The 490,790-nt window shown below is 48.1% G+C and overlaps 3 protein-coding genes and 5 long non-coding RNA genes across 22 annotated transcripts; 3 read left to right on the forward strand and 5 right to left on the reverse strand.

The window, feature by feature from the left end:
• Positions 1-1,687: 1,687 nt before the first annotated feature.
• Positions 1,688-127,482, forward strand: TXNRD1 (thioredoxin reductase 1). Of its 5 annotated transcripts, XM_006933988.5 has the most exons (16): positions 1,688-1,817; positions 6,952-7,012; positions 27,633-27,742; positions 48,800-48,922; positions 51,075-51,147; positions 53,629-53,748; positions 59,042-59,184; positions 59,599-59,714; positions 60,707-60,932; positions 65,695-65,787; positions 66,816-66,892; positions 68,202-68,358; positions 75,151-75,258; positions 77,864-77,959; positions 81,970-82,104; positions 94,448-96,391. In XM_006933988.5, exons 2-16 carry the CDS (start codon positions 6,973-6,975, stop codon positions 94,508-94,510), a joined length of 1,680 nt encoding a protein of 559 aa, XP_006934050.4. In that variant the 5' UTR covers positions 1,688-1,817; positions 6,952-6,972; the 3' UTR covers positions 94,511-96,391. The 5 variants fall into 5 exon arrangements, 4 of the variants coding, with proteins under 4 accessions (XP_006934050.4, XP_006934051.1, XP_044918187.1 ...); XM_006933989.5 differs by lacking the exons at positions 1,688-1,817; positions 6,952-7,012 and adding an exon at positions 26,025-26,191; XR_006601028.1 differs by lacking the exons at positions 1,688-1,817; positions 6,952-7,012; positions 27,633-27,742; positions 94,448-96,391 and adding exons at positions 46,739-47,054; positions 126,843-127,012; positions 127,245-127,482.
• On the reverse strand, positions 25,265-27,639 carry LOC123386710. The gene is made up of 2 exons (XR_006601030.1): positions 27,101-27,639; positions 25,265-26,456 (listed from the first exon to the last, which is right to left on the reverse strand). It is a non-coding gene; the product is annotated as an uncharacterized LOC123386710 (long non-coding RNA).
• Positions 35,503-40,114, forward strand: EID3 (EP300 interacting inhibitor of differentiation 3). The gene has a single exon (XM_003989195.6). The coding sequence runs from the start codon at positions 38,674-38,676 to the stop codon at positions 39,829-39,831; it is 1,158 nt and encodes a 385-aa protein (XP_003989244.3). The 5' UTR covers positions 35,503-38,673; the 3' UTR covers positions 39,832-40,114.
• Positions 127,483-178,719: 51,237 nt separating the features above from the next.
• LOC109501755 lies at positions 178,720-190,969 on the reverse strand. The gene is made up of 2 exons (XR_002160018.3): positions 190,529-190,969; positions 178,720-178,784 (listed from the first exon to the last, which is right to left on the reverse strand). It is a non-coding gene; the product is annotated as an uncharacterized LOC109501755 (long non-coding RNA).
• CHST11 (carbohydrate sulfotransferase 11) lies at positions 184,177-452,057 on the forward strand. Of its 9 annotated transcripts, none has more exons than XM_045062253.1 (4): positions 184,177-185,827; positions 312,677-312,762; positions 318,255-318,383; positions 450,894-452,057. In XM_045062253.1, exons 1-4 carry the CDS (start codon positions 185,710-185,712, stop codon positions 451,746-451,748), a joined length of 1,188 nt encoding a protein of 395 aa, XP_044918188.1. In that variant the 5' UTR covers positions 184,177-185,709; the 3' UTR covers positions 451,749-452,057. The 9 variants fall into 9 exon arrangements, with proteins under 9 accessions (XP_044918188.1, XP_044918189.1, XP_011282486.1 ...); XM_045062254.1 differs by having other exon boundaries at positions 184,177-185,812; XM_045062257.1 differs by lacking the exon at positions 184,177-185,827 and adding an exon at positions 245,884-246,228.
• LOC109501754 lies at positions 277,759-278,852 on the reverse strand. The gene is made up of 2 exons (XR_002160017.3): positions 278,611-278,852; positions 277,759-278,276 (listed from the first exon to the last, which is right to left on the reverse strand). It is a non-coding gene; the product is annotated as an uncharacterized LOC109501754 (long non-coding RNA).
• On the reverse strand, positions 421,227-424,086 carry LOC123386712. The gene is made up of 3 exons (XR_006601036.1): positions 423,528-424,086; positions 422,552-422,621; positions 421,227-421,402 (listed from the first exon to the last, which is right to left on the reverse strand). It is a non-coding gene; the product is annotated as an uncharacterized LOC123386712 (long non-coding RNA).
• On the reverse strand, positions 431,143-481,005 carry LOC123386711. Of its 3 annotated transcripts, none has more exons than XR_006601034.1 (4): positions 479,864-481,005; positions 477,272-477,402; positions 439,112-439,184; positions 431,143-438,906 (listed from the first exon to the last, which is right to left on the reverse strand). It is a non-coding gene; the product is annotated as an uncharacterized LOC123386711 (long non-coding RNA). The 3 variants fall into 3 exon arrangements; XR_006601035.1 differs by having other exon boundaries at positions 431,143-438,189; positions 438,756-439,184; XR_006601033.1 differs by having other exon boundaries at positions 431,143-439,184; positions 479,864-481,004.
• Positions 481,006-490,790: the final 9,785 nt, after the last annotated feature.

The following is a 490,790-nucleotide window of genomic DNA, read 5'->3' on the forward strand; positions in this document are numbered from 1 at the left end:
AAGGATACGGAGAAATAGGGGTCTTCATATGTTGCTGGTGGGAATGTAAAATAGAATTGCTGCTCTGGAAAACAGTTTGGTGGTTCCTCAGAAGATTTAACATTACCCAATTCTACTACAAGGTATTTACTCAAAAGAGTTGAAAAATGGAATTCAAAACAAAAACCTGTGCGTGAATGTTCATAGCAGCTCTATTCACAATAGCCAAAACAATCCAGATGTCCACCAACTGATGAATAGATTAAAAATATGGCATATTCATACAATGAAATACTATTTGTCAGCATAGGTGAACCTTAAACAACATTATGCTAAGTGAAAGAAGTCAGTTACAAAAGACTACATATTGTATAACTCCACAGAGTAGGGTAGCGGTTGCCTAAAGGTGGGGAAAGGGGGAGGGCTGGCTGGGGGAAAATGGGGAGCAACTTCTAATGGGTACAGGGCTTCTTTTTGGGGTGATGAAAATGTTTCAAAATTGGTTCTCGTGATGGTTACACAGCTCTGACCAAAAATCATCGAATTGTATACTTTCAGTTGGTGAATTCTATGGTATATGAATTATATGTCAATAAAGCTGTTTTTAAAAGATGCATGGGTTCTAGAGAATTATAACATACATTTGAATCCCAGCTCCATCACTTCTTGTAAGCTGTGCAAACTTGGGGAATTTGCTTAGCGTCTCTGGGTCTGTTTCCTTATTTGCAAAATAGGGATGATGGTAGAAATGCCTATCTAATGATATCCCTGTAAAGATTAAATTAGGTGATGCATACAACTATTAACCCCCTGTCTAGTTCTGAGTAAACATTAATATCAACTATGAAGATGCTGAGGAGAGTGAAGAAGAATGGATAGGTCTTAGATAAGCAGAAATGAGAGGAAATAACTTGCAGAGCAGGTCACAAGGGTAGGATTGAGCTTGGTTGGTTTGTGGGCCCTGGAGAAGATAGCTAGTTTAAAATATTTACAAGCCAGAGGTAGCAATCTCTCAGTGGTTTTGGCGGGTGGTGATGCCCAGGATGACAGTGGTGTCATGTGGGGTAACATACCACTAAGCTGGGTCATGTTTGTTGTGGTGTCCGATTGGACTGCAGCAAAATCCTGGGCAGGAAAGCGAAGAATCTGAAGAAAGTACTTTTTTTTTTTTTAAATCTTGCTGTGCCTGTGGCCTGAAGATCCTGTGTCTGCTTGTCCAGGCGTTAGTTGGTTTGAGTTGCCTAATCCTGTGCCTCTGAGCAGGGTTATGTGAGAAAGGGCCACAATCTCTGATCTTTGGCCTCCTTGCCTTTAAACCAGTGGGTAGGGTGGGGGTGGGGTAATAAGTGGCCCTCAGTGTCTAGAACCTGTTACTTACTCTCTTACCTCGGGGAGGTTCCAGACTCTTGCTGTCTTTTGTCAGGGTCCCCTGAGAACTAATCTCGAGTGTGGCAAACCAAATTGGAAATCTTGGGTGAGTTGCCAGAAGGCTCCAGTCAGGTGACAGGACTAGACGTGTAATCCATTTTAGAGTCCTTCCTCAGACTCCTTCTTTTGGTGGCTGGGGCTAAAATTGTAAGGCTTTGAGACTGAACCTAATATTAGGAAATGCATCATCATGTTTTCCTTTCTGATAATTACCATCTTTGCTTCCATTACTTGTAGCTAAGGTTCATCCCCCCAGTCCACCTTTGCCAGAACACCCAGCCACTGGTGCGAGTGGCCCCTCAAGGTCCACCAGCGCGAGGGTCTTGGACCCCAGAGCCCGGCTTAGGGCCTGTATAGACAGCCACCCTGTCGTCCTCCTCAGCAAGTCCACATGCGAGCGCTGTGCTGAGGTAAGGCTTCAACTCCTAGGAGGGGCCACAAACTGTTGCCTTCTAGAAATTTGACAGACTTTTGGGCTCAGCTGTCAACAATTGGATTTCACCTTAGGAAGTGGTTTGTGTGGATGTTTCTTCAGAGTCCCTGGAGAGTGAAGATTTGAGAACAAAAAGTTGCTTGAGTAGTCTTTTCCTGAGCTTTTGCAAAATACTGGATGTCTTCAGGTACTCAAAGTCAGGGAAAGTTGGGGTGGGGGAGTTCCCAAACCAGGTGATTTGCTCCTCATTAGGCTCGTCTACAGAGAATATTTCCCAAGATGCTGTTACTTAAGGTACTTCCAAATTTTAAGTATCTCTTCATGCTCATTATGGGGGAAAATGACTTCCCAAAGAATAAACTGTGCTTCCTACTTGGTTCTCAACCTTAGGTTATCTGAGAGAAAAGGTCAGCAATCGCAGCCATAGGGAGCATTGGTTTAATCCGGCCTGATTTAACTACAGAATGATGTCGAGAATTGAAAGACCCGATCGGGTGCTTTATAGGAAGGTTGAGGACATTCAAAGGTCACTGAAGCTTAGCTTTAAATTATACTCTGGATAGTTCCAGGACGAGACACAGTGGATTCTTAAGTAAACATAGCTGGCCTTCTGTCCAGGTTCACTTGTAATTTATAAAGTTCAATTTTTCTCTCAGCTTGTCTATCTCTTGACTTATTTCCCATCTCTCAGGGAGGCTGAATTCAGAAGCCTTTTTATTCTGAAAGTCTTACACAGAGATGGGCTTCTTGGACTCTGTGTGTGTGTGTGTGTGTGTGTGTGTGTGTGTGTGTGTGTGTGTGTGTTCTCTTGTTCTAAATAAGGAAGAAGGGAAGGTGGGCAAGCAGTGGAAACACTGAAAGTGGGCAGAACCTTTCATCTCGGTTTCTTGCCCATACATAGTCTGCTTCATTGTCACCTGAAGCTTCATCCCTATTAATGCCATCGTGGAGCGTTTTGTGTAGGACATCATATTGGGAACAGGGTTGCAAAGACATAGGAGGCACAAGTTCCATCCCGAGGGGGTTTAGTCAAACTGAGAAGGCAGATCCTAGGCTTAAAGAGGAAAATGATCTAAGGTATCCCAGGATCTAAGGTAATTCTAAATGATCAGCATAGGCGGTAAACAGAGAATTTGGTAGAGGGCTGGGTATTAGAAATCTGCCGCATAATTCTCGGCCTCTGGGAGCTTCCTCATATAGCACTGGTGGTCCTTTTAGGCTCATCTTCGTTGTTTGTGTAATCTGTGAAATGAAGGGCTTGGATTAGCTGACAATTGAGATTCCTTTTAGTTCTGAACTTAAGTGGTTGTATCATCTTTTCTGTTTCCAAATAATGATGAAGAGCCTGAACTCTGAAGTCAGAATTTGGATCTTGACTCTGTGACTTACTAGCCATGTGACCTTGGCTTTTTTCCCTCCCCTACCTGTTGTGCCTCAGATTCCTCATCTGTAAAATGTGGGTAATAATAGTACCCATCTCATAAGTTTGTCATGAGGATCAAATTAGCTAATATTTATAGAAGCCATAGAACATGCCTGGCACATAATAAATGCCCAAATAATGGTTTTTATTTTTATTTTTGTTTAAAAAAACAGCCAACCTTAATGTTTATTTATTTTTTAGAGAGAAAGAGAGACAGAGTGTGAGCAGGGGAGGGGCAGAGAGAGAGGGAGACACAGAATCCTAGGCATGCTCCAGGCTCTGAGCCGTTGGTGCAGAGCCTGACACGGGGCTCGAACTCATAAACCGCGAGATCATGACCTGAGCTGAAGTTGGATGCTTAACTGACTGAGCCACCCAGGTGTCCCTATATAATGTTTTTAAGAACTATTTTCCCTCCTGTTTTTCTATCAAGACTTCAAATCTTGGATGGTGATCTTCCTTCACCAATATTGAGGCTCAGTTAAGTGGAAATCAACAAATACCTAACTCTGTTCCAAGTACAGTTACTCCTATTATAAAGTGGTTGTTTTTTCTAAACTAACCTCTCCCTCCAAAACTCTATGCACATGGTGGTATAGTTGAAGGAACACTGTAGTTGAAAGATATCAGTTCTCATTCTGTAAATCAGTTTCCTCAACAATAAGGTTGACAACGCCACCTTATCTACTATACTTGTTAAATACACAGCTTTATTCTGAGGACCAAATAATTTCAAATCTATGTGAAAGCACTTGAAAGCCTATAGCATACACTTAGTATTAGTAGTCACCATTGAATGCCTACAGTATTTTGTCATTGAATGCCAGGCAGTGTTTTGTCACTCTACTTATATTTTAAAACACTAGTAAGGAATTGGAAAATTGCAGTCTTGACTCTGCTCTAGTTCTGCACTGAGGATACAGGATTGCTAGTAATGATGGGCAGTTTCTTTCCATGTTCCCTGACATCTCAGAGCTCTTTGATCTATAATTACACTTATTTCTACTATCTTTTCCCTGAATTCTACTAACTTCTTCATCTCCTAGCTCTCCTCCTTGACTCTGGAAAGGCAAAGTCTTCTCTTTTTTTCAGTTTTACTCAATTAAATGTACTCTGGGAATGATGGACATTTCCCAAATAAAAGTTGGGAAATAAATAAAATAAAATTTGGGAATAAATTTCCCAAATAAAATTTGTGGCAGATATTTGCATATTTATTTATTTATTTATTTGGGAAATAAATAAAATTTGGGAATAAATTTCCCAAATAAAATTTGTGGCAGATATTTGCATATTTATTGTATTAAAATATATAGTTATTCTTACAACTTTATTTAATGCCATTATCTGAATCATTCCTGGATAGGCCAGATCTTTTGGACAAATAATCCTCTGGTTTTACCTTAACCAGTACTAGTTTCTTAGCTTTTCTGAATGCATCATAGATAAGCTATTTTCAGATTTGTGCCAATTAATATGGAAATTAATTTTCAATGTCTTTGGTTGTGAAGGATGGTTAGGTGTCTCTTCTAGTAAAAATAGTGATTTTCTTCTGTGAGGATACAACTTATGTACTGACTGTTGGCGTGCCTTTTTAATTTTTGTCTTATTTTAATTTTTTATTATATTATTTTTAAAAATTACCTTGACACAGAATTTGCCCAGGTTATTTTCTTTCAGTTTTGATTTTATCATCTAGCAGTTGTGATGTGAGTAAATCAGAATTGGAGAAACTGCATTTTTAAATTGGTACTTGACCTGATGAATTTATATTTCTCTCTGGGATGAGTAATGCAATTTGCATTAATTCAAGTTGGGAAATGCCCACAGAGAAATGAAATTCTACATTAGTTAGTTTCCTGCTTGTTGCATAACACATTACTGTGTGTGCTTTGCATACATCCTACTGCGAAGACTGGGCTTTATAGTGCAGAGATAACTCTCTCCTTTTTCAGAAAATGTGGTATCTGTTCCTTATGGATATTTCAGTGGCAGATTAAAAGTATGAAGTTGGAATTAGCAAATGAGGTCTCATTACAGCTCATCTACTGCTTGACACCCAGATCCACTGCCGTTTCTCCAGAGTGTGTCTATTTTGCGGGCAAAGTTGACCATCCCCTACTCTTATCAAATAAAATATCCTGGAAACCGGTGCTGATGGTATTCAATACGGACCTTTAATCTTACGCTGTGAATCAATGCTAAAGTTTAGTCAGAATTAAAATAACCGACCTAATGGTTTCTTGAAGTAGGGTCATGTGTACCCCAGAACCGAGAGCATGTATTTTCTACATTTCACGTACTGTCAAATTTTGATACTTTTAGGAGCCGCTTTTAGGATTACTCCGTAAATATGGAAAACTTGTTTCTTGTCACAAACTGCAAATGGTTTATTTCTAAAATTAAGTCGCTAAGGAAGTCTGAAGAATCCATGATTTTATGTGTGTGTGAACTTTTTATTTTTAGTCTTCGAAAATGAGCACTGGAATATGAATTGACTTTTGTCCAGATGGTCTCCCAGCTGTAGCTTTCCTTGCTCTTTCCTTAAAGTTCTTCTTTTCTCACCCCATCGCTCTTCTAAAGGATTCTTCTGTTTTTAACTGTACCTTCAGTTCCCAGGGGGAGCTGAATCCATACTGGGGCACAGAGGCTGTCCAGAGGAGTTTAAGAGGAAGGCCACTGAGGCTGTGTGAATGAACTCGTTTTCTCATTTTTATCCAAATGTTGTATTGGGTCCTTCAAAAATGATAGAAATCTTTCAGCCTACTGTTTTTGTAGTTAAATTGGAATGAGACAAGAGTACCTTCTCTCTAGTGGCCATTTCTATAAACTCCAGGCCATAGTACTGGCCTTTGCCATTTGGTTGTAGAAGCTGGAGGAAATGTAGTTCTTTCCTAAAGCATTAATGATAGGCTATTGTGTCTTAAATATAAATGTCATTTTAAAGTCTCTTTCCTCAGTAATTTAAATGTCATTTAGTGGAGCAGATTTGGCAAAACTAACTCTTATCCTTCCAGTAAAATTTTTTTACCATTACAATTTGTGTAATCTTGAGCATGTGACTTTTGTAATTGATTTGTTGGTTGAGGTTTACTTGGCCAAAAAATAAATAATACTTTGACTATTGTAGGATGTGTTTTTTTTTTTTCTTCAGGGTTGCATGTGTGTTTTGGAAATATGGTTTTTTTTTTAATGTTTATTTATTTTGAGAGAGAGGGATAAAGAGTTCGTGAGCATGCACAAGCCGGGTGACGGGCAGAGAGGAGAGAGAGAATCCCAAGCAGGGGTTTAATCCCATGGAAATGTGAGGTCATGACCTGAGCTGAAATCAAGAGTCCATGCTTAACTCACTGAGCCCCTCAGACGCCCCTGTTTTGGAAATATTTAGTATTCCAGTGTATTTTTAAACATGGTTAGTATTAAACCCATCTTATAATGGGGTAGACGGAGTCACTCCACATGTAAAATGTATTTTATGAAGCCATACAGGTGAATCATTGAGCATAGAGTAGAGTCAACAGACTTCAAATACCCATTAAGTATCGTTACTGTCAACAGGGAGAATCTTGTGGGTTGCATAAAAATGGGCTGGTAAATTTGCAAAGGAGAGGGCTGATTAAGAGGAAAGTAAAAAGCTGGATAAAAGCCTTTTTTTTCTTTTGCCTTATTCTCCCTCTTGTTTTTCCAGGTAAAGAAGTTATTCAAGTCCATGTGTGTTCCTTATTTTTTGCTCGAACTTGATCAAGCAGGTAAGATTCTGCTTGACATGTAAATTATATCTACTGTCTGTATGTTTTACTTAATCTGTTTTGTCTGGCTTTTATTTTTCTCCTTTGAGGTTTGTATTGTTTAGTGAGCTCTCACCTGTTGATTCCTCTTTTTGACCATTTAGCTAAGCCACTCCCTGGGACTACTCGTATTTGCCTGTAGTCTACCTAGGTTGTAACCTTGGTATGAGTTTCCTGTTGTTGAAATCATTCTTCCTATTAACCTTGAGTTTAGTTACAGGTACAGTATGTACTGGTTTCATGGTAACTTTATTATTTTTACAAATTTGCCACTTTTCAAATACGAAATAGTATTTGAAAATAAAAGAGACTCCGCTAGAGAGAGAGAGAGAGAGACATGGTAATTGAGATAGAAAGCTCATTTCTGGGTCAGGAGGAAGGAGGTAGTTGTGGGGCAGGAAACTATTCTTTGATCCTTCTAAAGACAGATTCCCCGACACAGAGAGCGTCCCACCCACTGAGTGCCTGTGCTTCATGGGGACTATTCTGGGTTTGTATTCAAATTCATTAATCCTCGCAAGAACTCTACAAGGAACATATCCACATTTTACAGATGAGGAAATTGAGTTCCAGGGAAGTCAAACAACTTCCCTAAAGTCATATAAGTAGTGGAGCTATGATTTGACACAGCCTTGTTTAATTTCAAAGTCTGTGTTCTTCCCATAATACCGTGTTGTCTGTGTCCCCTCATATGATAGCATTTCTGTTCCAGAAGAACAAGGAAAGTTCTTGCCCCTAATACTCCATAGTCGATAGAAGGAAATCCCAATAATTAAAATTTCATCTGGGTCAAAAAGTAGCCTTTTAAAAATGTAAGTTTTCCTGGGAGAGTTAAGTCAACTTGCAACTTGGTGTGAATCGGGAAACCTTCAACAAACTAAACTAACAAGATAAAACAAATGAACATGTCTGTTAAGAATGGGGAAAGTCGGGAGGTAACAGTGGAGGAGGATGGGTATGGCAGAGGTACCAGATGCCCCAAAGGGGGCATGAGTCGGACGGCACAGAGTATGACAAAGGTGCCACGGGTGGATGGCAAGTCAGTAAAGGCATTTTAATTCTGGCCACACTAATCAGACAGGAAGCTCTTGCCCCTTACCGAGGAAGTGTCCGTGGATCTACGGATCACAGCTGGGCGCTCCCACCCACCCCTCGGTAAAGTCCCACCTTAAGAAAACCTGAAGTATATGAGTCGGGACAGGTTTGGCCTGAACCAGCTTCCGTAGTCGAAGGACGGGAGCCTCGTGCTGGGTGAGGGCATTGGTGATCTCTGGGTTTTCGCTTACCGCTTCATCACACATAAGAAGCTGTCTTCCTTTCCGTGCTGACTTACTGGCCGCGCAGCTTGCGGGAACAGATCAGGATTTACGGAGCCAGGCAGCATTTCTCAAAATGTCTGCACACCCCTGGGGATGCCTGTGATCTTTTGGAGGTCCTCAAGGTCAAAACTGTTTTCTAATAACGTTTAAGATGTTATTTACTGTTTTACCGTTTTGACAGTTTCGTTGACGGTGCAAAAGCCGTTGTGGGTAAAACTGCTGAAGTTTAGCATGAACCAAACTTCGCAAGTACCGCCAGATGGTACTAGTTTACATTATAGTCTTTGCCACCATACTCATAATAAAAGAAAATGGCCATTTTACCTAAGATTGTTCTCGATGAGGTAGGGAAAATCATTGCCTTTGTTGAATCTCAACCGTTTGAGCAGACATCTTTTCATGTTCTGTGTGATGAGGAAAGTACGCATAAAGTGATTTTGCTGCCGTGAAGCCTGATGGTTGTCTCCAGGAGAAGCACTTGTGCACCTCGTAGTTTGCACTGCAAACTGAACTGGCTGCTCTTCTCAGGGAACACCAGGTGTACCTTAAAGACTGACTGACAATCAAATTATTCAAATTGTTTGGATTATTCATACCAGGGTATTTAGGAAACATCTCTCCCCAAATGAACAAGGCAAGCCAGTCACTTCAGGGAGAACTACTGATCGTATTTGTTGCCCATGATAAAATTTGGGCTTTCAGATGAAAATCAGAATCTTAGAAGTTGTACCTGGCGTGTGAGCTCAATAGCTTTTCGGGACTTAAAGATTTTTCTGATGAAGTTCGATGTAACATTCACGAATGTAATTATTTTGATATTGTGTATTGAAATATGTCAGCATTTAGAAAATCTGTATACATTAGTGAATGACTGTTTTCTGAATGATCAATGTTTGATCTTACAAAGTTGTTCGTGGGTGAAAGAGCCATTCAGAGTTCAAGATACTCCAATGGTTTTTAATGTGACAGAGTATGAAACCTCATGCATCTGCTTTCGGATTCCACGTTGCAACTTACCTTTAATCAACTATTACTTGTTGAGTTTTGGTGTAGTATCAAGGAAAATCTGCAGTTATCTGAAAAATCTATTAAATATTTCTTCTTTTTTCCAACTCGTTGTCTTTGCGAGAGTGGTTTTTTTTTTCGTATGCTTCTACTGAAACAATATATTGCAATATATTGAATGCAGAAGCAGATAGGAGACTATAGCTGTCTTCAATTAAACCAGATAGACAAAAGTTTGCAAAAATGTAAAATAATGCCAACCTTCTCAATATTTTTTTGTTTTGGACAATACAGTTATTTTAAAAGTATGTTATTTAAGTTAACATGTAATGGGTTTATGAATATTTTAAGAGAATAAATAAATACTTTTAAAATATGTCAGTTTTCATTTCTAATGTGGTAAGTATTGATAGCTATAACCCATATAAACAGAAATTCTTTGGAGTCCTCGATAATTATTTAAGAGTATAAAGGGCAGGGCTCCCAGCCGGCTTAGTCTGTAGAGCATGGGACTCTTGGTCATGCAGTTATGAGTGTGAGCCCCGTGTTGGGTGTGGAGCCTACTTTAAAAAAAAAAAAAAGAACTTATATAAAAAAAAAAGAGTATAAAGGCATACTGACACCAAAAGTTTGACATCCTGAGTACTAAGGCAAGTAGGACATAGGAGTGTTAATCTAAGAACTTTGGATTCTATGCGATTTACTTGTCCTCGGCATAGGAAGAACACTGCTGAGCATGTGCTGGGCCTCAGAACCAGCCACACAGGAGAGATACGTGGTCGGGTCCGTGTCTTTAAGAAGCTGGGGATTGCAAAGCTGGACTGGGCTCGTGTGGTCTCTAAGTGCTGGTTTTGTGAAGGAATCGCTTCCATGAGGAACCCTCCACAGGCGTTATTTTCTCACCCGTGTTGGCTACCTAATCACGGTGCCTGGAGCACAGCAGGTTCTCAAAGAGCCAGGGGGTCAATTGGTGGGCAGGGGTATTCAGTATAGAATCAGGCGGGTGCTTTTCTTCATCCAGCGTGTTTATTGAGGACTTGCTGTGTACTCAGCGCTGGAAGTGGAGTAGGGAACTGTGCTCTTGCAAAATTAGACTAGCTTTGTGCCCCCCCCCCCCCAAGCAAGCCTCCTCCGCTGCTTGTAGAGCTGATGTCCGTGGCAGCCGGCACAGGGTCCCGCCTAACCGGACTGGCACTGGAGCGGCTCTGCGGAGGTCCTGATGGCAGCGGTATCATCTGTCAAGGAAAATCGGGAAGGAAAGCTGTGCTGCCAGGAGCCTGCCCTGCCACCCTGACAGTTCCTTCTTCCCTCTTCTGGGGTGTCTTTCGGACCAGTCTATACAAATTAAGGTTATTATTTGAGAACAGCTGTCCAGATCCACTCAGATCTCCCAAGATCGGTGTTGGAGAGAGAAGAGCTCAGCACCCCGGAGGCACGTGTTAGTATTTGTGTGTGGGCAGTGGTAATGGTCAAAAATGCCATCCTCCCTGTGCCAGAGGCTTATGCGTGTCCTCCTACTTAATCTTCCAAATGCCATCCGTGAGGTCCGTAGTGATATCACCTTCTTATGATGAGGAAACGAGGCTTGGAAAAGTACTCACATAGAGGAGAGTTGGCTTGCTGGTGAACCCACTGGTAATTCCTGGTGCCTCCCTTCGGTTTCCTCTGACTGCCTCCTCAGAGCCCTTCATGACTCACCCTCCCTCCTGATGTATGATGTTCGTGGTATTGATACTATGATCCGTGTTCCTGGATGTGACGGTGGCTGGTTTAACCGGAGGTTGTGCAAGCTGCCCCCGTGACGGTTGCGCCTCAGCTGCCCCTGTGGACGAGCTGCCACTCACCGGGCTTGGTGCTCTATGAAGCCTTGTATCGTGGCTTGGGTATCTGCCCGGGGGCTTTGATCTGAGGAGCAGACATCGGTGTCATCATCTTCACGTGGTCTGGTAGCTGCTGCCATGTTCTTCACCCATCGGCGTGGGAAACAGATAGAAGGTTTGAGAGGACTTGGGTGACAGTCTGCCAGAAGTGAGTATCTGGACGCCGTATGTCACTCACTGGCTCAGAGGTTCCGAAGTGTATCATCCTTGCCCCCGGCTGCCTATAGAGGGCACGGCTTTAATGCCTTCGCCGAGAGGGAAAGGAACAAACATTCGACTTATATTGATGGACTTTTTAAAATTTTTTATCTTTTTTTTTCTTTTTCTTGATGAACTTTTTTTTTTTAATGCCCGTGTTTCACATCTCTCTTACTTAATCCTCACAGTGACCTTGTGAGGTGGCTGGATTTAACTCTGCTTTATGAGTGAGGAAGCAGATACTCAGCATTTTAGTAACTTGCTCAGTGTTGCTGCGTCAAGCCCAGGCCTGTCTGATTCCCCAGCTGCCTCTCCAGGGGTTGCTGTTTTTAAACAAATAAAAACCCCTTCAGAGGTACCATAAGGAACATGGTACCCTAGACTAGCTCAGACCGTAGGGAACCCCTTCAGGGGTACCCTAGGCTAGCTCAGACCTTACCACTTTGGTATTGATGTTTATTCATTCAACAGATGTGTTTGGGCACCTGTGTATGTACTAAGCACCGATGGAGAAAAAAGATGAGGAAGGCACAGTCTCATTTTTTCAGGTCATTCTATTTGTTCCCATCTGCCTCCCCTCTAATTTCAGTGTGATCCAGTGTCTGGAAAGGCTGCAGGATCACAGAGTGCTTGTGACAGCATGTTGGACAGGTGTTTTCCTGGTGGGAAAAAAGTGGCGAGTGAGGAATTCATAGCTGTAAACAAAACAAATGAGAAAACATCATGGCTTGTTTATTTAGACTGAATCTAGTAAGGAGTGCCTGGCAGAGAGAATGATGAGAGATAAAAGTGGGAAAGTAAAGAGGCTTTGTGCTGTAGGGAGTGGGGATCCATAGAAGGTTGTTCTGTTTATTTTATGGATGGGGCTTAAAATGTTCTTTAAGCATTTTGATTTTGCCTGTAAAAATGTTCATCTTAGAGAATTTGCAGAATGCAGTAAAATGAAACACAAAGGGCACATGTAGTTATATCCAGAGAGAACCACTGTTACTGTATATGTTTTATGTATCCTATGTTCTGTTTTATTATTTAAAAATATTTTTGCATGTTATTGAAAGTTATTAATAATTTTCTCAGTTGCTATAAAATATTCCATACAGTACTTTTATGTAGCCATTCCACTAGGGTTGGATAAATAGTCTGTTGCCAGTTTTATTTGCTATTATGGAATAATAGGTTAGAAATATTTTTCTCTGTACCTAAAGTTTTTGTTGTATTTAGAATTCTTTTCATAAGACAGATTACCAGAATGGATATCTGAATCAGAGTATTAACATTTCTAAATTTCTAGAGCCTTTTAAATGATGTGTGCTAATTGATAATTGCACGAATTCAATCAGTTTTCCCCATAGTTAGTTAAGAAATGTTAAGAAATGTTAAGAAATGATAAGAACTTTTTTTTAAATATTCTTTTTTAAAAAAGTTATTTATTTATTTTGAGACGGAGAGAAAGAGAGAATGCTGGAGAGGCAGAGAGAGAGAGGGAGAGAGAGAGAATTCCCAGCAGGCTCCACACCATCAGCATGGAGCCCCACGCAAGAGCTCGAACTCCTAGACCTGGGAGGAAATCGAGATTTGGATGCTTAGCTGCCTGAGCCACCCCAGTGCCACATGATAAGAGCTTTTTCAAACTTATTGTTTGCCAATTTGAGAGGTAAAAAAAAAAAGTGTCTTTATTTTAATTTGTATTTCTTTGATATTAATGAGTCAGTTTTTAAAAGATCTGAATTGTATTTCCTTTATTGTACTCAGTTATCTGAATTGTCTGTTCATGTTCCTTATGGAATAATAATAATAATAGCAAGAAACCCTTTTATGGCAATATCGATGAGCCACTGCCCTAAGCACTTCAAATGTTAACTATTTTAATCAGAGTTCTGTGAAGCAGATATTGCTATCTCCATTTCACAGATGAGGAAACGAAGGCACAAAGAGACCAGGTAACTCGCTCATGGTCATACAAGCAGTAAGTGATACAGCTGGAACTTGAATTCCAGGGAATCCAGCTCCAAAGGCTAGGATCTTAATGCTGAACTGTGCTTTGATCTAAACTGTGCTTATGATCTTGTAGGTCACGGTGTTCCTCACTAACTTCTGTACATACACCCCCTGCCTCCAACCAGACTGCTTTTTACACCTGTTTTAGTGCTATTTGTGGAAATAACCACTGCGTTGATTGAATCAATTGTGTATGATTTGCCCTTATGTGATGGATCAAGAGGATGGAGACCAGTGGTTATGTAGCAGTCACATAAGAATTTGTACACATACACCTCTATTCAAGTAAATTTGTGTTTTGGAATGAATGCAAGATAGGTAGGGGAAGCTGAGTATCTAAGAAAACAACTCACACATGTTATGAAAGGATTTCCTTTAAATTTTTTTTTTTACATTTATTTATTTTTGAGAGACAGAGAGAGACAGAGCACAAGTGGGGAGACACAGAGAGAGGGAGACACAGATCTGAAACAGGCTCCAGGCCCTGAGCTGTGAGCACAGAGCCCGACGTGGGGCTTGAACTCACAAAACCGCAAGATCATGACCTGAGCTGAAGTTGGACACTTAACCGACTGAGCCACCCAGGCGCCCGTGAAAGGATTCCTCTTAAATAAGAAGTAGAAAATATATTTTTGTGTCACACAGACCTGGGTTCAAATCTGCACCAGGTTGGATGGGATAGTGTTGTTCCTCTGTTTGCGTTGTAAGGATTAAATAGGATAATGTTGGGATGCCCAGGTGGCTCAGTCAGTTAAGTGTGCGACTGTGGCTCAGGTCTTGATTTCATCGTTCTGTTTGTGAGTTTGAGTCCCACATCAGGTTCTCTGCTGTCAGCACAGAGCCCACTTTGGATCCTCTGTCCCCCTCTCTCTCTGCCCCTACCCAGCTCATTCTCTCTCTTCTCTCTCAAAATAAGTAAATAAACTTAAAAAAAAATAGGATAATGTTTGACTCTTGAGTACAGAGAGCAAACTGGTAGTTGCCATAGAAGAGGGAAGGAGGTGTGGAGATGGGTGAAATAGATAAAGGGGATTAAAACTACACTGAGCAATGTACAGCATTGTTGAATAATTATATGGTACACTTGAAATGAATATAACACTGTATATTAATTATAATTCAATAAAAAATAAAAATAAAAAATAGGATAATGTTTATAATGCATCTAACATAGTGTTTAATTAATGTCATCTTCCCAGTATACTCAGATATGAAAAAGTTAGATTTAGATTAAGCTTTTTATTTATTTATTATTTTTTAATGTTTATTCTTGAGAGAGAGAGAGAGAGAGAGAGAGAGAGAGAGAGAGGAAGAGGGGCAGAGAGAGAAGGAGACCCAGAATCTGAAGCAGGCTCCAGGCTCCGAGCTGTCAGCACAGAGCCCGACGTGGGCTTGAACCCTCAAACTGCGAGATCATGACCTGAGCCGAAGTCAGATGCTTAACCAGCTGAGCCACCCAGGCGCCCCTAGATTAAGCTTTTTATAAAGCAAGATAAAACTCTCTTTAATTGCCAGATATACATTCTAGTCAAGTGTTGATTCTTTTCATTCTTTGAACAAATATTTGAGGGCCCGCTCTCACACATAAATGACATGAGTTCTGTCTTTCATAGGCCCATTATCTATTGTGCATCATTAGTCATAGCTCTTTGCTCCTCTGGGCCTTTGTTTCCTCATCTGTAAAGTGGGGATTCAATGAGAATGTATGTAAAATGCCTAGCACTGTTCTTGATATACAGTCAGTGCTTAGGGGAAGCTGCTAACTCCTGTAATATTATGCAGCCATTAAAAAAATGACTCACATAGAGTTTTTAATAGCATGGGGGAATTTTCTGTACCATAATGTTTAATGAAAAAAGCCAAGAGTTTAAAATCGATTTTACAGAATAGTTCTGTCTTGCTTTTAACAGTATAGGAAAAGGACTAGAAAGAAATACACAAAATATGAATAATCCCTCAAATATTTTTGTGTATCTGTCTTGCCAGTGTAATAGACACTGAAGAAATACAGGCGAATAAAATCTGGTTCTTCGTCAGGGAAAAGTTTTGATAAGGGAGACATTCACAACCCAGTGTGGGATGAAGTGGAGGGAGAAGTCAAACCGCTTTGATTTCTGCAATGAAGATTGGAGGATGGTGGTAGCATTCGTTAAGAGAAGAGACAGGATTTAGACCAGGGAAGATGGTGAATTTGGTGTTGGACATGTGATGATTGTCCAATATGGATAGTAGGTATGTAGGTCTGGGCGAACGGAAGGTGTAGATTTGGGAGGGTTTGAACTATAGGTGAGGTGAAGAAGAACACTCAGGGAAAGTCCGTGGAGTGGAACGGGAGCCTTAGATCTTGACTGCATCTGGATGGTGAGATTTAGAATGGCTTTTCTTCTTCCTTTGCTTTCTTTCTTTCTTTCTTCTTAAAATTTCCTATAGGGACACCTGGGTGGCTCAGTCAGCTAAAATGTCCGACCTCGGCTCACGTCATGATATCACGGTTTGTGAGTTCGAGCCCCACATTGGGCTCTATGCTAATAGCTCGGAGCCTGGAGCCTGCTTTGGATTCTGTGTCTCCCTTTCTCTCTGCCCTCCCACTGCTCATGCTCTGTCTCTCTCTCTCAAAAATAAACATTAAAAAAAGTTTTAAAAATCTATAATGTGAATGTGTTTCCTACAATGTAACATAAGTGTCTTAGTTAGGATTAGGTTTGGCCACATGTGACAGGAGACCCAAAATGACAGTGGCTGATACTAGACATAAGCTCATTTCTCCCTCACTTAAAAGAAGTCGAGATAGAGGTAGTCTGTCCAGGGCTTGCATGGTACTCCACAGTGCTGGATCCCATGTTGAGTCTACCTGTGTTCATGGTCCACAGTCCTCAGCAGTTGTCTTCCATTTTATGTTCCAAGATGGGGGGTCCAAATTTTGGCCATCGCTTGAAAGAAGAGCTGAAGGAGGGCATGTCCTTTCCACTCAAGAACATATCCTGAAAGTTGCACTTGATATTTTGCTTATGTTGTATTGGCCAGAATTTGGTCACTTAGTCATATATGTGTGCTGAAAGGAGACGGGGAAATGAAACCTTTATTTTGGGAGTCAAGTGCACAGTGAAAAACCAAGAGTCCAGTTAATGATGCTAATAACATCTTGGGATTGCCTACAGAATAGCTGAGATTGGTTCATCTGAAGATAATGATAATAATTTCCATATAAACCATGCATTTGTCTCCTATTTATTTATTTTTTTATTTTGTAAGTGTTTTATTTATTTTTGAGAGACAGAGTGTGTGGGGGGGAGGGGCAGAGAGCAAGAGGGACAGGATCTGAAGCGGGCTCTGCACTGATAGCAGTGAGCCTGATGCGGGGCTCAAACTCACAAGCTGTGAGATCATGCCCTGGGCTGAAATCAGGCGCTCAACCGACTGAGCCACCCGGGTGCCCCTTTCTCCTAGTTAAATCATAAGTATAGAGGCGCCATACCATGGTTATTGTATAATGGTAGTGAGCTGGCAAATACTTTGCTGTCTTAGAAAGACCAGTGACTGAACAGTGACTGAACAGTGACTGAACAATGACTGAACTAGAGGCCTAGTCAACTAACGTAATGGTTAACATTGAACCTTATCAAGGGGAATAGGAGGTAGTCCAGCCTTACCCATTGCAATACAGCATCAAAAGAGTTTCTGAGATTATTGAAAGATTATTACAGATATTGTAGATCTGTAGATTAAGAAGTTCAGAAACATTCTGGTGGAGAACTACAATGTTCTCATTTATCTTTACAGTGGAAAAGTTGGTCTTAATACATCTACGGTGGTAAATGAGACATAGATCACTCTCAGTTCAAATCAGGGTCTGGAGTACGGGTTGCCAACCGGCAAGATCCGAGGCCACTTCATGAGGTGACTGTAGCCCTCCACCAATGACTTGTAGTCATCAACTGTCTTGGGATTCTGGAATTTTGGCACTTGGGGAAATTAGAGAGGGATCTTCTTCTTGGTATCAACTACCTAATAGGGTTTAAAATTTAGAAACTAACAATGGTAATAAACTGTATGGCTGTTCTTTCATAGGATCCAAAAGCTATGGATCACTATTAATGAGTACTCACACAACCCCTTGGCTGGCGGTAAGGGTGGCTGATCTCCAGTTTTTTCAGACGAGACACCCGAGAGTTGATTGCAACTCTTCTTTAGAGCCTGTATCTCCTGAGGTTCTGCTGGCCAGTGGTTTTCGACATTAAAAACATTTTCTTTCCTCTAGAATTGAAATAAGATACCAAGAGACCTAAAACAAGTAGAGCACGGAAAGAGAATCTTTCTGCATGTTCTAGTATGTGTACATTATGTGTATACGTACATACAATACAAAATGCACGTGCTCATGTTTTTTAGAAGTTCTCATGTCCTTTCCATTTCTTTTAGCAAGTTGTTTAAGGAAATTACATTTTTCTTCCGGCAGATAAAGCACAAGTTTTGAGTAATGGGGATAGATAACTACGGAAAAAGGTGTGCTTAGCCACAGACTGCTAATTAAAAGAAAAATTAATAGGTTGCCCCCTTGAATTAAGCTTTTAATGGCATCTAGTGTAACACATTGTTGCCAGTGAATAAGCAATTTGTCAAAGGAGAAAATCCAAACTCTTAGCCGCTCAAATCCTAGATTTACACCATGCATAAGGACATAATGATGATAATAACTTGGATATTGAGTACATACCGCATTCTGAGCCCTTTATATCTACTTACTCATCTGATTTCCACTGCCACCACATGAGGTGTAGTCACTATATTTATCACCATTTATAGCTGAGTGAATTGAGGCAGAGAGATAACAGAGCTCGCCTAAAGGCATGCATCTTGTCTGTGGCCAAGCCAGGCTATGTGACTTCAGAGGAGATTCTCATGACTATTGGGCCATACTGCTTGTCAGTAGAAAGCTGGATGAGGCTGTGGGGTCGGTCAGATGTTTACAAAAGAGTAGACCTGGGCGTGTTTGAAGGCAGAAGGGCTTGAATAGTCCTGGATATAAATAAGATAGGGAGAGGATGTTTAAGGGATGTGGGGTCTCCTAACACCACTTGGAATTGGAATAGGTTGTGGGGTTCTGGTAAAGGTGTGCTGTAGCACAGGTAGAACAATCCTTATCCTTCTGAGGTTGCAGTCAAGTCCAAGAATAGAGAAGTGCAGTGAAGAGGAAATGTAGGAGGGGAAGGAGCTTGTACCTGATGACCTTGAGCTTCAGGGGTGTGTTGGAGCTGCTGCTGCCGGCTCAAGACAGCTGTAGTTAAACATTGAGGAATTTTGCAAGCAGGTTGATAGCTTGAAATCAGCCAAAGCGGGAGTACTTGTATCACAGAAGTTGACAAATTCAGACTCCCCCCACCTCTCCTGCCCAAGCTGGTTTACAAGAACACCTTGGACTCTCTTCTCCGCTGGCATTTGAAAGCCTGCTCCAGTGCCAGCCTACCATGGGAAAGGCACTGTGTGAAGAATATTGTAGTGGCGAGAGAAGACTATGAGACGGCAATCCTGTACTAGCTGTCAGACCCGGCTTGGGTCACTCACTTAACCTTGGTTTACTCATCTGCAAATGGAAATGGTAATACATATCCCAGAGCATTACTGCATTGATTAACGAGAGAACATAAAGGTCCTGGCACAGAGGTGCTCAATAAATGAGTGTTCTACGCATGGCAGACACATAAACAGACAGTTGTGATGTAGCTTGATGTGAGAAATAAAGGAGTGACTAGTTCCATGTTTGGTCAAAGAAGGCGTTGCAGAGATCATGGTCCTCCACGCAGGATTTCGAAGTTTTCAGGGCGGATGTTTCATGGATGAAGTCTACCCTGGTCTTTGTCAGAAAGCCAGTGCGTCTTTTGGTGTGTGTCCCTATAGCATGATGCTTTCGCCTCTTTCCGGCTCCTACCTCACGATATATTACTACTGAATTGTGAGGCAAACAATGGATTTATATCCTTACTCCAACACAGCTCTTTTGTGACCTCTGGCAAGATTCGTAACTTCCTGAAATTTCAGTTTTTCATATGGTGTAACCTTAAGGTGATTTCAGAGGATTAACTGAGAATGTAGGGAAATGAACCAGACACTTAGCTGCATTGTGAACCTAAAGTGAATTCAACATATATTGATGGTTTCATCTCCGCTTTTGCTTCTGCATCTCATGCAGAAACCATTTCTTTCCTACAGCTGTGCCTTTATACGTATTGCTCCCTCTGCCTAGAAAAAATTCTGTTCAAGGCATAGAACAGCATTGTGGTAATTGCCAAGGACCGGGTGTCAGTCTCAGCTCTGCCGATTGTTAGTTAGGTGGCCATGGACAAGATAATTATCTTTCTATACCTGAGGGTTTTTTCAGCAAGCACAGAAACATTCTCAGGTATTTCTCCCACTCCCATTACTTTTACCTTCATTATCCCTCAGATCACTTGCTTTGTGAGGCTTTCCCCAATTGTCCCACATCATTATTTGCTTTCCCTATTTGAAGTTGATGGCCCACCACATTTGAGCACCTACTATGTTTCAGGCACACTCCTAGCCATATTACAGATATTATTTCATTCAGACCACCCAAAGAGTTCTCATTCATTATCCCCGCTACCCTCTGGGATGGATCAAACTAAAAGGGCAAATTCATCTTTGTAGGAGGGCTGAGAACCCCTGAGAGTTGCCATGTAAAGTCTTTTTTCCTTTCCTCCGAAAAAGATGGGATCCACAAATTAACTAGTATTATCTCCATTTTACAGATTGAGTCTTCCAAGAAATATTTATTGAGCTATTACTATGTGTGGGCACTGTTGTTGTTGTTGTTGTGTGTGTGGACACTGTTTTAAGTACTGAGAACATTGTGGTGAGCATAAGTCATCCTGGACCCTGCCTACATGTGGCTACTTACATTTAAACAGATTAAACCTAAATAAAATAAAAACTTAAGATTTGCGGTTGCACCAGCCACATTTTAAGTGCTCAGTAATCACATGTGGGTTGGACAGTGCTGATATAGAACATTTCATCGTCACAGAAAATTCTGTTGAGCCGTGCTGTTCTAGGGGGAGGCCGACATTGATCAAATAATCGTCTATAAAAATATAACTGCAGTTGTGATAAGTAGCAGGCAGAAAGAATGCATGGTAACACAGGAGCACCTCATTGGGGGATTTGACCTATGTGGTAGTTTCCTCGGGGAAGGCATGCTTGTTCTCAGATCTGATGAACCACTGGAGTCGTTAGCAAACTGGAGGAGTTAGCAAAGACCTGTGGTTAGGTAATTAAAGAGACTGAAAAAAGGCTAACGGCTGGGCTGTAGAGACGGAGGGCAGGTTTGGGTGAGATAAAGAGGTAGAAGGACCAAAGAGGGTCTCGTAGAAAGAGGATAAGGAAGCTGAGAGGCGGAGTAACTGGACAGTCTAGTCACTGATCGAGCCTGGGTTTGACTCAAGTCGACGCTGTGCAATGGATGCACATTCACAGGACTTTGCCTCTGTAATGACCGCCTCTTGCTCCTTTCCTCTTTGAAAATTGCCAAATTTCGCTCTACTAGATTGGTTTCTCAGCATAAAAACGTGCTATCATAATTTCCTTCTTAGATAAAACTAAACAAAACACCCTCCTTGATCCTATGTTGCTCTTCGGCTACTTTCCCTCTTTTGTGTTTTTATACCAAAACTCCTTCAAAGAGTTGGCAGTCCTCACTACCTTCATGTCCTTTTTTCTGTTTCTGGTTGAGCGTCCTCTAATTAGGCTTTGTTCCCTCCATCGTTTTCATAAAAATCAACAACACCTGGCTTCCATGACTCGGTTTGTATCTTGTCGTTATTTCTCGTCTAGTTGGTCTTCCTCCTTCGGGGAGCATTTCTTCACTGGCCTCTGAGACACCACATTCTCTTGGTTTCTCTCCCACCTCCCTCCAGTTTCTTCTCAGGCTCCTTTGCTGGCCCCTTCTCCTCCTTTGCACTTTGCGTTCCTGGACCATCTTCATTTCCTTAAATATATTAACTCCCTGGGTAACTTCATCTAGTCCCACCTGTGAAGGCTAATTTTATGGTGCCCCGTCGTTTGACCAAACACCAGTGTAGACGGTTGCTGTGAACGTACTCTCTGATGTGATTAACGCTGAAAACAGTAGACTTTGAGTGAAGCAGATTATCCTTCATAACATGAGTGGGCTTCATCCAATCAGTTGAATGGAAAAGACCTTCAGAGAAGGTCAGAGAAAAGACCGAGGCCTCCTGCAGAGAAAGGAAGTGAGATTGCCTTTGGACTCAACACTGCAACATTAGGACCACTGGCCTTCCCAGCCTGTTGGCCTGTCCAGTAGGTTTAGGACTTGCTAGTCCCCACAATCCTGAGAGCCAGTTTGTTTCTCTCTGTCTCTCTATTTATATATTCTATTGGTCCCGTTTCTCTGGAGAACTAACATATACGGCATTAAATGTCTTTTATATTTGACTCGCAGATTCTTATTTCTTGCTCTGACTTCTCCCGTGAACTCCAGATTTGCATACTGAGCATCTCCATTCAGATGACAACAGGTCTCTCCAACCAGTGTGGGATCTGTCCCGAACTACAGCTTTCCACCTGCCCCACTCCTACCTTTCCTCCCCCTCCCTGGGTGTTCCCCCTTCCCATTCCACAGTGCCCCCATTCACCCAGTTGCGAAGGCTAAAACTCCTTAGTCATCATCGATTGTTCTCCTTCTCTTACCTTCCTTATTCCACCCATCGGCAACATTTATGAGCTTTACTTTCAAATATCTCTTCTCACCTCCTAATCCAAGCCTTCATTGTCTCTGGCTCGGACCGCAACAGCAACCTCCCAGCTGGTCTGTGTTTCTCCTAAGTCCCTCCCCACCCTAGTCGATACCACACACAGCAGAGCGATCCTTCTAAGATACAAACTAGCTGATTTCCATCTCCTTGCTTGTGACACTTTGGCTTCTTATTACATTTACAATGAGATCCAAAGTCCTCTGGCCTTTGGGTTCTGACCTCTGGCTACGCCTCTGGCTTCACTACCTACCACTTTCTTCCTTGTTCACTGAGCTTTAGACACACTGCTTGCTTCACAGTTCTTCGGACAAGTCAAGCAGGCTTCCAGCTTAGGGCTTTAGTACTTCTTGTTTTCTTCTTCTTCTCCTTCCCCTTCTCCTCCTTCTCCTCCTTCTCCTCTTCTTCTCTTCCTTCTCTTCTTCTTCCTCCCCCTCCTCCTTTTTAAAAGATTCTTATTTTTAAGTACTCTCTACGCCCAACAGTAGGGCTTGAATTTACAACCTGAGATTAAGAGTCCCATGCTTCACCCACTGAGCAAGCCAGGGCCCCCTAGTACTTCCTGCTCCTCTGCTTAGAAAGATTTCCCCCCTCATAAATCTTGCTCCCTCCTTTCATTCTGGTCTCAGCTCAAGTGCCATATTCTTAGATCTATCTTGACCTCCCTACCCTACTTTCTTCTTCTTCACGGTACAAAGAATTCTTTCAAAGCTGTTTTTTTCCCCCCTGTGAAGGGGAACAATGAAATGGGGTAGTAACTATGATGGTTGGGTCCAGGGGATCATGGGAGACTTTTTTTTAAATGTGAAAATTACCATGTGTATGATGTGGGGAATTACTGGGTAGAGAAGAAGAAACTGATGATGCCAGAGAGGGAGGCTAATTTCAGGAATGAAGTTATTGAAGATTGAGAAGGCAAGAAGAGATGAGAATCTGTACACAAGTGGAGTACGCTTCATTAAATGAGGGTGAAGGCAGGGAGTATGGCAGCTTGGTGGTTGAGTTCTGACTGATTCTGTTTTCTTAAAGAAGAAAGCAAGCAAGTCATGAGTTAACGGCAAGGTGTAGGGATATTAGAGGCTTGACAAAAGGGGAAGAAGTATGAAATATTTACTTGGGAAACTAGGAAAACAAGTATACCAGAGATGTAAAGGACTGCTGGGAAGCTTTGGGGACACATTGAAGTTTGTGGTCTTGACCTTAAAGTGAAATCACTTTTAAGTTCTGTTTTCTCCAGTGGTGTTTTGCTATGTAAGTAGGGTAGAGAATATGTGGACAGCTGGGTTTAACAAGGGTGGGCCTTGCCAAGTCAGTACAATCGAGGAGTTTGGACTTTATTTTGAGGGTCCTATAGAGTGACAAGGTTTGAGCGCAGAAGAGTTGAGTGTCAGGAAGATTGTTCTAGCTCAATGTGGTGGGGTGTGTGTGAGAAACTTATTGTAGGAGGAACAATAGTTTAGTGCAATAGGACCCTTGATCTAATACCCCTAATAGATCTGTTTATAGTGTGCTTAGATGACAGTTCAGGAATGGAGAGGGTCTTTTCCAGCATTTTCTGAGTACTTACTATATGTAGCAGGTTCTGGGGAGACAAGATAAATCAAACAAGGGTTTGCCTTCCTAAAGCCCTCTTGGATATACATGATTTATAATGATTTTTAGGTATTTGGGATCTCAGAATAGGGACAGAGCTATCAACACTGGGTGGGAATCAGGGAAGCCCTCCCAGAGGAGATGACATTTCAGATAAGCTTTGAAGGAATAGGCCTTAGGGAGGGTAGATTATTTTAGGCAGGGGAATAACATGAGCTCAGTCAAGAGATGTAAGACATATGTCTGAGACAAATGCTGCGCGATGAGAAATGGTGGGAGATGAGGCACTTCTTCCACTGCCCGGAAACTAAATATAACTAAGGAGTTGGAGTTCTCTGTATTTTGTGACAAGGGTAAGGCATCTTGGCCCCTTAATTGCGGCAAGAAAGGTTTGAAAGAAACATGAAGGTTTTTTTTTTTTTTTTTTAAGTGGCGATTTGTTTAACTTAAAAAAAAAACAACTACATGGAACTACTCTACGTATTTGTGCTATAATTTGCTCACTTAAGAACAGTGTGAAGTTAAAATGCCTTATCTAGCCTTTTCTGGTATGCTGTTAGAAGATACTAACTATGGCAACGCTGACCTGTCATATAAGGATCATAAAAATCAATCCTTATCGCTTGCGTTTAGTACATTATTTCAAGTGAAATGATTTTAAAGTCCATCTCTATCTTGACCTTTGAAAGAAGCTGTAGGTTCTACACATCACAGGAATGAGGAGTTTATGTGCCTGGTTCATGGGACATTATCGTGTCGATTAACTGAGTGAGCTAAGGCATATAAGACAGTTAACAGAGGTGGGCACTGCAGCCAGGAGGAAATGTTGTTTTCCACCTGGGAGCCCTGGCTTCTTTCCCTCTCCTTTGCTCCTTGTTTCCTGGACACCTGTGCTAGACCCATACTCTGTTCTTTTTTTTTTTTTTATAATATTTTTTTTTCGTTTATTTTTGAGACAGAGAGAGACAGAGCATGAACGGGGGAGGGTCAGAGAGAGAGGGAGACACTGAATCTGAAACAGGCTCCAGGCTCTGAGCTGTCAGCACAGAGCCCGACGTGGGGCTCGAACTCACGGACCGCGAGATCATGACCTGAGCCGAAGTCGAACGCTTAACCAACTGAGCCACCCAGGCGCCCCCATACTCTGTTCTAAGGACCCTAGAACAGGTGAGGCACACACTTAGGCAAACAACTACCATGTAAGGAGAGTACCTCCATTCATGTGCGTCGTGAGTGTGTGTATGTGTGTTTGCACAAGTGCGTGTGTGTTCACCAAGCCTCCAACCGTGCCTTGGAATGAACTCAAAGGAGCAAACTGTGGTTGCCTGCCACCTCAGAGACGGTGTGGTTTCTCGCAGCCTTCAAAAACCAACAACCCTTTCACCCCTGTGTGCTTCAGTCGGCCAATATCCAAAGCAGTGGGAGAGACATTCATTCTTCATTCATTCATTTATTTATTCAGCAAATATTCCTACTTCCCTACTGATCCAAGGTGCTGAGTAAGAATAGGAGTAAGAGCAGGAAGTATGAGAGAGCATGGCTCACTTGGGCAGCTGCAGGTGGCTTGGCATGACTGGAGTTAAATATGCTGTTTTCCCTAAAACAAACGTGACAGCCCAAAACCTGAGTGGGTTAAGGAGGAAGGGCGTAAGGGGAAGTTATGTGTTGGTGAGAATTTGTCACTTTTCAGGATTAGTCAGAATGGACTAGATGTTTCTTTTAAAAGCCTGGTAATTTCCTTTGGAGAACTGCCAGACTGACAAGTCCATTACGCTAGGGCAAAGGGTCCCAAACTTTGCAGTTCACTAGAATCACCCAGGGAGTTAAAAACAAAAACAAAAACCCCTCGGATGCCCGCCCGGGTCACACCTAATACCCATTCACCCAGAATGTCTGGGGGTGGGAGTGAGGCGTCGGTGTTCTTCAAGATCCTCTCGTGATCACAATGGGCAGCAAAGTTCCCGAGTCACTGCCTTAGGGCACGGTCCAGTTTTGCTTAATTAAAACACATTTGTCTCTGCGTTCTGGTTCCAAACATTCTTACGTTGTTTTTGCTCTTTCCTTGGGTTGGGGGCGCTCTGAGCAGGAAGAGGATGTGGTGTCACCCAATTAGGAGGTCTCGCTTCGCTAAGCCCGTTGGCGTAGTCGCCAGGGCTGCACCGGAGTGGATTTCTGCTTTGTCATTCTGACTCTGGCTGCCCGGCCGCCCGCTCCGAGCAGGGCGTGGCTTCTCGTGGCGGCGGGGAGCCCGCCACCCTTCCCCTCGGTTCGCAGCAGTCCCTCGCAGTGTCTCCGCAGTGCCTCCGAGCGGAAGGTGGGGGGCCGCCCTCCAGAAGAGCCTGGTGGCCCGGCGCTCCCCTTCACGTAAGCGGTGGGGACCCAGAAACCCGGGTAGGGCTGCGAGCCTCTGGGGCTGCGAGGCTGGGGACGTGGGCAGCCGTCTGTCGGGTGCGCTTCGAACCCCGGAAAGGGATGTTTTAAGGTGTGTCTGAGTAGGGGTGAAGCTTGGTGTAAGGCGGTGCTCTTGCGGGCCGCGTTCATTGTGTCGCGTGGGTCGGTGGAAGCCGAGCCTGGGCTGGGGAGAGACCGGCCCGCCCTTGCCGGCTGGTGGCTTCCTTCCGCTCGCCCTCTGTAGAGACAGTGTGCAGAAACGTGAGAAAATGGGTGTTTGTATCGTTTCCTACTGTACGAGTGTCGGAATGTAGATGACAATGTGACGCATAGATCGACAGATCCTCCACAGCACTAAAGGAGTATAATAATTTAAAGATGTCTCTTAAGAAATTGTCGCACCATTTAATCCCCGGAAATCCCGAGTTGGCAAAATGTCCGTACCTCCCTATTTACGGTTGGGGAAACCGAGGCTCAGAATCACGTGACTTGCCCCAGGCTCTTCAACGCGACAGCTGCGAGTGGGACCCAGGGCTGGTCTCGCTGTATCGGGCGTACAGGGTCACAGGCGTGCACTGCACTGCCTGGGTTTGAACCCTGGCTCTGCTCTGACGACCTAGCTGCTTTGAACTCGGGCACGTTAGCTTTTCCGTGCCGGCTCTGCCTGTGTGTGAGACGGGCCGGACGGGACCTACTTGCAAAGAGTAGTTGTGAAGATGGAGTGTTGGTAATGTGCAAAGCATCGCAGAAGTGCTAGCTGCCATTGTTGTTGTCAAAGCAGCAGCGCTTCTGAGTTGGTGTGAGTTTTGTGTCATGAATGGGCCGGATGATGTTAGAGTAACTGGAGTCTATTTTTAATTCTATCATTGACTCACTGCCTACCTGAGTTCACCCGTTTGTAAAATTGGGCCATTAGCTCCCGGTCTGTCAAGCAGGGTGTTGCTGTATGGCTTCAAGGTTCTGAAATGAAAGAAAGCACCCTAAGAGGGCAGAGTGTTCCTAATTTTGCCTCGTGGTTTCAAATTTCAAAGAAACCTGGGAAGTTGGCTTTTGGCATTCTATATAAATGCAGAGTTCAAAGGCAGATTAAATTGGGAGGCGTTTTATAGAAGTGGAGGTGACTGTCTTAAGCCTCCTTTGCGAGGCTTCTCTGCATTGGGGATTTACCGGGATTCGGGGCGTCTGGTCCGGCGAGGCCGCCAGGATTTGAGCGCGGCGGGACCTCGGGTGCGGGAGCCGACCGGGGACCCTGCGGCGGGCGCGCGCAGGTGTGCGGGGAGAGGGGCCCGGGCTCCAGGCCGAGGCAGGGGGCGGCGCGGTCGGGGACGCGGAAGCCCCGCCCCCGCCGTGCACTTCCCGCCGCGGCCCGGGGCGGTGAGACTGACCCGCGCCCCTCTCTGCTTTTGTGCCGCAGAGGACGCCAGGGGCCTGGAGAGAGCGTTCTCGGAGCTGACCTCGGAAACCGACGTGCCGGTCGTGTTTGTGAAGCGGCGAAAGATAGGAGGCCATGGTCCAACCCTGAAGGTAGGGCGGGGGGGCGTGGGGGACATTAACGTTCTCTACCCGCCGGTCCCGGGAGGGAGCTCCTGGAGCCCACCGTGCTCGCGGCCCTCCTTTCGGGGCCAGGGTGGATGTGTGAACGAACCTCCAAACGGAGCGCGTCCTTAAAAACGACAAAGACGCAGTAGGGGCCAGCTCACGTGTTAATGGAAGTTGATGAGACGGCGGGTAAATTCAGAACTGGGGAGCTTGCAAGGGAGTATGTAACTTTTCGTCTTCTAAAATACGCGTTCAGAAAAATTTTCCTTCCCGACTTTCCCTGCCTTTGCCCCTTCTAATCAATCTAAATAACTTAAATTTTAGCAGCAGTGTAAACTGCTGAAAGTGAGCTGTTGGGAGAAGTACTGAGCAAAGGGGATCAGGAAACGCATATCTTCGTCGGCCCCTATCCTCTTTCTCTTTAATTCACTGGGAGGGAAACCCAGAAGCCCCAGGCTCTGGGGAGAGTAACCTGCAAACTCCTGGAGTGAGTTCATTTCCCTTCTGGTATCTCTTGTAGCCCAGAGTTAACTATTGGGAGGAGGGAAAGGGAGAAAAATCTTTCTTTTGACCAGTGGCAGGCGCGGTGGCAGTCCTCCCGTAGGACCCCGCACCGTGGGGTGGGTGGGTCATGGCTGTGGTCCCCGTGCATGTTGTAGAGGAATACCCGTCGTGCGTGATGTTCTGCATTGAGTGTGGTTGGTTACCCGGTTAGAAAGTCTCATAATCTCATCACCTTGATACATCTGTCTGCTTTAAGTTTTGCTGATTATCTTTTTGTCCTTGTCTGTTTGTATCCGTGTAATTCTTAAGAAATGGAACTCGTGCTTGAACATTGCCTTCTTAGAAGTAAACCTGAGGCCTCAGGTTAAATGTAAAAAGTCTACTTAGATGCCTGCACATTTAGGAAGAATATTAACAATTAATTTGCATTTTTATTTACTACCTTTTCTTCTAAAAGAATCTTGTTTACCATTTTTGAAGAATGGGTGATGAAATAGGAAACACAGATAGACTTCAAAGACAAATGGAAAATTCATGGAAAATAATTAAAGGATAAAAAGGCTTTTAGCTTGATTGAAAGTATTAGTCATATCTTTAGTTTGCAAGTAAAATGAGACAAAGGTCTATTAATATTACTTTCTGTCTGGATTGTTCTGTTTTCTCCACCTGTGTCATAAATTTGCACTTAAAAAGTTACATGGGTATTTGACCTTTATATACATTCTACAAATGGTTCTGGTTTTAGCATCGTTGGGAGTAAAAAGAATCACTCTTCTTATAAGCTTTGAACCCACTTTATTGGTATGTTCTGATGTTTTCAATCCATTAATCATAGTTAATTTCAGACATTTAATGAGGTGCGGTGCCAAGGTTGAAAAGTATACCACCAAGTCATAATTAAAATTAAAAAAAGTTATTTAGCACAGTTTTTAAAGTAAGCTTACCACTCTACTTTGTATTATTTATTTTTGGTTTCTAATGAGTCCTAAGACACAACAAAGTAAGGACCACTGGTTTGAAATGTTTGTGAATTTCCAGCCAACTGCTGTCCCAATTTGGGGTTAAGTGGTAGGTTCTGAAAATCTTTAGGGAACATTGGGTTTGAGTGGAGAAAAACATTTATTTAGTGGAGAATTGATTTTATAGGAGTAGTGTTATGATCCTAAAGTTCACACTTAAAAAAAAAAAGGTTAAGATTTTATACTTTAATTGCAAGGTAAATAGGGGAGAGGGAGCTCTTTAAAATGCCTGCTTTTCTTTTCTCCTCTTTCTTTCTTCCTCTGTCTCTCTTTCCCCTAAATAAACACAGCAGCAGCAGCAGCAAAATCTACCTAGCTGTCACAGTGTCCTATAGAAGACAGGGAGTGAGAATCCTGCTTGAAGGCACTTATAAGTCCAGATGACTACCTATAGGAAGCTGAAAGCTTTAAGGAAGTTTGTTTCAGAAATCTAGTCTGTGGGCCACCTGCACGGAATGTCTGGAGTGCTTGTTGAATGTGCATGCCTAGGCTTTACCTGAGGTCTTCTTAAGTGAACTTTCTGGAAGGGGCTAGGATCTGCCTTTTAATTTATTTTAAGCAAGTCCCCTCAAGTAATTATTAGGATAAATCTCACATTTGAGACTTACTTTAATGTAGAAGGTAGTTTGGTCAGGGTTGGTTGCTAAATAATTACAATCGGGGAAAACCAAACAAAGTACTACATTTTTTTTTTTTTTTTATGTTTTATTTATTTTGAGGGAGAGCGGGTGCATGCGAGAGCATGAGCAGGGGAGGGAGAGAAGGAGAGAGAGAGAAACCCAAGTAGGCTCCGCACCAGCAGCGCAGAGCCTGTTGTAGGGCTCGAACCCACAATCTGTGAGATCATAACTTGAGCCAAAATCAGAGTCTGACTCCACCTAACTAACAGCGCCACCCAGGTGCCCCCAAAGTACTACTGTTTAATACCCAAAGGATATGCATTAGAAGATAGCAAATGGGGGTAACTCACCAGGCCACTAACACTTTATACCTGAATAGAAAAATAGAGAAATATGCTGTGTGTGGCCAGGACTTGAATGTGCAGGTGTGAAATTGGAACTAAGGAGCCTACTGAATTCTAAGAACTATGAAAAAATTCCTATGCTCAAAGTCATCTGGCTTTCATAAACATTTTAGTTCCTTTTTTTCTTACTTTTTTTTAATGTTTAAAAAAATTTTTTTTTAATGTTTATTTATTTTTGAGAGAGAGAGACAGAGCATGAACAAGGGAGGGGCAGAGAGAGAAGGAGACACAGAATCTGAAGCAGGCCCCAGGCTCCGAACTGTCAGCACGGAGCTCAGTGCGGGACTCGAACCCACGAGCTATGAGATCATGACCTGAGTCGAAGTCGGACGCCTAACCAACTGAGCCACCAAGGTGTCCTTTAAAGGACTGTTTTGATGCTGGGTCTTGAATTGTCTTATTTTTGAAATCTTTGTTTTCATGGATAGTTTTCCCACAGGCAGGGGACACTTAACCCTAGTCTGAGCCACTTAACCGACTGAGCCACCCAGGCACCCCAATGTTTGTTTATTTTTGAGAGAGAGAGAGAGGGGGAGAGAGAGGGAGACAGAAGATCCGAAGCCGGCTCTGCGCTGACTGCAGAGAGCCTGATGTCGGCCATGCCAGCTAAACCCACTGAACCATGAGATCGTGACTTGAGCTGAAGTCGGACGCTTAACCAAATGAGCCACCCAGGCGCCCCATAAACATTTTAGTTCCTAAGGGCAAGATTGCAAGTATTCTTGCAGGGAGCCTTTCTTGTATGTGAGTCAGTGTCTCCAGGATTGCAGAGTTTTGAAACCACTTGTATAAATGCTTGGTGGTGGTATAGAGAGGAAAAGCAAAGTGTATGAAAAAGTGTTTATGGGGATACTAAGTGCAGGACAGAATTAAGACAAGTAGTTTGAGATCATAGCCTTGGGAGAGAAGACTAACACTGGCAACACAGGACTTCATTTCTTTTTTTTTTTTCAACGTTTATTTATTTTTTTTGGGACAGAGAGAGACAGAGCATGAACGGGGGAGGGGCAGAGAGAGAGGGAGACACAGAATCGGAAACAGGCTCCAGGCTCCGAGCCATCAGCCCAGAGCCTGACGCGGGGCTCGAACTCCCGGACCGCGAGATCGTGACCTGGCTGAAGTCGGACGCTTAACCGACTGCGCCACCCAGGCGCCCCCAGGACTTCATTTCTTCAAGACCATAGTAGGAGAGATGCCAGACGTAAGGCAGTGCCCGGTTAACAGGGAGGTGAATTATGGAGGCAGTTGTAGGAGGAGCTCAGGCCCGTGCAGAGGTTCGGGCCCCGCGGTCCAGGCTCTACGGGTAGACACTAAAAGGCAGGTTTCCTCCTTTGAAGCCTAACTTCTAAAGTTACCAGGAACCAGACTCTTAACTGAGTAGACATCAGGAAATGAGTGGTAATTTAATAACTTCCCAACCATCCCCTTTCTATCTTAATACTCTACCAAAATTGGCAGAGAACTTCATTTCTTTGGATTCTTTACTCTGACCTGATCCTTCTGGGGAGACTAGTGGTGTACCTGCTGTGGCCGAGTGGAGCTTGAGGCCCAAGGAGAGGGGAAGAGCCCCGACTGACTGACACTAAGAAGGTCGCGGGGGGAAGGACTAACAAGATTCGAAAGAGGCCTGGATTGTTAGGACCACAAATACATTTATCTGGGGCTGAATTACATAGTAAACTTTTTACTAGTTGTGAATCCACGTTGAGACCCCGTCTCGCTTCCTTCCACTTGGACTGACAGCATGAACCTCTTTCTTGCTGTTCGTTTTCCTTCCACAGCAGTGCTGCGACTCCGGCCTCTCCTGGCTCCTCGTGTGCCAGGGCCTGACTGCTTCCCACATACGTGCCCACTGCCCGTAACAGAGGCTTCTGCCCCGGCCTCCCACGTTGGTCTCCCTCCCCTTCTCGTCCCTGGGCTGTTGGGAGTCCTCTTCTGATTGCTGCTTCGCTGCCCCTGGGTCTGCATCCAGGGTAAAGGGCACACTCCTTAGCTTGGCCTTCTGTGTGGCAGGGCCTGGCCCCCACCTGCTTCTCTGGTTATCTCTTGCTCTGCTTCCTTACCTATCTGCAGTGGGGCCTCCATTGCAGCCAGAGTCCCTAAAATTTCTCTCCTCTGTTCTTCATTTCAGTTTCTGGTTCGTCTTCCTGTTCTGAGACACTTTTCCAACCGCCTCCCTGTGTTACAGTACAAGGCCAGATTTGCCCGTTCTTTCCCTCCGTGCTCCCACAGCACCCCCGAGAATCTTCTCTCTGGAAGAGGAAGAATCCTGCCACTTACAATTTTTTGGCTTACATATCAGCAGCGGAGAGTTAGTCTTCTTTGTGCCTAGGATCCCAGGTCTATATTAGAGTTCAAAAACTATTTAAATGAACATGCCTATTAATGATAATAGCTACCATTTATTGAATGCCTACTCTAAATGCTCTATTGCCTCATTGATCAAATTCTCACAGTAGTCCCCTGCAGAAGGTGGTTTTATCTAGGTTTACAGAGGAGAAAATGGAGGCCCTGGGAATTTAAGGAACGTGCCCACATTACACAGCTAGTTTAAGTGGCAGAACCAGGAATGGAATCCAGGCCTGTCTGTGAAATTCACTGTGTGGTACTCATACTTCCCGGCACTTGACTTTGTGTTACAGCTATTGGGATACATGCCTGAGCTTCCCAGTGTGGTTGTGTGCTCATGATTCAGAGCTGAGCCCATGCATATCTCAGTATTTCTAGCATAGCTCTGGCAAATTGGCATTCATTCATTAAATGCTTGCAGAGTGGAACCGCATTCCTCCGTGCCTACTAAATTTACATTCCTTTAGAACAAAAATGACTTATTTTTGTACCTTCTGTGTGTGTGTGTAACACTTGGTATGCATTCAATAAATAATTTGTTGAATGACTGGATGATGGTAGGGGCCAGAGGAGACTAACTTCAAGTGAGGTTATTTAGTTACAAGATGTCTGATTTTATGAAGGTGGACTGTCTCTATCTGAGACCAAGACTTAAGATATCCTGGAGAGATTCTAGGCAGCATATAAATGGTTCAGAATTTTAAAAAGCTGTATAACAGCAGCAGCGGCTACCTTCATTGTTTTATGCAGGTGTGTCAAGGTCAGTTGAGAAGGAAGTCCCATTACATTTCTTTAGCTACGGGTACTTTTGAGTACCTGTGTTCTCCACCTTGGGCTAGGCACTGTTTTTGCTATCTGTAACAGAAATCTGTGGGGCAAATGTATGTATTTAAAAATATGTTTGTCAACAAATATTTGTATGTGATTATAGAGTGACAGCCAATCTGGGTTGACATCCAATACATCCACTTTACAAATGAGGAAACTCAGACTCTGAGGAGAATAAGTGGCAACTAATACAGCGCTAGTTCTGACTGGAGCCCAGACCTCCAGCGTGAACTCCTTCAAGGCTGCCTTCTTAGAAACCACATACCCTGTGCTTTCCTGCCCGTCGTCTATCAAAATGATGCTCCCGGTCATTGCTGACTTCTGAGGTGTGTCCCGAGAGGGTTGGTAATTGCTCTCATAACCTGAGAGGTTCTGTTCTCAACTCACACCCTTGTTTACGTTTGCTCTTGAGGCTTGGAAAGTCAGCCAGCACTGGGTTTGCTGGTGTCCGCGAAGCGTGTGCCTTCTGACTACAGAGTGAGGGCGGAGGTTTTGTGTACTCTTACTTCACCAACAATAAATCCCATGTTATTTGAATAGAACAGTTATTCAGAGCTTCTTTTGGATACTTTTTTTTTTTTTAAGAATCTGCTGAAATCCAAGGAACCACTCATGAGAAAAATATACCCGATAATTTTGCATATAAATCTCAGACTCTTTTTTTTTAATTTTATTTTTTTCAACATTTATTTATTTTTGGGACAGAGAGAGACAGAGCATGAACGGGGGAGGGGCAGAGAGAGAGGGAGACACAGAATCGGAAGCAGGCTCCAGGCTCTGAGCGGTCAGCCCAGAGCCCGACGCGGGGCTCGAACTCACGGACCGCGAGATCGTGACCTGGCTGAAGTCGGACGCTTAACCGACTGAGCCACCCAGGCGCCCCTTTAATTTTTTTTTTAACGTTTATTTATTTTTGACACAGAGAGAGAGCATGAATGGGGGAGGGGCAGAGAGAGAGGGAGACACAGAATCGGAAGCAGGCTCCAGGCTCTGAGCGGTCAGCCCAGAGCCCGACGCGGGGCTCGAACTCACAGACCGCGAGATCATGACCCGAGCCGAAGTCGGCCGCTTAACCGACTGAGCCACCCAGGCGCCTCAATCTCAGACTCTTAATAGACCCGCTTCAGAATATTTAGTACAGAGGTTTATCTCTTCAAAGTACTATATGCATTCCATTAGTTGAAGACTTCCTAGGTTTTTAAATTGCATTATGTGGCAAGTGCCTTTTCACTGGTATTAGTTACAGTGGGGGTATATTCTTGTATGCCTCCTTGTGGATTTAACCTTTAAAACATTTTTCTTTTCCTAAAACAACATGCAGGAGTGAAGCTACTGGTTTGTATACTTCTTTTTTTTCCATTTAGTTTATAATGTTTATTAAACATTTACTATCTTTGGGATGATTGAAGACTTACTAATTACCTACTAAGTATTTGAAAATATTATCCGATCTGTCACATAATTCTCGTTCAAAACTTATAGTAGCTTATGGTGTTTAAGTAGTACTATCTCTACCTTACAAATGAGGAAACCAGACACTGAGCAGTTAAGCAACCTACCTAAGAGAAACCTAATAACTAATAATAGGTTAAGATTGGAACCCAGGTTTGCTTCCTTCCACTGTCCATGGTTATTTAAAAAATATGTATCTACCTTGATCATGGCAAAGTTTACCTGAAATACTAAAACACCAACTAAAGCAAAAACGTATGCACACAAACATAACCTTGAAGGAAATTAAGATGAAAGAGAAAATATACCTAATGTCCTGCTATTCTGACAAATCAAACTAGTACTTTGATCAGTAAGACTCGTCTCATCTAGGGTGCCTGGGTGGCTCAGTCGGTTAAGCGTCCGACTTCAGCTTAAGTCGTGATCTCACGGCTTGTGAGTTCGAGCCCCGCGTCAGGCTTTGTGCTGTCAGCTTGGAGCCTGGAGCCTGTTTTAGATCCTGTGTCTTTCTCTCTCTCTGCCCTTCCCCTGCTTGTGCTCTGTCTCTCTCAAAAATAAAACAACAACAACAAATTAAAAAAAAAAAAAGACTCTTCTTATCTAAGTATTGAATAGTCACCATGGCAGGATAAGGGCAGAGAAGGGGCTGGGAAAGAAGGAACAGAAAAGTTCAGGGAGCTAGCTGGTAGCAGTAGAAGCATACGTGCTGGATGGCGACCCAGACCTGATTGGCTCCTGGCTTCGGCTCAGAGGTCTCTCGTATGCCCATTTGTTATAGATTAATCCTGCAGTAGAAACCCCACTGACCCTCTGGGAGTTCTGTTTTTATTTGGCCATAGAGAGACCTGTAATGTGTGCCATCCATCCCATCATGTTTGTGTTGACCACCAGGGGTTGTGGGAGACCGCTTAAGAGCTGGGACTCGAATGAGTCCGAACTCCTAGCAAGGGACTGGAAAATAGGAAAAAACTGGAGGAAAGAAGAAAGGAAATATAGGGCCATGTTGAGCTCTTGCCAGCAACTCCTGAAAGAGGAAAAAAGGGGGAGGAGAAGAGCTGAATTATTTTGGAGGCCAGGCTGTATGTCATGGTTGCCTGAACTTGTCACCTTACTGAACGAAGAAGGCAAACTTGAGTGATTTCTTCGAAGCACTAGTGTGCTTGTGCTGTTACAATTCATAGAGAAGGTTACCAGTATAACTGAACGTATGCATTGCGTTCTTCTTTTTAAGCTGCGTTTATATACTTATTACGAGTAATTGGACCTTAGGGTAGAAAATCGCTATTTAGTGATTTCAGGATTCGCAAGTGTAGAAATCCCATTCTTTAAAAGATTAAGGAAAATTGTTACACTTGAGATTTTTGCTCTGTAGCGACATTCAAAACTTGTACTTTAAAGGCAGAGTTGAAAAGGCAAAATATAATGCAAGTATGACTTTTTTTTTTTAAGTTTATTCATTTATTCATGTAAGTCATCTCTACACCCAATGTGGGGCTGGAACTCAAGACCCCGAGATGAAGAGTCACATGCTCTCCCGAGCGAGCCAGCCAGGTGCCCCACAAGTATGGCTTTCTGAGGATGATCTGAGTTGCAGGTTCCCAAGGTTCTTAAGGACAGGGATCCAGCACAGAATTCAGCACTGGAAATCACTACTTAATAATACGATGCTTGTCTTGATGCGTTCTGTTGCTCTGGGCAAGTTGTGTGGGCTGTTATCTCCTGAGAAATCCCTGTAAATGGTATTAATAATGCTTTAGAAGTAGGTTGGGAGAATTATTTTTCTAAACCGTTTTGGAATTCTTAGATGAAAGGCTGTGTATGGAGCACATTGGTGTCAGCCCGTTTTCCCTTCTCTGAGACGGGAGAAGAGGCACCTTGGGGTGGGAAGGTTGGCCTTTGTTTTGGAGTTCTTTTCATAAATTGCTTTCACTGGATTTCACAGAAGCTCCCAAGAATATGGTTAACTGTAAAAGGAAACATTTTTGTATTTGGAACTTGGGATTAATTATATGTTTTCATCTAAGATTTAGAACAGATTTAAATAGTTTGTAGTTGGCCAAACTTGGGGAAGAAAATATGGCCCTTTGATGAAACTGGGGCCCACCTTTGTTTTTCTCTTGCTTTTACTGTACTTCAGAGAAGACTTAAACCTGACTTTCTGAAAAGCAGTCAAGTTTTCTTTTCAGTGTGTTGGATCTGTGTTTTCCCACTGATCTGTGAAATTAATATTTTGCTGCCAAATAACTTGCAGTAGGGGCTGGAACAAAGTTTTCATCTACATTCATTTATACATTCAAACATGCATATTCCAATGTATCCATGTGAACACAGCTTTGCTTGGAAGATTTAAAATCAGATTCTTGCTTTAGAGAAGTTCAGTCTAATAGAGCAGGATAATATATATGCATGAGTAACTATAATGCCTGGTGCTTTTGAAAAATGCACGTTTTTTTCCCCCTGAATTACCTATACTTAAAATAATGGGGGATGAAGAGCAATGTAAATAGTTTAGAGAAACTTAATACTAGGTTTTACTGTTCACGCATTTGCAAGAAACTTTCTGGTAAAGACAGGAAAAATGACCCAGTCTAGACGCATGGGAAGGAAGGTAGGGCTAATTTACTACCTCTTGGTGCCTTGAAACCAGAATTGACAGGTGCAGTGGTATTTGTCTCCCCGCACCCCCAATTAAAATGGCACCTGTTGAAGTGAAAAGCTTTTGATCTGGGTTGAGAGTGTACTTTTTTGTTCTCTTTAAAAAAATGTATTCCTTATTGTTACATCTGCTTTGCTGCTTGTGAGACTGATGAGCTAAATAAGCCCTTTCCCCCAACTGTGCGGGGATTCCCGGTGAATTTTCCAATGTAGTCACTCGATTTACATCATTTGCTTCCTTTTTCTTGCAACAGATTGTGTTTAAAATCTTCATAGCTTTGCTAACCTTTTAGGGTTCAGATTTACTCTCCATTCAGTCTGTGGTCTTTAGCTTTTGGCAAACTTTCAAAGAAACCTCTCTTTTGCAGAGACTGCACCCACTTTATTCTTCCACACTTGGGTGGTGGAGAACCAAAGGTCACTTGAGTAATACCTGACCTGCCACCACTTTAGCTCATGCTCTAGCCGACACTCTCTTGCCTCGCAACTGCCTCTGCCCTAGTTTGGAGGGGGTCTGGCTTTTGAGGGCCCGTGAAGGTAATTAATGCAAACAGCCACTTTGCAAGTGAACTCTGAGAGTTCGGCCTATTTGTAGTGGAGGTTCAGCAACTCACAATGCTTGGCTTTATGGGCAGTTTACAACCCAGCCAGATTCAGTTCTCAAAAAACCAAAACCCCAAGGACCCTGCCTTTAATCAGAGAAGAACGAAAAACATAGGCTGACCTAACTGCAAGGTGACGGCAAATGTTTTAAAGTGCAGGAGCTTTGACCCTCCCCTCCCCCATTTTGCTATGATTGTCGAGGTATTTCTTTGAAAGCCAGAGGACACTGTCAGTAATTGCTAAAATAATAGCTATCTCTTGAGCGGGTATTATCGTAGTGTGGACAGGGGCCCCATTATTGCGCACGTTCTGTGCTGTGCGGCAGGGAGCCGGTTGCTAGGTGCGTCTGGACTCCGCGGGCCTGGGCCGCCGGGAACCCGAGCCAGCTGGGGGCGGGGCCTCGGGACCCCGCCAGTGCGCATGGGCGACTGTCTTCTCCTACGGACCCCCTTCAGTTTCCGCCATGGTCGGAAACGTAGCGAATGCAGTTAGCTGAGTGTCAGCTGAGCGCGCCGGTCGCCGGAATGTCTGATGAAAAAGGCTCCTTGAGGGGAGGCGTAGAGAAAGGAGAGGAGCCAGCGGGGACCATCGCTGGTAGTGCGTTCTCTGTGAAGCGGGTGGAGGACGAGGAAGAACCGATGAAGGTGGAAGTGGCGGTGGGGGCTGATGGCTGCCCTGACGACCTCAGCTGCCGGGAGGCCGACATAGACCCATACCTCCTAGGGCTTGCGGATGACGAGGAGAAATGCCGGAAAATCCGCAGGCAGTACCGACAGCTCATCTATAGTGTCCAGCAGAACCGTGATGACATAGTGAACACGGCGAGCGACACGTTAACCGAGGCCCTTGAAGAAGCCAATGTCCTGTTTGATGGAGTGAGCCGAACCAGAGAAGCAGCACTCGATGCCCAGTTTCTTGTTTTGGCTTCTGATTTGGGTAAAGAGAAAGCAAAGCAACTGAACTGTGATATGAGCTTTTTTAATCAAGTAGCGTTTTGTGACTTTCTGTTTATATTTGTGGGCCTGAACTGGATGGAAGATGATGAACGTGATGAATTGAGTGGCTGTGATGATAATATAGCTCTTTCCTTCTGGGAGACAGTACAGAAGGAAGCAACATCCTGGATAGTGCAAGCTGAAACATTCCACTTTATTTTTGGTTCATTCAAGTCTAAGCCTTCTGCACCAAAGCCCCGACTTGAACACCAGAAGAAAGCTCACAAAATGGAAGAAAATGGGGCTATGCCTACAAAGCTGAGGAAGTTGGACCTGAGTAATAATCAAGAAGCAACAGAAAAAGAAGTAGAAAGAATCTTGGGATTGTTGCAAACTTACTTTCGAAAGTATCCTGATACTCCCGTGTCCTATTTTGAGTTTGTGATTGATCCAAACTCTTTTTCTCGCACTGTGGAGAATATATTTTATGTTTCTTTCATTATAAGGGATGGTTTTGCAAGAATAAGGCTTGACCAAGACAGGCTGCCAATATTAGAGCCGATTAATATTAACCAAGTGGGTGAGGGAAATGATCCCAGTTCTCATGGCAGGAGACAAGGAGTTATATCTTTAAGTTTACAGGACTGGAAAAATATTGTGGCAACTTTTGAGATTTCAGAGGCTATGATCACAAACTCATACTAGGGACTTTTGTTCTTAGTATAGGATGTATTTTGTGGCTTTTCCAAAGTTATCTCAAAATTGAGAGTAAGATCCAAGCAGAAGCACATAGTGTATTTCATGTAAAGTGAAAAAGTATTTTCAAAACATCAGAAATTGTTTTACTGTGCAATGTATTTTTTTTTTGGTAGTTTATGAAGTTGTCATGATCTGTTATTAAAAAATATTCATTGGCATGTTCACGGAAAGATTTTTTTTGAATGCCCATTAAGACTTTACCAATAAAAGTCAGTTCTGAATTTCCTAAGTTAAAAGGCATTGATAATTTACCAAAAACTCAATTTTATGATGCACTGTGATACTACATTGCTTCTTTTGTTACAGGGAACCAAAGGAATCCCGTATGAGGCTCCGACAAGGTTGGGGGAAGAGTGGGTATTAAAAAAAAAGTCAAGAAAGACTTTGTACATAGGTCAGTGAATAAGCGATGCAACACTATTTTTAAAAAATGTAGATTCCTTGCTTCATTGCAAGGAAGATTCCATAAGATTAATGTGCGGGTATCCATATTCTAAATAGTTTCTCCTGTGATTGGACAAAATAACCTCTACAGTAGATAGGTGAGGCATCATTTAAGTGTGTGCTGAAAGGTAAGTAGGGATTAATCAAAGACAGCAGAGGTATTCTCGGCAGGGGGAATATGGAGGCCAAATAGAAGCCAAGAGTTACAGTCTTTATCTACTTGGTTAATGTCTTCTCTGGCCTCTAGTTTCCAAACCCTTTGTGGTTGCTGCTGGTACACAGATTGGCCTTCAGAATCAGTGGTGTTTCATTATGTAACAGCCTTGAATATTCCCAGTTCAATTTTGTGTTTCTTTTTTTTTAATTTTTTTTTTTTTCAACGTTTATTTATTTTTGGGACAGAGAGAGACAGAGCATGAACGGGGGAGGGGCAGAGAGAGAGGAAGACACAGAATCGGAAACAGGCTCCAGGCTCTGAGCCATCAGCCCAGAGCCTGACGCGGGGCTCGAACTCACGGACCGTGAGATCGTGACCTGGCTGAAGTCGGAGGCTTAACCGACTGTGCCACCCAGGCGCCCCAATTTTGTGTTTCTTATGAGGGCTTTAAATGCCTGGAAACTATCTCTGTTTATGCTGAAATATATAACTAACTTGCCCATATGTTCTTTACTTCACCATAAAGACTTGTTTTTTCTTTTTGTTGCTTGCAATTATGAATTACAATCTAAGAAGTTATGCTAAAAATGTGGGTCTTTAAGAAAACAATCTTGAAGGTGCAGAGCATGTCTATTTGTAAGCTACTTTTCTTCCTTTCTTTCTTTCTTTCTTTCTTTCTTTCTTTCTTTCTCTCTCTCTCTCTCTCTCTCTCTCCTTCCTTCCTTCCTTCCTTCCTTCCTTCCTTCCTTCCTTCCTTCCTTCCTCCCTCCCTCCCTCCCTCCCTCCCTCCCTCCCTCCCTCCCTCCCTTCCTTCCTTCCTTCCTTCCTTCCTTCTTTCCTTCTCCATGCTGTATGTGGGGCTTGAATGCAGGACCTAGAGATCAAGAGTCACTTGCTCTATGGACTGAGTTGCCCATAAGTTTTGTTTTGTTTTTTTTTTTTTTTAAGTTTATTTGGAGCACCTGGATGGCTCGGTTGAGGGTCCGACTTCAGCTTAGGTCATGATCTCACCTTTCGTGAGTTGGAGGCCTGCATCTGACTTGCTGCTGTCAGCACCAAGTCCACTAAAGATCCTTTGTCCCCCTCTTTCTCTGTCTCTCCCCCACTCACGCCCTCTCTCTCAAAAAAATAAGTAAACATAAAAAAATGAAGTTCACTTATTTGAGAGACACTGTGAACGGGGGACTGGCAGACAAAATTGCAAAGTAGGCTTCATGACCTGAGCCGAAGCCAAGAGTCAAGTGCTTAGCTGACTGAGCCACCAGGAGCCCCCTAGGCTGCTTTTTTTCATCCCTATAGGAACTTAATCTGGGGTAGTAGTGGACTTTGCCATTAGGCATTATTTGGCAAGTGGATAAGTATGTGGCTTGGGAAGAAGGAACAATGAACTTTCCTACTAAGTCTTGTATAGAATAGGGAAAGGAAGTCCAAAGACTAAATAAATGGCATCAAGGTTGACAGGAGTGATCCTAATGTGTGTTGGGGACAGATTCTTCAGTAGTAGTTGAGGTTTTTTGCCAAAATAGAAATTTCTCACGAAACTTGTTCAGTTGTTTTCTAAAGTAGCCATTCCTGGGGTGCCTGGGTGGCTAAGGTGTTTAAGGGTCTGACTTCAGCTCAGATCATGATCTTTTACGGTTTGTGAGTTTGAGTCCTGCATCAGGCTCTGTTGCTAACAGTTCAGAGCCTGGAGCCTGCTTCGGATTCTTTGTCTCCCTCTCTCTGCCCTTTGCCCACTTGTGCTCTGTCTCTTTCTCTCTCTCTTAAAAATACATAAATGTTAAAAAAAAATAAAGTAGCCATTCCTTTCCCTTTTCCTTCCTTTCTTTCCTTCTTTCTTTCCTTTTTTTTTTTAAGTTTTTTATTTTGAGAGAGAGGGAGCGTGGGAGTGCAGGGGAGGGGCAGAGAGAGAGAGGAAGAGAGTGAGAATCTCAAGCAGCCTGCACACTGAGAGTCCCACTGCAGGGCTCAAACTGAATAGCGAGATCATGACCTGAGCTGAACTCAAGTTGGATGCTTAACTGACTGACCACCCAGGTGCCCCTCTTTCCCCCTTTTTCATAAAGGAATGCTAACCTTGCTGGGTGTGCCACCCTTTGATTTATTTAGCATCATGGAAGTATCATTTGGTTTCGCTGATTCTCATTTTAGCCTGTCTTTAGTACCCAAGTTCCTTGGGTTTTCCAGAGATTTGCCATTAGAGGAAAAGAATTTCTTAGTAGCAAGAGGATTCTGCCTCACTTTTTTTACTCATCACTGGATTGCTCAGTTAAGTGCCCAGTGTCTTTACAGAGTATTGGAGACTTGACTAAAAGCATCAGTAGAGAATGTACAGATCTGGGGGGAAGGTAATTTTAGGGGCCTTCTCTAAAGTTAACAGCTTTTAAAAAATCGTGTTGACCACTTGTTTCTGTTTTTACTGTGACACCTTAGTTGCCACATCATTTTGAAATTAAAGTGACAGCTTACCTTGAAGGAAAAAAGAATTGACCGATAGATAATTACAGAGATTAGATACGAGGCGAACTGCAGATCTGCTGGTTTCCCAGGAATATAATGAGAGGGGCTTAAATTTCACAGGTTCAATAAAATCAACTGAAATTTAGGAGAATATTACAGAAAGAATTTTTAACTAGAAATTTATTGTGTAACAGAACCACTTTCTGATCAAAGCACCTGGAATCAAATCCTGACTTAATTAACGTTCTAGTTAGAGGCTTTGGGCAAATTATTGAACGTGTAAACCATAGGTTTTTGATTTGCTAAATAGGAATAACACCTGTCTCTTAAGTTTACAATAAGGATAAAATTGGAAAATATATGTGACAAGGACAGTTGGCTCTTAAACAATGAGGGGTTTAGGGACACCATTCCCCCTGCACAGTCAGAAATGCAACTGTAACTTTTGATTCCCCCAAAACTTAACTACTAATAGCCAGCTGTTGACCAGAAGCCTTACTGTTAACATAAAGTCAATTAAAACATATTTTGTATGTTATATGTATTATATACTATATTCTATAATAAAGGAAGCTAGAGAAAATAGGAAAATCATAATACTGAGAGGAAGAGAAATATGTTTATAATACTCTATTTATTGAAAAATCCGCATATAAGTAGACTGCATTTCAAACCCATGTTGTTGGAGGGTCAGCTGTACTTAGAAACCTGAGTTCCGGGGTATGGTATAGTGAGAAGAGCAAGAGCTTAGTAATCATTTACTCCTGGGTTCAATTCTTAATTCATCGGGCGACTTTCTTCATCTCTAAGGGCTTCTATATTATCGTTTATGAGATGACCACATTGGAAGGCTATTGTGAGGACTAGATGGGATAATATATACAAATGGGATAATATATGCAAAGCATCTCGCACAGTGTCTGGCTCAGGAGTGAGCCCTCACATTAGGGCCTCCTCTCAGGGTCAGAAATTCTGTGCTGTAAGCTACTTTAGTGGTGACATCTCTGTCATGGTTCATTCACTTTATATCTACATAGGACTTCCTCATGCCTTTGCCTTTGTCTTGGGGAATCTATTATCAAGTGATTGGAATTGGCAATTGTTACTTACTCAACAATTGTTTGAGTGTTCACTGTACCAGATGCTGGTCTAGGCAGTGGGGGGAAAGTGGTGGACAGGAAATGGACCGTCTCTTAGGGAATTTATATTTTAGTGCATGTAGTAGTGTCCTATTGCTGCTGTAACAAATTACCACACTTTTAATGGCTTAAAATAACAGAAAACGTATATATATATTTTTTCAACGTTTATTTATTTTTGGGACAGAGAGAGACAGAGCATGAATGGGGGAGGGGCAGAGAGAGAGGGAGACACAGAATCGGAAACAGGCTCCAGGCTCTGAGCCATCAGCCCAGAGCCCGATGCGGGGCTCGAACTCCCGAACCGCGAGATCGTGACCTGGCTGAAGTCGGACGCTTAACCGACTGCGCCACCCGGGTGCCCCAGAAAACGTATATTATATCACATTACAGTTCTAGAGGTTGAAAGTCTCGTATCTGTTTCTCTGGGCTAAAATCAAGGTGTTATCAGAACTGGTTCTGCTGAGGCTCTGAGGGGAGAATCTGTTTTCTTGTCAGTTTCAGAGGCCACCTGTAATCCTTGCTTTACAGTGTCTTCCTCCCATTTTCAGACTTGCCAGTGCAACTTCTTAAGTCTGTCTTCACATTTACTACTGTAGTGAAGTCTCCCTCTGCTTCCTTGTATAAGATTATGGTATGTGTTAATGGAGTTGCAAGAAGCAAAAGGAAAAAGTTGTTTGGGAAATTTAGGAGGACCTTAATGGAAGAAACGGATATTGTATTGGAGACTTAGAATGTTGGTAAAAGAACCCACCGCCCCCCCCCCCAACTCCTGAAGGAATGCCTTAGAAAGGGTGATGTGTTTGTGTGTATTGAATAAAAATAATATAACATCGGTGTTTACTTACTGTTTGTATACTGTGTCAGGATTTGATGGGAAGAGGGCATTTCAAGTGAGGTGTGGCACAGGGAAGTGCAGGGGATATCTATTAAACACTCCAGGAGCTTTTTGACCATGCAGGTTTCCTTCTCTGGGAAGGGGAGAATTAGTAACCTAAAGAGATTGTTCCTACCAGCGTCTGTGCCGATATGCATTACCCTGCCGTTTGGTGTAGTACAAGGGTATGTTAATTTCATTTTACACACTAAAAAGACTCCCTAAGGATTAGGTGATGAGCCCAAGTCACCTAGCTTAGAGAGTGGTAGAGCAAGTGTTTTAACCCAGGTCATTTCAACACCAGAGCTGATGTATAATGATAAGAAAAACTAGTACATGTCTCTGCTCAGTGGATATGAATCATGTTTGGTGGGGAGGAACGTAAAAATCATTCTAATTTTGAAGAAATCTGGGACACTTGAATTGTTTTCTATGTCGTGCCTTTTCAGAGGTGAGTCTGGAGCAGTGTTTCACTAGGGGTAGGGGTGGGAATAGGCATTTTTCCTAAGAAGCAGATGGAAAAAGTGAAAGAATATCCAGTATGTAAGTCTGGCAAACACCTGCTAGGGGTGAGGTGCTGTGTCCTATAGTACTGCTTCTCAAAGTGAGTTCTTCTGGGGACTTCCTGCGGCCCTAACAGGAAGACCTTGAAGTCAAAATTATCTCCATAATACTGAGATGCTTTTCTCATCTAATTCCTTCACGAGTCTACCATGGAGTTTTCCAGACAGGTGACTTTGTAACAGACCGAACGCATTAAAGATATGAGTGTCTTTTATTAAGACAGGCATTAAAAAGAATTGTACTGTCACTAATTAAAAAGTTATTTTTAACAAGTATGTTTAACAGTAATGCTTAAGGCATTTAATATTTTAATTTAAAGTATTTTAATATTAACATTTCTTAGTTTTAACTTCTGTACACTAAAATTGATAAATAAACTTCACATTAACCAAAGCTCTTTGGGGTCCTACATAATTTAAGGTTGTAAAGGATCCTAAGACTATAAAGTTTGAGAATTCTTGTTCTTTATCAGGTAATATAGTCAGTGGCCACTATTTCTAACAAGCATAATTGGAGGAGAAGGGGGGGGCATTTTTCTTTTCTGTCTTACCCATCTGTGTGCTCCTCCTTGACATTGGGGGAGCTTTATTCTACTGCCTATCTCGTTTATATTTTAGGTGGCAAACCACTTAACTTAGACCTTAAGGATAGCAATTTCAGTTTTAAGTTGGATTGGAATTTGCAAACACTATGTGTAGTTTTGGGGTCAGTGGACTGCTTTAGTTGCCTGTGTCTTACCGTTATACTTACAGAGTCAAAAGTGTTCAGGCTCACTTAGTTTTCTTCATAAAATCTGTATTCTGGTTGATACAATTTGACTTCAAGCTTGAATAAGAATCAGGTGTGATCCAGAATTTCAGGACAGAACAGATTATACATTGGTGGCTTTTCAGCATGACAGTGCGTTTTCTTTCTTTTGTTCTAGTAGATAATGGTGGGGGTGGTGATGAAATGAGTGACGGTCTTCCAGCACTGTGCCAAGTACTTGCAGATAAAACTGAGGCTGAGATTAAAATGGTAATACGTTATTTTTCCAAAAGGACATCTGGCTGCATTTATTAATTCTTTTAAGCCAGCAAGTCAGCCTGTGCTCCTGGAGACCAACTAGAGAGTAATGTTTGTTACCTGAAGCTTGTAACGGTCCTGTGATCTGAATGGCTATTATTACCAAATTGTTTTTCCCCCCACAGTGCCTTGTACTGAAGGAGGAGCCTCTGCCAAAATGCCAATAGATGAATACTGGCTGTGTTTACCAGCCTCTCACGTTAGACCTTTTGTACAGACGGTCAGGTTGATGCAGTCTTGTCCCCATTGTTGCTGGTACCCATGTGCTCTCCCTTCAGTCTCTGAGCCATCAGGTGCACCTGCCACCCTGCCAAGGGGCAGCCACGGTGCCATGCCTCTTCCTGCACCTTCCTCCAGTGCGCCCCCTTCCGCGTCCCCAGCATCCTGCTCTACTGACCCTAAGCTCTGCCCTTCGCCCCGTACAGCTGATGGTAGGCAGGAGAAAAATGTGGCGTCGGGGCTGGTAAGTTTGGGGGACTTTTATCGATTATTGAGATTAAAACTTCATTTTTAAAAACACTTTTTTGTTGCTGGTATAACATTTAGCACACATGTTTGTTTTAATAAAAGGTAATATTAAAAATACCACCAAAACAGGAGGCACCTGGTTGGCTCTGTTGATTAAGCATCCGACTCTTGAGCTCAGCTCAGGGCTTGATCTCAGGGTCATGAGTTCAAGCCCCGCTCTGGGAGTGAAGCCTGCTTAAAAAAATAATCACCAAAACAGTGTTCCAAGCTAATATGAAATATAACTCATGTATATAAAAGCTAGTGAAATGAAATGGCTTTTGAAGGTAAAAGTCTATAATATTTATATTATAAAGTCTGTTATGTGCCAAGTACATGGAAACTAATACAGTATAGGAGGCCTCGTGCCTAGGTATATTAAAGCAGTAAGCTTTAGGGGTGCCTGGCTGGCTCAGTGGGTAGAGCATACAACTCTCAATCTCAGGGTTGTGAGTTCGAGCCCCATGTTGGGTGGAGAGATTACTTAAAACAACTAAAAAAATACATTTAAAAAAATGTGTTCTTAAAAAAAAGTTGTACAGAGTTGTGCTTAATTATTGTCTCCCGCACCCTCCCCCACTTTTTATTTCTTTCCTTATATAAAGTATCTTGGGAGGCTCCTGGGTGGCTCAGTCAGTTAAGCGTCCAGCTGACTCAGGTCATGATTTCACAGCTCATGAGTTCAAGCCCCACATCAGGCTCTGTGCTGACAGCTCAGAGCCTGGAGCCTGCTTCGGATTCTGTCTGTCTGTCTGTCTCTCTCTCTCTCTCTCTCTCTGCCCCTCCCACACTGTGCGCAGGCGCAATCTCTCTCTCTCTGTCTCCCTCCCTCCCTCCCTCAAAAATAAATAAACATAAAAAAATAAATAAAATGCCTTGGAAAAGCAGGGACTTTTACAGTTAACTTTTCTTGTAGGTAAATGTCAATTAATGCTTTTGTTCTGAACTTTTACCTGAGCAATGTAGAAAAGTCTTAAGTATTTGGCTAATCTGTTTCAGTTGCTATTTACCAGGCCTCCATCTTTTTTTTTTTTTTTTTAATATTTATTTTTTAGGAGAGCACACGCGGGAGAGGGGCAGAGGGAGGGGGGCAGAGGATCGGAAACAGGCTCTGTGCTGACAGGATAACAGCAGTGAGCCCAATGTGGGGCTCAAACTCAAGAACTGTGAGATCGTGACCTGAGCTGAAGTCGGACGCGCAACCAGGTGCCCCTACCAGACCGCTATCCTAATCTGAGAACTTAGGCCACTTATTTTTGTACCTTTGGCCAGAAAATAAAGATGACTACTGAATGGTTATTGATGGTTTTATTAAAAACATACAGTACAAATAGTTTAAAAGCCAAATTTAAAACCTAGTGTAATAATTCTGGGGAAAAAGGACTGATGATCATACTTCATTTAGGACTAAGTTGATTTTGTTGGAATGTCAGGGTCTACCATTGGAAGTACTATGTGAACATTTCAGTTAGCTGTGATGCGAAAAGGAATTAGGAATTTTTGTTTTTCCTAACAAAAAGCAAATTTTTGGTCACCACTTGAAAAGAGGGTTGAACATTTTCCTCTTGCGTGCTGTGATAGAAGTTAAACGATATTTTTCCTTTGAATATTCCTTTTGCTTTTTTCAGAGAAAGGTTTTCTCACAAAACTTTTCGGCATTGCTGCTTTTAAGTTAACTTATTTCCTCTTCCTTTTCTTTAGGCTTATCAGGAGGGCAGACTTCAAAAGCTACTGAAAATGAACGGCTCGGAGGGTCTTCCCGAGTCCTATGACTATGACCTCATCATCGTTGGAGGCGGCTCAGGAGGGCTGGCAGCTGCTAAGGCAAGGCTCCTGTGTGTCATCTGGGTGATGGGTAGGAGTCACGCTCCTGATAGACGTCCGCCGGTTCTCACTGGAATTAGGTTGAGCCACTCTTGTTACATTCTGCACCTTAACTCGGGCAGGACATGTTTACAAAGGGACTATTTTGTAAATCAGTTTTCCAGGTTGAACTGTACCTTCTTTGTGAAAGTACTTCTACATGACAGTACCGTGGCCCGTATTTTGGGACACATTTTCATTCATTTTAAGTTTGGCTGACTTTTCAAGGATAATAAAGGTGTGGTATAGAAACAGTTTGAAATTAAATAAATATATTTCTGACTCTTTATAAATATCAGTATTAGGTTTTTTTCACTTTGATGATTTTCCTGTTCACAGGCCCTCCTCCCCAGTAGAAAAATGGAGAGCAGTTGGATTCCTTAAACTTAATCATTAAAAATGTTTGCCTCCTGGGGCACCTGGGTGGCTCAGTGGGTTAAGCGTCTGATCTTGAGGTCTGTGAGTTCAAGCCCTGCATCAAGCTCTGTGTCGTCAGCTCAGAGCCTGGAACCTGCTTCAGATTCTGTGTCTCCCTCCCTCTCTCTCTCTCTCTCTCTCTCTCTCTCTCTCTCTCTCTCTCTCCCTCTCTCTCTGCCCCTCCCCCGCTTGCTCGCGCACGCTCTATCTCAAAAATACACATTAAAAAAAATTGAAAATGTTTGCCTCCTTTGTATAAGAAGTGAACTAAGAGAATACCCACTAACTCTGGTCTGGTGGTCATGGGGGAGAGGAAGTATAAATAAGGGGGAGGTTAAGGAATGAGACTCCTGGTCCTAAATTGAGATACATCTTCCATGTGTGAGGGGCCAAGGGCCCTTGGGCCTGTCATCCTTCTCCAACAGGTACTTCTTTTTTTTTTAAGTTTATTCATTTTGAGAGAGAGAGAGCGAGCATGTGCATGCATGCGTGTGCATGTGGGTGGGGGGTTGCAGAGAGAGAGGGAGAGAGAGAGAATCCCAAGTAGGCTCTGTGCTGACGGCTGTCTTTCTCTCTCTCAAAAATAAACCAACATTAAAAAAAATTTTTTTAAATAAAAGATGACATGGTTTAAAAGGTGTAGCTTGTGGGTCAGTAAGGGTAGATTCAAATGAAGCTGCCCAAATGAGGAGCAGGCCAGCATCTGGCATGAAGCCATACTTAGCTATAAATAATTCAGTAATAATACTGGATGTATTTTACTCTAGTTCTGGTGAGTTTTATTTTTCTTCTATTAAAAAAATTTTTTTTTAATGTTTATTTTTGAGAGAGAGCGTGATAGAACATGAGTGGAGGAGTGACAGAGAGAGAGAAGGAGACACAGAATCCGAAGCAGGCTCCAGGCTCTGAGCTGTCAGCACAGAGCCCGACGTGGGGCTCGAACTCAGGAACTGCGATTGGACACTGAACCGACTGAGCCACCCAGGCGCCCCTCGTTCTGTTGGTTTTAAAGGAAACATAGACTCAATCCTTTCAAATAACCTTTGGAGGTTCTAGTTGCCAATACACAAAACTTATTCTCGGAAAAAGATAAAGGATACTCTGCAAAATGAACTTCTGACTATTGTCATCACTCCCCTAAAATCTGTTTGGAAAGCTCATAGATACCATCAACTTTCTTACTGGCTTTTCGTGTGAAATTTTAGGAAATCTGACGATTTTAGAAGAAAAACTTTTCCAATATTCTGCCTAGATACTGAATTAGATAAGACTTAAAATACTTTCAGAAATACTTACAGAATACAGATTGAATCAAGGGTTGTAGACTGTCCTAAATCTTTTTTACTGGCTTATTCACCTTCTGCCTGCTTAGAAAAGACCCCAGGTTCTTCAGATTATTGCTTAATATGTTACTGTTTGCATGGAATTATGTAAGAGGATACTAGTGTGTCCGGAAGACAGTTTTACAGCTGTGCTCTGTATGTTCTTTACAACTACCCTGTGACTGTCTCAGTTGCCTAATTTTTATTTTGGAGTCTCACGAACCATCTTGGTGCAGTATCTGAAGGTCCAGGCAGTGATAACTGGTTGTGCTGTGGGCACTGTAGCTTAATAAGAATAGCTTGGATTTTTAACAGTCCATTTCTAGTCTGTCATGGTCACCTTTCGAGTTCATTTTAATACGTTTATTTTCTAGGAGGCAGCCAAATATGACAAGAAGATATTGGTCCTGGATTTTGTCACTCCGACCCCCCATGGAACTAGATGGGGTAAGCTTTGAAGTATTTTAGAAGTGGATTGATAGGAGCAGGCTTTTCCCTGGCATGTGTTTAAATGGCTCCTAAAACCCAATTAAAGATTTAAAAGTTAAATTAAAACAACAAACAAAATATATGCCTCTTTCACTTGTGCTAAGTTAAAATGGAAATGTTAAATGTTGAAAATTTGGAGTTTCTGGCAGTGTCAGGATGATGCAACACCTTCTCCACAGCTGTCATGATGATTTAAAACTAAAGATTTGAGTAATTTGGTAAACTTAGGGATTTAATGACTGAAAGTTGAAACACTTACCTGTGGGTTTCTGTTTTAAAACCAGTTCCTACATTCAATAAGAACTGGAATCAGATATCTCAGTGGAGAGCCCGTGCTGCTTCCGAATCTTGTTGAATCAGTGTTCTGTATTCATTTATTCCACAGATATTAATTGAACACTTACTACGAACCAGGGCATTGGAGATGTAGCAATGGGTGTGGTAGACGTGAAGTTCTTGTCCTTGTGGAGTTTATATGCTAGCGGGGAGACAAGAGATAAGTGGGGAACTTTACAAATTATGATGAGTGGTACTAAAAAAAAATTATATGGTGGGATAGAGAGGAACTGGGTAGAGGAAAGAGTTTAACTTTGGGAAGATTATCAAGGAAGGCCTCTGAAGAGGTGGCCTTTAAATGAGGCCAAAAGAATTAAGAATGAACCAGCTATGCCAAAAGCTGAGGAAGAACCTTCCAGGGGACTTTTCTCGGTCTCTGTCACAGAATAGAACATATAAAGGCCCTGAGGCAGGTGGGAGTCCTTCATGGTGGTAGCATGGGTGATACGAGCTGGAGGTAAGATTAGAGACGAAGGCAGGTGTCAGGCTGTACAGGTCTCGATAGGCCGAGATGAGGAATTGGACCTAATCGAAGCCTCGTAGGAAGCCTTTGAGAAGGGGATTGATGTGATACATAAATTTTACCAAGATGACTTAGCTGCTCTCATTAGGAGGCAAGAAGCAGAACTCTTGGATAAGAGAGTATCTCACTTTCTAATTCATCCATTCAACAAGTATTTATTAGGTGTCAGTGTTGTGTTGGACACTATTTTTTTTTTTAATTTTTTTTTAACGTTTACTCATTTTTGAGAGACAGAAAGAGACAGAACGTGAGTGAGGGAGGGGCAGAGAGAGAGGGAGACACAGAATTTGAAGCAGGCTCCAGGCTGTGGGCTGTCAGCTCAGAGCCTGATGCAGGGCTCAAACCCACGAACTGTGAGATCATGACCTGAGCTGAGGTCAGATGCTTAACCAGCTGAGCCACTCAGGTGCCCCATTTTTTTTTTAAGTTCATTTATTTTGAGAGAGAGAGAGAGAGTGAGTGGGGGGAGGGACAGAGAGAGAGAGAGAGAGAGGGAGAGAGAATCCCAAGCAAGCAGGCTTCTCATTGTCAGCACAGAGCCCGCGGGGCTTGAACCATGAGATCGTGACCTGAGCCAAAGTCGAATGCTTAACCTCTTGTGCCACTCAGGTGCCCCAGGCACTATTCTTGTGCTGGGGGTAGCCCCTCTGGCCTGGGGAGGTTGCGCTCCATAGTGGCAGTCTGGAAGCATTCCCCTCAGAAGGCTTCTGTTTTCTGAGCTGTGACGTCTGCCGCCATCTTGCGATCTCACGCCATTTTGTCTGCCTCCCTGCCTGCCTGTATTTTGTTCTAATGGAGACAGTCTAGCACCATGTTCTTTAGTCTCAGAGATGCTAAAGCTTGTGTTTGTTTTGGTCATGAATCCTTTTGTGAGAATCCATGAAAGCTGTGGACCACCATCTTAAAAAAAATGCTCACATACACTACATTTTATTTGTAGTTCCAGACCCACCGCAGTCCAACTGTGGCTAGCTTAGTAACCCCTTTATCATACAGTTCTGTTCAAAGATTTGGTGGCAAGTATAGGATTGCATGCAAAGTAAAATTTCAATTTCTGGCATCTTTAAATTTTTTTTTTTTTTTCAACGTTTATTTATTTTTGGGACAGAGAGAGACAGAGCATGAACGGGGGGAGGGGCAGAGAGAGAGGGAGACACAGAATCGGAAACAGGCTCCAGGCTCCGAGCCATCAGCCCAGAGCCTGACGCGGGGCTCGAACTCCCGGACCGCGAGATCGTGACCTGGCTGAAGTCGGACGCTTAACCGACTGCGCCACCCAGGCGCCCCAATTTCTGGCATCTTTATCAGCAGTCAGTTAATTTTGAATTTTTGAGGGTATGGAAATTGTGGAAATCTCATTTTTCTTTTGTTTGAGGGTGAGGTCACTCACTGTGTTTGATACATAAGGCTCTCTGAGCTTAGAAATGCCTTGAAACTTAGGAATGAATTTGCATAAACAGTATTGGGCTACGTTGGGCAAATAAATTATGATCTTTTGTAGGACATTATAATGATTACTGACCTTTTTCTATCAAGGATCGTGAAGCAGGGTATAAACTTATTTCTTGATGTTGTTGCAGGTCTCGGAGGAACATGCGTGAATGTGGGTTGCATACCTAAAAAACTGATGCACCAAGCAGCTTTGTTAGGACAAGCCGTGCAAGACTCTCGAAACTACGGTTGGAAGATCGAGGAGACAGGTATGGTGGGAGAGGCTGCTTGTGTTTTTGAGGGGTGCGAGCTGTGGTCTGGAGACGCAGCATCCATTTTTACAAGACTAGAGGATAATCTGGAAGTTTTTATTGTTTATGTTTTTTATGTATAAAATCACTGCAATTACCTTGCGTCACTAGCTGCACAGAACGGATACTGTCCTTAGAGAGTCTTTCTGTAATAGAAAACCAGAATTTTTTCAGGGGTACCTGGGTGGCTCAGTCGGTTAAGTGTCCGACTTCGGCTCACGTCGTGATCTCACAGTTCATGAGTTCGAGCCCTGTGTCGGGCTCCGTGCTGACAGCTCAGAGCCTGGAGCCTGCTTTGGATTCCGTGTCTCTCTCTCTCTCTCTGCCCTGCTCATGCTCTGTCTCTGTCTCTCAAAAATGAATAAACTTAAAAAAAAAAAAAAAAAAAAAAGAAAACCAGAATTTTTTCAGGTAAATTCATTTTGTGTTATTCCTATTTTGTTTTAAACTAATCTCCTATACCCAGCATGGGACTTGAACTCACGACCTTGAGATCAGTAGTCATTTGCTCTATCAACTGAGCCAGCCAGATGCCCCTCAAGTCAATTCTTATAATTACATAGAGTTTCATAAGAGAGTGCAAATTTATTTGCTTTCCTTTGAAGTTGTTTTGTTTTTCTCTGTCCAAAGAAATCAGTTTATGAGCGATATTTTTGGGGTGGAGGGACTCTGTTGAGAAAGTGGTGGTTAGTCTTTGGATAAAATATTTAGAGTACCCTAGCAACCCTAGAGAACTTGAAGAGGAATTTGTTGCCTTTAGAAAGTAGGTTGTATTATTTGGTAGAAGAATAAAATGAGGTTGGCACAGCTTCATAGTTAATCAATGACACAGGTCACCGTGTCCCTGAAGAGGGAAACTCTAACCTTATCTAATATTAGTTTCGAGATCTACAGGGTATGGGACATTTGCTAGGGTAAATTATCCTATAACTTTTTCTGAGTTTTAATTAATAGTTTATTAAATATTAAAAAAACAAGGCATAAATACATGCTTTGAAAAATTTTGCTCCTACTCAAATTAGTCATGCTTCCTTTGTTTGATGTGTTTACTTCCTGTTTAAAATCAACAGCACTTTTTTTTTCAAGTCTGGAATCTTAGAAAATCAGTTACTTTAAAAGTTTTCTTACATTGGGGTCATATCTCTTTCCCAGATCCTTACAAGGCTGTTCTCTGTCCGTGACCTTTGGGGCCTCAGGCAGCCTCATGTCCATTTCTCTTTCCAACAAAAAGGGTAGTTGAGCTGATTCCTTTGACCTGTGGAATATGAATCTAACACATAATCTAGCTGTAGTCCACTGCTATTCCCACCTCTACCCACCCCCCTTCCAAGTTAGTATTTACTCCCATGTCTGAATGTCTCCCCACCGAGTCTGCCATTAATACACTCCTTCCTTTTGGGGAGCCTACTTTTGTTTTTCTTTTTAAATCAAAATTTTTTTTTTTTACAAACCCTTGTGTCGAGGGCTGACGTTCGCTAGATCACAGTGAGGGAGCTGCTCTGCTACATATGAAGCCCGGACCCAGAGCAGGTCGTTTACGAATGGTTTGACACCAGGTTCCCCACAAACGCGTGTTACGTGACGGGCATGGGGGACGAGCCTGCTTTTAATGTACCTGGTTCATAAGAGGGTCTCCCTTCAGTTAATTTATTAGACTTCTTAGTAGACATTTTAGAAATTTTAGAAATTCTGATAAAGTCATATAATCTTATTGTCGAGCGTCCACTATTTGCAGGTGAGTCTGTGCTGGGGAAATTCAGGTGAATAATACAAATTCTGTTAGCATGCAGATTCTGTTAATCACTCCTGCACTAACGTCATCGCTGTACAGACCGAGTACCCTGGGAGCCCAGAGGGAGGATGGGTAATGTGATTGAAGTGGTGTCACGTAGCCTTTCCTTCACCCTAGCCTTCCTGACAGCGTTAAAGGTGGGTTATTGTCGTAGGTAGACCTGGGCACAACTGGTGACTTTGCCATTTACTGCCTGTGATGAGGACTGGATACAGTAGGGTGGTAAAATGGCTGCCACTCAGCAAACATTAGTTTCTGTCCTTTCCTCTGGACTTGCTGCTTTTAATTCTTCCGTTCAGAGTTTCAATAAATTAGAGTAGACCCTGGCAAGCACTTGGCAAGCACTTGGTTCTTTGGTTACTGGTTTGTAGGAAAACCTTTACAGATACTAAAGGAAGTTGTATATCTGAACGAAGTTAGTTTCCTCTTAAAGAGGACACGTAACAGGAATATTAATCTGAAGAAGTCTAGAATTTGTTGGAAAAAGTAAGTTTGTTCCGAGCAAATTTTGATTGACGCAGCTTTATAATTTCCATGTACTGTCATCTACGTAGTGGATGCTATCTGTCCCTTAAATCTAGGTAAAAACAGTGCCAGGGAGCTATACGACTCAACCACACAAATTTTATTCATTCACACAGGGGTCTAGTACTCAAATTGGTATATTGTACTAATTGATGTTAGCTTTAAACTGTCAACTCTTAAGAAAAATGAAGTCATTGGAACTGAATTCTTAATTTAAAAATGTAGGAAGTGTATATAGCGGGTGGGGCTTTAGAATCTTAAAAAGATAAGAGTTAAGTACAGGCCTCCGCTGAATGTGGATTTTTGTTAACAGGGCCAAGTGAGTTCATTCTAATAAATTCAGTAACCAGGTGGATGGTGAAATAGAACTTGGTGAATTGGCAGATCTTTCCAGCAAAAGAATATCTCTGTAGCTGTCATGTAACAATAAGGACTGGCTATGCTTATTTATGTTGAATTTATTTCTAAGTTACATAATAAAGAACTAATAATGTGTAGCCACTGAGGTAAGAAAGAGTCACTAGTAGCATGGTCCAGATCCATACGTTAAAACCAGTAAAAGCTCCCTGAATTTCATGGGGTTTTAAAAGTTGGACCAGATCAAAGTTGTTTTATTTGTCTCTCTTTAAAGAAATTATTTATTCAGCTACGTTAACAGTGTTACTTTTGTGTTTCTTCCCCCTTTCCAGGTTTTAACATTAGAAATACATACTTTTCTGTTTTTAATGCCTTACTCCTCTTGTATTTGTTAGCAGCAGCAATCCCAACGTGTTTGATGAGAGCTGTGCCCTGTATTTAAATCCCTTTACTCTTGGTAAATGGAAACCTAGCGGTTTGTTTATTCTGTTATCTTCAATTTTCTCATGAAGCCTTGGGACCTCTGAAGCTTGCTGTGGCCTAGCAGAAGGAACCAGAGCTGGGCTTGGTGGGAGAGGCCTTCTGTGCCTGCCAGAGTCTACCACTGAGGCAGCAGTAAATTACCTCCCTCCTTTGAAAATGGTTGTGATGAGGAATATAGTGGATTTAAACAAACGTTACTTTATGTCATTAGATCTTAGAGCGAGAAAGAAACTTGGAGGTGTGTTTTTCAAATGGGAACCCCCTAGAGGCTGCTGATCCCTGTTCCCACAGATGAAGTGTGAAGGCTCATTTTACATTTTTTGACTAGAAACCTAGCTAATCTCACGTCCTTGACCAAAGAACAGCGCTCTAGTTGTCTGGGAGGGTTGTCTTCTCTGACGCTGCAGATAGCTCCAGGCATGGTGGAGGAGGAAAGGGACCTGGACCAGGCAGCATAGCTGAATCTGCCTGGGACAGGGGTAGGGGGAGTAACACATCCAGGACTCTGTGTGATCTGCCCTTTTCCTAAAGCTCTGAACTGAGAACGTACAGAGAAAGCCTCAGGCCTTTAAACAAAGAAACAAACAAAAAACCTGGAGCCCAGTCATGTAAACTGGATGAATTGGTCCTTTCTGGAAGATTTCTTTGCTGTATATATTTTAGATTTATCAATTTGAGTTCCCTGTGCTCAAGAGTTAAATCTGCCTTTCAAACATTAAGTATTTGAGGATCCCATTATCATTACAAAGAAAGCAAGATCATTGCAGAGTTACTATTCTGTTCCATTCCTAGTGGAGAAACCGGAAGTGAACCCTATCGTCTTTTTTCTGGTGTTGCTAGGTGGAGGCCAGATGGGCAGGTGGGCAGCGTCCCCCACTCCCGTCGCCCGGCACCTAGTCCTCTTAGTACTGCAGTCACAGTGGCTTCTGCAGTCACTGTCCTTTTAAGTTGAATTGATCTCCCAAAGTCTAACATTTTACGGTTCTGTGAGATGAACACCGATGATCTGTTCTCTAGGAGGCCACAAACCAATTTTTGTGCTGTCATGCCCGATTCCAGACGCTGGCCGTTGTGTCTCGCAGACTTGGTTCACCACCTCCTGTGTGGTCAAGCTACTTAACCCTGAATCTAAGATTGAGACTCCTCATTTCCATGACAGTCTTTCAGTATATGTCGGTTCTCTTTTCCTTCCTTCTAAACCACAGCTTTCCTGGAATCGGTCTTCATCCTACCACCAGAGTGTATTTTCTATGTGTCCTATTTTTTTCCTTGTTATTCATGAAGTATTAATTAGTAAATGACTGATTTTTATGCATTGAAGTTCAGTTATTTGTGCCTGACTCAAACGATTCATTTTATAATAGAATTTAAAAATCGTCCTCTCTTTGGTGAGGGAGGGATTTGGGGGGACAGTGAGACAGACTCTCAAAATTCTCTGTCGATATCAAGGGTCAGCAAACTTGTTTTATAAAGGGCCAGACAGTAAATATTTTAGGTTTCATGGGACCTACTGATCTGTCACAACTACTCAGCTCTGTCATCATAGCGCAAAAGAAGCCTTAGACAACGTGTAAATAAACGATCATTGGTGTATTTCAGTAAAACTGCTTATAAAAAAGGTGATGGGCTGCATTTGGCTGTGGGGCCTTAATTTGCCTTTGTGTACCGGCCTCTGGTTTAGACACTGTTACCAGTTTAGTGACTCCAGACTACATCAAGATCCCTTGGGGATTGTTACAGGGTAGAGAATCCTCCAGGCTTCACCATCACCCCAGCAATCAGTATTTACAATCAAAGTAAAATTCCGTTCATTTCTAAAGAAGTAAAAAGGATTATGCATGGTTATTTTAGCTATTATGCGTGGTTATTTTAAGAATTTCCAGGAAGCCTGACATTATGTAATTGTATGGTAGTTTTCTAAAAAAGGAAAGAATATTTGAGCTTGAAAAGGATGTTTATGTGTTTGAAATGAAGGACCCTGCTGTTTTAGACAAAAAGGTCTGCCCTTTGTAACCCATGCGAACAGTTGCTGAGAAGTGATCTTCGCCAGGCGATTGAAAAGCTAAAAGCATTTTGTGTTATTTTCTTGTGCAGTTAAACATGACTGGGATAAGATGACAGAAGCTGTGCAGAATTACATCGGCTCCCTGAACTGGGGCTACCGGGTCGCTCTGCGGGAGAGAAAAGTGACCTATGAGAATGCATACGGCCAGTTTGTAGGTCCTCATAGGATTAAGGTAATTGTGCGACACCCTGAGGAGCTAATGTTTGTTTGTCTGTCTTGAACTTTTGTGAGGGGTAGGGGAGGAAAAGAGAAAGTGATAGTCTCGATAAAAGTAAAAGCCACTGTGACCCAAACTGTCCAGTTTGATGATTTTGCAGACACATCTTCTTATGGGCCTTTTCCGTGTGGTTGTGGCAGTGTAAGAATACTGGATTTGGGGCCAGGTTACCTGGATCTGAGTCTTGGCCCTGCCACTTATTAGCCTTATGATTTTGAATAAGTCCGTTAATTTCTTAGAGCCTTAGTACGTATTACCAAATTTTTATGAGGATCAAATTGGATAATGTGGCGAATGGCCTCTGTTCACTATAACTACAGTTTTAATGAACACTAGCTTATTAAAAGTTGACACTTGGTTTCTTTGTAGGCAACAAATAACAAAGGCAAAGAAAAAATTTATACAGCAGAGAAATTTCTCATTGCTACTGGCGAGAGGCCACGGTATCTGGGCATCCCTGGTGACAGAGAGTTCTGCATCAGCAGGTGAGGGGGCACCGGAGGGAGAAAAGGAGGCACCCGTTGTTGAGTTCTACTTTTCACTTGTTTTCTTCAAACCCATTTAGTCCATTTCCTAGAACTTCCGAGGGTTTTTTTTTTTTATTATTATTTTTTTATTTTTTTTATTTCTGTGTTTCTGCCCAAAGGGACAGGGGCCTGGGAAAAAGAGAAGGGAAAACATTCTTTTATGCAAGAGAACATTTAAAAAATTCAAAACTATAAACATGGGTCTTTCTTACCACCCACTTAACATCACTGTTAACATATAAATACATACTTATATTGAAACTTCTGTTTGAAATTTATACACGTCTGAGCATGTTTTGTAAATGTGTTAACATACTATGGTTGACAAATGTGTCCTCTTGGATGCTTTCTGCTGAGGAGTTTCTGCTCATGTTACACATTATTTCCTCTCAGTCCCTTTCTCGGGGAGGGTATGTGATTTTTTTTCCTTTGCACGTCATACAGGGGCAGCTCAGATGGCGACTGTTGTCTTCTCCGTCTTGGATGGGTTTCCTTCTCATATTTAAAAAACTCATTTCCTAAAAATGCTTTTGTGATCCCTCTCATGTCTCGTGTATTCTTTACTTGGCTAAAAGATTTTGCCAGCTTTTACTCTTTATAGTTGGTTTTTATATGACAAAACAGTTATGTTGGAAGTTTTCCCCTACTCCTCTCTTGCTGATTCGTGTTCTAGATAGATCTTCCACCTCGGAGACTGTGTTTGGCTATGGGCAGCTTGAGCTGCTCCCAGAGCAACTGAGTGGCAAGAAAGGAACTGGGTCTAAGCCCTTGTAAATAGTTTTCATAGATTATGTATGTAGCCAATTGAATGTTTTTAGTTTTTAAAAGTGTATTCTTAAAGCAAAAATATTTGCTTTGATTCAGTCATTACTCACATAGGAACATTTTCAATTTCTTTCTTTTCTTCCCCACCCCCCCACCTTTTTTTTTTTTTTTTAATTTCTTTTCAGTGATGATCTTTTCTCCTTACCTTATTGCCCGGGTAAGACCCTGGTGGTTGGAGCATCGTACGTCGCCTTGGAATGTGCTGGATTTCTTGCTGGCATCGGTTTAGATGTCACTGTTATGGTACGATCCATTCTCCTGAGAGGATTTGACCAGGACATGGCCAACAAAATTGGCGAACACATGGAAGAACATGGTGTCAAGTTTATAAAACAGTTCATACCAATAAAAGTAAGTGGAGTTGCTGGTAGGTTTGTTGGTTTCATACTCCTGTTTAGGCAGGAGAGAGAGGGTTGGGGTAGGTGATGGAAGCGTTCCTTCTGCGGTCTAAACCATCGGGAGTGCTGCAGTTTCTCAGCTGTGATGTCGGTATATGAACTTGTACCCACTGCCACCTGGAGAGCTTTGTTCTTCTCTGCAGCTCAGTAATTTCTTTATTCTCATCTCACCCTTCTTACTTTTAGTTCTCTTCTGTTTAATGTTTCCCTTCATACATTCCTTCACTTTATAATCTTTGGTCTGTTATCCTTTGTTTCTTTGTACACACCAGTGATTGAAATAGGAGTTCAAGACTCGGCTGATTTTTAAATGTTCTTCATGAGAAATTTGTCCTTGTGTACCATGTAGTCAACAGATACACTGTATTATTCTGGCTTCTCTGAAAATGATTATCTAAATTTGTTACATGGGCTCCCCCTTTTTTTTTTTTCTGCTTATTTAGTCTCCTTTTGAAAAGGTGGAAAAATATGCCAGGTTACACTGGGAATTGTTAACACCATCACAAATATTTTGATACACAAAAGTGACAAAACCAGTCACTTCTCATATCTCTAATAGATGAGTTTCCTTTAGTGCAGGTAAGGATGAGACTGTTGTGTTAAAGTTAAGGAATTTTGGCTGTCATTTGCTCAGTGGGTTAACTTAGGCCCTTTGGGTGACCCTGTTAAGAATTGCTTCATGTTGGTAAGAGTTCGAGCATTGGGATGAGAATGACCTACTTTCAATACTGCGCTACCATTTTCTTGCTGTATGTCTTTGGGGAAATTATTGAACCTCTCTGAGCTTCAGTTTCTTCCATAAAATTAGGATAATAACAGCAGCTATCTCAGAGTTCTTGTGAAGATTGCGTTAGCTGACACTTAGGAAGTAATTAGAACAGTACCTGGCACAGTGTAAGTCTAATACTGTTGTGAGGGTGAAGCAGCACAGGTCCTGGAAGTTACCGCTACTTGATTCCTGGAGATGTCTTTTAGGGAGTAGAAGTACATGTGATACATTTGCCTCAGGGCTGTGGTTAGAAAACAGCTGTACATACAAGTTGTGCGATGGAAAAGTAACATCTGCTTCTATGATGTCTATTTTTAATTCCAACATGCAGGGCAACATGCAGTGTTACATTAGTTTCAGGTGTACAATACAGTGAGTCAGCACTTTTACCCTTTACTCACTGCTCATGAGAAGTGTGTTCTGTGTTTTTGTTTTGTTTTGAGAGAGAGAGAGAGAGAGAGAGTGAGCATGCAAGCAGGGGAGAGGGTCAGAGGGGTAAAGAGAGAATCTTAAGCAGGCCCCGCACTCAGCATGGAACCCACCTTGGGGCTCGATCCCTTGACCCTGGCATCATGACCTGAGCTGAAGTCAAGAGTTGGACTATTAATTGACTGAGCCGCTTAAGTACTCTGAGAAGTGTGATCTTAATCCCCATCACCTATCTCACCCATCCCCCACCCACCTCCCCTCTGTTGGTTTTCTGTAGTTAAGAGTCTGTTTCTTGGTTCATTTGTTTGGTTTTTTTTTTTTTAATTTTTAAAAAAAAATTTTTTTAATGTTTATTTTTGAGAGAGAGAGAGAGAGAGAGAGAGAGAGAGAGAGACAGAGTGTGAGCAGGGCAGGGGCAGAGAGAGAGGGAAACACAGAATCTGAAGCAGGCTCCAGGCTCCGAGCTGTCAGCACAGAGCCCGATGCGGGGCTCAAACTCACGGACTGTGAGATCATGACCTGCGCCGAAGTTGGATGCTTAACCGACTGAGCCACCCAGGTGCCCCATGGTTCATCTGTTTTTTTTCTTTTGTTCATTTGTTTTGTTTCTTAAATTCCACATATGAGTGAAATCATGTGGTATTCGTCTTTCTCTGACTGGCTTATTTCGCTTAGCATCCGTGTTGTTGCAAATAGCAAGATTTCATTCTTTTTTATGGCTGAGTAATCATTTTTTATATAAACCACATCTTTATTCATCTACCGATAGACACTTGGGTTGCTTCTGTAATTTGGCTATTGTAAATGATGCTGCGATAAACATGGGGGTGCGTATATCCTTTCGCATTAGTGTTTTTGTATTCTTTGGGTAAGTACCTGGTAGTGCAATTACTGCATCACATATGGTAGTTCTGTTTTTTTCTTTAGCTTTTTCTGTTGTTGTTGTTTTAAAGAGCGAGAGAAAGTGCAAACAGAGGAGGGGCAGAGAGAGAGAGAAAGGGAGAGAATCTTAAGCAGGCTTCACTGGCAGCACAGAGCCCAAGGCGAGGCTTGGTCCCACGACCCTGTGACCATGACCTGAACTGAAACCAAGAGTCGGACGCTTAACTGACTGAGCCACCCAGGTGCCCCGGTAGTTCTGTTTTTAATTTTTTAAGGCTCCTCCAGAATGGCTGCACCAGTTTCTATTCCCGCCAGTAATGCATGAGGGTTCCTGTTTCCCTACATCCTTGCCAACGCGTGTTTATGTTTTTTGATTTTAGCCATTCTGACAGGTGTAAGATGATGTCTGATTGTGGTTTTGATTTGCATTTCCCTGATGATGAGTGATATTGACCATCTTTCCCTGTGTCTGTTGGCCACGTGGATGTCTTTGGAGAAATGTCTGTTCATGTTTTCTGTCCATTTTTTAATTGGATTTTTTTTTTTTTGGTATTGTATAAACTCTTTATTTTTTTAATAAGTTCAGTATATATTTTGGATACTAACCCTGTATTAGATATATCATTTGCAGATATCTTCCCCCATTCAGTAGGTTGTCTTTTAGTCTTGTTGATTGTTTTCCTTTGCTGTCTGTGCAAAAGGTTTTTATTTTTTATTTATTTATTAAAAAAAATTTTTTTTCAACATTTATTCATTTTTGAGAGACAGAGTGTGAGTGGGGAAGGGGCAGAGAGAGGGGGAGACACAGAATCCGAAGCAGGCTCCAGGCTCTGAGCTGTCAACACAGAGCCCGACGTGGGGCTCGAACTCATGGACTGTGAGATCATGACCTGAGCCGAAGTCGGACGCTCAACCAACTGAGCCACCCAGGTGCCCCCAAAAGGTTTTTATTTTGATAAAGTCCCAATAGTTTATTTTCATTTTTGTTTCCCTTGCTTTAGGAGACATATCTTAGAAAGATATTGCTGTGGCTGATGTCATAGAAAGTACTGCCTGTATTGTCTTCTAGGATTTTTATGGTTTCAGTTCTCTCATTTAGATCCTTAATCCATCTTGAGTTTATTTTTGTGTATAGTATAAGAAAGTGGTTCAGTTTCTTTTCTTTTCTTTTTTTTTTTTTTTTGCACGTAGCTGTCCAGTTTTCCCAACATCATTTGTTGAAGAGACTTTTTCCCATTGCATATTCTTGCCTCCTTTGTTGAAGGTGAATTGACCATTCCTTTATAATGTCTTAACATTTGGAGAGTTGTGGGCCCTTTTGAGAATCTCATAGACTATCCCCTAGTGAAATAAACCTGTGTCTGTGCACATTAACATTTTACCTGGCTTACCAAGGTGTCTCTGATCTCCTTGGGTCACGGTGAACACATGCTGTGATTCAGTGACCTGATAGAAGCGGCCTTTGGCAGGGAGGAAGGTGAGAGCGCATTGTGTGATGTGCACAGAGATTGTGGGGAATAAAGTCGTTCTAAGTGCAGAAATTGTTGTAGACATAGGAAAAGCCTAACTGGAACACAAAAGTGAGTGAGGCAGGAAGGAATTAGAGGTGAGATGAGGCCCTTATCATTTTTAGGTAAATCTGAGCTAATGCAGGTAATCTGACTAATGCAGCTCTTCTCCAAAGATTAGATTATAGCTTAACTACGAAAGACATTTTCGGTATGTTCAGATGGGCTTAACTATGTAAGAAGGAAGGAATTTGAGAAGGAAATTTTTGCTACTTATTAATGGTGAAAGTAAAATGACCCTTGACCATTTTCCCATGCAGAGTGGTTGCATTTAAAAGGCAGAGTAGAAATTGCAGGTGACTTTATGAGTTTCTCCCAGTAAATATTTTACAGGAACCCATGATTTGCTGCCAGTGCAGAGACCAAGGTTAACTGCAGGCTTGCAGAAGCCTCTAGGTGATAAGGGTTTTCATTTGTTGCAACGCAGTCTGAAGGTTATTGTTGACATCCAGGAGTGGTGAGCTGATATGTTTAATCTCATCTGGCATAGTGCACGTTCCGGGGCTTGCTTGTTCTTCCCTACATCTTGAACAACGAAGACCACCCCTCGTCCTTATAAACATACCTCCTTGCTCACTATGCTTTTTAGAGCTTTCTGGCTGTTTACCTGTATCATGTTTGATCTACTCCAGTGTCTGTTCTTTGTTGACAAAGCTGAACGTCTGTAGCCAGAAGACAATCTCTGAATTTGAGCAGTAGTGGCTGTCCAGGGGATTAAGGGCTCTGGGTGAGTTAAGAGAGAGGAGCCTGGGAAAAGCGACGTCATTAGCTGTGTTTTAGGGATCGTAGTGTGCTTTCTCTGGCTTTTTCCTTTCCCACTTTTTTCTCTTTGAATTTTACTCTGTTTGGGAACTATTGGAAAGAAAGCCCCTCTAGCAAACATTAAGCAGCAAGAAAAAGGGGGATAAAATAGAAAAATCTCTTACTGTCCTAATGATGTTATGGTGAGGGGGGTGGGACATGAAAGACCTCTCACGCCAGATTTTGTGTTTTCACTTTGGGTCAACCTGATAGGAGGGAGTTGATACATGTCTTTATTGTGGAGTAAAACTTTGTCGCTTTTATAGGTTGAACAAATTGAAGCAGGGACACCAGGCCGACTCAGGGTGGTAGCCCAGTCCACCAGTGGTGGTGAAACCATTGAAGGAGAGTATAATACGGTAAGGAATGGACCCAGGTTAGTCCTTTGTTAGAAAGCAAATAATGTGCTTATTGGATATTTGGATATTTGCTGGGTACATGTAATGGCTGCTTTCTATTTTCAAAACCTGATTATGTTCCTATTCTAAGACATCTGTATTGCTTGTGATATTGTAATTTGTTTTGGGATAGGGATGGCTTCAAATTTTCTTCCATGTAACTTAAAAATATCATTTGTCAAATAGCTATAAAAAGACATCCTTTTTAAATGAAGTAGAACTTCTCTGTCCTTCAAAATTTTATCTTCATAGCTCACTACTTTAAAAAAGAAAAACAAAACTTAAGGGGTGCCTGGGTGGCTCAGTCAGTTAAGCTTCCAGCTTCGGCTCAGGTCATGATCTCACCGTTGGTGAGTTCTAGCCCCGCATTGGGCTCTGTGTTGACAACTTAGAGCCTGCAGCCTGCTTCGGATTCTGTGTCTTCCTCTCTCTCTGCCCCTTCCCTGCTTGCACTCTGTCCCTCTCTCTCAAAAATAAACCTTTAGAAAAAAAAAAATCTTAAAAAAAAAAAAACAATTCAGTCATAGGTTATGTTGTCTTTGTGAACTTCACTAGATTTATAAAGGAATTGCTAACTTTTTTTCTTAATGGATGAGGATTTCTGCTATATCCTGTTCAAGGGATTTTTGTTTGTTTTAATTTGCTTAAACTCTTGCATTTTTTTTATTTATTTTGAGAGAGAAAGAGTGTGGGGTGGGGGGTGGGGGGCAAAGAGAGAGAATCCCAAGCAGGTTCCGCACTGTCCATTGATAGTGCAGAGCCCAGTTCAGGGCTCAGACCCACGAACTGAGATCGTGACCTGAGCTGGAACCAAGAGTCAGACACTTAACTGGCTGAGCCACCTGGGTGCCCCATAAACTCTTACGTTATTTTCTTAATGAAATATTTCTTTACAGGTCTGGAAAGTGAAATCAGAGTAGCTTAATGATTAAGTAACTTACGTGAAGTCTTTTTAATCATACTCACCTGGTATATTAATACTTTTTCAGGTATTGCTGGCAATAGGAAGAGACGCTTGCACAAGAAAACTTGGCTTAGAAACCGTGGGGGTAAAGATAAATGACAAGTAAGAAAACAATTTTATTGTGTCTTACTGAATATTATTTCAGTTGTTGATAATACTGATTAATAGTGGAGTTTTAGATTGTTAGAGTTAGTTTTTATCGTAGTTGGAGATTTCCCTTTTTAAGCCTAGAGATCTCTTCCTTCAGTGCCACTCACGTTGGTATTTTCTGTTTGTTTTATTTTGTTTTTTCCTTTTCAAAATCTAAGTGGAAGATAGGGCGGCTTGCAGTTTGTTTCTTTAATGTGCAGTGTATAGAATAAAAGAGTCTAACCCCCCAGTTAATTGCAGGCATGTGCTTTGAGCTTTACTGAATAATACGTAGATCTGAACCATGTTGAGAGCTACTAAGTTTTAGGATGATGAGTGGTCACTGCATTTCTAGTGACAGCTACAAGTATGAAAAACTTACTTGCAAGGGTTGAAGTTAAAATCCTTTGGCCTACAGCAGTAGAGGAGATAACTGAGACTCAGTGGTATCTGCTTATCTGCTGTCTGGGGTATTTCCCAATATCACCTTCCTTACAGTCAAGTAGAAACAAGTGCTGTGAATGGGAACTGCCTTGGAAGCTAAAAAATAAAGGTGGTTTTGTTTTGTTTTGTTTTTGTCCCTTCTAGGAATAACATCTCTTCTGGAGAAGAGACTTCCTAATCTTAGTGTGAGGATTTTTGTTTTACTTATTTTTTGACTAGGGTAGACAGACAGAATTGTTGAGGTCACCAATAAGATTTAGCAGACCAAATATTACACCAGCATAATAAACACGCTAGCCTATTTCCGGGGGGTCCAAAGCTTAGATTTTATATAATGGAAGCAGCTAACACTTATTCTGCACTTACTGTGAGCCGTGGACCGTTGTGCTGAATATTTTGTACCTATTTTCATTTAATCCTCACAGCCCCTTAAGGTAGTCGATGGCATCCCTTTCCTTCTTACAGTGTTCTCATTATTATTGTTCGCATTAATAGGTGGGAAAATAAAGCTCAGAGATATTAAATAGCCCTCCCAACATCATAGAGGTGACAACTAACAGACCTATAGTTTAGAATACACATATTCTTAACCACTCTGTTGTTTTCTCCCAGGTTTTCTTACAGTTTTCTTATTCCAGAATTGTCTCTAAGCTTTTAAAATACTCATTTATTTTTATTTTATTTTATGTATGTAGGTATGTATGTATTTTTAAATAATACGTTAGAATGCTGCCCTTTGCTAGAGTCACAATTTTGGCTTCTTTGGGAGAAAGGGGAATTTTTTTGTTCCACTTCATTAATGGGAGTAATTGATGATTTTAACTGAATGAATTTTCAGGACTGGAAAAATACCTGTCACAGATGAAGAGCAGACCAACGTGCCTTATATCTATGCCATCGGCGATATATTGGAGGGGAAGCTCGAGCTCACCCCAGTAGCAATCCAGGCAGGGAGACTGCTGGCTCAGAGGCTCTATGCTGGCTCCAATATCAAGGTGAGCTTGTGGCTGACACCTGTTGATACTGGTTTTAGTAACACCACTAGTTCTCTACAGAGGTAGCTATGAAGTTTTCCAGGTCTTGAATAATTTAGTTCTCTTGCTGGTGGCATCCTACATGTGCTCTATTAACTGTATTCCAAACAAGACATCGTTAAGACTGCTGTGTCTTTGTGACTTTGTTATGAAAATTGTCATTCCTGGAATCACACTGGGAAAAAATGAGCTTGAGTAATCAAGTTTCAGCACTATTATTGTGTTCCATATTCTCATAATAGTTGGATTTTACCTTAATTTCATTGTTGCCAATTTCAGTATAATTTTCTAAATCTTTTTATGGCACCTATCTAGGCTATACAAGGGTTTGGGGATCTAGGTGGTAATCATGTGCAGAGCTGCTTAAACCAGAATTCAGGCTTTATTACCTTGTCCTTTCTAAAAATATGTCTTCTGCTCTTGGAATGCTTAATGTGTTATATTAATGTTTTAAAGTGATTTTTTTAGTCATTGTAGGAAATTGAAACTCTTAAGTATGTTTCATGGGACTAGATGTCAAGGAAGGAATAAATATATTCTGATTATTTTTTAAGCTTATTTTTTAGAGCAGTTGCACGTTCACAGCGAAATTGAGATGAAGATCCGAGATTTCCTGTGTTAGTCCCTGCCTGCATACATGCATGGCCTTCCTCATTACCAACATTCCCTCCCTAATTAATTTTTTGAAAGGATTCCAGGAGCATAGATTGTAAATAATTTAGTCGCTACCCATTTTTCTTGCACATAATCATCATGGGTTGATTTATGTTGGTTTCGGGAACAGAAACCTCAAAGAATACAGCTTGTCAAATTTGTGACAAGCATTCCCAGTGCACCTGGGGTTAGTTTGCATAATCGTATAATAAGACCTCATGTTTTGAAATGAACAGGATTGAGGCTAAAAAGAGTTTGAATCCCAGATTGTCTGATCATCCAGGACGTATAGCATCTGGTTCATATTACTGTTTGGGGTACATTTAACTGCTTCTTTGAGTGAGTCCTGTTTTGTGTTCATTGTTGCAGTTACTGACCAGTAAACTGAGAAAAGCGTATCTACAGATATAGCTTGAGATGCATTTGATTTGCTCTTGACCCTGTGTCTTTGTGTTTCCCTAAAGTGGAGATATTTTTATATACCGACAATAACCAAAGGGAGCACTTACAAAAATCTACTCCTAAATAAATTTGAAGTTAAAAGTAGCACAAAACTCTTGAAAACCTTGCCTGAGTGTTTGCACCCGCTTTGGACATAGACAGCCTTCCATGTGTGGGTGTGGTGCTGTATTCTGTCCTCTGCTCAGTAGAGCAGGTGTTTTCTGAGAGGGCCAGAAGCTTTTATCAACGTCAGAACTTAATGTAAGTTAAAATTAAAAGACTCTTTTTTGTTTTTTTCTTTATCTGTAGTCTAATAATAAGACAGATGCTTGACCAAATAGGATGATCAACAGGTGCTGCTCAGGTCTCTGAGTTTGAAATCTTACTGGTCTGTTCATCAGTGTAGTAAATAAAGTCGAAATGCCAGCAGGTATCAAGGTTAAATGTATTGGGGGAAATCACATATTTTTTTTTTAAGCAACTGCATAATTCCTTTAATTTCGCCCAATGTGTGTGAGAACGTTAGCACATATCAGAGAGGTGAGGGAATCCATGCCTGCCTGTCTCCCGAAGAAGAAGCTGTCTATGGAAAAGTTTAGCTTAACATAAACACCTGGCTGAGTTTAATCCCTTGTGGGATTTTAAGAGAGCCCAGATTGAATTGTGGGTGTTCGTGCCTTCCTCCAAAATTGCTGTCATCTATTCCTCATCGCTTCCCAAGAGTGTTCAGAGGAAAGGAGACAGAGTGTGACGTTTGAGTACTTGAGACAGGCCTGGTAATGTGCTAAGTGCTTTGTATGCATTGTCTCATTCAGCCTCAGGGCAGCTATGGAGATTGCTGACACAGTCCAGGGAGATTAGGTAACTGTGCAAAGTCACAAGGCTGGTAGGCAGCCAAAGCATAAATGGAAGTCTCCAGTACTGCTGTCTTTTTTTTTTTTTTTTACATTTATTTATTTATTTAAAAAAAATTTTTTTTTTATTTTTAACCTTTATTTATTTTTGAGACAGAGAGAGACAAAGCATGAACGGGGGAGGGTCGGAGAGAGGGAGACACAGAATCTGAAACAGGCTCCAGGCTCTGAGCTGTTAGCACAGAGCCTGATGTGGGGCGCGAACTCACGGACTGCAAGATCACGACCTGAGCTGAAGTCGGCCGCTTAACCGACTGAGCCACCCAGGCGCCCCTACATTTATTTATTTTTTGATAGAGACAGAGCATGAGTCGGGGGGGAGCAGAGAGAGAGGGAGACACAGAATCCAAAGCAGGCTCCAGGCTCCAGGCTCCAGGCTCCAGGTTCCAGGTTCCAGGCTCTGAGCTGTCAGCACAGAGCCCAACACGGGGCTCGAACTCGTCAGCTGTGAGATCGTGACAACCTGAGCCAAAGTCGGACGCTTAACCAACTGAGCCACCCAGACGCCCCTGTAGTACTGCTGTCTTACTCATGATGATTTATTGCCTAAGAAAGAAGATTTGGAAGGTATAGATTATAGAAGAATAGGGGATGGAATAGGAATGATGTTTCCTTACTTTTTTTTTTTTTTTTTTATTTGTTTTGAGAGATACAGAGCACAAGTGGAGAAGGGGCAGAGAGAGAGGGAGAGAAGGAGAATCCCAAGTAGGCTTTGCGCTGTCAGCCCTGAGCCCGATGCAGGGCAACCCCACGAAGCTGGGAGACCGTGACCTGAGGTGAAACCAAAAGTTGGATGCTCGACCAACTGAGCCACCCAGGCACCCCAGCCTCCAGACTTTTAAAGGATCTACCAATTTGCAAACGCCTCTGTAATGTGTTATTTTCCTAAATGAAGTGGAAAATACATCGGGAAAATTTAACTGAACGTTTTTAACAATTAATAATGATTAACATCATTTTCAAAACTTAAAAATATTTGCCACTAAATACTAAATATTCCATTCTTTAGAGAACATAAATGAAGGAATGAAAAAAAAGTTTTTATCATTTCAAAAACTGATAGAGAACAGACTGTAAAGCTGAGTCAGCCTGTGGATGATAGATATTCCACTAAGCCCTTTTTTTTTTTTTTTAAAAAAAAGCCCACTGGTAAGATACATGTACAAACTTCAAAGCACAGTGTGATGGGCACTTCAGCAGAGTGAACCGTTGTTTTCTCTTGGATCTTTTTAGAATTGCTCTCAAACACTTGAAATTTATAAAGAGTAAACATTAGCATCTTTATTATTAAGGTGCTACTTTATTAGTTAACTCAGTTTTATAGTAAATATAAAATATTTTATGGTCACCTGGCTGACTCATTTGGTAGAGCATGCAACTCTTGATCTCAGAGTCATGAGTTCAAGCCCTGTGTTGGGTGTGGAGACTACTTAAAAGATATATATATATCTTTTATATATATATTATATATATATAATAATTATATCTATATCTATATCTATATATATAATATTTTCTGTGGAAACTCTGGAGCAGCTACAGTACACATATCTTTAAAAGTTCATTAAGTTGATGGTTGTGAAAACTGCCAAGTACGCTTTCCAGATAAAAGTGTTAGAAACGAGGATTACATTTTCCAGGCTAGGCCACAACGGTCATTTAAGTCGATTGGAAACTGCATTTTGGAACCTGGAAGAAACTGGTCTTTTTATGTGAATGCACATTTCCATCTGATACACCTTTTTCTGCCTGAAGAATTTCCTTTCACAGTTAGTGTGTGTCTGCTCCTGGTGAATTCCTTTTCTCCTCTTTGTTGTTGTTGGTGGTGGTTTTTGTTGTTGTTGTTTATTTTACTTCCATTTGGGGGGGGGGGAGATATTTTTGCTGAATATTGAGTTCTAGACTTACTGTGTTTCTTTAAATATTTTAACAATTTGCCTACTATTTCTGGTTGCATAGATTCTGAACAGAAGTATGCTATCATTTTTATCTTTATTCTTTTTTTTAAAAAAATTTTTTTTTTCAACGTTTATTTTTTTGGGACAGAGAGAGACAGAGCATGAACGGGGGAGGGGCAGAGAGAGAGGGAGACACAGAATCGGAAACAGGCTCCAGGCTCCGAGCCATCAGCCCAGAGCCCGACGTGGGGCTCGAACTCACGGACTGCGAGATCGTGACCTGGCTGAAGTCGGACGCTTAACCGACTGCGCCACCCAGGCGCCCCTATCTTTATTCTTCTTTAGATTTTTTTTGTTATCAGTGATTTTTAGCAATTAACTGCTAAATTATTGTATGTCTTGGCATGCTTTTTCTTATATTTATTCTGCTTAAGATTTGTCAGGATTCTTGGATTTATCTGTTTGCCTTTGTCATCACGTTATTTTTTCCCCTCAGCCTCCAGTTAATGAATGCTGGTTCACTCAGTATTATCCTGTGGGTCTCTGATGCTCTTTTTATGTTCTTTCCCCCCACGCCTTTCTGTGCATTATTTTCTTAGAGAGCCTGATCAAGTTCAAGTCTGCTGATTTCTCCACTTCTTAGGCTATTAATTCTGTATTGTGTAATTTGCGCTTCAACTGGGTTTTTTCATCTCTACTAGTTTTATTTAAAATGTTTTCCTTTTCTCTCCTCAGGAAGTTCATGTTTTTCTCAGTTTTTTACATATTTATAGTAGCTCATTTAATGTCCTCTATTAATTCTGTCATCTATTTTTCAGTGTCTCTTTCTGTTCATTGATGTTTCTTGGTATTGGCTCACATGTTCTTGTTCCTTTGCATGTCTTGTTAATTTGGAAGGATGTGGACGTTATACGTTGAACATTTTACATTGTTGGGTGCCAGGTTTTATTGAATTCCTTTATATGGTGTTCAATTTTGCTCTGGCAGCCTGTGAAGTTACATGGAATTAGTTTTATCCTTTTGTAACTTGTTTTTAAAAGCTTTTTTAGGGCCTGCCAATAACCACCTTTTATCTAGGGCTGATTTGGTTCCACCACTAAACTGATGCCTTTTGGAGAGCTCCACCCCATTCCTCTTACTTTATGAATTCTTTCTGCTTTGGCTTCAGGGAACCGAAACTATTTCCAGTCCCATAAGGCTCTGGGGGCCTGCTGCTTACTGCTGTCCCGTAGTTCTTTACTCACCCTTGAATCCCTCCTGTGACACATTTACAGATCAGTTCTCAGCCCAAATCTCTGCAGATGTCAAGAGTTCTTTTTGTGCAGCTCTGCCCTTGGGGGCTCCGCCCTGCAGCTTCCAGCCTCCGTAACTCAGAGATACCGCCGTGGTCTGTTTGGTTTCCCTCTTGTTGCACCCAGTCCTCAGGAAGTGCTCTGGGCAGTAAACTAGAGAAATCTCCAGGCTCGCCTCATTCGTTTCCCTTCTGTCAGGATCACAGTCCGCACTGCCTGTCGTCCCATGTCTGGAAGTGTTTGTCGCCTGCTGTTTGGTGGTCTAGTTGTTGACAGCAGGAAAGTAAATTGGTCCCTGGCATACCATTATGGCTGTACGTGGATGTCTGCCTTCACTTTTGTTTTATTTTTTTTAAGTTTATTTCTATTTGAGAAGGGTGGGGGGACAGAAGATCTGAAGCGGGCTCCTTGCTGATGGCAGAGAGCCTCATGCGGGGCTCGAACTCACGAACCCGAACCATGAGATTATGACCTGAGCCGAAATTGGACACTCAACTGACTGAGCCACCCAGGCGCCCCTACCTTTACTTTTGATTCAGAATTCCAAGGGTTTATGCTCTTTTTAGAGAAAAAGAATTATATTTATTGTTTCTAGAGGGAGACACATTTTAAAGATTTTTACGCTAGTGTTTTAAAGAATGAGAATTGAGAATTGAATTTCCAATATTTTAAATGCAGAATGTTACTTATGAGGCTCACCTCTGTGTACAGATGTGACTGGTAGATTTTTACCCAATAGCATTTACAGACGTGTTTGGCACTTACATAATACCTTTTCCACAATTCACATCTGTATACTGAAGGCTCTGAGAAATCAGTAGTAGCGAAACCTGTTTGCTTGCTTAATCCAGCGCTTCACAGACTCGTTTGACTTCAGAACCCTTTAGTCACCTGCACTGTTAACATCATAAAATATGCTTTGGAAACGCTGTCGCTAACTTTTTCTGTTTCTGTAGTCTTCATTCCCGCTTCAGTGGCTGCATAATGATACACTGAGAGTATGAACCACTTTCCTGTTTGCCCTTGGGATTTGCTAATCCCAAGAGACAGCCGCTGTTGAGTGCTGCAGAGTGCTCCATTAACGCATGTAGCTTTTTCTAGACGGTAAATTATTATTATAGAATGCTAAGAGTGGGGTTCTTGGCACAAAGGTAAAGAATGTTTTTATGGCTCTTAATAGGCGTTACCTAATTGATTTCCCAAAAGAAGTCTATTAATTCCTGTCACCAAGATGAGACTCTTAGCGTCGGGTGCACTCGTATTGTTTTTGGCTGCTTGATTAAGGGAGAAGCAGTGCGCCCTTGTTGACATCGTTTGGTTGACGGACGGAGCAGGCGTGACTGGTCTTGCCAGGTTTCACACCTTTCCTGAAATGATCACATGAGTTGATGGTTCTCAGCATAATATGTCTGATATTTGGGTTTCTGACTTCCCATACTTTTGGTAGAAATTTATTAGTCTGCTTTCCCCTCCTAAGTTTGAACCTTTTTGCCATACACCCTTTTTTGGGTTATAATTTCTCCTGTTGTAACTCTTTTCTTCATTTTGAACCAGTGTGACTATGAAAATGTTCCGACAACTGTGTTTACTCCTTTGGAGTATGGTGCTTGTGGTCTTTCTGAGGAGAAGGCTGTGGAGAAATTTGGGGAAGAAAACATTGAGGTAAGTTACACCCTCCTCTGTTAAGCTACTACTACTTTTTATTCAAAATTAAAAGTAATTTCAAGCATACAGAAAGGGTGAAAAGTAGCACAAAGACCTATAATACAGACGTGTGCTGTCAACATTTTGCCCACTTATTTTATATAAACTTTTAGTATTCTTTCTTTATTTCTGTGTGTCTGTGTGTATTATTTTTTCCTCCACGTTTGGTAAGTAAGTTAAATGCCTTTTTACTCCTGAATTCTTCAGTGTGTGCTTCCCACGAACAGGGTGTTTTCTTAAGTAACCACTGTATAGTTACCCTTTTTAGGAAGGTTAAGATCTACCTTTCATTTTCCAATTCTGTCAGTTGACCCAGACTGACTACTTTTTTTTTTTTTTTTTAATTTATTTTTGTGAGAGAGAGCAGAGGAAGGGGCAGAGAGAGGGAGAGAGAGAATCCCAAGCAGGCTCCACATTCAGTGCAGGGGCCGATGTGGGGCTTGAACCCATGAATTGTGAGGTCATGACCTGAGCCGAGACCAAGAGTTGGACGCTTAACCGATTGAGCCGCCCAGGTGCCCTTCCTTCTGCTTTTTAAAACCACTTTAACTAGTTCTTTTTATTATTAAAACAATATTGCTGGAAATAGGAAAAATACAGGAAAATACAAAGAAGAAAACTAAAAATTAACTACATTTTTACCACTCTAATAACAATAGTTGAGTAGTTTTGTATCATTACCTTCTAGTAACTTTGCCACGGTCAAGGAACATGTGCAAGAAATACACTATTTGTATGTATACAATGCTACCCAAAGGGATTGCTGCTTTAAGTCATTTAGGAAAAAAGTTACCAGTAAAACCTTCTAAAAGACCAGATTTGTAAATCAGAGTAAATTTTATGACATAAAAGTCTGTTTTTTTAAAAAAATTTTTTTTTTTTTAACGTTTATTTATTTTTGAGACAGAGAGAGACAGAGCATGAACAGGGGAGGGGCAGAGAGAGAGGGAGATACAGAATCGGAAGCAGGCTCCAGGCTCTGAGCCATCAGCCCAGAGCCTGACGCGGGGCTCAAACTCACGGACTGTGAGATCATGACCTGAGCCGAAGTCGGACACTTAACCGACCGAGCCACCCAGGCGCCCCTTAAAAGTCTGTTTTAAATCTCTTAAATCTTTTTCTTATTATATGCATCAGTAGTAATATCTTGATCTAATCAGTATCACGTTAGTAACATCTGATTGTAAAAATAGTATATCCTCATAGGAAGTTTGAAAAATTAGGAAAATATAAAGAAATTTTAATTCAAGAAGAGATCGTTGCTATTAATATTTTGGCATATTTTCTTCTAGTTTTTCAAAATATTTATGTGTTTATATAGTGTATATATATGTGTGCATGTATAATTGTAGGTACATATGTCTTAATTTTTTTTTGAAGTGTGATTAAGTTATGTGCATTTAATGTTAGGTCATGAGCATTTTCCCCTAAAAACAGCATTTTAAAAAATGACTTCTGCATTTTTGGATGCTATACAATAATTTAAGCCATACTTTTATTACATTGTTTCTAGTTTTTCACTATTACAAATAGAATGATGAACATCTTCATAATTCATTGTCCATTTCTCTAGATTATTTTCTGAGGATAGATTTCTATTGAAAGGTACTTAAAATTTGAGGTTCTTAATGTATATTTCATATTTCTTGACAGGCTTTGGCTTTCATTTTATTAGAATTTGCATTTTTTGTTATAAAAGTAATACATTTCAGTTGAAATTTTGAAAATGGAAATAGCAAACAGTTACCCATAGACTAATGTCTGTAACACAGCAGTTGCTAGCAATTTGGGGTAATTTCTTTAATTATCTTTTCCCTGCATAATTGGTGTGATACTATGACACTATATTCAGTTTTGTAACCCACATTAAAAAAAAAAATTCACATTGCATTGCAACCTTGAAGAACACTATAATAGCTACATAATCAGTTAAGTTTTTAAGAGGTAGCCAACCATATATATTTTGAATTGAGGGTAGCAGTTGGAGGAGGAAAACAAATCCCTATAGTCGCCCAGACTTAAGTTTATGGAACATCAATAAAAATATCTGCATCCCTCCACCTTCTCATCTTCCTCCTTCTCTTCTTCTCTCCTTCCTTTGGTGAATAATGCCAAAGGAGGAAATGTCTTTGGAAACATTAAGCAAGGAGCTGGATAATTGCTCTAATTGTTCCTGGCACCTTGCTTGTTTCTTGCCCAAAGTTGTCATTTCTATACAAGATAGCGTTGGGTTTTTTTTTCCTTTTCCTTTTTTTTTTTTTGATGGAAGACAGCAAGTAATTACCTGGCTTCTTTCTCTCATTTGTCTGCTCTTTGTTGTTATTATTACTTAAGGTTTATTCTTCTCAGGGTGAGATGTAATTAAGGGATGAGCTTATAGCAAAGAGGCTTAACCACAAGTTTAAGGTCATTTACCTTCTACCAAATTCCTGTTTATTCCATGAATTTTATTCTTTAATGAAAGTAAGTATCAAAGAGCCTCCAGTGTTTTCAAACCACACGGGGTGTTTGACAAACATGTTTCTTAAGGTAATGGGTCTCAATTGTGTTTGTATCTTTTTAGGTTTACCATAGTTACTTTTGGCCATTGGAATGGACGATTCCATCAAGAGATAACAATAAGTGTTATGCAAAAATAATCTGTAATATCAAAGACAATGTAAGTGAAATCCTCATTTAATCCTTTCTCCAGTAATTTCATTTTTTTACCATGTGGTTCTATTTTGATCCCATGATATACATTGCATTCCTTTCGTACTTTACCTGTTGGTCTCCCCAGCTGAGTGGACATTATCTGAGGGCAGGGGTCATGGTGATGCGCTTGATCTCCACTCAGTGTCACTGGCACAGGGCTCTGCCCTTGGTAGGCAGGCAGGCAGGCAGAACTTGCGGAGTGAAGACCGCAGAGACGATTTGAGAACTGATGTTTGTGTTTATAAAAGGAAAGCAGTGAAGTCACTGTCTAAAAATGAGAAGATATAAACGGAGTTACACAAGTTTGTATCCTAAGCAGCTGGCACTAATGAGGAAAGTGTAATAGGAAGAGCTCTTAATTGGGTTCTGGTTTCAGATTTTGTTGCCTGCCGCTGCATGTCAACCAGTAGCTGAAGGCCTGTGGCAGACTCCTTGACCTCATAGGGTTTGTTTCCACACCTACACGATGATTGAGTAAATTGTTGGTTTTCAGTCTTTGTTTTTCCTTCTCTTTAAGTTTAATTCTTTTTGAGAGAGAGAGAGAGAGTGCGAGCGAGCAGGGGGAGGGGCAGAGGGAGAGAGAGAGAGAACCCAAGCGGGCCACATGCTGTCAGTGCAGGGCCTGATGGGGGACTCGAGCTCCACAAACCACGAGATCAGGACCTGAGCTGAAACCAAGAGCCAGACACTCAACCGACTGAGCCACCCAGGCGCCCCGTCAGTCTTTTTTTCACTGCTGTCCCCATTTTATTTTATTTGTTAAATATTTATTAAGTAATTTCTACACCTAACATGGGGCTTGAACTCATGACCCTGAGGTCAAGAGTTGCATGCCCTTCCCACTGAGCCACCCAGGCAACCCCCCCTTTAAAAAAAAAAATTTTTTTTTAATGTTTATTTATTTTTGAAGGGGAGAGAGACACAGAGTGCGAGTGGGGGAGGGGCCGAGAGAGACGGAGACCAAGAATCCGAAGCAGGCTCCAGGCTCCAAGCTGTCATCACAGAGCCGATGCAAGGCTCGAACTCAGAAACCACGAGATCATGACCTGAGCCAAAGTCGGCCACTTAACAGACTGAGCCACGCAGGCGCCCCGTCCCCATTTTATATTGTAACTCATAACACATGTATGTACACATCTTTCGAGAAGCGGTATTTCTAACTTCGTTGGGATCTTACCTTTTAAAAAAAAATCCTGAGTAAAAATGTAAATGGTGCTAAAGAATCCATAGTTAAAAGCCCAATAAACTCATACTTTTCTTATTTTGAGATTTGAATATAATTAAACCATGTGTCCTGTTTAGAAACTACTATTCCAGATAGTAGTACAGGAAAGCCTGGATCCTTTACAACATAGCTCATCCTAGATGCATTTAATAAATGAATGTACTGAGACACAGTTGACGTAAAGAACACTTTTATGCAGTTTTTTTCTTTGCAGACAGAAGTTTTATTGAAAGTATTTGTATGAGCGTATACGTTAGCTATCATGCTACTGTGGACAGAAGGGGAAACTGATGTTCTCGCTGGCAGTCCGATCTCTGCCTCTAGCAAGAGCTGGTTCAGTTGCGTGTAGCAGTCAATTGAACCTCCACATTTTCCTTCACACCAAGCAAATTTGTTTTAACTGTATGTAGTTCTTTGGTGTTTTTTCTTTTTTTTTTTAAGTTTATTTATTTTTGACAGAGACAGAGTGCGAGCATGAGCCAGGGAGGTAGAGAGAGAGACAGGGAGACACAGAATCCGAAGCAGGCTCCAGGCTCTGAGCTGTCAGCGCAGAGCCTGATGCAGGGCTCGAACCCATGAGCCGTGAGATCGTGACCTGAGCTGAAGTCGGACGCTTAACTGACTGAGCCACCCAGGCGCCCCTGTAGTTCTTTGGCCTTTTTTTTCACTGTTGTGTCATTTGTTCAAGTAACACTTTTTAAATATGATATAAAGAGTAGTTTTCACTATTAATGAGCCCAATTAATTAAAATAGTCGAGGCCATAAGTAGGGTGGTCTTACTCTCAGCTATTTTCATTGGCAAAGATAGCATTAGAAAAGATGAACACTTGTCATTGTTCTTTGGTCATGAGCAATCTTTTGTTTTTTTTAAGTGTATTTATTTTGATAGAACATGTGAATGCGTGTGAGTGGGGGAAGGGCAGCAAGAATGGGAGAGAATCCCAAGCAATGCTTCGTGCTGACAGTGTAAGCTCAAAATCATAAACCGTGACGTCATGACCTGAGCCGAAACCAAGAGTTGCTCAACCTACTGAGCCACCCAGGCACCTTGTCATGAGCAGTCTTAAACAAAAGCATGCTTCGGGAACTTGACCATGCTTGGGACATATGCTTTATTCGCTTTGAGTCAGTCATTTCACAGTGTCTACATGTGCTTGGTTTTTCCAGTATTTAGTATCTGCTAGGCTTTGCTTCTTTTTGTATGCTATTCTTTTTTTTAATATGAAATCTTTAACATTTACAGAAAGATAGGGAAAGTACCTACCACCCAGATTCAGTAATGTTTCCCTCTTGAAAGAGGGAAACCATGACAGGAAATGTTTATTGAGCACTTACTATGTACCATGTACTTCTTAGAAATCTACATGGTTTCACTTAATTAATTCTTACACAGTCCTGTGCCGCATGTGTTGTTGTTATTCCTGTTATATTGATGAAGAAACTGAAGCGCATGCAAGTTAAGTAAGTGTGCTCAGGCTACTTGCCTAGTTAATGGCAGTGGAACTCAGTCCCAGGCAGTGTTGATCCCATGCTATTAAGCATTATCCTATGCCTGTGTAATCTTTTGTATTCCTTCTCGATCCTGTACTCCTCACTCCTTGCCCCAGGGGCAACACTGTCCTGGAGTGTCTCCCCTGTTCACGGTTTTATGTTTGCTCCCCGTTAAATATTATGCATTGTGGTTTAATTAAGAATGGTATCCTCAGCTAAAAAGACAAGCCTGCAACTTTGATATATCTCTTTCTTTGAGATCGACTCATATTATCAGATGCAAATCTAGTTTATTTTCAGTGCAGTGTGTTTTGTGCTTTATCCATACGCTAAACCCCTGATTGGCAGGATGAATAATGTGAGAGTCCATCGTGGAATATATTACCGTACTTTGGCAACTGTTTTCCAGGCAGCGATTGAACCCTAGATAAGGCTCTGCACCCCACAGCCTGAGTTGCCTCATCTGTGATGAGGAGATTGGACTAGATGATATAGCTCAGTCATCAAAATCGGAACATTAGGATGCATCAGATTTCTCTGCCCTTGGCAGAGGTAGCCAGAGTCGGATATAGAGTTTATTCAAAGTAATTTCCATATACGTATTTCAGAATTGCCAAACGTTTCTCTATTGGTTTCAGAAATGTTTTCAGATTGGAGGCATCTTAAGTCTAACTGTGCTGTCTACCCCCAAAGCCTTAGTTAAAATGATTTTTAAATTTAAATGACTGCTTTTCTTTATTTAATTTTTGTTAGATTTTATTTATTTATTTTTTAATTTTAAGTAATCCCTACACCCAGCATGGGGCTTGAACTCCCAACCCTAAGATCAACAGTCGCATGCTCCACTGACTGAGCCAGCCAGGAGCCCCTAAATGGCTGCTTTTAAACGTTCCAGCTATCATAGATAGTCTATCTGGAGCCTTGAGACAACCAAATAAAGGAGATGAGGACCCATCTGCCCCTTTGAAAACATTTTCCAGAACATTTTGGTGCTTATGGAGTTGCATACGTGTTGGCTTTTAATGATCTTCCCCCTCATCGCTCGAGGCCGGCTCTTGTCTCTTCCCTCTTGCTTGATGTAACCACCACACTCTGTGGGCCCATGTTGGAGTATCTTCAGCCCAAATCGCTTTTGGCAACTGTAAATACAAGTCTTTGATCATTTCTGAACAGGGTTTTAGAATACACAGGCTTAATACGCTAGTCTGTTAAGGGGGAAAGAATCAGTGTGACCGTCTTCCTTTATTTTATATCTTAGGAACGTGTTGTCGGCTTCCACGTACTGGGTCCAAATGCTGGAGAGGTTACGCAAGGCTTTGCAGCTGCACTCAAGTGTGGACTGACCAAAATGCAGCTGGATAGTACCATCGGGATCCACCCCGTCTGTGCAGAGGTGGGTCACCTGGGCGTCGACAGCTCTGTTGAAAAGTGCCCGTCGCCTGGCTGGCAAGTGGCGGGTGTAGCACTCTGAACTGAAGCTGGGGTCTTTCTGCTACAGTGCAGCTACTTCTGTGCATCCTTACAGTTCAGCTCGTGATTGGGTACCTCAAAAAAGCCTTGGGTCTAGAAACCATTTTTCCTTTTCCAAATATTTTTCGTTCCTGATGGGAACTAGATAGTGGTAGCATGCTATTATATGGTAGGAATGATGGTGGGGATTTATTTACAGAGATTCAACCTTTTATCGCGTCTCCTCAGTTATTTTCTTTTTTTTTTTTTTTCAACGTTTATTTATTTTTGGGACAGAGAGAGACAGAGCATGAACAGGGGAGGGGCAGAGAGAGAGGGAGACACAGAATGGGAAACAGGCTCCAGGCTCTGAGCCATCAGCCCAGAGCCTGACGCGGGGCTCGAACTCACGGACCGCGAGATCGTGACCTGGCTGAAGTTGGACGCTTAACCGACTGCGCCACCCAGGCGCCCCTCCTCAGTTATTTTCATGGCTGGCAGCGACTGGTGCCATTCATACCCGGAAAGAGCTTCAGTCCTAGGTGTCTCAGAGCCATCTCGAGGCTAAAGGATGTTGTCTGCCTCTTTAGCTGTTGGTGTCAAAGGATGAGATTTGAAAGTGATGCTTTTATTTATTTTTTTAAAAATTTTTAATGTTTATTATTTTTGAGAGAGCGAGCACAAGCCGGGAGGGGCAGAGAGAAAGGGAGACACAGAGTCCGAAGCAGGCTCCAGGCTCCGAGCTGTCGGCACAGATCCTGACGCAGGGCTCGAACTCATGAACTGTGAGATCATGACCTGAGCCGAAGTCGGATGCTTAATTGACTGAGCCACCCAGGCGCCCCGAAAGTGATGCTTTTGAAAGATGAAGCAGACAGTAGAGCTGGAAGTCGACCGCTCTGGGCCTGTGGGTGTCCGTGTTTCTTCATGCTCGTCTGGGGTCATGCCAGGGTTGAATGGTGTGCTGCTTACTGCCACGTAGGGCTCGCGAACCACAAATGTGTCTCCTTTGGAGACTGGTGAAGGTTGGGGGGAGGTAGCTCATATGAGTCCAGCTTAGGATACGGACTTGGAAATTGTAGCCGTTGCCTGGCCCCCACCGTCCGTGGTTTCCAGGGCGTACGTGTGCGCACACGCACACAGGTGTGCACGTTCCTGCCTGATTTTGTCCAGGAGCTCGTTAACTGGTTGGTCTCTGTTCTTTTTGCCCTTGAACAACTGAAGTCTTTGCTGAGCGTGTGAAATGTCGGCTTTACGACCTGGAAGAGGGAGGGTTTTGGTTTCCTTTGGCTTTGCCTTTCCTGTGGTCAGGGGCAGTGTCTTCCTCTGTGTTCATATGCACCTGGCTAGGGTGAAAGCACACAGTATGAACAGGTCTAGTGACCAGCGCGTTATTCACAGAAAACTACTCTTTTTGTGAAATAAAACTAAACTTTTAAAAATGTGACCCCAAATTGAAAAGAGTCTAGATTGAAGCTCTTAAAGAATGTACGGTGAATATGTCTTTCGTTCTGTGTAATGACTAAGGCTGTCTCTGCCTAGGGAGGGAACCAACTAGCCTCATTTTTTTCAAAAACTCTTTTAGTGAGAACATTAGTGTACGAACTCCACTCGTCTAGGGCTTATGTGACGAAGTGCCACACACCGGGTGGCCCTACCACAACAGAACTTGATTCTCGCTTAGTTCTGGAGGCTGGAGGTCCGAAATCAAACGTCGGTAGGGCCATACTCCCTCCCATGGCCCTCGAGAAGACTCTTGCCTGGCCTCTTCCAGCTCGTGGTGGTCGCTGGCAGTCCTGGGCCTTCCTTGGCTCGCTCCTGCATCCCGGCTTCCTGTGCGTGGCCTCACCTGCTGCATGTCTGTGTCTGGATTCCTTATTAGAAGGACATCAGTCATTGGATTAGGGCCCACCCGAATCCAGCCTGACCTTATTCAAATAAGGTCCTGTTAACAGGCACCCGGGGTGAGGGCTCGAGTGTATCTTTCTGGGGGACTTAACCCACAGCAGTGAGTATACTTACAACTTCAGAAGTCAGGCCACCATACTTAAAAACGACAGCAGCCATCTCTGACATGGATGAAGAGACTTCTCAGCTTGCGTATGTGAGCGTCTGACTTTTTAAATCTGAACTTAGCTGTCGGTGGGCTGGTTAAAAGACCGACTCCCACCGTCCGCACAGGCAGCGGCCAGCGGGGTGGCGTCGGGCGGGTTGACCGCCGGCCGGGCGGGGAGATGCGCCGAAGAGGCAGGGCTTCCCGGAGCCAACCAAAGGCCTCTCCTCCTGGATACACCTGGCACATCCGGGGACCTTTGTGAGTCTCTGCTGCTGTGCATCTCCATCAGTCAGTTCCCGTATGACTGTGAAGCTTGCAGACTGAAAGTTTCACTGCTTTGACGGGGCTTAAAAAAATTTGTTTCTCCAAGCTGGTGGTTGACGAATGAGAGGAAAATGGGAAGCTGTCTCACTCCGTGAACATGTTTGTTGTGCGATTCTCTGTGTAGCGCTGTGCTGGGCGCTTGGGGATACAGCAGGGATTTAGGATGAGGTCAAGAAAGAGCAGGAGGCAGCTGCGTCCAGGGCCAGATGCAGTGGAGCGTGACAGGTCCCGGTCAGGGAAATCCAAAGCGGTGTCTGGAGGAGGGAGTTCTCGTCTGAGACAAGTAAAACGTGCTGGTAGAGAGCCAGTCAGAGGGAATAGTAAACACAGGGCCTCTGTGGGAGGGATCGCGTTTCTTCACGCAGCTGGAAGGCCCTCAGCACTGCTGGAGCTTGGAGAGCCCAGAGAGAGGTGAAAAAACTATGCTAGGAAAGGAGGTAGGAAGGTCGGTGGCCTTGTAAACCGAGGCGGGGTGTTTGGGCTTTATCCTGGGGCCTTGGTGTTCAGCCGAGAGAAGGTTGGATGGGGCAGGAGTGCCGTGATCAGACGTGCCGTGAGGAGAAATCCCTGGCAACGCTGTGGCACGGGACCTCGTGGGCCAGAGAGGCACATGCGGAAGTAAGGATGTGGTGCCGGCCTGAACTGGGGCAGGTGGGGGGGGGGGGGGGGCGGCAGTGGGCATCGAGAGGCCCTGGTGGATTTGAGAATTTGAGAGAGAACTAGGAGGTGGGCTTCCCTGAAGTGGGAGGGGGAGGGTGTGGGAGTGAAGTGGGGAGCAGTAGCAGAGAAAGCAGGGTCCGGGGGAGTCATGCTGGCTGTGGCACTGATGTCCTGTGTGTCAGGCACTGTGCTCTCTGCGGAAGTGCTTATGCGAATTCCCCTGGGAGGGGGGGGCGGGGGGCAGTAGTATCTCCATTTGACAGATGAGGGAGGACCCTGGGGACAGAGGGGCTGAATAACTTGCCCACGGCTCTCCAGCTTGGAAGTGGCACAACCAGGATTCTAACCCAGGCAGTCTGGCTCCCCAGGCGCCCGCCGCTGTGTGAATGATACTCCACTCGTAGGCCCCTTCTACGGCATTTGACACGGAATTTAAAAAGTGGCAACATGAGCGTGGTGGAGACACAGCTGGATTGTAGTCTCAGCAAGATCTCCGTGAACCTGGCCACAGCACCCAGCTTTTCAGGCACCTTAGTCTCCATGTTAACTAAAACAGAGGTGACGTCTAAGTCCTAGGGCTGATGAGCAGTGCTGTGCGGAAAGTGTTTGGGAGAGTTCCTGCACCCGGTACTGGTATTGGTGGTATTTCATTATAGAAGATGTGGCTTCAGTCAAGGTGATCATTACAGTGTTTTCTTTTTAAATGTTTGTTTATTTATTTTGAGAGAGCGAGCGTGAGAGATCTCATGCACTGTGAGTTCATGACTTGAGCCGGCATCAGGAGTTGGACGCTTCACCGACTGAGCCACCCAAGTGCCCCTACAGTATTTTCTAAGGGGGTTGCAGGGTGTCCTGGGAAGGGATGCATAGTTTGAAAGCGCTCCTCTCTGGGGCGCTTGACTAGCTCAGTCAGAAGAGCATGTGCCTCTTGATCTTGGGGTCGTGAGTTCAAGCCCCACATTGGGGATAGAGATTTCGTAAATGAATAAATAAAAACTTAAAAAGAAAGAAAGAAAAAGCTTCTCTGGTGATTTGTTAAAAAATTTATTTAGGAGCGCCTGCTGCCTCAGTCGGTAGAGCACACGACTCTTGATCTTGGGGATCGTGAGTTTGAGCCCTACATTAGATGCAGAGATTACTTAAAAATAAAATCTTAAAAAGAAACGTATGTAAACTAAAAACAACAACAAGAACAAAATAATTCATCCATTTCTCCCACCCCCCACACCCGCCTCTTGCAACCATCAATCTGTTTTCTCTGTGAGCTTGTGTTTTATGTTGTTTGTTTTTGTTTTTTGAGAGAGAGTGCACATGAGTGAGGGAGAGAGACAGAGAGAGAAAGAGAAACAGGATCTTAAGCAGGCTCCACGCTGAGTCTGGAGCCCAACACGGGACTTGATCCCATGACCCTGGAATCATGAGCCGAAGTCAAGAGTCAGATGCTCGACTGATTGAGCCACCTAGGCGCCCCTGTTGTTTTGTTTGTTTTCTAGATTCCGCATATAAGAGAGCTGCTATAGTTTGTGTTTTTCTCTGTCTGACTCATCTCACTTAGCATAATGTTCTTGAGGCCATGCATATCGTTGTGTGTAAGTGGCAAGGTTTCATTCTTTTTTATGGCTGGCTAGTGTGTGTGTGTGTGTGTGTGTGTGTGTGTGTGTGTGTGTGTGTATGTGTATGTAACACACACCACATTTTCTTTATCCATTGATGGACATTTAGGTTGTTTCCATATCTTAGCTATTATGCTGCAGGGAATATGGGGGTGCAGATATCTTTTCAAATTAGTGTTTTGGGGGGGATATATATCCAGTAGTGGCATTCCTGAATCACATTCGTAGTTTTGTTTTTAATTTTTGAGGAACCTCCGTGTTGTTTTCCACTATCTGTGTTGTTTTCCATAGTGGCTGCAGCTAACTTGTATTCCCCCCGACAGTGCACAAGGGCTCCCTTTTCTCAGCATCCTCACCAACACTTACTCTTTACTTTTTGAGACTAGCCATTCTGACTGGTGTCAGGTGGTATCTCATTGTGGTTTTGGTTTGCATTTCCCTGATGATGAGTGATGTGGAATATCTTTTCGTGGCCATTTGGATGTCTTTGGGAAAATGTCTGTTCAGATCTACCTATTACTTAATTGGGTTATTGTATTTTTTGCTGCTGAGTTATACATTTTTTTTTTATGCCCCTCAGTATGAAACCAGATTTTGAAAAATCAAAATGTTCTGACCCTTGACTATGGAAATACTTTTTTTTTTTTAACTTTTTTTTTTTAACGTTTATTTATTTTTGAGACAGAGACAGAGCATGAACGAGGGAAGGTCAGAGAGAGGGAGACACAGAATCTGAAACAGGCTCCAGGCTCTGAGCTGTCAGCACAGAGCCCGACGCGGGGCTCGAACTCACGGACCGCGAGATCATGACCTGAGCCAAAGTGGGCTGCTTAACCTCCCAGACGCCCCTGGAAATACTTTTTAAAGCTTCTTGATTGAGGGAAAGTGAAATTTGACTTGTAGGGAATTTTTAGGGACTCTTTTTCTCCGTGTTAAACGGTGGGTCTAGCTTGGGCAGTAATTGGATATGCTACTGGACCCATTGGTTTTTTTCACGTCCAGCCTCATGCTGTAGGGAGGTGGCACACAAAATGCCCCCGGAATGTTTGTTACTAGTCCACATGAGGTATGGATGGAAATGAAAAACGAAGGGTTAGAAACTTTAAGACCTATTTGACAGTATCCGATCTTGGCTTTTAATTTTACGTGCCTTTTAAATTTCATTTTCTAATACATTTTTATTGAATTTCACAAATGTTGGTCCACGGGATGGATTGGAAGTAATTTAAAAACTGGTCTGAGCACTGTTTTCAAGTGTTCAGAACCAGCCACAGCTCCCCTGGCTGGCTGTGCGTTGTTTGCGGAGCAAATCGCTCGAGTGGTCTTCATACCGTTTTGATAAAATAACCTGGGCAACTGAGTGATCTGTGGTTCTGAGGAGTAATTACTTAGAAAAACCGACAGATTCATCAGTTGAGGAATTGCTATAAAAGGAGGAGAGAGTACTCTTGTTATGAGGACTGTGGTGTCAGTACAGGTGGCGGGGGTGGGGGGGTTGTAACGCTTGGAGCATCAGTAACGCATTAGTGCTATTCAGTGTGAAGGTAGGGTGGTGATAATTTATTCTGGACTTCTGAGCAGCAGTAATTGAATAGGAAACTGATTGCACATCATTTAGAGTAGTAATTTCAGCTAACCAAGTTTATCCGTAGGGGAAAAGTAATAGCTCGAGAGGAGAGAACGTTAGAAAAGACCCCTGTGAAATGTTTTTAAGTGAATCTTAGTGCCGAACATCGGAAGTTTTAATTATCAACATAATTGTGGCCTAGAGTGGAGGGTCTTGTGAGGCTGGGAGGTAGTGGCAGACCGGAATTGAGGTACAGCAGCCCTTGACCTTTGTAAGTGCTCTTTGTGTTGGGTTAGAAAAGCATGAAGAGGCAGTCTCCATGCTCATTTTTAAAGTATGTGTTTTATGAAAATTTTTTTTCCTTTTATTTTATTTTTTTCTTCAACATACGAAATTTATTGTCAAATTGGTTTCCATACAACACCCAGTGCTCATCCCAAAAGGTGCCCTCCTCAATCCCCATCACCCACCCTCTCCTCCCTCCCACCCCCCATCAACCCTCAGTTTGTTCTCAGTTTTTAAGAGTCTCTTATGCTTTGGCTCTCTCCCACTCTAACCTCTTTTTTTTTTTTTTTTCCTTCCCTTCCCCCATGGGTTCCTGTTAAGTTTCTCAGGACCCACATAAGAGTGAAACCATATGGTATCTGTCTTTCTCTGTATGACTTATTTCACTTAGCATCACACTCTCCAGTGCCATCCACGTTGCTACAAAGGGCCATATTTCGTTCTTTCTCATTGCCACATAGTACTCCATTGTGTATATAAACCACAATTTCTTTATCCATTCATCAGTTGATGGACATTTAGGCTCTTTCCATAATTTGGCTATTGTTGAGAGTGCTGCTATAAACATTGGGGTACAAGTGCCCCTATGCATCAGTACTCCTGTATCCCTTGGGTAAATTCCTAGCAGTGCTATTGCTGGGTCATAGGGTAGGTCTGTTTTTAATTTTTTGAGGAACTTCCACACGAAAATTCTTAAAACAGCTATGTACAAATAAAATCTTATAAGAAATTGACCTCATTAGTTTTCTCATCTAGACCAATCAACAGTGGCACATGCTTTACCATAAGCATGTTATTGGTACAAGAAGAATAACTAGGAGCTCTTTTTTAAAAAATCTTGCATTTTTGATGGGTTTAGGTTTTTTTTTTTAAGTTTATTTTACTTATTTATTTAGAGAGAGCGTGTGAGCAGGGGAGGGGCAGGAGAGAGAGGGAGAGGGAGAATCCCAAGCAGGCCCTGTGCTGTCAATGTGGAGCTCGGACCCATGAACCCCATGAGATCATGACCTGAACCGAAACCAAGACTTGGATTCTTAATGGACTTGAGCGACCCAGGTGCTCCCAATGGGCTTAGTTTTCTATCCAAATCTACCAGTTCTATTTCTAAAATAATTCCTGAGAAGTAAAACTTAAGCTTGTAAAGTTTCAAAGACTGTTACATATCTTTGCTTAACAGATGAGTGTCTTATTATTTTTTTTTTAATGTGAATCATTCATATTTTCTCCTGGCTTCATTTTTGTAATGTTTTAAAATACTGTCCGTCGGGTCTGCATTTTTTAAGGTGAGGATGATAAGGTGCCGGTGCAGGAAGTAAAGAGGCGTTGTCACTGCTTTAAGGTTGAAACGGACCGGGGACTTTTCTCAGCAATGTTCCTTCTGTCCATAAAAGTATTTTCTCCTTTTATTCAGAGGTAGTTTTGGTGCTGGTTGTTATTGCTTTGACTTGCATAAGTGAAAGTGGCCTTGATTTCTTGTACTTTTTCCTCTTTGTATTAAAAACCAGGAAAGCGGTTATTTCTCAGGAATCAAAGGGGTGGCTGACCAAAAGGTTTGTCCAGGTGTGCCAACAAGGATACGGGCGCTCTGTGAGTCTTGCATCCCCTGGGGACTCACCTAGGCCACGGCCTCCAGTCTTACTAGACGCTTAGTGTGGCTGCCAAAGCTTGGCCTGCATGTAGGGGAGGCTAGAAACATACCAGTGTTTCCCTCTAGCTTGCTTGGTGTGGCCAAAAAGGTTTGGATCGCAATCTTAATTATACTCAGTAGCCAAATATGTTTCTAAGTTTGATTAACTGAACACAAAGCCTTTTTATGTTTTCGTGACTGGGCGATACGGATGGACAGTGTGGGTGACGATCTGGGTCTGTTCCTCACCGGTGCTCTGTGGGCATCGTGGATCAGCTGCGACCCCACTCCTATGCCGCTTTGCTCCAGGCCCCACTGATGAAAGCAGCCCCTTCCCGGGGCGTTTCTGGCTAAGTGGCAGAGGGGAAGGACATGTAAAAATGCGTGCCTTGGTGCTCAGGATTTTCAGAAATGACACATCCCACTTCCATACATGTGTCCCCAGTCAAAGCAAGCCCTGGGCCCCTAACATCTAATAGGGCAAGAGTATATAATGTGTGGTCTACACAAAAGGTCTTCACAGAGAGGTGAAGGCACTCTTATGTTTTGGAAACTAGCAAAAGTCTCAGAGGAGTTCAGTCAGAATTATAAAGACAGGAACTAAGTGTCAGTGTTAACACAAAGATGAGATTTGACAGAGGAGTGGGATCAGACCTCATAATTGATTACTTGGCAGCAGCAATGGAGACAGAAGAATTAAGCATTAATTCCGGATGTATGGCCTGGTAATGGCATTCACCAAGGAGCCGGATTAAGGGTTCGGTCTTGGACATGGTGAGGTTGACGTGCCATCCGGGAAGAGGTGTTCGTTAGGTCTTACTGGCGTGTAGTTGAGTAGGGACACGGTGGCTGGGGAGATAGTGGATTCATCTAACTGAAAGGGAGAGGTGGGCTGAATGAGATGTGTGATGCGAGGGTGTCCGGGGGGAGCGCTGGGGGTGGATGCCCTGGGCAGCACCTTCCGGCCTCAGTGGCAGCATTTGTGCAGCACACTAAGTAGAACAGGTGGCTGGGCTGCACGGCCCGCCTTCCGGGGGCTCAGCCAGCCAGCCCGTCAGCTCGGGCAGATGAGCATCCCAGAATGCCTGGTGCCGTGGTGGGGGGCGGCCACAAGACAGGGATGTGGGCACGGTCATTCTTACGGGACAAGAAGAGGAAAGAAGGAGTTGTCAAAAGAGAGGTGAGGTCGACGACGAGGGCTACAGAAGGCTGTGCGCGGGGGAGAACCGCAAGGTGCCTTCTGGGTTTGGCGGCCGGTGAGTCCCTGATGAACCACAGGAGAGGTGCTTCGTTGGCCTGGCGGGGATGGAAGCCAGATTTCAGTGAAATGAGGGATAAAAATAGATGATGAGTACTGGCAGCTTAAGATTGTGTCTGTAAAGAGGATAAGAGACGGTGGTGGTAGGTAGAGGTGATCCTAAGGTTGAGGGAGGATTGTTTTAGGATAAATGCAGTGTGAGCCCTTCTAAATGCTAAGGAGCAAGAACCAATGTAAGGCAAGGTGAAGAATCAAAAGGTGTGGGTTCAGGTGATGTGTGAAATGAGAAGGTGAGGGGATGGGATCCAAAGCCCAGCCTGGCAGAAGGAGGAGTTATGGAGGAGGCAGGAGGGGCTCGCCCGGGGTGGTGAGCAGCAGGCAGGTGATGGTGGGAAAATGTGTTACCCTTTGTTACGTTTCCCTGAGCTGGAGGAACTTCCTTTAACATTTTTTGGTAGTAGAGGTCTGCTGGTGACAAAGTCTCTTAGCTTTTCTTTGTCTGAAATGTCTTTATTTTGCTTTCTTCATGGAAGGAAGTTCTAGGTTGACAGGTTTTTTTTTTGTTTATTTAGCACTTTGAATCTGTGCTTTGTTGTTGTCTTCCTCTAAAGAGTACTGAGTTTTGTTTTTGTTTTTGTTTTTGTGGTTGACCGTTAATGTCCTTGTGCATCATTTGATCCTTTGGAAACTTGTTTTTACGCTTTGTTAGGGTGGTTTAGAGTAGCTTTTATTCTGGCGCTAGTAGTGCTTAGCCCTATTTTTATTTTATTTTATTTTATTTTATTTTTATTTTATTTTATTTTATTTATTTATTTTTTTAACGTTTATTTTCTTGAGACAGAGAGAGAGAGAGAGAGACAGAGCATGAGTGGGGGAGGGGCAGAGAGCAAGGGAGACACAGAATCACAGAGCCCGACGCGGGGCTCAGACTCACAGACCGTGAGATCATGACCTGAGCCGAAGTCGGACGCCCAACCGACTGAGCCACCCAGGCGCCCCAACCCTGTTTTTAGATGTGGCTTTCTAGGGTCTCTACTGATTGCTCAGAGAAGCCTCTTGACTCTGGTTAGTGAGAACTGGAGCATCTCCCAGCCCTGAGTGGGTTCTGGTGGTGGTCAGCTTCCAGCTCTCTGTCTGGTGTTGTGTCTTCTCTGGCTTCATGGAGCCCTGCCCTCTAGGTGTGCACAGCTTGGTATTCAGCCAGAGATGAGGGGACAGCTCTTCCTCGGGGTGGCTGCCTCTTGGGAATTTGACCCCCCAAATCCCAGCCGCCTCTCCCTCCCCAGCCTCCACTCTGTCTCTTCGAGTCCCGGAGATGTCTGTGTTCTCTCCGGGTCCTTCCTCCTACTGCACCAGGGTCTCGCAGATGCTTCCAGATGGAAAGCCAGGCCTATTGAAGGCTCATCTTGTTTGTTTCTCTTTGTTAGGGAATTACAGTCACTGCCTGTTGTCTGGTGTTTTGTCCAGAGAGCTGGTGTGGTACCAATTACTCCATTAGATCAGGAATGAAAATCTGTTTCTAAATGTATAGAAGTATTAGGTTTCTAAAAATCTTGACTGTAGGCTTCCTATTTGGTAAAACTACAAGGTAAGCAACTGATGGTAGCTTACCATCGGTAGACTTCCAGACTTTGGATTGGGCCAAGAATTCGCAGTGCATTGCCTGCATTGGCACTCCACAAGAAATTCTACAGTGTGGTGCTTGGCCATACCTGCATTAGAACGGATCAGGCCATTTGGGACTCCTGCTAAAAATAAGATTCCTGGGCCCTACCCTAAATCTGCCATATTAAGATCAGTATAATTTCTGTGTGTTTTAATCAATGTGAATAGACTTTGTTCACCAAAGTATGAGAATCATTGTTTTTGTATAGACCCTCTTGCGCAGTAGCCAGTAAAACAGCTGCCTGACGATGTTAAGGCTCTAAGTCCGTAAGCACTGAGTGTTTGTAAGGATGTGACACGAGGTGGTCTCATCAGTCACTGCAGATGAAAGCATCAGTTGGTCAGGCACCCTGGGGATCCAGTGGCCTAGAAGTGACGCATAGCCTCCAACCCATCAATTGTGTGTCTAGCTCTGGGTGCAGGGAGACGACGGGGACATCACGGAGCCTGTCGCAAACAGCGTATCAGCAGTAGCAGGGATAGCCAGCTCTAGGAGCCTGGGTGTGTAATGTGTAATATATCCACTGTTTGATAGTTGAGTTCTGTAGTCTACAGTATGTATCGTATACTAGAGGAACTGAATACTGTTCAGTGAAAAATGGAAGAATTAGAGCCATTTGTAGCCATATGGGTGAATTACGGAAATACAGTATTTCCGAGGAATACTGGGGCCCAGGACGCAGACGACAGAACAGTGCATCTGTCATCTTGCTATTTAGATGCACGGTTGTGAAAAACCTACAAAAGGAATGCAGGGAATGTGTAGGAATGGTGAGCACTGACTGGGGGAGGGGAGGAAGGAGGTGATGGGGGGGGGACACACATGGGGCTCTAACCACATTTGTAATCCCTGAGCTGAGTGTATGAACACAGGGGTTTTGTAATAGTACACTTTATACCTTTCTGCACATCCAAAATATTTCACCCTGCATTTCTTTTAGAGAATTGACGACCAGCCGGAGCGTCTCATTTAATTGTTTTAATCACCCTCATGGTAATAAAGTTCTTCATTAGTTATAATCTAAATTTTTTTCTTTCACCTTGGTTTTAAAATGTCTTTCCCCTTTTATCCTCGGGAGAAGTGACATTCCTGGTCATGTCACTCTCCTGTTTTTATTCATTTGAAGTGGTCCCCCAAGTCACTCTTGATAGGAATGGTGCTGTCTGTTCTAACTCCCTGTTAACTCATCTGTTCAGGTGTCTGAAAATCTCATGCTTTGTCCTCCCCGCAGGTATTCACAACCTTGTCGGTGACCAAGCGCTCTGGGGGAAGCATCCTCCAGGCCGGCTGCTGAGGTTAAGCCCCAGTGCGGATGCTGTTGCCGACACTCCAAGCCACTGCTGTGTTAACTTGCCCAAGTCCAAGGTGCAGATTTTAGGAAGGGTTTTGTGCTTTGGCACCCGCGGGTCCCGCGCTGGTGGCACCCAAGGCCCCCTTGGATCTCTCGGGTAGGAGGTGGTGGATGGAAGGCAGACAGCGTCGCACTGGGGTCACCGTGACGGACTGGAGCTGACACTCGGCAGCGCATCGGAGGGCGCGTCCATGAAGTCACCGGCCCTAAGCCCCTGCGGTGGGCGGTGATGGAACAAGTGCCGAGCAGTTTTAGCGCGACCTCTCCGTTCTGGATTTGCTTATTCTCATTGTTCAGCTTTCTCATGTTGATTACTTTCTTCTTTTTTTTTCCTCCAAGGTGTACGTGATTACTAGAGATGAGAAACGTTAGCAGTCGATTTTTGTCCAAAAGCAAGTCTTGTCTAGAGTGTGCAAGCAAGGTGCCTCGCGCATGAGAGGCCCTCGGAGGCTGCATAGGCTTGTCCCGTGAGAGAGAACGGTCCCGGGAGCCAAGTGTCCTGTTTTATGTGACTCACCTGTTGAGCAGGGTCTCCCCTAATGAGTTCCGTGTCCACCACCGAGTACATTTATGATTGAATCTGGCCAAATTTGCCCCATGTGCCACATCACCAGTTGTGAGGTGATGGCCCCTTGGCCAGCCCGTCTCAAGTGACGTTCCCCGGGGTGGAACTTGTAGCATGGTTCCTACCAGTACTCATCATGGAGGCAGAGGTACACCTTAGATGGGGAAAAACAATAAATGTTTTCCTTTACTTGGTTTATTGTGTGTTGGTCAAAGTGAGCTCTTTTGCAGTAAGAAACATTTAATTTGTGTCAAACTGGTTTTTTTTTGTTGTTGTAACTTTAGCTTTAAGTTAAACACACAGATATCACGGCCTTACTTTTCACACGTGCTATATGTATCTGCCCCTTCCTAAGAACCACATTCATAGGAAAATAAGTCTTCCCACACTTAGGATTTGACTCTTCTGTGGTGATCGTTTTTTTAAGGAAGCTATTAATATCATAAGTTATTATTTTTGAACACAGGTGGATGTGAAGGATTTTCATTGAAAAACCGAATGGTTTTGCCTTTTTCTGTTGAACGGATGACCGTTGCTGGCAGAATGGTGGCAGTTTTTGCGCTCCGTTAGCTTTCCAACTCGTCTTGTTACAAAGAGGGATTGACTCTGCAGCTGTAGATTTCTGCGTGAATGTGCTGACCGTTCCAGGATTACGTGGAGGCCACCTTGTCTTTCTCTGAGTTGGCTTTTAAACGTGTGCTGTGGCCACCGGGCCTCCCGTCCGCAGGCCCTCCGGCCCCTCTGTCAGCTCTCCCCTCCGCGTGTATTCCAGCGGCAACCCCGAATGCTTGGTTCAAAGTACATTTCTTGGTCACCTCAGGGACCTTCTGCGCCTGCCTGGCTCTTAGTCAGCAGAGCGCCTGCGCCTGCCCCCCAGGGCGCTGCCTCCCGCCCTTACCCCTGCAGTGCTGTGAAGAAGGTGGGAAGGGACAAAGAGGGGAGTTGAGGCAGTTGACTGTGTTCGGTTTTATTTATTTTTTTAACCGTTTTTTTTTTTTTTTCCTCCAAGCCTGCCAGTCTCTGAAGTTAGAACAATAGGCAGTATGATTTTCGTGCCTAATCATGTTGTGATTCTCTCTTCTTAGTGGGATGGAATGTTCTGTCGCCCCAAGAAGGATTACACTTTATATATAGATTTGTCTTGTTTAGATTCTGTAATTGCCCACTGTACTGAGATTCCTATTAAATTCCATGTATTTTTGTTATGTATCTTCTGGGAAAAACAGACAATGTGAAACATTAAAAGGTATTAATATCCACCCTGTGTGCCTTCTTATTGAATGGTGGTGTCGGGATGCTTTGCCGGATAGAGTTCAGGTTCTGCGTCGATGATGACGAGAACTAGCTGCTGAGATTTACGTGGTAGTGCTGTTGGCTCTTCCGATTCCATCCTCCAGCTTACTTGAGGTCGTGATCTTTAGAGCGGCACCAGCCCCCCACCCCGCCGCCCCCAACCACACTCAGGTGCACTCTCTCTCGGTCCCAGCACTTGGTACGTCCGCAGCTACGTACCCGTTACCTCCCCACATGGCCGCGTGCGGGTCTGTAATCCTTCCTCTCCGGACCGAGCCGTCCTTGGGTACGGATCCACTGGTTGTGACCATTCCGGCTTCTGGCCGTGTCTGACACACGGTAGGTGTTCAGGGCTCAGTTGATTCACTCACGTGCACCTGATTTTCTTACGCATCAGTTGTTAAGCAGAAATGTCTATTTTGTGTTAACCCGGACCGAAACCTTTCCAAAACGTCTGTTCCATCCCGGGCGATGGCCGAGGGCTGACAGCATCAGCCCGGTGCGTGTTTGCCGCAGCACGTGCCAGGCCCTGTGTCCTGACCCACTCTGGCTGTCCTCATCCTTCGTCCTCCAACAGCTCTGCCAGGAAGTACTCCCGGACCCACCATTTACAGATGGAGAAACAGCCCCCGGTAGGAATCCTCGCTCAGGATTACACTGCTGCTTAGTGACGCAGCAAGTGTTCGGACCCAGAGCTAGGTCTGTGACGTCACAGGCCCAGCCTCTTCGCCGCCTTTCCATACTTCCTCCCCTCCATCTGTGACTCCTGCGAGCTCTCAGGGCTGCGGAGTCCGTTCCCGGGGCCCCTCTCTTCTCGCACGCCGTTGCACAGTGTTGTCGGCACAGTTAATACATACTCTGAGGTGTGTTAGCGCTTTTCCTGACTGGTCTCTACGCTGCCAGTTTATTTCCACTCTTTGTAGAGCCAGGATTTCATTGCTCAGACTCCCTTGCCCCAAGCCCTCAGGGTCTATAGGGGGCCTCTAAATAGGCACATAGTCCCCTGGCAGACACTGGGGCTGTCACCTGCACCTGTGACCTCTGCTTTCCCTTGCCCCTTCTGGTCACACCTGCTCTGTGCTCCACATACACTCGACTCCTGACCTCCCTGCTCTGGACCGCCTCCATCGAGGATTCCCTACATGTACTCGGCGGTACTCTGTGTTCTCTCAAGAGCACTTTGAATTACTCTGCGTGGAGACTGGCGTATGTGTCTTGTCTGTCTCTGGCTCTAGATAATCAGGGTTCTTCCCCTCTGTCGGCCCCCCGCCCCGCCCCCCAGCTTCTAGCACGAGGCCTGCGAGAGGCTTGGCTGATGGAGCCTCTTACGCCTGGCTCAGGACCTATTGGACAAGGCCTCTTTAGGGAGCCTGTTAATCTCTCCTCTTACCTCAGGAACCTTTGATTCTCATGTTAATGAGAGCTGAAGAGGCGGAACGTGAAACCGTCCACCTCAGCAGGGAGGAGAAAATTAAACTGCTTTGAGAAACCATTGCATTCCACCTACACCGCACATTTTGAGTCTGACGGCATCGAATGTTGGCAAAGGTGTGCAGCGAATCGAGCGCTTACTTACTGCTGGCAGGAGTGTAAATGAACCGGTACAGTCACTTTGGAAGACAGTTTGACGTTAGTACGAGGTGAAGGCTGCACAGCCTGGTGCCCGGCTCTTCCACGCTCAGATACACAGCCAGCACAGTAGGCGCGTACGGGGATCCGTGGCGCCGTGAGGAACAGCAAAAAGCAAAACCTGGAAACAGCCCCAGTAGCCATCAGATGAGGATGGACGCACGAATCCACGCAAGAAGACTGGAGCAGCCGTGGCAAGATCTAGAACACGAGGGATCGGTCTAAAGCAGTGCCGAGTGAGAAAGTCACAGAGGAATACGTACAGTGATTCCATTGCGTAAACAAACAGGCAGAACTAGGCAGTGTGTGTGTGTGTGTGTGTGTGTGTGTGTGTGAGAGAGAGAGAGAGAGAGAGAGAGAGAGAGAGAGAGAGAATTGGCATAGAACCGTAGGGAAAGCAAGAGAATGACAGTTGAAAATGAAGGATCCAGAATGTAAGCTGCTCGTTACCAACTTAGAGTGGAGGATGGGGTCACTAAGCGGCCGCTAGGAACCAAAGGTCCCTTTCCTAACCCCTCTGGAGCACTTCTGCGTCTGTTGTGTCATTATTTATGGTTTTTACGGATGTTCCTTTGTGTCTACGCAGCACTTCTTTCAAGCGGCTTTAAAAGGGGAGGGGGGCAGCTCGCAAGGTTAGCCGACTGGGAGGGAGCCGGCACCATCTCCGAGAAGGTTTCGCACGCAGAGCTAGGAGACCAGGGTCTGAGGAGAGAGAACCCAGACGTACGTCCTTCTCTTGTGTTTCTCAGATGCCGTGATGTTGTTGTTGTTTTTTTTTTTTTTTTTTTTTTTACAAATTGAGGGTCTGTGGCGACCCTTCATAATATTGGTGCCGTTTTCCCAACAGCACCTGCTCACTTTGTGTCCCATTTTGGTAATTCCGGCAATATTTCCAACTTTCTCATTCTTCTGTTTGTGACAGTGATCTGTCATCTGATGTTACGACTGTAATTAGGGGCCACCACGAACTGCTCCCGACCAACTGGCCATTCCCCTGTCTCTCTCCCTCCTCTTCTGTGAGACACACAAATATTGAAATGAGGCCAATTAATAACCCCACAGCGACCTCTGCATGTTCAAGTGGAAGGGAGAGTCTGTCTGTCACTTTAAACCAAAAACTGGAAATGAGTCAGCCTGGCGAGGAAGGCATGGCAAAAACCACGACGGGCCCCAAACAGAGCCTCTTGATCCAGTTAGCCAAGCTGTGAACACGACGAGTTCGTGGAGGCAAGAAAAGTGCCACTTCGGGGAACACGTGAGTGGTGAGAAAGCAACACAGCCTTCCTGCTGATACGGGGAAAGTGTGAGCGGTTTGGATGGAAGAACAGAGCGGTCACAACATCCCCCTTAGGCCAAAACCTGACCCAGCGCAGGGCCCTGAGTCTCTCCCGTCCCGTGAAGACTCAGAGAGGTGAGGAAGCTGCAGAAGAAAGGTTGGCCCATGAGGTCTGTAGGAAGAAGCCGTCCCTATCACATAGAAACAAGCCAAGTGGTTTCTTGAGCTGGAATCTACTCCTGGTGAAGATGCTGTGAAAGTGTTCAAGTGTCAAAGGACTTAGAATTTCACATACACTTAGTTAGTAATACAGTGGCCGAGTCTGAGAGAATGGGCTCCCCCAATTTTGGAGGAAGTTCTGCTGTGGGTAAAATGCTGTCAGACAAGCATCGCATGTTACAGAGAAGTCGTTTGTGAAGGCAAGAGTCGGTCAACGCAACAGACTGCACTGTTGTCTTATTTTAAGAAACTGCCACAGTCACCCCAGCCCCCCACAGCCGGCGCCCGGAGCAGTCAGCAGCCGTCAACATCGAGGCGAGACCCCCACCAGCAAAAAGATGACGACTCACAGAAAGCTCAGATGATGGCCGTTTTATTTTATATTCTTTTAATTTTTTAAAAATGTTTTTATTTATTTTTGAGAGAGCGAGCGCCCAAGCAGGGGAGGGGCAGAGAGAGAGGGAGACACAGAATGCGAAGCAGGCGCCAGGCCCTGAGCCATCAGCACAGAGCCCGACGCGGGGCTCGAACTCACGAACCAGGAGATCATGACCTGAGCCGAGGTTGGACATCCAACTGACTGAGCCACCCAGGAGCCCCAATGGCTATTTTATTTTATTAATAAAGTGTTTTTAAACTTAGTTATGTACTTTTTCCCCCTGACATAATGCTACTGCACACAAGAAGCTATAGTTTAGCATGAGCATAACTTAATGTACCAAGAAACCAAAACGTATTGACTCCCTTTATTCTCACACTGTATCGCTGGAACTGGACTGGCAGTGTCTCTGAGGTGTGCCCAAACGGCAGAAGGCCTTTTCTGACCTTCACGCACCACGACTGCATCCTTGATCTGAGATCCAGGAGTCGGCTGAACATAAACTTGAGTTTTGGGGTCATTTGTGGCACAGCAGTAGACGATGGGAGCCGAAGAGCGAGGTCAGAGAACAGGCAGGCCAGGTCTCTTCCCTAAACCCACTTTAAATCAGAGCACTCAACTCTGAACATGTCATAAGATTTTATGTAGAAAAAGAAAAGAGCTTTTGTTTTGTTTTTTTCTTCGAGTTTATGAATTTGAAATTCCACTGCAAGAAAGCAGGATTTTACTGCAGAATGTTTCCTGCTAATGCCCTATAGCTCTGACACCATCCACTGCCCTCTGGGCACTCCTGGGGGGGTCTCACAAGGAGCCGAGCAGAGCAGGGATGGGGCGCTTCTGGATCTTCCGGCCGTCCGCGAGTGCCCGCCCCCCACCCCACGACCAGCCTTATGACAGTCGTTTGTCCGTTAGGTACTATTTCATAGTATAGAGATTGGAAAGGGAGGTCAGCTCCTCTGAGTCCAGTTACAGGTACAGAAACAGAACCAGACGTGAAGCTGCCTCCTCGACATCAAGGTCAGGGGTGAACAGGTGTAAACGGAGCCGCGACCAGAAGCCATCCTGGCTTGCAGCCGTGTACCTTTGCACAGCACAATACCGCTCGGTTCCTGCCACCATCTCCTTTGTAGATTGTCCCACATGCTTAAAAACACCAGCCACGCAAGCACACTCTGGACTGCCATGGAAATGAAGGGCAGGAAAGCACGTGCTGACTCTGAAAAAGCCGATAGGTAAGCAGGTCCTTGGCCCTGCGGTCGGCACACAGTAGGTGTGCGGGAGCGCATGGCGACTGGCCGGCGGTGAGGCGTGGGGAGCCCGTGGGGTTGGCTGCCCCGCAGGGATGATGGGGATTCCTTCTTGTATGTCAGGGAAATGCGGTGGGGCCTGCCCAATAACTGCAAAAGCAAACACCCTGGGTGAGTGTTTGCCTAATGAATGAAGAGACAGGAGACCAGATTATGGGTCGCTCCTTCCATCCGAGGCACAGTGGTTACGAGGTGAATAAACACTATGGTGGTTAGTTTATGTGTCATCTTGACTGGATCAGGGGATACCCAGATATCTGGCTAAACACTGCCTCTGGGCGTGTGTGCGTGAGGGTGTTTCTGAAGGAAATTAGCATCGAATCAGTGGGCCAAGTAAAGACGTTTGCTCTCCCCAGTGTGGGTGGGCACCATCCAATCCATTGAGGGCCTTAATGGAAGAAAGAATTTGGCTTGTCCTACCTGATTGCTTGAGCTGGGATATTTATCTACCCTTGGTGCTCCTGGATCTCAGACCCTTGGACTCAGACCGAGTCTGAGCTGGGAGCCACTAGCTTTCCCGGATCTCCCCAGCTTGCAGACGGCAGATCGCGAGACTTCTCAGCCTCTACAATTGCATGAATCAATTTCTTATAATAAATCTTTTCCTATACATATATCCTATTGGCCTAGTTTCTCTAGAGAACTCTAAAACTCTGAAGGTGTGTGTGGTCAGGTGGGGCGGGTGAATGCACATAGTTACTCCTTCATTTCTTTTTTAAAAAATGCTATGAATGGGGCGCCTGGGTGGCTTAGTCAGTTAAGCATCCGACTCTTGGTTTCAGCTCAGGTCATGATCTCAGTTCTGTGGGTTCGAGCCCCGCATCAGGCACTGTCCTGGCAGCGTGGAGCCAGCTTGGGACTCTCTCTCCCCTCTTTCTGTCTCTCCCTAGCTCGTGCTGTCTCACTCTCTCTCAAAATAAATAAACTTTTAAAAATTCTTTAAAACAAAATGCTATGCAGCGCGCCTGAGTGGCTCAGTTGTTAAGCATCTGACTTTGGCTAAAGTCAGGATCTCATGGTTCGTGAGTTTGAGTACCATATTGGGGGAGCTTGAGCCCTGCTTCTCTCTCTCCCTTTCTCTCCTTCTCTCTGCCCCTCGCTCGCACACGCTCCCTCTTTTAAAAAAATGCTATGCAGGCAGGAGAATTCAGCAGTGAACAAAAACATCAATAATTCTTTACACCATAGTGGAGGGAAACAGGCAAAAATAACAAGTCAAATGTATGGAATGTGAGCTGGTGTTAAATGCCATGGAGAAAAATCTAAGCAGGGAAAGAGATAGGGGTGTGGATCCCAGGGAAACAGAAAACAGAAGATGGGAAGGCAGAGAGGGGAGTTGTCAGTAGCCCGTGGAAGATTCCAAGCGCTGGCCAGTGCTTTGGGACGCATTCTGGGGCCGGAGCCGGGATGGGGGTGAGGTGAGTGAGGCCTGCTCACTGAAGGCCTCCTAAGAGCAGGATCAGCCCTTGCACAGCTCTGGGAATTGAGTTCTGCCCTCTGGGCTCCACGTGCTTCTCACCCTGGTCCCGAGCACCTGATGGGCAGTCGGCTTTGGGCCGGTTGACATCCTGCCCCAGCCCTGACCAAGGCAGCACGGTTAGAATCTCAGCTGCGCCAACCGCTGGGCCAAGTTATCTGCGCTCAGCCTCGCTCAGTTCCCTCCTCGGTAAAGTGGGGCTGTTAACTTGTACCTTCCGAGGATGTCTGCGAGCGTTCTTAAAGTTGAAAAACATAAAGCCTTAGAATATAACCTTACTGTGTGGAGAGCAGGCATATGGCAACATTGACTGTTGTTATTACATGATTCGGTCGGAGGGAAGAGTGGAAAAGAGGTCGGAGAAACAGATGCGTAGGCAGCTCCAAGTCAGAGCAAGAGACGGAGGGGGCCTGGAAAGGGCAGTTGCCGTGGAGAAGGTGGGGTGGTAGGTGTGGAGAGAAGAGCAGTAAACCCGATTGTGACACGGCCGTGTGTCATTCCACAGTCACGTATGAATTCCCTACTGTGTGTTTGGAATTGTGCTCAGAACTGGCTTGATGGGAAAGCCAGGGTAAGTTCAGTCTCCCCAGACAGACTCCGGGGAACACAGGAGACGGGCACACGGCGGCCTCAGCTCAGTCCCCAGCTTCCAGCGGGCACTTCGACAAAACAAGCCTAAAGCAGCTCATCTGTTGGCCTGGAAGGACTCACAGGTGACTTAGGGGCTCTAGGTCTAGCGATGGGATTTGGGCTGTGTCCCCAGCAGCACTCAGGGCTTCAGACCTTTTAAAAAATGCTTCAAAACATGAAGGAAAAAAGTTAACGCAGGAAAACTGCAATGGCGAAATCTTTTATTTATTTATATTTTTTAAAAATAAATTTTAGTGTTGGGGTGCCTGGGTGTCTCAGTCGGTTGGGTGGCCGACTACAGCTCAGGTCATGATCTCTCAGTCTGTAAGTTCGAGCCCCGCATCGGGCTCTGTGCCGACAGTTCAGAGCCTGGAGCCTGCTTCCGAATCTGTGTCTCCCTCCCTCTCTGCCCCTTCCCTGCTTGCTCTCTGTCTCTGTCTCTCTCTCAAAAATGATAAAAACATTAAAAAAAAATGTTAGTGTTTATTTTTGAGAGAGAGCGAGAGAGAGAGTGCGAGCAGGGGAGGGGCAGAGAGAGGGAGGGAGACACAGAATCTGAAGCAGGCTCCAGGCTCTGAGCTGTCAGCACAGAGCCCAACACGGGGCTTGAACTCACGAGCCATGAGATCGTGACCTGAGCTGAAGTAGGATGCTTAACCGACTGAGCCACCCAGGTGCCCCTCAATGGAGAAATCTTTAAATGTCTACCTAACATGATCTCAACTAATCAAACGCAATTGAATCTGGCTCCCATATACTTGTAAACATTATAGTTCATATGTCTGGGATGATGTGGGGGCAACGTGCTAATACGAGTGTGTAGGAGAACAAAGACCTCCAAACGGCCCCAGAGGAGATGCTCAAAAGAGACATTATTGATGGAAACTTCAGGCAAGGAGAACAAATGCACTGCACATGCAAGGCACTTTACGTGCAGCGGTTCGATGAACCCTTGTAAGAACCCTCGGAACTGTTGTACCCATTTTTCGGGGCGGGGGCGGGGGGGGGAAGATGCGGCTCAGAGTCAAGCATCCATTCATCAGTCCAAACTCACGGGGATGTGAAGTAGCACAAAGAGAAGGTGTGCCCCCTGGTGTTCATCTGTGTGAACAGCAGGCTGCCGCTTCCGCCTCCCACTTCTAATCCATTACTTTTTTTGGAACACAAACTATTCAGCTGAGTGAATAAGCCCGCTGAGCTAAAAAAATTACAGGACTATGCACATCAAGAGGGCAGGACATACAGCTGGGCAGACAATGCTGGGAAAACTCCATCAGTACTTGTGTGACTGTCAAACAGGATCCGTGTCTAACACCCTGTAACAAAGGTAGCCTCGAAACAGACCGAAATGCATGCGTGTGGCACAAACATCAAGTGTGTACGGTAATATAGGAAAATACGTCAGTGACCCGGAGGTGGGACAGACTGCTAACCCGTGGTCTGAAAGCATGGACCGTGAGGCAAAAACATCGAATGGACCGACAGTGTCACGGGTTCTGACCCAACAGACCACCATGGACAAGAGGGAATAAAGACGCACCAAAACTGGGAAAAGACCATCTCAGCGTCTAACACTGACAAGGGACTTGGAGCCAGAAGACTCCAAGGAATCCTGCCCAGTCCTCAAGAAGACAGGGCCCCCGAAAGAAAACGGGCAGAGGACATTGAGTTGGCTGTTCCTTGAAGAGGACAGATGTGCAGGCTCACGAGTAAGAGGTGAATGGAAATGACGGGAGGTCACGTTATCCTCGTAAGATCTGCCGACACCAGAGGCTGATGAAGGCCAAGCGAGGGGACTCTTGGGCTGTGCCGATGTGCGTACCCCACGACCCGGCCGTTCTGCCCCCCCGGGGCACCAGCCCCAGAGAGCTCGTACGTGTGCGTAAGGGAGCGTGACTGCCGCTGTCTACTGGAGCGTCATTCGGGGCATCGGGAAGCTGGGCCCGGTCCCGATGTCTCTCACTGGGGGACGGCTGGGTGGGCTGCGGTGGGCGCAGGACAGGGCAGCAGTGTTCCAGATGTGCCGCGACATGGGTCAGAGCAGGAGTGAGTCTGTTTTCAGCATGTGAGGTCCACAGAAGCAAAGGGGCAGTGCCGGGATTCAAGGCCAGGACGGCGACGCTCTGTCTCTTTCTACCCCAGCCCTGCTGCCTCCTGCACACACAGCAGCCTCCAAATGTCCAGGGGAGTCTGTCGGTCGGGTAGGGAGGGTGGGAGGGGGCTGTCACCTGAAAATAACCTCTGAGGGACTGTGAGCCCCGCCGCCGTGGAGTGGGGCTTCGAGCCCTTGGTGCCGCTCAAGGGTGTAGGGGTGACTCTAGGGTAAGGAGAGTGCTGGGCCAGCAGGAGGGAGACCCAGAAGGAGAGGCCTGTCTCTGCCAAGGGGTCAAGTGCAGAGGCAGGGAGGAAAAGCCCGTGGCCCCCAGCAGCCAGCCTGGAACCCGCACAGGCCTTTGAAGACGGCCGTGTAATGTGCAGGAGCTAATATCACACCGTACCCCCAAGTCTAGTGTGGCAACAACCCATGGGAGGGGGACTTTGTGGATGAATCCCCCACCCCTGCTGGGCGTAGGGTGGAGATTGGCTGCATCACGGGCACCACCCTTCCCTGGTGTCCTTCCTGCGGTCGTGAATTTGAGCCTAATAGTTGGTGAAATGAATTTCTCACGGTGAAGTGAAGAGACAGGAAAATGATTAGGAAGGTAACTGCCTTGCCTCCCATGTAGCTCTCACAGGTTAATGACTGCCTTCTTATAAATTTCTTTTTTCTCAAATCTGGTGGTACGTTGCCTGGGTCCATACCCAGGACCCTTAACAAAGGAAGGGAGAAAAGGCCACCGGCAGCTGCTCAGGGCTGGGCCTGCCTGGACTTGTCCCTGCTCGGTGTGGAGTCAGGCGGCTCTGGGCCACTGGCGTGGGGGCTCTCCCACGGCCACGTGCAGCATTTAGGAGCTGCTTCCTCAGGGCTTTGCTTGCGGTCACCATCATGCACTCTGCTCTGCGCTGAGCCTCTGAAACAAGGAGGCTCCAGTAAAAGCATTCACTGTGCTGCCCGCCATCTGAGGCTCCGCCGTGCAGGGTCTCAGCCCACAGGTGGATCCGAGAGCTGGGCATTATTGTCCCATTTTTTAGAAGAACCTCAGGGTGGTCGCACACGTGCGGAATGGGGACAGTCTGCTGTCTTCAGTGAATAAAACACAAAGGGGAAACAAGGCGGAAGGAACCAGAGTCCTTGGGTGACCAGCCCTGGAGCGCCCTGCCCCCCCTCCATCTTGTAGACGAGAGAGAAAGAAGTATGTCCGGACCCCTCTTTGGAGATGCAGCACTCTGGGGCTCTCTGATACCCCAGCTTAGCCTCTACTCCCACTAATACAGCCACTTAAATCATTTTTTGTCCCAGAGAATATTTAATAATGTGAGAAATAGCTTACAGTGAATAGCTTTTGTCAGTATATAAACACAGGATTTTTAGGGCACTGGAACCACTCTGGATGACGATTTGTCCGGACCCACAGAATGTACGACAACGAGAATGAACCCTGATGTAAACTTGGGACTTTGGGTGATTATGATGTGTCAGGTTCATGGATCTTGGCAAATGTACCACTCTGGAGGGGGATGTTGAAATTGGGGGACGCCCTGTGTGTAAGGGCAGGGGTTATATATCTCTGTCCCTTCCATTCAATTTAGCCGTGAAGATTAAACTGCTCTAAGAAATAAAGGCTATTAAAAAAAAGAACCACACGACAACCCAACCCAGCTCCGGAGATGTGCGCCAGTGCGGAAGACCCACGCATTTTTCTGTGGCGTGGCCTCAACCTTCTCACGGCCTGCCGAGAGGTCCACATGGTTGTTTGAAGGTGGCCCCTGGGACCCGGACCTTTTTGCGCCTAGGGAACAAACTGTCTGCGTGAGATGCTCAGGTAAGTCCCCAAGGTTCAGCTGGGCCTCAAGGTCTCATGATGCCGGCCACCCACCGAATGAGCAAGAATCCAACGTCACGGGAAACTCGGGCCTGCTGCCGTGTGGCTGTCACGTGGCTCGTGGCACCAGAGGGTGACTGTGACCACACAGGCACTGCTGAGCGTGTTTTCATCTGACCCCATGAAGCTAATCTCTGCGGAAAACGGCAGGAGGTGGTTCTCCCTCACTTTTGTTTATTGGATTCCTAAGGTGTCGTGTCTGAGAAGGAGCGCATTAGTTGTATTTATAATGACATTCATTAGTGCCTAACTAAAATGCATTAATATTTTATTCGTGACTGTTAAGTGCTGGCAGGCCAGTGCTGTGCCGAATACGAGTCTGGAGCCAGTGCTCCAGACCTGCGGCTTCTCTGGAGAAGGTGAGACACGCGTCGGGACCCGCGGGCACTCACACAGCGGGCAGAAGGACCATCTCCAGATGATGCGTTCTTTTTTTTTTTTTTTAATGTTTATTCATTTATTTTTTTCAACTTTTTTTTATTTATTTATTCTTGGGACAGAGAGAGACAGAGCATGAACGGGGGAGGGGCAGAGAGAGAGGGAGACACAGAATCGGAAACAGGCTCCAGGCTCTGAGCCATCAGCCCAGAGCCCGACGCGGGGCTCGAACTCACAGACTGCGAGATCGTGACCTGGCTGAAGTCGACTGCGCCACCCAGGCGCCCCAATGTTTATTTATTTTTGAGAGAGAGACAGAGTGTGAGTGGGGGAGGGGCAGAGAGAGAGGGAGACACAGAATCCGAAGCAGGCTCCGGGCTCCGAGCCGTCGGCACAGAGCCCGGTGCGGGGCTTGAACTCACGAACCGTGAGATCGTGACCTGACCTGAAGTGGGAGGCTTAGCCGATTGAGCCACCCCAGGCGCCCCTCCAGATGATGCCTTCTTTCGGGAAGCAAATACGTGTCAGGCATGATGTAACCAAACCTCCATCATGTGGATGCAACAATAGAGACAGAGAGACCCAAAGGCTTCTGCGGAACACAGGAGGCCGGGGTCCCGTCTCCCGATTCCTTTGATGGCCGGGAGGCTTTGCATCAAGGGTCTGTGCCCTCCACCCGGGCTCCCCTTCCTTCCCAGGGGAGAGGGTCCCGGGGAGGGGCTGCTCCAACAGATCTGGATATGAACCAGGTTCCTGCCAGCCTCTGTCACTGGTCACCGTGGGTGGGTGTAAGAGGGAGTGAAGACTCCCCCTGATCCCTGCAGGGCAGAGCTGGGGACAGGGCCCCGCGGATTTCACAGCCTTTCCTGTGGGTGTCATCACATAGCTTACAGCACTTTTGTCATCTCTGTGTATTTACTTAACACTCTGGTTTAATAAAGTGATCCCCCTTCTTTTATTATTGTTTTAAGTGTTTATTTTTGAAAGAGAGACAGAGAGTGAGCAGGGGAGGGGCAGAGAGAGAGAGGGAGACACAGAATCTGAAATAGGCTCCAGGCTCCAAGCTGTCAGCAGAGAGCCCGACACGGGGCTCGAACTTGTGAACGGCGAGATCATGACCTGAGCCGAAGTCAGACACTTAACCAACTGAGCCATCCGGGTGCCCCCCACCTTCTTTTAAATGTGAACACATTTATGTACATACGTCTCTCTGTCTGTCTGTCTACACCCATCATAGGGCTTGAATTCACAATCCTGAGATCAAGAGTTGCATGCTCCGTTGACTGAGCCAGCCAGGGACCCCCTGAACACATTTATTTGAAAACAAAGCCACGTAACAAAATCATAAATGGAAGCCAGCCTCACTTGCCGTCAACAGATATTAATTTTGTAAAAATGCATATTGCCTGTGCCTGAAATGCATGAGTTGTTTCCGGAAGGCCACATAAGAAGCACATGGTGGTGACTTAGGAGAGAAGAGCTGGTGGCCGGGGATGGGGTGGGGGACAACTGTGAGTGCCTATTCCTTAATCCCATTTATTCTTTCTGCCTCTGGAATTGAACAAAACCAGTTTGAAAGAAACGCGATGAAAACAAAACGTTGGCATTAACTTCTGGCTACATAGCGTGGCCTCCCGAAGCCGCTGGGCCTCAGGCCTCTCTGCGATAGAGCATCAGGTGGCAGAGGGAGGCGGTAAGGAAACGAGCAGAGGCTTTCTCTGATGTAATCAAAGAACGAAACCCGCTCAGAACCACCTCCCCACTCTGTCACTCATGCCGCCCTCCACCCCGTGCTGAGCTCCCTCCCAGCCTTCAGCATCCTGGCCCCGACCTGTGGTCAGCATTGTTCCGGGGACAGGACAGGCTCCAGGAAGTCAGAACTGAGAGCGGGCTTAGAGCCCCCCAAGCGAATATTCCTGACCAGGTTCTCGGACCCAGGGAGATGGTAGCTGGTCTCGGTCACATTTGCAAAGAGTTCTGGGACCTCTTGAAGCCACCCACTTTGCAGAAGCAGAAACCGAGGCTTAAGAAGGAGTGACTTCTGCAAGGACACGCAGCTCGCGCGCCCGAGGCTCTTGGCGTCTCTCAGCCACAACCTTCCCTGGATGCAGAGGCAAGGTGTGCGTGTCGAAGATGCCAGCTCTCCAGGCTGGAGGGAAGAACCCGCAGGGGCCCGTTTTGTCCAGTGCTCTGCCTTGGAGCAGGGTGAGGGCTCCCAGCCTTGATTTCCAAAGGAAGCTTGAAGGATCAGAGAAGCTAAGTGGCTTTGAGGGTGCTGATGGCTCCAGCATTCACACAGTGAGCAAATGCCACGCCCACGCGGAGCCAAGCAACCTGAGCGTGGGAAGACCCGCTCCGACCCAGGGCAGTGGGAACTTGTGACACCACCGGCCGCCGGGGACAGACGTGGCACCAGTGACTTGATCTCTGAGGCGCCTCTGCCGTTCAGACCGTGTTCTTTTCCAGATGTTGAGATGATCCGACGATTAGGGTGCGCAGCAGACCTAGTCTTTCGGTTACTTTTCAGGCTGTGTCTCCACTAGGAAGTGGAGATGTGGGGCTGTGTTTTGGCCGGTGTGTTTCTTTAGAGACTCAGTTCCTGTAGGAGGTTGAAGGGCGTCCTTCCTTTGATTAATGGGCATGTTAACTGTGTTGGAATCTCACCCAATAACTCAGAAGAAGGGTTCCTCAACTAGGGGTGATTTTACCCCCAGGGGACATTCATGTTGGTTGTCACAACGGGGCACAGGGGTCCGAGAGGGTGGGAGTGATATCGACGTCCGGCGGAAGAAGCCAGAGTGTTGCAAAACATAGCGCAAAGCACGGCCGCTGCAACAAAGAATTATCCGGCCAAATCGCCGACAGTGCGGAGGTCGAGAGACCCTGTTCTAGGATTGCTCTAGAATCTTCCAGAGCTGTTTCCAAGACTCCACACAAAACCCCCACAGAACTCTACAAGGACCCATGCATGTGGTGTTGGGTTGAGTAGTAGAAGACAAATTGTGGACTAACGGCAGCCAGCCTCGTTGGCCAAATGACCAGGTAGCCTTTGGTTGCTATCGGAGGCCGGTAGTTGCCGGGGGTGGTGAAGGAAGCTGCTCCCTGACTTTGCTCCCTGGTGAAAATGCTACCAGTTGGCTGACACTCATCAGCAGGGAGGTGCAGACCTGCTCACTAAACCCAGGGAGGCCCCGATTCTTGGTCCTTTTAGACACTCCACCTGCACCTTGGATAAAAGCCTCATTGGCACAAAGTGTCACCAAATCCTCTGAGCTGGTGGCTGGACATAGGACCCTTTAGGAACTGGGAATGTGGCACTAGCATGGGGGAGGGCGCACTGGGTTCCGTTCCCTGCTCGCACATGGATGAGATGTCCCTAGAGTGTGTTAGCCAATGCACGTATCTGAAAACCACAGATTTTACCAAGGAGAGCCCATTAAAAAAAAAAATTAATGTTTATTTATTATTCAGAGACAGAGCATCAGTGGGGGAGGGGCAGAGACAGAGGGAGACACAGAATCAGAAACAGGCTCCGGGCTCTGAGCGGTCAGCACAGAGCCCGACGCGGGGCTCGAACTCCCGGACCGCGAGATCATGACCTGAGCCGAAGTCGGCCGCTTAACCAACTGAGCCACCCGGGTGCCCCTAGGAGAGCCCATTTCTAGCTTCCACAATGTTCCTTAGCCACGAATTTCACCTCCTAAATCTACTTCTAACATCTATTTTTGCTAAATAGCAAACTCTTCAATATGGATCAGAGATCAGGAGAGCCAGACTTCGTGATGGCCCCTCCAGAGACTGACCTTTTGACTGAATGCCACCATTGGGGTGGCTTAAGTCCCACACTCTCCCTTACATCACGCTCTGTGGAAAGGTTCTAAGGTAAATTCCAGGGGCCTCCCGGAAGGGCCGAAGTCTTGTCTAGAGCCAGCATGGAGACCAGGAAGAAAGGCGAGTGGGGAGCAGGCTAGGTAAGAGAAGCCTCCAGAAGGAAAGGAGGCCAGGAGCAGCAGCCTCTCGCTGGCTTTAGTTGGGGATCTTCCAGCTTGCCCACGGCCTTGTGTTCTGAAGACCGGGAACCTAGGCCGGGAGCTTCTCCCTGCATGCCCCGTGGTTTCAACCCATGGCAGCTTTGAAAGGAGCAACTTGTGCCCAACAGGCCCTTCCCGGATCTCAAAAGACTTGATTATCAAGCAAGCATCCCTGGGAAGTTTCCTTCATAGCGCCGGTCAGAGTGGGATCATTTTCAGGAATGTCTTTCTCCCCAACCAGGCTGGAGGGTCCAGAGAGCTGGGGGCAGCATAGGGAATTGTGGGAGCCTGCAGCCCTGAGTCCAGACTGAATCTCCATCTGCCACTTACTAGCCGTGTGGCCTTTTGAGAAACACGACTGAGCCTCCCTGTGCCTCACTTTCCTTCCCCGTCAAGTGGACGTGTTGTAGCATCTACCTACCTTAGAGGCTGGATGTGGATTAGAGGAGATAATGGTTAGAAGGCATTTAGCACTGTGTTTGATCCTTACTAAGTGTTTAATAAATGTTAACTGTTACTATTATTATCAATAATATACATGTTAACTATTATTATTATTAGCAATAATATTATTGACCTCTGTATTTTCAAAGCCTCGAACAAAAGCCAGATCAGAAGAGGAGGGGGCATTGGGGTGCCTGGGTGACTCGGTTGGTTAGGCATCCAACTTCGGCTCAGGATATGATCTCTCAGCGGGGTTTGGGCCCCGCGTCAGGCTCTGTGCTGATAGTTCAGAGCCTGGAGACTGCTTCAGGTTATGTGCCTCCCTCCCTCTCCTTCTGCCCCTCCCCTGCTTGTGCTCTGTCTGTCTCTTTCGAAAATAAATATTAAAAAATTTAAAAAAAAAGAATAAGAGGAGGGGAGAGGCAAGACAAGGTTCATGCTTCAGTTCACATTCTGTTGATTGGCAACTGGACCTTGAACAAGACACTCAGTGTCTCTGGTCTCATTTTCCTGCCCTGAATAATGGAGATAATAGCACCCAAGTGTATTGTTTAGAAGTGTTTTTGGCTGCAAGTAACAACCAGGGGCCTAAACTAATAAACGTTTCTTCTTCTCCCATAAGAAGTCCCAAGCAAGTGGTTTCAGCTATCGGAGCAGCGGCTCGCTGATGTCAGGGTTCTGGGTCTGCTGCTTGGCAATTCTCTTGTCCTTTTCCTCATGGTCACAAGATGGCTGCTGCAGCTCCAGGCATCAAGTCCATAGTCAGGGCAAAAAGGGTGCTACTGCCTCTTTACCTTTTGTGCAGCTAGGCCAGCAAACCCCAGCTGACTTTTACTTTTAACTTCCTGGCCCAAGCTGTGTCCCATGGCCACCTCCAGCTGCAAGGGAGACTGGGAAAGTGAGTTTTGTTTTGTTTTGTTTTTCCGCTTTTCCAGTCTATTGAGTGGATTAGCCCATGCAAAGCAGAGATAACCCCAGGCAGTGGAGGAGCTAATTTTTGTTTTATGTCTGTCTTCTTCCCTCTGGGCTCTGTTACCACCCCCCCCCCCACCCCGGGGTTGCTATAGGGCTCCAAGAAGATTGCATACATGAAAGAGCTCTGTAACGCACTGCACAGGTTAGAGCCATGATTCCGAATATCAGAGCTGCGAAAAGGAAAAGCAAGACTAACCATCCTAGAACAGCCTGTGTTTCCCGTTTACTTGCTACAGAGGGTCTCGATGTGACTTACATCATCATTAAGCAGGTGGAGCATTTGCTTCAAAACCTCACCTCTCGTGATCCCTCCTTGTTCTGTTCACTCTCTGTTCTCAGTGCAACAGGGACCAGTCAGTTTTCTCTGCAAACAAAATCAGCGAAAAACCTCCTGGGGACATTTCGAGGTGTGCATGGGCACAGTGGATGCTGGCCGGGCGGTGGCGTGTGTTGATTCATCCACAGGGGGCAACAACACCTCTGTCAATATTTGCAAGGGAGAGAGGTCTTCACGAGAAAGAAAGGCCACATTATGGGAATGGAATGTTTTATGCAGGAGACGTTTTAGAATCAGGGAGGGTCAATAAAGAGGCTAAGAAGGGCTAAGAACTTGGGCGTAAGAATAAGGCACCGGGGAGTCTACCGCCGAAGAAGGAAGGCAAGACTTCTTCTATCACCCGCCCTGCCCTGCGGCCCCACGTCCCCAGTTTTAGGAAATAACGGACTTTTCCCTGAGACTGTTCTGTGGGACAGTCTAGAGATGCATATGTCAAAAGGCCTGAGGGAGAACCTCCGTGAGCAATCCCCACAGCGTCCTACGGACTGACTGCTTCCTCCCTTTTCGGTCCAAGAGGAATCGGAGGGAGGTGTTGAAAGCACCGGCTTCTGAAGTCACACAGGCTGGGTTCAAATCCTAGCTGAGCCACGTGCTTGTGTGACTTGACTTTGCTGTCGAACCTCTTGGGGCCTGGGTTGCTCCGCCAGAGAAAGGGGGGTGATAACGTCAGCCCCTCCCTCGTGTGGTTGTCACAAGGACTAAATAAGGAGAGCCCTCTGCCGGTGTGAGCGAAGACTATATGCGAACCTTCGGCAGACGGCAGATCTGGCCACTGGGGAGGGGGCGGCGGGGGGGGGGGGGGTTCTTCCAGCTAGACCCACGAATTCTCGTGTGTGCCTGAAGACACATTTTCTTTCCTTCCTCTTTGGTAACCCGAGCAGTGATTTTGACTTTCAACCCCTGCATTTTCGAGAAGGAAGGCACAAGGGACGAGGGGGATGGGGGGGTGACCAGGTCTAAACAGCAGAGCACAGAGGCTGGGAATCCCAACTTCGCCATCAGACCCATCTTGGTTAGAACTGGTCACTGCCACTTACTAGCGTGCTCCCAGAGAAGGTAACTAGCCCCCTGGCGAAGGAGAGACGGTCAGTGCTCCTGGTCGGGGGCCGTTCAGGTGACTCAACAGGACAGTGATGTCAAAAGGTTGGCACCCTGCCTGGCACATAATAGGGGTTCAGTGTGTTAATTTAGCAACAGTAAGTCAAAAGCAGCCTGGCGCTGAGAGCTCCCGACTGACTGTCGACTGTCGGCACCATAATCCATCGCCACTGCCTTTGCTGCCCCCATTCCTGTTTCCTTGCGGGGTGGGGGTGGGGGCAGGGAGCGGCTCCAGATGCTTCAGCATCCTGTCTTCTGTCGGGGCGTGGGGGCGGTGGGAGGGGGTGAGTCGCCTGCATCAGGAGGTCAGGAGGGAAGGGAACCCTCTCCCCTTGGGAACAGCCCGCCTGCAGGAAGCATCCTTTCTACCCGCCTTGCACCCCAAATCCCAGCACTTTACAGGGGAGGCCCCCGGGTGCATGAGTTGTGGGGAGGGGAGTGGGAGAGGCCCGCAGAGGCCCAGACCCGTGCCCTGTGGTGGGGCAGCAAGGTCCTGCTACAGTGGGGCCTCTGTCCTCAGCCTCGGTCCTGGGGCTGTGGGCTCCATTTGCTGCGCGTCCTGGACTCCCCCGTGCTGTGTGTGTGTGTGTGTGTGTGTGTGTGTGTGTGTGTGTGTTGGGAGCTGAGGGGGAAGCGGGTGAGGCAGGAATGCTGTTGATTAGCCCCCCGCTCTGCGTGTCCCAGGCCCCGGTCTGCTCTCTTGGCGGTGGGCACTACCCTGTTTACATCAGAGGATTATTGTTGCATTTGAGAAAGATCTGCGGATTATTAAGATAGAAAATGTTTGTTAGCCTTTGGGGCAGAGACCGTGTCTGTTTTTTCACTTATCCCCAGGGCCTAACATAATAGGCGTCCAATAAGTATATGCTGAACACATAACTGAAAATTAATTTAAGTAGTTGGCACAAGATGTTCATTGCAGCATTATTTATAATAGTTAAAAACTATTTTTTACAGTCTGGTTAAGAAATCTATCGTATTTGGGCACCTGGGCGGCCCAGTCGGTGTCTGACTCTTACTTTTGGCTCGGGTCACGGTTTCGTGGTTTGTGGCTTCTGCACGGGGCTCTGCACTGACATTACAGAGTCTGCTTGGGGTTCTCTCTCCCTCTCTCTCTGCCCCTCCCTGGCTTGCTCGCTCTCTCTCTCTCTCTCTCTCTCAAAAAAAATAAATAAATAAACAGAAAAAAAATAAATCTATGGTATTAAATACAATGAAATGGATACTATTGTTAGAATTAACACAGAGAAGGGCACCTGGGTGGCTCAGTCGGTTAAGCATCTGACTTCGGTTCAGGTCATGACTTCACGGTTCCTGAGTTTGATCCCTGTGGGCCACTGTGCTGATCGCTCAGAGCTTGGAGCCTGCTGAAAATCTGTGTGTCCCCTCTCTCTGTCTGTGCCCTCCCCGTTCATGCTCTCTCTCTCTCTCTCTCTCTCAAAAACAAATAAACATTTAAAAAACTTTTAGAATTAACATGGAGAGCATGAAAACATGGAAAAGTGTTTATAGACTATAAAAGAAAAAGCTACAGATGGAAATTTAAAAACACTTGATTAAAACAACATAAACATGTAAATCAAGATATACGTTAGAAGGTACATTGAGACATAAGGTTATTATCGTATAAAATTAGTGGGCTTATGAGCAAGTAAGTAGCACATGTGATAACTTCTACAGTGGAGTCTAGAATATTTTTAAAGAAACAAACCCCTTCAGTACTTTCTAAAGAGATGAGATCCAGTTTGCTATTTTCCAGGGTCTATTTGGTGAGCTGTGAAAGGCCTCCTTGGATCGGGGGCTTTTGAAAATTTCCACCTCCCACCTCCTGGTGCAGAGCGGTTCAGACCTGGCAAAATTATTCTTGGCAAATGCACGCTGGTCTCAGAATTCTCAGTGCAAAGAGCCTCCAGCAACCAAGGTGCTATAATCTGGAGCGGGCGAGCTTCGCCAACAGAGGGGATTGGACAGAGGGCTTTTCAGGCTTTATTTCCATATCTGTTCCTTCTGCCCCCCACCCCAACTTTAGTACACAAGCCAGGGGTGCAGTTTTCCAACCACCAGGTCTGTGTGGTTGTACCACGTGGAAAGTAGCCTTGCACTGGCCCCTTCCCTTCCCTCTGCTCTGTCCCTGCAGCCGAGCGCAGACCTCCGAGCCCCCAGCCTGTCCAGTGCCCCCTCGACCCCCTCTCGCTGGGGCACCCACCTGTGGCCTGACAGAGCACCCCGGCACTGGCGGAAAGTGGACGGTTGCCCATTCTCACACCTCTTCCCGCCGGGCAGCCCGTGGCCTTAACGAGACAGTTTGACTCTTTGTGAGACCTGCTGGTGTCCTGCCCAGGTATTTGGTTGACTTGCTCCTGGAACCGCAGCTTCGAACCATCCAGGCCCTCATTTGCAACAACCACATTCCGGGACACCGAAATAGGTCTCTGTGGAGGTCCAGGTGGGGCCGGCCTGGGCTCTGCCCCACCCAGAGCACCCCAGCGCCTCCAGGGTGGGCAGAAGCCATTTGGGGCCATTGAGAGAGGGTCTCCCGAGGCTCCTGTTGGGTCCTTCCTTCTGGCCCAATTTCTGGGCCTCCCAGTTACGTGAGTCGGAGCAGACGGACTAGCGGGGACGGAGTGTGTAGCTGGGTCCACGTGGCATTTTCAGGAAAAGCAAAGGTTTTCACTTCTCGGCTCTGCCATCCACCAAGGCAAGCTTACTGAGCGCTCTCATCCCTTCAGCACTAGCGAGGTCCCCGCTAAGCTAGTTTCATCTTTTGTAGTCTCCTCCACAGCTCTTCAGGACGAGGCCCAGACAGGGCGAGTGGCTGGCCCAGGGTCACCCCGCTTGCAGTAGGAAAAGCCAGCATCCAAACACAGACGGGCTTTCCTCCCCGGGGGGAGGACTTCATCCTTACCCCGCGCGACCTCCTTCTGCCTTATGAGGCCAGTTTCTCCCACAAAGCAGCAGAGTGACTGTACCCCACGTTCCCCTCTCCATGAATGCAAACTGCAGACGTTCTGGACGCTGAAAGTTTGGGTGTTTGTTTCTCTCTTAAACATACTCCCAGGGGCGCCTGGGTGGCGCAGTCGGTTAAGCGTCCGACTTCAGCCAGGTCACGATCTCGCGGTCTGTGAGTTCGAGCCCCGCGTCGGGCTCTGGGCTGATGGCTCAGAGCCTAGAGCCTGTTTCCGATTCTGTGTCTCCCTCTCTCTCTGCCCCTCCCCCGTTCATGCTCTGTCTCTCTCTGTCCCAAAAATAAATAAACGTTGAAAAAAAATAAATAAATAAAAATAAAAAAAAACATACTCCCAGCTCCAAAATGTAGACAGTGTGGCAAATCCTGCCCCGGGCCGCCAGGAGGCTCTTGGCGGTTTTGATTTATTTCCCTTACTGCGAACGTTCGTATGTTCTACGGAGGAAATCCCCCAGAGTCTCAAAATAGTATGTACTATATACGGTCCCATTTTTGTTAAAGGGAGAAAAAAAATAAAAGGACAAGAGAGGTACCTGTCAGTACGTTTCCTCTCTTGGGAGGACAGTTCTCCAAGCTACACTCTCTCACACCGAGGGCAGCGCTGGGCTGTCGGGACGCTGAGCCGGCCGGCCTGGCTGTCGATCTGTGGCAATAAAAGCCGCCTTCCGTCCTTAGGTGACTTGGACCCTTCCTGCCTTCATCGCTGCCCCTCCCCCAGGGCCAAGCCTAGATGGCCAGAGAACTCGGAATGGATTTCGGTGGTGGCGCTTTCTGCAACCTGCTGTGGGGTCATGTAGGGACTTTCATCCATTCCTTCCACAAACGTGTCTTTTATTTGCGAGGCGCTGTGCTAAACGCCAAGGATGCAGAAATGAGCAAGACACGAGGCTCCTGCATCGAACACTTGTCAGCGGCTGTGGCTGTGTCTTATTCGTCTCTGTCTTCCATGTTTAGCGTAGTCCCTGCTACCTCGTGGTGGGGCGGGGGGCTGGCTCACCTAACCATGAATGAACGGGATCCCTGTCCTTAACAACTCTGGGCCCAGGAAAGGGATAAAGAAATGAGCTTGCTGAGGTGTCGTTGGTAGCACGTCCCGGGGCGGAGGGGGGGACACACAGTAGGGAGGATCCATTCAGGGGGGGGGGGCAGAGGGAGGGGGACACTGGTGCCAATTCAGCCTTTATTCGTTTCCCAAGCCCCTGTCTTCTCATCCTGCCCAACTTCATGGTTAACTCCATGGGAAAGACAAGCTCCGTGCGTCAGGGCCGAGACTGCGTTGTGAATGCCAGTGAGGAGGCGGGACAAAGGGGGCGCCTAAAAAGGGTGCCCTTTTTTAGGTCCCTAAAAAGGGTGGTGATGAAGACAGTGTGAAGTCTCGCCTAGTTAATCCAACATGTTTTCTTTCCCTTTGCTAGCTCTCAAGTCAAGGAGGGGGGGCGGGCTGTGGGGAGCGGTGGAGGCCTGGAGAGTTTATAGACGGGGCTATTTAGTTTTCAAAATGAGTTTCACAGCCCTAAAAACCCTCTGTACCCCTCCTACGCACCCGTCCCCCTAACCCCTGACAGCTACCGGTCTTTCCACTGTCTCCATAGTTTTGCCTTTTCCAGAGTGTCAGAAAATTGGAGCCGTGCAGTACGTAGCCTTTTCACATGAGCTGCTTTCACACAGCAATATGCATTCGAGGTCCCTTCGTGTCTTTTCATGGCTTGCTAGCTCACTTCGTTGTTTTTTTTTTAAGTTTACTTATTTATTTTGAGAGACAGAGACAGAGACAGCGAGAGAATCCCGAGCAGGTACCACGTGTTGGCACAGAGCCCACAATGGGGCTTGAGCTCCCGAACCGTGAGGCCACGACCTGAGCGGAAACCAAGGGTCAGACGCTTCACTGACTGAGCCACCCAGGCGCCCCTAGCTCATTTCTTTCTTAGCACTGAATAATATTCCATTGTCTGGATGTGCCACAGTTTATGTATCCGTTCACCTGCTGAAGGGTGTCTGGGTCGTAGCTTCCAGGTTTCGATAGTCATGAATAAAGCTGCTATGAACATTCACACGCGGGTTCTTGTGTGGACCTGCGTTCCGCCTCCTTCAGCTAAATGCCCGTGGAGTAACTTTGGCCATTCTGCTTCCTGATTCGTGACCCAACAGGAAAGATCCAGCTAGGAAGTGCACCGTCGAGGGCAGAACCAGAGGTAAGGTGGTTAACGAACGGGATTAAAAGAAGGATTTACACTCATTAAAATCAGTCAGTTTATACATAGTCCCCGAATGCATATGCTGTGCTAGAAACCAGGTCCTAGGGATTCAGTAATGAACCAAAGGGTCTGCTCCCCCAAATATGACTTTCCGGTCAGAGCCCATTGTCCCTCTCCGGGGGGCAAGTGTAGTTGTAGGCCAGGCACTCTGAGGACCCCAGAGGCACTGGGGTGTCTGGTGTTCGTGGGGTAATGAGTAGGGGACACAGAAGGAGGACATGGGCAAGAGGAGCCCCGTGGTAGCCTGCAGCCTCCTGCATCGTCTTCCCACCCCTACAAAGTTCCCTCCTGACCGTTTGGAGGTAGTCACACTGCTGTCTGTCCCCCATCTAGAAAATACAACCACCTGCAGCTTCCTGATCACTACAAGGTAACTTCAGTCCTTCACATGGGGCTTGTGGGTCCCTTTCCGTTACTAATGATAATAGCTAACTGCATTGAGCATTCTGTATTTCCCAGGCACCATTTTTACGTGCATTAGTCAGTGTGAAATTCTCACAACAACCCCGCGAGGTAGGTCCTGTGCTATTCTCTTCATACCCATTGTCAGATGATGCTGAAGTAGAACAAAGTGAGTTAGCTTGTCCAAGGGCACACGGCTGATAATCCACAGAGTCAGGATTTGAACCCAGGAAGCCTTGAGTTCAGCACTCAGTCTCCTAACCTGTAGGCGCTGACGTCTTTGATTATACCACGGTGGGTAGGATATAGTCCATGCACAGGAGGAGCTCGTGAGTTCTTGAGGGAGAAAGACCTATAAATAAGTAGCTGAAATGTAGCATAGTCATAATTAAAATCGTGGTGTGTGTCTGGGACTGGAGAAATACTGAAGGAGAAACTGACTGCCCCAGAATGCTTTATCGTCCTTCCTTCCTCCTTCCCTTCCTCTTTCTCTCTGTTTCTTCCTTTCTTTCTTCCATCTCCAAATATATATTATGTTCAAGGGTAGAGACCATGATAGAATATGAGAAACACAGGGTTCTGCCCCTGTGGATCACTGTCTAATGGGGAAAACAGAGTAAGCAATGATTATATTAGTCTGATAAGTCTTGTATAAGGGGACCAAATTGTCCTGGCTTTAGCACAGAAAGGCCCCACTTCTGGGAACCCCCTCAGTCCTAGTCAAACCGGATGGGTGGTTACCTCAGTTGTGTGAAAAGGCAAGCATAAAGTATTGTCTTTCGTTGGATGTATTTCTGAATTTGCTCATTGGACGGGTGTCAGGTGGAATTTCCCTGCTGTTTTTATGTTGCTTCTCTTTTGACCACCAGGGAGGTTGAACAGTGCTCTCAGTGCTTTTCAATGTCGTGTATTTTCTTGTTTGTGAACCAGCTGCTCCTGTCTGTGTCAGAATTGGTCTACTGAGGCAGAGGTTCTCAAACTTGAGTGGGCATCGGAATCCCCTGGAGGGAGGGCTTGTTGAAACATGGGTGGCTGTTTCTGATTCAGCAGGTCTGGGGTGGGGCCTGAGAATGTGTGCTTCTAACAAGCTCCCAGATGATGCTGCAGCATGGTCAGGGGCCACCCTTGGGAAACCACTGTACTGAGGTGTTTTGTGGGAGCTCTGCATTTCGCAAAGTGGCTCTCAACCTGGCTGCACATTAGAATCACCCGGGAGCTTGCCAAAATGCAGATGTTCAGGCGCTACCCTAGACCAAGTGAATCTGATTGAAACTTGGACATTAGTATCTTTAAAAGTTTCCCATGTAATTTCATCATTTCTGTAGGAAAGGGCAGCAGCTGGGAAGGTGAAGGAAAGAAAATGCTTCCTACTTTTTTTGAAATAGACTGTAGTATGTTTGCGTTTTGTATTTTCAAAACTAAATTAAAATAACCTAAACCTAGATCCCGGAGATTGTCTCCTCTGTCTTTTCCTCAACGTTTTATAGTTTTATGTTCAACATTTAAGTCTGCGACAAATTTAGAGTTAATTTTTGTACAAGAATGTGTGGTTTAGGTTAAGGGTTTTGTTTGTTTATTTGCCTACAGATGTCCCATCACACGACCACCATGTGTTGAATGCAGAGGCTACCTTTCCTCCATTGAATTACTTTTGCACCTACCCAGAATCAGTTGGGTATGTTTGTATAGATCTATTTCTGGGTTCTCTGTTCTCTTTCATTGATCTATGTGTCTATTCCTCTACCAATACCACACACCCTTGACTACTCTGGCTTTATAATAAGTCTTGAAATTGAGTGGGCTGATTCCTCCCACTTTATTCTTCTCTTTCAAAATTATTTTACCTATTCTAGTTCCTTTCCCTTCCCGTATAAAGTTTAGAATAATCTTGTCTATGTCTACAAAAAATCTTGCTGGGAGTATGATAGAAATTGGGTTAAACCTGTATAGCAATTTGGAGAGAATTAACATCCTCGCTATATTGAACCTGCCAATCTATGAACATAGTATGTATGTCTCTTTAGATTTTTTATTTCTCCCTAAATATTTTGTAGTTTTCAGCATACAAGTCCCGTACATGTTTTGTTGATTTACACCTAGATATTTCACCTTTTTGTGAACAACTGTAAATGATACTGTTTTTATAACTTTGATGTCCATCTGTTCATAGTATATAGAAATACAATAATTTTTATACATGGACAATCATGTCCTCTGCAAATATATCCTCTTTTCTAGTCTGTATGCCTTTCATTTCCTTTTGTTGTTGTTGTTGTTGCTGTTGTTGCTGTTGTCTAGACTTCATTGTCTAGACCTTACAGCACTGTGTTGAATAAGAGTAGTGAGAGTAGACACTTTGCCTTCTTCCCAGGCTTAAGGAGAAACATTCAGTCTTTCACCACTAGGTATATTAGCTGTAGGGTGTTTTTTGTAGATGTTCTTTATCAAGTTGAGAAATTGATTCTTTATTCCTATTTTTCTGTGAGTTTTTAACATGAATGGGCATTGAATTTTGTCAATGCTATTTCCGCATCAATTTATATGATCATGTGAATTTTTTTCTTTAGCCTATTAATATGGTGGATTCCATTCATTGGTTTTTCAAATATTGAATCAGCCTCATATCCCTAGGTTATGGCGTACAATTCCTCCTGTATTTAGCTGAATTCTACTTGCTAATATTTCATTATTGATTTTTATGTCTATATTCACAGAGACATTGATCTATAGTTTTCTTTTTTGTACTGTCTTTGTCTGGTTTTGATATCATGGTCATACTCGTGTCATACAGTGAATTGAGAAGTGTTTTCCTGCTTCTTGTATTTTCTGATGGAGAATGTACAGAGATAGTGTTAATTCTTCTTTAAACACTTGGTAGAATTCCAGTAAAACCATCTGGGTCTGGAGACTTCTTTTTTTGGGCGTTTTCAAATTACAAATTCAATTTCCTTAACAGTTGTAGGCATATTCAAATTTTCTAGCTCATATTAAGTGAGTCTTTGCGTTTTTCGAGGAATTGGTCCATTTTATCTAAGTTGTCAAAAAATGTGTTCTCAACAGCTTTTTAAAATTCACTCTCCTCCATTAGTTCCTCTCACATTGAAATAAGATGCTGATTCCCCCCACGCCTTCCCCACACTCATTCAGGTCACAGAGCTGATAAATGACAAAAAACCGTATTCTGTATCTCAACCCAGAGCCTGCATTCTGGACCCTCAGGCAGAGCCCAGGATGAGGCAGGCTCCATGTAAATTCAGTGTTTCAGGGAACCAGCTGGCCTTGGGCATCTCTAAAGTGTCCTGCAGCCCAGGGCTGGAGACCCTCTCAGTCGTAAACCTCCCTGGAGGAAGGGAGGTGGGAGCCCCTTCCTGGAGATCAGATTTGGGAAGAAACTCTGGGGAGCCTGGGCACCACTAGGTGGCGCTCCGAACACACAGTTACCTGCAGCGGCCAGTGGTGGCTCTACGAGGCTCAGTTCGCCAAGCCCGGCCTGTGGGGCATTTTGTTCTTTCTGGGAGATGAACTCTAGAGCCTGGAGCCTGCAAGGGCCCCAGGAGCCCCGGGCTGGTGGAGTTTGCCAACCCTTTCTCAGACTTCCCTGTGGACAGAGGCGTGAAGGCTTGAGAGGGTGGTGCTGGGGGGCGGCTGTGAGGTACAGAAGCACCAAAGAGCAGCTGGAGAGACTACGTCCACACTGAGACAAGGCCGGCCACCCAGAGCCTCTGTCTGCTTAGGAAGCGGTGATAACCCAGAGCTGGGCCCGGCGCCGAGTGCTGAAGAATCCACCTCGTTCCCTTCCGGGCCTGCCTCAACACCCTCCACCAGCTCCAGCCCCCTGCAGCGTCCCACCGACCCCTCCCCCTCATCAAGCATACTCCAAGGCAAGAGTCCTCTGGAGTCAGCTGGAAGGTCCAAGGTAGGTCCCCCCCCCCCCCCCCCGCCCCCTCGCCACAAACCACGTGCCTTGGGAAAGTCTTGCACAGCATCTTTGCTAGATTCTGGACTGGGTCTAAAATCCGACCTGCTCTGCTGTTGCCCTGGGCCAGTTCACCCCTCCTGAGGCAACCTGGTGTTCCCCCGCTGCCGGGAGGTCACCCCACGGATGCCGCACTGAGCGCCGACGTCCCATAGGCACAGCCCACGATGGCCCAGAACTCCGGGGTTCGAGCCGTCCTCCTGCCTCAGCCCCCTAAGTAGCCGGGATGCCAGGCACCCACCACTGCTCCTGGCTGGATTAAGTCCAAGTCCTGAATCAACCCCTCCCAGGCTGTGCCACCTTGGCGAAGCTACTCAACCGTGGCGAGCCTCAGGTTCGGGTCTGTCGCACGCGGATAATAATGGCACTCACCTCACAGTGCTGCGCGGCTTGAATCTGGGTAGATATGCGTGCAGCACAGAGCAAGCACTCGATGGTTGGGTGTTAGCGGCTGTTTATACGGTCTCTCCTGTCGTTAGGTTCTGTGTCCTCCCCAGCCCTCCCTGAAGAGCAGCTACATTCGTTTCCTAGTACTGCTGTAACAAAGGCCCTAAACTTAGTGCCTTCAACAGCGTAGAGTTATTCGGTAACAGTTCCAGAGGCCAGAAGTCTATAATCAAGGGGTTGGTAGAGCTGCATTGTTTCTGGAGGCTTCAGGGGGGAATATCTACTTCCTTGGTTGACCCAGCTTCCAGCCCACATTTCTTTTTCTTTTCTTTTTAATATTTACTTATTTTTCAGAGAGAGAGAGAGGGAGGAAGGGAGGGGGATTTCGAGTGGGGGAGGGGCAGAGAGAGAGGGGGACAGAGGATCCCAAAGCCGGCTCCGCGCTGACAGCACTGATGTGGGGCTCGAACTTACGAACCATGAGATCATGACCTGAGCCCAAATCACACCGAAGTCAGATGCTTAACCACTGAGCCACCCAGACGCCGCGCCCCAGCCACCCACATTTCCTGACTCCCCTTTCTTCCTACCCTTCCTCCTCCTCCTCCTCCTCCCCACCCCTCTTCTTTAATATGTTTGTGATTAATAATAATTCTTCCTGGGGTAAGAAGGAGAAGATTGGAGGTGGGAAAGCTAGCCCACAGTGAGACTTCAGGAGTAAATTTTCATCTAATAGAGTTCAGTAACTTCCCCAAGGGTCGGGCTTCTCTGCCACTCTGTCAGTCCTCAGTACGTATCGTTAGCCAGTGACGGCAACAATGAGGTGTCGGAAAACCGAGGAAGAGCACGGGACAGGAATGAAAATGGGCATCATTTGAAGCCGTAGGTGTGTAAAAATGCCCTGTGCAAAAGATTTTCATCACAGCGTTGCCTGTAACATGGAACAGCTAGAAGAAACAGTGGAGTTTGGTTAAGTAAGCTGTGGTGTATCAGTGAAAAGAAATGCCGTGCTGTTATTTAAAATCATACGGCGACTGTGAAACATGAGGAAAGTTTACAGAATAATATTAGGAGAAAAATTTATGCGTAAAATCATATATATGTGTATACCTGCTGTGATTAAAATCATGTAAGGATTATGTGGGTGTGTAAGAATTAAAATTAGAAAGCCGTCATTAATGAATGGAAATAATTATTTTGTGAGACTGCTGGGGTTTTGAGCAGTTAAAAATACCCTTAAACTCTTCTACAGTGGATGCTATATTTTATTTCTTCAAAAGAACTCTTGCAGTAATTTCTGGACAGGTGAACCAGTTGGTCGCCATTTTCCGGGGACTGCGTGGCGAGCACATTACCCCACCTTCCCTGGTGGTCACCCTGTGATCTTGAGGGTCCCAGCCTTCAGCCCACGGGGTGCGACAGCGCATTTCTATTTTTCACACGGCTGGGATAGTGCTTCTGATGGAGGGTACAAAGCCTGAACCGGCCTTTTCCACAGCTTCCCCCACATCTTTCACTCCATTTTAACAGCACTATAAAGTCAATATATTACCTTTAAAAAGCAGCTGAAAAAGAACCACTTTTTGAAAATACGTCGTAAGGACATTTTTTAATGTTCTCCTGCCGTGTCCTTTGACCCATCTTCTGCCCGTTTTTTTTCCTACCATCTGTTTTTTTTAGAGCTGTGACCTACAAACTTCGGTTATATCAGAATCATGGGGAGGATCCAGTTTTGTTTTGTTTTTTTTTTAAATGTCTGTTTATTTAGAGAGAGAGACAGAGACAGAGAGAGCCAAGCAGGGGAGGAGCAGAGAGAGAAGGAGAGAGAGAATCCCAAGAGCCTCTGCACTGACAGTGAAGACACGGGGCTCGATCTCCCGAACCTTGAGATCATGACCTGAGCCGAAATCAGGAGTCAGCCACTTAACGGACTGAGCCACCCAGGCGCCCTGGGTCCAGTTCTCTAAGATGCAGACTCTTGGGTCTCACTTCCAGAGTCTCTTTAGTCCGGTTCCCGAGTGGGGTCCTTTCTCTGCATTTTTACCACGCTCTCCAGGTGATTGATTGTACTGCATCCTGATTTGAGCAAGAATCACGAGTTCTACTACCCCGGGGCGGTGGGGGCGGGGGGCTCTTGAAAGATGAGCAAAACCCAGAGGGGATAAAGAGAAGAGGCCATCAGAAGGGAATCAACCCTGGGCTTGCCGCTCTCTCATTCAACTGCATGATCAAACACACGAATAAAAAATGACTTGACCTTTCCTTTCAGAACTCCTTGGATGGGAACCTGCACATCCCAGGAGAAACTTTGGCAAAGACTGTGTGCACCTGATCTGGGTCAAAATGAAACAGCCAAGCTGAACACCGTGCCCTTGGAGAATGACAAGTGGAATGTTCTCAGAAGCTGCATTTGAACAACTGATTGGGATCGTGACCGAGGTTAACAGTCCTTTGCAATTTGATAAAGGCATGGGTTTGCATGATGCCGCCATTTTAGTAAGCTTCGTCTGCTCTGCTTAGAATGTATTATTATTAACACATTTCATTGATTCTAAGATGCAGTGCCCACCCCCTCCACACACGTTTTTAGCAGCTGCATAATCGGAATATGTCTTATTGTCTTTGACACAAGGTCATGACATGGTTGTCATTGCCTGACACCTTCTTTCAGAAACCCAGTGCAGCAGCCTTGAGAGAAACGCTTCCTCCTCACGCCATCGATGGCCCGGAGCGCTGACTTTGTGTTGAAAACTATGAACATTGACAACATTGAGTTGAAAAATCACTGAGAAGATTTGGACTCTGGCAGCGTTTTGCGAATGACTTAACCACTTGTTTCCGCTTTTTGCCTCTTTAGGCGCGCCCAAGGGTGACCTGTGATAAATCCACGCAAGTCACGAAATAAATACTTTTGAGGGGCGCCTGGGTGGCTCAGTCGGTTAAGCGTCCGGCTTCATGAGCTCACAGTCCGTGAGTTCGAGCCCCGCGTCGGGCTCTGTGCTGACAGCTCGGAGCCTGGAGCCTGTTTCGGATTCTGTGTCTCCCTCTCTCTCTGCCCCTCCCCCGTTCATGCTCTGTCTCTCTCTGTCTCAAAAATAAATAAACGTTAAAAAAAATTTTTTTTTTAAATAAATACTTTTGAGAAGTCTCAAATAAACATTTTCAGAGATCCGAAAGCATTGCATCATAGTTAATTGGCAGCATTTTTCCCCCTTTCTTCACGGTACATACAATAATCGTGTACTTTTTATAAGTGACGGCATCTTGGACATGGTGGCTTGTAGAAAGAGCTCACACATGTACCTCCCCTTACGTGTCAGGCGTTAAGACTCCCTGCCTGTGAACTCATTCGAATCCTCATTCCTGTTAGGCCCGGTTTACAGATAAGGAAACTGAGGTGCTTAGGAGATGCAGAAACTGAGGTGCAGCCAGAGACAGGTAGAGCTGGGTAGGACCCAGGGCAAGAGGTCAGCTCCAGGGTCGAGGCTCAGACGCTGTACTACAGGATCTCACGTAGAAGTGTGTAAGTTTGTCATGTGTCAAATACCTGCTGAAGGCTTTTCAACCAGACTTGTATTCTAGCGAGCGTAGTATTGATCAGGGGGGAGAGTGTGCCAACACAAGGTGCCAGCATGTTGCAAAGACAAGGTCAGTCCTGTGGCCGGCAAAAGGGCAGCAAAAGTAGCCAGGATCAAGGTTATTTCTCACCTGAACTCCCCAGCAGGCACTGCCTCGCTGTACAGGGACACCTCACGTCGGAAAGGTTCTCGGGGTTTCTCATTGTGTTCTATGGAGCATTGAAAGAAGCAGAAACAAAAGTTATTTGGCTACTCATCGTTTTCCGTAGCTTTGGATTAAAATGGGTGTGAATCTTTTTTAACGTTTGTTTATTTGAGAGAGATATAGAGCAAGTGAGGGAGGGGCAGAAAGAGCGGGAGAAAGAGAATCCCAAGCAGGCACCGAGCTGTCAGCACAGAGCCCGATGTGGGGCTCGAACTCACCAACTATGAGATCATGACCTGAGCCGAGACCAAGAGTTGGACACTTAACCCACTGAGCCACCCAGGCGCCCCGAAATGGGTGTGAATTTAATGATCAATTTTGTACAGACATTGGCTGTCTTTGCCAGGGGAAGAGGCACTCCCAGTTCTGAAGGACTGAATTCAGGCTTAAACTATTATCCTTCAAGAAGGAGAAAATGGACCAATTAAGACAAAAGGTAAAAATGTGGGTTCAGTGTTGACCTCATGGTAAAGCCTTGCTCCCAAGTTTACTTCATTTAGCAGATTTCCTTAAAAGCCTGAACTAGCGCACATTTTCTTTTCTTTTCTTTTTACCACACATGACAGAATTGATGTGATGACAATGAAACATGAGATATGAATGGAGTTGATTGTGGGGACTGAATCTTTGGAGGCTCGGTTCATTTAAAGATGCCAAAAGTTACAATCTTGCTAATAAAACAGGAACAAAAGAATCAGTCATCTTTGTTCATGGAAAATGTCTTTGGAAAACTGTTTTTTTATCCCAAGGTAAAAACAGCCCCCAAAAGAAAGCAGGATCAAAGACCCAGAAAGTCCAGCATCTGACCCAAGCTTCTTACTTGCTCAGCGAGAAGATGGTTATAGAGTCTCCCTGGACGGGAACCTCCAGGAGGAGCACGGGACTTCATCCCTGCCAGCACTTTCTTCTCTGACTTCCCCGCCATCTGCCTTCTGCACCCACACGTTTGGGAGCATCTGAATTCTCAAAATATCATGAGAAGAAATTGCCCAGGTCCTGAATGTGCTCTGCAGCACGAACTCTTGTCAATTCAGCCCAAGTTTTCTGGATTTTACAGCTTCGGTACTTCAACATTGCATTCATTGCCTGAAAAAAAGGGTAGAAAATTTTAGGAAACTTTTATAAGCAATTTTAAGCATTATTTTTGTATTAAATCAAATGCAGCTGTGTGACGGAGAAAAATGTGAAATCTGGGTGAATTTGAAAGAGGAAATTAAAAAGAGCAGATACAGTTCTGGCTCTCTGGTCAGCTTCAGACTAGACCCCCAAGCCCCCGGGGTTCTTCTACCCTGAGGGACACTGATGTGGAAAAGTTTGAGAAACTCTGCTTTACAAAGAGTCCCTTGAGCCTCATGGCCATTGGGCTTTAAGCAGAAAAATGTACCCGGTTCCTTCTGTCCTGGGCTGCCTTCCATTGCTGTCCACCCATGACCATGGTCTGCCCATTGGTGGGCACTGGGAGTTGAGGGCTCCCTTGGCAGAATGTTCCCTGCAGTTTCATCCCAGGAGCCCATGTTGTGTGGTTTTCGAAGCTAAATTAGAGATCACCCTTCAAGTTCCTTCTTCTGCTCCGTCCCATCTGGTTTTGGTGTAGTAAGGGGTTAGAGCTGTGATGGGCGCCGTCTGGGAGGCCAGCAAGAGCACCTGGAAAAACCAACAGAACCCACACCTATTTGTATAGACAGGATGGAATCTTTGCAAATCTTTGAATAACATTTTCCCCGTTGTATTGGGCTTCATGAAGGGAACACATCTCCGTGTATTTTAATATTCATTCGTTCATTCAGTAAAATTTTTGAGCTGCCTTAGGCGTGAGGAATACAGCCACAAAAAAACCAGATAAAAATCCCTGCCTTTATGCAGCGTATGTGCCAAAGTGGGGAGAGAGATCATTTTAAAAATGATAAAAGTATCTGGAGTCATGGTGATCTATAAAGAAAAATGAGGGAAGAGGGAGGGGAGCTTGTGTGTGCTAATGGGTACGTGGCAGTAGTAAAGAGGATGATCAAATACCGCTGAGCAGGTGACATTTGAGGGGCAAAACAACTGAAGCATTTGGATCTGTTGCTTTGAAGGGACAGCCTGTCATGTTGCCTGATGGGTCGGATACAGGGTCTGAGAGAAGGAGGGAAATTGAGGATGGTTCCAAAGTGCGATAGGCGGCATCCGGTGACCCCCACCTCCTGATGCTCGTGTCCGTGTAGTTCCCCTTCTCTTGATTCGAGATGGACCCTGTCACTTGTTTCTAATGAATAGAATACGGCAGAGTTGATGAGATGTCGCTTCTGTGATTAGGTTACAGAAGGTTGACTTCCTCTATTAGCAGTTTCTGTCTGTTGTCTTCTGTGCGTGCACACGTCAACGAAACAGAGTGCCTCCCTGGAGAGGTCCACATGGCAAGGACCTGGGGGTGGCCCCTGACCAACAGCCAGGAAGGAACTGGGGTCCTCAGCCCAACAACTCATGAAGAATCGAATTCTGGCAACAGCCATATGAGCTTGGAGGGGGTCCTTCCCGGGCTGAGCTTTGAGATGAGCTCACAGCACCTACTGACACTGATATCAGCCTATGAACCCACCCGACAGCAAGGGCTCCTCCAAGCCCTGTCGAGATCCCTCAGCCACGGGGACTGGGTGATAATACAAGTGGGTTTCAAGCTGTTAACTCTGGGGATAATTGGTTATGCAGTTCTATACATAACTAATAACCACAAGGTTTTTGATTTGGGCAACTGGAAGAATAAAATTACCATTTAGCATATCATAAGATGAGCATAGATAGAAGGGCTTTTTGGTGGGGAAATAGAAAATTTGGTCATGCATATGTACAATACACACACATTTCTGTTTCTGTTGATAACGTGGTGGTGAATTTTTCAAATGGTAGTTAGCTACCAATATATATGCTCTCAATGTTCTCTGACGAACCACTTTAAAAAATGTTAATTAATGCATCTTCAAAAATCAGATTCTATAACAATTTTAGTCGCAATTATTTCTAGAAACTGAGAACATCAAATACAGTACCAATCCATTAATTCTGATGTCTCACTTTTAGAATTTATTGATTTTTTTTTTTTTTTTTACAGTTTGCACAAAAACCGGGATAAAATTTATCTTTATATATCTATGAGGAGAAGAGTTACCGGAGCAAATTGACATACCAGTGATTTAAAAGCAAGAATGTTTAGTTTTTTAATTTTTTTTAACGTTTTTATTTATTTTTGAGACAGAGAGAGACAGAGCATGAACAGGGGAGGGTCAGCGAGAGGGAGACACAGAATCGGAAACAGGCTCCAGGCTCTGAGCTGTCAGCACAGAGCCCGACGCGGGGCTTGAACTCACGGACCGCGAGATCATGACCTTAACCGACTGAGCCACCCAGGCGCCCCAAGAATGTTTAGTTTTTAGCATTTAAGAAGGATTTATTTACACGCTCACAAAGTCACTCACTGTAAGAAGTTTGCTCAACCTACTGAGGCTTTGAGTTAAGATAGCTTCCTTGGAGACCAAAATTAAAGTATGAAGCCAAGAGAAACCGAAATTGGCAGACAGTGGTGATTGGTTGGATGTAAAGTCAGGAAGAAGGGACCACGCAGACACTGTATGATGCACATTCTCTCCCTCATCCTTCTCGCCCAAAGAGCACCATTTTGGTTCTGACATCATGTGGTCAGAGAGGTCTGGTTTTCACACGATCCCAGAAGGTAAATCGCCATTAATCTCGACCACTCTAATGAGTCCCTTCCCTTTGCCCATGGCTGGTTTAGGATGGGCATGTGACACAGTCATGGTCAGTGAGATGTGAAGGAACTCTCCACTGGGGTAGCTCTGTAGAGAGTTTTTTTGCTCTCTAAAAGAGAATGTTGAGGGAAACTTTCTTTTCTGCCTCTGGGCACTGGTGTCTGCTTGTGTTACTTGGAACCAGGCTGAGAGATCCAGCCAACAGGCCGAGGGTGGCCAAATGGAAAGACAGAGGAACTTGGATTCTTGATGCTGACGGCGAACCACCCCATCAACCAATCCCGGAACTGCCACGTTTGGTGGCCGGTTATTTTATATGAGATGGGACACGTCATAACGGCGTAAGCCATTTTGAGTTGGGTTTTCGGTTCCTCGCTGCTAAAAACATTCTGAGACGAGAAAATTCTAGGAAAAGGCCTAGTTTTCTGGTTTGGTCGGTGGATTCATTTACCCGAAAGGGAATTCAGAAGGAGAAGGCGGCTGGGCTGGGATATGGGGAGAAATGGTTACCTGGGCTCAGGTCATGCGTAGTGAGAGGTGCCCTGTGGGACACTCAGGTGAGGACATCTGCGGAAGGACTGATGTGCAGATCTGGAGGTGAGGAGTGAGTTCTGAGCGGAGGTAGGGCGTGGGAGTCCTCATGGAGAACAGAGGCGATGGTTACAACACAGTCTTTGGCTTGTTCTTCCAGCCAAGCTTTATCTCTTAATGCCTGTGTAACCGGGGGCGGGGCACTCGACTTTTGAAAACTTCCATTTCCTCATTTGTAAAACGGAAAATGCTTTGTCTCAGTGTTGCCAAAGTAGGAATTCTTACCTGGACGTGGCAGAGACAATGCCAGATCTTCACTGGACCTGTTTTCCCTTCCTTTTGGGCCCATGAGCAAACCGCATGTCCCAGCATCCCCTGCTTTTAGGTGCGGTCACATGGGCCATATGGGTCACACGTGATGCTGTTTCTTCCTTCACCTGCCCTCTGGATGCAGAGAACCCCGGAAAGGCCTTGAGCCTCCAGAGGAGAGTGGAAGGGGCCTGGGCCTCTGAGTGACTTTGTGGAGAATCCCCAATCCCCAGTCGCTTATTGGACTAGCACATGAGCAAACAACAAAGCAAAACAAGCAAAAAAAATCACCCGTGACCGTGTTGTTTCTGCAGCGGCTACCATTCTTTACCCTGACTCGCATCCGCAGCGTTTCCCCACGTCTGATACACAAGACGTCTTAGGTGGTGTCCAGCTTTAAATTTTGATTTGTTGCTCATTTGTTTAAAGGTATTAGGAAAAAAATACACATATACGTAAAACGAGCCCATCAGCCTTATGATCGCAGAGAGGTTATTGCCTGAGACGAGGGCCGGTTTAATTTGTTAAAGAAAAATGTCGAGCTGATAACAGAACAGGTGTTAGGTGGCCATGGCAAAAATTGTCCCGGTGACACGCCCACTCATGCTGCCTGATTTCGCGAGGTTGTTGGGCCGAAATGACGTGATGTGTGGAAAGTACCTCTCCCTGGCACGGAGGAAGGATGTGATACGTGGGAGCTCTTATCTTGTTAGCGGTCAAACCTGCGTTACGGGATTTATGTCACTGCGTTGCGTGTTCGCTGTTTGGTCATCACCATCACTAACTCTGAGCTCTTCGAGGATGGAGATCTGTTTTATTCCGCTCAGAGCCTCTCGCAGTAGTTCAGCGCCTGGCACCTCATGGAAAACCAATAAACGGAGGCTGAGGGTTGATGACCTGGGGGCATGACCCCTTTTCCATCGTCGCTAGGATTACAAGTTTGAATGTAGCCACCCCTTGCAGACGAGACCTGTGTCTGACCCAGGGTTGGGTCCCACCACCCAGCACAGTACCTGGCACATAGTTAGAGCTCAAGAACTATTTGTCCGGGTGCCTGGGCGGCTGAGTCGGTTAAGCATCCAACTTCGGCTCAGGTCATGATCTCACGGTTCGTGGGGTTCAAGCCCCATGTCGGGCTCTGGGACGACAGCTCAGAGCCTGGAGCCTGCTTGGGATTCTGTGTCTGCTCCGTCTCTCAAAAATAAATAAATGTTAAAAAATGATTAAGAAAGGAAATATTTGTTGGGGAGGAACATACTGATTTTTTAAATGTTTATTTTTGAGAAGGGGGGGAGAGGCAGAGAGAGAGAGGGAGACAGAGGATCCAAAGCAGGCTCTGTGCTGACAGTGGAGAGCTGGATGTGGGGGCCCGAACTCCACAAACCGAGAGATCATGACCTGAGCCAAAGTCGGACGCTTAACCGACTGAGCCACCCCGGTGCCCCAGGAGCATGTTGATTTTAGTCACTCTCATAGACTCCTACAATGAGCCCAGAGAACAATACGTCTCAGCTAAAGATAAGGAAAGAAAAGTCTGGAGAAGCAGAGTGACCCAAAAAGACCACAGAGGTACAGGAATGTGCAGTGGGGCCTTTGAAAGTCACGTGGGATGTGGAACAATTCTTCATTGTGCGACACTGTCCTAAGCGTTGCAGGCCATCTAGTATCTCTGCTTAATGCCCATTCGTGTCCACGGTGGCCCTGGTCATTGCGATCATCAAATATGTTCTGACGGATGTCCAAGACCCCCCATGGGGAACAGTGCCCCTACTGGTCCAACCCCCGCTCCCAAATGGATTGGAAACTAAGACACAGGGAGGGAGAGAGAGGCTTGCCAAAATACCAGAGCCAGGATTTGGGCACAAATCTCTGACATCGCACTAATAATCTTCTTCCAGTCACTGGCGCTATGACTGATTCAGATCAAAAAGTGAGCTCCAGGAGGGAGCAGGGCTTTGGGGTTGGTCAAAGTGGTGCTGAGGTTTCTCTCACTAGCCAATAAGGAGTGGGTCCCCTGGGACTCCCCGTATCCTGACCCCTGTCCCTTCTACCCTCCCCCAGCAGCTCAGTCTCGTCTGGGGAGGAGAACAGCATGTGGAGCGGGGAGAGTGGCAGAGAGAAATCTGCCCCCCGCCCCCGAGGAAAAAGCTGGCTCTCCCTCCTAATAAAACGGAGATGAGTGTGTGTATTTTAAAGCAAATAAATGTTTCAGAACCCGAGAAGGGAGATGTTAATGGCTCCATTCGAATTCCGTGGAATTTATTTGCCGTCGGGGCCGGACTTTCTGAGAAGCGTGGTTCAATCAAGGTTAGACATGAAAGGGAGCTCTTGTGGGCTGAGTGGACACAAAGTCAATCCGCGAGCCTTTCACCTCCCGCGCATTTCTTAATTAGATCTCCGAACCTACAGCTGCCCCTGGCTGGCACACACAGACACGTTAGCTTTTTCTTGAGCTTTCTGGCTTTTTCCATGTTGGAAAGATGATCTTTTCAAATTCGTTTTCACCAGCAGCACCCGGACGACCAGCGAGGCCTTAAGCACCCGGGCTGCCCTGTGTGTTTGCAGCCTCCTCATTGAAGGAGTGCCCATCACCCAGCAGTGAGAAGTTTGGCTTGGCCTTTCCAAGTGATTATTTAAAAAAAAATTTTTTTAACGTTTATTTATTTTTGAGACAGAGAGAGACAGAGCATGAGCGGGGGAGGGACAGAGAGAGAAGGAGACACAGAATCGGAAGCAGGCTCCAGGCTCTGAGCCATCAGCCCAGAGCCTGACGCGGGGCTCGAACTCGCGGACCGCGAGATCGTCACCTGAGCTGAAGTCGGACGCTTAATCGACTGAGCCACCCAGGCGCCCCTCCAAGTGATTATTTTAAACAATGTGTGGTGTTTACGAAAGTGTGACTGGGAATAGAGATTCATAATGAATGGCTCCGGCAATAATTACTTATTTTCTATATTTATCGAAAATGACTACGTACAGTATTGCTGTTTTCCCTGAGGAGAAAAATGCGGAAATTATCACCACTCTTTATCAGCTCTCCTAGTTTAGTGACTAGCATTTTCCGTTTTTTAATTACTAGAGCAAAGAGAGGATGTTTGCCCTCACTAGCTGGCTCTAGTGTCGTTACGACTGCATTCGCACATTAATATCAGTAACTTAGTGTGCAGAGAACAAACAGGAGGTAGGTTTTTGGCCTTCATGTGGGACCGCTCAGCTGTTAGCCTATGACACAACACAACTTGGGGTCGAAACAGTTTGTCCCCAGATGCCTCAAATGGTGTGGAGTTCGATGGGAACCACCTCTCTTAACAAAGGAGATGAATACCAACAGCACATGTTCATTTATGTTCAGTGAGATACTGGTAAATGTTTAAAAACCAGCTTTCAAGGTGTAAAAATCCCCGGGGTATCGTACTGGCCGATTTCTGCAGAGTAAATACTCCCATCCTGGCAGATTAAAAAAAAATTTTTTTTAAAACATTTTTATTTCCGAGAGACGGAAGGAGACAGAGCATGAGCGGGGGAGGGGCAGAGAGAGAGGGAGACACAGAATCCGAAGCAGGCTCCAGGCTCCGAGCTGTCAGTACGGAGCCCGACGCGGGGCTCAGATCCACGAACTGTGAGATCGTGACCTGAGCTGAAGTCGGATGCTTAACCGAGTGAGCCATCCAGGAGCCCCCGATCCTGGCGGGTTTTAAGATTTCACAGCACATGCATTTGGGAAGAGATGTGTGCAGACGCCCCTGGCGAGCTGCTTTGAGCTGGCTCTGGCACACCACTGCGTCTAGATTATATCTGACATAGGTTTATTGAGAGCGTACTATGTGCCAGGCACTGTCCTAAGCCGAAGTGACAGCAGCGAACCAAACAGACAAAGCCCCTGCCCTGATAGAGTGTGGATTGAGTAGGAGAGACAGACAGTAGACAAACGAGCTAACCAGCCGAGCAGGTAACGTGCTGTCAGGAGGGAGGAGTGAAAATGAAGTAGAATGAGAGGGGGCGTTGAGACAAGTGGGGCTTTTGCACACAGCAGACGGCATGGCCTCTCTAAGAGGTGCCGAGAGCACAGACTTAGTCAAGTGAAGGAGTGAGTCCGTGAGGGTGCCTGGGAAAAGAACATTCTAGGGAAAGGGGAAAATGAGCGAAAAGTCAACGAGGTGGCAGGCGGGAGGTGGCTTGGGTGTCTGGGGGTTGCATTTAGTCTCTTTCTGAAGGTCTTGAGAGCTGGGAGGCCTGGGGTTGTCTTCTTTCTAGGACGCGGATGTATTTCTGGCCGTGGTCGATGGAAGCAAAATCGCCCTAAAGTAAAGAAAGGTTGGAGACTGGGAGTGACCCACGATTCTCTCTCCCTCCCGAGTGCAAAGGCTTTGTGGTGGGACGTATGCTATCCTAGCTTTTACTCTCGTGTCTGCCACGCCTCCGGCTCCTCCAGTGTCCTCATACAGATCGAGTCCCGATCCCCTCATTCCTCTCTCGTCCAAGCTTATGCCCCAGCCTAGAATGGCATTCCACAGGGGAAGGGTTGGTTCCCTGCTGGTTTCCCATCTCCCAGAACAGTGCTGCCCCCCCCTCCCGCCCCTTCCCCTGTTCTCCCCATCAACATTCAGTAAATATTGAATAAATTAACACAAGAAGGTGCCAGCATCTGATTAGTTCATTAGGCTTTCCAGTGAGGTCTTGCCTGAGCTGTTAACCCACACCCTCAACGTTTCCTATCCCTCTGCCGGCCAATTTCATCCACCCCTCAGCACCTACACAATTACCGGAGAAGAGGCACTCATAAACATGCATCGAATGATTGCAAGCATGGATATTATTTTACTCTAAATGACTAATTTTTATTCTAAATTTCTTCTATTCCTCTTTCATATAATGGATAGGACACATCCTATTGATTTAAAAAAACAACTGTGTGTGCAGGGAGGTAAAATCGTCTATGAATTTCATTGCAGCACAGTGAAGGAAGCATTAACATCTTTTGTTCTATAAAGGGGCTGCTGGGCTGACGGGTGTGAGAAGTATTGGGGTAGACAGAATGACATCGGGCCCTGGGGGGTCACCTTGAGCATCTCTGATGCTACGAGACAACTCTGGGCAGACCAAGGGCAGCCCTGAGGACCTTGGGATACTGCTGGTGTCTTCAATGACACACACATCTGGGGAAAAGGCAGGCCTTCCTTCCCGGGCGCCTGCCGTGAACATGAGCTGGAATTAGGAGAGAGGGCTGTTTCATTTCCACTGCTCTCAGAACCTCTTCAGGAATGCAGAGAGTGGGGGTTTGAAGTGAGCGTCTCACTTCATGACGCGTTTGATGTTTAACGCACAGAGAAAGTACAAAGTCAGAGAGGTGACCCAAGAAGTGAGAGTCTTTTCCTTGTGGGAGCAAAGTCTTGCTGGGTTTAAACACGGATCAGTCTGCCTCCACGCTAATAATGAGATTGGGAAATATATTGACATTGCAGGTGTTTTAAGTGCAAAGATAAAACAGGCGTTTCTTTTTATCTGTTCATCAGTGACTCGACAAGGCTCCCAGCTCAAGAGATTTGGTTTTATTTATGTATTTATATATGTGTGTATGTATTTTTTGTTCCATGCAGACTTCTAAGGGAAAAATTCTTGGCAACACCTAATCTCTAAAAATAGGTAACTGGCAGCTCGGTGTTGGAAAGTGACATTAAGGACTGTGATTGTGGGGATTGTTGGCTCTGTCCCCCATACCCTACAGTTGAGGTTGGAATGGTCATCTCTGTGTTAGAGGCAAGAAAACCAGGCTCTGGGAGGTGCATGAATTTACCTAGCCCAGCCTTCTGGTAAGAGGGTCCCTGGGCTCAAACACGGGATTTCTCGCTCAGAGACTGCTAAAAATTTGATGAGGAGTTAACAATAGAAGGCAGGAACCACACCGTAGAAGTCAGGGTTCTCCGGAGAAACAGAACCAACAGGATGTGTATACATATATACCTAGAGAGAGAGATTTTATGCTAAGGAATTGGCTCATAGGATTATGGCGGCCTGGCAAGTCCGAACTCTGCACTGTGGGCTGGCGAGCAGAAGCGTGGGGAAGAGCTGCAGGTCAGCTCCAAAGGCAGTCTGCTGGCAGCATCCCATCTTGCTTGGGGGAGGTTAGTCTTCTAGTAAGGCCTTCAACTGATTAGGCGAGGCCCATCCTCATTATAAAGGGTAATCTGCTTTACTCAAAGTCCACTCTTCTAAAAAAGACCTTCACGGAAACATCCAGAGTGTTTGACCATAACATCTGGGCACTGTGGCTCAGCCACAGTGACACAGTAAAGGAACCATTACACATATATTCATTTTTAAATACATTTCTTTTTTTTTTAAGTTTAGTTATTTATTTTGAGAGAGAGAGAGAGAGAGACAGAGAGAGAGAGAGATAGTGTGTGTGTGTGTGTGTGTGTGTGTGTGTGTAAGGAGGGAAGGGGCAGAGAGAGAGGAAGAGAGAATCCTAAGCAGGCTCCGCACTGACAGCATGGAGCCCGACATGGGGCTCGATCCCACAAACCATGAGATCATGACCTGAGCTGAAATCAAGTCGGACGCTTAACTGACTGAGCCACCCAGGTGCCCCAGATACATTTCTCAATGATAGCAAATACAGTACGTATTCAATATAGAAATTTCAAAATGGAAAAAAATATAAAAAAGGAAAAAGTATTCAATCCACTAGGGCCCATTGGGATGGATATTGCCTAACACCTTAATTCTAGGCATATGGACATTATGAGAAATATGTTTTCATCCCCCTATGTGATAGATGTCATTTCACAGTAATGTTTTACATCCAATTCTTTTCATTTAGCAAGACTCCATGAATTTTTTCCCCAGCTTAATAAATATTCTTCCATATCCTGATTTTTTATATAAATTTTTTTAAGTTTATTTATTTTGAAAGAGAGACAGAGAGCACAAGTGAGTGGGAGGGGCAGAGAGAGAGGGAGAGAGACTCTTAAGCAGACTCCACACTGCCGGTGCAGAGCCCCATGTGGGGCCCAAACCCATGAGATCATGACCTGAGCTGAAATCAAGAGTGAGACGCTCAACCGATTGAGCCACCCAGGTGCCCCCATATCCTGATTTTTAATGATGCCACAGCAGGTCTGCCTCATGATGGCTACAAGGAATGGCTTCCCCTTCTGCTCAAAGGCCTTTCTCCTTTGTTTCTGATAATAGTAGTTGGTTCAGGTGGTGCTAAGTCTTATCTCTTGTCCCAATGTAAAGGCATAAAACAAAGTTGCAAATATCAAAATTACTTTTCTCCAGGTTCCTTTATAGGCGCTTTATAGGTCTAGGGCTATTGGAGGCCATTTTTATCAATTCTTAGACTTGATCCTAAGAATGAAGCCAGTATAGAGGAAAGCAAAGTAGAGAAATGAAGAAAAACAGACTTCTGATTACATTCTTTGAACACCCGGATCCAACCATGCCTGAAGCTACTCTCCTATACTTTTCAGCTATGGAAGATAATAAATCCCTCTTCTTTTGCGTAAGCCAGTGGAGTTTGATTCTGTCACTTTCCCCTAAAAGAGTTCCATCCGATATGGCATCATTCTAACTGACATGCACTCAGTACGTGAGTGTATTTTTTTGTTTTTGTTTTTGTTTTTGTTTTTGTTTTGATAATTTACCCATGGTGGGCAAGATGTTGTGAGGGGATTTGGAGATTGCAAGCTGACTAAGGTGTACTTTCTGATCTTGGGAAACCTGTGATCCTCTGATCCAATAATTGTGGCCAAGTGCATTTTAAACGTCTACAGGGACGTAAATTCCAACAGCTTATGGGGATCAGGACAGGCTTCCAGAGGAATAAGCACTTGACGCTGACCTTGAAGGAGAGCATGATAGGATTTCAAATTCCTAAATCTAAAAGGGTCTGAAAGAACCTAGGTGGCTTGGTCCTGAAGCACAGCTTTAATGAATGGTCTGGGGAGCTTATTAAAATGCTATTTTTGACTCAGTAAGCCTAGGGTGGAGCATTTCTGCATTTCTGATGAGTTCCCACATGTAGTGGCCCCCCTGGTCCACAGGCCGCACCAGGAGTAGGGAAGGTCTGGTCCTTGGCCCGCCCCTCCAGCTTCACCCCACACCAGGCCTCTACCTGACCCAGGACCCACCTCAGAAAGCTTCCGTGTGTCCTGGGAACACACACAGCTCTGGCCTGGCTCCAGGCCTGCGGCCCGCCGGACCCTCTGCCTGACTGCTCCTTTCCGCACTCCCACACACAGGGCTTCTCTCGACTCTCCGCCTAGCGGCCCACACCTCAAACAGGCCATCGGCCACTGGGGCCCTTACTGTTTCACGTGCCACGTGTCCCAGTGGAGGCATAAAATGGTACTTACAGGGCAGGGCTCCCTGGACTACACGGATAAGCAAAAAGTTGAGGGGCTCCACGTCTCATCTACGTGTAATATGTTCCCGGCACAGGGCCAGGGAGTTCGGCCCACCTGCGCGAACCTGTTTTACCTCTCTTGTACCGATTACCAACATCTGCAATTATCGTGTGGATTGATTCGCTCACCATCTTCTTTTTCCAGCAGAAGGTTAAGCCGGAAAGTCAGAGCCCCATTCGTCTGGCTCATCGCTCCCTCCTCCGTGGTTTCTGGCACCTGATGGGCGTTCAGCACATAGTCCCCTGATGAAATGAATGAAGGCATGGTTGGCGAATGGAGGGAGACGGGTAGCAGGAAGGACATTTCTGGCAAAGGGAAGATCGTGAGTAATAGTGAGGAATAGAATGAGTCACCCAGTTGAGCTGGAACCAGAGTGGAGTATGTGTAGGAGGTGACAGATGGCAAGGAAGGGTGGGAACATTCTGTAGAGGGCACCTGTGAGTGCCGGTGCTTAATCTGCTGGGTGATGGGGTGCTGTGATCAGAGATGGTCGGAGCTCAGCTTGAAGAGTGTGGACCTGGCTGGGGGGAGGGGGAAGGGGAGAGGGTGGGCTGGCACGGGGACACCGGTAGCCGCCAGAGTCCCGACCCTGTGAGGACAGTTCAGGTGACTGTGGGTGTGGAGGCGGGGAGGGGGGCAGGCAGGTGAGGGCTGGGAGGTGGGGAGGATGACGGGAATCACAAGACATGGGGATTGAGTGGGGATCAGGGACCAGGGGTGTGGACCTGACGAGGGTGCTGCTCTGACCAGAAAAAGGAGATTACAGGGAGGAGCAGGTTCTGAGGGGAAACCTGAGTGAAAATAGAAAGGTTCCTCTGTTCGCTGATTCTAGCTTGAGAACTGATAGTTATGTAACCCGAAGTCCCAAATTTAACGAGAGTGTCAGCCTGTGACACTGAGGGCTATAGCAGGGAACGCGTCCCCCCCCCCCCCCCCCCACCGGCTCTGAGCATCAGTTCCTCCGCTCTGGAATGAGGGTGGTAAGCACACCTTGTTAGAACGGTTGTGAGGTTCCGAGACAGGTGAGGGGTTCATGGCGGGTTGCAGTGTGGTGTAGACACAGAGGAGGTCGTGCTGCGCCAGCCGGAATCCCTGCGGGACGGAAGCATTTTCGTCCCCAGTTGCTGGATGTGTTGGTAGCTGACAGATGACAGCTGAGTCCTGTCTCACCCAAGGACACACCTCCTTCCCCAGGGTCAGCTACACCCAGAGACCAGTAGATGTGGGGATCCAAAGGCTCAGCTCCCTACCAAGTTGGGACAGGGGTGAAGCACCAGGCTCCAGCTCCAGAGCCCCCCGTGGGATGGGCTGAGGCCCTTGTTGTGACTGCACTGCGGGCCACCCCTCGCTCCGTCCAGCCCTGCTTCTTTCGCTGTCTGGACAGAGCAGACTTTGCTCCAAAGTGCGCTCCCCGATAGGCTTCCCGCATGCAGGTGTCTCCCTCGGAGTCTGCTTCCCGGGGAACCCAACCTGTGACGCATCATCTTGACAGAATGGTTTTAAGCCACCAGAATATCAGGTGTGGCTTCTTGGCCACAAACTTAGACACTATGCTGCAAATTTTCAGTCTAGAAGCTGAGAAGCAAAGCAGTGTTCCGGAGGCCCGGCCGCTGGGTCAAGAGGCTTCTCAGGCACGTCAGAAATTCTCTTTTTGTGCTGTGGACCCCTTCTTAGAGTAGTGTTTGTAGATGCATAATAAAATACATAGGATTGCAAAGGAAACCAATTCTATTGAAACATAGTTATCAAACTATTATAAAAACAGACTTATGACATATTAATACATGACATAGGAATTATTCCTTTTTTTTTTTAATTTTTTTTTCAACGTTAATTTATTTTTGGGACAGAGAGAGACAGAGCATGAACGGGGGAGGGGCAGAGAGAGAGGGAGACACAGAATGGGAAACAGGCTCCAGGCTCCGAGCCATCAGCCCAGAGCCTGACGCGGGGCTCGAACCCACGGACCGCGAGATCGTGACCTGGCTGAAGTCGGACGCTTAACCGACTGCGCCACCCAGGCGCCCCGACATAGGAATTATTCTGATACAGTAAGACAGTTAGTGAAAGACCTGTCAGTAGGTCTAATAATCTAGAAGAAGAATCTAGAGGAAGAATCTAATAATCTAGAAGAAGCGATCCGTGTTGCTATTTCAAGATACGTAAAGCATCTATAATGTGATATGAAAATAACTGACTTCATTTAATGGCAAAGAGACAGGGTTCATAAATACCAAGGTCAATGACAATAAAGATGTAAGCTTTCCCCACCCAAAGCCGTGGACCTCCCCCCAAATTCCATGCACGCACTCACTGAGGGTTTGTGACCCATAGGTTAAAAAAGAAAGTCTTGGTGTTATCATATCTGCTGTTAGCTTAACATGCTTAGTTCTAGATGGTGTGATAGAAAGTGTGTGTGTTAGGAACCCTCTAAGCCAGTAGGGAATCCACACGCCAGGGATGGTTATGATTAGAGATCACAAGGGTCACACTTCAAGGCACCTGCTGCAAGGTCGTCTGTTCGCCTTATCGCTGGTCAACACCAGGTGTCTCACTAATTAGCATAGAGCGGGTTTTTATTGGTGAAATCGTGGCTCACGACCTAACGGGTGTCAGAAATGGGCTCTCGTTAGTAAAATTAGTGGTATTCAAGTTTAGGGGAGTGGGTGAAATGTTTTTGAGACATTCTCCATGCCTGGATGGCTGGGCTTAAGAATTCAACAAGGCTTCCCCTGCGCCCTTAGGGATGGTGCCTGTGTCGGCCATGGCGTTGGAGGCTATCCGGTTGCCCAATATGAACCATAGGGATAACAGGATCCTGCCTCTAAAATTTGTTTGTCTAATCCTCAAGAACGCGTTCCCTGTAATGTGTGAGCAGATCAGCTAAAAAGTTGGAGAGCTGGAACTTTACCAAGTTCATGCTGTATAAACTGTTTGTGAACTGCACGCTCATGCACTAAATTAAAAATCTGTGAGGTGTGGTGAATTTAGTCGGAGGTTTGCTTTCAGTATAACCGGTAGTGAGGTTGCAGAGAAGTTAGCTAACCCTTGCTCACTTCAGACGTTCTGGAAAATTCTCCTATCTGTCAAAAGTAACCCAAGAGATTGTGCGTGACCATACTGGCTTAGGTCAGTTGGCGAGAATGACAGTTCAACCTTCAAGAGTTCTGTCGGTGTAAAATCACCTCCACCACCACCATTACTCTGCAAGAAACGGGTTTGAGGGCCGGAAGAGGAAGACTTATTGTCAAGGGCCTCAGAGAGAGGAGGGTGGAGCTTTGGGTTAATTAGTTAATGAGTGTTTAGATAATTAGCCTGGAGGGAATGAGAGGTCAGAGCTTTACCCAAATGGCCCCAGAGAGAGGGTCTGTTTGGCTTGGCTGCTTCCCTAGCAGCTAATGTGGACAATCCTTGCTTTGTTGGGATGATTCCAGCCTTAACAAACAGCCAGCAGGGCTCCCCTAAATGCTCCTCCAGAGAGAAATGAATCTGGAGGAGGGAGGGGCAGGGGGAGCTAAATGTGAGGGGCGCTGTGTCTGCTGTCCATGATGTATTGGGCTTTATCAGAAACCAAGAAAAAGCTCTTTGAGTCTCTTACTCTGAAACAATGTAGCCTATTACCAGGAATGGATCATAGTCCAAAGTAATCCTTTCTTTTGACCAGTAATCCCTTTATATGAAATCAAGTACCCATCACAAGACTGGGGTGAAAGAGAATACTCTTTTAATAATATGCCGATATGTCTATCCTTCAGGTTATGGGAGAGGGGGAGGAGGAGAGAGAGGAGCAGGAACCCAGCCCACGTCACCCTTGTAAGCACTTCACCCATGCAAAAACATAAATTGAAGGCCAGCTGTTTATCTGTTCACTCATTCACTCACTTATTCATTCAGCACACGAATTTGACCACCTACTAGACTCCAGTCACTGTGCTAGGCATTGGGACACAGTAGGAACAGAAGCAAAAAAGAAATTTTTTTAAGTTTAGTTATTTATTTTGAGAGAGACAGAGACAGCTCAAGTAGGGGACTGACAGAGAGAGGGAGAGAGAGAGAGAGAGAGAGAGAGAGAGAGAGAATCCCCAGCAGGCTTCATGATGGCAGCGAGGACCCCAACACGGGGCTTGAACCCATGAACTGTGAGCTCACGACCTGAGCTGAAACCAAGAGTCTGACACTCAACTAACTGAGCCACCCAGGTGCCCCGAGTATGTAGTTCTAACTGTAATATTTGTTGAGGAGGAAAATGGACGATAGCATGAGAATATAATATGGGAGGAAGGGTGGCATCTAATCTAGCTTGGGAGATCTAGGAGGAACTCCAGGAGGAGGTGATATTTATTTATTTATTTATTTATTTAAAAAAATTTTTTTTTCAACGTTTATTTATTTTTGGGACAGAGACAGAGCATGAACGGGGGAGGGGCAGAGAGAGAGGGAGACACAGAATTGGAAACAGGCTCCAGGCTCTGAGCCATCAACCCAGAGCCCGACGCGGGGCTCGAACTCACAGACCGCGAGATCGTGACCTGGCTGAAGTCGGACGCTTAACCGACTGCGCCACCCAGGAGCCCCAAGGTGGTGACATTTAAACTAAGGCCTAAAGATTCAATCAAACATTAGGAATGGTGCCTAGCAGGTAAAGTGTGTGTGTGTGTGTGTGTGTGTGTGTGTGTGCGTAGATCATTCTATGTAGGGCTCACACAATAAATTTACGATGGAAAGGAGCCTAGCTAAGTTCAAGAAATAGAGGGCACTGTCACTAGGGTGGGCATAAAGGTGGGGTGCTAGGAGAAGAGATAGGGATTATGCTGAGAATACTGATATGAATCTGACACGATTGTCTGTGGGGCTTACCACCAAGTGGGAGAGATCACCGTGTGACTGGGTAAATGACAGCAAAATAGAGATCTCTACAAGAGGGCTGGAAGACTTCAGAGAACAGAGTGGCTGGGAGTGCCTGGAGGAGTCAGGGAAGGTCAGCAAGAGGAGGTGATGTTTGATCTGGGTCTCAACGATGGCCTAGGAGTTTGTTAAGCCAAAAGAAAGGCCGTTGGAAAAGTAGATGCAAAGGCCAGGTAAGTGGTCAGAGTGACTGGAGCATAGCATATGCTACGGGAAATGTCAGGAAATGACCCAAGACCAATACGAGCTGAGGGCCAAAGACGTTTATTTTGTCTTTTGATATCAGTTCAAATGTGAGTTTTCTCCGTATAATACACATATTCAGTTACAGTTTTCTGATTTTGAACACTGTAAAATTATCGCCATCGTCCTTGTTTTCTGGGCTCGTAAGAGGATTCAATTCTTTTTCTCGGTTAGGTAGAATATTTTCAACAGCCCCAAAATGAAGGCTTCTGCAAATATCTTTAAAGTAGTTATATTCTTGCAAATGTATTCTACGCTACCCAGCTCTCAAGTCTGTGATATTTACATAACTCAGATGTCTGAGCAGGGGGCCCTGACACTGATTAAGCTTTGAGGAATTTACATTTTTCTATCTGGAGACTAACTGAGTCACAGAGATGATTCTCATATCCTTAAAAATCCTGTTTTTGCATATATATGCCACCTTGCCTGGATCTGTCGGGGGCTTGTCATTACTTGGAATATTCACTATTCCCACTCATTTTCCAATCTGTCAGCAACATACCTGGTCTGTCACTTTCCATCAATAGAATCATGTATTTGTTCTGGTTAAATGTTGAACTTCAATTAGACCAGTTATCAGCTGTGCAGTAGCGTGCTCATTAATGGGGAGGGGGAGCCCCGATGGGTAGTATTTGCCAATTACTATGGTCTTAATATTCCCGCCACACTAATTTCAAGCCACCGATGTTTAACAACCGGCTCACAAAATTCCTGAATATCTAACCATCAGCACCCCAGTGGAGCTGTATGACCTTTGTCAATTTACTGAACAGCTTCAGGCTTGTTTCCTCGTCTGGAAAATGCGGATAATAACAGTAGCTACTTCCCGAATGCGTGTGAATATTAAGTAAGTTGATCCATTGACAGCACAAGCCGGAGCGCCTGCATACACGAGAGTATGCAGTCAGTAAATATTTGTTGCATTTGCTGTTACGGTTTACAGACACCTAATTGTTATTTAATGAATTAAGCCCCAGACAACCCTCTCCCCACCCCGGTTTCCTAAGACATTTTTGTGGATCTCCAGATAGGTGGGTCGTGTATAATCATTTTGCTACATGAGTCTCTTTTGAACAGTTAGGATTTTGTTCACTTCTATTTAGCAAAAGATAATTCTACAGTTGTTTCAAGAGTGTCCTGCTATTATATGTTGGACTTCCGTGACTTTGTCATCTTTAAAAAAAAAATCTTTTTGCTTTTCGTAATTCAAAAAAAAAAAAAAAAAACTTGCTGAAAGCTTGACAAATGTCCCTGATGATTTTCTCTTTAATACCCAGAAAAAAAAACTGAATTATACCCTGTTCCTTCATGTATTTCAGAGGGAATGGAATTAACTTGCCTACTTTATGCAGCTAATAATATAGTACACTATGCTGTGAAAACAGCTTTATAAATTAGCGATGCTAGCTGCAGATACCCTGCCTGCCTCCAGAAGTTATATTAATGGGCAGCTGCTGAAATTCTGGCAGAGGGAGCATCTGAGTTCATGGTTTTGGTGAAAGCTTCTCCGTAGTCTCTTGTGATCCTTCAAGGAAAACAGACTAGGGGTGTAACAATCTTTCATTTTTATAATAAAGTGTCAGGGTGCATGTGGCTGCACATTACAGAATACCTAACAATGGCTAGAGCAATGAAGACGTTTAATTATCTCTTACAACGAGATGAGTGCCGATAGGCAGTCCCAGGCTGGTGCAGTGGCTCAGTCACAGCTTTCTGTCTCTTCTGTCATGCTCAGCATGCCGCTTTTGGTCTGAGGCTTATTGCCTCATGGTTGCAGGATGGCTGCTGCAGCTCCAAGCATCTTGTCCTGACGCGACCATGGTCAAGAAAAGAAGTGGGGAAGGGATGGCCGGAGGGAGCTCTGCTGACTTTTACCAGGAAGCAAAAACTCTCCTAGGAGCCCCCAGGCAGACTTCTCCTTGTATCTCACCAGCTAGAACTTGGGGATGTAGCTGCCTCTAGCAGCAAGGAAGGATGGGAAAGACAGTATCGGGCAAGGTGCAGTGGGATCGCCATGTTGGTGTAGACCAATCATGATTTATCCCTTGGAGCTTGTGGAGGAGCCTTTGGTCCCTGAACTCAAGGGCTCCAGGCCTTCTACTGAAGTAAAATCCAGGTTCTGGGTTCTGGTAGCAAGAAATGGGGGTACGGAGGGAGTGGAGCTGTATCTGCCACATGCAATGAATAAATGCCACATGCATGACCCTCATACGTTAAACTTGACTGTGAGGCAGGTAAGGTAGCGTGACGGACACCTGATTCTGCATGCTTGACGTTCACTCCTCTTCCTTCTAACGACGGGACCTTGATTTTCCTTTGGAGAATCGCCTCTCCTCCACTCCGGGAACACATGAAGTGGGGCTAGACCCCAGGATTCAGGTGACCCTGGCCGCTCAAGCTACTCCTGCCTTTTGTCCATAGCGATTATTTTGGGGATGGGCACATGACCCAATCTGGTTCAATGACCTTCAATCCCTGAAGGTTTGGGGTAGCTGTTTGCAAAGAGTAGGTTTCTTCAGAGGGGGCTGGTAGGATGGGGCCTTTGCCATCTCAAGGGGAGGGTTGGCCTGCCTGAGAGGAAAGCTAGTCAAGAAATGAAGAAAGACAGGTGGCTGCCAACGTCGGATGCTCATCTCCGAGACTTTATATACACAAGCCATTATCGTCCTTTTGTGTATACAGCAAGAGCCCTAAGCTGTCCAGCCGAGCCCTGCCCAAATGACAGACTTGTGAACTAATGAAATGATTGTTGTTGTGTGAGCCACTGAGTTTGGGTTGATGAGTCATGCAGCAGTAGATAACAAAACAAGGCTCAAAAAATTATTCAGGGAATGACTAAAGAAACAAACCATCAGGATTTTTTTTTTGATAAATGTCTATTTATTTTTGACAGAGAGAGAGAGACAGAGCGTGAGTGAGGAAGGGGCAGAGACAGAGGGAGACCCAGAATCGGAAGCAGGCTCCAGGCTCTGAGCTGTCAGTGCAGAGCCCAAGATGGGGCTTGAACTCGCGAACTGTGAGATCATGACCTGAGCCCAAGTCAGACGCTTAACCAACCGAGCCACCCAGGCGCCCCACCGTCAGGCTTTAAAGACAGAAAACAATTTGCTGTAAAGGACCCGTGTGCCTTTCACCCACAGATCCTTTTAAAGCTTATGGAGCATCTTCCAAAAGGCCATGAGGGATGACAGCTTTACAAATGACTCCTGCCCTAGCTGCACTCGCACCTTAAAACAACCAATTGCAAAGTAACAAATTCAAGAATGACCACTATGCTTTGAATGGCTGACCCGGCCAAAGGTGTGGACAGCGCCTCTGTGAGATGAAGCTACTTGGAAAGGAAGATTCCAGACAAGACTTGGCTGCAGTATCTATTCCCACGCCCACCCCCACACCCCCCAGGAATTGGGTTTCCAGGGTAGGAGGATTATTTCCCACCTCGGTCTGGAATCAGACAGGATGACATTCTCATTCAGGTGCAGCCCTCAGTTCAATTACATCCCGACCAAGTCTGCCGAGAGAGAAGCACAGAAGCCCTTTCAGAGGAAAAAAGGCATTAAGAATGCAACATCAAGATCCTGATTTATACCATTCACATTTACCTGTCAGTCTCCTTGGATACGCCTCTCAGTTGCAGGGTACGGATGGCGGTTAGGGATTCCAGTCACTTGCTGGGGTTGGTTGCTGCATAATTAAACGTAAAAGAGCCACCCAAGGAAGCTGGAGAAAGGTGATTGTTCTCCACTGGATGGCCACGGAGGAGCCCAGAGCACCTCGGGGTCTTAAAGAGGCCTCAAGGTAAACTTTTCTGTTCTTTGCCACTTCTCCCTACCAGAGCATACGGGGCTTTGCTGCCTGCAGAACGCAGGGGTTTGTCAGAACTCGCTCCTGACCTTTATTATTGATGAGGTGGCCATCACCGCGTGGCTTAGGTCTGGCCAAATGGCACATAATCCATACGTGCCCTCCCTCCCTCTGCATGAGGTGAATCAGCCTAATGCACCTGCATTCACGGATCACCCGTCCAGGCCTGGGCGGATGCAGGGCTAGGCCACTATGGTGGGTTGAAGAGTGTCCCCTCCAGATTCATGTCCACCCAGGGCCTCAGAATGTGACCTTATTTGGAAATAAGGTCTTTGTGGATGTAATTGGTTAATGTGAGATCTTACTGGATTGGTGTGGTCCCCAAATCTGATCACTGTTGTCCTCATAAAAACAGGAGAGGACACAGAGAGACAGACAGAGAAGATGTTCCTGTAAAGATGCAGACAAAGACCAGAGGGATGTATCTACAAGCCAAGGAACTCCAAGGGTTGCTGGGGACCACCAGAAGCGGAGAGAGCAGGAGGCCTGGGACAGATTCTCCCTCAGAGCCTCCAGAAGGAACCAGTCCTGCAGGGACCTCCATTTTAGACTTGGAGCCTCTTGAAGAGTGAGAGGTTACCCCCCAGTTTGTGTCATTTGTTAGAGGTGCCCTAAGAACTAACACAGCTATCACGGACGGTGATGTTCTAGGCGGGTCGCAGGGTTCAAGATGAAGGGAGGGGCAGAGCCGCTGCTGCCCTGGTTCTCCCCCAACTTTTGGGGTCTGAGGAGGAGCTCATCCACAAGGAGACTGGAAGAAAGCTGAGAAGTGTCTCCCCCAGCACCACCACCACCAAGGGGAACAAAGCCTTCATTAACGCTTTCATTCCGACTAAGCTAGCGTCCTCACGTAATGAACTTTTCTCCTTTCCTCTCTATTTGTCAGAAAAATAAACAAGCTTATCGCAAGTACTTAATCAAATCATAAGCATGTACAGGGGTGATTATAACCATGTGCAGATGTTTTCATCTGCAGATGAGCCTGTGTTCTGTTCGTCTTGAGAACTATGACTGCAGCTGTTCAACATGGTCCGCCGGAGACGTTAGTGAACCCCATTCAAATGAGTTCACGGGGCTAAAATTACCAAAGCAGGGGCGGCCACTAATAGATGGTATATTTTCCACGAGTCTGAGTACGGCCTAGTAAATAAAAACATTCAATCGAGCAGAACACACATTTGCCTTGCAAATCGCGTATCAGCGAATTTGATTTTCCGAGCCAGTCCGAGGGCAGAGCCAACCCAAGAGAGATGATCCCGGTCACGTTGCCTGAGGCCTGGATGAGGCTGTGCCTGAAACCTTTCTCATTACCACCTTAAAAAACAAAAACAAACACAAAAACAAAAATGGACACGCATCAAGAAAGCTGAGGTGATCATAAGCCTCAGATCATGGTGGCATTTGATTCAATGATTATTTCTTTGTCTCCACTAACTCCTACGGCTTCCTCCCTTTCCCCATGTCCTCCTGTGGGCAGGGATCCTCATGCGTGTAACATGTAGCTTTGTATCCTTTGTTGGAAGCATTTTTAATTTACACAAACGACTTTGTCATGTTTCAGTCTTTCTTTTACTTTTTTACTGAGTACCATGTTTTTAAGGTCTGTATGTGATGCTACGGGCACCCTATCATCCATTGGCTCTCATTATGGCGTACTTCCCCACGGTGTATGTTTACTATATTTTACACGCCCATTCTCCCGCCACGAAAGAGTGAGCCAGAGCAAACATGTTCCGCAGAGTGAACAGGCTGCATAGATCTCCTGATGGAGCTATGGAAGATTCCTAGAGTCAGAGCATTAGCAGTGGGATTGCTAGGTCCTAGGGGCTACACAGTTTGACTACCTAATGGCTGACTTCTCTGGGTAATGGGTGTCTCAGTCTACCCTCCCTACGACAGTACCTGAAGGTTCCGGTGTCTCTATTTCCCGACCGGCACTGAGCATTATCCAGCTTTCTAATATTTTCCAGGCAAATAAAAGTAAAATGATACCTCATGTTTTTAAAATTGGCATTTCTCTGATTACTAACGATTGTGAATCTCTTTATATACCTGTAAGTATTTTGGGTTACCACTTCTATAAACTACCTGTTCATACTCTTTGCCCATTTCTTCTTTCTGGTTTGCAAAGATTCCTTTTGTATTCTGAATATATTGTATGTATTAACTCTTGTTGTTTTCTGAAACTGAAACTATTTCTCCCCTTCTTTCATGGGTTCGTTAACTTTGCCCACAGTGTCCTTTGTGAATCAGAAATCCTTAGTTTTAATGTCACTGTAGTAGGTAGAAATCTGAAGATGTCCCTCCAAGATTCCCGTCCCCTGATTATTCCATGAAACACTAATGGAGATACTGTAGCGGAGGGACTTTGCAGATGTAACTCAGGTTATGCCCTGTGTTAGTTCATTCTGGCTGCAATAACAAAATACCGTAGATGGGGTGGCTTACACGTTTATTTTCTTATAAACAGAAATTTATTTCTCACAGTACAGGCAGCTGGGAAATCCAAGATCAAGCTCCCCACAGATTCAGTGTCTGGTGAGGCGCACTTTCTGGTTCAAACATGGCACCTTCCAGCTGTAACCTCACATGGAGGGAGGGCCAAGGGAGCTCCCTAGGGCCTCTTTCGTAAGGGCTCCCCACTCAGGACGTAATAACCTCCCAATTACCTGACCTCCTAGTATCATCATTACCTTGGGGGTTAGGTTTCAATGAAATTTGCAGGCATAGAAACATTCAGACCATAGCCCAGACCTCGAAATAGGATTATCCTGGATTGTCTGGGCATGCACAATCTGAACACTTGAGTCTTTCTTTCTTTCTTTTCTTTTTTTTTTTTTATTTTAGAGAGAGAGAGAGTACAAGTGGGGGAGAGGGGCAAAGGGAGAGAGAGAATCTTAAGCAGGCTCTAAGCTCAATGCAAAGCCCTACACGGGGCTTGATCCCATGACCCTGGGACCATGACCTGAGCCCAAATCAAGAGTCGGAGGCTCAACCAGTTGAGCCCGCCCAGTACCCCCTAAACACTTGAGTCTTTAAGAGCAGAGACATTTCTCTGGCTGATGTCAGAAGGAGGCATGGGGAGAAATGAAATAGGAGGCCGGAGAGACTTCAGTCATGAGACAGACTTGACTGTATGTTGCTGGTTTGAAAGACAGAGGAAGGAGGAAGGAGGATGAATGTGGCCTCTAAAAGCCGAGGAGGACCCCCGCGGCTGACAGCCAGCAAGAAAACGGGGAGCCCGGTCCCACAATTGCAGGGAACTGAGCTCTGCCAACAACTGGAATGAGCCTAGAAACAGATTCTCCTCCAGCCTCCAGACCAGAGAGCCCAGGCCAGCCTGGTGGGAACTTAAACCAAGTACCCTGCTGAGCTCACCAGACTTCCAACCTACAGAACTGTGAGACGATAGATGAGCGCTGATTGAAGTCGGTAGACTTGTGGCAATTTGTTATGGCAGCAGCAGGAAACTAAACACAGTAGTGAAATTTATCAGTCTTTTGCCTTACAGTTTATGCTTGCTTTTGAATTTTTTCTTGCATTTTTATTGAGATAGAGTTGACAGGAGCACCGTATAAGTTTCAGATGTACAGCATAATGACCTGACTGACGTATGTTGCAAAAATGATTGCCGCAGTTAGTTAATATCCATCATCTCATAGAGTTACAAAACAAAAGGGCAACAAAACATATTTGTGGTATGTTTGTGATGAGAACGTTTAGGCGGCGTTAGCTCTCATTGTCCTGTTGTGCCCTCCATCCCCAGCACTTTATCTTATAAGTGAAAGTTTGAACCTTTCGACACCTGCATCCAATCTCCCCTCTCCCTCAGCCCCCATTTGTGATCACCACAGATCTGATCTTTTTTCCCATGAGTCTGGGTTTGGTTTTGTTTGTTTGTTTTTGTTTTGTTTTTGAGAGAGAGAGAGAGCGCATGCACGTGGACAGGGGAGAGGGGCAGAGGGAGGGAGAGAGAGAAAATCTTAAGCAGGCTTCACTCCCAGCGTGGAGCCCGACCCAGGGCTCAATCCCACAACCCCAGGATTGTGACCTGAGCTGAAATGAACAGTTGGACGCTTAGCCAATTGAGCCACCCAGACACCCCTGTTGTTTTTAACCAAGATTTCACATATAAGTGGTATCATACAGTACTTGTCTTTCTCTGACTTATTTCACTTAGTATAATGCCCTTGAATTCTCTCCATGTTGTCACAAATGGCAGGATTCCCTTCTCTGTTATGACTGGGTATTATTCCAGTGTGCGTGTGTGTGCATGTGTGTGTATTATATATATATTTATATATATTTTATACATATATATAATATATATATTATATATATATTGCATTTTCTTGATCCATCTATCTATTGATGGACACTTAGATTGTTTCCATGTCGTGGCTGTTGTACTGTTGTAAATAATGCTGCAGTGAACCTGAGGATGCAGAGATCTCTGACATATTGATTTCATTTCCTTTAGGTGTATATCCAGGAGTGGAATTGATAGATCTGAATTTTTTTTTTAAAAAAAAGGTCTTCCTCACCTTAAGCATGCATGCATTCTAAGTGGGTGAGTGGGGTGATCACCCCCAAGAGGGTGAAAATTGGTTCTTGGGGGATGAAAAACCTTAACTCTTTTTATATATAAAGCACAGATATACATACAATATATAAACAGAAAATCAGTATAACTGTGATATTAAAATTTTCCTGGGGTGAGGGTGGGGTTACAATTAGGAAAAAAAAAATGTCTAAAAAATCTCCTTAGGAGGTGCTAATAGAAAAAGGTTGAGAAACCTTGGCCAATGTCACAGTGATACTCTGTTTTTTAAAAAATTAATTCTGTAGTATTTTTCACAGTGAGGTCTTCAATCTATGCAGAATTTTGCTAAGTTCCTCTGAAACATCCATATGGAATTTTCATTGGGACTGCATTGAATTTATCAGTTAATTTGCGGAGAAGTGACAATTTTATACTATTAAGTCATCCCATCAAGAACACAAAAAGTCACTTCACTTCCTCAGATCATCTTCTGTATCCTTTGTTCGAGTTCTAGGGCTTTCTCCGTAGAGGTCTTGTGCGTTCTTTGTTATTTCCAAGACACTTAAAATATCTGGGACTATTGTGAACGACGTCTTATTTTTGCTTCTGTATGTATTCAAATGTATGATGCATCCCAATTTCACACACATTAAAATGTGGCAAAATATGTGTCTTAAAGTTATTTTCTTCTATTGATTTATTGCTGGTGTAGAAAAATGCTATTGATTTTTATGGGCTAATCTTGTATCAGGCAACATTGCTTATAAATTCTAATAATTTGTCTGTCGATCCTGTTGGTTTTTCTAAGTAAATGATGACAGTTTTATCTCTTCCCTTCCAATTTTTACACCATTTGCTTCTTTCTTTATAACATCGGCTATGACCTGGAGTACTATGTAATCATTAGCGGTGATAGTCCACTGCAAACTTTCAGTTTATGGCCCAGTAAGTTGTTTTTCTTAAGTCAGTATGCTTGGGTTTTTCTGAAATTTACACTCCGAGAACCCTAACTGATATAAAGTAACTTTTTCAAGGATACTGAGCACAGAAGTATAGCCAATTCTTAAAGGAATCGAAATGTTTCCGTCTAAACCACCCAGGAGGATATGCAGTGGCTTAACAGGGCCTCACTCTGTGGATGGAGGCAAATGCTCTTAGAAAGGGGTGTGGGCAGGAAGAGAATAATTGGTGGGTCTAGTTATGCGATAATAATAATTAGGATAATTACAAAGATAATGATGATCCTTCCTTCTTTATGACTTGAAGTTTTCAAAGTAATCCTTTATCGCATTTGATTCTCCCAACAGTTCTATGAAGTTGGGTAGGACAAATATCATTATCTTCATTTTGCCTACGAGGAAAGGAGATCTTTATTTTCTGCTTGGTCTGTGGATAACTTTTTGGGAAGTGGCTTCCAAGGGCGAGGGGAGCAGGCAATGGGGTGGGGGGGGGGTCTCTGGATCAGCTAGAGCTGGGAGTTGTTTATTCAAAACAGTGTGCAAAGCTCGGTTCAGATAACTCAAAATGAGAAAGTGTCACAGTGTCAGAAAGAGTGCTGTCTCCGAACGCTGAAGGAGGTCCAGGTGAATGGTCGGGAATTAAGACTTTGAACCAGAGTTTCTAAACTAAGATTCTGTAGACCTCAGTGTCTGTGAGAATTTGCGATCGATAAAAAAGCACGCGTTATATTTAAATGTTTATGTCTGCGCTTGCGTTTGCAACAAAAGGCTCACAATTTTGTTAAAGGTCCTTGGGCCCCTGGGTCGGACAGAGTTCCGTAGGAGAAACAGAACCAGCAGGAGTCACGTGTGCAGAGATTTACTGCAAGGAAGGGGCTTCAGCCGTGGTGGGGATTGCCAAGGCAGCTCTGAGCTCTGTAGGGCGGACCTCGAGGAGGGGCAGGCGTGAGGGGCAGCTGCTGTTCCAGGCAGAATTCCTCCTTCCTGGGGAAAGCCTCAATTCTGCTCTGAAAGCCTTTAAACTGATTGAATCGGGCCCGTCCAGATTATCTAGGATAATCTTCCTTCCTTAAAGTAAACTGATTATACACTTTAATCACACCTACAAAATACTTTCAAGCAAGACTTAGATTAGTGCTTGATTCAATAACCCGGGACTATAGCCTGATAACAAAGTTGACACAGAAAACTCACCACCCCAGCCTCCGCGGGAGTATAGAGCAGCGCTGTGTTCATCTACTGAGCCCGTTCTCAGCGAGTCTGTTGATTCAAGGGCTGTTGAAAGCTAGTGAGTTCTCAGTTACCCCGAGGGGAGGTGGGGCGGGGGGGGGGGGGGGGGGGGGGGAGGGGACAGCAGGTTGATGACATCAGTTCCTCCCTCCCAAATGACCTCTCCCTGCCATCCTGACCCACTACTGACTGGCTTCCAGGAGCAAACAAGCTGTACTGGTGTAATAGAAAAGGAGAGAGGGGCCCCTGGGTGGCTCAGCCGTCTCTTGATTTCAGCTCAGGTCACAGTCTCACGGTTTGTGGGATCGAGCCCCGCCTTGAGCCCTGTGCTGACAGTGTGGAGCCTGCTTGGGATTGTCCCTCTCTGCCCCTCCCCTGCTCACGTCCAGGCTCTCTCTCTCTCTCTCAAAATAAATAAATAAACTTAAAAAACAAAAAGAAAAGAAAGAAAGTCAGAGAGAACAGTCAAGAGGGAAAAAGGAATTTTCACCCACTGTGCCTCAGCTGCCCTACCCTGCATCTGTGCTGCCGTGGTAAACATTGCAAAACCCCCACTGTGTAGCTTAGAAGAGAATGGCGTTGTGAATTTCCGCCTGTGTGCAGTTTTCTTGTTTATCTATCATGCCCTTCTACTTGATGTGTTATTAATGTTTGTGTTTTACAAACTCTTTTGAGAGTAGGGTGGTGAGCTTTGGAGACGAGGTAGGAAGTGATAAAGGAGAGCTCCATGGGGGGGATGGGGGATGGGCATCGAGGAGGGCACTTGTTGGGATGAGCACTGGGTGTCGTATGTAAGCGATGAGCCACTGGAATCTACCCCCAAAACCAAGAGCACACTGTATACACTGTAAGTTAGCCGATTTGACAATAAATTATATTAAAAAACAAACAAAACAAAGGAGAGCTCTAGGTCCAAGGTGGACAGTCCTGATGAGGTTAGGGATCGGGGGAAGGAGGGCTGCAGGTGGGACCTGAAACCAGAGGTCAGCGATGAGGAATTTCGGTCCTCGGAGACATTTCACAGCGCCGGGGCAGACGAGGGACACGAGAGACGCTGTTCTTTACGATGGAAGCCACTCATCCGCGGGCTTTTTCACCAGCCGGCGATCCACGAGGTCCTGTCCTGTTGTCCTCCCGTGTGTCACACAATTTGCAGGCGCAGCAGTGGCATGGCCCCTTGATATGGAAGGAGGCGAGCATCGAAATGGCTGTTGGAATCGCTAGCAGCGTAAAGCTTTTGAGGAAAAGTCACTCAGGCGGAAGAAGCGAAATTATCTAGCAGCAGAACTAATGCCCCAAAAAGGAAAGGCCACACGGTTGGTGCAAACCTAATAACGCCAGTAAAATTTTAGTGAGTGAAATGCCAAGATGAGATGCAGTCCGAGGAATTGGAAAGGTCCCAGTCTGAAAGAATACAATTCAGTCAAGATACTGATGACACGGCACACGGCCCTGAAGAGGTTTACGCGAGACAAAAAACAGCTTCTTCATCTAGGTTGATATGTCAATGTATTTCGCTAAAGGTAGCATTTGTAAGATTTGTAAATGATGAAATCCAAGGGTAGTTTTCCTGTTCCAAAGAGTTGCCTAAAACAAGTAAAGGCCAATATACACTTTTTATTTTTTTAAAAACATTTTTTAACGTTTATTTATTTTTGAGAGAGAGACAGAGCATGAATGGGGGAGGGTCAGAGAGAGGGAGACACAGAATCTGAAGCAGGCTCCAGGCTCTGAGCTGTCAGCACAGAGCCCAACGCGGGGCTCGAACTCACGGACCGCGAGATCCTGACCTGAGCCGAAGTCGGACGCTTCACCGACTGAGCCACCCAGGAGCCCCTACTTTTAATTTTTTTATTATTTTATTCTTTAGTACAGCTTTATTGAGGTACAGTTGACGAGTTTCGACATCTTGTCTTTGTACGCTTTGTGCCACCACCACAATCAAGATCACGAATACGCCCATCACCCCTGAAATCTTTGTGTGATGCATTTCTCTCTGCTCCCCATTCTCGTGCCCAGGTGAAAACACGGATCTGCTTTCTGTGCCTACAGATTAGTTGGCATTTTCCAGAACTTAATAGAATATAATCATGATGTAGTCTTTTGTGTCTGCTCCTTTTTTTTTTTTTTTTTTTTGAGACGCAATGGAACCAGGCTGACGTGTAGGCCTCACCTGCTCCTTTTCGTTGCCGAATCATAGTCCGTTGTGTGAATCTGCCGCAGGTTATCTGTTCACCTGTGGACAGACGTGCGGTTTGTTTCTAGTTCTCAACTGGCCGACGAAGCCGTTATGAACGCTCATGTACGCGTCTTTGTGTGGACATGTGCTTTCATTTCTCTTGGGGAAATATCTAGAAGTGGAATGGCCGGGTCATAGGCAGGTAGGTGTTTAGCGTTACAAGAAACTGCCAAACCGCTTTACCAAGTGGTTGTACCTCATTAGCATCCACGGCGTGCAGACTGTGAGGGTTCCTGCTGCAAGGCTCGATCTTCGCCGATACTCGATACGATCAGTCTTTTTAATTTTAGCCATTCCAGTAGTGTGTGGTGATATCCCATGGCGGTTTTAATTTGTATTTCCTGAGGGACCAGTAACGGTGAGCATCTTCTCAGGTGCATGTTTTGCCACCTGTATCACTTCTTGGATGAAGTACCTGTTTAAATATTTTGCCCATTTTTTCATTAGATTGTTTACCTTCTTCTTTTTGAGTTGTAAGTACTCTTTCTATTCTTGATACAAGCCCTTTGTCAGCTCCGTGGTTTGGAAATATTTTCTGCCCAGTGGGGCTTGCATTTTGATTTCACGGCTGTCTTTTGAAGAGCAACAATTTAAAAAAAAAAATTTTTTTAAAGTTTATTCATTTTTGAGAGACAGAGCACAAGTGGGGGAAGGGCAGAGAGAGAGGGAGACACAGGATCTGAAGCAGGCTCCAGGCACCGCGCTGTCAGCACAGAGCCCGATGTGGGGCTCGAACTCACGAATGGCAAGACCATGAACTGAGCCGAAGTCGGACACTTAACCGACGGAGCCACCCGGGTGCCCCGAAGAGCAACAATTTTAAATTCTGCTGAAGCCCACTTTATCGATTTTTTTTTCTTTTACAGTTCATATATTTTGTGTCCTATTTAAGAAATCTTTGCTAAACCCAAGGTCACTAGGATTTTTTTTTCTCGTGTTTTTGTCTAGACATTTAATATACTTCATGCTGCATTTTCATATCTGAAAACAAATGGTCGGTGTTGGAGGAATTCTTTGACATCGGTACAGAGGGTGCCCCAAGGTTTTGCTTCTCTTATGAAACAGGAAATATGGATCTTGTCACAACATACTGTTTTCTTTGTTGAGATCTGATGGTGTCAAAACTCCTGGTGATGAATCGAGAAAATGCTAGTTGATGATACAAAATTTGTTAACTTTATTAAACAAAGACAAATGTATTCAAGATTACTTAATAATTGTGTGAAAACCTGAGGTGAGGGAGAAGGACTTCTTTCTTCTTGGAACTGCCACCCTGGAGATCCAGCCGCCATGGAAGGAAGCCCTTAGCTCTATTTGGAGAGAGAGGGGGAGAGAGAGAGAGAGGACGGCGCAGCTTTCCAGCCGTCCCTGCTGCGGTGCCAGACGTGTGAGCAAAGCCATTTTGAATGTTCCAGCCCCAACCTCCATCTTCCTGAAGCCACGTGAGAGCCATCAAGTGAGACCAGCAGAGATGACCCAGCCCGTCAGCCCTCAGAATTATGAGATTATAAAATGGTGGACCATTAAATGTGGGGATGGCTTATTACCCAGTAATGAGATAATCCAGGACTCCCGAATAAAAGTTCCCTCCGAAGCTGCCGGGGTTGGGAAAATAACCTTATTGTGGAGTGTGACATCTGCTCTCTTCCAGTCCTTGGTACTGTTGCTCTTAGCACTGAAGACAAGAGAAGTCACTCAACCCCTGTGTCCCTCCCTGGTCCTGCGGCCCGGCCGGGCCCCCTCCACGGCCCGCCAGAGCCACCTTCGAGGTGCTCAGAGGAGGGGGTCGAGGGGTCAGGAGTGTGGACTCCCACTCCCCCCTGCACTCCCGCCTTGGGATTATTTTTGCTGTCCCTGTCACACTCCTCTGCCTTTTCTCTAGAAAGAGCCGTGGCTCCCAGGTTTTTTTGTGCGTGAAAACCACCCGTGCTGACTTGGTACAGTGCAGATTCCTGGGCCACGGTTCCGTGGGTTCTGCCTCAGCAGACCTGGGGCTTGAGGAGGGTGGGACTTTCTACACGGCAGATGATTGCGACGCAAGCCATCAGGGGACCGTGCTACGTAAGCCACCGGGAGACGGTGCTTCGAGAAACCCTGGCCTGGGTTCACGAGCCTCTCCTGGTGAACAAAGGGCATTTCTTGGTCACAGGTTGTTCTCAATGAGCGGAAGTGTGAACGTGTGAGTGTGAACACAGCACTGTGCCCAAGTGTGGGGGAAGTTCCGGACCGAGGGTGGGCCGCAGAGTGGGACCGCAGTGGAGCAGGGGAGCCAGCGGGGGAAACGGGGGCGTAGGCGTCTGGGAGGAGAAGGGCTTCGGTGTGGGGCGCAGCGATTCGATGGCAGCGGCTATGGTGGCCCGCAGAGCCCCGCAGCTGCTCTGCTTTCCCCGCGGACGCATGTGCCTGCGCTTTGGCCGAGTCCAGAAGCCTCACGTTATAAAAAAGGTGTCCTGTGTGGGTAATGGAAAAAGGGCAGAGAAAACCATCTGGACCGGGGAAGGGATCTGGGCTGGAACTTGGCAGGCGGCTGGGCCCTCCCGAGGTGCCCGCCACCGTTGCTGCCAGCCCGCCCGGGGCCTGTGGCCATGTCCACAGCCTGCCTGGGCGGTGGGGGATTTCACCTTGTTTGCTACCGTCTCTGCCCCTCTTTAAGCCAACTCCTGGCGCTCGAGCCGGGAATTAGTCGTGCTGTGCCTTTCGGAAATTCTCCACTGCCGTTTCAGAAAGTCACAGACATGATCACAGTGGTAATCGCACTTGCTAGCGTTTATGGAACGTAGGTCTCTGTTCCAGACACCACGCTAAGTGTTCCCGGGGCATTAGCTCGTTCCATTTCAGCCTGCGTGATCACAGACATCTTCTGGAATACTGATCCCGAAATTAACATTGAAAGCAAAGCGTAGATATCCCTGCTTAAAACAAACTTTTAAATAAAAATGTAGAGGGGCGCCTGGGTGGCGCAGTGGGTGGAGCATCTGACTTCGGCTCAGGTCATGGTCTCACGGCTGGTGAGTTCGAGCCCCGCGTCGGTCTCTGCGCTGACAGCTCGGAGCCTGGAGCCTGCTTCCGATTCTGGGTCTCCCTCTCTCTCTGCCCCTCCCCTCCCCCACTCACACGATATGTCTCTCTCTCTCTCTCTCCCTCAAAAATAAATAAACATTAAAAAACGTAGAGGAAAATGCACAAACTGTTAAGTGGGCACCTCGGTGAGTTAGCACAGGTGAGCACACCTGGGTAAGCAGCTGCCAGACGAAGAAACAGGGCTTTGCCAGTTCCCCCGAAACCCCAGGATCCCCCGCGATCCTGCTCACCCCCGACCCCTGCCTATTTCCCAAGGGAAATTGCCATCCTGTCCTCTAACATGTGGGTTAGGGTGGCCTGTGTATAAACCCTCCGTGAATTAAAGCACACAGTAGGTAGGTTTTTGTTGTTTTTTTGGTGTCTGTGTCTTTCCCTTGGCGTGCGCTTGTGGGATTCAGCCACGTGGTCACTTGTCTTTCTTTTTTTTTTTTTTTTTAAATTTTTTTTTTTTCAACGTTTATTTCTTATTTTTGGGACAGAGAGAGACAGAGCATGAACGGGGGAGGGGCAGAGAGAGAGGGAGATACAGAATTGGAAACAGGCTCCAGGCTCTGAGCCATCAGCCCAGAGCCCGACGCGGGACTTGAACTCACGGACTGCGAGATCGTGACCTGGCTGAAGTCGGACGCTTAACCGACTGCGCCACCCAGGCGCCCCGAGCCACGTGGTCACTTGTGGCGACGTTCCCTTCACTTTCTTTGCTGTAGGGTATTCTGTGTGTGACCCCAGCACATTGTATTTATCCATTCTGCTGCTGATAGATTTTTATTTATTTATTTTTTTCTTAGTTGGGCTATTACAAATAATGCTTAGGTAGCTCTAGTTTTTATTGTTTGGTTTAAGGTAATATTATTATACGTGCCTATTCAGCCAGATTCAAATCCCAGATGGATTACTTACTAGCTCTGGGAACTTTGGGATAGTTCCTTAACCTCTCTGAGTCTCATTTTCCTCCGGGAGGGGTAATAATGCCTGCCCGACGTCAGTTTCCTCAGCTCTCCAGTAGTCATGAACATCTGTCTCCTGGGAACTGTAGGGAAGGGTCAGCGAAGGCCCCTCCTTGACTCCTCCTGGGACTGTTGTGAGATCAGAGGAGGTAGTTTCTGACAAGCTCAGAACTGAACCAACATTTCCCCGTCCCTGTGTTAATATCGGCAAAAAGATAAGAAAAAAACCATGATTCCTAGACTATAAGACCGTAAACCAACTGAAGAGTTTGCTCGTCAAGACCAACAGCTTGCTTGTGAAGACTCCCACACCTTGGCTAGCGCGGAGCCAGAAGCTATTGTATCAAATTTACCCAACCCCAGGCAGTTCCCAGCTTTGCAAGACTCCTCTCCAGCCCTAAGCCTTGTAACTGTCCTCCCGGACATGCGCCCTCTGAGATATATCGCTCGGACATCACCCTGGTGGTGCTGTCTCCCTTACTGCGGTCAGTCCGACAAACGGTGTTGCTTGACCTATAGGTGTTTCTGATCTTTTGAGGGGTCGGTACTTAACGTCCCCCTATCTTCCACCCCCCCCCCCCTTTCTCCTTCGGTGTCACCTCATTTGATCTTCTGAACAGTCCCAGGGAGTAGGTATTATTTATCTCCATTTTATGGATGAGGAAGCTGAGGTTCAAGGAGAGATCAACTAGGTTGCTCAAGGCTACACAGTAAGTAGAGGGTGTGAACTCAGATTGTGGCTAAATTCTGCTTGACTTTGTGCTTAACGCTAAGCAGATGGGAGCTGTTATTAGAGCCAAGCTGAGCCACAGAGAGCATAGCTGTGGCCCATCAGGGCTCCTGATGGCTCAGAGGCCAGGGGGACGCCCCCTCCAGGCCTTTGCCCCTGGCCTCCACCTCCAGCACTGTCACCTAGGGCCGTTCTAGACGCTCAGCTTCCATTCGTTCTAGACTGCTCGTCAAGACCGACAGGTTGGTGGTGAAGGTTCTCCCCGTTTGGCTCACACCAAGCCAAAGCTCTTGTACGCTGTTACATCCGCCCGATCTCAAACATGTGTTTGTTTGAGGTTCACACTCAACTGACAGTTGAAAGGCCCTGGATTCAAGCTTCGGATACAGAACTTCCTGGCTCTGTGAACCTTGGGAAAATTGTTCAGCCTCTGTGAGCCTCATTTTTCTCTGAAAGTCATAATACCTAACTTACCTTAGTTTCCTGGTCAGCCAACACGTGTTTACCGAGCACCTACCGTGTGCCGGGCATCATTCCAGATTTAGCAGTGAACGGCACGAAGATCCCTGTGTCGTTTGGTGCCTTTGTCCCTTTTGTGGGAGGTGCTCGTCCCCTGACCACGCCCTTCTTCCTCTCCCCCCGCGCCACCCCCCACCTTTGCGTGGTGACTGCCTCCTCGTTCTTTCTACACTCACGTCTGATGTTCTGTCCTCTGGGAAGCCTTCGTGGCCCCTGGCAGAGCGCTGGCCCCTGTTTGCGGAAATGCTGGAGAGCTCGTGTCTCCCCATCACCCAGGAGCCTCCGGATTCCCTACTACACTTTGAGAACTTATTCTAGGTAGTTTGCAGGGTTGGCTGTTTACCATATATCCAGCTTGAAAAGTATTTTGCATATTTTAACTCATCTCACATTTCAGCAGTCTTGAGCCTCAATTTACAGATGAGGAAACCAAGGCACCGGGGCGTGGGGAATTTGCCTGAGTCTACGCTGACACAACCCACAGGTGGCAGAACTGGGAAGGAAACTCTGCCCTGGACCTTGACCGCCACAGGCCCCTCTGCCCAGGGTGCTGCCGCCCTGGAGACTCAGCTCAAAAATGTCCACCGGGCATGTTAGCGCAACCTACGAAGACTGGCAGATTCTTTCTCTTCACCTGTTCGCTTAGGGCCAGGTCGTGGCTTCGGGCAGTAAAAATGGAGCCAGATACAGCTTCCTTTGGAGTCCAAACTCTGTTCTCTCTCTCTCTTTTAATTTATTTTTATTTTTTAAAAGATTTCTAATGTTTATTTTTGAGACAGAGAGCGTGCGCGCACACAAGTGGAGGATGGGCAGAGAGAGGGAGACACAGAACCCGAGGCGGGGTCGAGGCTCCGAGCTGTCAGCACTGACCCCGACGTGGGGCTTGAACTCACGAACCGCGAGATCATGACCGGAGCTGAAGTCGGACGCTTAACCGACTGAGCCCCCCAGGCACCTCTGTTCTCTTTCTCTTGATGAAGACTTCCTCAAGAAACATGAATGCATGCGTCCCCGACGTGGCAGCAAACAACTCCCCAAGCAGCAGCCTGTCTGTGTGGGAAGCTCGGGCGGTATTGATGGCAATTGGATCGTTAAATTCATTCATTTATGTAACAAATATTTATTGAGCGTCTACTCTGCATCAGTGTGGATGACTAAGTCGAAACAAGGCAGTCGAAACCCTTGTCCTGATGGAGCGTATGCTCCTGTGTTGGGAGGAACAAGCCCGAACTAAAACAAAACGGAACAAGTGACAGATATTTTCAGAGAGTGACGAGTGCTTTGTAGAAAATAACACAGTTATGTGATTGAGGCTGGCGTGGGGAAATGCTACTTTACAAAGGGCGGTCAGTGAAGGCCCCGGTGAGGAACTGACATTCGAGCTGAGACTGGCCATGTGCGTATCTGGGGGACCGCATCCCAGGGGGACGGAGCAGCAAGCCAAAGGCTCCAAGTCAGGAACGAGTTGGGTATGTCCAATGGCATCCAAAAAGGCCAGGGTGGCCACGTTGTGTTAAAGCAAGGTCGAGGAGATGAGGTCAAGTAGCAGGGAGGGGCTCAGTCATGTAGGTTTCAGAAGCCATATATGGCAGGAACTGCTGACTACCCAGTACCCCCAGTAGGCAGCCTAGCCTTCTTCCACAGCAATGAAACCTCCCACATTTAGCGGGGCACATGGCTATCTGAGAAAAGACTGCCTTTCCCAGCCTTTCTTGAAGTCAGGTACGGTCATGTGACTAAAAGTTCTGCCAATGAGATGTTAGTGAAATTACCTTCCTTAAAAGATAGCTAGTATGTGCCCTTTGCTTCTTTTCCATGCCTCCTTCTATTTTGCTGTGCGGATCCCTGATGCAATGGCTGGCAGCCTAGCTGCCATATTGTACCATGAAGAGGTAGCCCACACCCAGGGATGGTGTGGTGTGGCAATGATGTAAGGAGCTTGTATCATTGAGGACTTCATGAGTGGAGCCTTGGTAGCAAGTCTAGACCACCTTTCTCCTCCTATGTTTTTGGCTTGAGTAATTGGGTAGATGTTGCCATTTAAGGAGATGGTCAAGTCTAGGGAAAACAAACCAACAAGATTGGGTGCAATTCAAGAGTTCTCTTTTGTCTGTGCCCAAAGTGAGATGCATATTATACATCCACGAGGAGCTATAGACGAACAAGCAGCTGGATATCTCGGTTTAAAGCTCAGAGCTTGAGTGGGAGGCAGGGCTGAAGGCATAAATTCGGAAGGCATCAGAACGGGGGTGCGACTTCTCCAGAGGCACACAGAAAGTCACCAGCAGCATTGAATCTTCCGGGGCCAGGAGGTTGGGGGGGGGGGGATGACTTTGCCTTTGCTGTTATTGGTAAGCTTCACTTTATACTGGAGATTCTCGGATAAGAATTGAATTTGGGCGGGGCGCCTGGGTGGCTCCGTCGGTTAAGCTTTACCTTCGGCTCAGGTCATGATCTCGAGGTTCATGAGTTCGAGCCCTGTGTTGGGCTCTGTGCTAACAGCTATGGATTCTGTGTCTCCTTCTCTCTCTGCCCCTCCCCCGCTCACACTCTGTGTGTGTGTGTGTGTGTGTGTGTGTGTGTGTGTGTCAAAAATAAAAATAAACATAAAAAAAGAATTGAATTTTGGTAAATCAAATTCCATTGTACACGTACTGGACAAACCTGCCGTTGCAAAAAGGTTTGTAAACTATTTCTGGAAGGCCAAGTTTCTGTCACTTTTTCTTCTTTTACCTGTTTTGTTTATCCAAATTCTGGTAGTTTGGGTTTTTTCCTCAGGCATTTCCTTCCTTCTTACATCTTCTTCCCTAAAGTAAGAAAGAAGAACTTAAAACTTTATTTTTAAAAAGGAAAGTAACGGGGCACCTGGGTAGCTCCGTTGTTTGGGCCTCCAACTCTTGATTTCGGCTCAGGTCATGATCCCAGGGTTATGGGATCGAGCCCTGTGCTGGGCTCCAGTAAGTGTGGAGCCTGCTTAAGATATTCTCTCTCTCTCTCTCTCTTTCTCTCTCTCCCTCGCTTTCTCTCTGTCTCCCTCAGCCCTGCTTCCCCACTCCCCTACTTGCATGCTCTCTTTCTCTAAGATTAAAAAAAATAAAAATTAAATTAAAAAGGAAGGTAAAAGTGAGAGGGTTACAGAAGGATTCATACAATCTGAGAAACATGTAATTATAGCGGTGGAAAAGAACTTTCTGATCCAGACATCTGCCTGGAGTGAGTTGCATGTGAGAAATCGTAGCACACTGGGGCTGGCAGGGACTCCTGGGGTCTTGTGGGCCAATGTTTCCCAGGCACTGACTTATGGAATGGCATTGGGTTTCAGGGAATTTTTCCCCACTTACAAAACTTTCAATGCTGAAGGTATTCACTTTTGACTCACCTAGACACAAATGGACAAACACAAACTTGACTTTCCATGGTCGAGCCGAAACTGGGAATTTTTTTAATAATTAAAAAAAATTTTTAATGTTTATTTATTTTTAAGAGAGAGAGAGATACAGTGAAAGCAGGGGAGGGGCAGAGAGAGAGGGAGACACAGAATCCGAAGCGGGCTCCAGGCTCCGAGCTATCAGCACAGAGCCCGATGCGGGGCTCGAACCCACAAACCGGGAAGTCATGACCTGAGCCAAAGCCAGATGCTTAAGCAACTGAGTCACCCCAGGCGCCCCCAAACCTGGGAATTTTTAATGAATCCGTATAGAAGTATAATTTCATCATGAGGATTTATGAGGTTTTGTTAAGGATAATGAATTTAAAAGGAAGCTTCATTCAAAAATTCCTAAATCTATTGAGGAATATAATATATGTGCTGTGAACTGAATGATTAGGTCCCCCAGATTCTTACGTTGAAACCCTAACCCCCAATATGATGGCATTTGGAGGCGGGGCCTCTGGGCGGTAATCGGGTCATGAGGGTGGGCCCCCATGATGGGATCGTGCCCCTAGAAGAAGACACCAGAGGCAGCTCGCTTCCCATGTCTCTGCCATTTGGGGATACAGCGAGAGGGTGGCCGTCTGCACCCAGGAGGTAGGCTCTCATTCCCTCACAGCCAGCCTCCAGAACTGCGAGAAACAAATGTCTGGTGTGTAAGCCGCCCAGGCGATGGTATTTTCGTAACAGCAACCTGAACTGCACAGACACACTCACAGGTGATTGTGCAAGTTTACTGAGTGGGGATCGAGAAACCAGATATTCTATCATTCCAACTCTCATTTGACGGGTAAGGAAACTGAGGCCACCAAGCATATACATATGTTAAACAAGTATATACGTTAACAAACGCGTGTGCGTGTGTGTGTGTGTGTGTGTGTGCGCGCACATAGATATTTTTGGAAGCGATAGGGCTGGTGTTGAGAGGAGCTGGATGTGAGCACGGGGTCGGTGCCGGGGAGCTGCAGGAGCCAGGCAGATGTGGGGGGGGGAGTGGGCGGATGTGGGGGGGGCACCAGGTTGTCAGGTGATGGCCGAGTCCCCCGCTGAGTGGATAGGAGGGATGACGCATGGGTCTGGTGAGGACGGGGGGGTGGTTTCCAATAATAATAACGTGGCCTTGTCCACCTAAGCGTACAGAGGAAATGGAATGAATGGTGAGAAGGGGAAAAAAATCAAAATTTGGTTCCCTAAATAATTGACACAACCTCTTTGTAAAACAAATTGTTTTTTTACATATATTTATTTTTGAGAGACCGAGCATGAGTCGGGGAGGGGACAGAGAGAGAAGGAGACACAGAATTCAAAGCAGGCTCCAGGCTCTGAGCAAGCATTCAGCACAGAGCCCAACGCGGGGCTTGAACCCACGAACCGTGAGATCGTGACCTGAGCTGAAGTCGGACCCTTAACTGACCGAGCCACCCAGGTCCCCCCATTGATACAACCTCTTGAAGTGATGGGTTGCTCAACATTAAATGCTCGGTCTTTCAGATTCCACTGCACACCTGCTTCTCTGTAAGATGTCAGCGGGGCGCATGGAGGAGAGGTCATGTGACACGTGGAGGCAGGGAAAAGGGCCTGGTTCAGGAGTCCCCACCAACTTCGAAGACTCCCTAGGGGGACTCACAGGACTCATCATGTAACTCTATTCATGGCCGTGATTTATGACACAGCAAAGGGCGAGGGCACACGGGGCAAGGTCTGGAGGAAACCAGGTGCAAGTTTCAAGACTCTTCTCCCAGTGCTCACACAGGGAGGCACTTAATTCATTTACCAACCAGTTTTGACAACACGTGTGAAATATTGTCTACCAGGAAAGATTGGCCGAGCCTGGGAGGCCAGGGACTCCGCTGGGGCTCAGTCCCGAGGCACCCTGTGCCTCGCATGTACCAAAACCCCAGACTTCCAGAGGAAGGCAGGTGTTCAGCATGAGCCATATTGCTTGTACCGAGATTTCGGGCACAGTGAGCCGCTCTTGTCCGTTCTGGGAATGGTGATGAACCCTGCCCAAATCCAAGTTCCCCGAGGCCAGCCAACCTTGGCAACAGTCCCAGGCTGGCTACGTTAACTCTTTCCTGCAAGGGGCCTTGGATTCACTTGCATCTTCTCCACAGCTGGATGGGTGATCACTGCATCACAATCGGTGCTAGGTTCTGTCGGAGGCCATTTGCTTTCTGAAGTCGTGCCTGTCGTGAGCTGGTCACAGGAAGCTAAAAGTGGCCTGGCAGGCCACCTGCCCAGCCAGACACAGCCTTCCACCAATGCTATCATCCTGTGCTAGAGGGTGGCCTCACTGGGAAAAGTATGACATAACCCTTCTCCCGCTTAGTATCCCACACGCCCCTTGGGTCTGACCATCTGCCCGTGGCTTGCTCCGGAGGTGGGAGGTGGGTAGGACCCTGGCATTTGAGCTGCTTTCTCTGCCTTCTTTTCTATTCTCCTTCCCACAGGCCACTGAGCCGGGAACAGGTGGCTTCCCATGTCTTCAAAGCCACAACATCATGCTCAGAATAAACTTGGGCATCTGGGCAGCCAAGCCTGGCTGCTGTTAATGTGTTCATCAGAGCTAAAGAAATATAGAAAGTCCTTTTTTCTCTTGGCAAATCTTGGCTTCCAATGCTGCTTCAAGATTCAGAGCTGACGAATTACCTTTTTGATCTAGATGGGACCTTTCCTTCCATGGGGAGAGAAGTGTCATGGCCTATGCTTGGCATGGATGGCTCAAAGCGGGGTGAAATTTAATACCCCCACATTCTAGAGATGATCACTTACATTTATATGATGCTTTACAATGTAAATGTGCTCTTACGAGCACGTCACAGTAACTCAGGGCTTGAGGTAAAAGCGTATTCATTGTACAGATAAAAAAGAGACTGAAAGAGGGCTAGTTAATGGTAGAGTTTGGACTGAAACTTATGTCTTTAGACCTTGATGTCCAATAGATTCTTACTGTATGATATTCATTGTTAGCAATAAATCTTTATTAACTTTTGTATCCTCTGGACAGATGAAGATGTGCTTAAAAAATATTTTCTTTCTGATTCAATGGGATGGGCTGAGTCATGGCTGATTAATAACCCAAAGATATCCACATCTTAATCTACGGAACCTGTAAATATGTTGCCTTATATGGCAAAAAGAACTTTGCAGACATGACTAAGTCATGAAATAGGGAGACGATTCTGATTATCTGGGTGCACCCTATGTAATCACAGAGGTCTTAAAAATTTTTTTTTAATGTTTATTTATTTTTGAGAGAGAGAGACAGAGTGTGAGCAGGGGAGGGGCAGAGAGAGGGAGACACAGGATCCGAAGCAGGCTCCAGGCTCTGAGCTGTCAGCACAGAGCCCCAGAGCCTGAAGTGGGGCTCGAACCCATGAACTGCGAGATCATGACCTGAGCTGAAGTCAGACACTTAACCGACTGAGCCACCCAGGTGCCCCTATAATCACAGAGGTCTTGATAAGAGGGAGACAGGAGGGTTTCAGAGACACGGAGAGACAGAGACTGGGAGATGCTATGCTATGACCTTGAAAATGGAGGATGGGACCACCAGCTAAGGAATGCAGGTGGCCTCCAGAGGAAGCTAAACGGACAAGAAAATAGATTCTTCCGAGAGCCTCTGGAGGTGATGCAGACAAGAGTCATTGTCCTTAAGGCATGGCTTGAAACCTCAAGTCCAGTCACGCCTGAAGCCAGCTTTGCCCCTCAAAGATTCCAGTTACAGGCTCTACTAAAAGTCCTTTTTTGTTCGGGCCAGAGGGAGTCAGATCTCTGAGCCCAGACGTTCCTGACTAATACAGTTGCTTGGTCAGGAGTCACCTAAGTGGTATTATTTGATGACTGATTTGGTTGAAGTCTGATGCTAGTGAGTATTATCTAGTACTACTCAAGAGGAGGCATGTTCTTGTCCAAATGGCACTGACTGTGTAATTAAAACCCAGGAGAAAATAGGAGTCCTTTCACATAACGGATCCTAACGCTTGTCTGTTGGTACATTGCTTTTCTGAGGTTTGATTGCACGTGGCTTTTGAGACCCAGGAAAGGGGAGTGACGAGCTTCGAGCCACATGGGCAGCTGGCGGCAGAGTGGGGATCAGAACTCCCGCCTCTGACTCCCGGTACCACGTGCTCTCTGAAGCGTGCTTTCTCAAAGGCTCTCCGGTGAGTGCCCTCCCCTCCCACTTTTGTGGCTCTGAAAATTCACACCCTGCTGTGTGTAATTAGTCCTTGCTGCTCTCCCTCGATGATTCGCATTCTCAATTTTGTTTTCGGAGCCCTGGGTTTATCGTGATCATGATGAGATTATTTAACATCTTGAGTATTAACAATTTGACTCCACAGAGTAAGGTTTGTGTTCCAAGGTTGTTGTTGTTTACCAGCACTCATCATTCCACCTGCTTTAAAAAAATTTTTTTTTTTTAATATTTATTTATTTTTGAGAGTGGGGGGAGGGACAGAGAGAGACAGGGAGACACAGAATCCAAAGCAGGCCCCAGGCTCTGAGCTGTCAGCACAGAGCCTGATGTGGGGCTTGAACTCACAGACTGCGAGATCATGACCTAAGCCGTACTCAGATGCTTAACTGACCGAGCCGCTCAGGCACCCCAAATGTCCAACTCCTGATATCTTCTCAGGTCCTCATCTTGCGATTGTGAGATCAAGCCCCGCATCGGGCTCTGCACTGACAGCGTGGAGCCTGCTTGGGATTCTCTCTCTGTCTCTCTCTCTCTCCCTCCCTCCTTCTCCCCCACCCCACTCTTTCACTCTTAAAATTAATAAATAAGCATTAAAAAAAAAAAGGATCTCTGTTTGAGTTCCTAATATTGGTGGCACTCGTCTAACACATCTACGCAAACCCAGCTCATCTGATGATCCTAGAGTCACTCCAGAGTCAGGACAAGAAGGGATCTTAAAGTGTACCTGTCCAATCTTTGTATGTTTTCTTAATCATAATCTTTTTCTATAATTTAAAGATGTCCTTTTAAAATGAAGACTTTACCGGGGCACCTGGGTGGCTCAGTCAGTTAAGCGTCCGACTTCGGCGCAGGTCATGATCTCACAGTTCTTGGGTTCAAGCCCGTGCTGTCAGCGCAGAGCCTGGAGCCTGCTTTGGATTCTGTGCCTCCTTGTCTGTCTCTGCCTCTCCCCCTCCCCCTCAAAAAGAAATAAACGTTAAAAAATACATAAAATGAGGACTTAATTTTCTTATAATTTTTTTTAACGTTTATTTATTTTTGAGACAGAGAGAGGCAGAGCATGAACAGGGAAGGGGCAGAGAGAGAGGGAGACACAGAATCCGAAACAGGCTCCAGGCTCTGAGCTGTCAGCACAGAGCCCGACGCGGGGCTCGAACTCACGGACCGTGAGATCATGACCTGAGCCGAAGTCGGACGCTTAACCGACCGAGCCACCCAGGCGCCCCTAGACCTAATTTTTTTAGAGCAGTTTAAAGTTCGCAGCAAAATTGAGGGGGGGGGATACAGAGATTTCTCATATGCCCCTTCCCTCACATGCCTCACAGCCTCCCCATGACCCTCATTCCCCAGCCAAGTGGGACATTTACTACAGTTGATGAAGCTACAAGTGCCACATCATGATCACCCAAATCCATAGTTTACATTCAGGTCACTCATGGTGGTATACATCCTATGGGTTTGGACAAATGTATAATGACATATATGCCCATCATCGTAGAACCACACAGAGCATTGTCACTGCCCTAAAAATCCTCTGGGCTCCGCCTGTTCATCCCTTCTTCCCTGCTAAGCCTTGGCAACCATTGATCATTTTACTGCCTCCATCGGTTTGTCTTTTCCAGAATGTCATGTTGTTGGAATCATACAGCGTGTAGCCTTTTCAGATTGGCTTCTCTCACATAGAAATATGCATTATTCTTTGCGTTTTCCAGTTGGAAAACGGAGGCTGGAAAGTCAAGTATGTGTCAATCAGAGTTCTCAGTTGCAGGCAACTATTCTGGTATGTTCAGAAGCAGGTGGCCCTGCTGACACCCTGATGTTGAGCTATTGGACTCCAAAACTGTGAGAGAATAAATTGCTGTTGTTTGAGGCCACCAAGTGTGTGGTCACGGGTTTTGGGTGCCGCAGAAGATGAATACTCTGTCACTTGGCTCAGGCTCCAAGGTTCACGTGGATGAATGTGGGACCGAATCCTGTGAACTCGCAGCTCCTCTAAAGGAGCCAGACCCCTGTGGCTCTGCCCTTGCCACACAGCACCTGTGTCTGATGGGTTGAGCAAGGTCACTTGCTGTATTTTAGCTGCAAGGCATGCTGGGAGTGGAGCGTATGTTCCGTTCCGGCTCCTACCCGGAGTGGGAGGGATCTGCAATGTGGAGTGCTCAAAGATGCGGGGTGTCTAGAAATGTGACAAGCACCCTCTTGGAAGGGACTCACCCACAGCCACTGTATTATTAGTCCGCCTGGGCTGCTGTAACAAACAGACTCAGTGGCTTAAATAATATAATAGACATTGAGTTTCCCACAGTTCTGGAGACCAGAAGTCCAAGACTGAGGTTCTGGCAGGGTTGATTTCTAGGAGGTCTCTCTCCTTGGCTTGTATGCAGAGAGGCTGAGCCCTGGGGTCAGGCTACACCTTTACAATTTGTTTTTTTTTTTTTTTTTTTTAAGTTTTTACTTATTTATTTATTTTTAGTAATCTCTCCACTCAGTGTGGGGCTCGAACTCACAACCCCAAGATCAAGAGTTTCATGCTCCTCTGACTGAGCCAGCCGAGTGCCCCCTTATTCTTTCATTTAACCTTGATAACTGCCCCCCCCTTTTGTTTTTGAGACACAGAGAGAGAGAGAGTGTGTGTGGGCAGGAGCAGGGGAGGGGCAGAGACGGTGGGAGAGAGAATCTTAAGCAGGCTCCATGCCCAGTGCAGAGCCCAACTTGGGACTCGATCCCATGACCCTGGCATCATGCCCTGAGCGAAAATCAAGAGTGAGCCTTCAAGGCTCACCAATTGACCAAGCCATCATCAAACGGACTGAGCCATCCAGGCGCCCCCTTTAATCACCTTTGAAAGGCCTTGTCTCCAAACACAGGCACATTGGGCATTACGCTTCTGCGTGAGAAATTGGGAGGACACGATCCGTCCACAGCAGTTACACGGTGGTTAGAGGCGAGCTGGGATTTGTGCACGCACGCGACTCCGCATCCACCTCCTACCTCAGCTCCCATCAGATTTGGCCGTGCCGGTCACGGTGTATCTAGAAAACCCGATTGCCTGGCAGGAAGGGGGCACAGGCCGGCTCCCCCATGATGTTGGTGGCACAGCCGTCTCCATCCATACTTTGTCATCGGTGTATTCAGAGTTCTTCGTGGCAGACGACGGAAACCAGCCGTGACTTGGGTGGAGAAGGACTTTATTGAAAGATTGATGGGTAACTCAGAGAGATGCTAAGAGGGCTGGGACATAGCTAAAAAAAATCACAGGAAGAAAGGAGGCGGAACATGGCCCAAATCCCAGTACACAGTCGGTCCAGGGGGGCCCCCACTGCCACCGCCACAGGATTTTGCGTGCTCTCCCTGGAACAGATGCAGGGATTCGGTGTTAGACGTTAGACGTTAACGTTAGACGTTAGCCCCTGCTCTTCTGCATCAGAAGCTCTTGGTTCGACATGCGGCCGTGGGTGCCCGTGATTGGTCAGACTTAGATCTGCGTAGGCCTCACCACAATTCAAAAAAATACGTATCACCGTCTCCATTTGACGGATGAGGAAACTAAGGCTCGAAGAAGTTACGTGACTTGTCGACGGCAGGTCTCGGTCTGCCTGACGCTGGAGCGCACTCTCCCAGTGACCACGCTTGGTGCCTCGGCCCCGTTGCTGGGCACGTGTGCTTCCAAAGGGGTCATTCCCGTTGCTTCTACCAGAGATGTGAGTGTACCCCCTTCTCACGCCACCCTTCCCAGGATCAAGGGAGATGTGTCATTTATCACACGTCCTTGCTCATTTGATGGACTAAAATGGTGACCTCTTGTTTTGGTTTGCTTCTCTTCATAACTGTTGAGGCGGAACATTTCCCGATATTCTATTATCCATTTATATTTCCTCTCTGTATGCGTGAAGAATCCCACCCGCGTTTTTTGTTCACGTTGTCTACTGGGGTCTCGGTGGCATCATCTTAGCTGTCGTTCGCAGGAGCTCTTTCCCTGTAGCAACGAGGTTTAACTCTTTCTTGTTTCTTTTTTTGTTTCCAAAGAATACTTTCACCATCTTTTAATTTCCTGTTGAACTTTGTTCATTTTCCTTTGACAGACAGGAGTTTTGCACTTCAGGGCTAAAAATTTAACAGTCGTTTTTCAGGCTGGCCACATGACATGAGGGAGTGTTCCTGGGGGAAACACGTCTAACACCGAATACTTAGATAATTCCTCTTTTCCATGCCCCGCCACCTCCCAATACTTTTGGGTCAACAGGCTTATAACGAGCCCTTTCATCTCCAGAGAGACGATCATCAACAACTCTTGAGAGGCATAGCTTTTCACTCCACCCTAGGGCAAAAAAAAAAAAAAAAAGCCAAAGGTGACGCTTAATCCACAGAGCCACCCAGGTGCCCCATCCTTCCAAAGGCTCGGTTTTGTCATCTATCTGATGGGCTACTCATGCTGGCCTTGTGTGACTGGTACAAGGATTAGGGGTGCTGCATGGAGTATGCTTAGCGGAGTCTGGCCTGCAGTAAATACACCGTGGAAGCCCGTTCTAATGCACCAGGAAATTAATTGGCAAGTGCTTGCGGGTCGTCTGCTGTGTGCCCAGCATTGCATCAGGTCAGTGGCAACTGGTCCCCCAAATCAACCTTCACGAGCTCACAAGGTGTGGCCGAAGAGCTAGGGCACCGCTCACCACGACTCTGCAGCTATACGACGGGGTCGAAGTACCGAATTACAGAGAAAGGGGTTTGCGTCTTCCAAGCAGGAAGCTACCGCTGTGGGCTGAAGATTTCGGGAAAGGTTCATACAGCAAGTAGGGGCTCGAATTGGGTTTTGACAATTTAAGAAATATATTTATTCTCTTCTTATTAGGACGTTTCCCCCCTCTGAATGAAAATAGCTATGTTTTTCCTTTTAAAAAAAAACTTTATTTTTATTTTAGAGAGAGAGCACAGGGGAGAGGGGCAGAGGGAGAAAGAGAGAGAGAGAGAGAGCAAGAGAATCTTAAGCAGACTCCATGGTCAGTGAGGAGTCTGACCAGGGGCTCTATCCCACAACCCTGGGATCATGGCCTGAACCTAAATAGAGTCAGATGCTCAACCGACTGAGCCACCCAGGCGTCTCTGTTTATACTTTTTAAAAATAATATGTAGTCTTGGGGCACCTGGGTGGCTTAGTCGGTTAAGCATCCGACTTCGGCTCAGGTCATGATCTCACGGTTCGTGGGTTCAAGCCCTGCATCGGGCTCTGTGCTGACAGCTCGGAGCCTGGAGCCTGCTTAGGATTCTGTGTCTCCCTCTCTCTCTCCCCTCCCCCCCCCCCACTCTCTCTCTCTTTCTCTCCCTCTCTCTCAAAAATAAATAAACATTAAAAAAATTTACAACAATAAAATAAAAAAATAAAAATAATATGTACTCTTTAAAAAATACTTAGACAATGCAGTAAATCAATTAAAAAAATCTCAGACCCAGAAATACTATTAATACTTGTATAAAATGCATATATTTATATATAAATATAATTATGTTTGTTTATGTACTTATACAAAAAAAACAAGAGCATATATATACATACTGGGTTGTAACAGTATTCCATTGTATGGAAGTTTTATAATTTTTTTTTAACCAAACCATAATTGCTAGACAGGTGATGTGGGCACAACTCTGTACGTGAACATCCAAATTCTCTCAGTCAGTAACTTAGTGATTTTAGACAACTTATTGTTGGGTCACTTTCTAGAAATGTTGCGGAAGTTGTATTGATATATATTCACTTCCACCATCAGTATATAAAGGTTCTCTCTTCCCCACACCATTCCCGGCAACGAGTCTTGCCAATATTTTATGATTTCCACCAGGATGCAGGCAAAATAAATTTTTTAAAACTTTATTTATTTACTTTGAAAGACAGAACCAGCAGGGGAGGGGCAGAGAGAGAGGGGGACAGAGGATCCGAAGCGGGCTTTGTGCTGACAGCAGAGAGCTGGATTTGGGGCTTGAACTCATGAACAGTGAAATCACGACCCGAGCTGAAGTCAGACACTTAACTGACTGAGCCACCCAGGCACCCCGTTAAAAGTTGTATCTTTCACTTAATAGGTTTTTCTAGACTGCCCCATGTTAATGCTGTCACGTGAGACATGGTACAGCCATGGCCCCAGCCCTCCCCTCACAGAGCTCAAAGACCACAGGGTTGAGAGACATTGAATAAGTAGTTCTTGGGCTCCTCGCTGGCAGCACGGAGACCGCTTGGGATTCTCTCTCTCCCTTCTCTCTCTGCCCCTACCCTACTTGTGCTCTCTCGCTCTCAAATAAGTAAACTTAAAAAAAAAAAAAAAAAAAAAGGGTTCCTGTGAACTGTGATGAGGGCAGTTATGGTTCGCATTTCTTTGATTATCCACTCAGGTCCTTAGTAAATGACATGAAAAGGGCCCGTCCGTTGAGGTTTTGTGCTGGTACAACCTCGTGTCTGTCGGCGGACCAAGGAGATGTCTGTTTTCTTTTGCCTCTGTTACCTCATGCAACGATACAGACGATGGGGCAACAAAACGCAGCGTCCCAGAGGATTTTCTAGGAGAAAAAGATGAAATCGGTTATGCTTTTCTGGCCTCATTTCTCGAACATCCTTGGAAACTTATCTATTATTAACGTCTTGAGGGCTAAACCAATCACATGGGGATGATACCCTGATGTGGCATACTTTAATTGCACAACATGGGATAAAATGATAATAATATAAAGTGATGCTGGGAACAACCGGATGGATATCTGTATGAACAAAAAATGAGCCTCCATGCTCTCCTCACACCAGACGCCAAAATTCTCCCAGCATAGGTCACAGACCCCAACGTAAGTGCTGAGACTATGTTGCTTCTCCCGTTAAACACAGGAGAAAATCTTGATGGCGTTCAGTTCGGCCAAGATTTCTCTCACAGAACACAATAACAGAAGCCATCAAAGAAACACTTGATGAAACGGACTTCAGTTTTGAAAATGCTTGCTTTTCAAAAGCACAGTTAAGAAAACAAAAAGGAGGGGTGCGGCCCAGCTGGTTCGGGGTCTGACCCTTGGTCTCAGCTCAGGTCTTGATCTCAGGGTTGGGTGGTCAAGCTCCAGCCCCAGTGTGGAGCCCACTTAAAAAAAAAAAAAAAAAACGGAAAGAAAACAAAGAGGAAAGCAGACTGAAAACAGATTTATGCAAAACATGTGTCTGAAAATGGGCTCATATCCAGAATATAGGAAGAATTTAATATCACAACTGATAATAAGAAAAGAAATAACCGTTAAAAATGGGCAAGAGATTTGAACAGATATTGCACAACAGAAGATTTGTGAATGATTAAGAAGCGCATGGAAGGGGTGCCTGGGTGTTTCAGTCGGTTGAGCGTCTGACTCTTGATTTCCGCTCAGGTCATGATCCCAGGGTTGTGGGATCAAGCCCCACATTGGGCTCCGTGCTGAGCGTGGAGCCTGCTTGGGATTCTCTCTCTCTCTCTCTCTCTCTCTCTCTCTGCCCTCCTCCCCCACTCTCTCTTAAAAAAAAAAAAAAAAGAAACACACGGAAAGATGTTCGGCATCACTAGTCATCACGGACAGGCAGTTAAGACTAACATGAGAGATTGTTACATAGTCCGGGTGGCTAAGGTTAAAAAGACTGACAGCACTATGTATTGAAGAGGATTTGAGGGATCTGGGGGCACAGCAGTCACTTTGGAGGAGAGGCAGGCCATGTCCTATAAAGGGTCCTAGTACGGGGCACCTGGGTGGCTCACGCCATTGAGTGTCTGACTCTTGATCTCAATTCAGGTCTTCAGTCAGTGTTGTGAGTTCAAGCCCCATGCTGGGCTCCACGCTGGGCATGAAGCCTACTTAAAAAAAGCGTCCTAGGTATGTGCCCAGGATTAATGAAAACATTTGTTCGCATAAACACTTGCATGCAAATGTTCTTTGCAGTGCTATTCATGTTAGCTCAAAACTGGAAATAATGCAAATGTCTGTCAACCTCTGGACGGATGATTGCGGTATGAATCTACACTATGGAATACTACTCAGCAATGAAAAAGGAACTGCATATTAAGGTGAATATTCAAAATAATTTTGTTAAGTGGAAGAAGCCAGCCATGGCAGGCTACATAGAGCCATAGAATTCTAGAAAAGGCAAAACCGTGGTGGAAGAAAGATGATCAGTGGTTGCCTGGAGCGAGGATCTGGGCAGGAGACGGACGGCCGCGGGACGAGGGGGAACTGCCCGGACCCCGGAAATGTTCTGCATCCTGATCGCAGTGATGGAGGTTATATACCGTTTGTAGTTACCTAAACTCGGCAAACCATACACCTAAGAACGGATAGGTTTTATTTGTGTGTTAAAGCCGCGAGATAAAACATCAGAAAAAAAAATTGATCTTTCTTGGCCCTCTTCAAATGCATTTTCTGCCTTGATATGATTTCTATTTTGAATTACACGTGGGAGTGAGAAATCGTAAAGTTTTCAGTGTCTTCATCTGGCCCCGGCACAAAAGCATCGGAGTCCCTTCTGGTCCTGTGTTGGTCACACTGGTCACCTGTCATCTGCTGCTCTTGTCCTCCAAGCTCCCTCAGGTCAGCGGCTCTGTGGCTTTCATGCCATGCGTGGGGCCCTGGAATCCCTGGTGACACAGGGGCCACCATGCCAGGTTCCTGCTTCCCCTGGTACAGATTCCCTCTGCCTCCCAGGGCATAGGATGGGAGGGCACTCTCACCTCCCTTCAGGAATCTCCCCCAAAGCTCTCCCTTTTTTCCCTGGCATTCTCTCTCTCCTACTGTTACATTTTTCTGCAAGAAAAGCCTTTATCAAATCCCTCAGGCTGGCGGGGGGGGGGGGAGTAATGGCCCCCATCTGGAGGCAGGGGGTGAGGGGAGACATATCTAGTGCCTGGAACATGGCCCAGCCCGAGGGAGCCCTGCGAAGGGGGGCTTCCACTGCCACCAGCCCTGAGTCGGGCATGGGGGCGGGCAGAGGGAGCGGAGCCATCATACTGGAGCTGGAGAGCTTCCTTCCAGGTCATCTGGATGGGAGTTTGGGAGTCGGGCAGGGCCCCCTGGGAAGAGGAGCAGCTCAGGAACTGGTTTCTGGGCCACGCGTGGGTGGGGAGGGTGGGTGAGGCCATGCAGGGGGCACCGGGAATGGGGAGTGTCCTAGGGTCCATCGGCCCTCTTTCCCCCCGGAAGGGCAGGAGACGAGCCTCTGGGGCCCTAAACTGGGCAGAGGGCAAAGGTAGCATCACAGAGTGAGCAGAATAATGGTGCGTATTTCTTTCCCCCACCCCTGTCTCCCTCCTCTTCTTCCTTGCTCTCTCCTTTTCTCCTTCTCTGTCTCGTCCCCTTCTCCCATCCCCTCTCCTCCTGTCCCCACCCTGGTCTAAAAAGCCTGCGAAGAAGAGTCTGCGCTCAGAGGCATGTCATGAGTAACCCACTTGTGTAGTTGCGGTTTACCTACCTGTAGAAAATCCGCACCTAAGATCGCCACATGCTGTGGGCAAGTGGTTTTGATTCCGCTCCACAAATATTTACTGTGCTCTGGTTAACTGAGCGCACTTTGTGCCCGTGGTGCCAGAGAGATGCAAACGGGCAAGGCCAGTCCTCGGAGGAGCCAGTCTGGGGCCCCTGGCTGATGTTGGCAGAAGACAAGCCCCCCTTTCCCCAGGATACTAAAGAGCTCTCTGTCTGCCCTTGCCCTGGGCCCACTCCCCTCTCCGACCAAGTGCAGAAAGGGTCACGCCGCCAGTTGTGCAAGGTCTTAAGACAGTCCATTGAAGGCGTAGTCCACAGGAGCGAGGCAGAGCCCTGCCTGCAGGTATTGGAGGGCTTGGTAAATACCTGGCGGTTCACTGCTGACGAGCTGGAATCGTGATTTCCCGTCTATTTTCCCCTTGCCTGTGAGTTTTCCAAGAGCAGCCGTCCAAATAGAACTGGTCTCCTCAACACGTTTTTCAGGACCACACCAGCCTTCGAAACGGACAGGCCCCGGTTTTGTTTGCCTGTTGTTTTCGTCCGGAGAGTAAGTCTCAAGCCTAACGTTCCACCAGGGTTTAGCCAGGTCCCAGGATGAGTACAGTGCTGGTGTGCAAGAGCCCTCGGGGTAAAAGGGAATCAGAAACATAAGGGCAAAGGAGATCTGAAGAGCAACTGGGGGTTGCAGCCAGAAAGACTGTTCCCGAAATGCTTCAGGCTCTGACCTCCTCTGATGTGGACCAGTCTGTGAGCAGTTCTGGCCGACAGACGATGAGCAGAAGTGACGTGAGCTGCTTCTGCGTGCTTCGCTGAGTTGCTCGGGCGAGACTTCCCAGAGACGTCCTCTCCTCAGGCATTGCAACCAGCATGGTTCCAGGTGGGGGCTGCTTCAGCCCCGTCCTCGAAAAATGCCACACGGACGGCTGCTGGCCCACAGCAGGCGTGGCGGAGTGAGCTGGAGTGAGGCGGGAGCCTTACTTAAGCTTCCGAAGTTGGGACTCGGTTTTCACTGCAGCCTAACCTGGCCTGTCCTGACTGCTACGCTGGGAAAACAAAAACCCCGGCTTGACAGGCAGTTCTTCCGCATCCTTGCTTCAAAGTTCAAAATATCCCATCTTCTCCCTTCTCCTCAGTCTTATCAGTCAACGCCGTGCTTTATCTGCTCAGTGTGCAGCATGTAGCATGAGTGAAAGAGGTGACAAAGTTTTGTGAGACTAGCAACCTACAGCAAACGATGACTCCGCTCCACGTAGGGAAGTTTACAGTGTGATGAGGGAGACAGATAGAACCTTTTCCCTCCCCCCTAATGTGCGTAATCACAGGCCATTAGCATTGACCTTCCCTGTGGACTTCAGAGGTGATCTAACCTAACTTTGTAGCCCAAGAAGGCATTACTTGTCCATCTCTGACTTATCTGTACCTACCCAGTGCCAGTCATTAAGCTGAGGACTGGAGACAGACAGAGGTGAGGAAAACCCGGCCTAGTGGGTATAGTGGCCCAAGAGTGGTTTGGACCTAGTGCTCAGAGCACCAAAGAGGAAAGAAGCTATTTCAGGCAAGAAATCGGGGAAGGCTTCTTGGAAGAGGTGGTAGTTTACCTACATAGCCTTACCCCTCACTGTATGCTTGGGCCACTTCTTGAGTGATTGTGGGAATGCAAAAATGGACGTTGGGCACGGCTCTCCACCTTCTCCACCATGTGGGCCAACTCAGCCCTCCATGACCCACCAGAGATGCACCTCTGATCTCTCCCTTGGCTCTGTGACTTCCCAGACTGCCTTATGCACGTCCGGACTTTTGTCCAGGTACAGTGTGGGCTCTGCCCTGGAAGGCCAGAGGCCAGGTGGGTGACCCCTCCCTGCTCTGTAAAACCGGGAGTGAAATCCCTGCAAAGAATCCCTGCCTTGGTTGGGGTGGGTGGCCATGTGTTCAACTCCCATTCCCAGGCTCCTGGGGGAGAATCACTGAAGAGTGGCTTTGCCCCGGAGCTTGTTCAGCTCCACAGCCTTTAGCAAGCAGCTCATTCACAAGTGACTACAAGTTAATACAGTACAGACCAGTTACATAAATATTGTGCTGTCACTGATTATCTTCTGTAATCAAAGGCAAGGCTGCTGACTTTGTTACTTTCCCTATCACGCGGCTCTGAGGAAAACTCTGGAGGTTGTCCACGCAGGTTTCACTGCATGTGTCTATTTACAAGTTGTGTCTCTGATGTATTGAGAAGAGGGTAATGCCCCTTGCATTCAGACCCAATAAGTATTTATCAAATGCCTATTATCTGAGCGGCATCGGAAGACATATTCTTATTTCATTATTGAGTTAATAGCAGTAATAATTTGATAATATGACACAAAAGTAGTCTTTACAATGACATCCCTCCCCCCCCCCCGCATAAATATAATTGTTGGAATTTAAATAATCCTTTAACTTTAAAAAACCCAATGTAAACTTACAAGGAAAATAAAACATGACAGCCCCTATCTCTTTGCTTACAGAAACCATGAAGGGCAGAAGAACAAGGTCTTCAATGTTGGGTAGTAGCTAAGTGGACCGTCGTAGTCGCCGATTTTCAAAAGTTAGAACGGGGTAGGTGAGCCACTGACGTCTGCACTATGAGCCTGTATCCACTTGATCGATTGTTAACCAACTTAAATGCATGGGGTTGGAAACTGTAAATTACTTCCCACAATGCAGGAAAACAACGCCATCTTTCCATTTACCTGCCAGTGCTAAGGCCGGCTGGATTTTTCCATCAGTTGTTTGAATTCGGCTGACGGTGACTTCGTGGGGGCCACCTCTCTCTTCCACCCTCTGGGACTCGTGTGCACTTGGGAGAATCTGGAGGGAGCTCTACCCTCCGGGAAGCCAGAGTTTTAAAATCCGCAAGCCAGTCCCTTTTGCCTTGTTGAGGGAGAGACTCTGCACAAATCCCCGGGAAAGCTCGGCGGTCGCCAGACCCCCGCGGGTAGTGCAGTTTCCCTAACCTTGACCCCCAAGTCAGCCGTTTCTAACCCCTTTCCAAAGCGTCGCTCGAGCCCGGGAGTGGTTTGAAAGAAAAAAAACGAAACCGCCCGTTTGAAGCTTCGGCTAAAGGGCACTCGCTCCCTGGGGGCTCAGGGGCAACTTCTCCATCACCTCGTCCAGGGATTTTAAACAATCGCGGACCACCAGCCCCCTTTACGCTCTCGGTGCCCGACTCGCTCCCTGCCACTTCCCTCCACGAACGCCGGCAGGAGTGGGTGGCAGCACCGAGGCGATTTGATTCGCATTTTCTTTTTTTCCTCCGGGTTTTGTCATGGAAACGCTGACACAACCTCCAGACGGCGGCCGAGCCCGGCCGGGGACTGAGGGCTTTTGGGACCCTGCGGGAGCGCGGCGCGCTCTCCGCACTCCCCGGGAAACAGCTGGACGCGACCAATTCCCGGGTAGGGGCGGGGGGAGCGCGACGCTCCGCCCCGGCGCTCCGGCCCCTCCCTCCTCCCGGCTCTCCGCGGGCGCCCTCCCCTCGCCGGGGGCTGCGAGTTGCATTTGGTAAAACCCAGCCCGGAATATATAGATCATTGGAGCGCAATGAAGTAGCCTTTGGAGCGGAGGGAGGGGGCCCGTCCGACAGCCACAGCGGCCAGCGCAGCAGCGGCGGCGGCGGCGGCACCACCAGCGCTCGCACCCCAGCCGCCCGGCCCGCGAGGAGGCAGCGGCGGCCGCCGGCGGGAGCGGAGGCGGCGGCGGGGAGGCGAAGAGGAGCAGCGGGAGGAGCAGGAGCGCGCAGCCGGCGGGTCCACGCATCTCGGCACTTCCAGAGCAACTCCGGCGCCTTCCGTACCCCTGCCCGGGGCTGGGGGCTCCGAGAGCGGCCGCGAAGCCCTCCCGATCGTCCCCCTCCCGAGCCCTGCCCAGCCCTTGCCCTGCGCCTCCCGGGCTCCGCTCCGCGCGGCAGGGTCCCGGCTCCTGCGCCCCGGGCGCGCCTCCCGGACACCCCGGTCCCCGCAGCCAGGACAAAGCCATGAAGCCGGCGCTGCTGGAAGTGATGAGGATGAACAGAATTTGCCGGATGGTGCTGGCCACTTGCTTGGGATCCTTTATCCTGGTCATCTTCTATTTCCAAAGTATGTTGCACCCAGGTAGGGGGCGCGTTAGCGTGGTTTTGTTGGATATTTTCTTCTCTCTCGCGCTCTCGCTCGCTCGCTGGCGCCTGGTTTCTGCCTATTCCAACCTTACCTCTTCTCCCTCAGCCACCTCGGGACTCCTTGCTGCCCGGACAGGACGAGTCGGGATGGAGAGGAGGAGAGAAGACGTGCTCTCTCTCCTCTTCTTCCTCCCGGCTCCAGGCTGGAGGATGGGAGCAAGGGGGAGCGTTTTTTTTTTTTTTTTCCTCCCTTTTTTCTTTGTGTCTCTTGTCTGTCTGTCTGCGAGGTAGCAGAGCAAGGTAGAGAGGTTGTGGGCAGCTGCTGACGTGGGGGGCCGGTTTGAAGAGAATGCAACTCCCCGCGGATGCAGCGATCCGTGGATGAAAGAGGCGCCGGGAGGCGGCCGCCCTGCGCCTGGGCGCGCTGCCTTTTCCTTGGGTTGGGGGCTTGGGGGCTAAGGGTGTGCGCCCCGGCGAGGTCGCCAGTCCCTGCTGGGGAGCCTGAGGCTCAGGCTCCCACGTGTCCGGGGCTCAGCGCCGCGCAGAGGTGTTGGGAGAGGCTTGGTGCCCCGCACTGCCTCTCCACTAGGTTGGGGAACGGGCCAGGCGCCCCTTGTTTGCCCCCGGGGTCTGGCTCCTCATTGACCTTGCGGCTGGTGTCCTGGGGCTTCCTTCACCCCGCGCCCCCACCCCAGCGGCTCTCCCGACCCTGCGCTGGTCATTGCTCCTGGGTCACGCCTTGGCCGCGGCAGTTTTGGAGGAAACTTTGGCCCGGTCCTGGACTGACCGTCAGGTTGCTTGCCCCTCTCCTGGGTTCCGAACATCTGAAGTCCCCCGGAGGGCCCCGGGGCGTGTGGCAGTGAGCCCCTCCCCCAGCCCTCTGTAGCTTAGGCAAGTTACACATCTGAAATCTGGACTGGGGGAGGATCGAGGCTCGCCCCTTCCAAAAGGCGCTAAGGAAAGTTTGGGACCTGGGGAGGGAGGGGCGCCCTCGAGCGCGGCGGCCGGGGGTTCACTGCTCGACCCCGAAGCCCAACAGGTACAAAAACCTTCCGAGGAGCCTTCGGGGTGACGCGGCTCGGCCCGGGGAGCCGTGGTATCCACACCCCCGCCTCACCCCTGGCCGGCTCCCACTGGGCCACATTGGCTCCGAAATCCTTTTCGCTTTCTTTCTTTTTCTTTTCTTTTCTTTTTCTTTTTTCTTTTCTTTCTTTTTTTTTTTTTACGCCTCCGAGTTGCCGTTCTCAGTACAGCCACAGCAATAATTTGCTTTTATAATTGCAAGGAGGGAGTTGGAAACACATTTCCTTCCAGGGAAATGGGGTTGGTTTTTTTTTCTCTTTTGCCTCCCGCGTTCTCCTTTCAGTGTGTATGTATCTAACACTTTCAGCAGACGCAGCCCCGAATTCTTCTAGCTTGCGTTTGGGTGGGTGGCAGAGGAATAAAGCTGTTCTTTCCATCAATCAGGCAAGGCTGCGGGTGTGAGATTCCTTGACAGCGTCGGGGACTGAGCGGCCCCTCTGCCCGGCTCGCCCTGGAGCAGTTGTTCAGGCGGCCAAGGATATGGTCTGACGCTACCACTGGTAACCTCAGGACATCCGAGCCAGCCTTGTAAAAGATGGCTTTTGTTTGCAGTTGGGTATTTTTAGTTTCATGTCAGCAAACTGCAGCCGTGTTTGTCTCCTCACCCAAACCGGTGGTTGGGAAACTTCTAAGGGAATTTAAAAATGGACCTCGCTTATGTTCTGGGCAGCCGGTGCGGTGGTTCCAGTGGGCAAGGCCAGACAGACAGCAGCATCCTGGAGGCCAGGCCAGACTCCGCCCCAGAGACCGGGGGACTGGGGGACGTGCAAGTGCACTGGGGCTCAACCAGTTTAAACAAAGGGCCCAGGGGTTTGGTCTAGACTTCAGATATGTGTTTAGGCCGCTTAAAATTTTGCCTGGACAGAACATGCCGGGTAATTGTCTGCAGAAATGCCAAGGACAGGACGGATATTAGTCTCCATGCGGAATGCACTTGAACTTCTCCGTACCTGTTAGTCGTCCAGGTACTGATAATACCCCCACTCGCCATGGTTTTCATGCAGCCGGTGCTTTTTCTTGTCTGAGAATTCGGAAATAACTTTCTAACCAGAGACACCAGGAAGAAGCTTGTCCTCTGCTCTCAGCCTTCGCTTCCCTTCCTGGCCCCATTTCCTTTTAAGAAATGGCATTTGCTTATTATTCATATCTATGTGAGTGTTCTCTCCTGACATGTTTTCCCAGCCCATAGCAAGTTCCACTGTCAATACCTTCTAGTGAGTGTGCGACTGAAGATGGTCCAATTGAGAGGTCTTCCTTATGTTGAATTACGTATGGTTCCACGAAAACTCCGCGCCATCAGTTTATTATGACATGGGCCATAAAAATATGCTTCGAAATCAATATTAAACATGTTCCTTTCTCCCTCCCCCCCATCTTATTAAACTTCACGGTTGATGACAGCTGATGCTAAATCTTTTGTACTACTTTGAATTTCTTTAAAACTTAGCCGGATCTCTGCTTCTTTGAGGATTTGGGGTCATTGGTGGGATGATCCTTTGGCCTGGCTGTGCAGTTTCAGTCTTGAAAGATCACCCGGGGAGAGGCATAAGGGACCACGCCATGGCACAGATTGTTGCTAAAAATTTGGAGCCCTCCGGTAGGAGTTCCACATTCCTGTATCTGAAATAGAAAAATAGTATTCCGAAAGAAATGGATTCCGGGCTTCATCGGTACCTTGAGAACACCTGGAGTGTGAGAGGTGGGGGAGAAAAAAGAAAGGAGACAGCTGGCGATGGGAGGGCTGGCTGTCTCTCCCTCGGATTCTAATCTGGGGCCCATTGTCTTCTGTACTTTTCTAGTTCCCAAGCAATTCATAAACTTGAGTAGTTGATCTTTAATTTGGTTGGAGGGTTCAGGAGAAGTGGGCCTTGTCAGTAAGGCAGCTTTCTTTAGATCTCTGACATCTGAGTTATAGTCCTTGTTTATGTCAGGTGTTTTTTTTTTTAATGTCTTTTTTTTTTTTTTTTAAGAGAGAGAGTGTGTGCACAGCTTGTGCATGAGTGGGGAAAGGGCAGAGGGAGGGAGGGAGGGAGGGAGGGAGGGAGAGAGAGAATCTTAAGCACGCTCCATGCTTAGCTCAGAGGCTGGGGGGGGGGGGGGCGCTGTGCGCTTGGTCCCATGACGGTGGGATCCTGACCTGAGCCAACATCAAGGGTATGGTGTTCAACCGACTGAACCACCCCAGTGCCCCATGATTTTATTTTTTAGTCATCTCTACACCCAGTGTGGGGCTTGAATTTACAACCCCAAGATCAAGAGCCCCGCACGCTCTACCGACTGAGCCAGCCAGGCACCCTGGGATCAGGTTTTAGCCCCATCCTAATCCCAGTGTTTTACGCAGTGCCTGACACATAGTAGGTTCCCAATAAAATAATTGCTGGGGAAAAGCACGAATAGCTCATCTCCAGAAGACCCGCTTCTCTGGTTTTCAAGAACGTTATCAAGCCTTGCCAACAATGCTGTGTCTGTGAGTCTGGGTCCGTGTGGTGGGCACCCTTCCCTGCCTTCCTGGTCTCTGAGAGCGCCCGCACACATGAATTTGGTTTAAGTCTTTGTACCCCAGGTGGAGCATTCCCGCGGCCTAGATTTGCTGCCCCGAGGTATGAGGCAGTTGGGGCACTGCTCGGTGTCCTGGGTACTGGGGGAGCTTGGCCTCCATTAGCCACTGACTCGAAGAAAGCCGTCCACAGGACAAACCCCTTTTGTGGGTGTGAGCAGCCCCTGAAGTGGGTGAGGACGGAACCACATGCTAGCGGTTTCTGCACACATTCGCGTCCATCAGCAAATGCGTCCTGTAAACGTGCGTCCTGTACAGTAAACTGTCTTGCCTACCTGCCCCGGACAGCTGGGCTTTGATGGAGCTGTGCTCTGCAAAGCAAAGGGGAGGAGGCCCCCGGGGCTGCATTTGTGCCCAGCCTGTGAAGAGAGTTCCTCCGAACCTTCCTTTTGTGTGCTCCCTAGGATTGTGGTTTTGTTCGAAATCTCCTGTTCAAAGAAAAGAAGCCTGCGGAGGAGAAAGCCTTTTCTCTCCCTTTCTCTTCCTCTCTTTTTTTTTTTCCTCCTGCCGTATGTTTACTTTCACTGTTGCCTGGGATTTCTTTGCCTTGGTCGAAGGTATTGAAAGATTATACCCTTTATTTAAAGACTTCTTGGGTTACCCCTTTGTACTTGTACTTGATTAGATTGAATGTGCAGTGCTTTTGTGTGATGATTTTAATCTAATTGTAAACATAATATGTGCTCATTTTAGGAAATTTAGGAAGTGTAGAAGAGAAACCATCATTTAGTATTCCACCACCCAGAGGCAACAGGTGCTTTATTCTATGTATTATAGAATATATATGTTAAAAAAAGTTGAGATTATATCATGCCTTTTGTACCTGTTTTGATGTATTTTAGACAAGTGCATCATTATGGTGACTAGTTATTATGTTTAAAGACAACATTTAACCTCAACCTTTTTAATCTATAGATTTGCATATGTCTCTGCCGTCCCCCCGCCCCGCCCCCCGCCCCACTTTGCAGGATGTCAGTCCTGTATCATTTTTATTACTTTTTTTTTTAAACTGCACAAGAATCTTTTTGCTTTTACATGAAATGAATTTGGACTCACCAGTTTGTAGGGCCGGTTCTTAGGTTATCTCTCTGGCGTTTCCTTTTGCAAAGGCAGCAGGAGGGTCTCAAGTAGGAGACTGTTACGAATCCTGAAAGCAGCATTAAATAACTGAAGGCTAAGACCTGTCCAGTATGGGGACTCCCTTTGGTGGTTGAAACGTTTGCACCTCGGTGAGACATTGTCATGGCCGCGTTAAGAGGAGACAGATACACATAGGCAGTTTCCTCCAACAGTCACAGCCACTGCCCAGGAGCTCTCATCTCATTGCTTTCTGAAATAAAAGTGGTGGTCAGCGGAGGGGTGGCTGGAGATGTCCGTGGGGCAGGGGACGTGGGGATCCATCCTGTAGCAGTAGGGGCTGCGGTTTAGATTTATCTGGTTGGAAAGCCATTTTGCTCATGACCAGCTCTATCAGCACAGCCGTTTGAAAACAGGAAGTCAAACACTTACAAGTTCAGGCCCCACCCTTTCCCCCCTCTTAAAATCCACCCACAAGACCCACCTCCTTAACCTGGGGAGGGTAGGTGAAAAAGGCCTTGTGAAAGTCATCGCCAGCAGGCATGTAAGCCCAAATTCTTGGAAAAACCAGCATTGTTTTGCGTACTCATTTTTTTCTTTTTCATTTCTTTTCTCTTGAATTTCGAGACCCTGTCTTTATCACAAGTGAAGAGGAAGGCACATCTTCCTCTGAGGTCATTGAATAGTCTGATCTGTCAATTAAAAATTCCCGGAAGCTTATTTGACGCATCTGAGATCAAATATGATTGATCAAAATTTACAAGCTGAGTTGTGCTTTTTTTTTTTTTTTCTCTGTCTCTTGTCTTTCTCTCTTCTACTCGGTGCCAGGCCCTGGAGGTGGGTCTAGGCACTTGGGGGATTCAGTATGGATTTTGGCCCCCAGGGAACTTACAGCCAGACTTGAAGCAAATGCAGAAGTAAAAAAAAAAAAAAAAAAAAGTAGGCCTGTCAGGTGGTGTGGAGAAAAACAAAGCAGGGAGAGATAGATGGGGGGCGGGGCTTGCATTTGAATATAAAGGTAGTTAGGGAATGCCACTGGTGGGATGACCTTGGAGAGCAGAGACCTCAGGGAAGGGAAGGAGCCATCCACGTGTCCATCCCAGGGAGAATGTTCCAGGCATAGAGCAGCAGAGGCCTGCCCCTGAGGTGGGAACTTGCCAGACAGGCAGCACTGAGTGTTCAAAGCAGAGGGAAGGGGCGGGAGCAGAGTCTGCTGCGGGGCCTGGGGCAGGCTGGGCGGGAGGTGAGGAAGCTTCTTACTTGCACCTTTATCTTTGGGCAGCTGGTCCTGAGCTTTGGTAAAGGGGTCACTGCACTAATCCCGTTTCTCCTCACCCCGCCCCCCCCCCCCCCCCCAGACCACAAAGTGGTAAAAGAGATTTGAGAAACATTTTAACGGAACTGGTGTTGGGCAAGTCTTCAACAAAACGTTCGGGGTGCGATCCATGGCATTCACGACTACAAAGCGCGGTCGCACCCTGACTTCTGCGGACACTCAGTAAGGGCGTAGAGAGGGACTGGGTTGGGGGCTTGGTGATTTGGACGTGGAAGGCCTGGGTCCTGGGGCGGGGCTCCTCTGCTCCCTAACCCCATCAATTACCGTATTCCCTCCATTCTGAGAGACTCATTTTTTTTCGCAATTTCGTAGCGATGACCTTTGACGGTGTCGTCATCGATGGCTTCTTGGCACCGTGCCATGCTTCTGTGGCCAGGCTTGTTCTTTCTCATTGGGACACAGAGTGGCCATTGTCTTAGAGTTGATGCCCTCGGAGGCGGCCACCTCTGTAAATTGGGAAGGTACTTTTTGCAAACCACGGCACACCCCGTGACCTTAGTAAGGTGATGGGAAAGGGCATCCCCCTAAGACGCAGGCTCCAGGTGAGGGCCCAGAAGTGCCTGATCAGCCCTGACTGTGGGCTTCGTGAAGGCTTGGCCAGCACGTAGGCCCATAAGCCTTTTCTGCTGTGCCTGCGGGAGCTCGTACCCATTTTCAGAGGCTTGGGGCTTGCAGTTCATATCTCTCTTACGTTAACTGATAGGGGTCGGGAAGAGCCCGAATGGGAAGGGTGGCGAAGTGACTTATTTAACCCGGGGCTCGACCCTGGAAGTTCCAACAGAAATAGGTGTAGATGTTTCTTGGGGAGACTATCACAGTGTGGATTTTAGTTTCTTTCATGGCCACTGAGCTCACGTGGCCTTTATAATTTCTCTGGCCCTTTAGAAATGTAGTTGTTTGTTCGCGTGCATGCCTTCTTCTTTAGATTTATCAGGGCACGGATTCTGTCTCTGAGGTTGGCCCAGAGGTCCTTCGGAAACATTTCAAGAGTAAACATTTCAAGAGTAAACAAGAGTAAACATTTCATCTCAAAGACACCTGTTCCCTCCTGTCCCCTCCTTACCTGAATGTCTAGAGCCCAGAGGGAAGAGCTGGGCTGCTTTGCCAGGCCCAGACAGCTTCCGGGTGGTCTCTTCCATTTGTCCTCTAAATCTCTCTGCTCTCCTGCTCTACTAGGATTCGGAGTTCAGAGCTGGAACTAAAAAATGGTCTAAGTGTTTTAAGCAGAGGGTATTTAATGGAGGGGATCTGGTGCTTATGAAATTGCTGGGGGCAGCTGGAGGCATAGGGCTCTCCGCTGAGTCTGCAGGAAGGAGCCCCAGTTGATAGTACATGTAATTATTTGTGAACAAATCTATATTGGCTGCTCCAAACCGACCCCCCAGGAGTGCAGCTGTCTGTCTCCAAGACTGTCCCGGAACTCCTGAGTCTGAGAACAAACTGAGGCTACTGAGAACCAGGGATCAGAAATCCTGGTTCCAGCGTTGGAATGATTCCCCACTGCAGCTGCCTCTTGACACCCAGAAGGACAGAGGGAGGACCTTGTCATGCTGTTGTAAAACCTCTCCTGTCCCCATCACCACATTAGCCTGCGAAAAACCGCCCAGAAGGCAGGAAGTTGGTCTCTGCCTCATGTCTTTTTTTTTTTTTTTAAGTATATGTATGTATGTATGTATGTATGTATGTATTTAGAGAGAATGCAAGTGGGGGAGGAGCAGAGAGAGAGAGAGAGAGAGAGAGAGAATCCCAAGCAGTCTCTACACCGTCACCGTCGAGCCCAGTGTAGGGCTCGAACTCATGAACTGTGAGATCATGACCTGAGCTGAAACCAAGAGTCAGATGCTCATCCAACTGAGCCATTCAGGTGCCCCTCACGTCTGCTTTCTAAGTCTTGAGTGAGTGCTTCTGTTTGGGGAAACCAAATTCACAGCCAGAACCCTGGCTTCAAGAAAGCCTGGCCAAGTATGGCTTTTGCAGCGTAAGAAGGCCTTCTAGAAGAAGGGGTAGTGGAATGGATGATGAGCAAACATCCACAGTAGTCCACCACACATTGGTACACTGTTGGTGAAGCATCCTTGAGGAGTCATTCCCAATATGTTTTGTTTATAGATAATTTATATGTATTACCACCGTCATCTAAATATCCAGCATGAGGATATTTCTAAACTTGCTACGAGTAGTGATTGTAAAACCACAAGTTCATTATCCTCTGGTTAATTCTGTTGGCCGACACCTTTGCACTCCGATTCTGCCGTCCTTTTTACCTTGTAACGTGGCAGATGGAGACTCGGAGGAGTGTGTGCGCATTGTGAGTATTCGTGCGCTGTGGTTTCTTGGCGGGGATCTTTCTAAGCCTCCATTCCATTTTGTGAGGCTTGGTTTAGGTGAAAGTAGATAATATAATCTGTACACCTACTTACGATTCGTTGTAAATGGCGAGCCATGAAATATGCCGGAGCAATGAGATCACGGAAACAGCCACAGAGTCCCTTCACCTTGTGGCTCTCCATCGTCCTCCTCATGACACCAGTGTTTCTTTTTTTCTTTAGAGAGAGAGAGAGAGAAAGAGAGAGAGAGAGATTGAGCGGGGGAGAGGGGCGGAGAGAGAGAGATTGAGCAGGGGAGAGGGGCGGAGAGAGAGAGAGATTGAGTGGGGGAGAGGGGCGGAGAGAGAGAGATTGAGCGGGGGAGAGGGGCGGAGAGAGAGAGAGATTGAGTGGGGGAGAGGGGCAGAGGGAGAGGGAGAGAGAGAGTCTAAAGCAGACTCCACACTCAGCACAGAGCCTGACGTGGGGCTCTATCCCACAACCCCTGAGCCGAAATCAAAGGTCAGACACTGACTCACCTGAGCCACCCAGGCACCCTCACCTGTGTTTCACAAAAGGCATGTTAAGTTGTTACGATGGGTTACGTGGAAGTGTTTGTGTTGATTTCTATTTTCAACATTAAAGGTCTTTTTTTAGACTAAATATGAATGAAAGACGTAGCGTTGCCTTCCCAGGGCCCTAGTGTCCACTAGACTTTGGAACTCCAGGTCTGGACTTGTCGCGAGTATAACCCGTGACTGTTAGGCCCGCCACAGCCAACTTTGGGTCAGGGTGCTAGTAACCTCGTGCTTGGTCTGGTAGTGGGGAGTCCGAGTCTGACTGTAGGTAAGGAGGACAGGTAGCACTGAGATCTCCAGTATCACCTGAAGTTCGTTTCTGACTCCGGCAGGTTCGGGTAGGGATAAAGAAACCTGGTAATGTGGGTGTTGAAGTCCATTTCAGTCTTGTGAGTGGTTATCCTAAACGCCTCGGGAAGAAAACCCACAAAGGCAACTCAAGTTGGAACAGGCTGGTGACTGGGCTTCTGCCTGAAGCTGTTAACTTCAAAGAATCCTAGAAGGGGGAAGACACAAAGGCCCCTCCAAGGGAGTATTGTCATATCACACTTTACATCTCTTAACGGTTGACGCATTTTCCCTTTATTGTCATCGTCCGGTGGTCATTCGCTATAGAGAAAAGAGCACAGAATTCGCTATAGAGAAAAGAGCACAGAATTTGCGGTGTAGAGACCAGCTTTTGGACCTTGGCCACCTACTGTATCCATTGGACATCACTCAAGATGTTTTTGTTGAATGCTTGTTAAGCGTTAGGCTTTGTTCGGGGGCTGGAGATATGACAGGGACACAGACAAAAATGCATGTCCTCGCGGTGCATTCTCCTCGGGGAAGACACAATAATCAAATGCATGTTTAAAACATAGAGTATGTTTGATGATGACAAGTGCTACAGAAGGACAGTAAGGCAAGGAAGGAGGATATGAAACCGAAGCAGCCTGGGGACTGCAGTTTGCAGTAGGGATGCCCAGATGAGGCCTCCCTGAGAAAGTGGCTTTCTTTAAAGATAGAAGGAGATGAGCCAGGGAAATAATACAGGTATTTATTGAGTACTAGTTCTGAAGGTCGACCTGGGCCAGGTATTTAATATGTTATTTCGCAGAACTTACAAGGTACACACGGTTATTATCATCACATGTTATAAGGGGGCAAACTGAGGCATAGAGAATATCACTCATCCGAGGTCACATTGAGAGGACTGAGGCACCATGGCTGTCTAAGATCTGTTGCTCTGGATATCTAGTAGGGGCTCTCTGTTGGGGGTTGTGCCCTCCCCCACGATAATACAGGTATTTATTGAGTACTAGTTCTGAAGGTCGACCTGGGCCAGGTATTTAATATGTTATTTCGCAGAACTTACAAGGTACACACGGTTATTATCATCACATGTTATAAGGGGGCAAACTGAGGCATAGAGAATATCACTCATCCGAGGTCACATTGAGAGGACTGAGGCGCCATGGCTGTCTAAGATCTGTTGCTCTGGATATCTAGTAGGGGCTCTCTGTTGGGGGTTGTGCCCTCCCCCACGTTTGGAAATGTGTCGGGATGCTCTTGATTGTCTCTAGGACTGATGACATCAGTCTTGTTGGCAGGGCTAAGGATGCTAGACATCCTGCAAAGGATGGAATCTTTCCGCCCATCAGAGTCATCTTGCCCAAATGCCAATAATGCTTCTCCTTGAGAAATTCCTCAAGACTCTTCAGGCTTGAACAGCGTCTGGCGTAGTACCTGGCCACACCCCACAACTTGGGCAAGTGCCTGGCAAATTATAGCCACTTAATAATGGATTGAAAGACCGAGTGAAAGTCATAGCCTCAGAGATTTGGTCCCCTCCTTTGCCAAGTGAAGGTAGTAATATTACTTCTCCAACCTCGTGGTGGGGGTGAGGATTAAATGAGAAACTAGATGGGAAAATGCCTTGAAAATGGATGCAGACACTGTGCACACAGATTGTCAGAGTAAATGCACTGCGGTTTCTCATTCTGAGATATTCATCTTCACGTTTACAAAAATGCTGTCGTATTTCATTCTGTTTGATACCTGAGCAGGTGTTTATCCGTTCCTTATGTCTGCCCTGCACTGTGAGGTTTACTAAGAGGGTCCTGCTTCCAGACTGCTGTATCTTCTTTCTTTCTTCTTTTTTTTTTTTTTAAAGTTTATTTATTTACTTTGAGAGAGACAGAGTGAGTGGGTGAGGGGCAGAGAGAGAGGGAGAATCTCCAGCAGGCTCCGAGCTGAGAGCGTGGGGCTTATGAACCTTGCGATCATGACCTGAGCCAAAGTCAAGAGTTGGACACTTAACCGACTGAGCCACCACCCAGGTGCCCCTGAGTACCTCCTTTCCGTCTGCACTAACCCCCCTGTCTGCTGTTGCCGGCTCACCTCCCCGCCAAGGCCAAAACTGAGCTCTGCCTCGGTGGCGCGTTTTACAAAAGCAGAGTTTATTTGGTGAAAACTCAGCTTTGCGGTTTCATGCTGCATGCAGAGGCCATAGCTTTCCCCCACCGACCAACCCCTCAGGTTCTCATTAACTTTAAAAGGTGGCGTTTGAAAAATAAAACACAGGGCACTGTCAGTGCCATTTCTGAAAGCTGAACTCAGGAGGATAAAAAGTTTTGGAAAAATAGCCGTTGTTCAGTGGCAGCCCTTGGGTGAGCCGAGGTTGGGTGGCTTAGTGCACAGGACAGAATCGATTGGCCTTTGTCACCACACTTGAACCTGTTGTGGGCAGAGGAGGACCGTATGGCTTCTTCTCGCACAGGGACCAGTCACCCTCTGTGAGCCTGGTGGAGCTGCCCCTGGGGGATGGCATTCATAGTGGGGGCAGAGGCCCTCTCTGCCGTGGTCACCAGAGAAGGTGCTGAAATTTAGTTCAAAGGCTGTAATCCTGATTTGGGCGAGGCCAAGGTGTATTTGGTGCCCTTCCCTGCCCCACCCCTTACTTTCCTGGAGACAGTCCCGCGGGGCTTGATAGCCACGGGGTAGGGGTGGGGGTCCATCAATGCTCGGGGTTCTTTACAAGTTGAAGAGTCTATCTTTTTAGGCACTGGACCCTCCAAATGAACTTTCCACCTCACCCGACTATTGATTTAGATTAGTGGTTCTCAGCTGGGAACAATTTTGCTCCCTTCTCTCTCCCACTGCAAGGGACCTTTCGCAATGTCTGGAGAGAATTTGGTTGTCACACCTGGGGGCGGGGGTGTCCTACTGGCATCTAGTGGGGAGAAGCCAGAAATGCTGTTAAACATCCTACATGTGCTGGATGCCTCCTCCCTCCCCCCCCCCCCCCCCCCCCCCGCCTCCACCCCCTGCTCCCCACCAACAAAGACTAATCCAACCCACAGTGGCAATAGCTGGGACACTCTTATTCAGATTCTGTAGTTTTTTGATGCCTTATTAAGAACAACACATGGGGCACCTGGGTGGCGCAGTCGGTTAAGCGACCGACTTCAGCCAGGTCACGATCTCGCGGTCCGTGAGTTCGAGCCCCGCATCAGGCTCTGGGCTGATGGCTCAGAGCCTGGAGCCTGTTTCCGATTCTGTGTCTCCCTCTCTCTCTGCCCCTCCCCCATTCATGCTCTGTCTCTCTCTGTCCCAAAAATAAATAAACGTTGAAAAAAAAAAATCTTTAAAAAAAAAGAACAACACATACAGCATAAGTAAGTGCTCATTTGCTGAGTACCTACTATGTGTCAGCGTGCTAACTGCTTTACTTGGATTATCACCGTTAATCTTTGCGATCTTGTGAGCGTTTCCCTGTTCCGTTGTACAGATGAGCAATGCTCGCCGTTACGCTCCGTTTACCTGTTCTTGCTTTCAGCTAATTAGGTCAGGAGGTAATTTGTTTATAAGGACCTTCCGCTCAGCTGCAGACTCTAAGCGGAACATTCAGTGATAGCCTCTTCTCTTCTTACCCTACACTCTATCCCGGGGTGAGCTCATCCCCTCTTGGGACCCGTGCTGTCAGCTGTGTTCAGGTGACACTTCTCACTTCAACTTGGATGTATCCTGAGGTCAAAGTGCAGTTCATATGTTACCTCCCGTGTAAAATCTTCATCTGCCCTCTCGGTCAGATGAAGGAGGTGGACGGCCTTCCTCTGCGCCCCGTGGTACTTTGTGCGTGCGCACTTCTGTTATTACACACTCTGGCGTATTGGGTCATCGAGGGCAGGCTGTGTCTTGTTCAGCCCAGTACCTCAACATCTGACTAGAGCCTGGTGTGGAGAAGTTGTCCCAGGCCGTTCAGGCCGCTGCCACAAAGTGCCACAGACTGGGTGGCTTGTAAACAACTAGAATTAACTTCTCACAGCACTGGAGGCTGGAAGCTTAAGAGCAAGGTGGCAGGATGGTTGGGTGATGGACCTCTTCTGGGGCACAGACTTCTCGTTGTAGTTCCACGTGGCGGAAGGGGTGAGGCAGCTCCCTGGGGCCTTCTAGAAAGGCACCAATCCCATTCACGAGGGCCCCATCCTCATGACCTAATCACCTTCAAGGGCTCCACCTCCTAATGTCATCACCTCGGGCATATGTTTCCAATGTATGCCTTTTGGGGGGAGGACACAAACATTGGGACCATAGCAACAGTCACTCAGTCAATATTTATTGAAAGAATGAAGACATTGATGCCGATGGGTAAACAAGAAGAAAATCCCGCTAATGAAGGTGGTGAGTGTGGAGTTTTCAGCCATTGTCGTGGCCGATTAGGTTTTCAGTTTGTGCAGTGAGTGAGCAGTCATGGAAGAGAGCAAAGAACAATTCATTTAGCAACTCATTTAACGATTCATTTGGCTAGGTGTAGACCCAGCCAAAAAATGAGCAACTTTTGAAGACGTGGTTGTTAGGTACCGTAGCCACGATGGTAAACCGGTATGTCCCGGGAAGGGATCTGCTGGTCCACCCGGAATGGGAGAGCGCCTGGAACAGGACCCTTCTAGGACAGCATTGTCCAGCCAGAATATACTGTCAGCTGTGTGTGTAACTTTAAATTTCCCCGTAACCACATTGAAACAAAGTAAAGAAACAGAAAAAAAATAAACAGTTGAAATTAATATCTAAAGAATCCTTTTAACAAGCAATGAATATTACAAATTACTGAGATCTTACATTTTTGCACTAAGTCTCTGCGCTAAGTGTGTATTTTACGTTTACAACACATCTCGATTCGGACTAGCCTCATTCCACGTGTTTGTGGCTTCCACATTGGCTAGTGCTACTCTGAAGGGTTAGAACGCCCCTTTCCCCTTTATTTAAGGCATGTTTTACTTCCTGGGTTTAAGCTGTACCCTCTGGGACTCTAGGCGTTAAATAAGAGATGTTAGCTGTGGAATCAGATATGCGTCACTCAAGTCATTTCAGGCCTCTAAAATACGTGGAGTCTTCTGGTTAGTCAAATGCCGCCTGAACCTTGACCTTCCCAGTGAGATCCTAACAAACTCTGTAACGTAGAGAGAGAAGGTTATCAACTCCATTCCACAGATGAGGCAGTGGAAACTCAGAGGGGTTCAGGGAATTGCTTACGTTTGGTTTGAAATGATTCTAACACAAACGTCTGAGTGCAAAGGCGGGCCCAACATTCGTTCTGTTGGGGTGGACAGAATGCACATGATTAACTGTCTACGGGGCCAAATGTGGTTAGGGTTACAAAGAGAGACAAACAGCTCAGGACAGGGTGGGGGGATTGTTGATTTAGAGTGGGGGTGTTGAGGAGAGCTTCATAGGAGAGGTGGTGTTTGTTGTGCCCAGGAGGATGAGTAGAGAATTGCTAGGGAATATGAGAGAAGGGGAGGAAAGACATTCCAGGTGAGGGCACTCACCAAATCAGAACAGGGGTGAGGTGGGAAGGAGAGTGATATCTGGGAACACAGGAGGCTCCAGGGTGGAGAGGGGAGTCGACACTGGACTTGGAGGGCTCTGAAGGCTCTCAGGTTTGAACTTTGTTCTTGGGACCTGGGAGCCATAGAAGGTTGAAGGTCTCTTGTTTTTCAGATGATGAAATTCAAGCTCCATTTAATTAAACTCTTTGGTTTCATTTGAAGGGCAGAAGTTTTCAATGCACTTTCTCAAATGAACTCGGGCCATTTTGAAGTCGTTTCTATTATTATCATTAATGGGAGGTAGGAAGATTATTCATGAATGTCTAAAGTGCGAAGTAAAGAATAGCTTAAAAGCACTCTGTGATGGGATTTAAAACTCCGCTGTTTGCTTTGCTCGTGCCAAAATTAGAGGCCGTGAAGGTTAAGTTTCAGTCTCTCAGTTGCTAATGGTGCCCTGGGTTCACTCTGAGAGGCCCTGGAAGAAGCGGTAGGTGAAAGGGAAAGTGTGTAAATAGTCACAGGGAGAATTTCTCCCTCCAGTGTGAGCCCCTGGGTCTGTCTGGGGTCAGGATGCAGCTGTGGGCGGTCCTAGAGAGGCAGTGTAGACTGGAGAATCAAGTGGGCCGCTTCCCCCTGGGAGCCAAGACGCAGGGGTCAGGCTCCGCCCCCCCCCCCCCCCCCCCCAACCAGGAGGCTTGCCCTGTGGGCTGTGTGTGGGGTCCGGTTTCATTGTCCCCCTGAGAGATGCTACCCTTAGTAATCTTCATTTCAAAAGGCCCCCTCTTTTTACCATTCCACTCCTGGGCTGTGGGAGAGACGACGGGTTAATTGCAGAGCTCACACACAGCATAAAAAGGCATCTCTGGCTTTCAGAATCACTTCTGGGGGGCATTGTGCTTGCTACAAAGCTGAGGGCTCCCTTCATTTTCTCTACTAGACTGTATCACTTGGCACCCATTGATAAATATCCTAGAGCTGGTCTCCACATAGGGATTTGATCCCCTTTTTGTCCCCCTTTGATCCCCCTTTTCCCGTTAAAACAACAACACACAGAACTTTCCAAAAGGCTTAATTTTTTTAAAAAAGTGATATAATGGTGTAGACGTGCATCATTGTTGAAGGGGGGCGTGCGGCCATGCACACGGCAGGGGCCTCTGGGTGTACACTTGGCGAACTTGTGAGGATTTAGGGATTAAGGATTGGAAGGTCTCACGAAGGCAGTGCTTATTATTGGAAGTCTGTGCGAAAGTACCGGAATGGAGATTATTTTGAAAACGGAAGAATTAGATAGTGAAGCCTTTCATGAGCCCAGGTTTTATGTACGGACGGCTTTCTGCATAATTTTATTATTCAAAAATGGAGGCCCAGCTGTGAAATCAGAAGCCGAACAGGCCATCCTTTGGCTACGTGCAATAGAGCAGCTTTTGTTGGGAAGGTGTGAGCCGTGCATGAAAGACGATTATGTGCTTAAAAATATTAACTAGTAGTAGTGGCCTTGCTCATTTTAGGATAATGCATTTCATGCAGGAGGGGAGTGGCTCAGGGCTCCCACAGGACTCAGGAGAGAGTTCTTCCTGGGGTTTATGCAGACTTCATTTCCTGTGTCTGTAAAAATACAAATTGAGGTTTTTAAAAATAAATACAGGTCTGATCGTAAGTGCCTTCCTGCATGTGGGATCCAAGCTGTGTAGAGGATGTTGTCATTGGAAAGTCACAGCGATGTTCCTTTTTTATTTTGCATAGGAAATAAACGTGGAGTGGCCCCAGGACGCCCAGTCTTGGCACGTAAGCCTTTGCCGTCATTGCAAAGTTTGATCTGTTGTAAAACATGGATGACCTTGGCGGGAAGAGGCAGTGCAGTGAAATAGAAAGGGGGTTGGGTACGGGTTGGCTATTGGTCAGGACACTTGAGTTCTGGTCCTGGGTCTTCTCCCCGACTTCTGGGGACCCTCGCACGTATCACTAATCAATGGGTAAATGTGGACATTGGCAGTTTTCAAAGTAAAACTTAGCCACACCCCCACCAGAGTGGCTCCTTGCATGTCCCTTTTATTTTTTGGGGTTCCGAGTAAATTTTGTTAGAAGAAAGTATCAAGGCTAAAACCAAAAAACAAAACAAAACAACTTTGCAGTTTACTGCTTAGTCTATCTTTTCTTTATTTAATTTTTTTTTTTTTTTACATTTATTTATTTTTTGAGAGATAGAGACAGAGCACAAGCGGTGGAGGGGCAGAGAGAGAATGAGACACAGAATCTGAGACGGGCTCTAGGCTCTGAGCTGTCAGCATAGAGCCAGATGCGGGGCTCGAACTCACAAACCGTGAGATGACCTGAGCCAACATCGGACGCTTAACTGACTGAGGCATCCAGATGTCCCTCTTTCTTTCTTTTTTAAATGTTTATTTATTTTTGAGAGAGAGAGCGACAGCGTGAGTAGGGGAAGGCTGAGAGAGAGGGAGACACAGAATCTGAAGCAGGCTCCAGGCTTTGAGCTGGCAGCACAGAGTCCGATGTGGGGCTTGAATCCACAAGCAGTGAGATCATGACCTGAGCTGAGGTCCGATGTTTAACCGACTGAGCTACCCAGGTGCCCCATACTTCGTCTGTTTTTATGACGATTTCTCCCAGCTCAGATCTTGTGTTGTTAGCAGGTCTCAAAATTGATACCCATTTACAGTTAGGGTTGAATCGTAATTAAAGTAACTGTTCGTACAGTATGAACAGACTTGTACCTATTCGCCCCTCCATCCATCACTCAAACGTTTAGTGACCAAACATTTATCTGCCTAAGAGGCAAATCTCAGTATGACTTAGTTCCTGCACTGAAATAGCTTGTAATTTGGCAAGTGGTGACAGACCCATAATTGTTAGTTGCAGAGCTTTGTAATAATGGCTATAGGCGGCTAGAAAAAAAGGAGTAATTAGTTTAAGGGAGGTCAGAGAACTTCACAGAGAAGGAACCTTTGAATTGGACTCCAGCCATTCAGTTATACAACAAGCACTGGGTGCCTACTGTGTGTGCCAGGACCATTTCAAGTGCTAGGGAGACGGGGGACAAACACAGACCGTGATCCGTGTCTTAATGGAGCTGACATTGTTGGCATACAATGTATCAAGTGGCAAGGTTTGCAACATTACTGGCTCTTTTCTGCCATTGTCCCCCTCCCCTGCCATGTAATGTCAGAGTAAAGCAGTGTTTTGTTTATGTGTGTGTGTGTGTGTGTGTGTGTGTGTGTATAATATGTATATGTATAACATGTATATGTATAATAATATAATATATATTGTATATGTATACATATATACATATATATGTATATATGTATATGTACATATATGCATATAATAATATACATATACATATTGTTATATGTGTATATATATGTTATTACGTATTGTTATATTACATATAACAATATGTATATGTATGTTATATGAGTATATGTATAAAATGTATATATGTAATTTCGATTATCCATTTAATTCAAGTGTATTATAGAGAATTTTGAAAAAAAAAATGGCTCCATTTCTGAAAGACTCATTCCTGATCCCTGCCACCCAGGAAGGATCTCTGTTAAAGCTTCCAGTCTATTTTTCTATGCACATATATATATATATTTATAAAGATGAAAGCATCGCGCATATATTATAGCCTATCTGCTTTTGCCATTTAGTACTGAATCATGGGTATTTCCTAATGTCATCCAATTTTCTTTGAAAACACCATAATATTTCATCATGGATGTCATAATATTCCATCATATGGATATGTCATCATATGGACAGAATTTAGTCATTCTCTCTTTTTTGGACATTTTCAAAGAAGATTTCCCCCTTTGTAAAAACTGCCATGGTGTACCTCTTTGTATGTAAATCTTTACCTGAGTTACTTAACGTTTCTCTGGAATCAACATTCAGAATGGGAATGCGCAGGTTGTAAGTTTGCGAAGGCTCTTGATTAAGTGTAGCCAATTGTTGCCCAGACGGTTGCGTCCACTTATGCCCCACCCGGCAGCGTGTGAGTTTGTGGGTCTCACCGATTGCAGCCAGTTTGATTTGGCGGTCGGCCAGAGGCCTGCCGGAGCCTCCCTCACACTAAGCGTGGATGCTCTTCCTTCGTGTTTGGTCCACTCTCGATGACGGGCGTCACGAGAGCACAGACTGTGTCCCCGGTGCCTGCCCTGTCACGGCCGTGCGAGGAAATGAACATTCGTTGGCATTGAGCCAAGAGAGACGCGGCGAAGTTTCACTGGGCACCTGGGAAGGAAGGGAATCGAACTTCCATCGTTGTCTCAAAGCACGTCACGTGGACTTGCAGGGAAAGGGAAGCTCATGGGTAGGCAAGCGCTTGTGTGAAAGCCACCTCCGCGGTCTCAGCGCGCGTCCGCGAGGCCAGCAGATCATCCACAGGGTTGAAAGGCAAAGATACGTCTCGGCTGCTTACTTGCTGTGTGCCCTTTTCTTGGGTTAAAAAAGCACTTCAGTCTTCTCAGCAGTCTGGCGAGGGAGGCGTCCTCATTTTTGGGTGGATGCAGACACATTTCGTAATTAAGGTGACGTAGCCCCGTGCCCTAAATGTTTGTGTGCCCCTTTCCCCGCCAAATTCACGTACTGAAATCCTAACCCCCAGAGGTGATGGTTTTAAGGGCTGGGAACTTGGGGGCTGCTTGGGTCATGAGAACACCGAATCCTAACCACTAGACCACCAGGGAGCGTCTGCTTGGGTCATGAGGATGGAGCCCTCAGGGAATGGGATTAGTGCCTTCCTAGAAGAGGCTCCGGAGAGAACTCTTGCCCCTTCCAGCATGTGAGGACCCAGAGAGAAGGTGCCAGCTGTGAACCAGGCAAGCAGACCCTCACCTGATCCTGCCGGCACCCTGATCTTGGGCTTCTAGGCACCAGAGCTGCGAAAATTATTTATTTCTTTAAGTCATTTCTACACCCGATGTGGGGCTTGAGCTCACCACCCCCAGATCAAGAGTCACATGCCCTTCTGACTGAGCCATGCAGGCGCCCCTACTGAGAACTTACTTCTGCTTGCAAACCACGGGGCTAGTGTCCGTGTGAACACTTCCTTTCTGTGATTGAGGAGGAAGAATGTGCAGCGGGACGAGCCCTGAGCTGGAAGGAAAATGGACAGTTGCTCTACAGTTGACGTAACGATAGCTCTGAGAGGCGTGGGGCACCCAGTGGTCCTCTGCCGATGGAGGAGGGAATTCAGATGCGAGAGAGCTCGTCAGTGACCAGGACCAAAGTGCTGCGGCCCCACCGGGCAGTTGTTTATGTGCCTCGAACCCCCCCTCAGAAGGGTCTCGGTTAGCTATGCCCTGAAGAGCGAAGCCTCTCTGGGCTTACTTGCTTTGTGCCCTTTGCCTGTGTTAAAAAACCATTTAGTCTTCTCAGTCTTCAAGCCTGACTCTTAAAGCTGCGTCTTGATGATGCTGTCAGATGGCGGGGGCGGTGGGAAATCGACGGCCTCCCCTGAACAGGAAGCAGGGGTGGGGGAAGAGAAAAACCCAACCCAATCCAACCGATGACTGTGTCTTTCCTTTTGCAAAAGTGAAAGACACTACTGATGGTTACACACACACACACACACACACACACACACACACACACACACGGCGGGTGGGGCTTCCCATGTGATAACTCTGTGGCCTGTGCCTCCAGAAGGGAGGCCTTGATAGACCTAATTTCATCATTCTCTTTTCTTGAACATTTGAAAACAAGATTGTCCCTTTTTTTTTTTTTAAATGCTGTAATCAACATTTTTGTACACACGTCTTTTAGATTTGTGTTATGTCTTTGAAACAAGAATGGCGAATCACTTATTCATGGTATTGGAGTGAGACCGGATGCAAAACACTCCAATGGCAGGGTCAAGGGATGGCTTAAGGGAAATGTTAATCCCCCCCCCAATTGCCGTCTGCCCACACTACATCACCCCGAAATGCACACTAGGAACATGTGCGCTGTTTGCAGATAGCAAACAGATACCTCCCTTCCACCAGGGAAGCTCCCCTTAGGCCTTTCCTGTCAGAATCCTGGAGTCCTCACTGTCCCTCTCCCCATTTTCTTTTTTTCCCTCACCCCGACTGCCCATCAACTTAGTGGCGTGGGAGGAGCGGGTGAGGGGAAGTGAGAATGGTCTAAAATAGCTGGCTGTTAGGTTTCCTGTTAAATCGGATGTGGTTAATTAAGCTTGGTTATCTGTGTCTACTTCAGACAGTCCTGCTAACTGTAAGCACACAGGAACACGGTGATGCCCGCCTAGGACTGAAAGCCGTTAGAAGGCACTGGGACCCAGTAACGACCTGGAGAAAAGCCACTGTGTCTTTGGCCCTTTGGGAAATAAAGGTAGCTGATGCTACCTGTGGCCATCAGCAGTGGCAGGTAATTTCGAGAGTGCCAGGAGGCGGCTAGAACCATCTAGTTTCTGGTCGTTTGGGAGCTGTTGGTATGGTTTTGTTCTTAGCGCACAGTGGGAGAGGCCACGGGCTGGTTCTTTCATTCTAGGGGGTTATTAGAGGGATCATCTTTAAAACTGGGAATGACAACTTGGAAGGAATCTTTAAAACACTGCCTGGGTGCTCGGGGCACCTGGGTGGCTCCGTCTGCCTGACTCTTGATTTTGGCTCAGGTCATGATCTCAGGGTCAAGAGATCGAGCCCTGTGTCGGGCCCTGTGCTGAGTGTGGAGCCTGCTTGGAATTCTCTCTCTCAAAATAAAAAACATTAAAAACAAAAAACACCCAAAAAACAAAAAACAGTGTCTGGGTGTGCAGAATATCCGAGGATCGGCCTTTCCAGAAAAGTTAACCTGTTTTTAATTGGCATTTCCAAATACGCCTCAAATACCTTTCTGAGGGAACTTAAGGTATTGATTGGTCGGGAGACTTTTAGATGCAGGTCCTCTCCCTGACACTGTTCACACTGGTTTAAGCAAAACAAAACAAAACAAAACCCGAAACGGCCTTTATTTTTCTGGGCACAGAGAACTGAAGGAGTCAGTGTGGCAGGGTGCAGGCATCTGGGTCAGGTCTCACGCCCTGTCTCTCTCCTCCTGGTGGCAAGATGGTTGTCACAGTTCCAGCCATCGTCCTGTCCTCTCAGCGATCCCACCGGAAAGGAAGAGTCCTTCTCGTTCCCAGCAGTTTTCATAAAAGTCCTGGAAGGTAGAACTCTGCGAGGACAGGGATTTTCCTGTTTTGTTCACAGTGCTTTCCCCAGGTCCCAGAACAGTGCCTGGCTAATAGGAAGTGTTCAGTAAGTGTGTGTTGGCATGAATGAACGAATGAATCTCATTGGTGTGGCTGGGGTCCCCTGCCTAGTCCAAGAGTGGGGCTGATAGTCGGGAAGAATGGAGGAGAGTGGTTTCCAAAGAAAGTTGGGTGTTGTCTAAGACGGGGCACTGAACGTTGGACCGAAACCACACAGGGTTTGCGTTGAGCCGGACCAGTGATACCAAACCCGTGTGGAGAGTTCTGGAGGAGCCACCTAGCGAAACCAAGGTGACATCTGCTACCGGCCTAGTCACTCCACCAGTAGGAATTGTAGCCAGCTTGTGGGATCCTTGAGGTGCGCAATGCCTTGACTGAAGTGTTGATAGGAGGGTCCAAGACTTATCTTGTGACCGAAATAAAGGCTTAGAATTGGCTGCTGAAACTACAGTATTTTGAAAACCAAGAGAGCATCTGGGCATCCCCTCCCTCCCAATATGTAACTTAGGGCCACGTGTATTGAGATACCTGTGGTGTTGGAGATGTGGTCTCCAAGTGGCATCATGGTTGCTTTAGGTCCAGGGTCATCGTGGGCTGTCGAAGGCTACTCTCTCTCTTTTTTTTTTTCCCCTGTTGAATAACCGAGGCAAAGGCAAGAGGTGAAATTTCTAAAATTGGATTGAAAAGACACCTTGTCTTCTTATAGTAGGTAATATTCTTTGGCAGTGTTTTGCTCCTTGGAAAACCAATTTGGGTTAAAGTGGTGACAGGAACTTTTGATTCCATTTGCCTCCTGTTTTAAGAAGACGCACGCGTCACTGTGGCCCAGAGAAGCTCTGTGTTTCTCTGATAACTAGTTCTGGGCGGATTCAGTGATTCCATGGTGCTGGAGGCTCACATGCCTTCCGTCCTGTTGCACCGCTCTACCTGGGTCGTGTCCTCATCCACTTGTTGAGGATGACTCACCTCCACGTCTGCATCCTGCCAGTGGGAATAGGCAGAGAGGTACAGTGGAGGGTGTGTCCTGGCATCCATTATTTCTGCTTACGTCTCATTGAGTTACAGCCATTCCTGTCTGCAAGGGAGGCTGGGCAAGGTAGTCTTTATTCTATGCGGTCCTGTGCTCCTCTAATGTTTTGGCCTTTTAGCTCTAAAGAGAGGGAGAGAACGGATATTGGGCGCTGACCACTAATTCCGCGACATTAAGGTTCTACGCCTGAGATGGTTACGTGCCCAGTAGACTGGGTTGGATAGTGTTGCTTCAAAATTCATGTCCTTCCCGGAACCTCAGAATATGACCTTAGTTGGAAATAGGGTTGGTGCAGGTGTAATTAGTTAAGATGAGGTCATGAGGAGTAGGGTGGGCCCTTGGTCCAATCTGACTGGTGCCTGTGTAAGAGAATAGGCGTGGAGATGTGCCCAGGAGGACGTCCACATGACGGCGGAGGCAGAGACTGGAGGGAGGCAGCCACAAGCCAAGAATGCCAGGAGCCATCAGAATGTGGAAGAATCAGGGACGGATCCTCCCCCAGAGGCCTTGGAGGGAGCACAGCCCTGCCGACCTTGATTTTACACTTCTGACCTCCAGAACTGTGAGGGAATACATTTCTCTTGTCTTAAGGCACTGAGTTTCTGGTACTTTGTTACAACATCCCCAGGAAGCTAATAGAGTCGGGAAGAACGCCATTTCTTGCCTTGATCCGTGGGAACTATTCCCAGCTGGAATCAGTGGGTCTGGCTTCTGGGCTTTGCCCTGCGTGCAGGTGAAACTCAACAGAGGTCGCTATCTGGGGACATTGAGGGGTGTCAGTGAAAAGTATTTGTGATTATCATCGGCCTAGTGGGCGATCAGACATTAAACAAATATTAAACATATAACGTCTTAAAAATTTTTTTTTAACATTTGTTCATTTTTGATAGAGACAGAGTGAGAGTGAGGGAGGCGCAGAGAGAGAGGGAGACACAGAATCTGAAGCAGGCTCCAGGCTCTGAGCCGTCAGCACAGAGCCTGATGTGGGACTCAGACCCACAAGCCATGAGATCGTGACCTGAGCCCAAGTCAGATGCTTAACCGACTGAGCTACCCCGGTGCCCCAAACAGATAACGTATTTAACGAACATTTGTGGCTGGGGCCAGTCAGTTAAGTGTCTGACTTTGACTCAGGTCATGATCTTGCGGTCTGTGGGTTCGAGTGCCATGTTGGGCTCTGTGCTGACAGCTCAGAGTCTGGAAGCTGCTTTGGATTCTGTACCTCCTCTGCCCCTCCCCTGCTCATGCTCTGTCTCTGTCTCTCTCTCAAAAATAAACATTAAAAAAATTTTTAATAACATTCGTGGTAAGTTATACGAAAGAGAAAGGCAAGCTGTCGAGAGGCGGTAGTAAGGAAACCTAATTTCATGTTGATGGGGGCCACTTTTTGGGGGAAACGTGGCCCGATGTCAGGAGCTCACAGACACGGGTGCTCTCTGGAGAATTTAATTCCCGGGCCCCACCCCAGCTGGTCTCTGTCAGGAGTCAGGGCGGGAACTCTAGTAGGCTGTAGGGTCCAGAAATGTGTGTTCCTCTTAAACCTGCCTTAGGAAATTTGGGGGGGGGGGTTTGCTGCACTAGGGGCAGTGAGTCTCAAACATTCATGTGCTTATGGAATCACCTGGAACCCTTGCTCAAAATGAAGATTTGGGGCTGGATTCGGGAGGTTTGAGGTCGGACTCTATTTGACAGGCGAATTCTGATTCAGGGGGTTCCCTGACCTCATTTTGGAAACACATCTTGCGAAGGTTGGATGGCTGTGCAAAGTCTGAACTTGACCTCCACAATGGCAAATGGTTCTGGTGGAGAGCACATGTGGTCCCCTAAAGGGACGTCTGTATCTGAACTTAGAAAGTCGTGTATGGGACGGGCCACACGGGTAGCGTGTGGCCCAGGCCTGGCACGTCGCCGTGGCGACGGCATCAGGATGCCTGGGCTGGCAGGTCACAGGAAGCGTCCACGGTCGCTGGGCCCTCCGCCGTTCCCGGCCCTCACCTCGGCCCAGAGAGCGAAGGCTGTGCGTCCAACACCCAGCCCCGACTTCAGGGTTCCGTGCACAGATTCGGGTGCCTCTTCATGTTCCCATCCATTGTTAGAGCTGGGAGGTGGGTGGTGGGGAGCCTTAAGTTCAGACCCAAAGCATCTTCAATGTTCGGGAACCACAGTGCTTTCCTGGTCAGTGGGGCTCATTGTGAGCACTTGAGCTGAAAATGGTCACAGTGGAAAAATGAAATGGCCTCTGACCGCAGACTTCCTGCCAGCCTGCCTTCCCCCTCCGCTCAGCGTGCACCTCGGGGGGGACTACTTGACACCCCATTTTTAGGCAGGAGGGTGATCTAAAGTGACGTGAGCCTTTGCACGGCCTGGTCTAAAGCTGGAGCATAAATCATCACCCACCTCTGTGTGCGTGTGTGCGTGTGCATGTGTGTGCGTGTGCATGTGTGTGCCTGTGTGCATGTGCATATGTGTGTATGTGTGTGTGAGCACGTGCATATGCGTGCGTGTATGTGCATATGCGTGTGTGCACGTGCATATGTGTGCATATGTGTGCATGTGCACATACGTGCGTGTGTGTGTTTCTCCCTTCTTCCATCCTTCTCTGCTGGACTGTGAGTTTCCTTTCATTGTGTTACTTCCGGTGCATCATCCCTGCTTGACCTTTAGAGTTTTGTCTTTAGGGAAAAATAAGATCGTTAGCCTGTATTCTCGAGCAGATGTAATGGAGTCACAGACTGTCTTCCTGCATCCCTTCGCGTCCATGGGAGAAAAGTGTTTTAAAGCCAGCGTGAACTTTTCTCAATAATATGGAAATGAATATTAGCCGAGGGGACCACTCTGCGGCTCACGGCTGTTGAGACAGAAGCCTGAGAATGGCCCGTGGTGCGCCTAGCTTTTGAAAATGATGACTTCAGCCCTGTGGGGTCTGGAGCCTGTCGGCCGTTGCCTGTTGCACGGCTGGACTGTGGGGTTAATGAGCCAGAGCTTCATCTTGGGCCTCGTGGCCCCTGGGAGCGTGAGAATTTGCCGGAGCCTCAGGTTCATGAGCTGTATGTTCTGGTGCATTCCTCTGGGTGGCGAGACTGTCTGGAGGGCGTGTTCCCGGAACTTCTCCGTCAGGCTCCACTGTGGTGCCTGTGTGATGAGCAGATTGCTGGGGCTGCTTCCTGGCACAAATCAAATCATGGGACCGCGGAGTCTCCGAACTCCAAAGGGCCCCGAAGCAAACCGGGACGGGAGAGTCCTCCTCCCCGGGACCAGAGAGACCTCTGTCTGGGGCCCGGCCCCACTCCCTTTGCAGGCCAAACGGGATTTCTGATGGGGGTCGGTGTTTAAAGGCCCTGGGGGTCTTGCTAGCTTTCTGTTTTTGTTATACAAATAGACACTAGTCCAATTTAGCAGTTCCATAGAGCTTGGCTTTTACAATGAGGCCTAGCTGGATAGCGTTGAAAAGAACCAACAGGAAGCCACATTTCTGGTGTGAGATAGTTTAGAGTCTCACCTTGCTTTTGTGGAATCCGTTGGTGGATGCAGCAGAGCCCGAATAAATGGAGAACACAGCCTTGGCTGAACTTGGGTTCTGTCTGCTTAAAAATAGCCTTCTCCCCACCCCACGACTCTGTCAGAAATTCTTGCCTCTAATGACCCTGTCGTTAGCAATAATTACTAGACTAATAATAGTGGCACTTCTTCCTGAGTGCCTGCTCCCGCCCATGCAGGGTGCTTTAGGAACAGTATCTTGTTTGATAAACAGCTTTGGAGCGGTTCTCCTTGTCCCTATTTTATAGCAGAGGAAGCTGGACTTGGAGAGGCAGACGGGTGTCTTCCAAGGTCACCAGAGTCCAACACAGATCGCTGGCTCCTCCAGGTTAAGAATCCTGTTGGAATGCACTTGCAACAGTGCGCACCATTTTTGTTAAAAGGAAAAAAAAAAGCAAAACGTGAATCTTCTTGGGCGCGACGTAGGGTCGCAGAATCACTTTATTATTTGTATCCATTCTTTGCACGTTTCAGGTACTGCTGAAAGTTGCAAAAAGACACATTATCTGGCAACTTAATTTTTTATATGGATGATTTTTACATGATTTATTTACTTATTTTAAAGGTAAAACAAATTTTTTTGTAATGTTTATTTATTTTTGAGAGAGACAGAGACAGAATGCGAGTGGGTGAGGAGCGGAGAGAGAGAGAGACACACACAGAATTCGAAGCAGGCTCCAGGCTCCGGGCTGTCAGCACAGGGCCTGATGCGGGGCTCGAACTCACGAACCGTGAGATCGTGCCCTGAGCTGAGATCAAGAGTCGGAATTTTAACCGACTGAGCCACCCAGGCGCCCCCATTACCTGCCTTATTTTGGCAGAGGTCTGTGTCTAGCATTTCAAGGGAGCCGAGGGCCATTGACTTCCCGTTTAATCTGTTGTGGGAGTGTTAGGAAGAAAGCAAACCTTAGACCCAACCTGCCTCATGCCCAGTTTCCAGCAAGGACTCACATAAGCATTCGTTACATTCTGTGCGTGGAGCCCAGTGAAGTCCCAGGCAGGCGTCCGTCCCCTTGGGTTCTCTGACTGTACCTTGCACGCAGGTTTCCCTCAGGGCAGATGAGAAAGTTCTGGGGAAGCGTTCTGCTGACTTTCTAGCCGGGTCAGGCAATAGAATCCTCTGGAAATGTCTCCTCGCAGACCACGGGGTACGCTGGGCCAGGGTGTCGTCTGAAAGATGTAGGTTTTGGCCTAGAGTTTGTTGAGGAAAAGCAGACGGGTCTAGCCAAACCACACATCTTGAACACGCCTCTCCTTGCCAGTGTGAAGTTATTTCCAATATTCATTATGCTGAGTTTCCCACCTTCTGGTGCGTGTGGGAGATATGGATGCTGGATCTGCTGTTGAACCTGCCAACGGACAGTAAGCTTCAGACTGTTAGCTTTCAAATACTAACCCCCCCCTGGCAGTGTGTGCTTCCTATTTAGGGGCCTTGGGTATGACCCGACTGCACCTACATTAAGATGGGACTACGTGGGGCGCCTGGGTGGCTCGGTCGGTTGAGCGTCTGACTTCAGCTCAGGTCATGATCTCACAGTTCGTGGGTTCGAGCCCCGCGTCAGGCTGTGTGCTGACCGCTTGCTCAGAGCCTGGAGCCTGCTTCCGATTCTGTGTCTCCTGCTCTCTCTGCCCCTCCCCCGCTCACGCTTTGTCTCACTCTGTGTCTCAAAAATAAATAAATATAAAAAAAATTTTTTTTTTAAATGGGTATACGCTATGTCACACAGTTGATGCCAAAGTGTTTTCAGGTAAATTGCAGACAATATGAGATGCCGTCAGAAAACTTTACCGTATAAGCATTTTGTCTTGAGCCTGTGCTAGTCCCAGAGGAAGGTGTAAGCACAAAGTTCATGAAAATCAAGAGAGGTATTTGGTTTGATGCTGCATTTTTTTTTTTTTTTTTTAATGTGTAGGTCTTGAAGCTGTTTTTGCTAAACATTGGTCAGGGGAATTGGAGGAGTAGAAATTGGGCTTCTTTCACCGTTGCAAGAGAGATGATGGATTCATCACGACGAGAACCGACCTTTCTAGAAAAAAAATGGCTTAGTATGTATGGTGGGCCTGAAGAGACCACGTTTAGATCTCAGGAGTGTATGTTTTTGAACTGTTTCCAGAAATCTAGAGTAGGGTTTGAGAAGTAATAAAATATTGACCGTCGTTCAAAGAGAAAAATGCAGGGCAATCTTCGGTATAACCTGTCAGTTTGCTTGCATTTCCCTAACTTGTTGGGGGCTCCTACCGTGGACCAGGTGCTGTGCTGCATGTCAGGGTGTCTCTGATTGTTTTGATCTGTCTCAGCATCGAGCCAAGTGGAGACAGCGTGTTTAATCATTTGCTCATTTCTGTGACAAACGTTTGTGAAGGCCTGTTGCATTTAGGCATGGTTTTAAGCTCTCTGCAAGTTTTCTCTCACTGGGTACATATTAAACGAATAACCTGTTAGATTTCCCCCAGATGGGGTTCCTTCCTGACCATTAGAGAGAATCCACCATACCCACGTCACTTGATCTAGACTTTTCTGGGTCGCCTGAGATAGGATGGACAGGAGAATTTAGCCAAAGCTGTATAAGTAAATCCACACAATGAAGACTCGCCCCCACCCCCATGATCTATTCTTTGCACCTTAGTTTACCTTTGTCCTCTCCTTAAAATCCTCCAGACCTTCTCACTGCACTTGGGATGAAATTCTTACCACTTACAGCCTTTGCCCATCTTTATGATCTTTTACTATCTGTGGCCTCACTTGTGGTGCTCTAGTCGTACAGATCACTTGGTCTCATAAACTGCCTCAGGGCCTTTGCACTGGCTGTTACCTGGAATGCCATTCTTCCTAAAAACTTGCTGATTTCCATCAATCAATCTCAGTTTCTTATGTTACTCCCTTAGACACTTGTCCTGACTAGTCAGTCTAAAGAATTCCCCCTTATTACATCACCCTATTTTATTTTCTCCAAAGCACATATCACTTTCTGAAATTAGCTTCTTTCTTTCTTTCTTTCTTTCTTTCTTTCTTTCTTTCTTTCTTTCTTTCTTTCTTTCTTTCTTTCTTTCTTTCTTTCTTTCTTTCTTTTAATTTTATTATTTATTTTTGAGAGAGAGAGAGAGAGAGACAGAGTGTGAGCAGGGGAGGATTAGAGAGAGGGAGACACAGAATCCGGAGCCGGCTCTAGGCTCCGAGCCGTCAGCACAGAGTCCGATGGGGCTCGAAGCCATGAACTGTGAGATCGTGACCTGAGCTGAAGTTGGAAGCTTAACTGACTCTACCCAGGCGCCCCCAGACGCTTTCTCCTGTTTCCTTGTTATTACCCATTTCCCAATTAGAGTAGAGGCTGCCTGAGGGCAGAGCCCTTGTTATCTCTGCCTGTTATCTTCTCCCTTTGCACGTACTCCAGTGTTTCCACAGTAAGAACCCAATACATATTATTGTTGACTCATTGCATGAGTAAATCCTTGTTAATACCCTTTGGAAGCTACGAGTAAAGAATGGAATTCATTTTGAAATTACACTTTTGGCTTTTGAACTGGGCTTCTGGAACAAGATTCATCTTGGAGATACCACCATGGGGCATGACTTCAGTTGAGCTGATGCAGGTTTTATTAGTAAGAATCTGAGCTGTAACAGAGGAAAGTTTCAAGTTGAAATCATATACGTACACTTACCCATCACTTTGTTTCCTTCTGTCAGCCAAGTTAGATTTTCTTGACCAAAAAAAGATCAGAAAGCGAAACAAGACTGTAATCGCCACGGTGTGTCACAGCTTAGTGCTTTGCCAGCAGCCTGTGTAGCCTCGACTGTCCCCTTCACGGGGGGGGAGCCTCTGCCGTGCCTGTGCCTTGGAATCGCTTCCTAGCCATGTGACCAGATCGTTGTTGGTTTTTCATCAGATGATGCGTGTGGAAGAGAACTTTTTGCCTGGAACCGGGTGGGCCTTGGGCTGTTTAGTTGGCTCTTTAGTAAACATGGGTATTCTTGGAAAGTGGTTGCGCCTTCAACAGGTATTTACTTACTGAGCACCTATTAGGTGCAGCGGTATGCCGGTGAATAACGCTGGCTTGAAATGTAGTGGCTTTGGACGGTCTGTAGGAGAGAGGCGGGGCTGTATATGTGTGTCAGATGCTTCGTTGATGGGAAAGGCCTTAGTTCCCTGGGAGACAGGCGAGGCAAGCAGGCTTCGGGAAGGCAGTGGAGGGGCGAGCCGAGTCCGGAGGGCTTGAGGAGTCAGCGAAGCTTCCTCCCTTCTGTGCTTTTCCCTCCCCCGGCCCCTGGCTCAGGCCGATGCTCACCCGGGCTCACGCCGGTGGTCCGGAAGAGGGGGGTAGGAAGATTTAAGGGCAGTCCCTTCTGAGGCATTTGACCAGTTGGCACGAGGCTCCCCGGGGCTGTATGTGTGCAGAAACAAGCTCTTTGTTATTCGTGACCCATCCACCGTACTGGAAGCTGGGGCCACAGACGGGGGGATAGAATGGGGCAGGTTTCCCCGAGTCTCCAACAGGGTCCCCTCTGAAGGGATGGCGTGGAGATGAAAGATAGAGTCTGCCCCGTGGGCGGGCACCCGGAACTTGACAGCTTGCCGGCTGGCCCCTCTGGCCTAGGCCTCGTTGGCGTGAGCCCCGGAGCGATCCCATCGAGCCTCATCACACCTTAGGGACCTTAATGTCCCTTATCATTGCTCTTTAAAAAAAAAAAAATAACTTTTTCCAATGTCCATGTATTTTTGAGAGAGAGAGACAGAGACGGAGTACGAGTGGGGGAGGGGCAGAGAGAGAGACAGAGGGGAGAACAGAATCTGAAGCAGGCTCCAGGCCTGCCTGAGCTGTCAACACAGAGCCTGACGCGAGGCTCGAACTCACAGACCACGATATCGTGACCTGAGCCGAAGTTTGATGCTTAACTGACTGAGCCACCCAGGTGCCCCTTAAACATATATATATATTTTAATGTTTATTTATTTATTTTTGAGAGTGAAAGAGACAGAAAGCAGGGGAGAGGCAGAGAGAGAGAGGGGGAGAGAGAATCCTAAGCAGGCTCTGCACTGTCAACGCAGAGCCTGATGGGGGGGCTCCAGCTCACGAACTACGGGATCATGACCTGAGCTGAAATCCAGAGCCAGTCGCTTAACCGACTGAGCCACCCAGGCGCCCGCCGCCCCACATTATCCTCGCTCTTATTGGAACGGCTCCGCGATAACATCTCAGACGTGAAAAGGTGGGGTCTCCACTTCTGAGGATGCCATCAGTGACTTGGATGTAATTTCGCAGGGGAAGGATTTTTGTCTCAAAGCATTAAAATAGAATCTGTTCTAAGTCAGAACGCTTCTTTTCAAGTCAACTCCTCAAAACTCCTCCGATCCTGATCTTCTCGTTAGCAGCTGACTCCTGACGATGAGCTGCACCCCTTCTCCAAGCAATCTTGTGGGCGTCAGTTCTGTTTCAGCACGGATTCAGAATCCGAACTCTGCGGTAGGGGCGGGGGGGCGAGCCGATGGACTCCGACGCGTCCAGAGTCGGTTTTCTCGAGCGTTTAAACAACACAGCTGCCTTTCTGTGCGGAGAGATTTTAAGACAATAATCAAAAACTTTAATCGTGGTCCGAAAGCACATCGCGGAACATCCCCGTTTTCACTTCCATTTCTATCTTCCCTTTTTAGGTATGCAGTCGGCAGCGTTAGGTACATTCGCATCGTCGCGGAACAGAGCCCCAGAGCGCTTTTCAGCCTGCAAGCCTGTGAAATAATTCCCTCTGTGCCTCTCCCTCCCCCGTCTGCTTTTCCATTTTGTGAGTCTGACTGCTTAAACACCACCTCATAAAGTGGGATCATGCCCTATTTGTCTCTCTGTGACTGGCTTAATTCGCTTAGGTTAATCCATGTTGTAGTGGGTTGTCAGAATTTCCTTCCTTTTTTTTTTTAATCTTTTCAAAAAAATTTTTTTTAAGTTTATTTATTTTGAGAGAGACAGAGCACCTGTGTGTGAGTGGGGGAGGGGCCGAGGGGGGACAGAGAGAGAGAGAAAGAGCGAGAGAGAGAGAGAGAGAGAGAGAGAGAGAGAGAGAGAATCCCAAGCAGGCTATGCAGTCAGTGAAGAGCCTGATGTGGGGCTTGAACTCACGAACTGTCGGATCGTGACCTGAGCCGAAACCAAGAGTCGGGTGCTTAGCCGACTGAGTCGCCCAGGTGCCCCGCCTCTCCTTCCTAAGACTAGTATATCCCAGTGTATGGATGTACCACATTTTGTTTATGTAGTCACCAATGCCCCCACGGGTTGCTTCTGCTCTTGGTTATGGTGAATAGTGGTGTTCTGAACGTGGGCGTGCAAACATCTCTTTGAGATCCCGCTCTCGATTCTTTTGGATAAATAGCCAAAAGTGGGATTGTCGGGTCATATAGTAATTTTATTTTTAATTCTTTGAGGAACCTCCGTCCTGTTTTCTGTGGCAGCTGTACCATATTTCACGTTCCTACCAGCGAGTGCCCAAGGGTCCCAGTGCCTCCACGTCCTTGCCACCACTTGATTTCTGTGTTTCTGGTCACAGTCATCGTAATGGGTGGTATCTCATCGTGGTCGAACAATCCGGTTTTGTGACTTCGTGTTGTAATCAGCGCATCGTTTAGCGTTGACTGTTAAGTCTTCTAAGCACCTCCCGTGACTAAGTTCTCACCACCACCCTGTAGGCATGGTTCCATTTTTATCCTGTTTTACCGATGAGGAAACTGAAGCTTGGAGAATTTTGGTAACTTGCTCAAAGTTACACAGCTAGTGAAGGCCTGCAGAGTTGACCTAGAGTCACTGCAGAGCTAGTGAAGGCCTAGAGTTGACCCTGGTTTTCGTGGAATTCTCTGCTCCTCTCTTTCTCCCTAAGCTATGTAAAATTCACATCCAGAGCCGACCCATATCGGGAAAGCTATAGTAGATAACAAGATCTTTCCTGGAGACTAGAGTTCCTTGGTGAGCTCTGGTGGTGAAGATTCCGGAATAAGACCCGTGTCTCAGTCATCACTGGAGCCTCATGTACCAGCCCAAAGCTGGGACGCCACAAACCGTGGCCAAGTCTCTTAAGGCCTTGGCTGGTGAAGGACTTGGTGCTTTTTTTGGTTTCCATTCCCGTAACTCTTGAGTCAACAATAGAGGAAATGAGGAAAGAGCCACATTCATTTTGAACATTTTTCATTGATGCCATTCAGCTCCTGATTTGGGGTTCTAACCTGTGTGTGGGGAGGGGTGGGGGCAGATGTTGGATTAATGAGTTACTATTGGAGGGTTCATTCTTGGAGCCCCCAGAATTTCTGGAAAGCCATGAAAGCAGTGGAATGCATGTCAAATATTTGGTTTAATTTTTGTTGGCCTTGATCCTATTTAATTTTGGTTTTTGATTAGGCCTCACATTAGCCCAGTTTCCTTTATGCACTCTGGCGGAGATTGGCGGCCTCGATCCCCCGATCCCCCGTATCACTTCTAATGTTTGCGTTGGGTCATTGTTTTCGCTGACATTTCCAATTACATTAGGAAAAATACATTGCGTTATTTCAAGGAGCTAATCCCACTCACATCGGCTAATCCTATCGGTAAATAATGGCACAGGGTCCCTCCAGCCTCGTCGATTAAATCTGCAGGGCCACGCCTCACTCTTTGATGTGTTGTGTTTACATATTTCTTATTTTGGCACCATTAAGTGAAGTCTCCGTGAAGGAGTTGACTCACGGACTAATCCTCTGAGACTTTTTTTTTTTTTTCTCCCTTTTTCTCTGCTAGACAAAGAAAACATGATGTGTCATTTCCTGTCACAAAATCCTAGACAGTTTGAAGGATGACTTATAAGGCGTGTTCAGGGGATCGTTGAACTGGGGAGTCTGAAAGAACTGGCCATCCAGAAACAGCCTGTCCACTGGAGGAGGAGAGCCCTCTCCTGGGCTCACGCCTCCCTCTGCGGCCTGTGGGTAGTTGGGCCTCTTCTAACCGTGTGACCCCTGGAGCTCTTATCGGTGACTCGTGAGTGAGAACACCTGCCTCTCGGGACGCGTGCAGGGGCGTAAGGAGCTGGGGAACATCTAGTGGCTGGCGTAATATGGTTGTCACTTAACAGGTGGCAGGCCTTGAAGCACAGCGACTGCCATGATCATCTGTTAGGGGCTGAATTGAGTCTCCCCACCGCCAGTTCCCATGTTGAAGCCCTGCCCTCGCCCCCACTAGGGAATGTGACCGCACTTGTAAGTAGAGTCTTTAAAGAAGCGCTCAAGTTAAAATAAAGTCGTATGGGTGGGTCCTAATCTGCCGACTGGTGTCTTTTTATAAGAGGACATTTGGACGTACAAGGGGGTGCGCGCTCACAGATGGAAGACCAGTGGGGGCACAGGGAGAAGGCGCAGGCCGCAGAGAGAGGCGTCAGAAGAAGTCAGCCTTACTAGCACCTTGATATCAGACCTCTGGCCTCCAGAACTAGGAGGCAATAGATTTTTTAAAAAAAATATTTGTTTATTTCCGAGAGAGAGAGAGAGAGAGAGAGAGCGCGAGCACACGCGCGTGCACAAGTTGGGGAGGGGCAGAGAGAGAGGAGGACAGAGGATCCAAAGTGGGCTCCGTGCTGACAGCAGAGAGCCCAGTGTGGGGCTCGAACACATGAACCGTGAGGTCATGACCTGAGCAGAAGCGGACGCTTAACTGGCTGAACCCCGCAGGCGCCCCCGAATGTCTGTTGTTGAAGCCACCCGCTCCGTGGTACTGGGTCATGGCAGTCCCAGCAAACTCAACGCTGTTTGATTCCTGGGATGCTCTCGCAGCTTCCTGAATACCTTGGCTGTCATCCCATTCGCTCTGTAAATCTTTTCCTTGGACGTTTCTGCTTCACGTGTTTCCCGGGTTCTTAACGAGGGGCTGATGTCTCTTTGGTCTTCACTAAGCGCCCCCAACCCTTTCTAAGGAGCTGGGTCAGTGATGGTGGCTGAGACGGGTGGAGAAGGGGAGGGTCACGTGGTAGCAAGCATGATGAAGCCAGCTGCCCCTTCACGCGCTGTTTGCACACAGACATGTGGCACTTTGTCCCGGGCCCCACCCTGCCCTGCATGTGCTGCTGTTGGGAATTGTCCAGGTCCAGTCTTTTGTCCCTACTTTGTTGGATCCTGTGGCTCCAGGGATGTTGGGCACCATGTGTAATTTTTTTTTTTTCCCTAAGCGATGTCTATACCCAGCGTGGGGCTCGAACTCACAACCCTGAGAACAAGAGTCACATGCTTCACCAACTGAGCCAGTCAGGCGCCCCGCATCGTGTTTCATCTTAAGAACAGTGTCTGTCTTTGAGAGGGGCTCTCCCCTCCCTCCTGGTCTGCGTGTCTGTGCATGGGTCACACGTATGCTTCCCCACTTCCCTAAGCATATGGGTCCATTTTATTTTAAAGGCTTTGCTGCCAACCTTTACTGGGAGGCAGGCAGATAGAATGGGAAATGACTAGGTTTTAGGGGAATTTTAAGCTGCCAGGGCAGGCTTAACTTCAACCCAATAAAAAGCCAGAGGAACAAAGGGATGTGCACATGAAGGTTAGAGATAGTGTTAATGTCTTATGACCGGAATAATCTACTGTGGAGTTCAGTTCACAGGAGGGCCAAACCTTCAAAGATGCTTTTATTGGAAACTTCCCTAAGAGACCCTTTTCATGGGAGATTTTAGCAAATTTCACTTCTGCGTTATCTGACTTGTCGGCAAGGGGTCTGGGTTATTTGTGCAGCTCTTAATGATTTCCAAGAAAGTCCATTCAAGCAGATGTGGGAAGGATTCAGTTCAAAGAGCTGGGATCCATGAGTTAGCCATTGATTTTAATAGTCTTTTGCAGCTGATAACATTGTTACGGGTTTCTTTTAGGAAACCTTTAATATAATGGCTTTCAGGTGGCTGGAGGGAGGAGTTGGTTTTGTTTCTCTTTCAGCAGTAGGAAGAGAGAGAAGTGATTCAGTTCTGAATTTCTTCTCGGCATTTCTTGATCTTTATAACTCCTTTTCAACATGGCCACCACTCTCCTGCTCTACAAACTTCAGTGGCTCACTATTAATAACCTTACCTCTTTTTCTCCCGGGGCTAGTTTAATTTAGGTCTCCCTGTGTGGTCCATGGTTCTTGATTTTTAATTCACACAGATCCGAAAGAATAGAGCAAGCAGTCAGCAAATATGTTTTGGTTGGTCTTTTCTGGGGGGAAGGAAGGGGTGTTAGGTTTTTTCATCCTTTTCTTACAGGCTGTTAGAGAAGCAAGGAGTTAGTTTTGATTTCCTCGTCTGTGGAGGCCAAAGTGGGACAGGGGTGAGGGGTTGGGGTTTTGGGGTCGAGGCCTGTGACCAGCCATTGGATCCCCAACAGTCGAGGCGGACATTTTTGTGTCTTCCTTCTGGCCCCTTGCCTGGATGAAGGTGGGAAGGGATGAACTGCGGGACCTCATGGCCGGATGCTTGGGCTGTCCTTATCTTGCCCAACCCTTCCCCTGCAAGCCTAGAGCAGTAATTGATTGTTGGGCCATTAACTTGATGCAGTTCTGGGGCCAGACTGTGCATTTTTTAACCTTGGCTTCTGCAAGAAAACATCAAGGAGGAAGATCCGGAGAAAATGTGCCCTGACAAATGGCTAGAGATCCATGCGTATGAAGAAGGCATTATTATGTAAATCAAATAGGTAGAGTAGCTCTGGACAGCAGGTGGCTCAGTGCTGGAGAGTTCAGCCTTCCCCCCTCCCCTCCAAAAAAACACAGGGAAATCATCAAAAAGAGAGGCGGGTCCTCTGGGGCCTCTGTCACTGCCGAGGTCCTCTCATTCTGTTCCCCTTTCTCTCTTGCTGCCCTCCCTTGGCCCCCTCGCAGCCATGAGGCCACCCCCGGAGGGTCTAGGGCGTCCTCTGAGCCCCTGTCCCTGGTGCAGCCAGCCCAGGCCCCAGCGGGGAAGTGCTCTATAAAATATGTTTTGGTGGCACTATAAATAAGATTCATACAGCTTTGCAGTATTTGATTGTGGATTTTTAATCTGGCACCCCAGGTGACCTGTAAGCTTTCTATTTTTCCCTGCAGCTGTCTTCTGATTTACATTTGCTGGGCCTTGTTAATGGTTTGGTTTTTTTCTGCTTTGATTTATTAGATTAGAAGCTCCGTTCCTGGGCTCCCCCCTCCTTGGGAGAAGTTCCTGCTTTGTCTCCATAAAGCGCCGCTGTTGGGGCTTTTCCTGGTTTATTACTTTGCATTGATACCTGGCAGCTTATCTGAGCGCTCGCCTTTTATTTCCTTAACGTACAATAAATATCGCCTCCCCTTTGGAAGACCTGGTGCTTGCTAAGGGTTTGTTGGCCTCTCGTGTTTTCGATTGGGAGGTATCATCCGTCCCAGCCTGGTCATAAGCGGCACAGAGAATTTTCAATGGTTTATGTTAAGCCTCGTGGCTAATCAGGGGCAAAATGAACCAAGGATACTAGAAAGAGAAAGGAAGAAGGCAAGTGAACTTGTGACATCTTCTGCCCTTTGGTGTGCTACTGGTACGAGACTGATTTGTCTTTGGCATGGTGTTTCCGTGTGGAGTGGGTTATAGGAGCCAAGGAAGGAGCCATCAGCAGGAGAGTGGGAGATAGGCTTTTCCCCCAGAGCCGATTTCGTAGAGAGATTACCAATCCCTTGTGTTGGGGGTGGGGGGTTTCAGTTGAATGATGAGACTGTCAGCTTTTGCCCTGGGGTTGGTGTGGCGTTCCTTTACAGGGTTTTGGCTTTCAATGCACCTGATTCTCTGAAAGACCTAGAGAGATATGCAATTGAATGGTTGCAGCGAGCCAGGGGATTAGTGTGGTAACTTTAGGGAATGAACTGGGAGGAGGTTCCTCAGGTCTGATCTGTGTAGAGGCTGGGGCGGGAAGGTAGGTTTGGTCAGGAGGTGGGATAGAGCCCTTTGAGCGCATCCCTAGTGCCCAGGACTTGCTGTTGAGGGCACTGCATTTCCCTCAGAGTCCTCGAGGATCGGGGCGCTGAGTTTCTCAGCCTGAGAGAGACAGGTACAAGAGTGAAGCGGCTTTCCAGAGCGTTCTGGGGTGAGAGGTAAAACCAGGGTCTGGGGGTGGAGTAGAAAGGTGCTCAGATTGGACCGCCCTCCTTGTGTTCACAGCGGGGCCCGGTTCTGCTGTTAGCGGATTTTGCGCCCTTAAGCATAAAGCCTGCTGCCTGGGGAGTTACTGGGGACGGACAGGTGTTAGTCAAGAGGACACTTCTGAAGGCAAACACCCTAACTTACCTGGATAATCTTGCGGAGGCTAAGGGGAGGTGCCGGACCTGAAGGACTTTTCTGCCTCTTGGGGTTTGTGGTCTAGCGTCTGGTGGTCACACGTATCCTATGTTCAGATCCTCACCCAACCACTTCACTAGATTTTTGACCTTGGGCAAGTCACTTAAGCTTGCAGATGCCCAGCTGACCTGCAGAGATGGGCTCCAGTTGGCACCGTGGGCACCCTCTGGGCACCCTCGTGGCCTTTGTGAAGACTGACTCGGCCGAGGCGGGTGAAGCGCTCAGCCCAGGGCTTGGCTGCGTGAAGTCAGCCTGGAGAGAGTTGCCATCTACATGCCTCCGCCCCTTCGGGGTCCCCACGCAGGAGGAAGGAAGCAGGCAGCCTTCTGGGAACACGGCAGGACCTAGCGCCTTTGCAGAAGGGAGTTGCAAACCTTAAGTGCCTTCCAGCAAACCCTGGTGTCAGGCACTGTGGAAACTGTTAATCATACACACAGCCATGGCCAGCCGCTGCCAGTTTTAGGGCAGAGCACAGCTCTGAGCAAACGCTGTCGCTTTCCCTTCCCCTGCCAGCGCACGGGCGGGCAGAGGCTCCTAGCTCCGCCCGCCCCTGCCTCCTGTTCCTCTTCCCTTAGCCCATCCGTGTGCTTAGTTTGCATTTATTTTTAAATGTTTTCTTTATTTTTTGAGAAAGCGCAAGTGGGGGAGGGGCAGAGAGAGGAGGACAGAGGACCTGAAGCGGGCTCTGTTCCAACCAACAGTAGAGAGCCCGATGTGGGGCTTGAACTCACGAACTGCAAGATCCTGTCCTGAGCTGAAGTCGGACACTCAACCGACTGAGCCACCCAGGTGCCCCCAGGCATGCTTAGCTTTTAGAGCGGATCAGGTTGGCTTCAGTTGATGAAGATGTCCACTTGTTGGAGTAAGTACCTGTCAGTTGCCGGGGGCCAAAAAATACCGCCCCCCCCCCCCAAACAACAGCCTGGGTCTTCTCTTTAGACTGCTAGTAATTTAACTGGATGGAGATAATTTGTGAGTGGTAATTTATTTCCATCCCTTCTGTAACCAGTCTTACCTTTCCACCCCGACTTCTCTGCGTGTGTGAAACAACAGATATGTGAGCTAGCTGGGAGACCGCTCTGGGTGTTAAATTGGGTAGCCCACAGACTACCCAAGTTCAGACTATCAAGTGCAGAAAGTATCTTATCAGTGCTTCTCACACCGCATTCAGCAGGTCTGGGGCAGCGCCTACGATTCTGCCTTTTTTTATTTTTTTTAACGTTTATTTATTTTTGAGAGAGAGAGAGAGAGAGAGAGAGAGAGAGAGAGAGAGAGATCACCCACCGGGGAGGGGCAGAAGAAGAGGGAGACACAGAATCCGAAGCAGGCTCCAGGCTCTGAGCTGTCAGCACAGAGCCCAGTGTGGGGCTGGAACTCGTGAACTGCAAGATCATGACCTGAGCCAATGTCGTTTAACTGACTGAGCCACCCAGGCGCCCCTAGGATTCTGCCTTTTTAACGAGCTCCTGGGTGATACTGCTGGTCCGAGGTGCACCCTTGGGGTAGCGAGGTGTAAAGAGATCAGATACTAGTCTATAGATCCAGATAATGCGTTAAAACGGACAAGTGACAAGGGAGAAGGAACTGTTGGCACATGGGACTAATGGGCCTTTCCAAACATTCTCAGGGTGGTGAGTGGCACCGCGTGGTGTGCATTCAGACCCCACCTTTGTCACCTTCTAGGTGTGTGACTTTGGTGTCATAGTCTGTTCAGGCGGCTGTAGCAAAATACAGACGGAGTGGCTGATAAACAACAGAGGTGTGTTTCTCACGGTCTGGAGGCTAGAAAGGAGAGAGCTGAGATCACGTGATCTCAGATCACGGTGCCAGTATGGTCGGGTGAGGGCCCTCCTTCCGGTTCATAGCCGACTCCTTCTCGCTGTGTCCTTACCCCATGGAAGGGGCTGGACATCTCTCTGGACCCTCTTTTATAAGGGCACCAACCCCGTTCCTCAGGGCTCCCCCCCTGCACAGCTGAAGCACCTCCCAAAGTCCTCACCTCCTTAATCCCATCCTCTTGGGAACTTAAGATTTCAACATAGGAATTTTGGAGGGTGGGGGGACACCCAAATCCAGACCGTAAAACTCGGGCAAGTCATTAACTCTGTCAGAGCCTCGTTGCCCACCTGCAAATTGGGGTAGGTGATTACCACCCACCTTCCAAAGTGGGTACGTTTAGGAATAAAGGAGTGAGTGCTGTAAATGGTTAGAACAGCCTCAGGCCCACACAGAGCGGCCAGCTGGAAGGTCTTTCCATTCTCTCACCTGGGAGCACCTCTACCTGATTGGACATGACCAGTGAGACTGTGGGCCCTGTGTCCCTGACAGGCACACCAGGACTGGGGACCTGGTTCACTACGGGGCTGCCTTGACCTTCCTGGGAATCCTGGCCACCATTGGTGGCCGCTCTTGGCATATGGGACCCGTTAGGACTTGTTCCCTTTCTCTGTGGCCGGAGATTGCTTTGGGAACTGACCTGAAAAGTCAAGAATAGGCCCTCAGTGAATGAATAAAGATTTAAAAGGGAAAAAGAAGGGGCACCTGGGTGACTCAGTCAGTTAAACATCCGACTTCGGCTCAGGTCATGATCTCATGGCTCATGAGTTTGAGCCCCACCTTGGGCTCTGTGCTGACAGCTCAGAGCCTGGAGCCTGCTTCGGATTCTATGTCTCCTTCTCTCTTTGCCCCTTCTCTGCTCACCCTGTCTCTCTCTCTCTCTCTCTCTCAAAAATAAATAGATTAAACAAATTTGAAAGAAAAAATAAGAAGCAGATTCCAGGGCCCCATTCAGAGTTTCTTATTTAGTAGATCTGCATGGTTGGGTAGGGCCTACCTTAATCTGTATTTTTAAAACAATTCCCAGGTGATCCTTGGATACGGCGAGGTTTGGCAAAGCCTGGCTCTAGTCTAGCCTTCTCGGTGCTGGGGCTGGACATCGAGGTGCAGATCTGTGATTCCGTCGCCCTGTGTTTCACAGGGCAATCGGTATCGCATCTAGGGACAGGCCTCTGTGAGTTTTGCATACAGACCTCCTCTCTGTGCCAGACAGCCCTGCGGAAGCGTGCTCTAGTCTAATCCGGGTTCTCTGCTGGGGGGGCTCTGTGACTCTGTCAGGGGACGTCGGGTACTGCTAGAGCTATTTCTGGTCCTCGTGACCTGGGGAGGAAGGGGAGTTACTGCTGGCATCTAGTGGGGAGAAACCAGGGATGCTGTTAAATATCAGCATAGGACAGTCCTCAGAGCAAAGAATCATCCAGCCGCAGACGTCAGTAGCGCTGAGTCTGAGAAACCGTTGTGTAGGCAAATGAACGCTTTGCAGACTTAACGGGCCCTCCCGCCTGACTTCGTGCATCTGGGGTGCGGCCTGGGATTCTGCATTTCTAACAAGCTCCTGGGCGATGTCGATGCTGCCCTTCTGGGGGGGCCACACTTTGCATAGCAAGTGTTTTCAGGGCAGTGATTTCCGAGTGACTCGGGTGTGGGTTGGTGTCACAGCCTTCCTTCTGAACTGGCTGCGTGGCCCGGGGCAGATTACTTAACCTCTGTAAGTTTCTTCATCTGTGCAATGGGGATAATATTCCTTGGAGTCAAAGGAGATACATGTAGCTGTTGCTGTCATTACCATTATTATTATTATCTGCTTAGCACTTCAGCTCTTTGTCCAGTGTGTCATTATTTACCGACTTGGTGCCTAATGCTTTGCTAAAATAGGATTAGCTGGGAGAAGATATAAAGGATTTTCTCTGTGCTGGTGACATATGAAGATAACCGATGTCATCTTTACTCATGAGTCCCCCCACCCTCTGGCACTGGGTGGGAATTGAGGTTGGATAAGCTGTGACATTGGCTCTGTCCTTCCCATCCCTGAAATCCAGTGGTCACACTATACTCACTCACCACAAGTGAGCGTGCAGAGAATTTTCTGAAAGTAAGGTGCCTGTGTTTTGAGTCTGCATTCTTTTTTTTTAATTTTTTTTTTCAAAGTTTATTTATTTTTTTGGGGGGGACAGAGAGAGACAGAGCATGAACGGGGGAGGGGCAGAGAGAGAGGGAGACACAGAATTGGAAACAGGCTCCAGGCTCTGAGCCATCAGCCCAGAGCCTGACGCGGGGCTCGAACTCACGGACCGCGAGATCGTGACCTGGCTGAAGTCGGATGCTCAACCGACTGCGCCACCCAGGCGCCCCTTGAGTCTGCATTCTAATAATGGCTTCCTGGACCACAGAGATGCACGGCAAGCGAACACAGATATCCAGGGTCACCGGCATTTGGAAATACTTACATCGCCTTGTGTAGGAGTTGTTCAGAGCAGGTTTGGAACGTGGGGTGGATCTCTGTTCAAAGCCCAGCACTGCTACGTATTAGCTCTGTGACCTGGCTATTATTTCATATCACGGGGCCTCAGTTTCCTTGCCTCTAAAATGGTAGGAAAGTCGTACCTACTTCTAGAGCTGAAGGGAGGCCATGTGGGCTAAAGCATGCCAGCTACTTGCGGACCGTTGACGGCTGTTGCTGTGGTCCTGCAACTTAAGGTTGTCACTAGGAAGGCTGTTTTTAAGTGCTGGGGAGACTTACTATGACCACAGCTTCCATGCCTCCCTCAGGTGGTCTAATTGAGCAGGGCCAGGGTGAGGCTCCGGAAGCTGCTTCGCAGGCGAGCGTCCCGGGGCATTCTGGTACAGGTGTGCCGCTTTGAGGACGCCAGTGCTAGTGCTCAGGTTAGAGTGGTCACCTTCGGTCCCTTGATGATTGGCGAAGATGGAAAATGCGTGGGGGACCTGGCTGGGTAGAGGGGTAAGAGGACACAGTAACTCTGTGAGTCATCCTGACATTAATTTGGCGGAGGCTTATGCTTTCTTTGCCAAGCCGTTATTCGTTACTTAGAGGAGGGGGGAGGGACAGTGGGGACGGGAGAGGGGACATATACAGCTGGCTGTCACAACCGTTGACCTCCGGATGGGATAATTTGGAAGTCAGGCTTAAGCAGTCCGGAAACAGGAAGTGGAGGTGAGGGAGGTGAGAGCAGAGGCAGGTGCCAGAGGCATTTCTGCAGATTTCCTGGTGAATGGGAAAAGACACTGCGCAGCCAAGCAGGAAAGAAAGCCTTGGAGGGGTAGGCATGGGGAGGAGGCTGGTGGAGAGGAAGCCCCCGCTGGCTCCAGGCGCTGGCCCCGAGGAGGCCTCTCTGGAGGCCAAGGGTCTGGGTTATGACACTGCAGTGCAGGGAAGGGCAGGGAGAGCTCCGGGGTGCAGGCTCCTTCTGCTTAGTGCACAGCTCCCTGTGAACAGACAGCCTCCATCACTGTCCGTGCTAACGCAGCGGCTGGAAGAGGACGGGTGCCGCCAATTGGCAGGGTCCCCAGGATCCCTGCTCCCAGCCTGGAGACCCCCCACGGCGAACCTGGGCCGAGCACTTTGCCTCCTGCCGATTGAGTCCACTCTTGCCGCTTTGTTGAGAAAAGTTAAGGTGGATGAAATGGAGAGGAGCAAAGACCGTCAGAGCCCCCTGCCTGCTTTCACATTCCAGCTTTGCCAGGTACCAGTCGTGTAACCCTGATGAATGCACTTTTCCGCTCTGTGCCGTGGTGTTTCCATCTGTTAAAAGGGAATGATGACCGTGGTGCTCGCCGATAACGTTCCGCCTAGCCGACAACCGCTAAGCCTCGGTAGCACACAATAGCCGTTTGTCGTTCGCACGTCTGGGTGGTCTAAGCCGGCTTTGCTCTTGTGGCCGCGGGTCACTTACCGGAATGGCCTTGGCTGGGATGACTGAGGTGGTTCGACTGTGCTGTGCCTGTCTCTCGTCCGTGTTTGCTGGCATCCTGTTGGCCAGAACAAGTCACACGGCCGAGCCCCGGGTCAGAACACGGGGCAGAGTGCGCTGCCCAGAATGGCGTGCAGAGTTCCGAGGCCAGAGGAGAGCATCGGGGAGGAGTGAAGAAGTGGGGCCACGTTGGTAATTTGCCACAATGACTAACCTCACCATTTCGTCCACAGAGGGACGCCAATACTGACTCAAGCCTGGAATTGGGAGTCACCACCTCTACTCTCACGCCACTGGCCGGAGCTTGGTCTCAAGGGGGCAGAGAAATGTACTTAGCTACATATTCATTTTCTGTTTAGCAAGACCCCACACAACAGTGTTTATGCAAGAGATATGTAACAATTCTTTTATTATTATTTTTTTAAACACCTCCATCGGATTTTCCACCCTAAACCCAGTCTTAGTAACTGAGTCTCATGTCCATTTCATGCACTGTTGGGTTCTAGTCTGCAGCCCTGTGAGAAATGAGGATCTTGGAACCCAAAAGGTGGGGTTGGAGAATGTGAGTTGCAGTTTACAGTTTATGCATGGTGAAGATAAGAGTGTTGCTCTGGGCTGTTCTTAGAGCACGGTTAATTGTTTTTGTTTTTTTTTTTTTAAAGTAATCTCTATGCCCAATATGGGGCTTGAACTCACGGCGGCCAGATCAAGAGTCGCATGCTCTACTGACCGAGCCAGGCAGGTGCCCCAGAACCTAGTTAATTTTTAGGCTAGAAGTTTATATGGTCTTCTGGCTGGCAGCTGCAGGGAACATGGCGCCCATCTTGGTGGGTTTAGAGCCTTTGAGATGAGGGATGGCCGAATATGTTTTCAGGAGCAGACTGGACTCTGCAGGGAGTTGGTGACTCCTATTGAATTTAGTGACTGCAGCAAAACTTTGCTCCTTCCTCCTCGGTGTGGAAACTGTTTATACAGCATGTCGTCCATAATCAATACAAGGGAGACATTAATGAAGAGAATCTCTTGTTCGGCAGACAAAGCTTTCCCCTTGTTGGGGCTGAGCTGGCCAGCTCCTTTGCTGGGAGTGTATTTAGGAGAAGTCGGTTTGTGATTCTTGCAAGTGGATATGTGAGCTTCTTGAATTTTTTTTTTTTTTTTTTTTTTTTTACAGAGGAGTCAACAACCCAGTATGTTACTGTCAAGTATTTTGGTAGCTTGTAATTTGAGGAATGTACCCATGAGAGTGCCTTGTTTCATAGCTTTGGGGAATTTATACATACTTTTAAGTGGGTGGGGTGGAAGGGGGAGGGCTTTAAACCTCTTGTGTTAGAGGTGAAACTCCCACAAATCCAAGCATCATGGGAGATGAATTTTTTAGACTTGTGGAATTTCACTGAGAAAAAAAAGTTGGACAAAAGGCCCGAGCAGTTTGGGGCAACCCTGGGTTGAATCAGCCTCCAGCCTATGGAGTTTACAGCCTAAATTCCCTCCCCTCCTCAAAAGCAATTTTCTTTGGTCTTGTTACTAATACAAGCTCTTCTCCCTTCACCTCCACGGGCTCACTTCCTTCCATCACTCAGGAAATTCTGTTTGCAGGTCCCATATGGGGGGCTGTCCTGCAAAGCCTACTGGGAACTTGGAAATCAAGGTGCCCATCTCTGACTTCCTTCAAAGAAGGGTTGTGCTTTATGTTATCATAGTGTCTTCCTAATGTTCTTCCAGGTCTTCTCCTTTTCATTTAGTTTGGATCCGTGTAACGTTGTAGTTAGTGCAGTGGACGGACGGTCAGTAGTACGGCTGGACCACACATGGCCAATTTCATGGCTCTGGGATAGTTGGCTGAATGACGTGCCACTTTGTCTTGATCATGAAGTGGTTTTGAAACCTACCACCTTGGGAACCAGGAAGTTCTGGTTGGCCAGTTTAGTCAGTGGAAGGGGATGAGCTTGGCCAGAATCTGTAACCTTGAATTCTTTAGCCTTGCTGGGCCTCATTTTCTTCACTTAGAGACTAGATATACTAATGCTTCCTTATTAGGGTGTTTGGGAGGGTGTATCCAAGGTTTCTTGACTGTGATGAATATACACAGGACTCAGTATGTGATAACTACTGTTAATTATTATGATATGCAATACAGTGAGAGGTTTTAAAATATCCATGGTGGAAATAAAATGACATAGACTATCAGAAGCCATGATTTTCTAGTAGGATTTTATTTTGCAATCATCTGCAGCATTTATGGAAACAAATCCCAAGCAGCTGGTACCTATGTTACCATGTAGGGCTCTTACAATTTATAGAATCAGTTTCACAAATATTTATTATCAAGCACCTATGATGTTTCAGGTGCTGGGAACTGTTTGTTTTTTATTTTATTTTATTTTATTTTATTTTATTTTATTTTATTTTATTATTTTATTTATTTATTTATTTTATTTTATTTTTTATTACAATTTTTTAAAGTTTATTTTTGAGAGAGAGAGAGAGAGAGAGAGAGAGGGAGCACGTGAACATGACCAGGGGAGGGGCAGAGAGTGAAGGAGACACAGAATCTGAAGCAGGCTCCAGGCCCTGAGCAGTCAGCACAGAGCCCAACGTGGGGCTCGAACCCACGGACTGAAAGATCATGACCTGAGCCGAAGTCGGACGCTTAAATGACTGAGCCACTGAGGCGCCCCTAGGAACTACTTGGTTAAAAAGGTGAGACAGGGTTAACGAGATAATACAGGGTGCTTCCTCCAACGTCTTATAGTTGCGGGACCCTGTGCCCTAGCATGTCCTGGACAGTTCCAGTTTATTGCTGTAGTCCTGGCATAATTATTAATAGTACCCCTTTAATTTCAGAAGTATCCTGGTTTGCGAAATCCATTTTATGGTCACCAATATAGTCAATTATTGAGACAGAAGAAGTTGCTTGAGAAAAGGTCTATTTCAGTTCTCTGAACAGGAAGGAGCACAGTGAAAGTGATTCCTCAGCAAGTCGAATCCAGGCTAGATGGTTAGCGTGTAGGACCAGAGCGGAGGAGGAAGAGGGGAAGGCAGTTTAGAGACAGAACAAGCCAAGCGCCACCAATGTCATCAGTGGAAACCCAACTGGAGACGCCATCTTGAATTCCAGAGCGTGAAGAGCCGGCTCCAGGCATCCGGGCATTTTTGTTAAGGATTCACCCGTCAGCCCGTCCCAGATGTTTTCATTGAGATCCTATTAGGCTTAAACCTTTGCCTTAAGAATTCTGTAGCAAAGGGATTTGGGGAGGAAGGAGCAAGAGAGGGGTCCACTGCTTCAGATGCTGAACTGAGTCATCATCCTGGTTTTTATGGCCATTTTCGTTCTGATTCTAGCTGTACAGCCCCTGAGGGGTGAGGCTCAGGGCTTTGGCATATCCATCGGTGCTTCAAACTGACCTGATTCCCGGGGGGGGGGGGGCGGGGGGAGTGGGGGGGGGCAGGGGAGGTAGCCCTTCCTTGAGGTCGTGCTGGAACTTGGAAGGCTTTGTTTGTTTCTTTTGTCTTCCACACACCGAGAGAACATTGGTGCAGTAGACTTGGGGGCCGTTTTAAGGTGATATGTATATGTAGTCAGGGGTTTTTTCTGGGACAGTACTCCTGAGGAATGTGGTTCCAACTTCTTGGATTTTGGATGTGAATTTTTCCCCGAGTCTCTGCCTTTCGTTTGAGTGTCTTAATTACCATTCAGGAACGTTTCTGAAATTAAGGTGGGAAAGGGTCACGCCTGGCTTAGGTATTAAAGTATAAGCCCTGTGCGTTTATTATGAAGCCTTCACCTCCCAAGTTCCTATTTGCCATCCTGGGCAGCACAGCCAATTTTCTGTGTCGTTAACTTTTTCCTGTAACACCCAGCTGCCGGCACCCACGTCTTCTTTCTCCAGGGCAGGTGGCACAGCCTTCTGGGCTGGGGGATAGATGCGCGGCTGCCCTGTCATTGATTTGGCATTTGTATTTCAGCTCAGGAATCATTGCTGATTCCGATGCTCACATCCCTGGGATCTTCCCTGCTAACTCTCAGAAATCAATAATGGATTAATTGAGGGCTTTGTATCCATTATGGACAAGGTTTTGCGCATACAGAATTCAGTGCAGACAGAATTCTAGCCCTGGAGTCAGCGGCCGGGGTGCTGTGACCTCGGATAAGTCATGTCAGGCCTCTGTTTCCACAGAGGTAAACTGAGGTAGACAAGGATGTGAAGAGCCAACCTCTGGGGCGTGCCATGATGGTGAATGAGGATCCTGCAAGGACTCTGGGCCATCCCTTTTGAATAGATCACCAAAATTTGTGAAGATCTGGAATTAGTGAGTCAACTGTGGCCTTTGGGCCACATCTAGTTCATCTCCCGTTTTTGTGTGGCCTGTGAGCTAAGAATCGTTTTTACATTTTGAAGTGGTTGGAAAAAAAAAATCAAGAAGAATAATTTACTGACACATGAAAATTCCATGAAATTCAAATTATCAGGTTTTTTTTTTTTTTTTTTTTTTTTTTTAAAGTTTATTTATTTGGGTGCCTGGGTGGCTCTGTCAGTTAAGCATCCAACTTCGGCTCAGGTCGTGATCTCATGGTTCGTGAGTTCGAGCCCTATGGGCCGGGCTCTGTGCTGACAGCTCAGAGCCTGGAGCCTGCTTCCGATTCTGTCTCCTTCTCTTTCTGCCCCTCTCCCACTTGCACTCTGTCTCTTTCTCAAAAAATAAATAAATAAGCTTAAAAAAAATAAGGTTTATTATTATTATTATTATTATTATTATTATTTTTTTACCTTAGAGAGAGAGTGCTTGAGGTGGGGAGAGGGGCAGAGAGAGAGAGAGAGAGAGAGAGAGAATCTCAAGCAGGCTCCACGCTCAGTGTGGCGCCTGATGTGGAGCTCACTCCCATGGCTGTGAGATTATGACCTGAGCTGAAACCAAGAGTTGGATGCTTAACTGACTGAACTACCCAGGTGCCTCCAAATTTTCAGTGTTCTTAAAGTATCGCTGAAACTCAGCCAGGCGTAATGATTCGGTCCTGTATCTTCCAGGGTTGCTTTTGTACTCCCAGTGGCAGGGTTGAGTAGTTTCTCCAGATGCTGGACAGCCTACCAAGCCAAAAATATTGATCTGGCTCTTTGCAGGAAAAGGTGTGCCGGCCTGGATCTAGACTATTGATCTGGCTCTTTGCAGGAAAAGGTGTGCCGACCCGGATCTAGACTAACGGTTACTATAGCAAGATGAGCCAGGTTCTGTAGAGATCTTTTCCCCCTGATGATGCCGAGGCTTTGGGAAAGCCAACGCTCTTGAATTCCTGAGGAAGGAACCTCAGCTAGTTCCTTCACTTATGACTCAGTCAGTCAGTCAGGCAGTCAGTCATTGTTTCACCAAATATCTATTGAGTTCCTGCTGTGTGCCAGACATTTTTCTGTGTGTTGAGGAAACAGCAGTAAGTAACACAGAAACAGATTCCTGCCCTCATGGAGCTTACAATCTAATGAGACAAACTAGATCACATACAGATAAACATATCTGTCATGTCTGGGGTGAGGATTGCTATGGGGAAGGGTGGGATGGTCAGAAAAGGACTTATTAAGAAGGTGATGGTTGGGGGCGCCCGGGTGGCTCAGTCGGTTAAGTGTCCAGCTGTTGATGTTGGTGCAGGTCATGATCTCATGGTTTGTGAGATTGAGCCCCACGTTGGGCTCTGCACTGGCTGTGTGGAACCTGCTTGGGATTCTCTCTCTTCTCTCTGCTCCTCCCCCTCCCGCTCTCTCTCTCTGTCTTAAAATAAATAAACTTAAAAAAAAAAAAAAAAGAAGGTAATGGTTGGTGCATAGGAGGTGATGTGTGAGCCCTGAACACACCGAGGGATTTGGTGGGAAGGGGGAAAGAACTGCTCAGGCGGAGGGAAAAGCAAGTTCAAAGCCTTGGGGTGGAAGCATTGGAGGAAGTCAAGGAAAGCAAGGCATGATAAGTGTTTTCAATTTCAGCATTGACTCCAGGGCTATGGTACTCTGATTTATGGTCATGTTAAAAAAATATTTATTGCCCTTTTGTGGGCACATTAGAAAACAAGAAGGGAGACGGTACAGCGCAATGGATGAGAATAGAAGCTCGGGGTGAGGTTTCCCCACATCTGCTGAATGATACTTGGTTGTTCGGGGCAGTCCTGTGCCCTGGAGAATCTTTAGCGCTATCTCTGGCTCCTGCCCACGAACTCCCAGTAATAATCCCCCAGTTATGACAACCAAACATGTCTCCATGTCACATGCCTCCTGGGGGCAGAATTCCCCCCACTGAGAACTGCTGCTCTGGGGTTAGGCTGCTTCTTAGCCGCGTGACTTTAGGCAAGTTACTCAACCTCTCTCGACCCTAGTTTTGTCATCAGAGTGAAGTAATACCTCGACCTGCCATCCTGGGGCTGTTGAGTGGATTAAGCGGGGAATAGCCAGCATTCAGCATGGGTCTTGGCCTGGCCCAAGCCCTTGACAGATGTTAGGTGGGGGAGCAGAGACCCCGGCTCTTGGTTTTCTTTCATTCACCTTGGTGTTCAGTCAAGAGCAGTGTCTGTTTCTGTCTCGGTGAGAGGTGCATTGATACAATTTTTACGAGGGGCTCCCATCCTTGTGTTAGAGCACAAGCTACCGAAATGGTCATCTTTTGCTTTTTTCCCATTTATCAGTCATCAGCCCCTTATGTGTGGCTGCTATTTGACGATTTCTGAATTGCCCCATGAAGTGGTGAGGTAGACACCATTCCTCCCACTTTTTGGGGTGCTTGGAAATGGAGGGCTCCCGGGACGCCAGTGGTCGTTGGGCTGTGGGCAGCCCGCATGATGAGGGGTGAGAGGGGCGGCTTGCAGGGTGGTTAGATAAGGGAGAGGAGCTTTTCCACTGTTCTCTGCAGCCGACCTGCTAATGCATCTGCTTAAAACGGCTTCTTTGTCCCAGGGGGGCCCCCAGAGCACCCTGACACCTAATGTCACCATGGGCCACACTGGATGAAAGGGGCACCTGCTGTAAAGAAGAAGGGCAACCGGGAAGAGTTGACAGACACTGGGCAGCCTGGCATCTATCTCCCAGTGCACTCAGGGCACCCAAAAGGGGCCTGTTGGGAGCGCCTCTGTGCTACATGTTGGATTCATTTGGCCTTATCCCACCACCCCCTCGTCTGTGCCTAAGCTGGTCACGGGACAAAATGTTGCTGTGGGCTCTTTTTTCTAGACTTATGGAGAGAAAGAGGCAATAACTGATACGTGCTGAGCACTTGTGATGGGCTGGAGGCACTTTCTATGCGCTGTTTTGTTTTGCTTCTCAATCCTCCCCAGCGAGGCTGTTAGCGGAAGTGAGTTTGCTCCCAAGCAGTTAAGTAACTTTCCTAGGCCTGGCCGTTCAGTAATTTGGGGAAGCTGGAATTTGACCCCTATAATCCGTTTCTTTTATACAATCTTAGATGTAACGTAAGAGGATGCTGAGGATTTTTCAAAGAAATTAAAGTTGCACTCCAAAGCTCAATGTCTGGGGGGGTCCCTGGGCTCCACCCACAGGCTTCCCCTGTCTCTGAGTCCACTTTTCACTCTTCGTGTTGGGTGAGTTTCTTGAAGCCAGGTTAATCCCCGCCTGTCTGCACCAATGGTGGATTGACATCCTTCTCAGGAGTCGTTTTCAGTAGTCTTATCCTGTCTCGTTCTTCTGTCCGTCAGTGTCTTTTCTTTCTGAAGCTTGTCAGTTTTAAGGCTGCCGTCACCCTTTACACAGCGATCTCGGATGTGGGGAAATCCGTCTGGGGTCTGGCCAAAAAGCAGACTGATCCCCTGGTAGGCCCGGCCAGGGCCAGGATGCATTTCTGCCCCCGGGAATGCATTTCTGACAAGTTCCAAGGTGATGCCGAGGTCCACTGGTCACACTGGAGTTGGTGAGAGAGGACTTGCCCTCCTTCTGAGGCTTAACTGAATTCTTAGAAGGAGAATGTGGCCCCAGAAGAGACTCAGGAACCAGACCCCAGGAAGAATTGCATCCTTTGGGGGGTCACAGAGTCCATGTGATGTGGTGTGAGTTAAGTTGACTGCTGCTAAGCTTGGTGAAATTGAGCCAGGTGTTTAAAAATTTTTTTTTTAACGTTTATTTATTTTTGAGAGAGAGAGAGACAGAGCATGAACGGGGAGGGGCAGAGAGAGAGGGAGACACAGAATCGGAAACAGGCTCCAGGCTCTGAGCTGTCAGCACAGAGCCCGACGCGGGGCTCGAACTCACGGACCGCGAGATCGTGACCTGAGCTGAAGTCGGACGCTCAACCGACCAAGCCACCCAGGCCCCCCAAGCCAGGTGTTTTATAATTGGCCCCTCTTCTTAAGGGAGCGGCTGGCATTTTCTGAGCACCTACTATGTGCCCGCGCTTTCTTCTCCCCACTGAGTAGCATGCTGGGTCACTTTGGATGGAAGGTCACCTTGGAGGTGGGAAGTACAACTCGTTTGAGTTCAAGGACAGTCTTTGAGTCGGCATGCCTGCCATCGGCTCGCATGCCAGGAGCCTGTGGGCAAGAGGGAAGATTTGGATTTACGCACATTTTCATGCTGAATTTCCTTCATTAGTTATGTGGTTCCGAGGGAGTCAGCTGCTGGGAGGCCCGGGAAGGGATAGTCAAGAGGTTGCTTAGTTGCCTCGGTGCCAGATTCACTTTGACTCTCTTGAAGCCCCTGGCAAGGCCGCCACTCAGCAGACTCCACGCCGTCTGTGCGTCGTGTTCCGGGAGGCACTTGGGAGGGCCCCGGACAGATGTGCTGTCACAGCCAATATACTCCGGCTCTGCGTCTGGCGGCTTATGCAAGGAAAATGGAGACTGGAAAGTCATCTGTGTGTCACTTGCAGGAGAAACACTTCAGGTGATGAGACAGGATTTGAGGATCCGAGTGGGAAGGTGGCCGTGACCCACCCTTCCTTCCTTCTCCCCACCTCAGTCAACCTACAGTCTCCCGAGCTGCCTTATGGACATAGCGTCCCACGGGGGATGTTGGGCTTATTGTTTTCTTATCTGTGATGATATTAATTTGCGTTAAACAAAAGAAGCGATTTACCGTGTAATTTGAGGTTTATGGTGTTTCTACTGAGTCCTTTCATCTATTGAAAGATAGTGTTATGCATTTTTTTTTCAATGTTTATTTATTTTTTTTGGGACAGAGAGAGACAGAGCATGAACGGGGGAGGGGCAGAGAGAGAGGGAGACACAGAATCGGAAACAGGCTCCAGGCTCTGAGCCATCAGCCCAGAGCCTGACGCGGGGCTCGAACTCACGGACTGCGAGATCGTGACCTGGCTGAAGTCAGACGCTTAACCGACTGCGCCACCCAGGCGCCCCAATAGTGTTATGCATTTTAATAGAAGCTGTTGTTTTCCTTAAAAAAAAAATTTTTTTTTTTAATGCTTTCTTCTCTCTTCAAATTAAAGAGTTGGAGCTCGTCTTATAAGGAGCTTTGAGGCCCAGGACTGCAAATGTTGTTTCCTCTGTGAGTGTGTGTGTGTGTGTGTCTGTCTGTCTGTCTTTGTCACGCTACCAGCCCTCAGTAGAGGTCTGGCACAATGTTTTTTGGGGACGCAGTGCTGTTTCTTTAGCCGGGGGTTTTTGAGGCTTCACAGACTGTGCTGGATTCAGGTGCTTGTGCTGCGTGTGTGACGTTCACCCACTCATCGATTATAGACTTCCTTTCAGGAATTTCCAGGAAACCCTCTTACCACGAGGGTACAAATTAACGTTTTTCTAGTTTAATTACAGCAGTTTTGAAAGGAAGCACCTTGCAGACCATTATCTAAAGCCGGCTTCCTTTAAAATTAGAGGGCACAGCATGAGAGCCTGGAATCTCCTCTAGCACGATGGGCTCTGACCTCCGAGGACAGGGTTGTGTCTTCGGACACGGGGGGTGGGGAGATGTGTCGAAAAGCGAGGGGAACACCTTTCTCTTGAGGCTGTCATCGCACTCGTCCGATCCCAGCTCTCTCTTCAGTAACCCCCTCCCTGCTTCCCGGGGAGGTGACCCCGAGGAGCCCGTCATTACGGCCCCGGCTTGATGGGTAATTGCTGGTTATGAGGTTTGATTTGACATCGGCGCTTTGTGTGATAGCCTGTTGGGTTTGCTTGGCTTAAATTGATTCTTTCCATTCCTCTGAGCTGCGGCGCAGAAACGTGGCTGCAGTGGGGTTTGCCGAGATGCAAGGATGTCCGGCTCGGCTGCAGGACCCACGACCGCCGTCCCGAGAACCGTTTCGGCAAAGCCTTCACGATCGGGTGCAGTGAAGGTCCGACGCAGGTGCAGCCTGGGTTCCTAAAGGGTGATGATTATGTTTTCCTGGGAAACTACTTGGAGAGAGAGAGAGAGAGAGAGAGAGAGGGAGGGAGGGAGGGAGGGAGAGGGAGCCAGTGTGCGTGTGTCGTTGAGGAGGCCCAGCTGCAGAAGAGAAGGGGACTCTGTCGGGGTCTAGGAGTTTCTGCTGCCTCAGCTGTCATTCCTGGCCGCTGGCATCAGAACTGAACAAGGGTGCGGGGCTCAGGAGTCGCTCGTCTCTCTGCACAGCTGTGCCGCAGGCAGTGAGGCCTGAGGGAGCCAGAAAAATGTTACTGCTTATCAGCTATGAGCCCTCGGGGGAGTCTCTGAACTGCTGAGCATCAGTATCTTTATCTGTCAAATGGGTCTGATAATACCTGCTCTGCTTATCTCATAAGGTCTTACATCTTCTGTCAGATCATCCAGAAGTATATACTTCCTGCTTTATAGAGGGATAGATACGGGTCCATTCAGTGAGAGGCAGTATAGCCTCATGGTGAGTGATAAGTTAGCAGTGTACTTGTGGTGGTAGTTAGTTGTAAGAAGGTCTGGTCAGTCCGTGGGTAGTAGTTAGGAAAATGAATGTCACTCCTGCCGCTGCATAGCCAGTTGTGAGTTGTTTTTGTTTTTTTTGTTTTTTTACTTTTTTTTTTATTAAAAAAAAAATTTTTTTTTTTTAACACTTATTTATTTTTGAGAGACCAAGAGAGACAGAGCATGAGCAGGGAAGGGGCAGAGAGAGAGGGAGACACAGAATCCGAAACAGGCTCCAGGCTCCGAGCCGTCAGCACAGAGCCCGACGCGGGGCTCGAACCCACAAACCGCAAGATCATGACCTGAGCCGAAGTCGGACGCCCAACCGACTGAGCCCCCCCAGGCACCCCTACTTCTTCTTTTTTTAACCCTCAGTTTACTCTAGGAGGGATGGGTCTGCCGTCTGAAATTGCAGAGCACTTGTTGAAGGAGATTCTTCGGATGTGTTAATTTCGTTCAGCGATGGGATCTTTCTCCTGGGCCGCGACCCTGGCAGAGCACAGGCCAAGCTCTGTGCATCAAGGCCGTGGGGGGGCAGTGTTCTGTGGGTGGAGCTAAATCTGTTCTGGGCTCTGAGCATCAGAGGGGGTGCTTCTGCATTCCCTTGAGAGCCCTTGACCTTTGCATGTCTCTGCTCAGAGAGCCAGACAATCCGTGGCCCCTGGGGTGTGAGTCTGCCCTTCTGTTCGAGCCTTGGAGGCCGTGGCCTTTTGTTTCGAAGCCGACTGCCTGATATCCCTTTGGAATATGTAAGTTGCAGGGGAAGGAACTGGACACATTCTGAGTCTTGCTGGTGGACTTTTTTTGTCTATTAGGGGAATCCCAGCATCACTTAGATATATATGTCTTTATTTCCTAGCCACTTTAATTATATAGTAGTAATAATAATAATAATAATAATAATAATAATGGCCTCAGTGCCCCTGGCTCCCAGTGCAGTTTCTCGTATGTGTTTATTCAGTGAGTGGATGAATGACTGGGAGGCCCACAGGGGAAGATTTGGAAGTTACCATCAAATTCAAGTCTGGAGGGGACCTTTGGGACAGATATTTTTTTTCCCTGAGTCTCTATCCTTTGCTTTCTCCCATAACCACTTCCTTCTGATCCGCGTGCCCTCCTGCAGCATGTATCCGCCACAGGCCTGCTCGGGCAAATGCAGGTCCAAGCAGGGTGGCCGCCCTCCCACCTGGTCCCCTGTGGTCAGCACCTTGGGAAATCTCCCTGCATGTTTGTCCTGCCAGCCTGGTGTGGGTCTGGGGTCAGAGCTGGCAGGAAATTCAAAGATCGTCTCCTTCCACCCACCTCTGTATTTTGGACGCTCAGTCACAAAGTGACTTGCCCAAGATCACGGCGAGTTAGCGGGCGAACCAGATAGAAGCCTTCATCTCCTGACTTTTCGTAGCTCTGTCCTGTTTCCAGGAAAGCAGGCTGTGACCTTTGTTCCTAGTGTCCTGGGCAGAGGCGCTATTTCTGGATGGGCATGTCCTACCTTTGGGTGTCAGAGTACCTCACTCTGGCCCCTGGGGGATCCCGGGGTGATGCTTTGAGGCTTCAGACACTGAGGGAAAAACGGATTTGGGTCTGCTCCACCGTCTGATTAAAATGGGCCTCTTCTTCCCCTGGCCTGGAGAATTGTTTCCTGTTTCCCTGCCAGTGGGCACTTGCTGCCCGTATCCTCTCTCCCGGCTGCGGGCCGGGGCACCCAGGCTGTGGCTGGCGGAGCCTCAGGCTCGTGAACTTGGTCTGCGTAGTTCCTGCTCGGCGGTGAAAGCCCAGACAGGCGCCCAGCACCCTCCCTGGGCCTGGCAAAGGCCACTCGGTTGGCGCTTGTAAAATTAGGGTGTCTGTCTCCACTAGCATTTCTTTCCCAGTTATACTAATCAATACTAGGAAGTTAAATCAAGGCAGTCCTTGAACCGGCGCCCGCCTCTCAAATACTTGTACGGTGTCTCTGTTCTGGTGCTCGCCCTGGCTCCTTTCCTCAGCGGTGGATTTTCTATGCAGGGTAGGAGCATAGAGCAGGCTTTCTTGGGAAGCCAGGGAATACACACCTCCTGAGCAAATCATGGAGCCCCAGGTGTCTTATCTGTAGATGGGTGTCATTGTGCCAACCTTAAAGATGTTGTAAGGATGACGTGGGATTCCAGTGTGTGTGGAATAAGCCTCCCCTCGTGCTTGGTACGTGGTGGGGTGGGTCCTGTCCAGACAGCCTTTGCTCTCGGATGATCTCTCTAGGTATGTTGCAAAGGTTCTCAAGCAGGCTGACCATCAGAATTATGGGAGGGGTGCTTTAAAACACTGGGCCAACCCAGCCCCTCCAGAATACCCACTCATTCAAATCTCCAGAGGTGGGCTCAGCATTGTATCATTTAAAGAGATTCCCAAGGCTCCAGGGTGGCTCAGTCGGTTAAGCGTCTGACTCTCGATTTCGACTCAGGTCCTGATCTCACAGTTGTGGGATTGAGCCCCGTGTTGGGTGCCAGACTGAGCGTGGAGCCTGCTTGAGATTCTCTCTCTGTCTCTCTCTCTCTCTCTCTCTCTCTCTCCTTTCCCTCTCCCCCTCTCCCTCTCTCCCTCTCCTCCCCCCCCCTCTCATGTGCTCTCTCTCTCTCTCTCTCAGAAAAAGGAAAAAGTTTCTCTAGTGCTTCTTCTGATCCCTAGCTGTGTTTGGGAACCTCTGCAGGATGGGCTTTATTTATTGTCTCTATAATTGTCTTTGATCAAGGTAAAATGGTGAGGTGGTATAATTGATTCGAGGATTTAAATGTTTTGGCCATTTTTTTTCATGCTTGATTTGGGCTCTGTTTTCACAGTAAGTTATTTCTGTGTGTCGGGATGGGTGGGGTGGAAAATAGGGCAATTATAAAAAAAAATGTCTGCTTTTTGTAGATGCTTGACTAATTAGAAATAGGTAATTCGCACCTTAAAAAGGCATTCTTTGTGGTATGAAAGACAAGTGGATTCTCTCTGTTCAGGTGCCACCGGGTTCATTTTTAAGACATAGAAATTGGTCTCTGAGATCACTTTAAGACGGATGGATGAGAGGGGCGCCTGGGTGGCTCAGTCGGTTAAGCATCCAACTATGGCGCAGGTGATGATCTCACCGTTCTCGTGAGTTCAAGCCCCACGTCTGTGCTGAGAGCTCGGAGCCTTGAGGCTGCTTCGGATTCCGTGTCTCCCTCTCTCTCTGCCCCTCCCCTGCTCTCTCTCTCTCTCTCTCTCTCTCTCTCTTTCCTTCAAAAATAGTAAACATTAAAAAAAGTTCTTTTTTTAAATTAAAAAAAAAAAAAAAGATGGATGGGTGAGAGTCAGCTTGCAGTTAGTTCCCTGTCTGTTTCAGATATGTGGGTGGGGTTTCTTCTCTCTCTGCCTCTCCCTAACGCCCTCCCTCCCTCCTCCTCTGGTTAGCTTGCTTCATGGAGAACTCCCTGGTGCTTGTCGAGCCAGGGAGGGCAGCTTACATTTCTGCCTCCAACCCTCAATGGCCTGGTAATTTCATAAAGACAGGAGCCGTTTCCAGCTTGCAGCTTACCTGGGTACAACCTGGTACTCAGGGTGGGGCCAACAATGTTTCTGTGGAGCAACGAGAAATACGTCAGAGCAGGATGCAAAACGGGCCCCGTCTCTAGTTCCCGCGTCTGTGATCCGGAGCAAGTAACCGAATCCTCGTAGAGCGAGCCGTGGTTCCCTTATTGGTTATACGGGGTGTTCACACTCCTCTCCTGAGTTTTCCCAAATGAAACATTTTCTGTGTGAATGCTTTGTGAAGCCACAGAGCCGTGTCACCTTATTGTATAAGGAATATTTGGCTGCTTATTAGAACTCTGGCATTTCCTCCCGAGTTTTGCCTGCGGTTTACCTCTTATTTCTCCCCATGTTTAACATGGCAGATTATTTGTATGTCAGTTTCCTTTTTGTGCCCTGGGAACATGGCTGTCTTTAAAAGCCCATCTCAAGCGCTGTGTTTGCAGGACTGTGAAAACAGATGCCTGCGTGAACCTGCTCCGACCAGCAGCCTCATTGCTGCAGCGTGCACGAAAGCCAGCGAATGTGTTCTTTTTCCTCGCTCCTCAGTTGGAATTGAACGGTACTACAGGACTTTTTTCCGGAGTGGTTACTAACCCAAAGCGGCTTGCTTTGAATAAATGGTGCTTTCCCCTTTGGGGACTCAAGAATGGCAAGGACACGCAGAGATCACAAATGGGTTTTGGTGCCAACAAACGGAGCTGCCTCCCAGAAAAAGTATTTGCATTCAGCATGTGTGTGTTAAATGGACAGTTGCTGGTATCTGTCTGTCTGTCCTTGGGAAAGGTCATAGTTCAGTAACAGCCCACATTTGGTTCCCTCGTCTCTGCTCTACTGTGGGCTCCACAGCCAGCCTATTCATTTGTCCAAATCCAGGGTGGACAGTGGGAAATATACATCTGGCCAGAAAAACATTGTAGACAGAGAGAGAGAGAGAGAGAGAGAGAGAGAGTTCCTTACAGATAATTTCAGGTGTGTAATCATTCGTGTAAGCATCCACTCATCTATTTATTTCCTCCTCCATTCAGCCATTCATCCATCCATCCATCCATCCATCCCTCCATCCCTCCATCCTCCATTTCGGCAAATCCTTATTAAGCACCTACTGTGTGCCACTTTTGTGCTGGGCTCTGGGGATAAAAAGCCCAATAAGACAGGATCCGTGTCCTCAAGGAATCGGCGGTCTAGGGTACAAGATGTTTTCCTAAATTTTAAGTCACATTCTTACCCGACGCATACCTATTCCTGTTTTGTTTTGGATTTCATCTCTTTTGAACAAAGCACGGCGTGGAACCATTGTGACTTGTCCACTCATTGTGATGAACCCACATTCTAGAGTTGGATTTCATGTTTTGTGTAACTCTAAGCATGGTGTAAGTGCTTGTCTTATTAAACGGGAGAAGGTGGAAGAAATCATCATCCAGGAGAAAAGACCAAATCTTATGTATTAAGGTATCCATTGGAATTCTAAAAGCTTTTTTTAAAGCCTCCTGGTATATGGTATTCAAAATGGCTTCTTGAGCCTTGGGTAACTTTAAGTGCAAACACCTTCTAAATCTATTATATTAGAAGGCTGGTTGGGAGGCAAGCTTTCCATCTTTCGAATTAGCCCGGGGACAGCCATTAAAATGAGCAGTTTAGAGCTTGGATTTGGATCTTGCAAGCCTCGACTGGGATCTATCTCTGTTTTGCCACTCTTTTCCTGTGTGACCTTGGTGAAGTTACTTAACCTCTCTGAGCCCGGTTCCCTCTTTCTGAACCCGGAATAGTCACGGTATTGAAGGTGAAGTGAGCCTGGCGTGGAGTAAGTGCCCTAGCTATTTTGATTCTTATGAGAAGCAAAAGACCAGCTATTTTGATTCTTTTGAGGAGCAGAGGACCAGGATGCTTCAAAAAAAGAAAACGAAATTCTGGCAACATGAAGTCTTAGTATGGAAATGAGGTGGATGAGGCCTTTCAGTGTTACACAACTGTTGCTCCCCAGGGAATATTAATGCTTCTCAGATGGCCCTTTTTTGCATCTCTGCCGTGAGGAGGATGAATGGTGAGTTTTAGCTGTTTTTGCAGCGAAAGGTGGGTGAGTGTGTATGACAGAGGTGGGAGGAGAAAGAGTTTAAGTCTATAAGCAATGCCGTAGATTTTCAGCTAACACGCCCGAATGTGAGCGTATCATTCAGGCAGGTCACCTACTCGGGAGAAAATCCAATTCCGAAATGAATTTCAGCAAATCCAAAAGGCAATTGGTAATTATGGCTGACATTATACATTTTTAAAGGGCCGCCTGGCCAGTTGGATTTTATAACACTTGAGGCAAAGAGTTCAGTGGTAGTGGGAATTATTTTCACAAAAGGATCATTTTCTGAACTAAAAAAGAGTTTCTCTCGATTTTTTTCCCCCTTTGACTATGAAGGTAGTGCTATATGCTGTTTATAGAGGCCTTGATCCTTTTTAAACTTAAGGAGCACAGTTGGCCTCCACGGTAATAAATCGAGAGCCATATGGGGGCTCAGGGACATTTAATTTATGTGCAAGACTCCTTCCCCAAATTCAGCTGGCTACTTCCTGGGATGGTGTGCTTGATTGATGATTTTCTGGCATTTTGTGCGGCTGGGATGTCTTTTGAAGTTTCTCCTGCGAAGCCTGAGGTTTGCCCCTGTGAGGTGTTAATGGGCTTCCTGCCGGGGCTTTATTTGTGAGGGGGGGGCGGGGGTTAGAGGCGCCTCAGGCCACCAGAGCCCTTGTTCTTCCACTGCTGAAGGGTTGATGCTCAGGCCTTGGGTCCTGGCCCCCCCCCCCCCCCCCCACTTGAGTTTGGAATGCAAGGCAGTGTTTTTATTCCTGCTCCCCAGGCCACTGCTTGTTTAGCTTCTGGGGGTTCCCAGACCCTGGCAGGTACTGGCAGTGGGTGATCAGGCCCGGCCTGGGAACATGCTGGAACAGTAGTTGGGAGAATCCACACGGACAAGTAGGCTCCTCGCAGCAGGGAATGGCAGGGATTTGCACTGGGTGACAAGAGATTGTGTCTTAAGCAAAAACAACCAGGCTCCAGGTGAACAGGCGCCCCAGGCGGGGACCACATCACCTCCTTGGTGGCCTGCTTGCCTCAAGGCTCTTCCTCACCGAGTACTCTTTCCCAAATGAAAACTGGCTCCTTTCTCCTGCAAACCCTTTCGTGGTGTTATGGGCTGAATTGTGACCTCCCAAAATTCGTATGCTGACGTCCTAACTCTCCTAGCCTCAGAACAGGACTGCATTTGGAGAAGGAGTCTTTATTTATTTATTTTTTTACTTTGTAAGTAGGCTCCAGGTCCAACGTGGGGCTTGAACTCACAACCCGGGGATCGAGAGCTGGGTGCTCGACCGACTGAGCCAGCCAGGCGCCTCTGCAGAGGGAGTCTTTAAAGAGGTCAGGAAGATAAAAGGAGGTCCTGTGGGTGGGCCCTGATCCGAGCTGCCTGGTGTCCTTAGGCGACAAGGAGAGGAGGGCGCAAACGTGCGCGTGCACAGAGGTCAGGCCATGGGAGGATGCTGTGAAGATAGCCGTCTGCAAGGCAAAGAGAGGCCTCGGAGGAAACCATCCTCGCTCACACCCAGAACTTGGACTTCCAGCGCTGTGAGACAATATGTGTGCTGTTTAAGCCACCCGGCGTGTGGCTTGTTAGGGCGGCCCCAGCAGACGCATGCCTACGGCTACTCAGCCCATGGGTTGAGTAGCATCTTTCCTGGCATCTGTCTGCCCTTCTGGCCGTGAGCAGAAATCTCTGCCTGATGGGCCGCAACTCCTTCAAGGCCAAGGTCAAGGACCACCTGCTCTGTGAGGCCCTCCTGGACCACCCGGCTCTGTCCCCCTCCTTCTCCTCCCGGCAGACTTGGAGCTCCCTCTAGATACTCGCGCAGCGCTGGATCTTAACCTCAGTCACAACTTTCTGAGCCAGTCTTTTCATCTGTTCTTTGTCTTTCCCACATCGGACTCTGAGAACCTTGAGCGAAGGGATTTTTGTTTGTCTTCATTCCTCAGTGCCTCGCTCTGAGCCTGGGAGTTCGTCAACGATTATTGGCTCAGTTAAGGCTTACCTTTTACTGTTCCTTAGGAAGCCTCCCCGCTCTTGCCTTTGTGCTCTGTTCTGTTAGAGGAGGGTGTTAATAGCGCCACACGGTATGGGTATGTCCCCGGGTGAGAAGAATGAAATCAGTGATTCTAGGGAGGGTTTATTAAGCGCGTTCTGTATGCCAAATGAGTATGTACCTCGTCTGGTCATCACAGCACGCTTTCAGGTAGGCCTGTCTTCAAACCTGAGCCACCTCTCCCGGGCAGGTAGTGTGGCCTCGCTGTAGGACCTGCACGTTCAAGTCTTCTGTCTCTCTGTGTCCTTTCTGACAGGCCTGGACCCCCAAAGCAAATCAATCTTTCTTTCTTTCTCTCCTTTCTTTTTTTCTTTCTCTCTTTTCTTTCTCTTCTTTCTTTCTTTCTTTCTTTCTTTCTTTCTTTCTTTCTTTCTCTCCTTTCTTTCTTTTCTTTCTTTCTTTCTTTCTTTCTTTCTTTCTTTCTTTCTTTCTTTCTTAAGTGGATACAAGCTGCTTGTCTTTAATGTTTATTTTTGAGAGAGAGAGAGAGAGAGAGAGTGCGAGCCGGTGAGGAGCAGAGAGAGAGGGAGACACAGAATCTGAAGCAGGCTCCAGGCTCTGAGCTGGCAGCACAGAGCCCAGTGCAGGGCTCGGACTCAGGAACCGCGACTTGGTGACCTGAGCCAAGGTTGGACGCTCAACCGACTGAGTCATCCAGGTGCCCCAGAAAGCAGATTTTTCTTAAGGTGCCCTAATGCATGGTGAAATTTCAGTGACATTGGTGAGGAAATGACTCATACTTCATTTGCAAATGTAGGAAGAAATTGCTTCCAGCACCCCGCCGCCTGGGAGCTGGGTCGCCAGGGGCTGTTCTCCGTGCCACTCTTTGGAAAGGGAGATGGAGTCCTGGGGACATTTCCGAGACTCTGTCAGGGCACGAGAAAGGCAAGGAGTGAACAGGACTCTTATGCTGCTTTCCTTTGGTGTCCACATAGAATTTTCGGCTCACTCCTCACTCCGGGCACTACAGGGGGCTTTTGAGTTATTCTTGACTTTGACGGCTTGTGAGAAACAGTGGTGTCCTGGCTGTTTTCGATGCAGTGCACTTGACAGCCTTTCCTTGCACAGCTGTGTCCGGCTTTGCAGTTCTCTCTAAATTGCGCAACTCCACGGGATCCACCGAGGGGGACGGCATCTTCTGGAAGGGAAGCGTGAAGATAAAGAAGTGTCGAAATGCGAGCAGCATGTCACCGGGCTGACCGGACTTCGGTCTAGGGTTGAGGGAGCCGCGGACGTCCGGGCAGCTGTGACTGTGGACGCCCTTCGCACTGCGATGCTCACACAGCCCCCGGGGAGGAGAGGAGACCGGAGTGAGGGAACAGTGGACAAGTCTCTCCCCGAGCCTCCCTGCCTCTGGGGCAGGAGATGAAGGGCACACTGATGCCTGCAGACCGAGACCGTTAAGAACCGCCAAGGAGTCGTGCCTCTTCACCCTTGGCGGCGGGGATTGTCAAGCCGGGTTTACATTTTTGGAAGTTGGTCAGATTCCTTCCTTGGCTCAGGTCGACTGGTCGTGTGGCAAGGAGACATCATATTCCAAACCCCGGAACCTGGCCGCTTGGTTGCAACAAGGCCCTGCCATTTGCTTGACTGTGAAAGCTTAGACGAGTGACTTGCCCTTCGGGGTCCCCGTGTCCTCCAGGGCAAAATGAGGATAACTGTCGTATCTACTTTATTATAGAGTCGCATATGGATTAAATGAGATAACGCATGGGATGCGTACAGCACAGAGTTTGGTCCGGTTACCTGTTTTGAGATGGCAAAAAATAATAGCGCCTTCGGAAAGTGAAAGTTCATTTCTCCCTGATGTCTGGTCAGAGCAGAGGGAGCCAATTTTCTTTCCCTTGCTGCACGGCCATCCTTCATATGTGCTTTCCGTCTCGCGGTCCAAGGTGGCTGCTTTAGTTCTTGCCGTCATCTCTGCATCCCGGCCAGGAAGGGGGAAAGGGAAGCGGAGGGTATGGCCTGAAAGTTGCCCATGTCTCTGTTCCATCCCCTTGACTAGCGCTTAGTCATATGACCGCGTTATTCAAAAGCGAGTTAGGGAAATTTTAGGCCTTAGCTGGTACCTCACTGAGAACTCTATTACTATGTACGAAGGAGAGATTGGATTTGGGGGGGGACAACTGCTAGTATTTGTTCAAGAGGTAAGTGCTCAGTAAACAGTTCACCATCATCATCCTGATCATCATCATTTCTTTTTTTTTTTTTTTTTTTTCAACGTTTATTTATTTTTGGGACAGAGAGAGACAGAGCATGAACGGGGGAGGGGCAGAGAGAGAGGGAGACACAGAATCGGAAACAGGCTCCAGGCTCCGAGCCATCAGCCCAGAGCCCGACGCGGGGCTCGAACTCCCGGACCGCGAGATCGTGACCTGGCTGAAGTCGGACGCTTAACCGACTGCGCCCCCCAGGCGCCCCCTGATCGTCATCATTTCTGATCTTAGCCTATAACTTCCTCCATGTCCCCACTTCCTGATTTGCCCCCTCGTTTTCCATTTTGACCATTTTAGCTTCTGCATTATTCCATCGCACAGTTCCATGTCCGTGTACTTTTGGCACCTTTTTTTACCTAGAGGTTGGCAGAGTGACCAGAGCCCTCCCGTGTCCTGTGTGACAGAAATGGAGATGAAGGCTGCTGAAGACATTGACCGGGTAGGAGGAAGGGAGAGCAGAGCATAAGGTCGTAGTGATCCCTTCGGCAGCTTAATGAAAATGTTGCAGGAAAAGTTGATGAAGGGAAGGAAAAAGCCCACCTACCTTTGAACGTAGGCTAAACCTTCGTCAGGTTTTATTTTGCTGCTTCCGTCGTCCTGTCCGTGAGCCTCAAACGAAGACGTCTGGAGTCTCCACGAGGGTCTTGCCGAAGTGTTCGCCCGGCACCAGCCTCCTGGCTCACCTCCGGGGCTCCCACGACACGGGCGGACCCCTGGGAGGATGCGGAAGCCGAGTGCCTTCTCCTTCAGAAGAATTTTGGATAAGGGAAGAGATTTGTTCTCCCGACCCTGATTCACGATTTAAATGCTCTGCAAGAGTGTTTCCTGGTGGAGGTGGTTCGTTGAGAAATCACGTGGGCTCAGGACTCATTAAAGTATAGAGGAAGACAGGTGCCACTTTCCTGCTATAAATCCCAGTGAGGCTAATTTAATGGCGCTCTAGCTAGCCTTCACGTTTTCCATTAGCCACACTTACTTCCGTCATCTGTCTCCCTCCTTCTCCTTTTTAAAATACTGTGTCAGAAAGTGAATTGTTCCAAGGTTATGGCCTTGCTTCTTTCCACTGAAGCACTTTTCTTTGAAGACTGGGGGCCATGGAGAGAAGAGATTGGGAAATCCCCAGAAAGAAACGTTGAAATCTTCTTCTTTTTTTTTTTTTTTTTTTTTGACTCTCCCTCATCCTTTCCGCCTCCCAGCCCCTGTTGATGCGCTGAGAAATGTCTTGGGAATTCCTCTCCTTTGTGTTGTTCCTTCTGTTACTGTTCTAGTTCAGGCCCTCTGTAGCCATTGCCAGGACTATTGCAGTAGTCTCCTGGTTTCCCCGCCTCCTGCCTCTCCTCTGTCTCCTGCAGGTTCTCCCAGCACAGATGTGGAGTGGTCACTGTCTTGGTTATAGATAGTCACTTCTTTGCATTGCTATCTGTGGCATGGCATCAGACTTTTTTAGGCACGGGGGTCCAAGGCCAGGCCATTACTATGGCTGTCTGCTGACATATTAATAACGGGGAATAGCCAGCATGGGAGTAGGTATTTATAACCCTCTTTGATAGCTGAAGACATGGAATGGAGACAGATTAAGTAACCTACCTAGAGGATCTGAGAAAAAGTAATGAGATCAGAACTGGACTCTAGGGGTGCCTGGGTGGCTCAGTGAGTTAAGTGTCTGATTTCGGCTCAGGCCATGATCTCGCAGTTCGTGGGTTCCAGCCCCACATCGGGCTCTCTGCTGTCAGTGCAGAGCCCGCTTGGGATTCTCTCTCTGTCCCTTTTCTTTCTGCCCACCCCCCACCTCTCTCTCTCAAAAATAAAAATAAAACATTAAAAAAAACAACAACAACAAAAAACTGGATTCTAGAACCGGCACTCCCAAGCACCACATCTTGGGTTGGGCTTGTTTCTTTCTGGCCTTTTCTCCGGCTACCTCCTTCCCTCAGGCCTTGACTTCCAGCCCCACGAATCCCCCACGGCCGGTCTTGTTGCCTTGAACAGCAAGGCCTAGAAGTTGCCCGCGTCACTGCGCCTGTGCCTTTTTGCAGATCCTCTGCCAAGACTGCCTTCCCTTGCCATTTTTTTTTTTTAATTGAAGTGTAGTTGACGTGTGATATTAGTTTCAAGCATACCGCATGGTGATACGACATTTGTATACATTACAAAATGATCACCATGAGAAGTCTAGTTATCTCTTGCCTTTCCGACTGGCAAAGTTTATTTCAAGGTCTAGCTCACAGCCGCCTCTATGATGACTCCCCCTCCCGCCTCCTGCTACATAGATGTGCAAAAGATGGCCACCGTATTGGCTCCTGGCTTTTTATTTCTTCGATGCAGGCTGAGACCCCGTACCTTCAAACCCTGGCGCCGAACTCCATTTTTTACACATCCACGATTTAAAAATAGCCCAAACGTGCAGATTTTTAGCCATTTATGGCCTGCCTGCTTTGTGTATCCCGGGAAACTACACCCAGCATCTGTTGGTCATTGATAAGGTAGAGGCCTGTGCTTATAAGACCCCAAGCTGTTCCTGTCCTTTGGAGCTCTGGGTCTCAAAGACTCACCACCTGCTGCACGGTGACATCACTTAGGCCTGTAAGCCTCCTCTCCTGTCCCCTCCCCCATGGTGGTTCCCTAGTCCTGTCCCCTTCTGAATGGTGGACGCTGAGCCATGCCCCTGGATTGTGTCCTGCAGTGAGGAACTTCCCTGTCTCCTGAAGCCTTGTCCAAGGGTCCCCCAGCCACCAGTAATGCTTGTTGTGTGTCCCTGCCTCTCCTGCTCACATCTTTTTCCTTGACCAGTCCACAAATCACCGGAACCCTTACACCCCCGATAGATCCGGTCACACTTTCACGAGTTCCCATCATCTTTGGAACCTGCCTCCATTACTGTGACCCATTTGGCCGTGGATTTCACATTCATCCCCCTTGGATTACGGACCAACGGTTGAGGAAGCTGAGCAGCCCCGAGATGGGAGGAATTGCAAAACGTTTAATCGACTCACGGACGTGGTCGAGCTTTCCCAGCATCGCAGATTCATTCGGGGTTTGGTGCTCGGTCACACCTCACCGCGGCACCACGTACCAAAATGGTGGTGTTTCGTGAAGTACGAGGGAGAAGCTGTCTTGTTGGTTGCACTGTCAGTTACTTTGATTTTCCCTGGTTCTGGGGGAAAAAAAAGACCCTTGGAAAGATATTAGGCAGGGAGGATTAGTAAAGTTGAGAGCGCTTTTCGTTAAGTCTCATCTTGATGGTGGTGCATGTCCCACAACCCTTTTAATCTGAACTTTCCCACACCAACAGAATAAATACATGGATGAGGGGAGGGTTATTGGCGCTGCAGAAGGGTGCTTCTCTCCGCACTCCCTTCCAACGTGTGCTCCCCTGAGACGCGTAAGTGGTGGTTTGTGGATCGTTAAGGCGCTGGCAGAATGGAAGCTCAGGAGGCAGCAGCAAACGCAGATCAATAAGCAATGAAAGGAAGGCGTCCTTCTGAAATGGCCTTGTCGCCAACGCATGTTCAGGGTGGGTCACGTGCAGCTTTCCCAGAATAAGTCTTTTTGGGTAACGCTCGTGTCCTGTTTGTTGATGTGTCTTCATTGGCCCGGAGCTGGCAACGTGAAACCATTTCTTTCTTTCTCTCTCTCTCTCTCTTTCTTACAAATTTTTAATGTTTATTTATTTTTGAGAGACAGAGTGCGAGTGGGAGAGGGGCAGAGAGCAAGAGGGAGACCCAGAATCCGAAGCAGGCTCCTGGCTCCCAGCTGTCAGCACAGAGCCCATCCATCGCAGGGCTCCAACTCACGAACCGTGGGATCATGACCCAAACCGAAGCTGGATGCTTAACCAGCTGAGCCACTCAGACGCCCCATGAAAGCACTTCTTTCTTTCTTTCTTTTTTTAATTTTTATTTATTTATTTATTTATTTATTTATTTATTTATTTATTTTAACGTTTATTTATTTTTGAGACAGAGAGAGACAGAGCATGAACGGGGAGGGTCAGAGAGAGAGGGAGACACAGAATCTGAAGCAGGCTGTGGGCTCTGAGCTGTCAGCACAGAGCCCGACGCGGGGCTCGAACTCACGGACCGCGAGATCCTGACCTGAGCCGAAGTCGGACGCTTAACCGACCGAGCCACCCAGGCACCCCGAAAGCACTTCTTTAAAGAGAAACTAAAGTTAACCCCCTCCCCTTCTTTTTATTTTTTACTTTTTTGTTACTGAAAAATTTTTGTGAGAGAGACAGAGAGTGCGAGCAGGGGAGGGGCGGAGAGCGAGAGGGAGACCCAGAATCCGAAGCAGGCTCCTGGCTCCGAGCTGTCAGCACAGAGCTGGACACGGGGCTCAGACACACGAACTGCGAGATCATGACCTGAGCCGAAGTCGGACACTTTACTGACTGAGCCACCCAGGTCCCCCCTCCTCCCCCTCTTTTTAAATAAGATCAAAGTTATCCCACAATGAAAGGAAGGTCTTGGGTTAGCAGAGATGCTAGCATTTTTTTTTTTTTTAATAGAAGACGAAAATTAAAATGTGGTTTTCTTGGCACAGTTCATATGGCAGTGACTGAGCTCTTTTTTCCCTTCCAAGATTACTCATGTCATAGTGAAAGAAGTTTTAGGGGTAAACTTATTTAGCAAACCAGCTTATTAAATATCTCTGTGATGCGCTGGGTTTCTCAGTTCAGAATATTTTATTAAGGAAGATGGGCGACCGCATGCTTAGCAAGGACTGTTGCTGTCTTCAGTTTTCTTTGATGGTGTAATAGACACCTTGCATGAAGACATGGGCCCTGAGGCCATCTGTGGTCCCCAGCAGCTCTCAAAATTTAGCTTGTCGACTCTTTTCTCAGAGCTAGGGGAATAGAGCAAGAACAAAGTTCCAGTAATCATTCTTCCCGGTTGTAGTTAGCCACTTGCCCCTCATGGTTCCTAGGTAGCGATTGCTATTTTGTCGGGACTCGAAGCTTAGCGTCAAGGGACTTTCACATTCATTTTTATAACCTCAGAAACACATATTTGAAGGTGACCGGGTGGATGGATTTCAGCTGATCCCATGGAGGAAGTGAGAGAAACCGCTATCTGCTTAGTGTTTCCTTCCAGGAAGGAAGCACTCGGAGTCTAATCCCGTATTGGCCACGTGTGGTTCCTGCCGGGAGAGGGGTGGGGGGGCCTTGAAGCTCCGCTAATCTCCAGCCTGCCAGCTTGAAGAATGTTATGCCTGTGTTGATTGATTTCCTGGGAGCTTGTTGTTTTGATTAGTTTCATTTGCATACTGGTTTATTAAGCGGCGGAACATAAGGGCTAACATTTTTTATTTTATTAAGGAGCCCCATTATTTTTAGTTCACAGAAGCCACGTTTCTGATGAGCCGTGCCACCCCGTCTTCATTAGGCAATTTAAGATGGGAATTATACATTTTTTAAAAAGTAGCTAATTATGGTACAACCTGACACATTTGCATTTCTGTAAAGCCGCGGCAAAGATTTGGGGCTGGAAGCCTACATCATACTGGGTTGTAAAATCACTCCCAGTGGGAGCGATTTCTGCCTGTAAGAAAACTTGCTCATGTGAGAAGATCGCACATTATCCCGTCTGATCCTCTTTTCTGAGGCCCCCCCCCCCTGCCCTTTAGAGTCTATAGGCTGAGCTCTAGTTCGGGGGCTCTGTCCTTGACATCCCCGCGGAGACTCCCTCATCCCGCGTTTCCGTGCCGAACGACAGAGAAGTTGAAAGACATCAGAGTCTTAACACTGTCTCCTGGGGCAGCTGGTCGTTGGGAAGTGTCTGTCCTTGGTGCCCCGTGGGTCACCGTGCCCTGGGTCTAAACTGCGTAATAGGGCCTTAATGCCTGGGTGTTCTAATCTGCTCCTCGCGATGAGGTCTCCATGTCCTTAAACCTCAGGGCCAGATCTCACACTGACTCTTTGACGGTGCTGCATTCCAGAAGCACTGTGGAATGTTGCTTACCTCGAGGAACATAAACCGTACATTGTGGAACGGAGGCATTTGAAAACATCTTCTCCTCTGCTATTGCCAAGGTGGTTCAATGTCTACTAAAATTAAATCCATATGGGTACACTGAGCAGATGGGGAGGGCCGGGGGAGGGGGGTTGCCTTATGTGTCTGTGATGACATTCATGTAACCAGAGGTGACCTCAGAGTTATAAACCAGGACATTATTTCCTAAAACAGGATCAGGTATTCATTTGCGGTGCTAGGGGAAATTTAACTGAAACGTGTATTTATACCTAGACATATGAAAGAGATCATAGCTCCAGATGCAACGTGGATGATGACCAGATTCATTCTAGAGCCCTGTATATAGTTAGATTGTGAAAGACCATCCTTTTTATTATATTACGTTACCTTTCCTTTATGGTATCTGTTACTTCAGCTACTTTCGATGGCGGCATATAGAGGGGATGTGTATTCGAAGTGAGGGAGAGACTGTAACTTGATAAAGCATATGTATTCAGTTGGTTATTTTTCTGTGTATAAAATGTATAAAGCTGGACGAGTCTCCTTGCCTAGCCAGGGACGTGATGGACCAGGAAAGCATCTTAGGGACGTGGGTTCAGAAGGGCCGAGAAATGATGCCTTGGGGTTCATGAAAAATGATAGTGAGTACTTTCTCACACCCTTTCAGGGCAGAGTTAAGACCACTTAATTTACTGTAAGTCTGGTGTTGGTGTCCAGAAACCCAGGATGTAAGTCTAATGAGGCCAGCCCCTCCTTCAGATAGAACTGACCCCGAGTTTATGGTCTCTGTTCCTCCTATTCAGTGTGTGGTCCAAGGGCCAGTGGCATCAGCATCACCGTTGTTAGATTTGATGTGATTTTAATTATTTTTTAATGTTTATTTGTTTTTGAGAGAGACAGAGAAAGAGAGAGAGGGGAGGGGAGGGGCGGAGAGAGAGGGAGGCACAGAATCCGAAGCAGGCTCCAGGCTCCGAGCTGTCAGCGCGGAGCCCGACGCGGGGCTCGAACTGACGCACCGTGAGATCGTGACCTGAGCCGAAGTCAGATGCTTAACCGACTGAGCCACTCAGGCTCCCCGCTGTCGTTAGATTTAGAAATGCAGACTCTCAGACCTCATCTGCTCATGAAATGCCCTCATATAACCTGCCCGCACCCTTGCTTTGCTGTTCCGGTTACCCATGAGAGCTCATGACACCATGTATCTTCTTCCGTGTACCTTCTTCTTTGGGTAGTGGGGAGTCCGGGTTTGGGATCCCATCAAGGGCGTTTCTTTTGGCTCTGCTGCTTGAAGGTTAGTTCCTACCTCTCTGCCTTGCTTTCCTCATCTGTAAAGTAGAGATAACAGCAACCACCTCACCGGGATTTTTCAAGCACTAAGCAAGAGAATATTTCCAAAATACGTATCCAAGAGCCAGGCCAAAGGGATGCGGTGTGTAGTAATGTGATGGTGAGGTCGCTTATGTCATGCTTCCCCCGCTGACTGTGTGTGCCTTTGACGGAGGCCTCCAGTCTGGTTCATCTTTGCTCCCTCTCCTCTCCCCGCCCCCCTCCCCCGCCCCTTCTCTGTGCCTAGACCGTGTTTGACGACTGATGTAGCTGCTTCCCAGCACTCGTGTCTGGAGCTGAAAATCACCCCTGATCTTCGGAAAATTCAGTTTGAGTCAGAGGCAGAAGTCTTAAGAACCTTGGCTCCACGGGGGAGTGTTCTAGAAGCCTATTACAAGAGAGCTCCTTGGCGGTCAGGTCCGGGCAAGTCCGGATTGCTCTTTGGCTGCATATCACATTGCACACAGGTGTGCCGAGGCAGGAAGGCGCAGTTGCTGAGAAAACGCTGGCTCATATAGCTTCCCTCATCGTGTCACTTTGGAATGCGACGCAGAACGAAGAGCTCAAGTACATCTCCCATTGGCTTAAATTGTCCGCCAGCTTGGGAAGATCTCATCTTGGATTGGGGTGTGGTCGCGAGATCCAGGAGCTCTAAAACAGCAAATCCTAGGGCGGTGGGCTGGGCTCGTCCGTGGACGCAGCCGGTCCCGTGGGACTCTAACCACGTGCCTCCTGGGTGCCACTGGTCTCCAGATACCCACGTGGGCTTTCTTTTGTGTCAGGCGGCAACGAGGCCAAGTAATTAACTGGGTGGGCTCTGAGGTCTGACAACCGGGGTCGAAATCTCAGCTGTACCTTCTAGTAGCCAGATCACAGATGAGTCGCTGAGCCTCACTGAGTCACGCACTCACGAGGAAACTGTAGATGCCTTGGTGCTCTGCCTGGTCCCTGAGGTTTTTGAGTTGGCAATTCAGTAGAAATTTTACAAAATCTTGTTCGTGCTTTTTAAGTTTTAGAATAGCTGTAGATTTAGGGAAACGTTAGTATAGATTGTGGAGCTAAGACAGGGTCCCTGTGTACCCAGGATGTCCCTATTGTCAACATCTTACAGTAGTGTGGTACATTTGTCATAACCAACGAGCCGATACTGGTAGATGATTACTCACTAAAGTCCACATTTTGTTTAGATTTCCTTAGTTTTTACCTCATGTTCTTTTCCTGGCCCAGGACCCCACCCAGGACACCATGTCGCTTATTTGTCATGCTTCCTGAGGCATGTGGCTGTGAGAGTTCCTAAGATGCTTCTTGTTTTTGGTAATCGTGACCATGTTGAAGAGTACTGGTCAGGTTTTTTTTTAATAGAACGTCCCTCAACGGCACGGTAAAGTGCCATTGCTGTCACATCATGTCAAGGGGACATACTTTCAACATGACATCACTGTTGATGTGGCCTTGATCACCAGGCTGAGGTGGTGTTTGTCATTTCTCCATTGTAAAATGGCCTCCCCCCCCGCCCCCCTTCCGCACTTGTGCTGCGGGAGGAAGTCATTGGCTATAGCCTACATTTAGGTGTTCAAGAAAATGAAAAAAATTTCTTTTTGCCCATACTTTTATTCAGTACTTCCCACACCCTGCCTCTTAGTAAAACCTACTCCATTTCCTTCCTTTTTTTTTTTTAATTTTTTTTTTTAACGTTTATTTATTTTTGAGACAGAGAGAGACAGAGCATGAACGGGGGAGGGTCAGAGAGAGGGAGACACAGAATCTGAAACAGGTTCCAGGCTCTGAGCTGTCAGCCCAGAGCCCGACGCGGGGCTCGAACTCACAGACCGCGAGATCATGACCTGAGCTGAAGTCGGCCGCTTAACCGACTGAGCCACCCAGGCGCCCCCCTTCCTTTTTTTTTTAAGTAAACTCTACGCCCAACGTGGGGCTCGAACACATGACCCCGAGAACAAGAGTCGCACGCTCCACCGACTGAGCTAGCCAGGCGCCCCCAAATCCACTCTATGTCTTTTCCACCACTAGATTGTAGCTTTCTTCTTGGCTTATTTGTGTGAACATTGTAGGTCAGGTGGCCAAATTGTTGGACATTTGGGATCAGCTCCCCCATTTCCAATCCGTACTCTAATTCTGTATTCTGTCATTCGTCACTGGGAAGCATTCACTGTGCATCTTTTGAGAAGTGCTGAGTTCTGAGTAATTGAGGCCTAGGAAGTTCAAGGACAGATAACAACAGCTCACCCCTCCACACACACCCTTCTCATGTGCCGGACACGGTATTAGCCCTTAACGTGTGCTGACTCGTCTCATCCACACAGGAGTTCTCTAGGGCAGCTGCTATTATTGTCGTTTTACAGATGAAGAAACTGAGGCACAGAGAGCTGCAGTGCACTGGGAACTGTTGCCCAAGGTTACACGGGTAGTAAATTGAGGGCCGGGCGGGAGCATTTAGAAAGCAAGAACTTATCTGCGTGTTTGCTAACCATTCTTTCCTGCTGCCCACACTAGCTGACATTTCCATTCATCACCTTCTTCCTGTGCTAGCAGAGAACCCAGGCTTTGGCTCCTGTGTTTATTCCTGGCTTCAGCGCCTAGCTGCTGTGTGACCTTGGGCAACTTCTTTCCCTTCTCTGTCTCTGCACCCGTGAAGGTGTGGGTAATAACATTTGTGCCTCCCCGAGACGTTCTGATAAAATAATGCATCAAACTTAGTATTTATCATATATGGCAGATGCCGCTGCCATACTTTCTGAATTAAAATAAGGAGACATGGATGCAAACTACGTGTCAGTGTGGGGACCGGAGGATGAACTATTTAAAATAGGGCTTGTCTCCTAAAAGTGGGATAGCTGCACAGTGGAATGATAAGATGCTCAGGAAGAAGGTGGAGGTGTGAGGGAGGGAGAAAGCCAGAACAAGTCAGGACGTTGTCATTCAGGCCCCCCAAACTGTCAGTTGTAATAGCAGAATATATAGCAAAGCATAGATTGAAGGACTTGGGTCATCTTTTCAGACTTTTAAATATCTAAATATGGGAATAAAAGACTTAAATAATATTAATATATTTGAGTCGACCTATTTTTTTTTTAATTTTTTTCAGTGTTTATTTATTTTTGAGACAGAGAGAGACAGAACATGAGCGGGGGAGGGGCAGAGAGAGAGGGAGACACAGAATCAGAAACAGGCTCCAGGCTCCGAGCCATCAGCCCAGAGCCTGACGCGGGGCTCGAACTCACGGACCGCGAGATCGTGACCTGGCTGAAGTCGGATGCTTAGCCGACTGTGCCACCCGGGCGCCCCTCGACCTATTTTTTTTTAAATGTTTTTTTTTTTTTTTTAATTTTTGAAAGAGAGAGAGAGAGAGACCGAGTAAGAGCAGGGGAAGGGCAGGGAGAAAGGGAGACACAGAATCTGAAGCAGGCTTCAGGCTCTGAGAAGTCAGCAAAAAGCCCGACACGGGGCTCAAACCCACGAACCGTGAGATCACGACCTGAGCTGAAGTTGGACGCTCAGCTGACTGAGCCACCCAGGTGCCACTGAGTTGACCTGTGTTTTAAAATTTCTTAGAATTTAGGATCCATAAGAAGAACATAGGTAGCATCTCGGATTTAGGGGAAGTCACCATTTTTAGTTAAGAACCATCAATTCCTAGACTTTTTTATTTTAGCTTTGCTTCTATCAGTAGCTCTGGCAGGCAGCTTTTTGGGGGAGAGCCACATTTTCGCAAAGAATGAGAGAGAACGTGTGAGCGCGTAGAAGCTAGAAATCCGGAGCCATCGGGCTATAAGGGCAGATCTCTGGTGACCTGAGGCCACTCTCCTGTCCTCCCCTTTCCTCACCTGGATGCTCTTGACTCCGATTCATGCCTCAGCAAAATCAGAAGCAATTGACACATGTCAGGGGCCTGTGGGGGAAGTTGCAAATGGCTAAAACCGCAGCGCTCCGTCTGGGAATGCGGAGGCTCCATCCTCTCTAATTACAAGGCTAATGAGCATTGGAGACAAGGGCTCCAGGTGGCCTGTGGTGAGCCAGCAAGAATTTTGATGCCCTAAAAGGGCACGCGTTTTCATTCCGAAACATGGTCTTCTCGAATGATGTGTGTGTTGAATTGAGGGAATGGAGCGAACACTAAACTTTTCCTCTAAGATTTTGCTCCCTATGTTAAGGCTGAGGTCAAGTCAGAAAAGTACTTCATCTCTGGGGAATATTATCTCCAGCAGCCCATTTTGTTTGTTTTAAACATAGGCGCGCGCGCACACACACACACACACACACACACACACACACACACACACACACAGTTTTCATCTGCCCTAGTCATGCTGTCCTTGTTTGGTGATTAATTGGCAGTCTTTGGCTTTGCCCCAGAGATGGAAATATCCTTGAAGGTCACCCGTGTGGAGTGGTGTCAGCCCACAGAGTGATTCATCACATGTCTGAGAAGTTCACGTCTTAAATGACAGTCTACCTTAACATCTCTTCTGGAGGGTTCCTTCTCGGTGCTTATAAGACCCTTTTCTCTGAAAGTGCTCTGTGTTCAGCTTGCATGTACGGTTCTTTCTTTTCACTCAAACAAAAATAACGAGTGTTCCCTTTTTGATTTCTTTAAGCCTCCTTGTCTGACATTTATGAAGTGGTTCCCTTTAACGTTCTAAAACTTTCCATGGTGGCCCAGTGGATGTTCTGAAATAGAATTTTGGCCACCGCCTCTTCCTTTCAAATCCCCCGTTGAAGATGGGATATTTACTCAGAGTGCATTTGTCTGATGTTTTAGGGACACATTTGTTCTTTGCTCCGCTTTCTTGGGTGACTTGGGAAAACAGTTGAGGAAAGGGCAGTTAAAGTTATTTCAGGACAGCTGATCTGCAGGGGAAGTAACTGTTTGGGGAGTAAAGATGATCGGACGCCCTGCTGATATACCGTAAGTAATAGCTGGATAATAATATCACGTGTTTTCCTTTCTAGCAACTTGCATGTGTTACTCTGTTTGCAACATCTTGGATGTGAAGGATCAAGCTGGGATTAACAAGTAACTTTATCTTTCCTTAACTGAGAAAAGTGCGAAGTGCTTTTGAAATGGTAGTGTAGAACGTTGTGGAGAATATGCTAACATTTGTTTTAAAAATAATCCACGTGCAGCTGCCATGGAAAACAGTATGGGGGATCCTCAAAACTCACACGTAGAATTACCATATGATCCAGGAATTCCACTTCTGGGTGTATCCCCCCCCCCCCCCCGAATATGGAAAGTAGGGACTTGAACAGGTATTTATATATTCATTTTCATAGCAGCATTATTCACAATAGCCAAAAAGTAGAAGTAGCTCAAATTGTCCGTCAAGAAACGACTGGATAAACAAAAGGCGGTATATACACACAGTGGAATATTACGCAGCCTGGAAAAGGAAGAAAACCATTTTTTAAAAAGATTTTATTGTTAAACAATGTCTACACTCGACGTGGGGCTGGAACCTACAACCCCGAGATCAAGAGTCATACGTTCTACTGACTGAGCCCGCCGGGAGTCCCCAGAGGAAGGAAATTCTGGCACAGTCTGAGACATGGATGAACCCTTGAAGACATTACGATAAATGAAGCCTCCTCACAGAAGAACAATACCGTATGCTTCCCTTTGTGTGTGGTACCTATGGGGGTCAACTTCCTAGAGACAGAAGCTAGAGAAGGGTGGTTGCCAGGGGGCAGGGAAGAGGGAAGGGGGAAATGGTGTTTAATGGATACAGAGTTTTAGTTCGGGAAGGTGAGAACGTTCTGGTGATGGATGGTGTCGATGGTGGCATGGCAAGGTGAATTTAATGCTCTGAACTGTATGCTTAAAAATGGCCAAAAAGGGGGGCACCTGGATGGCTTAGTGGGTTGAGCGTCCGACTTCGGTTCGGGTCACGATCTCACGGTTCGTGGGTTCAAGCCCCGTGTCGGGCTCTGTGCAGACAGCTCAGAGCCTGGAGCCTGCTTCGGATTCTGTGTCTCCCTCTCTCTCTGTCCCTCCCCCCTGCCCAAAGAAATAAAAATGAAAACATTAAAAGACAAAAAAGAAAATAATGGCCTAGTTCAACCAGAGGGACGGTGCCCCATGTCAGCGTAGAGAAATTAGCAGATTGCTAGGGAGAAGGGAGGGTAAAGGAGAAAGTTTCTTTTGCTGTTGTAGAAACCAAAAGTTTGAGCTACAGTCATGAGCTGTGGCGGTCAAAATCCTTCTCTGGAGATAACGGATTAGGTACTTTTCGTTTTGGTTTCTCAAAATCATAAGGAAGTCCTTTCCATCCCCATTTGAACCACTCCCAGTAAATTTCTATCGGGTGGTTATCGGTCTTTCCCCAGCCGTGGTGTGGCGTAGCAGTGTGCTGTCGTGTTGCTTGTGGATGAAAATCGGGGAGGTGGTGTTATGAGATCCAGCAGGTGTGGTGTCCTTGTTCTGAGGACTGAGAGTCATCCGGAAGGGGTGCGCACTCCTTTTGGCGTGGATCATCTCTGTGGAAGGCAGGAATCCCCCAGAACTGGGTGCAAATCCGGCCTGAGCATCCTTGCTGTTATCCTGTAGAGTGAAGGAAAGAAAAGGACTCAAGGCAAGTTTTCTTATAAAATTTTTAAAAAATTAATTCATTGCCTTCTTGAGTTCTGTCATGTTGCCGGGAAGTTTAAGGACTCTGAGTGAATGAATGGCCTCTGGAGGGCAGAGGAGGCCCCCTGCCTTTGCCGAAATCAGGCGCCCTGACCCTTGGAGCTGATCCGTGTTCCAGCATTCCTTTGCGGGGCCTGTCCCGGAGTCCTTCGGAGAATGAATGCGGGCTGTGTGCCGGTGAAGGATGGCGGAAAGGAAGCAGGTTTTTGAGACTAACTGCCCTTGTCTCTTGGTTGGGCACGCGCTTGGCTGATTAGTTGAAGATCTAAAAATCTGTGTTCACGTATAGAACAAAATGGATATGAAGATCCCTAATCTTTCAACTTTTTTCTTTTTTTGAGAAGGAAGCTAATACTTACCGAAGGGAAACTCTGTGTTCTAACTGTGTTATTTCCCATAGTTCTTGCAAGATCTGGTGAGACGGATAATAGCAATAGTAAGGAACACTCATTGCATTGTGTCAGGCTCTCTTCTAAGTTTTCTGCGTGTTAGGATTTACGGATTGACTCCCCTGAGCAGTGCTCTGAACAGAGAGAGCGGTGGCTGAGACACGAAAAAGTGAAGCAAGGCATCCAAGATTATACTTAGTCAGTGACAGAGGCAGGACTCCCAGCTGGCTCCTGGCTCCAGAGCCCAAGCGTGTCCTTACCCGTCGCGTCAGAGATGAGGAAGCACGGTGTGAGTTGCCCCAGGTCGTGGAACCCTAAGTGGTCAAGTTTATTTCTCAGTATTTCCCATTCTTCAGGGATAGTAAGATGTTTAGCTTTCCTTCCCAAGTTTTTTTTTTGTTTGTTTGGTTGGTTGGGTTTTTTTTACATTTATTTTGAGAGAGAGACAGAGATAGAGGATGCACAGGGCAGGGGCAAAGAGAGAGAGAGAGGGAGAGAGAGAGAATCCCAAGCATGCTCTGTGCTGACAGTGCAGAGCCCCCGACGCGGGGCTCGCAATCATGAACCGTGAGATCGTGACCTGAGCCAAAATCAAGAATCAGACGCTTAACAGACCGAGCCACCCAGCTGCCCTTTCCTCCCCAAGTTCTTCTTAGCGAGCCGAGCCGGGGTTCTCTGAGCAGCCCAGAGTGCCCATTTGGAAAGCTCTGGGATTTGATTCAACACGTGTTGAAAACAGAATTGAACTGGAGCCCCAGAATGGGGTGTGTGCAGCCCCCGATGATCTTTTGTTCCAGGGGGGGGAAAGTTCCATCGTGTCAGGCTCCTGCGGGCTCCTGCGGCTGCCTCGGGCGGACCATCTCTTTTCTCTTTAGGACGGAACAAAACAAAGGGGACCAAAAAGTCCAAGACAAAAGTCAAGAGACAAGTGGTGGTAGGACCAGCCGTGTTCCCTTTGGGTAGCTGGCTGTTGCTCAGGGTGTGAGCCCGAACTTGCCATGACACACGCAGCCCCGGGCTGTGCCTTTTGGAACAGTGGCCTCCAAAGCACTAGTTGAGAGGTACTTGGATTTCCAAACCAGATGACGTGCTTCGCAGAGCAGGATTTTGCTTCTGGCTTGCGTCATGGAGACACCCGAGAACCAGGTAGAGAACTTAACTTTTTCTGTTTTACGAAATTATGAATGATAGAGTAGTCAAGTCTTCTGGCCACTCCAGCGACTAGCAATGTTTTTCTTCCTGTTGCATCTTGGGAGGAATACCAGCAGTTTGCGGTGGGGATGCCAGTTGGGGTTGGAATTTCCTGTGATGGGGGAGCAATTGGGAGGCTACAGATGGGAAGATCTTCTCAAGCAGCAGGTACAGAACATAGCAAGGCAGTCCCAGAAAGGGTGTGTGTGTGTGTGTGTGTGTGTGTGTGTGTGTGTGTGTGCGCACAGTTCCAGGCAGATAGTCTCAGGGCTGGGATGGGTGCGTGTCAGTTAACAAATCCAGGCACCTGATATTCTGCCTATGATCGGGGCTGGGGGTCAGAGAAGAATGAGCACACAGAATTTCCATTCCTGAGCAACAGAAAGTCTCGGGCTAGAAGGTGAACGGGTGCCACGATGGAGGGTAGTACAAGCCAGGGTAACGAAGCAGTAAATTGTGTGGGTTTGCTTCTCTAGTGATGGTATCTCTGACATAGTGCTCGGGCTCTGCAGTCAGAATGCTTGGCTTTATATTCTGGCTGTGTGGCCTTGAGCAAATTATTTCATCCTTTTGGGCTTCAATTTCCCTATCTATAAAATGAGAATAATTATAGGAGTGACCTCATGAATTTGTTAGGAGGCTTAACTGGTTTTCCTTCTGGATAAAAAGAAAAAGGCCCTGCCCTTGCTTCTTGCTTTTGGATGTGGTCTCGATACCTGGAACTGTAGCAGCTCTCTTGTACACATGAGGCAATGAGCATGAGGGGAATGGTCAGTATGCAGAGGGTGGCTGGCGAGGGTGGTTGGGATCCTTGACTCTGCCGGGTGGCCAGGCTGGTGCCTCCTTCCAGACTTTCTTAGGTGAACCATTGCTGGTTGAGTTTTCGGTTACTTGCAGCCAAATGTATCTTCACTGCTACAAATCTATTGCTAGACTATAAACGCATTGAAGGTAGGCAGTGACTTACTCATCTTGGAACTCTTAAGGAGAACCCAACAGAACACCCTGCATATAGTAGGTACTCACTGGTTGGAGGTGGATGGTTGGAAAGAGAGAAGGAGAGAAGGAGACAGGTAGAGTGGCCTGCTGGTAAATATTTAACTATTAGCTTTCTGCGGGAAAAGCCCTGATTTGTAGGGGCACTTGAGTGGCTCAGCTGGGCAAACACCTAGGTCTTGATTTCAGCTTGGGTCATGATCTCAGGGTCGTGAGATGGAGCCCTGTGTTGGGCTCTGTGCCGGGGGTGGAGCCTGCTGGATATTCTGTCTCTCTCCTTCTACCCCTCTCCCTTATGTGCGCGCGCTCTCTCTAAAATAAAATAAAATAAAATAAAATAAAATAAAATAAAATAAAATAAAATAAAATAAAGTAAAGTAAAGTAAAAATAAAAGTAAAAAGTACTGATTTGTAGCATTTGCCAGTTTCCACGGTGTAAATATCCCCACTATGGCTGATTGCCAGTTACCAATGTAGTATCACTGAACTCATGTTTGGGAAGAGATACATTCAATCAGCTCTTGATGAGCTCGTCCAAACCAGCCCTGGCTCACCACCGGAGGGATGCAGGGAAAAAAAGGAGAGAGGAAAGGGAAGGGAAGGTTCTGTTAAAATTAATAGTAGTAATGATGATAATAGCAATAATAATATTTGAAGTTTATTGAGGGCTTACTCTGTGCCAGGTGCTGCCCCAAGACCTTCTCAGTGGTCTTCTCGCACCTCCCGGTGCAGAACTGGGTCACAGTGGCTCTTGCTAGCTGCAGGAGAGCCGAGGAAAAGTGAACAGAGGGGTGTGGTGGGGGTGAGTGTGCTGTCACTGAAATAGACCATTCGTGTGTCATTCTCTAGAGCTGGGCCCTTTGCCTCTCTGAACACAGGCGGGCATTTGTTAGCAATGAAGGATGGCTGCTCGATGGGCAACCAAGAGTGTCCAAAAGGGTAAGACTTTCCAAGTAGAATGAGTTATTTTTCAGACACCCAAACTGCCTTTTCAGCAAAGTTAACTAGCCCCGTTATCATCAAAATTACAAAATTCTTCCCTGCCTTCCTTCGTGTCTGTCCTCCACTCCGGACATCATACACTGACCTTGTCCTTCACAGTGGAATGAATAGTTGGTATTCTCAACCAGACACCAACCACAGTGATAAATGAGTTGGGGAGAAAGGAAATGAAAACAGGACTGCGCTAAAGCCTCCAGAAGAGAACACCAGCGCCCCCCAGGGTGCACGTTTAAGGCACTTGAGTTGGTCTGTGAAGTCTGGCATGGGGCCGGGGTGGAGACTGTCTGTGGAGAGCGAGGTGGGGAGGATGAGGTGATGGGGATGTCTACTGCAAAATTCCTTCCTTGTGAGGTCAGCTTCCTTCTTTACATCCATCCTCTCCGGGCAAATGGCTCACACCACAATCCAGACTTATCATGTGCCTCCGGCAGGTGGAAAATATATAATTAAGGAAAATGCCAAAATTATTGGGGCCACTGTTGGGGACAGAAGGCAAGAACTATTTTGAGGGTGGAGTTTTCTGTATCATCTTAGGAATTTTTGCAGATTTTATATCCCGGTGTCAGTTTCTTTAAAAAAAAAAAAAAAAAGATTATAAGTGATTTATCGGTTCTACTTCATCAGAAGCCCAGAGAGGAAAAGCAAAGACAGAGGAGGAGAAGATGTGAGGAGTTTAATGATGCCGTTCAGAGGACTCCCTGTGATGGAGGAGCCTAAGCTCTGCTCCCCATCCAGTTGACGGGGACAACGATGAAACGCTGGAAGACCCGGACTGTGCCACGCAGCGACGGCTCACTTCAGTTGGAAGAAATCTCCGGAAGAGCCGAGATTGGAAGAGGCGGTTATCTCTCAGCGGGCTGCATAGTGCACACTGGGAGTCAGAGCTGATCCCTACCTGACCCCTTTGGACTGTTTGTAAAACCGATTTAGAAGCACCCACTCAGGGGGCGCCTGGGTGGCTCTGTCGGTGAAGCGTCAACTTCGGCTCAGGTCATGATCTCGCGGTTCCTGAGTTCGAGTTCCGCGTCGGGCTCTGTGCTGACCGCTCGGAGCCTGGAGCCTGCTTCGGATTCTGTGTCTCCCTCTCTCGCTGCTCCTTCCCCACTCGTGCTCTGTCTCTCAAAAATAAATAAACATCAAAAAAAAAAAAAAAAGAGGCACCTGCTCAGCCATTTTTGAGCCGACACCCAGGGGAGCATGGGTTGAAGTCACAGTTCCTTTGGGCTTTTCCTGTATAGAACCTACAACCCGCGGCAGATGAGCAGCGCTGGTCCTTTGTTATTTGTCGTGTTTTCCCCTGGATCAGCTGGCATCGTCCCACCTGGTCGGTCCTGTTGGGTTGTAAAGTCTGCAGTGCTCTAAGTTAGACTCGAAGTCTCGCAAGATCTGGAGAGTCAATCACCAGCCAAATGCTTTGGTCTTTCTTTACACGGCATGGAAAATACTGTGTACTTTTACTCCGCCATGAATATTGCTGGTTCTTCTAAGGCCGGGGTGGGCAGACCTTTTCTTGAGGGCCGCGGAGTAACCATTCTAGGGCTCTGGAAGGGGGTGGGGGCGGCGCACGCTGTCTGTCACAACTGCTCAGTCGTGCAGGCCATTGTAGAACAAGTGCATCCACCGGTGAAAAGTGGGTGGGTGGGCATGGCTGTCTTCCAGTACAACTATTTGCAACAGCGGACAGGGGGCCAGGGAGGGATTGGGCCTGCAGGCCACCGTTTGCCAGGCGCTGTTGTAAGGGGTCAGAGATGGAACCGAAACCTGTCGCTTGCCAACGTGGGTGACGGTGCGTTGTAGAAGTCGATGCGTTATCGTGCCACGAGGCCCTTCCCCGCTGGAAATTAGAGTGAAGCCAAAAGGGGTCATCAGACCCCCTCTTATCCTATTGGTGGTGATGTGGGGGTGAATCAAAGGGGTGAAGGAGGCAGAGAATGTCTGCAGGTCACTTTAATGACATCACTAGTCTTGCCTGGATGACGCAGCCCCCGGAACTCCCAGCGACACGGCGTTGGCATGACCCGTGTTGGCCGGATGGCCAGCCACAGGTTAACTTCCCCTCCAGGACTTTGCTAAAGCTTTCCTTCTCTTATTTCCTTCATCCTTCTAATAGTCTCGGTATAGAGGATAATACGGTGAGTGCCGACAATGCCCATTTGAGACCGATTACAGCTTATTTCTCAGCAATTTTCAGGCTTTGGTCTTATTGCAAAAGCAGCCTATTCTACTACCTTGAAGTGTGGGTTGGGATTCGCTGGCATTTCCTCCCAGACTGGGGAAAGCTCTGTGAAGAGAGGAAAACAGTTCTCAGTGTTACAAATACGATTTTTGGACAGACTTTCAACGGGAAAGATGAACACTCAACTCCACGCTGCACAAATATCGTCACATTAGGACCCGGGAGAAGGGCGGGGTCAGACTGGCATCTCATAGGCCCACACGGAGGCGTTAGCAGCTCCAAGGGCTGACGGTGTGGTTCCCGTGATTCCCGGAGGAGGGGCCGGGAGCAGGGAGATGACCTGTCTAGTGTCGCCTCGCTTTGCAAGCATGTGTTGGTTGTTGATTGTTAGAAGTGGTTCAGCTCCACGTCACGAAAACCCTGCTCGTGTTCCTGGAATCACCCAGTTTCAGTCACTTTGAGGTCTCGCGGGAGGAAGTGACATGACCCCCCCTTGTTTCCTGGCCTGTGCGGTGCCAACGTGACTTAGCCGGGTACCCCGTGTAAGGAAAGGCTGGATTTACATATTTTGCTAATTCTAGCTGTCAGATTCCTCGAGGTGATTTAACGGTGGGGAGGCCCAACGAGTGTGAAGGGTATTTTTAGCTAAGCTGTGTGGGTTTGATAGCCTTTTGGGGACCAGTAATGGAATCCGGAGCTCCCTGGTGAGGCTGTGGGGAAGCAGGGAGGTGGAAGGGGGCTGGAATTTGGGTGGCTTGACCCTGAGGTGGGCTGCTGGTCTCCTTTGAGTCAGCCTGCTTTCCAGGGTGTGAAGCTAACACCCTCCCTGCCGCCTGGGTTGGGGAGGCCGTCTGGGTTGATGAGGGGTGCAGTTGAAGTTGGAAATTTGATCTGCAGGGTGTTTGTTCATTCATTCATTCATTCATTCATTCATTCATTCATTCAACAAGCACTTTTTTGGGTGATGTAGACCAGTTTCTCAGACTTTTCATGTGTGTACAAATCATCAGGATTCCTCTCCCCACTATGACTATAGATATAAGGCACCAAGCACAGTACCTGGCATGGCCGTCGGTCCTCGAGCAATGTTAGCTGTGACGACCAAGGTGACGAAAACAGTGATGGTGGTGGCCGTGGTGGTTTAGGAGGGAATGCCTAGCTTTTCAGGGAGGGCTTCACATAGGAAGTGCCCTTTGAGCTGAGTTTCAAAGGCAAGTAGTAACTCCTCTGGGCAGTGTATCAGTTATCAATGCTTTGCAACAAATTAGCACAAATTTAGCAGCTTAAGACGGCACACATTTATTATTACATAGCTTCTGTCGGTCAGGAGTGTGGGCACGGCTTAGATGGGTCTCGTGCTTCAGGATCTCCCACAGGCTGCCATGAAGATGGCGGTTAGGGTGGGGTCTCATCAGAAGGCCCGACTGGGGAAGGATCTGCTTCCAAGCTCATGTGGTTGCAGGCGGGGTTTGGTTCCTTGCAGGCTCTCGGCCACAGGGCCTCAGTTCCTTCTGTCTGTGGGCTGGAGCTGCCCTCAGTACTTTGCCATCTGTGCGTCTATATTGGATAGACCACAACATGACAATTTGCTTCATCAAAGAGAGTGATGGCAAAATGGAAGTAATATCTTATGTAACATAGCCACAGACGTGATGTCTCCTCACTGTCACCGAAGCAAGATGCTAAGCCAGCCCATGTTCAGGAGGGAAGGGAGATCACACAGGGCTGTAAATAGCAGGATTTGGGGGTCGTCGAGGGGGGTCACCTTACAGTCTGTCCACCACAGAGGCATGAGGGGCCCCGGGTGGGAGAGGAGGGAAAGGCTGAGCAGTGTGAACAGCATGTGCAGGTGCACAGAGGTGCAAGGGACCAGGTGCTGTTGAGGAGGTGCCCTTTTTGATGGGTGTGACTGACCAGAAGTCACAGTGCAGTGGTTGGAGATGAGAATGGACCAGGAGCAAGGGCGCACGGGCCCTGGCACTGGCACCACTCTTCCTGATGATGACTGACGGTAAGTCCCTTGCTCTCACCTTCCATTTCCTCTGCTGCCTGAGACAAAAGCAGGAGTTTTCACCTGGGTGCCAGGGAGCTGGGGTGCCACAGAGGAATCTCAGGGGCTCCTGGTCAGGATGGGGGATTGGGGAAGGAAGCATTGCGCCCTTCCCCACCAGAGCAGCTCTGTTTCAATCTCGGAGACGGGCTTTTCTGCCCAGGGCTCTCTTTTAATGGAAGCTTCCATGACTTAACCAGGTTGCCTTAATGCCTAGCTGCTCTTGGAGGGTCCTCCTGTGCTGGTCCCACGTGGCTCTGTTAAGGGTTCGTGTGGGCTTGCTTCAAAACCAGAGAACCTTCGATCCTGAGTCAGTCAGTTACATTGAGTGGCATGGTTTTTTTTCCGTACAGAATTAGCAGTAGGAGGGGCTCGAGTTGAGGCTGTACTGGGGTTGCTGGGAGGTGGGCCACTGAATTGTTAGGAAATCCAGGGTCTAAGCTTGTGATCAGAACTGTCTATTTCATTCATTTGTCCCCTCAGTCGCTGATGTGTTTGTTCGTTCAACGTGCCGTCAGGCACATAGTGTTCAGTGTCATCGTGGGGCCATCTCAGGTTCATCCTCAACGTGTTTCGTTAATGCTGAGCATCTGGGATCGGAAACTCCAATCCCAGCCACATTAGAGAGGCAGGTAATAATTCAGGTTCTACTTGTCTTGTGCCTCACTGTCTAGAGGAGGGCAGGGAAACTGTTCCTTTGCTATCACTACATCAGGGTCATTGTCCCTTCCTTTTAAGGGACCCAATGAAAAGGGGTATCTGTGGGAGAATGGGGACTAAAGGTTAGTAGGGTAAGGAGGCCTTGACCCCTAGGAGAGGGAAATATATTTTTGTAATAGGGTTTCCACTTGTTAGACTTATGGGTTAAATTCCACTAATCTGGAATGACCCAGAAAAAAATCGTTTGCTCACTTTCTGGACGGGTGGTACCCACCTCTCACTTGTCCTCTTTCCCTCTCACTTCCTGCCTTCCTCTTCGCATATATACTTCGTAATATTTATTTATTTTGAGAGAGAGAGAGAGAGAGAGAGAGAGAGAGAGCGCACAGGTGGGCAGGGGAGGGGCAGAGAGAGAGGGAGAGAGAGAATCCCCAGCAGGGGCTGGATCCCACGACCCGTGAGATCATGACTCGAGCCGAGATCGAGAGTCGGTCGCTTAACCGTCTGAGCCCCTCAGGTGCCCCATTCCTCTCTGTATATTTTTAACTTTTATCAATGATGCTATTCTTTATAGGACTCAGAGTGACAGCTGGTCCTAGTGTGGGAACTAACTGCCGCTAACCAGCTGTGGGACCTTGGACAGGTCGCCCAGCCACCTGGAGCTCAGGTGTGGAGGAGGGGGTTGGGACCCATGAACTCTAAGCTCCTCACTACCAGGCCTGGAAGGCTGGATTCTATGTGACTGCTGTGTCCGGAAGCATTAAAATTCATTGTCTTCCCTGGAGCCAACTCTCGCTCCATTAAACAGCTTGTCCCTGAGGCAGATGGTGTTGGCAAGGGGCCTGTCCTCAAGAACAACAGGTTGGGGGCCGGCAGGCTCACAGAGGAAGTCTCTGGGGAACCCCAGCCTCCCTGCTGCTCTCTGGGCAGGAGGTGCAGGGCCCTCTCAGCCTGCTGGGCGGGAAAGGAGCCCTGCCCCAGGGAGGAGGGGTTCCTGAGACAGGGAGGGGGGGGGAGCACTTCCAAAGGCTGACTTGGGATCCTTGGCAGGGCTGGCTCCACTCGCCGGGGTCCCAGAGGTGCAGGGTGTGGCGGACCTTCCTGGGATGAGCTTTGGAGGGACAAGGAACATGTCCCAGAAAAGAGGAGTCCTGGCAATAGCATCGATGCTTACTTCTCTTCTGTGCAAATTAGCTAAGCATATATCACCGATGATACCCCGGAGAGCATGGCGCCCCATTTTACAGAGGGGAAACTGAGACTCACAGACCTCAAGGAACCTGTTCCACGAGGGTGCTGGAGCTAAGATTAGAAGCACATGTTCCTTTCCAAAGCCCCTCTCTTCCGTGGCCCCCAGCTGAGAGGTCGAAAGAGGGCCAGAGGGGAGGGCTGTCCATGGTTCTGGAGCTTAGGTGTTGGGGGGGGGTTACTTTCCTAGGGCTACCAGAACAAATTACCACAAACTGGGTGGCCTGTCACAACAGAAATGTATTCTGTCACACTTCTGGAGTCTAGAAGTCTGAAATCAAGATTCCTTCTGGAGGCTCCGGGGGAAAATCTTTTCCATGCCTCTTTCCTGGCTTCTGCCAACTGCTGGCAATCCTTATAGACACATCTCTCCAATCTCTGCCTCTGTCTTCACATGACATTCTTCCTGTGCGTTCTGTCTTCACATTGTGTCCCTCTCTGCATTCCTGTGTCCAAATTTTCCTCTTATAAGGATGCCAGTCATGGGATTAGGACCTACCCTACTCCCGTATGACCCGATCTTAACTTCATTACGTTCGCAAAGACCTCTGTCCAAATAAGGTCACATTCATAGGTACCCAGCAGTGAGGACTTGGACATATCTTTTTAGGGGAGCACAAGCTAGCCCACAGTAGGGGAGACAGCTGTGAGGCAGGAATAGGCAGAGAGGGGGTAGGGTACATGCACAACTCGGACCCCTGAGGTTGGAGTGGCCGGCTTGTGGAGGGCCCGTGGCCCTGCCACGGACTTTGAACTCCGTCCTGGACTAGGAATGGAGTGGGGGGGGGTTGGCTCTCGAAGCATCTGAAGCGGGGATGTGGGTGTCAGGCTGGCACTGCGAGCTCTGGGAGGAGGATGCGTAGGGCAGGGACAAGGGGGGCTCTGGGCACCACAATGGGCCTTACCTAACAGCCCTGCGGCGAGCCGGGCCGAGCCCAGGCGCTGGCAGAGGGGTGAGAGGCAGGGGAGGATGGAGAGGGATGTAGGTAGCTGAGTAGGCAGAGCTCGCCCTTGAAGGGAGGGCAGAGGGGAGAGCACGTTCGCGGAGTGAATCGGGGGAGTCCGTAGAGAGAAAGGGAGCACTTCCCCTAGAAGCACCAGTGAGCACGGGGAGAAAAGTCCATGAGGTCTCTCCGCCCCAGGCCCTTGGGGTTTGTCTCCCAGAGAATGTAGGAACTGGACTGCTTAATCTCGCAGCTTCCTCCTGGCTCTAACATTGCAGGTTTCCTGGGATTCCAGGAGCGCAGGCTGTGGCAGTCCCAGAGGGCTTCCCGGGGGAGGTGGCGTTGGCTCGGGGCACGACAGCAGGGAGGGTGGTTGAGCGGTGCGAGGGCCTGGTCACGGGCCCAGGGCTGCTCTGCATGAGGTTCCTTGTGCAGCCGGGAAAGGACCCGCTTTGACGAGCCCACGAGCCCTCCCCGGATAGCAGTGGCTCCTGCCCTCCTGTTACGGGGATGTGCAATTACTGTCCCTCATCAATATTTTAGTCTCTGCTTTCACAGAGCAGCTCCCTCCGCCTTTCTGTCTTTCTCGGCAGCTTCAGGGAATAAAAGGAAGACCTGACACGTCCCAGCTGGTGGGCCTGCGAGAGCCGGGCCGCAGGGGCTCCCGGAGCCTTGGCGTCTGATGGCGTGGCTTCTGGAAACAAAGCACCCAGTCCCTCCACCTGCAGTTTGAGAGCTGTCATGCCTGTCCCCTCTCTGCCTCCCACCCACCTCCCGAAGTATGGGAAATTAATTCCGTTGTGCTGTCAACCTTTCTTTACCCAGAAACTCTTCGTGCCAAGGCCTCAGGCGCCAGGAGCATCTCTAATAGAGACTTTTCAAAAATTTTTCCATGTCGTTGCCCGAGGTGGGGGTGGGGCGGTGGGTGCAATGGGGGAAGGCGGTGAAAAGGTACAGACTTGCAGTTAAAAACCAACTCAGTCCTGAGGATGTCGTGTCCAGCATGCTGACTGTAGTTAATAATACGGGTGCTAAGGTACCTTACAAAGGTGCTAAGAGGGCAGATCACACAGGTTCTCATCACAAAAAAAAGAACTTGTAGCTTTCGAGGGACGTTAACTAATCATTGCGATCATTTCACTCTATCTACACATACTGAGTCGTTATGTCGTGCAGTGGAAACTAATGTAATATCACATGTCCATTATATCTCAATTAAAAAAATAGAGAAAGTAGTTTTTTATTTTAATTTTTTTTTAATGTTTATTTATTTTTGAGAGAGGGAGAGACAGAGTGCAAGCAGGGGAGGAGGGGCAGAGAGACAGAGGGTGACCCAGAATCCAAAGCAGGCCCCAGGCTCTGGGCTGTCAGCACAGAGTCCCATACGGGGCTCGAACCCACAGATGGTGAGATCACGACCTGAGCCAACGTCAGAAGTCAGAGGCTTAACCGACTGAGCCTCCCAGGCACCCCCGGAGAAACTTTTTTTTTTAATGGTTTTAGGCTTCTGTGTGGGGTGACTGCTTCCTAAGCAGGAGAGTCACATACTCAGCATAAAGAAACCGTGCAATTAGATTCTCCATCCGGTGTCAGTGCGGAACCCTCGTCTCCTGCGAGTGGACAGTATGTGGCTGAGGGCAGGGCTTATATCACACAAGTTTGGGTTCCCCGCTGGGAGGGGTGGGGTGGGGGTGGGTGGGTATGTGGTTCTGTGGTTCCTCAGGGTCAAGCAGGAGGGTGGGGGTGGGGAAGCACTCCTGCTTCTGGAACATGGTGGCTACTCTCTCTTCTAGCACCCTCGGCCTTGGACACCTCTGTAGGCATCTTCCTCTCAGCTGTGAGCTCACAGATAGGAACATTGTCTTGGCTTAGAGAGGTGGCTTTTTAGTAGACACTTAAGAGATGTGAGGGAGTGAGCCATGTGAAGTCCTGGAGGGACACCAAGGATAAAGGCCCAGAGGTGGGAATGAGCCTGCCATGTTAGAGGAATGGTGTGGCTAGAGTGGGATGGGAGAGGCAGGCAAGGGGTAGATCAAGCAGAGTCTTCAAGGTCAAGGTTTAATTGTTTACAAGCTAGGTTAGCGGTGATCTGGATGCTCATCAAAGGCCTTTAGAAAACTGAACTACTCTTGAAAAAAGAGGGCAGCGGTATTCATGTCATTCTACTCAACATTCTACATTTATCCACGGTTCATACACAGAAAGGTATAGCTGTTAGAATTAGCCCTAGGAATTCAACGTGGCGGAGAAACAGTTGCGCCATTGGTGGGACTTACTGTGCCCGTAAACAAGGATCGGCACCAAGAATGCATCTTGAAATCGGGGTAGGTTGGGGTGGCTCAGCAGGCAATACCTGTTACATTTGGTGCTTTACACTTGGGTAGCAGGAAAGTCACCAGGACTCGCATTTAGAAGAAGGTAAGGTTTTCGTTCCAGTTTGGCCCCGTACCAACTGATCTTGGATGAGCCATTTGTCCTCTCCGAGCTTAGTATCTGCAGCTGGTGTCCTTTTGTGCTACTCCGTAATGCGGAAGAAAACCTTTTATAAGCGGTCACCGCTATCTGAAAGGAAGGCATCGATCCTGCATTATAACCCTTCTGTTAGACCTTCTATTCAGGGGCTACAGTTTATACATCCTGTGTCTTTTGGACTTGAAGAATGCCGGGGTATTAGGAGGTGCTCTTTGAATTTGTTGTGAACTGAAATCTGCTGTGATCAGCGGTGTTCCTTGGGGGACAGAGCCTGGAATGGAAGTGTCCCGTAACTTGGAAAAAGACCCCTAGAACGGGAGCTCAGACACTCTGTGGGGCTGTGTGGCTTTGAACAGATCACTTAACTTCTCTGTGGGCCTTTCCCCCAACTATGAGACGGGTAAGATAACTTTACCAACCTCACCTGGTACTTGTGAGGTGTAATTCTGTAATTCTGTAATGCTGTCACTGGTTCCCCAAATAGCGGTGGCTTATAAAAGGCGGAAGTTCGTCTCTCACAACAGTCCTGCCATGGGCTGCCGTGGTAGTTCCGTGGTGTCAGAGGCCTAGATTCCTTCCATGTTGGTGCTCTGTAGTCGACCTTACCTGTGTGGTCCAAGATGGCTCTCCGCCATATCGCTTGTCCTCCAGGGCTGGCTTGTCCTGGAAGCTGACACGGTGCCCCTGCTCGTGCGCTATTGGCTGGAGCTGGGTCACGTGACCTACTCTCCGCCAGGGCACGTAACAACCGTCGTGTTCATTGTAGATTATTGTAGATGCCCGAGTGCCCGGCTCCGTGTCTAATCCCGTGTAAGAAAGTGAGATCACATTTTGGGGGGGACAAGTCACGTCCCCGCCACAGCCCAATAAAAGATGTTCCTGGACCTTGAAATGGAAATGATTCATGGGTCACGGGCAGCTTGAATTGGACATGATTTTACTCTGCTGGAATCGTATAGAAACAGTTTCCCGAATTTTCTGTTTTCTTGCGATTGTCATTGAATGCTTGCTCAGCGACAGCCGTCGTGCTTCTTCACGCGCACAAGTTCCGGCGAATTCCCTCAGCAGCCATCTTAAGGCCCATTTTTGAGCTGGGGAGACTGAGGCTTAGGTCAGAGGAAGGATCTGAACTCCGATCTGTGGGACCGCAGAGCACGTACTCTCACTATTGCATTCTGCTCAGTCTTTGGTTCCTCTGTCCCCTCCCGGCTCTCGGCTCTCGGGGCCTCATTTCCAGGAAGTCTGTTGATGGGGGGGATGGCCCTGGGCTCTTCCTGACAGTCTGCTGTGGTGTCATCTGTACAGAATAGAATCCATGGGCAGCAATGGGCTTTGAAAGTCGGCCCAGGGGGTGACTTGAGAAGGTCACCTGTCCGGGAAGGTAGAGTGGCAGGACCAGGGGCCCTGGCTTCAGGTGGATGGATGTCATTTGGAAATAACAAATCAGCATGGGATTCAGGCTCTGAGTGCCTTAGGGTCACATGAGTGCTGGGGGAAAATGAGGCCATCTTCCCTTCGCTCCGTGGTCACTCTGACAAGAGGCAACACAGGGCCCGCGCAGGGGCCAGAGTCTTCTCTGGTCTGTCTGGGTCTGCCCATCTCTGGCCCTTTCTGGATCAGAGCAGAACTTTAAAAGTCTCCTCTGGCTTCGGTGACTGTGCTTTCCTATTATTTTGAACATTGGTCAGGTTTAGTGGGTTCAGAATTCAGACACATTTGCATATTTCTGAATGATATCAAATTACCCAGTGAAAGGTTATTGTATATCCTGGTTTAGCTGCAGAATTTCAGAGCTCAAGGGCACTTTGGGCATTACCGAGTCCAACCTTTATCTCACAGAGGAAGATGCCGGAAGACCAGAGAGGTTGCCTGGCCTACCCAGGGTCACACAGCTAAGTTGTATCAAGGCCCCATCTTTGGACATCCTACTTGAGCATGAGGAGGGACACTGCTTTGTGAATTCTCACACCTCCGACAGGCAAGAGAAGTGTTAGTGTGCGGCACTTCAGCATTTGTCGGCTTTCTGGCGCCTTCTTGAAACACGGAATGGGCTGGAGAGGCATTTCCAGCTCTCTACTCTATATTTGCTTGACATTTTGGTGCCTTTGTTTCCCCATCTGTAAAATGGCCATGGTAGTCATAAAACACGCCTTGGAGAGGGTGCCTGTGAGGTTTAAATGGGTCGATAGCATCTAATTTGTTTAAACCATGTCTAGCATGAAGTAAACACTCCCAAAGTGTTAGCTACTGTTTCTTCCATTCTAACCCTTTTCACACTCCCTCGTGGGACTCTGTGCTCCTTAAAAAACCATAGAGGTCCTTGTGTTTCTCCTGCGTTTGCCCTTCCTGAATCACATCACAAGCTTAAGACCTTTCTGTTTGCCTTGATTATCTCCACTGCTTTTTGACGTGTATTATTCAATGATAATATTCTCTTCTTCCACAAGTTGGATTCCAGCTTGTTCTAGCTACCCAGGACTTGACTTTCGCCATGATTAATCGGCACCGTAGAAACCCAGCTGTGTTAGGCTCGGTGTGGCCTGGTGAGAGTGGTGTTCTGGATCTGGTGGGACCTCTGTGGATGTTGGTTCTTGGTGGGTTTTAGCACATATAAGGGGCTCTCCGATGGCTGTTGGGTTGTGGGTCAGGAAGGACACAGTGTGGGCTCTTTAGGGTTTTGGGACATACTGGGGGCTGGCAGACATACCTCGTAGAGTGGTCTCTCATCAGGTCCTGGTTACCTGCTGCATGAGGGGTTCAGAGGGCCGCTACTGAGGTGAGAGGGTGGAGGAGGTTCTCAGAACAGTCATCTGAGACCCTATACGTGGAGACACTGAGGCGGCATTGAGGACGAGGCTGGCTCAGACAGCAAGGAGATCCCGCCTTCCAGGGATGCTGTCCGGTGGGACCGGATCTCCCTGCAGCCTCCCCTCCTTTCTGCAGTTCCACTGAGCAGCAGACCCCAACGCAGGGTGAGCCTGGGCCTGGTTCCCCTGGGGACCTCCTCTGTGTGTCCTTCTGGTTCAGGGGACACAGTGTTTCCCTTTGCAGATGGGCCCATCTGGGGCATTACGTTCTAGCATCCAAATGCTTAGGTTTGGATCCTAGCCCAGCAGCTGTGTGGCTCCCCATCTGGTGCCTGGAGCCAAGTGTGAAATAAACATACCTTGAAGGAATGAACGAACACCGTGTGTTGCCTTGGGCAAGTCACTGAATCTCTCAGTGCCTCAGTTTCTTACCTGCACCATAGAGATGATAGTACTCACTTCATAGTGTTGTGGAGAGGATTCAGCGAGGTGGTGTTTCTGAAGCCTGAATCATGGTGTCCCCGTAGATGGCGGGTGTGCAAAGGATTTAGCTGCTCTTTTTATGACGGTGTTCCTGTCACCCCTGACTGCTCAAGGCTTTTGGAGCCTAGTTCCCTCTCCACGTTAAGCGCCGTCGAATCCTACCCACTTTCTCCCCAGGTCTGCCTAAGGATGCGATTGTGCACGATGGGAACCCGTGATCCTTTTGCCAAGGTATTTCGACCCCTCCCCGCAACAAAATGTTTGTCTTTCACCCCTGGGGGTGGGGGGCTCTGATGGTGGGGACTTGAGGCTTCCCGGTGGCAAATAACATCAGTACTTAGAACGAGCTGCGGATATGCGTCTAACCCCCATCCTGCAAGGGACTCCAGAGACTGCCCTGTACGACCCCCGTCTTTTTTTTTTTTTAGGACTTTAGTAAATTGCCTACTGTGTGCTGTGTGGGGCTCAGAATGCCTCTGCCCCAGTAGCAGGACTCCCTGGCGCCAGCCCTGGAGGGGGTCTGCGGGCAGCAGGGACTGGGGTGGAGGGGGGAGGACAGAGGGAAAGGGTGAGCACGCCAGGGCCCAGGGGGACGGCTAATTAGGGCGCTCCGCAGTTGGTCATTTGGTGTTCTTCCCGGCAGTCCCTTGAGATTGGGCGGGTCCCCAGATCATCTCTGGGATACGAAGGAGCTCAGCATACCATTCTCTCCTTGAGCAGCTGTGGCTGCTGGGGAGAAATTGGGAACGGTCGCCCAGGAGTTGGGACAGAAACGTCCAGACCCGTGTGGACCGAGTTTCTCAGAAGAGCGGGATGGGCAGCGTGGGAACCACCTCCCCGTTCCGCGCATGTGTCTTCTTTTGGCTTCTCCGTCTAGGGCCTGTCAACATTCCAGATCCTCTGCCCTGCCCTGCCCCACCCCAGCCTGGTGGCACGTCCAGTCGTCATGACTGCAGCACGGAAGGAACAGGACTTGGAAGCCGTTCGCTGGTTCTGTGACCTTCCTGTGGGCGTTAATGTCATGACTCTGAGCCTGAATGTCGCTGCCGTAATGGGAATCTAGAATGTTCTCACAGACAGGTCTTGAGGCTTCATGGTCCCCATCGATTACTTCTCCTAAGCACTGTCTTATGCTCCATAGAGGTCATTATTGTCGCTCGTGTGAAATTCTCCTTTCTTTTTTCCTTTTTAAGTTGCATTGAGGGGAGTCGGTCTACAGAGTGAAAGCTGCAATTAAAGGAAATTATTTTAGATTCTCAGAGAAGTGATTGTGCCCTTTACCGCTTTGCCAAATTGCTGGGGAAGCAGCAGTTTCTCCTTCCCCCATCCCCACATCCCGCAGAGGAGAGACCCTGGTGACCCGGAGCCTGTGGTATGGGCTTGTGGGGGGCTTGCGGCACTGGACACAGGGGGGTTCTTCTCAACACAAATAGCATTTTTTCCCCTCTATTTGCAGCAAAAGGACTGCTTTGGAAGGCAGCTAACCTCACCACTGGGCTACCGATGCTGCAAAGGGACAGCTTTGAACCCATGAGTGTGGCCTTTATATAATTCAGTGCTCAGAATGTTTGAACTAATAGGCCTTTAGAGATTCTAAAATAACCTCCCCCCGTTTCAGACTCAGATGATTATTCAGGATCTTAGAACTGTCAAGAGGGGTCCCATGGGCTGATCAGGGTACCAGCAAAACATACCTGCCATCTGTCCTTAGTGTGGCCACCTCAGACATCGCCAGTGGACCCCAGCACCTTTCTCTGTGCTGAACCGGAATGGAGCCTTGGAATCCTTGCCCCGCAGTGCCCAAGCCTGAGAAACCCTGTGCCTTTGCAATTACAGAAACTGAGACCCCGAGTCTTAAGAGTCCAGCTCAAGGAGGCTCTTCTTCTTAGGTGGGCTAACCCGTGCATGCACATACACATGTACACACACACACACACACACCCATGCTCTCACACATAGACACACATGTTCCTGTATGTATATGAACTTCTCTCTCCATACCTTTATTTTTTATTGTTTAAAGTTTATTTGTTTTTGAGGGAGCGCGAAAGACAGGGTGCGAGCAGGGGGAGGGGCAGAGAGAGAGGGAGACACAGAATCCAAAGCGGGCTCCAGGCTCCGAGCTGTCAACCCAGAGCCCGACGCGGGGCTCGAACCCGTGAACCGTGAGATCGTGACCTGAGCCGAAGTCAGATGCTTAACTAACGGAGCCACCCAGGTGGCCCATCTCCCTATACCTTTAAATCTGAGGTTTTCCATCAGTACCTATTCACCAGAGGCAAATTTGCTGATGCGTCTAAAGAATAAAGTGTGCTATCACACTGAGAAAATGCTGCAGCCATTCAAGCTAGCCACATTCAAGCTGCAGGAACCTTTGGGAAATTGAGCCACATGGGTCAGACTGGCTATGTCACATGGAACAGGGAAAACGTATCCATGATTGAGGGTGGTTGACAAGTCGGGACATTTTTAGGTAGGCAGGGAAATGCAATTCCAGAATACCTTTGATTCAATCAGATCTGGCAGAAAATCCAGTCCTTTCTTAGAAGGCAGAGAAAGGTTTGTTTTCAGCAATTAGCTTCTCTTTGGATAGAGTGATGTTCCCTGGGTGTGCAGGGGACACCCGTGTCACTGCCACTCCTTCCCTGCCTCCTCTCCCCTTTCCTCATGTTCTTCAAGACCCAGGTCCCTCCTGCAGGAACCGCCCCCCCCCCCCCCCGCTGAGTGCCCACTACGCTTCTATTCTAGTTCGACTCCTGTTGGAATATACTGTGTAATGTTGTGACTTTCTGTTCCCAGTGAGACATTCCCAAGCTCTCCTCGGGCACCAGCTCCCTTGCAAATCTCTTGGCTCGCTCCTGGAGGTGTTGAGTGGGGTTCCTGGTCCGTGGTGGGGCCTCACTGCGAGCCACGTGGAAGGTTTAGAGGCTTCCCAGGGCAGGTGGCCATGGGAAAGGCCCAGGACACAGAGGGTTGGGCTGGGTGCCCAGGCTGCTGTTCAGGACGGGGTTCTCCTTGCCTTCTGCCTTGTGGGTGCTTTGGTGCTTTGACCAGGGGGAGCCAGGCTCTCTGTCGCTGCCGTGTGCTACTGCTCCGCTAACTGTTGCCACGGGACAGCGAGCGGGACCGCGCTGCTGGGGTTCTCTCTCCCTCTATACGTGCATCAGCCCATCTGTCCATCCCCTTGGCTCTCAGCCCTGCTGCAGGATGGGGGCAGAGGGGACTGGAATAGCAAGCCGGGCCAATTGGAATTGAATTTTGCTGGCTACACCTTCACTGATGAGCTGAAAGTCAGCAACCATGCACGGAGCTAGGATGGGGCGACAGTGGCTTGTGGCTGACTACCTAGTGGCTTCCCAGGACTTCAAATGGCATCTCGACATTTTACAAATGTTGCCGTGGTGGGAATTGCTGATGGGACCTTCCCTAGAGATGCAAGGACAGCAGCGAACGGTCATACTTTGCTGTTACTTACCATGCGTTTCGCATTTATTAACTCACTTAAGGCTGAAGGCAGCATGAGCTCCGTTTTATAAAGAAACGAAATCTCAGAGAGGTTAAGTAACTTGCCCAAGGTCACACAGAAAGTAAGGAGTGGAGCTGGGAGTCCATCCTGGGCAATGTGGTTTTATCGTTTTTGCTCTTAACCGGTACTCTATACTGCCTTTCTGCTTATAAAATAAAAGTGGAAACCTACCCTTGGAGATCTTTAAAATGGAAGTAGGTCATAATCTCTTTTAGGGCAGTGCTGTGTTAAATATGTAGCTACATTTATTATTTCCTTACTGAGTACTTACAAGTGTACCACTCGCTCTTTCAAGTGCTCTTAGAAAGCACTTAATCCCCACAACAGCCCCGAGAAGTAAGCGTTACTGTTATCCCCGTACAGATGAAGGAACTGTGGCAAGGAGAGGTTTAGTAACCAGTCCGTGGTCACAGAGCCAGGATGTGACAGAGCTGGGACTGGAACCCGCCAGCCCGATTCCGTATTCTACACACAGCAGTAAAACTGCTAGTTCGTGAAACTGAACAAGACAAGCTTGTCTGCTTGGTTATTCTGGGGGAAGAAATAGCCAGGGGATAGAGACCCTCCTGGAGTTACCTTATTAGATAGCAGAGCTCAGTTCACGAGACTCCTCAGATTGTCAGAATGTTTTATATTCTGAGTGGAGGAAAATGCGAATACCACCTGTTGAATTCACTGAAAGGAACAGTCATCAGGGTTGGTGGACAGGATACTCACAGGCTGATCTCCTTTACATTCTCAGTTACCTTGAAAACTTAGAGGAGAGCCCGGAGGGCGCCTGATTCGATTTTGTAATCTTCCTGACGCGTAGCTCCGTAGCGGAGCCCGGCGCAGGGCGTTGGGGGCACAGCAAACTTGCTGGATTGATGGGAAATTGAAATCTTACGCCTGGGAGAAGAAGATAATGGAATGGGGACTTTATCCGTGTGCCTGCCCCAGCCCCGGGGCCACGGGGCGTGGAAGGTGATGGGGCGCAGGCATCACCGGGGTGGCATCATCAAACACGCTGTGCCAGGAGCCCCCACGGCCTGGCTTGCTTCTTCCGAGGTCCGGTGCTCGGTGCTGGACCCTTGACTCGGCTTCATGATCTCGTACAGTTGGCGGAAAGGACAAGATTGCGAAAGCAGCCCTCTTTGCAGTCGGAGCCCTTGGCCATCTGAGCAGCCCGGCTCCACGTTCGGCCAGATTGCTAAACTCAAACAGTTAACGGACTATCTGACAGCCCACAAAACCGACACACCCTGTGTTTGCTCTCCCCGGTGGCGTCAGAGGAGTTTGAAATGAGCATCTGTGAGCGGGGCTGCGATCCAGCCCTTTTGCGAGGCTGTGAATTCAATCAGTGGCTCCCTCCCCTCCCCCCATCTGGCTGCTTTCCACACCTCCTGCCCCCACCCCTTACCCCCCCCCCCAATAAAGGGTTAAGTTTCACAAGAGTCCGGCTGAGGTACCCCTTTCTCTCCTTCACCCACACCCTGTGTATTCCTCTCCCCATCACCGGCTTTGTTGTTCTTGTAGTCTACGAGAAAGTTGACTCATTTTTAACATTTAACAAGCCTTCTCCCTCCCACCAGTAGGTGTGTGAGCAGCTGGGGATTTTTTACCATCTGTGAACCCTCCACACTCCCAGCAAAGGCTCCTCCTGCTTTTGCAGCGCTGTGCAGCCACCCCAAAACCACGTGCCTTCTCTGTGTCCCGTCCGCCTTCTCTCACAGGAGGAATCGAGCTGGCTGGCGACGGGCGTGGGATGACCTCACGGAGAAGCCCACTCCTTTCCTTCCTTCCAGAAAAACGGGCCAGGCAGTTCGAGTTAGGGATAGAGACGTGAGGGCGCAAGTCCTTGCCCTTAAGGAGGTCACGAATTTGGGTGGAAAGGCAACAATATGGAGGTTACTGATTGCTGCTGTGTGATGAGTGCCCAGGCGTTGTACCTTGCCAGAACAATCTTTTTAGTTTTTTTTAAAGTTTATTTATTTATTTGAGAGAGACAGAGCATGCAGGGGAGGGACAGAGAGAGAGAGAGAGAGAGAGAGAGAGAGAGAGAGAGAGAATCTTAAGCAGGCTCCGCACTGTCAGTGCCGAGCCCGACTTGGCTCACAGGCCGTGAGATTGTGACCTGAGCTGAAATCAAGAATCAGACGCTTAACCGACTGAGCCACCCAGGTGCCCATTTACCAGAATGATCTAATCTCATCCTGTGAACACCCTGTGAGCTTGAGACGTTTTCTTCTCTTCGTTCGAGAGATGAGAACACGGCAGGGAGGAAAGGTAGGTAGACCAAGGTCAGGCAGCTCATGGGGGGCAGACTTGGTAGTCTGTCTCCAGAGGACAAACAACATTATTTATGGAGCGCCTACTCTGTTCCATGTAGCAAGTGCATGCACACGTACTGCCTTTCAGTCTCCGGGAAATGCTCTCAGGATGGTTTTTTCTGGAAGTCATGGCTCGCTGAGGATCACGTGGTAGGAAGTGACAGCTTGAGACTGATAGCAAAGTTTGTCTGATTCTAGAACTTGGGGCTTCTGACCTCCCCCACACCCCCCCACCCCCGGGCTGTATCATCTCTCGTCATAGCAGTGCAAGATTTCCCTTGAGACCCCGCCACTTGTTAGACTAAGCGGGGCAGCTGTGAAAATGACTCCGGGACCGCGGGCATAAAGTGGAACGCGCCCAGGGTGCCCGGCTTCCGTGTTCCCCCTAAATGGACTCCGTCAACAAGCATCTTCTGAGCACGTGCTATGTGCCGGGCACTGTCATCACAGTGAGCAGGAGAGGGGGACCCAAGGGCTTGATGCTCTGAGGGAAGGGGCCTGTACTCTCGGGAGAACCACGCAGGATCGTGGGGTAAAGGGATGCTGGAGAAAGCCTCCCTCAGGTGGGGACACTTGAACTGCAGCCTGACTGAAATGGGGGCGAAGTAGGTCATGGCTGAGGCGACTGAGAAGGCAAAGAAAGTTCCAGAAGCAGGAACAGCTTGACAGTTGGAAGGAATGGAAGTCCCTGGATGTGTCGTAAGATGTGTGTGTCGCTCTGTGTGGCCAGAAGGGGGCATTCCGTGGGCTGGGCTGGGGTGGGGTGCCGTCCATATACCTTCCTGCCTGAGACACTGAGCCACGTGGTGGAATCCACCGTGTGAGCAGCAGGGCTGGGGCCCCTCCTTCGTCAGAAGGCCCCCTCGTCCTTCCCTCCTTTAGCGGTGCTCAATCATTATTTATTGAAGTATCCCTTGGCCTCTTGCCTAGAGAGTGGAGAAACTCAACATCTGAGATAAAAAGGTTGGCTTCTTCATCATTCATTCTGGTCACCTCTAAGCCAAAGAGCCGTGATTTGTAATCACAGGGTGGATGTCACGCACGGCTAGGTTGTGTGTGTGTGTGTGTGTGTGTGTGTGTGTGTGTGTGTGTGTGTGTGTGTGTGTTTCAATAACACAAGTGCGAAAACGGTCATCTCTTAGACTTGCTCCCTCCCAAGCACATCCACAAGCACCAGATTCACAAAGCCACGAACAGCTGACATTTCCTAAGTGCTCTGTGTGTGCGTCTTAGTGGTTGAGCGCTGCGTTTGCACGGCCCAGTTAGCGCACCTGAGAACAGTGTGAGCTGATACGGGTTTTGTTCCCACTTGACAGCTGTGGAAGCCAAGGTCCGGAGAGGGGAAATGTAAAGAGCGCAAGGTCACGCGGTGGGGAGAAGAGGGGCCGGGGTCTCTGCCACAGCAGCCCTTTGCGGGCGGCCAGGGGCAGGCATGGTGAGGGCCGTTTTACAGAGGGGGAAGCCCGAGGCTCCGCGGTGAGACTGTGGAGACGGTTGGCTCTGGAATCTGGGCGTTCTGGTTCTGGCTGATGGTCTGTCCACGAGCAGCGGGAAAGGCGGTAGATCGGTGCACTGTGTCCCTTGCCCTGACTTGTTCGAGGACTCAAAGTCAAGGGCCTCCTGGAAGCCAAAAAGGAGCACCAGGCAGCCTTACCTGGGGAGCAGGAGCTGGCGGCGGTCCCCGTGGCCACACCCCTCCGGGCGTTTCCAAAGCCCTTGCAAGGGCTGTGTCTGGTTTGTCCCCCCACTCCTCATTGCTCCCAGGCCCTTTAATGCACCCCAGATCCCCCCAAGTCACCCGGGATGCTTTTCAAAGGACAGCCTTTTGGGACTTGAGATAGGCATATTCAGGCAGGATCTTGACTGGGAGGTCCTGGAATCTGCCTCCATCTCACCCCAGGTGGTCGTGAGGGGTGGTGATGTTGGAGAGCCACCCATCTAGTCCTCAGTATGGAGACCCCGAGAAGGGTGGACGTGGCCGCGGATTGACTCTGAGGTTCCAGGCATGATGCTTAAACAAAGGGCCATGGTTACGTTGGCCAGGGCAGAGGTTATTACCATCAGGCCCAGACATTTTGGGAACATGCTAGAAATAGCTCACTGGCTGAGTGTTTCTGTTTTGCATCAGTGTGATTAGGTGTGTCTGGGGCTGCAGCCTAAACTTTTTTTTTTTTTCCGGGGGAGTGGGTGGGTAACTTTTAAAAACACTGTGGTAAAATGCCCATAACCTAAAATTTACCATTTGAACCATTTTAGGTGTCGAGTTCGGTGGCGGTAAGTACATTGTTGTTACATCTAGAGGACTCAGAGGGAGATGGCCCTGGGCCCATGTTAGGCGCTTAATACCTGCTTTCAGGTGACAGAAGACTTGTGGGGATTATTGGGGTGATAGGTAAATTATTACACATTGGGTAGGCGTCCCCGCTCCTGACTTCTTATGAACAAACCAACTTTAGTCTGAGATGCTGGTCAAGGAGAGGCTGGCGAGCTATGTTTAACGCTCAGTTTCTATTTCTGAGCCAGGCAGGATGATGAGTTCATTGTCTGGTCAATGCCAAGGGCAACTTCCCCTGCCTCCCCTAGTTACCCCAGCAGAATAGAGGATACCTCTGTGAAACATCCAAGTTTCCCTCCTATGTGTGTGCTGGTAAGAGGCTACTCGCGGCCGTGACTGGGACTAAACTTTTCAAATGCTGCCGTCTCAAGGCCGATCTGGTTAAGCACCAAACAAATGGGCCTTTTTCTATTTAAGAGGAGGGTTTTTGGTTTTTTGTTTTTTTTTTTTACTGTGTGTCAACAAAAGATCTGCAGACAATCCTGTTACACGTTTCGCACTGCTGACTTCATAAGCGTAAGAGTGCTTACGACCCATTTACATTTTTTCGTGCGTTTGTGTTTACTTCTGTGGTTACCATGCTCTGAGGAGGCCACCAAATCTGGCCTGTTCAGTGTTGGAACACACTGCCAGTGGAATTTTGGTGAGCCTCAGGGCTGTGGAGAGGAGAGCACTGGATCAGCCGGCGGGCTGAGAGTTACAGAAGTATTGAATTTTGCAGCTGGAAGGGATCTTCTATAGAGTTAAACCCCCTAATTCAAGAGGGGCATATTGAGACCCAGAAAGGGGGAGTGTCTGCAAGGTCACCCCCTCTCCCCCTGCCCCCGTGAGGAACTCAGTCCAACACTGGCTTCCTGGTCTCCAGCCCACAGACTTTCCACTGCATCAGACCTTCCTTGTCCTTGAACTCTGGCTTCTGTCGACTGGATGGAGTGCAGTATTAGAAGCCTAAAGATAAGTTTTCCTGAGTCAAGGGGTCTTTCCAAATGCATGTGTGTATTTTGTGCCTGCTCTGTGTTTCTGCTCCTGTATTTGGGTGGAATGAAACTTTGCTTCTGAGCAGACCTTTCTATTTGAGTTTCTTTCCTAAGATCTTTATCTTCCTGATTGCATTTCGGAACCCCCTGCCTCTGTTCTGATGAGAGCGCTGAGTCCATTGGCCCTCTCGCCGGGATGCCAGCACGGCTGGTTGAACGTGGACGATTGAGTCATCAGCTTTCTGGCGTGGCCTCTCCTCTCCTCTCCCAGAATCCTGAAGTCCCGTCTGATACTCCCTGTCCTTCCGGTCTGGGAAGGGATTTGGATGTAAGCAGAGCTCTTGGTGATAGCCATTCTAGAAGAGGCGATGGGGAGCTGGCTATTATTGAGAGATAGACCAGACCTCTCACATTCCCGAGCAAAACCTAGGAAGGTTCTGGGTTCATAGGACTTGCAATTGTCCCAGCTACAAGGGCAGATTAATTAATTGACTGAGTACCATATGTTTATTGAGGACTTACTCCTCAGAATAGGAGGTACAAGGAGTTTGACTCGGCCTCTGAGTTGGTGCCTGTGTGCCCCGTAAGGGGCTTAATTTCATGCCTCTGTTTCCTCGTTGTCCTTAAAGAAGCCGAGAAAGATGTGAAAGAAGAATCGGGGTCACTGCTGGCCCGTGAACCTCGGCGAGGGCGACATCTGTTGTGGTCACTGCAGTGTGGTGTGGACGCTCCATGAACAGTTTTCTTGAGTGCCCACCACCCCCGCACCCTTTGAACAAAAACGTCCATATGGGAGGCAGCTACTGTGTAGAGGGGGCAAGATTGAATTGAGTCTGGGTTACCTGGGTCTGGAGTCTCTGCTCTGCCACTTGACTCTGTGCCCCTGGACAAGTCACTTATGTCCCTGGGCCGCCATTTGCTCATCAATGGAATGGAGATGCAGTGATTCATCTTGTGGCCATGCCTGCGCCACATACTTTCTCTGACTTCGGATTTCTCACCTTTACAATGAGAGGCAAGTGGGGATGTGCGTGGAGGGCTGTCGGAACCGCCAGACAGCTAAACATTATTATCATGCCCGTGTCAGGAATAGGCTATTTTACTGCTTTATCTCGAGTGAATTAAAAGAATTTTTTTTTGGTGTTTATTTTTGAGAGAGAGAAGAGCACAGGTGGGGAGGGGCAGAGAGAGAAGGAGACACAGAATCTGAAGCAGGCTCTAGGCTCCAGCTGTCAGCGCAGAGCCTGATGCGGGACTTGAACTCACGAACCGCGAAATCATGACCTGAGCCCAAATCGGATGCTTAACCAACTGAGCCACCCAGGCGCCCTTCAAATGAATTTTTAAGAGCCTAAATATGTTCTAGTGTGGGTAACTTCCAACGGCCTGTGGGTGGATGTGTCCCCTGGGCTGTGCCGTTCAGATCCCCAGCCCTGATCTGGTGCTTGAATAGCTCTGTAGGCCAAACATCCCTGGAGATAAAAGCTAAGTGTTTAAGGACCCCATTGCTGTACCCAGCTGACCAGAAGTGAGGCTTTGGATCACCTGCTGATTCTGAATGGTCTCGCTTACCGCATTCTCACCAGCATTGATAATCGAGAGGGACCTAGGAGCCATTATTTGCAATTCAAGCTGACACACAGTGGTCACATAAGATCAGCCCTGAGTCCCCAGTCCTTTATTTTTGATGGACATTTAAAGAATAAGGCCTGAACTTTGAATAAAACCATTTGCCTTTTGCTTTCGAGGCCCTGCAGTTACTTCATTAGGGGATCGGAGCCAGAAATCATTTGTGACTTCTCCCCCATGCATTAGAAGTTTGGCGGATAAAGTATCTTTTGTGGTTTCTGTTAACAAGCAGGAAGATTCCAGGCTTAAGCCAGAGTATAAAAGAAAATTGAAACTAAAGACTGGTTTTTGGGTTTGACTAACGTTTCTAGCATCGTTCAGCCACAGGAGAGCCAAAAGCTTTGACTCTATGCACAGGCTGGTATAGTAAAGTTCAGGATGTTAAAAAAGGGGGTTAGTTAGGTCAATTAGGTGGGACCTTACTTAACACTGCCTGTTTCGGAACGCCATGACTCTCAATTTCTTACTTTCAGTTTTACTTATATATTTTTCAAGAATTATTTTAATTCCAGTGTCGTTAACACGCAGTGTTGGATTCCTTTCAGGTGTACGACCTAGCGATTCATTAGTTCCGTATATTCCCCAGTGCTCATCAAGATAAGTGTACTTTTAATCCCCTTTGCCTGTTTCATCCATCCCCACACCCACCCACCCTTCAGTTGGAGTGTTAAACCTTCTTGCCCCATAGACGTGTAGGTTTGGGATAAATTAAGAGAAGCCCGTGTGGATATTCCGTATGTCATGCAATCAGAGAATGGCAGACCCAATATGTAACCGAGACTTCCACGTCTACAGTGGGGCTGCAAGTGTGCCCCACAGGGATCTTCCTGGCAGCCTAGAGAACCTAATTCCTTTTCCCCTGTACTTGTCTCTTCTGCTTCTATGATGTAGCTGGCCCCTGGAATGAGGAAGATTTTTTATCAAGAAATGGGTGCACAGGGGCGCCCGGGTGGCTCAGTCGGTTGAGCATCCGACTCCGGTTCAGGTCATGATCTCACCGCTCGTGAGTTCAAGCCCCGCATCGGGCTCGCTGCTGTTGGCACAGAGCCTGCTTTGGATCCTTTGTCCCCCCAACCCCCCCCCCTTTCTGCTCCTCCCGTGCGCATGCTCTCTCTCTGAAAAATAAAGAAACATCAAAAAAAGAAAGAAAGAAGAAATGGGTGCTCAGCCCTCTGATGCTCCCTACGTCACTTGGAAGGAAGTGAGATTTTCACATCTCTTATGGTGACATGCTTGGGTGAACAACTCAGAACTTTAGGTTCCAACATACCGGCGAATAAGCAAGTGAGGCCTTGAGTGTTGACATTGACTGAGATCAGAAGCGAGTGAAAGGCAAAGGTTGCCTCCCCTGCTGTTTCTGGCCATCCCAGTTCTGTTCCGACTCTTCTCTCCGGCAAACCCTCACCCTTGACTTTGGACACCCAGGAAGGATTTCTCTGTCAGCCTTTTCTGGGTCCAACCTTTTACAAACTGACATCCTCACCCTTCTGGACCTGGGGCCCTGATCCCAGGGATGTTGACCTTCTTTACCTTCTGCTGGAGGGATAACCTCAAACTTGCTCAGTTGGCAGATCATCTGGAAGTCATAGTGATATATTAATATTTTTCGCATTAATACTGTTGATATCTATACATGCATATCAATCTATATATGATTCAAACATAACAGTTAACTGTTTAACAAGGTTTTATTGGAGAAGAAAATTAGGAAAATTCTACCCTGTTTTAGATGTTGTGGCTTTTCAAAATTTGAGGAAGCTGGTTATTATTTAAGTGGCAAAACATTGGAAAGTTACTAGGAACCATTGATCTAAAGGAACAGTGGGTTTCCAGACTCAGCAAGATCTAGGGCAGTTATTTGGAGGAGGGTTGGGTCTTAGGACAGAGGGTCTTTCTTTTTTTCTTTAAAAAATTTTTTTTAACGTTTATTCATTTTTGAGAGACAGAGCGCGAGCAGGGGAGGAGCAGAGAGAGAGGGAGACAACAGGCTCTAGGCTCTGAGCTGTCAACACAGAGCCTGATATGGGGCTCGGACCTACGAACTATGAGATGGTGACCTGAGCCAAAGTTGGTCGCTTAACTGACTAAGCCACCCAGGCACGCCTCCCCCCACCTTAAAAAAATCATTTTTAAATGTTTGACAGAGGGTCTTTCTTGAAACTGCTGAAGACCCATCATCCCCGGTCTGCCCTGACACCCACAGGGTGTGGTGGCTTCCACCGCCGTTCAGGGCACCGGGGCCAGTGTCCCTGGAGCTGTGTGCTGCATGGCTTGTGCACGGAGCTGGCTCCGGGGTCTTGTTATCCCAGAGCTGTCTGCCTACACCCCAGTGAGCCCTCGCTCCGGGTTCACCCTCAGAGGGAACAGGGCGTTTGATGCTGCCCCGGTTTGGACTTGGAGATATTTGTTTTGGCTTGGAAAACAAAGTATCAAACTTGCAGGAGACTGAGAGAGCAGAGAGAGGGAAGAAATAAAGAGGGAGAAAGAAGGAAAGAAAACGTGCTGGGGGTGAGCTTGAAGTGGAGGTCTGGGGACAGGGGCCGGCGGACCCGTGAAGGGAGTCGGGGATGCTCCTCACCGTCACCCATCCTCGTCACCTCCTGTTCTATCAAGTGGAGGAGGCTGCCACTGTGAGATGCATTGGGATTTCAGGGAACTTACAAACCATGCGGGTACTTTCCCTTGTGATTCTCATCAGGGAAGTTACAAACTTACAAACCACGTGGTACCTTCTCTTGCTCTTCTCCTCTTACCGGTGAGAAGCCTGAGACACAGGGGAGCGAAGACACTGTTGCGGAAGGTCACTGGCTGGTTACTGCAGAAGCCAGGGTTAGAAGCAGGAGCTCTATCGCCCTTGGGGTTTATCCTTAGCCACTTTGCTCTACGAAGTCCCTGTTGCTGCTGCTGCTGCTGCTGCTGTGTGTGTGTGTGTGTGTGTGTGTGTGTTTGAACAGTTTTAAGTTTACTTATTTTGAGACAGACAGAGAGCGTGCATGCGTGCGTGCACACGTAAGTGGGGGAGGGGCAAAGAACGAGGGAGAGAGAAAACCCCCAAGCAGGCTCTGCACTGTCAGCGCAGAGCCTAGTGCCGAACCATGAGATTGTGCCCCAAGCCGAAATCAAGAGCCTGATGCTGAACCGACTGAGCCACCTGGTCGCCCGTTTGAACACTTCCATGTCAGTGTTTTGACCTAGCTGAGTCGGACAGGTGTGTTTGACTCAGCTCCATTACTGTTTCCTAAGTAATTTCAACCCCCATTTCCATCTTTTCACATTATTAACTCTTACTAGGGGATGGGCCCAGCGTTGTGAAATGCTGCTGCTGCTTTCTGTGTGATTCACGTCTGCTCCGCTCCCCTCCTCTCCTATATCAGGTAGATCTCCACTGATAACACTCAGAGATAATAAACGTTTACCTGCTCTATCAGTCTGCAGAATCTCTTAGGTGCTATCTGTGTGACTCTGGCAAATAACCTGTTTGAATTTGTTTCTGTAAAATGGAAATGATAACACTTAACGTTTCAGGATGGTCCCAAGGAAGGGGAGGTTAAATAACATTTCCCCGAGTGCCCCGCATTCAGCATGGCATATCGTAGGAACGCCACATACGTTCTGCTTGGTTTTGTCCCCCTCTCCTCTGGGTCACCCACGCGGTTGGTGGCAGCGAGCTCAGAACCAGAGCCCTTCCTGATACGCCTGGCCTCTTCTCGTCAGATCCTCCTGTAGCTCTAGACATTTGCAAACACCCTCTTACGGGTTTACGCGTTTTAATTTGCTTGCGTAAATAGGTCCTGCCTGGCTGACTTTGAGAAGAATTTTAATATCCACACTCACGCTGGGCGCGTGTGCTGCCCCCCAAGAGGCCAACCTTCCTGTTCATCTTAGCAACAAGGATATTGTGCACAGCTTTCTTACTTTTTGGAGAAAGGTGGGATTCTGTCTCTCCATGTTGTCACAAAGCTATCTGTCTATTAAAGGAAAAGAGAAGTCGCAAAATGCTAAATATTTCCCTAGGGAAAATCACCCCAGTAGCTTTGGGCCTCTCGCACCCTCCCCCGCCCCCTGCCGGGTTCATTGCCTTCTCGCTGCAGGTCTTTAGAGGGACTGTGGAGTGGGGTTCAGTCTTGCATCTTGGACTCGCCAGAAGGGATGGAGGGAGGGAGGGAGATGGGGAGCGTGGGCACGTTTAATAGGCCACAGCTGCAGTGGTCTTTCCTTCTGACCACATTTCAAGAAGAATAACATTTGAAGCAGAGCATGGCTGCCCCCAGAGCCTTTTCTGCCCCCGCCCCCCGCCTCCCTCCACCCACTTGCGGATCTTCTCCAGCGCCTGCTTTTCTCCGCCCCACCCCTACACCACTTCTTGATAACAGCAATTTAAGTTATACTTCAAGCAGCTCATAGTCCTGAGACCTGCAAGCATGAAGCACGCTCACTGTGTTCTTCGTCAAAGATCAGTCTCTCTTCATCGTTGGGAGAAATCCAACTCTTTGTTTAGAACTTTCCTGGCTTTCAGGAGCATCTGTAACATTTAGAGTTGATCTGGATCCAGCATTACGTTGACGTCATCACTGTTAAGTAAGAAAGATGATAAACAGCGTGGAAGAACGCGTTTTCGTGTTTATACGTTGTCGTTTATACGTATATATATTTATGTGGCTGAGATTCCGATCCTCATAATATTTTGAAATCGGCTGCTTTTACTTAAACCCCTTCTCCGTGTCTTCATGTTATTACATTTAATAACAGTATCATTTCTGAGTAGTTAATACACTGTGATTTATTAATGATGTACCGTAAGTGAACTATGATTTATGAAATGATTGCTCTCGTCATGGGCATTTTTCAGTTGTTACAATTTCTGGCCACCGGAGGGGAAACATTATGGTAAGCATCTTGGTGCGTAACTTCTTTAGCTTCTGTCGGTGTCATTTCCCGAGAGGGAAATCGCTGGAGTCGAAGGCTATAAACATCCTCATGGCTCCAGTGGCATAGTACGTGTGGGGATATTTTAAAAATTAGTATTAGCGTCCTGTACCAGAAAAATGTCAGGAGAACACAATACACACGAGCAAGTTAAAAAGATAATTCCCGTCCTTAACCCATGTAGACATATGAAAATGAAACTACGGGTTTGGGTAGCATGTGTTTTGTTGTGGGGGATAATCTCTTTCTAGCCATCTCTTGCTTCTGGAGGAGAGGTACGCACGCCGTCTGTTCAACACCCCCCTTTCGGCAGCCCGCAGCTGCCTCACGCTCGTCTTGAGCAAATGCAGATTGGTTAGACCTCCACCGTACGTCACCAACTCCCCTCGCCGATCTGTGAGATCATCTCGTGTCCACAGATGAATGTGTATGTATCATGTCTGTAACAGTGAGATTTCTGGGCGGAATAGAAGAGACTTTTGCAATGCTGTCTTGGGGAACGGTTAGAAAGAGAAGGTATTACCAGACATCAGGAGTGGTACCTAATTCTGGCTTACTAAGCCCTTACGAAGGCCTGACGTGGATGACTTTATTTTGTCCTCACAACATTCCTACTAAGTAGGTACATTGTTAGCCCCATTTTACAGAGAGGTGATCGAGGCCGAGAGGTTGGAATACATTGTCAGGGTCATACAGGACCTGAGCCCGTGTGTATTTGTTTCCTAGGGCAGCCTTAACGACGTACCACAAGCTCCGGTGGCTTCAACAGCAGCAATCTGGTCCCTCGCAGTTCTAGGAGCTGCAAGTCTGAAAGCGAGGTGTTGGCAGGGCCGGAGGCTCTGGGGTAGAATCCTTCCTTGCCTCTTCCTGGCTTCTGGTGGCTCCCGTCAGTCCTTGGCGCTCCTTGGCTTGCCTGTAGTCGTGCCCCTCCACCCTCTGTCTCCATCTGTGCAGGATCTTCTCCATGTGTGTCTGTCTCTGTGTCCTCTCCTCTCTTAGGAGAACAGCAGCCATTGGATTTAGGGCCCACCCCAGTCCAGGATGACCTCATCTTTTTTTTTTTTTTTAAACGTTTATTTATTATTGAAAGACAGAGACAGAGCATGAGCATGGGAAGGACAGAGAGAGATGAGGAGACACATAATCCGAAGCAGGCTCCAGGCTCTGAGCTGTCAGCACAGAGCCGACGTGGGGCTCGAACTCACAAACCGTGAGATCATGACCTGGGCCAAAGTCTGACGCTTAACTGATTTAGCCACACAGGCACCCCAAGGATGACCTCATCTTAATTTAACTGATTATACCTGCTAAGACCGTATTTCCAAACAAGGTCCCATTCTGAGGTGTTCTAAGTGGGCATGAATTTCGGGGGGGGGGGGGCCACTATTCAATCCACAACACCATAGTCTAGCCAGGACCCCTCTCCACCTTCTAGGACACGGTGGAGAAAAGGGAAAGAAAACAGGAGCCTGGGAATGCTCAAGTTTTGCCCAGGTGGCCTTGAGACAGACGAAGGATGGGCGACCGTCCCTGTGTGGCCAAGAGGGAACAGAGATTCGTACAAGAAGTAGGGTGCCCGGCACAGGCCGACTGCATTTGAGCGAAATTACCCTGCACAGAGCTGAACAGCTTTCTGTACTTGAGGGGAGAGAGTGGATTTGGGGTTAATGCCCCGCCATGCTTGAGTGGCTTGCATAAAGGTTACCTGAAATATTTCCCTTCTCAAGCAGCCACATTATTGCCTGTCTCTGAAGCTGCAGGGGAACCCCAGAGGCAGACATAAATGTCTCCAAGTCGTAAAATCAGACTTGGAGCACCAGCCACAGGGAAGAAAGGATTTTGGCATATTATCTGCATCGCTGCAAAATACATTTATAAGCATTCCAGGCAAACTGCAGGGGAGAGTATAGAAAGTCTCCAGCATGCAAGGAAGGGTAAATGAAAATTAGTAACTGAACAATGTCCGTAATTACTTCTTCAAGGTATAGAACGTAATTAAGATGAGCTGTCCTGCCCGTGCTGTCTCTCTTGTTTTATTTAAGGGAACATAAAACATCATTTATAAGGGCTTTCCTAGGTGAACTGCCAATTTCAATTCCTTGAACTCTGTTTTTCCACAGGGTCTTATGTTTCTCAACAGTAAAATTTGTCCACTCCTATCGGGTTTTCGGGAACGGAATGGGGCTGGAGGTTGGTTCTCCTTCACCCCAGACACTCGGATTCCCCACCTTCTGTTACTGGGAGGGTTTTCGTGTCATTGAAAGTGACAGTTGTGTACAGAAAAAGCTTCTAGAAAAACAAGGCTGCAAGTCTAGGATGCTAGCCTTTAACTTAAGAATCTGACTCTCCTCGGATGTGGAGAAAAAGGATCTCTTTTGCATGGCTGCTGGAAATGCAGACTGGTGCATGCGCTCTGGAAAACAGTACGGAGGTTCCTCAAAAAATCAAAAAAAGAAACACCCTATGACCCAGCAATTGCACTACTAGGTATTTATCCAAGGGATACAGGTGTGCTGTTTTGAAGGGACACGTGTACCCCATGTTTATAGCAACACTAATGACAATAGCCAAAGTATGGAAAGAGCCCAAATGTCCATCAATGGATGAGTGGATAAAGATGTGGTATATATAGACAATGGAGTATTCCTCGGTAATCAAAAAGAATGAAATCCTGCCATTTGCAACCACGTGGTTGGAACTAGAGGGTATTATGCTAACCGAAATTAGTCAGAGAAAGACAAGTATCATAGGACTTCACTCATATGAGGAGTTTAAGACACAGAACAGATGACCATAAGGGAAGGGAAGCAAAAATAATATAAAAACAGGGAGGGGGACAAAACATGAGAGACTCTTAAATATGGAGAACAGAGGGCTGCTGGACAGGTTGTGGGGGGGGGGGATGGGCTAAATGGGGAAGGGGCACTAAGGAATCTACTGAAATCATTGTTGCACTATAAGCTAACTAACTTGGATGTAAATTTAAAGACAAAAAAAAAGAATCTGACTCTCCTTATAAGTCTGGTAAATTTTCACGGCTACATTCAGGGTAGCCTTTGATTAATATTTGATTCTTTAACAAGCTTAACCTGCTTTTCACATTTTAAATTGCATTTAAAATTTAATATATTTAATGTCTTCTTGGAGTACTTCAGTTGCCTGATTAACAAACGAGGACTTAGATAGAGTACAGATCTAATACCTCAAATTTAGGAGTATGTTGACTAAATTAATGTTTTTAAAAATGCCCCAAGAGTATGTGTAAACCAGATTTCAACTTAAAATCTCAAGTCTGGGGTGCCTGGGTGGCTCAGTCGGTTAAGCATCTGACTCTTGGTTTCGGGTCAGGTCATGATCTCACAGTTTCGTAAGTTCAAGCCCCACATCGGGCTCTGTGCTGGCGGTGCGGAGCCTGCTTCAGATACTCTGTCTCCCTCGCTCACTCTGTCTCTGTCTCTCTCTCTCTCTCTCTCAAAATAAATAAATAAATAAACTTAAAAAAAAAAAACTACTTGGGGCGCCTGGGTGGCGCAGTCGGTTAAGTGTCCGACTTCAGCCAGGTCACGATCTCGCGGTCCGTGAGTTTGAGCCCCGCGTCAGGCTCTGGGCTGATGGCTCAGAGCCTGGAGCCTGTTTCTGATTCTGTGTCTCCCTCTCTCTCTGCCCCTCCCCCGTTCATGCTCTGTCTCTCTCTGTCCCAAAAATAAATAAACATTGAAAAAAAAAATTAAAAAAAAAAAACAACTACAGATTTCTAAAAAGAAACAAAAATCTCAAGTCAAATGAATTGTTCAACTAAACCTTTCATGCTGGGATTCCAAGGTAGATCTCCTACTCAAATAGGTTAAAATCTTGAAAATATTAATCTTCTGGATTTTCCTCATAAACATTTCTGTACTTTAAAAAAAAAAAAATAGCCTTATTGAGATAGCATTGACGTACAAAATTCACCTAGTCTGAGTGTAGAATTCAATGAAGTTTAGTATGTTTCCAGAGTTCTACAACCATCACCACAATCTAATTTGAGAATATTTCCGTTACCTTAAAGTGGAACCTTTAGGTTCATTTACCGTCGTTCGCCATCCCGCCCAGGCCTTAGGTGACCACTAGTCTACTTTCTGTGTCCGTATATTGTCCTGTTGTGGACATTTTCTGTATTTAATTTGAAATCATGCTGGGTTTTTAAGGAAACGGTCTTGCTCTCTCCATTTGGGGGGGCGTCTCCTCCAGCAGCTTTTTGGGGCACTGCCTCAGTGGCCTGGAATTTCTTCATGGCTCTCGGAACCCATCACCCACACTCATCACTGAGGCCTGATTCAGATGCCTCTGTGCAGGAGCCAAACCCCAGCAGGTAGTTTCACGCCACTCCTCTTCCTTGCTGGGCTCCAAGACCTGGTTAAGGCGTGAGCTGACGGCAGACCTCCCTGCTGGGTTGGCGCTCATCAACCGTGCTCCTGTGGCCACCTGCGGTCCCCACAGCACCCGCTCGGAGGCCCCCAGCCAGCACGCTCCCCCAGAAGCCTCAGGGGCCCCTTTAGGTTCACACTTCACGTCTGAGCAGGATGTCTCAGGCACGCCCGTGTTTGGAACAGGCATTATTCCCAGCAGCCGAAAGGTGGGAACAACTCAAGTGTCCATTGACGGATGACTGGGTATGTCAAAGGTGGTTTATGCACACAGTGAAATATTACCCAGCCTTAAAAAGGAGATTTTGACTTCTGCTGCAATACGGGCGAACCTTGAAGACATTCTACTAAGTGAAATACTGTACGATTCCACTTGTGTGAAGTACTTAGAATCGTTAAATTCGGGGACAGGAAATAGAATAGTGGTTGCCAGGGGGGAGAGGGGGATGGGGAGTTGGTGTTTGATGGGTCCAGAGTTTCACTTTGGGATGAGAAAATAAAGTTCTGGAGACGGTTGGTGGTGACGGTTACACAGCCGTGTGAATGTACGTCATGCTACTTAACTGCACACCTAAAAACGGCTAAACTGGTAAATTTTCCGTTGTGTGTATTTTAGCACAACTTAAAAACATTGGCAAAACCCCATTTGTGTTGTTCTGTGCCGCAAAGGTGGTTTCCAGGGGCTCCCTCTTGACTACAGAGTCACATGAATGTTTTCCCAGTCTAGCCTCAAATCCTTTCTGGAAGGAGTTAGGTGTCAACAAGGAAATGAAGATGCCTCAGCCTCGCCAGCACGCCCTTTGCGGCGAGGCTCCACCCGGTCCTTGTAAGGACCTTCCCTGTGACACCCTGCACCCAGGCCCCTGAACTCACTGGCCCCGGTTTCCCCCTCCTCTTCTCCAGATCGCCCCACATGTGCACCGCCTGTATGTGCTGTGTCTCCAAAGCCTTCTGAGATCTGAATCCCTTGGGGGTGCTCATTCTCCTCTTCTCTTTCTGGGGGAGCCTGATTCAGAGGGGCTGTGGAGATAGGCCTTTTTTACAAGTACCTCAGATGACTCTTAGCAGGCAGGTTTTGAAGACATAGGACTAGGGTAACTGTGTTTCAAATATGGTCTTGTTTCTCATCTTTTGGGAAAAGAGCTCAAATTCAGTCATTCATGTGTTCATTCATTCATTCATCCAGGCGCTGAAGTTAGGCACACTTTTAGGTAACTGAGGGTATTGTGGTAGATAAGACAATCCGGGTCTCTCCTCTCAAGCTTTGAGTCTTGTGGCGACAATGGGCAGTGGCCAATAAAGCGTTTAAAATAAAAAGCCTTGGGGTGCCTGGGTGGCTCAGTCCATTAAGCGTCCGGCTCTTGATTTAGGCTCAGGTCACGATCTCATGGTAATGAGATCAAGCCCTGTGTCGGGATCTGTGCTGACAGTGTAGAGCCTGCTTGGGATTCTCTCTCTCTCTCTCTCTCTCTCTCTCTCTCTCTCTCTCTCTCTCTCTCCCCCTCCCCGGTTCGTGCTCTCTCTGCCCCTCACAAAATAAATAAACTTAAAAAATAAAACAGGGGCACCTGGATGGCTCAGTCAGTTAAGCGTTCAACTCTTGGTTTTGGCTCAGGTCACATGATCTCACGGTGTTGTGAGTTCCAGCCCCGCATCAAGCTCTGCCCTTGCAGCACCGAGCCTGCCTGGGATTGTCTCCTCGCTCTCTGCCCCTCCCCCACTCGCGCTGTCTCTGTCTCTCTCAAAATAAATAAAAATAAATACTATTTTATTTAAAAAAAGTCAAAAGACAATAGGTGCCTTGAAGAAGGATAAAAAACAAAGCAGAGGGGAGACCGTGAGAAAGAAGAGACAGACTGTGTTAGGTAGTGTGGTGGCAGGTGGGGGGCTCTCCGGGGAGCCGATAATGTGAGCAAGACCAGGGGGAAGAATATTACAGGTGAGGGAACAGCGAGCGCACAGGGCCTAATGAGTTGGCACAAGTACTAAAAAAAATAGAAGACAATAGAAAATACCAGTTCATCACATGTAAGCTGGGGCAAAAGGACAGGAGACAGAAGGTCTCTAGCTTTGTGACCTTGAACGAATCACTTATGCTCCTGGACGCCCATTTCTCCACCCGTGGAATGGGGCTGTGGGCGGGGTGGGTTCCGCTGGATTGGGGTTTCTTAACGTTTCAGTGCCTGGCACCTCCTCTCCTCACCTCTTCCATGCTGTCTTGGGGTGGGCTACGTAAACACTACTGTCCAGAAAGATCTTTTTAAAAAAAATTTTTTTTTAAACGCTTATTCATTTTTGAGAGACAGAGCATGAGCAGGGAAGGGGCAGAGAGAGAGGGAGACGCAGGATCTGAAGCAGGCTCCGGGCTCTGAGCGGTCGGCACAGAGCCCGATGCAGGGCTCGAACCCACGAACCGTGAGATCGTGGCCTGAGCTGAAGTCGGGCGCTTAACCGACTGAGCCCCCCAGGCGCCCCAGAAAGATCATTTTTGAGAGTTGCATCCTGCCATTTGTCTTGCTTACTCGGAATCAAATTTGAGGGTACTTTTCTCCAACCGTATTTACCCCTTCCCTTTGCTTGTGTGGAAGCCATTGAGCCAGATGGCCTCCAAAGGCTCTTCTTGTCCAAGATGTGCCTGATTCTGCATTAACCTGTCTGGTACAGCTGGTTTGCACTTGGGCAGGGACTCTGTGCTTTTTGGAAGTGGGCACAACGCTCTGCTCTGGGGAAAATTTCGCAGATGGGCCAGAATCACCCAAAAGAGGGCGTGCGTTGAGTGCAGCGGCCCTCGGTTTTGGTCAGTATGTTTGATGGCTCAGTTCTTCCCCTGGAAGGTCAATGTTGTAGGGTATATGGTATGTTCTTCAGAGCTGAGTATCTCCGTGGAAGGTTCCTGTGACAGTAAATCTCCTGGCTCCCAGATGAAGCTGTGACTTTTCTCTTCCAGAGTTATATGGAATGCTTTCACCTAATTCTTGGATTTATACCCTTGACCTCCATCTGCCAAAAGTTTAATTCACTTTGGTTCTGCCAACACCTCCACAGGCTGGGCATCAGGAGGTCTATGGAGCTTACGGTAGGGAAAGGAGACCGACACGGGAATTAGCTATCATAAGGGTTCTGATGATTTCCAAATCAAATAAAACCCAAATCTGTCAGTGTTCTTTAGTGGTTGCTAGTGGGGTCTCCAACGGGGAAAAACAGATCTGAAATGGTAGTCCATGGCTCTGGGTTATTGCAGGGACTGTGAGAAGGTGGGTAAAGGAAGTTGGAAAACTGAAGTTTGGTAATAGAGCATTAATGTTAGCCCAGGTCGAACCCCCGTGTCCTGGCGCTTCCGCCTGTGTTTGGGGACTCCTGAAAAGCTGCCTACAAATACAAGTGTGCTGAATGTTTTGTAAAACCCCCGAAGCCTGGTTGGTTGGAGGGCCCTGGGTCAATATTCAGGGTTGTCTTTTTCTTGGCCTCCTCCACCTCCAGCCTCTACAAGCTCTAATAAGGCTCATTTCACAGGAGTGGGGGAGATGCTACAGATGTGCGTGCATAGAATGGATGGTTTGAATCCCAGTTCTGCTGCTCACAAAGCTGCGCCATCGGGTGAATTCTTCCACCCCTCCGAGCCTCAGTTTGTCTTTGACATGGGTGTGATACCACTGCCCTCCAGGGTAGTGGTGAGGAGTAGGGGTGAGACAGTAATAAAGGCTAGCTCTCCTGAGTGCTTGTAGAACTCGCTGACGGCACACCCCAGTTCCACTGGAACGGATCGTACTAATTTTGCCTTGTGTTTTTGTTTGTTTTAGTTCCTTTAACGAAGAAAGCCAAATAACTAAATACTTTTGAGGATGCATGTCAGCTAACACACTTTGAACTTCTCTTTGTTCTTCTGCTGGTAGTAAGCGGCCTGGCCTGGTGCCCTTTAACAGAAAGTGTCTTTGGTTAAACCCTCAGATTACTTGACCTGTTGTTTTAGCTCATTCATTTGACGCAAATGTGCTGAGTACCTGTTACGCGCGAAGCACCTAGTTGGGCAGAGGGCATGGGGAGGGGGGCCAACGAGAGGACCATGGGGCTGGGCTGCCAGGGACTCAGAGGTGAGGGATGAGCTGGCCGAGGGTAGGGCAGGCCTGGCTCTTTTCCAGCCCTGCAGTGGGAACGTTGGCTCTCCTGTCCCCTGACTGGGCCACGCTTTCTCCTCTGAAAATGAGGGGGAGTGGTCAGAACGCCTCCGACTCCAGACACGAGTTTTGATTCTTAATTCTTTGGCAGGAGCAAACGGGGAACGCAAAAACCTGAGCCCATCTGGACTTGCGAAATGTGTTGAACACACACTGGATCCAGAGAGCCTCAGATTCCTTGAGATAAAACGAAATCTCCCAGAGATAGAAATTCCTGAGTGTTTGAGACAAGTTTGATGTGTTAGCTACAGACGCCGTGTTTGTGAGGACTTACGTACCTCTGTTTCCTTCTCAGCTTTATGGGAACTACTTGGGATTGAGCCAGTTCTAAGCCAGTCTGTGATGTCCAAGAATCCTGGGAGCTTTAGTAGTTTATCCTGCTCCTCCCCACCCTTCCCCTTTGTTTTCTTTTCTCTTCCTCTTTCCTCTGGTCCTAAAATTCCTTCCAGAAATCTGGGCAGAACAACTCATTCGGGTTCTGATGTTAGTGCGTGACTCAAAGCAGGTTTTTTTTTTTTTTTTTTTTTTCCTTCTTCGTGCTTTAAAAGGAGAGTGGTGGTCCAAAGGAGATGCTGAACTCTAGAAGAATATGAGTGCTCCCGGAAGGCCAGGTTCACGGGTGCTTCTGGGAGAGGGTTGGGTTCCTTCCACTCTGACTCCCTCCCTGTGGCATTTCAGGCCCTGGGTCACTGTGACAAGAGGGCTTTGTTCCGGCAAATGCCGGTGTGGCCCGTGCCCCGCCCCCCCCAGGGCTTCCATATCAGAGTTTGATTTTTTTTTTTTTTTTGGTGGGGGGTTCCGATTTTTGTATTATTAATTATTCTTTGTAGATGGTATTTCTTCATTTGAGAAACCTCTTCGTTTCAACTAGAAGGCCAGCCTTTGGTGGTGGGTTGTAAACTGGGCAGAAATTGATAAGAAATAGATCTCAAAGCTGAGTGTTGCTTTTTCTTTCCCAAATCCTTCTGGGCCTACACTTTCCTCTCCTGCTTTTCTGTTACTGGGTGGCTGCCCTCTGGGCCCTCTGTCTATACCTCCTGCCCCTTCCACCTGACTGCCCCACCCCCAGCACCTCTCTAGGGCTCATTTAACCCGAGGTTCTCCAGGGAGTCTTCCCATTGCCCTGTGCTTAGATGTCAGGAATTTAGAGACCACCTGGTTTTACCTCTGCATCTCACCAAGGAGAAATCTGAGTGTCCGGGGGGGACTTGGTTCCAAGTGAGGTTCTTGTTTGGTGGCAAAGAGAGCCAGCTGTAGGATCCAGGCCTGTGACTTTTCACATGGATACTACGGACCTGGCTACTTTACATTTTCCTTTAATTTCCAAAACCATCCTAGGATGTAGGCACTATTACTCCTGTCTAGTTGCGTTTCGGAGATTAAGAAGTTGACTGAAGGGGGTGTGACGAGCATCTACTCTTGATTTTGGCTCAGGCCATGATCCCAGAGTCGTGGGATCGAGCCCCGTATCCAGGTCAGCACTGAGCGTGGAGCCTGCTTAAGATTCTTTCTTTCTCTCTCCCTCTTTCTCTCTCCCTCTCTCCCTCTCTCCCTCCCTCTCTCCCTCTCTCCCTCCCTCTCTCTCCCTCTCTCTCTCTCCCTCTTCCTTTCCCTCTCCCTCTCCCCCCCCACCCCCCACTCATGCTGTACCTCTCTCTCTAAAATAACAATAATAAAAAGAAATTGACCGAAGGCCCGAAGGCTGGTTAATAGTGAAACCAGGATTTGAATCTAAAGGGTGCTACTCGGTGCCTGTGACTCTTTTGGTTTCAGCCTGGACAAAGTCCGGAGCTCCAGGAATCTCCTCAGTCCCAGGCAGGTCAGGAGGGTCGCTCACTGTAGCTCCAGCCTGGTGACCTCCACAGAGAGGGGGAGAGCTGTGACGTAGTGGCCTTTCGGGGCAGGCTGTGGGTCCTGCCGTTACAAAGCAGATGGCCTGTCTTTATAAAAGAATGGCTTCCTCCGAGATTACTGGGGGTCACTCTCGCTTCTCCCAACTTGATGCCCTTGACCTAGACACGCCCCCATTCCAGCATCGCTTTGACGGATGGCCCGGACGGTACTCACTCAGGCACAGCATGATTTTGTGCATTTGGGGAAGACACGTCTGTAACCGCATTGCTGCACCCTCAGAGCGTGGTGTAGGTGAGGGATCGTGCTCAGGCTGTTAGCAAAACCAGATTTGGAGAGCGAAGTCAGTTGGGTGTTGGAGCTGGTTTGTCCGCGGGAGGGGAGTGGAGGCCCGTGTGGATCTGGGTGATTTAGTACGAAGCGCCTCACTTTGGACGTTGGCGGGAGGGAGAGCACAGATTCTGCGGTGGCGGCTCCAAGGGTGCGGGCGTGGTCTGCCATCTTGAGGGACAGCATGGCACAGTGGTGAAGACCACCATTTCTGGAAGCAGGCCTGGGTTTGAATTTGCCATTTGTTGTGCCATTTGCTGGCTGTGTGATCTTGGGCAAGTTACTTAACCTCTCTGGGCTTCAGTTGCCTCAACTGTAAAATGGGAATGAATGATATTATTATCATTCGTTATTTCTAACTTCTGGGGTTTTTATGAGAAGTCCATGAAGCAATGTGAGAAAAAGCCTTAGCGTGGTGTCAGGCATCAGGCACGTGATAAATTCTCAATAAATAGTAGTTGTCATGATTATTCTTATTATTAACTCTTGCTGTATTTTATGAGACCTGACCTCCGGCCCTGGGTCTGCTGCTAGCTACCCTGGGGAGGTGAGGCAAGTGTATCAACTCCGACTGTTTTTTTTTTTTTTTTTTTTTAATTTTTTTTTTCAACGTTTGTTTATTTTTGGGACAGAGAGAGATAGAGCATGAATGGGGGAGGGGCAGAGAGAGAGGGGGACACAGAATCAGAAACAGGCTCCAGGCTCTGAGCCATCAGCCCAGAGCCCGACGCGGGGCTCGAACTCCCAGACCGCGAGATCGTGACCTGGCTGAAGTCGGACGCTTAACCGACTGCGCCACCCAGGCGCCCCTCCGACTGTTTTTCTGTAAACTGATGGAGTTTGTCTCTAATCCCCGGGCATCCCACCTATCTCCAGTTTTCTGAAATGGACCAAAAATGAGTTCCCACCCAGGGCCCCACAGCCTTTCGGTTTGATGTCATCCGACTGGAATTAACAATCCAGCAGCTCCTTCCCACCCCCCCCAGACACAGGCAAGGTCAGGGAATGGATGAGGCGGGCTCTGTTCCTTTGTTGTGAGCCCACTTTCTGTCACCTGCTGTCACTTTACTGTGAGTGGAGTGTCCACTTGAGAACAACGTGCTCTTCATCAGAGTAAAATAAACACGGGAGCTTGATTCTGATTTTAGCTTCATTTATGTATCTTGGACGACGTCCTGGGTCCAAGAAATTGTGCCGTAAATTAAACCAATTAGATTCTTACAAAACAGTTTTGCATTTCGTTCATTAGAGTTTAGAAAGGAAAAAAAGCAAGTGTGGTAGCTAAATAAAACTTGCGGTGGTGGGTGGGTGGCGGAAGGCCACTGTTAAATGTCCTCGGGGACTCCTTTCTTAGGGCTTTTGATCACTAGACCTTTTATTTAAAAAAAAAAAATGCTGATGCTACTGGTGGTTTCTTCCTTGTGGAGCAGAAAAAACCTGTCCAGTGCTTATTAAAGGAAGCCTTACGGGGCACCTGGGTGGCTCAGGCGGTTAAGCGTCTCGATTTCAGCTCCGGTCACGGTCTCACAGTTGTGGGATCTGGGATTGAGCCCCGCCTCGGGCTCTGCACTGACAGCACAGAGCCTGCTTGGGATTCTCTCTCTCCCCCTCTCTCTGTCCCTCCCCTGCTCTTTCTCTCTCTCTCTCTCTCTCAAAATAAATATTTTTTTAAAAGGAAGCCTTTAATCCTAGCTCATTTATAAGCTTTTTTGAGTACCTACTGTGTGCCAAGCACCGGGGAAAAATGTGAATGAGGTGGAGAGGGTCTCTACCCCCGTGCCCATGCCTGGCATATCATACGTACGTGCTTGGGAAAAGTGTGTTGGATGAATGGAGTGTACTAATAACTGTTAGTTAATAGTCTGGCCCTCATATCACATCACCTCAATGACTCCTGTAACACCAGATTACATTTTAGATCGCCTGTCCTAGAAGTGGCCAGCCAACCCAGTCTTGGGCCAGGTCAGGAGGAAACTTGGCACTTGACCATCAGCCCAGCATGGCAGCAGCTGAGAGCATGGGCTGCCTGTGTCAGAAGCCAGTCTTCACCTCTTCCTAGTCGCAAGACCTGGGCAAGTTACCTACCCCTGCCTCAGTTACTCCTGTCCATAAAATGGGGACAGCGGTGGTACCCACCCTGTGAGACTTCTGTGCAGATTTATGTGTGAACTGCTCGGCACACCGTGAGGGTTCTCTAAACCGTGGCTGCCACCATCCGTGAGCGTCAGTCGCTCAGCCTTCTCTGATGCCACTTTTCCTAAGACACACGTGGGATACACATACTTACTACTTGTTTGCCTAATTGCCAACCCTTCCTTTGTGTCCCAGGCACGCAGTAGGTCCCCACTGCTATCATTTGGATGTGAAGAGCCTAGCAGTCATGTTTGAGTCTTGGCAGGGCAACTTTCCGCCTCCATGGTCTTGACCTTGGTCAAGTTGCTGAAGTCAAGAGAGGCTCAGAGAGGTTAGTACTTCCTTCTCTGTGGGAAGCATTACACTTAACCAAGTGCCTAGCACACAATGAGCACTCACTCCATAAATAGTGAGACTGTTGTCATTCGCGCAAAAGGCACACAAAGCCCCTTTGGCTTTTGTGGCCTGGCGTGCCAAAGCTGATTCACAGGGCGTCCAACGAAGCCCGCACGGCCAGGGCTGGAGGAGGCCCCGAGGACAGACGGCCTTGGGAAAGGGCCCGTGTTGCGGGCCCCACACGGTCAAAGCGTTTTAAAGGCCTTGTATTAGAAAAATAAACCAATTAAATAATACTGCCCCCCATAAAAGCTGACTTTTAATGGACTCCACGGTGGGGTTCTCACCGCGGCGGTCTGCAGCCCCAGTCTCGGTGAGCCTGTCTGCCGCCATGGGGAGAGTTTAATCTCGCACGGCGTGAGCATAATTTTACAAGTTTTATGGCTGTTTTTTCTCTTCCAAAGTGTTGCTATGTCATTGTGCACCGAGGGCAACTTGCGTGCATTTAACAGTTTACCTCGTTTGGGGTGGAAATGAAAAATGAAGCAATAAATTAAAGAAAAACACAACGTGGATTTTTTTTTCCCCCCTTCTTGTCGAGGCAGCCGTGGAGGAACAAAGAGGCAGTGTTTGCCCCGCACAGCCCAGTCGAATCCTAACAGCTTTTATGTATGGACACTGGCCCGCAGATCGCCTCCCCGGAGAGGGCCGTGGGGCTCGGGGAGCGTTGGGGGGCTGGTTCCGCCGATCCCAGCGATCCCTGGGCCCTTTCTCCGGGGCAGAGGTCAGCAAACTGCAGCCCGCGGGCCGGAGCCAGCCCAGCGCCTGTTTCTGTGACACGGTTGAAAAAAACATCAAAAGAAGAATAATACTTCCTGACACGTGAAAATCACCCGGAATTCAGGCTTCGGCCTCCATACAGGGAGGGGCGTTGACACGCAGCCACGCCCGCCCGTTGTGTGTTGTCTGCGGCCGGCGCAACGCTGAGGCGCTGCCTGCCCTTTACGGGAAGAGTTTGCTGACCCCGCTGTAGGACGCGGGTAAAGGAGAAGGGGACAGAAAATGCAGCTTCCGGTTTCCTGGAGTCGATGGTTTGCGCTGAGGGTGTCCACGTGGCTCAAAGTCCAAGAGGTGCCTGAGAAAGAGTGGATTCACCTGGAGAACTCCCAGAAGTAATCGGCTACCCATCCAGGCTGTCTGCTCCGGGCAACAAAATGCAGCCGGCTTCGCTGCTGCACACAGCGGTGACTTCTCTAGGCGTGTGGATCGGTCCGCTTTCCTGGTCCTTCCCATGCCCCAGCCATGCCGTTCTACAAAGAAAATTGCCTCCTGCAGGAGGAGAAAACGGTCGTTCGCTCATTCATTCGTTCCTCCCTCCCCCACGCCGCCCTCCCTTCAACAAATAATTATCAACAGGTGACTAGGCGTTAGACTCTGCGAGAGACTGCCCGGAACAGGAAGAATGAAAAAAGAAAGTTCTTTTCCCCTGAAAATTAGTTCTTGGGGCGGGCGCCTGGCTGGCTCTGTCGGCGGAGCGTGTGACTCTTGACCTCGGGGTTGGGAGTTTGAGCCCCACGTTCGTGTAGAGGTTACTTAAAAATGAAATCTTAAAAAGAAATAGGTCGTGGTGTCCTCAGTGCCATTGGTTTTTGAGGAGTTCTTTTAATTCTGCCTCTTTGATTAATTTTAAGTCCCACCTCTGTTTAGAACCATAAACCCGTGTCCTTTCTTCCTCGACCTGCTACTTTCATTAAAAATAACCGAATTTACAAGAGGCTTTGGGGTGACCGGGCGTCTGACTTAGCCCGTGGGAAGAGCCCTGCGGGGGAAGGCGCTGCAGCCTGCGCAGGAGACCAGGGCCGGGTGCTCGGGGACCAGGAATAAGAGGCTGTAATGGATCATGGAGGGAGAAGGCTGTGGAATTTGAAATCTACCAAGCCTGGTGCTGCTGGCTGGAACTGTCTTGTAACAACTTTATGCTGCCTTTTGTAAGTTGCTTCATTACACTGAGTTTTAGAGGCCTGTCCTCTTTTCTTAAAAACTTGCTGGGAAGAAATGTTGAGCATTATTTATGTCCTCTGGGTGTGGAGAGATGCCTGGATACTGGGGCAGACATGCCTTTGGATAAAGGAACAACAGCTTTGCCAGAAACTGGTTCTCTGTCCTCCTTTCCTACCTGCTTCTTCTTCCCCCACCTCTGTGCCTTTTTCTTTGTCAGACAAGCCTTTGTTGCTCATTTCTGATGAGCCTTCACTTTCTTTCCTCAGTCATGCGGAGGAACCCCTTTGGTGTGGACATCTGCTGCCGTAAGGGGTCTCGAAGCCCCCTGCAGGAGCTCTACAACCCAACCCAGGTAAGCCCTGGAAACTTTCTCGCTTGTTCGATTTGGTCTCCGTGCGTCGATCTCTGGAGGGGAGGTGGCGAGGGGGGGGAGGGAGAACGATAAACTTCAAAATTTGGTTCTTGAGGGATTTGAAACTTCCTTCTACTGCCTGGCATTTTAGCTTCGGTGGTTGCTTTCTTGGTCACCCTTTCTCTGTATAATGGCTCTGAAGTTCTAGCAAGAAGGATTAAGAATTCCAGAAATGCCCTGGTGTAGTGCTGGACTGAGCTTTCAGACAGACCTGCTCAGGTTAGAGATTCTCCACAGTCACAGGTGCCAGCGACGGGACTCTGAAACTGTAGAGCCGCAGGGGTTGGGCAGTCTCTCCCTTCGCACCCCCAAAGAAAGTTCACGTGTGGATGCACCTGCCACCCTGCTCCCACACCGGTTTATTAAAGTCCAAGATGCCCCCAAGAATTCCACCTCACTGCACCAGTTTACCAAGATTCAATTTTATGGGGGTACTTTTTGTTAAGTCACCTCATGATAAATTGAGTTTGATCATGAAGAGTTTTTCTGTGAGCAAAATAAGCTCCACGCCAGGAAATGTGTCTCGTGGAAAACTAGGAGCAAAGGGAGGAGGTCTGTTCGCCATGGCGATGGCCTCCGTGGCGTGTGGGTCTTGATGTGGAGACCATAAGGCTGGTTCTCTTTTGGGAACGTTAATTAGCAATTGATGCCAGGAAATAGTAAACAACTAGTGGCCTATGATCTGACCTTTGATTGCTGTGAAAAAAGAAAAAAAATGCACTGCTTTAGCCATAGCCTCTGTGCTTTATTTTGCATCAAATTCTTAATTCAGTATTTCTGTGGACTAAGGTGCTTGGTAGAGGAAGATAATACCTGGGCCTCAAAGGCACTGAAATCCCTGAAGTCTTGCAAAGGGCACTTTGTGATCCCACACATCTTCCTTGTCTCTCACTTGCACTCCCTTCTGGAAAAATGGACTCCCGAGTTTGTACCTCATGGGTGGCCTAACCAGGTGAATTCACTCCCCCGTCAGCCCCGCTGCTTTGGGGTTCTACTATGACGAGGCTGGATTAGCTAGGTCATTGCAAACTCAGCTTGCCTGAGGCTTCCTTAATGGGTTCTCTGGTGACTTAGCAGGGAATTTGATATTTGGGTTTTGTCTGGTGCCCAGATAATCTGATTATTATAGGCAAGTCTCCTGGCATGTTCACACACCTGTCCTTAGGAAGAGGCGGAATCGGCCTCGACAAAGGATAGGAATTCTGGAAATCCATGTTGAAAACAGCACATGCTGCTGAGATGCAGACCGTTCCTATCTTTTTGTCGACAGGCTCTGTTCTCAGATCCTTTTCCCTTTCAAAATACAACCGCTGAAGCACCGCTATTTTCCTGAGGAAATTTCTATGGGCAGCGTATGGTGTCGTGGGAAGAGCTTATTTCTGAAGCAGACACCCCTCTGGACAGGAAGCGCGTGGACCGGGTCTAGGCTGTGTCCTCTTGTATCCCCAGCCCCTAACACAGGGCCTGACCTATAGCATGTGCCCCCAAATATCTGCGATTGAGAAAATCAAAGTCTAGGTTCAAATCCCTACCTCACCTCCAACTGGTTGTGCAACTCGAGTACGTGATGAGTCCATTTCTCTGGAATGTTGGGAGGCCAGAATAACCCTGCTGTGTCAGGGGCTATGTAAACATCATTCATCATTATCCTGGTCGTGAGGGTGGTTTCCATACTGGAAGCCTTGACTTCAGAGTCAGACGTGGGTCCAAAGCCTGGTTTCTTCATTTCCTAGCTATGTGAGTGTGGGCAAGACACTTGGCCCCTCTGAAGTTGCTTTCCCTCGGTTATAACATGGTGCTAAGAGTACCTGCCTTGCAGGTTTGCATGAGAGGATATATTTTGCTCTGTGCCTCCTGTGGAGTTTGTCCCTTCCTGGATTCATTCACTCGTTCCCTCATTCATTTCTTCACCCACCATTGTAAGTGCCAGGTGCTGGGCACAAAAGGGTGAGCTGGGCATATGTGGTTAGCCTTCCATAGCTGGTTCCTCTAGTTACCCCAGGGTTGGCTCCAATTGACTGGAACAGGAGACCCTGCTTAGTCCCTTGGTCAACCCACCAAAGGAGAGATAACCTTCCTGGGTGGAGGTCATCTCTTCCTTCTGGTGGTGTTTTGAGTATTGTCTGGGCGAGAAGCTCATTTAGCGGTAGCCTAGGGCCTGGGAGGGAAGATGGGGCTGGAGAGGCCACCCTGGGAACCATGCTCGAGGCTGGAGGTGGGTGAGTCACCTCCAGCAGGAATGTCGTGGGCAAGCTGTCTGGCCCCCTTCTCTGACAACCAGGAAAATGTCCCTGCAGGAAGATCTCCCCGTTTCCTCGGGATGTTACCCGGGATGTTTTTTCTTAGGCTGGTTTCCTTTACAAGCTGCAATTATGTTCCATTCCCACGCAAATACAGTCAGGGGCGCTTCTCGGAGACACTGTCTTGTTGATCCTTTGGGCTGCTGTGGGCGGGGCGTTGAGAGGAGGGAGCAGGCGCCCCTGATGAGGTTAGTTCCGTGTCCACAAGACATTTACAGACTTTGCACCCGATTGGTCACGGTCGTGGCTTCTCGAGTTTCCCTACCAGTCAAGCTGTTGAGGCCGCTAAGCCTGGACTGATATTATCACGGAGGCAGATGACAAACCCCGAAGTTGCTAGAAACCAAACTGCTCCTGGAGATGCTGTTTCCCCCGTTTTATGCCGCCTGGTTATTTGGGTTTGATACGTGATAGTGAAAACAGGAACCGTTCATTGTAGATGGGAAACCAGGGTTGTAGGAAGGCAGCATCTTAGTTACATGCATCGATGCTGTGGACCAGATGGTATCTAGATGCTTATCAACATCTCATCGAATGTTCATAATAAACCCCAAACTAGGCATAACACCTCCATTTCACGTATGGGAGAGCTGAGGCCAAGAGGGTTCTACAACTTGCAGAGGGTCACAGCTAGCAAGAAGCCGAGTAAAGATTTAAACCCAGGATGAAGTACAAATCCATTTATCTCCACGCTCCAGTCACTGTCGCCAGCAAAGTTCCCTTGGCAGGAATTGCCCCATCTCCCCTCTAAAACCACAGCAGGATCACACCCAGATTTTTATGGGACAAAGACTTAAAGGCGCCCTGGGGAAAATTGGCCATCATCTGATTTGTCGTGTCCAGGGTTTTCTTATTTTAGTGCCTCCCAAATCCCTAACCGTTAAAACAACAATTGGTTAAAAAAAAAAGTTGATATTCTTAGCAAAACTGCACTCTGATGTCTTATAATTTTCCTGGTCTGTGCTGTCTCCCTGGCCCCAAAATAAAATGTAATTGCTGATCAGATCAGCTGGCGTGAAGTCACTGAAAGTTCAGGAGTTGCCAACTGCATATTTGTGGGCCGAGCACATCTGTGGGCCGGCCCGGCTCAGCTCACATCGCAGGGCAGAGCTAAGTTGTCAGCCATTAATAGGGCATAATTGCCCCCAAATGCCAGCGGGAGCGAGACAGCCTGTCCCTTCTGCCTCGCCCACCTCCTGGTCCTCTCGCGGGCTCCCTGAGATGTTCACAGCAGCACTCATGTGGTTCGGCCCTGCCCTGCCCGGTGCTTTCTTTAGCCTTTATCCTCGCTCTGTGATTACCACGTTCCGAGAAGACAGATGCGCAGCCCAGGGGCTGACCAGGAATTCGTAAACACAGAGTCTAGAAGGCTTGCAGGAATGCACCGGATGCAACTGTCTGCGGGCATTCCTAAGGCTGTGTGAGGGCCAGTCCGTGTGTGAGGGATCCAGTTGGGTTCTGGATGAACTGCTTGAGGAAAAAATGATCTAACAGGAAGAGGGGAAAAAAGCTTCCGGGGATGCCAAGCGTTGGCAAGATCCCTGAGGCCACTCCTGAGTTCTATGTTGTTTGATGGCCCCTTGTGCGTCCAGTCTTCAGTGTGCTAAAGTGAATTTACCTCTCTATAAGGTAGGCTCCAGGACAAAGGATGGAAAGAGGGAGAGAAGGCGGAGGGGAGGCAGAAAGGAAGAAAAGTTACCATTCATTGAAAGTATCATCTACGTTCACTATACTGCACTACGCTATTCGAGGCATTTCCATACATATCTCATTGTTTCTAGGTTGAACCCCATTTTTCAGATAAGTTAACTGACGTTCAGTTGACTGAGCAATTTGCCAAGGTCACAAAGCCCCTAAATATGGTAGAGCCAGGCCCATCTGACCTAGCGAGATTGTGGGAGGATGAGAGCCTCTCACGTTCTCTTTTCCAGGTGGAAAAAATGCTTCCTTGAGGTTCTCTTTCTTAGTGACTCAAGCTGAGATGGGTGTGCCCAGGACAGCTGTAAAAGTCCCAACGTTGGGGGCCAAGGCTTGTGGGGTGCTATGGAAGGCATAGTAGATTTCCAATAAACAATTGAAGTTTTGTTTTTTGCTTCCTGAACCTGATATTTGGAGAGGCCTTTGTCTCTGGGCTGGAGCCAGGCTAAGCAGGAATCGCCCTCAGGAGCTCTGCCATGGGATAGCGCACCTTGGTGAGATTGGGAAGTTGGGGTCTTTAAGTTTAGATTGATAAAAGCTTGAATTATCCCAGGGGGTCGGGAGGGGGAGCTGTTCTAGCACCCACCTGAATAGCTTTCTCAGCAATGCTTGCCCAACTCTGTTTCTTCTGCACACATGTATGGGGTGAACAGAGCGAAAGGACATGGGGAGGAGAGGCACGTAGGTAATAGACATGATACGTGCTGTACGATAGAAGCTTTTCAGTTATGGGAGAATCAGAAGCGAGTCATCAACCCTTCAAAGTACGGGGCAAGTGGGAGGCTTTGTAGAGGGGGTGGCGGTTGAACTGGGTCTTTGAAGACGCGTCAGACTTCACCTGACAGAGAAGAGGGAACGGCATCACAGAGAGGAGGAACAGCAGGAGTGGGGGCCCCAGGAGGGCCCGTCTGTGGCACATTCAGAGAACGGTGAGGGGTTTGCAGCTGGAGTGAGGAGCTGCTGGGAGCCGGTTGAGAGAAGGCGGGAAGGGCAGGGTGGTGCCGGCTGGATGAGGCTTGCCCACCCGGGTGGTGGGTGTAGGCTTCACCCGCCAGTAGGGTGGCTGGTCCCAAGGAGCCCACAGGAGATCGTGTACGACCGACCAGCCGGCTGCCGCTTCCGAGTCAAGCCGCTTGTGAACTGCCGGCTCCTCTGAGGCAGAGCACGGCCTCGTCTACAAAATGGGCTGGTTCTGGGGTTCTCAGCCCCGGCTGCACATCAGGACCACTCAGGGAGTTTTGACGAAATGGCCGGTGCCCAGGCCTCACCCAGACATTCTGATTTTACCTGTGGGTCCGGGATAGGGCTGGGGCATCGGTGGTCTTCAGAGTTCCCGGTGATTCTGACGGGCTGCAGAGTTCAGAAGCACTGGATTGGCAGGCCCATAGCGGTCCCTCCAGTTCAAAACTCTTCGATTCTTTGATTCTCCTATAGCCCGTTCCGAGAAAAGCGCTTCAGAGCCTCCGCACCGAGGCGGCTCCCTGTCGTTTGTTACAAAGGCCCTGTGTCCGTGCTCAACACTCAGCCTCATGGAGATCACATGCCCTCGTGCTCCATTGGCAGGTTGGTGAGTCGAGGCCCTGAGTGTTGGAGATCCCGCGCCGGGTGGACAAACCCAGGAGGCGGGGCCCCCGGGCAGGGACTTGGGAGGACCCTGTGTAAGGGACACTTGAGCCACTCGGCTCTGGACCCCGTAAGGAGGAGAATGCGGACTTGTTCCGTGCCGGGCATCTGATGGGCCCTTCAGAAGGAGCAGCCCCAGTGTTGGCTTCCCAGGGAAGGAGCCAATGGGAGAGGCTCTCTGCCCTCCACACTGTTGGTTAAGACTGGTGCTAATAATGGTCAGACACACTGGAGAAGGCAAGAAAGAACAGACATCGTACAGCCGCCAACTCTGGGCAATTAATCCCTTCATTACCAACCACCTGGTAAATGACGAGTCCATCTAATTATCTTGTTTTGACCCAACAGCTGTCTACCAGCCAAAGAGGGATTAATTGATTTAGTTGTGGACTGGCTCCTTATGCAAAGATATTACTTACTGTCAGTCTAGCAGAACGGCAGCTGGCTGGCAAAGATGAACTATTACGTGAACTTGATCTTACGCACAGGGCTTGGGAGAATGCTTCATTATTAATTGCAAATTACAATAGACGAGCGAGCCCGTTGCAAAAACCAGGGACAGCGAGCCGCCTCCTTCACCACGGCCGGTGGCTCCATTAGTTTTGAACCGGGGAAGGCGCCCTGGTCAGATTTCCAGTCAAGCCAGGACAGATGGGGACTCTAGAGTCAGACACGATTTGGGTCAGAGGAGAGAATGGGTTGCGTGAAGGAACTGGGGGATCCCAGCCCAGGTTGGCCTCCCAGCATTGGCCTCCCAGCATTGGTTTCTTTATCCGTAAAATAGGAGCACAATACAGTCTTGCAAGTTTATGAGATTCAAAATCATGTACACAAAGCACCTAAGACAGTACCGAGAAAGAGTTGGTGTTCATCAGTAGCCAACAGCGGGCCGAGTTGAATTAGGCGACCTGGGACTTTTCTTAGGGGGTCTGGGCCACGCTGGGCCCCTGTGCTGCAGGCTCAGAGACTTGGCAGATGTACACTTGGAATTTTGTTGAATAACAGTGAGACAGACGATTTCCTCTTGCCCGGAAGCTACTAGCTGTTCATGGTGAGCACCTCCTAAAAAGTCTGATGACTGTGGCTGGTTGACTCTGTTATTAAGAAGCCAGGTGTAGTGACTGATGAGGCCGTGGGTGCTTCCGCGCGTGGACGTGACATGTGCGTGAGTGTGTGTGCCTGGACAGTCAGCCCACGGAACACGGCGGATACAGCCGTTAAGTTTAGAGACCTCCTCCGCTAATGTTGATCATCCCCCAGTCCCTGGCGAGGTGCTTCAGTAATAATAGCTATGAACTAGGATCCCCCTCTCTGTGTGCTGTAAATGTGATGCTGCTGAGCGAATGGCTTCATCCGCATTTCACTCGGCCTGCCTTTAGAGGCAGTTGCTCTGTTTCAGAGAGCCTAATTTGACCCAATATATTCAAATCTAGAGCGTGAGCTCCGTGCCCTAATGGGGCTCTTCTGTGTCAGTCTGTGTGAGTACAGTCTGGCCCATCTCCACCAGAGAAGGGCATCCGAGTGGCAAAATGACCCCCGGCAATTTCCAAATGGTAACACAGCTGTAAAATCTGCCATTTTCGGAAAGTTATTTCCTAAATTACCCCCAATTATAGGAGGCCTCTACATAATGTGATTTTTCTGTAAATGACACAACTCAGGTAGCTTCTCGGCCAATTGGATTTGAACCGTGTCGGATGCGTAGGGCTGAAACTAAGCCCCGGCTTGTTCTCAGATTCTCTGTAGGAGAGACCTGGGTGGGGGTGGGCGATATCACCTGCCCCCCATCCCCATCCTCCTCTCTTCCCGAAAGTGAAGTTGGCCTGCAGATCTGGTGGGGAGCAAGGTCTCCGCCCCGGCTTCACCACTAATTACCGTGAAATCGCAGGCAAACCGTTGAAGCCTTTCCAGCCCTGGAGACTTTGTAAAGAAGGAACAAAATACCAACAGTTCAGTTATCAAAGATTAAATCAGAAAGTACAGAGAAAGTTCTGGACTCGTGGCAAGCTGTTCAATCAATGCTGATTTCTTTTTCTTTTCTCTTTTCTTTTTTTTCTTTTCTTTTCTTTTCTTTTCTTTTCTTTTCTTTTCTTTTCTTTTCTTTTCTTTTCTTTTCTTTTCTTTTCTTTTCAAGCTTAGATGAAACCTCTTTCAGGAGGCTAGCTCTCCCTGTTTTTTTTTTTTTTTTTTCTCCTCTCCAAGCTCAGGTTAAATGTCCTTCTAGAATGGTGCTGCCTACCAGGAATAATCGTGATTCACATATCCCATGCATCTGAAATGATGTTACGGGCCTTGAGCTCCTTGAGGGTAGGGGCTGTGTCTTGTTCACCCAGTGGCTGTCTCCTGCCAGCTGCCAAAGAGAGGGGCTCAGCAGGTGCTTCGGCAGGGAAGGGAGCTGCCCGCCCGTGCCTTGAGCAGGTCTGGTGTGGACATTCATGCTGAGAAGGCGATCAGGGCTTCAACCATCAGAGCAGGAGGTCTCATGAGGCCCAGTGATATCTGGCCCAGAAATACATCTCCAAGCTACGCCGATGCCTAGGTCTCCCCTGAACACATTTTTCCTGACACTGTAAAGTGCGAGGACTGTGGCAGGGCTGATGCTTAGAAAAGCAGCCTGGAAGCCAGCATGTGTCAGCGTGGGAGGTGGGAGAGAATGGATGCAGGGCTCGGGTGCTTGAAGGAGACTGAAAGGAAAACAGGGGTGGGGTGGGGGGATTGCTTAAGCCAGACCTCACCCTCCTTCCATACTTAGTCCACATCCAGCCCTGTTTCTTTCTTCCCTCCTTCTTCCACGGCATGTGGTACAAATAGGAACTCAGCAAACGTGCACTGAATGAAGTAGAACTAAAATTCCCGTCCCCTTGTGTTCCCACTCAGGTAGCTTGCTCGGCTGCCCTAGACCGGGCGGCTTCCAGAACAGAAACTTCGTGTCTCACGGTGCTGGAGGCCAGAGGTCCCAGGTTAAGGTGTTGGTAGGGCCGGCTCCTTCCGAGAGCCGTGAGGAAGAATCTGGTCCATGCCTCTTGCCCAACTTCTGGTTGTTTGTTGGCAGTCGTTAGCGTTCCGTGGCTTGTGGAAATGTTACCTCCGTCTCTGTCTTGCCCCCTCATGAGGTGTTCTCCGTGTGTGTGTGTGTGTGTGTGTGTGTGTGTAGCCTGAGCAAGGGCACAGGAGAGGTGGCACATGGCGACAGATGGCTCCACCCTCCCCACATGGTTATGCACCAGCAGAGCAGAGAGGACGTGCCTTCAAGGGACTAAAGCATTGTCCCTCCTGGGCGGGCAGCCCCACCCACGCCCCTCTAGTTGGGACAAGCAGGCCAAGGATTTGCCAAAACACAGGTTCCTCTGTAGCTCCTTGTAGAAAGGACTTCTAGAAAGGTCTGCAGCTCCAGGGCCTCCAGCTGATCTTCCACTGTTTGATATCTGCATTACCACATTGGGAGGCACTGCCAGGTCGGCTGTGTCCCAGCCTTGGCAGGTGTTGGGCAGCCCTGGAAAGAAGCTGGCCGTTCTGGAACTTACCACAGGGGTGTGATGCCCGGGCAGACTCTGGTGCTGCCTAAAACGGCTTTTTGCAGCATTTCTTTTTTCCTCATCTTAAATCAGGGGTTTTAAAGCCACAAAAGAGCCAATATGCAGTCTGGCAGTCATTTTGAGTATTGGAGAAATGGCTCTGACCGTCTGTTCCGTCTCCAGCATGTTCCCTGCAGGAACATCCACAGATACATCCATGGGTGTAATGACATCCTGCCAATGCAGAGCTTTGTTCTCAAGAGGTGGGCAAGTTCAGTGCTTGCTTGGATCCAGGCCTCACGTCCTGTCCCAGTGTTTGGGGAAAAGTTCTGAGACAAAGGGGAGTGTCTGAGGCCACACAGCCTAGAAGTGGTCAAGAGCACGGGCCTTGGAACTAGCCCACATGGGCTAGAGTCCCGGGGCCACCACCTGCCAGCTACGTGACTTGGAAAAGCTTCTTAACCTTTTCTGTGTCTGTTTCCTCACCTGCAAAATGAGGATAATACTGGCGCCCACGTCATAGGGTTCTTGTGAAGATTAAATGAATCCAGACATGTGAAGTGCTTGGAAGGGTGCCTGGCCCTGAGCGAGGCCAGTGTAACTGTTTGCTGTTTGTTGCTGTGATTGTTATTCAGGCACGAAAGCCAGAAAGGAGCAAATGATCCCTGGGGACAAATGAGCAAGTCCAAGTTCAGGTCACTTGGAAGACAGAGCTCAGTAGAGCTAGATCATCTGCTCCCCGTTACAAGGGAATTCTGTCTGTTAGAGCTGGGGTTCTCAGCTTGGGCTGCACTTTAGAATCAAAAGAGGAAATTTTAAAAATCCCGATGCTCAGGCCACACCTTCAACTCACCGAATCCGCGTTTCTGGGGCGTCAGTGCTTTGTAAAAGCCTCCCTGTTGATTCCAGCGTGCAGCCACGTCTGAGAACCACTGCTCTGGGCTTTTACTATCGAAGACCGGTCCTTGGACCAGCAGTGTTGGCATCACCCAGGAACTTGCTAGAAATGCAGAGCCTTGGTCTGCTGAATGCAACTGAGGAAGGCTCTTGAGCAAATGGCCCCATCCTGAAGCTCCCAGAAGAAGCATTGATAACAAGGTGGATTAGATAGCAAGGGACAGGTGCATGCGTTTTGGAGGCGGGGAAGCCAGAAGAGGTCCTTATCTCTCCCAGAGCCTGGCACGCTTTTGCTTTCGGAAAACTTAGGAAATAAAGCTGTGTTTATGTGGCATGGAGTGCTTGTCAGTGGCCGGGACCCAGAGTCCCGCGGTAGGCTAGCTTGATGGCCAGCCTTGCAGTTCCTCTGGATGCATTAAATATCCCTAATGGGCTCAACTCAGGGGGGAAAGAAATGTGGCTTCGAGCCAAGTGCCCTGGGAGTGAAGGCCACTGCAGTGCTTTTAGAAAGCAGTTCCGGCCTTCCTGGATGCCGTGACCCTGGGGCAAAGGGGATTTGCAGGCTTCGGAGGTACGCTGGGCTCCCTTGGGTGGCCAGAGTTCAAGGTTGTTCTCTTCATGGATTGGGCTGTTCCTGACCTCACTTTGTTAAGAAACAAGAAGGAGGAACCCAACGTGAGCCCTGCATACTCCCCCTACCCTCCCTACTGCCCTTATTTCCAAATGACATTTTCAGATGTCCTCCTCCCCCACCCCCTGAGCCCCGAATGCAGCAGATCTCAAATGGTTTAGTAGTAAGAGAATGGAATTTCGAGCCCTAGGTTCTAAGTTGAAATTCTGCCTTTTTTCACTTACTAGCAATAGGATCTTGGGGAACTATCTCAGTCTCCCAGGGCTTTCCATCCCCTCACCAGGAAAGTAGGAAGAATTTATTTACCTTTAGCTAAAGAGGCCACATGGTACCGCAGTGAAAACCGTGTTCTCCCCATCAGGCCGGCTCGGTTTAAATCCATACTTCCTGGCAGAGGAGCCTTGGGTTGATTCCTAATCGCTGGGTGCCTCAGTATCTTTATCCGTGTAATGGGGATAACAGCAGTACCTGCCTCTTTGAACTGTTACGAGAATTTAAGGAGTTGCCTTGTGTCAAGTGCTGGGACGGACGCCAGCAGGACGCTCTCAAATGTGCCAGTGAGCATTTTTTTGCCTTTATATTTTCTTTGAAACTCCCCGCTGTTCTCCCTTTTGAAACAAATGATCGTCACAGTCTGGGTCCCAGTAACTGACTGAAAAAAAGCTTGTGTGGCCCTTGGCTTTTACAGTTCCTCCTATCCAAACAACCTGTTACTGCCCTTCAAATGCATCATTCCTCAGTTTGCAGCTGCAGAAACGGAGGCACAGAGAGGCGGTGCCGTGGTTAAAGTAAACCGGGCGGGGCCATCTGGTCTAGGTGAGGTGTTGCGGAGCCAGGATTCAATCCAATGCCGAAGCCCACTGCTCCGGGGGGCAGGCCCCCTCCATTGGCGCGGCTGGCGTAAAAGCTCTTGGCCTGGGTGGGTGACCTGAACTCCTTTGATTCCCAATTCACTGGTCCTGAGGTAGAGGTGAAAAGCCCCTCTTCCAGGGGGAGTTCATAAATGAGCCAGCTCCGTGCCTGTTCTCGGTAGCTGGCCAGCTAGAACTCAGTATGGGGAAGACATCGGCTGCTCCAGGCACCCCTGGGGGAAGCTGGGTCCTGAGGTCCCGCCTGGCCCAGCTCCAGGACAGGATGCAGTGACCGGAGGAAGGATGACGGGGGCTGTGTGCGCCCGCATCCCGAGCCCACGGCTTCTCTCTGTTTCCTGGCTTCCAGACCTCTCCCAGAAACTCACTCAGCCCCTTCCTGAGTCAACAGAGCATCCTTGAACCAGGAACAAGGGTGCTCAGGCCAGAGATGATGCCTGAAACAGGGAAATTGCAGGGAGGTACTCCCATGGATTTGAGAGTTGGGAGGCTGCTTTTGGATGTTCCTTTTTGAGTACTTCCCGGCCTAGGCACAGGGACCATCTGTAATTTTCTCCCCAATTCATTCTTCTCTTCTAGAGGGGCCTGTTTACCAGCAGTAGCTGATGGAGGGAATTGTAGGAAAGGGTTAATTCACCCCTGCAGCCCATTTATCACCGAGGGTAAGGAATTACATAAACTCATCCTAAGCTTTTGGAGTTTGCAGGTGGAACATTCTGGGTTCCACTTTTCTTTCTTTTTTTTTAAAAAAAATTTTTTTTTAACGTTTATTTATTTTTGACACAGAGAGAGACAGAGCATGAACAGGGGAGGGGCAGAGAGAGAGGGAGACACAGAATCCGAAACAGGCTCCGGGCTCTGAGCTGTCAGCACAGAGCCCGATGCGGGGCTCGAACTCACAGACCGCGAGATCGTGACCTGAGCTGAAGTCAGACGCTTAACCGACCAAGCCACCCAGGTGCCCCTGGGTTCCACTTTTCAAGAGCAAGCTGGAAGTCCATTAAGAAGGGACCGCTTATAATCTTTACAGAGGGACAAATGTGAATCCGAAAAAGCTGGTCCCTTAGCTCCTAAGGGAGCCCAGCCGTCCACCCTCATTGCAGCAGCCTTGTACTTCTGATGCAGCAGCTGAAAGCCTCATCTCATTTTGTAGGGAAATTGCTAGAGTGACATTTGGAAATAAGGAGGCTGTCTCGGGATATGTCCCTCAAAAGTGTTTTGTCACCACTTAGACGGGCTCACAAAGGGTACCTCCAACCTTCTGCTCTCTGCATTGGGTCTCTCTTATTCCTAGACTGGTTAATCTTAGTTTAGAATCTCAGCCTCAGTAGGTTTTTCTCCAGTTTACAGGATAAATGAGCTGGTGTCTGAAAAGAAATGTGACTTTTTTAAAGAAATTGGCAGATACGTGGGGAGTTCAGAAGCAGCTGACATCCAATTATTCACGGTCCTGGGGGAAAGGGATTGAATACGAAATAGAAATCCACAGATAATCTCCAAAGCTCATGTTAATCAATAGCCTTCTTTTCCAACATGCCTTTAACCAGTGCCAAAAAATTGGCTGATTCATCGCTCTCTTCGAAACTGAGATCTTAAGAGATCATACAGGAGAAATAATTTGCCAACCCCTTTCTTAATGAGAAGGATCCAAAGGAACTGATTTTTCCCCCTTCTGAGTAAAGTGCCATTTTTCTCGAGTAAGTGGCAAAATGAGCTTATTGTGTTGGTTGGTATGTTCATTGTCTGATTAGAGGAGAGCATAGAACATTGCAATTTTCTTTTTGCTGAAAAGAAAACATGATTGGGATTCAGGGGTAGGTAATCTTGAAATAAGAACCAGGAGCTGGGAAAAGGAAGCCCTTGCTATTGATAAGGAAGTTCCCCCCCCCCCTCCCCCCCCCCATCATGGTGTAACTCAGTCCCAGGGAAGAAGTGATAAACATCTTGTTAAGATAAGGCCTTGCCAAAAACAGCCCCTGGCAAATTGTTGCCATTCGTTATCGGATTAGTGCAGCACAGCACAGTGCAGGCTTTGCTTTCTTGAGCCTAAGAAAAGCCTGCTCATCTTTATCAGTTTGGATGTTCAAATTTAACTTGCTCAATAGCAAGGTCCAAACCTGGTGCAAACCTTGGAAGGCTGCAGTGCTTCTGGGCTTTTTCACAGTGGGCTCTTGGGAAGGCCACCGATTACAGCCACCAGTGTGGGGGGTACACCTTAATCGTGACCTAGGGAAAGGGCCTGTTAGGGGAATAAAAGCCAAGCCAGTCTCCAAGGTGAATGTGTACCGCAGGAGTTAAGGGAACCAGAGCAGATACCTGTTCTTCCTCTCTGGTGCTGTCCTTGACTTTGCCCTTGACCCAGGGTCATTCACAGCCTTTGAGAGCCTGGAGTTACTTGCCTCCCAAACTGTGATAGGCAGAACCAGCCTCACAACAGAGGTCCATACCCTAATCCCCAGAGTCTGTGAGTATGTTACTTCACATGGCAAAAAGGGACTTGACAGGTGTGGTTAAGTCCAGGATTTTAAGTAGGGAAGATTATCGTAGATCGGTTTAGGGTAGTCACAATGGAGGTGATAGAGGTGTGATGATGGGTAGAAGCAAGGGTCAGGGTGATGTGAGGACCAAGCCATGAGCCAAGGAGAGCAGGTGGCCTCTAGAAGGAACTGCCAACACCTGGACCCTCCGGAGGGTAGGAGAATACATTTGTGTCGTCTTTAGCTGCCCGACTTTGTAGTGTTTTGTTTCAGTGGCCGTTAGGAGACTGGTCCATGAGCTCCCCGGTCCAGTGTTTGCGAGAGACCTGGAAGGTGCTGGAAGGTGCTGGGTTGGTCACCTCAGGAAAGCGGAATCTCGCAGCGGTCTGTTGGGTGTGGAACGTGAGGATACTGCTGACGGAGGTGGTGAGATTGCCTCCACGAAGAGACGGCTTTGAGCCTAAAGTGAAGTTCCGTGAAAATGTGCAATGAATCTAAGTTGTGAGCTGGCAACCTTGGTGGCCAAGCCACTGGCTCGTTGTGGCGCCCACCCCTCCAGGGCATGGGCCGGGATGGAGCCGAAATCCTTGTATTTGTAAGCGTCTCCTTGACAACCATATACACCACCTGAAATTTCCATCACGCTTTTTTTTTGGTGATGGGTTCCTGTGGATGGGAGGTGCTCCCACTATATTTTGTCAGTACGTCAAAGGACTGGATGCATATTTGGAGGTCGTGGTGTTACATTTGGGAGGATTTTCCTTCATGGTTCTATAGTGCTACAAGTGTTCTCAAAGTATTGTGCTAAAGGCTGGCTCCATCGAAACTCCTGCTCCCTAGATGCAAAGAGAAGGAGGCCCAGGGTACTGAGTGAGTCCATGAATAAGCAAGTTCTCCATGAATAAGACGAGGCTGAACTTGGAGTCTAAGCTAGGGGAGGGCATAGAGTGTGGTGCTGGTTTAGAGCCGATGCCCTGCCAGCCCTAGCTGGATGACCTTAGTCAAGTTACTTAACCTTCCTGTGCCTCAGTTTCCTCATCTGTCCATGCAAGGGTAATCATAGGACATACCTCAGAAGTTTGTTCCAAGGACTAAGGAAAGATGCGGCAATGAAATGCTTAGAACAGTGCCAGGCACGTTGTGGGGTGTGTAATTGTATACCAAGAGCAGTAGTGGCCACAACCATAACCAGGGTCAGCTGAGTCCTAGGTCAGGGCTCATTCCAGGGTTCCCCACATACTAAGAGCCGGAGCACCCCAAAGCCGTCTCATTCTGCTGGAGCATTCTAAAGTGCTAAACAAAGTCGGTTCCTTAAGTTCTAGACCAGGTCCTCACATGTTTTCTAGATAGTGACTATCGTAGGTCTCTGGTAACAGTTCAGCGATGCCGTGGCAGTGTGAAAGCAGCTGTAGACAATGTGTAAATGAACGGATGGGGCTGGGTTTGGTCCACAGGTGGCCTTTAGACACGGCTGAGAGCCAGAAGCTCCCAGTTCAAGTCCCGGCCTCATCATACCCGCAAGAGTGTTCTTGAGCACGTCACACGGGCTCTCAGGGCTCAGGTCTGTCACCTCTAAAATTGGGAACAACCATGCCTCTCTCTCTTAGGCAACGGCGGCGAGGACAACGAGAGCGATGTATAAAACCACAGGACCAAGCCTAGTGCGGTTATTAACATTTTGTCACTGATGCACGATCGTGGTCCAGGCCACTGCTGGTAGATAAAGCATGCACGTGCACTTGGTGTAAAATGTTGCATGCTGGCCCCCAGCTCTCCTGTCTGCAGTTGCATGATGAGGTCAAGAAAGGCTTATTTATTTTCAGTTACATTCTTATTTAATTTCAGTTACATTCATCTTGTCTGGGGATAGGAGAAAAGCACCAGCCTCTCAAAGCTCCCCTTTACTGCGATGAGATGTTTCTCAAGCAACAATGCCTTCCGTGTAGTGCGAATTGATCTCCATTCTGGAAATTGCAAATGAGCAAAATGACTGTGATGAATGGGGGCTCCAGAGAAGCACAATGCTCGTTCTCAATGTCTCCGGCTGGAGAAGGGGAACCTGAAGCCTTGATGGGGGAAGATGGGTGGTAAATGAATTGCGGAGCTGAATCACAGAGTGGTTAGTGAATAAAAAGCATTGTGCTAAGCAATTATGCATCTCATTAAGATGCACTCAGTCTCGGCCTCGATTGTAGGGGAATTGTCAGAGCCATTATGTGCAAACGTCAATTTTGAGGTCTGAAAAGGGGTCAGTGCATAATTGGCAGGAGAAGAAAGAGGAGGGAGGTGGTTTGGAACAATAGGTATTAAATGGCCGTAGCAGCAAGGAAGATGGGACGCAAAGAGGCAGACACTCCAGTCACTCATGACTAAGCGTGTGGTCTCAGAGTCACACACGGGCCACATGGACAGCATATTCGGTGTCCTTCATAGGCCTTCTTGGAATCAAAGAGGTTTACTCTAGAAGGTCGCAAGTGTGGTGCTTCAGACATGCTTGTCGAATGAATGAATGAATGAATGGTGCTTGTCACATGTTTGTCAAATACGGGAATGAAAGAAAGAAGGAATTGGGGCGCCTGGGTGGCGCAGTCGGTTAAGCGTCCGACTTCAGCCAGGTCACGATCTCGCGGTCCGTGAGTTCAAGACCCGCGTCAGGCTCTGGGCTGATGGCTCAGAGCCTGGAGCCTGTTTCTGATTCTGTGTCTCCCTCTCTCTCTGCCCCTCCCCTGTTCATGCTCTGTCTCTCTCTGTCCCAAAAATAAATAAACATTGAAAAAAAAAAAAGGAATGAATGAACAGATTAACAAGCCAATAATCATGTAAAATGAGGATACTAATAGCACCTCCTTCATTTGGCTGGTGTGAGAATTAAACGGGATAACTCACCTGAAATCCTGAGCACGGTGCCTGGCACGAGCAGGTGCTCAATCTCAGCCAATGCTGGTCCTACTTTTTCCTTAGGTGCGTTTGTCAGCTAGGTTCGTCATAACAAGATACCACACAGAGTGGCGGGCTTACACAGCAGGTGTTTATTTTCTAGGTTCTGGAAGCTGGAAGTCCAAGATTGAGATGCTAGCGGGCTAATGTCTGGTGAGGCCTGTTCCCGGCCAGCGGACAGCCATCAGCTTTCTGTGCCCTCACGTGGCCTTTTCTCTGTGCGAGTAGAGAGAATGGAGGGAGAAGGATCTGGTGTCCCTTTTACGGACACCAATCCTAATAGATTAGGGCCCCATCCTTATGACCTCATTTGAACTTGATGACCTCCTTAAAGGCCCTGTCTGTGGGGTTAGGGCTTCAGCATATGGATTTGGGGAGGACACAATTCTGTCTTTAATACCCGTAAAGAATCAGACTTTGCTTTTGTAGTTCTTGTGCCTCACGCCCTTCTAAGCAGCCACACGAAACCTTTGAAACGACCGAAATAACCTTTTCCTGGGTGAAAAAAGCGAAATACCTGAACTGCCTCTCCCAGGCTCCCGTGAAACAGGTGCCCTGGGAGCAGAAATCGACCGGGTGAGGCTGCAATTCTGTGTCAGAGTAAGCGCTGGTGGGACTCATTTCTTTTTCTCTCTCTCTGTGTATTTTCATCTCCACATCTACCTGGAAGACAGGAAAAGCTCATTAACTTGAACCCTGCTAATTTAGAATATGTAACATTTCCTCCAACGTCGCCACGAAGAAGGAATTTGTGGAGCAAATTAATAGTGTGAACATAATTAGAAAAGACGAGTCTCGTAGAGCTGGGAGGTACCTGGAGATGATCCAGTCCTTTCCCTTGGTGGCTGATTTCTTTTCAAGTCAAGACGTCGAGGCCCAGTGAGGGTACGTGGCCCCTCCGGGCTTGCGCAAGTGCGGCTGTCTACCCTCCTTAAGGACACCGACCTAATTCACGGAGTCCTGTTTGTGAAAGACACAGGCGCTTTATTAGCTGTGGGTTCTTTTTACTATGCGGACTTCAAGTATTAAAAGTGCATTTAAAAAAAAAAATATTCTGCATTTTAGGTTTTCCCTAATTATGACTGGCGTTCTCCCAAGCTAGTTTGAGCTATTTGGGTGAGGTTTTATAGTTATTTAATAAGAAAAGCTTTTTTAAAAACCTCATAAAACCTTCTGTACAATTCATTCTAACCAATGCCCCCTCTTACAATTATGTCACTAACAACTTCTTTTGAAAAGACCAGAACTTTTGTCTATTCATGTTAACCTTAAAAGCAGCATTCACTGAACCCCCGAGAAACGAGAAGTGTAATGCTTTATAATTTATAAGATCGAGGCAGAGCAAATGAAAAAATGGGTGTGAAAGCATACACAAATGCTTTGTGTTTTTCTCAATTACCATCTCTGGCCTGGGTAGCCCCCAGAGAGTGGTCCAAACGTATTTGTGGATGCAAATACAACATTTCCTTGGAGACGCCCCAGGGAATGGGCTTGTCTCCCATGTGATTTAAAAAAAAATAAACGAGAAGCCAATTTATTAATTTAACTCCAACTGTAACTGCCACACAGTTACAGGAATATTCTCATTAGCACATCAGCATGTCCTCTCTCTGGGGTAGACCAATTAGGGCACCAGACTGCAATCAACAGATTACTCAGTGATGCCAGGTTCACAGCACCCGTGAGGTGGACAAAATTACAGTGTGTTTCCTTGACCTTGGGATTGAATTCTCTGCCACAGCCATGGCCACCGAGAATGGAACACTCCCAGTATCTGGGGGGTGAGGGGGGCTTCTCTCTCCTTCCTGAGTATTTAATGCATCCTTAACTCCATTTTCAGACTGTGGGAGATTAAAGCTTACAACCTTAGTCATAAAACCAGTTCTGTACTTGATGGGATGCTGGTGGTGGTGGAGGTGATAATGATGATAATGTGATACAGCAGTGGTGGTGATTGTAGCAGCACTGTTTGTAGCTGTTAACATTTCCTTGCACACTCGCTCTGTGCCGGGCACCATTCTGGCGCTTTCTATATAGACACTACTTAAATCATCACAACCCCGAAAGGTAGAAACTCCATTTGACAGATGATGCTGTCAAGGCTCCGAGAGGTCGATAGCCTGCCTTAGGTCACACAGCTGGCAAGTGACGGCAGCAAGAGACGACCCCTCCTCGCCCACCATCTGATGCCCTGACGCCCTTCACGGCCGCCTGGCGCAGGGCTCTAAGTCTCCATCTGCCGAGACTCTTAAGAGTCCCGGGATGTGTGCTGCTCCCATTACGGTGACTCAGGGCTGGGAGCAGTGTATGTCAGGCCCCCGACATTTGCCAGGAAGCCTGAGGTCAGGAGACAGGAGACTGTGGTTCTTTGGCTTAATCCCGAAGGTCCCATTCTTCCCGTGTTTCCTTTAGGGGCCTCATCTCCAGCTTGACACATGCTGACAGGTGACTCCCCACCTCACAGAGCCCACTGACCACATATGTTCAGGCCATCTCTGTGTTTTCAGATGGAAGAAAAGACAGAGGGCAAAAGGCTTCTATTTTCAGCTGCCAGGATCATGACATGAGCCTATCAAAGCTTGTTGAGTCTGAAAGCATTTCTAGTTTCCTTCTCAGAAAGCAGTAATTTTGACTTTGGGCCACCAGTGCTCAGTGAAATGTGCTTCCGTTGTCTGGGAAGCAGACATTGAATCCCTCTTGTGGAAGAGGGTCAGTTTCTGCTGTAATGAGCGGTATCATTTCACCTGAGCCGCCCCGGCCCTGCCTCTTCAGTCACATCTCAGGATCCTCTTTCCCTTCCAGCCACACAGGACCTGGTTTGGTGCCTCCACTGTACTTGCATTTTCCTACCGCTGGGCCTTTGCACATGCTGTTCCCTCTGCCTAGGCGCTCTTCCCTCCCTTCCTTACCTTTGCCTGATTGGCCCCTGCTCAGACACAGGCCAAGGTGTTCCCTAGGACCTGTTCCACATTCCCTTAGCACCTTGACTTCTTTACAGCCCTGTACCTGTTGTAATTATTATCATTTTTTGTTACTTGGTTAGTGCCCTCTTCCTCACTGGATGCTACAGTCCGTGCTGGCTGCCTCTGTGCCTGCTTTATGTCTCACGTAGTTCCTGAAACATGACGGGTGCTGGGTAGATGGGGTGAGCATGAGAACCCTCCCCCCACCCCCGGCTTCATAAGACCAGAGTCTTCTGACCCGTCTGCTCAGTGACTCTTTTTCCACCCACCCCAGGCCCCATATCTAGAGCTGCAAATAGAGAACTTACATGTGAGAACTCTGGAGCCAGGCCATGCGGGTTTGTTCCCGGCCTTGCCCCTTACTAGTTCTATTTGTTCTGCATAGCAAATCACCACCATCTTCGCAGTTTATAACAACGCACGTTTAATAGCGTACGGTTTTCGTGCTTCAGGAGCTGGGCAGGCCACGCTGGGTCCTCTGCTCTGGGACTCAGCAGGCAGCGACCCAGGTGTCCTCCAGAACCGCGGTCCCCTGTGGGGCTCAAGTCCCCTCTGGAGTTCTCGCAGTTATTGGTAGAATTCCTTTCCTTGTAGCTGTAGAAATCTCAGCAGCTGGCTTTTTCTAGGCCAGCACGAGAGTCTGAGTTTAGAGAAACGATAAGCCCTCTTTAAAAATGCATACCTGATTAGGCCAGGCCCCTCCAGGATAGCTTCCCTTTTGATGAGCACACAGTCTCGATTGATTAAGGATCTTAATTACATCTGCAAAATGATTTTGCCTTTGCCTTATAATCTAATCACAGGAGTGATATTCCATCATATTCCCAGGTCCTGTGCACACTCAGAGGGAGAGGATTATACAGCATATGCATCCCAGGGCGGGCAGGGATCAACAGGGACCATTTCTGACTGCTACTCTAGCCGTGTGGCCTTGGGTGGGTTGCTCTACCTCTCTGTGCCAATGTTGCCTCCTCTGTAAAGCAGGAGTGATGGTAGTGTCCACTTGATAGGGTTTGTTGTGAAGATCAAATGAGTTAATTTATGTTAAATGCTTAAAACAATTCCTGGCAGGTGGTGAGTACTCAGTAAATGTTAGCTGTTACAACCATAAAAATGATGATAATCCCCAACCGGCCCAGTGGCATCCAAGCTTAGAAATAGAATCCACCAACCGGCTGCAAATGAAATCTGAGAAGCCAGGCTAAAGGGGAAAGAAGAGACCAGAGAATATCAACGAGCTTGGTAAATTGCCTCTCTACAAGGGAAGCTGACAGCTTCTACTCCTCGGGGCAAAACAGGGCGAGGCGGAAGGGAAGCTGGATCAAGTTACCAAAGCAAATTGGATGTAAGTGGGCGCATATGCCCCCCACTTGAGTTCATTTCATTAAAACGTCTCTTCTCGAGGCAGAAGAATGTTCTCCTCTCTCTGGAAAGCCTAGACCTCCCTCATATCAGGAATTTTAATCAAGATTGACCTCCCCAAATAGGAGGGCGTGAACATAACTGGATATTCAGGCGACTTATGTAAGCGGGTTGTATTCCAAAGTCTGACCTAAAGAAAGGCGTCTCCTGAAACGGGATCTTAGTTGGTTCCGTTTAAAAATAAGGGGCCTGGGGCATCTGGGTGGCTCGGTCAGTTGAGTGTCTGACTCTTCATTTCGGCTCAGGTCATGATCTCAGGGTTGTGGGATCGAGCCCCGCGTCAAGCTCCGTGCTAAGCGCGGAGCCCAGTTAAGATTCTGTCTCTGTCTCTGTCGCCCTCCCCCCACTCACGCACATGCCTGCACTCACTCTCTTGCTCTCTTACTCTCTCTCTCAAAAATAAAAATTAAGGGTCCCTCGTTACCCCGGGGAGACCCACAGTCATGTGACCCGGTACTCGCACAACATGGCTAGCAGGAGGCGTTCATGGAAATTTGCTGCACGATGTGTGCAGCTTGCTGGAGAATGTTAAGAATCAATTTGTTGCTCAATCTGGGATGCTGTTAACCAAATGTGGGAAGGTGCAGCGAGGTGAGGCAGGGAGGCAAGTTCACGGTGGCGTATTTAGGAATACCGGCTGGCGGAAGAGAAAGCTTCTGTCTGGACGGGAGCTGCTTCATTGAAATCCCCGTTGGTTGGGTCATCCACTCTGCTCAGACCTCATGTTTTGCATGTGACATCTCAGCTCCAGTAACATTAGTGACAGTGCTGGTGGACATTGTTGGTACTCTGTCCAGACACCCTTGGGTCCCCTTAGGGTATCTGGGCGCCCGTCCTCCAGCTTCTATGTGCTTGGTTTCTAATGGCCACACCTGCATCTTGTTTCTGAGGCTGCATTTGGGCTTTAGAGTTGCCTCCTTGCCTGCACGGAGATGGAAAAGAATCGGGGAAATTATCCCTTCCTGTACAGCCCTTAACCTCAAGTCACACGAACTCAGAGGAGTAAAGTCATGCTCCCGAGCTCCCCCGGTAGAGTCAGGTTTAAGACGTGGCATTAAACCTGACATTACATCCTTTGTTGGGCTTCTTCATTTCCCCTCTCCACTTCCCAGGACCAGCTACGTTATATGCAGGGCCCCTTGTTAAAATACGATTAGAAATTAAGACTCTCGAGGTGGTGACAGCAGAGTATTTCACCAAGGGTGAGAGCCTTCTGATTGGTGGCCCTGTGTGACTTCACGCGTCACATGCTTAAGAAGCTGGCCCTGCCTTCTATCCCCTGCCTTCCCGGGAGCATCGCTTACTCAGTCGCTTGCACGGGATTCTTGTCTCATCCGGATGGTTCTAAGATGGTGCTGCGGAAAGACAGATGAGGGCACAGGTCCTTACATCACCCATCAGTCAGACTGAATTCAAGCCCACGTCATTCAAGCCCTCCCGGTGAGGGGCCCCGTCGAGAGGTGTGGGGACTGTAAGGGTTAAACTGTAGTGTGGGGCTAAGCGTAGCTCGAAAAATAACAGCTTTGTTCTGACACTGAAGGTAAAGAGATAACAGCCTTGCTTTACTCTTATAAATTACCCTTCCTACTCTTGGAAATCAAGCTTCACCAACTAAGGAAACAAAAGTTCAAAGAGAAGAGCATCAGAGGCAAGGCCAAGGAGATCCACTGGTTGCAACTTAGCGGCAGAAAGTCTAAAATAATCAACCTCATCCGGCAACTGTTTCTAACTCATCTGGGAACTGTTTCTAACTCGCCTGGGAAGTGTTTCTCTGTTCTGTTCCCAGGTGATGATAAAACGATGTGATCGGTTATAAAAACTCTGTACCCCGGCTGTTCGGGGCTGCACTCTTATCAAGTGTTGGTCCCGATCGGTCGGCCTTGCCTCTCATTGCAATGAACTGCTGTGACTCTCACTGGTGCCCGTAGCATTCTGTTTCAGGCATTGTGTGGATGCAACAGGGACAAAGGTGTGTCCACACAAGGGCTCCCAGTTCCAGGCCAGGGTTCTTTCTCCTGCCCTGGGTATAAGTGTGGTGTGTGTGCCCCCAGTGCAGGACAGAGAGACTCGGGCTGATGATGTAGGAGAAGGGGCAGCAGATGAAAGGGGGCACGGTGTGAGCAGGGGTACGGAGGTGAGGCTTCTCATTTAGCAGCTGCCTACTGTGTGCTCAGTACGGAAGGTTGGCATTTGAAAAAACCCGGTCCTTGCCCCCAAGGTGCTCTCCAGAGCGGCTTCTGCCCACCTCAGGCGGAACTCTGTAAGAGAGGCCTGAGCTGAAGGAGGTGAGAACGCATGCTAAATCTAAGAGAGTGTCAGTCTTCCGAGGATTTACTGTTGGGTGTGAGGGGTCCCAGAACCGCTCAGCAAAGAAAAGATTTCCTGACTGTGGAATGTCAGAAATTGACAAGGGGTTGGAGCTCCCCTCTGGAAGCACCCCCCCCCCAAGAGTCCGCTCAGTCTGGACCCCTGGACTAGCCCCCTAGCCCATCAGTTTGCTCAGACGAAATTATTCAGTCCTCTTCCAAGTTGGTGGGGCTCTCCTCTGAAATGACCCCAGGTCCCACAGTCCGCCTCCAGCTGCACCCTGACTTGGGCTGGTGACAGTGCTCTGCAGACAGCACCCACTCTGGGGAGCCCACGGACACCCCGCCGGCTTCCCAGAACGCGACAGCAAGGGGTGGGAGAAAGGGGCCTCCCCACCCCAGGCCGGGAAGTGTAGGTGCTGGCCATGCGCCTCCCGGTGAGGCCGATGGCAGGGAGCCAGTGGTTCTGTGGGGCCCTGGGAAACTTTTCTTCATCATTGGCTTTGTCAGACTGAGGCCATCCCTCATTTTTCACAGCGTGACCATTGGCAGGGAGGATGATAACTCGTCCATCCCAGAATAAGCGTGTAAATGCCATAAAAGCCTCTGGGTTTTGCCAGGAAGCAGGAGGAGTTCTGTGTTGTGCTCTTTTTCTAAAGCTTGAAATATTTGGCTGCTCCCGAGCTTGATGTGAGTACCAACTGGTCATGGCTCGTACTTCTTCTTGACAAATATCCCATTTGGGGCGGTAATCCGTGCTTTCTTCACTGCCTTCTATTAAGCAATTAAAAGAAGGCCTACAGGGGCGCCTGGGTGGCGCAGTCGGTTGGGCGTCCGACTTCAGCCAGGTCACGATCTCGCGGTCCGTGAGTTCGAGCCCCGCGTCAGGCTCTGGGCCGATGGCTCGGAGCCTAGAGCCTGTTTCCGATTCTGTGTCTCCCTCTCTCTCTGCCCCTCCCCCGTTCATGCTCTGTCTCTCTCTGTCCCAAAAATAAATAAACGTTGAAAAAAAAAAATTTAAAAGAAGGCCTACATATATTCTATGGATATATATTATAATCAAATGATTTTTAATGACCTAGTGGCATTGGAAGGGGAAGAAGGCAGTGGACGAGGAGTGTCACGTTTCCTCTCTCTTTCTCTCTCTCTGCTGTCCTAATTTGGATTTGTCTTCTGGGGCAGGGGGTGAGGTGGGGGTGAGGGTAGGGTGGTCCGGCTTCAAACGCGTCCCTGACTGTGGCTGTGCACAGTCAACCCCTGCCCGCCCCTGGCCACGCTGGGAGGCTTCTCTGTCCTTCTGACATTCCATCCCCTCCCCCAGCTCACTTTCCCTCTGCCTGCAGCATCTACACAGCCCCGTATCCGCTTAACGTGGCTTCCTTGGGAAGGCCTTCCCTGGTGCCCCAGCTAGCTTAGGTCCCCTCATCATATGCTCTCACCCCACCCCTTCGCTTTTCTAGCCCTCCATTCATTTGACAGATACTTGCTGAGCACCTGCTCCGTGGCAGAGTCTAGGTACTTGGGACATATCCATGGACCAAACAGACACAAATCCCTGTCTTCAGGGAAGGCGTATTCCAAATTCATTGAGGCTGTGACGATGAGTAATTATTTGGCGATTTGTTGATGGACACGTCTTCCCCACCAACTTTGAAGCTCTAGGAGGACAGGGCCATGCCCATCTTATTGACAACAGTCTCTCTACTACCACGTACCGTGAATCCGTGGTGCGTAGCAGGCGCACAGTAGGTGCACATTAGGCGCACAGTAGGTACTCAGGGAATGAAAGGCAGCTTATTAAAAAAAAAAGAAGAAGAAAAAGGCAGCTTATGATCTGATGGCTGCTGTTTGGTCACCTAGGATCTCCGAGGTAGTGGCATTTTCCTTGGGAATCCAGCTATCATCGGGCAGAATTAGCTTCTCGGGACTGGATTCCGGCCCAAGAGAGGGAATGTAGGGAAGAGGCATTGGCACAGCCACAGGTGCTCCCAGAACCTAGGAGTCTCCTCTGGGGACTGGAGGCACTCCTCGTCCATCCCCTGCAATGCGCCCTACACACCTTGCACCATTTCCAAATGTCTCCTCAACCATCTCCCCTCCATGCTGTGGCTCTGTTTTCACTCCTGCAACTTCTTGGGGTCATTTTATTTTATTTTTTTAAAAATATTCTTCTTGGGGCGCCTGGGTGGCTTGGTCGGTTAAGCGTCCGACTTCGGCTCAGCTCATGATCTCGCGGTCCGTGAGTTTGAGCCCCGCATCGGGCTCTGGGCTGACCGCTCAGAGCCTGGAGCCTGTTTCGGATTCTGTGTCTCCCTCTCTCTCTGCCCCTCCCCTGTTCATGCTCTGTCTCTCTCTGTCTCAAAAATAAATAAACGTTAAAAAAAATAAATAAATAAATTAAAAAAAAAAATTCCATTGATCACAAAAGGCTTTCTGACCTCCAGCTGTGGGTCCAGGGTAGCGTGCTGGCTAACCGTCCCCCCCCCCCCACCGCCACCCCCAAGTCTGTGCTTTGTACGTAGCAAATGCCTGAAAGACACAATGCGGGGAGAGGAGAGGGGCCAGAATCTCCACCTTTTCAGGAAGGAAAGTACATTTTTACGTTTAAATGATCATTCCAAGGCCCTTTCCATCACGAATGCTACCTGGTCACTTGGTGGCACGTGTCTAAGGGCTCTTCCGAGTGTTTAAATATGCCTTAAAAGGGCTCAAACTGCCTGATGGCTTACAAGCACCGTCCCATCCCCGGGGATCTGGAGGAGCCTTCAGGAGGCAGACGGCCGCACAAACACCTAGCGGGTCCAATTCAGCGGGAGAATGTGTCAGAACAAAGTGAAACGCGGCTGTGCTGACGGCCCGGCAGGTGGCAGACATTCGGTGGACGGACGCGGCCGCAGGACATGGCCGTGGCCACCACACCTGCTGGGGCAGAGCCGTGCTGAGTTCTGTGCATCTCCACTCCTGGTTGCCGAGGGGGGAGGAGCTCACCAGTGCTGGTTTCATGGGAAGAAAGTGAGCTGGGGGGCCCAGGGGCTGCGAATGTGGCCGTGTGGCTTGGAGATGACCCAGCGGAGAAGCAGCTGCGCTAACCAGGCCAACGTCGTGCTCAGCAGCCACCGGGCGAGCACGCATCGTGGCCTCAGTGAACATCGTCCTTGCTTGGCCCCGTGTGCCTTTCATTCTAGGCAGGGTGGGCTGGATCAAGTGCGGTTTTATAACCACATAACGAGTGAAGTACAATTTTAGACTGATGATGAGAGTGATGATAAAAATAGAGCCAGCACTTACCGTGTGTGTATTATGTGCCAAGAGCTGTACATCTTTAGATGTTGTTCTATGGATCGCATCCTCCCCGTTTTACAGATGGAGTCACTGAGTCCTAGGGACTGGTCCAGGTCCAAATCCAGGCGCTGGGCCGTCCCGTACCCTCACTTCTACGCTGTTCATGGTTTTGAGGGATTCCCGTCCCGCTTCTCCACCCAATCCCACCCCCGTCCACTGTGGTCAGACTGAGTTACTCCCTGACTTGAGGAAACAGCATGGGCCACCCCTTGCTTTGCAGAGAAGGACAGCGGAGGCCTGAAGAGGGGAGGCCGAACCAGAGAAACATCCCGGGTCTCCGCCCTTTGTTCGGTTCTGTGCCTCTGGTCTCTGTGTTCTCTCTGCCTGCCCGAGACGCTCCTCGAAAAGTCCCTGGCTTTTTAGGCTCCAGTGCCCTCCATCTCCGTGACACCATGTCGTGGCCACTCGGGCGAAGAAGCCGGAACACCCTCTTCGCTCTTCTAGCCACTTCTAGTGGTTTTGCACCATTCGTTTATTTAGTGATACTGCATGGCGTGGAAGAGTGTGGGCTTGAATCTGGGCCCTTCCACTTATCAGATGTGTGACCTTGGCGAGTCACTTAACCTCTCTGTGCCTCAGTTTCTTTGAGTGTAAACTGAGGATGCTGTCAGCAATGGGTATGCACTAAGGGCCAACTGTATGTCCTACCCTGAGCTCCTGCCCTCCCTAACCGAGACATGATGGGAGAGGGTGGGCAGGGCCTACCGCTCCCATGATAAAGGGAACTCTTGGGGCTTGGGGGGTGGGATGGAGTGCCGCACGGGGTGAAGCTAAGGTTGGGGTGGCACAGAAAACCCGCTTGTGTGTCTGCCAGGAATCGCCTTCTTTTGTCCTGGTCACTTTGCAGGGAAGGCGCGGTGCACTACCGTTTCCCTTCCTCGGTCTGGTGGAAATCTCCCTTGAATACGTGACGGAAGTTTCTTTATCTGAACAGGTCCGGGCCCTCCGATTCCTTTCATTGGCCGCAACTTTAGTTTTCTAGCTTTTCCCCCTCCTCCTTCCTAAAACCAAAAAGGTACCAGCAGTCTTTAAAGAGCAGTGGCTTTGAGTTTGACAAATCCCAAATACCAGTGGCAGGCACAGATCCAAAGAGCCGTGCACATCCCTTTCCTCCTGGCACTCGAGCCGAGAATGTCTTTTCTAGAAATGTCACTTGGGGAGTGCTAAGCTTAAAAATGTCAATGTAAAGTGCATTTCCTGGTCTTGGTACTCTACACGCACCTTGGTTTGTTTGGTGACTCTCAGAGTTAACACCTGGCTTCCCGTGAGCTTGGGTTAGAATTTTATGCCACCCCTCAGTCGAGGGGGCACGTGGCCGTAACTTCTGGTCCGGAGTCATATACGCCATATTGCCCTTTGTGGGGATTGGTTGACACTCTTGGGACTGTAAGAAGACCTGCTCGTATATTATGGGTTGAAGATTAATACGACGAAATCTTTTAAAACAACTGGCCACGGCACAAAGATTGTACGTGAGCGTTCGTAGTATTCTTCCCGAAGGACCTACGCTGGACACGATCCCAGTGCCCACAGACTTGCGAATGGACACATACAATGTGGTATGTCCACATAATAGAGTATACCCAGCAATGAAAGGAACAAGTGCCCATACATGCAGCAGTGAGGATGAACTCAGCTAAGTGAAGGAAGCCAGACTCCCCAAACTACAAAATTGCCGAATTCCATTTATATGAAATTCTAGAAAAGGCAAAGCTAAGCAGATCAGTTGTTGGCTGGGGCTGTGTGTGTGGGGGGGGGGTGGTTACACGGGGCAGGAGGGAATTTTTGGGGGGTGACGGAAGGATGTGGTGGTAACTGTGGTTGTGGATGTCCTTTACATCTATTGAAGCTCACCAAGTGATATGAAACTCATCAAGTGATATGCTTAAAATGGGTATAATTTATTGTAGGTAAATCATACCTCCGTAAACTGGTAAAGCCAATAGTTAAATGACCAAAAAAAAAAAAAAAAAAATAGAGCTGGATGTGAACAGCATGACCAAAAAGTTGGACAAAGAACACACTGAGGTGGTTCAGGAGAGAGGACACATGGCAATTAAAAGATGAAGATACCCAGCTTCAAATAATATTTTTAAAAAGGGAGAAGCTAAAGAATGAATTTAGACACAGACCTTACCTCTTTCATAAAAATTAAGCTCAAACTGGATCGTAGACCTAAATGTTAAATGCAAAACTGTAGAAGATAACTTCTAGGAGATAACATTGGGGGAAGTCCAGGTGGCCTGGGGTTGAGTGGTGACTTTTGAGATACAACAGCAAACGCACAGTCCATGAAAGGAAAAAAAAATTGTAAGTTGGATCTCCTTAAAAATTCCTGCTCTTTAAAAGATACCATGAAGAGAATGCAAAGGACCGACCACAGACTGGGTGAAAATATTTGCAAAACACACATGATAGAAAAACAAAAAACGGGTATCCAACATACGCAAAGAGCTTTTAGGCTTCAACAATAGGAATAGAACCAAATTAAAAATAGGCCAAAGACCTTAACCAAACAAATATACACAGATGGCAACGAAGCACATGAAAAGATGCTCAGCATCACGTCACTAGGGAACTGCAAATTAAAACATTAAGGAGAGACAAGGATGCTTATTAGAATGGCTAAGATCCACTGATGCCACCAAGTGTCGGTGACATTGTAGAGCAACCGGAACTCTCCTTCTTTGCTGGTGGGAATGCAAAATGATCCAGCCACTTTTGAAGACGTTTGGCGGTTTCTTACGAAGCTACACTTAGTCTTAACCATACCACCCAGCGATTGCTCTGCGCTGTTTAGCCAAACGAGCTGAAAACTTCCATCCATACAAAAACTTGCGCGGCAATGTTTATAACAGCTTTACTAACAATTGCCAAAACTTAGAAGAAACCAAGATGTCGTTCAGGAGGTGCATGGATAAATAAACCGTGGTACGTCCAACAGAGTGTTGTTTAGCACGACAAAGAAATGAGCTCTTAAGCCATGAGAAGGTATGGAGGAACCTCCAGTGCATATTGCCAAGGCTACATACCGTTTGATCCCCGCTAGATGACGTTCTGGAAAAGACAGAACTCTGGGAGCAGTGCAATGAGCAGTGTTTTCCAGGGGTTAGGGATGAGGGAGGGAGGAATAGGAGGAGCACAGGGACTTTTTAGGGTGCCAGAACTATTCTGGACGGTATTGTAATGGTGCGTACATGTCACCGCCCAAAGAGTGAACCCTAATATAAGCTACAGACATTAGTTAAAAGTCATGTATCAACAAGGGCTCCTCAGCTGCAGCAAAGGCACCACACCAACAGAAGATGTGAATCATAGAAACCAGAGGTGAGGGGCTAAATGAAAACTCTCTGTATTTTCCACCCAAGTTTTCTGCAAACTTAAAATTGCTCCAAAAAAAAAAAAAAGTATTAATTAGAAACAAAACAGTGCGTTGGCCCTACTCACCTTTACACTGGCAAAAATGGAAAGGAAGATCGATCTCCCTGGTGCTGGCTGGGGCACTTAACCTTGGGGCGGGGCGGGGGGGCATTTTAGCAATGGGTCACCACCTGAAAGGCACGGAATCCTGATGTGGCCATTCCTCGTGTAGGAGTGTATCCTAAAGCAGCGGTTCTCAACCGGGGAGGATCTTGTGCCCTGCCACCCGCCCCAGGAAGGGGGATATTTGGCAACGTCTGGAAATTTTGGTTGTCACAGCTGGTGAGCTGCTTCCTGCTATCTCGTGGGGGGAGGCCGGGTGCTGCTAGGCACCCACCGACACACAGGGCGGCCCCCACCGCGGGGGTTACCTAGTCCTGCATTGTCAGCAGCACCGCGGCTGAGAAACTCAGCAGGGGCAGTGCGCAGGGACAGAGATGCTCATCTCAGTGTCGTTCAGGGCAGGGAAAAATTAGAAGTCGCCAAAAATCATTCAGATTAGTTCAGTAAAGGCGGGTACGTCCCTACTGCGGCATCCTGAGCAGCCTGCAGCATGAGGGCACGGAACTAGGGTGTTTAACGTGAAAGAGTGTTCACGAGACATCGTAAATGAGGAAAGAGGACACTGCAACATGCAGAGTGTAACTCTATCACTGTGAAGATAGAGTGTCTCTGCATTTCTTAAAACGTCGGGGAAGATGCCTGACAACGTCTTCAACCTCTGGCGGGAGGCGGGGGGTTGCTTCACAAGAGCCGTTCGAGCGTGTTCAAGAGACTTTTAAAATTCTTTTTTACCTCGTAAAATTTACCCTTTAAAATTTTTTTGACATTTAGAATTTTTTTCTTACATTCAACATGTATCGCTTATACCATTAAAAAAAAAAAACCAATAAAAACAAAAATACAGTGTTTGAGATTAAAAATCCATGCTGCTGGATGTGTAGTCCAGTAAAGGATGCTGAAGTTTTGGGGTTTATTTGCAACCATGGGGGCGCCTGGGTGGCTCGGTCGGTTAAGTGTCTGACTTCAGCTCAGGTCGTGATCTCACGGTTCGTGGGTTCCAGCCCCACATCAGGCTCTGTGGTGAACGCTTGCTCCGAGCCTGCTTCGGATTCTGCGTCTCCTCCTCTGCTTCGCTCTATGTCTCACTCTGTCTCTCAAAAATAAATAAATGTAAAAAAAAATAATAATTGCAACCATTAGTTACATTCAAAAGCATTTTAAGGAGTAAACTACCATACTAATTAAGTGCCTACTGCATGCCAGGTTTTAGGACGTCTCATTCACTTCTCAAAAAAATTGCATTGAGGAGCACGTGGGTGGCTCAGTTGGTTAAGCATCCGACTTTGGCTCAGGTCGCGATCTTGTAGTTAGTGGGTTTGAGCCCCGTGTCGGGCTCTGCACTGACAGCTCAGAGCCTGGAGCCTGCTTCAGATTCTCTGTTTCCCTCTCCCTCTGCCCCTCCCCTGCTCATGCGCTCTCTCTGTCTCTCTCAAAAATAAATGAGCATTAAAAAAAAAATTTTTTTTTTAATTCGTATTGAACTGTTGTGCATCTGCACCCATCGTACAGAGGTGGAACCCAAAGCTCAGAGGGTGCTTGAGTCAACAGCAGCCGTGGAATTATGTGCCAGGGTTTCCAAATCCGAGCCCCGCACCTTCCCCGCTATACCACAGAAGGGCCGGTGTGCTGAGGGGCGTGGTAACGTGCTGATGTGGGATTATCAGTGAGAAGTCAGATTTTCTTCAGTATGTAGCTTAGACATCCCTCACGTGTTTAGGGGGTTTCCCTTTTGAGAATTTAGAGAGCATTCTGGCAACTTCTATTCGTATACACAAAAAAAGTTTCATTATTGTTACTATTTTGAATGTTTATTTATTCTTGAGAGATAGAGACAGAGCGTGAGCAGGGGAGGGGCAAAGAGAGGGGGAGACACAGAATCCGAAGCAGGCTCCAGGCGCTGAGCTGTCAGCACAGAGCCTGATGTGGAGCTCGAACCCACAAACCATGAGGTCATGACCTGAGCCAAAGTTGGACGCTTAACCAACTGAGCTACCCAGGCACCCCTCGTTATTATTTTTAAAAGTTCATTTATTAATTTTGAGAGAGAACAAGCGAGCAGGGGAGGGGCAGAGAGAGAGAGGGAAAGAGAGGATCCCAAGCATGCTCCGTGCTGTCAGCGCACAGCCTGATGTGGGGCTCAAACTCACGACCCATGAGATCATGACCTGAGCCAAAACCAAGAGTCAGACACTTAACCAACTGAGCCACCCAGGCGCCCTTATATACACAAAAAAAGTTTCATTATTAGTTTTGTTTGTTTGCATTTAGAGAGCTTTTTCTTACCTGGAAAATTCCTTTGTCTGGAAGAACTCATTCTAGATCATGGATAGAAATGTCACTTATGCCAGAGAGTCTGGTCACACTCCTGAATATCTATCTGGAGACGTTTCTGGACATCCCCAGAAAGGTTCGCTCCCCACCTTTCATGCGTGTGGGCGGGCTCCCACATCCTCTCCAGGCATCTCATCTCGAGTCGCCTTTTGGCTTTCCACCCCTTGAAATTACATGTGACAGCCTCCTCAGGTAGCATTCTTCCGATACCACTCTCCTGCCTGTGTCTTTCCTCGGTCACCTTTCTTTTCTTTTAATACTTTTTTTTAAGTTTACTTATTTATGTTGAAAGAGAGAGAGAGCACGTGCACAGTGGGGAAGGGGCAGAGAGAGACAATCCCAAGGGGGCTCCATGCTGTCAGCACAGAGCCAGACACGGGGCTCGAACCCCAGCGGCTGTGAGATTGTGTCCTAAGAGTCACATCTGAAACCAAGAGTCAGATGCTCAACCGACTGAGCCACCCAGGCACCCCCCTCAGTCACCTTTTGAAATGGCTTCTGCTTGGTCCCACCCTTCATCAAGGCCAGATTCTACTTCCGGCATCCAGCGTCTAACATGTGGCCAATCTTCTCCCCTCAAAGGCGGGGCAGCCTGGGGCACCCGCCGAAAAGCCACACCTGTGCTCGCTGGCACTGGCTGCTCTTGTCTGGGCATCTCGACAAGCCAGTCGGCCTTCCTTCCCGAAGAGTCTTCCTTTTGGAAGGGCCTCGGGAGCAGCATCGGGGGGCAGAGAAAAGGGCCCGGGATTTGGAGTCTGGGTTCGACTTGTGGCCCTCCCGCGTGCAGTAGACTTTGTGGCCTTGGCGGGCAAACTCCTGACTGGGTGCTTGTGTCTCAGAGCAAGGTGGCGGGCTGGCCGATACAGGTACGAGCATACTGGCACCCCCAGCAGAGGTCTGTCCTTCGAAAGCGGGGCCGAATTTAGATCTCCCGGGTGCCCGAGTCTGGGAGAATCTGGGAGAGTCTGGTCAGAACTGGGAGGGGCTGTCACAGAGACTGGCCCCAGGGGCTGGAGTGTGCCTGGGGCTTATCTGTGTGACTATCTGATCAGGGAAACAGAGCTCATCACACTTTCAAATGAACAGTAATAGTTACCGTGGTTTAAGGGCACTCACTCTGTGCCAGGTACTTGCGGTAATCCTCTGCAGCAGAAACTCTATCCATCTGTCACACAAGTGTGGAAACCGAGGCTCCGAGGGGTTTAAGACCTTGCCCAGCACAGAGCCAGGGGCCAGGCCAGGCCAGGCGCTCAGGCCTCCCTGCTCCGGCTTTGGAAGAGACGTCTGTGTTGGAAGCTTGGCATGAGCTCGAGGAGGAGTGGCCCATCCAGTGCGGTGGGCACTGGGGTTGTTTGGATTCCGGCCCCTCCTGAGTTTGCCGTCTGTCTGCCTGGGCCGTGGAGGCACATCCTCGACTCCGGCTTTCCCCTCACTGGGCCTGGCCTCCGAGGGCCCCCAGCCGTCCCCTCCACCCTTCTGGGTTAGCCGTAGACTAATCCCTTTTCCCATTAGGTGAGCCAAGACAAGATTAGGGCTTTATTAAAAGGAAATTAAACTGGGAAATGAAAGGGTAAACAAATCCGAAATGAGAAAAACAACAGCAGCAAAGCAGATGAGTTTGCAGAGCACGGTTCTCGATCCTACCCACAGCTTGGCATGGCCTCCGGTAGGCGGCCGTCAACCTGTCGTCCTCACCCTTCACCGGCCCCCCCGGCCCGCCATGGCCAAGCTCGTGGCAGGGGTGGTCGAGGCAGGCGTGGTTCCCTAGGGGTCCCGAGAGCCGCACTTCCCATCACCTTCACTGTATCAGTGCCTCCTCGGCCCCTTCCTGAGTCTCGTGTGCAGAATGCGGCTGGATGGCCAGCTGCTCCCCGGGGGAATGGACACCTCTAACGGTTTGCACACGTCTTGCCCCTCGATGGGGGGAAGCTTGCATTTCACACTCCTGTGTGTCCTGCTTCCCAAGGCCCTGTCTCTTTTTCCTTGTGGCCCCTGCCCTCTCTCGTTCTTCTGTTTCTCTGACGGCCCCCACTTGTGTGTGTGTGTTTAAGTTTTTTAAATGTTTGTTTATTTTTGAGAGAGAGACAAGAGACGGCGTGAGCGGGGGGAGAGGGGCAGAGAGAGAGAGGGAGACACAGAATCCAAAGCAGGCTCCAGGCCCCGAGGCATCAGCACAGAGCCCAACGCGGGGCTCGAACCCATGAACCACAAGATCATGACCTGAGCCAAAGTTGGAAGCTAAACCGACTGAGCCACCCAGGCGCCCCACCCCCACTTGTATTCTTTTCTGCTAGCCACTCTCTCCACCTCACCCCCTCTTTGCTTGGCCAACTCCTGCCTTGTCTTCAGGCCTTGTCCTTAATGTCGCTTTCTCAGGGAAGCTTTCCTGGGACCTCCCCAAACCAGGTTACTCAGAGCCCCTTAAAGTTCCCCTGCACTGCACTCATCATAACGGTAATCAGTGATCTCTGGGATGCCCATCTCCCCTGCCAGACCGTAGACTCAGCGAAGGCCAGGATGGCGTGTGTTCTGCTCAGTACAGAGTCCCCAGAACGTGTCTGGAAAATACGTTCAACCGCAAACTCCGTCATTCATTCAGGAACTATTTCTTTTCTTTTTTTTTTTTTTTTAATTTTTTTTTTCAACGTTTTTATTTATTTTGGGGACAGAGAGAGACAGAGCGTGAATGGGGGAGGGGCAGAGAGAGAGGGAGACACAGAATCGGAAACAGGCTCCAGGGTCTGAGCCATCGGCCCAGAGCCTTGACGCGGGGCTCGACTCCCGGACCGCGAGATCGTGACCTGGCTGAAGTCGGACGCTTAACCGACTGCGCCACCCAGGCGCCCCATCATTCAGGAACTATTTCTTGAGTACCTACTGAGTATGGGGCACTGTGCTAGGTACAAAGGATACAACAATGAACAAAAAGCAAAGTGCCCACCATCGTGGTGCTTGCAGACCAGCCACTCTTTCCTGTTGGCTAAATAAGTGACCAACCTTCAGTGGAACAGTCATTCCTCTCAGTGAGCGGTGCTTGCCGCCGGACGGGCTGCCTGGTGGAAGTGAGCTCCCCATCACAGGAAGTATTCAAGAAGAGCCTGGGCCACCTATTGTCGTGATGCTGCAAGTAGGGGCTTCTGAAGGTCCCATTCGTGTCCTTCTCTGACTCTCTGAAGGACACTGGGCCGAATGCTGCCGCGTAGCCGTCAGACCTACGGGAAGGAAGCAAGATGAGATCAGGAAGGGGGCCCGGGGCGGCCTGCGAGGTGGACATTGTCTCGTGTTTTCCTGGTGGAAGTCAGCAGGCTCCTCTTAAAGCTGGAGCCAAACGTTTTCACTTCATGTCAAGTAATTTCCATTTTTAAAAATATACCAGGAAAGCTCCTCTTCAAAGTACATGTTTTTCAGCTGATTAAAAAAAAAAAAAAAACAAAAACTGATCATTTTGGAAACCACGGGAAGACATAAAGAAAATGAGGAGGAACTTTAATTCTTCTACACGAAGGTGATCGCTGTAAACGTTAAATTTATTTTCTCCCAGTCTTTTTTTTTAATTAAATTTTTTTTTAACATTTATTTATTTTTGAGACAGAGAGAGAGCATGAACGGGGGAGGGGCAGAGAGAGAGGGAGACACAGAATCGGAAACAGGCTCCAGGCTCTGAGCCATCAGCCCAGAGCCCGACGCGGGGCTCGAACTCACGGACCGCGAGATCGTGACCTGAGCCGAAGTCGGCCGCTCAACCGACTGAGCCACCCAGGCGCCCCTCTCCCAGTCTTTTTTGATGAATATATAAAAAATACGTATATTTTTTAAAAAATGGGATCCCATCTTCTGTCTTGTTCTTTTCACTTAATAGATTGAGCGTGTTTTACTTCAGGAAATAATGACTCCACGGTAAGATTTTTACCTACGGTATGGTGTTCCCACTTAGGTGTTATCTGTTGATAGAAACTCACGCCAGTATTTAGTGGCTACAACAGCAATGATCATTCTCTCTCACAGTTTCTTTGGGTCAGGATCTTGACAGTGGCTTGGTGAGGCAGTTCTGGTCTGGGGTCTCTGGTCTGGGATGCGGTCACATATTGGCTGGAGCCGTAATCATCCGAAGGCTGGACTGGGGGAGGTGGCTTTACTCCCGTGGCTGGCAAGTGGCACTTTTCCACGTGGCCTCTCCGCTGGACTGCTTGAGTGGCTTTGCAACATGGCCGCTGGCTTCCCCCAGAGCGAATGATCCCAGAGAGAGACAGCCAGGAAAAAATTACGTCTTTTCTATGACCCGGCCTCGGGGGCCACACACTGTCACTCGGGCGATATTCTATTTGTCACCCAGTTCATCCCTGTTCAGCACTGGAAGACATGAATACCAGGAGGGAGGGTCATTTGGAGCCACCATGGGGGCTGACTGCCACATCCTCCTAATTCCGTAGCGCCCCCTCCCCCCACGTAACTAATCCATATTGTTGCCCACCTATATTGTTTCCATTCTTTCGCTGTTATACAGAGTGTATATTCCTGAAAGCCTTAAGTCTCTGATATGGTACAAGTGCCTGGTCTGCGTTCGGTTTCACTTAGTCCAGCCAGGGTCTCAAAGTTACAACCCAGGAGCAAAGTCACGAGGGGCCATACCCAACACTGGGCTCCCTCTGGACCACCCCCTCTACTCCTCCTCAGGTATCCCCTGAAGGGACAGCCACAGTACATCAGGGGGTTAGAGGGTCCGGCAGGAGACGTTTCAACTCTGAGCCTCTAATGAAGGAACCACTCGCAGAGACGTGAGCAGGAACGAGGAAACCAAGGTTCCAGGCGCCCCCGAGACCGGCAGCAGAGATGAGCCGTTGCCACCTTGAGGCCTGAAGGGGACGGGGCAACAGAACGGCACGGAAGGAGGGAAGACATACCCTAGTCTCTCTTCTCTGCCCACTCTCCTGTTGATGTGGTCCATGAGGTCAGCCTCCTGGGGAAGAGAGGAAGGTAGAGAATGGACGGGAGGATGGAAAGAAGGAAAGGGGAATGGCCAACACACTGTCAGTCAGTAGTCTGGGGACACCAAGAGGGCACAGAACAGCGTTGTCAGAAGAGAGGTAACGGGGCCACCTGGGTAGCTCAGTCGGTTAAGCGTCTGACTCTTGGTGTCGGCTCAGGTCGTGACCTCATCGTTTGTGGGTTTGAGCCCAACATCAGGCTCTCTGTGCTGACAGTGCAGAGCCTGCTTGGGATTCTCTCTCTCTCCCTCTCTCTCTCTGCCCCTCCCTGGCTTGTGCTCTGGCTCTCTCTCCCTAAAAATAAATAAATAAATGAGCATTAAAAAAAAGAAGAAGAAGAACAGAAGTAACTAACTCTTGCCATATTATAGATGTGGGGTAATTTTATTATCCATAATCATAACAGTATTACCTAGCTTGTGTTAAGTATTTTCCACATACAGGGCAAGGTGTTACATTATAGGGCCTTCTACACGTACCGTGTCTAATGTTTATAGCCAATCTGTTGCGCACATGTTGTTGGGAGCCCCTCTCAGGCAAGGAGAAATGGGTTCGGAGAATCTCAAGATCCCACCCGAGGTTACAAAATTAGGATTGGACTCCAGTCTGTTTTACCCTCGTCTCCGAGTGCTTTCCTGTCAAAGCAGCCTTGGCCAGCCTCAGGGAGTGGACTGATGGAGTTTCTCTAAGAAGCCTTCCATGGCTGCTTCTATAAGGGAGGAATTTTTTTAAAAGAAAGAATAAAATCTTGAACACACCAACCCTCTGGACATTTGCCCAGGAGTAAGAGTATTGTGTGTTTGACACATTTTGAGTTTTGTGCCAGTGCGTGCTAAGTAGGCATGAAGCGGGGAGAAAGCTAACCCTTGGAATGACGGAAAGGGGCACGCGGAGCTTGGCACCCGCCATAGCGGAGGTCACCTTTGAGATCTTAGTAAATTACCGTGCAGAGCCCGCGGCTAATGGACGAGGCGTGCTGGCAGCCCTGGGCACGCGGGAGGCACTTTGTCAATCACTTGGTTACTTGGTTCTAGAAGAAAGTCTCCTCACCCCACCCCTACCCCAGGGCAGAGGGATGGGTGTGCGGTGGTTGGGGACGGAGGGGAGATGCCTTACTTTGCACTCGGCGTTTGGAATAATGAAAATTACCCACTCTGTCTTCAGTGCTGGTCATGTAGTTAAAAAAAATGTAGGAACTTCCCTGGTTTGTTTTCATCTACATCCTCTGGATTCTTCCGGCAAAGGAAAGGGGTGGCCTCGCATTGCTGGGAAGGTCACCTGGGGGAGGAGGGGCCAAGCTCTTTAGAAGACTTTGGTCTGGCTCTTCGTCGGGGTCTCCTATGGCTGCAGCCAGAACCTAGTGAGTTTGAGGGGATGTTTTGCATTCGTCCTCTAGGTAGAGAATCTTCTATTTATGCTTTAAACTCTGGGCGCCATGATCGAAAACCCCATCAATCCTGGGGTACGTGCACATTTACCTAGCTAATCTCACTAGTTGGAAGCCAAGTCTGTGAGCGGGTCACCCAAACACCTGCTTATTCACTCTGGAGATGCAGGCCAAGGGTAGGAGGGTCCTACCAGAGGAGATGATGGGGGGGTGGCAGCCTGTGTGTTTGGAAAGTCCCCCCGGGCACGAAAGCGGGGACCGGGTTCCCATCCAGGCCTTTGCCAGCCAATGGGACAAGGCCGTATGGCATTGAATTTGAAATCCAATTGGATTGGAGCCGAAAACGTGGGAGGCACAGTAGTGCTCGGTGAACTCAGACCCAGGGTTTTGCACACAGTAGGTGCTCCCTCGGGCAGCGTTGCTAAGGGCCTGGCAAGTATGGGGGTGGTTAAGAACAGAGCCTCAAGGAGCCAGAAGGCCTGGGCTTACATCCGCTCTCTGTGATCATGGACAAGTCACTGATAATAATGGCCCTACCTCATGGGGTTGTTATAAGGGTTAAATGATTTGATGTTACAGGAAGAGCTTAACGCCTAGTATTTATTAGTCATTATTCCTAATTTTTAGCTCCATTTCGAGCTTGCCAAAATGGCCTCTTATACCCCGATTTTATCAGGACCCGGTCTCCAGTTCCTCTCGTGGTTCAAAGCCATCCAGCATAACACCGTTGGATTAATTTCTAAATTAACCTAAAGCTTTATGCTTATTTCTTACTTGCATTAAAAAAATTAATGCTGGATGTAAGAGCCCTGATTTACAATTTGGCATCCGTTCACGTGAAAATGATCTGTGGGTTCACACCGAAAAAGTTCCACGCGAGCCAAGAATCTGACACCGTGGATTGTTCATTTTGAAAGGAGGGGTGTTTGGGGGCATGTAATTTAATTAGCATTTATTGAATACCTGCTCTGTTCAGGGCACTGTGCTGTTTGTTCATCACTATGCATCTCACCAGTGACCCCCCCACCCCCACCCACGCACTCCTGCTGATGCTTTTGAGAAGAAAAACACTGTACACAGAATAGTAACTTGGAACCCCAGATGAAAGAGAATGGTTCCATTTGGGGGCTGAAAGAAGCCCCTGACCCCTCTGCTCAGCCTCCACCTGCAAGCCAGTCCTGTCTGGGGTTCCCTGCTTGGGCCCCTCCCTGATCACTGCTTCCCGCACAGGGTGGGGGTGGGAGGGCACTGAGCAGAGGTGAGCGACCCAAGGCCATTCTGGGAGGTTTTGATGAAACAAAACTAGACCCCATGAGCCTTCCCAGCCCTCTCCCCCACCTTTTCCGCCTAAGTCTTTATTACTCTTTATTCCTAATTTAAAACTTTAAAAACTCGTTCTTTCTACTGCCCTTGGCTTCTTCCAATCCCAGCTCTTGCTAACCTGACCTGTTTTCTTATCACAGATCTTGTTCCAGAAGCTCTCAATAGGTGTTTTCTGTGGGGGTCTCTACTGACCCTAGTCCTCACCTAATACAGGGTTAACATTTCACCTCTTTTCTCTGTCTCTGCGGGAGCAAGCGACACCCCTAGGTTAGGTGACACAGGACAAGGGAGTTGATAGGGTAGGGTAGGGATTATAAGTAGACCCTCTTGGAAGGGCTGTGAGGCACAAAGGAGATGGGACTCTACCCAGCGTGGTCCCCAACCCACATTCGGCCCCGTCCTTCCCACCCACCCCAGTTCTTAGAGATTCTTGCAAAATGCAGCGTTGAGGGGTTTTACGCATTTACATTTTCGGTGCTGTCCTACTTGCATTGTGATTGAGAGGGAGTCTAACCGCCAAATAATCTAAAAGTGGCCCCCAGGCAATGAAGGTAATTGTAGGCAGCGGGATAATTGATCTAATTACACAAAGGAAAGCCGCCCCCTGGGGAGCCACGCCTGTCAGCCTCTGATGGGGACCCGCATCCTGGGTGGCTGCAAGGGGAGAGGAAGGTACTAGACTAGGTGGGGGCCAGCGAGGGGAGCCGTGGCCACAGTGCCAAATAACTCGGCCCAGCCTACAAGCGATCCCTGGTGTAATACCTTTGCCGGGTTGCCTCTGGAGAACAGAGCATGCGTTTGGGGTAGGAAGAGTCTACGACTGCCATGTGTAATGTTAACTTGCCAGGTCCTAAATTCCTAAGCCCCCAGACGGAAGAAGACCTCAGTGACAAACCCGGTCTGGAAGAGCCATCCACTCCGTCTTGGAAGCCCCGACGCGGCTCCCAGGTGGACACGAGGCTGTGCATTGATGAGTCTTCTTGGTTTTGATCCTCAGCTGTGTTCCCCGCCCTGGAAGCAGGTCCAAAGGGCCGGGGGCCGCAGCCCTGCTCTGGCGGTGCTCTCCACCCACGCTGTGCACCAGCCTGCTCTTGCCTGGGCCCAATGACCGCCCGCTTCGTCTAGGGAGGCATTCATCATTTTTTTAAATTGTGGCAGAAAACACACACCATAAAGTTGGCTGTCTTAACTGTTTCTACGTCTGTGGTTCAGTAGTCTTATGTTCACATTGTTGTGCAATAGTTCTCTAGAACTTCTTTCTTCTTGACCACAGAAACTCTGTACCCACTGAACAACTCCCCATTTCTCCCTCTCCCCCCCCCCCCCCCCAGCAACCACTGTTCTACTTCTCTTTCTCTGAGTTCCATTACTTTCAATGCCTCAGAGAAGTGGAATCTTACCATATTTCTCTTTTCATGTTATAACCTATTTTAAGTCAGTTTTAAGGAAGTCGGGACTTCCCTCTTTTTTTAAGGCCAAATAATATTCCATTATATGCATATGCTACATTTTCTTTATCCATTCACCCATCAGTTAATATTTGGGTGGCTTCCACCTGCATTTGCTCTTCTTTTTTTTTAATATTTATTTATTTTTGAGAGAGAGAGAGAGAGAGAGGGAGTAAGCGAGCGCATGGCCGCAGGGGAAGGGCAGAGAGAGAGAAGGGCAGAGGATCAAAGTGGGCTCTGTGCTGACAGCAGCCAGCCTGACGCGGGGCTCGAACTCACGAACCGTGAGATCATGACCTGAGCTGCGGTTGGACGCTTAACTGACTGAGCCACCCAGGCGCCCCTGCATTTACCCTTTTTAAAAAGGTACTTCTGAGCAGCTCCTACGTGGTAGGTACCCTACGGTCGGCGGTATGTGTACGAGTCGGAAGGGCAGCGTGTGTGAATCCAGGTACCTGAGCAGAAAGAAAGCTGCATCTCCCCTTGGGTGAGAGGAAAGCAGAGACCACTGTGACAGCAACCCCACAATATCAAATTCCCTACCACGAGCCAGGCGCTGGTCTCAGGTCTGTATTTGTGTCGCCATTTTACGTGATCTCCTTTAACCGTATCGGTAACCCCGTAGAGTAGGTGCTCCCCTTCTGTCCAGTGAGGACACAGAGAGAGAGAGATGAAGTGACAACGCCCGTGCATGTGGCAGAACCAGGATTAGAACCGGGCTGTCTGGCTCTGGGCCTCCAATTTCTAAGCAGTAGCTGCAGAGTCAGACTGCAGACAGAGTCAGGCTCAGGCCTGAAAATGCTTCCCTGGCACCTCCCCTGGACAGCCTTGATGAATGATACTCCAGACCCTCATCCCTACTCCTGTTCCCCAAAAGAGCTGTAGGGACCAGCTAGAAAACCTCAGGAGGGTGCTGTATTTACATTTCAGTGTCGTTTGCACCTGCTGGGGGCCAAGGTGCTGTTCCTGCCCCGTGGTCTGGAGCCAACCATGGATGTGTAGGTCATTTGCCGGTTGGCAGAACGTAGTGGGGTGCTGTGTGAGGCCACGGGCAGCCTAGCGTGCTGGGCACCTAGTGGCCTTCGTCCTCCTATGAGAAGGTAAGGGGCTGCCAGGCTTAAGACATTGATTTCCCAAGAGTTTATTGTGCATCTAACATGTGCCGGGTGCTGGGGATGCAAAGGTGATGTAGCAAGGCCCTGACCTCACAGACGGAGCTTCTTGAAGACCGCAGGCATGGAAGAAAGGGGGGAGCTTCCTGACGGCCCGCAGTCAGGGGATATTCTGAATTCAGGATCTCTGGGCTTATCGTAGCACTTGGTGGGACCCAAACACTTTTCCATCAGCATAGTTTTCTAAAAAGGCTTAGGGATGTGGGAGAAGCTGCTGCTGAAGAGATGGACAGAGAGACACCCACAGACTCCGGGGGAAGTGGCCCAGGGCACGGACGTGTGTGCCGAGGGCAAGATAACATAGGCTGCGCCTGGCGGTGGGCACAGTTTCCCCCATCCCTGGATTCCCCAAGGGAAGGGCACAGAGGACGGGTCCACTTTGTGGGGAAGCTTCTCCCTTCCCATGGGGGACGGTACGTCCTGTGCACCCCGCCCCCCGCCCCCAGCCCAGTGCTCTGGATGCTTTGACCTGTCCACTCACCAGGAGCAAGGAATTGGTACCAGACACCCCATCCCTTTGCTGGGTTGATGGAAGGTCACCTCCAGACCGCTGCTGGCCTCTGGCCTTCCTGCACAGTGAGCCAGGATCGCCCTGGAGCCCCTCCTCCCCATCCACTGCCACCTTCCCCAGCGTGTGGGGCTCATCGCCGGATCACCAGCCCCTCCACCTTCAGAGCTGAGACCGTCACAGCATCCGCACTGTAAGCACTGAATGAAATGCAGGTGAAGCGTCTGACACAGCGTCTACGAATCGGGAGCATGCCGTTAACTAATTTCTCTCCTCCTTTGCCTGCTGGCATGTGTGGTTTGGGTCTCTGTCTGTCTTATCCCTTCGTGAAATTCTGGGAAATGCCGAGAATTTGGGGAGCGGGGCGGGAACACTGCATCCGTGGCCAGGAACCGTTGATGGAAATGGCAGGGTGCTTTGTGGAGTCGAGGCAGAAGCCTTCTGCGTGCCCTGCTTTGGGTGGTAGGCGGGGGTGAGTGGCTTTGCGGAGCTCAGAGAGGCTTCCGGCTGCTCAGTGCAAATCCCCCTGACCTTGGAGCTGGTGCTGAGGGCAGGTATGTTCCACTTCACGGCATTTCTTTTCATTCGTTCCTGATTGATTTAAGAGATGGCCAGCGTGGAGGCAGCTCTGCCCCTCCGGCCTCAGTAGGTCGCCAGGAGATGGATTCCTTCTCCGTTCGCATTCCCTGAAGATCTGTCAGGCTTTTGCCCAGAAATGCCAGGCAGGCAGTGGGAGAAGAGGGAGAACTGCCTTCTGCTTGGGGGCTCCTCAGACCGTGTGCATCCGCGAAATGGGAGGCTGGGGAAGGTGTGGGGGAGGCGGGGTTCCCCTTCCTGGCTTTCGCAGCCGGAGACCCCTAGCAAACGCTAGGCTGCCTTGCCTCACTCCTTGTTGCTCTGAAGAGCCAACCTAACAGAGAAGCAGTGCTCCAGGAAGTAGGTAAGAGATCTTGGTGAAAAGGAAGAGTGGAAATGTCATCGTTTTGAACCCAAGAAGCATGTTTGGGTTAGAAAGTTCCAGAGTGGAATGGGAGCGTGCTGTAGACATGTTAAACCATCTCCGCCATCTCGTGTCCCCACGGGGCCAACTGGTCTGCTGGTGGAAGTCAGGGTGTATGTGGTGACCCTTCAGTGGCCTCTGTGGCATCTGAGCCCCACGACATCCTCAGCCCCAGGCTAAGTGTGATCGGTCTAACTGATGCCCAAGTGGCCCCTGCCAGCTTTGCTGATGGGACTTTGGAATGTGGCCACCAGCCCATGAGATGCAGAGTGAAACACAGACACAAACCATCTTTACGACCACAGGGGCTTCATTGGGCAGGAGGGGGAGACATTGGAGGAAAGAAGCAGGCCTCGTCTATGTTTCTGCTCAGGAAGCATTTATTAACCCCTTCTAGGCACCGAAGGCTACAGAGGTGACCCGGCCTGTGTCCCTGCCTCCGGCCACACGCGGGAAGTTTCAGGGTTCTGATATGCGGAAGTCTTTTACGAAAGGACAGTAGGCCGGCAAAAGCTTTAGACATTGCCTAGTTGGAGCTTCATCTTTGCTGTTTTTCGAAATTGATCAAGAAAGCAAGTGTGGCCCGGGGACGTGGAGTAACTTAAGGCCACAAAGCTCACAAACGGTGGCGCCCTTTCTCAGCTCTGGTTTCGCGGCTGCCAGTCGGCCCCGCACATCATAACAATCGAGCGGAGTCCTGGCGTGTTCCAGGAAGCGTCTTGAGTTTCACCGTTTGCAGGTCCGGTCTCTGGGCGAGGAAACAAAAAGAATGTACTTTAAAGGTTCCTCAGCCTCGACCCTGAAGGGCCGTTTGTCCCCATTTTCAGTTCTTGGCCAGGGGGTCCGCCTTCTGTACTAAAAGACTTGGCTGTGTTTCGCCGATTCTCCTGGGTGAGAGGCATGATTGATGAGAACCAAGGAAGCTGTTTGTGGACAGGGGAGCGAGGCCTTCCAGGAACCCGCCTCTCACGAGGCACGTTTTCAGGAGTGCAGAATTGATCAGGGCATCACAGAACCTTCTTTCTTCTGAGGCAGATGAGAAAAACCCCTCAGAAATCATTTGCAGGCTCCCCGCCGCCCCCCCCTCCCCCCCCACTCCCATGTTCTGCCTGTGAGCAGCATGTGAGAAATCACGCACGTCGAATCTCACAGCTTGGAGAATTAGCAAGAACTGTCTCAAGTTGCTGGGCTTTTGGAAGGAAAAGAAGAAATAAAACTCTCGGCGCCCCCACGCGTTTGAATCAACAGGTAAGCGTGACAGCGGCTACCTGAGACGCTTCTGCCGCCTTCACCCTCGTTTGCCGCCCAGGACTCGGACGGACGTGTGCGCATTTTTGAGGGTCCGGGGGCTCCGGTGTAGTGTGTCTGGAACACACGGAGGGAGAACCGTGCTCAATGAGCCACTGTGTCTGTCCTGGCTCAGGCCGGAGCATCGTGTCCAAGGCAGCCCGGGCCCGAATAAAGACCCGCTTTATTTCCCTTGCAGTTGACAGAGGGGGATGTTGAAGGTAACAGAGGAGACAGAGTGAGCAGTGTTCAAGGACGCAGCCCACCTTCCCGGGTAGTTTTCCACTGCGGCAGATCCACCGAAGCCAGCTAGCCGAGGAGATGGAGATTTTTATGAGCACGCCGTGGGGACGGGGCTGGATGCTGACCCAGAGGCCCTTCCGCGGCGTCTCCCGGTCAAGGTTCGGGGAAGGTGTGTGTCCCGCCGTGCATGGGCTTGGGAGGGCCGCAGGCTGGGGGCTTAAGCAACAGAAGTCTATGGTCTCACGGTGCTGGAGGCCAGAAGTCCAAAATCAACGTGTGTGCAAGGTTGGTTCCTGAGGGCTGTGGAAAGAGCTGTTCCGGGCTCTCTCCCTGGCTTGGACACGGGCTTCTTCACGTTCATGCGGTGTTCTCCTGTATAGCTGCATCCAAATTTCCTCTGCCTGAACGGCACCAGGCACACTGGATTAGAGCCCACCCTGGTGACCTCATTTTAATGGGATCACCTCTGTAAAGGTCCCATCTCCAGATAGAATCCCATTCTGAGATACTGGAGCTTAGGACTCCCAACATGTGAATTTTGGAGGGACACAGTTCAACCCACAATAGTGTGTACCTTGTTGTGTACCACCTTGCGTATCTAGAAACACAGGAAGCAGTCCAGGGGGTCCCTAACACCGGCACTGTATAGTCGGTGGACGACCGGCCCTCCTCTCTGCCTTCTTCTCTCGTCCTTTGCCTTCCATACATACTTTTCAGACCCCACAGCATCCAAACCCCGTTTATGTTGAAATATTTAGAGCTGCCCCTTATTGTTTGCCCCTTAGGTACCAAGCAAGGTGCTCAGTAGGCATTTAGCTTATATTAACTCATGTAACCCTTATTCCCATGGTGCAGACAAGGAAACCGAGGCACAGGGAGGTTAAGTAACTTGTCCGAGGTCACGCAGCTCTTAAGTGCTGGAGCAAAGATTTGGACCCAGCCCCTCTGGCTACATTATAAACGACTTCCACATCACTTGATAGAGTCGGTATTTGCCGGGAAGCCCTTCCCGGCTTACCAAGGGCCCCAGGTATGTTCTCTTGCTTGAGCTTCATGACCAAGAGCAACACTGGAGAGGCTGAGGAGGTTCTAACTTAGACTCAAGAATTGGGATGATGCTCTGGGTTCCACATCTGCGCACCGTTGATGATCACCTTGGTGACTCTGGGCAAGTGGTGTAACCTCTCTGGGCCTCCCTTTCTTCATCTGTAAAGTGGGGATGACAGTCTTTCAGGGTGATTTAGGGAAGATCTCACGAGTGACTGGCACATGGTAACTATGCTTAATAGATATTATCGGTGGTAATCTTATTTCGCCGCTTGCCTCGAAGAACCATCAGCCATCACTGTCCCCACTCTGTCCTCCCTCTTCATTCAGAGGCCCGAGCAGTGTTGCTCAGTGTGGTGCCCCGAGCCCACGTGGTTACTGAGCACTTGCAATACGGCTCGTGTGAGCTGAGATGGGCTGGCAGGTTTAAATACATACCGTATTTTGAAGGCTTTGTACCAGACAATGTGAATTGCCTCATTAACAATTTTTATGTTGATTACAGGTTGAAGTGATGTTTTAGATGTATTGTGTTCAACAAAGTATATTAAAATTAATTTCACTTGTTTCTTTTTCCCTTTTTTTAAGGCAGCACTAGAAAAGCTCACCATGAGTGGCTCACATTATACTTCCTATTGGATAGTACTGGTCTGGGCTGTAGACTGTAGATGTACAGACCACATCTGTTTTGTTTTGTACCTCAGCACCTCCCTCAGATCCCAGCCCCATAGGAGACACTAAAATCAATCAATCAATCGATCAATCAATCAATCAATCATTGTTGAGGTTTTGATTGTTTTTAGCCCAGAAAGGTCTGCTGGGTACCCAGCCAGGATCAGGGGAAAGCCCTCGGTTCCCAAAGCTCAGGGAAGCCCCACAGACTGGAATTTCCAGCTCACTGGGTCTCTGGTGTTGTTACCCTTGGGCTTGGCCCAGGCCAGCCTCCCACCGATGGCTGGGTTTGATGGCCAGGCCTCCCCCTCTCTCGAGGCAGCCTCGCTCTTCAGCCAGAGGGAAAACACGGCTATGGACATCTCTTCTATTTTCAGCATGTTAGGGAAACTAATTCTGCACAGAGGACATGAAAGCTCACTTTATAGGCCAAAGGAGACCCATGAAAGAGATCACTGTGCACGGTGTGCAGGAGAGAAAGGCCTGGAGGAAATTTCCACCAAGTTTGAGGTCCTCTTCTGGACTTGGCTTCTCAGATTGAGCGTTGTGAAGATAGAAAATTTAATCCTTCTACCTCCATCCCTCCTCCATATCCCCTTCGTCCCCAAAGCAGCCCCAAACCCAGCCCTTGTAAGGGGGTGAGGAGCTGACAACTTTCTCTGACCTTAGGTCTGTGGGCACAGACTAGCTCCACCCACAGTCCTGACAAATCCCAAGATTTGTGGCCACCGGGTAGAGCATCCGGGGAGGAATTTTGGTCAAGGAATGCTGAGGCTAGGTGGGTCTTAGAGAGGTCTCTGGTCCCGTCTCTACTGTCTTGGGTTTCCGTTGTTCTTACCCCTACTGTGACATCTCTGCTTCTGGCGAGGGCTCAGCATGCAGGAGCTGTGAACCCAGCTGACTGCATCCACAGCTTAACTAACCCGCCTCTCTTTCTTCTCACCGCTGATCTGCTGTCCATCACCACAGACCTGGCCTTGCTCACTCGCTCTGCTGAGGGTCAAGGTGATGTCCCTGAATTTATATGAACTTTGATTCACCTATTCCCAAAACCTGATGTAGCTTGACTCAAGTCATGTGTCTTTGAGCTTCTCGGGCATTCGGTTCTTCATCAATAAAAATGGAAATAGTGGGCACCTGCCTAGTTTGCCACTGGGGTTAAATGAGATAATACATAAACAGCCACAGACAGTGCCCAGAATGTGGCAGACATGTGGGAAGCATGAGTGATCCTTCTGCACTGGTCTCTGACGCACGCAGGATTTTCCTCCCAATTTAATGCTGTCCAGCAAAGAGCTCTCTTCCATGGCAGGTACAGAATGTGGATAAAGTATTCTGGAAGTCGGAGATTACCCGTCTTTCTCCCTCCTTGGTTTTCAGAAGCCACCTGTCCTTTCTGTTTATGTCAGGATTAGAACAAGGAGTCTTGGCAAAGAGGAGATATTACTTTTAATTAAACATCCTGAGCCTCATTTCCTATTTGGGGATGACTCAGTGAGCTCCAGGTGGGTAGAGGAGAAGGCAAGCAGGAAGTCATTTTTAATAGAAGCTCCAGTAGTCACAGGGATTACTAACTGAAGTCGGGGATCACATCGTGAACATGGCACCTGGCACAGAGTAGGATCTCCATGCGTGTGGATCCCTTGTCCTTGGTGTGCCTGAAGCAGGCCATCGACGAAAGGAAAAGAACTTGGAGTCCTAAACCTGGGTTCAAGCATCAGCACTGTCTCTCCTTAGCCGTGTGCCCTCAAGCGAGCCACTTTCCGTCTCTGAGTCCCAGGTCTTCGTCCAAAACATTAGGAATCGCAACCCTACCTACTTCGTGCAGTGATGAGAATAACTGAACGAGAGTGCTTTGTAAATGGCAAAACTCCATAGCATACTAGTTCCCCATCCTTAATTATTGTGGTTAATGATAATAATTGTGCCTCTTTTTTATTTGATTTGGATAAATATTAGTCAATTGCCAGTCGTGATTCAAACTGGATGTTTTTCAAATAATGCAGTTTCTAGGCCATTTCTCAGCTCCTGCAACTGAATATTGATCACACTTGCTTTCTGGAGGCAAACGCTTAGGTTTCTTCCGTCCTTTATTCCTTTTTGCCTGATCCATAAATGATCCCCAGCTCACCACGGCGCCAGATGGGAGACCAGGGGGCTCTTTCCAGAAGAAAGAAAAAGCTCTTTGAAAAACTGCTGATATAGAGTGTTTATTTAATTTCAGAGGAGGAGGGTGGGTCTGTTTTTGTTTTTTAGGTGTAATGCAAGGAGAGTTTATTGCTACTTGAGCTTTTAATTGGTTTACTAATATTTTTTATAGCTTCTTATTTTAATGTTTACAGGTCCCCAGATGCTGAGATTTACTGACATCCGTGAAGGGATTGATAAATGATTTAGTTGAAATAGCGAAACTGGAGGCATTGTATGAATTAGAAATTATGTGACGGAGCCCACTCTGGAGCCACTAATTTGTTTAATGTGATTTGCGTTGTGCAGCTGTTCCTCGCCAGAGTCGGAGGAAAAACAAATATCAACTGTTCCCCTAGCAAAGCAGGAGGTGCCCAGGGGATGGGGGCCAGGCCTCTAGAGAGCGTCAGGTAGGGTCTGGCAGGCTGGGCTGGGTTAGGTCTGCGAGGCAGATTTCCTTCTGGACGTTTGGGGAAGCCCTTAATCCACTCTGCCCTCACCTCTGTGTGACTCTTTTGAGATTCATCTGCATGAATGGAGGGGAAGATGGACCCGTCACCCCCACAGCATTTCAGGGTGGCTGTGGGACTTCTACAGATTTACCCTCACCCATCAGCCGGGCTTGAAACCCTCAACAGTTCTTTCGACCTCATTGTCTAGTGAATCTGACTGAGATCTAGCGAAGGCTTATTCCAGTGGGTTTGTTTGCTAGGACTTTTTCTTCTCTGGTGCCATCAGCTTTCTTGCAATTTCTAAATTTTCTTCTGATACGAAAGAGAAATTCGTTTATTACAGAAGACACAGAAAACACATATGAATCAAAGGAATGAACTAGGAATCACCAATTCCATCATCCAGAAATAATCATTGTTAACAGGTTTGATAAGTATCCTTCCAGACTTGTTTCTCTGGTATACATCTTTGTATTAAAAAATAATAATAATAATAGAAAAAGGACACACAGAGCCCATATTTTTTTGGTAGTCTATTCGATTCACTTACCATTTTTGAGCAGTTTTTCTCCATAATCGCCAATGGCCTTGCTCAGGCTGGTATCCAAAGGGGCTTGGGCAGACTGACTCTAAAAACAAAGTATCTCCCTGGGAAGGGTTTGCCTAAAGTGCATCATGCCCTTGGAGAGAGGCGAGATTAGCTGCTGCCGTGCATTTCTGTTTGGGTTGCTTCGATGTCATTTCAAGGGCAGTGAGGTAACCCAGATGGCCCTCTCCCTTTCTTTAGCCCATTTGAGGTACCATTCTTAAGAACTTCCTAAGGACGACTGTGTTATTCTCGCTCCAGTACCTTCTTCCTTCTGAACATTCATTCATCCATCCAACGTATTGTCCGTCTTGTCCTTCCTTACATCCAAGTGTCCACCCATCAGCCATCCATCATCAGTATCAATATCCTATCATATGTCACAGCAGCTAGGCTGTGCCAGGCATGGTGTTTGGTGGCAAAGAGGCGGAGCTACATGATGCGGGCCGCCTAAGCCTTTCCAGTCTCCTTCGGGAACTTCCATCTACCCTGGACCTGGGATGGTAGCCTCCGTCTTGTTTCCCCGCCATGAAATTGAGCGCTTCCGGCCAGCTGCCTGGCAGATAACGGGGGGTATAGCAGGGAATTCCTCCTGCACGGTAGAAGCATCTCTGTGTCGCTTCCCTTCTCTAAATCCCCAAACGCCAACTAACCCTGTGCAGCCCAGGGCTCAGCGAGACCACCCGATAAACTGAATATGAGACCAGAGGGTAAAGGGGCAGCAACATTTTTAAAAAGCTGTTCCTCAGGACAGCGGTTACATAACTCACCTACCAAAGAAGGACGAGAGGGGGGTGACCCGCAACTTTCCGATGAGTTTAGGTTCGTTTTTGTTTTTGTTTTTGTTTTTTACGTGTGGTCTTCTCAGGTCCGCGAGAGACAGCAAGCCTAGTCTGTTAAGCCTTAAGCAGCATTCCCTTCCCTCCCGGTTTGCTCTGGAGAAGCGGGGCTTTGTGTAAGAAAAGGGAAGATTTATTTTTGCCAGTAAAATAGAACGCAGCGCCCAGCCCGGCACCAGCCTGCAGCCGGGCGGAAGTACCTCGCTGGATGCCGGCAGCGGTTACTGTAAAATGTTACAAGTGTGAACAGCCCCCCTCCCCCCTCCCCCCTGCCCCCCCTCCCCCTCCCCAGACGGAGTCAGTAGGCTGCGCTCCTTCCAGGGAAGCGGGGCTGTTTCTTTTTATGGTGCCATTTCGACTTCCTGAGACCGCCATAGGTTTATAAGGAAATAATTCTTCCAACGGGCCTTGGTGATCCCCTGAATTGTCGCATGTGCCACTTAACAAAATCGCCCGAACTGTTCCGCGCACACGTTGCCGTGTCACCAGCGCAGCCCCGTGGAACCGTGCGTGTGCGGCTTTTTAAAGATAACCAAAATACTGTTCACAGCCCCAGCCCCGAGGCAAACCTCAGAGGTCTCATTTGAAAAGGAAGGTGGCCAACGCCCAGGCTATTCAGAGAGCGACGACGGCGGGTCCTTGCGGGGCCCCAGCGCCACGGGCCTACCTCCCGCTTAGCACCCGGCAGCCGCCGCTTCCACGCACCCGCGCCTCTTTCCCTCTCCTCCCTGCTGTCTTTTCCCCGGTGATCTGACCGCTTTGAGGTTGGTGGCAGGTGTACCGATGGCAGATGTGGAGTCGAAGGACCTGGATCTGAGGTCCAGCTCGCTCTACCCCGTTTATTGTTAGCTGTGTGGCCGTGGTTACGTGCCTGTGTTCCTTTGGGCTGATCGCTTCATCTGCAAAAGACAGGTGTGAGCCTAACACTCGTCTCAGGACGTGGGGGAAGATAGAGCTTTTGGGGTGGGGGGGGGGGAGCAGGGGGCAGTGCAGGAAGAAAAGGACATCATACCGCTCGAGCAGCGCTTGAAAATGTATCCTGGAAAGTCTCTCTTCCAACTGTGCCATTTGAGTATGGGAGTCACAAGTGCAGGCCCTGGGGTCGCACTGCCTCCGGTCTCCGTGGTATTAATGTGTAGCCTCGGGCAAGTCTTGTGACTTGTCGTGACTCCATCTCCTCTCTGTAAACTCGGGATAATAACTCCTCAGTGGGATCATTCGGAGGATGACCCTACAGAATCAATCCTAAGTGCCTTGCAAAGTCTCTGACACACATATTCAATAGGTTGAAGTAGTAGTGGTCCTCATTTTGAGCTTTTTTATGCCTGCTGAAAACTCCGCGTGTACCTTTGAAGCAAAACTTTGTAATTTTTTCTGGATACAGAGCAAACACCCATTTTATGTCTTTCTTCTTTCCCTCCTTGCTTCCTTCTTTCTTAGCGTATTTAGACCAACATATATAGAATTGGCATTGGGATACCTTAATTGAATAGCTGTCAGTTGCAAGTTCTGTTTGGGTAGGGGTTAAAAATGTATTTAATCCAAATGTATTTAATGCTTTAAAATTGTGCCAAGTATAGGTTCTCTCTCCCTAAAAAACACCTGAACTGTTTTCTCAATCTTTCCAAAAACAGTTTACCTTTGGATGGAGGCAAGAACAGAGAAATGTAATAAAGGAAATTTGGGTTTTTTTTTTTTTTTCGCCGCCCACCCCCCCCCCCCCCGCCCTGCCCCAAATGCAATACAGAAGATCAGGGGTTATTGTGAAACATGAGGACCTTTGCAGCTCCCTTGGCCTAGAATTCTGCCCTGCCAAAGCAAGATTTTATTAAGATAAGACTGTCCAATTTCCTTCTATTGTTCTTGGGACTCTGCATTTCTGTAAGTCATTTGCATCTGTCTGCATGTTGAATTCTAGAGGGTGTGATTATGGACAAATAAAATAGGACGAAATAATATGAGCATCCAGCTCCATTGGTATTCAAATTCGGTATTCAAGGCTCAACATGCCTGAAATACAGATTTTGCTCTGAAATACAATGGATGGCCAACAAATGTTTCTTGATTAAGCAAAGAAGGAAAGACTGGGAAGGGAGGAGGAGGCAGGGGAGGGAGGGTAGACAGGGGGGAGTCCAGTGTACGGCGGTAGGTGGGGAGACAGAGAGGCAGGGAGAGGTCTGAGAACCACCCACCCTGGCCAGGGTTCTACGATACTGTGTGTGCTGGGACCTGGAGAGCCAGAACGGGCAGTTGTTACCCCATCGTCTTCTCCCAAACTGTGCCAACGTTAGCGGGAGAGGACTCTCTCTCTCTCTCTCTCTCTCTGTCTCTCTCTCTCTGTCATGTTCCTTCTGCCGGTGTCTGGAATGGGACCTGGCAAATAAAAGGCGCCTTAAAAATGCTGTTGAATAAAATGCTCCATTGACCCGACAGCTTCTTAGTAAATATAGCCGGTTTCACTTACAGAACTCCTGTGTTAATTGACGTGACTATATTTTGAGAAGTAAGCGGGCCCTCACCCAGTTCAGTGAATTTGGTCCAGCAGAGTCTCTGGTCCTTCACAGTCCTTGTTCCTGAACTCTCGACTACAGGCAGCCTCTGTCGTAAGAGGTTGGTAGCATCTCGGTGCCATGGAGGCCTACAGGTGTTCCTCCCTGGCCGCTATTTTTGGAAGAAGATGTGACAGTCAGGCAGCCTCAGCCCCCATGGCTCGGTGCTCTGTGTCACATGGGCCCCTCCGGCTCACAGACTGCCCGCCAAGGCCACATCTTCCATGGAGTTTGCCAGAACATGGCTTCGGCTCTAGATCGATGTCCTGCAGTAACGACCCACGTGCTCTTAAGGCCGCCAGCGCTTAGAGTTTTGTATCGGCCCTTACCCTGCGTCTCAGTCAGAGGCAGGGTCTGTTGGGAAGGGGCCCTGTGGAGACAGAGGACAGTGCTGGATGGGTGGCCCTGACTTCTTCATGCCTGAATCCATAGCAGGGCGTTGCGCCTACAAGAGACGCCAGCATTCACCCAGGCTCTGCTTCCTACTCACTTCTGACCTGGGGCATCCGTGAGCTTCCTAGGGACTCAGTTTCCTCATCTGTCACATAGGGACAGTAATGGTTCTATGCTGGACGGTGGTGAGGGATGAATGAAGCGCGTCCACTTCTTAGCACTGCCCGAGGGCCCAGGCGATATTGGTCACTGTGGTCACACATCCAGATCATCGGGAGAGCTTTTCAAATTCCTGAGATGCCCAGACCTACTGAATCAGAATCTTTGTGGAGGTGGGTGACCAGGGGTTCATATCTTTGAAAAACCCCAGAGATGCTGTGTATGCTCAGCCAGGGTTGAAACGGCTGCTTCTAAAGCAACTGGAGGCATGGGGTCTCTTCCTCAAGAGGCAATGGAGCCCCAACAGCCAAACCCATAGATGCTGGAGTCAGAATAGCTGAATTCCAACCCCAGTGCTCCTCACCTGCTCACAACCATTCGCCGGTGACCTCACATCCCTGGAGGTCAGTTTACTCAGCAAGAAAATAGGGACAAGATTAGCACCCCCATAGGGCCATATAGGGAGTAAATGAGATAGTAACATGTCAAGTTTTATAAAGTGCCTGGCACAGAGTAAGCCTCCAAGCAAGTTGTAGGCACTTAATACATATGAACTCATTTCATCTTTGTAATAACCCTAGATAGTAGGTACTATCGTTATCCACATCATATATACAGGGAGACAAAGACAGCACTTATGTAACTTCTCTCAGGTCACAAGTGTTTGAACCTGCTCCCCGGAGACGCCGTACTCCTCACCGTGACACAGCACAGAACGTGCCAGAGTGAGCTGTCCGCAGGCAGTGGAATCTGCCCAGCTGAGCGGGCAGTGATTGCCTGGTCCACAAGCTGCAGCTGACCACACAAGTGGACACGGAGTACATTCTCCGGAAATGATGTGGATTTATCTGGGGCTCGAGATCAGCTGTGTGGTGCAGAAGGGAGGAGCGTTTCAGGCCCCTCCCTGTTGCCAGTGACCATTGACTGCCCCCCCCCCCCCCCCCGCCACCAGTGTGGACAGCACTAATTTATACGAGTCTGAGAGCAGCAGCCTTCAGAGATGCATGGGTCATGGAGCAAGAGGGAGAAAGCTCATCCCCAAACCACGCTTTTAGGAGGGAATTGGATTCTGGGAATTTACAGCCCTCCGCGAACTGTTCTCTTCTTTGGAATCAATATATTGTTTCCCTGTAGGAACACAGAGAAGCCCCAGGCAACACTGGGTTCTAGAAAGGAAGGCATCCGCAGACAGCCATCCCAGCCCTGACATTTCTGTCTCTCCATTTCTATGGGCAGGAAAACTGCCCCCAGGAACGAAGGAAGTTTCTAGCTCCAGCGATCCTCAGACATATGCACTCCTGTGCAGGCACAAGCCTGTACAATTGCCCGCTCTGTCTCCTGCCAGCCAGCTGGGCTGAATGCTCCTGGGCCCCCGGAGACTTTTCCTCCCCCCATTCTCCGCCCCCCCTCCCCCCTTCTCCTGCCCCGCTGGCTCCACACCCTCCTGAATGTTCCATTCTAAACCAGCCACAATCAGGAGCCTGTTTCTGTGCTGGGAAAAAGAGCAGCATGAAGGCTTTTAAACTTGCTGGGTAATTTAAGGTATTTATCGCTATTTGGAGAGCTTTGCTTATTTTTCAGTCCATTCCCCCTCCAGCTTTCAGAAATGGTGCGAGTGATTATTATTTTTTTTCCCCCTCTGAAAAGGATGCTTCTGGGTCCTTCCGCTGCCCCTGAGGCTGGATTCTGCAGTCAGTCTCCAGACCTGGGTGTGTGAGCCGAGGTTTTGTTCATTCTTCATTCAGGCTGTCCATAAACATGAATTGGGCGTCTCCCCATCCCGGGTCAGACTCGTGTCCTTCCTGCGCCGGACTGTGAATGTTTCCGACACAGAGAGCAGCCACCTGGAGGTTAGAGAGCATGAGCTTTGGGTCCAGGCTGACCCCGAGGCCGAGTCATGCTCTGCCAGTTGGCTGTGGGACTCTAGGCACGGTTCTCAGCTGCTCCAGAATTTTGGTTTTCATCTGTAAAATGGGTCGGTTGACAGCTCTACCTTCTTGCTTTAGAAGTGAGGCAACCTGGGTTCGAATCCCAGCTCTGCCCCTTTCTCATTCTGTGATCTCAGCTTCTCTGTTTTCTCAGTTAACTCCTCTTTAAGTTGAGGGTAACAGTAAGTCCTCAAAAGGTACTGAGAAAACTGTGTTAATGTATATATAAAGTGCTAGCTAGTGCCTGGCCCACGGAAAGGGCTCAATGCAGCCAACATTAGTGGGGGGGGGGGGGGGGGGAGAGGGCGAATACACATACGCAGTCCCATGGCAAGAGGCACTTGATAAATCTAAGTTCCTCTCCCCCTCCCTCTTTTCCTAAACGCTAAAGAAGCCAACAGCTGGACGGCAGCGGAAGCTTGCCAGGAAGTCGGAGGAATCTGTCCTCTCCCCTCAGCTTGCTGAAGGTCTTACTGACCTAATCGGGAGCGGAAGGAGAAGGGTGTCCCCTAGCCAGCCGTACCCTGGCAGGAACAGCCCTCAGAAGGTCCCTAGTGTGCCGACTCCCCACTGTCCTTGCCGGGGACAGGGAGACCCTCCCTAAGGAGGTCAGCAGCAGAGACCGTCCTCAAGACCCGGGGGCTTGCCCATGCTCTGAATCTCCAGGTGATGTCTGTCTGATACCCCCTCGGGGGCAGAGGGGTCCTTCCTTCCTTTTCTGTTGAGGTCCCTCCATGAACTGCTTCCCACCCCGCTATGTCCCCGCTCAGCCTCCTCATGGACCTTCCCTTTCTTTCTGTCTGTCTCGCACACCCCCCCAGCTAATGCTTCCGCCTCGGCCTTCTCCGTTGCTTTGATATCCCACATGAAATGAAACCAAAGCTGGTTTTCCTGACCTGCCTCCTGAAAGTGATGGGCACAGGAGAAGGCCATAAGAGCATGTGTGGATGTGAAAAGATAACCTCTAGCTTGAAAGTCTTGAGTTAAAACAGTGGCCGATGGGCAGTTTTATCTTTACTCCTTTACACGGGATGGGGACAGATGATCATTCCCCCCTAGTTTACATCTTGTCTGCTGGCCTGCAACCCCTCCTCCGGGAAGCCTCTTGTGAGTCTCCGGGCTGATGGCATACAGCAGTTTTGTGCTCCCGTGAGTCTAACCAAGCGATACAGGGGGGTAGATGAGAGCCAGTCTGCTTGATCGAAGTCTTGACCCCTCAGTGATTTGCCTGTACAGTACCTTAGTCTCCTCGTTTGTAGACTCGGGGCAATAATAACCCGCTTCTCATAGGGTTGTTAGGAATATTCAGGGAGATGGTCCATATAAAGTGCTTAGAACGTCTGGCCACATACCATCACTATGACTAGTGTTATCGTTACTGGACTGGACTGTAATCCGTGATTTACTTGTCTACGTCCCTCAAGGGTCTGGCAGCAGATTAAGAACCAGGAGAGTATTTTATTCAACTCCAGAGAACAATTGGCGGGTAGAAAAAGCCACTGTTACAAATGAGGTGACGCTGCGTTTAGAAAAGATTAGTTACAGAGGGGCTCTCTTTTGCTTACATTTTCGGACATCTTGCCCAAGCTTAATTTTTTTTTCTCTCTCTCTTTTTTATTCCCTCATATTACCTAAAGTGAGGAGAGGCTTTCCACAGCCCCATGGAAGCCCCTGTGTTCCTTACAGGTGCGTGGCCCTGGGAACGCTGAAGTTCGCAAACGGGACAGGGACTCCGGGATTTCCTGTGTGTAACTGGGGTCACTGCCAGCATTTCTCCTGATCGGTCATAGTGGTTAGAAAATATTGTGATCATCAGCCCTGGAAGAAAAAAAATGCTACGATTTCTGCTCTGATTTTATGTGTTTCATACAATTTAGGTACTAGCCCAGGCTTTTGATCCTTGACTGTGAAAATGCCTGAGAATGCCAGCCTGGTGCAAGGGTGGTTGTTTCTAGAAGCACAGTGGACGAGGGACGTGCGTGGTGCCTGCAGGCCCCCCGAGGCCTGTCTGGTCCACACAGTGGGGTGCAGATTGCAGGGGGGAGGGGTCGTGGAACTCTGGCACGCAGAGTAACAGCTGGCATTGAGTGACAGGTACTCCAGCACTCGGGGCTCCGGCCGTCCGACCGTCTCACTGAAGGTGTGCATGCGGAGACGGGCAGGAAGGAGCGGATCCCTCCAGAAACAGAGAATGAAGACGGCGTTGCTCTCTGCTTCCCGGCAAATTCGGCCAAAATACTACAGAAACACCTTAAAGGAAAGCCACTCTGTGAGCTGTCTCATGACTCGTGTCCGTTGATTCCGTGAGCGAGTGTCTCTGAGAGCCGTCTGCTTGGCTGGCCCCGGGCGCCTTTAGTAGAACGTGTGCCCGAGGCTGGCTTCGGATGCCAGTCCCACCTCCAAAGAGAGCTGGGGAGGAATAACCTCCCAGAGGGGCTAGATTACTCATTGTGATGGGCAACTCAGTATATAACAAGATGGGCGCACACTGCTGGACAGTAATCCTGGCTGGAAAACTGGCTCGTTATATTGACTTCGACTCTTCCTCCTACAGCTTCCAGGCAGCGAACCTCCCCCGGGTTTCACATGCCACCAGCAAGGCGCCTCTTCTCCCTGCTGCTGCCACCCACACATCCGGGCCTCCAGATTGGCCTGAACTCCTGACGCTGAGCCATACCTTCCCCATGACTGTCCCGGGGCTGCCCTGACAAGTGACCATAAACCGGGTGGCTTAAAACAACAGAAGTTCATTCCTTCACAGTTCTAGAAGCCAGAAGGATGAAATCAAGGTGTCGACGGGACTGCTCTCCCTCTGGGAGCTTTAGGGGAGAACTTGTTCTCTGCCTCTTCCAGATTCTGGTGGCTGCGTCTCCCTGCTCTGTCTTCACGTGGCCTCTGTTTCTTATAAAGACACTTGTCATGGGATTTAGGGTCCACCCTGGGGATCCAGGATGGTGTCCTCATCTCGAGATCCTTAATCACATCTGCAAAGACCCTTTTTTTCCAAATAAGGTATCATTCACGGGTTCCAGGAATTTTGATTGGATATATCTTTGGAGGGCTACCTATTACCTGTTGTACTTTCTTTTCTCTTCTTCATCTTTTTTAATGTTTTTATTTATTTTTGAAAGAGAGAGAGAGAGCACGAGCGAGGGAAGAGCCGAGAGGGAGACCCAGAATCCGAAGCAGGCTCCAGGCTCTGAGCTGTCAGCACAGAGCCCAATGCGGGGCTCGAACTCATGAACTGTGAGATCATGACCCGAGCCGAAGTCGGACGCTTAACCGACTGAGCCACCCAGGTGCCCCAACCTGTTGTACTTTCTAATGGGAAGGTTGGTTATATGGGTCAACACTGACTGGAGGAGGTTTTCTATAGTGAGCCCAAAGCATTTTCTCAAAAATAAACATCTTGGGATACCTAGTTCCAGATGTTTGACTTGGACAAGCTGCTTAACCCCTTTGGGGCCCCAGTTTCTTCACCTATAAAGTGGGAATAATAATAGTAGGGGTTGCCCACCGACATACGTGTAATGTGTAGAGTGCTATCTGTCACACAGCAAGCACTCTCTGAGTATTAGCCGTTGCCATAGTGATACCATCACGGCCTCATCATCACCACCGGGACTTCCCTCCAGACCACTCGTTTAACATTCAGTATCGTCTCTTAGTGTGCCGGCCTTTTATGCCTCTGTTTCTTGGCTTAGTGAAAATAGCGTGGAATTTGTTGCTGTGCGACTCTGGGCAAGTTCCTTACCCTCTCTGAGTCTGGTAGAGCACGCCCCGGAAGGGCTGCTGGAAGATCAAAAGCGGCCAGTTGTGTGACCACCCCCCCCCCCCCTGCCGTTTGCATCAATCCATGCTGGCTGAGCAGTGAGGGAGCGGCTGCTTCTCCACGAGCACTGGTGGCTTCTTTCTTCCTTCTTCCCTGCCTGCGTCTTCACGGCTGCTTGGTCTGCACCTGCTGTCTGCTCTCCCCAGAACGCAGAGATTGGCTGGCAGTTAATTTTAGTCAATTTTCTCCCCTGAGCCCACTTTCTCTTCGGTTCCCAGCACACATAAGGCTGTGCTTTCCAGATTGCTGTTTCCAGACCAGGTTCTCGCTGGCACGTTTGGGGAGGAAGTTTGGTAGTATCCAATCAAGACCTAGCTGTTCTGCGAGTGAAAAGGTTTCCAGGGACATCCTAAGTTGGTGTGCTTAAAACTCCCAACCTTTCGGGAAAACGCTGCACCGGTTCCCTCGGTGGCCTGTCCTGGTGAGCAGTAACCAGATCATAACTCCCGTAGTAGCTACTAACACCCCCCGCATGCCGGCCGCCCGTGCTCCGTGCCAGGCACGTTCTGAACGCTTCACGTTCATCCCCTCGGCCTCACGAGGAAGGTCCTGTTACGATCCCCATTTTACGAACGAGGCATGAGTGAGGCCCACAGGGTGTCAGTGACTTCTTGCCGGGTGTCACCCAGTCGATAAGTGGGGGGGCTGGGATTTGAGCCCAGGCACGCAGAGTTCCGCATCCGTGCTCTGAGCCACCCCACGGGACCGCGCCTCATTGGATGTCTGCGGTGACTTCCAAGGACACGCAGTTCCGAAAATGTATTGCCGATTTAACTGAATGTCGAATGGCTTTTCCTGTTAACTTAGAAATCTTCGTCTCTGTCAGCAGATGAGAACATTTTCTTTGCCCCTGTGGCTTGAAACTAGAGTAAATTTTTCCCTTATTGGTTTTTTCAGTCGAGGATGTAACGGTCTGGTTCTCTTAACCTGGGTGTGGTGTCAAAAGGTGATCTTTCAGGTGCCCGAATGGCTCAGTCGGTTAAGCGTCTGACTTCAGCTCAGGTCATGATCTCAGGTTTGTGAGTTCGAGCCCTGCATCGGGCTCTGCGCTGACAGCTCAGAGCCTGGAACCTGCCTCAGATTCTGTGTCTCCCTCTCTCTCTCTCTGCCCCTCCCCTGCTCACACTCCGTGTGTGTGTGTGTGTGTGTGTGTGTGTGTGTGTGTGTGTGTGTGTCAAAAATAAATAAACATTAAAAAAAAACAAAGGATGACCTTCAGACCCCAGATGCTGTGTGACTTGGGCAGGCCACATCACCTCTCTGAGCCCTACTTTTCTCGTATTAGTAACATTGAACACCTTAAATACTGCTGTATATACAAAGTGCCAGGCACAAAGCAGGTCTCAAGACATGGAGACGTGAAAGGTAAAATATACAATACGTGATGTTTCCCTGAAGCATGTTGTTGCGTAACTCTGAAGGTACATTTTTCTTAGTACATTTTGTTTGGAGAAATTTAGTGTTAGGTGTCTCTGTTATGCCGCATGTCTTTAGTAGAGATCATCTGAATCAGTTTTTATATTAAAATATTCTGGGCCAATGAACGATTATAAAAATACACTTTTTAAAGTTGAACCACTAATGAGTGATGACGAACATCATTACTTATGAAACAGAATAGTTTACCATTGAAAGGGATCTGAGTCAGAAGCTGTCATAGACATCAATGACTTTGGCTTCTCTTGTGCGTAGTTGGTTGGAGCTGTGAACACTCGTGTGCCCCCTGCACAACAATGAACAATGGTAGCAAATTGCCTCATACGTAGCTTTGCCCTTTTCCACCTAAGGGATAGAGTCCCATCCTTCCAATCTTTGTTTTTCTTCTCTGTTCTTTACTTAGCTGTGTAATGTCAGGAGGATGTATTACTCTCCTCAGGATCCAAGAAAGTAACTGCGACCAAGAATAATAGTAGAAATAATAATGTGAAAACTAACAATAACAATTGCTGTTAGTAGCTGAGTGTTTAACTCAGTGCGAGATACTGTGTTAGGACTTTACTCACAGTGGTTATTGAAGAAACACCAGCTCTGAAGTCAGACTCTTGGTCCTGAGCCATGTACTTCTCTGTGCCTCGGTTTCCTTTCCTACAGTTTGGAATTAATCACATTACCCTCTTATAGTGTTGTTTTGAGGCTCAAACAACAGAATATATGTTAAGTACATAGCAGATATCTGGCAGGCTGAAGACACTCGGTCATGTTAGTTATTGTTTTTTTTCTTAAAGACAGATTTTTTTTATGTATTTATGTTGAGAGAGAGAGAGAGAGAGAGAGGGAGGGAGGGAGCATGAGTGGTGGAGGGGCAGAGAGAGGAGAGAGAGAATCCCAAGCAGGCTCCACGCTGTCAGCCCAGAGCCTGGCTCGGCGCTCAGTCTCGTGAACCAGGCGATCATGACCTGAGCTGAAATCAGGAGTCAGATGCTTAACTGACTGAGCCACACAGGTGCCCCGTGTGTTAATTATTGTTAATCCCCTTAAGAACTTTTTAGGGACCCCCCAGTTTTGTGTATGAGGAACTCGGGCTCAGAGAGGCTAGGGGCTTGCTCGAGGCCACACATGCCTTGGTTGGGAGGCGTGAGCTCAAGCCCAGCTCTGACCCCAGAGGCGGGGCTCCCACTGTGCACCCTGGCAGGCCTCAGCCAGTCAGCTTGCACAAGGTAATGTTGGCTGCACGGGAGGCAAACAGCTGAATGATTACCTTTTTATAGAAGTTTGATTTTTCAGCCATTATCTCACTGGGGCAAGAGACCAGCCTGTCAGTTGGTAATGGGATATTAGTTTCCTATTGCTGGAACAAATTACCACAAATCAGGGGATTGAAACAAGGTAAATGTATCATTTTACACTCTGAAGATCAGAAGTCTGATATGGGTCTCATGGGGCTAAAGTCAAGGTGTCAGCAGGTCTGAGCTCCTCCTGGAGGTTCTGGGGGAGGATCCATTTCTTACCCTTTCCAGCTTCTAGAGGCCACCTGCATTCCTTGGCTTGTGGCTACACTGCCTCAGTCTCTGTTTCCACGGTCCCATCTCCTCTGACTCTGATCTTCCTGCCTCCCTCTTATAAGCACCCTTGCAATTATCACTCAAATGTAGGTAAAGATCATCTTTCCATCTCAAGACCCTTAACTTGATCACATCACAGTCTCCTGTTTCATGCAAGGTCACATAGTCAGATATTCTGGGGCTTAGGACCTGGCCCTCTTTGGGGGCCATCATCCGGTAGCCCCCAGGTGGGCCTTCTCATCTTGCCACGATGCTGACCATATTCTCATTTCTTCCGGTGCTGGGTGGTGTTGACTTCAGGCAGATGTAGTCCCAGCCCCACCCCCTCCCCCGCTGACCTGTGAGCCACTGCTGTTTCATTTCTCGTTTTCCGCTTTCTTCATCCAAAGATGAGAGGCTTCACTACCACAGTTTTGTGGCGCTACTGAGTGCCCAAAATGAGGGAATGTGGGGAAAGCGCCTGTTCCTAACTGGCCCTCCAAACTGGGAGCCATTATTCTCACAGTGAGGACCTTTAAATTATTTTTAATGCTCCTGTAACAACAAACAGAGCCCAGTGTCTTGGTAAAAACGAACAAAGGTCTTAGCATACAGGTCAAGGGGGTCTCTAAAAAGGGCCTATGAAAAGCAGCAAAGAGCCAAGCTCGGTTCCAACATACCAGAACTGGACTCAGTTGGAAACAAAAGCGTTATTCAGCTGACCAGATGATAGGTGTGAACAAGAAGAGAAATGGGGCCGAGATTGGCTTGTCAAACAGTGTATTACTGTGAAGGCTGCACATCAAGGCAGCCTTTTGTAACGGCGTTTATATTAAAGGAGGCACGAGATATTTTATGGCCCCGATTGAGGCCCCAGAGCCTAAATAGCAACCCTGTTTGATCAGCCTTTCACAGGTTATGTGATGTTTGTCGGAGGAATCGGGTATAAATCTCTCCAGGTATCTATCTGGAAGGAGGGGAGACCAGGACAAATTGAAAGGGCGTGGAGCAGAGAGAAGGGAGCCGAGTCTAGTCCCTGTGAACTTCAGATACGGCGGCTGGCCTCCTCGGGTGCCATGTTGCTGAGACGGGAAGTTGGAGATTCACTGGCAAGCGGAACGGTGATCGTTAATGGTGGGGTGGGGGGGGGCTGCTTCCCCTTCTAATCTCATCTGTCGCCCTGCCCCCCCCCACCCCCCCGCCTGCGTTCCTCAAACATGACCAACTTGTCCCCACTTTGACATTGGGAACATACGTCCCCATGGATCTCTATGTGTCTGGCTCCGAATCTCAGATGCAATCTCACCTCCTCCGAGAAGTCTTCCCCAGCCTCCCAATCTCGGGTGACCATCGCCTTGCTTTATTGTCCTCACGGCACCTATCTCCATCAGCAATGACTTTGCTCTTCTATTTCTCTGGTATCCCTGTCACCCCCTCCGGACTGTAATCTCTAAGGGAACAGGGACCTTGCCTCCTATTTAGGGCCCTCACCCCAGAGCGAGGACGCCGCCTGAGCACATAGAAGATATTTATGATAAGAGTGGCTAATACCTAGCCCTTGTTTTGTGCCACATCTCGTTTTAAATGTCTTACGTGCAGTAATTCACTTAATTTCTCTCAGCTCATCTATTCTACATGGAGACATAGTGTGATAAATGGAAAAAAATCAAATGAATGGATTATTCTGCCATATTTGAAGTATCACTGAATTTAGCAATGTATCAATTATCGCCACAATAATTCTGTGTGACAAAACATCCCAATTCTTTTTTTAATGTTTATTTTTTGAGAGAGAGCGCAAGCACGTGCGTGCGAGTAGGGAGGGGAGGGGCAGAGAGAGAGGTGGGGGGAACCAAGGATCTGAAACGGGGCCGTGATGACAGCAGAGAGCCCGACGTGGGGCTCGAACTCGCAAACTGTAAGATCGCGACCTGAGCCAAAGTCAGATGGTTAACCGACTGAGCCACCCAGGCGCCCCTCAAAACATCCCATTTCCTCACGGTAGCCGTCTATGGCGCTGAGGAACAAAAAGAATAAGGTTTTTTTTTAATTTTTCCTCTGGGGGAGGGATAGAGACGGTACTTTATGTTTGCAGGGAGTGGTGGCGAACATTAATTGGGCACTGGCCCTGTGTTGTCAGGCTCTCTGTGACATTTTATTTTATTATTATTATTATTATTATTATTATTATTATTTTTTGCTGGGATCTAACCTCCGCTGTTGGGCATGTTTTATCTGTAAATACGCCAAGCGGTCCTGACAGGTGTGTGGCATTGGCCCCACTTCACTCTGTTCAGGGGGCAGAGATGGGGAGCGAAAGGACCGAGTCCCGCCTCCACGGCCTGAGTCCTGTTTTTACTTTTCTGCGATCCTCCAGATGGAGGGGTGCTTGGACACAGTAGCCGCTGCATAAACGTCGGCTGAAAGAATGAGGGGGGAAGGGACGCCGCTCGGCCTCTGAGGGTGGACACCACCATCTCCCTCTTACCGGTGAGGAAAATAAGAATTGGGAGAGATTCCGTTCAAGGTCATCCAGCTGGGAGAGCAGTCAGGATTCCAACCCAGATGGCTGCAACTCCTGAAGCCAATGCTGTCTGCGAGGGGTGGGATGCAGGGTCCCGCAGTGAGGATCCCCCCACCCCACGCCCCCCCCCAGCAGGAGACAGGGGAGGGGAGAGCGAGGATATATACTCTGGTTTGTAAACCCCCCGGGACGTGGGCCCCGAACACCATCTCCCGCAGGGCTGCGGTCTCTCCTGGGCAGAGCTCCGGAGTGGCTATTCTGCATTAGCCTTGGCCCCACACGTGGCTCAGGGATGGAGAGAGGCCCCAGCCCAAGCCATTTGCCGCTGAGCCGCGTGGGGCTGGTGAGGCCGGGCCTGTGTGGACGCTGCTTGGGGTTTGGGGCCTGACCCGTGGGGCAGCGAAGTCAGGGCCGCAAGCACAGGGCGCGCTGACATCTGCCCCTGGGGGGAGAGCACACGCGCCTTTCTTTATCTTCACCCTTCACAACAGAGCGTGAAAACAGACGAAACGGGCCCCTGACCTGGGAAACTCTTCATTAGCAGCGTCCCTGGAATCGCCATTGGCTCGTCGCACCATTCCTGACGCAAGGCACTCTGAGTGTGCAGGGGTGAGGCCTTGCCCGCGCCCCCCCCCCCACCGCCACCCCCAGCCCCGGAGTCAGTGTTACCTGCTGGGCTGCCCTTCAGTTGGGAAAGCCCATGGCGTAGCTGCTTCTGTTTGAGGGACGTGAATCTCGTTCAGCTTTCACTCACTCACCAGCCAGTAATCAAATCCAAGGACGCCAGCAAGTAAGGAGGCAGGACAGTGGGGCGGCCGGTGGAGGAAGGCCTCACTAAGGCAGGGACATTTTTTTTTAATTTAAATATAATTTATTGTCAAATTGGCTAACATACACTGTATACAGTGTGTTCTTGGTTTTGGGGGAAGATTCCCATGATTCATTGCTTCCATACAACACCCAGTGCTCATCCCAAGTGCCCTCCTCAATGCCCATCACCCCTTCTCCCCTCTCCCCCGCCCCCCCTCAATCCATAAGAGTCTCTTATGGTTTGCCTCCCTCCCTGTCTGTTTGTAACTGTCTTTTCCCCTTCCCTTCCCCCAGGGTCTTCTGTTGAGTTTCTCAAGATTCACATATGAGTGAAAACATATGGTATCTGTCTTTCTCTGCCTGACTTATTTCACTCAGCATAATACCCTCCAGTTCCATCCACGTTGCTGCAAATGGCAGGGTTCCATTCTTTCTCATTGCCGAGTAATACTCCCATTGTATATATAAACCACATCTTCTTTATCCATTCATCAGATGACAGACATTTAGGCTCTTTCCATGATCTGGCTGTTGTTGAAAGCACTGCTAAAAACATCGGGGTACATGTGCCCCTGTGCATCAGTACTCTTGTATCCCTTGGGTAAATTCCTACCAGTGCTATTGCTGGGTCGTAGGGTAGATCTATTTTTAATTTTTTGAGGAACCTCCACACTGTTTTCCAGAGCGGCTGCACCAGTTTGCATTCCCACCAACAGTGCAAGAGGGTTCCCGTTTCTCCACCTCCTCTCCAGCATCTCTAGTCTCCTGATTTGTTCATTTTAGCCACTCTGACCGGCATGAGGTGCTATCTCAGTGTGGTTTTGATTTGTATTTCCCTGATAAGGAGTGACGTTGAGCATCTTCTCATGTGTCTGTTGGCCATCTGGATGTCTTCTTTGGAAAAGTGTCTATTCATGTCTTAAGGCAGAGACATTTAGGTTGAATGAGATGTGAAGGAGAGGAAAGGGCCAGCCATGGGAACATGTGGAGGAAATCATCAGGCAGAAGGGAAAAACGGGTGCAAAGGCCCCACAGCAGAAGCTAGTGCAGTGGTTTGAAGAACCCAAAACAAAGGGTGTGGCTGGACTCTAATGAGAAAAGGGAGGGAAGTGTGGTCAGGCAGGGAGCAGGAGCCAATCCATGGAACCCGGTTAGACCACAGAACTAGGGATGCTTTACTAGGAAACATGGCTTTTTTTCTTTCTTTTTTTTTAAGTTTACATATTTGTTTTGAGAGAGAAAAAGAAAGCATGAACGGGGGAGGGGCAGAGAGAGAGAAAGAGGGAGAACCCCAAACAGGATCTGCCCTGTCAGGGCAGAGCCCGACGTGGGGCTCGAACTCACAAACCACGAGATCATGACCTGAGCCAAAGTCGGATGCTTAGCGAACTGAGCCACCCAGGCGCCCTGGAAACACATGACTTCTGACTGTGGGGCAGAAGTTCAAGGCCTCTCCTGGCGTCCTCTCAGTGGGCGGCTTACCTCTGCTCGTTGAGGCGGTGGTTCAGCTCCCACGCCCGCCCCAGGCAGCACGGAATCGAAGGCTCTCCCTTCTCCTCTGGCTTATGCTCGCCCTAAAGGCCAGTGCTGAGTGCCAAGCTCCACGTTCCTGCTGAAAACGAGGATTCGGGGGAAGGAGAATAGATGTTAGGGTCACACAGGTCCATGCTTGAAGCTCAGTCTTGTCACGTAATGGCAGTGTGACCTTGGACAAGTCCCTCACAGTTTCTGAACCTCAGTAACAATGGCAATAGATAATACTACCTACTTGACTAGGTTGTGAGGATTAATTGAGATAATATGTGAGCTCATGTCACGCAGAGGTAAATGCTTAATCAGTGTAAAGCTTTCCTCTCCCCAAGTCCTCTCTAGTCTGTTGTGTAGCACTTGGAAGAGGGACAGGTTGTATGGGGCTTGGGGGTCAGTGTGGAGGATGAAGCTGTTAGTACAGAGTTTCTTTTTGGTTTTTTTTTCTTTTCTTTTTTTTTTTTTTAATTTTTTTTTTTCCAACATTTATTTATTTTTGGGACAGAGAGAGACAGAGCGTGAACAGGGGAGGGGCAGAGAGAGAGGGAGACACAGAATCGGAAACAGGCTCCAGGCTCTGAGCCATCAGCCCAGAGCCCGACACGGGGCTCGAACTCACGGACCACGAGATCGTGACCTGGCTGAAGTCGGACGCTTAACCGACTGCGCCACCCAGGCGCCCCCAGAGTTTCTTTTTGGAGCAACAAATACCCTCTAGAATTCAATTATGGTGATAGTTGCAAGACTCTCTAAATAAACTAAAGACTGTTGAACCGTACACATTACGTGGGTGAATTTTATGGTATAAAAACTGTATCTCAATAAAGCTGTCTTTAAAAAGATGTGGTTTGGGGCACCTGGGTGGGTCAGTCTGTTAAGCGTCTGACTTGGGCTCAGGTCATAGTCTCGGAGCCCGTGGGTTCAAGCCCCGCGTTGGGCTCTGTGCTGACAGTGCAGAGCCCGGAGCCTGCTTCGGATTCTGTGTCTCCCTCTCTCTCTGCCCCTCCCCTGCTCCCATTCTGTCTCTCTCTCTCAGGAAATGAATAAACATTAAAATTTTTTTTTTAAAGATGTGATTTCATTACTCTGAGGAATAATGCAGTTTCAAAGTAAGACATACAAAAATAGGACCTAGGTGTTAATACAAAATTGTACCCGTTATCTGAGAGGATTACCATGTAAGGTTTGACTCTGTTCCCTGCTCTTAGGGCATTAGAATAAAAGATGGAAAATTGAAGTCAGTGACGGAATCCTTGATTTTGTGAAAGTGGGATTTCTGGTCCTTTTCAGAGTAAAGCCCTAAACGTCCACAGAAAATAGAGACGATTCCTAATTCCACGCAGACTTTCATTGGCGTCAGTTCCGAGGTACGTGGTGGGAACCCACCGTGTGTCAGCCACTGTCCTAAGTGCTGAAGCAGAAGTAGGCACAGTGGCTGTCTTGAAGGATTTCAAGGTGGCCCCGTAAATACAGGCACCCTCACCGAAGGGTGTTGCTCAAGATACCAGCTATATCAGGGCTCTCCAGAGAAACTGAACCACTAGGAGGTGTGCGTATATTTATTTAGAAAGAGATCTAGTATGGAGAATTGGCTCACATGATTATGGGAGTTGACAAGTCCCAAGATCTGCATCCGGCAGGCTGGAGACCCAGGAGGGCCGATGTTTCAGTTTGAGCCCAAAGGGCAGGAAAATATTGATGTCTCAGCTTGAAGGCAGTCAGGCAGGAGGAGTTAGTTCCCTCCTACTCATGGGGAGAGTCGGCCTTTTTGTTCTATTCAGGCTTTCAACTAGCTAGATGAGAGCCACCCACGTTGGGGAGGGCAGTCTGCTTTATTCAGTGTACTGATTCCAATGTGAATCTCATCCAGAAACACCCTTCACAGACACACCCAGAATGACCTTTGACTGAGCCTCCTGGGCACTCTGTGGCCCAATCAAGTTGACAGGAAAAATCAGCCATCATACTAGCCCAGTGACTCATCCTGCTACCCTCCAAACACGTTCCTAGAAGATTTGGGAAGTAACCGCTTTCTGTACTTGTTGGGAATTCAAAGAGCATGCTTGCACCCCAAAGGCCCTGATAAGTCCTGCGATGTAGGGAAACCTGTTTACTTTCACAAGCCTGCTATTTCTCAGTCTGAGCAGTCTAGAAACACTCATCCACCCTTTTTTCTTTTTAAATTCTTTTGTTTTTAAAGAGAAACGTATGGAGGTGCCTGGGTGGCGCAGTCGGTTGAGCGTCCGACTTCAGCCAGGTCACGATCTCGCGGTCTGTGAGTTCGAGCCCCGCGTCAGGCTCTGGGCTGATGGCTCAGAGCCTGGAGCCTGTTTCTGATTCTGTGTCTCCCTCTCTCTCTGCCCCTCCCCCGTTCATGCTCTGTCTCTCTCTGTCCCAAAAATAAATAAACGTTGAAAAAAAAAATTAAAAAAAAAAAAAAAAAAGAGAAACGTATGTATCACCGACTATCTTGACATATGTTGAACTTATACATAGTGTGGGATTGGGCCATACTGGAAGTGTGTGTGTGTGTGTGTGTGCGTATACACATATATACACACACACATACACACAGTACAGTATTGGGAATGGCAGGTTCCATCTGGGTGGGACCAGGTGAGTTAGCGAGAGCTTCAGGCAGGCTTCCTGAGGGACATTTCACCTGAGCGAGGTGTTGAGGCATAAACAGGAGTTCCTCTGGCTGATTGAGATGGGTAGAAGTCGCAGCGTGCAAAAGATCGGCGCTTTTCCCTGCCTGCGGGAAGAGCAGTGTTATTTCTTATGGTCGTATTTTAGTTCTGCCCTTGGTGACAAGAAGCTCTTACTGACCACCAGACACAAGTGGGTCCCCGATTTCGGTTGACTGCTGCTTCCCCCAGCTCCGCTAGTACCTGTAATAGCGCGGCCCGGACCTTGGTACCGAAGGTTTCCATGTCTCTGGCGTCCGGGGTCTTGCGTTTCACGAGCTGACAGAGAGCGAGCCCCGAAGTTGGCAGTGGTGCCCTCTCCAGGCTCTGAAGGTTTCGTCTTCGTGCTGATTCTTCCGGGAAGCCACCTCATGAGGGGTTGAGGGCTGCCCCTGTGGCAGGAGAGGCTCCATCCCTGCAGCACCGATGTAGCAGGAAGCTCAGGGAAGCAGCACTGGATCTGAGGGCCAGACGCTGTGGCCACAGCAGGCGCTCACGGAGCACTGACCCTGTGCCAGCGCCCCCGGGCAAGTACCTGGTGCCCCCCGCCCCGTGCCCTCCTCCCTCTCCAAATTGTCAAATGGAGAGAAGCTGTCCCTGCCTTCACGAGACAGGTGTGGACCCACTTCAGAAGAGGGGCCGCGTATCTCAAAAGGGCAGCCGGCCCTTGGCAGGAAAGAGGAGAGCGGGAGAGGGCGAGGGGGTCACCCGCCCAAGCGGGCATGGAGGTTCCCTGGGGAATAGGAGAATGGCAGCAGGAGCAGGGCTTGATGCCTTCTGGCTCAAGACCAGAGCCTGCCCCTCGAGGGATGACTCAGCAGACAGGCGCGACCAGTGCTGAGGTTTCAGCAAAGCTGGGAACGTGGCTCCCCCATCGCCCAAGGAAGGACAAAGAGAAATTTCTGATACGAAAATCACCAGTAGAGTCATCATGGGAAAAACCAGGCATGGGTTGTGCTGACAGCTCCTTCGTGCTTTGACCTCGCTTTCACTTGGGCTCCCAGTCTGGAGGCGCCCTGGGGTTACGGCGGGGCCGAGGGCCTCAAAGGACCTGCATCCGGCTGCGGTACACTGAGACTTTGCATTTAACTGCTGGTAGCTACTCAGTGCCGTCAGAATAAGCCATTCGGAGCAGGTGGCGCGGCCTGATTTTCCTCAGGAAAAGGGTAAGAGATAGTGAGATTGCCCTGCCACCCACCCCCAGACTTGAACGGTCCGTCCTTGATTTTCCAACACCAGGCTATCACCCCCCAAGGGAAAATGGCTTAAAACTACTTGAATAGCTTTATTTGGTATTTGAATCTTATTTGCAGCCAACTCCCTCCCTTAGATGCTTCAAAGGCTGTTTGCTGAGGGAAGGAAGGCATAGCGAGCGAGTGAACGAATGAATGAACGCGTGGGTGACGACGGGCACACGTTTACATCGGTGGGAAAATTCACTACTATTGGCTACTCGTCCCTGGATCCAGTTCCATCATGCTCGGATTTGTCTGCCAGGGCGAGGCCGGCATGGTGAGGCGGGAGGCACAAGAGTCCAGCAGATTAGCAGAAGGACAGAGAGGTGAAGGAATGAATGTTCCTATAATGGTTAGCGCTTAACCGTAGGCACACGCTGCTCGCAGAAGAATCGCAGTGGAAATGCAGGAGGGACAAGGAGATACAGCAGATCCAGGAAGGAGGGCCGGACGCTCCAAATCCCCAAGCTGATGGTATTACTGACAGAGAAGGATTACTCTTCCTGCAAGACTGTGCCCAGACGCACGGGGGTGGCTTCTCCCCAAAGGAGCCCTTTTCTTTTCTTTCTTTCTTAAAGGATTAGAGAATAAATAGGACTTGGTAGGAAATACAGATGAACAGATGGTCGGGTGGATGAGTGGGTGGATGGATGGATGGAGGGTTGGGTGAATGGGCATCAGCACCTGGTAGTGAAAAGGGCACTGGTCTTGAAAGGCAGAGCCAACCACCTGTTCCCTCTCTGAGCCCAGTCCTAGCGTCTGCAAACCCCGCTCCTCCCTGGCTGCAGGGGCCTTCGGGAACCTCAAAATAAAACCCGGACACCTTTGTTCAGTCAAGGTGCTCGGCAACTGTAAGGAATTCTTACCTGCATAACCCCGTCCCTCCCAAGACTGCCCGTAGTCCCCCACGCTGCAAATGTATTATGATTGAAGTACAAGAGTAAGTCAAAATCGTAGTAAATTCTGTGATCACTTTGGAATTACTCCAGCAAACTCTGCATGGATTTTTTTTTTTTCCTTCTCTCTTTTCCCAAGCAATTTTTCTTACACCGGAGGTTGCCAAGATTTTATGGCTATTTGGTTATCTTATCCATCCAGATGGTTAGCATTAATTTATGCTGAAATAAATCTGTAAAACCTCATCTGTCTCATTTCTCTAGAAGCATTAGGTAGAAGGCCTTAAAAAACCCTTAATATAGAGCCTCCTGAAAGGGCTGGGGGGCGATGTTACAGCACACTTCTTATTCAGTTTGGCTTGAAATTCTGCCTTTCTATTCCTTGATGTTTCTAGATAAGCAAGTGAGGTTGCTTGGTATAAAAAACCCAAACTTAATTTTATGACTCTTAATACATATGCTTGTCACAGGTTAAAGTTGCTTTGTACTGAGAAAAATTAAGCTGTGATTTATCATCCAGTGATAAATTTTGAATGTCTTTTTTCCATTTGTAAACATTCATCATTCAAGCAAGATACGTGAGTCAGTGAGCAGGGATTGAAATACTAATAAGCCGTGTGACCTCAGGCAAGCGCATCGGCCGAGGTGGGTTCCATTTCTCCACATTGGCAAGCCACCTGTTTGCAGGACCGCTGTAGGGATTAAATGTGATAATGTGCTTGGAGTGCTTAGTGCTTGGTGCCGTTAAGTAGTGCTGTTGCGATTGAGCTCACGAAGGTGGTTTGTGGGAGAGATTGGGCCTCCGCTTTCATTTCGGACAAGTTAGATCAAAATATCAGCTCCCGGCCAGCACTCCTGGTGCTGAGCGCCTCCTCTCCGCCAGTGCACCCCTGAGACGTGAACTGATTTGCACCATTACTCTTGTGCTATTTGGGGATTTCTTGGGCTGACGCTCCACTGTTCAAAACATTTCTACACAATGATTCACACGGTTGACCTGACTTTTCCTAAAAGTCAAAAGCAGCCCAGGCTCTCTTACCATGCTCTGGGGCTTGGCTGACTGTCCCTGGTTGCCAGACCGTGGGACAGTCAATGCTCTTAAGAGACAGTCCTCTGTGGTTCCCCCACTCACCCAGGTGCAGGAGATGCTAAAGACCAGGCAGTTGGTTGACAATTGCTGTCGGAGTAGAGGAAACTTGATTCTGGTTCGAGGCCCACACAGATTCAGCTCCCGTGTGTCCCTCTCTAGAACGTCTGGTCTCCTGGACAAGGCTTGCAACTATGGACACTATTCCATCAAAAGAAGGAGATGCTGCTAGGGTAGAACGTTTTGGGTTTTCTGTGACTGTCGACCTTGGTTTTGTTTTAAGGCTTTACCTTGTGACTCAGTTTCCCTTTGGGCCTCTGTAGGACGTGGTCAGAGACTGGCATCGGCCCAACTTGCAGGGCATGTGGTCCTTCTCCCGTACAGATGCCACAAAGCTGTAGTTAACACAGCAAGCCCTCTGCATGTTGCCGGGTACTAAGAGGGGGGTGTAGGGTTCTGCGGTTGCTTTCTGGGAAGTCGGCAAGGGCCCCTGCCAGGGACCAGCACTTCTGGGGCCATCGGATTCGCATCCGGGTGCTCTCTGCCTTGTCTTCCTCTCATTTGGGTGTTCAAGCCCATGGTTGTCAAGTGACTTCTCAAAAGCACCTTGCACATGAGAGATACTAAGTAAATGTATACAAATCTCAGGTAGCATGGCAGTGATAATGCTTAATGATAATGGCCTGCATTTATTGAGCACTTACTGTGGACCATACGCCATGCCAAGTGCTTTACTCAGTTTATCTCACTTCACCTTCCAACCACCCCATTAAGTAGATGCCATGACAAGCCCCATTTTACAGATGAAGAAACTGAGGCCGAAGAACTCAAGACCTTGCTTGCCATCACAGCTAAGAAGCAGGGCAGGGACTCTGTCCCAGAGTGGTCCTTAGACCACTTCTGGGAGGCGAGCAGGTGCTACCAGTCAAGATGGGAAGATAGATGCCAAGGCCAGGTTAGCTCACTCTTCCTTTTACGGAAAGGGCCTTTTCATACAGATTACCCAAATTCCAGAGTGCTCCAGAGGAAAAAAAATGTTTTACACCTTCAGATTTTAGTAACTATTTCTAGTGAGAAATTGTACCCATCCTGTGGCACACAAGGCACCCTTCTCATACCATTCCTATGTTTCATCTGTTTCATGCCGTTGGGTTGGGAGTGGGTTGGGGTGATTCGGTATTTCCTGCTCTCGATGTGTGGAGGGCGGAAGAGTTCACACTTGAATTTAGCAATACTGTGATCATGTTTTCTGTGTGTCACTTCCCAGCGTGACATCAGATGGGCCCGTAAGTCTCAGAAAACACAAGATGCGGTTATTTCTGTGTCTGTAAACTGGGGGCTGAGGGTACGCTTTAAGGCCCTTATGGCAGAGGAGAACCTTAGAGACTCACGCGTCCCCTCCTTCCGTTTTGCAGATGAGTTGCAAGCATTCAGGTGACTGTGATTCTGCTGGGTCTTAACGTGGGTGACAGGGTTGCTGTTAGGAAAGCAGATTTGGAAAAATTCCTGGAGCTCTTGTCCCGGTCCCCGATGTGGCCCCGGCCCAAACCCCTTCCTACCCAACCTGCAGCCTCAGGGCCCTAAATCGCCGGCCACCTCCTACAAGGAATAGGCTTCGTTGTCACGAAACTGCATTGAAAGCACTTTCCGTTGCTGAGGGTGGGATCCGACGACTGTCCCGTCCAACCTCACGCTGACCCGGGAGACCCTCGTATGTGTGCCACGTCCTGGTTGAGGCAGTAGCAAGACTTCCCTCCAGCATGTGAAGCTGAGGAAGGGCGGGTCTAGTCTTCTTCCATGTAGTCATTCAGCAGCTGTTTATTGAGCACTTACTATAATGACATGATTAATAAAGCAGCTACGTTTGTTTGATGCTTTCTGCGGCAGGCACTGTGTTAGTCTCTCAGTAGTGCCGAAGACATCCCGGGTACCTGCCCAGGGCTGGAGCCTGGGTGGGGGAGGCATCTGGCCTTGAACACAGCGGGGAGGTTGGGGCTGCGCTGGGAGAGGCAAAGCCCCAGGAAGACCATCTTCTGGAAAATCGAAGCCTGCAAAGGCGCGATCAGCTTAACGTGGGAGAAAAATCCGTCTTTCTCCACTCCGCGCTCTCTCAGCTCTGCCCCTGCGCGCCATTCCCCCAACCCTCTGTCCTGAGGACGTTTCTCCCCTTCTTCTCTTTACTGTCCCCCCACCCCCAACCCGCACACACCTCTTTCACATAATGCAAGTACACATTTTTTTATTGCTAACATTTTGTGCAGAAATCACGATTTAGGTCAAAGCCGGGTTGGTTCAATGTGGAGAGCTGGATGAGTTTGCATGAAGTTCTCGAGAGTATTTTTTAATTTGTCTAATGGCAATTGCCTCTCCATTCAGGTGAGCTAAAACTCTTGTGACTTAGGTGAAGATTTAAATATAAATTATTCCCATGTAGCCACAGGAAAGCAATTGAGCGGAGAAAGGATTGAAAAGACAGAGCAAGCAAGATTTAGTTTTCATTAAAATGACACGGTACCTATAAATAAGGTGAGAATCCGGTTAATAGCTTTCTATTCAAGGGGAATTGACGGGAAGAATTGCATTCCAGAGAGTGCACGGGGTTCCTTGAGAATGTAGACATTCCTTCCTATCCCAGCATCATCAGCATTCAGAGGGTTGAGTCACTTCATCTGTATTTCTCTTTTTCTATTAGCTAAAACGCTTGTTAATTTTTTTTTTTTTAATTTACTTAGTTGTTTCCTTCATGGGCAGGAATAAACGTTGATTTGTGACTCTAGCTCATATGAGAAATAGAAGTATTGGGGCGTTTGGGTGGCTGAGTCTGTTGAACATCCGACTCTTGATTTCAGCTCGGGTCATGATCTCGTGGTCATGGATTGAGCCCTGAGAATCGGGCTCCATGCTCAGCAAAGAGACTGTTTAGGATTCCCTCTCTCTCTCCCTCTGCCTCTCTCTTGCTCGCACTCTCTCTCTCTCTCAAATGAAAAAATTTGTAAAAGAAATGGAAGCATTAAGACCAGCCTCTGAGGCCTTCCTCTGGTCAGTCCTGAGAAAACAGTGAGAAACAGCTTGCCTTGAAAAGAGGTAGGAACATCTTGGAAGACTTCTCCGGAGCGTAAAGAGGCCCGGCAAAGATACTCACTGTGGCACTGATATTTATAATAGGGAATTATTTGGATAGGCAGATGAGCTATATTATATCCGAACTGTGAGATGCTCTGCAACAATTAGGAAGAATCGGCTAGGTCTCAGTCTAATAAATTCATACTCTACTGTTGAAGAAAAAAGCAAGTAGCTAAGAGATACCTGCAGCGCAATACTATATATCTTCAGAAATTACAGCATATTTTCTAGAGGTGCACTTAGGCTGGAGGTTAATGAACGTATAGAGAATAGTCTGGGAGGACTTGTGTCAAACTGGGAGGATCAGTGCTCCATCTAGGAAGGTAGAGAGGAGACCAGGAATAGAGCTACGAGCACTTACACCCACGGAGTGAGCCTCGGTCCTCGGGTCCTGGAGCAGAAGCCCGTGAACTCGGCTGCTCTGACCGAACGCTCTCTGACCAGCTGTGACCGGCAGGGCCTTGAGGCCGGCGTTGTCTCGCCTCTGATGTCAGGCAGCATGTGTGACCGTCTGCTGTGTATTAGACGTTGCACTGGCGTCGCGGATTCCGTGGTAGCAGTAACGGCGAACCCTTCCGTAGCACTTGAAATTTGCTAGGTACCGTTCTGGCTGTTTGAGGTATGTTATTAACTCATTGAACCCTCACGACGAACCTGTGACGTAAACACTATTGTCAGTTCCATTTGGTAGAGGAGGAGATTGAGTCACGGAGAAGGTAAGTGACTTACCCACTGTCACACCACTAGAAAAGGGACTGGAGGAAGGGACAACTAAGCTGAGACCGATGCATTGGTAGCCATTAGCCTGACAGAGAAGGGGTATGGTGGTGAGAGCCGGCATTGGAGGGGGACCAAGGGCTGAGTCTAGAGAGGAGGTCTCAAGCTTCTGGCTTCCGGCACACCCCTACTCTCTGGGACCTCAAATAAAACAGATGCTGCTTATTTATATAAGGGGTGTGCAGACCTTTTCTTAACAGGCCAGGTAGTAAATATGTTAGGCTCTGTGGGCCAAGAGGCAAAATTGAGGATGTTAGGTGGGAATATCTATGACTATTTAAAACGTAACCTTGTAGAACTATGAAAGTCATTCATAGCTCAAGGACCATAAAAGAAAAAAAAAACACAAAACAAAAAAACAACCAGGCGTCTGATTAGGTCTGGCTGTTGGGTTTCTGCTGGAGGTTACGGTCTTGCCTCGGCCTCACTGGCATTATCTGTTCAACAGAAAGCTCTGCCAGGTATTAGACACACAGCGCGGAAGTGGGGAGGCAGCTGAGTATCGGGACGTCCACAGTTCAGAAGTCCAAAAGCCCAGCAGATTTGTGTTCGAGCCCCCCTCCGCCCCTCAGCGGCAGTGAGGCCCCGGACACGCTGCTTAACCTCCTTGAATCTCAGTTTCCTTGATCTGTAAAATACACGTGATGCACTTACTTCTCAGGGCTGCTGGGAACACCCAGTGAGAGTCCACTCGTCAGCGCGGCACCAGGCCCTAGGAGTTCAAAGGTATCGCTGGTGGCCGGGACGCCATTCACAGATAGTTTTTGAACGTGTTTTTGGTGGTCCTTTCCGTGAAAAATGTGAGCCCTCTCGGTCAGGAGCACAAGCCCCTGTTCCGACACTACTTTTTGTGGAGGGAATGTGTTTGATGTAGAGCGTGCCTTCACCTGAGCCACCTGCGAGGTATTCTCCCAGGATCATGTTTACTTCAGGGAAATGAAGCAGGAACGTGGCAGAAGGGGGGGCGTGAGCTTTTCTGAGCACGTAGGCTCGAGGTTCGTTGAACTCTCGGAACAGAAAGGCCAGGCTGTGGCTGGAACTGTTCATCTCTGGGCATCAGCCCTGGGGTGAGTGCAGAGTGATGAAAACCTATCAGGAGTCTCCACTGCCTTCTTGCACTAGAACTTTCTGCCTTCTCTGCGCTTAGCCAGAGTGACTTTGAGGTCTCAGCTTTGATGTGGGAATTAAGAGTCTCCTGGGCCTGAGTCAGATTCCTGGCCAGGCACTGAAGAAATCAGGAGCTTCCAGTTGGCTGAGGGAGTTCCCACGAGACCCTTTGCTGGATGGAACACAAAACAGCCGGAGAAGATTCTGGAAGTTGGTCCTTGAGTCAGCTAGTGGGAAATTGCAACAGAACTCCTTGGGAAAGCTCTTTGGAGTCAGATGAGCTGCTTTCCAATCCCAGCCTATTGTCACTTATTGGTAAATTACCTAACCTCCAAAAAGTCGCAGGACTTCTTTGAACCTCAGCTTTCCCGCCTGCAAAATGGACATGATATGGCCTGTCTACCTGGCTTGCCATGAGGACTAACCAGTGAAAATTACCAAAGTGTAGCGAGTGCATTTTTTTGTACCAACTATTGTGCTAAGGGCCTCTTCTTGCTCTCTTCAAGATGCTGTGAGGTACTGGGCAAAGAGAGGTTCCGTGTCTGTTCCAAGAACCTAAGCAATTTGATTGTAGAATCTACATTCTTTTTTTTTAGTGTTTATTTTTGAGAGAGAGACACAGAATGTGAGCGGGGGAGGGGCAGAGAGAGAGAGGGAGACACAGAATCAGAAGCAGGCTCCGGGCTCTGAGCTGTCAGCCCAGAGCCCGACGTGGGGCTCAAACTCGCAAACCATGAGATCATGACCTGAGCCAAAGTCGGACGCTAAACTGACTGAGCCACCCAGGCGCCCCTAGAATCTACATTCTTAACCATTAGGTGGTACTGCCCCAGGAAGAGAAATGAAACTCACAGAAACAAAAACATAGTTCTCAAAACGTGTGTATGTGCGTGTGCGTGTGTGTCCGTGGTTTTGTTTATTGAGCGAGCATTTCCTGAACACCTACTCTGTGCAAAGCCCTGGAGAAAGAGCTGACTAAGGCACAGTTCCTGGCTGCAAAGAAGGAACTCCAGACAGATATTTTTATCTGGCTTCAAAAATAGTGATGAGAATGCTTCCTTGCTCCCAATTCCACACGGTATGTGCTTTAACGAACTATTAATTGTTTTTTTAATTCTGTGACCACAGAGCTCTTTGACGGAAATAGGGGAGGAACCCACGATGCAGGAGCAGCCCTAGCTTGCCCCATCACTGTTCTTTCTCGTGCACGTTTGGTGTTCCACACATACTTGTAACTTGGATGTGGTGCTGCCCAGTGAGGTCACGTTCCTGGTCTGCCGGGAACGGTGGGATGGTCCCCAGGGGAGCCAACCAGATGAATAAGGTTCCTGGGAGACATGCAGATAAAGAGGTCCTTGTGTAAATAAATGATGTGACAGCCGCACCCTTACTTTGGCCTGGATGCAGGGCTGAGGAAGGGAAGCACAGAAAGTGTGTTTATTTTTCCTTTGCCCGCGCAGTCATCTGAGTGTATTAAATGGACCGTTAGACCCCAAGGAATACCTTCCAGGTACGTTTTGTAACCATCTGCCTGCTCCTTTGCTGTGTGGTGAGGCCAGTTGGTCAGGCTGGGTAATTTCCAAGCCTTCTGTTTGGCTCCTTCCCCCTCCGCCATTTTTTCTCCCCCCACCCCCCCCCACCCCAGTCTGGGAAATTTTTGAAAGAAAAGTATAGCAAATAATATAATAAACACTTTTTTCTCCATGTGGGCGTGTTCGTTTCAGATCTTGTGTAGGTCTGCATATATGGTAGAAATAATTCATAATCTCTTTCCTGTCTCCTCTTTATCCCCGTTCTGTCCATCTCCTATTGTGGATTTACCATAAATGCCAGCCTGTGTTTTTACACGTTTACATCCATGCTACGTATACAGTATGCCTATGGTGTGTGTTGTCCTAGCCCAGGCAGGCGCTGTCGTCCTGAGTATGTTATCCTTCAGTTGCCCTGTCCCACTCAGCCTTGCATTTTGAGGTCCAGCCCTCCGTTGGTTTTAACTGTACTACTGTTTCCCATCGTATAACTATTCCTCATGTATCCACCCCCTATAGGTAGCCACATAGGTTGCTTCCGAGTTTTTGCTAGTGCAGACGACGTTGACTTGAACGTTCTGGTGCATGCCGGTCACTGCATGCCCAAGCACGAGAGTTTCTCTGCAGGATATACTGTGTGTCAGGACACCCACCAGCAGTGGCCGAAGGCTCCTGCTTTCCTATATCCTCCCAGACACTTGATTTTGGCAGCCATTGTGCATTTCTGACCAAATCGATGAGCTCCCTATAGAAAAAGGAAATATTTTTTTTTTTAATGAGGATCTTGCACTGAAGTGCCTAAGCATGCCCATGAAAAAGAATGCTTTGGAAATCTCAGGGTTCAGCATCTCCCTTCCTCGGGGCTTTTGGAGATTCTGGCTTCACGAGCCTCTTCCTTGCTTTCCTGGGACTCAGCCTCCCGCACAATAGCATTGCATTTCGGCACTTCGCCGTGTGGAAGGCGACTCCCTACAGCAATCTCCCCAAGTCGTACCTTTCTTACTCTGGGGCATTTGAAAACATCTCGCGGGGAACCTGGGTGGCTCAGTCGGTTGAGCGTCTGACTTCAGCTCAGGTCATGATCTCACGGTCCGTGAGTTCGAGCTCTGCGTCGGGCTCTGTGCTGACAGCTCGGAGCCTGGAGCCTGTTTCAGATTCTGTGTCTCCCTCTCTCCGCCCCTTCCCCGCTCATGCTCCGTCTCGCTCTGTCTCTCAAAAATGAATAAACATTAAAAAAAGAAAAAAGAAAACATCTCGCATCTGCTGTTAGCACTTGGGCCAGGTCTCGTTACCACCTCTCGCCTGAACAGCTGCCCTTCAGCCTCGCTGGCCTCCTGGCTTGCGGGTCCCCCATTCATTCAGTCAGTCGTTTATCAATCCATTCATCCATCATTGACGGAAACCTTCCTGTGTGCATCCCTATAACCACGGTTATGGCCCCTCATTACCTCCCGGACTTAGCCTGGCTGTCAGGGCATTTCACCATCCCTGCTCCAGCTCATCTCCCTGCATCACCTCGGTCTCCTCTGCCCTGGCATCTAATCTCCTTGTCCACAGTTCTCCAGACACTCAGCGACAAGTTACTCGCTCCCTCTACCACCACCACAGTGTCTACATGTTAAACACTTTGTGGACGCCCAAGGCTCAGCTCCATTCTTCTCTGAGGAGCCCTCTGTGCTCCGGGTAGAACTGACCTTTTCCCTTCTGTGCTCCCACAGAGCTGTGCACATCCTCACCTGTCCCACTAGCTACTGTGTGAACTCTTCCCAAGCATGACCCGTCCTCATCCACCCCTGTAGCTTCAGGGCTGAGGACCGATTCTGGCATACAGCAAGTGCATAATTAAAGTTCGTGATGAAGATCTCCTCACTCCCCCGCTCCCAGTTCGGTGTAGGCACCATGACCATCCAGCTGCCCATTGTCCGCCAAGAAGTTCTCTGTTCTGCAAATTAGTGCTGGAGACTTGTTGGAAGGTTTGTTTCGTCTTAAGAGAATTAATTAGCTTTTAAGGAGTTTAACAAAGTGTGTGGATGAATATTCTTTATTTTTAATCAGGAAGCCTTACCTAAACAAACACCCTCTACTTGAAAACTCTTTGGAGTTTACTCTTTATTCTTAAAAGTAATTCAACTGACTGTAACCTGATGCCTTTAATTCAGATTTTGCTAATGAAGATCAAGCTTTCCCTAATCAATGGGAATGAAGGAAGAGTGTTCACTAGCTAAATGGCCATTCTCTATTAGGTACAACAAATTGCTGGGCTGCAGTTCATTTTATCAGCTCACTGGTTCCAAAATAACTGGTTCAGAATCGCCTAGAAGACTAGTTAAAATACAGATTCCCAGGGGAGCCTGGGTGGCTCAGTTGGTTAAGTGTCCAGCTTGAGCTCAGGTCATGATCTCACGGTTCATGAGTTCAAGCTCTGCATCAGGCTCTGTGCCAGCAGCTCGGAGCCTGCTTTGGATTCTGTTTCTCCCTCTCTCTCTGCCCCTCCCCCACTTGTGCTCTGTCTCTCTCTCAAAAATAAACATTTAAAAAAATATATTGTGTCTTAAATACAGATTCCCAGGCCTTGCCTTCACTCTCAGGAATCTCTGGGTGGGACCTGGAAATCTGTGCTTTTTGACAAGCTCTCCATGTGATTCTAATACGGAGATTGAGATCCATGGATCTATATCTGTGCTGTTCTCTATGGTGGCCACTAGTCATATGCAGCCATGGAACGCTTGAAATGTATTCAGTCCAAATTGAGATGTGCTTTCAGTGTAAAATACACATTGGATTTCAAAGCCTTGTACCCCCCCCCCAAAAAAAAAGTGAAATGTCTTAGTAATATTGTTAAATATTGATGACATGTTAAAACATTAATATTTTGGATATATAGATTGAAGATTAATTTCACCTGTTTCTTTTCACTTTTTCAATGTGGCCATGGGAACATTTTAAATTACAACCGTGGCTTACACTGTCTCCGTGGGACAGTTCTGGTCTGGATTGTTGAGTCACTGAGAACGTGGCATTTGTCTCCTGGTGAATTTCAGACAGTCGGTGTTCATTGTGTGTCTGTCGGATGAATGAGTGAGGTTGATCGGTGACACGACTTCCACTTACCTGTCGTGGGACCTTAAACAAGCTGTTTCGCTTTCCCGGGCCTCAGTTTTCTCAGCTGTGAAATAAGTAGAGTAACAGGACCCCCGTTATCCACTTGGGGTTGGATCTCTTCAGTGATTCAGAGAAAGGCTCTTATCTGCCCCTTGTAGTGTCGGCAGAACGCTGGCTCAGCAGGGGCAGGAAACGATGCCGTCCTCAGCTTGCCGGGTGGTGAGGTCAGAAGCCTCACTGGGAATCCTGGATAATTTCATCTTCTGTGTAATCCTTCCCCTGATCGCCTCTCGGTTAGAACCGGGAATAGTCCTGACCACCGTAATTTTTTGCCTATCCGACTATTTTTTGCCTATCTGATGCCCGTCTTTCTTCCAGCTGTCCACACACAACTTCTGGAATTCATTTTATCCCGTCACCCACGATTCATGACTCAACTCTAGAAATCCCAGATTAAATAAACATCAGTGGGCTTTTTTTCCCTTCTATATTTGCTCTGAAAATTACGTGTTCGTGAGGCAGTATGGTGGTCACAAGGGCAGATCCCAAAGTCAAATCATCTGGCTTCTAATCTCATCCCCCACGTCTTACTAGTTATGTAACGTTGGACACATTCACTCAGTACCTCAGTTTCCTGAGTTTCCTCATCTGCAAAATAGGGAGCAGTACTAGTAATAAACTCCTATGTGAGATCAAGAGGGTTATTACATGAGAATAATGTGCAGAAAGCAATTAGCACAGTATCTGACACCTGGTAATATATTAGTATTGTTATTAGTTATGTTAGATAACTAACAGCTATCGAGCCTCATTGTGTACCTATACAATGACCGACATTATTGGGATATCTTCCAATATCCCAGCGAAGGGAAGTTTTCCGCCATTGCAGCCGCTTTAGGCAAAATGGCACAGTGAGAAGTTTAAGGGTATAAGCAGCCGTAAGATTCGGAAAGGAAAGCTCACAGGAGCTGGATAGGCAAAAAAAATAAATAAATAAATAATAGCAGCAGTAACGACAATAATAATGCTAAGTCCCTGCCACCGTCCAGTCCCTTTACACATTCATTACATACATGGTCTCATTTCATCTTTATAACCATCCCGTCTGACACAGGTGGGGAAGCTGAGTCTCAGAGGGGCTGAGTCCAAGGGGAACCAGCTCCTGAGACACCTCGCTGAATCCAAACGCGAGTCTTTGTACCCATAAGACCTCCACTCTCTCCACCAGCTTGTAATTCTCTCTATTAAAGTGAGGGGGGTCAATCCTTTTGATGTCTCTGAAAATCTTATAATAAGTCATTTTCATCCCCAACATTATGGAAGACCAGGCAAAACAAATCACTGAGGTTAAAACCAGAAGTTCCCTGCTTTCTGTGAAGTGTACCCCTCAGGCACACTGTGGGTGGGCTATTCTCAAAGTCTAAGAGGGGCCTGGAGATGATTATAGGTGGGGTCCTGGGCTGGGCTGCCTGGGAGTCAAGCAGACGCTAAAGACAGCATTCAGGGCAGACCCGCGTGGTCCTCCAGGTAAGACTTAAGGATGGGAAGTCAGGAATGGGGTCAGGGAATTAAATGGGAAGCAGGGACCTGGGCCACCCCAAGGCTGGTCGGCGGACAGCTAGCTGGGACTGGACAAGGAGGACGGAGCCTGATGCCCACTTGGGTGTTGGAACACAGCAGAGGCACAGTGTGACCCCGGCCGTAGACTGTCCCCCATCCCCATCATGGGTTCCCGATATTTTTCCAATCCAAGCTCATCTGGGCTGAGGTCAGGGGGGACTTCCGGGAGGCCTGCACTTCTGGCAGCCAGGCTGGGCTGGGGTGGTCAGAACTCACAAGTTCACACGCTGCCCCAAGCATGTGGTCACGTGGCCACAGAATCACCTTGGATCCTGAAAGGCCATCTTTCATTCACTCAACAAGCAGGCTGAGAAATTCTGCTCCCTTCCATCTTCACAGCTCCTTGGAGAGAGTCTCCCCACCCGGCGTAGCTCATCTAGAATGTGCTGGCATGAAGGATTTCTTTGAAATGGGCAATGGACAAGTTGTAAGATGGCAAGGCGTCCGTCGGGCCAGCACATTCTAGGTGCTCAGGAAACCATCACGACCGTTAACCGTGAATGACACCGTACTGGTTCATGCTCTGCTACTTCAAGAATCCTGCGAGACGGATAGATGTGGAAACTGAGGCAGAGGGAGGGTGAGTCCTTTGCCCGGTCACACTGCCGGCGGGGCTGGCAACCCGGGGCAGCCCCGAACCCATGCCCTGGACGTAGGTGTGAAGATGCAGGCCTGCGGGGTGTGGGACAACTGGGCCCAGGGGATCCCTCGGGGTCCCTTAGGAAGCTCCAGGAAGGGCACAGGCAGCCGTTCATCTCAGCCCTTCGTCCCAGCCCACCGTGGCAGGTCGTCCCTCCTTCCCAGATCCCACCCTGCCCCCAGCAGCGTCTTAAAGCACATTGGAAACATTAACACATCCCCGGCCATTTGTCTTGGCTGGTGTTGGCTCCGACTGTACAGTTTAGACATCTCTCCAAGGGCAGACAGCGGGTCAGCGAGAGTCGATAATGGATTCCAGCAAATTGGACACCGTTCAGATCTAATGCAAGCCTGGCGGCTGAGTCCCCCGTGTGCATTGGCAGCTGCTGGGCGCTGCCTCCCGGGAAGGGCCTTGGAGGCCCAGCAGGCGGGTGGTCACGGCTGACCTCCCGGCCCTGCGGCCCCACACCCACACCCCTCTGGGACTCAGAACCAGAAACGCTGGCCTCTCAGACTCTCCCAGCCCCTTCCCTTGTCCTCCCGTGCCTGCTGGTTCATGTGAACTCACCAGGGCGAGTGGTTCCCTGCTGCACCGGCCGCGGCAACGCCAGCCCACCGGAGGCACGCGAGAGCATCTACCGAACGAAGCGGTCGCCGTTCCCGTTCACGGTGTTGCTCGGCTAGCGCCCCGGCCCCCTGCGCCCCAGACCCGTCTCCCCACCCGCTTCCTGGACATCTTCATCGGACGTTGCGATTTAACATGCCTGGAATTGACGAAAGCTGCTCATCTCACATCTCCCGCCTCAGCCAATGGCATCCGCTCTTTCCGGCTGCTCAGGGCGACATCCTCGCAGCGTTCCTGGACGCCCTGTCTTCCGTGCACGTGCTCAGCCCGCACGCACATCCTCTCAGTTCTACCTTCAAAATAGATCCGGGGTGTGGCGGCTTCTCCCCGCCCCCACTGCTGCTCTTTCTTCCCGCCCCTCCTGGATTATCCCAGCCTCCACCCCTCTTCCCACCAAGGAACATTCTAGTGCTGCAGCAGACCTGTTGGAGAACACAGGTGGGAGCTTGGCAGTCCCGCACCACCCTCCACCGCCCGGTGAAGGCCCGGGTCCTCCCCGCCGCATCCCAGGCTCGCGGGGGGCCCCTGCACCTGCCAGGCACGCGCCCGGCACGCGCCCGACTCGGCCTTTGTCTCACTTCCCCAGACACGCTCCTGGTTAAGTTCCTCGCTTCCTTCAGGCCTCCGCTTAGAAATCACTTTTGATGTTTTGAGGAGGAATGAGTTAACATGTGAAAAGCATTTAGAACAGTGCCTGGCCCCGTAGCTGTTAGTTATTACTGTATTCTTACAATGGATCCTTGGGGCCTGATTCAGAGCAGACACTAAGGTTACTTGAACGGGTTATGTGTCCAGGGCCTGGCCCGATGCCTGCCACCGAGCAGGAACTCAAACGTTTGTCGAACTGCCGATGTGGGGGAGAGGGAGAGGGTGGCATGGGACGGGGCGGCTTCCCCTCCCCTTTGGCGTTCAGACTCCACACAGGCATCCCGTGAGTTGCTGCTGGTCAGGGAAGCGAGTCGGGACCTTCTATCCCGGCCCTCTCTCTCCTGCCCGGGCCTCTCGGCTGGAAGCCTTCCCCCAGAAGAGTCTGAAGATGAAGGCTGTGGCCCGAGTCCCTTGGTCTCCTTCCAGGGCTGAAAAACGTGTTAATGTGCACTCTGTTTGGAGCAGTTCATAATTTGATGCAGCTGATGTCCCCAAGCAAAACCACTCTGTTGGTGTTCCCAGAACCCCAGCCTTCAGAGGTCTCCCCTGGTTAATTCAGCCTCAGCCGCCTGTCCCCGAGGTACAAAGGGAATGGAAGGTTGTTGTCCCGCCTTGCCGGGCCACCTTGGCCCCCTAGGAAGGCCTCCCACGGTGCCCCGAGGAACACACCCAGCTTCAACCTCAGGGCACTTGGAGGAGGGTATTTAGTGGCCTGAGTTTCTGCCGATTTACGTTCCACGTGCCTCAGTGTGTTTGAAAAACAAAAGGCATGGAAATTTCTTGTGAAGAACAACACAACATGAAACTTTCCTTCCACTCGGAGGGGATGACCCGGCCGTTTGGCAGAGAGGCACCTCTCCTGATTAAGAACATACCCTCTGCTTGTCTTTGGGAAATCGAAGAGGAATGCTCTGTGCCTACAGAGCTTGCTTCTGGAAGGATCCTGGTGTGGGTCATCTGGTTTGTACAGCATTACTGTTATGGGAGTGGATGTGTCGTGGCCTGGTGGGTTTGGAGTCAGGGAGGCCCGAGTTCATACCCACGTCTGTCGGTTACTCAGTGCCTTCGCTTCACCTCTCTGAGCCTTCATGTTATCATCTGTAAGATGGGAGTGACAGCCGCCATCTCGCAGGATTTCTGTGGGGCCTGGAGACCGTGGATGCAAAGAGCCCGGCACATAGTAGGTGCTCCATAAATGGACGCTGTTACTCACCGAGCCACGCAATAGCTATTTACTGGGCATCAGCCGGGTACAAGATGGGGACTCGCACAGGCAAAGATCCCCACCCTGGGGATTCTAGGTGAGGAGCCAGACAATAACGAGATAACAAGGCAGGAGGGAGGCTGCGGTCTAAATAGTGTGGGCGGGGGAGGCTTTCGGAGAAGATGGCATTTGAGCGAGAACCTGAAAGTGACAACATTGCTGGCCACGCAGACACCTCTAGAGAAGCCGTGCCTGACCCTGGAACAGCCTGGAGGGTGAGGCCCGTCGCCGTCTTTGCCTCTTTCGTGTGGGCTGTGCCACGCGTGGCTCTGAGCCCCATGTCCTCTGCCTCCTCAGTCCTGAGCTTCGTTGCCCAGCGGAACCACTCTCCACAAGATCGGCCGCGTCTTCAGGGAGTTTTCCTTAACACCGGAATTAATTGGACCAGATGTCATTTTATATGTTCCAGGGAAAGACGGAGTATGTGCCCCTGCAGAACTGCCAAATTCTAACGTGGAGTGTTGGGACAAAATGCAGCTGATGGGAGAGGACAGGAGGGCTGGGGACGGAGGGACAGAATCCCCGCCGCTGTCCCAGTCAAGGTCTGTCTCTAACCTTTGATGGTAGAGGCAGGACACGAAATACAGATGAGCCTTTCTCCCACACTTCTTGCCTTAGCCAACTCGTAGATCATTGGGTCTCAGCAGAAATGTCACCTCCTCAGAGAAGTCCTCCCTGACCAGCCCACTGAATTACCTTCATAGACCTTGTCACTACCTGAAATGATCTTATGTGTTTCCAGATTCATGGTTCATTTTCTACTTTAGAATGAAAGTGCCAGGAGGGCAGGAAACTTGTTTCCAAAGAACCTAGAAAAGTAGCTGTCACGCAGCAACTGCCTAGTGTTTATTTGTTAAATGGATGGATGAAATCTCTATCCATAGAGCCAGGGAAGGGTCACCCTAGACCAGTGCTCTCCAGCTGTAGCCTCCGTCCCGTCAGTGAGCTGTGATATCAGTGTAGTGGCTCACAGCTAGCGTTTTGCAACATTTATTTATTTTTGGGACAGAGAGAGACAGAGCATGAGCGGGGGAGGGGCAGAGAGAGAGGGAGACACAGAATCGGAAACAGGCTCCAGGCTCCGAGCCATCAGGCCAGAGCCTGACGCGGGGCTCGAACTCCCGGACCGCGAGATCGTGACCTGGCTGAAGTCGGATGCTTAACCGACTGCGCCACCCAGGCGCCCCAGCGTTTTTAAAAAAAGAAATAGAAAAGAATTTAAAATATCAGAGCATATTACACATGGTAAGGGCAAGTATTGTTTTAAGAAATACATGTACATACACGTATTCACTGTATGTGGAATGAAATACTGTATTTCTCACTGTAGAGTAGTCAGAAAGGTTTGAAATGCAGCAGTGAATTCTAAGTCTTCTCAGGCTTGATCTTCAAAGAACATTCTTCCCTTAGAGACTGTAAACTTAGTTGCATAAAGTTTACATTCTAGGGCACCAAAGCAGAACTTTAAGAAAAGATTCCTTTGTTTCCTATTAACTGAAAAAAAAAAAGGAATAACTTTCCACCGTAGAGGGGGTCCTGTCTCCTGAGTCTCCACCAGCATGTATGGGGTCATTTACACGCTCACATACAAATACACACAGACACAAATGTACTCAGACACCTACTAACACACAAGCATATACATAGACACATACTTAAATGCACATGGACACATCCACATTCTCTGTACACACACGCACACAGTAATACGCACAAATACACATCTGTACATACAAACTCACGTGGACACATGCACTCATAGATACAGATACCAATTCACATAGGCACACCACATTTATGTATACACAGACATAGGTATAGACTCACACACGCGTGCACACACACACAGGTCCACACAAGAACATCCTTATTTCTTCCCTCTCGTGCTCTGTGGCCCTCTCTCACACAGCGACCCCAGGCCATTCTCACCACCTGCACCAATGGGGAGGTTGGGCTCCAGAAGTCCGCAGCCTTTGCAGTTACCCAGACTTGGGTTCAAATTTCCACTGACTGGCTGAGTGACCTCAGTTAGTTAGGCTACTCCGTCTCTTGGAGCCCGATTCCTCACCTGGAATTGGGAGTTGGTGAAGGTCACGCCTGCTTCACAGGGGGCGGCAGAGGAGCCGGGGTGGCGGGGACGAGCTGGGCGCGTGCGTGGGTCAGACTTGCCAGATGCCTCGTCGGGAACACTGGGACCCACTGTGCCTCTCCCCCTAGCTGTGTGATCGTGGACCAGCTCCCCGGGTCCCTTTTGTGAGAGGGGGACGTCGAATCTGTAGCGGCCAGGATCACTGGGAGGAAATAGTAGGTCTGTAGGAGGGCCGGCTGGTGGCTGGCGAAGCTTGGGAGGCGCTCGGTGCCCGTCACGTGCTCTAGGCCTGCGGTCTCATCTTCCCCCGTGGGCCCCCTCCCAGCCCCCCACCACCCCACGCGGTCCTCACCATCTCTGAGGCTACAAGAAGCCAGGCCGGGCTCCCCCTGGGAAACCACTCTTGGCCATTTGGAAGCAACATCTGGGATTTCTTGGATGGACACGCTCTTGCTCCTGCCATCCAAGGCTGGGCTTCCCCGTCTCCAGAAGGCTCTGGTGGAACGACCCCGTGTTACCTGCGTTGGGCCAGAGGCCCCTGGGGAGCGCTAATGTACATCAAGCGTGATCTTCACCTTCTTAGTTGCACGGCATCTGGCTTCGAGGGAGGAGATGAGGAGGGGTGAAGGCAGGAAAGAGAAGGGTCACCAAGGTGGGGGGTGGGGGCCGTCCTGGGGCCAAGGGCAAACAAAGCACGTCCAAACAGGGCACCCGGGATGGGGGGGAGCAAAGCGTCCCAGACACATTTCCGACTTTCCAGTCAGCCTCTGGAGCCGTTCAGAGCAGCAGATGTCAGTGCCAGAGAAGCTGAGACACAAGGAAACACCTAAAACTTAACCAGAGAGCGATAGAGTCGGTCTGCGGCCTGCTGCTGCCTCCTGGCCCTCCCGAGCGCCATGTGGAAGCCCCCTGAGGGTCCCCCCAGGGACTCACCCCCCACCCCGGCCGCCCCGGGGCCTCCGCCCTGTCTGCACAGCCGCCTGCATCCTCAGCCAGCCAATAAACGTACCAGGCACCTTTGGGAACAGGAACACGGAGGAGGCAGACGTTCGCCTCTAGAAGGACAGACCTCACCCGCGTAATAGCACCCACCGCCGCCGGGCGTGCCGCGAGGTGGGTGTGCGGGCGGACTCGTTTCCCTGCCGGCTCAGGCCGAGCTGCGGAGGTTGGGTGAATTCACTCGAAGGGAGCCGTGAACTGGGGGGCGGGCATCTCAGTCTGAGGAAGGAAGGCACTGCTGCGGCCTGCCGGGGAGCCCGCCCCCAGAAGGCTGCAGGGCCGGGGTGTCTGGTCAACACTTAGGGTTCTTTCACTTCGGAGCCAGTCGCAGAGAACCACGTGGCGTGTGACCGCCCTTCTGTCGAAGGTCCGGGATAGGCAAATGCATAGAGACAGGGAGGGAGTAGGTTAATGATTTCCTGGGGAGGGGGGGTGATAGCCAAGGAGGGGGGTGTAAGGAGAGGGTTTCCTTGTGAGGTACTGAAAGCGTTCTACAATTCACTGTGACGAGGGGCGCCCGGGTGGCTCAGTCGTCAAGCATCTGACTTTGTCTGGGGTCATGATCTCACGGTTCGTGGGTTCCAGTCCTGTGAGCTCGAGCCCCACTCTGGGTGAACACAAGCCCACTTGAGCCAAACACACGGCCCATTTCTCTCTCTTTCTCTCTCTCTCTCTCTCTCTCTCTCTCAAAAATAAACAAGTAGAGAAATAAATAAAATTAATTGTGGTGAGGGATGTCCAAATCTGTGAATATACTAGAAACCATGAACGAGTACCCTTTAATCGGGTGAATTGCAGGGGCACCTGGGTGACTTAGTGGGGTAAGCCTCCAGCTTCCGCTCAGGTCATGATCTCTCTCGGTTCATGAGTTCGAGCCCCACGTCGGGCTCTGTGCTGACCGCTCAGAGCCTGGAGCCTGCTTCGGATTCTGTGTCTCCCTCTCTCTCTGCCTTTATCCTGCTCACGCTCTGTCTCTCTCTCTCTCTGTCTCTCAAGAATAAACATTAAAAAATTTATTTATTTATTTATTTATTTTTGCCTTTGCAATGTTTATTTTATTTATTATTTTAGTTTACATCCAAGTTAGTTAGCGTTTAGTACATCAGTGATTTCAGGAGTAGATTCCTTAATGCCCCTTCCCCATTTAGCCCATCCCCCCTCCCACAACCCCTCCAGCAACCCTCAGTTTGTTCTCCATATTTATGAGTCTCTTCTGTTTTGTCCCCCTCCCTGTTTTTATATTATTTTTGTTTCCCTTCCCTTATGTTCATCTGTTTTGTCTCTTAAAGTCCTCATATGAGTGAAGTCCTGTGATACTTGTCTTTCTCTGACTAATTTCACTTAGCATAATACCCTCCGGTTCCATCCACGTAGTTGCAAATGGCAAGATTTCATTCTTTTTGATTGCCGAGTAATACTCCATTGTATATATATATACCACATCTTCTTTATCCGTTCATCCATCGATGGACATTTGGGCTCCTTCCGTACTTTGGTTATTGTGGATAGTGCTGCCATAAACATTGGGGTGCTTGTGTCCCTTAAAAACAGCACCCCTGTATCCCATGGATAAATGCCTAGTAGTGCAATTGCTGGATCATAGGGTAGTTCTATTTTTAATTAAAAAAAAAATTTTTTTTAATGGGTGAATTGCATGGCGTGTAACTTATATCTGAAGAAAGCTTCATTTAAAGTCACTCCCTCTTCCCCCTCTGTCAGCTGGCCTGTCCCTGCAGGTAGGGAGCAGCTGGGTCAGTATCCGTGTGTGCTCTCTTGCTCTCTCTCTCTCTCTCTCTCTCCCTCTCTCTCTCTGCCTTGAGCTCTGCTGTGGGGAGGGCAGGAGGTAGTGGAAAGGAAGACAATTCAGGCATGGCTACCACAGTCTTAAGTTGGTATCGGCTCCCCCTCAACCAGGGAGATGCTTCTGGCAGGCTCGTTCTTCCGTGGCACTTCTGTGAGTTCTTTGGAGACTTCTCCATCCCTGGGGATCCTCGCCCTCGCTTCCCTTCAGGAGGTTCTGGCTCGCACCTGCCCCTCTGTTCCTCTGCAGCCCGGAGACTGGGAATCCCAGTTACCCCTGCAGGCGGCCCCTCGTGGGCAGGCCCAGGGATGACCTGTGGCTGCCTTTCCCCAAGTGAGACCCTGCCTGGTCATCAAGAACCACATCCAGCCCTTCTGTGATAAGGTCTGAGAGGGCGGGCTGCTCTCCAGCCCAGCGAGAGTCCTGATTTGTTATCGAAATGGCTGGTAGGTCGCAGGTTCGAACCTCTTTGGGTAAATGTGTCGCCTCAGACCGTAGGGGTCACGTATATTAAACTTGTCGGTGATTTCAAAGCCCCTCTCTCAATTTAGAAGGAAAGGGGAAACCGCCCGGCCCTCCCCCTTGGGCATATGGGCAGGTACAGGTGGGACTTGGGGGGTCCTTCAACAGCTCCCTCCAGGAAACCTCTCTCAAACCTCTTTTCCGTCTCCTCCAACCCCACCCTTTGGTGTTGCTGTGGGCAAGGTTAACTGGGACTCTGCTTCAGGGTTCAGAGTCGGGTGACTCCGTTGTTAGTACCTCCTTTGCTAAGTCTGCTTAGAGTCTAGCACTCGCTTTGAAGGGAGCCAGCGAATGTATGGTGTAGCCGGGCGCCGCAGTGAAAACTGCCGTTCTAACATCCTGATGAAATTACCAAGTACTGTGGGGGGTTCATCTTCTCACATCTTCCCCGGAATGGCTGTGTCACGCTCAGTAAAACTGTATTCGTGCCAAGATGGGCTTGTCCACCGAATATATCTCCTGACATCCTGAGAATGCTTTTTAAAGACATCCCTCTCTGGGGCGCCTGGGTGGCGCAGTCAGTTGAGCGTCCGACTTCAGCTCAGGTCATGATCTCACGGTTCGTGAGTTCGAGCCCCGCGTCGGGCTCTGGGATGATGGCTCGGAGCCTGGAGCCTGTTTCCGATTCTGTGTCTCCCTCTCTCTCTGCCCCTCCCCCATTCATGCTCTGTCTCTCTCTGTCTCCAAAATAAATAAACATTAAAAAAGAATTTAAAAAAAATAAATAAAGACATCCCTCTGAAAGCAGTGCCTGAAGTACCCACATGGATTTGATTTTTCCACTAGTTTATAGACGAGCTTCCTTTTGCAGGGGGTCCGTGTTTTCTTGTGGCATCAAGACATCATTTGAATAGGCTATAAATCCAAATAAATAAGTGCTTTCTTAAAAAAAAAAAAAAAGGGGCGCCTGGGTGGCACAGTCGGTTAAGCGTCCGACTTCAGTCAGGTCACGATCTTGCGGTCCGTGAGTTCGAGCCCTGCATCAGGCTCTGGGCTGATGGCTCGGAGCCTGGAGCCTGTTTCCGATTCTGTGTCTCCCTCTCTCTCTGCCCCTCCCCCGTTCATGTTCTGTCTCTCTCTGTCCCAAAAATAAATAAAAAACGTTGAAAAAAAATTTGAAAAAAAAAAAAAAAAAAAAAAAAAAGGAAAGGGTCACCTGGGTGGCTCAGTCGGTGAAGCGTCTGAATTCGGCTCAGGTCATGATGTCATAGTTCATGAGCTTAGGACCTGTGTCAGGCTCTGTGCTGACAGCTGAGCCTGGAGCCTGCTTCCGATTCTCTGCCGCTCCCCCTGCTCATGCTCTGTCTCTCAAAAATAAATAAAAACTTTTTTTTTTAATTTAAAAATAAATAAATAATAAAAAATAAAAAAAGAAGGGGGGAAAAAAGTTGAGGCTGCAGACTTGACTGGAGTTTTGATCTGTTTGCTCGTACGTGTATCCCAGGGCCTCTGGTGGGGCTGTCATGAGAAGACAGAAGAAAACATCACTAGAAATTTCCCCCCCTTTCCTTCCTCTGTGAATAAATAGCGTGGCTTACTTTTCACAAATGCCCTTCATGTTGGTTTTCTAATTGATCTTGGGAAGGACCCAAGGACAACGTCGGCCAATTTATAATGGCGTCCAAACTGGGAGGTGTGGGGGTGGAGGAGGGGGGAGCGAGGGGCTCGTCTCCGCCATGTGGCATTTCTGGAGCAGTGCCTGTGAGGGTGAATGAAAAAGAACTTCAGAGGGCAAAGTCGAGTTGGCAGCCAGACTCTTTGAAGATGAAGGATGCTTTGGGAAACTTAAAAAAAAAAAAAAAAGACTTTGAAAGGAAATGATTACAACACAGGATTTTGATGAGTCTTAACATGGCTTGGTCCTGAGTTCACTTTAGGCTCAGTGTCTTTGCCACTTGCCCTGTGTGGCTCCCACAAGGAAAAATGAGAAGGCACTACAGACAGAAGTCTCCCTTGGAGCGCCTAGGACTTCCTCTGACCCCAAAGAGTTCACTTTATGGGGGGGGGGGAGTGCCACCAGATATAGGTAGGGAAGGAACATCCTCCGGAGAAGCTGATACTGGGTATTGATTGGGTCCGGGTGGACCAAGGTTGCGCCCGGCGAGGTCGGGATGGAATTGTTAGGGTGGAAAAGTCACGCTGGGAACTACCGTGTGTCAAGACGTTATGTGAGCATTTTATACAGATTGTATCAGTTGGTTTCTATGAGGTGGGAACTGTATTTTATTCTCGTTGTATGCCGGAGGAAACCGAGGCACAGAGCAGCACAGCTTTCCCCCAAAGTCCACAACTGGCTGAGGGGTAAACCACGTGCTGGATTCCGCCTTCGGAACCTCTCTTTTCCTCCTCATCTTCGTGCTAAGAGGCAAAAGGAGCAGGTGATTCGTTTTAGTTGTGCATTTACTGTGTGCCCGATACAAAGCTGCTCACCACAACTTCGCCTCTAAGCCTTTCTCCCTCTTTACAGGTGTGGAAATTATGACCCAGAGAGGTTAGGTAATATGTCCGAGGTCACACAGCTAGAAGGTAGCAGAGCTGAGATAAAAATCCAGCTCCATCTGGCTCCAGAGCCCAAGCAGCCGCCTCCCTCTTGGCCACTGAATTCCAGAGGCCCTTGGGGAAGCATTTGTTGTGACGGTAGCTGGGCAGCCTACCCGGATCCACTGTTAACCCTCGGGACTACCGGCCAGGAGGAATCCTGGTTAGCCAGAGCCTCTCTTGCTTCTCAGTCTCTCTGGTGCTCCCTGGGAGGCCCCTACCCCAACATGTGCTCTCAGGGGCAGCAGCATGACCCCTGCCCCCCCAACCCACGAATGGCTCCGGACACTGAGCCTTGCTCATTTCAAGTCTGATATGGCGGGGTCGCGCACACACAGATGCGTGTGTGTATTCCGAAAGGCCAAAGCGCATGAAGAAGGAGCTCCGGGGAGAGACCGACCGAGGGGAGTCCCACTCAGTGAGCCAGCTGACCCAAGTCCCCGTCGCTGAGGCAGCCCGCGGTTCTGGGGGCGTCCTGCCGCCTCCCCCGCAAATGCCAGAGGAAGAGCAGATCGTGGTTCAGGGGGAAAGGCCCCGCCCGGGAGGGTGCAGAGAGCCGGTGCAAACCCCGGAGTATGGGACGTAGAGGCGGAGCTGTGGGAAGAGCCCAGTCTCGAGCCCCGGGTGTGAATCCTGCCCAGGCTCTTGACTTGCCAGGAATCCACGGGCAAGTTCCGGCCCCTCTGGGGACGTTGGAATCCTCATCTGTAAAATGGAGACAGGAACGGTTGCACTCAGTCACCGGCAGGGATTATGTAAGACTGCGTGACATAATCCCAGCTCACGCTAAGTTTGCCGCCATTAGGTGCCAGACATCAAGCGAAACACTTCGTATAGTCTCAGTCCTCCCTGTCCCCCCCCATCAGGCAGATGTTATTATTGTTCCTTACTTTACAGCTGTGGCAACCCAGGCCCCTCGGCTGCCTGCATCCACGCCGGCCCCTCCCCCCCTCTCTCGGCCTCCTGTGCCCCCCTCCCCCCACAGGAAGCCTTGCCAGCTCACTGCCCCCAGCCCTGGGGAATATTGCTCAGGGCTCAATGGGTCCGGATCGCGGCTGCTGCTGGAATAAATGAGCTCATGTGTGGCGTGCCTGTCTCTTGCTGAGTGAGCATCACCCTATGAATTCTCGATGAGCTTACCCAACGTACAGCAATATTGGATCAGCGTTTAAATGGACAGCCTTGTGCTCGCTGAGAATGAACAGTCAATAAAGGCCTGTTGACTGTCGGCTGGCTCAGCCCCGCTCGGGCTCAGGCCTGGGGTCCCTGCCAAGCCCGGAGAAAGGGGCAGCCCCAAGCCCCCAGCTCCCGCGGATCTGATGGTGCTTGGGGTTCTCTGCACCCGCGGATCTGATGGTGCTTGGGGTTCTCTGCACCCGCTGAAGGTCAGAGAACTTTCTTTCGCTTACCTCCTGTGGCTCGTTCTTCAAGCCTTCAGTCACTTGTGCCTTTTCCCTCAAGAGCCTCCCTTGTCTTGTTTAATTTAGACGTGGGTAGTAACGAGGGCTTGTGTCTGGTCCACAGGACTGAGATTTTTCATTAAGGAGGCCCTGGGGGACCAGCTTCATTTACTCTTCCAGCATCTCGTCTGCCTGTTTGTTGCAATCTTCAGGCAGCCGGCTCAACGGAAGGCCTGGGCTGCAGACGGGAGACACTGTCCACACCTCCTCCTAAACAGCAGCAATTGCTTACCTTTGGCGGGTGGGGGAGCATTAAAAACAGCCAGTGCTCCTGAAAGGGACTGGGGGCGGGGTGTGTTGTGAAACGATTCATTTTCTAAAATTAATTCTTCATCGCTAACACCTAGGGAGGCAGCCTGATGCAGAGAACGCGCCTGAGCAGGGCGGTGGGCGGCTGGGTCACGCAGGGCTGGCCGAGCGATCCTTCTTGGTCTCACTTTCCTAATCTCAGCAGTGGGGACTGAAGAGGAGTCCTGCCCTCACAAGGCAGTTAGTTGTGCAACTGAAATGAGAGAATGTGCATGACGGTAGAGGGGCAGGAGAGCAAACCAGAAGCGAGCACGATTCTAGAGTCCAACCCCCTGGGTTCAAATCCCAGTTCTGCCGCCGATGGGCCGTGTGACCCTGGGTAGGTCACAGAGCCTGTCTGTGCCAAGGTTTCCTCCTCTGTCAAATGGGGGTAACAACTGAACCTATTTCAGGGGCTTGTCGTGAGGATTCAGGGAGGGAATGGGCATTTCGTGCCTGGTAGAGTGCCTTTCACGGAGTACTTAAGGAGAATGGCCGTGAGTGATAGGAATGCTGCCGAATGCAGCTGTCCCCGGCGGACGGGAGGGGCTCCATGAACATTTCCCGATTCTGATTCCGGGCTCTTATGCATTATTAAGTCTGGCTGTGCTGCACCTGTTGCCTGCTCCAGAGAATCTGGCTGGCTCAGTCAGCAGAGCATGTGAGACTCTTCATCTTGGGATTGTGAGTTTGAGCCGCACCTGGGGTATAGAGATTCCTTGGAAATAAAATCTTAAAACAAAACAAAACAAAACACTTTGCTCTCCAAAAACAGTCCGGAAGGGGTGCGGCTCCGACCCTGGAGTTTGGAGCAGTTAAACAAGGAGTTTCTGCATTAGCTTTCCCGACCGCCTGAAAGTCCCTGTGACAGGCAGAATGGTGGTCCCCAGAGATGTTCATGTCCTAATCCCTGGAACCTGGGAATAGGCTCTGTTAACTGGCAAAGGAGGAAGGAATTAAGGCAGCAGATAGAATTAAAGTTGCTAATCGTCTAATTAAGATAGATTTTCCTGGGTTATCTGGGTGGGCCCAGTGTAATCACAGAGGTAGTTGACGTGGGGAAGGGGGAAGGGTGTCTGGTTAAGAGACAAGGAGACAAGGAAAGCAGGTAGCCCCTGGAAGCTAAAATCCCCTCGACTGCAGCCAAGTGGGCCCGTGTCAGACTTCTGACCCCCAGAACTGTAAGATGTAAATTCGTGTGGCTTTAAGCCACTAAATGTGTGGTGACTTGGTACAGCAGCCATAGGAAAGTAGAGCAGTCCCAGCACCCCGGTTTCCTGCTGGGGTGACTTCTGGGCCTTGAACCCCTAAAGGGCTCCGAGTTATCCAGAGACCCCCGTCCGCCACCCCCATCATGGCTGGGGCAGTAATGTTTACCTCTGTCCCTCCTTCCTGCAAACACTTTCTGAGACCTTGTCGTATGTCAGAGCCAGCACTCGGTACTGGGGACACAGCCGTGCGTGGGACAGGCGGGCCCCCTGCCCCCATGGGGCTCAGAGACCAGCACGGATGCTGATCTTTACCCGATCCTTACGGAGGATGATAATACCAAGGTTTTCTGGAGCTAACCGAGTGCAGGGCACTGTGCCGGCCCTTCACACACATCAGTTTGTTGATACTCATGAGAGGGGGTGGGGCACCGGTTATCACCCCCATTTTACAAATGAGGGCACCGAGGCACGGTGTTTGGGGGACGTGCGCAAAGTCACAGAGCTGTGCGGCGGCGGGCCAGATTCAGAATGCAGGCAGTCCTTTATTTTTTTTTTTTTTTTTTTTTCCAACGTTTATTTATTTTGGGGACAGAGAGAGACAGAGCATGAACGGGGGAGGGGCAGAGAGAGAGGGAGACACAGAATCGGAAACAGGCTCCAGGCTCTGAGCCATCAGCCCAGAGCCTGACGCGGGGCTCGAACTCCCGGACCGCGAGATCGTGACCTGGCTGAAGTCGGACGCTTAACCGACTGCGCCACCCAGGCGCCCAGGCAGTCCTTTAGAGACCGGTCTGTGCTGCGTGCAAAATGACAGGGAATGGGGAAAGTCCCAGAGAAGATGTCGGTGTGACCGTGGGCCCCGAGGTGTCCCTCTGGCCTCGAGGACGGCAAGTCCCCGTTTTAAGCAGGTGTCCAACACTGGCTCTGGGGGCTGATTTCCAGAGGCAGTGTGTGAAAGCAAATGCTAAACACAGTCACAGAGTCCTTATCCACTGAGCTCGAGGGTCCAGAAGGGGTGCGGCTCCGACCCTGGCCTCCTCGGCCAACCTCTCTCACTCGGGGCGGCTCCCAAACAAGGGAACCCTGGTGCCAGACCATCCCCCTGGTGCCCTGCCTTCTAGGCCATCCATGGCATCAATCAGTGGCGACTTGAAAGTCAAAGTGGCCCACCGCATTTGTTCCGGAAGACAGCAGGCTGGCCGTTATTCTTAGTGTACGTTCAAGTACATCCATCCACTGTCCCCTTGTTCACCATTATTCATTCATTCGTTCCCTCTCTGTCTCTCTGTATCTCTGTCTCTTTGTCTCTCTCTCTCTCTCTCTCTCTTTCTCACACACACACACACACACACACACACACACACACAGCCAGCTCTGTGTGCACACGCGCGTGATGCCGGCTCCAGTCCGACAAGAACACAGGCTTCCTGCCATTAATTGGAGGCCCCTAGCTGCAGACCTAGCATAACAGTCTATTCATAGTCCTTTTGTAATTCCAAGAACTGCTGCTCTAGCTAATGCCTACTTCAGGGCCAATGACTAGTTGGCATGTCAGCACTTTTCGCGTTATAAACACCCCCTTTTCAGCTAGGACTTCTCATTTCAAGTCTTCTTCAGACGGAAGAGCTGCTGAGTGGCCAGCGGGCCCACGGGAGGCGGCCGGTACCTGGAGGTGCTCAGGGAGGGCGTGGCTGGAGGGGACTTACAGGCTCCGCTTCCTCTAGGAGCCCCACGAGCCCTGGGGCCCAGCCACTTCCTGCACGGCTGTCCGGCTGTCCGGCCGTCCGGCTCACAGCTTCCCTTGCCTTGCGCCCATTTCCTGGAGTCAAATGAAAATGGCTTAGGAGTTGGTCCCTGCTCCATAACTTCTGGAATAAACCTTTCTCTCCGGATCTTTGCTGCCTTTCAGGCTTTTCCACACTTCTGGGTCTGCGGCTCCAGTGGCCTTGTAAACACATTGCTTTTTGTAAATTGGATGAGTAGACTTTTCTGGTTCGGTAAACACTGCTGGAGGCAGCCGGGGCCCCAGGAAACCCGCTTCCTCCTGAAACGTGCCCACAGGGCAGGCGGGACGGCGCTCAGAGACTGAGTCCCAGCTCCCATTTCTTGAGGGCCTACTGTGTGCCGAGCATTTTACCCACACGGTCTGATTTTCTTCCCACAGTCCCGGGTGGTGGGTACCATGACACTCCCCTTTTCACAGATGAGGGAGACGGCAGCGAAGAAGGTTCGGTAAGCTTGTCCGTGCCCTCGTGACAGTGAGGGGCAGAGCCAGGATGCGTGACGCCAAAGTAGGACAGACACCTCACCCAAGTTTCCGGGGACTTGGGCAGTCGTCACTGCCCTTCGTTTGGGAGGTATGTTTGCCTCTGGTTCTGTGTCCCTTGTCCCTTCTGGGCGGCCGTGCAGCCTCCCCTTCCAGACCCTCGTCCTGCAAGGCCCCTTGCCAGGCAGGCCTGCAGCCACACTCAGCCCAGGGTCTCCCCAGGACCACGGCCACCTCACACCCATTCCCCGCGAAGAGGCATCATCGCAGGTATTAATCTCCAACAGCCTGAAATGCCGTGGTCGGCAGCCAAGACTGAACAAAGCCAGCAGATGCTTGGCCTTTGAGGGAGGAGAACACCGCGAGCTTTTCCTGTGCTCTCCTTTTGATTTGCTATTCAATTAAAAAAGAAAAAAAAAATTGGAGCGCACCAGTGAGTAGCACTCTAATTGGAAAAAAACAGAACAAGTTCACACAAACAGGAAGCGTGGGGTGCAGTTAGCTGGTCAGATGCCTCGTCGCTTTGGGGCTTTTGAAAACGACCGTCCGTATTCTAGACCGGGCGTCTGTCTCCTCTTGCCTCCCTTAATGAGCCTGGGTTCTTGGGCGCAGCATTCTGGGGGTCGAGGAGCATAAGGGACGGGGAGAAGTGCCATCTGGTGCGCCATCACTCTGCCTGCCCCCAGGGGCTCCTCGGCCACTCTCGTGGCCTGGGTTTGCCATCCATCCATTCCTGGGACGTGCTTGCTTGTAAAGGACCGGAACCCATCCTGTCCTGCTGAAACAGAAAGGGAATGTGTTGGAAGGGCAAACTGGGGCAGAAAGGGTGTTTGGGTTTGTGCCTGCCCCTGCTCTGCCCCCACCCCTTCAGGACTAGGCTGTGACTCCACAGTGCTCCCTCTGGACCCTTGAGCCTCTACTGCTTGTTTCTGTGTCTCTGCATCTGTCTCCCTCCATCTCTCTCTCTCTCTCTCTCTCTCTCTCTCTCGGCCACCTCAAAATGGCGCCTTCAGTCCAGAGCCTTCATTCCCATATGGGTCCAGTGCCCGCTGCTGGCTCGCCCCATCTCTCTGATCCTCAGTGCCGTGTCATTGGGGGAGAGAATATGATTGGTCCATGTCTCCGTGTCCCCATTTCTAGAAAAATAGGAATACTAATAGTGCCCATATCTGGAATGTCTGTGAAGGCAAAATGAGGTTAAGTGGCTCTGCTTATTAACTCATTCAAACTCAGATGGGCGTTAAGTGCCCGGCACCTAATTAATGCTCAAAAATGGTGGTTGTTGCAGCTGTCCTTTCTGTTATCCAGTGGCCCTTGTAGAAGGAGTCATGTGATGGAATGTTTTCCAAACTATACCTCAAAAACAGCTGGTGCTGAAAAACAGCTCATTTCTCCTGAAGAACTACTATAAATACTTCACAATCAGTAGTAGTAAGATTTGCGTGAGGTGTTTAATAATTTTCAAAGCACTCCCACGTCTTATTTGACCTAAATGGCAAAGGTGTTATTAAGAGGAAGCTTACAATGAGGAAACAGGAATTGGAGGTTTGAGTATTGCCTGAGGTCACAAGGTCTGCAAATTGCAGAGCCTACAACCAGTCCGGTATCAACTCTCATTCCTGTGCGTTTTCAACTTCACCGGAGGTGGAAGGTTTCACGCCCCGTCACATTTCCCTTTATACCTTGGCTGCTGGGAAGCTCAAGAGAAGCGCTCTCCCAACCGGGGCTGTTTGTGTATTTCTCATACTGTCGTGTGCTGCAGTACTCGGGTGGGCTAGATTTGCTTTATGAAACCCAGCATATGTGCATCTGTTTCAAGTAGATGAATCATGACTTCCCAATGCCTTTAAAAGTGGTGGCGATGAATTTTACCTCTGGAGCGCCGCCGTCTCTGCTCGTGGGAGATGATGGGCTTTGGTGGCCGCATGCTGGTGCCTCTGGCTTCCTGCCGTCCGAGTCTCTTCTCCAGCCTTGCTTCAGGGCTCTTTGCCCACATCTTTCAAAGGGAAAGACGGTCCCTCCCTCCTCTGCAGTCCCTCTCCCTCTGCTTCCTCCTGATATCTGGGGCTTTTCTCAAAAACCCTGGCAGTGAAACATTGTGAAAAGTTAGCCGAGACCTTTCGGAGGCTGAGATGGAGAGAGCGTCTCTCCAGAACTCTTAAGAGTTGTACGCCTGCCACTGACAAACCGAAGTGTATTACGGGAAGGGTTCGTGTGTGCCTGGGGCTAATGACTTTCTTGGCCTTTGTCCCTCAGTTCTCAGGGGTGCGGTGCTGGGGGGCCTGGTCAGACTCTTGCTGGGGCAGACATCTCACCACGAGATTCTTCCAAGAGAGCCAGACATACCTGGCCTGAATCCCCACTCCAGCCCTGTGCAACCGCGCTGAGCCTCAGTTTCCTTATCTGTGACATGAGGGTTGTATCATCTCCCACAGGAGTTGGGCTGACAGTCAGCAGTATCAGTCACAACGATAACAAGGCAGCAGATGTGTATCAGGGCTTTATTTGCGGTGGGATAAGAGCTGATGCTTCTTGAATGCTTACGGTATCCCAGATGCTGTGGTAAGCACTTTGTGTGTTTACTCATGAAGGTCTCCCTCTCACCAGCCAGTGAGAAAAACAGAGAGGTTCACAACTGGCCCAGGGTCACACAGCAAGAGGTCGCAGCAGAGGCAGGACTCAAAGGTGAGTGGAAGGCACGAGACCAGGCACGCAGTGGGTACTCAAGCAGTGTCCTTTCTCTTCCCTTCCCCCGGGGCTGGGAGGCCAGCAGCCTGTCTTCAAGGTGGGGTGATGCTCATAGGCAGGGAGGTCAGTGCCTCCCCTGTTCCTCTCCCTCTGACTCCCCTCTACTCCTCACTTACTCTCCTGTAAAAACCCAGACTTAGCACATGGCGGCCTGCACAAGCTTTGAGTCGGGAGGTGAGCGGATCATCGCTCCACTTCTGCTGAGTCCCAGGGTCTCCTTTCTGAGGCAGCCAGAGCACAGGTGTTGGAGATACATGTGCTTTCGTCAAAAAACCCCAACGTTTTGGTAAATGAAACGCCCGGCCAAACACTGGGGGGTTCAGGCCCTTTGAACCCGGGGAGCTGTTTCCCCCTTGGTGCACCGAGGAACGCGGACACCCCAGTGGCTCAGAGGGCAGCCCGTGGGCCTCTCACCAGACGAAACCTCCTGAGGCAGGGGGCTTGTCTGACTCTCCCGTTTTATGTAATTGATTTTTTACGAAAGAAGTCCCCTTTTTAATCTACGTGAATCCTGTCCCCTGAAGCCCGTTAACAGACTTCCCGACACTCCCCTCCGATTTGGGGTTTTGTCTTCTGAGCACCACCGGCTCACCCCCACCTTCCGGAAAACAGCTGCCTTCCGTGAGGGCCTGCTGTCTGCCGGGGACCGCGGTATGCGGCTGACAAAGCCTCAGCCACCCTCTGGGTGCTCCCTGTTGGCACCGTTCCTGGTGGTACAACTGAGGCACGGACAGGCTGTACCGCGTGCCTGCACTGCCCTTGACTCTGCAGGCTCCCTCGGCCTGTGGCCTGCTTCCAAGTGCGAACTGGGTCTGTTCCCTCCCCAGTGCTCGCCCTCAATAAATCACTCCCTGTTCAGTCATATTGTTAGAGCAGCAATAAAGCCTCCTTGGAGTACCTCGTATATCTGCCTCTGGCTTATTGCCAGGTCTTTGGCGCGGAGAGGAGTGCCCCCTGGGAGGCGGGGAGTCCTATAAGCCCATGGGGGTCCAGGGTAGATTCTGGGCAGGGGGCTATCTCCGTCGCCCTGCCCCCAAGAGCCCCTGATAGCTGTGACCTCAGCAGCCCTCCCTGGAAAGGAGCTCCGTCCTCAGAGCCCAGAAGACTGAGTGGGTGCATTGGGGCGTTTTCTGCATTTCTTCCCCGGAGAGAGAACATTACATAAAGTAACCTCTGTTCAGCCTTAAAAAGGAAGGAGGGTCTGACACGTTACCACGTGGCTGCACGTTGGTGACATTCTGCTAAGTGCAGTAGGGCAGATGCAGACGGACAAGCACTGTGTGTGTTTCCAGCACACTAAGGACCTACAACAGTCAAGTTCAGAAAGAGAGCAGAAATTGGGGGGGGGGGGGGGGGGGTGCCAGGGACTGAGGAAGTTAGTATTCACTGGAGAAGAGTTCTAGTTTGGGGAGGGGACACATTTCCAGAGACAGTGTTTGTCTGCACAACAGAGGGACTATATTTCATGGTGCTCAACTGTACACTTAAAAATGGTTAAGGTGCCAAATTTCGTGTCACGTATATCGTGCCACAATTTAAACGCGCGTGCGCACAAGAACTCCGGGTGGTTTTCTGCTCCCGGCACTGCCCAGGGAGCTTACGCCCTTACGAAAGCATTTGTCCCCAAGGGCCAGAGAGAAGCTGCCAGGAGCAGGGACCTTGCCCTCAGGCCTTGTCCTGCACCTTTGAGGCCTCGGTGTGGATTTCCTGGGCTGGTCTCTGCTTAGAACAGTCACCGGCGGGCTCCCTCCGTCCTTCCCTCCACCTGAGCACTCCGTTACGGAGCCTTGGAGGTCAGCTGTGGTCAGTCCTGTCCTTGTACAGGAGAGAAATGGAGACCAGAAGAGGCAACGAGGCTTGCCTCGAGGAACACATCATGTTACCGTAGGGTTGACAGATAAATACGGGACACCCAAAGTGGAATTTCAGATAAACGATGAATAATGTTTTAGTGTAAGTATGTCCCGTGCAATATTTGGGACATACCCATACCAAAGTTATCTGAAATTCCGATTTCAGTGGTGTTTTGGATTTTCTTTGCTAAATCTGGCGAGCTTCCGTGGGAGGCGACCGGGGTCTCGTTCCCTGGTATCTTTGCACTTGAGAACTACAGGTGGTGGCACGCTGTCAACATTAGGGATGCGGGTTCTGGTGTCGGACTCATCAGATACCTGTGTGACCTTGGGCAAGCTACTCAGCTCTCTGATCCCCAATTCTGCCTCTTTTTTTTTTTTTTAACATTTATTTATTTTTGAAAGAGTGCGAGTGGGGGAGGGACAGAGAGCGAGCGAGGCAGAGAATCCAAAGCAGGCTCCGGGCTCCGCGCTGACAGCAGTGAGCCCAACGCGGGGCTCAAACTCACAAACCACAAGATCACGACCCGAGCGGAAGTCAGGTGCTCAATTTGAGCCACCCAGGCGCCCCTCAGTTCTGCATCTTAAAATATGGATGATGACAGCACCTTCCTCATGAAATGGTGAAAGGTTAAACAGCGGTACCTGTAGAGCCCAAGCACAGTACGGGTTGAATTAGTGGTAACTCTTCTTTAGTTATTCTCGTGAGTTTCTTTCCTTTATGAATTAAAGATAACCACGTACTTAACGAGCGTTAGGCTGTGATGCCAGGACAGGAAGACGACAGTCCGGCTGCTCACCCCAGCCTCGCTGAGATGCTGTGTGACCTCGGGCAAATCACTGTACCCCTCTGGGTTTCCATTTCCTCAACTCTAAATTGGATCTGAGTGGATCTAAACAGTTCTAAGGTGGCTTTCGAAATCAGAAGTGTAAATTATACCTCAATAAGGCTATTAATATATATATTTTTAATTCTGAAGTGTACCTCCCTTGTGTCTCCCAGCACAAGACACCCATGTAAGTCTTCTCACCTAATGCTCACAGCTATGAGAAGCAGGTGTTCTTTGCCCTACCCAGCTAATGACTCTCAGGACTCAGAAAAGCTAAGTAAGTAACCTGTGCAGGGTCACACGGCCATTCTGTGGCAGAGCCTGACTTCCTATCTTGGTCTCCCCATACCCCTGTTCTTAACCATCCTCTACAAACCAGGGGTTTCTTTGGAGGCGGTTGGGGGCAAGCAGGGTTCCACAGGCCAGCCCCAGGTCAAGTCTCCCCGGACGGATTATCCCTGGGCAGGTGAAGCTAGGTGGGGCCGTCTGTATGGTTCCCAGAGGCCGATGGAAACGGTACACGGAATATTTCCTCACCACATTACGACTGCCATCTTGAACAATCCACATGTGACCGGGCAGCAGAAGAAGCCTCTTCGTTCTTTAAGCCATCACTCCCTTGTTGCCCATCCCTGAAGCCAGTGAAGTAGGTTTGGCAAGAACAGTGCCTGCGATGAAGGCCTTCTCAGCTTGGCCTCCGTCACCCAGAGGACGGGGTAGAAAACAAATATGTCCCCTCCCCTCACGGCAGAGAGAAATAATTACATGTTTCAGGCGGGGTTCTTAGTGTCTCATCTAAAATCCTTAGCAAACTACGTACCCAGAGACTGTTTCACCCTTTGTTTTAAGTCCAGCTTCAAAGTTCAAAGGAGTTTCTGTCCTTTTCATTATCTGACAGACCGTTTAGCAGTTGGGTTCTGGGTGGTCTCTGTGACCAGCGGGGTGTCCCCCGGGATGTTGAGTCCAAGCTCGAGGTAGACACTGGACCTGCCCCTCTGTGGTTCTAAGAGAAAAGCAAGGCAGCTGGGTTAAAATGGAAACCTGAGGGCCTTGTAATTAAAAGGCTGTGGCATAAACCAGAGGGCTGGGATTAGTACCTGCTACGGTGAACTAAAAATGGGCCGTTTCCACAAAGCAAACCGGAGAATCCCAGTGATGTGGGGCCAGTGGGAGTGGAAAGCGAGCGGGGTGGCATGTATCTGCCTTCCCATCTCTACACACTCCGGGCCACCCCCCAGACAGAGGAGCTCAGCAGCCCTCCTCCAGGATGGAATTGTCTAGGGAGGGCAAGCCTGGTGTGTTGGTGCAATGGGCTAGGATTTGGGGGGGGGGGGGCATCAAAGGCTGCTGCAAACCTGCTGAGACATTAGAGTACATTTTCTCAAGAATGTTCTAGTCGTGTATGTTTTAACTGGGCTCGGCTGTGGGTGAGCAGAATACAGTGCCGAATGGAGTGTGTGCCATTCGCACGGTGTGCTGTGTCCCAACAATCTCCTGATCTGTCTAGCAGAACTCAGGGCTCTGAAAGAGGAGGATGTGGGGCAGGTAAATTTGGGTGGCTGGAATAGGGAAGAGATTAGGAACAAACCTAGGACACGTCAGACGGTTAGTATGATGAAGAAGGGCAGTTTTGCTGAGCCACCGAGTTACCTCAGGTGACCAGCGTAGCTATGGACAGGTCTCTAGGGATTTAGAAGGAACCAGGTCAGCACTTATTTGGCCCCACCTCCCCTCCTCACCCACCAAGTGGTGATGTAGACATGGCAGTGACAAATGACATTTTTAGAATTTTCTGGAATGAATGGTGCCTACTCCCCACCCCCTGCCAGTTGTTGGGGTTCCTAAGATCTTGATTGTTCACACTTTGTGTTATACCCCCAGGGTCTTTTGTTGAAGACCCTTGAAGGTCACACCTTGCTCCCAGCTCACCCCATTCAATACTCTGAAGAGCCACAAATGTGTTGACCTAGCCACGAGCTGACATCAGAGCCAGGGAAGTGTGTGTAACTGCTCAGGTGACTGGAGTTCTACCAATGCAAACAGAAATTCCCTTCTCCAAGCCTGACCTTGCGGGGCTATGGAGCCGACAAAATGGCCAATGGGAGTGGGTGGGCTCCGGGGAGCAGGTTCGCCACAAACCCTGGAGTGGTACCTTGGATGGTGATGGACTGGAGATGATGAGATTGGACCATCCAGACTGCCACCTGACACACTACGGATGCCTAAATGTTGAACGAATGAATGAGTCAATGTGCTTTTATTATCAAGTTTCGATAGAAATCTATACTCGGAACCCAAGGAGGAAAGATTACATTCTCTAATCCCTTCTTTTAAACTTTTTTTCTCTTTTTTGAGAGAGCACAAGCAGGGGAGAGAGGCAGAGACAGAGAGAGAATCCTAAGCAGGCCCATACTCAGTGAAGAGCCCAATGTAGGGCTTGATCTCACAACCTTGGGATCATAACCTGAGCCGAAATCAGGAGTCGGACGCTCAACCGACTGAGCCACCCACATGCCCCTCCAGGCCCTTTTATTCAGTCTTATTCAATAGATGTTTGTTGAGTGCCTCCTATGTGCCAGGCAGTATTCTAGGTGCTGAGGACACAGCGGCGAACATGACATACACAGAGGACAAGCAAATGGTCACAGAAACACAGAAGTGCTGTGAAGGAGGAGTATAGAGGCTCAGGAAAGTCCCCCCAGGAAGCATCATATTATAAAAGCCTGACATTACAGGAGTCAGCGAGTAAAAGGCATAGAGCACATGCCTTCTGGAATGTGTTGGGGTAAAAGCCAGTATTGAACGAGTTGATGGCCTCTAGACATCACATGATTCTAGAAAACAATAATAATAATAAAAATAATAATAGCTATGATTTCTCACTGCTCTCCATCAAAAGGATTTTCACATCCCATTCATGGGCTGTCACTCTAATTGAGTAAGTAGTTCCTTTAAAAATAATTAGAGATTGTAATCAGTCGCTATTCAGAAGTCTGGCAGGAACTAATTTGCAAGTCTCTTCAGAGTTGGCCTTAAAATTTCCCCAAAGCTGTGACTACAAGTTAATCAAGGCCCTGGGGGATCCACGCTGGATTTCAGAGTAAAAGTAAAAAGGAAGTCAGGCGTACCTACGGTTAGCAGACGCCCCAACACACACAGTTTCTGGTCAATTCAGAAGCATCTGTGGAACAATTAAACTGTCTTCAACTCTCAGTTCCTTTTTAAAAAAGGAAGAAAGAAAAGTAGTGAGGTCAGTTTGCATCGCCAATGAGTTCTCGCTCCTTTCAGAAGCAAGGAGTCGGGAGATAGACCTGGAACAGGAACCCCGGACACCAGCCACGCCTCCGTCTGAGGTTATGATGGATTTTGAGTCCCAGTTCCCAGTTCTTCAGAGCGCTCTGCATTTCGCTATGTCCTTGGGAAAGTGCTAGTTTCAGTGTGCTGTTGTCCCCCTGGGTTGTTCAGGAAACCAGTGGAGACCCCTGTAGTTTCCTGAAGTCCTTTCCTCAACAGCTTGAACATCCAGAGGCCCCACCCCTGCCCAGGAAGGCGGCCTCCCGGATGCTACTTGCTCCTACAGTTTCTAGAAGGACACCTAGGTGGCTCAGTCCGTTAAGCATCCGACTTCAGCTCAGGTCATATTCTCACGGCTCGTGGGTTCGAGCCCCACGTCGGGCTCTGTGCTGACAGCTCGGAGCCTGGAGCCTGCTTTGGATTCTGTGTCTCCCTCTCTCTCTGCCCCTCCTCACTTCATGCTCTGTCTCTCTCTCTCTCTCTCTCTCAAAAATAAATAGACATTAAACATTTTTTTAAAAAAAATCTTTAAAAAAATAATTGCTGGAGGGGAGGGGGAGAGCATGAAGGGGCAGCGTCCACCGAGGAAGGCAGGGGACAGGAAGGGACAAAGTAGACAGCCAGTGTCTTTCTGTCCTTTCAAGTACCAACTAAAGCAATACTATCCTTGTTTCTGGTTGTTGGAAAATGTGGTTTACGAAACAGTGTAATAGCAATCAAGACATTAGAACAAAGCTGGGAAAATATACCAAAACATTAATAATTATCTCTGGGTAACAGCAGTTTGGACAATTTTTATTTTCCTCTTATTATTTATCCCTGATTGTTACCTTCAGTTGCTAGAATTAATGTAGAGAATTAATAGCAAGAAAGAAAAAAGGTGGGGAGGGAGGGCTTAGATATGCTGACAGACAGACTCATGGCTGGAGTGACAGGGCCGGGCAGTCTGATCTTGCCTCCTGTCTGACTTGCTTTATCACCTTGAACTAGCGGATCTTTGAACTTCTCCTTTGTCGTCTGGGCAGTGGTACCCGCGCCTCCTGTCCAGACCCTTTTATCAGTTGTTGAGATAGTCTGGCGAGAAGTAGTAAGGGGCCTACCTATATGAGAAACTATATACTCGTGAAGGGTTATTGTCATCCAGTAATTAACCACTGAGGTTTTAAACAGTGTTTCTTCCCAGGTGAGTCGCCTGGGTGAGTTGTTAAGAATGCAGACTTCCTGGCCTGTGGCACAGATTGGATTTCTGGGAGCTGGGCCCCAGAATCTGCATTTTAACACGCAGGTCCAAGCCCTCTACCTGCCCCGTGGATTCCTGTGTTTTTGAAAGTTTGAGATCCGGGGATTTAGAGCAAACAGCATTGTGGCAGGAACGTGAGAAATGGATGCAGAGTGAGTGGTTCGATGGTCGAGTAACACGTGTGCTCATGAACTCAGGGGGAGCTGGTCGCAGCCAGCGAAGGGGATCTGTGAAGGGCAGGCTGGACTTAGAATGAGGAAGGGGAGGGGGAGCCCAGGGGTGTCTAGCGGGGGCGTGCCTGGGGGACAGGGGCTTAGCCTGGGACAGAAAGCAGCCCTTCTTCTGGCCTCCCTCCGGAGCTGTCAGGCAGCCTGGGTCCGTGATTTTGCACTCTCTGTTCCCTGATCGCCACGTGTCCCCATGACCAGACCGGGGGCTCTATGTAGCACTAGACGGTTGAACACACCGGGAGCCTGCTCCCCTAACCTGTTGGGCCAGGTGGTGTCAGATGAGAGCAAAGCCACCCCAAAAACATGGGCGATAGCAGGGCCTGCCTCTTGGGCCTTTCACTTTGCTTCCAACCAGTTCCAGGTACAGTGACCTCCTCCCACCCCCCACCCCCCACCCCCCTCCCTGTACTTGCTTTGCTCATTATTGGAGAGGCAGCATCGCACCATGGCCGGCACACTCAGGAGCCACCCGCACCTGCTTGGGCTGGAGTCCTGTCTCTGCCACTCACTCACTGTGTGACCTGAGACCAAGTTACTTAACCTCTCTGGCCATATGGCCTCTTGTGTCAAATGGGAGGAAGAATGGAACCTGCCATGGAGGGTTGTCCTAGGGCTTTTCACCGAGGTCATCCGCACAGAAGCCTTGCTGCAGGGCTTGCCCACAGCAGGGGCAAATAATTGTTATTAGTAGGTTACAGTTTTTCACCCCGCAACCATTTATTAAACACCTACCCCGCTAAGTGCACAGAAGGCGCTAGAAGCACAAGTTGCTCAGGGTCTGGGGCCCAGATGGGTGTGTGAAACAGCTTCCTGTGACACAGTGTGATTATAGCGGTGCGTCCAGAACACAGGTGCACGGAATGGCTGCCTCATTGACTGGCTTGGAGAAGACATTTGGTTAGGGCTTGAAATAAGAGGGAGCATCAGAGGTGGAGTTGGGGGGGGGGGGGTGTGCGCTTCCAGATGGAGGGTAGAGTGGTGAAAAGTCCATCATATGCTCTGCTTGGTAAAGAAATGGGGACAGGCTTCTCACCCTGTCTCTGTGCGAGGCCAGCAATTGAATCCAGGGCTGCCCTGGAGGGAACCGAAGGTACGCTGATTCCCCCAAAGGGCTCTCCTGGCTCCTGGGGATTGCAGCTGCCCACAGAGTCTCAGCTCTGGAACCCCCCCCCCCACTCCCCCGGGGCACCTTTGCGACTCCCCGGTGTCCGTGCCGGTGCAGGGATGAGCGTCTTATCTCCACTGCCTTCCAGCACCTCTGCTGTGTCCTTCCCAGTGTGGCCCCCTGATCTCTGCTGGCTGGCTGCCCTCCTGAGGCCAGCCTTTGCTGCCCGACCCTTTTCATCCCATTGATACGCGTGCCTTGACGTGAGCGGTCTCTGGCATTCCAAGCCAAAGAACACAGAGCGGATGGAACCTTCCTTGGAGGGCTGGTTTGCTGTTAACACAGGCTTTAGAGGAGCAGAGCGTGGGCATATCCATCACCCAGACCCGGCTGACCCCCCCACTCAGGAAAGTAAGTGCAGTCCAGGAAACAAAACAGGAAAGTCAATCCATCAGCAAACTGGAGCCCGAACGAGCACAGCAGAGATGTGATTATTTTCCGGCCTGTGCCGGTAGGTAGCTCTCAACTATACTCAGACCCTGGGAGTAAGACCCGCTTGGGTTAGGAATATAAAGAAAACACACCTGAAAGGAGGCTTCTCCTGGTTTTATTTGGGGGGCATATGGAAGGGGAGGATCTGGTACCTTCTGTCCTGTAAATGAGCTTTCAGGCTGTGGCTCTGAGACCATTTTATTTATTTTTTTAATGTTTCTTTTTTTAAGAGAGAGAGCATGAGTCGGGGAGGGGCAGAGAGAGAGAGAGAGAGAGAATCCCAAGCAGGCTCTGCACTGTCAGCACAGAGCCCAACGCGGGGCTCAGTCCCACACACTGTGAGATCCCGACCTGAGCCGAAAGCGAGAGTCAGACACTTCACCGCTTGACCGACTGAGCCGCCCAGGCGCCCCCGAGACCATTTTGTAACAGAAGCACAGGCAAGCGGCACGTGAGGCCCTGCCCGCCTCCCTGGCAGCACTCAGACTCAGGACCAAGGATCGGGCCTCTCTGAGTCTCTGTGTCGCACCTGTAATCAGAGATGAGCTTATCCACCTCTCAGAGTTAAAGGGATTCAGGAAATAACGTGTCAGGCTTCCGTGCACCACGTAAGGGTTTCCAAAATGTTCGTTCTCTCACCCACCCCTTCCCGGGATGATGAACCCGTGTGGAATGACTCCAAAATGTGGTTTTGAATGAAACCGTAGCCTTCCCCGAGGAGTGTTCATTCACCAAGTAGCTTTGAGCGCCTGGCGCTGTGCTGAGACACGAAGGGCGCAGCTGTGGAGACAGAGGTGGAGCCTCTCCCGTGGCCTTACAGCCCGACGGTTACTCCGGCTTCTGTTGGAGTTTTGGGGCTGGCGGGTCTGCCTCACCATTGCCCCCAAGCCCCAGCCTAGAGCAGAAGCTGGTCCTGCGTCTGTGCTCTGCTTCTCCAGGGGAGAGAAGGGAACTGCTGGTGGCCAGAAGTTGTGGGTGACATCCGCCCCCCGTATGGCCTCCCAGGGATTGGCGAGTTCCGGTGGTGTGGACCAGGCCGTGCCAGTAGCGTGGCCTGTGCTAGAAGCCATGTGCTTGATCCACGTGCTAGAAGCCATGGATTTCCACCCACGTGACCACGATGGAAAGACAGAAAGCAATGGTAACTCGAAGAACCTCCCCGGCGCGTGATTCGATCGTGGCAGGAAATCCAGACTGTGGCATATTTTAATGGCTATTTGAGCCACCAGGGGTACTTGTATGTGGCCCGAAAACCAAATCATTGGACTGTCACTTAGCTTTTCAAAAATCCAGCTTTCACGTTGGAAATCAAACTTCTTGCCCAATCTGAGTCTCCCCCGGTCTCTGTCCATTCTCCAGCCCCGCCTCCAAGGGGTCAGCGATGGGAGAGACTCCAGGGTGGGTGAGGGCAAGAGGGCCCTCACCCACGTGACTAAAGATAAAAACACCTTTTGGTACTTAGCGGTGGAAATTACCCATGCCTGGTGTCCTTCAAGTTCCAGTGGCCGGATCAAAACCTGAGCTCAGCCAGGTAAATGCCACTCGCACTGGCGTCACTGGGGCCTGTGCTGAATCCGGGCAGTTGACATCATCCATCAATACCCTCAGCCTCCAGGGTCTCTTTGGGACCCTCCTTCCCAGCTTGCCGATCTCTTATGAGACCAGACGGCAAAACACATGGTGATTTATTTTTCAGTGACAAAAGGAATTAGAATCTTTCTGTCGCTTAATGGTAACAATGGCTAATGCTCTAACATGTGCTGTTTCGGGCATTCTTCTGAGTGCTTGACATATTCTGTGAGTCCCGCGCTGCCCCTGTCGCCACCTTATAGATGAGGAAACTGAGGCCCAGAGAGGGAGGGTAACTTGCCCAACGCCACACAGCTAAGTGGCAGAGCTGGGATTCAAACCCAGCGAGATCACCTACACTGAGGTTCTGAGGAGGGGGACCTCCGCATTTGAGACTTGGAGACAGGAGGGGGTGGGTTTGGGGCTGGAGCGGGGAAGGGCTTCTTTGAAAAGCCAGCTTGGGTGATGTGAGCTTTCTGATGCGATGCTCCTGGTGAGGGCACGGGTGCCGAGTACGTATCGGTGGGGCTGTCCAGGAATGTGGGCGCGTGCCCCTCTCTGCACCACCAGCTCTCTGTGGCTGGGCCAGCCCCTCTGAAGAATGCGACAGGGCTCTCCCTGTGCCAGCAGCAACCTGGACAAACATCGGGAGGGCTAGGAGGGACCGGCTCCTGCCAGCAGCGCTGTTTGCCGAGAAGCACCTGGCGCGTGCTATCGCCAAGAGCACAAGGGGCCGGTTGACTTCGCGCTCCTTTACAGAAGTGGGCCTGCCTTTCTGGTACTTTTGTTGTTTTCAAAATTGTATTTCAAGGCGGTTGGAGACGTATAACTGAAGAAAAGCCAGCCCCAACATCCATGAGAAGGAGGATGTTGGTTGGTCTCAGGATCTGGGGTTGGTTCCGCTCAACCGGGAGCAAGGTCCCTCTTGCAGGGCCAGCAATCCCAGGCCCTACAGGATGGATGGTGTGCGTTTCCTTCTCATCGCAGACCTTTTCACAGATGCAGAAATTGAGGCCGAGAGGGCGACCTGTCCGAGGTCCTGCAGCAAACTAGGGGCAGTAATGGAATCCAAGCACCGATGTGGGTAGAAAACAGGATCGATGGCAAGGCTCTAATTCCTTATTTCTCACTCGGCCAGGGTCAGGGGTGAGGGCCTCGTTCCTTCCATCCTTTGCCCCACGGGACTCCAGAACTTAGAACAGTGCTTGGCACACGGCACTCAAAAAGTACCAGTTCTCCTGGTGGTGGTGGTTCTCCTGGCTGTGCTGTCAACAGTCATACCAGGTCTATGTAATACTTTGTGCCATGAGAGAGGGAAGCCCAGGACCGGGGAGCAGCAGGGGAAGGGGGTACTTAACTGATTCGAGCCTGAAGGCGGGTCATCAGAGACATCGCTTTGGAAGAAGGGAGGTGTAAAGGCAGGTCCGAAGGCCCACAGAAGGGACGCCTGGCTGGCTCGGTCAGAAGAGCATCACACAACTCTTGATCTCGGGGGCGTGAGTTCGAGCCCCACGTTGGGTACAGAGATTACCGAAAGCCCACAGGAGTCCGTGGGTAGAGCGGCTGTGAGGAGTGAGGCTTTGGGGCAGAAGACTCAGGCCTGCACGGGTCCCTCAGGTGCAGGAAAACACAGCACTTCTGAGGAAACCCCGGTGGCCCAGCGTAGCCACCGGGGCTGGGCACACAGGTCCTGAGTTCAGGTTCAGGAGTCCCGAAATCCCCTTGGAAGGCAGTGGAGACTCGTCGGGGGCTTAGAGCGTAGGAACAGTGGAGTCCACGTTTACAGGGACTGTGCCCTGCAGGAGACCGGGCCTGGAGCCCCCAGCAGCAGTCGAGGCCAGAAGCCAGGCTGGGGAGTGCTGTTCCCAGAGGTGGGGGCATGGGACAGGATGGGTGACAACTTATTTTCAGATATTTTGAGCTTGACATTCCTATGGGACATGACAGGGTGATGACCAAGGAAGGGACAGGAGGTTCAACGACCTCGAGAATGAAACGAGTGTGCCATGTTCAGTGGAAGGAAGAGAAGGAGGAGGGGAGGGAAGAAGGGAGGGCCATTTCGCAGAGGAGGCCGCTGGGAAAGAGGCCAGTGACTCCAGCTCATACAGCGAACGAATGCCCAGCCTGGCAGAGCTGGAGCTTTGCCCTGAGGCATCCAACTTGGTCCCCTGTATTTCCAGATGTTTCTGGTTAGAAGTGCCTATAAAACTCTGAGCAGATGCCCCGCCCTTTTGGATTCTGGCCTGTCGAAGAGCACTCGGGCTGACTGAGCTGTAGCAGAGCCTAGAGAGAGGCAGGATGGGCAGGGGCTGGGCCTCCCATCCAGGGCATCTTGGGAAGCCCGTGTGGGCGGCTGCGAGCCTGCGTGAGGTGTTCCTGCTGGCGAAGGCCTCACTTTGCCGAGCTGGCCCGGGGGGGCTTCACAGAGCAGCCCTTGCAAATGCTGGTTTAATTCTGAGCTCCCCCCAGGTGCCCAGGGGAGACTCGGATCCTTTGGGCCCCCCCTCAAGGCCCCTAAACAGAGCTGTAGATGTGCTAGAAGGCAGTGGAAACCACCGCGAAAATCCGATTTATGAAAGCCAAGGAGAAATGCGTCCCTCTGCTGTGAGGTGCCCTCATCACAGATCTTGATAGAAACGAAACCAGGCTTCAGGGACCAGAAGACAAAACCATACCCTGTGGCTTAGAGTATTGAAACTCGTGGCATCGTTGAGAGGAAATCTTCATTTCCCTTAACACCGTCTACAGATGATCTTTATGGGATACACTGCCTGCCCAGGTAGTTACGGGATTTTTAAAAACTCCTTAACAACTTCAGGAAGGGAACTTATTATTCTTTCAGTTGAGATATAATTGACGTAACATTAGTTTCAGGTACATGACTTGACCCGACACTGGTATATGCTGGGAATTGACCCCACAATTGGTCTAGTGTGACATTGTCAGCACACATAGTTACACGTTTTCTCCCTTGTGGAGAGAACTTTGAAGATCTACTTTTTTAGCGACTGGGGAAGAGAATTTAATTGGAGCTTCCTTCCTAAGAGTTCAGCTCAGTACTCGTCGCCGGGGCGGCTTCCGTGCACCTGGAAGCCATGCCTGCCCCTTCGAGGGAGATCTGGGCCTTGGGATCAGCCTGTGTGCTCCAGGCTGTTCCCAGTGGGAATGGCTGAGGTCACGAAGGCAGTCAGCGTGGGGGTCACTGGCTTGGGCTGAAGAGCCATGCTCCAGAACTGCACCTCCAGGGTCAAATCCGTGCCCCACAAGGTGTAGGCCTGGAGAGATGTGTTTAAGTCGTGTGAACCTCAGTTTACTCATCTGGAAAGTGGGTAGCACTTCAGGTTACCGAGAGGGTGGCTGCCAGGTGCTTAGCAGGATGCCTGGCACATGGCAGGCAACCCCGTCCCATTGCTGAGGCCCGGCCAGCACTCCCCGTGTGGCGCCCGGGCGACGTCCAGATTCCCAGCCAGCCCGCCATGCTCCAGTCACACAACGTCCGGCTCACCGTGGAGAGTGCTTTGAGGAAGCCCACGCGGGATACACTCTGAGGAACTCCCAGACCGGAAAGCTGGGCTTCCACTTCCACGTCTCAGTGGCTCTCGACGGAGTGAACGATGGGACAGCTCTGCTGGGTCAAAGGGCAAAAGTGGACTGATGACCATTGGAAAGTTGCTTAACTTTCTAAGCCTCAGTTTCCTTATCTGTAAAACAAAGGCATGAGGGTGCACCTCACCGTTAGGGGAACGAGCAACGATTAGGTGAAGCAGGTCTGGGTCCACGGTGAGCGGCCATCATCATCACTGTGACTCCATATTTGACCAGCAGGCCTCCTGCTGTCAGTCTGGCTCTGATTTTCCGTGACTTCATTTAAGGATGGGGAGTTCCTAGTGGCAGTAAAGAGGCAGGAGGCCACCGCCACACGGAGCCCTCTTCTCCCAGCCCGGGCCTCTCGGGTCCTGTCCCCGTCCTGCCGCCACGTCTGATCCGCCCTCTGGACCCGGCATCTCCCCTGCGGCATGATGGGTACTCACTCAGGGCTGCCCTCCACGAATGCAACATCTGGTTTTCTTTCTTCTCCCCCGAGCCCGCAGGTGAATTTGTAGCCTTCCGGATCCTTCTGTTTCACTCCAGACCTCACGCTGACTCTAGGCCCAGCGCTTTCCTCAGGGCAGTCCAGAAAAGACAAGAGTGGGGGTATCCGTGCCTCCCCTGAGTGACTCTGGTTTCTATGTTTTTCACAAGAAAAGAGAAATAGAGGAGGGAGCTCCCCCGCCAGGTGCTTGTGTGCTCAGGGCCCCGGCCTGGAAAACGGGCTGAGCAGGGGAAGCGAAAGGGGAGCCGTGGGAGGGGAAGGCCGCACCTCCCTCCTGCGAGAGAGCCGGGTCCCCAGCTGTCACCAGGCACCTCTGTGCCCTGGAGCTGCAGGGGCGTCAGCGCCACGGGAAGTAGATGCAATCCTGAAAGTCAGGCCCCCTCAGACCCTGACCCCACTTGCTCTTCCGAATCGGGTCATTGCTTTGGCTCAGAGAATGAATGCCACTTAGCGTTTAAAAAAAGATTCCCAGTGGCTCCCCCTTGCTCCGGCGGTGCGATTATGTCTGCGGAGCTTCCTTTCTGGAAGGCCGGGGGTGGGGGTGTGCTACAGCCCCCCGCGGGTGCCCTAGGCTCCTCCGGCTTCAGTGGGTCGACCTGTCCCTGTCACTTGGGGCCCGCAGTCCTACAGGGACAACGGTCAGGCCGGACTGGGCGTCCGGCTTGCAGGGCCCGGAGGTGGCCTGGCCTCTCTCTCCCTGAGTCTCTGTGCTTCCTCTTCGCCCGCCCCGTCCGCTGCCTGCTAGACCTTCTTCTCGCCCAGCTCACAACTTCTTCTCTCTCCAGCTTCCCAGGGATGTGCTTTTCTCCGGGAGGTCATCTGACAGGGAAGGGGCACTGCCTGTGCTACTCATCCCACTTCATTATCACCACCCCGCTTCGTGCCATGTTCCCGAGCGTTTATGTGCCGAGGCCAGACACAGCTCCTCCTCTGATCTCTTCTCCCACCGCTGAGGCAGGGGCTGTTGCTCTGCCCATTCCACAGCTGGGGAAAGAGAGGCCTGGGAGGGCTGAGTGAGCCCCAGGCCTCCAGGCTAGGAGGTGCTACATCTGAGAGTCTGACGCCAGCATCCTCCTGATCCCTGGGGCAACATTTGTCACCTGCCACACGGCACTTTATTTTATTCCTTTCCTCATCTGTATCCCCTGTTAGAATGTGAGGTTCTCCCCTGGAGACAAAGCTTATCTTGCTTCGCAGTCGGTGCCCTCCAGCACCTTAGCCCGGAGCCTGGTGGTTTAACCGGTGCCAGCTGGTGGATTGAGGCGTTCCTCCTGGGGGGGGGGGTCCCACCATGTGCCTGCCTGCCAGAGGTCTGGGCGTCAGGGCCCTTTCCCACACTGCTCAGAAGCCCGGGCCGGCAGTGTGGGCCCACGCGGGCCTGAGCTTTATAGATCAGGGAAGGTGAGTGGAGGGGATTTCCTCGTCTTTTCTTACGTCAGAAGACAAGTAAGGTCTCTGGGACAGTCACCTGTGCATCTCCAGGGCATTCTGTATTCAGGAAGCTGGTGTCACCATCACCTATAACCTTAGAAGGTCAGTGCTGTCATAAGCCCCACTTTACAGATGAGGAAACTGAGGCCGGGAGGATGGAAATGACTGCCCCTAGGTCATGTGGGTAGACGGGGGCATTGCCAGGATTCGTATCCAGATGTGTCTGCCTATCTCCAGAGTCTGACCTCCAAACCTTGTGTAGGGTTGGCTCAGCAGAATCCCAGACTTTCTACGCAGGGTACGAAACCAATGCTCTCGATCTTTGTTCCGTATTCATGCAATGGGATCAGGGAGGCACTGATTGTTCTGTAGGAGCCCTGTCCTGAAATTGATTCATTCATTTCCTTGCACTGACCCAAACAGGGTCACTGAGGGTTTTTTGTGTGTGTGCGTTGTAACGGTCAAGACTTCACCCATTTCTTGCGTTCACTTTTCCTTAACGGTTTCCCAAATCGAGCCAGCCCGGTGGGGAGCCTCTGGCGTGTTTCCTGTTTGGGATAATACGAGGTCACTGGCTCCTGTTTGGCTTCAGAACTTCCACCCATCATGACTCCACATGGAGTGATTTACCCCTCAGGTTGGTGGAAGGTAGCAGGGATGTTTTCCACACCTCACGGAGGGGCCCTGGGGCTGGCCCGCCCCTCGCGCCGTCCCAAAAGCAGGGGACTCGAGTTCTAGTCTGAGCTGTGCCACTTCCTGGGGGAGGGGTTCCCATCTCTGGGCCTCAGGGTTGCCGTCGGGAGGTCGCAATGTGGTGTCGGTTGTTCACAAAGGTGTTTTCCAGCTCTGCACCTCTGGGTTGCAAGGACCCCAGGGGCGTGAAATCAGTCCCCAGCCCTCCAGACAGAAGTGCATTTACACCGCCGACGTCGTTCACTTGGCGCCTTATTCACCCGTGGGCCCGGGTCAAGGTCCCTGCTGGCGTGTATGGCTAAGCCCCACAGCCCAGGTGCTTCGGCTGGCGAGTTCAGATACCCTGTAGCCCTCCGGAGTGGCCTTCCTGCTACACGCCCATCATCCCAGATGGGCCATCCCTAAATGAGGGAGAGGCGGTGGAGCGACAGAGACAAAAAAAAGAATCTTAGGGCCGGAACGGCCTTAAGGTGCTGGCACGAAACTAACTGTCTCTAAGCCCTGCAAGGTTGGGCACCGAGTGCCTGGCACTTGGGAAGCAGAGTTAGCCGAGGCCTGTCGGAGCCGCCTCAGAGGAGGGAAATTAGTTAAACTCGCATCGTGCAGGGCCCTATACCTGTGATCAGAATGGCGCACTTGAGACACGGGGGGGCTGGGTGAAAGGCGGTGGAAACCGCTCCTCCGGGGCCCCAGGTTTGTTGGTCACCGTGGAAGGGAGGAGGTACCCCGGCAGAGCCGAGAGGAGGGCTTTGGGGGCCCCTCTGCAGAGCCGGCTCGACCTCGCCACCTTGTGAAAACCCAGCGCCCCCTCCCCAGGAAAGATACCACATGCAGAAAAGAAGGCCCGACAGAGTGGCTTCTGCAAACCTTTTGAACAAGGAGGAAATGGGATGTTGTTGAAACATATGCTACTTGATGATGAACTAAATTGACCTTTTGGGGCATCTCTCCATCCACAGGTCACTTACTCTGAAATTCCACGGATAGGCTAGAGTCTGTTAATACGTATTAGTAGGCCCTCTCTCCATAGCTAGGAAATGACTCTTGAGACCTCCAGTTTGCTTCATGGCTGACAGTCCGAGCTGCCTCCGTTGGCCCCTGTCGGTCCCCTACATCAGCGAGACTGAACGGTGGTGAGCCGGGTGCTTGGCACGGGTGACGAATGTGTGTGATGTCAGCTCTAGAACCCGCTCGTTTAAAAGCAGTGCTCGGCCGACAGTTCTCAGAATGGAACACAGGACCGCCGTCCCTGGAATTGGCTCGTCCAGTTGCCACGGGACAGCAGCCAAGAGCAGGTACCCAGGACAGCCATACCTTCTGAGTCAGCGTGTGCCAGGCATCCACGCTTTGCCCAACACCCACCGTGACCCTTCCACACACCAAAGATTGAGAGCTGCTTTTAGACAGAGTGCTAGGCTTGCTGTCCTGCCGGCTGCGTACGAAGCAGCCCTGTGTTACATTTATAACAGGAAAGCGAATCACTGTTTACCGAATGCCTCCTAACGTGCGTGGCGCCATGCCAAGTGCTTTCCTCGTGGGCTCTCACTGAATCCCTTAGGACACCTCTGAGAAGTAGACGTGATGGTCCCCATTTTACAGGTGGGGAAGCCGAGACCCTTGAGGGGGTCAAGTGACTTGGGCAAAATGTGTGTAGTTGAACATTCTGGTGAGTCTAGGAGCATCAGGAAGCAAACCACTGAAGCCACGTGGTCCAAGGAGGGAGAGACCAGAAAGAGACATTGAGGGGTCACAGCCCCCTGCCTCGGGAGATCACTGCCCTCTGGAGAGGTACTGTCAGCACCTTGGCTGAGAGGCAGTCGGAGCCATTTGAATCTGTGCGGTGGAAACTTCCTCCCTGTGCCCTCCTGCCAGCTGTGACTTCCGAGGGCCCCAAAACCTCAGTCAGCAGGTGCACGTTACACCTGCCCTCTGACTTCTGATATCCCGGGAAATCCAGCACCCCCCCCCCCCGCCCCGAGCAGCGTGGGGGCCACATCCCTTCACCATTGTCCCTGTTCCTGGCTACCATCCACGGGAAGCCGGTCCAGCTTGGCACCAGCCCCATCCGTATTCCTGCGCCCCTCCCGCACCCTGCCCAGGCCTCCGGAAGCCCAAACAGCTGATCTGAAATGGAAATGCAGCCCCTCCAGCCGCACCTGGCCGGGCTGAAAGGGAGCCCTGGCAGCACGCACCCCACACCAGGCCTCCCCAGGGCAGCCCTTGGCTCGGCACCCTCTCGCGTGATTCCCCTCCTCCTGTTTCCTGGCCTCACCAGATGGGTGGAAAGTGCCAGTCTCCCTCTCTCCCCATCAAAGGCTGTTGCAGCCACCCCGAGCCTGTTTCCACCCGGCTCTGCAGCTGCAGAGTCTGTGCCAGAAACCTCTGTGGGAGGACGGGGTGGTGCTTCAGGCTCAGGCGCCAGGAAGCCCATGCAGCCGCATCAGCCATTCTGTGGCCTTTAAAGTCCCTGCCATCCCCAAGTCGTTCATTCGTGCCTGCACTCACTGTTCACTCATTCATTCGACAAAGCTTTGAGGGGCCGCTACGTAGCCCCGGGTGGTTGGGGAGACAGGAGTCAGCAAAGCAGTGAGAGCGCCCGGCCCTCCCGCGAGCTTACATTCCGGGAGGGAGAGCCACACGGCAGAAGCTGTGACAAGAGCATCAGAAGGAGGTGAGCACTCACCAGGAAAGGGGGTGTGAGAGCTGGCGTTCCAGCGGCTTCTCTTAATAACTGCTGCTGATTGAGAACTTTCCCAATTGCTCCCTGGGACTCCTGCGGTCTGGCCAGTCCCACCTGGGGGTTCCCCACCCCTAGTTGCTTCTGTTAACTGAGCGGGGGCAAGGGGGTGCTGCTTAGAACAGCCTGCTCTAAGGAGGGCACCTCCTCACTTGCCTTAGTATCCTCAAACGCCTTGGTGAGGGCGCCAGCTGGTGGCCCTTGGGCAAACCCAGCCCAAACAAGTATGGTTTGGCCCACGTATTAAAAAAAAAAAAAAATTTTTTTAATTGTAGCTAACATTTAAGAATGCCAAGATTTCACATAAAATCTGGCTTTCTGGCTTCTCTTGAGAAACTGAAACATCTTGAAAGACCAGGTTCCCATTCCCTCATGGCGACAGGAGCAGGATTCAAGTGGCATCTCTTACTGTCAGCAGCCCAGGACTTCTGCCTGGCCCCGGAAGGGCCTTTTTGAGTTTGCAACCTGAATCCAGGTCACAAATTTAAACCCCGCATACGAGAGAAGTGATCTGTTAGCCCGAAACCTCTGCTGGCTTGTTTCGGCCCACAAAGCTCCTGAGATTAAAATGCCCATCGGAACTCTTAGCCCCTGTGGCGCCGTCAGCTGCGCCTGGCTTGGGGCTGCATCCAGAGCCCAGCACCCGGCCCTCAGGCACCCAACATCTCCTGCACCCCTACCTCATCTGCCAGAGCTCAAAATGCTCCCCATCTGTGCACCTTTTGCTTTGGAAAGGTAGGAGAAGCTCCTGCAGACATTCAGTCCTTTTAATCAGTCCTTGCTTCCTTAGCGACAAGTTCCAATCCTAAGCAACCCATTTCCTGGCAATGCTAAGCCCTGTAAGCTTTGCAACAGATTCAGACCAGATTGTTTCTTCAGAGGTTCAGTGTTTTTCTCCTTTCTTTCCTAAACATAAAAGTGTTTAAGCGTTATATAATTCCTGGTAGTCCCCTAAGGATGCATCCAAACACATCTGAGAACTGTGGCCTTCTAGACCTTTGACCCCTGGCCCTGCTGAATGATCAGAAAGCCCCTTCATCTTAAATCTGAGCACCCGGAAAAGGAATTTTGCCTAGGACCATACTCAGGCATTGCTTGGGTTCTGTATGTGCTTTAATTTATAGCTGGTGGCGTTGGAGCCTCCAGGGCAATGACTCCCCACGTGGAAAGCCTTAGAACGGAATCCCCCGGGAGCTGGGCCACACTCAGAGCAATCACATCAGATCACGGGGGTGGGCCCCAGGATTGAGTGGTATTTAGACCCTCTCTCTGATCCCAGTGATCTGCCAGGGTTGAGACCCTCGGCTCCAGTGACTGCCCTGGCTGGAGATGGTAATGGTAACTCCCAGGCGGGTGTGCAGCCCTTGAGAGGCCACTCAGTGCAGGGTCTCAGAGCACCATGATCACGAGCAAGCTACTTATTCTCCCTGTGCCTCAGTTGTCTCATCCGTAAGTTGGGAGTACGAGCATACCTGTCTCCTAGAGCGTGAGGACTAAGCGGCTGGTACATAGGTCCAGCAGTTGGCAGCAAGGATAATGAACGCGGGCCTCTTGCTTTGCTGTGGAGGTGGTTCCTTCAGTGATGCCTCAAGACTAGCCCTTCTCGTGAGCGTTTGGGAATTTCTATGCCAGAAAGAAATGTGATAGACTCCGGGTTTCTCTCTCCTCCCCAATTCTCAAATCAGCGGGATGATAGCAGGTGCAGCTGAGGCGCTGGAAGGGGAGTCGTATTCGAATTTTCAAGTGGAGAGACTGATCCCGGGTGCATGCCAACAGTCGTTAATGGCATACTGCGCCAGGCTCCACCCACTCGTGCCTCCAAGTTTACCTTTTTCTCCGGGTTTCCATTTCTCTGCATCTTCCCCACTGGACAGCTGCTCCTTCCGGTTGGGTTCTTATGTCTGAAAGAAATTGTAAACACCACGGAAGATGTTTTAACTTACAGGAAACCAGCTTTTTTTCCTTTTAAGATGAAACGTAGTGAAGTTTTAAAGACTTTTTCAAACAGTCCCTAAATTTGGTACTTAAACTAATTATAGATGCCTTGTTTAAATGTCCAAATTAAAAATAGACGTCTAAATGAGGACGCAGGACACAGCCCAGAGCCTGTAGCCATGTTCATGGTTTCCTAGAACCAGCCCTCCTCTGACCTAATTTATACTTTTGGGAGATCAAAGGGAGCTGAAGGGAGTCCAGGCTGAGAGCAGAGGTGGGTCTAGGAGCCTCTTGGCAACAGACGATGAACCTGGGTTCTGTGTTCTGTAATTGAGAATAGCTGCAAATCGGTGATTTCCTCAGCATACAACCCTGTGGTTCTCAAAGTGTGGTCCCTGGACCAACAGCATCAGCATCGCCAGCGTTGTGGGCTGAATTGTGCCCGTCCCCCCGCCTCCGCCCCCAAATTCGTATGTTGAAGTCCTAATCCCCAGTAATCCAGCATGTCACTGTGTTTGGAGTTAGGGTCTTTAAAGAGGTGATCAAATTAAAATGAGGCCGTTTGCCCGAACCCTGTTTGCCCGAGAACATTAATTTCTGCTGCGTAAGCCACCCAGTCTCAGGTATTTTGTTACAGCAACCCCTAACGAACTAACACGCCTGGGACCTTGCTAGAAATGCAAACTCTCAGGCCCTATCCCCGATCTACTGAACTTGGGGTGCGGTCCAGCAAACTGTTTTAACAAGCCCCCCATGGGATTGCCACGGTGCTCAAGGTTGAGAACCACTAACGTGAGGTATTGTTAATACCCAGTGGTAACCGACCCAGAGAAAGCGGACACGTGGTGTGGAAGTACAGCTGCTAAAATACAAACGTCTTCTACCGGGTTCTAGAGAAGTCCCTGTTCTTTTTTTTTTTTTTTAATTTTTTTTTCAACGTTTATTTATTTTTTTTGGGACAGAGAGAGAGGGAGACACAGAATCGGAAACAGGCTCCAGGCTCCGAGCCATCAGCCCAGAGCCCGACGCGGGGCTCGAACTCACGGACCATGAGATCGTGACCTGGCTGAAGTCGGACGCTTAACCGACTGCGCCACCCAGGCTCCCTGAGAAGTCCCTGTTCTTTAAATGGGATGATGTGTGGGGCGCCTGGGTGGCGCAGTCGGTTAAGCGTCCGACTTCAGCCAGGTCACGATCTCGCGGTCCGTGGGTTCGAGCCCCGCGTCGGGCTCTGGGCTGATGGCTCGGAGCCTGGAGCCTGTTTCTGATTCTGTGTCTCCCTCTCTCTCTGCCCCTCCCCCGTTCATGCTCTGTCTCTCTCTGTCCCAAAAATAAACGTTGAAAAATAAATAAATAAATAAATAAATAAATGGGATGATGTGTGTGAAAGTGCCCTGTAAATTCTGAAGCGACATGAGGCGGTCGTGAGTGGCAACGTTAATTTTTTGTCAATGGAAGAAGACAGCCATCTGAATACAAGAGCAAACTGAATCCAAGAATCTCCCTCCTCGACCAAAATCTGAGTCCTTCCAAATCTTGTACGTTTTCCACCCCAACCAATTGGACTCCCTCCGAGAACTAAGGCAAGGAGATTTAATTCCATTTCCCTTTTGTCCCTGCTACTAGGAAGCCCGCAACTAAGTCAGATTCTTAATCACAGCTTTCATGGTTAGCATATTTTTTTTTTTCCTTTTTAGTGTTGTCCTTTGTTATGTTCTTTTCAAATACCTTTGAGAAAGAAAGAAAAAAAAAGAAGTAGGGAGAGAAAGAGTATGAGAGAGGAAAGAAATTGATCTCACAGTTACCAGATCAACTGAGAAACATGGTTGGAAAAGACGGATGTTCTCTTACAGTGACAAAGGACCAAACTGTTTTTCATCAGTGAGTTCCTCTTCAGTCCCTTGTCCTCCTGATGTCCCATAGCTGTAGGCCCCTTGGAGACTTCTCTGATACCCAGGAACCTGTTAGTTGCTAAAGAGTTATCACCCTTACAACAGCTCCTGTGAGCCCTGCTTGGGAACAGGTGTAGAAGATTTACATTTTTTGAGGTTAGAAGTCGCCATTTGCCCGATTGTGATCTCTACGTACTCTTGGTCCTTTTAACAAACATAGAGATATCTGGAACTGGCCAGGCTGCCATCAGAAATCTCTCCTGCCTCATCTTGGCCATAATGGTGAAGAATTCCTCTCTTCCTTGTGACCTGGCCAGGGCTCCCCTCCTTAATCCAGGCTTCTTAAACCAAGGCTCAAGGGGTCCACAATACAACCCCCAGGGATCTGGAGTTCGGCCTGACAATTGCCTTAGTTGCGTTTTGTCATTTTGGTGATGCCCTTTTGAAAGAGTTGAAGCATTTCTGGATTATTAGGGCCACCCCTGATAACCCAGTCCTGCCCTGTAGACTCAGGTGCATGTGTTCCTTGACGGCCTTGATGGCATCGTGTAGCTCTATTTTTGTTGTCTTGGGCTAATTAGACATGAGCAAAGACAAAAAATACGTAAATGATGAGTTTGTACCAAGTGATGGTCAAGTGATGTCACAGGGTGGCGGGTTTCACAGTACCTGGAAAGGAGGAAACGGTGGGCAAACCTCCTGCAGGACACAGAGGACGAACGCTGTGTTGCAAAGAACCTGCCTTGGAGCAGTGAGCGAGCAGTTTCCAGGTTCAAGCAGGGCTTTAGTTCCAGCAAAACAACATCATCTGTCACATTCATGTTCACTTGAATGTTTACATTTGTTTTGGTCTCAGTCGTATACCTAGCTTTTTATCTGTGCACATTTTAGTAACATTGTATTTTTAATAAGTTAAATCGACACCAGTCTAAAGTTATTTTAAAATAAAAAGACCAATTATTTTGTAAAAAAAAAAAAAAAAAATGGAACAGTAGAGACCCAGTTGAATTTCTTCCTCTGACGGGGACTAGATATGTGTCACGTTTGAGAACCTGCCCTTTCTCTTGACCTTCACCCTCCTGAGGGGGACTGGGCATACCTCATTCCAGCAGGTGCATCATTTGCCACCTCAACTGCCATGGAGAAGAAGGAAATGGAAAGAGAAAGAAACCTCAAATACCACATTTCAGAGTCCCATTGAGTTAATTTTGTCTCTGCAACTGGACATAAAAGGAAACCGTGGTATCGTTTCCATTTCATGGCTTTGTGGTCCCGAATGCAATACTAACTGATGTGTTCCCTCCCCGGAGATTCAGATGGCCAGAAAATTGTGTCCAATGGAAAAGAGCTAGAAAACAAAATCGGGGGAGATCCCCCTGTTTCTCTGCTCACTTAGTAACGTACTGCCTTCAAAACAGCCTATAGCGATTTGAATGGGCTAAACTGATGGGTCGTTTCACCTTCCTAATCTTTCTGTTTCCTTTTGGACAGTTTGTTGTCGCTGTTGATATGTGAATGGCATAGATGCTCCTCTATGATGGATACCTCTGCTAAGAAGTCAGGAAATGCAAGTCAGAACCTTTCATGTTAATAAAATATTAATTGACTTCCACAGCTTAGAGCTACCTACAACAAAATATAGAGCTGGTGAAATTTGTCTTTGGGAGTCCCGGCCCTCTCTTTGGGGTTCCTTTTTTCTTCTTTCATGAAAGAACGCCTGCATATGAACTGCCTGCTGTGTACCGTACTTTGTCCAAATTCAGTACTAGACTTGCTCGTATTTTCTAAATGCTGAACCCACGCCTGCAAAATGGTACTATCCCCATTTTGCAGCTAAGAGAACTGGGGCTCAGAAGGTTAATGGTCTTGGCCAACCAAGATCAAGCCCAGAGCTTCCGATTTCAGATCTCCTCCTCTCTCTACTTACTACTGCTCTCAAACCCTTTTCTTATTTTTCCATGTAAAAATATCCTCTTATATAATGTTATCTTCTCTTATACATTTATGCTGTATATCAGTGTGCTCAAAGTTATTGACTTGGCTTGGCCCCTGTATTTGTTTCCTCGGGCTCCTGGATAGACCCTTCCTTGGATGTTGCTGGCAATCTTTGGCACCGCGTAAGCCTGTAGATGCATCACTCCAGCCTCTGCTTCTGTTATCCCATGGCCGCCTCCCTGTGTGTCTCTGAGTCTCTGTTTTCTCTCCTAATTAGACACCAATCATTGGATTAGAGCCCACACTAATTCATTATGACCTCAACTAATTACATCTGCAAAAATCCTATTTCCAAAGTTCCAGGTGGACATGAATTTGGGGGAGACACCATTCATCCTAGTACAGCCTTTATTAAAGAATGTTCTGGCATCTATGAACATTTGGGAAGTTTCATTTGCTACAGAGGGGCCTTCCTGCTTTCATATCAGGTTTCCCTAAAGAGAGTATTAACTGATTCATTTACTCACAACAAATATTTTTTGAGCATCTTCTATGTGACTGGCAGTGGTTTTTTTTTTTTTTAAGTTTGTTTGAGAGAGCGCACACGAGCGAGTGGAGGAGGGGCAGAGAGAGAGGGAGAGAGAATCCCAAGCAGGCTCTGTGCTGTCAGCACAGAGCCCAACGCAGGGCTCGATCTTACGAGCCGTGAGATCGGGACCTGAGCCAAAATCAACAGTCAGACGCTTAATCGACTGAGCCACCCAGATGCCCCAATTTGAGAATTTTTAAAAAGGAAACCTTACATTTTCCTTCTAAGTCTTAGTTCACAAATTCCTATTGACCAGACTAACAACATAGGGACCAAAACGTGACCACGATAGACAAAGAGAGCCATTGCAGGTGAATAGACTGGAGGCAAAAGCGGCTCAGACGCAACAGTAGGGCACATGCAACACACACAGGAGACACCCCGGAAGTGCCAGGTTCTGGTGAACAGGGAGCATGGCACTGCAGGGCATCATGGGACCTCTTCTTCATGCAGCCACTACTTGCAAGACAGGAGACCTAGCTGACTCTTCTAACACATAGAAACAGCCACAGAGAGACTAAATGAGGAGACAGAGGAATATGTCCCAAATGAAAGAACAGGACAAAAATCACAGCAAAAAGAGCTAAACAAAATGGAGATGAGCCATATGGCTGATAGAGAATTTCAAGGAATGGTCATAAAGATACTCACTGGACTTGAGAAAAGATCTCAGTGAGACCCTCAATGAAGAGAAAACATAAAAAAGAACCAATCAGAGATGAAGAACACAATAAATGAAATTAAAATGCACTAGAGGGAATAAATAGACTAGAGGAAGCAGGAGAACGGGTCGGCAAGCTGGAGGTCAGAGTTATGGAAAGCAAAACAGGAGAAAGAAAAAAGAATAATAAAAAATGAGACTAGGTTGAAGGAACTCAGCGACACAATCCAACATAATAATATTCGCATTATAGGGATCCCAGAAGGAGAAGATAGAAAAAGGGTCAGAAAAGTTCTCTGAAGAAATAACAGCCGAAAACTTCCCTAATCTGCGGAAGGAAACAGACATCCAGATCCAGGAGGCACAGAGAATCCCCAACAAAATTAACCCAAGGAGGTCCACACCAAGACACATAGTAATTAAGATAGCAAAAAGTAGCACTGCAGAGAGAAATGTCAAAAGCAGCAAGAGAAAAGAAAACAGGTACATAGAAGAAAAACTCCATAGGGCTGATCTTTTTCAGCGGAAACTTTGCAGGCCAGAAGGGAGTGGCATGATATATTCAACATGCTGGAAGAAAAAACCTACAGCCAAGAATACTCTATCCAGTAGAGTATATCCTGAAAGGCTATCATTCAGAATAGAGGGAGAGATAAAGAGTTTCCCAAAAGTGAAAGGAATTCATCACCACTAAACCAGCCTGGCAAGAAATGTTGAAGGGGATTCTTTGAACCAAAGCCAGATAAAGACACCACAAAAAAGGAGAACTACAGGCCAATCTCTCTGATGAACATAGATGCAAAAATCCTTGACAAAATACTAGCAAAACAAACCCAACAGTACATTTTTAAAAATTCGTCACCACAATCAAGTGTGATTGATTCCCAGGGTGGTAGCATGGTTCGGTATTCACAAATCAATCAACATGATACATCACATCAATAAGAGAAAGGATAAGAACCATATGATCATTTCAATAGATACAGAAAAAGCATTTGACAAAGTACTACAACATCCATTCATGATAAAAAAACCCTCAACAAAGTAGGCTTAGAGGGAACATATCTCAATATAATAAAGGCCAAATTTGACAAGCCCACAGCTAACATTATAGTCAATGGTGAAAAACTAAGAGCTTTTCCCCTAAGAGCAGGAACAAGACAGGGTGTCCACTCTCACCACTTTTATTCAACATAGTACTAGAAGTACTAGGCACAGCAATCAGACAAGAGAAAGAAATAAAAGGCATCCATATGTAAAAGTAAACCTTTCCCTATTTGCAGATGACGTGATACTACACATAGAAAACCCTTAAGACTCCACCAAAAACTACTGGAACTGATAAATAAATTCAGTAAAATTGTAGGATGCAAAATGAATATATACAGAAATCTATTGCATTTCTATGCACTAATAATGAAGGGGAAGAAAGAGAAATTGGAGAAAATAATTTCATTTACAACTGCACCAAAAAGAGTAAACCTTACCAAAGAAGTGAAAGACCTGTATTCTGAAAACTATAAAACATTGATGAAGGAAATTGAAAATGACACAAACAATTGGAAAGATAGTCCATGCTTTGGAATATTAATAAATATTAGGAGATACAAAGATATCAGGAGAACAAATATTGTCAGAATGTCCATACTACCCCAAGCAATCTACAGATTCGATACGATCCCTATCAGAATACCACCAGCGTCCCTCACAGAATTAGAACAAACAATCCTGAAGTTCATATGGAACCACAGACGACCCTGAGGAGCCAAAGCAGTCTTGAAAAAGAACAAAACTGGAGGTATCAGAATCCCAGACTTCAAGATATACTAGAAAACTGTAGTAGTCAAAGCTAGCACAAAAATAGAGCCGTGGGAGAGCCCAGAAAAAAACCCATGATTATATGCTCAATTAATCTATGACAAAGGAGGCAAGAATATGCAATGGGAAAAAGACTCTTCACAAACGGTGTTGGGAAAACTGGACAGCTACATGTGAAAGAATGAAACTGGACCACTTTCCCACATGTACACACACATAAACTCAAAAGGGATAAAAGATCTAAGTATGAGACCTGAAACCATAAAAAAAATCCTCGAAGAGAGCACGGGCAGTAATTTCTCTGACATCGGCCAGAGCAACTTTTTTCTAGCTGTGTCTCCTGAGGCAAGAGAAACAAAAGCAAAAATAAACTTTTGGGACTATAGCAAAATAGGAACGTTCTGCACAGCAAAGGAAACTATCAACAAAACTAAAAGACAACCCACTAAAAGGGAGAGGATAACTGCAAATGACATATTCAAGAAGGGGTTAATATCCAAAACATATGAAGGATTTCGGGGGCACCTGGATGGCTCAGTAGGTTAAGCATACGACTCTTGATCTCATCTCATGTCTTGATCTCAGGGTTGTGAGTTCAAGCCCCGTGTTGGGATTCACACTGAGCATGAAGCCTACTTTAAATGTACTAATTTAAATATACTTTACACACACACATATATAAAGAATTTCTACAATGTGACACCAAAAAAATAATCCACTTAAAAATGGACAGGAGACACAACACGTCACCAGAGGCAAGGGAAACAAAAGCAAGAATGAACTATTGGGACCTCATCAAAATAAAAAGCTTCCACACAGTAAAGGAAACAATCAGCAAAACTAAAAGGCAACCGACAGAATGGGAGAAGATATTTGCGAACTCTACATATCAGATAAAGGGTTAGTATCCAAAATCTATAGAGAAGTTATCAAACTCTACACCCAAAAAACAAATAATCCAGGGAAGAAATGGGCAAAAGACATGAATAGACACTTCTGCAAAGAAGACATCCAGATGGCCAGCCGACACATGAAAAAATGCTCAACATCACTCATCATCAGGGAAATACAAATCAAAACCACAGTGAGATACCACCTCACACCTGTCAGAATGGCGAACATTAACAACTCAGGCAACAACAGATGTTGGCGAGGATGCGGAGAAAGAGATCTCTTTTGCATCGTTGGTGGGAATGCAAGCTGGTGCAGCCACTCTGGAAAACAGTATGGAGGTTCCTCAAAAAACTAAGAATAAAACTACCCTACGACTGAGCAATTGCACTACTAGGTATTTATCCAAGGGATACAGGTGTGCTGTTTCGAAGGGACATGTGCACCCCAATGTTTATAGCAGCAACTATCAACAATGGCCAAAGTATGGAAGGAGCCCAAATATCCATCAATGGATGAATGGATAAAGATGTGGTGTATGTATATACACAATGGAGTATTAGTCGGCAGCCAAAAAGAATGAAATCTTACCATTTGCAACTATGTGGATGGAACTAGAGGGTATTATGCTAAGTGAAATTAGTCAATCAGAGAAAGACAAATATCATATGACTTCAGCCATATGAGGACTTTAAGAGACAAAACAGATGAACATAGGGGAAGGGAAGCAAAAATAATATAAAAACAGGGAGGGGGACAAAACAGAAGAGACTCAAATATGGAGAACAAACAGAGGGTTACGGGAAGGGTTGTGGGGGGTGGTGGGCTAAATGGGGAAGGGGCATTAAGGAATCTACTCCTGAAATCACTGTTGCACTATATGCTAACTTGGACATAAATTAAAAAGTAAATAAATTTTAAAAAATGGACAGGAGACATAAACAGACGTTTCTCCAAAGACGACAAACAGGCGGCTAACAGACACTTGAAAAGATGCTCCACATCACTCATCATCAGGGAAACACAAATCAAAACCACAAGGAGATACCGCCTCACACCTGTCAACGGCTAAAATTACAAGAAACAACACGTGTTGGCGAGGATGTGGAGCAAGGGACCCTCGAGCGCTGTGGGCAGGAACACAAACCGGTGCAGCCACTGAGGAAAACAGTATGGAAGTTACTCAAAAAGTTAAAACAGAATTACCATGGGACCAAGTAATTGCACCACTGGGTAGTTATCCAAAGAATGTGAAAACACTAACTCAAAAAGATAGGTGCCACCCCCCTGTTTACCGCAGCATTATTTACAACAGCCAAGATACGGAAGCAGCTCAAGTGTCCATAGATAGATGAATGGATAAAGAAGTAATAGAATATTTCAAGGATGAAATCTTACCATCTGCAACAACATGGATGGATCTAGAGGGTATTATGCTAAGCGAAAACAGAATAAGACAAATACCATAGGATTTCACTCATATGTAGAATTTAAGAAATAAAAAAAAGAGGCAAACACACCCTTAAATATAGAAAACGAGTGGTTGCCAGAGGGGTGACAGGTGGGGGCATGGGTAAAATAGGTGAAGGCAATTAAGGGTACCCTTATTGGGGCTCCTGGGTGGCTCAGTCGGTTAAGCGCCCGACTCTTGATTTTAGCTCAGGTCATGGTATCACAATTCGTGAGATCGAGCCCTGCGTCAGGCTCCATGCTGACAAGAGCCTGATTGGGATTGTTGCTCTCCCTCGCTCCCTGCCCCTCCCCCACTCACACAAGCACATGTGCACTCTCTCTCTTAAAATAAAATAAAATTTAAAAAAAGAGTACACTTAGCATGCTGAGCACTGAGTAATGTACAGAATTGCTGAATCACTGTAACACTGTATGTTACTTATACTGGGATTTTAAAAAATTTTATTAAAAAATAAAGAGAAAAGAGCGAATCATTGATTTCTTTGGAGTTCCCTTTAGTTCTGAAGGGGAGAGGAATAGGAACAAGGCTGGAAAAGTAGGTTGATGCGGGACTGTGGAGGTCCTCAAAGACAAGTACACGGATGGGGACTGCGTTCTCAGGCCAGGAAGGCAACCAGGACATCCTGTTATCTGCAGCCCCACACTGGCTATTCCATAATTCTGGTGCCCCAATTTCTCTATAGCTGTAACCATAATTAATTAATTGCCAGAGCCACGTTGCACATTCAGGATGGTAGATGGAGGCACAGCATTCAGCCAACAACAATAAGGTGTCAGCACTCCATCAAAGTCCCCCTGTCTCTGGGTGTTGGAGACCAAGATGGCAGCACACGAGGGCAGTGAGGTCTTCTGTTTCCTATTCTTGGTGGATTCCTATTCTTGGTTCACACTGGGAGTGAGTGGCCTTGAAGGAGAAACTTCTGTTCCTAGAATTTAGAGGGGTGCACACACCTTCCCTTTAGACCCTACTGAGGCCACTAGCTCTAGGCCTGACCCCTCCTTGGCTGTGAGCACTTGAGGAGAAGGTTCTGTCTCCCAATGCTGAGTAGAGTACCCTGTCCACTGCGAGTTCTGGACAGATGTTTGAATGGATACATCAATGGATGAATACGGCAGAGAGAAAAGCCCTAAGGTAGTAAATGCAAATACCCACATATTTGGGCTCCAAATGATATAATCCAGAGTCACACAACTTTATGCACAAAAGCAAACATACTAATGTAACAAAAGCCCAGGAGTTAGGGCATCTGGATTCAGGAGTGTGTGGACCTAGGTATTCAGGTGACGTCCCTGGGAATACATCCCTCTGTCTTCCTGCTCATCTTTCCTTTGAGCCCTTCATTCCCAGTCTAGCTGTTGCTGCACAGTGGCCCTCCTGCCTGTCCCCAAGCCCCAGGCTACCATTCTCACAGCTCAGCTGCTTGAGAGGAAGAAGAACAGGGAATGGAGGAAAGCGGGTTCCCAGGGCAAAATCAAGACCCTGGTACCAGAAGAAGCACAAAGCAACAGATGTTCACAACGATAGGCTTGGAGAGAAACTGGATCCCATTTAAAGTAGATCAGACAAGAGGCGCTTGGGTGGCTCAGTCAGTTAAGCGTCCAACTCTTGATTTCAGCTCAGGTCATGATCTCACAGTTCATGAGCTCCAGCCCCGTGGCAGGCTCTGTGCTGACACCGCAGGGTCTGCTTGGGATTCTCTCTCCCTCTCTCTCTCTGCCCCTGCCCCCCCCCCCCACACACACACATGTGGTACCGCCTTGCAAGGTAAATAACCTTAACAAAAATAAAGTAGATCCATCAGATGCCAGACCCTTCATGCTTCAATCAAGAAGATGGGAGTACTGGACCTCCGGGTAGAGTGGAAAGTGGGCGGCCTTGGTTGCCAGGAAGACCTGGGTCTGAATCTGGGGTCTGTCGCTTCCCCGCCGTGTGATCTCACTCTAGTAACTTCACCTCTCTGAGCCTCGGTTCCCTCGTTCTTTCCAGCTAGATTATCAGCTCCAAAGGGCAGTTTCCCCACTGTAGCTTTTGACTGCGTCCCCATTGCTGGCAGCATTCTATCTGGCACAGTGGTGGGTACTTGACACTATTAAATCGATGTCATTTCAAGACGGTTGCACAGAGGGGGGAAAATGGCCAACGTGAGGCTCTGGTAAAATGCCAGGCACGTAGAGGGTGATGGGTAAGTCACAGAGGTGACCATTACTATCGGTCTAGGAAGGAAATATCGCGGAACAAAGAACAAAAAGAGTGGAGGCAGCTGGTGGGGGATTAGGACGGGCCGGTCAGGTGGTCAGCCGGCCATCTTGGTGGCCGGCGCCGGCCATCGGGGCGGTGGCTGTGGCCAAGTGGCAACATCCCGTGCCAGCACTGATTTCTCCTCTCCCTCCCCCCCCCCTTGTGTCCCCTCTGCAGCTGGAGCTCTCGAACACCGCCGTCCTGCACCAGATGAGGCGGGACCAGGTCACAGACACCTGCCGGGCCAACAGCGCCGTGAGCCGCAAGCGGCGGGTGCTGACCCCCAACGACCTGAAGCACCTGGTGGTGGACGAGGACCACGAGCTCATCTACTGCTACGTGCCCAAGGTGGCGTGCACCAACTGGAAGCGGCTCATGATGGTGCTGAGCGGCCGGGGCAAGTACAGCGACCCCATGGAGATCCCGGCCAACGAGGCTCACGTGGCGGCCAACCTCAAGACCCTGAACCAGTACAGCATCCCCGAGATCAACCACCGCTTGAAAAGCTACATGAAGTTCCTGTTCGTGCGGGAGCCCTTCGAGCGGCTGGTGTCGGCCTACCGGAACAAGTTCACGCAGAAGTACAACACGTCCTTCCACAAGCGCTACGGCACCAAGATCATCCGGCGCCAGCGGAAGAACGCCACCCAGGAGGCGCTGCGCAGGGGCGACGACGTCCGGTTCGAGGAGTTCGTGGCCTATCTCATCGACCCGCACACGCAGCGCGAGGAGCCCTTCAACGAGCACTGGCAGACCGTGCACTCGCTGTGCCACCCGTGCCACATCCGCTACGACCTCGTGGGCAAGTACGAGACGCTGGAGGAGGATTCCAACTACGTGCTGCGGCTGGCGGGGGTGGGCAGCTACCTCAAGTTCCCCACCTACGCCAAGTCTACGAGAACTACTGACGAAATGACCACGGAGTTCTTCCAGAACATCAGCTCCGAGCACCAAACGCAGCTGTACGAAGTCTACAAACTCGATTTTTTAATGTTCAATTACTCAGTGCCAAGCTACCTGAAATTGGAATAAAGGGGGTGGGAGAGGGAGAGAGTCGTGCTTTTTAATTTAAGATTTTTATTTGTCAAAAGAATTATATGGATACTGGGTTATTTTGTAAATTAATATTTCTTTGGGAATGATGCTGCGAGCAGCATGGTGAGAATTATTTAAAATCCTTAGTAGGGAAGGACGGCTGTCTTTGCAGGGGGATGGGATGGGTGTCCTTGGTTTTAGACGGGAATACTGCAACGCTGTCTCAAAGGTTTCCTTGTGCTCTGGTGAATTCCATGAATTGTGCATCCCGTAAATTCTAATTAATATTATTTATCGTTATTTAAACGGTCTCTGTAGAGATTTCTTTTTGTGGCAGCAAGATTCTGATGTCTTTGCGGAAGAAATGCGTGTGTTGTTCTGTGCTTGCTGCAGCTCACGTGGGGGCACGAATGCCCCCCCTTGCTAAGCGCTCGCGGAGCCAGCTCTGTGATAACACCCACCGCAAGGCCCATCGTGCCGCCATCTTGAAATTCTGTGAGAGATAAATAGAAATAGGCACCTTTGCAAGGGACTAATTCTGGATAGATTCCCAACAACCCAGGAGCCCCCTGGCACTAAGAAAAAAAAAAAATGTGATTTTGTTTTTGTTTTTAACCCAAGGAGAAGAACTGATTGTAGTTTTGTTTTTTCCTTTCCTTTTCACCAGAAATAGCAGTTTGTTAGGATAGGCTTTTCTACAGAAACTTTTAACTGGCGGTGCCAGTTGTGACGGTGAAGTGGCTGTTGCTTTATAGTCAACAAGTATTTATTGAGCAACTACTATGTGCTCTAAGTTTAGGCCCCGCGGATGGAGCATTGAACAAAACCGATAGTCTTGGCCCTCAAAAAGCTTTATGTGAATGCAGTACCCAGCTCAGCAATTAGCAATCCCCTGATATTCATGGACTTACCATGAGGTTTGGGCTGTTTTGAACAACCCCAGAATGTCCGTAACCCCTACAGATTGGCCTTTCTCTCTGGCCCAGATTTGAAACACACTTAGAACAGGCCACTTCAGCTGATGAGTAATCCAAGTTCACTGCCCAACACAAGAGATGACAAAGATCCTGTGTCCACTCCGACGTATCCGTAGCATCTGGCTTTAAGCCCCGGAACGGATTTGCCAGGCGTAGCACGAGAGGGTGCTGTGGCTGGTTAGTGATGTCCTGCCTTGGGCGAGGGAAGGGGAACGTTCGCCAAGTGCCTGTCGCGTCAGTCCCGCGTCCACATCTCCGGGTGAAAGCGTTCTCTCTTCTTGGCCACGGGCGAGAGTGCGGTGACGTGGCAGGCCTTGGCCGTGTGGGATCCGCAGAGGCCCGGCGTGTCTCCCTCGTAGAGATCCGAGGCGGGCCATTCGTACACATAGGCCCAAGTCCTCCAGAGGCTGAGACCATCAACACCTTTGCGGCCACCGTGCATGAGCAGCAAGGACAGCCTTCCGTGACGGCAACCCACGACCCCATTCCTCCGGAAGTCCGGAGACGGTCCGCTTCCTGTTCCTTGCTAATGCGCATCTGCGCACGCCTCTCATTTCCAGCCATTTCGATGCCTTGGTTGAAGTTTGAGCCACATCCCTCGTAGAGCTAGGGTGTGAGTTGGTAGCAGCTCCTGTATATAATAATAATAATTATAGTTCTAATAATAGGGGGTCGGGTGGGATGGGTGTGGGGTTTGCTTTTTGTTTTTGATGCAGTATATAGCGAAGGGGTGAGACTATTCTAAACAAGCAAAAAATGAGTAATTTATTCACAGAAACGATTCAAATTGTAAAGCTCACAGCCGACTCAGCCACAGCTGCCACGTCTCACCGAGAATATTATTTTGTTGAATGTGAGTGAGGTGTGCACTGGAGAGGGTGGCCAAGGCTTTTTATAAAATGTTCTGTACCTTCTTCCAAGCTCTTTCCCCTTGGGGAAGGGCACAGCAACTGTGTCCTCCACGGATAGAGATGTTAGGCAGTATGTTTTACTGAACAGAGTGACAGACCTCAACTGTCCCTGGAGTTGGGAGTCTGGGTCCTGTTTCCGATCAGGGGACCCTGTCCTCAGAAACCGCGCTTCTGCTAATGACACGTTGTCCAGCGTTTCCTGATATGTGCCCCACAGAACAAAGCTTCTAGGGGGTGTAAAGTTAGTGTGATGCCACAAAGGGGAAAAAATGCGTTTTGGGGGTCACATACCCTTGGGAAACAAAGTTAAGTCAATTTCCTTTCTATAGGACTTTTCAGAGCCTGGATGTGTGCTGTGCGTTGTGAATCCCCCAAAGCATCATTGAGTTGGTAGCATTTTCTGAACTTTTGTGACCAGGTTACTCTGTTTCGCACATCTCACAGAGATGCTGCACAGAAGATACTCTGGTTAGGTTGGTTTAGCAGATCTGAGGTCTTCAAGGATAAAATTACTTCCCTGACCCTTCTCAAAAACAAAACAATAGAACACCAGTCTCTATCTGGTTTATAACAACAGAGGTACTTTATCAAATGAATGAAACTTTTACGTCAGTGCAATGGTTTTAATCCTGGATTCTACCCTGGGCGATGATTCCATCCCTGCCAAAAGGGAGCAGGGGATTGTCTTGGGTGGTGTGGACAGAGAAAGGGAGGGAGGGGTGGCATCAGGCCACAGAGTGGTCCCCTTACTCCTCAAGCCTTAGGTTGCTCAATGCAAGCAGAGTGGGCTCAACCCTTGACAAGTACTTCTTCGATTCCAGAGTTTAGAATTGCTCACCATGTGCTTTTTCGGTTTTTCCAATGGAAATTCACGTAGATCTCCCAAGTTTTGTGTGCCTGCCGCCATGTTTGTTGGGTTGCGTGAGCTTGCTCGTGCCATGTGCAGAGTACCGCCTTTCACCATCTTCTCTCAAGTGAGAAGGACTGTCCTCCAAGGGACACGACTTCAGTGTCGTTCTGCAACGAGGGACTTTTCCCCTTGTGCTTTATGTTCACACTTTATTTTCTAATGGCATAAAAACTTTTTAAGAAATTGAATCAACTGTTCTGCAGAATGTAGAAAGTATTCTGTGTCCTTGGTGTAAAAGAATCCATGGGTAAAAATGTGCCTGGGAAGCAAAAGCTTGTGTTTTGGGGGTTTTTTGGTTTTTTTTGGTTTTTTTTGGGTTTTTTTTTGTTTTTTTTTAAGGAAAACTGTTTGAAAACGCTTTTTCATTGCATGCTTAGCTGGAGAAAAGTACAGCCAGGTGTCCTATCTTTAGGCCACTTTTCAAAGGTGCTGCTGTGTTTTCAAAACCAGGTACAGTGAGGGTAGTATTTACAAGGACATTCCTGCTCAACCTATCCCTTTGGTTGGAAAACGCGAGAATATTAGCCACAGGGTTTGAATTCCTGCAGCTTCTCCAGACAATGCCACCCTCCCCCCATCTGCCTCCCCAGCTGGTCTGGGAAGAAAGGCTTCTGCCGACCTGTGGTTGTCTCAGAGGGGACCTTCCCGTCTCCTTCCTACCCAGGTGAGTTTCACCCTCCTGAGAGCAAGGGTGTGGAAGCACAAGGAGCTACTTCCTGCTGGTAGAAAGTTCTCAGAAAAAAAGCAAGTTGCTCGCGCACTTAGATGGGGGGGGGGGGGGGTCTGGACCACTGCTGCGTTAGCGATTACAGAAGTTCCTGTTGTAACTTGGCCAAAAGCCAAGGGACAGTGTCCCTGGTGGGTGAGAGAGCAACTCTCTCGCAGACCAGCCCTGCCCTACACACACACAATCTCAGCTGCCCTGTTCTGTGCAGTCCTTGTGACCAGAATCCCTTCCTCGCCCACTCCTATGTCAGCCGGACTGACCGTATGGCTCCCCCAAGTTCCTACAAGTCCCCCCAAGTTCCTACGACCAGCACTTCTTCCAGCCTTTTCTCATCACGACTGACTGGACCCTATGAACAGGCAACAGGACCACCATAACCAGCTTGCCCCTTGGCTGTTCACAGGCGAATTTCAGTTTGCTACTCTTTATCAGGTACAGAAGGAGCCGCCCGTACTATTTTCTTATGAGCATGCTCAGTATGGTATATGCACATATAATTTAACATCTTTGTGGAGTGTGATTTTTTTTTTTTTTTACATATTTGTATGCAGTAGAGGGCTTGTTTTAGAAAACTCTCCCTGTATCTTACTGTACTGTTCAAGAAAGCTGAATTCCACATTGCCAACAAAAGCGTGAAATGTTCATGAACCTTCCTCCAGGAAAAGCCATTCAAGCCTGATTATTTTTCTAAGTAACTTCAATTAAATTGAAGAAGAAAAAAAAAAAAAAGCTTTTCTCTGTGTATGGTTTCTTCATGGCTCATTGACAAAAGACTGTAGGGATTGGGTGGGCTGTGTTCCTTAGCGTGTGGGGAGCCCTGTTCGTATGCACCAAAGGATGGGGAGAGAGAAACAGAGACGTGGACCCCGTTGGCAGTCTTGGCCATGGTAAAGGCCGCCACCGATCTGAACCCTTCCTGTTTAGTGGAAGGGTTTCTTCCTTCCTGTTTTGCCTACAAATTCTGCAGAGTGATGCGTGCCCCATGATCACGCGGTCCCACCATCCATGGGAAAAACAAGGAAACAGAGTCTCTGAGAGGTTAAACGACTTTGGTGACAAAGCCAGTGTTCCAGTATGGGTTAATGTGCCTTCAGAGGCCCATGCTCTGGCCACCAGACGACTGCCACTAAGCGGCTATCTACTGTCCAGAAGTTGCAGACCTGCCCTGTGGACTCCAATTTTCCAGGTCCAAATCTGTTCCTTTCCAGATGCCCCAGATAGCTTTTTTCTGCTCCCTTGAGGGGCATATTTTGGCTTTATTGATAGAAATGACTTACCTACTTATTTCTATTTTGCCAATGCTGTTTCTCTATTCTAATTTCTTTAAAGGTATTACCTAAACGTTTAGCATGAGAATATTGGATTTAAAAATGTATCCCATTCTCATCCATGCCAGATACGGTTTGTAATATGTCCACCACCAGTGGAGTGTCCATCCGCCCCCAGAGGCCAGCTCCCCCCATTCCTGGTGTCCCGGTCGTCCTTGCTCTGGTCCCATCTGCTTGGGAGATGTCCAGACCACAGAGCTTAGTTGTCTCAAGTTAATGGAGAATGCATTTCTTTTTAATGTAATGAGTGGACATAACTTGGTCATGTCCTGTCCCTGACTCATCTGGGACAGTGGGAAATGTCAGTGGGAAGCAAGGCTGAACGAGAACATCTCCAGTCTTCGATAATTCTCGGAATAAGACTGAAATGCCCTCTTGTCAGTGGCTAATCGGTCAGTATTTCTGATGGTGCCGGTGGTGCCCTCTGACATTGTAGAAGCTACAAAAACTAAGGAGCCTGTGGCCTAGAACGTTGTCAGGGCTGGGCCAGGGTGAGGTCATTATTGACCCACCTCCAAGTGAACAGTAGCACCAGGCAGAATCATTAGCACCCAGTGCCCAAGTGTCCTTTCTTGGGAAGAGTTCCTCTTTCTCAAGTGGTATCTTTCCTACATTTCTGGTGTTGGAATAACTTTTATAATAGACATTGGCTGATGTAAGAAAATAAGGCATCGGCAGCTCCAGATCAGCCCCCAAAGTGTTTTCAAACATTTTCTCAAAGAGTCACAAGATCCAAAAAGACCAGGAACCATTGGCCCGGAAGACATTTGAGGCAGCAGACCCCTGAGGGCTTGGTGGAGAACAGATCTCTGGGGAGGGAAATCCCTCTCGCAGTGCAGTTCTGAGCTTTGCACAGCCAGTCCCCACATTCCTGCCGGCACATTGTGGTCAATGGCTATGGCCCCTCGGGGTCCTAGAGGACTTACAGGAAGTGGGAAGACTAGTCCAGTCTACGTTCACCAAAGGGAGTTTATCAGACATCTTGGGTCTAGTGTTTCCAATATGAAACGGTAAGGGGGATTCTAGCAAGACTGACATGGGAAACAAACAATCTTTCCCCCATTTTACAATCCTCCCCCAGCACCACCGTCTTCCCCACTTCACAACAACCCCTGGATAGAACAGTCGGACTAGAAGCAGCCTGCTGATTTCAAACACATAGCTGGCGAAGGACTATGTACAAATATACTGCCTCTTTGAAAGAGGAAAATAGTAATAGCTGAATTATTTATCTCAGTTGCGATAAATAAGAACCCTTGACGTTGCTAGCCCTCGTTCATCCACCAAGGGGCTGTGTGTCCCCTAGAGGTAATCACTTCCTGTTTGGGCCTCACTTCCCTCACCTGTGAAATGTAAGAAGTGAGCTAGATCTGTGATTTTCAATTAAAAGGAAAAACGAGCCTCTTAATTTTTTTTTGTATGTTAAACGCTCATCTGTAAAACAGATGAAGCAGAGGTGATGTGGTTGACTAGTTTGAGGACCACCTGAGCTTCTTTTCCCCATAAAGTTCCTGTGGACCTCCACGGCCCCCTTGGGTTGTAGGGAACACAGTTTGGGAACCAGAAGTTAGGTGACCTCTGAGCCCTTCCAACTGTGACATTCTCTAAACGATGGGCCCAAATCCTCCTCTGTGGCTCTTTATGCCAAAGAGGTTGATTAGCAATTAGATGACACCAGAGAGGCGTCAACTGCTTCAAGAAGGGATGTAAAGGGAACAGCATGAGAATAAGATTAAGATGGAAAAAAAGAAATAAGGAGAAAGGAAAATAAAAAGGTAAAGGCAGATTCAGGAAAGGAAGAACTCACACCCAGATCCAAGGTGGGAACCAAGGTTTAGACTCCTCTTTCCAAATGGTCTACCAAGGAAATGCAGGCTCCCAATTCCTGTTTGAAATGCAAGAGACTGGAATAAAAACCATTCTCTGTATTCATCTTTTTTAATTTTCAGTGTTTGTTTTTTAAAATAATAGAGTGCATCCAAAAAAAATAAATAAAATAAAAATAATAGAGTGTGCCATTATGGAAGAATGGCAAAGCCTTGGATTTCACATTGGTTTAGACAAACCATCAGCCGGAGAAGGTATTTATGGCTGAGGCCAGCCCTGGATCTCTACCTGACAGATCAAGCCAGAAACAACTTTGTGCCTGGAACCAAACTAGCAACAAGATGAAGGGGAAATGCCTGAAGCAGAAATGAAGGAAGAAAGGACCTCTGTCTAAAGGAATCATACCTGGGGCGCCCGGGTGGCTCAGTCGGTTAAGCCTCCGACTCTTGATCTTGACTCAGGTCACCATCTCAGGGTTCGTGAGATCAAGCCCCGCATCAGGCTCTGTGCCATCTGTGCTTGGGACTTCGTCTCTCCTCTCTGCCCCTCACCTGCTTATGCTCTCTCGCTCTCTCAAGATAAATAAATAAAGGAATGATACCTATACACTGAGCTTGTTTGCTCAAAAAGCACAGATTCAACTGTAGGTGGCTTGGGAATGTTTCCTTTTAATACCGTTTCTTCCAAAGGTACATAGTTTCATAAAGAAAGCTGACCATAAAAGTGGCTAACTTATTAACTCACAACATTTACCGCACGGTGTTAAATGCTTTCCATCTCCTCCTCACACCGACCAGCAAGGTAGATGCCTGGACCCTTTTTGCAGGTAAAGAAGCAGAAGATTAGAATAAGTAACTTCCGCTAAATCACTCATCTAATAAGTGGCAGAGCCAGAATTAAACCCAGGTCGGGTTGACTCCTGGCCCACCGAAATTGGCATCACTGGTGGGCCAAGAGGGGAAGCGGACAGAAGTCCAGGCTTGGGGGATGACGGTCTTGCAGACAGACATGGGAAGAGATGAAAACTTTAGCCAAAGTGGGCAAAAGCTGAAAGTTGAAAACTTGAAAGACACTAAAGAGAAAACAAAAGAGCTGTGAAGACAAAAAGGGGAAAGTTCAGACTAACAGTCACAGGCAACTAGACGGTCTATTAAGTTTCTGCCTGTGTTGTTGAGATAGGACAAACTAGCTCCCCTCCCGTGTGTCCCCTTTACCCCTCACACCGCAGTCACACCCACACCCCACCCTCCGCACACCAGATGCGAGGCGTTTTCTCTGCGACACCGGCTGGGTGTCCTTCAGTTCAACTCAATTCTGACATTATCTACCTGGCAATAGTGTCAGACGCCACAGGTTAAGGGCTCAGTCTTGCAAGACACTAACCCCCCACTTCAGATGCCAGTCACAAGTCCTCATTGTCACCTGGACTTTTGACCCATTGGCTATAAAACGGAGGTTCCCATGACCCCTTCTTCAAGTTAGATGAATTTGCTACGGTGTCTCGTGAAACTCAGAAAAACAGTCTCCTAACTGCTTATCGGTTTATTATAAAAGAATATGGCGGGGCGCCTGGGTGGCTCAGTCGGTTAAGCATCTGACTTTGGCTCAGGTCCTGATCTCACAGTTCATGGGTTCAAGATCTGTGTCAGGCTCTGTGCTGATGGCCCAGAGCCTGGAACCTGCTTCAAGTTCTGTGTCTCCCTCTCTCTCTGGCCTTCCCCTGCTCTCACTCTCTCTCAAAAATAAAGAAGCCTTTAAAAAATTTAAAAAAAAGGAATATGCAGATGGAAGAGATACACAGGGCAAGGTTTGGGGAGGGGCACGGAGCCCTCCAAGCCCTCTCTAGGCGTGCCACTCTCCCAGGATCTCCTAGTGTTCACCAACCTGGGAGCTCGCCAAACTTCACACTTTGGGGATTTTTACAGAGGCCTCATCATGTAGGCACGATCGATCATTAACTCCATTTCTAGCCCTTCTCCCCTCTCTGGAGGATGGGGAGTGGGGCTGAAAATTCCAAGCTCCTAATCATGGCGTGGTCTTTCTGGTGAGCAGCCCCCATCCAGGAGCCCACCAAGCGTCACCTCAGTCGAGCAAAAAATACAGCTATCACCTAGAAAATTCCAAGGGATTTTGGAGCTCTGTGTCAAGAACCGGGTCAAAGACCAAATACTGCAACCACAGAAGCTCTCTCTGTGTGCTCTGGTCACTCAGGAAATTACAAGGGTTTTAGGAGCTTTAGGAACCAGGGCAGAGACCAATGTATATTTTTTCTATTGTCTCACAGTTGTCTATTACAAGTATCTTGTCAAAACAGCTGGACCGATTATCAGCAAATTCAGACAAACTATTCCTAAAGGTCGGACTTTAACTAAAAGCCAGTGGCAAGAATGAAATTCCAGCTGGGGGGGGTCTCGGAGGAGGTCGTGAGTCTACCGAACGGAACGCATATACTATATGTATTCTCATAGTCCAAACCAAACAAGCCAATCTGTGTTTCAAGCATAAGCCCTAGGGGTGCCTGGGTGGCTCAGTCGGTTGAGTGTCCGACTTCAGCTCAGGTCACGATCTCGTGGTCCGTGAGTTCGAGCCCCGCCTCGGGCTCTGTGCTGACAGCTCGGAGCCCGGAGCCTGCTTTGGATTCTGTGTCTCCCTCTCTCTCTGCCCCTCCCCGGCTCCTACTCTCACTCTCGCTCTCTCTCTGTCAAAAATAAATAAACATTAAAAAAAGAAAAAAAAAAAACCATAAGCCCTAAACCAGGTTTCAAGCGCAGCTGTTCAGGATGAAGAGATTGTGTCCAAGCAGCTCTTACCTACACTGCACCGTGCACTCTGGATCGAGCAGCAGTGGCACAAGCGAGCTTTCTAAGCAGGGTCGAGAGGCCAGACGAAAACAGCTTACTTAAGAGAGAGGCTGACGGGGGGCGCCTGGGTGGCTCAGTCGGTTGAGCGGCCGACTTCGGCTCAGGTCACGATCTCGCGGTATGTGGGTTCGAGCCCCGCGTCGGGCTCTGTGCTGACTGCTCAGAGCCTGGAGCCTGTTTCAGATTATGTGTCTCCCTCTCTCTCTGACCCTCCCCCGTTCTCATGCTCTGTCTCTCTCTGTCTCAAAAATAAATAAAGGTTAAAAAAAAATTTTTTTTTAAAAAGAGAGAGGCTGACGGGCAGGTGGGAGTATCTGGGGGACAGAACCGCTTTGGACGTCCCTCTGTCTTCACAGCCCGCTCTGCACGGTCAGGGTCTCTCCAGACACGCACAGGATTACTCCAGCCCTGGGGCAGATCTCCCGTGAGCTGACTTCCTAAGCTTCCCCACGCCTTCTAGAAACCTGCAGCTGTGAGGGGATTGAATCATTCATTTATTCGTCCTCTCACTCATTCACTCAAACTTGTGTTAGGCATTGTCTATGTCAGACCCTGTGCAGGATGCCAAGAATGTGGGAATTCTTAGGACTCGCGCTCAAGTGGAGAACACAGAAATGTTAACAGATTGTTATAGGATAATTAAAATATACACAAAGATGAAACAGCAGACTATCCTTGGGAAAGACGTGGTAACAAGTCAGTGGCGGGAGAAATGGAGAGAAGGCGAGAGATTGGAGCAGCGGCTCTGAATCAGGGGTGACTCTGTCCCCAGTGGACAGATCTCCACAAAAGAGAATTGTCCAGCTCAAAAATGCCTGAATGGGGGAAATGCCAAGGAGGTGGAATCTGTGGCTTTTAGCGACTGATCGATGTGGGGGTGAGGTAGAGGAAATGAGGAGGCAAGCAGGCTTGGCACGTTCCCAGCTTGGGAGATGGTAGCTGGAGACGGTCCGTTAATGGAGGTCAGGGAATCAGGAACAGAAACAGGTTTCTGGAGGGGTCATGACTCCGGTACGGGACATGCTTAATTAAGTTCACGCGGGACATCCAGAGGAAGATGGATAAGTAGGTCTAGAACCTTACTACTCAAACTGTGATGCGTGGACCAGCAGCACGATACTACTTGGGAGCTTGCTAGAAACGCCGTGTTTCACTCAGCCCTCCTGCATTTTGAGAAGCCAGGTGATTCATGTGCACATTCACATTGGAGAAGCATTCTTCCAGAGCACAAGGGACAGTCTGAAGTAGAACCGTAGCTTCGGGGAAGGGAGATTTCTCATAGTATTGCTTATTCCTCCAGCGACCCTGAGATGTGGGTACAATCAGGGCCACGGGTTGTATAGCGTCTGGTTGTACAGGTTGTGCACTGCACAGGAGGTGCCTAGCTGAGGATGGGGCTGACACCTGATATTTACCCTGAAGGAAAGGATGCATTTCTCTTACTCTACTTGCCAAGTCACGGGCACAGGGGCTGTGATCACCCAGAAGGTTTCCGTCCTAATTTGCGCAAAAGCTGGTGGTTTCCGTGATACGATGGTTATCCTATTCTCTTCACAGAAAAGCCCTGTGGCCTAGCAGTGACCCCTGGATATCATTCGGTTCCACAACCCCTTATCTGCAGTTTTGAAATCTATAACCCTTGAAAACCAAAAGTCTTTTTATAGATTTACAGCAGGCTCACTCGGCAGCAAAACCTGACCTAAACTAACATGAGGCTAATTATAGCCTTTATTTATCCCACTTACTGTAAATAGCGATACATTTCCCTGCAGAAATATTAATGTGTTTCGTGAGGGGAGACAGCCCTGCGCCCTCCTGGAGTACTAGGTAACACGCGTGGTGTGTGCAGCATTATTTTTCTGAAATTTGACAATTTCTGAAGCCTAAAACACACCGGGTCCAAGCGTTGCGGAAAGGAACTGTCAACTTGTACTACCCTAATTTTACAGATGGGGACACTAAGGCCCAGAGAGGTTAAGTACGTGAGGGAGCCAAGGTCCAAACCTCCTGCTCTTTCTGTACCAGGCTAATTCCAAGAAGCTCATGGAGTACGACGCTGGTCGGTACACAGTCCTGGCCCAACCCTCGTAGGTAGATGTGAATTTTCAGACAGAAACATAGGCGAGAGACGCCAGGATCTGTGTTTGTTCCGGTCCCTCGTGACACAATGCCAGTCCCCGCGCTCGAACCGTACATTGCCAGACAAGCCTCCAGGTGTTCTGACAGCACTGAGCCCAAAGCCAGGACCCCCATCTGGAAGCATCCATCCGCTTCCACCTCCCTGGCAGACAACAGAGAATCCCAGCGATTTTGCAAAAAAAAAAAAAAAAAAAAAAAAAAAAAACGAAAGCAAGCGAATTCTCGTTGGATCTGTGATTGATACAACACAAACGAGAGCAAAGCAGCAGGGACCGCATTCTGCTGCGCTATTCTTATGCTGCAGATGGAGGTCTCCAGCAGCAAGATCCAAACGCCAGTTCCTTCTTGAAAAGACAGCCGCGTGCTTTGGAGAACAGAGTGCCTGTCATCTCTTCCGAGCCAGGGGCCGCTCCTGATTCCTCGGCTCCCTCAACAAAGAGCAGGCTTCATTCTCCTCCCAGAAAGGAACCTGGAGCTAGAAATGATTAGCCTGATAAGAATCAGCCTACCATCCTCTCTGAAATTTTGCACACTCTAAAAATGACACGTAGGTGATATCCTCGTGGCTGTATTCTTCGCTCTCGAGTTCACACGTTGGGATGTGTTGCCACGAGGTAAAGGTTGGAAATTTGGCATCTTGTCACTCAAATCCATGATCACCGATGCTCTAGTTCAATGAACTTAGGCTCTTTAATAATAATAATAAAAAAAAGTTTGTTCAAGAAAACCTTATTTAAAAATACTTCAGTGAATACTGAATCAAAATAATTTTCAGATTCATTTCTGAGACTTACCATCGTGGACACATGGATTAGACACTTTTGTGTGTTTATTGACATTATATTATTTTATAAACACTTTTACATATCTTCTCCGGAGAAGTGCTCATTCAAATCTTCTGCCTATTTTGAGAATTGGCTTGTTCTTCTTGGTATCAGTTTGTGGGATTTCTTTGTAAATGTCGCACGAGAGTCCTTTTCAGACACATGTTTTGCAAATCTTTTCTTCCAGTCTGTCTCTTGCCTCTTTGTCCTTCCTAATAGCATCTTTGGAAGATGAAAAAATTTTAATATTGATGAATCCAATGCGTGGATGTTTATTTTGTGGCAGATTGTGTCCTATGTGACCTTTGCCCCTCCCTGAAGCCTTCAAGGTTTTCTCCAGGGCTTTCTTACAGAGGAGTTAAAGCTTCCGCTCTCACATTTAAGTCTACATTTGTTTAATTTTGCAAACGGTATGAAGGGCCCTAGTTAAGACTATCTGGATATTCTTTTTGAGTGCCATTTATCAGAAAAAACTGTATTTTTCTCCTGTTGGTGCTTTGTCAAAAACCAAGTGACCACATATATGTGGGTATCTCTCTGGATCCTATTCTGTTCCATTGACCTCGCAGCGTCGTAATTAGTATAGTTTCATAGTTAGCCTTGATATCATGTCGTATCGTTTCCCCCAGCAGGTTTGTTTTTTTGTTTGTTTATTGCACTGGCTCTAAACTCCCACACAAGGTTTAATAGAGGTGGTTGGGAGGAAAGCACTCCATTGTTGACTATAACGTATGATGCCAGCTAGAGGTCTTTGGCAGGTGCCCTGTATCGGCAAACTGAGGTGGCCAATCTTCTATTTTGTTAAGGATTTTGCATCTGTGTTCGTGGGAAATATTGTCCTGTAGTTTTCCTTTTCTTATAATGTCTTCACCTGGTTTTGATGTCAGGAGAATGCTGACCTCATAACATGACTTAGGAAGGGCTCCTTCTTGTATTTTCTGGAAGAACCTGTGTAGACATTATAATATTTCTTCCTCAGATGTTAAGTAAAATTCACCTGTGAAGCCATCCGAACCGGGAATTTTCATTGCGTCGTTGCTGGAAGACCTTTCATTACGCATCCATTTTACTTAACAGATACATGATTAATTAAGCTATCTAACTTTTCTGGACTGAGTTTTGGTAGTAAAAAGTCATTTAAGGTGGTTTTAGACTGCTTTTTATCCTAGCACTAATTGAACCCCATTTGGAAGATGTCACCTTTCCAAGGACCCTACTTAGTGCCCTGAATATTCAGTGGGATCTTTCACTCCGGTAGAGGAGACGCAAATAAACCCCGGCACCGTGTAACTTTGGGAATTATTTCCTTGGGAGTTGTCCTTGTCCAGCCTTGTGGGATTTTACTCCACATAGGCACTCACGGGCATTTAGTCAAAGACTTAAGAAGACCCCTGTCTAAATTCCAGAAGCTCTTTCTCAGCATGGCTCTCCTCACTTGGGTACCCTACTCTGCCAATCCTAGCCCCCTTGGCCTCCCAGGACATCAGTCCGTCTCCTCAGTTCACAGGGACTGGTCGGCTGGGTCTGGGATTCTCCTTGGTGAGCCACACCCTGCAAATTACCTCCTGACAGGGGGACTTGAAAATGGCGGACCTCATCTCAACTGCTCTCTTTCCTCAGGGATCCCAGTCACATTCGGCCTGCTGTCTGGTGTCTGAAAACAGTTGATTCCTAGCCTTTGTCCATTTTTCTGGTTTGTGTGTGGGGGAAGGTAATTCTGGACTGCGTTCATCCCTCATGGTCCAACGCAGACGTCTGCTTGTTGCTTCAATAGCTGTAGCTTATTTAATTAACCCCTTCCCACTGAGAATCTGGAGTAGTTCTCTAATTGTTAAAACAAAATTATAAAGAATGTTTTTCTTTTTTTTACAATGTTCATATTGGCAAGCTTTTTTTTTTTTTTTTTAAGGATATTTCCTGGAGATTCGGCAGCAATACCAGAACAAAGGATTTGAGCAGTTTCATAGTTTGTGTTACTGGTCCCAGTTTTGTAACTGGCTCTAGACAGAAGAATACCATTTACGGTGGCACTAGGCAATTGAATACATATTTCTTCTTGATTGCCAGCACTGGGCTTTATCACTTTATTTTTGTTAGTTAAAACCATGATTAATGGTGCCTAGAAGGTACCTCAGTTTAGTATTTTTTTTCTTATACTGCTAGGAAAATTATGCGTTTTCCCATTAGATAATCCAATATCTGGATTTTCTCCTGGAGATGCTTCATGTTCGTCAGCCTCGACGACGCATCGAGAGGAATCACGTATGTTTTCCCGTCGTGGGACCTCATTCCGTAATATACGATAGCAGGCTCTCCTCAGCTGTGCTCTTCACAGAGCATTTAGTTTACATGGGACTTTCTCTTGTAAGTGTGACGCCTTCAGCAGCAGATAATTAGATTTTGTTCATAATTTTGTCAGTGGCTCTTTACCAGATTTCAGCTTCTCAACTTAAACGTAAGTGATACATCTAGATTTTTGTCACCACTTTCTAAATACATTTTTCATCGCTACAGTGGCTTGCTCTCTCTTTTTATTTGCAGGGTGAATTGTAACGTCTCGATTTCACTTCATTCTGTTCTCAAACTACGGGACTTGTAAATTCGTGTGTTATGACCCCCACATTCCTAGTGCCTGCCACAGCGTCTGGCACGCTGATTTAGTCATTTTAAATATAATTATGGTGTTTTTTTTTAAGTTTATTTATTTTTGAGAGCGAGAGAGTACGAGCAGAGGAGGGGCAGAGGGGGTGGGGGACAGAGGATCCGCAGCGGGCTCTGTGCTGATAGCAGAGAGCCCGACGCGGGGCTCGAACTCCTGAACTGTGAGATCATGCCCTGAGCCGCGGTCAGAGGCTTAACGGAGTCACCCCGGCGCCCCGTTTAAAATATAGTCATTGGGATCCTACCAGGAATGCAGTGGAGACCAGGTGTGTGGATTAACCCAGAAATCTGAAATCTCTTTAAGAGTCGGGTTTGTATCTGTGCTTCTCTTGCTTCTGGGGACCGATGTGCAGAAGTTGGTATGCTGACACTAACTGCATGATGGGAGTGTCCAGACAACCTCTCTTTCAGAAAAGCCCCCGTGTCAAACGGGCAGTGCTCCCCACGAGGGTCCTTGCAGCTGTGGGATCTGAGGTTGATAACGTGTTGCCTTACCTCTTACCAACCCCCTTTTGACTTCCAAAAGAAAGGTCAACGTGGCCTATGGCAAAGGTCAGGTGAAAGGTCAACCCAGCCACCCTGCAGGAACACGGACAACCCCCAGCTCTTAGCTTCAGATACGTGTTCTCCAGAGCCTTCCTTTGCTGTTCTCTATACTTACAGGGGTGAATTCCAAGTTTGTTTTCTTCTTCTACCCCTCAATGTTTTCTTTCTTTTTAAGTCCCTGGAAAAGCCTCTCTCTAATTCTGAGGTTTAAACTCTTCCCCCAGCAGCTCTCTTTGAGCACCGTTCCTACATGGATGTCAAGGTCGTTCCTTCCCAATGACTTGAGATTGCCGTTCAGGTCACGATATCGATCTGGAATGACTTCTGATTGACCCTGCCTTTTTGTCTGGAGCCCTCAGCACTGTCGGGAACTTCGTGTTCTATTTATTTTATCAAGTACCTGCCAGGACTCCCGAGGTCTGTCTGTCTTGCTTGCTTTTGTGATTTGGACCTGATTTAGGGCCGCCGTCCAGGTACACCTTCCGCCCTGTGACGTGGTCCTACATGCTGATGCAATAGCCCTCTTTTACACTTTTACAGAACTGCCAAACTCTGTGTCCACACGAAATCCCACGCAGATGTCCAGTCTAAAAAGGGGACACATTGGGGCGCCTGGGTGGCTCAGCCATTTAAACGTCCGACTTCGGCTCAGGTCACGATCTCGCGGTTCGTGAGTTCCAGCCCCGTGTCGGGCTCTGTGCTGACAGCTCGGAGCCTGGAGCCCGCTTCGGATTCTGTGTCTCCCTCTCTCTCTGCCCCTCCCCTGCTCACACCGTCTCTCTCACTCTCGAAAATAAACATTAAAAAAATTTTTTAAAGGAGACACGGAGGAGCCTCTTTGGTGGCTGGCGGTGGTGGAAGGGGTGGAAGGGGGCTTCCCCACCACTTCACCCTGCAGAGGAGCTCAGAGAATCCAAAGGCTCCACTAAGGATTTTAATGAGGCTGCTCTGGTGTCAGTCCCCCCTCCCCACCTCTTTCCCTGTCCAGCACTTCTGTTCGTTTGTGAGCCTCAGCTCTGGGTTTCGCACCTGCTCCACTTTCCTTTTCAACAACCACCATTTCTAACTTGATCTTTTACATTGACTCATAGCTTATCCTTTATGCTTCCTTGAGGGTCTTTGGAAATCTGGGCAGATTTGGTTAATTAAAAAAAAAAAAAAGCTATTTATACTTAGGGATTGTGAAGAAGCCAGGAAAGAAGTGTTTGGGATTTTAAAAATACACATATGGGCTTCTTTTTATTTATTAACAGCTTTTATACATTTTCAATATTATTCCCTAAAGCAGCTGTTTCTGGGAGTTCTCTTTCACACCTGCCTGTCACTTCGAATTTCCATTTGTTAATTTACAAATCTGCAGTCGAAGTGATAAAAGCAAAGCACAAGGTAATTCTACTGACTTAAAATTTTACTTCTGTATTTGAGAGTCATTCAGAGGCTCTGTGAATACCCAACCGGGGTCACAGAGAGACCACGAGCTTATTCTCCATTCCCTAAATACTGTCTGTGAGCCGTTAAGAATAATACAACATTCGCCAAACTCAGATTAGTTATGTTTGTATGTTTTTCCTCCACTAGATTGTGAAACTCTGAAGGGAGCGTTTTTCTCGTTATCCATTATCATACTTAGTAGGAAGTGAAGAAGATGTGCTTAAATAGGAAAGGCATCATCTATTTATACGTTTTAAAAGTCTTTTTTTTTTTTTTTAATTTTTTTTCAACGTTTTTTTATTTATTTTTGGGACAGAGAGAGACAGAGCATGAACGGGGGAGGGGCAGAGAGAGGGAGACACAGAGTCGGAAAGAGGCTCCAGGCTCCGAGCCATCAGCCCAGAGCCCGATGCGGGGCTCGAACTCACGGACCGCGAGATCGTGACCTGGCTGAAGTCGGACGCTTAACCGACTGCGCCACCCAGGCGCCCCACGTTTTAAAAGTCTTAAGAAAGCCTATTTAAAATCAATTATCTTGGCATTGGGGCAAATCTGACACGGACTGACTTAAAGAGGGGAAAGGGAGGGGCGCCTGGGTGGCTCAGTCGGTTGAGCCTCTGACTTTGGCTCAGGTCATGGTCTCACGGTTCTGTGCTGACAGCTGGGAGCCTGGAGCCTGTTCTGGATTCTGTGTCTCCCTCTCTGTCTACCCCTTTCCTGCTTGTGCTCTGTCTCTCTCTTACTCTCTCTCTCTCTCTCTCTCTCTCTCAAAAACATAAATAAATAAATAAATAAATAAAAAGGAAACAAAAAAAGAGGGACAAGGGAATAAGGATTGTGCTCCTTTTTCTAGATGGAAAAGAACATCATGTTCACCACTGGTTTCAAAGAGGGTATATTTTCAGATGAAAAGTGGCTTTCCAAGTTAGGCAAATGGCAAGATGGGGCAGGGCTGATACAACACTGATAACCCTTAATGTGGAAAATACAAAAGGGAAAAATATCCAGACCGTATAGCCACGAGGGTATACGTGGGTAGCTTGCAATCATTATATAGTTGGAAGCCATTAGCTCTATGTTGAGTTTTGGCAAAAAGGATCCAACAGTAAACTCAAGCTCACTGTTAAGAATGTGCAGCAACACGGGGGTGCCCGGGTGGCTCGGTTGGTTGAGCGTCCAACTTGGGCTCAGGTCATGATCTCGGGCTCATAGGTTCGAGCCCTGCGTTGGGCTCAGAGCCTGGAGCCTGCTTCGGATTCTGTCTCTCCCTCTCTCTCTGCCCCTCCCCTGCTTGTGCTCTGTTTCTCTCTCAAAAATAAACAAACATTAAAAAAATTAAAAAAAAAAAAAAGAATGTGCAGCAACACAGCACAACAGAGATGACTGTCCTCTTTCCGGGCCCTGGACACACGCTCACCCTTGTCTTGGTCCCATGAGGTCTGAGCTGCCTCACCTCAAATGGATCACTCAGGGCCTGGGAAGGAACCTGTGACACAATCAGCAGCTAGTTGGCCTGTATTGTTAGGCTGGTGTTATTCAAGGCGCTGGGCAGGGTCATGAGTAAATTCCTACCAGGCTGAGTTTATCCATTTATTCATTCTACATGAATTTATTGAGACATCAAGAAACATCAAGATAAATAAATAATAGTACTTATCCTCAAGCTGGTCACGGATTTAGAATAATAACAGTAAAATACGGTAATGACGTAGCTGAGTATCTTGGGGGGATATCATGTTTGGACATGACATTTTATTACTGATGTTTGCCAGTCTCTGACTATTATTCCTGCCACTCAATGTGGGAATGAGCGTCCTGCAATATACAATACACACACCACGCAGGATCCCAGAAAAACGACCTCCATACAAATGCCCAATGATCCAAATGATCCTAACGTGAAACCCACCAGTCAACGAATGAAAGGCACGCCTCGTCTTACTCTCGAATGTGGCTGTTTAATCAAACAAGGAGGCCATTAGACTAGGGTATTTCTGATGCCATGGTGGCCTACAGAAGCAAACCAAAATCTAAGCCTATAAATGCCTCAGGTTATAAAATCAAAATGCTAAACACAACCAGTCATTAACAGCCAACTAAACTACAGCCGGTAGAATAATTTCCTTTCTTTGTTTCCACACTTGGCTCTCTGGAAGCCCTTTCCCGTCTCCCATCAGCCAAGCGAATCTTAACCATTGTCAGTTTGGCCCTACCCAATTCAAAGCAATTTTTGCTCAAACTCTTAATGTTTTTTATATGTCTCAGTTTATCTTTTAAACAGAGTATACAGTTAGGAATCTCCAAATATTTGGGAAAGCCATCCAAAGGAAAGAGAAAAAAATAAATCCAGAGGAAATAGGGATTAAAATAAACAAAACACCAAGTAGAGCTGTTATCCTCCAGGAGGCAAAAGAGGATATTGTATTCGTAAAACAAGAAATGCCAAAAAATAAGGAGCAAGTAGAGAATAAAGAGGACTGTTGGAAATGAAAAGCAGGGATAGCCAAAATAAATTCAATTAAAGGATGAGGAGATAAGGAAATCTCACAGGAAGAAGATAAGAAGAAAGATGAGACAGGTAGCTACTCTATGCAGGAGGTAAAATTTCCAACTAATAGGAATTCCAGGAAGATAAAACAGTGAGTAGAAAACTATCAAAAATAGTAGAAATGTTTCCGGAAGCAAGGAAAGGATTCCGCTCAGCACAATGAATAAAAAACACCTCCACCAAGAGGCATACCGCTATAAAGTTTCACAACACCAGGAACAAAAGCTTCAGGTAACAGAAAATGAAGGCAAGCAGAAAAATCAAGGTAGCACATAATGAGAATGGCGGAAGGAAAAGTTACAATATAATGGGTGTTTTCTGATTGAAGAAGACACAGCACACAACTGAGTTTACCACCTCGTTTTGCAGGAAACTCACTCACGTGAAAGCAAAAAAGAACTGAAGAGAATAAAATCACAAAATTGCTGCGAATTGAAAAGGACGCGGGCATCTGCATTCTTCAACTGTGAGTACCGGGAGTATGGAAAGCAAATGGGGGAATGTGCGCACACACACACACACACACACACACACACACACACACACAGGGAAGGAGCCCCTCCCAAGATACACAGCATAGTTCTTGCTTCTGGGCGTCTTCAGAGTCAGATGGTACAGAGGACAGACATGGGATGAAGAGCAGAAATTTAGATATTAGAAATTTAGAATTTTAGAAATTTAGAAATTAGAAATTTAGAAATTTAGATGGAAATTTTAGAAAAACATCAAGTTTTTCTGGTTTTCAACACCCTCACCCCTTCCAGTGATGGTGAAATTTGCACCCCCGGACTGAAATCTGAGGAAAATGCTCCAAAAATTGGACCAGGACAACCTAGGGCTCCTCCAGTGGTGGTTGAGTCCTCAAAGTAGAGAAAGCCATCCTCATTTGGACATTTTGGGGGAAGAAACTCAGTGTATCTGCCTGCTTTTAACCTGAATATGCTTTAGTGAAAGCTTCTAGTGAAGCCTACCATTGGATATGCCCAGCAGCCCCCACCCACGACACATGCACACACACGTGCACACACACACACACACGCATGGTATAAGTCAGCCCTCTCATTCAGGAAAGAGGCCACTGAAGACAGAGGAAAACATGCTAACTACCTAAATGGATGAACCAGTGTTTCGCTATTAAATACAAGCAGGTAACAGTCACAGGACATGCAGGGAAAGGCTCCCGCACAAAGGAGAAACAGATAAAATAACGGATGCTGTATATTCATCAGGGCTTTTAGCTGCAGAGCACAGCATCCACTCTACCTGCGTGTATACAGGTATTCAATGGATATTTGACTTACCATGAACTGGGCACTGTCTAGGTTTGGGAGTATGGCAATGGACAAAGTAGAGAGAATCCCTTCGTTAAAGTCAGGTATGTCCAGCCCTTCTAGCTGGAGAACAGCACATGCAAAGGCCCTGAGATGCAGTCAGACTTTGCCTTTGCCCAGGATGGCTTGGGAAGAGAGCAAAGGGAAGAGTGTTAGGAGAGAAGGTCACCACACGTGCCTTTCAAGTCATCATAAAGACTGTCTTGGGACACCTGAAAGCCTCAGTCGGTTGAGCATCCGACTCTTGATTTTGTCTCAGGTCATGATCCCAGGGTCGTGGGATCACACCCCACATCAGTGCGGAGCCCGTTTAAGATTCTCTCTCTCTGGGTGCCTGGGTGGCTCAGTCGGTTGAGCGTCCGACTTTGGCTCAGGTCATAATCTCGCGGTTCATGAGTTCGAGCCCCACATCGGGCTCTGCGCTAACAGCTCGGAGCCTGGAGCCTGCTTCGGATTCTGTGTCTCCTTCTCTCTCTGTCCCTCCCCTGCTTGCACTCTGTCTCTCTCTCACTCTCAAGAATAAACATTTAAAAAAAGATTCTCTCTTCTTCTGCCCCTCCCCCCTTTCTAAAATAAAAAAAAAAAGACTGTCTTTACTAGGGAGATGAGGAACCATCAGAGAGCTTTAAGCAAAAGAGAAAAATGATCTCTTTAAATGGGTCACTCTGGCTTTGCGTTGGATGTAGACTGTAGAGGGATAAAAATGGAGGAAGGGAGACCCGTGGGGGTGCTAACGCGATCATCCATATCAGAGAGGACAGTGGTTTTGTCCAGGGTGACTGTAGCGGAGAGGATGAGAAATGGGCCGATTTTAGAAATATCGTGAAGGCAGAGCTGACAGGGATTGTTGATGGTTTGGTTATCAGTCATGAGAGAGGAGGCGAAGCCAAGAAGGATTCCCCAAGATTTTGGCCTCAGGACCTGGAAGGATGAGGTAGTCATTTGCTGAGAGGAAGAACACATTGGGGGCACGACCGAAGGTCAGGAGTCTAGTTTTGGACAAGTTAACTTTGCGATACCTGTACTGTTCAGCTATTGCTGCGCAACAAATTACTCCAAACTTAGTGGCCGAGAAACACGCCACATTTAAAAAAAAATTTTTTTTAATTAACAGAAGGTATAATATACACTTCAGGTGTACCACATAGTGATTCAACAATTCCATTCATTGCTCAGCTCACCTGAGTACACCTAACCCCCATCTCCCATTTCCCCCGTCCCCCCAACTACCACCCCTCTGGTAACCGTCGGTCTATTTTCTGTCGTTAAGAGTCTGTTTCTTGGGGCTTCTGGGTGGCTCAGGCAGTTGAGCATCCGACTTCCGCTCAGGTCATAATCTCACCATTCCCGAGGTTGAGCCCCGCGTTGGGCTCTGTGCTGACAGCTCGGAGCCTGGAGCCCGCTTCGGATTCTCTGCCTCCCTTTCTCTCTGCCCCTTCCCCGCGCATGCTGTCTCTCTCTCTCTCTCTCTCAAAAATAAATTAAAAACATTAAAAAAAAAAAAGCCTGTTTCTTGGTTTGTCTCATTTTCTTCTTTGTTCGCTTGTTTTGTTTCTTAAATTCCACATAGGAGTAAAATCATATGGTATTTGTCTTTCTCTATTTCACTTAGCATAATACATTCTAGCTCCATCCATGTTGTTGCAGATGGCAAGATTTCATGCTTGAAATATTCCATTGTGTGTGTGTGTGTGTGTGTATATATATATATATATATATATATATATATATATATATATATATATATACCACATCTTTTTTACCCCTTCATCTGTCTACAGACACTTGGGCTGCTTCCATATCTTGGCTGTTGTAAATAATGCTGCAGTAAACAGAGGGGTGCATGTATCTTTTTGCATTAGTGTTTTCACATTCGTTGGGTAAATACCCACCAGGGCAATTACTGCATCACACGGTAATTCTGTGTTTAACTATTTCAGTAACATCCGTACTGTTTTCCACAGTGACTGCACCAGTTTGCATTCCCACCAGCTTTTTGTCTGCATCCTTGCCAATACCTGTTACTTCTCGTGTTACTGATTTTAGCTATTGACAGGTGTGAGGTGATATCTCATCGTGGTTTTGATTTGCGTTTCCCTGATGATGAGTGATGTGGAGCATGTTTTCATGTGTCGGTTGGCCACCTGTTTGTCTTCTTTGGAAAAAGGTCTGTTCACGTCTTCTGCCCATTTTTTAATTGGATTATTTGGTTTTTTTTGGTGTTGTGTTGTATAAGTTCTTCATTTATCTTGGATATGAACCCCTTATCAGATAGATCATTTGCAAATATCTTCTCCCACCCGGTAGGTTGTCTTTTTGTTTTGTTGACTGTTTGGCTGTGCAGAAGCTTTTTATTTTGTGGCAGTCCCAAAAGTTTATTTTTGCTTTTGTTTCCCTTGCCTTCGGAGACATATCTAGAAAAATGGTGCTGTGACTGACATCAGAGAAATCACTGCCTGTGTTCTAGGATTTTTATGGTTTCAGTCTCACATTTGGGGCTTTAATCCATTTTGAGCTTATTTTTGCGTATGGTGTGACAAGGTGGCCCAGTTTCCCCAGCTTTGTTGAAGAGACTTTTTCCCATTGCATATATTGCCTCCTTTGTTATAGATTAGTTGAGCATATAATTGTGGGTTTATTTCTCAGCTCTCTATTCTGTTCTGTTGATCTCTGTGTCTACATTTGTGCCAGTGCCATACTATTTTGATTACTATAGTTTTGTAGTATATCTTGAAACGTGGGATTGTGATGCCTCCAGGTTTGTTCTTTTTCAAGACTGCTTTGGCTACTCAGGGTATTTTGTGGTTCCATACAAATTTTAGGGTTCTTTGTTCTGGTTCTGTGAAAAATGCTGTTGAACACCAAACATTTATTATGTCACAGTTTCAGTGAGTCGAATATCAGGTGCTATTTAGCTGGGTGCCTCTGGCTCAAGGTCTCTTATGAGATTGCCATCAAGTTCCTGGCTGGGCCTGTGGTCTCATCTGAAAGCTCAAATGAGACTGAGGAAGTCTACTTCCTAGCTCACTCACATGGATTTTTGTAGGCCTTGGAATCTTGCCATGTAGGCCTCTCCACATGTCTGCTTTATGACATAGCAGTTGGTTTTTCCCCAGGGTGAATGATCCAAGAGTGAGCCAGAGAGAGTGAGCACCCAAAACGGAAGCCATGCTCTTTTTATTATGGAATCTCAGAGGTGACATCCCTTATGTCTGCCATATTCTAATCGTTAGAAGTGAGCCAATATGCCCAGCCTGCCCACACTCAGTGATAGAGGATTACACAGGGACATGAATACCAAGAGGTGGGGTTCATTGAATGTCTACGTGGCAAGGCCATCTGAGCAGTTTGAAACAAATCTGGAACATGGGGAATAAATTCAGCTGGAAAGTCGTTATCAGGAAAGTACTTGTCATCGCGTGTTAAGCATCTTCGACAATCTTTTAAAGGACTAGAGGAATCAACTCTGGGCTGAGTCTCCAGGAACGTCTCCCAGAACCATACTGCAGACCTAGTCCGGTAAGGGATCTGCTGTTGCCCCTGCTGCAGACTCCAAAGAAATGTTGGCACTGTCCCCCCCAGTGCAAAACAGATGTCAGGTGTCCTGGCCATTTCCTCCTGCAACTAACTTTAGAATCAAACTTCTCAAAGGAGCATATTCTGAGTGGCCAAATCAAAGTCTATGCCCTAGTTACAGGGAGTTGCAAAATGTGATTTTTTTTTAGTGTCAATGATGGGAGGGTGTAATTAATATCATGAAAAAGGATTAAAATACAAGGAGATTGTTCAAAAGAAGTGAGGCATCTATAAAGGACTAGGGTCCTTCTACATTCTAGAAGGAACTGAGATAATTTAGCGGAAATTGTAGATCATAAAACAAACCTAAGCACTACAAAGAGATATGGATAGTTATTACATCCATTAAAAACTCCAAATTGCTAACCAGAAGCAGCACAGAACCAGAAGCCATTTGTGATAATTAATGACATGAATGTAGAAATTTAGAATGTAATAAATCAAGTGGAAGAAATAGATGAGAAAGTCTCCCTGAATATAGAACAAAATGACAAAGAAATGGAAAATCTGAGGGGAAAAAAAAGATAAGAAACACATTATCGTCATCCAAAAGGGCCTACATTTAACCAAGACCACTGAGAAAGAGAAAAGAGAGAAACTGGATGGCATAAAATTATTTATAAAACATTTTACAATTCCCAGAACTAAAGGAAGATACTTGAAAGGGTCTTCTAATTATCAAGTTCATGGAGTACAAAAAGATTCCCACGGCCATAACATCACGACACATCGGAACAACCGGGATAAATGTTAAGATGATGATGATAAAGCTAATTTTTTTTTAAGGGAGCTTACATTTCCGTAGGGCTTACTACCTGCACCCCCTTCACTTTCTATATATTAGCTAAGTGATTTAATCCTCACAACAGTCCTTCGATTCATCATCATTATCATTCATTGGGTAAAAATACTGAGAAACTTACCCATGGCTGCACGGCTAGCAGGTGGCAGGACCAGGAGCTCAAGCCAGCAGTCGGGCTTAGTACTGGGGACCCTACTTCCTTTTCAGTGATGCTTAAATTCTCGATGGCGGTAGAGAATGGTCTTCAAAGTTCTGGAGGAAAAGGATTTTAAATGTAGACTTAATCAAAACATTCATCAGATGTTAGGGGAGCATAATACGTTTTCAGACACATAAGAACTCAGATGCGCAAAAGCGCATTTTCAGACATGCCAACACCGTGGTGCTTTATTTTGAAAAAGTAATTTAGGGATCTACGGCAGCAAAAGGAAAAACACATTGGGGTGCCGGGGTGGCTCGGTGGGTTCAGCCTCCGACTCTTGATTTCGGCTCAGGTCATGATTTCACGGTTCATGGGTTGGAGCCCCGCTCTGGGCCCCACAGTGACAGTGTGGAGCCTACTTGGGATTCTCTCTCTCTCTCTCTCTCTCTCTCTCTCTCTCTCTCTCTCTCTCTCCCTGCCCATTCCCTGCTCATTCTCTATCTCTCAAAATAAATAAATAAACAAACTTAAAAAGAAAAAATAGGAATGGGGCATCTGGGTGGCTCAGTCAGTTAAGCGTCCGACTTCGGCTCAGGTCATGGTCTCACAATTCGTGAGTTCAAGCCCCACATCAGGCTCTCTGCTGTCGGTGTGGAGCCCGATTCGGATCCTCCGTTCGCCCCCACCCCCTGCCTCTCTCTGCTCCTTCCCTGCAGGCCCTCTCTCTCTCTCTCTCTCAAAATAAATATATAAACTTTAAAAAAATTAAAAAAAAAAAAAAAGGAAAAGTACATTGAAGAAAGAATGCATCAGCCCCAAGAACAGTGAAACTAACTAAAGCGGGTAAGGAAATGTAAACCCAGGATAACTTCTATGAAAATAGTCCTAGAAAAAGTCTGTGTATATGCGCGCACTCAAAATGTATTAAACAGCTGGAAGAGATTTTTTTTTTAATTTTTTTTTCAACGTTTTTTATTTATTTTTGGGACAGAGAGAGACAGAGCATGAACGGGGGAGGGGCAGAGAGAGAGGGAGACACAGAATCGGAAACAGGCTCCAGGCTCTGAGCCATCAGCCCAGAGCCTGACGCGGGGCTCGAACTCAGGGACCGCGAGATCGTGACCTGGCTGAAGTCGGACGCCCAACCGACTGCGCCACCCAGGCGCCCCAACAGCTGGAAGATATTAACGATAGGGTACTTTTTTTTCTCTCATCAAGAAAGAAGATAATTTTTAAACACCAGGGAGGAAAAACTATACAAGAGTATTCATTCCAAAAGTAAAACAAACTAAACATAGCCAGTGTTCCTTTTCAGTGACACTAAATGTTTCAGTGACATAAACAGTTCAGTATTTGATGGCATTTAAGGGAAGAGAATCGATTTGCCCTTGACTCTTGGAATCTCCCCTTGGAGAGCCATGCCTGCCTTAGGACAGATTTCCTATTCTGTGCGTCCAGTCAACCTGTCCCAGTCCTTCATTAAACACTGTTTATTTAAACATAACTTTCTAAACTCTGTTTTTCCTTGTTAAAAGCAAAAACAAACAGAGACCAGCCCCGCAAATTCCCGGAGCAGACAAAACCAGTTTAGTCATACAAGCAGAGCTTAATTTAGCTTATTTTGCAAGGCTAACTTGACCTGGGTTATTTCTTGTGTATGCCTCTGGAAATCATAAGCAAAACTTAAACTGCTTTCCTGGTTTGATATGAGCTAACCACCGGCCAATTCCCTATCATTTGAGAGAATTCTAATATTGTAAACAATCGATGTGAAGAATGAGCAGTCACTGCTTTCTCATTATAGAAGCTGCTTCATAACCATAGTATCCCTGAGCCTCCTTCTGTGTTTTGGTTTGCGAGCTCCCGGTTTGCAAACTGTCCTTTGTGCTGTGTGCACAATAAATTTTGTACTGATCGCCACTTCAGTGATTCATCGGTTCTACTTTGGCTATTTCTGAACCTTTGATGTTGTTTAGATAAACTTGATAACACGGTTAACAGGACTTGGAGAAAGAGGGAGGTGTGGAGGAGTAGGCAGGGGTGCCGATGCCCTTATATTACGTATTGGTAAATAAGAAACCAACATCTAGAGATTAGGGATTGAGAAACAGAAGTTTAAGCACGTTACTTAAATTTTCAAAATAACAAAATAAGAACCGGTCATTAAAAACACAACCAGGGGCACCTGGGCGGCTCAGTCGGTTCCGTGTCCGACTTCAGCTCAGGTCATGATCTCATGGTCCATGAGCTGGAGTCCCACGTGAGCCTCTCTGCTGTCAGCGTGGAGCCAGCTTCGGATCCTCTGTCTCCCTCTCTCTCTGCCCCTCCCCTGCTCACGCTCTCCCTTTCAAAAATAAATAAACATTACAAAAAATAATAAAAAACACAACCAACAAAATCAGGAGGAAGGGGTCGGAAAAGGAGATCGTGTCAGCGAATCAAACTGTAGATTCTCACGTCGGTGATTAGTAGATAATTGCTGAAAACCAAGAAATCGTGAAGCAGAGGGAGAAGCACATAGTTTAGAGCCGCAAGACAGCACGACTGGCAGTAAGCGTCCAGGTGGCTTACCTGTGAGCCGGGGGACTAGGGATGCGGAGCAAGGCCGAATCTCCACATTGTTGGAATTTTAATGGTTTAATCCAACATTGTTTAAACGTCTCATTGCTTAATTGTTTGAATTTCCGCGTGCATCTTGAAACAATCCAAAAACAGTGGTGCTCCCACCAAAAAAAAACAGGGAAATTAGGAAACACTGGCCCACTCCGCTCATCAGCACTGGCCATCTTGCTCCTACTTTAAAACTTCTTCGGGCAGGGAACTCGATTCCAAGAGGCAGATTTTTCCGTTTGGAGCCAATTTAGATTCTTCCGCTTGTGCCAAGACAGAGATGATGTCTGTGTGCCAGCCCGTGGATCAGGCTAGGAGAGGGGCGGCAGGGAGAGTCTGATGCCATTTCCAAGGAGATGCAGGCTGACGCTGCAGGAAGCGAGATTCAGCACGAGGCAATCTACTGCTGTGTAGATGCTGCCCAGCGCTGCCCTGGACGGAGCCCTGCTCTGGCCTCGCGAAGTTCTGCGGCACTGGGATCCCCCGGGGGGGACAGCGCCTCCAGAGCGGCCCCGGTGGGATCCGAGCAGGGCCTGGCACCGGCCGCAGGAACACCCTTCCTCGAGAGGTGTCCTGAGCTTTGAGCAATGAACAAGGCGATCCCCAGCTGAAGAGCCTTGAGAGGCTGGGCTGCGGTTGAAGTGGAGTGAGACCCCCAGGGACACCTAGAAATCACCTGGTGGGACTTAGAAGGGAAAGGAGCTGCAGATTCTGATATATAAGTTGAGTGATGAGCAGGAATCATTTGTGTATGTGCTGTAAACACACCGGCTTGTAACGCACCGGCTGGGGAGGTCTGGGGGAACCTCTATTATATTTCGCCTGCATTCAAATGATCGTTACCACCCTATTGTGCACAGACTCAGTGTCACAGCACTTGGGCTTTATCTCGATTTGTTTGGGGCTGCAAAACGTTTTCTTTGGGTCCTATTCCGGCTCCACGATGCTGGCCTTGCTGCCCAGTGTGGTCCAGAAACCAGCAGCATTAGCAGCCCCTGGGAACCTCTTGGGACTGCACCATGTCAGGCCTCACCCCAAACCTACTGAACCAGAATCTTCATTGTGACAAAATCCTCCTGACCCCCACTCCTCGGATGTATCTGTACATCAAAGTATGAGAAGCCACGCTCTTGAGGAGTTCTTAACCAAGCTGTTTTTAGAAGCCCCTGGATGCCGTGAAAACAGGTAGCCGCCTGGGCCCCACCTCAGTGCAATTACATCAGAATCTCTAGGTGTGGAACCAGGTGGCAGCGGTTTATAAAAGCTTCCCGGTGATTCTAATGGTCAGCTAGCATTGAAAACCTTTGCTCAAAGGTTCAGCCTGATTAGATTTCAGGTAAGCTTTTTGTCACAACTGCCCTCCTCCCAGATTCAAATATTCATCACTTCTCCTTCTCTCTACCATGGGCTTACCTCCTTCTGGCTCCCTTTTTCTCAATAAATGGTTTTTTGTCCAGTGATAGATGGGAGTCAGCCATGGAGGAAGGTAGGAACTGAGCTCAGCTGATAAAGTGGAGAACGGAAAGGCTGGCCCTAACACCAGCAAACACTTGTGTCCGAGTGCAATGAGTGATGGGGAGAATTATGAAGGACCTTGATGGCTGGGCAGAAAAGTTCATTTGAGGGTGGGACAAAGGGGAGCCATGAAAGATTGGAGAGGGGTGGAGGGAACGGAGAGACAGAGAATATGATGAGATTAAGTTTAGTTTGATGGACTGAATCTGCATTGAAAATACGTCTTTATGGGAATGCAAGCTGGTGCAGCCACTCTGGAAAAGAGTATGGAGGTTCCTAAGCATAGAACTACCCTATGACCCAGCAATTGCACTACTAGGCATTTATCCACGGGATACAGGGGTGCTGTTTCGAAGGGACACAAGCACCCCAATGTTTTTTTTTTAACTTTTTTTTTTCAACGTTTATTTATTTTTTGGGACAGAGAGAGACAGAGCATGAACGGGGGAGGGGCAGAGAGAGAGGGAGACAGAATCGGAAACAGGCTCCAGGCTCTGAGCCATCAGCCCAGAGCCTGACGCGGGGCTCGAACTCACGGACCGCAAGATTGTGACCTGGCTGAAGTCGGACGCTTAACCGACTGCGCCACCCAGGCGCCCCAAGCACCCCAATGTTTATAGCAGCACTATCGACAATAGCCAAAGTATGGAAAGAGCCCAAATGTCCATCGATGGATGAATGGATAAAGAAGATGTGGTATATATATACGATGATTACTTGGCAATCAAAAAGAAGGAAATCTTGCCATTGTATGCTAAGTGAAATTAGTCAGAGAAAGACAAAAATCATATGACTTCACTCATATGAGGACTTTAAGAGACAAAACAGATGAACATAGGGAAGGGAAACAAAAATAATATAAAAACAGGGAGGGGAACAAAACAGAAGAGACTCATAAATATGGAGAACAAACAGAGGGTTACTGGAGGGGTTGTGGGAGGGGGGATGGGCTAAGCGGCTAAGGGGCTTAAGGAATCTACTCCTGAAATCATTGTTGCACTATATGCTAACTAATTTGGATGTAAACTTAAAAAAAAATTTTTAGGGGCGCCTGGGTGGCTCAGTCGGTTAAGTGTCCGACTTCAGCTCGGGTCATGATCTCGTGGCTCGTGAGTTCCAGCCCCGCGTCGAGCTCTGTGCTGACAGCTCGGAGCCTGGAGCCTGCTTGGGATTCTGCGTCTCCCTCTCTCTCTGCCCCTCCCCTGTTTGTGCTCTCTTTGTGTCTCAAAAATAAATGAACGTTAAAAATTTAAAACAAAAAAATTTTTTTAAAAAGAAAATACATCTTTACCCACTTCAAACCGGATGCTGAGATTCAAACCGGCCACTCAGGCATTCTCAGAAAACTACTTACCGAGGTGTTTCCCATACAGATCTGCTCTGAGCCAATAATGAAATCCAATAAAGGCTTGCTAATTACACTCTCTAATGAATTCTAAGGCTACCTGCTCTACAGTCCAGAGATGTATATGGTCAATAGCTGTGTTAAATAGCCTCAATTACTTACATATGGTATCTAATTTTGGTGTTAATCGTACCCATTAACCCGCACAGAATAGTTTTGAATTTCTGCAGGATGGTTAATGTGCCAATTACTCTGAGGCCACTAAACCACATTTTCCTTTGCCCTGAAACGATTCAACCTTCTAGATAAATGACCAAGAAGTCTAAATTTCTTCCTCATGTAAATGCTCCATAATATCTGTGAATTAAAACTCAAAATCAACCCTACCTGTGTTTCTCCATCACCAAGGTGAAAGAGAAGGACATTTGTTGTTTGAGCTATAGGAGCTTCAGAAGCCAACATCTCCTCCAGCTAATCAAGTCATCTCCACTTACCAGACTAAATGGGCCCCAAATGTCTATATTCTTAATCCTTTGCTTTTGTGGGCATCTATTGTTAATAGGCTTGAGGCACCACCTTACTTCTAATGGCATATTCCAATGGAGGTGATTGATATGCTTGGATCAAAGACCGCCTACACCAATAATCTGATCAGAAGTAGGAGGCAACATAGAAACTGAAGTTGTATTTGCCTCTATTTCGTTGCATACCAGGGCTTAAGGAGATACCATGGTATGTAACACTCATAAAACAAGTTAGACTAGATATTGCCCGGGTCGCCTGGGTGGCTCAGTCGGTTGAGTGTCCCACTTCAGCTCTGGTCATGATCTCACGGTCCGTGGGTTCGAGCCCCACTTCAGGCTCTGTGCTGACAACTCAGAGCCTGGAGCCTGCTTTGAATTCTGTGTCTCCCTCTCTCTCTCTGCACTCGTGCTCTCTCTCTCTCTGTCTCTCTGTCTCTCAAAAATAAATAAACGTTTAAAAAATTGAAAAAAAAAGGATATATATTGTCCAATATATGTCTGATAGAGGATTTGGAAGCCTAGAAAATACAGTGAAGAGCTCTTGTCCTGTGTGTTCCTGACCATTTCACACAGAAGGTATCACTTGCTTACATTACAAGGATGCAGGAAATCCTTAAGTCACTATCCTGTGATGATGTCAATCAACTTAATCTTAGCTCTAATGACAGTGACAGATGGTAGCCTAGGTGATGAGAACACGATAAGCATAGAGATACCCTCTGTCATAACCACTAAAGCCAAGTGAATACTTCACCAGAAAATTTCCCTTGAAAACCCCATTTAGAACATACTTTTGGAAGGCCAAGGTTGCTTTTTTGGCAGGACATATAGCTTTCAAAAAATCCAACAATAATAATACATGTTTGCTGAAGAAAAATTTATAAATATAGAGAAGAATGAACAGAAAAGAAAATCATCTAAAATACCACCATAAGATAACCAATGTTATTATTTTGATGTTTCCTTCCAACCTCTTAAAAACACACAGCTACATATCACACATATATTTCTTACCTTTCTTCCCCACCCCCCAGGCACTAGTCCTCCAGCTCAAAGGCACTATGAGTCAGGCCTTCACTTGATGCCTCCTGATGTTCAAGCGGTCCAAAGGGGCTGCCATGGTTCACTCAAGGAGGGACAAGAGGCTAGCCTCCCCAGTGACCCTTTCCCTGGAGCAGATATACCCTCCCCCAAAGAAGGTTGGAAGTCCTTCAATGAATGCTTCAACAGTTGCTTTAGTCATATGGGGAGAGAGGGAGAAGCTGATAAGCAGCATGCCTGGCTTCCTGTACTTGTACTGTACCGCTCCTGCCATCTGTACTAGGACCATTGGGTGCCCAGGCCCCACAGCAGACTCCATTAGTGAGGTCGAGGGATCAGGGTTCGTTTTAGGCGCTCGGGTGACTGTAATGTGCAGCAGTGAGAAATACTGGCTAGGTCTTCCGGGCTGTGCCATGTGAACTTCACTCATACCTGAATTCTTCCCACCTCTCCCTTCTCTTGGTTTCCCCAAACTCCTCTTTTTCCCTTGAGTACACGGCCATTCATCCCCTAGAAATAACAAGCTCACTAAGTCCCGCCCCTTTTGCAAATTTCACAGCTTGCGCGCTACCTTCAGGTCGCTGTTCTTTTTGCAGTTCCTGTTGGCTCCATCAGGGGCAGCAGTGAGCACAGGGCTCAGTGATGGCAGACACAAGCTTGTGGGGGTTGAGATGGAGACCCTGGTGGTATGAATTCAGTGGAGTTCTGATTGGTTTAGAAGATCTGAAATTATAGACCTGACCTTTGTGAGGGTTCGCTTCCTTCCTGAGATACTGACTTCTCCCTGACCGGAACTGTATTCATTTCCTTGCATTAAATTAGCAGGAAAATTGATAAACCCAAGTGCTTTTTTGTTTCTCCTTGGTCCTGGGTGAGGGCGATGATGGGAGGCAATCCACCATAAATAAACCTGCATATATCCTGATGTTTTTCCACTTACGCTGTGAGGATTTCCCCCATGTCGTTAGATGTTTTTGGAAAATACGACTGTGCACGATGATAAATATTTTACATATATTTTGCAAATTGTGTGCCATAATTTTTTTAAACCATCCCTCTACTGTTGGACATCTAATTTATTTGCAGCTTTTACTCTTATCAAGAACTGCTATGAGTTTTCTCACATGGAAATCCTTGGCCCTTTCACAGATCATTTGCCATGAACCACAAGTGCCCCATTTCATCCTTTGGACACTCCTCAATGCTAAGGGCAGGAGTGGCTTCACATGTGGCCCTCAATACAAGCTTGTTAACTTCACTCATGGTTTAGATCAGCTTTCATTGGGGCCCAGAAAACCTGTCTCTTTAATATTAAGCTATATGAAATCACAAGATTGTGCCAACCCTGATTAGCATCTATCGTAAGCTCTTTGCTCTATAAACAGGCATCTCGCATTTTGTTATATTCAACTTCTGACATGCTATTAGCAGAAACCATTCAGGCACTAGCGAATCAAAACCCAAGTAATCGTTTTTTTTAAAAACATGTCGCAATGAATGTATCCTGAGCACTTATTCATAGCAACAGCAACAAAGTCCCCTATTCAAATGATGTCCTTTCTAGAGGAACCACCTAACAAATCCTAGGCAGTAGTAGGTGTCAGCTCCGTTCCTGGTGCTCCTGGTGATGAGGTACACCACTGTATGCAATCACAGCGTCAAGTCCCAACATGATGATCGGGTACAAACTGCACACACATGCACGTGCACGCAGGCACACACATGCGCGTGTGCACACACTCACACTGTGTATGTAATGATGGTAATGTCCTAACAGCTACTATGAGAATCAACTGTTGATTCGCCAAGAGAAGAACCAAGACAGAGGGGACTTACATACCAAAGCTACCTGACTTGTGCCTTTGGGAGGAGAAAACCTTCTGGAAATCACCATTAAAGCTTTTAGTTTTACCATCACAAAGAAGCAGGTTCAATCCACGTGGGACTTTAGGCTCAGGGTCGTTCATGGAATACAAGTTAACTTGACCAAAATGCAGATTGAGTCATTTTACAGGCATACCTTTATTGCGCGTGGCTTTGTTGTGCTTCACAGATACTGTGCTTTTTTGTTGGTGGTGGTTTTGTTTTGTTTTGTTTTTTACAAATTGAAGGTTTGCAGACTTGCTTCGAGCAAGGCTACCGGCGCCATTTTCCCAACAGCGGTCACTTACTTCCTGTCTCTGTGTCACATTTTCGCAACTCCTGCAGTGTTTCAAACTTCTAAATGATTACTATTCAATTGCTGCCATCTCATGATAATGTTTGAAGAGATGAGGAGTTGCTTCTTATGGGTGAGCAAAGAAAGTGGTGGCTTGAACTGGAATCTATTCCTGGTGAAGATGCTGTGAAGATTGTCGGCATTACAACAAAGGATTTAGAATATTACATAAGCTTAATTGATGAAGCAGTGGCAGTGTTTGAAAGGATTGACTCCAATTTTGAAAGAAGTTCTACTGGGGCGCCTGGGTGGCGCAGTCGGTTGAGCGTCTGACTTCAGCCAGGTCACGATCTCGCGGTCCGTGGGTTCGATCCCCGCGTCGGGCTCTGGGCTGATGGCTCAGAGCCTGGAGCCTGTTTCCGATTCTGTGTCTCCCTCTCTCTCTCTGCCCCTCACCTGTTCATGCTCTGTCTCTCTCTGTCCCAAAAATAAATAAACGTTGGGAAAAAAAAATTAAAAAAAAAGAAAGAAGTTCTACTGTGATTAAAATGCTATCAGACAGCATCGCATGTGACAGAGAAATCATTTGTGAATGGATGAATCAACCGATGTGACAAACTTCCCTGTTGTCTTAAGAAACTGCCACAGCCACCCCAACCTTCCGCAGCCAGCGCCCCAGTCGGTCAGCAGCCATCAACATCAAGGCAAGACCCTCTACCAGCAAAAAGATGAAGATTTGCTGAAAGCTCAGATGTGGGTTAGCAGTTTTGGCAAGAAAGTACTTTCTTTTAAAGTTTATTTCTTTTGAGAGAGAGAAAGCACTAGCGGGCAGGGAGCGAGGGAGAGAGAGAGTCCAAAGCAGGCTCCATACCATCAGCATGGAGCCCGATGAGGGGCTCAAACTCCTGAGCCACGAGGTCATGACCCGAGCTGAAACCAAGAGTCAGATGCTTAACCAACTGAGCCACCCAGGCGCCCCAGTAAAGTATTTTTTAATTAAGGTATACACACTGTTTTTCAAAGACATAATACTATGGCAGACGTACCAGACTACAGACTAAACAGTGTAAACATCATTTCTATATGCACTGGGAAACTAAAACTCATTTGACTCGCTTTATTGCAGTGTTATGGAGCCATGCTGGATCACTGGTGGAAAACGCAAGCGGCGCTTGGAGATCTTGGAAGGCGGGAGGTTTATTTTACACCAGGAGGCTCAGAGGACATCCTTCTCCAGAGATCGGAGTCCCGAGCACAAGCGCAGGGGACAATTTATAGCCTGTTGTTGCTTCCGCATTGGTGGTAATTTGGTGCACACGGCAAGCAGGGCAGGAAGAACCCGGAAGAGGAGAGTCTAAGCTAGAACTAGAGCTTACGTTAGTCCCTTCGGCCATCTGATGATGCATAGCTTTATTTTCCCAACAGCAGTATTTGCTTTATTGTGGTGGTCTGGAACCTGCAGTGTCTCCGAGGTGTGCCTGTATAGTTTTCAGTCCCCTGATATCATTTGTTTAACCCTGTTTCCAACACTTGCCATGTGGCTACAGCATCCGTCTTCCCCACCTCACTCCCCCGTGAATACTGGCTTCCAGTGACTTTCTCAAAGGTTGTTTACTGTCCTTTGCTGCTGGAAACTAGTCTTATTTCAAGTGTGCAGGAAAATGTGAATGGTGATGTTTTCTCATGTCAAATTTACCATTTGGAATCTTGTAGCATAAATGTAGAACAGCACACCTTTCAACCATGTCTTCTGTTGAACTTTCAGACTGTAGATGTAGGTCAATTTTAGATGTGATTTCTTTCAGTGTCGACTGCACCCTGACAAAGAGTCAAACTCTAGTCAGGCCCCTGAAACTTCTAGGTCTGTGTATGTACTTCCTTGTAAAATCCAGTTCTAGCAAGAACCCTGCTAAGTCAGTTTAACCAGAACCCCCCACCTTTGATTTCTGATCAGACCTCAATATCTGATGGGGCCCCTCATCCTCCCCCCCAACCCCGCCCCCCCAGCAGGTGATGTCTGATCACCTCAGCCTGCCTGAAGCAAGAATCCTGTTAGATCCATTGAGGCCGAATCCCCCTCACCCCTGATGTTTCCACTCAGTAATTTTTCATCCACTGACCCCCCCCCCCCCGCCGCTCCTTGGTTACAAATTCCCACTTGCCCATGCTGTATTCAGAGTTGAGCCCCATCTCTGTCCCCCACTGTGACATCCCATTGCAGTGGTCCCTATACCTATCACGATGGCCCTGAATAAGGTCTTCCTTACCATTGTTAATGTCATTGAATATTTAATAGCTCCTGCCTTCCACACACTGTCACCAGCAGGGAGGCGAGGCAAGGGCCAGCAGATTGAGAAGAATGGTACCATCCACACAATGAATGGCTGTTCCTTGTCCAGTCAATTTAAGACTGACCGGGAAGAGCTCGGCATCATCTCACCAACAGAAGGCAAGACAGCATGTCAACTGGGAGGGCCAATTGTGGGCCTTGAAAGCCATCTGAGGAGAAAGGAGTGGTCACCTCCAGTGGACCGCCTGACATGTGGCATAGACCCTGCAAGAGGTTGGGGAGACCTTCCTGGATGCAAGCAGCGAGGGCACACGGGTAAAGGGTGCCTGCCACCACCGTCACGCTTCAATGCTGCAGACCAGAGGTGATCCCATAGTCCGAAAGCTAACAAAAGAGATCTAAGGTTCAAGTCCAAGGGTTAGCTGTGAGGTGACTGTCAGTGGCCCAGAGCTCTGCACTTGTCCTGTGTGTGATGTGAGAGTCGCTCCAAATCAATGTCAGCATCACTCCAGCGACTCATTGTCATTCTGGCCAGTGAGAGTGACTGGTCTACCATGTTGCCTTCTTGGAACCAGGGCCACCCCTCAAGCCCTGGGGCTACCCCATAGGCGGAGTCTCTGACTTCCTAGAGGCATCTAGTCAACCCCTTACAAAGGGCTTTCCCTGAACAGAAGCAGGAGGAACCGGGCCCACTGTCAGCCCAGGCTGGTCTCGGGCATTGGGCAGTGACTCACGGATCTGTGAGGTGCTTCTGGCAACTGGAGCCCAAATAGGACTAGTTTCAGCTTGGGGTGCTCCACCTGGGTCACACTGCTGATCCCAGCTAGTCCCAGGTATGTGAGGGAGACTTAGCAATAAAATTTGAGGAGCGCCTGGGTGGGCTCATTCGGTTAAGCATCTGCCTTCAGCTCAGGTCATGATCTCACAGTTTGTGGGTTTGACCCCACGTTGGACTTTGTGCTGACAGCTCAGAGCCTAGAGCCTGCTTCTGTGTCTCCCTCTCTCTTTGCCCCTCCCCCGCTCATACCGTCTGTCTCTCAAAAATAAACAAAAAAATTAAGGAAAAAAAAAAAAGAAAGAAAATTTGAGGAATTCACTCTAAAACAGGGTAGGTCACCTTTTTTGTGTAGAAAGGGTCAGAGAGTAAATACCCAAAACTATTGGGTAGTTGGTCTCCTCCTTTCTGGTTTCTAGATTTCTTTATATATTAAGGAGATGAGCCCTATTCTGTAGTTGTGGATATAGTGGTCTCTTTGGGTCAGGCAGGCTAAGTGGTTGATGGTGTTGTTCCAACGTCTGAGATACCTCGTAGTTGTTCGAGTGGCGTTGTCCAGCAGGAGTGTAAAAATACAGGTCCGGAACTCAGGTGAGAGGCCTGGCCTGGAGGAATATATTTGAGAATAATCGGTACAGATGGCATTTGAAACAATGAGATGAGTGCGGTCCCCTAGAAAGGGTAGATAGAAGAGGTCATCAAAACTGAGCTGTAGGGCATTCCAGAATGTAGAGATGGAGGAGGACCAACCAGCAAGACACAGAAAAGGCTTTCGGTGACATAGGAAAGAAAGAGGCAGAGTTTTTTCTGGGAAGCTAAGTGAGGAAAGCATTTCAAGGAGGAAGGAGACTGTCAAATACTTGTAGGGACTGAATAAGGTAAGAATTCTTGCTGACAACTGATAGCTGGATTTGGCATCATGGAGACTGTTGGTGACCTTGACAGGTCTACTTTCAGTGTTGGAGACAAAAGCCTGATCTCCAGAGAGTGAAGGAATTAGAGAAATACAGTAGGCTGCTGGGCAGTGGGAGTTAACTCGACGTCTGAGGTTATAAATGTAAAGAGCCGTCCGAGCCGTCGTGTGTTTTTCACGAACCGTATCGAACTGCTCAAGTGCAGGCAAAGCGGAGGCAGAGAGCTGTATTTAACCAGGGCTGCCCCGAGTGTCTGAAGGAGGCAGTTGAGGATGTATGGATTGATGGACCCAGGGATCTGAGCTGAAAAGTGAGAAGAGTACTCT

Source organism: Felis catus, chromosome B4, assembly GCF_018350175.1.
Source record: "Felis catus isolate Fca126 chromosome B4, F.catus_Fca126_mat1.0, whole genome shotgun sequence".
In the NCBI taxonomy this organism is placed as follows: Eukaryota; Metazoa; Chordata; class Mammalia; order Carnivora; family Felidae; genus Felis; species Felis catus.

What these genes read in the sequence shown, in the direction of transcription:
- CHST11 (XM_045062253.1), top strand. Translation starts at nt 185,710, where the DNA reads ATGAAGCCGGCGCTGCTGGAAGTGATGAGGATGAACAGAATTTGCCGG. An exon ending in CCAAAGTATGTTGCACCCAG is followed by an intron (nt 185,828 to 312,676) that starts GTAGGGGGCGCG and finishes TTCTTTCCTCAG; the next exon opens with TCATGCGGAGGAACCCCTTT. An exon ending in AGCTCTACAACCCAACCCAG is followed by an intron (nt 312,763 to 318,254) that starts GTAAGCCCTGGA and finishes ATTCTCCTATAG; the next exon opens with CCCGTTCCGAGAAAAGCGCT.
- EID3 (XM_003989195.6), top strand. Translation starts at nt 38,674, where the DNA reads ATGCAGTTAGCTGAGTGTCAGCTGAGCGCGCCGGTCGCCGGAATGTCT.
- TXNRD1 (XM_045062252.1), top strand. Translation starts at nt 46,749, where the DNA reads ATGCCAATAGATGAATACTGGCTGTGTTTACCAGCCTCTCACGTTAGA. An exon ending in CCCCCATGGAACTAGATGGG is followed by an intron (nt 51,148 to 53,628) that starts GTAAGCTTTGAA and finishes ATGTTGTTGCAG; the next exon opens with GTCTCGGAGGAACATGCGTG. An exon ending in AGAGAGTTCTGCATCAGCAG is followed by an intron (nt 59,715 to 60,706) that starts GTGAGGGGGCAC and finishes ATTTCTTTTCAG; the next exon opens with TGATGATCTTTTCTCCTTAC.